At 42.7% G+C, this 513,232-nt stretch overlaps 9 protein-coding genes and 4 long non-coding RNA genes across 22 annotated transcripts; 8 read left to right on the top strand and 5 right to left on the bottom strand.

Moving 5' to 3' along the window:
• The first annotated feature begins 2,667 nt into the window (after positions 1-2,667).
• On the top strand, positions 2,668-53,159 carry LOC106607822 (androgen-induced gene 1 protein). Of its 3 annotated transcripts, XM_014205216.2 has the most exons (6): positions 2,669-2,957; positions 8,663-8,818; positions 31,224-31,325; positions 46,704-46,819; positions 51,213-51,376; positions 52,390-53,159. In XM_014205216.2, the coding sequence occupies exons 1-6, from the start codon at positions 2,817-2,819 to the stop codon at positions 52,422-52,424; spliced, it is 714 nt and encodes a 237-aa protein (XP_014060691.1). In that variant the 5' UTR covers positions 2,669-2,816; the 3' UTR covers positions 52,425-53,159. The 3 variants fall into 3 exon arrangements, with proteins under 3 accessions (XP_045576786.1, XP_014060691.1, XP_045576785.1); XM_045720829.1 differs by lacking the exons at positions 2,669-2,957; positions 8,663-8,818 and adding an exon at positions 30,353-30,691; XM_045720830.1 differs by lacking the exons at positions 31,224-31,325; positions 46,704-46,819; positions 51,213-51,376; positions 52,390-53,159 and adding an exon at positions 28,693-28,829 and having other exon boundaries at positions 2,668-2,957.
• Positions 53,160-56,144: 2,985 nt separating this feature from the next.
• LOC106607824 (uncharacterized) lies at positions 56,145-59,343 on the bottom strand. Its single transcript, XR_001329312.2, has 4 exons — positions 58,272-59,343; positions 57,732-57,876; positions 57,140-57,191; positions 56,145-57,045 (listed from the first exon to the last, which is right to left on the bottom strand). It is a non-coding gene; the product is annotated as an uncharacterized lncRNA (long non-coding RNA).
• A 1,091-nt stretch (positions 59,344-60,434) lies between these two features.
• Positions 60,435-61,317, top strand: LOC123743476 (uncharacterized). The gene is made up of 2 exons (XR_006770292.1): positions 60,435-60,834; positions 60,910-61,317. It is a non-coding gene; the product is annotated as an uncharacterized lncRNA (long non-coding RNA).
• Positions 61,318-68,452: 7,135 nt separating this feature from the next.
• LOC106607625 (uncharacterized) lies at positions 68,453-71,686 on the top strand. 2 transcript variants are annotated; one of them, XR_006770294.1, is made up of 10 exons: positions 68,453-68,995; positions 69,157-69,191; positions 69,420-69,541; positions 69,763-69,829; positions 69,972-70,021; positions 70,197-70,347; positions 70,548-70,618; positions 70,708-70,789; positions 70,944-71,040; positions 71,146-71,686. It is a non-coding gene; the product is annotated as an uncharacterized lncRNA (long non-coding RNA). The 2 variants fall into 2 exon arrangements; XR_006770293.1 differs by having other exon boundaries at positions 68,453-69,541.
• Positions 71,687-87,960: 16,274 nt separating this feature from the next.
• Positions 87,961-91,834, top strand: LOC106607825 (cyclic AMP-dependent transcription factor ATF-3). The gene is made up of 4 exons (XM_014205217.2): positions 87,961-88,130; positions 88,846-89,100; positions 89,377-89,484; positions 89,844-91,834. The coding sequence occupies exons 2-4, from the start codon at positions 88,855-88,857 to the stop codon at positions 90,090-90,092; spliced, it is 603 nt and encodes a 200-aa protein (XP_014060692.1). The 5' UTR covers positions 87,961-88,130; positions 88,846-88,854; the 3' UTR covers positions 90,093-91,834.
• Positions 91,835-103,644: 11,810 nt separating this feature from the next.
• LOC100196581 (basic leucine zipper transcription factor, ATF-like 3) lies at positions 103,645-104,997 on the bottom strand. 2 transcript variants are annotated; one of them, XM_014204739.2, is made up of 3 exons: positions 104,681-104,997; positions 104,274-104,384; positions 103,645-104,079 (listed from the first exon to the last, which is right to left on the bottom strand). In XM_014204739.2, exons 1-3 carry the CDS (start codon positions 104,753-104,755, stop codon positions 103,894-103,896), a joined length of 372 nt encoding a protein of 123 aa, XP_014060214.2. In that variant the 5' UTR covers positions 104,756-104,997; the 3' UTR covers positions 103,645-103,893.
• Positions 104,998-134,148: 29,151 nt separating this feature from the next.
• LOC106607827 (feline leukemia virus subgroup C receptor-related protein 1) lies at positions 134,149-144,115 on the top strand. Its single transcript, XM_014205218.2, has 10 exons — positions 134,149-135,024; positions 135,202-135,346; positions 135,739-135,879; positions 136,459-136,526; positions 138,432-138,535; positions 139,279-139,389; positions 139,820-139,925; positions 140,260-140,371; positions 140,602-140,669; positions 141,204-144,115. Exons 1-10 carry the CDS (start codon positions 134,362-134,364, stop codon positions 141,288-141,290), a joined length of 1,605 nt encoding a protein of 534 aa, XP_014060693.1. The 5' UTR covers positions 134,149-134,361; the 3' UTR covers positions 141,291-144,115.
• A 773-nt stretch (positions 144,116-144,888) lies between these two features.
• Positions 144,889-194,901, top strand: LOC106607828 (tubulinyl-Tyr carboxypeptidase 2). Its single transcript, XM_045720831.1, has 8 exons — positions 144,889-145,189; positions 145,415-145,865; positions 155,010-155,098; positions 155,719-155,775; positions 156,184-156,258; positions 160,720-161,101; positions 163,108-163,226; positions 191,530-194,901. The coding sequence occupies exons 2-8, from the start codon at positions 145,548-145,550 to the stop codon at positions 191,597-191,599; spliced, it is 1,110 nt and encodes a 369-aa protein (XP_045576787.1). The 5' UTR covers positions 144,889-145,189; positions 145,415-145,547; the 3' UTR covers positions 191,600-194,901.
• Positions 194,902-197,197: 2,296 nt separating this feature from the next.
• On the bottom strand, positions 197,198-198,728 carry LOC106578499 (uncharacterized). The gene is made up of 2 exons (XR_001322467.2): positions 198,312-198,728; positions 197,198-197,866 (listed from the first exon to the last, which is right to left on the bottom strand). It is a non-coding gene; the product is annotated as an uncharacterized lncRNA (long non-coding RNA).
• A 14,600-nt stretch (positions 198,729-213,328) lies between these two features.
• On the bottom strand, positions 213,329-329,695 carry LOC106607829 (polypeptide N-acetylgalactosaminyltransferase 14). Its single transcript, XM_014205220.2, has 15 exons — positions 329,351-329,695; positions 312,234-312,403; positions 263,230-263,328; positions 257,385-257,452; positions 255,331-255,396; positions 242,382-242,503; positions 239,742-239,829; positions 238,345-238,429; positions 232,962-233,065; positions 230,469-230,595; positions 227,890-227,982; positions 227,030-227,113; positions 225,706-225,850; positions 216,319-216,438; positions 213,329-214,147 (listed from the first exon to the last, which is right to left on the bottom strand). The coding sequence occupies exons 1-15, from the start codon at positions 329,480-329,482 to the stop codon at positions 213,989-213,991; spliced, it is 1,662 nt and encodes a 553-aa protein (XP_014060695.1). The 5' UTR covers positions 329,483-329,695; the 3' UTR covers positions 213,329-213,988.
• A 2,505-nt stretch (positions 329,696-332,200) lies between these two features.
• Positions 332,201-363,653, top strand: LOC106607831 (EH domain-containing protein 3). Of its 4 annotated transcripts, none has more exons than XM_014205224.2 (8): positions 332,201-332,459; positions 332,855-333,052; positions 336,077-336,253; positions 339,651-339,748; positions 348,422-348,475; positions 350,750-351,162; positions 356,581-356,745; positions 360,138-363,653. In XM_014205224.2, coding segments are annotated over exons 1-8 (1,638 nt in total). In that variant the 5' UTR covers positions 332,201-332,457; the 3' UTR covers positions 360,669-363,653. The 4 variants fall into 4 exon arrangements, 3 of the variants coding, with proteins under 3 accessions (XP_014060699.1, XP_014060698.1, XP_014060700.1); XR_001329315.2 differs by having other exon boundaries at positions 332,257-333,052; positions 360,138-362,759; positions 362,803-363,653; XM_014205223.2 differs by having other exon boundaries at positions 332,257-333,052.
• A 58,265-nt stretch (positions 363,654-421,918) lies between these two features.
• On the top strand, positions 421,919-454,486 carry stum (stum, mechanosensory transduction mediator homolog). Of its 2 annotated transcripts, XM_014205226.2 has the most exons (4): positions 421,919-422,251; positions 438,865-439,044; positions 452,765-452,773; positions 453,321-454,486. In XM_014205226.2, the coding sequence occupies exons 1-4, from the start codon at positions 422,074-422,076 to the stop codon at positions 453,353-453,355; spliced, it is 402 nt and encodes a 133-aa protein (XP_014060701.1). In that variant the 5' UTR covers positions 421,919-422,073; the 3' UTR covers positions 453,356-454,486. The 2 variants fall into 2 exon arrangements, with proteins under 2 accessions (XP_014060701.1, XP_014060702.1); XM_014205227.2 differs by lacking the exon at positions 452,765-452,773.
• A 6,523-nt stretch (positions 454,487-461,009) lies between these two features.
• Positions 461,010-510,882, bottom strand: itpkb (inositol-trisphosphate 3-kinase B). 2 transcript variants are annotated; one of them, XM_014205228.2, is made up of 8 exons: positions 510,600-510,882; positions 506,235-507,502; positions 473,233-473,332; positions 472,628-472,841; positions 471,168-471,372; positions 466,903-467,004; positions 466,048-466,119; positions 461,010-464,013 (listed from the first exon to the last, which is right to left on the bottom strand). In XM_014205228.2, the coding sequence occupies exons 2-8, from the start codon at positions 507,369-507,371 to the stop codon at positions 463,792-463,794; spliced, it is 2,052 nt and encodes a 683-aa protein (XP_014060703.1). In that variant the 5' UTR covers positions 507,372-507,502; positions 510,600-510,882; the 3' UTR covers positions 461,010-463,791. The 2 variants fall into 2 exon arrangements, with proteins under 2 accessions (XP_014060703.1, XP_014060704.1); XM_014205229.2 differs by having other exon boundaries at positions 510,454-510,862.
• Positions 510,883-513,232: the final 2,350 nt, after the last annotated feature.

A 513,232-nucleotide genomic window follows, 5' to 3' on the forward strand; every position in this document is an offset into this window, starting at 1 on the left:
ATGAGTGTGAAATAGCTTGCTGTGAATCAGCTCTCCCACTTTAGGCAGACAGTGACACTGGAAACTCTCAAGCAAACACCCAACAGCTAACCACAAACCGTCAAGAGCCTGCACTCCAGCAGACCCATGCAACTCTGCAGCAGGCCAAGAACACTTGCAGAGCAATTCCGAAAATGTTCTACACTCTACATGAAGTGAATGTACCTGACAGAATGTGTGTGAGTAACTCAGTGTACTGGAACAAAAATGTAGAAATTGTGCATTTATGGTAGTTGGGAGCTTTTGCGTTGCTGAATGAGGCAGGACTCAAATGCATACCCACAAAGCCTCTCACTAGGGTTATACCAGGATAGCCCATCCATACCATCTCTGCCTGCCCAAGTCCCTCCGTCAGCCTTCAAATCTTGTGCTGACTTTGGGAGGGACCGAGGCCAGAACCTGTAATCCCCAGCTTTCTATCCTCTTAATAGCTGGGATTGGAAACCATTTGTCTGCCTCCAGTGAGGGATTTTTACAGAATAAACCTCTTTGGCTGCCTTATCGCAACATAAAACTGATTTTAACAGGGGGGAGAGTTAGTCTGCCGCAGCCTGACATCGCTCAAAAAGCTTAGAGACTGGAGCTGGCAATTATAGATTACAGTAATACTGTATGACGCAATGAATGTGTCAGTGAGAAATAACCTGGGTGTGTTTCTGTTCCAGAATGGTGTCTAATCTGATGCACTTGATTCACTCCTGATAGTTCCCAGGCCTATTCTCTTAGCTTTACAGATCCATGCAGCACTTTGATGTTCCTCCTCAGGTGATTCCATCACTCCCAAAATGGTGTTTTGCTTTGGTTAAAGTACTGTAGTTTTACAGCATCAATTAAAGATAAGAACCCGCTGACGGTATGAATAACACAAATATCGAACTTATAAAGAGCCTTGGGATCCTGAAGACTGCCAGTAAAGTAGTAAACAGATATAATCTGAACACCATCAGTTGTGTTGTGTCCTAGAGATCACAGTAAAGTAGTAAACAGATATAATCTGAACACCATCAGTTGTGTTGTGTCCTAGAGATCACAGTAAAGTAGTAAACAGATATAATCTGAACACCATTTACATTTTTTTATTTCACCTTTATTTAACCAGGCAGGCTAGTTGAGAACAAGTTCTCATTTACAACTGTGACCTGGCCAAGATAAAGCAAAGCAGTGCAACACAAACAACAACACAGAGTTACACATGGAATAAACAAACATACAGTCAATAATAAAATAAAAAAAGTCTGTATACAGTGTGTGCAAATAAGGTAGGATAAGGGAGGTAAGGCAATAAATAGGCTATAGTGGCGAAATAATTACAACATAGCAATTAAACACTGGAGTGATTGATGTGCAGAAGATGAGTGTGCAAGTAGAGATACTGGGGTGCAAAGGAGCAAAATAAATAAAATAAATAACAGTATGAGGATGAGGTAGTTGGATGGGCTATTTACAGATGGGCTATGTACAGGTGCAGTGATCTGTGAGCTGCTCTGACAGCTGGTGCTTAAAGCTGGTGAGGGAGATATAAGTCTCCAGCTTCAGGCATTTTTGCAGTTCGTTCCAGTCATTGGCAGCAGAGAACTGGAAGGAAAGGCGGCCAAAGGAGTAATTGGCTTTGGGGGTGACCAGTGAAATATACCTGCTGGAGCGGGTGCTACAGGTGGGTGCTGCTATGGTGACCAGTGAGCTGAGATAAGGCGGGGCTTTACTTAGCAAAGACATATAGATGACCTGCAGCCAGTGGGTTTGGCGACGAATATGTAGCGAGGGCCAGCCAACGAGAGCATACAGGTCGCAGTGGTGGGTAGTATATGGGGCTTTGGTGACAAAACGGATGGCACTGTGATAGACTGCATCCAATTTGCTGAGTAGAGTGTTGGAGGCTATTTTGTAAATGATATCGCCGAAGTCGAGGATCGGTAGGATGGTCAGTTTTACAAGGGTATGTTTGGCAGCATGAGTGAAGCATGCTCTGTTGGAAGCCGATTCTAGATTTAATTTTGGATTGGAGATGCTTAATGTGAGTCTTGAAGGAGAGTATACAGTCTAACTAAGTCAGAGCCGTCCAGAGTAGTGATGCTGGACAGGCGGGCAGGTGCGGGCAGCGATCGGTTGAAGAGCATGCATTTAGTTTTACTTGCATTTAAGAGCAGTTGGAGGCCACGGAAGGAGAATTGTGTTGTGTCCTAGAGATCACAGTAAAGTAGTAAAATGCTTCTAGTGATAGTAAACTCTCTGCCAAAGACAAGTATAATGTATTAGAATGTCTCCGCTGGAACTACAAACATAAACCTGTAACCGTCTCTGTTCTGAAACAGAATTTATGTCAGAAGAAATATATTGTTTCTTATTCAAGAAGTCTGGTGTCAGGTCACAAATGGTGATTTTGTGTTGCCACACTCTGGTAGGCCTCCTATTGCTTAAAACTAGCCCCAAAAATAAAAAATACATTTCTGCTTATAATATTATTGTACACATCTTAGCTAGCCTACACCATTCACTAGACTATGAAGACATCATTGAAGGAGCCTCTTTATGCATGCAGAGCATCACGCGGTGGTCTGGCCTCTCCTCATCTACGAGAGGCTGAGTTCTCTGTTTCTATGGCAACACCCCTCCTCCCTTCCCTCACGCTCTGCGCGCACAACTCGTACGCACCCTCCTCTCTGTCTGCATCCCTTCTCCGAGGCAACGACCCCCATGCTATGTGCGAGACCCATAGCAGCGTCGCTCTGTCAGGAGGATAAAGCAGGAGACGAGACAAGGAAACAGGGGAAAAAAACATGGCGCTCATCCCATCTCAGGTGCTAAGGGTAGCCATCCTCCTGTCCTATTTCTCCATCCTCTGCAATTATAAAGCCATTGATATGCCCGCGCATCAAACATACGGCGGTAGCTGGAAGTTTTTAACATTCATAGACCTGGTAAGTGTAATATTGTTCTCTAGAACGGCGCCTGGTCAGAAATGGTAGCACGTCATAGTATGGTATGCTACAGACGGTCAGTGACCTACCTACCTCCAGTTGTTGATACCGCCCACCCTCGGTTGCGAAACGGGCCTAATATGTCATATTATGATGTCCGCTACAATATGTTTTATTTTTTTCCAGCGTTAATACGGATTCCTCACATTTTTGGGCACGTGTTAGACATAAAAAGCTCACACCCACTAAAAAGTGCCCCTCTCTTCTCGGCTGCTGCTGATGCGCGCAAGCGGTTTGCCTTCTGTTGCAACATTGTAATCATATCATGAATCACAATTAAGCAGCCAGCCGTGCCCCGTGGGTAACCGAGATGATGTTATTAAGATAACAAGGTCCCGAGCTCAAATTATTCCCCTGTTACATTATCACACAGCCGTCATTTTAACATAATGTGGTTTGGGTAGTAAAACATGTTGTATGGAAACACCCAGGATGTTTTCTTTATCTCTCTTTCTGTCTTGCTTGTCTTTTGTTTTCTGAAATTAATTGTAATTTTCAGCTTACTACTACTGCGCACGCACGCACGCACACACATACACACACACACACACACACACACACACACACACACACACACACACACACACACACACACTTTTATAGGGCCTGTCAATTGTTTTACCAATGACTCATGTTTTCCACATTAGAAGCCCACTGCTGAACTATTGTACTACTATTTCTATGGCAATAGTGTTAAATGCAATAACAGCAATAAAATGTTTTGTTATTGTGCATTACAACAGCTATTTATTTGCCTATCATAAATCCTGACACAACAAAGTGTGTGCGTGCGTGTGTGAGAGAGTATGTGTTTGTGAGAGAGAGTGTGTGTGTGTGAGAGCAAGAGAGAGAGTGTGTGTGTGTGAGAGTGTGTGTGTGTGTGTGTGTGTGTGTGAGAGAGACTGTCGTGCATTCAATATTCCATCTTTAATCATGATCCTGCAGTAATAAGAAAAATGACAATATGAAGTCAATATGCAAATTCCAGGAATAGTCCTTCAATTGGCTCCTCTATTTTGCTTCCTATTTATTGTAATTAAATTGTACAATGTCTCTTCCCATTATAATGGATCATCTCATTCTGGCATCAATATGTTTTTTTTTTCTTCTCAGGAATACTTAGACAGAGGTATATGCTCTGTTTTAGCTCATACAAAATTGCCATGACGAAAGTAAGCTAACATGAAGTGACTCAGAGGTGGAAATATATTCAGTTTGACATGAAACAGCTACAGTATGTACAGGCCTTTTGAATAACTGGTTTGGTTATTGGTAAGGATTACAATTGCTTTAAGCATTTCTTATTCTAAATGTTCATCATGATTGAGTCATCTTACCAGTTAGAGTGGTTGCTATATGGAGAAGTTATTATTGGAACAGACAACAAAAACATGTTATCACAGCACAATCTCTATCCACAATAAGACATGCCACTCGCTCGCAGGTTGTCGTGCAACGAACCAGGCCTTTCCAAGGGGGAATGGGAAACTCTAGAAACAAGCTGTAGGCCTGTCATCCATGGATCTGTCAACACTAATTCTGTAACACTTCACTTGCCTTGCTGTGATTTGAACCTGTAGATAGGTTTTCATTGCGACTCAGTCATCCATTATTGAGTGTTTGGTTCAGATTTGGGTTTCCATCAGGGGGATACATTAGGAGGAGAATACAGGGCTATCATGTGGGGTTATTCCACCAGTGACAGCTGGCCTTTGTCCACATCAATCAGTAGACAGAACGAAACCTCGAACCCCTGCGTTTGGAGGAATCAAATGATCTGAAAAGTCTCGCTTCTTCGGATAAAAAGTGAGGCGCCTAGCAGACAGATTGTGAAACCGAACGTCTGTTTTGGGCCATACCTTTGGTTTAAATTGTTCTGTCACTTCCAAGTTGTTAGTTCAACTTATCAGTTTTAAGCCAAGTAAGTAACCGTACAGAGCAAGTATCATCTACTCTATGTTATGTGTCACACACAAGTAGTATCACACACACACATGCACACACACAAGTAGTATCACGCACATAAGTAGCATCCGATGACTGCGGTGAGAGTGCAGAACCCCCCTGCCTGAGTGTCAGGTGATGCTTAGAGTGGGGCAGGTGTGGACACAGAGATATTCTGTCTGGCTCTTTAGTACATATGAAGTGTGTCCCCCGTCCCTGGAGCATCCAGTCCAGTTCTCCCTCTCTGCCTCTGGCCAGCACGCTACACAGCACGTGTAAAGAGGGATAGGGGGAGTGTAGGACAGTACCTAATGTCTACGTTAACTAAGGAATGATGCACTACTGTACTCTCCTGTCAGCCTCTGCTAACTGTGGAGGTAATTAGGTTCCTATATAGATTACATTACTTCACATTATTCTATAAATGGCTAACTGATGTTTCCTTAATGCGCTTCTCTAATGTAATATAGTTAGTACACACTGGATATGTTCAGGCTTGTAATTATTGTATTGTATGTGCGTCATAACTCCTATAGCTGTTGTGAAGCTAAACTGGTTCGTGCAGCTTCCATTTTCTCCTTCCCAGATTCCCTCTGGCCCAGCTGTATACATTTGAGTTGTGTGGAGCAACACTTTATGACTTGAGCTCCAGTCCAGGAATTACTGTGGTTGCTTCTAAGTGCCTGCGATACAGGGCAGGGGAAAGAGCCTGTAGAAATGGTAAAGGGTTTTATGCTTAGCAATTGGCATTCATTCCCTGTGAGAGCTCTGTTTTTCAAACCCGTTGCATTTGATCTTAGTGAAAGAGACCTGGAAGGCATTCGTTTTTAGCATAGCCTCAGGCTAACATGCTGTTACGGAGGCAAAAAAACGAAGTAGAAGATATAAAAACAACTAAGAACTCCTGACAAATTAAATACCTGTCTTGCGTGTTAGCTAGGTGTCATACTAATGCCGTTGCTGGGCACTACCCTGTCCTCAAACCAAGTTTTGCGAGGCAATTTTCTGACCAAAAAGATGTGGGTTCCTGGAATCCTAAATTAAACAGTGAATTAATGAGAATTAAAGTCACACTTTCCAGTCTGTTGGATTTTTGCTGTGGAGATAAAGACACCCTGTTATGTTCTCTTGCTCTTAATTTAATGCATTAATAATCTCCACCACTGGTACAGACTGCTCTTAGACTCACACAAAATGACATATGCTAGCTTAAGGGGATAGACATTGACAGGATGGGGTTTATGCAATTGTTCAGTTGTTATATAATGCTTATTTAAATACAAAATACCCTCTATGAATGTATCTATCTCTATATTTTACATGAATATTCATCTTATTTTAGAGGACACCTCAATTGAACTCCTTTGTGATATACATTCTGTACATTGAGCTCCAAAAGTATTGGGAAAGTGACACATTTGTTGTTGTTTTGGCTCTATACTTCAGCACTTTGGATATGAAATGATACAATGACTATGAGGTTAAAGTGCAGACTGTCAGCTTTCCTTTGAGGGTATTTTCATCCATATCGGGTGAACTGTTAGGAAATTCACCTTTTGTGTATAGTCCCCCATTTTAGGGGACCAAAATAATTGGGAAAAATTCACTTATATGTGTATTAAAGTAGTAAAAAGTTAAGTATTTGCTCCCATATTCATAGCATGCAATGAAGACAGATGCACATATATCATACCCCCTCCCAAAACTCCTAACCTGCCCTGTTATTGTAATGGTGAGGGGTTAGCATGTCTTGGGGTATGATATTTGTGCGTCTGTAACTTTCTCGCTCATCATTATTCACAATTCATTCATTCAGGGTGATCTATAATCATGGTCGCATCTACATGAATGTGGAAGTGTTTAGAAACATATTATATTCTTATTTACAATAAAAGTAACTCCAAAATGACACAAAACATTATTTACCATTCACTTCTATTGGGCACAACATAATCTGAAACACAACTAAAACAAACAGCAAATGCATCCAACAAGTTTGTAGAGTCACAAGCTTTATGTAGTCATTGCATGCTATGAATATGTGACCAAATACTTAATTTTCTACTACTTTAATACACATAAGTTCATTTGTCCCAATACTTTTGTTCCTCTAAAATGTGGGGACTATGTGCAAAAAGTGCTGTAATTTATATACAGTTCACCCAATATGGATGAAAATACCCTCAAATTAAAAATGACAGTCTGCACTTTAACCTCAAAGTCATTGTATAATTTCAAATTCAAAGTGCTGGAGTACAGAGGCAAAAGAAATTGTCACTTTCCCAACTCTTTTGGAGCTCACTGTTTTGTAGATATCTTTTTAAGGATTACTATGTTTTTCATGAATATAATGTGATATAAATATTTGAAGCTACTGTGCTCTTGAGAGATGAGGAACTACTGATTTTGTGACCCAAAATTATCAACCATTTCCTGGTTGCTAAAATTCGAATAGTTTGCCTAATTTCAGTTTATGTGACAAAACAAGCAATGGATTGTGTAGAGAATCATTGTACCATCTAAACAGCTGTGAAATATATTTTCATTACACCAAAAATATAGTATTTCTTTTCAGCTGTTTGAAGCTGGTGTACAAAACCAAATGTAAAAGACTCAAAAACAAAACTTAAGAACGGGAAGCATAGAAATAGAGCACATTGAACAGATCTACCACTTCTTAGACTTGCTTTCAATGAGAATGACAAATCTATAGCTGACATTTCTATGTGAATTTGGTCAGATTGCCCAAAAAGTTACATATTGCAGCTTTAAAGACATGCGTTTGGTACTTTGGCGACTTGTAAGTATTTTTTAAACCTTCTGCTTTGGATGGAATGCGTCAATGTGTATTTCATACATGCATAATTTATGAGCAGAATTGCCGTTTTACCTCAATTAGTGTCACGGATCCCTCCGGAACTTTAATTGCGCACACCTGGCCCCTATTCCCACTGATTGTATTTGTATATATATGCCTTTTGTTCACCATGGTGCTGTCCATTATTGTTGCAATGTCCGTTGGTGTGTGTGAGTACCTATGCTGTGTGTTTTGGCTTTCGTGCCTTTGTGGATTGCGCAGATTACGGGTCTCGTCCCGTGTGTTAATTATTGTGCACGTGTGTTATTTATTCGAGGTACTCCTCGCTCTTTTGTTTGCAGTTTCTACCCTGTGTTTTGTTATGTGTTTGTTTGCTCTTCATCCCCGTGCCTTTATACGGCACGCCGTAATTTGGGCTTAATTTTTTTAAAAAAGGTACGCATTCCTGCGTCTGTCTCCCGACTCATTCAAACCTACATGACAATTAGCCACAAAATCCTTAGTTTTAAAGCAACTGTTTCCCTCCACGTGGGCCAGCCTCTAGCAATTATTTCTAGCCAATGAGCTTCAGCCCCTTGCCATTTGAGGCACAGCTAGCAAGATGCACACACAGTAGAGGGAGAGCAATGGCGTGGTGCACATATCTATAATTTTCGAAAACTACTTTTGGCTCGTGGGCGCTACTTTCAGAATTACTGGCTAAAAAGTATACTAAAGTACCGGTGAATCCCTTTAAAATGTGCAGAAAATGTTTTTCTGTGACAACTCCTGGAGCAGCTATACTTTTAAAAAAGCACTAACTATTGTACTCTCTCTGTGTGGGTGATCTGTCTTGAAGTACACATGATGTGATCTACATGTGTCTTCTCCTCCCCTGTTCTAGGTTATCCAGGCAGTGTTCTTTGGCGTGTGTGTGCTGACAGACCTGTCCAGCCTGCTGACCAAGGGCAGTGAGAGCCAGGAGCAGGAGAGGCAGCTTAGGAAGCTCATTGGCCTGAGGGACTGGATGATGGCCGTGCTGGCCTTCCCTGTTGGAGTGGTAAGTAGTAGTCACAACACAACGCGAGGCCTAGGGCATTGGAGTCTGCTCCCAGATCTGTTTGTGGTATATCGCCAACTCAACGACCATTGGAGTATAGCACAAACAGATCTGGGACTAGGATATAGCACAACATCTGAAAGTTAATTCAAGGAGAAAGGAGCAAAAGACACTGAATGTTCTACATTTTAATAACTGCGTTTCTAACTCTGACTGTCTAGATGCTTGAAACCACAGATCCACAACAAAACAGATGCTTCCATTCTCATTGCCTTTTCAAGCATTATTCAGCTTACAATAGCTGTTATTTTGATTGTTCAGGTTCAGCAATAGTTTTGGTAGTTTTGCTTTAAACAATCGTTGTATATGTTCATTTTTAGATATACACGGTAAAGTCAATCATTTCATAACGAGCAATCACTTTTGCGAGGCGCACTGTAATTGAAAGAGGAGAACATCTCTGTAAATACTTCTAAACGGTCAAACCCATTGAGATGGGGGTGAAATCCAAAGTTGTGCCTGACTATGTCATAGCTAATTTGTAAACGATAATTATTGATATATTACCAGTGGTGTAGTGCTATATTTTAGGTGAGGAAGAGCATTTTGTTTTATTTTTATGATGTCATCATTTCCTCAAAGTTTGAACCGACAGATGTAGCCAATTTAATAGCCTATCATTATAGAAATTGCATATGCTCCTTCGATAGCAGTCTGCATGTGCGCACACATATTGTCTCAAGAAAATGTTCTATTTGTAATACCCTCAAACAGGAAGTTAGGCATAGGCTACCTCATTTCAAAATAGGCCATCATCACGGTCCATCGTAAATGATAATTCTTCACGTTTTACAAGTGAAACTTCCAAACTGCATCTCCATGTTAATCATTTGATTGATCTCAATTTAGTTTCATGGGAATATGCATTTAGATCTTCTTGAATTACTGTTTCATGAGCAAATTAGAGCAGACGGTGTTAACCATCTATTAGCCTTTCTCGTATTTTGTTTCAATCAAACCATATGTCCTGTCTAGTGGCACAGTTTTGGCGCATTATATTTTTTTGTCTGACTATTCTGCTTCAGCTAACCATCCTGAAATGTCATTAGAAATGAGGTGTTTTGGTGGAACAGTAGTGTTATAGGCCTGCAATGCTATTCGGTTCTGTTATATTAAATTCTAATTAATCGTTATGTGATCTTGCGAGACGTTGATTCAGCTTTGATCTAACTTTACTAAACGAGCACCATTGTGAGAAGTGATGAGATTCTGTAATAATGATAGTAATAATAATAATAATAATTATTATTATTATCATTATTATTAAGCGATGAGGAGGACTATTAGGCGTAGGCAACAGATCTTGATGAGTGTTATTTTAAGCGATTGGAGCGCCCATCGTGGTGCTGAAAGGACAGCGCCAGGATTGCGTAATGATGTTAAAGAAGTTGAACCAACTTGTGGTGCTGAAGGATAGCGCTGCCATTTGGCCAGTTCAGGAACAACAATAATTTGCAGTAGGCCTATAGCCTAATAGGCCTGTGACTGTGGTATAGCTATTTGTAGGCTATAGCCTAATGTAAATACAAATACATATAGCTTAATATCCTTACACTGTTTGCGAGGAGAGCTTTATTGCGTGTAGGCATTTTAATTGTATTGTGTATCTTACACACTGCATCATAAATAAACTTTGATTAGCTTAAACCCATGGTTACAATATACCCTATTACAGAATAAAACAGAGGTGAACTATCACTTCATAGAATTTATTTGCATAGATTAAACATGCTATCAAATCAATAGACCAAGTAGAACATGAACCATTACTATGTAGAATTACAGGAAATTCATTATAAAACAGCCATAAAAATCTATATTTTGGTGTGGCGTATTCATGCATCTCAATAAACTAGAAGCTTAATGCATTGTTACCTTCAACTTGGCCCAATTTACAATTCACATTCCCACTGACATACTAAGCTAGAACAGGCCCTGCATCTCAACCAATAGTCAATATAGGTTAAAGATCCAAAGCAGGGCTACAGCAACTTCCAAACAGGGTCAGGCTCTTGGGCTTTACAGTGGCCACTCTGGTTTGGGTGTCCTCGGCAGAATGGTACCACTGTAACCAAGTGGTCGCATATTGTTCTGGGTTCCACTGCGCAAGAGGGGTCCGTGGAGTTTTGTGAACATCAAGGCAGACACACAGTGAATTTGTATTTTTTTTTCAACGTTCTGATTGGCCAAAGTGGTCAAGCCGACGGGCCTCCGCAGTGCACACACATAGCCTACAGTTTTTCATCATTCTCCCCACCGCCAGAGAGAAGACGGGAGAAACCACCATTCACCTCTAGGCTGCTATACATATTTATTTGGTTTGTCATTCTATCGTTTTTCATGGAGTTTTAGTGGTAATTAAATAAAATGTATAATTCATTTTCCAGAAATAGTTTTACCAGCTCCGTGTATTCTCAAATTGAAAAAAAAGTGAGGGCAGCACTATACCCTGTACATTACTAACTCAAACACTTAATCTGCAAAAATGAATAGTTAATTAGTGGGTGATGGTCATTTCAAAACCAAAGTGGGGAGACAAAAAAACAGGCTACATTGCCTCCTCTAATCTGGTAGTGGGGTGGTACAGTAGATGCCTAGTCTCCTGTATGGCTCAGCTCAGGTACGTACATAGTACATGCACCATAGACAACTGGTCAAACATGTCATTTGGAAATTTTGCACAGAATCTTTCCAGCTTTTTTGTTTAGTTATTGCATTTTTTTTTTGTGAAAGAAGAGTTGACAGAGAACTTTACCGACGTCGACTAAATTGAAGCATTCATTCTATCGATTTATGACATTCTGGTGAGCAAAGGTTTGTTTAGTTTCTAGGACAACATATGACAGAAGAGAAGCTGCATGTATCTAATTACAGTATAGATAAGTTGACTAACAAATAGCCTACCAAAATGTTGGAAATTATAAGCAGAAACATATGCTATCTACAGTGCATTCGGAAAGTATTCAGACCCATTCCCTTTTTCCAAATGTTGTTATGTTACAGCCTTGTAAAAATAGATTACATAATAATTTTTCCTCATCAATCTACACACAATACCCCATAATGACTAAGCAAAAATAGGTTTTTAGAAATGTTTGCAAATGTATTAAAAATAAAAAACAGAAATACCATATTTACAGAAGTATTCAGACCCTTTGCTATGAGACTCGAAATTGAGCTCAGGTGCATCCTGTTTACATTGATCATCCTTGAGATGTTTCTACAACTTGATTGGAGTCCATCTGTGGTAATTTCAATTGATTGGACATAATTTGGAAAGGCACACCTGTATATATAAGGACCCACAGTTGACAGTGCATGTCAGAGCAAAAACCAAGCCATGAGGTCAAAGGAATTATCCGTAGAGCTCCGAGACAGGATTGTGTTGAGGCACAGATCTGGGCCAGGGTACCAAAAAATGTGTGCAGCATTGAGGGTCCCCAAGAACATAGTGGTCTCCATCATTCTTAAATGGAAGAAGTTTGAAGACTCTTCCGAGACTCTTCCTATAGCTGGCCGCCCAGCCAAACTGAGTAATCGAGGGAGAAGGGCCTTGGTCAGGGAGGTGACCAAGAACCCGATGGTCACTCTGACAGAGCTCCAGAATTCCTCTGTGGAGATGGGAGAACCTTCCAGAAGGACAACCATCTCTGCAGCACTCCACCAATCAGGCCTTTACGGTAGAGTGGCCACTCCTCAGTGAAAGGCACATGACAGCCCGCTTTGAGTTTGCCAAAAGGCACCTAAAAGACTCTCAGACCATGAGAAACAAGATTTTCTGGTCTGATGAAACCAAGATTGAACTATTTGTCCTGAAGGCCAAGCGTCGGGGACTGGGACACTAGTCAGGATCGAGGGAAAGATGAACGGAGCAAAGTACAGCGAGATCTTTAATGAAAACCTGCTCCATGGGCTCAGGACCTCTGACTGGGGCAAAGGTTCACCTTCCAACAGGACAACAACCCAAAGCACACAGCCAAGACAATGCAGGAATGGCTTCGGGACAAGTCTCTGAATGTCCTTGAGCGGCCCAGCCAGAGCCTGGACTTGAACATCTCTGGAGAGACCTGAAAATAGCTGTGCAGTGAAAGAAATGAGGAAAAAATAATAAGGCTGTAACATAACAAAATGTAGAAAAAGTCAAGTTATCTGAATACTTTCCAAATGCACTGTAAATCAAAAAAATCCTGCACCCCCTGTCAAAAAATCATTCAGCCGTCTCTGACTGTAGCCTACAGTGCATTTTCTATATTTGCGGATTAGGGTCGGGTGTACATATAGTCGGGTGGTTGCCGATGGGTTATTCCATATTTCTCGCATTTTCCATAATTGACACATACAGTGGGGGAAAAAAGTATTTGATCCCATGCTGATTTTGTAAAAAGACACCTGTCCACAGAAGCAATCAATCAGATTCCAAACTCTCCACCATGGCCAAGACCAAAGAGCTCTCCAAGGATGTCAGGGACAAGATTGTAGACCTACACAAGGCTGGAGTGGGCTACAATACCATCACCAAGCAGCTTGGTGAGAAGGTGACAACATTTGGTGCGATTATTCACAAATGGAAGAAACACAAAATAACTGACAATATCCCTCGGCCTGGGGCTCCATGCAAGATCTCACCTCGTGGAGTTGCAATGATCATGAGAACGGTGAGGAATCAGCCCAGAATTACACGTGAGGATCTTGTCAATGATCTCAAGGCAGCTGGGACCATAGTCACAAAAAAAACAATTAATAACACACTACGCCGTGAAGGACTGAAATCCTGCAGCGCCCGCAAGGTCCCCCTGCTCAAGAATACATATACATGCCCGTCTGAAGTTTTCCAATGAACATCTGAATGACTAAGAGGACAACTGGTGAAAGTGTTGTGGTCAGATGAGACTAAAATGGAGCTCTTTGACATCAACTCAACTCGCCGTGTTTGGAGGAGGAGGAATGCTGCCTATGACCCCAAGAACACCATCTCCACCGTCAAACATGGAGGTGGAAACATTATGCTTTGGGGGTGTTTTTCTGCTAAGGGGACAGGACAACTTCACCGCATCAAAGGGACGATGGATGGGGCCATGTACCGTCAAATCTTGGGTGAGAACCTCCTTCCCTCAGCCAGGGCATTGAAAATGGGTCGTGGATGGGTATTCCAGCATGACAATGACCCAAAACACACGGCCAAGGCAACAAAAGGTCAAGGCCAAGGCAACAAAGGCTCAAGAAGAAGCACATTAAGGTCCTGGAGTGGCCTAGCTTGTCTCCAGACCTTAATCCCATAGAAAATCTGTGGAGGGAGCTGAAGGTTCGAGTTGCCAAACGTCAGCCTTGAAACCTTAATGACTTGGAGAAGATCTGCAAAGAGGAGTGGGACAAAATCCCTCCTGAGATGTGTGCAAACCTGGTGGCCAACTACAAGAAACGTCTGACCTCTGTGATTGCCAACAAGAGTTTTGCCACCAAGTACTAAGTCATGTTTTGCAGAGGGGTCAAATACTTATTTCCCTCATTAAAATGCAAATCATTTTATAACATCTTTGACATGTGTTTTTCTGGATTTTTTTGTTGTTATTCTGTCTCTCACTGTTCAAATAAACTTACCATTAAAATTATAGACTGATCATTTCTTTGTAAGTGGGCAAACGTACAAAATCAGCAGGGGATCAAATACTTTTTCCCCCCACTGTATGCTTCGCTTTTCAACTAGCTAAAAGCTAGCTAGTTCGAGTCTGTGACTGTACAGTACTTCTGTTTGTACTACTGCATGGTAAAACAATGCACGAGTTGAAAATATTGAACGCATGCAGTACACAGAATGCACAACAGCCTAGGGCGGCACTCCCATTCTTCCACGTGAAATTCCATCATTTGGAGCACCGCTCCAAAATCTCACATAAGTGTTCAATTGGGTTGAGATCTGGTGACTGAGAAGGTCATGGCATATGGTTTACATCGTTTTCATGCTCATCAAACCATTCATTGACTATTCGTGCCCTGTGGATCAGGGAATTGTCATCCTATGGGGACATAGTATGGTAGTCATAATAATGGCCAAAATAATGGCTTGCCCAGCATTTTTATACATAACCCTAAGCATGATGGGATGTTAATTGCTTAATTAACTCAGGAACCACACCTGTGTTGAAGCACCTGATTTCAATATACTTTGTATCCCCCATTTACTCAAATGTTTCCATTATTTTAGCAGTTACCTGTATATGAGAAATAGAACAGAAACTCAACAAATCCAGACCTAATAAACAAGTGTCTGTATTTCTCCTACCTCGCTAGACACATGCTAGTCTTTATTCTATATGTAGGTCAGCCAAATCTAGGGTTGTCTCACACCTCGCAGGTGAAACAGCAAGGCTGATGGAAAGGAAAAGTCCCCTAGCTAGCCTTCCGTCTGAGTTAGTGGACACTGTCGGCATTCTTTCCTGCTGTATACCGCTGCCTGTGGCCTATCCTGGACTGCACTGTCCTCTGGGAGGGCCTTTGCATAAGCCTAATAGGGACACCGACACACATTGTCTTGGATGCAGCACGGCCCATTTGCTTTGCAAATGCCAAGTCTATCTGGCCGGGTGTCATGCCGTGGCCTTGGAGGCAACGGGCAGCGAGTAGCAGGACCAGAGGGCTGAGCCCTGGGAGAAAAAGGAAACACTGCATGTTTGTCTTACTTTTATATGCCCTTGTGTCTGTGATGGCCATCTGATAATTACTCGGAAAATATTTAAATTGGGTCTTTGCTGCTGCCTCTTTTCCTGTTAGCAGGGAGAGGTGATGTTTTAGTTTTATATAGTGAGGTGGTGGTGGTGAGGGGCCAGGATGCCTAGGCAGCAGGTGCTGAGGGGTTCATACAGGGATGTGAATTTATAAACTACTGAGAAAATATTTGAATTATAGGGGAAAGGTACTGGTTGCTAGTTTCCAGTTTCCAGGCTTCAAGCCAAAAGAGAGGGAAATCATTTCATTTGTACTAACTTTGGCTTAGTAACTGTGCAATAAGGAAGAACGTTGCATGTCATGTCATCATCATGATATCTATTTTTTACCATGACCTACAGTGCCTTCGGAAAGTATTCAGACCTCTTGACTGTTTCCACATGTTGTTACGTTACAGCCTTATTCTAAAATGGATTAAATCATTTTCCCCCCTCATCAATCTACACACACTACCCCATAACGAAGCAAAGCAAAAAACAGGTTTTTAGATATTTTTGCTGAAATATAAAATATAAAATATATATATAAATGTACATAAGTATTCAGACCCTTTACTCAGTACTTTGTTGAAGCCTTGAGTCTTCTTGGGTATGACGCTACAAGCTTGGCACACCTGTACTTGAGGATTTTCTTCCATTCTTCTCTGCAGATCTTCTCAAGCTCTGTCAGGTTGGATGGGGAGCGTTGCTGCACAGCTATTTTCAGGTCTCTCCAGAGATGTTTGATAGGGTTCTGGCTGGGCCACTCAAGGACATTCAGAGACTTGTCCCAAAGCCACTCCTGCGTTGCCTTGGCTGTGTGCTTAGGGTTGTTGTCCTGTTGGAAGGTGAACCTTCACCTCAGTCTGAGGACCTGAGTGCTCTGGAGCAGATTTTCATCAAGGATCTCTCTGTACTTTGCTCCGTTCATCTTTGCCATTCATCTTTGATTTCATCAGACCAGAAAATCTTGTTTCTCATGGTCTGAGAGTCTTTAGGTGCCTTTTGGCAAATTCCAAGCGGGTAGTCATGTGCCTTTTACTGAGGAGTGGCTTCTGTCTGGACACTCTACAATAAAGGCCTGATTGGTGGAGTGCTGCAGAGATGGTTGTCCTTCTGGAAGGTTCTCTCATCTCCACAGAAGAACTCTAGAGCTCTGTCAGATTTACCATCGGGTTAATGGGCACCTCCCTGACAAAGGCTCTTCTCCCCCGATTGCTCAGTTTGGCCAGGTGGTCAGCTCTAGGAAGAGTCTTGGTGGTTCCAAACTTCTTCCATTTAAGAATGATGGAGACCACTGTGTTTTTGGGGACCTACAATGCAGCAGACATTTTTTGGTACCCTTCCCCAGATCTGTGCCTCGACACAATGCTGTCTTGAAGCTCTACAGACAATTCCTTCGACCTCATGGTTTGGTGTTTGTCCACAGTCCGGAACCACCTGAGACGGTCCACAGTCCGGAACCTCCAGCGACGGTCCCCAGTCCGGAACCTCCAGCGACGTTCCCCAGTCCAGAACCTCCAGCGACGTTCCCCAGTCCGGAACCTCCAGCGACGTTCCCCAGACCGGAACCTCCAGCGACGTTCCCCAGACCGGAACCTCCAGCGACGTTCCGCAGTCCGGAACCTCCAGCGACGTTCCGCAGTCCGGAATCTCCAGCGACGGTCCGCAGTCCAGAGTCTCCAGCGGCGGTCTGCAGTCCAGAGTCTCCAGCGGAGGTCTGCAGTCCAGAGTCTCCAGCGGCGGTCTGCAGTCCAAAGCCTCCGGTCCGGTTCCTCCGACGACGATCCACGGACAACCGGAGCCGCCACCATGGGTAGATGCCCACCCGGACCCTCCCCTATAGGTTCAGGTTTGCGGCCGGGAGTCTGCACCTTTGGGGGGGGGGGGGTAGTTGTTTTCCGTTTAGTTGTCTGTTGCCTGACGGAACTGTTTGCTTTCGTTTTGTTTCTTTGTTTAAGTGTTTCATTATATATAATAAATTATGAACACTTACCATGCTGCACTTCGGTCCACTCCTTTCGACGACCGTTACATCAAGGATGATGAATGGAAACAGGATGCACCTGAGCTCAATTTCGAGTCTCATAGCAAAGGGTCTGAATACTAATGTAAATAAGGTATTTCTGTTTTTTATTTTAATACATTTGCAAAAATGTCTAAACCTGTTTTCACTTTGTAATTATGGGATATTGTGTGTAGATTGATGAGGAACATTTTTAATTGAATCCATTTTAGAATAAGGCTGTAACGTGACAAAATGTGGAAAAAGTCAAGGGGTCTGAATACTTTTCGAAAGCACTGTATACTGAAATAGGGACATGCATGTTAAATACATCAGAGGCCATGCTTACCAGAGATCATGTGACGTGTGCTGTGAGCTGTGTTCTTCTGCGTAGGTAGGCTGTAAGACATGAGTCATCAGAGCAGCAGAGCGGAGAGAGCGAGACAACGCGCTGCTCCTTAGATATCCTCCTAGAAACTAGGGATCAGTTGCTACACTCTTAGAAAAAACACGTACCCTCTGTGTAAAGGTTTCTACCTGGAACCAAAAGGGTTATACCTGGAACCAAAAAGGGTTCTTCATAGGGTTCACCTATGGGGAAAGCTGAAGAACCCTTTTATCGTCACAGAGCAGTGCAGGCTGCTATATGATGAGCCACTTGGCACCAGCCCCTGTCTGAGAGTTGGCCACACAGTTCAGTTTACACACCACACAATGGATGTCATGTGCACCGCGGCTAATGCCGGGAAATGAGCCCCCATTAGCGTTGATGCTGAATAATGGTAATATGTGTGTATCTGTAGTCTGCGTGCTGCTCTGGTTTGTGTGTGTGTATGTGTGTGTATTCTCCCTGCATTGGTCAGGTGTGAATGCATCCCTGGCAGGGTCGAGCGCACCCCTCCATTCTTCCCACCTCTCCACATGATGATGAAAGAGGAGAGTGTGCCATCAGGGCACAATAGCGGGGACATTTCACATGCATCCTCTGAGGCGCAGATGGCAGACCAGGTAATTCCATCCCCCTCGGCTGGGCTGTGGATGGTTTGGCTCCTGGACAGGCCTGGAGGCCCCTTGCGGGGCCAGGTGTGGTTTCCCTACGGGCCCGACGACATGGAGCCCATGCAGCTAAAAAGGCTGAGGGTGTGGAAATGTGAAATGTCTAAATAAACTACCTGTCTCAGACTGAATCCATTTACTCACACTCTGCACCTCGGAGAGGAAATAAGAAATGCTGTTTCTCACTTTTGAGGGTCTGTAATAAGCTGCTCCCTCAGAGTCAATGCTCTCCATTCAGCAGGCCTGCCTACTTGCTGTGGCCTTGTAGTGCAGCCTGTTTATTTGGCCACAGTGGCAAGAGACTTACGGGAAATCGTAGATCCAGCTAAATAATGTGAGTACGAAGCAAAACAGGATTCTGTCAAATCCCTAATCGAGGTCGATTAATGCAAATAGGTTGGGTAGTTTGGTAGGGTCGGGAGCAGTTACAACTGTCTGGATCAGAAGGATTACAGGCAGAGCTGGAATTCTTTCATCGAGGAAGCTGCTCCACTCCACAGAGCTGGAACTTCAAATACCCCTTTTCAAAGCCTGTACACTCGACAGTAACATGCTTGTTTTTGCTGTGCATTTGATCTCCTCACAAGCTTACTGCTGTCCTTCTTACAGGAGGCATACAGGGCTGGTGGAGAAGTGTCGGGATAAGAGACAAGGAGCGGAGAAGTCACCTCTTAGGGATTAATTATGGTATGCTGATATTAAAACATTAGCCCCAGAACTGTCGCTTCGCTTCGCCTCACCCGGCATGGCAGGCTTTATTGCTAGCTCGCCTCGGTGTTAGTCGGAGAGTGCCAGGCAACCTGGATGAAGGAGATAGCTAGTGCTCAGGTCAGAGCCTGACATCTTTGTGCTCCAGGACTGGTCCTTAGAGGGGTAGACTGTGGGAGCAGCAGGGTCAGCTCAACCCAGGCCGGGCCAAGCAGGAAACCTCAGGGAGAGACAAGAGAAGAGAAGAGCCAGGCCACAGAACCAGTGGATTTCCTGGGTATATGATGACCTGAGGGGCATGGCGTGTCCAGAGGGCATAAAACAAGGGCGGAAAATGGTCTGGAAAACCCCAATAGACCATTATATTACCTGTCAAATTATGACCATACTGTATTTGACTGAAAATATAATGTACTTAGATTTGTATTTGTATTATACCCATAGCTATAATGCATATCTCTTTTGAGGATAGCTTGACCTATATTATCTTGGGATAACATGGGCAGCATGTAAACATTCATGGTTATTTGACCCCCTGGGACCATAGCTTCTCCGGCTCTCTGTGATATACATCCCAGTGGGCATACGACCTGATAAATAAGTATTTTTCTGGTTGAAATCTTGTCGGGATGTCTATAACCAGATCACAACCAGATTAAGACGTCTTTTTCTTGATGTTCTTTTGACGTCATGAAAAATAAATCTTATTTTGGTTGAAATATGGTTTTTCGTTGAAATCTGATTTGAACAAATGACCAGTTATCTTAATGCTACTCAATTAATAGACACCAATCTATATAAACATGCACAGTGCAGTCAGGAAGTATTCAGACCCCTTGACTTTTTCAGCATTTTGTCAAATTACAGCCTTATTCTAAAATGGATTAAATTGATGTTTTCCCTCACCAATCTACACATAATGGAAAAGCTAAAACTGTTTTTTAGAAATTTTTGCTAAATGTATAACCCCCCGGAAATATGACATTTACATAAGTATTCAGACCCTTCACTCAGTACTTTGTTGAAACACCTTTGGCAGTGATTACAACCTCGAGTCTTCTTGGGTATGTTGCTTGGCACACCTGTATTTGGGGAGTTTCTCCCATTCTTCTCTGCAGATCCTCTCAAGCTCTGTCAGGTTGGATGGGTAGCATTGCTGCACAGCCATTTTCAGGTCTCCTCAGAGATGTTTGACTGGGTTCAAGTCCGGACTCTGGCTGGGCCACTCAAGAACATTAAGAGACTTGTCCCAAAGCCACTCCTTCATTGCCTTGGCTGTGTGCAAGGGGTTGCTGTCCTGTTGGAAGGTGAACCTTAAGACCTCAGACTGGGGCTGAGCGCTCTGGAGCAGGTTATCATCAAGGATCTCTCTGTACTTTGCTCCGTTCATCTTTCCCTCAATCCTGACTAGTCTCCCAGTCCCTGCAAAACATCCCCACAGCATGACGCTACCACCACCATGCTTCACCGTAGGAATGGTGCCAGATTTCCTCCAGACGTGACGCTTGGCATTCAGGCCAAAGAGTTCAACCTTGGTTTCATCAGACCGGAGAATCTTGTTTCTCATGGTCTGAGAGTGTTTAGGTGCCTTTTGGCAAACTCCAAGTGGGCTGTCATGTGCCTTTTACTGATGAGTGGCTTCCATCTGGCCTGATTGGTGGAGTGCTGCAGAGATGGTTGTCCTTCTGGAAGGTTCATCTCCACAGAGGAACTCTGGAGCTCTGTCAGATTCACCATCGGGCTCTTGATCACCTCCCTGACCAAGGCCCTTCTCCCCGATTACTCAGTTTTGCCGGGCGGCCAGCTCTAGGAAGAGTCTTGGTGGTTCCAAACTTATTCTATTTAAGAATGATAGAGGCCACTGTGTTCTTGGGGACCTTCAATGCATCAAACATTTTTTGGTACCCTTCCCCAGATCTGTGCCTCGACACAATCATGTCTCAGAGCTCTACGGACAATTCCTTCGACCTCATGGTTTAGTTTTTGCTCTGACATGCACTGTCAACTGTGGGACCTTATATAGACAGGTTTGTGCCTTTCCAAATCATGTCCAATCAATTGAATTTACCACAGGTGGACTCCATGCAAGTTGTAGAAACATCTCAAGGATAATCAATGGAAACAGGATGTACCTGAGCTCAATTTCGAGTCTCGTAGCAAATGGTCTGAATACTTTTATAAATAAGGTATCTGTTTTTTATTTTTAAATATTTTTAATATTTAAAAAGAACTTTTGTCATTATGGGGTGTTTAATTTAATCTATTTTAGAATAAGGCTTTAATGTAACAAAATGTGAAAAAAGTCAAGGGGTCTGAATACTTCACCCATTGGTGATCATTCACCCATTGGATATAAGACACTAGAACCATTAAAAATAATTACAATTGGAGTAATGTTCTTTTTCAGCAGGGTTTGCATGATTCAGCTTAAAACATTTGGCAAACGAGTGCTGGCAGAGCGCACCAAAGCGGGTTAAGGTCTCATGGCATACTGGACCCAGTCAACACGCTGGGCTCATGCCTATTCCGTTTGAGACTTGAAGGACTCGCATGGACTTGGGGGGCTTCGTGCAGGCCGAGCTCTTCCCGAGTCCGGCAGAATCATATTACTCTGGGCTCCGGCTAATGGTACTCGAGCCGAGCCCATTTCAGTTTATCCGGCCCGATTAACTTTTTCAGGAGTAGGGCCATTTAAGGTTTTTATTCAGTATGGGATGAAATACCAATATAAATAAAAAATATATATATATTTCACCTCCAAGTCATCAAATTTGCTAGGTCATTGAAAGTTAAAATGTGTGTCAGTCTCTGCGGTCCTATAGTTATCAGAGATGGTCCCTAATTTAGAGAATATCCAATCCTATAAATGCTTTTGCTTTTACTAAAGGCTATGGCAGCTTTTGTTTTACTGTCCACCCAATTAAAAGTGCTCATTCATTTCCATAACATTGTTTCTAGGCTACCAGCATATAAGATATACATGCACAATAATAACTTTACAAAAATTCAATGCAGTTCAAATTCAGTAAGACTGCAGCAAAATGAAATATGGGATGTTTAATTAATGATATCTGCTAACTTGCTGTGTGTGTTGACTTCTATGGTCATCTTTTGTCTGTGTTAGCTAATTGCACTGTTTATTGTGATGCACATGTTCTTCTGTTCCACTGTATGCCATTTTGATGTTCTATTATGACTAACAAAAAAAGATCTGAATTTAACAAATAACACACAGGCCTATTTTTTTCAATATCCTAATACAATTTACCAGGAAATCCTATTTTTATGGCATTTATTTTAATCACTAATTAGTCAAACACGATTGCACCTGAATTTGATCCCGAAAATATGACTATAATATTTTCCCTTAAAGCTTTTAAGCAATTAACATAATGCGGGCAGTAATTGTATTTTAATTTCAGTGGCTAAATAAGGAGGTAGGCATATCAGTTCCAGCTGAAACTTGGATTGGAATCTGTGCTTCACGCGCAGCAATAGATCTCTACGCGCAGCAGGCAGCCTGCTTGCTTCAGCATCAACATTCCATAAGGCCGTTGGGACAGAGCACCGGGCAGGCTACACAACACAGCTGGAAAAGAATGACAGTTTCTCAAAATGTACACCAAAAAATATATATTTGACTGCTAAGTGGTAGTCCCTGTTGTCCTGCATTCTTGTTTTACTGTTGTAAGTAAAGCGGTGGTTTGTTGGGGAAAAGAACGTAAAGGAAAGGTTCGCTAGCTAGCTAACTTTAGCTAACTAACGTTATCTCTGGCTAATCCTCCATTGACATGGTAAGTTTTCATTTTGATATATGTTTAGTTAATGACAGTAAATGTGTGTGTGTGTGTATGTGTGTTCTCTGTGTGAGTGTGTTTGAGTGAGAGAGAGAGAGAGAGATGATCACAATAACTTATAGAAAATATAGTTCATGTCAACATTGTGACTTGCTAGCTGTGTGTGTGTGTGTGTGTGTGTGTGTGTGTGTGTGTGTGTGTGTGAGAGAGAGAGAGATGGTTGATGAATACACATATAGGAAACATTGATTGTGTGTGTGAGACATTGTAAGCTAGCCATATATTATTGAAATGTGATCCCCCCCCATATTGATGTAAAGTTTTTCATGATTCATCAGACATCCTTGTATTTTTGTGTATTTTGTATTTGACAATACGATACATTTTGCTATACCTGCTCCCCCTCAACACTCATTCACATGTTGCACCTCTCAACTGCCTTTTTCAATTCTTGATTCTCTTTTTTTTGCAGGAATCTTCCCACTGGGCACACCGGTTGAATCAACGTTGTTTCCACATCATTGAAATGAAATTACGTTGAACCAGCGTGGAATAGACGTTGGATTAATGTCTGTGCCCAGTGGGGTCTAGCTTGGATGGAAGGATGGAGGCGGTAACAAAGGAAAGGAGTACAGAAGTTATCCAGCCTGCTGACTAAGACGATTAAATAGCCTGTTTTGCTGTCTATCTCTCGCTCTCTCTCTCTCTCTCCGTCTGCCTGACTGCCAGATTGCTGAGGGGCAACATAGTCAATGTACTTGCTGGGCTAAGTCTAACTTAGTGAAGACCTTAGGTAATGGTTAATCATGATTTGTCTCGGTCTTTAAAGTTCCTGAAACATGTCAATGACCTGATGCATGGCTTCTACAGCAGTGCTTGACCACACACTCTGTTACCAGTGACCTATTCTACTACATCCCAGGGATAGGAGAGAGCAGACCAACCCCTCCTTAAATCCATAGTCATTAACAGTTTTGTGTGGAAAATGTTGTTTGTTTCTCTATTTGATACTCTGATATTCAATGTGTATTGATTCCTACTAATCAGCTTTGTAAGAGATAGGTTTGTACTAGCTATGCTGATGATCGTTAACATTTTTTCATTGCATCACAGACTGGATTCCCCAAGAGACATGCTATTCAGCTGCCTATGATTGCCTGAGTAAGTAGATCAAATTGGAATAGCACTGCTTCTAATAATATAAGTTTGTAAAGCATATAAAATCCTATTTTAACTAACTTTTTTTTTCCAGGTGCAAAACCGTGGTTCTAAGTCATGTAAAGTTTCTCCCATTTCTCTCTTGCTCATTCTTAAAACATTTAGAGATATTATCCAACTACTGTTACACAAGCATGCCTTTGCTACCACTAGTGTGTGCTCTTCATTGTAGTTGGTAAGTAAATATGAGCAGTTGAGACATTTGACATGAACAACAGCTAGGTTTACATCAGATTTTCATGTGAATATTCGCAAATACACAAAAACAATATGCACATTTTCCAAACAGAGATGAGTTTCCACCAAATTGACTTATTGGTGATAAATGGCTGTGCATGATGATGTAGTAAACATAACTTTTGCGGTTAAATTCCCTTGTACCGAATAAGAAATACAAGTTAAATGTGTTTCCGTTGCATTTTCAACTCTACTGATGGTTTTGTCACAACAAATTTTGCATTATATAGCGAATGTGCCCACTTTGGTCTTGGCATGTGCACACTAGCCAACAGCTATACATTGTGTGCAGTCTACCTACAGTGCCTTCAGAAAGTATTCACACCCCTTGACTTTTTCCACATTTTGTTGTGTTACAGCCTGAATTTAAAATGTATTAAATGTTGATGTTTTGCACTGGCCTACAAACACTACACCCCATAATGTCAAAGCAGAATTTTGTTTTTCAAAAGTTTTGCAAATGAAAATCTGAAATGTCTTAAGTCAATAAGTATTCAACACCTTTGACAGAGCAAGCCTAAATGAGTTCAGGAGTAAAACTGTGCTTAACAAGTTGAATAATAAGTTGCATGGATTCACTGTGTACAATAATAGTGTTTAAAATCATTTTTGAATGACTACCTCACCTCTGTACCACACACATAGAATTATCTGTAAGGTCCCTCAATCGAGCAGTGAATTTCAAATACAGATTTAACCAGAGACCAGGGAAGTTCTCCAATGCCTTGCAAAGAATTGCACCTATTGGTAGATGGGTTAAAAAAAAGAATATCCCTTTGAGCATGCTGAAGTTATTAATTACACTTTGGATGGTGTATAAATACACCCAGTCACTACAAAGATACAGGCGTCCTTCCTAACTCAAGTTGTCGGAAAGGAACAAAACCTCTCAGGGATTTCACCATGACAGTTACAGTTTAATGGCTGTGATAGGAGAAAACTGAGGATGGATCAACAACATTGTAGTTACTCTACAATACTAACCTAAATGACAGACTGAAAAGGAAGCCTGTACAGAATAAAAATATTCCAAAACATGCATCCTGATTGCAATAAGGCACTAAAGTAATACTGCAGAAAATGTGGCAAAGCAATTAACTTTTTGTCCTGAAAACAAGTGTTATGTTTGGGGCAAATATAATACATTACTGATTACCATTCTCCATATTTTCAAGCATAGTGGTGGCTGCATCATGTTTTGGGTATGCTTGTAATCGTTAAGGACAGGGGAGTTTTTCAGGATAAACATTTTTATGGAATGGAGCTAAGGAAAAATCCTTGAGGAAAACCTGGTTCAGTCTGCTTTCCACCAGACACTGGGAGATAGATTAATGAATTCACCTTTCAGCAGAACATTAACATAAAACACAAGGCCAAATCTACAATGGAGTTGCTTACCAAGGAGACAGTGAATGTTACTGAGTGGCCTTGTTACAATTTTCACTTAAATCTACTTGAAAATCTATGGCAAGACTTTAAAATGGTTGTATAGGAATGATCAACAACCAATTTGACAGAGCTTGAAGAATTTTGAAAAGAATAATGGGCAAATGTTGCACAATCCAAGTGTGGAAATCTCTTACCCAGAAAGACTCACATCTGTAATCGCTACAAAAGATGCTTCTACAAAGTATTGACTCAGGGGTGTGAATACTTACAGCATGTAAATGAGATACAGTATTTTTTTCCAACTTGTACTTTACTTGCATAAAAAGGTTGGATGGAAACCAATGTTAATGAAAAACAATTTGTAGATTCTGACTGTTAAAGATAGTTACTGTGTATTACTGTTCTGTCATATCCTGCATGCCCACATTATGCCAAATCATTCATTTATTTTCTTCTCTATTTATGCTTACAGTAAGTGTCATGAAAAGTCAGAACACTGAGGAGGTTGATGTGTTACGGGCCCTCTGGAAAGTCCTAAAATGTGCCCCTGACTGTCGTGGTGGAGGAGGACACATAGTATGTACAATGAGTATACAAAAGGAACACCTTCCCATATATTGAGTTGCACCCCCTTTTGCCCTCCGAACAGCCTCAATTCGTCAGGGCATGGACTCTACAAGGTGTCGAAAGCATTCCACAGGGATGCTGGCTCATGTTGAATCCAATGCTTCCCACAGTTGTGTCAAGTTGGCTGGATGTCCTTTGGGTGGTGGATCATTCTTGATACACACGGGAAACTGTTGAGTGTGAAAAACCCAGCAGGGTTGCAGCTCTTGACACATTCAAACCAGTGAACCTGGCACCTACTAACATACCCCATTCCAAATCAAATTTTATTAGTCACATGCACTGAATACAACAGGTGTGGACCTTACAGTGAAATGCTTACTTACGAGCCCCTAACCAAAAATGCAGTTTAAAAAAATAAGAATAATAAATAAAAGTAACAAGAAATTAAAGAGCAGCAGTAAAATAACAATAGCAAGACTATTTACAGGGGAGTACTGGTACAGAGTCAATGTGCGGGGCCCCGGTTAGTTGAGGTAATATGTACATGTAGGTAGAGTTATTAAAGTGACTATGCATAGATGATAACAACAGAGAGTAGCAGCGGTGTAAAAGAGGGGAGCAATGCAAATAGTCTGGGTAGCCATTTGATTAGGTGTTCAGGAGTCTTATGGCTTGGGAGTAGAAGCTGTTTAGAAGCCTCTTGGAACCTAGACTTGGCGCACCGGTACCGCTTGCCGTGCGGTAGCAGAGAGAACAGTCTATGACTAGGGTGGCTGGAGTCTTTGACAATTTTTAAGGCCTTCCTCTGACGCCGCCTGGTATAGAGGTCCTAGATGGCAGGAAGCTTGGCTCCAGTGATGTACTGGGCCGTTCGCACTACCCTCTGTAGTGCCTTGCGGTCAGAGGCCAAGCAGTTGCCATACCAGGCAGTGATGCAACCAGTCAGGATGCTCTCGATGGTGCAGCTGTAGAACCTTTTGAGGATCTGAGGACCCATGCCAAATCGTCAGGAAGTCCAGGATCCAGTTGCAGAGGGAGGTGTTTAGTCCCAGGGTCCTTAGCTTATTGATGAGCTTTGAGGGGACAATGGTATTAAACGCTGAGCTGTAGTCAATGAATAGCATTCTCACATAGGTGTTCCTTTTGTCCAGGTGGGAAAGGGCACTGTGGAGTGCAATAGAGATTGCATCATCTGTGGATCTGTTGGCGCGGTATGCAAATTGGAGTGGGTCTAGGGTTTCTGGGATAATGGTGTTGATGTGAGCCATGACCAGCCTTTCAAAGCACTTCATGGCTACAGACGTGAGTGCTACGGGTCGGTAGTCATTTAGGCAGGTTACCTTAGTGTTCTTGGGCACAGGCACTATGGTGGTCTGCTTAAAACATGTTGGTATTACAGACTCGGACAGGGAGAGGTTGAAAATGTCAGTGAAGACACTTGCCAGTTGGTCAGCGCATGCTCGGAGTACACGTCCTGGTAATCCGTCTGGCCCTGCGGCCTTGTGAATGTTGACCTGTTTAAAGGTATTACTCACATCGGCTGTGGAGAGTGTGATCACACAGTCTTCTGGAACAGCTGGTGCTATCATGCATGTTTTAGTGTTATTTGCCTCGAAGCGAGCATAGAAGTAGTTTAGCTCGTCTGGTAGGCTTGTGTCACTGGGCAGCTCCCGGCTATGCTTCCCTTTGTAGTCAGTGCATCGCAACTTTACATCACATTCAGAGGCACTTAAATCTTTTGCCTTGCCCATTCACCCTCGGAATAGCACACATGCACAATCCATTTCTCAATTGTCTCAAGGCGTAAACATCCTCCTTTAATCTGTCTTCTCCCCTTCATCTACACTGACTGAAGTGGATTTAACAGGTGTTATCAATAAAGGATCATTGCTTTCAGATGGATTCACCTGGTCAGGCTATGTCATGGAAAGAGCAGATGTTCCTAATGTTTTGTACAAGTTGCTCTTTTTTGAAGACACCTCTAATCTATAACTGCCACAAACTTCTTCAACTCGTACCATGGAAATACATTTAGTCAGCTGAGTCCAAAGTTTCTTCAGGAATGTTATTTTCTAGTTTTCTTTAAAATCTCAATTTGATAAAGTTGTGATGCACTGATTCTGTTCATTGCAGATCTGACCCATCACACGACTCTTCAAGAGGGCCACTACGCTCCAGATCGTCTTCTGTGCTCAGAGGTCCTTCATGAGGATCTACCCCATCACACCACTCTTATTAATCATTAATAAAATAAAAACAATGAGCCTTTATATACTCTGTGTCCGTCTTTCTATGCATCTAATGTCTGTGGGGGAATTCTGAAACAATTACTGTATGCAGATGTGCAAAATGTTTTGATGTATATTAGTTTTTGCCATTGCTTGATATATTTTAAATGTAAGAATATGTTGCATATTGAAACATTAATTGGTGTCTATAGAAACACATAGAAATGTAATGAACCATGTATTCAATATCAAACTTCATCCTCTGCAATACTTTTTACAGTAGGTAATAAGCTGTAATCGGGGTCATTCAGGTTGTCTTAACTATGACCAGTATATACAGTGCCTTCAGAAAGTATTCATACCTCTTGACTTTCCACATTTTGTTGTGTTAAAATCCTCACCTATCTACGCACAATACCCCATAATGACTAAGTGAAAACATGTTTATAGAAATGTTTGAAAATGAAATACAAAAATATGTAATTTACATAAGTATTCACAACCCTGGATAAGTCTCTAAGAGCTTTGCACATCTAAATTGTACAATATTTGCACATTATTTTCTTCAAGCTCTGTCAAGTTGCCATAGATTTTCAAAACGATTTATGTCAAAACTGAAACTAGGCCACTCAGGAACATTCAATGTCATCTTGGTAAGCAACTCCAGTGTATATTTGGCTTCGTGTTTTAGGTTATTGTTCTGCTGAAAGGTGAATTTGTCTCTCCATGTCTGTTGGAAAGCAGACTGAACCAGGTTTTCCTCCAGGATTTTGCCTGTACTATTCCGTTTAGTCCTTGCAGATGACAAGCATACCCATAACATGATGCAGCCACCACCATGCTTGAAAATATGAAGAGTGGTACTCAGTGATGTGATTTGCCACAAACGTAATGCTTTGTATTCAGGACATAAAATTCATTTCTTTGCCACATTTTTTGCAGTTTTACTTCAGTGCCTTATTGTAAACATTGAATATTCCAAACATAATGAATATGTTAATTCTGTACAGGCTTCCTTTTCACTCTGTCATTTAGGTTACTATTGTGGAGTAACTACAATGTTGTTGATTCATACTCAGAGTTTAATGGCTGTGATAGGAGAAAACTAACTGTTTTAATGTCACCATTGGCCTCATGGTGAAATCCCTGAGCGGTTTCCTTCCTCTCCTTCCTCTGAGTTAGGAAGGACACCTGTATCTTTGTAGTGACTGGGTGTATTGATACACCATCCAAAGTGTAATTAATAACCACCATGCTTTCTTTTACCAATCTACTAATAGGTGCCCTTCTTTGCGAAGCATTGGAAAACCTCCCTGGTATTTGTGGTTGAATCTGTGTTTGAAATTCACTGCTCGGCTGAGGGACCTTACAGATAATTGTATGTGTGGGCTACAGAGATGAGGTATTATGTGACTTGTTAAGAAAATGTGTACTCTGAACGTATTTAGGCTTGCCATAACAAAGGGGTTGAATACTTATTGACTCAATACATTTCAGCTTTCCTTTTTTAAAATTTTATTTACCATAATTCCACTTTGACATTATGGGGTATTGTGTGTAAGTCATTGACACAACATAAAAATTCAGGCTGTAACACAACAAAAAAGTGGAAAAAGTCAAGGGGTGTGAATACTTCCTGAAGGCACTGTAATATAACACATCATATAGTGGTCATAATTATGATCCACTTGTCGTATGGTGGTCAGAAAAATACATTTAAATAAAAATAAAAGAATTCAACCAGTTTGCGACCAGAATAAGTTTTCATAAAATAACATAATACTGACGTCTTTTCAACCAGGTTTTGCCCACTGGGATATAGGGTGATATACTGTATGACAGTGCCTTGCTGGATGGTGTGAGCCATGACATGGCTAAGGGGCTGTACGTTTGGGTGTGTAATGGTATGTGTGTCACATATTTATACACTCACCACGCATTGTTTCAATATTCAATCATAGTATTTCCACATCAACCACTATTCTTATGTGAAGTGCAGCGAAATGTAACTTTGAATTAATCCTAAACATGACTTTTTGATGAATGGGTTTTCTGAGAAATGTAAGCTGTATTGCTGTCTTACATAAACATTTTATCTTCTCTATTAGGATTATCTGCATGATTGTTTATCTTTGTGATTCATGATTGTTTGATAGTTCATCTTCTTTTCATGTAACTGATGTCATCACTGTCTCTACTCTCTTTGTCCTCACTATGTCACTCTAGGTCCTTACTACGTCTCTCTATGTCCTTACTATGTCTCTCTATGTCCTCACTATCTTCTAAGTCCTCACTGTGTCTCCTATGTCCTCACTATATAGCCTATATCCTCACAGTCTCCTATGTCCTCACTCCTATGTCCTCACTATGTCTCCTATGTCCTCACTATGTCTCCTATGTCCTCACTATGTCTCCTATGTCCCTGTCTCTCTGCAGTTTGTGGTGACCATGTTCTGGGCCCTGTACTTGTATGACAGAGACCTGGTGTACCCCAGACTTCTGGACAACTTCATACCCCAGTGGCTCAACCATGGCATGGTGAGTACTGTCTGTTTACTATACTGTTCCCAGACCTGTCATGGCGTTACACTGTTGATTATTTAGCGTGGTTAGTACAGGGTGTTTAGGTAGCTAGAATACGATAAAAGAAATCCTTCATTTTTGTCCAAAAGACAAATGTTATTTAGTCCCAAAGATAAATGTTATTTCACCCACCACACTTCTGTGGTCATATTTGTTATTTATCATTATAATTTACAAACATGTTATCAAGTAGAGGTATGTATTATAGCATTTTTCAATTTTCCCCACTCTATTTAAGAGCCCACTCAGTAAATAAATAGACATTTGAAAGCATATCTGGAGCCCCAAACACATATGTCACAGTGGACAGCTAATGGTGCCTAAACGCTTCCCATAATAGCAGAGACACAGTAGCGAGGCACATCTTGTTCCCCCCAATAATCTTCTCTATGGTCATGTTGACGTCAGCAGTCAAAACAATGGGAAGAGGTTGTGCAACTAGTGATATCTATCAGGTGGAACCGAAGCCCTCCGGCTGCCACAATTAGATGAAAGGCTTGTTATTCTAGCTGGTGAGACTGGTGATTGATGGATGTGTTCGTTCGGTGTGTGTGTGTGTGTGTGTGTGTGTGTGTGTGTGTGTGTGTGTGTGTGTGTGTGTGTGTGTGTGTATATATATATATATATGTGTGTGTGCATGTGTGCGCGTGCACCCGTTCTGCATGTCTTTTGGCTCCACAATCACATCCCAATCCTGCATCAAGAGTCGAGCCTCCAGCTGTGTCCATAGACAGTGTATAAAGAAGTCTCAATGGATATCTTGACGGATGCGACATACTGTAGTAGTCTGTCACTGCTAGCAACCAATACACAGACTGGTTGCTACATAACAATAACTGCTCACAAACACTCTGTGGGAAATTCTGTGTAAGCAATTTGGGTTGAAGTGTATGTATGTAAATGTCCAAGGCATTATGTATGATCATATTAATTGGTGTTTAATGGGCCGTACTACAGAATATCAGCATAGATTTGGCAGTCAAACCGTGGAATAAAGCCTTGTTTTGATTGTAACTATGGATATGCGATCTTTCCATTCACGTGAGAGATAAATCCGATCATTTTCCAGCGGCGCTATGCAAAAATGCCGGTCTAATTTCCTCAAGCGTATTACCCCGACCCATATCCACTTCAGCGCGTGCCGGGAGTGTTGTTTGTTGTGTGTGTTGGAGTCTGTGTTGCTACGGTCAATTCAAGTCCCAAATGCGCCGATTAAATACAGACCAAGAGTCTTTAAGTCAGGACGAGATGTTACCCAGCGCCTCAACAATCATGTGGACCAACATGACCCAGTTTAACCCAGAACAGACGCTCACAGAGAGTGGTCTGGCCTCCAGTCCTGCTAACTATTTTACAAAGGGCTGACCCCAGGGAAAACCCACAACGGGTCCAACAGCTGAAAACAATTCATGATATGCAAAGCCTCCAGATACAGTATGTGAGAGCTGAGCACGGGACGGGTGACGACTGCAGCAGCAGAGTTATTACTCCACGGTAACTATTTTCCTGCATTTCATGGTACCGCATTTGTTTGTTTACCCCTGCTGCCACAGCAACTGTCTCCAGCTCCCCTCGGTATGAGGAGAGAGTGACCGAACCCTGTTACTGTTTGGCAGCCTGGCCTGTGAATGCTATTACAGTTCACTACAGAGCAAGAGAGTGTGGCCTGGTTCAGCCCTGTATATACACACACGTGTGTGTGTGTGTGTGTGTGTGTGTGTGTGTGTGTGTGTGTGTGTGTGTATGTATATATATATATATATATATATTATATCACATATATATATCTTCACACCACACCATCTTCACACCAGTCTCAACGTCAACAGTGAAGAGCCGACTCCGGGATGCTGGCCTTCTAGGCAGAGTTCCTCTGTCCAGTGTCTGTGTTCTTTTGCCCATCTTAATCTTTTCTTTTTATTGGCCAGTCTGAGATATGGCTTTTTCTTTGCAACTCTGCCTAGAAGGCCAGCATCCCAGAGTCGCCTCTTCACTGTTGACGTTGAGACTGGTGTTTTGCGGGTACTATTTAATGAAGCTGCCAGTTGAGGACTTGTGAGGCGTCTGTTTCTCAAAATAAACACTAATGTACTTGTCCTCTTGCTCAGTTGTGTACCGGGGCCTCCCACTCCTCTTTCTATTCTGGTTAGAGCCAGTTTGCGCTGTTCTGTGAAGGGAGTAGTACACAGCGTTGTACGAGATCTTCCATTTCTTGGCAATTTCTCCCATGGAATAGCCTTCACTTCTCAGAACAAGAATAGACTGACAGAAGAAAGTTATTTGTTTCTGGTCATTTTGAGCCTGTAATCGAACCCACAAATGCTGATGCTCCAGATACTCAACTAGTCTAAAGAAGGCCAATTTTGTTGCTTCTTTAATCAGAACAACAGTTTTCAGCTGTGCTAACATAATTGCAAAAGGGTTTTCTAATGATCAATTAGCCTTTTAAAATTATAAACTTGGATTAGCTAACACAATGTGCCATTGGAACACAGGAGTGATGGTTGCTGATAATGGGCCTCGGTACGCCTTTGTAGATATTCCATTCAAAATCAGCTGTTTCCAGCTATAATAGTCATTTACAACATTAACAATGTCTACACTGTATTTCTGATCAATTTGATGTTATTTTAAATGGACACATTTTTTTGCTTTTCTTTCAAAAACAAGAACATTTCTAAGTAACCCCAAACTTTTGAACGGTATATATATATATATATATATATATATATATATATATATATATATATATATATATATATATATACACACATCTCCTCACACTGCTTATCACATGGCTGCTGTTTTGAAGATTCAAATACACAGGCAGGCGGTGGGATCTAACATAGCAAAGGAAGGCGGTCGAGAGGTATTTTGCACCCTGTCTACCACACAATGAAGCCTTGGTGCACACAGGGAGCGAGGTGTTGATAGAAACCCGGTCTCACCTTTCCCTCTGGGTGGGAGATACGACAGACCATCCTGACACAGTGCACTGCTGCACACAGCCCTAGAGATAACGTTATTCAGGGAATGCACAAAGAGAAGACAGAAATGTTTTATAGACTCTGTAAGGAGTGGTCTGATTACTATGCTGTTGGTACAGCGTGTAGTACTGTCAAAATGATATCCCACTTAATAACCTAGTAACGTTCTGTTCATTTCTGCAGAATATCCCTCCCTGAATATTCATTTCAAGTTCACAAAGTAAAGCGAGACGTGACTTGAAAAGTGTGCCACGGAAAGAGCAGATCTGCCGTCAAGAGATTTGCCTTCAAGAATTTACACAAAGGCAGAGAAAATAAACCAGTGTGAATTCCGGAGCATTTGCAACCAAAGTGGGAATAGATGGGACAGTTTTCCTCAGCACACGTTTTGATGTTGTCAAACCCGGTGCTGCATGTTTGACAAGCTTAACAGGACTCCCTTAATGTGGCTGTGACAATTAGGGCAGAGTCACTTACTTCATCGCCACTTAAAGAGTTCGGTGTCGCGCGTTCACTGTGAGAGTTCCACCGAACCATCAGGAGGCAGTTTACCTGCGTCAAACTCACTTTGACAATAATCCACATCTCCACTATGTAATTAGTGGGCTGCCGAAAGAGGGCTGTCACAGAGGGCCTCTCGCTGTCTCTACTGTAATGTTAATGCCAGCCATCTCCCACAGCCCAGGTTCAAAGCAGCTCAACGCGCGTCAACATGGCAAGTAAACATCTTACATTTCCCCAGAGGGATACGTGTAGGGATGGAACTCGATACCAATGTCCTGGTTCTCAAAAACAACAATGAGAGAGACAGAAACTGACTAAACAATAGAAAAGATTGAGAGAGAAACCGACAAGTTGCAAGTTTGAAGGTATTCTTGTTCGGCCCCTGTGGAGTTAGAAGGAAGCCTTTATCCATCTCTCGCTCTGTCTGGGCCACCTTATATTTAATTCAGCAGGTCGCTTCAGGGGACATTTAAATGACACTGTGCCTTGAGATGGACCTCATTGTGCACTGGGGCCTTTATGAATGATTATCCCTGGTAAACACCCCCTATGTTGGCCAGGCCTTTAGTTGCGCTGCCAAGTGTAAAGCCGGAGAGACAATGTGATACACCACAGCACCCTTTTCATAAGAGCAGCTCTGTGATTCGCCCAACATCATCTATTCATGTTCCTCCTCTTTAACCTTGTGTGTTCCCTCTCTATGTTCCTTTGTCATGTGCAAGTGGAAATGCATTTGGATTATTTGAAAGAGTTCGTCACACATGGTTGTACCAACAATGTAGTTATACGTGCATTTTCAATATCACCTCCTCATTCCCATCTGTTTATCTATCTAATGCGATTTTCTCCCTGACTGTCTCATTAGTTTTGAAGTTAGTACAGTGATTGGACTGAAGAGGCTGTAAACACTGTAGACTGCCTCTTAAACTGTCTCTGAACTATTTGTGGTGTTTCAGTCCAATTCCTTGTGCTGGATTTGCAGGCAGTCGTTAAGAGTGGAAAATAGCAGTGCCCACAGACAAATGTGGAATAGGCCTTTCGCAGAGGAGAAGATTGTCTCGAACTGTAAGCCCCTGCTGTGACTTTGGGGTTTGTTAAGACTGGGACGGAGGAGATATCCATTTAAAGTAAGACTTTACAGTCCCTACTGTAACTCGTGAAAGTAGAGGTCTCTCTTAGTATGGCTACGACCGATCAACATCCCTCCCAATATACTGCTGGGATGATTCAGGCTTACAATGCACTCTAATGGTGTCCACATTCTTGATAATGACATGTTTGGTTTACCAACACCTAAGGAGCTACATACAGTCCCAGACAGCTTTTAAGTTATTTTCTTTTTAGTTGTAAAATTGTTTTTCCCACGGCACCCCACAAACAACACAACACACAAACAAAATGGCCACTATACAACACATTCCCCAAGGTGATCAACATATGGTTTCCACATTTTGTCAAACACTTCTGGTTTTTGTTTAACTTTATAATTGACAAAACCCAGCGGCATCACTAGATAGTTCAGTCCTCCACTTTGTTATTTTTGCAGCAATTAGACTTAGATCACAAAACTTACTCTGATATTGTTCACCAATATTTACATTTCCCAACAGACTTAATTGTGGAGATGGATGGATATAAATTCCTAGACACAATGAAATGACAGCACATACAGCACATTATCCCAGAACGGTGTCAGTTTATCACAGGATCACAACATCCTTTGTGCTTTTTGCATCTCTAACAGAGATGTGATATTTCTGGGTGTGTTACATGGATTCGGGCAGGAGTGTAGGAAGTCCTATGAATGATCTTAAACTGCAGTAGTTTATGTAGTGTAAGTTCAACCAATGCTATTACCCAGACCAAAGAGAAGACACTTTTACTATGAGAAACAGATGCGTTTGTGTAAGTCGACTGTTTTTCAGAACTCTTGTAGACTTCACATTACGTACTGTATGCACACTTGGATCCCAAGCCGTTTTAGGAGCAACCTCAAGAACGCAAACTCAGATGAGACGAACACCCCATTCAAAATGAGAAAGACGTAGCTAGGCGTAGCCCACTGTTAACCAGACTTCCCCCATTGTTACAGCACTGCAGCTCCCACCTAAATCATTCAGTCATGTTCTAAACTCTGTGGTGCTTCCTCACTGTTACAGTCCTGGTAAGACAGAGTCGGCTGAAATAAGATTGCCCCCTGGTGGGCATTGCCCATAGCTGCCTGGCACATGGGCACATGAATCAAAGTTTATTGGCTGACATGACACGTTTTTATTGCAGGTATAAAGGCAATTGTGGGTCCTCCTACATTTGTACCTTGACATATATCATTTCGACCTGTTATAGGGCCTAGTGTTCCTTGCATTATCTGATGACTAGACCCATCACTCAGGGCAGTCTCACAGAATTCTCTGTGTAGTGTCATAATGTAGATAACTCTTCTGTGGGGTGTTGTTATATTAGATGTGTGACGAGATAGCAGCACAGCGGTGTATGTCTCTGGATAGCAGTCTAGTAGTAGGAACCGTAGAGGTATTAAAGGTAGCTGGGTATAATCATTGTGCTTCATTAGACATACCAGGGTACTTGAGAGTGCATAACACTGTCCCATAACCTGACTGAGCATGTATGTAACAACCAACCCCAAAACCACACTCGCTATACCTTGCTTCATTTTCCACTGCTTGTTCATGTTTTCTCTGTCTGCCATTATACAGTCATGTAAGTGTTCGCTTTTACACGCTTACTACCTGCAGCCTTTTAGAAAAGCTGGAAAGTGACAGATGGGATCTGTATGTTATTACTGGCAGGTGTTCAATATCTCACTAAGGACATAGTGTAACCCAGTCTTATGTAAGACATGCTCAGTTGGGGCTGGGATGGCAGAGGGAGGAGGAGAAGACGAGTGAAGAATAAGAGAAAGGCAGGCATACGTTATTTTACGTTATTTTATGACTCAGCTCCCCCGTGTTCTTCCAGAGAACAGAATGGGCCAGTTTCATTTTGATTAACGCCCAGTAAAAACAGTCGGTCACAACAAATCTTTGAGAATGGTAAGAGGCATTGTTGACAACACAAGGCCAGAGGTGATATCTAGCCTGTGATCTATAACTCTACTATTCTAGAGGGTGGCCATCCTTCACCCCTTTTCCCTTCCTATTTAATCCCTCCATCCTAGTTCAGGCCTCTCCCAACTGGCCTGTCCTGTCCTCAGGGTTAGGTCAAAGGTCATGGCCCCAGCTGGCATCAAGAGAGGCACATCATCACTATACAGCGTGCCCACTCGAGCCCTGAGAAGCCCTAACACTGGTGCCAGGCATTTTCATCCAGGACAGCCTGTCATAACATGAGATAATCACATCAAGACTGCCAGCAGAACCCAGTGTTCTGCTCCCATATAGTACAATCAAAGATACTGGTAACTAACTCAAGGTACATCATTGGCATTGTTTCCAATGGGAACAAATTAAGCATATTGGGCATGACAAGCAAGCAGGTGGGCAGCTAGCGAGATTCTATTGGGGCGTTCTAGGATGTATTTGCATATTTCCGTTAGGGAATGCCTACTCTGAATGGCACATGTGCAATAACTCAAAACGCCCTTGTACTCCTAAACAATGCAATTTTTAAAAACTTGTACAAAGGGTCAAGTGAAGTAAAAAAAAAAATGCACTCTGTTCGTAACATATTTTAGGCTTTGGGAACAGAAAACTGTATTGAGATTTAATGTTTAAATCGATGAGAGAATAAGCAGAGAGTCAGCCAAGTTCCATCTACTCCCACTTCCCGCCACTGGACTTCCTCTCATCACCATATTTGGTGGTGAGAAGATGTTCTAAACGGATGCTTCAGATTTATACATCTTGTGAGACATCTGGCTCCTTCTATCTGTCGTACAATGCAATCATCCTCCTCTCTCCTTCCTAATGGGAGACATTACACAGCAACCCAATCCCCAGTGGGAGAACCAAAACGGCCCTGACGCTGCCCTAGCTTTCATTTCTCCACTCTGATTATGCTTCAATGTAATTAGATGTTGAGGGGAAGTCAAATGCCATCATTTTCAGTGGATAAGGAGGGAGATATTGTTGCTTGTTTCATTTGTATGACACAGGACATCTTAACCTCTGCTCTGTGGTAAGTCATCATAACAAAAGTCTCTGCGTACTGTTTCTCATGGCTCGGACAATATCCGTCAAGATTCTCCCAAGAGGTGCATTTTTGTCCCTCTGTGTCATAAAAACGCCAGCTAATGCTTCCTGCCTATCTCCTCCCTCCACCCCTAAACTCCCACCCCTTCACACAGACACACACCCCGCCTGAAATGTACATTATGTTAAGCCCGACTTCTCAAGCTGGAGGAAAACAATTCCTCTCAAGAAAATCTTCCTGTTTAGATCTTCGCCCTGCGAAGAGGAGCGTATTAAAACATGGTGTAACATTTTTCACGGAAACCTTGTGGGCCTGCCATGAACTGTTCTTTATATCACACACAGACTTTGGAGGGAAAAACAGAGGGAGGGGATGAGGGGAGTGTAGTGGAGGAGTGCAGAAGAAAAAAACAACCTGGCATCATTAGCTACTCCGCAGTGAGCCTCTCCCCGTCAACTTAGACTTGCTTATTTGGTTTAGGAGATGTTGGCCGTCGCTCAAAGGTTTTCACATCTGCTGAAATTTGTTCGGTTCAGGATTCCAGAAACGGGTTTCTGAGCGCAGATGAGCGAACCAGGGAGCGGCCAAATTCATCGGGCGTCAGGGCGGTTTTGAGAGCGTTCTCGGTCTGCTATAGTTACGCTAAAAGAGTTGCGCATCACAACAGACTTGTAAAAATAGCAGGTGAACTGCAAATCCGCACAGCACGTGTCAGGATGGTAGTCAGTCACACAGACGAGCATGTTGTTGTTCGATGCATGGAGCAGATTTTGAATATAGCCCATCAGACAACAGTGTGATGCCCCTATTAGAGGTCCAGCTGATACTACAATCATTCAAATGTAGCTAATAAGCTGATTTGAAAGTATGACAGTCATTCCATATATAATGTGATAGGACAACAACCTCTCCCTCATCGTCAGTAAGACAAAGGAGCTGATCGTGGACTACAGGAGAAAGAGGGGAGAGCACGCCCCCATCCACATCGACGGGGCTGTTGTGGAGCGGGTCGAGAGCTTCAAATTCCTTGGCGTCCACATCAAGGAAATTACAAAACACACCCGCACAGTCGTGAGGAGGGCACGACAGCGCCTCTTCCCCTTCAGGAGGCGGAATATTTTTATTGCATGGATCCTCGGATCCTCAGAAAGTTCCACAGCTGCACCATCGAGAGCATCTTGACTGGCTGCGTCACTGCTTGGTATGGCAAATGCACCACCCTTGACCGCAAAGCGCTACAGAGGGTGGTGCAGACATCCCAGTACATCACTGGGGCCGGGCGACTCCCTGCCATCCAGGACCTCTATATCAGGCGATGTCAGAGTATGGCCCGAAAAATTGCCAAAAACTCCAGTCACCCAAGCCATGGACTGTTCACTTTTCTACCATCCGGCAAATGGTACCGGAGCATCGGCTTTCGGACCAACAGGCTCCGAGACAGTTTCTACCCCCAAGCCATAAGACTGCTAAATAGCCAAACTGCTAAAAAGTCAATTAATGTCACCCGAACTACCTGCACTGACATTTCCTAACATTTCCCTATGCACACTCACTAGTCTATATATACAAACCATATACACACACTCACTCACACACATTAGATTGACACTCCCACACAAAACCCACACACATTCACTACATACAGTAGAAGTCAGAAGTTTACATACACCTTAGCCAAATACATTTAAACTCAGTTTTTCACAATTCCTGACATTTAATCCTGGTAAAAATTCCCTGTTTTAGATCAGTTAGGATCACCACTTTATTTTAAGAATGTGAAATGTCAGAATAATAGTAGAGAGAATGATTTATTTCAGCTTTTATTTTTTTCATCACATTCCCAGTGGGTCAGAAGTTTACATACACTCAATTAGTATTTGGTAGCATTTGCTTATAAAGGTTGCTTTCCACAATAAATTGTCTGCGTTTGTTTTTTAAACGTTTTTTTTTTTTTTTACTTTCTAGCAAGATGATGAGGGCTATGGACATCTGCAGACTCAGCAGAAATGGAGGCCTTTCTTAAAGCCGCAGCTCTGACTCGCTCCTGACTGACCTTATTTAAGTAAAAACAGAGAGGCAACTCATTGTTAAACACTTTAATGTAGTGTTCTCAGAGCCCTCCCTGCCGTGCAGATGCTTACCGTGGGGGAACATTTTGACTGGAGATTTAGCTGAAAAGAATCTGATTTTACCTTGCTGCCTGGGCCAGTTGTGTGTGAAGTGGGAGAACAGATGTGCACGGTGTCTGAGAGAGACAGATTCAGTTAGCTGGAGAGAACAAACCCAGCTTCTCCAACAACCCAGAGAGGGAGTGAGGGAAGTAGGGAGGGAGTGAGTGAGTGAGTGAGTGAGTGAGTGAGTGAGTGAGTGAGTGAGTGAGTGAGTGAGTGAGTGAGTGAGTGAGTGAGTGAGTGAGTGAGTGAGAGAAAAACAGAAAAAAAGAGGGAGAGAGAGAGAGAAAAAAAACTAGTGTTCAATGGTATTGATTCTCTGCCAGGAAAACAATCCTGTCCCGTTTGAAGTGTTCTCTGCTCTGCTATTTCCTTCTGGTTTGCAGACTGCTGGGGGATTACTTAAAAAATATCGATAATTGCAGGTCCATTTTTCGGGACGCTAATATTTCAGGGCAGTCGGAGGCGCAGGGGTGTACAATATCATGATTGAGTCGCCGACCACATTGAGCCTGGAAAAGTTACTAGGTTAAGTTCCCCCGTCCAAACCCTGTCATTAAAATGGGTGCATAGCTGGCTTACTAGCTCATCCTTGACAACTGGGAAATATTTACTCATCTCGACCCAGTGAACGATGGCCGTTTCACAGCTTGCTTTTTTTGCCCATTGTTCCCAAAGTCGGTGTAATGCTTACTGCGTGAATAAGTTGGTTAGAAAAACACAATGTTATTTTGTTAAAATTACAAACTCCTTGAGTGTGTCTCTGCTTTTGCAGTAAATTTCCAAACATCTGTGATCATGTGGCAGCAGGGTGAGGTGTGATACTGAACGTTGGCTCCTCAACGCATAATGAGATAAAGTCTTGACACTACTCACTAAAACATTCATTTCTCATCTACAACTTGCCATTTTCAGAGCAACGTGAACCCGCTCCTCTCTGCTCTTTCTATTTGTTTGTGTTTGACATGGCCTATCCTGTTTTAGCCCTGGACCGCTTGAGTGAATTGCGCTTGTTTTGTAAGAGGGGATTTTCCACAGACAGTGCTGGCATCCAGTCTTAACCACAAGCATCTGAGAGCTCCTCAGTCTGGTGGTCAGAGAGAGACTGCCACGTTAGATTAATGTGGGGGGCAAAAAAACAAGTCTAAAATAAAACATGATGGGGGGGGGGGGGGGTTGCTTGCTGACAGGGAAATAGGGGCTATGGGGTCATGTGAGCCCTCTGTTGACTGGGAGCTCCTGAGAGTGTGGCGTGGAGCAGGAGGCCAGGCCAGGAGGGCAGGGGAGGGGAGGGATGGGGGTGTAGCGCACGAGGGAGGGAGCAGTGTGGGGGGTGATGGGAGGAAAATTCTAGACCCGACCTTGGGAGGGAGTGCTCTTTCCGTCACCCTATACCCTCTGGGAGCCCTCCACCAGGCATCCCATCCTGCCACAGCAAAATAACTCTGCCGTCAACAATCCCACAATGCCCCAATGGCAGCACACACATGAACACATATGCGGCCTGGCCTGGGAGGGATGGGACAAGGAGGATAGCTCATGACACTATGTGCGCAGGGAGAAATTACTTAAGCATGTCCGGCGTCTTTATTGGCCCTGATTAGAAAGGGAACTGAGAGCCCAGCCAATAATTCATGCTCCATCTACAGTATATGTGACAGAGGAGGTGGAGGAGAGGTTCGCTCTCACCTCACAGTGTTAGTAACCTACTGCAGGCTAACCATAGGGGGGTTAAGAAAAGCCACCGTGTCCCCAGTGTTTGTGCATGCGTATGTACGCCTACGTATGTCCTCTTTGTCACTTAAAGTCATTGCCACAAAGACCACCGGAACCAGTTCATTTGTGCATGGACAGTCTGTTCTGTAACTGAATCAATCGTGACACAAATGGAAAGGCCAGAGACGGTGGGTTTAGAAATGCTCTCTCTTATTGTCTATTTATTTGTTCTCTGGCTGTCCATTGTGTGTGGTTATGGTAATTACGATGCTTTGCATAACATACACTCAGAGGTCTTCAAAACACTCCCCCAGCGCTTGGATAGCAGGAGCAGACAACAATGAAAATAGAAGCACCAGTAGCTGAGGTCTCGCACTCCTGACCGCAGGGTGTCGGGTTCAAATCCCAACCAGGCTACAGCTGTGAATTTTACCCTAATTGCTCTGTGGGGAAACGGAGAGCCTGAGTAGCTTCCAGGGTATCTTCACTGTGGACCAGGGCATCTGCCAAGCAACATGTTCAATGGAAATCATAGACCTCTCCATTGCATGAATGAATTAGCATTGTCAGGGAGCATGAGAGCAAAGCTCATCATGGACAAGGTTTTCATGTGGCAGGTCAAAAGAGATTACGTGTGAGCATTGGCGGGGTGGGTTGTTCTTGGATCTTGTGTTAAATCCCGGTTCCTTCACTGGCCTGAGTCTGTTGTGGGAGAACTCTTCTCAGCGGTGCTAACCAAACTCTTTCCCCTGGATCACGCCACCTAATCCTGATTGGCCCGTAGGTGATAGCCATTAGTGCTCAAGTAAACCCATACTGTAAATCAAGAGGTTATTCTTGCCTCTGCTTTTTTTTGTTTTTGTCTGAAAAAGAGTGTCAATGTCTGCGTTTTTTTCTGTTAGAGAAAGAGGAGATTGAGAGATTGAAAACAAATGAGGGAAAGACAGATAGATAAAACAGCGGGCGAGAGCACTTTCAGATCCAGGAGAGTAGAGTAGGGCAGTGGAAGAGCTCTTCTCTGTCTCCTGACAGGGAGGACGTAATGTCTCTGAGGAGATCAAATCAAATTTATTTTTATATAGCCCTTCGTACATCAGCTGATATTCTCAAAGTGCTGTACAGAAACCCAGCCTAAAACCCCAAACAGCAAGATGAGGGACTTCTTACCATCATTATTTGCACCTGCAGCAGCTGCATAGATCTGCCGAGTGTCATGGCTCACTCCCAGGCTTTAACAGTGACACGTTAGCTTTAGGTGGGCTAACGAGGTGCCTTCAACTCCCAGTCTCTAGTTTCTTCCTAACAGTCAATGGTTGGCGGTTTAGGTCACTGGAACGTTGCTTGCCTAACACTCTTCCCAGAAATGTGGCTGGTTGAAAGATTTAAGGCGTATTAAATTCTATTGTTCATCTCCAAGATCAACAGTCAGTTTGTCTTAATCTTGTTATCGTACCAACAACAAATTACAAACAGATTGTAGTTTATGTAAATGAATGCAGATGTCCCCAGTTGTCTCACTAAGAAAATGGAGGTAATCTAGAAAGTTAAGTGTAACATACAGCATGTGTCTGATGGTCTGATACGGGTATATAGATAGATAGATTGTCATTATGGTCAAAGAGTGAGAGAGAGAGACAGAGCGAGACAGACAGAGACAGACAGAGACAGAGAGACAGACAGAGAGAGACAGACAGAGAGAGACAGACAGAGACAGACAGAGACAGAGAAAGACAGACAGAGAGAGACAGACAGAGAGAGACAGACAGAGAGAGACAGACAGAGAGAGACAGACAGAGAGAGACAGACAGAGACAGAGAGAGACCAGCTGTGAGGAAATACTCGTCATTGTGACTGAGGTCGTAAGGAACACACGGTTATTACAGCATTACAAACATTATGGCATGGGGATACTCACTGTGACTGTGTGTGTGTGTCGTGAGTGCAATTCAATAGAGTGGTTAGGAAGCTTCATTTGTGTGACCATGACATGGTAGAATAGGTTCTGTTCTGCTGTAGTGTGGTGAGAGGCCAGTAAGAGGTGTAATAAATACCACTGAATAACACTTACTAGCACATTAATGAGGAGTTGAGGGTAAAAACCACAGTTTCTGGGCAGAGATGCGTCATGCTAACATGTCAGGTATTTAAATAACAGGTTCGATTGGAACATGGCTCATTTATAGTCATTGATGTGATGTAGTGTACATTGGGTCAACTGAGGCTAGACAGGTATGGGAGGAGACTTTTCTGTTGGTCTGAATGTATGAAGGCTGCCATCTGGTGACTGTTGTAAGTAATGCATACATGGAGAGGCCAGACAGGGTCCTCCAATTATCTTTTTATGAGATAAGTACCATTGGAGCACTGTAAGCTTTGTTTTAACGTCCTAGCATAACGGCAGCCTACATGCCACTGACCAAAGCACAGTGAATGACATTCTCACCACATGGTTATATGGGCCGAGCCATTACCATTCACATAAAACGAGTTCATTTTTGGATGAACCACATGTTAATACTGTATCATGAACCCAGGCCACTTCTAGCCCACTCAGTGGAAGCGTATGTTCAGGGAGCTGATTCAGATTTCAATTAGCGCAAGAGGGAGGTCTCTGCACTGTGACCCTCCTCCACATCTCCACCAGATGGCTACCACAGCTTTAGAGAGACTGTCATTAGTTGCCATATGCAATTAGTCACGTAGAACATTTCCTTCACGGCCACCCAACCTGTGTCTTTGTCAATGCCAGTGTGGTTTTCAGTCTGTTTCTGCTTGATACCAACTTATTTGGGACGACAACGATAGAACAATTGGCTGAAGCAGAAACAGACTAGAAACAAGGTTAACTTTAGTATACTGCACTGTAGATATTAGCCTGTTACGATGTGCTTTCAAACCCAGCACTCCTATTTCTAATCAGCTGTGCGCAGACACCTAGACACAGACACACACAGTGGTGGAAGGTAACGGTTCTATTCCTGACAGAGGAGCAGGTGGTCTATATGAACAGCAGATGAGTCATGAGCACGTTGATTAATTAGAGCCGATCTTCAGGGAGCTGTCGCGTTCCACTGCTCTGTGTGTGGTAGGCGGGACAGGGTGGGTTCTACCGGGCCCAAGTGGTCTGCTGGTTCAGCTAGGTGAAATAACATGGTGAGAAATAGAAGCTCGCACGCGCCACGAACCTCCCAGTAAATATTAAAGGGTGTTAATAGTTAATGTCGTCTGCTGTAGGCCCTGGGCCCCCACTCCTCTGCAAACACATCTGTACCAAACACATCTGTACCACGCTGGAGACGCAGGCAGGTTCTAAAAAATATCTGATCCTTTCAGCACATCGGAAAACAGGTGCCACATCGCGAGCCAAAGCAAGCAGATTACTGAACTCTTGTAAAAGTGAGGTGTGTCAGCGAGAGAGAACACAAGAGGAGAGCGGTGGGGATTTTAATCATAAGACACTCACTCTGGAGAGCAGAGCACGTCATCTGTTTAATGTCTCCCACACATGGCTCTATAAAAATTAAAAAAATCATTACCCTCTTATGACCCAGCACTGTGTCCCAGACTGACAGAGCTTCTAGACTCCCACTGTTTACATGAGCCCATCTACAGTATGTCTGCCTGAGTACCTCATCATAACACCTCTCTCTCTCTCTCTCTCAAAGCCATTCTGTGTGTTATTAATGTGTCATGTCTCTGTCGTTGTCACTGAGCCTGAGGTGAGACAGGCAGCGTGTCGCTTATAGTAGCTAGCTGTCTGTACGTGGCTAACGAGAGTTCTCTCTCTGTGTTCTCTGCTCCAGCACACTACCGTCCTCCCCTTCATCATCATTGAGATGAGGACCACGCACCACCAGTATCCCAGCAGGCCTTGTGGACTGATAGCTGTGTGCAGCTTTGCTGTGGGATATGTTCTATGGTAAGAGCCCCCTTTTCTTCCCACAATGGTAGGCTGGACTCTTTTTTTGTTGTTGTTGCTAATTGTCCGTTTCCACTTAACTTTTGTTTTGGCCATTAAATACAAGAACATACTGTACAGAACAGAGAAACACCACTTTATAAATACTGCATAGTGAAGACCAGCAGGCCCGCCCCTCCCCAGTGAGCATGTTATCAGGCTAGCTGGCTACCTCTCCTCTCCAGGCCCATGGTTCTGGCAGCTAGCTCCACTTCAACACCTGTTTCTCATGGCTCTGTCCCTCCACACCCTCATGATGGATGGCCCTCTCCCAGCATGATGACACACAGTCTCTCGCAAATCTCCTGCAGATAAAACAGCCTCTAACCTTCCTCTGTCAGTCAGGAAAGAGAGAAAGAGAGAGAGAGAGAGAGATATCTGTCTCTGGTCTGGGAGAGAGGCCTGCCTTGTAACAAAACACTCTACTGAACCAGAGAACCAGACCCTAATCCTGACACGGCACGGCAGATTTAATGCTCACGGAAGAGGGAAGAACAGGAGAGGCTGGGAGCTGGAGGAGCCCTCTACTAGAGCTAACCAGGGCCGACAGCATGGAGAAAGGGTTTTCCAGAATCACCTGAAATGTAGGAGCCTCACTAGAAGTGTCAAGGCCCACACCTCGCTCTGTATTAATCCCTGGCTAAAATGAAGAGGATTATATCCCCACACGTCTCACAGGGTCAGAGAATCTGTCTCGCTTCCCTCAGCAGGAGAAGGAAAGTGCTGGAGCTGGGTAAATCCATAGTCTGCCTTACATGGAGATTACCCAGCCATGGAGTTCCAGAGAGAGAGGGGGAGGGAGAGAGAGGAGGAGGGAGTGAAAGAGGGATAGAGAAAGATGTCAAGCCTAAAGTAGGACGAGTTATGCTTCAGTGGCAGACAATCTGATCTGTGTACAGTTTTGTTTGTGTCTGTCAGACACCATCAATAATACAGACACAGGCTCAATAATTCGGATTTTCTAAAATCAGGAAACTGAGGAAATGCTATGTTACTAAAATGAACATTGAATGTAGGGATTTTCCCCTGAATCCATGGAGTCAGTCTAAAAGAAAATCTCTTGTGGCTTACGAAAGAAGCATACAGTACATCATAAATGAGGGGAGAGGTCAACGGATGTAACAACGGATGTAACTGTTAGATGAACAGCCTTGTTTGCCCCCACATGTGCAAACGGAAGATCTAATATTCCCATTCAATTAATTGCCCAATTGTTGAATTCAACTAATTGAAGCATTTACATAATTTACCATATTACTCACAGCCTCTCCGTGTGGTCTAAAGTAGTCTAATCACTTGATATTAGTGAGATCACCTGTATTGTGGAGCAGCCTAGGGCCAGGGTAAGGGCCAGTCCAGTCTCACCCTGAGTGATTGCTTTGGAATCAGTGAGCTAAGGAGAGGCTGTGAGTGGACCAGCCGACACACTACTCTGTCACCTGTCACTAATGTGCCCTTGTCCAGTACTGTATGCTCTCTCCTTGAGACCTACCCTGGCAGTTTCTCTCTCTCTCTCAATTAAATGTCAATATTATTACAAGTGAAATACATAAAAAACAAAAGTGAAATAAACAAAACATTTACAGTAAATATTACACTCTCTCTCTCTCCCTGAGAACTCCCCTGGCAGTGGCTCTCCTTTTCTCGCTCCCTCTCCCTGAGACCTCCCCTGGCAGTGCCACTCCCTCCCTCCCTCCCTCTCCCTGAGACCTCCCCTGGCAGTGTCTCTCTCTCTCTCAATTAAATGTCAATTTAAGTGGCGTTATTGCAAGTGAAATAGATAAGTGAAATAGATAAAACAAAAGTGAAATAAACAAAAAAAATACAGTAAATATTGCACTCTCTCTCCCTGAGACCTTCCCTGGCAGTGGCTCTCTCTCTCTCTCTCTGAGACCTCCCCTGGCAGTGGCTCTCTCTCGCTCTCTCCCTGAGACCTACCCTGGCAGTGGCTCTCTCGCTCTCTCTCTGAGACCTCCCCTGGCAGTGGCTCTCTCTCTCTCTGAGACCTTCCCTGGCAGTGGCTCTCTCTCTCTCTCTCTCTCCCTCTCTGAGACCTCCCATGGCAGTGGCTCTCTCTCTCTCTCTCTCTCTCTGAGACATCCCCTGGCAGTGGCTCTCTCTCTCTCTGAATCCTCCCCTGGCATTGGCTCTCTCTGAGACCTCCCCTTGCAGTGGCTCTCTCTCTCTCACTCTCTCTGAGACCTCCCCTGGCAGTGGCTCTCTCTCTCTCTCTGAGACCTTCCCTGGCAGTGGCTCTCTCTCTCTCTCTCTCTCTCTCTGAGACATCCCCTGGCAGTGGCTCTCTCTCTCTCTCTCTCTCTGAGACCTCCCCTGGCAGTGGCTCTCTCTCTCTCTGAGACCCCCCTGGCAGTGGCTCTCTCTCTCTCTGAGACCTCCCCTGGCAGTGGCTCTCTCTCGCTCTCTCTCCCTGAGACCTACCCTGGCAGTGGCTCTCTCGCTCTCTCTCTGAGACCTCCCCTGGCAGTGGCTCTCTCTCTCTCTCTCTCTGAGACCTCCCCTGGCAGTGTCTCTCTCTCTCTGAGACCTCCCCTGGCAGTGGCTCTCTCTCTCTCTGAGACCTCCCCTGGCAGTGGCTCTCTCTCTGACCTCCCCTGGCAGTGTCTCTCTCTCTCTCTCTGAGACCTCCCCTGGCAGTGGCTCTCTCTCTCTCTCTCTCTGAATCCTCCCCTGGCATTGGCTCTCTCTGAGACCTCCCCTGGCAGTGGCTCTCTCTCTCTCTCTCTGAGACCTCCCCTGGCAGTGGCTCTCTCTCTCTCTCTCTCTCTCTCTCTCTGAGACCTTCCCTGGCAGTGGCTCTCTCTCTCTCTCTCTGAGACATCCCCTGGCAGTGGCTCTCTCTCTCTCTCTCTCTGAGACCTCCCCTGGCAGTGGCGCTCTCTCTCTCTGAGACCCCCCCTGGCAGTGGCTCTCTCTCTCTCTCTGAGACCTCCCCTGGCAGTGGCTCTCTCTCGCTCTCTCTCCCTGAGACCTACCCTGGCAGTGGCTCTCTCGCTCTCTCTCTGAGACCTCCCCTGGCAGTGGCTCTCTCTCTCTGAGACCTCCCCTGGCAGTGGCTCTCTCTCTCTCTGAGACCTCCCCTGGCAGTGGCTCTCTCTCTCTCTCTCTCTCTCTGAGACCTCCCCTGGCAGTGGCTCTCTCTCTCTCTGACCTCCCCTGGCAGTCTCTCTCTCTCGCTCTCTCTCTGACCTCCCCTGGCAGTCTCTCTCTCTCTCTGAGACCTCCCCTGGCAGTGGCTCTCTCTCAGACCTCCCCTGGCAGTGGCTCTCTCTCTCTCTCTGAGACCTCCCCTGGCAGTGGCTCTCACACTTTACCTCTGTCCACCACCACAGCCACTGATGGTACTTCCAATGTCCTCTGCTACTGTTATGTATCAGTAGTACTTTATGTTCAAAAGTGTACAATGAGTATACCAAACATTCGGAACACCTTCCTAATATTGAGTTGCACCACGACCACCTGGATTCACCTGGTCAGTCTGTCATGAAAAGAGCAGATGTCCTTAATGCTTTGTATACTCAGTGTATGTTACATTCATTTCAGTGGTTCAGCATAATTTAGGGCCGGTATGTTTTTAGAATCATCATCTCACTATAAAAAAGATTGAGTCTCTGGGTTCCTACAGTAAGACAGCTGTCTGTCTCACACTCAAATGACCAGACTCCCAACTTTATGAAAAGGAAGTGGCTGGATACTATAGTAGCCAGACAGACAAAGTGACACAGAGAGTGGGTGTACTACAGCTACAAAGGATCTACACTTTGGCCATCTTTGAGCCTCTATTGCATACACACGATACACATGGATTTTGTATTGTAGATATGTGGTAGTGATGGAGTAGGGGCCTGAGGGCACCCAGTGTGTTGTGAACATTGTGAATGTATTGTAATGTTTTTAAAACATTTTAACTGCCTTCATTTGGCTGGACCCCAGGAAGACAGCAGCTAATGGGGATCCATAATAAATACAAATACAGACAAGTGGGTATAATTGAGCAATAAGGTGTGGCTAAGGGCTGTTCTTATGCACAACGCAACACGGAGTGCCTGGATACAGCCGTTAGCCGTGGTATATTGGCCATATCCCACAACCCCCAAGGTGTCTTATTGCTATTATAAACTGGTTACCAACATAATTAGAACACTAAACAAGCAATTTTTGGTCATACCCGTGGTGTACTGTCTGATATACCACGGCTTTCAACACAACCAGCATTCTAGGCTCAAACCCCCCGGTTTATAATATAAACAAACTCTCTACTCTCTTTCCTTTATATATATATATATATATATATATCTGTCCTCTATCTCACCCCTTACCTCCCTCCCTCTATCAGGATGTGCTGGGTGCATCATGTGACCGGCGTGTGGGTCTACCCCCTGTTGGAGCAGATCAGTCCCCTGGCGAAGGTGGCCTTCTTCTCCTGCCTCACTGTCCTGATTAACATCTACTACGTCCTGGGAGAGATCCTCAACAGCTACATCTGGGACTGCTCCAAATGTAAGCCCTCAGCACGTCTGGCAGCTGCTCGCTGTGTGTGTGTACCACAGTGTGGAGCGGGATAGCACGCTAAGGGCCTCTACTAGCATGAATCCTTGTGGTTTCAGAGCCTGTAGCGGTGCTCTCAATCATCACACTCACCCACGAGTGCAAACGAGTTCAAAATGTGTACACACACTAACACATTCACTCACAAACACAAGTACACCGTTGAGCTTACACACACACACACACACACACACACACATATTCCTGTACCTATTTGCATTTAAAGTGCGGGCTGGGAGGTCCGTGGGAGGAGAGCTATCTGCAGCGCTACAGATGGGATAGGAGAGAAGAGTCGAAAAGCAGACTGACTGCAGCTAGCAGACACCAAATCCCTCCATCCCTCCTCCTCCCACCTGTTTAACACTGACCCACAAATCAACACTACCATTCTGTTTCCTCTCACACCCTTCCACGTCCTACAATCTGCTCACTCTTCCCACATCTCTCTATCCTTTCTAATTCATCTTCACCCCTCCCGTTTCCTCTCCTCCTTTCTTTCCTTCTCCTTCACCCGTTCTCTCCCTTTTGTTTTCAGTCCCTTCTTCCGCTCCCCTTTCTCCCTCCTTTCTTTCCAATCCCCTCCCTCCTCTCCCTGGTCTAGTCCTGCTGTGATTTAATTCATTTCTCTCTCCCACAGCTCCTTCCCTCAGAGCTCATATTCCCATCTCACCGCTCCAACATAACCTCAATATACCCAAATGGGAAATTTAATGATAGCTACAGTATATGAGGCCAATTGGTCTGCTATGAATGTTCAATTGGCATTTCATTTTGGATGGAGTGAATACAGAGTCGTATTAGAAACTATGGTCTCTGAAAAACGTACAAACTCTTTAGTATTCCTGTTCTTTGTCTTATAACAACTTCATATACAACTTCATATCCCCCCCTCAACACCACTGATTCAAGTTATGCATGATTAAACAAGAGAAAACCTTGCATTGATATTCTTCTCTGTATTCCAGGTGTTTTAGACACAGACAAGGCTAAAGCTGACTGAAGGCCATTGCGGAGTAGGAACACTACATTGTGGGTCGCTGCAAAGACAGGCCCAATCCCAACCCGGACAGCATAATAACAACCTCCATGTAAATACATTATTTAAAAAAATACGTGGGAATATGATCAGATTTTTTCTCTCTTTTCAAAATAACCTTTTGGTCTTTTAAAAGTGCTGAGTCCTCCTCTTGAAGTTGTTGGACTGTAGCTAAGACCTGAGACGCCTGTTTTCCGTCAATGACAAGGTGGGATATGAATTCACCACCTTGCTATGGACTGGAGGTATTACGATGACATTACATTTACTCACGTATTAGTATTTAATCATCCTGTTTATCCATCTCTACAACTCAAGTATTATCTGAACACCGAGTATACTGCATTAATGGAATTAACTTATTGCTATGGGTGTGATATTAATCTTAAGATGCTTAGGTACTCCGGCAGAGTTAGCAAAAGCCATGTATCAGGATTAGCTTTCTCTTCTTTTTTTTCCTTTTCACTGGAAAGCTTTCTAGTGAGGGCATCTCTCCTACAGTGGCATGAATGACAGCCTTTTCCTGGTTGTGTAGTGTCTAACAGCTGTACCATAGAATGTTATTTTCTAGGACAGCCAGACTTGTGAGCTCCACTGTTCAAAATTACCCTTTCTTGTTTTTATGTTTTTGTAAAAAAAAAAGGGATGACAGCGTTTGACTCTTGAAGTGTGGTCTTTCAATAAAAAGGTGTTAAGTTATTTAGAGCGAGTCAGATGTGTCGTGCGTGTGTGTCAGTCAGAGTCTCACTAAAGCTCTTCTCTTCAATTAAAAAGAAAAATCACCACACTTGTGATTTAATGTTTGGCCTATATTTTCTCTGGCATTTCTGTCTGGCTTTTTTAGACACAGACTCTGCCCTAACATAACAATTCCTTTGTGCAGTGCTGGACAAGCTCTTAACGAGAAACACACATTCCAGTCCATAAGAAAATGGGTTAGCTCGACAGACTAAATAAGCAGAAGCTCAATACAAAAGAAATGTACCCATAATATGCCTTTTTATTCACAGCACAGCTATTCCAAGTCGCTAGTAACTCTGGGAGACAGACCTCAGAAGGTCTCATGAAATAATATGTTAGCCTATAAATGAAAGTATACCACAGTAGCATAATAGATAAATGGGATAAATTCTTTATGAGTGGCTGTAAGTTTGTTTTGACAGTCATATGATCTCAGCTGCTGTTTATCATTTTTAAACAGACTGTCATTGTATTACAACCCTATAAAATGTTTTAAACGTAGAGCCAAAACTGCAAAACACAACCGTGTACTATACTGCATCTCCTCTCTAGCTATCCCCACTTCTTAGAAAATAAAACCTCTAAAAGTTTGCCACCAGCCAGTTCCTGTAATAGTAGCCGTCAGCTCAATTAGATGGAAAAATTAAACCCTTCTCATCCATTCCTCTGCAAACACAGTCGTTTGCAGTGAAACAGAAATAGGTGCTCTTGACAACTGTGGTTTTTCATCCTGATAGATAATGACATCTTTGCCGGGTAAGTTGTTTGTATACATTTTTGTCATGGTGGAGTGTGTGCACCGTCACAGGCTCTCTGTCAGCTTGATAACGAGAGAACGACACTTCATAGTCTTCTCATTAACACTGCCGGTCCCCCATGTGGAGGTGACAAATTGAATGCATTTTGAAGGATTTTTTGCTGGCATACATTAGCATAGTAATTGGGAAGTAAACGGTGTTTGGTAGGCAGGAGAAGCTTGAGCAACATGCAAGGCTTAGTCACAGCCAATCAAAAGTATGATAACTACAAACTTGCAGGCGGAAATGCCAGAGAGTCTGAGCACAAATAACATTACCGCTCAACGCGTACTGACATTAGTGGAAGTAAAAGCAGTTTAAATGCAGCCTTTCTGTTCTCCAGGTCCCAGTGGGTGGAAAATCATAGTGTGACACCAAGCAGCTCATTCAGCGGGCACAAGATGGAGGCCCAAATATAGCCCTGCATAGTGGCTCCAAGTACTCACTGTGGTGGCACTCAACCCCTGCACCCTCCAAGCACAGAAAATACAGAGTACAGATCCTTTGGCAAGGTGTGTGTGTGTGTTTCTCTGACGGATGTGTGGGGGCAGGCGGCTGAGCATGTGTACTGTGCCAGTCTTAGGCAGGGATCCTGAGTGGTTCTTTGGCCGTAGCAGCAGAGCTCTACATGAGTGACCTTCAGGGGGGGTTGTATGGTCAGAATGTAGCCAAGGGCATGACATCTCTCATCTAACACGCCACTACTGCAAGCATCAAACATTTAAAACCTTTATGAAGGAATGAACCAGAAGACACAAAACCAGAGGGAACTGGAGAGAGGTTATTATTACGTGATTAAGATCAATAACATGACAGCATGTAAGGGCCTAATCACTGTTTGTAGAATAAACTCTCAAAGACAAATTATCTAAAAACCGGAGGGATGGAGCTGGAGAAATGAAAGCACTCTCAAATTAATACACAGTGACTTGGTCAATAAAAAAGTGGTCATATGAAGCAGATGCTAAGCTACAGGATTGTTTTGCTAGCACAGACTGGAATATGTTCCGGGATTCATCCAATGGCATTGAGGAGTACACCACATCAGTCACTGGCTTCATCAATAAGTGCATTGATGACATCGTCCCCCAGTGACCGTACGTACATGCCCCAACCAGAAGCCGTGGATTACAGGCAACATCCGCACTGAGCTAAAGGGTAGGGCTGCCGCTTCCAAGGAGCGGGACTCTAACCCAGAAGCTTATAAGAAATCCCGCTATGCCCTCCGACGAGCCATCAAACAGGCAAAGCATCAATGCAGGACTAAGATCGAATCGTACTACACCGGCTCCGAAGCTCGTCGGATGTGGCAGGGCTTGCAAACTATTACAGACTACAAAGGGAAGCACAGCCGAGAACTGCCCAGTGACACGAGCCTACCAGACGAGCTAAATTACTTCTATGCTCGCTTCGAGGCAAGTAACACTGAAACATGCATGAGAGCATCAGCTGTTCCGGACGACTGTGTGATCACGGTTTCCGCAGCCGATGTAAGACCTTCAAACAGGTCAACATTCACAAGACCGCAGGGCCAGACGGATTACCAGGACGTGTACTCCGAGCATGCGCTGACCAACTGGCAAGTGTCTTCAATTACATTTTCAACCTCTCCCTGTCTGAGTGTAATACCAACATGTTTCAAACAGACCACCATAGTCCCTGTGCCCAAGAACACTAACGTAACCTGCCTAAATGACTACCGACCCGAAGCACTCACATCTGTAGCCATGAAGTGCTTCGAAAGGCTGGTAATGGCTCACATAAACACCATTATCCCAGAAACCCTAGACCCACTCCAATGTGCATACCGCCCCAACAGATCCACAGATGATGCAATCTCTAGTGCACTCCACACTGCCCTTTCACACCTGGACAAAAGGAACACCTACATGAGAATGCTATTCCTTGACAACAGCTCAGCATTCAACACCATAGTGCCCTCAAAGCTCATTACTAAGCAAAGGACCCTGGGACTAAACACCTCCCTCTGCAACTGGATCATGGACTTCCTGACGGGCCGCTCCCAGGTGGTAAGGGTAGGTAACAACACATCCACCACCCTGATCCTCAACACAGGGGCCCCTCAGGGGTGCGTGCTTAGTCCCCTACTGTACTCCCTGTTCACTCATGACTCCACGGCCAGGCACAACACCATCATTACCTTTGCCGATGACACAACAGTGGCAGGCCTGATCACCAACAATGACAAGACAGCATATAGGGATGAATCTGGGTTTGGCGAATGCCAGGAGAACGCTACGTGCCCCAATGCAAAGTGCAAACTATAAAGTTTGGTGGAGGAGGAATAATGGTCTGGGGCTGTTTTTCATGGTTGGGGCTAGGCTCTAGTTCCAGTGAAGGGAAATCTTAATGCTACAGCATACAATGACATTCTAGACGATTCTATGCTTCCAACTTTGTGGTAACAGTTTGGGGAAGGCCCTTTCCTGTTTCAGCATGACAATGACCCTGTGCACAAAGCAAGGTCCATACACAAATGGGTTGTCGAAATCGGTGTGGAGGAACTTGACTGGCCTGCACAGAGCCCTGACCTCAACCCCATCGAACACCTTTGGGATGAATTGGAACGCAGACTGCAAGCCAGGCCTAATCGCCCAACATCAGTGGCCGAACTCACTAATGCTCTTGTGGCTGAATGGAAGTCCCCACAGAAATATTCCAACATCTAGCCTTCCCAGAAGAGTAGAGGCTGTTTTAGCAGCAAGCCACTTTACAGGCCCTGGATAGTGTCCACTGTCCATCCAAACTATGCTGTAAGGGTATAAAACACTATCAATAATATGAAAATAAAAATGAGTGCTGATGCAAAAGGCTGAGCGAATACGTGAAAATATGAAAAAGTCCATTTAATTTCTTTGTCAGACAAAAATCCATAGGACCCATTGTTGTGTTCCAAGTCTGTTTCAGGAGAACCCTTTGTTAGCTACTCCCTTTGCCTCATGATCGTTCTCTGCTCCTCACCTCATTACTTAACTAATATTGCCCCCTGCTGGACATCAACAGTATCTCACTCCTTGTCTTGGGGGCTGAAAGAGAAGGGGTAAAATCCACGTTGCAGGCATACTGTAGGTGGAAATACTTAAGATACGCATGTTACAAGATAACAATAGCAGATCTTACCATTTGGGTTCTTATGTTTATAAAAAGGTCTTCAGCATTTCCACTGCTTCTTCTGCTCTGAAACATGAGAAATACTGAAAATGAAGGAGTATATATATGTAAATAAAGTATATGAATGATCCTATTCAACTATTCAAATCAAGGCTGCTGCATTGATGAGGATGTATTTGAACACGGGATGCATTTCTACAAAATGCTGTAAACACTAGACTGTACTTTTAATGATGACCCAGTGTGGGGTAGATCAGCAGAGTTATGTCTAGAACAGATCCACAGTCACCAAACCTGCCATGATAACACCAATACACCATCAGAGGAATGTCTGTCTCACTGTTAAGGCAAAACAGATAATGACCTATACATTTTAGTCATTTAGCAGACGCTCTTATCCAGAGCAACTTACAGTAGTGAAGGAATACATTTCATTTCATACATTTTTTTTTTTTTTCCTGTGCTGGCCCCCCGTGGGAATCGAACCCACAACCCTGGCGTTGCAAACACCATGCTCTACCAACTGAGCTACAGGGAAGGCTATACTCAGACATGTACTATAGAGGAATTCTCAAGGTAATAACCCTCACAATGAACATACACAAATGCTACGGTAAACCGCAATGGGTAAACTCAAGTTTACTGGTTGATGAGGTCAAGGATGCTGATCAGGCGAAGAGCTCCTGCACACCTGGCACCTGATGCATGGCTCCAGTCACATAGAGCAGGGTTTCCCAAACTCGAATCTGTCAAACAAAAAACAATGATTGCAAAGTTAAACAAACCATTATCCAAAGCTTATTTTACCTGTAAAAAGGTGGAGATTATTATTAGCAGACCATTACAAGTAGTTTGTTGTTAATTTACTGGTGGGACTGTCCTATCCTGCCTAGCCACAATGCGCCCTTAGTCGTCACTGTTTCGTTCCTTTTGTTTTACTTCGTCATAGTGAAAACGCATAAGAACGTTTTTATTGTTTCTCTAAAAGTTAACGCTAAATATGAGGAACGAAACAGCTACCACAAACGGCGCAATGTCCTGCCCCTATGCCTATGTCAAACTTAGCATGTCAAAGACACTGGCCATCCATCTCTGTAAGTCAAAGGCACATGGCTGAAAGTATTTTCTAGAAACTACATACTTTCCCACATTCTCTATCCCCATGTTAGATGTACAGTCTGAGAAACTACATCAATTAAAAGATGCCACAAACACACACGAACTACCAGAATGCTCAAGCGACAGCCTTGTAAAATCATCGCTGCCTGGAACTCATTTATGGCGCTTGGGTGCATTGAGGGGGAAGATAATATTGGACGGACCACTCAGTAATTTACAGATGATCGCAGAAACACCGATGAATCGTTGTCGCTTTGCTTAGTGTTCTGCTTCGCACCTGCGTGTTTGACAGTTAGCCGCTAGCCAGACACCTAGCCAGGGAGAGGCTATACCAAAGACGGTACATCATGAAGATCATCGGGCACGCTTGTTGGCGATGTTGGCTAGCAAAGCTCATACGTAGAAACACGTTATCGGGTCGTCTCGCGCCGAACTGCGCATGTGCATGTCGTCAACTCAGAGGCACTCCTATATAAAGTTGTTTTTGACGAAAATGAAAACGTGTCAGTTTGTGACTCTCACAGGGTTGGAGTAATAACAAGTTCAACTACATAAGACATTGGCTCGAATCTAGGTTGTTCCTTTAGATTTCGAGAAAACGTATAAGTAAGTAAGATCCCGGAAGTCTCGCGATGTTACGCCTTCTGTCTTTGGCTATATGGACACACCTGGTGCCCAAATTGATGACGTATGTAAGTATATCGCGCAGCTGAGAGTCAAGTGTGGAGTTTTGCAATTGTTTTAGATGCAATTCCCGCAGATGCGGATTTATTATTGAGGAACGTGTCAAGACCTGGGCCCTGTTTCAGAAAGCAGGTTTAACAAACTCTGAGTTTAAACCTGAACTCTGGGTTGACTAACTCTGAGCTGTCAAACTCTTGAGTTTTCGGTTTCAGAGGAGGTGATAACAATTAGTTCAATCAACTCTGAGTTAAGTTAACCCTGAGTAAAGCACGTGCATGAGGAGATAAAAAGCCCTAATCAAAGGAACGCAGATAACATGATTCATCATGGCAACAGGAGAAAAGGGCTCCAACCTCCTACTTGCCCAGTGGAGTTAGAAATATTAACATATGCAGAATATGAGCATATATTTAAGGAAAAAAGCAATGCAGCAGCAAAAGAACGTGAGTTGGCGTGGCAGAAAATTGTTGATCGAGTCAATGCGTGAGTATTCATTTTAAAAAGTTTTATCTCGAGTGTTCCACTTATTCAACATTTAATATAATATAAATGTGTGCGCGTGTTTAATATTAATGCATGTCCAACCCAACGGGCACAAAACCTACTTGGCAGCCACTGAAGATGAAATATACTTCAAACAGGTAAGGTATAATTTCATTACAAGCAATTGTGATGTTGTTTAGCCTACCATACCTAATTAAACAGCATTCAGTGGCAACATTTTACATTTACATTTTAGTCATTTAGCAGACGCTCTTATCCAGAGCGACTTACAGTAGTGAATGCATACATTTCATACATATTTTTTTTCTTCATTTTTTTTCATACTGGTCCCCTGTGGGAAACAAACCCACAACCCTGGCGTTGCAAACACCATGCTCTACCAACGGAGCCACACAGGACCACTAATTGTCACCCTTTGAGCATGTTTGGGGTGCTCTGGATCGACGTGTACGACAGCGTGTTCCAGTTCCCGCCAATATCCAGCAACTTTGCACAGCCATTGAAGAGGAGTGGTCACACCAGATACTGACTGTTTTTTTGATCCATGCCCCTACCTTTAAAAAAAAAGTTATCTGTGACCAAGAGATGCATATCTGTATTTCCAGTCATGTGAAATCCATCAAATCTATTACAATTGACTGATTTCCTTATGTACTGTAACTTAGTAAAATATTTTAAACTGTTGCATCATTCAACCTATAATATATTTAAGTATTTCATGACATTTTCTAAGCAAAAAAAAAGTGTGTTTTTCAGCCATCCCAACACTGCCAGTATTTGAAAGTAACATTTAAATTCCTTTATACATACAAGTCTCTGAATTTGTGCTTACTGGACATGTTCACATTTGACCTCAATTATAACCAATAGAAAAAGGCTTAGGGCTGCAAAACAGGTGGGGGTCCACCACCACTCAGAGGCTGAAGAGATATCCCTCAGTCAAAACAGTGGGTGACCTGATGAAGGTATCTTTGGAGGAAGCTCATCTGTACCCCCCCCCCAGGACACAAGGGCCAACATAAGAGTTTAGTTATTCAAATTAATGATTTGTACATTCATCCTTTTGCCAGTGTTACCTCAGTGACACCCACCCATCCATCTGACACAACTTTGCACACTGATTTTCTTTAGAGGTACAATTATTTGTAATTGACTTGTTACTTTTTTCAGATTCTTAGTTGTCCTTCAGATGTCATAATCTATTTTAAGGTGACTCAGAATTATATATTTGAAAAATTGTGATGTGGCCTACACACTGTTGTAAAACCAAAATTCAAATTATGTGGGGCACTTTTCTGGGTAAAGTTACAATTGAACTGTCTAATCTTAATATTCTACCAGTTACTGATGGTGTAATCTGTCTGGAGCCTTCTGCCATAACAGACCTCCATGCAGTTGTAAGTACTCTTAATACGCCACAGATTTGTCATGTGTTTAGAGTAGAACACCAAAATTGTTAATTTTCATTACAGGAGGATGAAGACACCTTGTCAGCTGCCACAGAGAGGGAAAATACAGAGAGGCCTATTGACGTTTACACCTTAAAAATTACATCTAACAGTTGATGGTGTTGTACCATAATAAAACTTGCACCTTTTTCTCTAACAGAGCAATGCTGGAAATTACACCTACACAGCACAATTTACCTCAGTAAGATTTTGTTCAGCATTGGCCCATTACTTACAATGAAATTAAGTAGACCTGGCACTGAAATTCAATGTCATTTTTTTGTGTTCCTATAGCTCCCTGTGAAACAGCTGTACTATGTGTACTTAAAGAACCAAATTGAAAAATGTAATTTAGATTTTACTTGTTTGAACATAAAAGTATTACTGTACTGCATTTGTACTTGCAGGAAATAAAGACTTCATAAAAAGAAAGGCATATTGTCTTTATTTGACACTGGGGAGGTGATGGGTCAATTAGAAATGATGGTAGCATATTGTGTCTGACTGCTCTTCCATCTTCTGCGTCAGCGGGGTGGTGTCAGGAACGTTCACTGGTTGAGGACATTGTTCTTCTCTTGTGGGGAATCACACATGCCACAATGTCACGTGCCCTTTCTGGGGTGACCCTGAGCCTACGAAGGCACTGGAACAGGGCCTTGAGCATCCCAAAGGTCATCTCTACCCTGGATCGTGTCCTGCAGTGAGCCAAGTTATAACGTTGCTGCGGGCTATGCCCAGGATCAGGGTAAGGGGTCAGCAAATAGAGCTGGCAGGGGTACTCTCTGTCACCAAGCAGGTTACCATTGAACTCTCCTATGATAATACGAGGCTACAGTTTAAATTTTCAGCTGCAATAGGAGGAAACAAAATATTGATTTATAATAGGATCTAGCTATATGTACAGTTGAAGTCGAAGTTTACATACACTCAATTAGTATTTGGTAGCATTGCCTTTAAATTGTTTAACTTGGGTAAAATGTTTTGGGTAGCCTTCCACAAGCTTCCCACAATATGTTGAGTGAATTTTGGCTCATTCCTCCTGACAGAGCTGGTGTAACTGAGTCAGGTTTGTAGGCCTCCTTGCTCGCACACATTTTTGTTCAGTTCTGCCCACAAATTCTCTATAGGATTGAGGTAGGGCTTTGTGATGGCCACTCCAATACCTTGACTTTGTTGTCCCTAAGCCATTTTGCCACAACTTTGGAAGTATGCTTGGGGTCATTGTCCATTTGGAAGACCCATTTGCGACCAAGCTTTAACTTCCTGACTGATGTCTTGATGTTGCTTCAATATATACACATTTTCCATCCTCATGATGCCATCTATTTTGTGAAGTGCACCAGTCCCTCCTGCAGCAAAGCACCCCCACAACATGATGCTGCCAGGGGCGAAAATCTGATATCAACTTTGGAGGGGACAATTACATGAAATTTTCTCAAGAGCAATTCCTGAGGGGGACACCAAAAGTAGTGCTGTAACACATAGCCTACATTGTAATATGGTAAATGTATATTGAGAAACCAAAGAAATAAGGTGTTTGCCGTACTCCTAACTACCGGTACCCAAAACTACACAACTAATCACAACAGCAATACCATTGCCTTTAACAAATCTTAGTTCAGTCACCAGTTTAAGTTGTGAGTGGGGGTATCCATGGCATTTTCCAATTATGTTCCTATTTTACAAGTCAAAAAAATGGAGAACCTTTCATAATGTTGCCAAACAATGACTCAACAAACTTACCTGAGACTCCCTGTCTCTGCCAGTCTGTCCCTGCATATCTGTCCCCAACTCTGCTGTCTGTGTGCCATCTGTTGCCTGCTCTGCCTAATGACATCATTGTGAAACATTTTCATTAGAATTTCATTTCTTTCTTATGAACATTTTATCAACTAGTCTTTGAGATATTAGGCTACTAGGGTTCTAACTTTGCGTTTTGGTGTACTGAAAAATACTCTGATGTCCGTCTTTTATTTTTCTGCCATTTTTCTACCTGGCTGGCTGGCTGGCTACACACACACACAGTGTGTAGGTTATTTACATTAGGAGATGGGCTTCTATCATCTTATCTTTTATCATTCTATTTGGGCTTCGATCTAAAAGGTAGCTAGCAAATGTGAAACGGATTAAAATGACAAGAGTTGACAGCTGTATGAGTTCACCATTTACATATGTTGCAACCTTTTGTAATTTTAATAGTTTGATTCATATTGGCTGGCAACCAACAATAGCTGAATTTGCAAAGCTAGCGAGCACCAATTCCGTTTCAGTGGTGTTTGCTATAATCTTTGCTACTCGGGTTAAATAAAGGTGAAATAAAATAAATAAATACAAGTTCCCTTGCGACAATTTAGCTTTTGCAACGAGACCATTAAATATATTTAAGACAATGGTAGAAGAGAGTGTAGTTCTGTTCAGTTTGGACTTCAGTTTATCGCTAACCTTATCACAGGGACTTTGAAGCACTAACTTATATCATCTGCATGCTGATCTTGGAATAAATTGACGATTGCAAAGATTCCATCTTTGACGAGGCCACATTAATGGAATAGGTACTAGCTAGCTTAATAGTTAATATTTGCACGCTAGCTCTGCATATTCAGCTAGTGTGTGTGCGCGATTGACTGGATTAACCTCACGTCAGTTACGTTCATTGAGTGCCTTTCAGACAGTAGATACGACCCCTCTGTTACCTTGCCAACTAAGGAACTGGCAGTGGATCAAACCATTGTGAGGCAAAGGGTGGGGGGGGTCGCAATCTTTTGAAACTTAAAAACGCGCTATTAAGTGTCCATAATCAGCACAATTGCTTTCATTGCGTATTATTAATATTATTTAAATTACATAGTTATGTTTCAGTGATATATTGGGGGGGACAAGTCATATTTTTCCCAGGATGGGGGGGTCGTGTCCCCCCCGTCCCCCCCGGGATTTCCGCCCCTGGATGCTGCCACTCCCATCCTTCACGGTTGGGATGGTGTTATTCAGCTTGCAAGCTTCCCCCTTTTTCCTCCAAACATAACAATGGTCATTATGGCCAAACAGTTCTATTTTTGTTTCATCATACTAGAGGACATTTTTCCAAAAAGTACAATCTTTGTCCCCATGTGCAGTTGCAAACCGTAGTCTGGCTTTTTTATGGCGGTTTTGGAGCAGTGGCTTCTTCCTTGCTGAGCGGCCTTTCAGGTTATGTTGATATAGGACTCGTTTTACTGTGGATATAGATACTTTTGTACCCGTTTCCTCCAGCATCTTCACAAGGTCTTTTGCTGTTGTGCTGGGATTGAGTTGCACTTTTAGCCCCAAAGTACATTCATCTCTAGGAGACAGAATGCGTCTCCTTCATGAGCGGTAATGGTACCTTCAGGTGTTTGGAAATTGCTCCCAAGGATGAACCAGACTTGTGGAGGTCTCCAAAAAAAAAAATTCTGAGGTCTTGGCTGATTTCTTTTGATTTTTTTCCCATGATGTCACGCAAAGAGGCACTGAGTTTGAAGGTAGGCCTTGAAATACATCCACAGGTACACCTCCAATTGACTCTAAGGATGTCAATTAGCCTATCAGAAGCTTCTAAAGCCATGACATCATTTTCTGGAATTTTCCAAGCTGTTTAAAGGCACAGTCAACTTAGTGTATGTAAACTTCTGACCCACTGAAATTGTGATACAGTGAATTATAAGTGAAATAATCTGTAAACAATTGTTGGAAAAATGACTTGTGTCATGCACCAAGTAGAGGTCCTAATTAACTTAACTTGAGTTAACTTAACTTAACTCACCACCTTCCGGAGACACCTGAAACCCCACCTCTTTAAGGAATACCTAGGATAGGATAAAGTAATCCTTCTAACCCCCCTTAAAAGATTTAGATGCACTATTGTAAAGTGGTTGTTCCACTGGATATCATAAGGTGAATGCACCAATTTGTAAGTCGCTCTGGATAAGAGCGTCTGCTAAATGACTTAAATGTAAATGTAACTTGCCAAGACTAGTGTGTTAACAAGGAATTTGTGGAGTGGTTGAAAAACGAGTTTTAATGACTCCAACCTATGTGTATGTAAACTTCCGACTTCAACTGTATAAACTCACCACGGGCAAATCTATCGCACAGTGTACACACGAAAAATTCACGAGTCATGCACAGACCCAGGCCACTTTGCTTTCACGTTGCTGATGATGTGGGCTGCATCACATATGATCTTCTCAGTGCAGAAAAGTAATTAGCTGCAGTAGCTGTATTGTGAAGTATATTTTATTTGGAATGCTAAAGGCTACTATTTAGGCCTACCTGCACATTAATGCTGTGGAAAGACTTCCTATTCACATAATCTCCATTTACTGAAGGAGCTGTGATAGGAATACGAGTGCCATCTGTGCAGCCAATCACACCTGGAAACCCTAAATATATCAAAGTAACTGATTTAGTGCTTCATACTAAATACATTAATTATTACTTAGACTGCATACCTGCAATTCTGTGGCATTCTTCTTTGAGTCTTGTGAGTCTGTGACTTGAGAACGCCACAAAAGTGTACACTAAACGTTTCAGTGCAGGAGTCATATTTCTGACAGCCCGACAGACGGTTGCCTTGGATATATGCTCAGCGTCACTGATGATATATAGAAAACTCCCGTTGGCAAAAAAACAAAGTGCAACAAATTATTTTATTCCGAACTGAGAGCATTTCCACGATGTGTCATATGAACGAAATGAGGGCTGAGGATATTGTTCAGATGAATGATCGATTGAGCGTTTCTGTTTTTCTGCACAAACATAATCATCAGGGAATGATAAAACATCCAAGCGGGGTCTGATCCCTCTCCCGACCGATTTCTGTGGATTATTTGTGCTTCACTATCAACTGGCTCTTCAAAAAAAGGACATGCCATGTCTGACACCTTCAGTCTGCAGGCTTCAGCTAAAGAGAAGAAACTCCGGGTTAGTTGAAGATCTGCTCGCTGGCAGTATGTTGCCATAGTAACTGACTCAGAGTTCAACTGAACTGGCTTTGTCAAACCGAAAACCCAGAGTTTCCTTCAACCAGAGTTTCCGCTTTCTGAAACAGGGCCCTGACCCTCAGAACATACCTACAATTAACCCTGTTGACTCATCAGTAGGAAAGATTTGTTTTTCTTTTAGTCCATTCAACAACAATAGAGCTATACGAGCAAGGTTTCAACAGGAAACTTACTGGAATGGTTTTATTGATAATATCTGTTGGAAAAAAGTTTGGATGTTGCCACATACCTACTTAACACAATTAAGAAAGTTTATTTTTAAATGATTCATACATATTATCCTGCCAACCACTATATGAAGAAGTAAAAAATAAATAACAAAAAAATTAAAAAATTGTAGTTTTTGTAATGGCTACCCAGATACAGTGTTGCACCTTTTTTTGGCATTGTATTCATGTAAGGAATTTGTGGCAAGACATCAGTAGATTTATAATTGGAACACATTTATGAAGATTTTACACTATTATGGAGAGATGTGCTGCTTGGATTCTTTACTTATGATTGAAATAAGTTGAATTAATTTTATGTAATTAATTTCATTATTTGTTTGGCCACATTTCATATTCACAAATGTAAATGTACAAACAAAACACATTTTCTTACCTTGCAAAAATAAATGGAACTATTTTAAGACAATTAAATACTCTACCATTTTTTTTATATCAAATCAAATGTATTTGTCACATACACATGGTTAGCAGGTGTTAATGCAAGTGTAGCGAAATGCTTGTGCTTCTAGTTCCGACCATGCAGTAATATCTAACAAGTAATCTACCAATTCCACAACAACTACCAAGTGTAAAGGAATGAATACGAATATGTACATAAAAATATATAAATGAGTGATGGCCGAACGGCATAGGCAAGATGTAATAGATGGTATGGAGTACAGTATATACATGTGAGATGAGTATTGTAGGGTATGAAAACATATAAAGCAGCATTGTTTAAGGTGGCTAGTGATAGATTACATCAGGATGACAAGATGCAGTAGATGGTATAGAGTACAGTACATACATATGAGATGAGTAATGTAGGTTATGAAAACATTATATAAAGTGGCATTGTTTAAAGTGGCTAGTGATACATCTAATTACATCAAGATGGCAAGATGCAGTAGATGGTATGGCGTACAGTATATACATATGAGATGAATAATGTAGGTTATGTAAACATTATCTAATATAAATAATATAAAGTGGCAAGTGATAAATTGATTACATCAATTTTCCCATTATTAAAGTAGCTAGAGTTGAGTCAGTATGTTGGCAGCAGCCACTCAATGTTAGTGATGGCTGTTTAACAGTCTGATGGCCTTGAGATAGAAGCTGTTTTTCAGTCTCTCGGTTCCAGCTTTGATGCCCCTGTACTGACCTCGCTCTCTGGATGTTAGCGGGGGTGACCAGGCAGTGGCTCGGGTGGTTGTTGTCCTTGATGATCTTTTTGGCCTTCCTGTGACATCGGGTGGTGTAGGTGTCCTGGAGGGCAGGTAGTTTGCACCCGGTGATGCATTGTGCAGACCTCACTACCCTCTCGTGTATATTGCCAAATTATCGTTACTCATTGTGTATTTATTCCTCGTGTTATTATGTCTCTTTGCATTGTTGGCAGGGACCCGATTATGAAATCATAGGCACCCAGCCTTTTAAAAACGCATTTCATTAAATTCTACGTAATTTGTATGACAGAAGACATTGGCTGATTATTTTTTTAATGGCACACAAATGACCGAAATGAGTGGCTACTAACAAATGTTGATCAATCTGGTCTTGAATTCAAACAAACAATAAACCATGCCAATGAAGCGACACACAGATTGTACAATATAAGGACGCAATGTATAAACAGTATATTTATTATAGGCTACAGTAGGCTACTAAAAACAATTTCCATTGGCACAGACTCACCAAACGATGAAGCCATAGGCTACTCACGGTGATGGCCGATGCACTAGTCGTGGCTAGGTAAATAAACAGTGCTACTGTTAGCTACAAATTGGGAGTTGTTGAGGATTTAATATATATTGGTTCTACAGACAGATTAGTCTTCTCTTTCCAAACCGTGCATTCTTACGGCGATTGTATTTTGAAATCTGCAAAAGGCAAATTGACAACGCAACCAACCATATATATATATATATATATATATATATATATATATATATATATATCATCTTATTTTTTGCCTCTTGGGCACCGCCCTGACACACAATTTACCAGTCATATTTATTTATTTATTATTCAGTTTAAAATGTAGGCCTACTACTGCGGCATTCACGTCTATATGTTTTGTACAAAAATAAACGTACAACTGAATGTTCAGAATCATTCAGTCAATCTCCCAAGTTCCAACTTTGGCAGACAAGTTTCAAGTTGTAGTTCAAGTTTCTTGCCACAAGCACAAATTACACTAGCTAAAATATATATATAAGTACAGTAGTTAGCTGAGATGTGCTCATCAAGACAACTGACTGATCCGAATCTGTTCGTCTCCACTAGACTCGCTGAGCGAAACACGTCACCAATTTAGACCATACAGTATGCCTCACAGTCACACCTAGCCATCAATTTCCTGTCATGTGCACCTGTGGAAAATAACACACTTGGGTGCTTTATTTATTGTATTTTATAAATCTGCAATCATCTCAAGAATCTTTTCGTCTACTTGGAATTTCCTGAAACGCCACAAAATGACATTTATTTTGTCGGATTTGTGTCGGATTTAAGCTAACGTTAACTAGTTAACTGTTAGGCATCTGCTAGCCAGGAATGTTTACCTGTGTGTCTGGGTTTGATCAGATGTATTTTATGTCAACTATGACGATTATGCATTTATGAAGCTAAATTATATCTAAATAGTTATAAAATGTATTACATGAAATATAATCAGAATAAATCTAACTAACGTTAGCAAATGTTGGTACAGTCATTCTAGCTAGCTACACCCTGCCTACCAGTTCCAGGTGTGTACTTCCTTGGTAGATATGCCCAAAAGAAAATCCGAGATATACAGGAGCGTGAGGCATCAGTATATCGCTCAAGCCCGAAGTCAGTTCCACTTCGAGAGTAACCAGAGATCGTGCAACATGACAGGTAGGCTACAGATAGTCATCTCACCTTTAGCCTATTAACAGTAACAGTCCCTGAAATCTCATGCAACACTCATTATGTCAAATAATTGCGATACTGCCGTGTTGATGATTCATACTCATATTTGTGCAGTTTGAAACCCTGTTGATGTTTTTTATTTACAGTGTTGTCAATGCTCCCTACCTTAAGAGAAGAGCAAGTACGTGGTCATGACTTGATTGCTCAGCAAAATTATTAGTTTATGAATGACATCACCTATTTCTCTTCTAGACCAGCAAATAAACTTGAAATATGAGGACCTGAAAATGATCAGTAAATTATTATTCTTCAACATTAATTACTTTGAATCAATAACTAAAGTGATTTAATCGCTTGATGTACTGCTATCTGTCATATGGCAATCACTCCTCTTTTCCCATTCCCCCAGGTTTCACCCGAAGTGTCGTGGCTGTGCACAGTACCTGTATGTTGATTGTTTTACATCGTGTTTAGCTCAATATCATTGGTGGCTACTTATACATGGACAATTCTGTCAGCAAGAATTGAATGGTAAGCCTTTAAGCTTTAATCTCTTGTACCCTATGGGGCAGCTTCAATTCCTAGTTACATATTAAGCCTAGTCCTGGACTAGAAAGCAAACTCAATGGAGAATCTCTGTTGAAAATGCTTTTATTTCAGGGATTAGCTTAATCTGTGTCCAGAAAACCGCCCTTAAATATTCAATGTGGGGTGGTCTATGCGTGCAATTTCTGTGGCCTGTGCTCCACCAGATGCCTTTGGCCCCTCCGGATGTGCAACAACAGTACCTCTCCAGCATCCAGCAACTCCTTGGGGATGGTAAGAGATAATCATGTCTTTCTGAAATAGCTAGACCTGTAGTATAACAAGTCTTCTCAGATATGCTATGTTTATTAGCCTAAATTGGTTCCATGTGATGGAAAGCATCCTTACATTTGATGCATTCTCTCTCACTCCTAAGGGTTGAGTGAGATGATAACGGCGGTGAAGAAAGCAGAATACATTAGGCGGGTAAGTCAGACAGTGCCAACCACATGTACACAATGCACCTCAAACCACATCAGGAGGAGGATTGTTAAGTCGTATGTGATTCTTTTGTCTGTCTGTCAGTGACCGTGTGTCTGTGTGTCGGTCAAATTAAATTGTATTTATTTATATTATTTGTATTATCTCCACCCCCACCCAGGGTGTCCCTGAAGCAGAGTCTGTCCCTGCAGGAGCTGGAGCAGCACCTGAATCAGGTCAGAGCCCAGGTGGAGGAGTGGGATGGGGGCTCCACATATAGACGTCTCTCCTGGTACATGATGCCTGATGAGGAGAATACTCTGGCTGCACAGGTAACAGCCCTCACCTGCCACTACCCCTGGACTACTCACAGCTCCGCTATGGGGATCTCTTATTTTGAACATTACTGGATTGTCAACCATGGTCAGAGTAATGGTGATGAACTGGTGCACATTATACAACTTAATGTATTTTCTTCTTGTTTATTTGGGCTTATACTGGGTTCTACATTATTTAATTGTTTGTTTGACAGGCCTGTGGTCTGACGGAGAATGATATCAGTAAGATAAAGCTGCTCAATGAGACCAGAGATGTGCTTGAAAGGTAAGACCGAGGCCTAAAACTCATTGACCCTTATTTAGAGAGGCTTATTTTGTGTGTGCGCGCTGAACTGTGTCCTCTCTATCCTCCAGCCCGGACTTTGGGCTTGACAACATGGTAGAGTTCCCCACCGAGAGCACAGGAAGACTCCGCCCCCAGCACTACACCTGATGGGTCTGTTTTTTGTGGATGAATTTAATTGCCAGCAATTAATAAAAGGTTGTCTTATCGTATAAATCACTGTCTGAATGCCACATAAAATAAACAACTTTTTTGTAGGAAATAAATTCTGCCGATCAATTAGTGTCCTTCCCAAAATCTCTTTCAGACTCTCGAATTTAAGTCTACCAGTTGCCAAAATAATCCAGCTTGTGAATGGACAGATCCACTCGATCTACAGTGAAATACCAAGTCGCTTTGTACAGGTAAGAGCTCATTTGATTTGTGGAAGCATTTCCTTAATTTTTGAATCTCAGCAAGTTTCAAGAGGTCTTGACTCTTTAAGACTTTGACACCTTCCCTCTTTGCAGGATCTCCTGATGATAGACCAAGTGAAGGAGTTTACTGCCAATGTGTATGAGACATTCAGCACCTCCCATGAACTGAAATAAGGGAGTGGACATATTACTGGTAGACCTGGACCTCTCGGCATGTCTGCATGACGCTGTGGACATCACAGATGGAGGAACAAATGCACTTATTCTCTGTACCAAGTCACAAAACTCAAGAGGATCGGGTCCTTGGAAAGTTACTGTTCCCTGTCCTTGGTGGGAGAACTGTGTTCCATTGTGGACTGTAGGGTTGTAAACTGCTGCTGCCTTTACCTGGACACTTCAAGGTCAAAGACCCACTGCATCTTCTGTTGTTCTGCCCCTGAACAAGGCAGTTAACCCACTGTTCCCCGGTAGGCCGTCATTGTAAATAAGAATTTGTTCTTAACTGACTTGCCTAGTTAAATAAAGGTTCAATCTTAAGAACTTGAGTTTTTGTCCTACCTTTACTGATCTGTTCCCCCAATGCTTAAAAAGTCAGCCAGACAACCCTCCCTGAATCAGGTAATTTTCCTGTGCCATTATGAAGAAAATCCTGAAAGCCTTATCCCACTTTACATAGCTGTTGCTTTGGTACATTAAAGCTGAAATCTGCCAAAGGAGCCACTGACTGCCCCAGGAGCATTTGTTGTTTTTGTTTTGAGGAAATGAGCACCCAGCATTGTGGTGTAAAAAAAAATCCAAATACATACTTTGCTGTTCTATCGCTCGTGCAATGATGTCCGAGGGATTTTTGTTGTTGTTTGAAGTAAAGTCTTTGTTGTAATATGTGTTGTTCCACCAATTAGGTGCCTTTTTGAGTAGTGTAACTTTGCGAGAAACTTTTAGAGAAAAAAAGGCCCAGTTTTACAGTATTTCACCTAATTTTAACATTCTGCAATAAAGAGCACACATTCATCATAACTATTTTACCACATCAACAGGTAAAAATAAAAACCATAGTAAGTGCCAAATAAAGTGACTTCATTTTAAATCAGCCATAAATCCTCTTGTGGCGGGGTAATGGAAGCTTGTGTGCAGCAGGAAAGGGCAATTTGAATTCAAGCGTAAAATATTTCTAGCCTGTATCTATGGCTAACAGGGTTGACGTGCTATGCTTGTCCCTCGCTGTTTTCCACCACAAAACACCAGGTTGTATTTTTTTATATATATATATTTTTTTTAATGACAAATAACATAATTCTATATATCAGAATTTTGACATGTCCATCATTGTCTCACGTCAGATCAGTGCAGATGGCTGTCGCACTGACCTGAGATAAAGGGAGATGTTACAATGCTGAATTTTGGCACGCCTATCTAGATAATCCTGATTTATGGAATTCTCTATGTGGTCTATATTTAAGAGCACTTATTTTAATATAACAGCTTTTAAAATGCAATATTTGTGCACAATTTCTACTTAAAATATCAAAGGGCACTCCAGATCCTTTGAACAATATCGCAAATGAAGTCGGCAGTTTCACTGCTATGGATTGCAGCTTTAAGCATAACAAAGTGAACCAACTGTCAGTTTGAGTTTAAAACAGATGTCCTAATAGTTTTTCCTTTCTATTACTGTTGTTGAGGAATCAGTGTACAAAACATTAGGAACACCTTCTCTTTCCATAAGACTGACCAGGTGAAAGCTATGATCCCATATTGATGTCACTAGTTAAATCCACTTCAATCAGTGTAGATGAATTGGACGAGACAGGTTAAAGAAGGATTTTTGAGATATCCAGTGCTGTGCCATCTAGGCTGCAATTCCGCATTCAACCTCTAGGTCTACTTTCTGTTCAACAATGTTCAGTACTTCACTGCACTATTGACTTCATCTACTTTGTCTCTGTCTTTGAAATGTCAATGTTTTTTCTTAAATCATGGAAACTGGAAATGTTCTCATATTTCTGTTAGGGAATGGGGGTGGGCCTTAAAGTTAACCTTGAGGTTTGTTTGGGTACTTGAAGTGAGAATGTAAGCCTGTCTATTTCCTCTTTTGAAACATAACATTCTGAATGACAACAGAAAATGTAAGTACTGTAGCATTGACATTGAAAATTATTATAAAATATCACGATTTACTATATTCAGTTTCACTTTGATTTGTGTTTCCTAATATAAATGTAGGTAACTATTTTATGGACCACTTTGCTTCAGGGTCATACTGTAGTGTCTCTCTAGAAGTTCCTTTGCTCAGCAGCAGAGGGCAGCACAGAACAGTAAGGACTAACACTATACTGGACTCCCATTGCGTCAATACTGCCACTGCCAATTAACATGTATGATGGATCAATACTGCCCCTGCCAATAAACATGTATGATGGATCAATATTGCCCCTGCCAATTAACATGTATGATGGATCAATATTGCCCCTGCCAATAAACATGTATGATGGATCAATATTGCCCCTGCCAATAAACATGTATGATGGATCAATATTGCCCCTGCCAATAAACATGTATGATGGATCAATATTGCCCCTGCCAATAAACATGTATGATGGATCAATATTGCCCCTGCCAATAAACATGTATGATGGATCAATATTGCCCCTGCCAATAAATATGTATGATGGATCAATACTGCCCCTGCCAATAAACATGTATGATGGATCAATATTGCCCCTGCCAATAAACATGTATGATGGATCAATACTGCCCCTGGCAATTAACCTATATGATGGATCAATACTGCCCCTGCCAATAAACATGTATGATGGATCAATACTGCCCCTGCCAATAAACATGTATGATGGATCAATATTGCCCCTGCCAATTAACATGTATGATGGATCAATACTGCCCCTGCCAATAAACATGTATGATGGATCAATACTTCCCCTGCCAATAAACATGTATGATGGATCAATATTGCCCCTGCCAATTAACGTGTATGATGGATCAATACTGCCCCTGCCAATAAACATGTATGATGGATCAATACTGCCCCTGCCAATAAACATGTATGATGGATCAATACTGCCCCTGCCAATTAACATATATGATGGATCAAGTAGGCTACATCTCTATCAAATGCTTTTGGGACAAACATTTGATTAACTTCCTTGGTCTTATTTATTTCACAAATGTATCTCCCACCATGATTTATAAAGTTAAAGCTCAAAAGTGACCTATAACATACAATATTTTGTGTACTTTACTTGTTTTTGAAACATCACCATTTATTACGAGTTCTAGAAAATACTGATGGCAAACAAAACCTTATTAACCTTTGTTTCTCAAAATTGTAAAGTGTGATTAGATGTAAAGTATTTGTTGTATTGATAATATGTTAAGTTGCCGAGATATACTAAAAACAATTAAAAGGGATCATAAAAGTAGTAAGTAAAGAAATAAAGTCTATGTTCCTATCAGGTGAAACATGTACTGCACTGACACAAATGACTGATGACTGGCTGAAAGACATTGGTAATAATAAGACAGTGGGAGCTGTATTGTAGATTTCAGTGAAGCCTTTGATATTATTGACTGTCATTTGTTATTGGAAAAACTAATGTGTTATGGCTTTACAACATCTGCCATATCTTGGATAGAGAGCCATCTATCTATTAGAACAGGGTTTTCTTTAATGGGAGGTTCTCTGACGTAAAACATGTCAAGCGTGGTATTCCAAAAGGGAGCTATCTTGGCCCTTTACTGTTTCCTCATTAATGATCTACCACTGGCCTTAAACAAAGCCTGTGTGTCTATGTATGCAGATGTTTCAACACTATAGAGTGCCTTCAGAACGTATTCACACCCCTTTTCTTTTTCCACATTTTGTTGTGTTACAAAGTGGGATTAAAATGTATTTAATTGTAATTTTTGGTCAACGATCTACACAAAATACTCTAATGTCAATGTGGAAGAAGAATTGTAACATTAAACATTTATGAAAAATAAAACACTAATATATCTTGATTAGATAAGTATTCACCCCCCTGAAAGAATTCATGTTAGAAACACCTTTGGCAGTGATTACAGCTGTTTCTGGGTACGTCTAAGAGCTTTGCATACCTGGATTGTACAATATTTGCCCATTATTCTTTAAAAGAAAAATCTTAAAGCTCTGTCAAGTTGGTTGTTGATCATTGCTGGAATGCATTTTCAGGTCTTGCCATAGATTTTCAAACTGATTTAAGTCAAAACTTTAACTAGGCCATTCAGGAACATTCAATGTCGTCTTATTAAGAAACTCCAGTGTAGATTTGGCCTTATGTTTTAGGGTATTGTCCTGCTGAAAAGTGAATTTGTCTCCTCTGTGTCTGTTGGAAAGAAGACTGAACCAGGTTTTCCTCTAGGATTTTGCCTGTGCTTAGCTGTATTCCATTTCTTTTAATACCCCCCCTCAAAAAACTCCCTAGTCTTTGCCCATGACAAGCATACCCATAACATGATGCAGCCACGGCCATGTTTGAAATATGAACAGTGGTACTCAGTGATATATTGGATTTGCCACAAACATAACGCTTTGTATTCAGGACAAAAAGTTAATTTCTTAGCCACATTTTTTGCAGTATTACTTAAGTGCGTTGTTGCAAACAGGATGCATGTTTCGGTGTAGGCTTCCTTCTTTTCACTCAGTCAATTAGGTTAGTACTGTGGAGTAAATACAATGTTGTTGATCCATCCTCAGTTTTCTCCTTTCGCTGTTTTAAAATCACCATTGGCCTCATGGTGAAATCTCTGAGCAGTTCCCTTCCTCTCCGGCAACTGAGTTAGGAAGGACACCTGTATGACTGGATTTATTGATACACCATCTAAAGCCTAATGAATAACTTCATCACGCTGAAAGGGATATTCAACATCTGCTTTTTTATTTTAACACATCTACCAATCGGTTCCCTTCTTTGCTGAGTTAGGAAGGACTTATTCTGTGTTTTGAAAAACCTCCCTGGTCTTTGTGGTTGAACCTGTGCTTGAAATTCACTACTTGATTGAAGGACCTTACAGATAATTGTATGTGTGCGGTACAGAAATGGGGTAGTCATTCAAAAATCATGTCAACCACTATTATTGAACACAGAATAAGTCCATGCAACTTATTATGTGATTTGTTAAGCACATTTTTACTCCTGCATTTATTTAGGATAGCCATAACAAAGGGGTTTAATATTTTTTGACTCAAGACATTTCAGCTTTCTGAAAGCACTGTACATGTCAGCATCCCAAGCTAGTGAAATCTCTGCAGCCCTAAACAAAACGTTGCAGTCAGTTGTAGAATGGGTTGCTAGGAATAAACTAGTCCTGATCATAACTAAAAACCAAAAGCATTGCATTTGGTACAAATGATTCCCTAAGTACTGGACCTCATCTGAATATGGTAATGAATAATGTGGCTGTTGAGCAAGTAGAGGAGACCAAACTTCTTGGTGATACCTTAGATTGTAAACTGTCATAGTCAAGGTGTATTGATTATATTGTTGTAAAGATGCAGAGAAGTATGTCTGTGATAGAGGTGCTCTGCATTTTTAACATAACATTTGACCAAACAAGTCTTGCAGCCTCTGCTTTTGTCACATCTTGACTATTGCCTGGTTATATGGCCAGAAGCTGCAAAAAAGGACCTAAGAAAGCCCAGAACAGCATGTCTTTCCCTTCATTGTACACAGAGGACTAAAGTCAGTCCAGCCTGACTCAAAGTAGAGGAGAGATTGACTGCATTATTTCTTGTAAGTAACATCAATGTGTTGAAAATTCCAAATTGTTTGTATAATCAACTTACATACAGCTCTAAAACCAACACTTACCCCACCAGTCTTGCCACCAGGGGACTCTTCACAGTCCCCAAATCCAGAACGTACTCAAATCAACGCACCGTGTTGTATCAATCGATGGTTGCATGGAACTCAATTCCAACTCGGATCACTCAGGCAAGTAGCAAAGTTATCTTAAAAAAACAAGTGAAGCAAAACCTCCCGGCACAACACCACTGACCTTGTATGACCTAAAAACCTGTATGTACAGGTAACTGCCAAAATAACGTAAACACTTGAGTGAATGAGGGATACAAAGTATATTGAAAGCAGGTGCTTCTACACAGGTGTGGTTCCTGAGTTGATTAAGCAATTAACATCCCATCATGCTTAGGGTCATGTATAGAAATGCTTGTCAGGCCATTATTTTGGCTACCATGTCTATGCCCCCATAGGATGACAATGCCACCATCCACAGGGCACGAGTGGTCACTGAATGGTTTGATGAGCATGAAAACCATATGCCATGGCCATCTCAGTCACCAGATCTCAACCCAGTTGAACACTTATGGGAGATCCTGGAGCGGCGCCAAGACAGCGGTTTTCCACCACCATCAACAAAACACCAAATGATAACATTTCTCATGGAAAAATTATGTGGCCTCCCTGCGACAGAGTTCCAGACACTTGTAGAATCTATGGCAAGGGGCATTGAATCTGTTCATGTTCATGGTGGCCCAATGCCCTATTAAGACACTATGGTGTTGGTGTTTCCTTTATTTTGTCAGTTACCTGTATATGCTGTATATGAATATGGTGTATGCAGTACAGGACTTTTTTAGTTGTATTGTTCTTATTTTAAATTTAGTGACTGTTCTTGTATATTGTTTCATGTTTTGTGTGGACCCCAGGAAGAGTAGCTGCTGCTTCTGCAACAGCTAATGGGGATACAAAATATCAAATACGAACAAAGACTTTTATTTCTGTTGCAATGAAAGAAGGCATGTTCGTCACACACCCACTCATCAGTGCGTCTAGTGATTTGGAAGAGTAGACTGCTACTAGACTGTGGTTTTACATTGTGCTATTTATGTCCTCAACACAGTCGGCGGTTTATGAGACATAGACATGAAAGAAAATTAATTCCTAAAGAACAAAAGAGTGTAAGATTGTGACTGATCTGGTGGTGCCATTATGGCACTTCTCTAATGGCCCTAGTCAAGGTTCCCAGAGTTTCATAACAAAGCTTTCCAGTCAGAGACCTGGAGCAAGGCTAAATAAAGGACAGTGTGCACTCAAGTCCATGGTTAATATGGGTTAAGTGATGCTATAAGTAATAGCAATCATTTGCCAATTGTGTGGCATGGGGAGAAACTGGTCTAGTCATACTGACGAAAGCAGTTTTGGTGCCTAAATAAAGGGGTAGTGTAAATGTCCTTAATGGATGCTTTGTTACATAAAGCAATTAAATGTGCTGAGTAATTGTTAGGGTATTTTCCACAAAGCACATTCACAAATAGCTCACCTCCAATCACATGACTTGTTGTGAGTGTGCCCTTTCTTGTGTGCTTGCCAGCTAACAGGAAATTCCCCTATCACATGACTGTGGTCAAAAAGCTGAAGGCATGAAGGCAGACATCCTGGAACATTATGGGAGATACTTTTGGTAAACATTTCAGAGATGTTGCGTCAGACATTTTCCTTGCTCTTTCCTACTCTGAGAATGACTAAGCAGGTTTATATATTAGAATGTAACAGTACTAGTTTGCATAACTAATTGCAATAGCATGTTGTTACAGAGCATATTGTAGAAAGATTGAGGTCATTACATTTCTGTCCTCAGACTACCTTCAAACCTCAGGTTTTCCAAACTTTTAGTTTTTTTGTGATACATTTTTTTACATTTTATTAACAGATGGTTATTTAGTCATAGAATTGTCTATAGTTAAATGGCTATGGTTTCAGAAAATAAAAAAGGGACATTGTGACTGGCATGATATAACATAACCCTAACCCTAACCTTAACCTCAACCCTAATCTTAACCTAACCTAACCATAACCAATGAAGTTTAACATGTGTTCGCTGGTCAGTCATGTCCCTTTAGTTTTTTTCAGCAAAAAATATATGGCTTTGTTAAGAACTCAAACCTTGTATTCTTTCTCGATTAAACTGACAGTGACACACAGTAAGGCTGGACAACATTAGCTACTAACAGATAACACAAACTAATACATTCTGGTATTGTATTGTAGATATCAGTGGCGGTCTGTTCCATTTAAGATTAGGGAGGACGATTTTTTTTAGGGAGGCCTTTTCTATTACAGCATATTGGATGACTGTTAATCATTTTCCATTCATCCAGCTCAATGTAACATCGATAGGTTTAGGCTAGCTACTACATGATACCCGAATTTGCCTTATACCGATCATGAGGTTGCTACAACTTAGCCAACAAATGAAAGTTCACAACATAAGATAACAGATAAAGAGCCAGATTGGAGTAATCAAGGTGACAGACAGGGACTCATTCAATATCGCATTGCACTCGCTTGCCTGCACCTAGCTGATCTGAAGTGTAATCATTAGTCCAAACATGAGAGTTTCTATTAGACAAATTCAGGTAGGTTGCTCTCCGTTTCATTCTGTTTGGTTCAGTTTAAGATACGTTTTGCAACAGAATCGGTGAAATGAATACAACCTTGATCATCCGCACACACAGTTCACTTTCATAGCAGCCACATACAGCATCATCACTTTGCTAGATGTATAATTAATTTTCGCATCTACACACTCTCCCTCCTATCACATTTTCCCTTCGCTCGTGGACTTAAGTGCACAACACAACTCTGTCCAGGCGCAAAAACCTCTTCAAGCCAAACCTTCACACCATAACCACTAACAGCTACACAGCCTACATCGTTGTCACCACATTAACGATATAGTCAACAAACTAGAACTAACATGTTAGTAAACCCACAATCCAATCCATTTGTACAATCACGCAGTACAGTGTACAGCAAGCAGTTTACCAGTTACACCGGCGGGCCCCGGTGACAATACATTAATTAAACAGAAAGCCTTCCTTGAATTGGAAGAGTTTTAGTGTTGGATAGCCTTAGCCAGCTAGCTAACATAAATAGCATTTTTCTCTGTTTGAGTCAGGTTGTTGAGTAGGAAATAATTGCTGCATTAGCTAAGTAAGTGAAAGGTAAACTAAGAAGAAAAAATACAACGATATCTCTTTCTCTCTCTGCTGCTTCTCCTTAATGTTTTTGAAAATATATATATTTTTTAAACTGTTCAACTATTGTCTTTCTGTCTCTTTGAGTCAACTACTCACCACACGGTATGCACTGCAGTGGACCTTCATTGCAAAACAGTGTGTTTTAATCCATTATTTGGTGACGTGAAAATATTTACTTTAGCTTTAAATAAAATTCACTGAGTAGGATGGTCCTCCCCTTCCTCCTCTGAGGAGCCTCCACTGGTAGATATTGATGTGTATGCTGTAATGAAATTAGTGTAGTACATTAGTGAAAATGTGAATGTTTTATGACCCAATTCAAACCAATAATAAAATATATTGTTTATTACACTATCTCTAGCATTTTGACACTAGTGGGTTACTTTTGAATATCTGTTCTACTTAACTTAATCCTTCAATCTTAAATGTCTGCTTCTCCAGCAATGAAGTGTGAGTCATCACAACTGGTAATGAATCACCAGAACCTTCCCTGTCAAAAGACTTAGCTCACCTTTCTTCCTATCAAACCCATAACAATAACAACCCTTATCAAAGTATCACAAGCCTCTGCTGAGGCTGTGGTTTCAAGTGAAATAGGCAATTTATTATCTCTTTATCGCATACAGCATGTTGGGAGAGAAATGGTTCCCAACTTCAACTGTAGGCTACCGTAGCTTTATAAATAATAATGAGAAGTATTTCAAACTAATCTAAAAGCAATGTAATCTAAACCATGTGCTAGACTTGTTTACCAGCCATGTGTCTTTGGCAGCCCTTATCAGAGGGTTGGCTGTAAGCGTGCTAACGGAGCAGCCTGTTCAGAGCAGAGATTCCATTTGCTCAGGCCCTGTGTGTGTGTGTGTGTGTGTGTGTGTGTGTGTGTGTGTGTGTGTGTGTGTGTGTGTGTGTGTGTGTGTGTGTGTGTGTGTGTGTGTTTTTTTTATTGATTTCTTAAACCAGTCCCTGGAGTAATCTCTGCCCCAAGTCCAGATTGGTCCCGGGCCAGTGTTCTCATTAACGAATCACAGCGGCTGTGATGATGCACGCTGCAGTCACACCACAGATTGGAGAGATGATGTCACCTCACCTGAGGAATCCTGTTGGCTAAAGACCCCATAATGGCAGGCTCAAGCAATGAGCATTCATTTGATCCCTACTTCAAAACAGTGAAGTTACAACAAAGAATCACATGGCTGTCCTCATATGACGCCGCTTCTGCAAGTTGTGAAGAGTATGAGTTATTGTAACAATTCATTAGAAATGAATGCCAGTAAATCAGTGATACAATCTAGATATATATATCTCTCTGGATATACTGTCCCCGTCCATACAGCCATCGGGATTCTCTGTACATCGTGCGGACAGGAAGAAAGAACTCTCCGGAAAATAGAACGGGGGAGGTGTATGTTTCATGATTAACTATTCATGATGTGATTGTGGTAAAGTACAGGAAGTACAGTCCTTTTGTTTCCCGATCTGGAATACCTCACTATCAAATGCAGACTCTGGTTATTGTCACGGAAGTGTATATTCTACTACACTGAACTACACTGGTCTTTTTTTTCTTCTTCTTTTAAGGGGGTAGATCAGCTTTAATATTGCAGATAGATTGTAGTTTCCATCAATGAAATTGTCGGCACTGGCAGCTTCATTAAAAAGTACCCGCAAAACACCAGTCTCAATGTCAACAGTGAAGAGGCAACTCCGGGATGCTGGCTTCTAGGCAGAGTTCCTCTGTCCAGTGTCTGTGTTCTTTTGCCCATCTTAATCTTTTATTTTTATTGGCCAGTCTGAGATATGGCTTTTTCTTTGCAACTCTGCCTAGAAGGCCAGCATGCCGGAGTCGCCTCTTCACTGTTGACGTTGAGACCGGTGTTTTGCAGGTACTATTTAATGAAGCTACCAGTTCAGGACTTGTGAGGCATCTAGCCTTTTAAAATTATAAACTTGGATTAGCTAACACAACATGCCATTGGAACACAGGAGTGATGGTTGCTGATAATGGGCTTCTGTACGTCTATGTAGATATTCCATTAAAATAAACAGCAGTTTCCAGCTACAATAGTCATTTACAACATTAACAATGTCTGCACTGTATTTCTGATCAATTTGATGTTATTTTAATGGACAAAAAATTTGCTTTTCTTTCAAAGAAAAGGACATTTCTAAGTGACCCCAAACGGTAGTGGATGAATGTCAACAACCTTTTTAGCTGACATGTTCTCAACCCTGATTCTGCAACTCATCCACTGCTTCCAGGTAAACAACCTACAGTACTGGGGCTGCGTGTGAAGAATGTGTTGCCAAGTTCATGTAACCAGTCTACAAATTACACTGAAATAATACAATGCAGGGAGCCTAGCTGCAAAAGGAAATGAGGTCAGGGCCTGTGAAGGGCTTGGGAATCCTAGTCGAGGCTTGCCCTCTGCTGCCTGCCCTGCCTGTCTGCATGCCTAGGATGAAAGTCCATTAGGTGGGAGGGCGTTGCTATGGCTGCAGCCGGGTAAACACAAACACAGGGATGGGATCTGGGCTGCGTTCAAGGGTGAGCGCACTAGAGGAGGTAGTACTGATTTAACTGGGGCGTGCTTTATAAATAACTATGACTTCTGCTGTCCATGCACGATGCCAATGTACAGTGTTGAGAAAGCTACAAACGATTATTTAAAGGCTACCGTGTCAGTCAACGTCCCGAACGTAGTGAGCTCATCTCGCCAACTTTGGCTTTGTGAAAGTGCAACGTCACAGAGTGTCACTGAGACTATTTACATCTAGACTAATTTTTGCCCTCACCTTTTCCAGCCATTGCTCACAGGATGCTTTTAGCTGCAATAGTGGTTGCGATGAAGGGCAGTACATGTTAGTTCCTGATTTCAGTGACCTTTGTAACAGTGACCTTTGTAAATATTAAAGGATGGTTACTGCTAACCATCCTTTAATATTTGTATTAAAAGATAGTCCTAATTTAGGGCCTCATAATACTGAGGCCTTGAACAATGTCTCTGAATATCGCTAGGGTTTCCCTAGATCTCATACTGTATCAAATTATCTGGAGAATTCTCTGACACTCACTGTTCACTATACTCATTAAGACACCTCATGGGTTATGGCCTCAGCAACACTAGATAACTATCAACTAACCAGCTATGATGGACCAAGAGGCATGTGAACACATTCTGTAAAGGAGAGAAACTAAATGAAGACACTTCTGAAGCCCCTCTTAATAAATACGCTGGCATTAGTGCTACAACAATGGTATGGTATAATATTGTTGATTAATAACATTAATAATAATTAATATAATATTCAATGGTCGTTTTAATATTATGTAATACATGTATTATTGTTATTTATATTATTACTACTACTATTACTCCTAATTCATTCATTTATCTTTATATTGTTGATTATGTTTGCCTATTTCTTCAGCAAATGTTCACAAAACAGGTTCCAAACAATCATGGCTGAATGCGTCAGCGAATTCTGGCTACTAATGATGGTGGGGGATATCTATAAACTACACATCCCCGCAAAACGAGACCCTACGATTTGTGTTAAATGTTTATATTTCGACGTTAATGCTCAATACCCGAACCGTAATATTACATACTTTTTAGATTACTCGGTGCAGGTGGATTGCAGTTCATGACTAATGTTCTGCGCCTTACTGGAATGTGGTGGTGATTCACTCAGATCGAAAGTGCTTCTTGTATAGCCTGACTGCCTACCCCTCGAACCCAGTTGAAATGATTTCTACCTTTTCTCTGTCGCGTGAACTTTGTTGAAAGCATGTTCCCTATTGATTCGTTTCCCACATTCCAGCTGGTTGTTTATAATACTAAAGGCAGGGTGAGTCGGCCACTTTACTTCCCGGAAACTACGTATTCTACTCCTTGTCAGAATCAACAAGTATCGACGTTTTTTTCAAGTAGGGAGAACCATGTTATGTTATGTAGGGTATATCACTATGGAGTATCAATATTGGAACGTCTATTGTAGCTGTCACATGACGAAATACAAGTTAAAGTGATGCCACAACAAAATAAATACTGAAAGTATTTGCTCCTATAATGAAACAAAATTAAGGGCAAAAAATGTAAATGTATAGCCAAAATAGTCTACATATTACCCCTATTGAATAAACAAACAGAATAGAATATAAATGTATAATAAAATACATGACAATTCATCAAAATCATGACAGGCTTTATGGAATTGATATTTTATCTTGCAAAACAACTTTTATCAACTTACTCGACCTAAACTTTCCAAACTGTCCTGTAAAATGTGGCTTGACACAACAGCATAATGATTGGTATCCCAATGTATCTGCCCGAGTCTCCCTAGTGGCGCAGCAGTCTAAGACACTGCATGTCAGTGCTAGAGGCATCACTACAGACCCTGGTTTGATTCCAGGCTGTATCACAACTGGCCATGATTGGGAGTTCCGTAGGGCGGCGCACAATTGACCCAGCTTTGTCAGGGTTAGGGTTTGGCCGGGGTAGGCCACCATTTTAAATAAGAATTTGTTCTTAACTGACTTGACTAGTTAAATAAAATAAATAACAAACATCAACGTTTTGTGGACGTAAACCAGCAAGCCATAAGCTTGTATGGACACAAGTTTAGTAAATCAATTTGCTTTGTCATGATGGATGGACATTTATAGTTGCACAACATGAGTTAATGCTTAGCCTCAGTCCATCATTTGCTAAAGAGATTTAGGGAATCAGAAACAGTCCGGAGAGATGGCTGCGTGTTTCACGCGTAATGAAACTTCATGACCGACTGGTCCTGCTTGCTTTTCACACGGTCCACAAACTGTGGTCACAGCTCATAACAAGAAGAGGCTAAAGTGTGACAAAATGACAAAACATCCTGCCTTTTCCAGAAACTTCTAAATTGATGAATAAGAGGACATAACTTAAGGAAGTAAATGTCTTCATATACCATGAGGAACAAAACATTAATTCAACATTTTCTATTGTCATACTCAATTGAGAGTCATCAAATGATATAGCAAGCCAGATTTTATCATACAGTATAAATAGCAAGTTGGGTTAGTATGTGATGGTATCACAGACCCAACGTCTTTTTGAGGGTCGGGCATGACCCTAGACCTTTGAAACACCTGTCTGCCTACGTATGGTGAGACGTAAAATACTATGACGTGATTATATCTTGGGAGTCCAGGCTGTCTAGATGCATTGGGTGATGTTGTATGTTTGGAAAACTGCTCAGGGTCTTTGGCTCAGCGTAACTGTTTATATGCCTTGAACTTTCTGAGAGGGTAAAAAACATATATCAACAACACTCAAATAACCATGACACATAAAGGTCCCAATGATCTCATCACCAGATAAGGTAAATCAAATCAATACATGTTGGTATAAAGAATCACTCTTCAAATGTACTTTGAGGTGTTGGTTAAACCTAAACATGCTGCCTTTCATGTTTCTTTTCTTTTCACTCAACTTTATGCAATAATTGTATATCCTCTTTATGGCTTTTTTAGGACACTTGCAGTGCTTAGAACACTTTGACTATTTTTGTATACACCCTTACATGTATTGCTAATTTAGCCTACAATTCACATTCAAAACATGTTAAGCCTAAGGTAAATATCCACGTTTGAGGAAGCCGTCTAGTTAACATTAACTTTCACAGGTAAAGTATGCCTCGGAGTCATGTTTATATGACTGTATGATGTCTACAAAGATTCCAATATGGAAAATCAACATAGTGATGTTTCCAATACTATGATCAGTGGTGTAAATTACTTAAGTAAAAATACTTTAAAGTACTACTTAAGGAGTTTTTTAGGGTATCTGTACTTTACTATTTATATTTTTGACAACTTTTACTTTTACTTCACTACATTCCTAAAGACAATAATGTACTTTTTACTCCATACATTTTCCCTGACACCCAAAGGTACTCATTACATTTTGAATGGCTAGCAGGACAGGAAAACTGTCAAATTCACGCACTTATCAAGAGAACATCCCTGGTCATCCCTATTGCCTCTGATCTGGCAGACTTATTATACACACAAATGCTTCGTTTGTAAATTATGTCTGAGTGTTGGAGAGTGCTGCTGGCTATCCTTAAATAAAAAATAAGACAATTGTGCCATCTGGTTTGCTAAATATAGGGAATTTGAAATTATTTATACTTTTACTTTTAATATTTGAGTATATTTTAGAAATTATTTACTTTTGATACTTAAGTATATTTAAAACCAAATACTTTTAGACTTTTGTTCAAGTAATAATTTACTGGGTGACTTTCAATTATACTTCAGTAATTTTCTCTTAAGGTATCTTTACTTTTACTAATGTATGACAATTGGGTACATTTTCCACCACTTACTATGATATGGCTCCCTGGTAACAATGTGTTTGTACAGAAACAAATGAAACCAGCAGCCAGCAGAAGGGGTAGCAATGATTAATGGTGGATAGGATAGAAAGGGGATAGGATAGAAAGTTTCCAGAACTCAAATGTAATAGCTGGGATCAGGCAAGGGAGGGGATGGGAGGGGAGACTGACCTGACTATCACCAGAAAGCCGCACTTCACATCAACTAGAGGAATGCAGTACTCGCTTACTCCACACTCCCAACCACCATTCTCCCAGAGGCCAGCACAGCTTGAACAGAGACAAAACTATAGTGAAACTCTTTCAAGTGAGCCACTACTACCAATGAACAATTATCAAGATTTCAAAAGCTATTTCATATTTTAAAACATAATTTTGAAAATCTCTTCATCCATCCTCACTTTATGTTTATGACATACAAAACACAATAAAACTAAAACTTACATTGCCCCCTTGCAAAAATATCGAAACCTCTTGAAATGCAAGTATGACTTAGAAGTTTATATCTTATATATAAGTATATAAAGTAAAACATTTAACATTTAACTAGCCTGAGAAACTAAAACTGATCTTATGTGTACCCACAACTGAAAGATTTTCCAACTAAGAAATGAAAGCAGTGAACCCTATATTACTTCACAGTCTCACTAGCATGGTTTGCCACAGTTTCCTATCAGTTTAATCTTGTTTTGGAATCAAGCAAAGATAACATGGATTTTATGCCTGTTATCTAGTCCTCCAAATATCAGTTTTTCCATGAGACCTAAATGAACTGTCCTCTCTGTAAGATTGAGACCATAGCTCATGCATGATATATATAAACTCCTGACATGTCCACCTGGCCACCCATAGCATTCAAGATTTGTAATTAACTTAAATTAATAACTACGTAATAAACGTGTAATTAACATCAGATCTACAATTATAATATTTCAATAATCTAAGTAATTTGGTTATAAGTAATACATAACATCCAAAAGCAACACAAAGCACACAAACAAATATAAAATAATTTACAGTACCTTGAATGGCAAATCCTTATTTTGAAAATATTACTGTATTCAATGTACATTTACTTTATCCAGAAGCTAAATTCAGAAGCAATATGCTACTTCATGGAAGCTCCCTGATAAACTAGGTTTTATTGTTATTATTACTGTTATTATTATTTTTGCTAGTAGCCGAGATCATACCCTTGCACTGAATGCTAGATATGATATGACTGATATGTTAACAGGGCAAGCCCCTCACTGAGGAACTATTAATATTATTTTTCTCTAGCCCATAAAATGTATAGACTTGACAAGAAAACACCTCGGATCATTCAACTATTATGTCTGTATTTGCTCATTAGTATGAAATGTTACGACTTAAATTCCTTGGGCGTAAAGGGGGTTGAGCCTGCCCTTTTATGGTGTGCTACAAAGGGTTGCTGGATTGCATCATCGCAACTAAGCTTCCACAGTGCTATAAATAGGATGACGTCACTACGACCGGCCCACCAACTAGTAAATGCCGAAGAGTCCACTATAAAAAGGGGTGATGCAACGCTCAGTCAACAACTGTAACTTTCTTAACAGGACAGAAGAGTCTCACACCCAGGAGCCGAATAAATGCCTTTCACCGTCTAACACAATTTCTTCACTGAAAACATAATCAGGTAGGTCTATTTTCTTAATAAGAAGTTTCTTCCGGTGTGGGATCGAAGTGTTTTCAGAAGATCCGCCTAGGGTGCCCACAACAGCCGAAATGTTGCATAGTTTAAGACGGACCGATGTCCATTCATAAAGAAAACGGGTTTAAATGTACAATTCTTAGGCTACTCGTAACTTTTGTTTTTGTGAATTAAACTAGAGTTGATTTATATTTGTCTTATTAGTTATTTTGAAACTTGAATTATAAATGGACTGTGCTTATCCGACAACTGGGTTGATGTTACATTTACTGTCCCTAAAAGTGACACGCATTGTTACATTGTTTAACAGGGTGATTGTATTTGCCGGTATTGTTACATTGTTGGGTTACATTGTTGGCATGTTGGGCTACAATGTAGAAAACTTTAACTGCTGTGTCTGGTGGAATTGTAGCGACGTAGCCTCTAGGTATCACACCCATAACAGAGAACACGCTAGCCGTCTTTTTGTAGGCCTATATTATAAAATATTCCAATGGTATACATTTGCAAGAAACTATATTTTGAGCCAAATTGACGTGAATACACTTTTTCTATAAGCTTTTATTAATAGTCTTGCTCACTTGCCAAGATGTTGCTGCTCATTTGACGTTCTAATCAGTCCAGTGTCCAAGGGTTATTGTCTTGCTTTTGTTTCGATTTTAGTACGCGTTATGTGACAGAGCACCACTTTTTGTTTCAGTTTTTCATAATGATGCTTCAGCATCAGGGATTCAGCCTGTCCGAGATCAGCGCGTCAGCCTTTGTACCCTGCCTGTCCCCACCTGGAACACTCACGCTCGAGGACTTCACCAACTTCACTCCCCTGGTAAAGGAGGAGTTGCGCTACGCTATCCAGCACAGGCGGCTGTCCAACGGACTGAGTACCGATATCATGAGCGACTGTGCAAGCTCAAGTTCAGAAAGACAGTCCGAAGCCACAAGTGTCAAGAGACAGGTAAGGATGTCGACATTAGCCGCGTACTGTAATATCTACTCCTTTTCAGTTATTTTTTGGCCCCCATAAAGCCAATAGTAATTCTTACATAGTAATAAATCTTATAGGGGCCTTTTTTTGTATAGGCCTACGTTTTCACTGAATCGTGTGAGATGGTGGTAAATTAATTCGTCGCTATACAGAACACTGTAATTACAGGTTCACCGACACATTTTGCACACACTAGTTTGGTGCTGTTATTCGAGGTTGTTCATTTTCCCAATGTGTGTTTATCAGGCGACCCCGGAGGAAAGCGAGAGGAGGAAAAGAAGACGAGAAAGAAACAAAGTAGCTGCTGCCAAATGTAGGAATAAGAAGAAGGAAAAAACTGATTGTCTACTAAAGGTAGGTTCAATATGTATTTTAAAGGGCAGTACAGCCTTATTATGATGGAGAGAGATTATACATTTTACCCAGAGGCTGCCAGACAGACTGTCAAGTGGTCTTTTGTGATTTATTAAGTAGACATACAGTGTTATATTATGCAATATCTTTATTTATTCAAAAGGTTTTTCAAATAAAATTAGAGCCTCATGAATGTGTCTCGGTGATACTTTCTATTTAATCTCCCATTATTTTTTTATTATTTAAGTGAAGGGTAGAGGTTCCCCCCCTGTAATTATTTGCAAATACACTAAACATAATTGAGTATTCAAAAGATGTACCAACATGGTTAACGGGATCTGACCAAACTACTATTCCAGGAGTCTGAGAAACTAGAGTTGGTGAACACTGAGTTGAAGGCCCAGATTGAGGAGCTGAAGAACCAGAAGCAGCAGTTAGTCTACATGTTGAACCTCCACCGGCCCACCTGCATCGTACGGGCCCAGAACGGCCAGACCCCTGAGGACGAGAGAAACCTGTTCATCCAGCAGATCAAGGAGGGAACCCTGCAGATGGGTCAGCTTGATCACCGCCACACTCCAGTGTCAACCGCTTGTGGCCATCTCTGATCCACCCACTCTGGGGTAGTAGGGTACTACTTAGACACTCAAGCACTCACCTTCCCCTGGCTACTGCACTCAAACCTGCATCAAGTGAAGCCTTCTGTCAGGCCATCAAAGCAAAGGAGCTTTACACGTTTCACTCTTCAACATAGTGACTGCAGCTGGGTTGGTGATAAGAGGAAGGACTGGACAGCACAAGGACGGACACCCCGTGTTCCACCTAGGGTGGCTTGGGCTGTTCCGGCACATAGGGCGAATGTCAAGGCACTAAAACATAGATACATCTAATGTATTTATTGTTTCCTTAAATGTTTAACACTTTTATTTGAGGTAAATTACTCATTCTCTATTTTTGTACTAAAGCATGATGTCAAAGTGGTAAAGGCACATGATTTTACTGGTCAGTTGAGATATATGCTTGTTGAGGGAAAATACTACTTGTATAAACTATCTTTATGGCACACAATACATGTGGAGAGATAGTAATGGCTGTGTACTGTGTGCGACATTGATAGCTGTGTTATTACTGTCATATTGAACGTTTTTCGCATACATAGTATGAAGTGTTTGCTGTTATTGAATATATTGTGTATTAGCTTTGGCTATAGCTCACTTTCTTCCCCTTTGACTTGCCTAACAAAAACCTCTGAAGCTGCTACTACTACTAACTCAGACTCTACAGGTATAGTTCATATCACAGGATCCCTCTAATAAGAGGACAATATAGGGAGGAGTGCATGTAATGTTGATTCACTTAGATAGCATTTCATTTAACTTACTGACAGACAATGGCACTGTTAGCCCCAGGAACTCCTTTCTTGAAAATCAGTCATTACATTTCTGTAAGCTGTATTCTGACTAGACCCTGATTTCGTCGTGATCTGTAGTATTTTCTCTGAAATGTTGAAGTTATGCTTTGTGTGTTTCCTATTACATTTTGTTCACATGTATAAAAGTGTGTATTTACTGTATAACATATATGTAAACCAACTTACACCTCCCTATTGTCTTCAAAAAGGTGTTTGTTTTGTGTTATTGAAGCTGGACATATAAAATAGAACCACTAGGTATAAGTAGCTAGATATCTAAGTGGAATTATTTAGCACTCTGCTTGTCTGAGGTTTTCACTTTGAAGTCTTGGAAGATTACATGAATTGCCTCAGTGTTTGGCTGCAATTACCAAGTCACTGCCAAACAACCACCTTCCCTCTCCCCTCAGTCCTTTGTGTATGCTGCGACGTCCTCTGGGTAGGCTCATTGCTCAAACAACAAATTTTTATGATCAATAGTAGCTTCTGTCGCTATATTTTGTAATGTCTCAAAATAACATGTGTGGTTTATGGTAAGGTAGTGTTTATCTGTGTGTGTTTGTGAGTAAACGGTTGAGAGGAAGACAGTGAGAGACGCAGGCGTCCATGTGTTTTATTTGTTTTTGTGTAGTTCAGTGTTTCATGTTCAAACAGGCATGCTAGTCATTGCTGGGGGCTTACTACTGAAATACTTCATTTGAAGGATGACACGCCTGTTTTATGTTCTTCAATACCTGTCTTGTTTTTCTGTTTCACCTTCCATTTTTTTTCTCTCACTTAAACATTGTTCACTAAAAGTATTTGAGTGTAATGCGAAATGTCACATTGTATCAAGTCCGGTAAAACCACAAGATGAAACCAATTAAGTACTCAATTCTATTCTGTCTTTTGATTTTTCTGTTTTTGATACTTTGTTAATAAATATATATATACTTCAAATGTTTTTGGTTTCTATTGTTTCTGGGGAGGGATTCACATTTTAGAAAAAAAAAAGTTTTTGCAAGGTATTCAATGGCATTGGTATACTGACATTGCATAGTTGTGATGCAAAATAAATATTCATGAACATGTTTAGCATCTCAGCACATTATTTGTGTTGGTGTTCATCTGAGGACAAGCCAGGACATGTCTCCCTCTAGAAGACTCATAATATTGAGGGCAGGCCAGGCCAGGCAGGGGAGAGACTGGAAGAGTGTGTTCTCCTGTGCCAGGCCTGCTCAGTATAGCTCAGTGGGTGTTATCTGATGAGATAGGCTGTGAAATAACGCTTCACTCAGAACACAAGTATCCCTCACTCCACCCCACCGTTGTGGTCCATATTCCATAAAAAGTAATATCCCATTTTTCTGATGGTGGTTTTTGATAACTACACAAATGAGTAACTCAAGACTCATAACAGCCAGAATGCAGCCAGACGGTGGGACGTCTTTATTCTTGTCACAGACTGCTACGGTAGATCAAATTACTGACCGTCCAGCGGTTTTCCTGTAATGTTTCTGTAGTATGATCTAAAATAAGGACGCGCGACAACGAGGTTCTAGCTCCAGCCTGTTTATTAACCTAACCCTCGCATGTCATACATAGGTACGGATACCCACAAGGGACATCCTACTACATCTTCCCCTCTCCCATGAACAACAACTCAACATGCATAACCACTGAAGCATAACTGAAATGCAATTTGGAAACCAGTATTATTCTCTAACATGCTACTTCACATCCTGAAACAGTATGAAAGCATTAAATCACACAGTATGAACATTAACTTAGGTACAGTCTCTTTTTGCTGGGTATGGTCCCCAACAGTATGTTTTCTCTTCACGTAACATAGTCTTTCAGCCACTCTGGTGGCTTCACATCCCTTTTTGGGTGCGCTTGTGGCTGTGTGAGCATTCTCTCTCCTTCACCCTCTATTTTTGCGTTGTCTGTGGCCTCAGTCTGTGTGGCTGGAAGAGCTCTGAGGTGTGTTTTGTTCCTTCGTACCTCTTCTGAGCCTGTGTCCACCACATAGGAGCGTGGGGCATCCGCTTTCCTCAGCACTATTGCTGGTGTCTTTGAGTTTGTAATCCACACACGTTGACCTTCGGTCAGCTCTGGCCTCTCCTTAGCACGGTGTCTCCGATTAAAGTCTCCAGTTTGCGTTTGTTTCAGCCGTTTGTCCCTCTCAGCGAAGGCCTTCCTGTTAGGCCATCAGGGTTTAAGCTGAGCCCGTGAGACAGGCAATGGGGAACTCAGCCTCCTGCCCATCAAGAGCTCGGCAGGCGACGGACGGCCCATGATGCAATGGTGTAACTCTGTAAGCTAACAGAGCCCTGTATGGATCCTTGTTCTTTTTCAGCAGTCCCTTGACTGTTTTCACAGCTCTCTCTGCCTCACCATTACTCTGTGCATGGTAGGGGCTACTGGTCACATGTGTGAAGTCATATTATGCGGTAAAAGCAGAAAAGGAACTTGCAGAGAACTGGGGAGCATTATCTGTAACCAGGACCTCAGCGACCCCTTGCCTGGAAAAAATTGACTTTAATCCATTGATAACACCAGCTGATATGGTTATGGGTGTCTTTGCTATTTCAATGTATCTTGAGTAGTAATCTACCACTAGCAGATAAGTGTCCTTTTTCCAATAGAACATATCTGCCCCTACCTTTTGCCATGGCCGTTTTGGCAGCTCCGTTGCCATCATTGGCTCCGGATGACAAGGTTGACATTTTGTACAGACCTCACACTGGGCCACCAGCTTGGAAATCTGAGTACTCAGACCAAGCCACCACACTGACTGTTGAGCCCTCAGTCTGCATTTGGTTATTCCCATGTCTAGCATTTCTGGTTGTAAAGTCTCTGGGATAACTATTCGTTGTCCTTTCATGAGAAGGTCTCCATTACAGTGGACAGTCACTTTGGTGCACCCAATAGGGCTTCAGCAGCTGAGGCAGTTCCTCCTGCCTGGGCCATCCCCTTTTGCACTGCTGCACTATCTGTCGGCAGATGTGGTCTCGTTGTTGTTCCTCTGCAGTCTGCTGCAGTTTGGTCTGAGATGCAGGTAGGCTGTCCCTTACTGCATTAATGGACACCTGTACCTCACCCTCTAGACTTTGCTCCTCCTCTGATAATGGACGTTTAATTGGGGTCCCTGAGAGTGCATCTGCTGTGATCAGTGCCTTCCCTGGCACATACACCATCTTGTAGGTGAACCTCAGTAATCTGAGGCGGAAGCGCAGAACTCTGGGAGGCAAGTTGTCCAGTGCTTTTGTCCCTAACAGAGCCAACAGTGGTTTGTGGTCAGTCTCTGCTGTAAACTGCAGGTCAATAAGGTTTTGGCTGAGCCTTTCACATGCCCATGTGATAGCCAACGCCTCCTTCTCTACTTGAGCATACCTCGGATGGGGCCACAGTGTCTCCTGACCCCTCCTGTCTCAGCCTCCAGTATTTATGCTGCAGTAGTTTATGTGTCGGGGGGCTAGGGTCAGTCTGTTACATCTGGAGTATTTCTCGTCTTATCCGGTGTCCTGTGTGAATTTAAATATGCTCTCTCTAATTCTCTCTTTCTTTCTTTCTTTCTTTCTTTCTTTCTTTTTCTTTCTTTCTTTCTCTCTCTTGGAGGACCTGAGCCCTAGGACGATGCCTCAGGACTACCTGGCATGATGACTCCTTGCTGTCCCCAGTCCACCTGGCCGTGCTGCTGCTCCAGTTTCAACTGTTCTGCGTGAGGCTATGGAACCCTGACCTGTTCACCGGACGTGCAACCTGTCCCAGACCTGCTGTCCCAGACCTGCTGGAACCCTGACCTGTTCACCGGATGTGCTACCTGTCCCAGACCTGCTGTTTTCAACTCTCTAGAGACAGCAGGAGCGGTAGAGATACTCTCAAAGATCGGCTATGAAAAAGCCAACTGACACTTACTCTTGAGTTGCTGACTTGTTGCACCCTCGACAACTACTATGATTATTATTATTTGACCATGCTGGTCATTTATGAACATTTGAACATCTTGGCCATGTGCTGTTATAATCTCCACCCGGCACAGCCAGAAGAGGACTGGCCACCCCTCATAGCCTGGTTCCTCTCTAGGTTTCTTCCTAGGTTTTGACCTTTCTAGGGAGTTTTTCCTAGCCACCGTGCTTCTACACCTGCATTGCTTGCTGTTTGGGGTTTTAGGCTGGGTTTCTGTACAGCACTTTGAGATATTAGCTGATGTAAGAAGGGCTATATAAATACATTTGATTTGATTTGACCTTTGCTCTGTCGGATAAGCTTCGGGAGATGTATGCTATTGGACGCCACGCCATGTTGTCCTGCATCTGTGTGAGGACCGCCCCAAGCCCAAAGGATGATGCATCTGCTGATACTTTTGTCTTAGCGTGGGGACGGTAATGGGCCAGCACTCTCTGTGAGGCCAGGTCTCCTTTGATTTTGTCCAATGCCACCTGTTGCATGTGACCCTATGACCAGTCATTCTCTTTGGCTAGTAAGTCTCTCAGAGGTTTGGTTGTATCTGAGAACTGTGGGAGGAACTTACCCACATATGTGGCCATGCCTAAGAAGGTCCTGACTTCAGCCACATTCTGGGGTCTGGGCATATCTGGGCATATCTGTGATGGCGCTGATCTTCTCCGGGTCCGGCTCAATTCCAGCTGCACTGATTTTGTGTCCCAAGTGCATTTTGTGTCCCAAGTGTATTTTGTGTCCCAAGTGCATTTTGTGTCCCAAGTGCAATTGCCATTGAGTGTCAGGCCAGTCTCCTGGAGTCGGGTCAGAACTGCTGTGAGCCTTACATCATGTTCTGCTCTGTCCCGTCTGCGCTTGAGCACATCGTCCGCGTGGACTATGACGCCACTCAGCCCATCCAACAGCTGGGACATGCGTCTTTGGAAATGCTCAGGACCGGAAGCGATTCCAAATATCAAAACATTAAAACAGTAACGGCCAAACGGTGTTATAAACGTTGTGAGTGCCCTACTCTCTGATGACAGCGGTATCTGCCAGAAACCTGAGCGGGCATCCAGATTTGTGAAGACTTGTGAGCCATCCAACTGAGCCAGTGACTGCTCCACTGATGGTAAGATGTGTCTCTCTCTGCAGAGTGCCTCATTCAAGTTAGTCATGTCCACACAGATCCTTATGTCCCCATTGGCTTTTGTGGATCACTTTCATCCCTGCACACCAGTCTGTGGGACTCTCTATTTTAGACACTGCCCCAATTTCTTCCATCCTCCCCAACTCTTCCTTTACTCTAGCCAATAAAGGGATAGGCACAATAGGTGGTAGGTGGTAAGGATAGGTGGTAAGGGCATAGGGGACAGCATCCTCTTTCAGGTGGATTTTGTAGTCACCTTCTATCCTTCCTAGACCAGAAAACACTTTTGGGAATTTCTTTTTGAAAACCTCACCTGGGTCCTCCAGTTCGCTCACTCTCTCAATGAGTTGCAATGCTTCAATTGCTGGCAGCCCCAGCAACGGTCTGGCTAGAGAGTCAATGACGAAGACAGGCTGGATGGCACTTTTGTCTTTACCCTCCAGTTTAATCACCAAGTGCCCTACCACTGGTAAAATCGTATTACTGGGCCCGTACAGTTGTTTGTAGAGAGCAAAGGGCCATCTCTGCTATAGCTATACAGCCTAGTTGGGATAGCTGTCACTGCTGCCCCAGTGTCTAGTTTAAATGACAGAACCTCCTCATTGAGTTTAATGTCTGAATGCCAGCCAGCATTGTTTTCCTTTACTTCTCCCAGAAAGATGCTGTCCTGCTGTAGCTGCTGTGCCTCCTCTGAGACCTCATGCGTATGCTTTGATCGACAGACAGCTGAAAAGTGTCCTCTCCTGTGACATTTCCTGCATTCCGCATCCTTTGCTGGGCAATCTTTCCATCTGTGGAAAGGTGATTTCCCACATTTGCGACAAACACTTGAACTAGCTACTGGTGCTGTCTGTGATTGTTTTCTCCACATCTGTCTCTGTTCTGTGTTCCCCTCTGTTTTTTTAGCTCGGTATGAAAATGCATTTCTTTCCTCACTCTCTTCTCTCTGCATCGTCTGCTGTCTTTTTACTGTCTCACTCTGCCTAACCTGGTTTACAGCTTTGGACAAGGTAAGCTGGGAATCCAACTGTAACTTTTCAGAAAGTGATATATTTCTTATTCCCACTACAATCTGATCTCGGATCAGCTCTTCCCTGAGCGTGCCAAACTGACAATGTTCTACTAGTTTGTGAACAGCTGTGACAAAACTGTTGGTGGTTTCACCCTGCTCCTGTTTGCGCATATTAAACCTAGCTCTCTCAAATATAATGTTGTGTCTCCCTGCAAAATGCGTTTCAAAACAGTCTTTAACGGCACTGTAGTTACATTTCTCTTCCTCAGTCAACGTTGAAGCATTTAATATATCCTCGGCTTCATCACCCATAGAGTAGATCACTGTATTAACTTGAAATGCCTCATTTTTCACGTTTAAGCCTGATGCTACCCTGTACCTTTCAAAGCGCCTGATCCATTTCGGCCAGTTTTGAATGTCCATACAAACAAAATTCTCCGGGGGACTAATGCGAAATACGTCAGCACTAGCCACTGGCCTGTCTGTGGTTGCGCCAGAGCCCGTTGAACTTGGAGTCGCAAACCCTGAAATACCGCCAGCTTCTTCCTCTTGCAACATGTTTCTTAGCAGTAACTCCTTATTTTGTTAGCTAGCAAAATAATGATATGCGTTGTTTTATCTCCAACACTGTGCCCTCCCTGCTTTGAAACAGCCTGAATGTATGATTTACTTGGTACATCCTTCACGTTTATGGGAATTTTAAAACCACGTCTGACACCCTGTAGTATGATCTAAAATAAGGAGCGGCGACAACGAGGTTCTAGCTCCAGCATGTTTACTAACCTAACCCTCGCATGTCATACATAGGTACGGATACCCCCAAGGGACATCCTACTACAGTTTCTACAGAATCTTCTTCAGTGTTTCTCTAGAACATGATTGTGAAATATGGATGTACTTAGATAACTGATTACTCTGACACATTTCCCTAAACACAGGAAGTTTAACACACTCTGAGATGAAAATGTTCATCATCGGAACAGTGGATCATGATCTAAACAAATGATTAACCATATTAAAGGCACTGGATCATTATTTGGCACCAGAGGTCAACTTTGGGGAAAGTTGGGAGGTGAAAAGGTCTGTGTGCTGTAATGTTGTCATATGTGTTGCACCACACGGGATGTTTTCATTCTCTCTTGCAGAGGCTGAGGTATGTTATTATCCTGTACAGTGCCTTCAGAAAATATTTTTTTTGTGTTATAAAGTGGGCTTTAATTGTAATTTTTGTCAACGATCTACACAAAATGCTCTGTAATGTTCCATTGTAATTTGTTAAAAGAAAATATGAAAAATAAAACACTAATATATCTCTTACATAAGTATTCAAACCCCTGAGTCAATACACGTTAGAATCACCTATGGCGGTGATGACAGTTGTGAGTTTTTCTGGGTAAGTCTCTAATAGCTTTCCACACCTGCATTGTGAAACATTTGCCCAGTATTCATTTCAAAATTCTTCAAGCTCTGTCAAAATGTTTGTTGATCATTGAATATACCTAGTGGTTCAGGTCTTGCCATAGATTTTCAAGTAGATTTAAGTCAAAACTGTAACTAGGCCAAACATTCACTGTCGTCTTGGTAAGCAACTCCAGTGTAGATTTGACCTTTAGGTTATTGTCCTGCTGAAAGGTGAGTTAATCTCGCAGTGTCTGGTGGAAGCAGACTGAATCTGGTTTTCCTCTAGGATAGTGCCTGTGCTTAGCTCCATTCCATTTATTTTTTTATCCTGAAAAACTCCCCAGTCCTAAACGATTACAACCATACACATAACATGAGGCAGCCACCACTACGCTTGAAAATTGTTGCAAACAGAATGCATGATTTGGAATATTTCTATTCTGTACAGGCTTCCTTTTTTTCACTCAGTCAATTAGGTTAGTATTGTGGAGTAACTACAATGTTGTTGATCCATCCTCAGTTTTCTTCCTATTACAGCCATTAAACTCTGTAACTGTTTCAAAGTCACAATCAGCCTTCTGGTAAAATCCCAGAGTGGTTTCCTTCCTCTCCGGCAACTGAGTTGGGAAGGACGCCTGTATCTTTGTAGTGACTGGGTGTATTGGTATACCATCCAAAGTGTAATTATTAACTTCATCATGCTTAAAGGGATATTCAATGTCTGCTTTTTATTTATTTTTACCCATCTACCAATATGCAGGTTCCCTTCTTTGCGAGGCATTGAAAAACCTCCCTGGTCTTTGTGGTTGAATCGGAGTTTGAAATTCACTGCTCGACTGAAGGTCCTTACAGATAATGGTATGTGTGGGGTACAGAGATGAGGTAAAAACATGTTAATCTCTACTATTACACAAAGAGTGAGTCCATGCAACTTACTATGTGTACTTCTGAACTTATTTAGGGCTTGCCATAACAAAAGGTTTGAATACTTATTGATTGAAGACATTTCAGCTTTTCATTTTTAATTCAATTGTAAATATTTCTACAAACAATAATTCCACTTTGACATTATGTGGTGTTGTGTGTAGCCCAGTGACAAAAAAAAATCAAAAAATGATGTCTGTAATACAACTAAATTTGGAAAAGTCAAGGGGTGTGAATACTTCCTGAAGGCACTATATCCCATCATGATAACTGTTCCTTCAGCCTTGCAGCACTCAACTCATTCTCATGCCACAGATAATAAAACATGATCAAACATTTACATCAAGTACCATTTGCAATGCCTCTCAGAGAGTTGCTCTACAAAATATAGAACAGGAATGATTCAACCCTTACAGAAATGTGAATTGTCCAAACATTGCAATTCATGCAATGATAGGGAGCCCTACTTGACATCCTGACCTGCTTTCAAGATTATGAAATGGGCGTGGCATTTTAATTCATCTCCAAAGGTTTTTGGGATTTCTTATGTAGTACAGAACAACCACTTATTACAAGCATCCACACATGAACTGATGGATGCTGTAAATCAATATCTATATCATCATAAATCCCCATCCAGATATCCATTTTCCTCTGAGCTGTGTCAGTTTGTTGATAAACTGACCTCTCTCTGGCAGGGTCAGATGAGAGTCATCATAGTGGGGTTGACACTGTGTCATGAAGCTCTGGGTGATGCAAGACAAGAAACCATGCTGTGCCCATACAGGAAATGTACTATGAGGCAAGCTTCTCAGATGTACAGAATCATGATGTTCAGTTCATGTGGAAAATTGATGCAATAAATTCATATGAGAACAGCATGCACTCAACAGCAATTTTAGGTCCCTTGTGAAATGTTAGTTCCACTGCTGCAGAGTTGTGTCCTTGTGTTTTAATTACAGCTTAATGCCAACCACCAGGGCCAGCCCCAGGCATAAGTGGTCGCTCCCATTTAGTTTTAGGAACTCAGTCAGCATCTCAATTTACTGTTGAACGTTAGAATAGTAGAATACAGAAGGTGCAATTTAAAAATGTGGTTGTGCATCAACAGTTATCGCATGTTATATCAGTAACTAACTAAGGTTTCCATTCAACCTTTTTATGCCTGTAAAGTGCATGTCGGATAAAAAATGTCTTGACCGGCCTGATGGAAACAGCTAATTTAACTAAACTTTCCAAACGTAGACGAAACAAAATACGCTGAACAAGGTGGGATCTTTTTTTGTCAGTAAAAATAATTATGCGAGAAATGTTGGTGGAAAAGCTTTTATGCGCACATATGGATATAATAACCATCATATCGAACTAAACTTGGAGTCACGAGATGACATGTTGTATGGTCCCCCCACTATGACTTGTCGGGAAAGTATGCAGTTTATTAGGCTGCAGATTAAATAAATTGTGAACTTCACAAGAATGTGAAAGTTCAAGGTTGATGGGCTTGACACTCCTTTCCAATAAATATTGAGGGTCTTATTCTGGTGACATGACTTTCAATGCTTGGCTAGAGCACACGTGCCAATACCAAAGTCTGAAAACTGGCTATATAACACAAACAACTCAGTAGAGATGAAAATGTGATGGAAACTCATTTAACTTATTCCGTACATGGGAATTTGACCGCAATTTTTATTTATTTATGTGCACTATGTCATCACGCACAGCCTTTTACCTGGAACAAGTCAATTTGACGGAAACACATCTCTGGTGGGAAAATGTGTATAGTGTTTTTATACAGATGTTTGAATATTCGCATTAAAATCTGTCGCCAATTGGATGGAAACCTAGCTACTGACAGTCACTCAATTAGCCCATGCCAGCTTCATATTGGTAAATTAGTCTACTCAGATATCTAAACTTGTAATAATCATGGCCGAATTATCGACCAGGCATGAAGGGTACTTCCAAGGGGTCCCATTGACTTTGTTAGTCACTCTCACTCAGATAACATATTAGCATGGCATAAGTCATGGCAAAATGTGTAGACCGCAAAAACAATTCTCTCCACCCTATGGCAAAATGTGTAGAATTGCATGAAATTAGCTGTAAAAATGCTAATTTTTATCTCCACCCCATGGCAAAATGAATAGAATTGCATTAAATTAGTAATAAAATTGCAAAAACCCCATGGCCAAATGTGTAGAATTGCAACAAACTTGCTATAAATGTGCAACATTTTCTCTGCGCCCCATGGCAAAATGTGTAGAATTAAACTCTAAAAAATATTTTTTTTTCTCTCCGTCATCAAGAGGGGGGCCACTCAAATGTTTTTCCCCTGAGGTGGATGGGCCCCCCAATACAATTTCGCTTCGGGCTCCCAAAAGGCTAGGGCCAGCCCTGCCAACCACTGTTGGTGCTTTTGATAATTTCATACTTGGTTTTGTATGGATGTTCAGCTTCAGCAAAGTCTGGATATGTGCCTCTGTTCTTCAGAAGCAGCAAGGTGTAGAAATTAATGGGTGAAGCACTGCATCGCAGTGCTTTAGGTGTCACTACAGACCCGGGTTCGGTCCCACGCTGTGTCGCAGCCGGCCGGGACCGGGAGACCCATTTGCCCAGTGTCATCCGGGTTAGGGGATGGTTTGGCTGGCCAGGATGTCCTTGTCCCATCGCGCTCTAGCAACTCCTGTGGCCTGCTGGGCGTATGCATGCTGACTTGGTCACCAGTTGTACAGTGTTTCCTCCGACACATTGGTGAGGATAGCTTCCGGGTTAAGCGAGCAGTGTCAGTGTGTCAGTCAAGAAGCAATGCGGCTTGGCAGGGTCGTGTTTCGGAGGACACATGGCTCTCGACCTTCGTCTCTCCCGAGTCTGTACTCTCCTGAGTTGCAGCGATGGGACAAGACTGGGACAAAGATTGAGGATATGTCACACTGGGCACTCCATATGCCAGAGCTACGCATCTAGAATGTTAATTGGCAAACAAAATGTCTTCCTCCACCACAACTTCTCAACTTGAGTGGGAAGGTACAGGAAATTGTACACAGTATATTCCACAAAAACATGTTTCAGTTCCTCTGAAAGTTCATGCCCCATACATTTACACAAGAACAACAATGGACAGGAAATGCATCATAATGTAAATGTTAAATATTTGTCTCTCATGGTTCAGTCACTAGAGTGCAGTAAAATTACTAGTTTATGCTTGTTGGCTACCAAATCTGACAGCCATGGGGCTCACACAGACAATGATGATCATTTTTTTTAAGTATGCTGTTTTTATGCCGTTAACATTAATATTTTTTCATTTCAATGTAGGGTATCTATTGTATAACTGCCAATGAAGGAGAAGGAAGTGAAGGATGTGATGTTCCAGTAAGGCTATACACTGAGTTATACTGAAAGTGAAGTCATGTCAACCTGAATGTGTAAACTAATATTCTTACAGAAGAGCATGGCATGTTCTTCAAAAGATGGCATGTGAAATACCACGATGCCCCAAAATCTCCTGGATGGATCTGAAAGTGTAACCTGTGTTGTGTATGGTTTATGTCCAAGCAATCTGTGCTCATTTGAAAGTTAGAAGAGAAAATGACTAAGAAGTGCATGTTACTTAAATGTGGGAAATAAACCATTTTTGAAAGGAGCGATCCACACAAAAGGCTTTATGATAATCACCACAATCTCCCTCAAATACAGTACACTGAAGTCAATAGATTCCTCTGGTATGAAAAGCACTGCCTGTGTGGCTGAAGAGTCTTTCACTTCTCTCATTGGTCAGCCTGCATTTCTTAGAAACAGCCTTGCCAAATACTAGACTATTGGGAATGTATACATCCATCCATAATAACGTTTGAGAGAAGCCTGCAGTCATGTCATCAAGATAGACCATAACGTACTGTAGATCATTGATGTTGACCAGAATGCAACATTATTCAACATCACACATTTTTTAAATGTTTGAGAAGACAGAATGAGGTTAGTGAGTGTTTACCCATATTATAGGGAAGAGAGAGTGGGTAACCTCAACAATGTAATAACATGAGTTAACCAAAAAATGTAATATTACTCTACATCCGATATTTGGATTAAGTGATTTGATTATCTAATTTATCAACTAAGTGTTGAAATTCATAAATACATTAGTAATAGCCAGTGTATAACCTTTTTTAGAGTAGGGAATAAGGAAACCCCGTAAAAATGCTTTATGGTTTATTGTTTCTGGTAAAGGAGAAGTTCCCACATGGCCAAACCCAGATCCCGGAAAACCAGTTCAAAAACACAAGTGATTATTAAAGGTGCGGAAACCACATTTATCAGACTCAAAGGGAGATGGTCTCATGGGAGAGGCATATGCAATGTATTTGCAATTTATTATACAAAACATTTTAAACAGGACAAGCAATTTGAACATCTGAAACAAAGCTCATTACTTCAACCTAGAATTATTTGATTCCAACTTGATTCAAGCTATACAAAACTAATTGACACAGAGAGTTCAAAGGACAGAGGAGGACATGCATAATCTGACCTGTTAACAAGTCTCCCATGTTGGTTTGTCTCTGTGGTCTTTGCATGGTATGGTGGCTATCTGTGAAGACTGGAGAGGACCCCTACATCCCTGGGCCCTGACCCCAGGTTGGGAACACAGTGCCTGATGGGACAGAGAGGCTCATGGGCCTTGAGAGCCTCAGTCAGACGCCTTTGCTCCTCAGACAGAAACTGTACCTCCTTCTTCAGCCGCCTGTTCTTCTGATCCAGACACTCATATGCCTGTATGGGAACAAACTGGGCTCAGTTACTTTATAATCTTACTAGCAGAGTAGAATAAAAGTTGAATCCGCTTGATTCAGAGAATGAGTGTGACATTGATAGCTGCGTTATTCCTGTCATATAAGAGAAAAGGTTAGACTATGCCAAGATAGTTGTGTGACGATAAGGAGTCTGTTATGCACGTACAGACCCACCTTATGCAGCTCATCTGCTCTCTGTGTCTGTCTTTTTCGGTTCTTCTGTGCTGCCACCCTGTTATTTTCCCTTCTTTTTAGTCTCCAGTCATCATCTTCATCACCAGAGCTCTGCAGCAAAGGTACAGAATGCCACACTGCATGTATGTCAGAATATCACACAACGCTGCTACTCCCTCTCTGATTAAGCTTTGTGTGGTCATCCAACACAATGATGCTGATTACTATTCCATTTGTCAATAGATTCTAGAAATGTCCGTTTAATCCTCATGACATGATAAATAGGCTATTAAAAAAAAAAAAAGATTCCATTGTGATAAATTGTATAGACTGACAAAAAATAAAAGGAATAATTGTATAAACCATTATCAACTTTAGCCTACTATTTTTGTGTATTTCACACTTACCTCGCATCTTTGAAGCATAAAACCGCTTTGGTCATTGATGTGTAGAAAGCAGCGAGAAATATCGCAGTCAGACATCCCAGACGCAATAATAAGTTTAGCCTATATCGATTATTTAAAATATGAAATGTATTAAAAAAACAAGTCGCCTTTGAAAGTTTTATTTCAGGTAGCAAGTTCCAAGATATATAGTCTACAAAAGTGATACGGATTTGCATGCAAGAGACAAACAGTTTCACTTGTTCAAAGTGCACTTGCCACTTCATTGAAGACGCCAATATTTATTTTAAATCACGTGCTAAATAGTGTGCGACGCCCTTTGAGCGTTGGGACAAGAGCAAAGCAGCACGTACTTTACTTGTTTTTAAAAGTGCTTGTTAAATTGTTTAAAATAGATGTAGGTTTGTTACTCAAAACAACATGTTGTATACATTTTCTTTACATTTTAGGACCAGATGCTCGTTCCCACAATGTTTCAGAAAGTTTAAGAACACTTTTTAAAATGTTATGTTCAATCTGGCTGTTACAGCTTGTATTCTTATATTCTCATAAGCCTACAACTGAGGATGACCTCAACGCTGTGACAAATCTTGTGTAAAAAATAATACCCAAGCAAAGAAGGGGACTGTTTTAAAAAGTGATTCTATACAGTATGCAGTTTCCGTTATCCAACATGTGAGGGCGATATTGTATCACAGACTTCCGCAAACATAAACCCCATCACTGCTGAAATACTACAGTATTGCATCCTTCCAATCGCAATAGGAGCATAGTTGTTCCTGCACAAATAGGAGCATAGTTGTTCCTGAGCTCTGCCTGCTCTATGGCTCTCTTGATGGGTGGTCTGGTCCTGCTAGCTGTCTTGTCCTCTCTGTTGGGCCTGCTGCTGAACACCTCCCCAAACACCTCCAGGGACTTGGCTGTGGGACGCATGTTCAGCACCTGTCTCAGGCCGTTAGCCCTCTGATGCACCGCCTGGAGAGACTTTACAGCAGACACATCTGTCACCAGTCACTCAACCGTGGTCATATATGAAACATACACTTATGTTGGATAGAAGAGGGTGTAATGGGAGCATAGCTGCGGCCTCCGACCGCAAGGCACTACAGAGGGTAGTGCGTATGGCCCAGTACATCCCCGGGGCCAAGCTTCCTGCCATCCAGGACCTCTATACCAGGCGGTGTCAGAGGATGGCCCTAAAAATTGTCGAAGACTCCAGCCACCCTAGTCACAGACTTTTCTCTCTGCTACCACACGGCAAGCGGTACCGGAGCGCCAAGTCTAGGTCCAAGAGGCTCCTAAATAGCTTCTACCCCCAAGGCATAAGACTCCTGAACAGCTAATCAAATGACTACCCAGGCTATTTGCATTGCCCCTCCCCCTGTTGCCAGTTTGTGTCACGCTCTGACCTAAGAGAGCTGTTTATTCTCTGTTTAGTTAGGTCAGGGTGTAATATGGGTGGGCATTCTATGTTTTTTGTTTCTATGTTTAGTTCTATTATTCTATTTCTATGTTGGAGGTTTTTGGGATGATCCCCAATTAGAGGCAGCTGGTTCGCGTTGTCTCTAATTGGAGATCATATTTAAGTTGGGGTTTTTCCTGTTGTGTTTTGTGGGTAGTTGTTTTCTGTTTCGTTTCGTAACCTGACAGAACTGTTGACTGTCGTTTTGTTTCTTTTGTATAAGTGTTCGTTTTCATTAAAATGTAATTATGAGCACGCAACACGCTGCGCCTTGGTCCCCTTTATACGACATCCGTTACAGTTTGTCTTGTTTGTCAAGTCAACCAGCGTTTTTGTCTCAGCTCCTGCTTTTCCCAGTCTCTCCTTTTCTCACCCTTCTGGTTTTGACCCTTGCCTCTCCTGACTCTGAGCCCACCTGCCTGACCACTCTGCCTGCCCCTGACCCTGAGCCTGCCTGCCAACCTGTACTTTTGCACCACCTCTGGATTATTGACCTCTGCCTATCCTGAGCCTGCCTGCCATCCGGTACCATTGCCCCACCGTTGGTATATTGCCCTGCCTGCCTTGACCTGTCTATTGCCTGTCCCTGTTGGATTATTAAACCATTGTTCATTCGATGTTGTCTGCACCTGGGTCTTACCTTCATACCTGATAGTATGAACTGGCCATTACTGACCCAGCAGACCCAGGCCTGTTGCGCAACGTTATCTCCTCCCAAGGAGCCTCAATTAGTAGGCACGAGGAATTGCTTCGAGGCCTTATGGAGGGGGTCCAAACGTTGGCTGAGCGCCATGACCGGGCGTTGGACATGCTGCTGGAGCAGTTCTGCGGGTTGTCTAGGGGGCAGCCTGCCACGGTGGTAACCCCACCGCCCCTCAGTAACTCGGGGGTTAGCAGCACCACCCCACCGGCCACTCCACCTTCCCGGGAGCCCCGTTTACCTCCCCCGGAACGCTTTAATGGAGAGCCGAGCAACTGTTGGGCGTTTTTAACTCAGTGTGCCCTCATTTTCGAGTTTCAGACCTCCTCCTTCCCCTCAGATCGCTCCAAGATAGCCTACCTCATCACGCTGTTTCCCGAGCCTATGCAACTAGGCAGAGCTGGGCTGTCGCCAGCGGAACGGCAACACAGGATCAACACAAGGAGCTGTCTGTATTATGGGACTTTGGTAATTTTGTGTCTTCTTGCCCGGTAAAAGACCAGGCTCACCAGTAGGAGCGAGTACTCTGGTGGGCCATATGGAGAACTTTTCTGTTTCCCTTACTCGCACCCCTTTACATGTCATTCTGCTGTGGGGAGACCAGTCCAAATCTCTTCGTGTCCTCATTGACTCTGGGGCTGATGAGAGCTTTTTGGACGCCACACTGGCTTCCGAGATGAACATCCCCACTCAGCCCCTTTCCGTTCCCATGGATGTTAGAGCGCTGGACGGGTGCTCTATAGGTCGGGTCACCCATAACACCACTCCTGGCTCCAGCGACACAATCCCCTCATCAACTGGTGTACGGGTGCTATCATGGACTGGAGTCTGTTCTGTCACACCCATTGTCTGAAGTCAGCGCAACCTGCCCCGGGACGTCTTCCTGGGGGCTCGGAAGTTGCTCCTGACCTCTCCGCCATTCCCGCGGAGTACCAGGACCTCTGGGAGGTGCACAACAAGTATTGATTCTTGAAGAATATAACAATGCCTCATGAGTTTAGTTCAACTGTAGTACCCCATCAGAACCCAATATATAAGCATGTTTTACTCCAACGTTTGTTAACAAAGAAGTGCAAACACTATATAGCCTCAAAACATGCTTAAAACTATCATTCTGATATAATGGATGGTCAGTCTTTACATCCATAGCTCTGTCTTTGAATTTGAGAGTGGTTACGTTTCTCCAGCCCAAACTCTCAACTTTTTACGGAACCTGGGTGGGGAGAACTCTTTGTTATCGTTTCTACTGCTGATTGATGCTTTAAATATGAGACTGACATATAATCTTGGCTATGCAAAAGTAATGCTACCCTTTTCAATAGGACCATTATAAAAACGTAATAAAAAAATGAAACCAACCATGACTTTACGTTCTGCGTTTAATGACTGTACGACATAGGGAAGGGAGGATCTCGAGGACATTTACGTCGTTTCCGAGCCGTTTCCACAATATTCTCATCCAGCAGGTTTTAAAGAGCACTGCGGTCATCTTCTAAGAAGTTATATTTTACTGCTGTAAAGCAATTTGAAAGTCTTTCTGAATGAATTAATTTGCATACCGTACCAAAAATTGTCAATAGACTGAGCAACAAAGTCTTCCATGTGCCTTGAGGTTGCTTAGCCAGAATCAAACTATCTGTGCTCACAACCACAGTAGGTTACATTTCTAACACTTTAATATCACATGCAGTCAGCAAGAATGATTTCCCAGAAACAGCCAAGTTATGGGTACACAGGTGCAGTGAACAGATATTCTGGGTTTAGTGTAAAGCATTTAACATTTAAGTCATTTAGCTGACGCTCTTATCCAGAGCGACTTACAAATTGGTGCATTCACCTTATAATATCCAGTGGAACAACCACTTTACAATAGTGCATCTAAATCTTTTAAGGGGGAGTTAGAAGGATTACTTTATCCTATCCCAGGTATTCCTTGAAGAGGTGGGGTTTCAGGTGTCTCCGGAAGGTGGTGATTGACTCCGCTGTCCTGGCGTCGTGAGGGAGCTTGTTCCACCATTGGGGTGCCAGAGCAGCGAACAGTTTTGACTGGGCTGAGCGGGAACTGTGCTTCCTCAGAGGTAGGGAGGCGAGCAGGCCAGAGGTGGATGAACGGAGTGCCCTTGTTTGGGTGTAGGGCCTGATCAGAGCCTGAAGGTACGGAGGTGCCGTTCCCCTCACAGCTCCGTAGGCAAGCACCATGGTCTTGTAGCGGATGCGAGCTTCGACTGGAAGCCAGTGGAGAGAGCGGAGGAGCGGGGTGACGTGAGAGAACTTGGGAAGGTTGAACACCAGACGGGCTGCGGCGTTCTGGATGAGTTGTAGGGGTTTAATGGCACAGGCAGGGAGCCCAGCAAACAGCGAGTTGCAATAATCCAGACGGGAGATGCCAAGTGCCTGGATTAGGACCTGCGCCGCTTCCTGTGTGAGGCAGGGTCGTACTCTGCGAATGTTGTAGAGCATGAACCTACAGGATCGGGTCACCGCCTTGATGTTGGTGGAGAACGACAGGGTGTTGTCCAGGGTCACGCCAAGGCTCTTAGCACTCTGGGAGGAGGACACAAGGGAGTTGTCAACCGTGATGGCGAGATCATGGAACGGGCAGTCCTTCCCCGGGAGGAAGAGCAGCTCCGTCTTGCCGAGGTTCAGCTTGAGGTGGTGATCCGTCATCCACACTGATATGTCTGCCAGACATGCAGAGATGCGATTCGCCACCTGGTTGTCAGAAGGGGGAAAGGAGAAGATTAATTGTGTGTCATCTGCATAGCAATGATATGAGAGACCATGTGAGGATATGACAGAGCCAAGTGACTTGGTGTATAGCGAGAATAGGAGTGGGCCAAGAACAGAGCCCTGGGGGACACCAGTGGTGAGAGCACGTGGTGCGGAGACAGATTCTCGCCACGCCACCTGGTAGGAGCGACCTGTCAGGTAGGGACGCAATCCAAGCGTGGGCGGCGCCGGAGATGCCCAGCTCGGAGAGGGTGGAGAGGAGGATCTGATGGTTCACGGTATCAAAGGCAGCAGATAGGTCTAGAAGGATGAGAGCAGAGGAGAGAGAGTTAGCTTTAGCAGTGCGGAGAGCCTCCGTGACACAGAGAAGAGCTGTCTCAGTTGAATGCCCAGTCTTGAAACCTGACTGATTAGGATCAAGAAGGTCATTCTGAGAGAGATAGCAAGAGAGCTGGCCAAGGACGGCGCGTTCAAGAGTTTTGGAGAGAAAGGAAAGAAGGGATACTGGTCTGTAGTTGTTGACATCGGAGGGATCGAGTGTAGGTTTTTTCAGAAGGAGTGCAACTCTCGCTCTCTTGAAGACGGAAGGGACGTAGCCAGCGGTCAAGGATGAGTTGATGAGCGAGGTGAGGTAGGGGAGAAGGTCTCCGGAAATGGTCTGGAGAAGAGAGGAGGGGATAGGGTCAAGTGGGCAGGTTGTTGGGCGGCCGGCCGTCACAAGACGCGAGATTTCATCTGGAGAGAGAGGGGAGAAAGAGGTCAAAGCACAGGGTAGGGCAGTGTGAGCAGGACCAGCAGTGTCGTTTGACTTAGCAACGAGGATCGGATGTCGTCAACCTTCTTTTCAAAATGGTTGACGAAGTCATCCGCAGAGAGGGAGGAGGGGGGGGAGGGGGAGGAGGATTCAGGAGGGAGGAGAAGGTAGCAAAGAGCTTCCTAGGGTTAGAGGCAGATGCTTGGAGTTTAGAGTGGTAGAAACAGAGACAGAAGAGGAAAATGTAGAGAGGAGGGAGTGAAAGGATGCCAGGTCCGCAGGGAGGCGAGTTTTCCTCCATTTCCGCTCGGCTGCCCGGAGCCCTGTTCTGTGAGCTCGCAGTGAGTCGTCGAGCCACGGAGCAGGAGGGGAGGACCGAGCCGGCCTGGAGGATAGGGGACAGAGGAAATCAAAGGATGCAGAGAGGGAGGAGAGGAGGGTTGAGGAGGCAGAATCAGGAGATCGGTTGGAGAAGGTTTGAGCAGAGGGAAGAGATGATAGGATGGAAGAGGAGAGAGTAGCGGGAGAGAGAGAGCGAAGGTTGGGACGGCGTAATACCATCCGAGTAGGGGCAGAGTGAGAAGTGTTGGATGAGAGCGAGAGGGAAAAGGATACAAGGTAGTGGTCGGAGACTTGGAGGGGAGTTGCAATGAGATTAGTGGAAGAACAGCATCTAGTAAAGATGAGGTCAAGCGTATTGCCTGCCTTGTGAGTAGGGGGGAAGGTGAGAGGGTGAGGTCGAAAGAGGAGAGGAGTGGAAAGAAGGAGGCAGAGAGGAATGAGTCGAAGGTAGACGTGGGGAGGTTAAAGTCACCCAGAACTGTGAGAGGTGAGCCATCCTCAGGAAAGGAACTTATCAAGGCGTCAAGCTCATTGATGAACTCTCCAAGGGAACCTGGAGGACGATAAATGATAAGGATGTTAAGCTTGAAAGGGCTGGTAACTGTGACAGCATGGAATTCAAATGAGGAGATAGACAGATGGGTCAGGGGAGAAAGAGAGAATGTCCACTTGGGAGAGATGAGGATTCCAGTGCCACCACCCCGCTGGCTCGATGCTCTAGGGGTATGCGAGAACACGTGGTCAGACGAGGAGAGAGCAGTAGGAGTAGCAGTGTTATCTGTGGTAATCCATGTTTCCGTCAGCGCCAGGAAGTCTAGGGACTGGAGGGTAGCATAGGCTGAGATGAACTCAGCCTTGTTGGCCGCAGACCGGCAGTTCCAGAGGCTGCCGGAGACCTGGAACTCCACGTGGGTCGTGCACGCTGGGACCACCAGGTTAGAGTGGCAGCGGCCACGCGGTGTGGAGCGTTTGTATGGCCTGTGCAGAGGAGAGAGAACAGGGATAGACAGACACATAGTAGACAAGCTACAGAAGAGGCTACGCTAATGCAAAGGAGATTGGAATGACAAGTGGACTACACGTCTCGAATGTTCAGGAAGTTAAGCTTACGTTGCAAAAATCTTATTGACTAAAATGATACAGTACTGCTGGCTGGTGGAGTAGGCTAGCTAGCAGTGGCTGCGTTGTTGACTTTGAACGTGTAGCTGGCTAGGTAACCTCGGTAGTTTCAGTACTACACCTTGTCATGATACAAAGCAACTTTGTAGCTAGCTAGCTAACATAACACTAATCAAGACGTTCCTTGTAGTGTATTTAGTTTCTACAATGCTGCTCGTCGGTAATAGTTGGCTGGGTTAGGAAAAATGGCGTCGCGGGGGACGGAAATAGCTGGCTAGCTAACCTCGATGGCTGGCTAGCTAACAATTATCAAGCTATGACAAAGACAACTAAGTAGCTAGCTAGGTAACACTGCACTAGTCAAATCGTTCCGTTGTAAAGTATTAGTATCTACAGCGCTGCTAGTCGGTAACGGTTGGCTAGCTGGCAGTGGGTTAATGATGACTAGGTGTGTTGAGTAAGTCTGGCGCCGCGTCGCGGCTGGCTAGCACACCTCGATAATACTCAAACTCAAACTACACAATTATCTTAGATACAGAGACAGCAAAGACAACTATGTAGCTGGCTAACTAACACTAACACCACACTAATCAAGTCGTTACGTTGTAATGTAATAGTTTCTGCAGTGCTGCTAGTCGGTAGAAGTTGGCTAGCTAGCAGTGATGACTAGCTAGCTAGCAGCTAGCAGTGTTGACTACGTTAGGAGGACGAAGATAGCTAGCCTCGATAGTTACTCAGTTACTCTAAACTACACAATTATCTTTGATACAAAGACGGCTATGTAGCTAGCTAAGAAGAATTGCTCAGATCAAACAAATCAAGCCGTTGTAATGTAGTGAAGTGTAATATTACCTGTGGAGCGAAGCGTGGTGCGACTGCTCGCTCCAAACCGGAAAGCATGTTTACTATCTTCAAAACAACTGATCAAAAGAGGAGAATATCAAACTAATTTCATTGTGGTTGATAGATTTCATCTGTTCAATTGAAAGACAATAGCCATATTTTTTAATAGGCGACACAGTTAGGAAATATGCCACAGAGATGTGATCACCCTCTTCCCTTCGAGCCTCCTCCCATGTCTGATCATTGATCAACACGTTTTCTTTAACAGCGGTCTTGAAGTTCTGGAAATCAAGAGACCAAGTTAAACTGAGTCTTGCACTTGATCACACCGACAGGATCATTGCATTTTGGTACACCAGAATTACATTAAATTCCAAAGAAACGCTGCATTTGCCTTGCAGCATTGCGTTGCAGAGGTAGTTGCGGTGCGGTGCATACTGTATGTTGTATTTATCGAATGTATGCGTCAAACTGTATGCGTAGACAGAAATGGTAGCAGAAGGTAAATGTTGAACTTTTGTCGCATACAAATCCAGACTGCCATGTATACTCCCTCTCCGGCCTCTAGGTCATCAGGCTGCTGATCATCCTGCTCACCTGTCACTATCATTAAGCACACCAGTGCCTCATGACACTCCCCTGGACTCCATCACCTCCTTGATTATCTTCCCGATATCTGTCACTCCCCTTGGTTCTTTCCTCAGGTGTTATTGACTCTGTTTCATGTCGGTGCGTAGTTTGTGTTTCGTGTTTATTGTTCTGTTTATTAAAACACTCACTCCCTGTACTTGCTTCCTGACTCTCAGCGCACTCGTTACAGAATAACACCTCACCTAAAGGAAGCATCAGGGAGTGTTTTTAGTTTTTTTTGTGTCAGTGTAAATGACGTCGGGTCCGGGAGTCGCTACAGGCTCTCATGCTTCAGCCGGATTGCCAGGCTCCCCTGCCTCAGCCGGCTCGTCGGGCTTTCATGCCTATGCCGGATCGCCAGGCTCTCATGCTTCCACCGGCTCCTCAAGCTCTCATTCCTCAGCCGGATCGCCAAGCTCCCCTGCCGCAGCTGGTCTGTCAGGTTCCCGCGCCTCAGCCGGCATGACAGGTTCCCGCACTTCAGCATGGCTGACCGGTCCGCTCCTGATCCCCGGGTTCGTCCCCTTTATCGGAGTCCACGACGGGGAAGGGGTACTGTCACATATACTCCCTCTCCGACCTCTAGGTCATCAGGCTGCTGATTATCCTGCACACCTGTCACCAGCGTCAAGCGCACCAGCACCTCATGACACTCACCTGGACTCCATCACCTCCTTGATTATCTTCCCTATAGCTGTCACTCCCCTTGGTTATTCCCTCAGGTGTTATTGACTCTGTTTCATGTCGGCGCGTTGTTTGTTCCGTGTTTATTGTTTTGTTTATTAAAACTCACTCCCTGTACTTGCTTCCTGACTCTCAGCGCACTCGTTACACAGACTATGCTGCAGACTATTTTGCGCAACGACGCTTCGAACACACCTACAGCGTCATTGCGCAAAATGGTATGCAGCATCATCTGGACATTTATGCAACAAAAGTTCAACCTTCACCTTCTGCTACAATTTCTGTCAAGCTGTCTATGCATACAGTTTGACCAAACACACGGCAACTGCCTCTGCAATGCTGCAAGGCAAACGCAGTGTTTCACTGGAAATTAATAATTCTGGTGTACCAAAATGCAATGAGCTGTCGATGCACTGCAGATATTTCAGATGAACACAATGCATTCACACAGATAGCCTGGAGATATGACATACTCTGGACCTAGTTTTGTCCCATGGAATAAATGTTGTGGATCTTAATGTTTTTCCTCATAATCCTGGACTATCGGACCACCATTTTATTACGTTTGCAATTGCAACAAATAATGTGCTCAGACCCCAACCAAGGAGCATTAAAAGTCGTGCTATATATTATCAGATAACCCAAAGATTCCTTGATGCCCTTCCAGACTGCCTCTGCCTACCCAAGGACGTCAGAGGACAAAAATCAGTTAACCACCTAACCGAGGAACTCAATTTAACCTTGCGCAATACCCTAGATGCAGTTGCACCCCTAAAAACTAAAAACATCTGTCATAAGAAACTAGCTCCCTGGTATACAGAAAATACACGAGCTCTGAAGCAAGCTTCCAGAAAATTGGAACGGAAATGGCGCCACACCAAACTGGAAGTCTTCCGACTAGCTTGGAAAGACAGTACCGTGCAGTATCGAAGAGCCCTCACTGCTGCTCGATCATCCTATTTTTCCAACTTAATTGAGGAAAATAAGAACAATCCGAAATTTATTTTTGATACTGTCGCAAAGCTAACTAAAAAGCAGCCTTCGCAAATGGAGGATGGCTTTCACTTCAGCAGTAATACATTTATGAACTTCTTTGAGGAAAAGATCATGATCATTAGAAAGCAAATTACAGACACCTCTTTAAATCTGGGTATTCCTCCAAAGCTCCATTGTCCTGAGTCTACACAACTCTGCCAGGACCTAGGATCAAGGGAGATACTAAAGTGTTTTAGTACTATATCTCTTGACACAATGATGAAAATAATCATGGCCTCCAAACCCTCAAGCTGCATACTGGACCCTATTCCAACTAAACTACTGAAAGAGCTGCTTCCTGTGCTTGGCCCTCCTATGTTGAACATAATAAACGGCTCTCTATCCACCGGATGTGTACCAAGCTCACTAAAAGTGGCAGTAATAAAGCCTCTCTTGAAAAAGCCGAATCTTGATCCAGAAATTATAAAAAACTATCGGCCTATATCGAATCTTCCATTCCTCTCAATTTTTTTTGAAAAAGCTGTTGCACAGCAACTCACTGCCTTCCTGAAGACAAACAATGTATACGAAATGCTTCAGTCTGGTTTTAGACCCCATCATAGCACTGAGACTGCACTTGTGAAGGTGGTAAATGACCTTTTAATGACGTCAGACCGAGGCTCTGCATCTGTCCTCGTGCTCCTAGATCTTAGTGCCGCTTTTGATACCATCGATCACCACATTCTTTTGGAGAGATTGGAAACCCAAATTGGTCTACATGGACAAGTTCTGGCCTGGTTTAGATCTTATCTGTCGGAAAGATATCAGTTTGTCTCTGTGAATGGTTTGTCCTCTGACAAATCAATTGTAAATTTCGGTGTTCCTCAAGGTTCCGTTTTAGGACCACTATTGTTTTCACTATATATTTTACCTCTTGGGGATGTCATTCGAAAACATAATGTTAAATTTCACTGCTATGCGGACGACACACAGCTGTACATTTCAATGAAACATGGTGAAGCCCCAAAATTGCCCTCGCTAGAAGCCTGTGTTTCAGACATAAAGAAGTGGATGGCTGCAAACTTTCTACTTTTAAACTCGGACAAAACAGAGATGCTTGTTCTAGGTCCCAAGAAACAAAGAGATCTTCTGTTGAATCTGACAATTAATCTGGATGGTTGTACAGTCGTCTCAAATAAAACTGTGAAGGACCTCGGCGTTACTCTGGACCCTGATCTCTCTTTTGAAGAACATATCAAGACTGTTTCAAGGACAGCTTTTTTCCATCTACGTAACATTGCAAAAATCAGAAACTTTCTGTCCAAAAATGATGCAGAAAAATTAATCCATGCTTTTGTTACTTCTAGGCTGGACTACTGCAATGCTCTACTTTCCGGCTACCCGGAAAAAGCACTAAATAAACTTCAGTTAGTGCTAAATACGGCTGCTAGAATCCTGACTAGAACCAAAAAATTTGATCATATTACTCCAGTGCTAGCCTCCCTACACTGGCTTCCTGTTAAGGCAAGGGCTGATTTCAAGGTTTTACTGCTAACCTACAAAGCATTACATGGGCTTGCTCCTACCTATCTTTCCGATTTGGTCCTGCCATACATACCTACACGTACGCTACGGTCACAAGACGCAGGCCTCCTAATTGTCCCTAGAATTTCTAAGCAAACGGCTGGAGGTAGGGCTTTTTCCTATAGAGCTCCATTTTTATGGAATGGTCTGCCTACCAATGTGAGAGACGCAGACTCAGTCTCAACCTTTAAGTCTTTACTGAAGACTTATCTCTTCAGTAGGTCCTATGATTAAGTATAGTCTGGCCCAGGAGTGTGAAGGTGAACGGAAAGGCTGGAGCAACGAACCGCCCTTGCTGTCTCTGCCTTGCCGGTTCCCCTCTTTCCACTGGGATTCTCTGCCTCTAACCCTTTTACAGGGGCTGAGTCACTGGCTTACTGGTGTTCTTCCATGCCGTCCATGGGAGGGGTGCATCACTTGAGTGGGTTGAGTCACTGACGTGGTCTTCCTGTCTGGGTTGGCGCCCCCCTTTGGGTTGTGCCATGGCGGAGATCGTTGTGGGCTATACTCGGCCTTGTCTTAGGACGGTAAGTTGGTGGTTGGAGACATCCCTCTAGTGGTGTGGGGGCTGTGCTTTGGCAAAGTGGGTGGGGTTATATCCTGCCTGTTTGGCCCTGTCCGGGGGTATCATCGAATGGGGCCACAGTGTCTTCTGATCCCTCCTGTCTCAGCCTCCAGTATTTATGCTGCAGTAGTTTATGTGTCGGGGGGCTAGGGTCAGTCTGTTACATCTGGAGTATTTCTCTTGTCTTATCCGGTGTCCTGTGTGAATTTAAATATGCTCTCTCTAATTCTCTCTCTCTCTTTCTGTCTTTCTCTCGGAGGACCTGAGCCCTAGGACCATGCCTCAGGACTACCTGGTATGATGACTCCTTGCTGTCCCCAGTCCACCTGGCCGTGCTGCTGCTCCAGTTTCAACTGTTCTGCCTGTGGCTATGGAACCCTGACCTGTTCACCGGACGTGCTTGTTGCACCCTCGACAACTACTATGATTATTATTATTTGACCATGCTGGTCATTTATGAACATTTTAACATTTTAACATCTTGAACATGTTCTGTTATAATATCCACCCTGCACAGCCAGAAGAGGACTGGCCACCCCTCATAGCCTGGTTCCTCTCTAGGTTTCTTCCTAGGTTTTTGGCCTTTCTAGGGAGTTTTTCCTAGGGAGTTTTTCCTAGCCACCGTGCTTCTTTCACATGCTTTGCTTGCTGTTTGGGGTTTTAGGCTGGGTTTCTGTACAGCACTTTGAGATATCAGCTGATGTACGAAGGGCTATATAAAAATAAATTTGATTTGATTTGAATTGCATTGCATAATGTCGGGCATAAGTGAACGTTTGGATCAGGAAAGTTTCCTCTCACAACCTCTACAAGCCAGAATGTTTAATAAAATTAGATTTGAACTTACTTGACCGGTTGTCTGCTATTCGTCCTTTTGGCAGTAGGAATGTGAGACAATATATCCACAGGAAAGTATAATTACGTCAACTTTTCAAAGCGCTGGTAGTGCGTCAAGATTTCTATCACCTGAAGCATGTGCAGAACCATTTAAACACGTGTACAATAAGTATGTATTTGTCTTCTGCATGCATTGTCATTTTATGCACATGCTTCAGGTGATGTACAAGCAACCAAAAAAATGCCTCTTTGGCACTTTCAATGTACTGAGCTGTTGTAGACTTCCGATCTGTGAGTGACAGTAATGACTGATTTGATTGGAGGTGCCGAATAGGGATTTTTTTCAGTCTTTTTTTATACCTTTTTTGAAGTACATACCGGCTGTAATGGAAGTAAATTAAGATAGTTTCTCAGCTAAATTCTATATTTGTGAGTAACGAACATATTTTGACATAACGTTTGCAGAGCTCTCAATAATGAGAGTTTTAATCAGAGCTTCCTGAGCGTTAGAAAGGAGATCCGTCATACTCATCGCCGACATCTCTAACACACCTTTATCTCAGCTAGTTAACTAAAGTAATATGTACATATCAAGCTGTATTATTATTTGTCTTTTGCAAGCTAGCTACAGTTGAAGTCGGAAGTTTACATACACCTTAGCCAAATACATTTAAACTCAGTTATTCACAATTCCTGACATTTAATCCTAGTAAAAATTCCCTGTCTTAGGTCAGTTAGGATCACCACCGTATTTTAAGAATGTGAAATGTCAGAATAATAGTAGAGAGAATTATTTATTTCAGCTTTAATTTCTTTCATCACATTCCCAGTGGGTCAGACGTTTACATACACTCAATTAGTATTTGGCAGCACTGCCTTTAAATTGTTTAACTTGGGTCAAACATTTTGGGTAGCCTTCCACAAGCTTCCCACAATAAGTTGGGTGAATTTTGGCCCAGTCCTCCTGACAGAGCTGGTATAACTGAGTCAGGTTTGTAGGCCTCCTCACTCACACATGCTTTTTGAGTTCTGCCCACATATTTTCTATAGGATTGAGGTCAGGGCTTTGTGATGGCCACTCCAATACCTTGACTTTGTAGTCCTTAAGCCATTTTGCCACAACTTTGGAAGTATGCTTGTGTAACTGTATAGCTTCCGTCCCTCTCCTCACCCCAACCTGGGCTTGAACCAGGGACCCTCTGTACACATCAACAACTGACACCCACAAAGCATCGTTACCCATCGCGCCACAAAAGCCCTGGCCCTTGCAGAGCAAGGGGAACAACCACTTCAGGTCTCAGAGCGAGTGACGTCACCGATCGAAACGCTATTAGCACGCACCACCGCTAACTAGCTAGCCATTTCACATCGGTTACACTTGGGGTCATTGTCCATTGGCAGACCCATTTGCTACCAAGCTTTAACTTCCTGACTGATGTCTTGAGATGTTGCTTCAATATAGCCACGTAATTTTCCTCTTCATGATGCCATCTATTTTGTGAAGTGCACCAGTCCCTCCTGCAGCAAAGCACCCCCACAACATGATGCTGCCACCCCCGTGCTTCACGGTTGGGATGGTGTTCTTCGGCTTGCAAGCTTCCCCCTTTTTCCTCCAAACATAACGATGGTCATTATGGCCAAACAGTTCTATTTTTGTTTCATCAGACCAGAGGACATTTCTCCAAAACTTACAATCGTTGTCCCCAAGTGCAGTTGCAAACTGTAGTCTGGCTTTTTTATGGCGGTTTTGGAGCTTTGGCTTCTTCCTTGTTGAGCGGCCTTTCAGGTTATGTCGATATAGGACTCGTTTTACTGTGGATATAGATACTTTTGTACCTGTTTCCTCCAGCATCTTCACAAGGTCCTTTACTGTTGTTCTGGGATTGATTTGCACTTTTCGCACCAAAGTACTAGTAAATCTCTAGGAGACAGAACGCTTCTCCTTCCTGAGCGGTATGACGGCTGTGTGGTCCCATGGTGTTTAAACTTGCGTACTATTGTTTGTACAGATGAACGTGGTTACCGTCAGGTGTTTGGAAATTGCTCCCAAGGATGAACCAGACTTGTGGAGGTCTACAAATATTTTTACAAGGTCTTGGCTGATTTCTTTTCATTTTCCCATGATGTCAAGCAAAGAGGCACTGAGTTTGAAGGTAGACCTTGAAATACATCCACAGGTACACCTCCAATTGACTCAAATTATGTCAATTAGCCGATCAGAAGCTTCTAAAGCCATGACATCATTTTCTGGAATTTTCCAAGCTGTTAAAAGGCACAGTCAACTTAGTGTATGTAAACTTCTGACCCACTGGAATTGTGATACAGTGATTTATTAGTGAAATAATCTGTCAGTAAACAATTGTTGGAAAAATTACTTGTTTCATGCACAAAGTAGATGTCCTAAACGACTTGCCAAAACTATAGTCTGTTAACAAGAAATTTGTGGAGTGGTTGAAAATTTGTTTTAATGACTCCAACCTGAGTGTATGTAAACTTCCGACTTCAACTGTAGCTGTTGACTTCATCACAGACCTTCCTGAATCCTCTGGTAACACCACCATCCCTGTCATAGTAGACTGTTTTTCAAAAATGTGTCTGGTTCCTCTTCCTCATTTGCCATGGAATTGGCGGAGTGTATGTTCCAGCAGATGTTCTGTCTGTATGGGATTCCGGAGAACATCGTCTCTGACCGCGGGCCCCAGTTTGTCTCCCGGGTGTGGCGAGCCTTCTGTGACCGACTGGAGGTCACCTTCAGCCTCTCCTCCGGGTACCACCCCCAGACCAATGGGCAGACGGAACGCCTGAACCAATAAATAGGGAAGTACCTCCGCAAACAATGTTCGGCCTCTCCACACGACTGGAGTCGGTATATGGCCTGGGCCGAATACGCTCAGAACTCACTCATGCACTCATCCCTCTGCCTTACTCCGTTTCAGTGTGCCCTTGGTTACCAACCCCCCATGTTTCCCTGGGAGGCGGAGCCTGGTACTGTCCCAGCTGTCGACGACTGGTTTCGGCGTAGTGAGTGTGTATGGGAGACCGCTCACCGGCATCTGCAGGAAGCCTCTAATACACAGAAATTCTTTGCCAACATATGCCGCCGACCTACTCCACTCTTTCACCCTGGACAGCATGTGTGACTCTCTACCAGAGACATCCGGCTCCGCCTCCCCTGCATAAAGTTCTGTCCTCGCTTCATTGGTCCCTTCAAGATAACCCATCGCATCAACCCTGTCACGTATCGCCTCCAGTTACCCCGTCAGTATAAAATCTCCTTGTCCTTCCATGTGTCTTTTTTAAAACCTGTCACCTACAGTCCTCTTCATCCTCTAGTCTCTACCTGCAGTGTGCCCCCACCGTTGGACGTCGGAGGGGAACCTGCCTACACCATTCAGGCCATCCTTGATTCCAAATGCCTGAGAGGTCGCATCGCATCCACTACCTAGTGGACTGGGAAGGTTATGGGCCTGAAGGCCGGTCCTGGGTCCCCGACCAGGACATCCTCGACCCAGGGATGATTCAGGCATTTCACCATAACCGTCTGGATCCTCCCACTCCCCGACCTCGGGGTTGACCCCCGAACAGACCCACTGGACATCAGCCTCGACGCAGAACGCCGGGTCAGTCCACGACCTCGCCAAACCAGCCTGCCGAACCTAGGTGTCTGCCTCTGCCCCCCCCGCTTCAGGCCAAAGAGTTAAATCTTGCTTTCATCAGAACAGAAAATCTTGTTTCTCATGGTCTGAGAGTCCTTTAGGTGTCTTTTACTGAGGAGTGTCTTGTAGAGATGGTTGTCCTTCTGGAAGGTTCGCCCATCACCACAGAGGAACTCTGGAGCTCTGTCAGAGTGACCATCAGGTTCTTGGTCACCTCCCTGACCAAGGCCCTTCTCCCCCAATTGCTCAGTTTGGCCTGACGGCCAGCTCTAGGAAGAGTCTTGGTGGTTTCAAACTTCTTCCATTTAAGAATGGAGGAGGTCACTTTGTTCTTGGGGACCTTCAATGCTGCAGAAATGTTTTGGTACCCTTCTCCAGATCTTTGCCTCGACACGATCCTGTCTTGGAGCTCCACAAACAATTCCTTCAACCTCATGGCTTGGTTTTTGCTCCGACATGCACTGTCAACTGTGAGACCTTACATAGACAGGTGTGTGCCTTCCCAAATAATTTCCAATCAATTGAATTTACCACAATCATCAAATCACAGGTGGACTCCAATCAAGTTGTAGAAACATCTCAAGGATGATCAATGGAAACAAGATGCACTTGAGCTCAATTTTCAGTCTCCAAACAAAGGGTCTGAATACTTATTTGCATAAGGTATTTCTGTTTTGATTTGTAATACATTTGCAAAAATGTCTAAACCTGTTTTTGCTTTGTCATTATGGGGTATTGTGTGTAGATTGATGAGGACATTTTTTTATTTAATCAATTTTAGAATAAGGCTGTAAGCTAACAAAATGTGGAAAAAGTCAATGGGTCTGAATACTTTCCGAATGTACTGTACTGTAGGCCTACTCATAGAATCCCATGGAAAAGCCACTTATCAGATCACCAGTCCCATGCAGCAGGTCTGTCTGGCCCTGCACCATGCTTAAACGTATATGTCATATTCTGGTGTAAAAACTGTAAGATGATGTGACTTCTGTAAAGCAAACGGATTAGATTTATTAAGCCTGAGATCCCGCTTGCTAAGCTGCATGTGAACTCTGACAGAACAACTTCTTTAATCACTAACAATTCACCCTGCCTGCTGATACCCTAAATTATCTATATCCTTTGCATGAGCTTTGGAAGGAATGCATGTCTGTCATAAAGCATTCTTTCACTATGTTAATTTGGTGGAGCCCAGAGAGGCAAGTATTAGGACAAAGTCAACAATGTCTCAATAACAGAGCAGAGTAAGCTGGTGGGGACAGGGCGCTCTAGCTGGACATTCCCAGCATGTGCTTTTGTGTGGGATTGACTGACTGTTGGCACGGGCTGGGAAACCTTTGGCTAACCACCCACTGTTCAACTGGTTTACAATAAGCGGGGTCCTACTTTGCACTGCCCAGTGCCCATTTCAGATTTGTGCTGAGGTTATGTTTTGCCAATAGACTGAATCGTTGACAGTTCGGATATTTTTCTGTTGACCCTCATCTGTTAAAACTGTCTCTTTTTATTATTTGGTTACAGATTGGTCTTGACTTCACACCTTGGTATGCCCCCACTTTTCAGGAAAGATAAGAACAGTTGACTGTTTTCAACAAGCAATTACAAATGTACAAGGAGCTGGATTTGCTAGTGTGAGTTCATCGTGGATAGTGCCTTGATCCATATTGCTATGTGTACTAGACACACCATTACATGAATGTTATCGGACTGTGGGCAAGTGCAATGAGCAGTGTCCTTGGCAGGGATAAGAACAGGCTTTGCATGGAATGTCTCACTGTAACTGGATATTACGGAGCGTTATTATTTGTCACCAGTATATTTCTCCTGACCGTTTCTTGTTGTGTAATCAAAGTTGAGGGCATTTCCTCTGTGACGCAGGAACATCCATTCCCAATCAGCTGCAAAGGTCACCATAGCTACTCTGAAAGAACAGTGTGGGTGTATTAAAATCAAGATTGCATAAGAGGACTGCCTCACTGCTGAAGTGATGAATGTGTTTTTAGAAGGCCTTAACATGTGCTATTTTGGCTATCCTATTAGGTACCACTTGTGCTTTGATGCACAACTTTGCAGGGAAACCATCAGTGGCCATGGAAGAAGTGCAGGCAGGGTACTTCTTCTCCTTCTCTCCAGCTGTCTCTGCAGGAATGAACAGGTGAGCGATAGTTGTTCATTAACCTGCAGTAATCCAGTAATCTCTCAGTACCGTATGTCCTCATTGTTATAGAAATCCCTTACCTTTTCTAACTCCTTGATATTTTAATATGCATACAAAGCTCTTGTTTCAAGTTTTAAAGATTGGTTAAAGGCTGCTTCACTTTGCCAAATGCTTTGTGCATTTTCTGCAAAACATAAAACTCTGAAACGGCCGTATGGTATGATAAAACCAGACATGATTTTTGATAGTTCCTGTTGAGTCCCCTCATAATGACTGTGTTGTTACTGTGTTGTTACTGTGTTGTAACAGAGAGCCAAACTGATTCCATTGGAATACATCTGTCTGAAGACAGACTCTCTTGTCTTGGGACCAGAAAAACATGTGGGTTATCATCATTTGGAATGCAACATTATGGAAAGCAGCAACCTGGTTGTTTTGAATCGTTAAACGTATTATGTATCTCCCCTCTCCAGTAAAGGAATGAACCTAAGAACACACTGCTTGTCTGTGAGTACATTGCTCAAGTCAAAGGAATCACACCTGGTTATTCATGCCACCACAGAGAATGCCCTCCGATTGTTCCATGGGTCACACACGTCACACTAAATGTATAGGTGTCACGGTTGTCGTAGGGTAAAGTGGACCAAGACGCAGCGGGGAAATGTGTACTCATCTTCTTTATTAAATGGGCAAAGAAGGTGAACCAAAACAAACACGTACACAACAAAAACACAACGACTAATAACAGGCCGGTAAGGCAACAAAGCTATACCCAGCACAATCTCCCACAAATACTAAAACAAACACATACCTATTTATAGAACCCTCAATCAGAGGCAACGAGAAAACACCTGCCTCCAATTGAGGGTTCAACCCCCAATTAACTAAACATAGAAATACAAATAACTAGAATGAACATAGAAATACATAAACATAGAACAGTGCCCAAAACCCGGAATACTAAATCAAACACCCTACAACTAACACAACCAGCCCGAACCACATAAAACAAATACCCCCTGCCACATCCTGACCAAACTACAATAACAAATAACCCCTATTACTCGTCAGGACGTGACAATAGGTCTAATTCTTGGCTTTTTGTAAATGAATTCATATTGTGTTCTCTCATGCTGTATCTCTGAAAATGAAATGCAATTGTGAAATAAAATGGAGACTGGTGTTTGTGCATGTTGATGGACCCTTCTATGTATAATTGATGTGCCATTTAATTCAGGTTCATACCAGATGGGCCTTTTGTTTCTCTGGTTCATACCAGGTTTATTTTTATTTTTATTTAACCTTTATTTAACTAGGCAAGTCAGTTAAGAACACATTCTTATTTACAATGACAGCCTACCCCGGCCAAAACCTAATGACGCTGGGCCAATTCAAATCAAATTTTATTGGTCACATACACGTGATTAGCAGATGTTATTGCGGGTGTAGCGAACTGCTTGTGCTTCTAGCTCCGACAGTGCAGTAATATCTAACAAGTAAAATCTAACAAATTACACAACATATACCCAATACACACAAATCAAAGTTGGAATGAATTAAGACTATATATATATATATATATGGACGAGCGACGTCAGAGCGCAACGGACTAAGATACAGTAGAATAGTATAGAATACAGTATATACATTTGAAATGAGTAATGCAAGATATCTAAAGATTATTAAGTGACTAAGATACCGTAGAAGTATAGAAAACAGTATATACATTTGAAATGAGTAATGCCAGATATGTAAACATTATTAAAGTGACTAGTGTTCCATTCCTTAAAGTGGCCAGTGATTTCTAGTCTATGCCTATAGACAGCAGCCTCTAATGTGCTAGTGATGACTGTTTAATTTGTATTTATTCTTATTTTATTTAACCTTTATTTAACTAGGCAAGTCAGTTAAGAACAAATTCTTATTTACAATGACAGCCTACCCCGGCCAAACCCGGACGATGCTGGGCCAATTGTGAGCCGCCCTATGGGACACCCAATCACGGCCGGATGGGATGCAGCCTGGATTCGAAACTGAGACTCCAGTGACGCCTCTTGCACTGAGATGCAGTACCTTAGACCACTGCGCCACTCATGAGCCCAGTCTGATGGCCTTGAGATAGAAGCTGTTTTTCAGTCTCTTGGTTCCAGCTTTGATGCACCTGTACTGACCTCGCCTTCTGGATGATAGCGGGGTGAACAGGCAGTGGCTCGGGTAGTTGATGTCCTTGATGTTCTTTTTGGCCTTCCTGTGACATCGGGTTCTGGAGGGTGGGTAGTTTGCCCCCGGTAATGCATTGGGCAGACCGCACCACCCTCTGGAGAGCCTTGCGGTTGCGGTCAGTGCAGTTGCCATACCAGGTGGTGATACAGCCCGACAGGATGCTTTCAATTGTGCATCTGTAAAAGTTTGTGAGGGTTGGTGAGGTTCTGTTGCACCCTCTTCACCACACTGTCTGTCTGTGTGGTCCATTTCAGTTTGTCAGTAATGTGTACGCCAAGGAACTTGAAGCTTTCCACCTTCTACACTGTGGTCCCGTCGATGTAGATAGGGGGGTGCACCCTCTGCTGTTTCCTGAAGTTCACAATCATCTCCTTTGTTTTGTTGACGTTGAGTGAGAGGTCACATTCCTGGCACCAGGCTCCCAGAGCCCTCACCTCCTCCCTGTAGGCTGTCTCGTCATCATTGGTAATCAAGCATTCTACTGTTGTGTCTTCTGCAAACTTGATGATTGAGTTGGAGGCGGGGAGTACAGGAGGGGGCTGAGCATGCACCCTTGTGGGGCCCCAGTGTTGAGGATCAGCGGAGTGGAGGTGATGTTTCCTACCTACACCACCTGGGGGCGGCCCATCAGGAAGTCCAGGACCTAGTTGCACAGGGCGGGGTTCAGACCCAGGTGTCACGTCGTGACCAGTAAAAGAGGTTGTTTGTTATTGTAGTTTGGTCAGGGCGTGGCAGGGGGTGTTTGTTTAGAGTGTTTCGGGGTTTGTTGGGCTATGTTCTATGTTAGTCTATTTCTATGTTAGTTCTAGTATGTCTATTTCTATGTGGTGTTTATTGGGTTGACCTTCAATTGGAAGCAGCTGCTCCTCGTTGCTTCTAATTGAAGGTCCTATTTAAGAGTGGTGTTTTTTCTATGGGATTTGTGGGTAGTTGTTTCCTGTTTTGTGTTCATGCACCTGATGGGACTGTTTAGTGTCGTTTGTTGTTTTTGTATACGTGTTTCTTTTGTTTTCCTTCTTTAATAAAATAAGAAGATGAGTTTACACGTTCCCGCTGCGTTTTGGTCCAATTCATACGACGCCCGTGACACCAGGGCCTCGAGCTTAACGATGAGCTTGGAGGATACTATGGTGTTGAATGCTGAGCTATAGTCACTTAACAGCATTCTTACATAGGTAATCCTCTTGTCCAGATGGGATAGGGCAGTGTGCAGAGTGATGGCGATTGCATCGTCTGTGGATCTTTTGGGGTGGTAAGCACATTGAAGTGGGTCTAGGGTGGCAGGTAAGGTGGAGGTGATATGATTCTTGACTAATCTCTCAAAGCACTTCATGATGACAGAGGTGAGTGCTACAGGGCGATAGTCATTAAGTTCAGTCACCTTTGCCTTCTTGGATACAGGAACAATGGTGGCCATCTTGAAGCATGTGGGGACAGCAGACTGGCATAGGGAGAGATTGAATATTCCTGTAAACACACCAGCCAGTTGTGCACCGCCCTATGGGACTCCCAATCACGGCCAGATGTGATTCAGCCTGGATTCTATTCAGGGACTGTAGTGACGCCGCTTGCACTGAGACACAGTGCCTTAGACCGCTGCGCCACTTGAGAGCCCACTGCACCACTCGGGCCAAGGTGGGCCTTTTGTTCCTCTGGTTCATACCAGGTGGCCCTCGAAAAGGGAAAATATAAAAATGTCACTATCCATGAGTTTTTATTATTAGTCATCACATGGTTTCAATTTGAGCAGAATTTTAAAGACCATGTTCACGGTGGGAAAAACATGTCATAGCATAATCCAGAAATCCTGACAGTCAGCAGACACTAACGTCAATGTCTATGGTCACACATAAAATCAGCAATCATTGGCTATGACGATGGCAATGCTTACGTTTTCGCTCCTGGTATTTGGTGACCTGTCCTGCTGTCCAAAACGGGACCGTTGCTCCGGAGTCTCTGCCCTGGAGCGACTTGAAGTCGCAGACGACTTGCAAATGACAGTCAAAATGTATCTTCTCTGCTCTTTCCCATAACCAAGCTTTCTAACACCACTGTAGCAGTGGCAATTTCAGCATGTAAATATTGGTGGGGCAAACTCAACATTTTTTTTTAGATGCATGCCAGCAAAGCCACTACACAACAAAACACACACAAAAAATGAAAATGAAAAATGAAATTGCTATAACGGTGAAAAACTGTGCCCACAAAACTGTTAAGGCCTACAGTACAAAAAGCTCTCCCGACAGTGGAGCTATCCTTTCAGCACCATGGAGTGATTCCTTACCACGGCTACACCTGGCTATCAGCAGAGCCTCGTCTGGCAGCGAAAACAGTTCATTCAGCCTCATTTACTGTTTTTAAAAAAAATCATAGCTAATATGCCTGACTTGCATAAACAAATGTGGTTTCTACTGACTCCTTGAGGATTTGTGCAAGTTGATAAGCATCTCCTTCAATAATAATGAACGCCAACATAGTTTTGACTTTTGCACCATACAAAAACATTAGTACGTTTATGTTGAGTAAATTCATAAAGTTTGTTTTTATATCATTAACACTTAGCTCCAAGTATAAGCAAGTGCATGCAAACGTGCTGCACGAGGTAGGCCTATTCGGTCTGCACTTTCAAAATGGACACAGACAGAAATTCTGATAGATGTTAGTACAGAAGATTCAGCGAGATTTTGCAGCCTTAACATTACTCTTCTTTAAGTCAGCACAGAGGAAGAGAGAGAAGAGAGAGATGCAGTTAGCCTACCATTTGAAATATTTTATCAGGCCTATGTGGTCTAAAAGGGACAGAAAACATGATCCACTTTTATAGACAGTATACCGACCCAAAGACAGCGCATTGCACAAACAAAACAACCCTCGCTATATCAACTGGAATTACATGGATTATATTACTGAACTTTTTGTTGAAAACAAATATTTGAATGGGAAGAGACTGTCACATGGTAACAGACCCAACAACATTATATAGTATCCCCTCCTCATGAAGAAAATCACATGAGCTAATTATAATACACAAAGTAAGCAAAACAATTAAATCCTTCCAACATTGCCTAAATCGACCAATAAGACACAGCACTAATGAGATAGACCTATATTGAGATGTAGACCAATTGAGATGTACAAACTATGCCATGAGGGAACAATGAGCGGATTAGAGGCAAGCCGTAATTTCGAGGAGCAAGTTAAGACGGACGTAGTCAATATAACTATTTGTTCAGGACTTTTGAAATGTACAGCGACAGAATTCAGAACTTGGGCCGCTCTTACAGTTTTATCCCTGTACACCGAGTCAGAACAGAAGAATAAATAACGGGGGCAAATGAGCAGACAACGAAAGCTTTTACAATATTCGATGATGACATTTCTCTAAAATAGGCTATAGGCTACATGTGCACCACTAATTCAGAACAGTAGGCTAAGTTCTGACGGGAAGAGGGACCAAATTATTAGGGTGAGACACATGGGCTACTAACAGCTTACTACACAACATACACTTAGTATTATTTTCTTAGCTACAGTATGCATATCTCCCTGGTATATTAAATCATGTATGTAGCAGCATACAATCAATTTTTTGGATTGTGCTATGCTCACATGAACAGGACAGTAGCACGGCGGTCCTTCTTGTGGGCAAATTTTGTCATCAAAGTCTAGCATTCTCTGGATTCATGGTGCTTTCATGACATCTGGATAATCTTTTTAAAAAAACAAGGTAAAATCATGATATCAGTGATCTTCAGGTTGGAGCTCTAGAAAGAGGCCTGATTTCCTGACTTGGAATTCCGAGTTGGATGACCTTTCAAAACCTATTTTCCCAGTTTCCAGTTGTTTTGAACTCACTGAAGTCTGAGATTTCCCAATTCCGAGTTTCCAGTTGTTTTGAAAGTGGCAGAAGTCATGCTGGATTGACAGCATGGCCAATGTATTCAACCTTTTCTGGCCCATGGTGTTGTGTGTGAATGTTTATCCTCTTAAGCGATAGATGTTTTAAATCCTTAAATCCAGACTTGAACCACACACCCACTCCGCCGAATAGCAGGCAGAGGACGCAAAATAGTGATTGCTTTGCAACGCTTGCAGTTAGCCACTGATTCCTTCCAAACCACTCATTGTTGAAGTTGCAATTTTCTGACTTGTTGTGTAATGTTTATGTCCAATGGCCGATGAGCACCGATACGTTTTATCTATAATTTCTCTTCATATAAAAAGGTTGAAAATTATTTTCCAGTAGATTGTCGACATGATTCATTATGATGACTGCTTGTCAAGCTTGCTAGCTAAGATTTTGAAAATATAATGTTGGCATGATCAGTCCAATCAACGCTATGGTAGATATAACGTGATTTGACATAATTTTATCTGTTGGCCAATGATCTTGAGCCTTCTTGGATGGGGACTTTGAATGTAAATCTATGGCAGCACCCAAGGGGGCTTGAATTGCCTAGCTCACCCTGTAGATTCTGCGGTGACGTAGTGTCCCCATGAGTGATAGAACACTCAACAAATCACTGCGCAATTAGAGAAGATTACGAACACATATGTGTTGTATTTTCTGATGGCTGCACCTCAACCACAGAAAGCACTGAGCTAGGCTGAAACACCTGCATTTTGGAGCTGCCTTATTCAAGAAAGCAAAAAGAAGACCATGTTTGTATGCAGCTTTATTAACTCAATATACCGTGCATTCTGAAAGTATTCAGACTCCTTGACTTTTTGAAAATGTTGTTACATTACAGCCTTATTCTGAAATGGATTACATTTTTTGGGGTTCATCAATCTACACACAATACCCCATAATTACAAAGCAAAATTATATATATTTTTTAATAAAAACAGAAACACCTTATTTACATAAGTATTCAGACCCTTTGCTATGAGACTCGAAATTGAGCTCAGGTGCATCCTGTTTCCATTGATCATCCTTGAGATGTTTTTACAACTTGATTGGAGTCTACCTTGGGTAAATTCAATTGATTTTACATGATTTGGAAAGGCACGCACCTGTCTATGTAAGGTCCCACAGTTGACAGTGCATGTCAGAGCCAAAACCATGCCATAAGGTTGAAGGAATTGTCCGTAGAGCTCCGAGACAGGTTTGTGTCGAGGCACAGATCTGGGGAATGGTACCACATAATTTCTGCAGCATTGAAGGTCCCAAAGAACACAGAGGCCTCCATCCTTCTTAAATGGAAGAAGTTTGAAACCACCAAGACTCTTCCTAGAGCTACCCGCCAGGCCAAACTGAGCAATCAGGGGACATAGGCCTTGGTCAGGGAGGTGACCAAGAACCTGATGGTCAGTCTGACAGAGCTTCAGCATTCCTCTGTGGAGATGGGAGAACCTTCCAGAAGGACAACCATCTCTGCAGCACTCCACCAATCAGATCTTTATGGTAGAGTGGCAGACGGAAGCCACTCCTCAGTAAAAGGCACATGGCAGCCCGCTTGGAGTTTACCAAAAGGCACCTAAAGGACTCTCAGACAATGAGAAATAAGATTCTCTGGGCTGACGAAACCAAGATTTAACTCTTTGGCCTGAATGCCAAGCGTCACGTCTGGAGGAAATCTGGCACCATTCCTATGGTGAAGCATGGTGGTGGCAGCATCATGCTGTGGGGATGTCTTTAAGTGGCAGGGACTGGGAGAATAGTCAGGATCGAAGGAAAGATGAATGTTGCAAAGTACAGAGAGATCCTTGATGAAAACCTGCTCCAGAGCACCAGGACCTCAGACTGGGGCAAAGGTTCACCTTCCAACAGGACAACGCCCTAAGCACACAGCCAAGATAGCGCAGGAGTGGTTTTGGGACAAACCTCTAAATGTCCTTCAGTGGCCCAGCCAGAGCCCGGACTTGAACCTGATCGAACATCTCTGGAGAGACTTGAAAATAGCTGTGTAGCGACGTTCCCCATTCAACCTGACAGAGCTTGAGAGGATCTGCTGAAAATAATGGGAGAAACTCCACAAATACAGGTGTGCCAAACTTGTAACGTCATACCCAAGAAGATTCCAGGCTGTAATCACTGCTTCAACAAAGTACTGCGCAAAGGGCCTGAATAATTATGTGAATGTGATATTTCATTTTTTATTTTTAATACTTTTAAAATTACTTTGTCAAAAATCAAATCAAAGTTTATTTGTCACGTGCGCCGAATACAACAGCGCTATCTTGGCTGTGTGCTTAGGGTCGTTGTCCTGTTGGAAGGTGAACCTTTGTCCCAGTCTAAGGTCCTGGTGCTCTGGAGCAGGTTTTCATCTGTACTTTGCAACATTCATCTTTCCTTCACCTTACAGTGAAATGCTTACTTACAGGCTCTAACCAATAGTGCAAAAAATGTATTAGGTGAACAGTAGGTAAGTAAAGAAATAAAACAACAGTAAAAAGACAGGCTATATACAGTAGCGAGGCTATAAAAGTAGCGAGGCTACATACAGACACCGGTTAGTCAGGCTGATTGAGGTGGTATGTACATGTAGATATGGATAAATTGACTATGCATATATGATGAACAGAGAGCCGCAGTAGCGTAAAAGAGGGGTTGGCGGGTGGTGGGTGGCGGGACACAATGCAGATAGCCCGGTTAGCTAATGTGCGGAAGCACTGGTTGGTCGGCCGAATTGAGGTAGTATGTACATGAATGTATAGTTAAAGTGACTATTCATATATGATAAACAGAGAGTAGCAGCAGCGTAAAAAGAGGGGGGGGGTACACAATGCAAATAGTCCGGGTAGCCAATTGATTACCTGTTCAGGAGTCTTATGGCTTGGGGTTAAAAATAGTTGAGAAACCTTTTTTGTTATAGACTTGGCACTCCGGTACCGCTTGCCATGCGGTAGTAGAGAGAACAGTCTATGACTGGGGTGGCTGGGGTCTTTGACAATTTTTAGGGCCTTCCTCTTACACGGCCTGGTGTAGAGGTCCTGGATGGCAGGCAGCTTAGCCCCAGTGATGGACTGGGCCGTACGCACTACCCTCTGTAGTGCCTTGCGGTCAGAGGCCGAGCAATTGCCATACCAGGCAGTGATGCAACAAGTCAGGATGCTCTCGATGTTGCAGCTGTAGAACCTTTCGAGGATTATGGGGTATTGTGTGTTGATTGATGAGGGAAAAAAACTATTGAAACCATTTTAGAATACGTCTGTAAAGTAACAAAATGTGGAAAGAGTCAAGGGGTCTGAATACTTTCAGAATGCACTGTATTTTGTTTTTTACATTGTTAGCAAACTGATATGTGACACAAATGAATGCCAAAATAACATGCAAAACAGGACAAATATATATATTTTAGCTACACAGGTGGGGCTAAAACAGCTGGGGTTCTGCCCCACCTGCCCTGAATGATGGGTCGCCACTGCACTATAGCAAATAGCAGCCAAATTATGTGGTGTATAATGAGGTGTTATAATGAGCGCTTTTTTCCCTTCTAGCCCTGCTGCGGCTTCCATGGATTTAGAAACCTGAGAATTTCGCGCAACAAAGCTAACTGTGACATCGCACAGATCCAATTAAATTACTAAATTATTATAATTCCTAATGATATGGTGGAACTGAGTTACGGGTGCCAGTGGCTCTTGAAAAGTAACCTTTTTAAAACGGGTAAATCTGAGGATGAGTTGAAGACCCGCGTTTTCAAATGCGTCAATATGCCCTGGCCTAATAAAAGTGTAACATCCCATCTATAAATCTATTGTAGCTATTAAGGCCTACAATTAACTGAGCAAATATCATTTTTAGGCCTGTCATTGAAGTGGATGATTTCATTTCACATTGTCTAAACGTTAGCTTTCTAGTGCGAGTGTCCAATAGGCTAGGCAGGCCGACTGGATTAAACTGAGATTCGGATTAGGGAGAGATAATTGAGGAGACCATGTGTCACTAACGAACGATACCACCTTTGAACAACCTCAATGCCAATCTGGAAATTATGCAGTTTATTTGAATAACAGCAAATTATTATCACAATCTTTTTTCTTCATCTACCATGCATAGAGGCCGGTGCGCACTTGTTTCGTTCACATATTTGGGACTGGTTGGAGATCATAACCGTACTGTAGAGTTAGAGCTACTACAACACCGTCCCTCCGGAGAGCCCTCCAAATCCTGCATTTTGATTGGTCGGAGTCATCATCGGAAGGCCTCCATGTGTGAGTTGTGTGATGTAAATGCACCCTGCCCCCATCCTCTGCGCATCCACTAAGCGCCACCGATATAGGCTACCATGCGAAAGAAGGCGCTTTATATGAGAGCAAATAATACAGATAGCCAACAACATTTTAAAAGGTATTTTTCTAAACGGTATGAATAGTTGTTGTATTACCTACTAACTGAATGTTGGCTCTGCCCTATTTTGTGTAAACGTTTTTCCTGACTATAAGGTAAAAAGATAAGCAACGTCGGCCCAGCATCATGGTGGCTGGCGAGTTAGTCCAGGAGCATTTGCGGCTTGACAACGCATCTGAAATAGACATCAAGACGCCGATGCATAACGGAGCAGTCCCAACTGGGGATCAGTACTCCGACCTAACGAATGGAGCGGCACATCTGACAGAACTGGACTCGAAGGCGTTGGAACAGGAGATGCCTCCAGATGAGAAACAGGCTATGCTTCCTGGAGATGAAAAATGTATCGAAACTAAGCTCTTTTGGAGAAGATTCGCCGTTTTAGCTGTGTTCAGCCTCTACTCCCTCGTCAACGCATTTCAATGGATCCAGTACAGCATCATCACCAACATTTTCGCCCACTTCTACAATGTATCCAACGACAAGATCGATTGGCTGTCAATTGTATACATGGTGGCGTATGTGCCTTTGATCTTCCCCGCAACATGGTTACTGGATAAAAAAGGACTGAAATTGACAGCCCTCATGGGCGCGGGTTTGAACTGCGTCGGTGCGTGGGTGAAATGCGCCAGCGTCCGGCCCGATCTTTTCGGTGTAACAGTGACTGCACAGATAATATGTTCCGTAGCCCAAGTCTTCATCCTCGGGCTGCCCTCTAGGATTGCATCAGTGTGGTTTGGCCCGAAGGAGGTGTCTACCGCATGTGCAACAGCCGTTCTAGGTAACCAGGTGTGTAGGCCTATTGAGTCATGTGATGGGGGGCTTTTAGTGAATCCTTTAGCCTAATCACATTGTAAACGTTACAGGCTAACGCTGTGTACATGTTTTACTGCTGTATAAAAATGACATTTCTGTATTTTGATGGAGTATGTGTGACATTGATGAATTTGTCTGATCACTCTTTAGCTGGGCACTGCTATTGGCTTCCTGCTTCCCCCTGTCCTGGTCCCCAACACTGTGGAAGACAAGGAGTTGATGGGACACAACATCAGCGTTATGTTTTATGGGACGGCTGTAGTCTCCACTGCTCTGTTCATCTTGACTGTAATTGGTAATTAAGTTGAGACAAGCCTTGTGATGCCATCTGGATTGGTACTCTGCAGAAATGCACCCGATGGATAGCACATCATAGTCACTGTAGCAACTAACTCCATAGGTCCAGACGACTGCACTTATATTTTCCACAGGCTACGGATACCATACGAACATACCAACCATTCAAACATACCACTGTAAACCAGGATTGCATAGGAGTCATTGCAGTCATATGCTACTGAGAGCTTTTGAAGCAAGAAAGAGAGAAACACTTGTCCATTATGTTGTAAAGCTGCAAACACAGAGTGTTAGTGTTGACTATGCCACTTCTCTCCTAGGCATAAAATACAGACCCCCACTACTTTCCAGCCAAATGTGTTGATGTTGTCTGTGTCTCTTTTCTCCTAGTCATGGAAGACAGACCCCCACTACCTCCCAGCCAAGCTCAGGCTGTCCTACCTGACTGTGCTCCTGAAGACTACTCCTACCGACAGTCCATCATCAACCTGTTCAAGAACAAACCTTTCATCCTACTGCTCATCAGTTATGGTGAGACACCTGACTTATAATCTTCCCTTATCTTACACCTTATCTTGTAACTACACTATAACTATGGTATTACTACTGTATTACAGGCAGTAACCTAAAGCTTCTTAAAAGTTATGGTGAGACACCTGACTACTTGCCAGTAGCCTGGACTCAGGTCTGTGCTTTAGCTAACTCATCTGTTGTGTTTGTTGTCATTGCAAAGTTTATGACATGACAATGACATTTTGAGGTGTTGACCAAAGCACACACAGATCTGGCGCCAGGCCAGTTATCCAGTGTGCTGTCCTTCACAGTCTCCTGTTATAGCATTCTGTCCATTCCACTGATTGTTTCCTGGGGATAGTTGTTCATTATGAGATCCATCTGTCTTTAACCCCATACACCCCAAGGCAGGCAGACTGACTGCCCAGTCAGTGCTCAGTCCGGTTATATACACTCAGTTTAGCTAATCCTTTCTTGAATTTGAGTTTCTTTTGTTGGTGTTCAGTTAAATTTCATGGTTTTGTGTGTACTATACAGATTATTGAAGTTTATCACTATGTCGGGATAAAACAGTAAAATAAATACATTTTCTTTTAGGTATCATGACTGGTTCTTTCTACTCTGTGTCAACACTTCTCAATCAGATGATTATGGCTTGTTACGAGGTAAGTGGAGTACAACATGTGTGTTCCAATTACTGAAAATCAAGATTATTTGATAGGTTGATTACTACATGCATAGCTAGATCAAACACAAGCTCTGGAACTGCACAAAAGTGAAAGACTTGAAGCAAAAGGCTTTCTCTGTAAACAGATGGAGTTAAATGAGAGCTCAGACCATGACAGGGCACGAATCCATTGTGTCCTGTTTGTAGTTCATAACCACTTTTCATGCATGCCTGCTACCCTTGGAGGAGAGAGACAGTCAGGGTTGGTTGAAAGACTGAAAGACCAGCAACATTCCGTGAACTCTAGTAGCAGCCTCCTCTCACTGTAAAATGTCAAATGACGTAAACATCACTTTCCCACCTGACTTTCCATAAATCCCTGAACTGTACCCCCTAAACCGATAGACCATGTGACCAGCTTTAAGGTTATACATGCATCCAGCTTGGCTGTCGAAACGTTGGTTATTAAATTATTGCATCTGAGCTCCTAGAGCGTGCGGCTCTCCTTTTCTTTCTAAAGTATACATGCATCCAGGCCATATTTTGTCTGGAGTCCCCTTGAGCCTTCAGTTTTAGCTAGTTTTAGCATGCGAGGTGTGTATGTGATTTACTTTTGAATGCGTTGTTTTGAATTATAATGACCCAACTGAAGCCGGGTGGCTGGGTTGTCTGCTTTAACGCCTATCTCAGTGAGAAAGGGTCTCTATTTTTGCGTTTTATCGCAGGCGCTGTAGTCACACACAAAAACAATACAAATGTTGTCATTATTAACTTTTCTTTAGAGCTCATTTGAACTGGAAGAGGTAGCTAAGGGTTGAGGCGTTACCATACATGCTAAATTAGACCAATTCATCCATGTATGGAAACCGAACATCACTATCAGCAAAGATGATTGGAGTTATGGACTATCCTGCTAGCATATAGTCACTGTTCTGCCTGTCCTGTCCTTTCCATTCGCCTATGTCTGCTTGCTCTGCCTGCCCGCTTCTGGTGAGTTTTTCCGCTTTAGCCATGTTAGTCCAAGAGCCACCCATCAAACATATAGATAATGTTATGAACAGGAACACTGTCTCATTCAGAACGTGTAAAACCGCAATCTTTAATCAAAGTTACTATATTTAGCATCAAAATCACAGCACATCTTGGGTAATTTCCCTAGCAATGTTCTGACGTTGCCATTTTTCACCTTGGTTACTTTTGCTGCACACTGGCACACAGAACAGAGAACTATTTGTCCGTTCGGTGTTCGCCCTTGCATAAGCTCAAGCAACACTTTACCCGTCCTTCACTGATCCAGATGAACCCTGAAATAAGGAAATACATTTTAACCGTGTGCATTGGTTTTCTGAGTTAATAGAAGTCGCTTTGGCAGATGTATTTAGCCTACAAGGCCATCATTGCTTTGTTTTTCCTGCTAGCTAATACAGCTCACAAAACATTCAAGGTGCCGACAGCTACATAAAGCGCTGGTTTGGCATCTGAGAAAAACTCATTTAGCACGTTTCAACAACTTCTAATCTTTTATTGTTTTGGGATTCCTCTGGCCCGATAAATATGTTGCTTTCTGTAAGCATGAACAGCGTAACATGTGTGACATGTCAACCTCATAATGTTGCTGGGAGAAATTACCCAAAATGCGCTATGATTTCGAAATTGTACCTTTGATTCATAATATTGAACTAATGTTAAACTTTTACAAGTCTTGAAGCACAGTGTTCATATTCAAAAAGCTATCTATGTATGTTAAAACTTTGCCGTTTTGTTTCCTGGGTCACGGAATGGCTTTTCTGATGGGTGGTGGCCCTTTTTTGGTGGGTGGCCCTTCATGCAAATATGATAGTGTGACACATGTCCCTGGAAAAGCCTTCTGTACCCTCCACTAACATCAACCTCCTCACCCCAGAACCAGGAGCTGAATGCAGGCAGGATTGGCCTGACCCTGGTGGTGGCTGGAATGGTGGGCTCCATCATCTGTGGACTGTGGCTGGACCACACCAAAACCTACAAGTAGGTACCGTCCCCAAGCCCAACTGCCAGTGACATAAATCACTACATTCTTCAGTGACACAGTCATTAAACTATGTTGCACAAGATGCAGTTGTGACTTGCAGAAGGCAGTTACAGTATGTCTATTAAAAACATTACGGTTATTTCTGAAGACTTTGTGCACTGCGGTGGCTTTTTTGTGGACATACAGTACTCTGCGGTTACTAGAAAGGGAAGTGTTGTAAAGACAAACTCTGAAGTGTATGAGTTTTAACTCATCCTTTAGATAAGCAGCCTGCTGTACATTCCAAAAAGGATGTCCTGCCAGTTCAGATCCAATTAACACAGGTTTGTAGTAACATTCTCTTAATGCAAGTCAGTTTGACTAATCAGATTTAGGGAGATTTCTCACATGACTGAGCATTCTCATTTGCTCTGAAAGTCACCGCCTGCTTAACTTATTATCCTCTGGAGAAGTGTGATGTGTTCTGATATGCTATTCATACAGGTGCTGGGTTGGGTATGAAACCAATGGTTAGAATCAGTGACATTTTAGCAAGCAATGAAGTAATTCATAATAAAGTCAACTTATATAGGCTATGTACAGTAAGTCCCCGATACATAGAGAGAATGATGAAGGTGGGAGTGACGTTGTACATTTTCCCTGCCCATGACACCGGCCTTTTTCCTATTCAATTGTGAGCCTCTGTATAGAACATCCACTTTTACTCCCAACGATGTTCTGTCCTGTGCTTGTTCTTCAGAATGACCACTCTGATAGTCTACATCCTGTCTTTCATTGGTATGGTGCTGTTCAGCTTCACTCTGAACCTCAACAGTATCTACCTGGTATTCTTCACTGCTGGGGTGCTGGGGTAAGATAACTCTTCTTTGTATTTTTTTATTATTTCACCTTTATTTATACAGGTAAGTCAATTAAGAACACGTTCTTATTTACAATGACGACCTGGTTTGTTCTAAAATTGTAAATAAGTTCTTGAAATGATCATTAAGAAGTAATATAGTTATAATTGCCAATGTTGCACATTGTGTCAACATGAAGATCTAGTGAACGGTATGGCGTTAAAAAAACAGGCACCTTCTTTTCTTGCCGTTGCTTATTTTGTCATCAGTTCCTCTTGCTCTTGTATGTTTTGAAGGTAAACAGTCACACACACAATGTCACTTTATTACCTATGTAGCGGCCAGAGGCTATGTTCAACCAAAACAACGGCATCAAGATAAAGCAGTCTGTTTTTCCTGAGGGCAGCCATGGTTCACTGATATGATTTTGTCATTCTGTAGGTTCTTCATGACAGGTTACCTTCCTCTTGGCTTTGAATTTGGGGTTGAAATTACATATCCTGAATCGGAAGGGACATCCTCTGGTCTCCTTAATGCTTTTGCACAGGTAAGCCCCAAACACGTGCTAACAATCACAAGTCTTTTTCATTGTTTGTGGAACCATGTGTGACTGCCTCCAGAGATTTGTGCATTCTCATACAACACAAAATGTGTCCTCCTCTTAACAGGATATTGTGTAACCTTACCCTAACCACACCCATTTTCAAACAAGTATATATCCACACAGTGTATACTTTCTATTCTGATTCTTCATACAGGTTAAGCTTCTTTGCCAAGTGGGAAGTCAATCTGTTTAGCCAGTTAGTATGATGCTTGTATACCCTTGAGACAATACAGGTGTACAATGTTTTTCTCACTCTCATATCACCTTCTTCCCTCAGATCTTTGGGATTCTTTTTACTTTGATCCAGGGGAAACTGACAACAGACTATACACCCCTGGCTGGGAACCTGTTTCTCTGTGTCTGGATCTTCCTGGGTATCTTTCTTACAGGTCGGTTGGCTCACTGCTCTGATTTTGTTCTGTACTCATGGGTTCTGCTCTGTTCTGTGGAGTATGGATGTCTCCCATATGATTCACCTTCTGCTATGAAAACTGAAACAGACTGAGAATACAATATAACACAATAAAATACATAACAATACTACGTTGACTACGCCACACATGTCTATGTTTATATATTGTTTGAGGCTCTCTTAATTACTTTCTCTTGTTTGTTTCAGCCTTCATAAAATCAGAACTGAAAAGGAACAATGTCAACATGGGCATTGACAGCAAAACTCTTCAAGCAGTAAGTCACGTTCTCTCCCTTTCCCTCAGAGAGATTTTCTCTCTTCTTTTTTCTTTCTGCTGAAAGGTCACCCTCCTCTCAATCACTTGTGACCTTTTCCTTGAATGATGTATCACACGCAGAGGTCAGGTCACTAGTCTGCTTGTTCTTTCACATTGACAGCTATTTTGAAGCTGTCTCATATGTCATGAGATTGCCCACATCAAGACCCAGGTAAACATCAAAAGACAGAACAGTCTTTCTGCCGGCCTCGTCCAATGTGAATCTGTATCATGCAGAGAGCAGAGTGAAAGAAAATAAAACATTTTAATCAATGTATTTTCAATGCATTATTTGAAATAGTCTTCAGGCAGTTGAGATACCCTATGACGTTAGAATTTGGCTATGTGATTATGCACCCCACTGTGTTGGTTTAATGAACAGTGATTTGGCTTATGCCATTGTTACTAGCCACTTGAGTGATGAGAGGACTCGTCTCATGAAAGGACTATGTAAGACTTTAATTAAAGAGATCTTCCTCTCTCCTTGTCTTAGGTCACTACTAAGTGCCTATCAGACAAGCCAACCAATGGCGCCAAGATGGAAACTTCAGTCAGCTTTTCCCAGGAGACCTCACTGTAACCCAAATAGGTCGCTTAACAATCTACTGAACATTTCGGAGGCCTACAGCGCATTCAACAAAGTTTCCTGAGGTTACTTGAAATCTCCCTTTTCTCTTGATTGTATCTTGTAATGTGTTATTATGATAATGTTTTTACTGTAGTGGTTTTAGCTGAGCCATGATTTGTTTACAGACAGGTAAACTATAAGCACTCAACTACACCTTTCAGACTTCCCATAGTCCCCCTGCTTCTTCTGCTTGATGATCCACTACTGTCTCTACAATCACCATCATCTCTGGTTCATGAAGTGGTGCTTATTTAAACCTATTTAAGTCATTATACAGAACCGCACGGGAGCATAGAATGTAGGATCTCTGACCTGCCTTGGCCTGTGAGGATGATCATTGTTACTTGTCTTGAGATTTAAGCCATTCATACAAATATGGACCAAATATGACACACAAGGTGCACAAGGCATATGGCAAATGTGCAACATGCACAATCTACTTTTCAGTATATTACTTACATGAATGTGTTAAAACATTGATACGTTTGTTGAATACATGGCACAGATAATTGTTCTGCCGAGATTGGTCGCTAATGGTATAGCAGCGCCACCTAGAGGGATATTGTGGAAATACTAAGAATGCTGTGTGGATGATGAAGCACAAACAGGAGTCATAATGACTGCAGCATCACAATTCAAACATCTCCAAACCTTCACAGGAGCTTATATAGGTCACTCTGTGTCTTTAAGCACTATGCACAGTAGCCATCTCCCAGCACATTTCTCAACCACTGTATTGGCTCTTGTATTTCCTTTGTTTTAACAGGAATAATTCCTCTCATCCAATCATTAATCAGAAGATCCAATCCATAGGCGTTTATATGTTATCCTGCTTCCTGCAGGATATGTGCTTATAATTATTCATATTTCAGTGTCAGAGCGAATGTTATTATTTAGCTACTTATGACTAGACATTTTTTTATTTGGTTGACGGATGTTTTCCTTTTCTAGCATTTTACTTAGTTCTGAATAATGAAGAAGTACCATTTCTGTATGGACATTCATAACATTTCATTGCTTTTTTCTAATTTTGATAGTGAACTTATTACATTTTCTATAGCAATGTAGTTATGTCTCAATTATTTATTTATCTTACTTAAAATGTATTCCATTTACCAAGCACTTGGTATTTCAAAGACCACTGAAGTTAATAATGTTATTAAATGTAATCCTTGCATAGACACTCATTCTTATTTGTCCCCAATTAAGAATGAGTACATCCAAACTGAACTAATTATATACACTATGTACACTGCATCGCCAAAAGTATGTAGACACCTGCTCGTCAAACATCTCATTCCAAAATCATGGGCATTAATATGGAGTTGGTCCCCCCTTTGCTGCTATAACAGCCTCCACTCTTCTGGGAAGGCTTTCCAGTAGATGTTGGATCATTGCTGCCGGGACATGCTTCCATTCAGCCACAAGAGCATTAGTGAGTTGGGCGATTACGCCTGGCTCTCAGTCGAAGTTCCAATTCATCCCAAAGGTGTTCGATCGGGTTGAGGTCAGGTCTCTCTGCAGGCCAGTAAAGTTCTTTGATACCGATCTCAACAAACCATTTCTGTATGGACCTCACTTTGTGCACGGGGGCATTGTCATGCTGAAACAGAAAAGGGCCTTCCCCAAACTGTTGCCCCAAAGTTGGAATCACAGAATCGACTAGAATGTCATTTTATGCTGTAGCGTTAAGAGTTCCATTCACTGGAACTAAGGGGCCTAGTCCCAACCATAAAATGCAGCCCCAGACCATTATTTCTCCTCCACCAAGTGGAAACCTATTTCATGAAGCTCCCGACAGACAGTTCTTGTGCTGACGTTGCTTCCAGAGGCAGTTTGGAACTCTGTAGTAAGTGTTGAGACCGAGGACAGATGATTTTTACGTGCCACGCACTTCAGCACTCGGCGGTCCCATTCTGTGAGCTTCTGTGGCCTACCAATTCCGCGGCTAAGCTGTTGTTGCTCCTAGACGTTTCCACTTCACAATAACAGCACTTACAGTTGACCGGGGCAGCTCTAGCAGGGCAGAAATTTGGACGAACTGACTTGTTGGAAAGGTGGCATCCTATGATGGTGCCACGTTGAAAGTCACTGAGCTCTTCAGTAAGGCCATTCTACTGCCAATGTTTGTCTATGGAGATTGCATGGCTGTGTACTCGATTTTATACACCTTTTCAGCAACGGGTGTCGCTGAAATAGCCAATTCCACTAATTTGAAGCAGTGTCCACATACTTTTGGTTATGTAGTGTATGTGCAATACACCATATGGTAGCCTGGCGGTTAGAGTGTTGGGTCAGTAACCGAAAGGTTGCTGGTTCGAATACCCAAGCCGACAAGGTAGAACATCCATCAATGTGCAATTGAGCAATGCACGTAACCCTACTCCAGGGGTGCTGTGCTACTATGGCTGACCTTGTAAAACCACACATTTTACTACACCTATCTGGTGTATGTGACAATAAACCATATATTATTATATGGCTTTGACACGCCGCTATCTAAAGGCTCTTGACAGCCTGATTATAATTTAGCAATGTAATCCACAGTATAGTCAGTGCCAACACTGTTACACTGCAGCTGCTATATAATGTGTATGATGTTGCACAATTCCTTCAAAGTGCCCCAGAGTGTACTGTAAAACTAAGGTGTTTGTATTGCTTATGTTTTTTGTCCTTTTTGAGTTTTGTCTGTGGAAAGGGGCCACATGGATACTTGCTTATCTGCAGATAATGTCAATTGAAAGTGAAAACAATAAAATAAAATTATTTTCCGCTCAGTATTGTCAGTGGTTGTTGTTATTTTGCATCTTTTTTATTACTTGGACTCAATGAGGTGGTTACAGAAGAGTTGTAGTAATGACTTAGACATTGTAACAACGGTTTCCTCATGTGGTGACCAATATGCAACTACATTTAATAAGCATACTGTATTCTAATAAATTGATGGTCCAACAAATTATGTTTTTGTGTGACAGTATCATAAGTGATTGAAATGCTAGCACTAGGTTTTCCCAATACTGGAAAACGTGTAGAGAAAGTTAGAAAACCCAATTAGAATTGGCTGACATTGTCCAGAATAGGCGCATATTTGACCAACTAGCCTGTTACTGAAGTGCATATTCTCACATTTCTAAACAAGTAGGCCTATCCTTGATATCCCGCTAGGGTAGGCTATTTTGATACATAAATAAAATGTCCTCCTATCACTTAACAATATTTATTGGTTCTATGCATTAACAATCAAGCCTTTGATCATCTTGGACAATATGTAAATATGTCCATAAGTTTACTTTCTGAATAGCCACTGACTATTTCACGTCCGACACCAACTGGTTACCTTGAATCAGTGTGAAGTTGTTACATCGTAACAACCTTTATGACAGTACGACTTTAAAAGTGTAGACCAGTGGTCAGAATTTTTTTCTCCCATTTGTTGCAAATTTCACTTGTTGACGCCCTCATCCGCTTTCGCCACCAATCACAGCAAGGGACAGGTTCCTTATTTAGTATGAAGTCTACTTAAGTCCGCCTCTCTTTGTTGCTACACCCAATGAAATAATTTAGAACGCGGCTGGCTACCGGGGTTACTATAGACAGAACAACATAGTGACATCATTTAAGCAAAAGATTAACCATGTGATGGATGACTAAATTACCAAAGAGGAGTTTTCATCATGAGGACAAAGCTTTCGAATAGCCTACTCGATATTGGGGAAATATGTAGACTACGAACGGATCGGAATGCATTGCAGAGGTTGTCTCAAGCTGTGGGGGTCATACGTTCCAGCAGTGTTCTGAGCAAAGGATGACGTTAAAGAGGAGCGAGCCAAACCGTGAATATTCTACTACGGGTAACCAGCCAACTACATTGTTATGAATGGTCCACACACTATGCGGTATTTAAGTAGGCTATGCTTTGCGGTTTGATTACTTGGTGGCATCTTTCAGCCTTTTTAATGGGTAAAGATTATGCTTAGCTGAATATGAAATGCATATTTTTTTCTGGTGCATTTCTACCTAAAAAGCTTGACATATGCGATTTTTTTTCTTCATTTCGTTTATTTGAGTGATTGCAGTATCCGTTATCTGGACGTACGGGAGTGGATATTGGTACAGCAACATGTTATAGGAAGCCTGGGTTATTGACAAAAACAAGTAGAATCAAATACGGGCTGCCATCTGCAGGGACCCCCACTTTTGAATTGAACGATGACTGGACCCAACGCCACTAGCACTTGTTCATCTGCAGCTAAGATGGGGAGGCACCGATCCAAAAGTACCAGTGGCAGTACGTACTGCAACTCGAGCCCGGGTGCTGAATTTGCCACCCTTAGCACCCCCAACAACGCTGGACGTTCGTCGGGAGAAGAAGATGAGAAAGATGGGGGTGTGCTCTTTTACGTGAACAGAACTGGTTTTCCCATTGAGGGTGTCACTTGGGAGAGGATGTGGACTCATGTAGCCAAAGTACACCCCGATGGACAAGACATGGTCAGCAAGATAAGGAATGCTGCATACCTTCCCAAAGTAAGTATAGCCTCAAAGCTAGACAGATAAGCAGTGATATTGTCACAAAAATATTGTGCAATTACCATGTAATAACCAACACTGACATATGCTTCAAATTGCAATTCACCAAAATAATTTGCAATTCCATCCATGCAAAGAATCCATCAAATCACATGCACCGAGTACAACAGGTGTAGACCTTACAGTGAATTGCTTACTTACAAGCCCTTAACCAACAATGCAGTTTTAAGAAAATATCTCAAAAAAGTTAGAAATAAAAGTAACAAATAATTAAAGAGCAGCAGTACAATAACAATAGCGAGGCTATATACAGGGGATACCGGTACAGAGTCAATGTGCAGGGACACCGGTTAGCCAAGGTAATTGAGGTAATCTGTACATGTAGGTAGAGTTATTAAAGTGACTATGCATTGATAATAACAGAGAGTAGCGTTCACAGGACCATAACAGGATGAGTTGAAGGTTTCCTCCTGAAAGTCTTTCCTGATTATCCTGTTGAGGAATGAAGCATTAAGGCATGCAGACTATTTCAGCCTGCCCTGGCATCCAACAGGACACTACAGTCAATTCATCAGAGGCCAGACATAACTGAGACTGAGTGTCACCAAGCAGGGATCAGTGTTGAGAGCCTCTTTCTCTGTCACTGGTGGGAGTGGGACTGTGCTGAGAAAGGAGACTCTGGAGCATTACTAATTTGTATGCCGGCAATTAGTGCATGTGATGGCAAATCCCAAGCTCATGGCACACTGTCAGCGATATAAAGCATATGACAACAATGCACACAGGAATCTTTGTAATTGCCACGGTCTGTGTCCATTCTTGGTGCTTGCTTCTGCGCTAGTTGTTGGAGCTATGACCAGGGGCTGCTTTGGTGCTGCATCATCAAGGGACAGTGTGAAACTTGCTTTTATGTTCAGTGTCTTATGAACTACCCTTTGGCAGTCCACAATAACAGTAACCTGTAGGCCTGGTCAGTCCTGTGGGATTTCACTCATGCCATTATATATCATTGTCCATCATCTAACCCTCTCCACTCAATAATAAACCAACACAAACACTATCTATAGTCTATGCCTTTGTGAATAGGTGAATGGTAGTTGTGTTCTGCATTCTTACGCAATACTAGGCGGTAACCTAACATTGTTTTGAGAAACACAAATGGCCTAAAAAGTGTGAAAGGAGAGTGGAGTCCTGAATATCCCAGAAGTAACAGTGACCTATATTGAGGCCTGCTTGACCAGCCTGTGATCTCCAGGTGCAGCCGTTGGGCTAGCTAACTCATCAAACAGACTGGGCAGTGTTACAGGCAGCTCAGGGATAACCTCAAGGCCAGTGTCTCGGTGACTGTGTGGAGGAACGAATGAGCATTGCACTGCTGTCTGTGGAACTCACATATATTCATACAGAGCTATAGGCTACAGAGAGAAACCTGTGAAGTCTCAAGACAGCATCAACCTGCAGCACACTCTGAGGACTGGAGGTGTGATTAAAGCGTGTCTCGTGATCCATTCATTCCTTGCAATTTTTGCAAGGGTTTTCTGTATTTAGCTGTAGTCAGTCATTGTTTTGGAAACTTGATTCATGGCTCCACTGTCACACCTATATGGCACGTTGGTAAGACGTTAGCAGATTTGACTCTCGGTCTCCTGAAATACTGTATTTCTCTATGTTCTGCTCTATTGATATTATGGTAACATTACTATGCCATGTCAGGAATGGTAACACCACTGCATGAGCTCTGTGCCCTTACTTTGTCCTGATTATTTGAAGGGGTTGGTTGTGAGCGAACTAATCCACCATCTCGGATTTGAGTCTAGGATAATCTCTTATGGCATAATTCTTTCCAAAAAGCTTTTAACAGGAAACAAAACAGGCTTTCAGCCCAAAGCCTTCCATTCTGTTTCAAACTTACCTCATGTGCACCTCATTGCATCACAATAGGATTTGGTTAGTCTGAACTGATCTCCAAATGTGGTGCTACTGAATGAAGAATCGTTTCTATATTTGTTTTTATTTCACATGCAGTCCAATGGGAGAAGGTTCAATCTAATGTTTTATGGTACCTTTATGGTAATCACATGAAAACCGCAAGCTATCATGCTCTGAACAGGCCTAGTCTCTGACCAATGCCCAATTATCTTCTTGAGAGAGACAGATGCCCAGGGTCTTTGGTGCTGCAGTCACATCTTGGCTGTCGCTATCAGGTTTCAGTGATGTCCCCTGGGGAAGTAAAGTTAGATTAGAGTCACCACGCAGGGGGCGGCCTGTTTGACCCCCACACGACCTCTCTAAAGCTGGGTAACAGACAGACGGGGTGGGGGACGGCTGGACGGAAAGGGAGAAGGTCCCTCTTTGAACTACCTTTTAATTCCCGCGTGTCCACCTGTGAGGAACATATGGTATGGCTACAGAAAGACAGACCACGCATTGTCAGCCTCAGCCTTGCTAAGTAAGGTCACCAGGTGTTAATACTATCCCACTTACTGCAGTGCTGAAATATACATTTCAAAGCTTGTCTCCATTTCCCTCTGCGTAATTGTCCTCTTTTTTTTAATAAGAAGTCTTTCACACCTTTATAATAAGGAATTAAGTTGTGAGTCACACACTCTTCCATCGACTCCGGTAGTTACTCGGAGCTCCGCAGGGCGCCCTCCTCTTCTCCAGATTTGAGAAAAGGAAAGGAAGGAAGATGAGCGGGCAGACAGCTAATTACACAGGGTGAATTGGGAGCAGTGTGTGTTGCGCTCCTGTAAACTCTCTCAACACTAACACTGCATCTAAATGAGAATAGAACTAAAATAAGACACACTTTATAACTCCATGCTTTTATCTTATACAGTACCAGTCAAAAGTTTGGACACACCTACTCATTCCAGGGCTTTTCTTTATTTTTACTATTTTCAACACTGTAGAATAATAGTGAAGACATCAACACTATGAAATAACACATATGGAATCATGTAGTAACCAAAAAAGTCTTAAACAAATCAAAATATATTTTAGATTTTAGATTCTGCAAAGTAGCCACCCTTTTTCTTGATGACAGCTTTGCACACTCTTGGCATTCTCTCAATCAGCTTCATGAGGTAGTCACCTGGAATGCATTTCAATTAACAGGTGTGCCTTGTTAAAAGTTAATTTGTGGAATTTATATCATTAATGCGTTTGAGCCAATCAGTTGTGTTGTGACAAGGTAAGAGTGGTATACAGAAGATAGCCCTATTTGGTAAAATACCAAGTCCATATTATGGCAAGAACAGCTCAAATAAGCAAAGCGAAACGACAGTCCATCATTACTTTAAGACATGAAGGTCAGTCATTACAGAACATTTCAAGAACTTTGAAAGTTTCTTCAAGTGCAGTTGCAAAAACCATCAAGAGCTATGATGAAACTGACTCTCATGAGGACCACCACAGGAAAGGAAGACCCAGAGTTACCTCTGCTGCAGAGGATAAGTTCATTAGAGTTACCAGCCTCAGAAATTTCAGTCCAAATAAATGCATCAGAGTTCAAATAACAGACACATCTCAACATCTACTGTTCAGAGGAGACTGCGTGAATCAGGCCTTCATGGTCAAATTGCTGCAAAGAAACCACTACTAAAGGACACCAATAAGAAGAAGAGACTTGCTTGTCCTTTGGTCTGATGAGTCCAAATTTGAGATTTTTGGTTCCAACTGCTGTGTCTTTGTGAGATGCAGAGTACTGTAGGTGAACAGATTATCTCCGTATGTGTGGTTCCCACCGTGATGCATGGAGGAGGAGGAGTGATGGTGTGGGGGTGCTTTGCTGGTGACACTGTCGTGGCTACCACAGTATTCTGCAGCGATTTGCCCTCCCATCTGTTTTGCTCTTAGTGGAACTATAATTTTGTTTTTCAACAGGACAATGACCCAACACACCTCCAGGCTGTGTAAGGGCTATTTGACCAAGAAGGAGAGTGACGGAGTGCTGCATCAGATGACCTGGCCTTGATAGAATGCCAAGAGCGTGCAAAGCTGTCATCAAGGCAAAGGGTGGCTACTTTGAAGAATCTAAAATCTCAAATAGATTTTGATTTGTTTAACACGTTTTTGGTTACTACATGATTCCATATGTGTTATTTCATAGTTTTGATGTCTTCACTATTTTTCTACGTTGTAGAAAAAATAATACAAATAAAGAAAAACCCTTAAATGAGTAGGTATGTCCAAACTTTGCCTATTCAGACCCCTTGACCTTTTACACATTTTGTTACGTTACAGACTTAAATTACTCATGGGGTATTGTGTTTAGATTGATGAGGGAAAATCTTTTAAATACATTTTAGAGTAAGGCTGTAACAACAAAATGTGGAAAAAGTCAATGGGTCTGAATACCTTCCAATCTACACACAATACCCCATAATGACAAAGCAAAAACCGTTTTTATTCCTTCAAATTTATTAAAAATACAAAACTGAAATATCACATTTACATAAGTAATCAGACCCCTTAGTACTTTGTTGAAGCACCTTTGGCAACGATTACAGCCTCGGGTCTTCTTGAGAATGACGCTACAAGCTTGGCACACCTGTATTTGGGGAGTTTCTCCCATTCTTCTCTACAGATCCTCTCAAGCTCTGTCAGGTTGGATGGGGAATGTCGCTGCACAGCTATTTTCAGGGCTCTCCAGAGATGTTCGATCAGGTTCAAGTTCAGGCTCTGGCTGGGCCACTCAAGGACATTCAGAGACTTGTCCCGAAGCCACTCCTGCGCTGTTTTGGCTGTGTGTTTAGGGTTGTTGTCCTGTGGGAAGGTGAACCTTTGCCCCAGTCTGAGGTCTTGAGCGCTCTGGAGCAGGTTTTCATCAAGGATCTATCTGTACTTTGCTCCGTTTATCTTTCCCTCAATCCTGACTATTCTCCCAGTCCCTGTCGCTGAAAAACATCCCCACAGCATGATGTTCCCACCACCATGCTTCACCTTAGGGATGGTGCCAGGTTTCCTCCAGACGTGATGCTTGGCATTTAGGCCAAAGATGTCAATCTTGGTTTCATCAGACCTTTTGGCAAACACCAAGCGGGCTGTCATGTGCCTTTTACTGAGGAGTGGCTTCCATCTGGCCACTCTACCATAAAGGCCTGATTGGTGGATGGTGCTGCAGAGATGGTTGTCCTTCTGGAATTGTTTCACATTTCCACAGAGGAACACTGGAGCTCTGTCAGAGTGACCATTGGGTTTCCCTCGATTGCTCAATTTGGCCGGGCAGACAGCTCTAGGAAGAGTCTTGCTGGTTCCAATCTTCTTCCATTTAAGAATGACAGAGGCCACTGTGTTCTTGGGGACCTTCAATTGGTACTCTTCCCAAAATCTGTGCCTCGACACAATCCTGTATCGGAGCTCTATGGACAATTCCTTTGACCTCATGGCTTGGTTTTTGCTCTGACATGCACTGTCAACTGTGGGACCTTATACAGACAGGTGTGTGCCTTTCCAAATCATGGCCAATCAATTGAATTTACCACAGGTGGACTCCAATTAAGTTGTAGAAGCATCTCAAGGATGATCAATGGAAACAGGATGCACCTGAGCTCAACTTCAAGTCTCATAGCAAAGGGTCTGAATAATTATGTAAATAAGTTCTTTCTGTTTTTTATTTTTAATATACTTGCAAGCATTCTAACAACCCGTTTTTGCTTTGTCGTTATGGGGTAATATATGGAGATTGCTGAGGATTTATTTGTTTTTTAATCCATTTTAGAATGAGGCTGAAAAAGTCAAGGGGTCTGAATATAGTCAAGGCACTGTATATAACACACATACAGCTGGAGCAGAGGGCAGCAGCACTGCAGCACCCAATGAGCAGATTAGGGGGTTAAGTTTCTTGCTCAAGGCCTCCCGAGTGGCGCAGTGGTCTAAGGCACTGCATTGCAGTGCTAGCTGTGCCACTAGAGATTCTGGGTTTGAGTACAGGCTCTGTCGCAGCCGGCCGTGACCTGGAGACCCATGGGGCGGCGCCCAATTGGCCCAGCGTTGTCCGGGATAGGGGAGGGTATGGCCGGCAGGGATGTCTTTGTCCCATCGCGCACTAGAGACTCCTGTGGCGGGCGCAGTGCACGCTGACACGGTTGCCAGGTGTACGGTGTTTCCTCCGACACGTTGGTGCGGCTGGCTTCTGGGTTAAGTGGGCGTTGTGTCAAGAGTCAGTGCGGCTTGGTTGGGTTGTGTTTCAGAGGACGCGCGGCTCTGGACCTTCGCCTCTCCTGAGTCCGTATGGGAGTTGCAGCGATGAGACAAGACTGTAAATACTAATTGGATACTACGAAATTGGGGGAGAAAAAGGGCTAAAAATAAAATATAAATAAATAAAAATAATTATTGCCCAAGGGAACATCGGCAGTAGGTGGCACCTGAGATATTTATGCCAGCAACCCTCTGGTTGCCGGCTCACTCCCCCAGCACTGGGATTCTAACCAGCAATGTAAACTTGAGGAAAACACTAGTTGGGGGCAGCGCTTCTCAAACCTCGAGGGTACAGCTGCCGCTACTCAAGTTTACATTGTACTATTTAAGATGGAATCCGCAGTAGAGGAAACAGCGCCACTGTCCACCCCACGGCCGTTCACTGATGTTTTGTTTTGTTGAGAGTCATGTACTGTGGTCATTTTTTTTGCAGTACATGTACATATTCTGCTGTTCTATCGCACGTGCAATGGTGTCCCCCCCCAAAATACTGTGTTCATTTATTGTTGTAATATTGCAAATGGACTTGGCAGTTTCACCATTAAGGATCCCAGGTTTAAGTATGAATTAAGTTCTTCTTAGACGGTTGTGTTATTACATTTCTATATGTGATGTGGTTGGCTACACTTTGAGGAGATGTCTGATACCAAGCACTAGGAAATCCTTTCCTCAGTCAACACTTATCCTCATCCTCCCATCCCTCCGTTTGCTGTGGAGAGAGAGATAAAGAGAGGGAGAGAATAAGGAAATACCCCTGTACTCCTTCCCTGACCCAGCAGAGTTCTGTTCCATTCCAGGCTCTCTACAGTGGAGATAGGGCTGGCAGGGGGATTGTGTGAGGGATTATTGAGAAATAAGACCCAGCGCAACTAACTGCTGAATATTACACTTTTTTTGCTTATTCATTTGCACAGCTTTGATTTAAAGCTTTTGAAATTAGCCTGTGTGATGAGCGAGAGCTTAGAACACTATCTGTAGGCGGTAAAGGGCTGATTAGACCTATCTGTAGGGGGTAGAGGGCTGATGAGACCTATCTGTAGGCGGTAAAGGGCTGATGAGACCTATCTGTAGGGGGTAGAGGGCTGATGAGACCTATCTGTAGGGGGTAGAGGGCTGATGAGACCTATCTCTAGGCGGTAAAGGGCTGATGAGACCTATCTGTAGGTGGTAGAGGGCTGATGAGACCTATCTGTAGGGGGTAGAGGGCTGATGAGACCTATCTGTAAGGGGTGGAGGGCTGATGAGACCTATCTGTAGGTGGTAGAGGGCTGATGAGACCTATCTGTAGGGGGTAAAGGGCTGATGAGACCTATCTGTAGGTGGTAGAGGGCTGATGAGACCTATCTGTACGGGGTAGAGGGCTGATGAGACCTATCTGTAGGTGGTAGAGGGCTGATGAGACCTATCTGTAGGAGGTAGAGGGCTGATGAGACCTATCTGTAGGTGGTAGAGGGCTGATGAGACCTATCTGTAGGGGGTAGAGGGCTGATGAGACCTATCTGTACGGGGTAGAGGGCTGATGAGACCTATCTGTACGGGGTAGAGGGCTGATGAGACCTATCTGTAGGGGGTAGAGGGCTGATGAGACCTATCTGTAGGTGGTAGAGGGCTGATGAGACCTATCTGTAGGGGGTAGAGGGCTGATGAGACCTATCTGTAGGTGGTAGAGGGCTGATGAGACCTATCTGTACGGGGTAGAGGGCTGATGAGACCTATCTGTAGGTGGTAGAGGGCTGATGAGACCTATCTGTAGGAGGTAGAGGGCTGATGAGACCTATCTGTAGGTGGTAGAGGGCTGATGAGACCTATCTGTAGGGGGTAGAGGGCTGATGAGACCTATCTGTACAGGGTAGAGGGCTGATGAGACCTATCTGTACGGGGTAGAGGGCTGATGAGACCTATCTGTAGGGGGTAGAGGGCTGATGAGACCTATCTGTAGGTGGTAGAGGGCTGATGAGACCTATCTATAGGGGGTAGAGGGCTGATGAGACCTATCTGTAGGTGGTAGAGGGCTGATGAGACCTATCTGTAGGTGGTAGAGGGCTGATGAGACCTATCTGTAGGGGGTAGAGGGCTGATGAGACCTATCTGTAGGTGGTAGAGGGCTGATGAGACCTATCTGTACGGGGTAGAGGGCTGATGAGACCTATCTGTAGGAGGTAGAGGGCTGATGAGACCTATCTGTAGGTGGTAGAGGGCTGATGAGACCTATCTGTAAGGGGTAGAAGGCTGATGATCCCTATCTCACCTTGATTGGTTTGGGTTTCTCTTTTCCTCTCATCTCACCTTGATTGGTTTGGGTTTCTCTTTTCCTCTCCACACAAAATATACACATTTGCTATCTCTCTCACACCCTCTTTCTCTGTACCTGTCAGGCCTTTGATCCAGTGGCTGTATTGTTCTCTGTTGAGTCAGATACTACACAAACCTGGTTGAAAGGATCAGTGTGTGTGTGTGTGTGTGTGTGTGTGTGTGTGTGTGTGTGTGTGTGTGTGTGTGTGTGTGTGTGTGTGTGTGTGTGTGTGTGTGTGTGTGTGTGTGTGTGTGTGTGTGTGTGTGTGTGTGTGCGCCATTGATTGATCAGAGAAACAGACCTAACAATGACTAACTAGAATTACTAATATCCTGGAAAGGAAATGTCTTCCCCCTGAGGAAATTACATGGTGTTTAGTCTACTGGGTCACCTTCCTTCACACACACACACACACACACACACACACACACACACACACACACACACACACACACACACACACACACACACACACACACACACACACACACACACACACACACACACACACACAAATGCATTTGTTTTTCTGGTTCTGACTGACTCAATGACTGTACAGTAGAAGACCTTCAATATTGCCACATGTTTACGTTTCCACCACCACCAAGATCAATCTAACATAGTCATTCTTTGTCATCCCACAGCACCCTGTGCCATCGGTCCCCAACTTCAAGCCCTCCATGTCTGTCCCTGCCTGGCTGCTGGCCATCCAGAACTACATGAAGACACTGCAGTATCCTTTCCCTGCCGAGCCCGCAAACTGCCACCTCCCCTTATCCTCCTCTCATCCCCGTTCACAGAACAGGCTGAGAAGAGTGAAGCCACAGCTCCTTTTAGGGCACAGTCTCCTCCTAGAGCTCATTGCAGATCCGTGACACATTTCACACTGTTTAATTCACTCTGGAGCCCTGGGGGTTGCACAGGATGTATGCAGTGTGTTAGCTAACTAACACTGTGTCAACGTTTTCAGGTGGGCTTCATTTGTTGTGATTGTAGCCAGGGGTCTGCAGGTGCACCGACTGCCACACTGTAGCTACAGGTGCTCCGTGGGTCTGTAAATAACATCACAGTACTTTATAGTCTTCACTCTGTTAACTGCAGGAGACACATTCGGATGAAGAGGAGCCATCGTTTTCAAATTCCTTTCAGTTAGACTTGACACATGACAGTGAGGGGGAGAAAATGTAATAAATGTGGTCTTTGAGGTACAGTTTAATTTCTCTCAGATATTCACAAACCTCTAGCCTACAATACATTACATCGACCTGATATCAGAAACATCGCCAATCCCCTCTCGCCCAACCGTTGTAAATGATGACAGACTCCTTTGAATGCCCCTTAACTGTCTGTCAGATACAATCACACGGGAACTCAGTTCTTTGAGATAAGGAAAACCAGACCATTGTGTGGGTAAGTGTGGCTGTGAGGCTTTTTCTGTGGTATCTTCATTGACTACTCTGTGAGACAACATAATTTGTCAATAGAAGAATATAGGCTAGTTCATATGTTGAAAATAGCTGTCCTCTGCCTCTTTCTGTGTGCTTTACTCAGAGTACACATGCTGTGTGCATTTACTCTGCAAAGACAGCCAGGACATTTAACGTGTTATCGAAAATATGTTAAAGGGGTCATCGTATTTAGATGATGGTGCTTTCATTAGTGTACTTGGCTTGTACTTGACACATTTGAAGTCAACCAAACAGGGTTTGTTGTAATCCTGTTTGAATAACACCATTGTGTCATTGTTTGTATAAGGCACCAAAGGGGACTTTGTATGAAACAAGAATATTCACTACAATCATCTTTGTTCTCTTTCAGGTTGATGGAGACTGCGAGAGAAATGATCAGGGAATCTCTTCCAATCAAATGCCTTGAAGCTGTCATCCTTGGAATGTATCCTTTCTTTGTCTGTAGGCACAGTCAGAGATACACATGAACTGATGGGAGTTAGAGCTGATCTGTTTCAAGGTCCTGAGGTGCCCGATGAAACCCCTGAAATCAATTAGATGCATTCAGTTGTGCGACTGACTAGATATACCCTTTCCCTTTAATATTCCCCCTTAGGCCAATAAGACTCACAGATGCCCCTGTTGCTAGGAAACAAGAGTCTGAAAGTTGAAAGTGTAACTTCCCTCCTAGCATATAGGCAGGCAGAGCAAAGTTTCTTCAGCGTCTCGCACATTGCCATTTAGAGGATCTTGGCTGCTGGGCCTTTTCACAAACGGTTACTGTCACGTCCAAGCCTGATCTTTCTCAGGGGCACAGGTTTATCCTCAGTCAAAACTGCAGGCTGGTCTCATGAAGAAAAAGGCCGTGTCTGTTGTGTCTGTTGACTTGACAGGCTTTTCTCTCGGTTTATCCCACTGGGCACAGACGTCATTTACGTTTGGTTGAGTTGTCAACCAACTTGAATTCAAATATGAAATAATTAAATAAATGTCATCATGTCATTGGATTTAGGTTAAAAATAAATACCAAATTCTCTTACGTGAATTACTTTTTTTCAAATCCAATCAGTTTTACATGTTGATTCAACATCATCACATTCAATTCTTTGGTTTAAATGACATGGAAACAATGTTGATTTGACCAGTTCTTTCCCAGTGGGATGCCATAGGCTCAAGTCCAAGTCTGTCAGGTGAGACCAAACCTGTTAACCCTCAATGACATTTTACATTTTAGTAATTTAGCAGACACTCTTATCCAGAGCAACTTACAGTAGTGAATGCATACATTTCATTTCATACATTTTCTTTTTTTTAAATGTTTTCTCCGTACTGGCCCCCCGTGGGTATTGAACCCACAACCCTGGCATTGCAAACACCATGCTCTACCAACTGAGCCACAGGGAAGACCTGTGGCTCAATGACAAAGATGATAAGCTCAATGATGCTTTGACTTGCAACAGACATTCTCTGGTCTCCTAGATGAAGGAGCCAGCCAAGCCGTATGCGAAGATATAGAACCAGTTGATATGTTCAGATACTCACTGACAACACTCAGTTCGTGCATTGTTAATAGTGAGAAAAATAGAGACTTCGTTGTTACAGCGTGGCTCTTAGTTTTGTTCTGTGAATGGTTTAGTAGATGGAGTGTTGTATACTCGTGTTTTCTTAAGATGCAACCTATGTTTCCCTCCAGATCAACTACTACAGCCTTGTCTTTGTGTTGAGCTGAAGCCACCAGTAACTTGGTGCATTAGTAGGTCCCCCCAAGGAAGATTCTTCTACTACAGATAAGAGGTTCTGAGTACAGTAGCCTAAGATGCTTATCGCAGAGAGGAGAAACAGAGTTCATGATTTTTTTTTAAGAATAACTCTGTTTCACCAGGTCTTGGACATATTTGTAATGGAACTATGTATGCTCTTATTATTGTCACACATTTAAACAGATTTTTGTTGTTGTTGCCTGTTACGAGGATTGATAGAGCATCAAAGAATTAGGGTAAATGAGGGCATATTATTTTAGTACTTTAGAAAACAGTGAATGTACTGGATCAGGGGTCAATGGCAGTCTTGTTCCAGCAGAATGTTTAGACGTTTATTGCGAGTTGGTTTCGCCTTTCACTTAATGATAGATATTTGTTTTAAAAAAAACATTTTAAGAGGGGGAGCAGATGGTTTTAATAAAGTGCTGACCCTCCTCTTGACCACACAGTGGTGCATCGTGGATCATATTTACTGTGGGCCATCTTCCACACACGGCATCATGGCGACCGAGCAAGCATGTATCTTAATCTTCCAAACACTGACAGAGTGTTTGTCAAATACCTAGAGATACGCTGTTCTGTTGGAGAAGGGCTTAGGGGGCAGTTAACAGGCGTGTCATTCATATTTGCAACGCCTCCCTGGAGTTTGCCCAGCTCAGGTGTCAAAGCAGCATGAGCTAGTACTGCTGGAGCCAGTAAACACAGGCCTTATAGTCATACCTCGCTTGGCTTGGTTTCTATGGCAACACTAATCCTCCCCAGGTGATGGAAAGAGGAAGTATGTTACTATTGGGGTTGGGGTGGATCCCGTGCCTTGCATCATTGGTAATATGTGATATTTTTGTAGTTAGTTAATGGGGCATTCATTAAGGAGAAGCAATGGGGGGACTCTGTGTGCGTGTGTACAGTATGTGTGTACAGTGTGTGTGTGTGTGTCTGTGAGTGAGTCAGTGTAGACAGACCCAGCTACCACAGGGGAGGACAGAGAGGCTTTCGTTTTTTCTGTTGCTCTAACTGCCGCCTCAATGAATAATCACACCAATGTTCTGCAACCGCCGCCGCACTGCGCTCCCTACTCTGTGAAAAAACAAGGTTTCAGAAAAAAGTCTTCTTTCTGAGGGCGATTATTTCAGCTGTCTGTCTGTATTCTCCCGACGTTGGGTTTGTTTCTCATGGGAAAACAAGAGCGCAACTGATCAAAGTGTTGATGTCAACTACCATCACCTCCTTTCATGATGCTTCCTGTCCTGTGGTGATCTTAAATAATACCTGTCACTCTTCTCTCAAACCTCAAGAGCTCTCTTCTTCAAATGGGATATGCCCACTTGATTTAGTTGAGGCTTCCTCTGTGAGTATTGCTCTACAGGCATCTTGCTTGTGAAACATGACTCGTGACCGTACACAGACGCTACAAAGATGCCTTTTAACTATGTATGTTGTGGAAGGGAATCCCTATTGCAGCTGTTAAACTGGTCGGCTGGCCCCTATGATTATTTCATGAAAGTACAGTGCTGTGATGTTAGGGGCGGGCAGGCGGGCGGGATGCGAAGATGACGGACAGGCGCTCTGGCCATTGAGCTTAGTGTGGAGAGATAAAAAAAAAAAGTTTTTTAAAAATGGTTGCTGGTAGCCGAGAGGAAACAGAGCCAAGCCACAAACCAGTCAGTTGATGCTGAAATGTGCTCCCTCTCTCAGATCCAATGTATTATCTCAACCACAGTAGCAGCCAGCTTGTGTTATTATTACCACACAACACTGCAGAGTGAGACCGCAGCGAAAACAGCCTGCTTATTGAAAACATGAGACGACAACATTACTGACGATGATACGGATGAGTGGATCATAGATCATAGATGCATAATATATGTCTGGATGATGATGAGGTCATTATCACAGAGTACTGCTGAGGCTAATGGTTGGTAGTGGGTCAAACTCCGATCTGATTGAGCCTTTCTCAGACCAGTCAGTGGGGCTGCTAGTTGCTTTTTACTGGTCATTAGGTCACTGACACACACAGGGGAGTTTCCTATTCTTGTGTGTGTCACTATAGTGCCTCTACTGCCTCGGAACCTGGACAGTCCCAGATAACCCATCTCCAAGCTTGCCATGTCCCCCTCCGGCCCCCCTCTCTCCTGGGCAGGCCAGATTTGTCAAATCTGCCGCATCGTGTGCTGCCCAGTCACGCTGCTGTGGATCCACAGGCCAGTTACATAAGAGTTCTGGGGAGCCACATACAGAGTATAAGCCCCAGGGAGAGAGAGGCTAGCCTGGTGTGCATTGTGTGAGACACTAGATGCCACGTCAGGACACCACAGCTATTTATTCCTGGGACTTTTAGGAATAGCAGTCTTTGAGTGTCTGGCTACTTTCGAATGAAATATGCATATACTGTATCCTCAAATTTTGTTTGAAAGAAATGTATCTGTTTTGTGATAGTATCCCATCCTATGATGTGCAGAGATGTACTACAGTCTGTCTGCTGTAAGGAAACTGATATAATGAATGTTACACCTCTCAGCTCCAAGCCCTCTCATTCACTCCCTCCATTAGCTGATTTGATTTAGAGATATCGCGAGTGGGGCTGTGTTTGGGTTCAAAGACAAGCCATTCTTACTAAATCTGCTACTCCGTTATTCAAACAGCCAATGCCAGTTAGCTAATGAGTTTATGGAAATAATATAATGAATTTGCGAGTGGGCTTAACACTGGCTTGGATACGCCCTTCTCTCTCTCTCTCTCTCTCTCTCTCTCTCTCTCTCTCTCGCTCCCTCCCTCTCTCATAAACATCAAGTGATCACCATTCAGGAGATTATTAGGGAGTATTAAATCTCTGAAAAGTTGTTGTTGATTATGCTACTGATGCTAACCCCTTTAACCATGATGCTTTAGCTTTGATCTTCTTTTTCTTTCTTTCTTTCTTTCTTTCTTTCTTTCTTTCTTTCTTTCTTTCTTTCTTTCTTTCTTTCTTTCTTTCTTTCTTTCTTTCTCTTTCTTTCTTTCTTTCTTTCTTTCTTTCTTTCTTTCTTTCGCTCGCTCTCTCTTCCTGTGTATATAATTACAACCATTTAGTAGACAGCAGTAAATTCCCTGAAACTGTTGTTGTTGCTAATGATGCCAGTTAAGGTCCTTGACCATGGTCACCCCAGATACCTGACCAACGGGCTGACGTCGGTGGAGCGTTTCCCCATCAGCTTCAAGACCCAGTTCTCAGGGAACCACTTCCACCACGTGGTGCTGGGCGTCTACTGCAACGGACGCTATGGTACGCTGGGCATGAGCCGCCGCCAAGACCTCATGGACAAGGCCTTGACCTTCCGCACGCTCAGCGAGCTGGTGATGGAGTTCGAGGACTCGTACCGCCGCTACCAGCACACGCTGAAGAAGGTGAAAATCGGCCTGTACGTGCCCCATGACCCGCACGTCTTCCAGCCCATCGAGTGGAAGTACCTGGTGCTCAACGCCGCCCGCCTAGGGAGAGAGGACATGAGGAAGGAGCTGGAGAAACATGGCCGAGACATGAGGATGAAGGTGACATGTTGTTGTCCTACTTTCTCACATTTTTCTCCTCTAGGCAGACATGAGAGGTCATATGTGTCAAACTTGATTACTTGACGCCTCACTGCCCTTCTTTCATACCCCGTTTAGTATCTACAACACTGTATGTAACCCTGTGGATGCCCAAATACTATATTTCAAAAGTCTTTGAAAAATACTCTGAATTTTAGGGTACAGTATACTGTACCCTTGAACTCTTGTTAGGTTGAAAATGTTCAACACAATAGATAAGCTCTCTAGTCGACTGAGCCGAGGCCATCCCTGAGGGAGCGTTCAACTCGTTTGTGTTGCTTTGGCTTGGCTTCCGTCTGGAACCGCATCATGTCATGGAATTCCCCCTTTGTTCCCCGTCTGAAACCAGGGCGGCTACCATGGAGGGACGATGGGTGTAATATGAACCGTCAGGGATAATTAAGGCCAGAGTTCCCCTCAGTGGAAGAGAGAGAGAGAGAGAGAGAGAGAGAGAGAGAGAGAGAGAGAGAGAGAGAGAGAGAGAGAGAGAGAGAGAGAGAGAGAGAGAGAAGACAGAGAAGCTGGCTGGTTGGACCACGTCTCCCAGATTTATCTGGTGGTTGGTGGGGGATGGTAGTAAGATGGTGTGGCTGACTATCACAGCAACAGTAAATGTAGGTCATGTGTTCCCAGCTGCCCAGCGCTGGAGATACAGCCTTAACCTCTGTATTTGACCTCTCGTCAGCTGTGCATAGTTCACGTACATACCGAAAATGTGTCAATGTATATATAGATATTACCGTATTTCTGGAAGCTGAAGAACTCACCTACAACGTTTTCCTTTTTAGAACTAGTAATAGGGACATTAGTGTAAAAACACTTTTCTCATTTGAATGAATCAATCTAGGAATAATTGTACAGTGAAAATGCTCAAAGGCTATTTGGGAAATTCATCTAGTGTGTCTTCTATGCACAACACAGACAGAGAGCTTGCATTTTATACAGCATAGCAGAGCAGCGTCTGTCCAATAAACCTCCCACGCTACAACACACACATCCTTATGTCTATCACCAATCGTATGACTAACATCCTGCCTTTGCTCTCAGCTGCATGTGGTTTCTGGAGCACGGAATATGAGCTGCTTCCTGTTTGTTCATTCCAGGAAATCCTTTTCATAATTATTCTCCAGTCTCCTCCGGACTGTCCGTCAGCAGTGAGCTCTCATTAGGTTTCTACCAGCACAGGGTGACCCTGAAACTCGAATTCTGCTAATTCTGCTGGATGTTAGTAATATGTTAGTCTCTCTTTCAGTGCCTGTAGTGTGTGTGTGTGTGTGTGTGTGTGTGTGTGTGTGTGTGTGTGTGTGTGTGTGTGTGTGTGTGTGTGTGTGTGTGTGTGTGTGTGTGTGTGTGTGTGTGCTTGCATGCGTGCGTGTGTGGGTGCCTGTGTGTTTTTGCCTGTGTGTTTGCCTATAAACTGCCTATATGTGCCGGTGTGAGCCCGTGGGTAATTGAGTTTGCAGAGGGATTTGACTAGTGGGCTGATTGGGTTAATGGGGTATCATCACGTTAATGAGGGCACTGCCTGGGAGGCTGTCTTCATTACTGTCTGTTAGTGTTTTTACTAATGAAGAGAGACACTCTCGGCTCTCCTCTCCAAAGTCTCTCCACTCTCCACAGTGTCGTCATCCCCTCTCCTCTTCTCCCTACATTGATTCACAGATGGCGCCTTTACTCAGTATGTCCCTGAGATCCAACTGTGTCATTAAAAGTTAACTTCTTCAACTGCTCTTTTTATTGAAGTGGAACTGTTCATTTCCCCAGCCCCATGGCCAGCGGCAAATGGGCCCACTGAATGGTGAACATGCCGGCTAATTGATTTAAAAAACAAAAATGCAACTCCTCCTGTAGCTTGCAGCTTTAAACAAAACCAACCACACGTAAATATCAGTGCAGTAAAGAAACTGCAGCTCAAACCGAACCTTATACATTCGATTCCTAAGTCTTATTCTGTTGTTTTATCTCAGATCCTGAAGTCATCGAGTGCCCAGTCTCCCATCAAAGAACGGACCAGAGGCAAGTCTCTCTCCCCCCACCGCCGACAGAGCAGCCCCCAAAGACGCCACATCCACCGGAGAGACAAGTCGTAAGTATCCTTGGGATCAATCTTAGGTTATTAGCATCACTGAGACAAAAGGTGGAAGGGGGAATGGCCTTTCTTAGATTGTTTTACATTAACATCTCAACACTCCCTAACAACTAGAAGAGTTCACGTCAGGTTGCTTTTGAAGAAAGGTTCCTGGATATCATTAGTTTAATGTTTTATAGTCAAGAATCCTGAGTTTAGAGTTAATTTAAATCTTTTCTTAGAGATTTAATTGAAAGTTGGGCAGGTTTTAATTAAAAGTAAATGAATCTAAAGCAGATCAGATTGGATATGCATGAGTGAGATGAATAATTCATAGCAACTGTTGATCATCACAACAATAAAACCTCTCAATATCCCATCTTGATTTCTTGGCTAGACGCTGTGATGTTAGAGAGAGATGAATTGGCAGTGTGTCTATGCCATGTTTTTCATCCTCTTTTTATATCAATGAGGGCACCCAGCTAGCACATTTGGTTCCTTGGAAGTTGTGGGAACGTACGTATTTGGTTTTCCATTGGTTCTGGGAATGAAGCCATACGTTTCCTGACCAGTAAATCGGAATGTTTTTTTAATGTTCTGAGAATGGAAATGAAATGTAGCCTTTCCTGGGAATGTTAATTTTAAGGTTGCAGGGAGGTTCTGAAAACGTTGTACTATGGTTCCCTGAACATTTTCCTAGGAGGTTTTTATTAACGTTGTGGTTTATTATTATAGGTTATTTTGAGGTTTTTGAATAACTTCCTTAAAACATTCACTGAGTGTTTCAATTGAGACTTTTAATAACTGCTAGCTTAATTTGGGTTAAATGTTTTGAACTCCAAGCGCATATAGGACTAATGAAAATTAATTTGCTTAGGCATTATAATAATAATGCAAACACATTTCTTCTTTATTGTGGCACGGTGTCAGTGAGATTCCAACCTATGATCTACTGTTCTCTATCCATGGAATTAGTCCACTGCGCCACCAGGATGGAGCTAGCATGCCATGTTTTTTTTATACACACAAAGCTGTTAATTTGAGTCTGTTCAACAGACCCTATTTCAAAGGAAGCAAGCACTCATTAAGATCAGGTGTGGCCAATTAGTGGGAGCAGCCAACATCCCTGAACACACTTAACAAATCAAATCAAATCAAATGTATTTATATAGCCCTTCGTACATCAGCTGATATCTCAAAGTGCTGTACAGAAACCCAGCCTAAAACCCCAAACAGCAAGCAATGCATGTGAAAGAAGCACGGTGGCTAGGAAAAACTCCCTAGAAAGGCCAAAACCTAGGAAGAAACCTAGAGAGGAACCAGGCTATGAGGGGTGGCCAGTCCTCTTCTGGCTGTGCAGGATGGATATTATAACAGAACATGGTCAAGATGTTAAAATGTTCATAAATGACCAGCATGGTCAAATAATAATAATCATAGTAGTTGTCGAGGGTGCAACAAGCACGTCCGGTGAACAGGTCAGGGTTCCATAGCCGCAGGCAGAACAGTTGAAACTGGAGCAGCAGCACGGCCAGGTGGACTGGGGACAGCAAGGAGTCATCATACCAGGTAGTCCTGAGGCATGGTCCTAGGGCTCAGGTCCTCCGAGAGAAAGACAGAAAGAGAGAAAGAGAGAATTAGAGAGAGCATATTTAAATTCACACAGGACACCGGATAAGACAAGAGAAATACTCCAGATTTAACAGACTGACCCTAGCCCCCCGACACATAAACTACTGCAGCATAAATACTGGAGGCTGAGACAGGAGGGATCAGAAGACACTGTGGCCCCATCCGATGATACCCCCGGACAGGGACAAACAGGCAGGATATAACCCCACCCACTTTGCCAAAGCACAGCCCCCACACCACTAGAGGGATGTCTCCAACCACCAACTTACCGTCCTAAGACAAGGCCGAGTATAGCCCACAACGATCTCCACCATGGCACAACCCAAGGGGGGGCGCCAACCCAGACAGGAAGACCACGTCAGTGACTCAACCCACTCAAGTGACGCACCCCTCCCATGGACGGCATGGAAGAACATCAGTAAGCCAGTGACTCAGCCCCTGTAATAGGGTTAGAGGCAGAGAATCCCAGTGGAAAGAGGGGAACCGGCAAGGCAGAGACAGCAAGGGCGGTTCGTTGCTCCAGCCTTTCCGTTCACCTTCACACTCCTGGGCCAGACTATACTTAATCATAGGACCTACTGAAGAGATAAGTCTTCAGTAAAGACTTAAAGGTTGAGTCTGCGTCTCTCACATTGGTAGGCAGACCATTCCATAAAAATGGAGCTCTATAGGAGAAAGCCCTACCTCCAGCCGTTTGCTTAGAAATTCTAGGGACAATTAACAAGATAGAGGATAGAGAGAGTTTTGTTTATGCTGAGAATAGAAAGTATATATTTTGAAAAAACATTCTTTGAACATTCTTTGAACGTTACTAATGTTTTCTTGTGGTTTTTATGGAAAGTTTTGTTAATGTTCTGAGAGCATGACTTTAAGTAGAACCATGCTGAAACCCGCAGAAAACATTATGCTGAAGTACTGAAATTCCCGCAGAATAATGTTGTTTCTTAATATTCTCTCAACGTTCTGAGAACATTACTTTAATTAGAATCATGAGGAAACCTGTAGAAAACATTATGCTGAAGAACTGAAATTCCCACAGAAGAACGTTGTTTCTTTACCGTCTCTGAATTATTTGCGAATATTCCCAATGTCAAACCAGTTGGAGAACGTTCCTAGAACATTACCAAAAATGTAATTCAATTTAACCATGTTTCACATTTTATGAAAAGTTCTGTTAAAGTAATGAAATACTAAGAAAATTGTTATTTTGTCAAGTTCCTTAAATGTGCTGAATGTTCCAAAGCCAAGCAACTATCTTGCACCATTCCCAGAACATTGTAGGAAGGTTGTATGCAAATAACCATTGGACAACTAGGCTTTCACCAAGCTATAAGAAAAATATGGTTCTCAAAACATTATGTGCTAGCTGGGCATGGAACCCTGACACACTTACTGAAGTTGCTGACTGTAGCCCTTTATACTCGTACCCATATACGGGTTGAAAATGGCAGATTTAGGCAGGAATAAGAATACTTACCGCACATTTTCCAGGAATAGTCTAATCATGTTACTGGATGTTTCCAGAGTATTATCAACAAATGCGGCGAAAAGTACAGTAAATTTAAAATGCACATCAAATCAACCATGTAAGGTTTGGATTCAGTGTTGTGTCAGGTGAACTGATGTGCACTCACCTTCGGTCTAATAATTTTCCCTTCAAACTGTTCCCGTTCAATTGCTACTATTGTTATGCATATGAATTTAATATTTAGTCTGTAAGAAACATCTCAATCTATCCCTATCCATATAGGCCAATTCCCACGATTGTAAGGGGTTAAGAAAGTTAGATGTTTACTGTAGACGATTGCTCTTCTCTTATCCTTAAACCCCCTTTTCCTGCCTTGCTTCCTGGCTAAAGATCCCAGTTCAGGAAGAGTTCAGTCTGTCATATTCTTATCAGCTGCAGCAGCCAGTTAGAGGAAACAGGGGGCTGAGCAGCAGCACTAGAGTAGATACTGACATTGGCTGATCTGGGTGAACAGCTCATGGTTAAGTTGGAGTTAACGTGGAAGCACACTAGTTTCAGTATGTGTGTGGGGGTGAGGGAGTGAATGTGTGCAATGTGCATTCCAGTGGTATGTAGCCTACGCGTGAGTGTACACCGCAGTATGTGTTGTGATGGAGGACCTAACTCAGCGGCTTGGCTGGGCTGATGGTCCATTTTGACAGCACAGCAGTATTATGACAGCCTGCCGAGAAGAGGGAGGGAGGAAGGAAGAAGTTCTGCTGACAACATCTGAAAGCCCCAGTCAGCCCAGAGGAGTGTGTCTTATAGAAGGGAAGTGTCCTCTCCTATTATCAATCACCAGCACTGTTGGAGGATTCAGGATGGAGGATCCTACCCTGACAGAGAGGCTGCTGGGATACTTGCACTGTGGAGTGTAGAAGATGTTGCCCATCCCCCCCAAATCAGATCTTGTCTCATCCTCGATTGGTTAAGGTTAGGAAGGGGGCTAGTGTAATCTGATCGTAGATCTTTGGTGAAGGACAACTTCTACCTCAAGCCTGTGCAGAAGGCATCCTGGGATTTATGCATGGATTCTCATAATTCCTCTTGGCTGTATTTAAGTTTGCTATTGACTGAGTGTGTCACACAGACACAGACAGAGGAACAGGACTGGAAGTGTTGTCAAGCTAGAGTGGTTCTGACAAGATAGAGGCTAGAAGAGAGACTCATCCACTCTCACTGATACTTTATTTAAAACCAAACTAGATTTTGAAGCTGTTGATACAAATAAACACACACACACACACACACACACACACACACACACACACACACACACACACACACACACACGCACTCTAGTGGTGCGTGGGTCAGCTGTTTGTTCACCCGCACCCTCCCGCAATTGCTAATAACCCATCCGCAACCGCCCAACTATATGTGCACCTGACTCTAACATGCAAATATAGAACATGTGCTGTAGGCCACAGTTAGAAAGAGCGGAATGATTTTTTTACAGGGGGTGCAGGATTCTATTGCCTAATTTAGACATGTTCCTGCTTATATTTTCCGACATTTTGGTAGGCTGTTTGTTAGTCAACTTGTCTATAATTAGATACATGTAGCTTCTCTTCTGTCAGTATATGTTGCCCTAGAAAACTAAAGAAACCCTTGCTCAGCAGAATAATGTCGGTAAAGTTCTCTCATCTCTGCATCTTTCACGTAGCAAAGACATTAGGGAGTGGGGAGAAAATGCAAAAAAATATATATGGGAAATGTTTTCTGTACAAAGTTTCCAAACGATATCAGTTTGACCAGTTGTATGGAAATAGAATGCTGTGAAAATGACCCAATACGTTTCTGATAAGATTTAAGTTCGGCTTGGATGCATATTTTACGTGGTTAAAATACTATCAGCTTTTATGATGCAGATTTTTTTTTATGTAACCTTTATTTAACTAGGCAAGTTAGTTAAGAACAAATTCTTATTTACAATGACGGACTACACCGGCCAAACTCTCCCCTAACCCGGACGACGGTGGGCCAATTGTGTGCTGCCCAATGGGACTCCCAATCACAGTTGGTTGTGATACAGCCTGGATTCGAACCAGGGTGTCTGTAGTGACGCCTCAAGCACTGAGATGCAGTGCTTTAGACCATAAAGATGGCACCTCTACAGACTGGCCTATTTTTCTACAGACCTTATTTTTTCGGCACTGAGCAAATCTCAGGCCTGCTGAGCGCAAACTTGAACGTTCTGAAAATCCTGTGCCACTTCCAGCACATGTTTACTGTGAACACTGAGGCTGTATCTGCTTTAAGTTACAGTTTCAGACAGTGGTCAAGTAGGCTACTGTGGCTATTTGATCATAATGTAGGCCTACCAGAGCGGCCTACCATCAAAAACAGTGAAAAAATGTATCCCATAACATTTTAAAAGGGAAATAGTTCTATCATTCAGCCTACAGTAGCAGCCAATGTGTGGTGTTCAATATAGGCCTACATTCCAAGACATGTAGTGCTTGATATTAACCTGTCCTTAAGACATGGAGGTGACTGAAAATGTTGTGTTGTTTGATGCAAGAAACCACTTTACAAAATAAAATGCATTATTATTCCCATACTATTATTACAGAGAATCAGACAAATTATTCTACCCTCTACCTATTGACTACTTATCATTTTCAAGCCTGTTTAAAAATACAACACTGCCGCTATAAGACCCCAAAAAATCTTTACCCGACTCGCTTTTCAAAGATGTCTAGAAATGTACACATTTTGTGCTCTTGTAGGAAGCAATCACTCCCCCATTGCTGACTACAAATGAACTATAACTGGGCTAATAACTCACTATCTACTGGAGCAAAGGATATGAACAAATGTGCAAAGGTGGCTACTTGCAGCTCTCGCTTTGATCTCAAAACAAGCGCGTCTACTCTGCTGTAAACACAGTCCAGTTCAAAGTGAATGACACAGATCCATATATGGCAATGGTCTATTTGCATACAGGCATACTGCAGCTCTGATTGGTTATGCTACACCGGTCTGTGTAGAGTACAGGTCATGCCTGTCAATGCAATAGAATCCTACTCCAATGATGGGTTCTGCTTACAACAAAATCTCTTGTGTAGTTAGTTTTGCATACTAAGTCATGCATAGTTCGCTCTGTTTCGGTATGTTTCATTGAAAGTGGCTAATTTTGCATTGATTCGATCACAATTCCCACAGTAAAGGGAAATGGTGATAGTATTAACTAAGGGGGAAAACTCTAGAAAGTTGAGTGAAGTTCAATCTCATGCTTCTCTGCGTCGGCTGATATTTCTACTGTGCGGCAGTCCCGGGGAGCTGCGCGCACGCCCGCAGCTTAGAGGGAACATTGCTAGCGTATCACAAAACATACCAAAATTCAACAGACATGCATTGCATTGATCAGCGTGAAAATAGCTCATTTTCAATTTGATACATTTTTCGAAACTCTGAATAGAATAGAGTTATAGGCCTACTCAGGCTGGTTATAGGCAAACTATCACATTTGACCTATACCGCAGCCTACAGCCCATCTGTCCTATTTAAAAAGGACTGAAGACAGAAACAGATAATTTGGTTCCATTTCAACATATTTATTAGTGAAACCAGAGTGCTGTAACATATATACATTAAATCAAATAGCCTAGTATACACACCAAAACTTTTCAAATGTTCAAATCAAAAGGCACAGGAAAACGTGGACAGTCGGGCATCACCAATTCAGAACCACTTGACAGCAACATAATAAACTAAAGCACTGATCATTGGGAACGAGATCAGAATAACTGCTAAGGCTTGATCAATAATGAAATATGTAGCCTAGCCTACAAAACTAAAACAATCCACATGTTCAAATCAAAAGGCCTGATTAACATGACATCAATAACGCAGCCACATCCCGAGTCCCCGGTGCAGACACATTCAGATGTAAAAATATGGTTTAATATTTAGTTTAAAAGCTATGATGAAGGCCAAGAGAACAAGAAACACTTTTCAATGAGAAAACAGGAATACACTTTGGGTAAAAAATAATAAAAAAATCTGTTTTCTAAGATGTAGCCTACGATGTAATACTCGTGATCATTTTAAGGAGAACAAAAACTACTTAACCTCTTTGGGATAGGGGGGCGGTATTTTCACGTCCGGATGAAAAGCATGCCCAAAGTAAACTGCCTGCTACTCAGGACCAGAAGCTAGGATATGCATATAATTGGTAGATTTGGATAGAAAACACTCTAAAGTTTCTAAAACTGTTAAAATAATGTCTGTGAGTATAACAGAACTTATTTGGCAGGCGAAACCCCGAGGACAAACCATCCAGGAAATGTTTTTTTTTTTTCACTGTGTTTTCTATTGGGTTACTATGGGAAACTAGATTTATGAGGCACCTGGTTGCAGTTCCTATGGCTTCCACTAGATGTCAACAGTCTTTAGAAATTGGTTGATGTTTTTCCTTTGAGAAATGAAGAAGTATGGCTATTCAGAATGAGTGTCAAGCCAAGTGGACTCTTGTTTGGGGCGTGCGACCTGGAGCTCGCTCCACTTTGATTTTATCTGCTATTGAACACAGTATATTCCGTCTTAAATTTTAGCGATTATTTACGTTTTAGGATACCTAAGGGTGGATTAGGAAGTTGTTTGAAATGTTTGGACAAAGTTTACAGGTAACTTATTAGATAATTTGTAGTCATGTTGGGCGAGTTGGAAAATTGACATTTTTGGGGATATAAAAAAGGAGTTAATCGAACAAAAGGACCATTTGTGATGTTTCTGGGACATATTGGAGTGCGAACAGAAGAAGATCTTCAAAGGTAAGGCATGAATTATATCGTTATTTCTGACTTTCGTGTCGCACCTGCTTGGTTGAAATATGATTTTCATGTGTTTGTATGGTGGGGTGCTGTCCTCAGATAATCTGACACGGTGGCTGGATTAACAAGACGTTAAGCTTTATTTTGGTGTATTGCACTTGCGGAACGTGTAGCCGTAACATTAATGGAAGCCTCTCCAACATAATCCAGGTAGAATCAGGCATTCCCCAGGGAAGCTGTCTAGGCCCCTTCATTTTTTCAATCTTTACTAATGGCCTGCCTCTGGCTTTGAGTAAAGCCAGTGTGTATATGTATGCGGATGACTCAACACTATACACGTCAGCTACTACAGCGAGTGAAATCACTGCAACACTAACAATGGGTGGCAAGAAATAAGTTAGTACAAAATATTTCAAAAAGTAAAAGCATTGTTTTTGGGACAAATCATTCATTAAACCCTAAACCTCATCTGATAATGAATTGAGCGAATGGAAATTGTGCAAGTTGAGGTGACTAAACTGCTTGGAGTAACCCTGGATTGTAAACGGCTATGTTCAAAACATGTTGATGCAACAGTAGCTAAGATCAGGAGAAGTCTGTCCATAATAAAGTGTTGCTCTGCCATCTTTTTTTTGTAACAGTATTTTTTATTGGAGTTTCACAATTTTCACCCATATTAAGAGATACAACAACAAAGACAAGGCAAAAAAACAGCACTCACTTACACATATCCGTATGTATGCGCGCACGTACACACACACACACCATTTCCCTCTCCCCGCTCAGCGCTTCTCTCACCCCATCCCCCTCATTGCGTCTCTCAATACATACATTTTAAACAAACATAAACAGAGATAAAAATACAATTTAAAAATTAAAAAATTTAAAAAAAGCTCAGTTTAAACCAAGAAGTTGAGTTCCCCACATGGAACGTACAGGGTGATTCTGAAATACATAGATCACCATTCTAAGAGAATCCTCGCAGCATAATAGCTGACACTTCAGGTTCTAGGTAATTTAGGTAAGGTTCCCATACTCTGTAGAACTGATCTGTCTTAGAATGCAATGTACATGTCAGATATTCCAGCGGCACCCATTCAAACAGTATCTTATGCCAATCTTTAATAGAGGGAACCTTATCACTAATCCACTGTAAAAGTATGTTTTTCCTCGCTGCGAAGGTGAGGATGTTGTAAAGCCTCCTCTTACCCACAGAAGTTACATGCCTACTAAGGAGACCTAACAGTAGAGAGACTGGGTCAAATTCTAGATCGACCCCTAGGATCTTTTCAATTTCTTGCAGAACACCAGACCAATATCTTTGTATTTTGGTACATGACCATAAACAATGTGTTAGGGTGCCTGTATCAGTTTTACATTTAAGACATTGAGGAGAAGTGGAAGAGGGGCTAAAAGCATGTCTGCGATTTGGGGATATATGCAATCTGTGTATTATTCTTAATTGAATTGCTCTAGTACGATTACATATAGATATTGTTTTTGCATATTTCCAAATGTCCTCCCACATCTCTTCGTCAATAGTAACAGACAGTTCTTTCTCCCACACTTGTTTCACCCTCTGTGTATCGACAGCAGAAAAGGACCTTAAAGCATCATAAAACAGACTTACAGACATTTTCCTTTGTGGGAAAAAAGCATTCTTTCAATGACAGACATATCAGGGTTGCCAATTAAGGTGGTGCTCTTCAGAATATAATGTCTTACTTGTAGGAAACTGAAAAAGTCCTGCTTTGGGAATTGATATTTCTCGACCATCTGCTCAAATGACAATAAAATCTTATCCGCAAATAACTCATTTAGTCTGCGTATGCCTTTATTAAGCCAAACGTTAAAGCCAGCATCCATCAATCCTGGGGCGAAATCTGGGTTGTTAACCTCTTGGGGCTAGGTGGGACGCTAGCGTGCCACCCGTGGTGCACTCCATCAACAGCAGGTGCATTTCAAGAGCGGCAAATTTGAATCCAAATAAATGTCAAAATTCAAATTTTTCAAAAATACAACTATGTTACACCATTTGAAAGATAAACATCTCCTTAATCTAACCACGTTTTACGATTTCAAAAAGGTTTTACGGCGAAAGCATAAATTTAGAGTATGTTAGGACAGTACATTTACAAGAGTTGTGTGTAATGTTTTGTCAAGTCAAAGACAGGGTCACCAAAACCATAAAACCAGCTAAAATGATGCACTAACCTTTTACAATCTCCATCAGATGACACTCCTAGGACATTATGTTAGACAATGCATGCATTTTTAGTTCTATCAAGTTGATATTTATATCCAAAAACAGCGTTTTACTATGGCATTGATGTTGAGGAAATCGTTTCCCTCCAATAACCGGCAGTCAAGTCAGCGTCACAAATTAAATAATTAAAATTAGAAAACATTGGTAAAATATTATATTGTCATTTAAAGAATTATAGATTTACATCTTTTGAACGCAATCAACTTGCCAGATTTAAAAATAACCTTACTGGGAAATCACACTTTGCAATAATCTGAGCACTGTGCCCAGAAAAATACGCGTTGCGATACAGACTAGACGTCATGTTGGGGAGATCTAAAATCGAAAATACTATGTAAATAATCCATTACCTTTGATTCTCTTCATCAGATGTCACTTCCAGGTATCACAGGTCCATAACGAATGTAGTTTTGTTCAAAAAAGCTCATCATTTATGTCCAAAAATCTCCGTCTCGTTAGCACATGATGTAAGCCAGCCGGACTTCTCGTCATGAACGAGGGGAAAAAAATATTTCCGTTCGTTCAAACATGTCAAACGTTGTATAGCATAAATCATTAGGGCCTTTTTTAACCAGAACATGAATAATATTCAAGGTGGACGAATGCATACTCTTTTATAACGTATTGGAACGAGGGTACCCAACATGAAGTAGCGCGCCAGGTGTCTAATGGGACATCACCGTTCCATGGCTCTTGTTCGGTCAGATCTCCCTCCAGAAGACTCAAAACACTTTGTAAAGGCTGGTGACATCTAGTGGAAGCAATAGGAAGTGCCAAAATATTCCTAAACCCCTGTGTTTTTCAATGGGATAGGTTTAAAGTCAATACAACACATCAGGTATCCACTTCCTGTCAGAAAATGTCTCAGGGTTTTGCCTGCCAAATGAGTTCTGTTATACTCACAGACACCATTCAAACAGTTTTGGAAACTTTAGAGTGTTTTCTATCCATATATAATAAGTATATGCATATTCTAGTTACTGGGTAGGATTAGTAACCAGATTAAATCGGGTACATTTTTTTTATCCAGACGTGCAAATGCTGCCCCCTAGACCCAACAGGTTAAGAATTGGGGTAAGAGCAGAGGTTAGTTTGGACCTTCCCAGGAAACGTTGAACTGACCTCCATACTTTGAGTGTGTTAAGTGTAATGGGGTTGTTACAATGATCTTTTACAGACTTGAAACTTGTGAAAAACAAAAGATCCTGTAAAGGGTATTTTGAAAGAGAAGTCTCAATGTCAAACCAAATAGAGGAGTCATCGTTTGTGATCCAGTCTGAAATATAACATAGGTGGGCACACCACTGATAGAACCTGATATTGGGCAGATCCAAGCCACCCATAGAACTTGGCAGCTGCAATATTGCCATCTTAAGTCTTGGCTTGCGTTTACTCCATATAAAGGAACTTAGCCATCCATTTACATCCTTTATTACCTTATTGGAGAGTAATACTGGGATCATTTGGATTGGGTAGAGTAGCCTAGGTAAAATGTTCATTTTCAAGAGGGATATTCTACCCAACCATGAAATCGGAAGAGAGTTCCAGCGCTCCAGATCCTGTCTTATTGTGTCGAACAAGGGAACAAAATTGGCTTTGTACATTTGTTGGAATTTAGGAGTTACAAATATACCCAGATACGTAAAACCTGAGGGAGACCATTTAAAAGGGAAGGGGGGAGAAGTATTAGGTACAGAGTGAAGGTTACCAAGTGGCATAGCCTCTGATTTAGTTAGGTTAATCTTGTAGCCTGAGAATTCGCTGAATAACTCAATAATATTAATAAGAGATGTGATTGAAGTCTCGGGATTAGAAATGAATATCAGGACATCATCAGCATACAAGCTTATTTTATGGTGAACATCACCAATGAGCAGCCCCTGTATAGCAGGCGTTACCCTGATGGCCTCGGCCAGTGGTTCCATAACAAGTGCAAATAGGAGGGGAGACAAAGGACAGCCCTGTCTGGTACCTCTGTGTATAGGGAAGCTATTTGACCGTAGTCCATTACATTACATTAAGAAGCCGTCTGACATTGTTACATGACCTAGGTCCCTTAATGAAGCCAGTTTGGTCTCCTTTCACAATTAGTGGCAGTGAGTCCTCTAATCTTGTGGCTAGAATTTTAGAAAGCAATTTTCTATCCACATTCAGAAGGGAAATTGGTCTGTACGAGGAACAAGACTCCGGACATTTTCCCTTTTTGAGAATAAGTGATATGTTGGCTTCTCGCAGCATTTGGGGGAGCTGGTCATTTGAAAATGAGTGGTTAAACATATCACGCAATGGCTCAAGGATCAGGCCATGGAACTCTTTATAGAACTCACTACAAAACCCGTCCGGTCCTGGGGCCTTACCATTTTGCAGATTCTTAATTGCAGACATTATCTCTTCCTCAGTAATAGGAGCATTAAGGAGAGACCTCTGTTCTTCGGAGATAGTAGGGAGCTCAATCTTAGAAAAGAAGTTCTCCATTAACTTGGGTGCGTCATTTGGCAGTTCTGAGGCATTTATCAATTTATTTTCATATAAATGATTGCCATCAGAATCAGTAATAGCCGCAATTGACTGTGAGTCAGCTCTCTTTTTAGCTAGGTACGCCAAGTACTTTCCTGGCTTATCGCCATGTTCATATAGCTTTTGCTTGACAAATCTCATTTTCTTTTCAGCGTCCTGTGTTAGGAGGGAGTCCAACGTTGATCTAATGACTGATATTTCTTTTAATAGGGCAGGAGTGGGAGTTTCAATGTATTCCTTCTCTTTAGTTCCTAATTCACCCTCTAGTGTTTTTTGCTTTTCACGCTTTTTCCGCCTCTTAGTGGCTGCGTATGACATAATCAGACCCCTGGCGTACGCCTTACAGGTTTTCCAAAGGAGTGAGGGGTTATCTGTTGATTGAGAGTTAATAGAGAAAAATGCTTTAAACTCTGTAATAAAATATGATGTGAATGTATGGTCTTTAAGAATGGTTGTATTCAACCTCCAGTGTCTTGACTGATTGAATGCCCCTTTGAGTTTTATGTCCAGGATCACCTCCGCATGATCAGATATGACTATGCTTCCTATCCTAGCGGATAAAACCGACTGCGGTGACGTCCTGGGCATAAAAAAGTAATCTATTCTAGTCTGACAACCATGAGGTGCAGAGAAAAAAGTGAACTCTCTGTTGGAGGGATGAAAAGCTCTCCAAACATCAGCATACCCCAGATCATCACAAATAGCTGTAAGTGACTTAGCTTGAGGAGAGAGTGAGGCTATACCACTGGGAAGCTTATCAATAAGGGGGTTCAACAAACAATTAAAATCTCCTCCAACCACTGCAGTGTCTGAGTTTAATTCTGAAAAGTCTAGAAATACCTTAGTGAGGAAGTCAGGAGGGTGGGCAGGGGGGAAGTAAATATTCATTATGGAAATGCTCTGCCCTTGTAAAGTACCATTAATTATAACAAAGCGACCCAATTTATCTTTCACACACTTCAAGACCTTAAGGTTGCTCTGCCTTCTTAACAACACTATCAACAAGGCAGGTCCCACAGGCCCAAATTTTGTCGCACCTGGACTACTGTCTGGACGTGTGGTCAGGTGCCACAAAGAGGGACTTGGGAAAATTACAATTGGCTCAGAACATGTACACGGAAAGCTAACATTAATAATATGCATGTCAATCTCTCATGGAGAGTAGATGTCTCATGGAGAGTAGATGCACAAAGTAGATGTCCTTACCCACTTGCCAAAACTATAGTTTGTTAACAAGAAATTTGTGGAGTGGTTGCAAAACGAGTTTTAATGACTCCAACCTAAGTGTATGTAAACTCCCAACTTCAACTGTACTTAAGCCATTTTGCCACAACTTTGGAAGTATGCTTGGGGTCAATGTCCATTTGGAAGACCCATTTGCGAACAAGCTTTAACTTCCTGACTGATGTCTTGAGATGTTGCTTCAATATATCCACATAATTTTCCTCCCTCATGATGCCATCTATTTTGTGAAGTGCACCAGTCCCTCCTGCAGCAAAGCACCCCCACAACATGATGTTGCCACCCCCGTGCTTCACGGTTGGGATGGTGTTCTTCGGCTTGTAAGCCTCCCCCTTTTTCCTCCAAATATAACGATGGTCATTATGGTCAAACAGTTCTATTTTTGCTTCATCAGACCAGAGGATATTTCTCTAAAAAGTACGATCTTTGTCCCCATGTGCAGTTGCAAACCGCAGTCTGGCTTTTTTATGGCGGTTTTGGAGCAGTGGCTTCTTCCCTTCTGAGCGGCCTTTCAGGTTATGTCGATATAGAACTCATTTTACTGTGGATATAGATACTTTTGTACCTGTTTCCTCCAGCATCTTCAGAAGGTATTTTGCTGTTGTTCTGGGATTGATTTGCACTTTTTGCACCAAAGTATGTTTATTTCTAGGAGACAGAATGCGCCTCCTTCCTGAGCGGTATGATGGCTGCGTGGTTCCATGGTGTTTATACTTGTGTACTATTGTTTGTACAGATGAACGTGGTACCTTCAGGCATTTGAAAATTGCTCCCAAGGATGAACCAGACTTGTGGAGGTCTAAAAAGGAATTCTGAGTTCTTGGCTGATTTCTTTTGATTTTCCCAAGATGTCAAGCAAAGAGGCACTGAGTTTGAAGGTAGACCTTGAAATACATCCACAGGTACACCTCCAATTGACTCAAATTATGTCAATTAGCCGATCAGAAGCTTCTAAAGCCATGACATCATTTTCTGGAATTTTCCAAGCTGTTTGAAGGCACAGTCAACTTAGTGTATGTAAACTTCTGACCCACTGGAATTGTGATACAGTGAATTATAAGTGAAATAATCTGTCTGTAAACAATTGTTTGAAAAATGACTTGTGTCATGCACAAAGTAGATGTCCTAACCCACTTGCCAAAACTATAGTTTGTTAACAAGAAATTTGTGGAGTGGTTGCAAAACGAGTTTTAATGACTCCAACCTAAGTGTATGTAAACTCCCAACTACAACTGTACTTAATGTGTTGTGAAAAGTGTTATGACATGTAATGGCATGTAATATTTTGAATTGTATATTACTGCCTTAATGTTGATGGACTCCAGGAAGAGTAACTGGCAGCAGTTAATGGGGATCCTTAATAAATACAAATACAAACAGTAGACTACAGTTCCATTGACGTGCCATAGACCTACTTGCCATTGGCCGATCACACAGACTGGGATATGTTCTGGATTGCCTCTGAGAATAGTATTGACATATACACTGACTTGGTGACTGAGCTCATCAGCAAGTGCATTGAGGATGTTGTTCCCACTGTGACTATTAGAACTTATCCAAACTGTGGATAGATGGCAGCATTCGTGCAAAACTGAAAGAGCGAACCACAGCAAGGTGACTGGGAACATGGACGTATACAGACAGACCAGCTGTGCACTCCATAAGGCAATCAAAAAAGCAAAACGACAGTACAGAGACAAAGTGGAATCGCAATTCAATGGCTCAGACAAGAGACGTATGTGGCAGGGACTCCAAACAGTCACAGATTATCAAGGGAAAGCCAGTCACGTTGCGGACACAGACGCCTTGCTCCCGGACAAGCTAAACACCTTCTACTTCTTAATTCCTTTCTTTTAATTTTGGGGGATTTGCGTGTATTGTTTTGTATTGTTATTACTGCACTGTTGGAGCTAGGAACATAGGCATTTCACTACATCTGCGGTAAGAGCTGCACAATATGTGTACACGACCAATACAATTTTATTTTATTTATTTTAAGTCCCCGTCTTGTGACTGTCAAATTTGTATAGCGCCTCACAATCATCTACCACTTCACCAAATCTTTCCCAAACATTACTTTTCTGGCCCTCCCTTCTCTTTATTTTCAACTCTCCATTTCGCAGCCTTTCTCTTATTGAATTAAACACCAACATTGCTCTTTTTGCCTCAGTGGATCGACGTTAACTTTTTATTCCCATTCCCAAAAGCATTTGGCGGTGAGACTATTTGGCAATGAGGCTATTTGGCTCGTGTAAAATTAGGCCCTAAAGCTGCTTACACACTAAGGAAAGAAAAATCTCAATGTTGCCTATAGATATAAATTGCACAAGAATGATACATTTATGGATTTTTGTATGTATTGTTTTCTCTTTATTCAGCCCACCCACCCTTCATCCACACAATGTTTCATGATCCTAAACCCGCCCGCCACTTGGATATAACCGCAGGGTCTACGGGTTATGAGTCAACCCACTCATCTCTAACGTGCGCACGCGCGCACACACACACACACACACACACACACACACACACACACACACACACACACACACACACACACACACACACACACACACACACACACACACACACACACACACACACACACACACACACACAGACCACAGTGCCCTGTTGCTATCTGGTAAGATGAGAGCCTTCTTACCCATCCTCCTGGTCTGGTTTGGTGTCCTCTCAGCTGGCAGAGGGCAGGCTGAGGCTGTAATAGGATCTGGGGCTGGCTCAGGGTGAGCAGCTACAACATTATTCAGGGAACACAGACATAGAGAGGAGGATCTACATACATGAGAGATGCCTTCTAGTAATCACCCTTGTACAGCCCAGCTCAGACTGACTAGATATGTTTTTTTAAGTCATAGCTCAGCTCAGCAATCCAAAGCCTAATGTTGGATTTTTGTCATGCATGGGTTGTGTTTGTGTGTGTTGTAATTTGACATTGAGGGTGAAACCTCTTTGACATCTAGCATGTGTGTGTCTGTGTGTCTGTGTGCGTGTGGTCACGCGCGTGTGTGTGCATTTATATACTACGTATTTATTTTAATTTACATTTTTTATGTCATTTTAATTTTTTACCCCTTTTTCTCCCCAATTTTGTGGTATTCAATTGGTAGTTACAGTCTTGTCTCATCGCTGCAACTCCTGTACTGTATTGAACACGAGGGGAGACAGAGAGCTGGTTTCAAGGAGGCAGGTAGCTGGGTCCAGGGGCAGGCAGAAGGTCATACACAGGGGGTCCAAAAAGGAAACAGTACAAGTAGGGAAAGGCTAGTAATGTCGTCCGGGAGATCAGGCAATAGGTTGATAACAGGAAATCTGATAGGCTAAAGTACAGGCAGGGAATAGGCAAAAGGAGTCATTAGTGAGGCAGGCAAAAACTATCATACACGGGAGGAGTAAATCACGGGAAAAACAGCGCTCCGAAAGAAGTATCACAATACCTCACAGTGATGGGGTGCAAAGAACTGAACCTAATAGTGTGTGATAATGACATACAGGTGTGTGAACAGGTGATTGGGATCTGGAGAGTGAGCTGTGTTCAGGGGATCTACGTGTTTGAGAGTGTGAGCTGGAAAGTGAGCTGCATTCAGGGGATCTACGTGTTTGAGGGTGTGAGTTGGAAGCAGACGTTACACATACGGACTCGAGAGAGTCAAAGGTCGAGAGCCGTGCGTCCCCCGAAACACAACCCAACCAAGCCGCACTGCTTCTTGACACAATGCCCACTTAACCCAGAAGCCAGCCACACCAATGCGCCAGAGGAAACACCGTACACCTGGCGACCGTGTCAGCGTGCAATGCGCCCGGCCCACCACAGAAGTCGCTAGTGCACGATGGGACAAGGACATCCCTGATGGCCAAACCCTCCCCTAACCCGGACGACGCTGGGCCAGTTGTGCGCTGCCCCATGGGTCTCCCGGTCGCAGCCGGCTGCGACAGAGCCTGGACTCGAACCCAGAATCTCTAGTGTTACAGCTATTACTGCGATGCAGTGCCTTAGACCACTGTACCACTCAGGAAGCCACACTACATGTTTATTTAGACAGTGATGGTAAAACTTGTCATTTGGCTCTAATCTGATTAAATGTTTGATATGAAGCAACAGTACAGAATGTCACCTTTTGTTTGAGGGTATTTTAATTATCTGTTTTGTCCTTTAGAAATGAAAGAACTTAATGTGTCTAGTCCCCACATTTGAAGGTATCATAAGTATTTGGACAAATTCACTTGTGTATTAAAGTAGTCAAATGTTTAGTATTTGGTCCCATATTCATAGCACACAATGATTACATCAAGCTTGTGACTCTACAAACTTGTTGGATGCATTTGCTGTTTCTTTCGGTTGTGTTTCAGATTTTGTTGTGCCAAATAGAAAGTAATGGTAAATAATGCATTGTGTCATTTTGGAATACATTTGATTGTAAATAAGAATAGAATATGTTTCTGAACTCTTCTACATTAATGTGGATGCTACCATGATTACGCATAATCATGAATGAATTGTGTCTAATGAAGAATGAGAAAGTTACAGAGCCATAACTATCATACCCCCCCCCCAAAATGCTAACCTCTTCTGTTATTCGTAATGGTGAGAGGGTAGCATGTTTTAGGGGTATGATCTTTGTGCATCTGTAAGTTTCTCACTCATAATCATTATTCACGATTTGTTCATGATTACCTGTAGTCATGGTAGCATTCACATTAATATAGAAGTGTTCAGAAACATATTCTATTCTTATTTATATTTACAGTAAAGTACATTCTGTACTGTCGCCTCATATGAACATTTGATCTCAAATCCAAAATGCTGGAGTATAGAGCCAAATGAATGGTTTTAGCTTCGCTTTCCAAATGTATACGCAGGGGAGTGTGTGGGTATGCAATTCTGAATGTGAGTTTCTTCATGTGCGTAATCCCCACTTGAAGTGGCTTGACAATAGCCTCTTACACCATAGTAATTGAGACTAATGATGCACATTATCTTTCCTGACAGACCAAAGGAGTGGGAAGAGGCTCTTCTAAGTGAACAACAGTGACATTTAAAGAGGGCCTGCAGGCTGAGATCTACAGTGCCGTGAAAAAGTATTTGCCCCTTTCTGATTTTCTCGATTTGTGCATATTTTTTATGCTGAATGTTATCAGATCTTCAACCAAAACCTAATATTAGATAAAGGGAACCTGAGTATACAAATAACAAAAAAAAGTGATACTACTTTTCTTTATTTAACAAAGTTATGTAAAACCCAACACTCAGTAACTGGATGTGCCACCTTTAGCTGCCATGACTGCAACCAAATGCTACCTGTATTTGTTGATCAGTCTCTCACATCGCTGTGGAGGAATTTTGGCCCACTCTTGCATGCAGAACTGCTTTAACTCAGCGACATTTGTGGGTTTTCAAGCATGAACTGCTCGTTTCAAGTCCTGCCACAACATCTCAATTGGGATTAGGTCTGGACTTTGATTAGGCCATTGCAAATGTTTTGCTTTTTAACCATTTTCATGTAGACTTGATTGTGTCATTGTCTTGCTGCATGACCCAGCTGCTCTTCAGCTCCAGCTCATAGACGGATGGCCTGACATTCTCCTGTAGAATTCTCTGATACAGAGCAGAATTCATGGTTCCTTCTATTAAGGCAAATCGTCCAGGTCCTGAGGCAGCAAAGCATCCCCAAACCATCACACTACAACCACCATGCTTGATCTTTGGTATGAGGTTCTATCTGTGGAATGCAGTGTTTGGTTTTCACCAGACATAATGGGCTCTATCTCATCAAAAAAGTTGACACAAGTTTGACAAAAAGCACCTGGAAGCACCTGTATGATCCTCAAGAATCTTGGAAGAATGTTCTATGGACAGATGAGACCTGGACGACTTGCCTTAATAGAAGGAACCATGAATTCTGCTCTGTATCAGAGAATTCTACAGGAGAATGTCAGGCCATCCATCTATGAGCTGGAGCTGAAGAGCAGCTGGGTCATGCAGCAAGACAATGATGCAAAACACACAATCAAGTCTACATGAAAATGGCTGAAAAGCAACACATTTTAAGTTTTGGAATGGCCTAGCCAAAGTCCAAAGCTAATCCCAATTGAGATGTTGTGGCAGGATTTGAAACGAGCAGTTCATGCTTGAAAACCCACAAATGTCACTTAGTTAAAGCAGTTCTGCATGCAATAGTGGGCCAAAATTCTCCCACAGCGACGTGAGAAACTGATCAACAACAGCAGGAGGCGTTTGGTTGGAGTCATTGCAGCTAAAGGTGGCACAACCACAAATTGACTGTAAGGGGGTAATTACTTTTTCACACAGGGGCATTGGGTGTTGCATAACTTTGTTTATGAAATAAATGAAATTGTTGTCTTATTTGTTCACTCAGGTTCCCTTGATTTAATATTAGGTTTTGTTTGAAGATCTGATAACAGTCAGTATATAAAATATGCAAAAGTTGAGAAAATTTGAAAGGAGGCAAATACTTTTTCACAGCACTGTATGTGTTCAGTACCACCTTCCAATCTGATGGGATTTATTGTGAGCCTCTTCTTAGACACCCACCTCTCTGCCTGTTGCCTCCTGTAAGATATGAATTATTGAGGAAGAGAGTCTTGTCCAACCCCTGATACGTCCTCAATGTCAAGTGTCACATTTGTTTACTGAAAAAAAACACATGACTTCACATGTGGAAAATCAAATGATTTCACCTGAAATTTCATGTGAAATCATGTGTTTTTGGAACACTTCATGTGTTCACATGTGAAACTCGTGTTTTTTCCCGTAACGGTCTACACGTCATTGGAGGGAGACGTCATTGTCATCTGTCACCAACACCTTCAATTATTCACCACAAACCCAGAGCCAACCAACATAGTCTATCCGAGTCCCTGGCTATGGCATATACATTTTTGTTCAGCCAGCGCCTCAGAAAATGTCATCAGCAGTCAGAGTTTGTGTACAAAGATTGGAGAGTAACATGCTGACCACACCGCTCGTGTGCATGTTGATTTTGTCCATCCACACCAGACGCGATCAGGACACGCAGGTTGAAAAATCTGAACCAATTATATTAATTTGGGGACAGGTTGAAAAGCATTAAACATTTATGGCAATTTAGCTAGCTAGCTTGCTGTTGCTAGCTAATTTGTCCTGGGATATAAACATTGGGTTGTTATTTTACCTGAAATGCACAAGGTCCTCTACTCTGACAATTAATCCACAGATAAAAGGGTAAACCAAGTTTGTTTCTAGTAATCTCTCCTCCTTTGGACTTCTTCTTCTTCTTTGGACTTGGACCAACTTTAAGGTGTATTACCACCACCAACTGGACTGCAGTGTGGACCTCTGTTCATCTTTCAATCACCCACGTGGGTATATGCTCCTAAAAACCAATGAGGAGATGGGAGAGGCAGGTTCTATTTTAGCGCCTGGCCTCGCAGATGCTCGTTGACATGCGCGAGCATTGTGGGTGCAATGATTGAATAACATGTATGTGTAAATGTATTTTTCAAAGCTCGCGCACGCGACGCGGGCGGTGTGGTCAGCATGTTATTCTAGCCGATCTGTGGAAGCCTGCTAATGCTCTCTTCTCTCCATCCATTGCCTGCTCATCGAGCAAAGCCTCCTCAGAGATTTGTAGATGTTGGGTTTGTTTAATGGCGCGAATGCTGCCAAATAACATTGATTGGCGAAGACAGGAGTTTTATCCCCACAGTGATTTATGAACGTATTAAATCGAATTGGTTAAATGCAGAATGATAGCTAGACTTGAGAGCTTAATGTATCCCTGAATAGCTTGGAAAATCTCCTCTGTTGTGGATGAATGGTTCAGTAGATGTACCCATAGATGTTAGCAGTGCCATTAAAAAGACTGAATACGGAGGTAATGCACTTAAGGCAGTTATCTGGAGCTCTGCTGAGCAGTGGGCTTCAGCACAGCATGATCGTTCTCATTAACACTCAAATGTGAAGCTGAGATAAAGTCTGAAATTCACTTCACTTTGTAGACAAAGTCTTTGCAGCAGATGGACTTTAGCGACAGAGATGAAATAGTCATAACCCACTGGGCACATACTGGTTGAATCAACATTGTTTCCATGTCATTTCAATGAAATTACGTTGAGCCAACGTGGAATAGATGTTGAATTGACGTCTGTGCCCAGTGGGAAGTGTCACACTGGAGACGAAGGTGTATGAATATTATAAATATTGATTTCCTCCCTAGGATCTTCCTCTCAGACAGGCTGACAGACCCCTAGGCCAACTTTCTGCTTTACCACTCTTCTGGCTGTGTCACTTTCATCTGGCTTCATCATAGGAGTCACATCACTACTAAACAATTATAGATTTGCTCTCCAAGAAACCTTCTAGACCGCCCAGTTTCCCGATATCAAATGCAAGGTTATATTTAAGCAAAAAGGCCTGAGGAGGTGTGGTTATATGGCCAATATACCATGACACAACCCGTCAAATACCACAAACCCCCCCAAGGTGCCTTACTGCTATTAGAAACTGGTTACCAACGTACTGCAATTAGAGCAGTAAAAATGCATGTTTTGTCATAGCCGTGGTATACGGTCTGATATACCACGGCTGTTAGCCAATCAGCATTCAGGGCTCGAACCACCCAGTTTATAATACTGGAATATGTTAATGCTTGGAAGGAAACCACCTGTTTACGGAAAAATGAAATATTTAATGATGTTGTTTAGACAAGGAAAGTCCGAGATGGTCAGACCCGTTGCTTTAGACAAAATTGTCATTGTCATTCCTGTTCGTATCTTCACTGTCTTTCCTTTTTAGCTGTACATTGTAGAGGCAGCCTGTACTGCAGCTGGGCTGGCTGTTGTCTATTCTGTAATGGGCTGGGAAGGGCTGGCTGCTGAATGTTAACTGCTGTGTTTGTCCTTTTCCTGCTCTGAGCTTCTGGCCTGTCAGAATACATTCTCTTCCTCAGAGCTCGGAGTCTAGGCCTGCAGCCTCTCCTCTCCTCTGCCTGCTAGCCTAAGGTCCATACATGGAACCTCAGACACCACAGAGCCCTCTGGCTCACTGGCCCCCCCATGTCCTGTGAGTCCCCTAACCACCACAGACCACCTCCTCTGCCCTCTGTACCTTCAGTTCTGGGCAGTCATCCACGTTCAGACATGTGGCATAGTCTGCTAACAGTCCTCTGCATACTAGGACCTCTGTCCTTGTGTTTCCCCTCCACACCCCCTGCCTACTCTCCTCAATACTGGTCAGCCCATATAAGTAACCTCAACCAGAGTGTCCCAGAGCCAGTGTGGCCCCCTGTGGCAACTGACTCAACTAACCAGAAAAGGTCCCTGCCATCACCTCTGCTGCGTTCTGCTTTGGCATCAGTGAGCATAGACTAGCCTCTCCTTACTTTGCCCAAAACCAGAGTTATCATTGTTCAACAGAGCTCTTTGGTCTATGTTGTGTAATCAGCTTTGAAACCCATGCAGTGGCATGTTGGACTGTGATCCCTACAGGGGATCATCACTGTTGTAATTGTTTTGATCAGCCCTAAAACAGAAAGCCAACCCTCAAGTAATTTGTCCTCTCTAAGGACTTAGGGCTTTATTCTGATGAATGGTCAGCAGTGGTGTTTCTTTGTGTTGAGGAATGATGATAATTCTGAGGCTTGTGGTGAAAGATGGGCTTTTAACAAGGGCTGCTGGGAAGCCTTAATGTGAGAATGGGGTGTGAGAATGGTGTGGCTCAGAGAGTTGACGCCTGTCTTACTAACTGATCGACTGACTAGGTGCTTTGAGTGTTGAAGCCTGGCCTCTTAAGTGTACCGCCTCTCCCTGGAAGACAGATTGCTATTGATCGGAGCAGCAGGGGAGGGAGTTGGAGCGCTGTCCAGGGTACTGAAGAAGTATTCTCCGATACTCTCACACATACACGGCCTGCATTGGTTTGATGTTGAGATGAGTGCTTATTCTCACCATTTCTGGCGGAGGGAGCTGGAGAGATGGGGATCGATGGATGGGGGAGACTGAGCAGCAGGGTTAGGGTCAATTCCAATTTCATTTGAAATTCCAATTTAATTATTGAATTCACTCAAGTGGAGAATTTATGTTGAATTCAGTTCGAATTTCAACAATCATTCAAGTTATGTAATTGAATTGTAGTAAGACTGTTTGGACTTTTTGAATTGGAATTTCATATGTGGAATTTAATATAATTAGAATTCAGTATTTTTACATTTCCTAGTTAATGGAATGAATGCACATAGTATCAAACGTTGAATGCAGGATTTGTTTTCAAATATTTCTATATTTGCAGTATAGCTAGGCTGTTTACAGTTTTCCAACTGCTTACACGTTTTCAAAACGGTCTCCTTTTTTCAAAACTCTACACACAATTCCCAAAACTGCACACACAAAATGCCTCACATCTCCTTCAAAATGTAACACTGCATTCAAAATGCCATAAACACATGTCAGAATGAAGCATTTGCATCAAATGGCAAACACTGCGTTCATAATAGTACATTTTTGGATATATCCATGTAAACACTGTTGTTCTAAATCTAAAGCTCTTTGGTCTTTCATAGGCTTATATCTACATTTCAATACAATGTTCTACAGTGAAAGTAATCTGCTGAGAGGGGTAACAAGTACACTGTAAACACCAATGCAATGTAGAAACAGAAAATATTTATTAGGCCGAACATTACTGTTGTATACAGTAGCATACAACAAAACCATAAACATATGTAAACCAAAAGTATATTCTTTAGAATACAGTAAAGAACACAATTGTGTGTGGGATCCCGGGGGGGGCAGTCCAGGAATTGGTGGTGGGGGGGGGGCAGTCACCAGTGCTAAACTACGCTTTCTCTCTTCTCCGGGCTGGGTCTGGCCACAATACTTCGTCCACATCACAAGATACGTTTTCTCTTGCCAAACATCGAGGGAAGTATCTCCTAGCATGGCGTATCCAACCTTGGACAGAGGCAACCTCTATGTCCCCACATGCGTCCTCCATTGCCTGGAGAAGCGGCATGCGGGCATAGGGTTGGCGATCATACACTTTCCAGCGCCAGGCTGAGAAGAATTCCTCTATGGGATTTAGAAAAGGTGAATATGGGGGTAGGTACAAAACTACAAATTGTGGATGGGTGGCAAACCAGTTTTGGACCAGAACAGCCCGATGAAAACTAACATTGTCCCATAAAACCACAAATCTAGCAGGGTCCTGATCTGGATCAGGGACAAGCATTGTGTAAATTGCATCCAGAAAAGTGAGCATATGGCCGGTGTTGTACGGACCCCGTTTTGAGTGATGGCAGCACATAGTTATATTACCCCCACGCTGTCCAGGGACATTGGTAATTGCCCTCTGTCCTATTACATTTCTTCCGCGGCGCCTGGTTTTGGTGAGGTTGAAGCCAACCTCATCCACATAAATAAATTCATGGCGAATTACATGGGCATCCAGCTCCAATACTCTCTAACAGACAAAACGATATACAGATGAGTAAATATGGTATGTCTGAAGTACTGGAAGTAGTGTTGCATACATACCTCTACAAAGTCATGGCGCATATTCTTGACTGTCAAGAGTTTCTCAAATGGCACCTTGTAAAGTTGTTTCATCGTCACTCGGTGCTGTTGGAGGATGCGTTGTATGGTCGACAGGCTTACAGCATTGATGTTGTTAAATATGGTGTCATTATTGAAGATATGCTCTCTTATCTCTCGAATCCTAATTGCATTGTTGGCCAAAACCATATTTATAATTGCAGTCTCTTGTACATCTGTAAACAAGCGTCCTCGTCCTCCATGATGTCTTTGCCTTTCCACTCTGTACAGAATTCAAACACAGTATGTGTTCAGCGTAGGAACTGTAAACAATGTATAAAAAAAAGGTAGTACAGCATGATAACCAAGCTCATTCATTCAATGCAGTGCAGTACATGGATGGCTTAGAGTTACAAATGTTTATGCAATACTATGCAGTCATACGTATTTTACAGTACATTACTGTAATGCTAAAATAGTCATTAGATAGTTGCATACCGGTTCTCATTTCTGAAGGTTCGAATTATGGACGCCACTGTAAATCGACTCAAGTTGGGCTGGACTCTCAGTCCAGCCTCTCATGGTCAAACCGTGGTTGATCACATGATCAACAAGTGTTGCCCTAATCTCATCAGAGATGGCTCTCCTTCCTTCTCTTCTTTGCCCTCGTCCTCTTCTTCCTCCTCTTCCAACTCTTCGTCTTTGAATTTGTCCTCGTTGTTGTCCCCTCCCTCTCCCTCCTACTCCTCTTGCTCTCTGTCCATTGTTGGCATCCATTGTTCAAAACAGATAATCTGACCTTTGACCTATTTATAGGCCTATACTACAGTAAAGCAGTGATTGGTTAGTGATCAGTTAAGCAATTAGTGTTTGCACATGTGAGGAGTGTGTGTGTGACCTGGTGAATAAGTGTACCATTTTGATTGGTTGTGTTTGGAAAAGGAAAGCAAGTCACTTCCTGTTAGATTTTTGTGTTTTAGGTAGAGAATTGTGTGTAGTGTTTTGAAAAAAGTGTTTTATGCAATTGACAACTGAGGCTGAGAAATAGCTTATGGTTTTGGATATTTGGTGTGTAGTTTTGCACTTTGAGTGAGAGGTTTCAAAAATCGTGTGACATGAAAAGATTTTGTGTGTAAGCAGTTGGAAAAAACTGTAAACAGTGACATGATCAGCCTGAAAGCCTGAGGGAATTGAAATCTAATTGGAAGTTGTGGAATTGTTGAGGATAGAATTGAATTGAGAATTTAATTATTGGAATTGACCTAACATTGGAATTTAGAAGAATTGAATTATCTCTGAATTCAAAGACTGATCTGGAATTTGAATTGAATTAAATGGAATTTACAGCAAGAGAGAATTGAAGTATAATTGAATTTGGGGAATTAACCCCAACCCTGCTGAGCAGGAAATAGACTCTGAGGGAGGGAATGGAGCATGAGAAACACTGACAGGAGGAGTGCCTTCAGGTCTTCGAGCCAAGCAGAATATTGAAAACAGACAACATTAGAGGAGAAATATGAAACCTTGGTTACTATGGATAGTGCTTATATATGAATGTCTAACCCGTAAGCCTCTTTTTAGAAATACTTATTCTCTTTGAAATGTATTTTTGTCAGTGAGATAGAAGGTGCTGTGTGTGTGTGTGTGTGTGTGTGTGTGTGTGTGTGTGTGTGTGTGTGTGTGTGTGTGTGTGTGTGTGTGTGTGTGTGGATATTTTGGGTTTGAGAACCCAGGCGGTGTGTGTGTGTGTGTGTGTGTGTGTGTGTGTGTGTGTGTGTGTGTGTGTGTGTGTGTGTGTGTGTGTGTGTGTGTGTGTGTGTGTGTGTGTGTGTGTGTGTGTGTGTGGATATTTTGGGTCTGAGAACCCAGGTTTGGTTGCATAGTGTGTGTGTGTGTGTGTGTGTGTGTGTGTGTGTGTGTGTGTGTGTGTGTGTGTGTGTGTGTGTGTGTGTGTGTGTGTGTGTGTGTGTGTGTGTGTGTGTTAGCAGTGCCAGTGTTGTGTGCTAGAACTCTGCAGGGCTGAGCTGACAGGACAGCAACACCACAGTGCAGGATTATAAAGTGATGTCTGACTGTCTGTCCTGACGCTACTTCATACTTCACTCTCTATCTCTCTTTCTCTCACTCACTACTCCCTTTCTGTCTGCCCCGTACCTCTCTCTCTTTCTCTAACTCTTCCTCTATTTCCCTCTGAGTTCCCTGACAAACTAAATGTGTGTGTTTGTTTTACAGCACAAACCCAATACCTATTCTGGTATCACTCACTCTTACTCTCTGAGCTCAACAATAGGTATCAGATGCTTCTGATAGCCTGACGGTGTGTGTGTGTGTGTGTGTGTGTGTGTGTGTGTGTGTGTGTGTGTGTGTGTGTGTGTGTGCGTGTGTGCGTGTGTGCGTGCGTGCGTGCGTGCGTGCGTGCGTGCGCGCGTGCGTGTCAGAAAATGCTGCCCCTCTGCTCTCCTCAGCCCAAGGACAACTGCACTATGCTGATGAGAACCTATGGGGAGCCAGTCTACGTGACCACACTTCATAAAACAGTATTACACCCAGGTCATGACACTAAAGGATGCCCCAGGCTTCACTGACACTGGGGAACTGACTAACTGGCTCTCTACATGAGCAAATGGTTTAGTCAATTATTCCCCATCTTACCTTTGCTCTGTGCGTGAAAGAGGATCATCACTTCAGTAGGACGTTATTGAGTGTGTCTGAGGTGTTCAACACAGTTCATCAGCTAACGTGATAGGGCCTTAGTCTGATTGGCTATTTGTCTTTTACTGCTCTAAAATATACGATGCTAAGCTAATTGGTCCGATCTCTCTCTTTTTGCAGACCTGCAGCTCTGGATCGAAAGCCTGCAGAACTCAGTACCTTGAATGACGGCTACCAGATCCGCATCTGAGACTCATTCTCCTGGTGTCCGCGACCCACTACCCCCATCCCACCCTCTCCTGTCCATGGTGCTTCTTTCATGCACTCTGACCCCCCCCACCCCCCAGTCCGCCTCACAAACCCTCAAATGGGATATCTATTTAACAGACATTGTGTATATCATATTCATAAAGTATTTATAGGGTTTTACCAGCCTCTTCTAAAAGGGTGAAGATGATGACATTATGCTCAGTGCTACACTGGAGGTTGACATCCAGTACGAACACATACATCATAAGTATTTCAACATTGCTCTACTCCTGAAGGACAGTATGCATTCTGTATACACATCTATTATGTTTTGAATAAAGGACTTATGTCTAAATAGCGGACATCATATGAAGATCTCTCATGCCTTTAGGGAAGTACATACTGTACGTGAGGGTGCTCTACATTGTTTTATGTAAAAAGGAGATCAACAGTTACACTTCAGTCACATTTACAATGTGAAGTGAGCTTTAAGAGTTGTGAATTTGATGCTGACACCATGTAAAAAACATCAAATAGTGTGACATATCTATTTTTTCAAGCCCTTCATAAAATGTAAAGATTCTTTAGATTGAATAGTTGTTGTTTTGCCTAAGCCTGTAAAGAATGTTGAGTAGTTATCCGCTGGGCTGAGCTGCAGCTCAGTGTGATGATTAGAAGTGAATGAGAGAGAAAGAGAGAGGTACTGTAGGCCTGAGGTGAGGGGAACCCAGAGGGGCCAAAGACCAAAGCAGTCAAGCAGAGAGCTTGCTGAGTACTGCGGCAAACCCCAGCCTTGACTGACTCCCTGTTAGCTCTGGGTTAGATGATCCCCTCTGTCTCTGTCGGCCCGCCCTCCTTTCTCACAGATACAGCATATACCAGGGATCCCCAACCCTGTTCCTGGAAAGCTACCCTCCTGTAGGTTTTCGCTCCAACGCCAGTTGTAACTAACCTGATTCAACTTATCAACCAGCTAATTATTAGAATCAGGTGTGCTAGATTAGGGTTGGAGTGAAAACCGACAGGACGGTAGCTCTCCAGGAACAGGGTTGGGGATCCCTGGTATAGATCAATTCATGTTTTAAGCAATTGTTCTTGTAAAGAAATCAAAGCTGGCTGACAATGATGCTTTGGAGCTTAGCCAGAACATGACCTTTTATTCCAAAAAGAATTTGACAGTGACGTTGGGTTGAATCTAGCCTATGCGGAGTCGCCCTAAAACGTCTTTCTACGCCTGTCACGTTAAGTTAGGTTCAATCAAATGTCATCTCTTTTATGCCTCACTATACAGTTGTATGCAAAAACATATGTTTGATAATGTTATGTAGTTCCTAACTAGAGGCCTTTCTTGAAGTTAAGAATGCAAACACTGAACTGAACACCGCAAGACGGACATATCAATCAAATTAAAGCTCCTCATTTGCCTTCTTAACTGCCTGGATGCATTGTCGAAATTGTTTAGAATGTTTTTTTATTGTATTCAAAAATCATCATCAGATATGCAGGGGGGTGCCAACTGAACAATATCAGATTTTGTAGCATTTGGTTAAAGAAGCTATGCACATCAAGCAAATAATGATAGATAACCGTATGTCTTCCTCCATCCAAAGGGTTTCTAGATTGCAGCAGAATTGAAATCCAGTCTTGTTATATTGAATTTTGAACAATATCAGTGCAGTGATGTTTCATATGATCCTTTTTGATTAGTGTGAATTGGTGCTGCTAGTCTGACAGTATACCATTAAGGCCAACGTCATTGGTACCAGCCGTCTGAAAGACTACTCTAAGCACAAAACAGCCAGCTTAATATTTGACTTTGGTTTTACAATCCTACAGAAGCACAATGCGCTTCTTTTTTACACAATACAATCCTTTGTCTAATCTATATAGGCAAGGTTTAACACTCTTATTGTTAAAAACTGCCGTAATAAAGACTTAACGGGAGAAAAGACTGCTTTCACTGCTGCAAATCTGAGAACTGAAAGATAGTACTCGAAAGGGATGTAGCTTAAATTGATTTTTTACTCTTAACTGTTTAGTTTTGAGATAAATCGTGTTATGGATGAGTTCCATTGGTGTACTTTGCTGTTTCTTGAATAAATATATTACTCAGTACAGTGTTTAATCATGCAGTTTGTTGTTTTTATGATGTGGTGGAAACACATCATAAAACACATTGTTTTGATGATGATGATGATGATGATGATGTGTGATTTTAAAGAAGGACACTCCACATTGTAGCAGTATCAATTTTCAAAGGCCTTGCTTTGTTAACAGGTTGAACACTAAATAGGCTTGAAACGTTACGTACCATCCAACGGGATACGGTGGAAGAAAAACGGTACCACTCCTCATGATGACTGTAGATGGATTTTTTTGCGATTTTGTATTTACTAAATGGTGGTTTAAAAAAAATATATATAAGAATCAAGTTATCTGAATAACTACCTAATATGACTAACCTGAAAAAAGCTGCCACCACTATAATGTACCACCACCTACTGCATTCAGTGGATGATAACTTGAAAGGCAATGCTGTTGGGGCTAAGCGCTACTGAATATTTAGCTGTTTTCTAAGCATGATGTGGAACTCTACTTAACCTTTGTGTTTACAACTGTAACTCAGCTTTTAGATGAGACTACTTTACCTGTATTAAAGTGCATTTCATGAGGGGTGTTCTCTTGGCCTCTTCTCATAAATGGGAATGTAAGTGACTAGAACTCTGGGTGTTAGTGTTCTTTCTATACTAATGCTAGAGCTACCAGTTGGCTGGTAATGTTGTCATATCTTTCTGGAAAGGGCTGATTTTTGACCCATTGGCTGAAGTGGAAGAGGATAAGTATGAATGGTAGATCAACAGCAGAACTAATGGAAGCATTTCTTAAGCCCCGTTTATACCTGGTTCTAACATGCGTCCTTTGTCCTGATTGTGTCCAGATCCTGATTGTGCCCACATTTGTAGACCGGTGTATACAATCAAAAGACACATTATGATCTGATTGTGTGGGCACAATTAGAATGTGGGCAAGATCAGGACCAAGGATGCATGTTTAGTGCCAGGTACGAACGAGGCTTCAAAAGCCCTGATGTGGCTAACAGAACTCACTATTCTCTTGAAATGAGCCTTCAGAATCTGTCCCTGTTGTTTTTACATGTATGATGATGACAAAGTGTTTTTTTTTCTTCATTATTACCACTGGTGGAAGATGATGTCCTCCCAACTCCTACTGTCACAATGATCAGTTGACAATGTTTTTTATCAACTGTAGCATGTTATAATAAAAAATGATTTATCTTTTTAATTCTGTCTTTGTTGTTATTACTTTACACAACAGGAAGGACTAGACCGGGCCGATTTGACGCCATCGGAGTAAATATAAATGCTGAAATTCCAGAATATTCCCCAGTAGGCTATGGTTTCGTACTGCACTGATATCTCTCTGTATATAATCAAGCACAGGGTGCCAGGTCTCTATTAATATGTTTACACCAGCTGTGTGTGACATGCAACGACACAGAGAGACGATTTATAAAATTAATCCCTAATTTCTCATCTCTGAAGCAGCTCATGGAATGCCGGGGAACGTTATACCTCTCTCTCGCTCTCTTTCTCTGTAGTGTAAACTCAGTGGTGTAAAGCCCTTAAGTAAAAATACTTTAAAGTACTACTTAAGTAGTTTTTGGGGTATCTGTACTTTACTATTTATATTTTGGACAACTTTAACTTTTATTTCACTACATTCCTAAAGAAAATAATGTACTTTCTACTCCATACATTTTCCCTGAAACCCAAATGTACTCCTTACATTTTAGTCATTTAGCAGACACTCTTATCCAGAGCGACTTACAGTAGTGAATACATACATTTCATGCATTTTTAATTTTTTTTGAACTGGCCCCCCGTGGGAATTGAACCCACAACCCTGGCGTTGCAGACACCATGCTCTACCAACTGAGCCACAGGGAAGACCCCCTTACATTTTGAATGCTTAGCAGGACAGGGAAATTGTCCAATTCACACACTTACCAAGAGAACATCTCTGGTCATCCCTACTGCCTCTGATCTGGCAGACTCACGAAACACATGCTTTGTTTGTAAATTAAGTGTTGGAGTGTGCCCCTGGCTAAAAAGATATGCAAATGGTGCCATCTGGTTTGCTTAAGGATTTTGGAATGATTTATACTTTTACTTTTGATACTTAAGTATATTTTAGCAATACCATTGACTTTGATACTTAAGTATATTTGAAACCAAATACTTGGACGTTTACTCAAGTAGTATTTTACTGGGTGACTTTTACATTTACTTGAGTCATTTTCTATTAAGGTATCTTTACTTTTAATCAATTACGACAGTTGGGTACATGTCCCACCATTGTGTATAGTTAGAAAATAAATGTGATAAATCCCAATACTTTCTGACCTTGTTTTCTATCCCTCATTCCCACTTATCTAAATTACACAATAGGAAATAACTAATAGACAAATGTCAATGAGGGTAAAGGACAAGAGCTAAGGAAAGGAATCATCTTCAAAGTATTAGGATTCATCCCATGTCTAAGCAAGAAGATGAGTCATCATCAATGAGGCTGGATCTCACCAACCGTCAAACAATCAGCCTGTGAATGCTTTCATCCCAGAAATCCCACAAAGCAACACCAGCAGCTTTGCAATATCAGCAGAACATCACTGAACTCTAAGACCAGAGACGTGAGTCATAATGGCCTTAATTCACAGTTCACACCACCAACCATGTATGGGTTAGGTAGTGAGGAACTCAGATGGAGAAAAATACAGAAAGACAAAGAACAGCACATTTACAAAAACATTTGAGTGATATGGACTTGAGATAAAACAAGTCAAAGATGATCAAACAAAGCAAGTCCAGTTTATTTGAATGGGACATGGGTGTGAAGTGCCTATTTTTGTTTAAAAACCTTGGCATTTCCCTGGCAAGGAAACACACACTAATTAAATTTGGCCACAGACTTGATCATATTTTGACTAGAATGTGAGCAATGTCAAAACAGAATTAAGGCCACATAGTGATAGAAGTTTACAAGCAGCGGTTTGTGTGCTAGAGCAGGGCGGTTGATAGCACTAATGTGGCCATTATATAAGGCAACCAAATACAATAGATTTTGGAGAGTTGCTTCTTTCACTACAAGAAATTCCAAATTCAATGTCCTCAAACTCTGACTTAGTTTCGGTCTAACGAAAAAGAGTGAAGGGCAATATTAGGAACAATCCTAAGGATTCTGCAGTGTGTAGAATATTGAAAACACTCCCAACGTGTTGAGAGAAATTGCCTGTCAGGAGGCTGACTCCAGTGATTCTTCATCTAAAGGCAGAGATGACTGTTCTGTTCCTATAAATTAGCTTTTCACCTAACACACAAGCAGGTTCGTCTCTCAAGGTTATGTACCCTGGGTTCATTTTCATTCCTCTCCAGGTGAGAAAACGCTCACTTTTCTCTGATCAGCTCGTGGAAGCTTCTCTGTCCACCTGTGTGCCTTTGGTTATCTCTGAGAAGTACCGTTCAAACAATCCCTGGAACTCATTCAATGTAATGTGACATAATTACAGAGCAGAACTATATGCATGTACAGGGTGTCTTTAATTGCAGGTATTGTATTGTGTTAAATAAGGTACAATAGCTGTAACATAATAGCCTTCATTTTCAATACCAATATTATCAAACCAAATAGTATGTGCTCATGTGCATAATGACATAATGAATAAAACATGTCGATTTCTCAGTGCTATTCCTTATTCCTTATATTCCGCACATTTTTAAATGAATTCATGTCAACATTTATTAAAACCCTTCAAATATAAAAAGGTCTCTTATCATAATATCTTCAATCAATGTAAAATAACATAAAAAGTTTTTAAAAAAGTGTAAACATCTGGACGCAGTAGCCTATACCTATCCACTAGAGATAGGCCACTGCCAAGTTGCAAGATCATCAATAAATGTCATTAAAATGAAAGTCTTTCTCTGTGGTGATATGAAAATATGAGAGACAGAGACAAAAGCTATTGGTTGCTGGTGAGAGGTATGGGTAAATTCCCTGGTCTCTCCAGTTCTTTGACCTCCAGGTTTGTTTGAGGCTCTGACCCTTAACCCTTGACATCCAGTCTCAGGGGCAGAGGCGGAGCAGATGAGTATGAGCAGATGGTCAGAGGAGTTGTGCTCGAGGTCTGTCTGTCCCACCAGGGCCAGTCTGGCCAGCAGCTGCAGCCTTCGCCTGGGCAATGGACCCTCTGGAAGTAACATACAACAGGCATGGTTAAAGCCCTGACGTTTCCCTAATGATGTGATCTTAGTGAAGAAAAACTCAGGGCCCTAGTCATGGTTACATAATTGCAGCCTGGGAGACTAATCACCTCCACAGCTCACTGCACTGCAGCAAAGCAGACTGCAGCATCTGTAGAGTTCACATTACATGAACCACCTCATCATAAATAATATTTTGATTGTCAGAATCCACTCTGCTTAAAAGTATAAAAAATCAATCAACAAATCCTGTGTTGTATGCAGTGTACAGTACCAGTCAAGTTTGGACACACCTACTCATTCAATGGCTTTTCTTTATTTTTACTATTTTCTACATTGTAGAATAGTAATGAAGACATCAAGACAATGAAATAACACATGGAATTATGTAGTAAAAAGTGTTTGAGATTATTCAAAGTGGACACCCTTTACCTTGATGACAGCTTTGCACACTCTTGGCATTCTCTCAACCAGTTTCACCTGGAAAGCTTTTCCAACAGTCTTGAAGGAGTTCCCACATATGCTGAGCATTTGTTGGCTGCTTTTCCTTCATGCTGTGGTCCAACTCATCCCTAATTATCTCAATTGGGTTGAGGTCGGGTGATTGTGGAGGCCAGGTAATCTGATGCAGCACTTCATCACTCTTCTTGATCAAAAAGCCGCTATACAGTGTGAAGGTTCTGTTGAAAAACAAATTATAGTCCCACTAAGTGCAAACCAGATGGGATGGTGTATTGCTGCAGAATGCTGTGGTAGCCAAGCTGGTTAAGTGTGCCTTGAATTCTAAATAAATCACAGACAGTGTCACCAGCAGAGCACCCCCCCATCATTACACCTTCTCCTCCATGATTCACGGTGGGAACTACACATGCAGAGATCATCCATTCAAATCAAATCAAATTTTATTGGTCACATACACATAGTTAGCAGATGTTAATGCGAGTGTAGCAAAATGCTCGTGCTTCTAGTTCCGACCATGCAGTAATATCTAACAAGTAATCGAACAATTTCACAACAACTACCTTATACACACAAGTGTAAAGGAATGAATAAGAATATGTACATATAAATATATGGATGAGCGATGGCCGAACGGCATAGGCAAGATGCAGTAGATGGTATAGAGTACAGTATATACACGAGATGAGTAATGTAGGTAGGGTATGTAAACATGATATAAAGTGGCATTGTTTAAAGTGACTAGTGATACATTTATTACATCTAATTTTTGTGTCTCACAAAGACACGGTGGTTGGAACAAAAATCTCAAATTTGGACTCATCAGACCAAAGGACAGATTTCCACCGGTCTAATGTCCATTGCTCGTGTTTCTTGGCCCAAGCAAGTCTCTTCTTCTTATTGGTTTCCTTTAGTAGTGGTTTCTTTGCAGCAATTCGACAATGAAGGCCTGATTCATGCAGTCTCCAGGTGGTGATCTCAGGCCTGCCGTCCTCTTTCAGGTAGTGGGAGTAGGCTGACGTCAGCCTCAGACTGTGCTCTATAGTGGGTCTGGACTCACTGGTGGGACATGGGGAGGAGGAGAGACACACTGTCACATAGGGCACAGGCTTAACTTCAACTGTTAATTAACACAGACAGATGCTCCTTGAAGTTGGAGCACTGCAATGACTGCACTGGACAAACAACAAATCATCCAGGGATAGACTCGTCACTTCTCCCTATGAGCAGTTCCCCTCGCTTCGCGTTAATATTGTACGGGAAGGATTTGTCAACTCTCGTCTCCTCTTCTCTCCAATGCATACAAACAGAGTGAGCGAGACGGCGAGAGAGGGATGAGTGGATGCATCCGATGTGCAGACGCTGTTCAAAACAAATTAGAGCTGCGTCGAGCGGCACAGACACTCAACTGAGAATTCTTAGACGATCGAGAGAAAAAAACACTTCCCTCCATTCTGCAAGCAAACGTGCAATCCTTGGAGAATAAAATCAAAGAGTTAAGCGGAAGATTAAACTACTAACCTGTTGGGGCTAGGGGGCAGCATTTGCACGTCTGGATAAAAAAAATGTACCCGATTTAATCTGGTTACTAATCCTACCCAGTAACTAGAATATGCATATACTTATTATATATGGATAGAAAACACTCTAAAGTTTCTAAAACTGTTTGAATGGTGTCTGTGAGTATAACAGAACTCATTTGGCAGGCAAAACCCTGAGACATTTTCTGACAGGAAGTGGATACCTGATGTGTTGTATTGACTTTAAACCTATCCCATTGAAAAACACAGGGGCTGAGGAATATTTTGGCACTTCCTATTGCTTCCACTAGATGTCACCAGCCTTTACAAAGTGTTTTGAGTCTTCTGGAGGGAGATCTGACCGAACAAGAGCCATGGAACGATGATGTCCCATTAGACACCTGGCGCGAGTTCATGTTGGGTACCCTCGTTCCAATACGTTATAAAAGAGTATGCATTCGTCCACCTTGAATATTATTCATGTTCTGGTTAAAAAAGGCCCTAATGATTTATGCTATACAACGTTTGACATGTTTGAACGAACGGAAATATATTTTTCCCCTCGTTCATGACGAGAAGTCCGGCTGGCTGAGATCATGTGCTAAGAAGACGGAGATTTTTGGACATAAATGATGAGCTTTTTTGAACAAAACTACATTCGTTATGGACCTGTGATACCTGGAAGTGACATCTGATGAAGAGAATCAAAGGTAATGGATTATTTACATAGTATTTTCGATTTTAGATCTCCCCAACATGACGTCTAGTCTGTATCGCAACGCGTATTTTTCTGGGCGCAGTGCTCAGATTATTGCAAAGTGTGATTTCCCAGTAAGGTTATTTTTAAATCTGGCAAGTTGATTGCGTTCAAGAGATGTAAATCTATAATTCTTTAAATGACAATATAATATTTTACCAATGTTTTCTAATTTTAATTATTTAATTTGTGGTGTTGACTTGACTGCCGGTTATTGGAGGGAAACGATTTCCTCAACATCAATGCCATAGTAAAACGCTGTTTTTGGATATAAATATGAACTTGATAGAACTAAAAATGCATGCATTGTCTAACATAATGTCCTAGGAGTGTCATCTGATGGAGATTGTAAAAGGTTAGTGCATCATTTTAGCTGGTTTTATGGTTTTGGTGACGCCTGTCTTTGAATTGGCACAACATTACACACAACTCTTGTAAATGTACTGTCCTAACATACTCTAAATTTATGCTTTCGCCGTAAAACCTTTTTGAAATCGTAAAACGTGGTTAGATTAAGGAGATGTTTATCTTTCAAATGGTGTAAAATAGTTGTATTTTTGAAAAATTTGAATTTTGACATTTATTTGGATTCAAATTTGCCGCTCTTGAAATGCACCTGCTGTTGATGGAGTGCACCACGGGTGGCACGCTAGCGTCCCACCTAGCCCCAAGAGGCTAACAGGACATTTAAAAACTGTAACATCTTATGCTTCACGGAGTCGTGGCTGAACGACGACAATATCAACATTCAGCTGGCTGGTTATACGATGTACCGGCAGGAGAGATCAGCGGTGTCTGGTAAGACAAGGGGCGGCGGACTATGTATTTTTGTAAATAACAGTTGGTTCACGATATCTAAGGAAGTCTCGAGCTATTGCTCGCCTGAGGTAGAATATATCATGATAAGCTGTAGACCACACTACCTACCGAGAGAGTTTTCATCTGTATTCTTTGTAGCTGTTTACATACATCCCCACAGTGACAGTACGTACATACCTCAACCAGAAGCCATGAATTACAGGCAGCATCTGCAGTGAGCTAAAGGCTAGAGCTGCCGCTTTCAAGGAGCGGGACTCTAACCTGGAAGTTTATAAGAAATCCCGCTATGCCCTCCGACGAACCATCAAACAGGCAAAGCATCAATATAGGACTAAGATCGAATCATACTACACTGGCTCTGACGCTCGTCGGATGTGGCAGGGCTTGCAAACCATTACAGACTACAAAGGGAAGCACAGCTGAGAGCTGCCCAGTGACACGAGCCTACCAGACAAGCTAAACTACTTCTATGCTCGCTTCGAGGCAAATAACACTGAAACATGCATGAGAGCACCAGCTGTTCCGGAAGACTGTGTGATCACGCTCTCCGCAGAAGATGTGAGTAAGACCTTTAAACAGGTCAACATTCACAAGGCTGCAGGGCCAGACGGATTACCAGGACGTGTACTGTGAGCATGCGCTGACCAACTGGCAAGTGTCTTCACTGACATTTTAAATCTCTCCCTGTTTGAGTCTGTAATTCCAACATGTTTTAAGCAGACCACCATTGTGCCTGTGTCCAAGAACACTAAGGTAACCTGCCTAATTGACTACCGACCCGTAGCACTCACGTCTGTAGCCATGAAGTGCTTTGAAAGGCTGGTCATGGCTCACATCAACACCATCATCCCAGAAACCCTAAACCCACTCCTATTTGCATACCGCCCCAACAGATCCACAGATGATGCAATCTCTATTGCACTCCACACTGCCCTTTCACACCTTGACAAAAGGAACACCTATGTGAGAATGCTATTCATTGACTCAGCATTCAACACCATAGTGCCCTCAAAGCTCATCAATAAGCTAAGGACCCTGGGACTAAACAACTCCCTCTGCAACTGGATCCTGGACTTCCTGACGGGCCGCCCCCAGGTGGTAAGGATAGGTAACAACACATCCGCAATGCTGATCCTCAATACAGGGGCCCCTCAGGGATGCGTGCTCAGTTCCCTCCTATACTCCCTGTTCACTCATGACTGCACAGCCAGGCACGACTCCAACACCATCATTAAATTTGCCGATGACACAACAGTGGTAGGCCTGATCACTGACAACAATGAGACAGCCAATTGGGAGGAGGTCAGAGACCTGGCCGTGTGGTGCCAGGACAACAACCACTCCCTCAACGTGATCAAGACAAAGGAGATGATTGTGGACTACAGGAAAAAGAGGACCGAGCACGGCCCCATTTTCATCGACGGGGCTGCAGTGGAGCAGGTTGAGAGCTTCAAGTTAACTTGGTGTCCACATCACCAACAAACTAACACGGTCCAAGCACACCAAGACAGTCGTGAAGCGGGCACGACAAAACCTATTCCCCCTCAGGAGACTGAAAAGATTTGGCATGGGTCCTCAGATCCTCAAAAGGTTCTATAGCTGCACCATCGAGAGCATCCTGACTGGTTGCGTCACTTCCTGGTATGGCAACTGCTCGGCCTCCGACCGCAAGGCAGTACAGAGGGTAGTGCAAACGGCCCAGTACATCACTGGGGCCAAGCTTCCTGCCATCCAGGACCTCTATACCAGGCGGTGTCAGAGGAAGGCCCTAAAAACTGTCAAAGACTCCAGCCACCCTAGTCATAGACTGTTCTCTCTGCTACCGCACGGCAAGCGGTACCGGAGCGCCAAGTCTAGATCCAAGAGGCTTCTTTACAGCTTCTACCCCCAAGCCATTAGACTCCTGAACATCTAGTCGAATGGCTACCCAGACTATTTGCATTGCCCCCCCCCCCTTACACCACTGCTACTCTCTGTTGTCATCTATGCATAGTCACTTTAATACCTCTACCTACGTGTACATACTACCTCAACTAAGAGGTGCCCCGCACATTGACTCTGTATCGGTACCCCCCTGTATATAGTCTCGCTATTGTTATTTTACTGCTGCTCTTTAATTACTTGTTACTTTTATCTCTTATTCTTATCGTATTTATTTTAAACAGCATTGTTGGTTAGGGGCTCGTAAGTAAGCATTTCACTGTAAGGTCTACACCTGTAGTATTCGGCGCATGTGACTAATACAATTTGATTTGAAAAGCATTAATATTGAAGGTCTGTTGTGAGTCAGAGGAGCTACAGCTGGTGCAGTACCTGACAGGATCAGATCTCCTACAGTTACCTGACAGAACTAACTGACTGTAGGGATCACGGGCACTGTCTGTCTCAACCAAATTATTACTTAACCCTGAAATGCAACCGGGGATAACTGACCTGATCATAGTTGCCATAGCTTGTGCTTCAGTCCTGTACAGATAGGTTGGAGATACCCCCATCAACATCTGGGAGGAGAGAAGAGCATTAATGTCACATACAGATCAGAGGAAAGAAGGGTGTATTTCCTCAGTGTTGGTAATGGCCTAAAGCTCTTCACCGAGAGAGTGTGGGGTAAAAGAGAGGGTTGGATGATGGGTTACCTGTAGGCAGCGTCTCATACTGGCACTGCTGGGTGACGCCCAGGCTATGGGGCCAAATGGGCACGGTCAGGATCCACTGGCCTCTGGGACTCTTCTCCTCCTGACCTGACACCTGCACACACACCCCGGCACACACCTGCACACACACACACACACTGCGGGAAACATTCTGTTGCTTCACACAGTTTTGTCTAGCATAGTAAAGCAACTTGCTGTACACTGTTAATTTCACTATCTATTCTTTACTACCTATTGCATCTTAGCCACTCTGTCACTGCTCATCCATATATTTGATACTTATATATTCTCATACCATTTCTTCACTAGATTGTGTGTATTAGGTTTTGTTGTGGAATTGCTAGATATTACCTGTTAGATACTGCTGCACTCTCGGATCTAGAAGCAGAAGCATTTCACTACACTCGCAATAACATCTGCTAACCATGTGTATGTGACCAATAAAAGTTGATTTGATGGCAAAGACAGGGCATTCAACCCAGATTGAAAATTAACACTGTTCTGATTTCTGCCAGCAGAAAAGCCAGCTGGGCCAGCATAATGTCCCCATGCAACAAGGAGGTGTGTGTTGGCCACACACACAGGCCTCTGGGCTGAAGGGTCCCGTGGGACGAAGTAACAGCACCAAGCCCAGGTTGTCCCGGTCTAGCAGGGGGATGCCCCGGCGGAAGTACTCCACTGGATGACTGGACAGCAGGGAGAAGCAGTCCTTCTTATAGACCCCTGCACAGCCGTCAGGCTTCATGCCTGTCCTCTACTTGTACTCCCACTGGTAACCTGGGGAAGGGGAAACACCATAACATCAAAGAAAATGGTACATTTCTCATAAATTGTGGGGAAACATGGACACAATTTCAATATTTTTGAAAGTGAAGAAAGTGAAACAGGAAAACCAAGTGGTTTAAAAAATACATTCTATGCCTGTGGCTCCCTCTAGTGGTAATGTTACATGTGCGCTCCAATGGCAATATCACTTGCTTCTTTACGCAGGCGGATACATGATTTTCTATTTAAAACGGGGTGAGCTTACAGCTCAAATGAATAGGCCTGGTCTTAACCCTTTACACGCATACCTGTATACACTATAATTGACGTCAGAGCTCAGGCTACGCGCATCACGGTGCTATATTGGTTTTGACTGACAGCCGTTCTGAACTTGAGCACCACACGCGGCAAGTAGTTGCCCCCATACCTCCCGCTAATTGGGCAACTTTAGCAAATGTGTTGTTGTCCGAGTGAGGGAAATGCTGTAAATTAAGATGACTCAATGTATTTTGAAAGATGAGACGTTTAAAACAATAATACAATACTGCTTTGAAGTCATACAAGCAAGTCAAATACCCTCGAGTACAAATGTGCACTTAACATTTCCATATCATAAAACTCATGGGGTGGCAGGTAGTTTACGGGTTAAGAGAGTTGGGCCAGTGACGAAAGGTCGCTGGATCAAATCCTCGAACCGACTAAGTGAAAAACATCTGTCGATTGATCCTGTAAGTTGCTCTGGATAAGAACCTCTGCTGAATGACTAAAAAGTAATATTCAATGTTTAAGATCACTATGTTTGATGTACAGTTAATAAGGTGCCATACCATGGGTTGTTCTGAACAGAATGAGCCGGTTATTCTATTGTAAAGACATTTTTGACGTTGAACACGCACCTTAATGTACTCAAGACTCCTTTCTATACACACCAAAATTACAATCTGTTTCTCTGAATTGCCTAAAACGATGCCCAGATTGCGGGGCTGTTTTTTTTTTTTTGCGGGGGGGTTACGTAAACAACAACTGTAATTGTGTGACCGCAGGGATGCAGGGTTGTGTTTCAAACAACCAAACAACTTGCTCTAGTTCCTCAACGGCACAGCTAAGAGAGCTCAAAGAAGCACCTTATAGCTGAAGACTTCTTTGAGTCATACAAGTGCATTGGAATGACTTAGGAACTGTGCACAGTTTGGAGAGGTGTATGGCCACTTGGAGACACCTAGTCTTTTCACTCAAACCCTTGTCATTTTTTTTGTCTTATGTTGCACCTACTCCACATTTTACTGAATGTATCCAGAGTATTTTCAGATTTCGTTATCAACAAAATGCTGTGAAAAGTACAGTACATGTAAAATGCACATAAAATCAACAGTTTGGATGAAGTCTAGTATCAGGTGAAATGTTGTCCTTTTCCTAAACATCAGACTGTTACAACCTCTCCCTCAACGTGATCAAGACAAAGAAGATGATTGTGGACTACAAGAAAAGTAGGACAGAGCATGCCCCCATTCTCATCGACGGGGCTGTAGTGGTTGAGAGCTTCAAGTACCTTGGTGTCCACATAACCAACAAACTATCATGGTCCAAACACACCAAGACAAAGCCTATTCCCCTTCAGGAGACTGAAAAGATTTGGCATGGGTCCTCAGATCCTCAAAAAGTTCTACAGCTGCACCAGAGAGCATCCTGACTGGTTGGATTACCGTCTGGTATGGCAACTGCTTGGCCTCCGAACGGAAGGCACTACAGAGGGTAGTGCGAACAGTCCAGTACATCACTGGGGCCAAGCTTCCTGCCATCCAGAACCTCTACACCAGGCGGCGTCAGAGGAAAGCCCAAAAAATTACCAAAGACTCCAGCCACCCTTGTCATAGGCTGTTCTCTCTGCTACCGCACGGCAAGCGCGACCGGAGCACAAAGTCTAGGTCCAAGATGCTTCTAAACAGCTTCTACCCCCAAGCCATAAGACTCCTGAACAGCTAATCAAATGGCTACCCGGACTATTTGCATTGCCCGCCCCGGCCCCCATTTTTACGCTGCTGCTACTCTCTGTTTATTACCCATGTATAGTCACTTTATCTACCAAAATGTACATATTACCTCAATTACCTCGACTAACCTGTGCCCCCGCACACTGACTCTGTACCGGTATCGCCTGTATATACTGTAGCCTCGCTACTGTTATTTTATTTTTGCTCCTTAATTGTTTTTTTTTTTTACTTCAGTTTATTTTAGTAAATGCTTTCTTAACACTTGTTTTCTTAAAATGTCATTGTTTGTAAGGTTGTTGTATTCAGCGCATGTGACAAACAACATTTGATTTGATGGTTACTCCATAGCTATGTATCTGAAAGAAGTCGCTATGAAAAAGACGCAACAGTCTCTATAAGGCAGAATGTTGAATAAAAATCATATTTACATTTACTTTACCGGTTGTACATGCTGTTGGTCTTTTTGGCAGTAGGCGATGGAGATAGGGTAGGGTAGGTTTTTTACCCAAGTTTTTGCTGCACCGGTAGATTCTGCCGTGTGCGTTCTCAATCTGTTGACGCATTTCACGTAATGCACAATATGTAAACAAAAGCCGAACGTACTTGACCGAAGCACGTTTCCTCCCAATAAGCCGGAAGTGTTAGCCATCGCGTTCTTCTTCTTATTCGATGAGGTTTAATGGCGGATGGCATCCAATAAATATTGCATTACCGCCACCTACTAGTCTGGAGTCCAAATCCCTTATAAATAAAATAAAATAAACAAATACCCTGCCATCTAACACTACACTCACACAACAAAGTTAACAAATAAAAATAAAAAACAACACCACCCTACTCCACTATTTAAATATATTTAATCCTACCTCAGGCCACCAACTTGAAAGAATGTGAAACCACCACTTAACACGCTCTGTAACTCCTCTGATGTCAAGTCTCGCACACCCAAATACCTCTCTGCAGCTGCCACTACAACTTCAATTTTCTGTGACGTTCCATCCCTGCAGTACAGTTGATAACCATTGCTATAAATGCTAAAAGTCCAAACATATTGAAACATACAGTTGAAGTCAGAAGTTTACATACACCTTAGCCAAATACATTTAAACTCAGTTATTCACAATTCCTGACATTTAATCCTCGTAAAAATTCCCAGTCTTAGGTCAGTTAGGATCACCACTTTATTTTTAAAATGTGAAATGTCAGAATAATAGTAGACAGAATGATTTATTTCAGCTTTTATTTCTTTCATTACATTCCCAGAATCTTTTGATATTGTGTGGATTGTGACCGTATAACTCTGCCTATAAATTAAAGTGTTCTAACCATAACAGTTGTTAGGCTTTCAACCCAGGAGACGATAGTGGAAAGATGGTGGAAACTGAGGTTTTGTTTGAAACTGCTAGTGAGTCGGGTGAAGATAATAGCACAGAAAGTGAGAATGAGTGGTTTACCATGGCAAAGAAAAAGGGAAACGAGAAGTAAAGCTGTCGTGGAAAAAAATACATCTCTGGACTAGTTTTTAGTCAGAGTGAGGGTTTTGGATCAATATGACCTGGGAAATCTGTTTAACGTCTTGAGGAAATTCTGGAATGTGTAGGCGGAAAGTGTGGAGTCGGTGAGAGTCACAAGAAGTGATCTTATTTTGAATTTTTGTGTGTCTGTGGAGCAGAAGAAGCGTGTTTTAAGACTCAAAAAGATATCAGAGTGGAATGTTTCCTGTATGGATTTTTGTAGCAGGGTGCCAATCAAGGGGGTTATTTCTGGGGTTGCACAAGAAGTAAAGGCAGGATATAGGATATAAGGATAGAACTGAAGACACCGATGGAGTGGTTGGTGCACATCGACTGACCTGTATGGTAGATGGAGAAAATAAATTCACTTCATCCATGCTACTGTTCTTAGATGAAGAATCTCTCCCTTCTCATATAAAGTTAGGATTCATTGTAACGGCCGTCGTTCAAATGAGACCAAGGTGCAGCGGAGGATGTGTTCATCTTACAAGATTTTAATAACCGAATGACCACTATACAAACATAACCAGCAACAGTTCTGTCAGGAACGAACAAACTAAACAGAAAACATTCACCCACAAACCCCAAAGGAAAAACAGGCTGCCTATGTATGACTCTCAATCAGCAACAACGATCTACACCTGTTCCTGATTGAGAGCCATACACAACCGAAACAAAGAAAACCACCAACATAGAAAAAGAAACCTAGAACGCCCATCCATGTAACACCCTGGCCTAACCAAAAATAGAGAACAAAAAACCCTCTCTATGGCCAGGGCGTTACATTCATGAGATACCCTATTGGAGCTTTTGTGCACAACCCTTTCAGTGTCATAAATGTAAAAGATTTGGTCATGTGACAGAAGGGAAGAATATCGTATGCCAGATGAAGTGAAATGCTGCAGTTGTGGAGGTGAGTATGTGCCTGATTTCCTGGAGTGCCCTGTTCAGGTGAAGGAGACTGAGGTGGCAAGAGTCAGGACTGTCCAGCGTGTCTCCTATCTGGAGGCGGTAAGAAGATTGGAAGGAACGAGTGGCGGGGAAGAAACAATGGTAGTAGAGCCTCCACGACCAGTGAAGGTTTCTCATCAACCGAGTGAAAGTGAAATGCTTCATGTTAAAAGGTGGGCTTTGTTTTATTTATTGCAATAGTCATAAACTGTACAGTGCAAGCGGAGAAGAAGTCCAAGAAAATTGGAATCATTGAAGGGAGCTGAATTTTTTTTGTGTCTTCGTGATTTCACAGCCGAGGCCGTGCAAGAAATCCTGTTGGTGAATGTTCGAGCCATCACAGGACCCTGAGCCGTGTAGGGAGGTATTTTGGAGTGGACTGTGATTGAAGAAGTGGGATGGGTTTTGTTAGTTGATGTGTTTAATTTTGTATGATGTTGTTTTCCCCCTTTCCCACAATGTTTTTTTATTTTCTCATTCAATACCTTGTCCAGCTGGTGGTGGTAATGCACCATTAATATTGGATGCCAACTGCCGTTAAACCCCATCGAAGAAAAAGAAGATAAGAGGGGAGGGACCTCAGGGACCGTCATGGCCCGCCCATCTCTGGGGAAAACAACCGGTGGTTACCTAGGTTATCCCATAGCAAAAAGTTGACCTTTTTCAAACGCCAGTTTATTGTTATCTGCTTGTTTTAGTCAATTACACAACTGCATTTTCCATGTCTAAAGATTACTTTTCTATAAAAACGAAGAGAGTTGCACACTCCATTTAACCTACCAGTAATTTATTGGGCAAAAAAAATACCAATGTTTCGGCATCACTGTGCCTTCTTCAGCGTAGTCAGCACCTCTACACTAAATCATTTTCTCTGGGTGTGCGCCAGCTCATGCTTTTAATAAAGACTACTTTTCAACATTACCTGCTACTGAGTGTTCTCAATACTTAGAAAAGTATAATATTGACTGTAGGGCCTCCCTCATGCCCCTTTTCATGATGGTGCTAGCAGCCACATGATCGTGTATGCCAGGTAATCTGATGCAGCACTCCATCACTCTCCTTCGTGGTCAAATAGTCTTTACACAGCCTGGAGGTGTGTTAGGTCATTGTCTTGTTGAAAAACAAATGATAGTCCCACTATGCGCAAACCAGATGGTATGGCGTATTGCTGCAGAATGCTGTGGTAGCCATGCAGGTTAAGTGTGCCTTGAATTCTAAATAAATCACCGACTGTGTCACCAGCCAAGCACCCCCACACCATCACACCTCCTCCTCCATACTTCACAGTGGGAACCATACATGCTGAGATCATCTGTTCACCTACTCTGCGTCTCACAGACATGGAACCAAAAATTTCAAATTTGGAGTGTCCATTGCCCGTGTTTCTTGGCCCAAGCAAGTCTCATCTTCATATTGGTGTCCTTTAGTAATGGTTTCTTTGCAGCAATTTGACCATGAAGGCCTGATTCACGCAGTCTCCTCTGAACAGTTGATGTTGAGATGTGTCTGTACTTGAACTCTGCAAAGCTTTAATTTGGGACTGCAATCTGAGGTGCAGTTAATTCTAATGAACTTATCCTCTGCAGCAGAGATAACTCTGGGTCTTCCTTTCCTGTGGTGGTCCTCATGAGAGCCAGTTTCATCATAGTGCTTGATGGTTTTTGCGACTGCACTTGAAGAAACTTTCAAAAGTTCTTGAAATTTTCCAGATTGACTGACCTTCATGTCTTAAAGTTTTCCCCCTACCTACAGACTTTATATCATTGGCCCCTTTAATAAATGGAACACTAGTCACTTTAATAATGCCACTTTAAGAATGTTTACATGTCTCGCATTACTCGTCTCATGTACAGTATATACTGTATACTGTATCCTTCACTATCTATTATTTACTATCTATTGCGTCTTAGCCGCTCTGTCACTGCTCATCAATATATTTTATACTTATATATTCTCATTCCTTTGCTAGATTGTGTGTATTAGGTTTTGTTGTGAAATTTGTTAGATATTACCTGTTAGATACTGCTGCACTGTCGGATCTAGAAGTATAAGTATTTCGCTACACTCCCAATAACATCTGCTAACCATGTTTATGTGACCGATAGCATTTGATTCGACAGTCATGTATCTTTGCTTATTTGAGCTGTTCTTGCCATAATACAGACTTGGTATTTTACCAAATAGGGCTATCCTCTGTACACAACCCCTACCTTGTCACAACACAACTGATTGGCTCAAATGCATTAAGGAAAGAAATTCCACAAATTAACTTTTAACAAGGCACACCTGTTAATTGAAATGCATTCCAGATGACTACCTCATGAAGCTGGTTGAGAGAATGCCAAGAGTGTGGTTGATTGGTTTAACACTTTTTTGGTTACTACATGATTCCATACCTGTTATTTCATAGTTTTGATGTCTTCACTACTATTTTACAATGTAGAAAATAGTACAAATGAAGAAAGACCGTTGAATGAGTAGGTGTGTCTAAACGTTTGACTGGTACTGTATGTCTTACCTGTGATTAAATGTTTTCCACATACATACTGTAGCTACGTGTAGCCTTACTTGGACACCTGGTCCCCACATTTCCCACTCTCCCATGCTGAATAGCCTGAAGCCACGGGCCTCTTCTCGCAGGCTCTGTTTCCCTATGTGGGAGGATTGCAAATCGTAGTTCAGTATGTACATTGCAATGCGGGTCAATGGGAAATAATGTTTGTTTTTATCAATTTGTCGGCATGGTTGAAAGGAATTCCTTCTTATGATGTCTACTTGGAGTATAGAATACCATAATAGCCATAAAACCTTGTGGTCAAACAAGGAACTGGTTCCAATTGTTTTTCCACCGTTCATTTTTCCCATTGGGTATTTTATATACACTTAAAATAAGGGCTGTGTTTCGTGTAGGCTTACTCTGGTGTGACGTTTTGATAACTCTCTAGGAAAGTTACTTTTTATCAATATATTCGCCTGTATTTACCCCACAAAAATGAAATGCAAATTAGCTGCTAATTTGGCTATCATAAAGAACTACAAATGCCATGATGATCTGGACGAGACTGCCAAATCTAGGCAAAGCATTTTCAAATCTGAGAGTAAATGGAGACTAATATATTGATGAAAGTCACCTTATCCAAGAGAGATATATATGGTTATCAAAATGTTACGCCAGGGTAAACCCTGTTTGACTGCTAGGATTCATGGGTATTATGACACCTCCAGTGTGGGGCTCTATTAGCGTTCAAAACAACTGGGAACTCAGAAATCTCAGACTTCTGACTTCAGTGTGTTCAAGATAACTCGCAATTTCAAGTCGGAAACTCTGGCATCTTCTAGAGCTTCGATTTAAAGATCGCTGACGTCAAGATTTGACCTCGTTTTTTTCAGAGTTCCCAGTTGTCTTGAAAGCGCTATTACTATAGTCGCTTTCAAATTGTAAAGAATTCCATCGAAAATACCATTACTTTCTTTGACAGATTTCAGAGCAAATAATCATAATTCGCTAAATCTTTAGCCGACATCTGCATGTGTTCGACGAAGACTAGCCTAGTCCATTGACATCCTTTTGTACCCAAATAATACATAATAAGGGCACTAGCTAGCTAACATTGAGCCTCTGGTAAATAATCTCTGATAGCGTGACATAACATCATATCTGTGAATGATCCTTTTCCCATGGAAGTTAGCCAGGTAGGCTTATTCATTTGAGCGAGCGGTTATTATGCTATTCATTCTCAAATCCTAACCATTTAGCGGTCAATACTTCTTGCCGTTCGTCTGTCTTTGTTAACCCATGATGTGTCACTGCACAGAACTGTAAGATGCTGGTAATGCTGACCGAGGTGCCAGTGCTGTGCTGGTACCAGTCACATCTAATGCAATTTAAATAATTATACTGAGACTAATTCACAATTTGTTAAATCAGGGAAGGGGCATCCAACCTTCACCATTATGAAATGTTATCAATATATTCTACATAGGCTACTTATCACTGCTGAACACAAAACTAATAAACAAACTTTTTCTGTATTTCTTTTATTTCCTTTTTGACATTGCAGCACTGGCTACTACAGTGTGTGTGTGTGTGTGTGTGTGTGTGTTTCAGGATCATAGACATTTTGTGTAAAAGTCATCTCCATTCCAATTAAAAATAAATGGGAATCATAGGATATTAAAATATCGCCATTTGACATGTGCATTAAATTTGCTGACACAAATTCCATCATAACTGCATCCCATCCCATATTAGATCACCATTGAAATGTCATTACAAAGACAGGTTGAAGTTTAAATCAGAACTTATAAACTTGAAGCAGCAGTTAGAAGAATAGTTTTGACAGACCACGAGTTTCAATGAAAACAGCAATGAAAAATGGTGTCCCCTATATTTTCAACTATATTAGCCCAAAATAAATGACTTCAGCCCTGCTGAATGTCTTGTTGAACACTTGAATGTGCTGACATCAGTCCAAGTCCCTGCCATCTTATAAAGACTTATCTCAGTGACCGAAAACACCCTTTACTCTGGTATCCACCTCCTCTCTCCTTTCCCTCTCTCCCTCCATCACTCTCTCTCTCTCTCTTCTAAAAGCCCTTGGCTATAGTAAGCACTGCAGAAGTTTGTGAATGCTTGTAGGGTAGTCCTCCTCTACAGGAAGGATTGTGTTGTGGGTGGATCAGGAGAAGGGCATCTCCCATCTCTGGGTGTAGGCTGTCAGTTCACAGGGGCTGATCACCAGCATCTTGCTGCTCTCGATGCCGTCCAGGGCCATCTCACTGTCCAGGCAGAAGTGGGAGGCCAGGTGCTCCAGATGGGTGCCTGACTTCTGCCATCGCTGGAACACAACAGACAATACAAAGATCAATAACTATACTGTATTCAGAGACATGCATTTCAATGTTATTAAACTGCTATTGTCCATTAATTGTTACAGAATGCCATTGGTTCAAATAAATCAAAAGGTTTGGGCAACTATTGTCCAATACTGACCCTGTAATTTTGTCAACTTCATATTTAGCTAATGATCTTTATTGCATGTCACGTTCATGGCACTGTCATGGCACATGGCACTCTTCCCACTATTCACCACTAGATGTCCCTCTTTACTCAATTTCTGGTGAGTCACAATAATAATCCAGAGCAGGGAATTCTTCTTGTTGATATTGTTGAATTTATATATTAACAAAACTTGAGGATATTAGCAAACATGCAAGGATTTTGTCATTGCCTCACACATCCATCACTGGTTAGAACGTGACGGCTGACAGGCAAAGCCTGTTGCCAAGACTAGTGGAGCGTATTATGATCACGTCTCTCTTCCGTGGTAGAAACAATACAGTGGATATAAAGGGGATTTTCTGGATCAAAAAGGGCAAAGGTTGTGGGCATGGCAGGAGGCGTGGCAATTAGCAGCTGGCCCATGTGAGTGGCTACATTTTTGTGAACAGGCCCCCATCTCCATTGTGTAGAGAAATGTTTGAATTTTTGAGCCAATTTCCTGAAACTCAAACAAATATCTTGCCATGTAGAGAAAATGTTGCCGTTTTAAAGATAATTTCCTGCAATTATACATTGCTCTTTTTCTCAAACATAATAACATAATGAATACTACTAAATTCATTGTTTTGGGAATTTTCAATTCTCCCTGACTGTCTACCTTTTATTTTGGTAATTGTTAGTTCTCAACGATGATATTATTAAAAAAATAAGATATAGGTCCATTATATTTTCTACATACTTTATATGGTTTTAGTTGTTTAAATTTACTCTGAAAGCATTTTTCCATCCTGAAAGCGACTTGAAAAAAATGTTTTTGGCGCTCCGCCCATGGATTAAAATGGCAGAAAAATCCATGGTGGATGTGATAGAGATACAGAGCATCTTTTGTTTCACAGTATTTAAAGTCAGTGAACAGAAACAAGCTCTGTTCCATTGTGACCCTGATCAAAGCAGGAAAGACTCAAATTGCCATGACATGTTTTTTTCCCTTTTTTTATGAAGCAAAGTGAGACTGCACTTTTTAACTGATAAATGAAAATAATTAAAACAAAATCAATTTGTATTCAGTGCCTGTGGTGCCTCTAAGTAATTATTCTTGTTACTGGCTGTTGATGCACAATTGATAGTTAAGCACATTTGTAGGCTCCTGAGAGCCTCTTTCTGCTGTAGCCTATAGTGGCCTGAGGGGAACACATGAGCACGGCTCTAATTAGTTATCACTGAACAGTTTCCGTCTATGTGCCAGGGGTGGAACATGGTGCTTTGGGAGCCTTTTAAGCAGGAGGAGGTAGTATATACCTGCGCAACTTCTAAAAGTGGGAGACCTAAAATCTACCTGCCGATACAGAGGTCTATTATGTGGCCCTTACTTATCTACGCAACACTAGACTGTAACTGAGCTGTGTATAATGTTTTAAGCGTGCTATTTATCATCTCTTTCTCTCTCCATCACTCTCACGATCCTTCTTTCTCTCACTTCCTATGTTTTCACCAGACACTACATCATTATCACCACATATTCATGAATCATCTGTTCCCGCAGTCACCACCCAAACAAAACAATGTGAATACATTATACAGTCATGAATGCTGCTTATAACACCCTCCCACTCATTGACAGTATCTGCACACATTCTCCACAAACCAACTCCTCTGTTTTGTTTTCCTCATTGTTTACCAAGAATGTCAATAAAACATGTACAACCTTTTCGTACAGACTCAAACCATGTAAACAGCTTCGCTAGCATACTGTTAGATAAGCCGGAACAGACTGAAGAGGACCTTGCCTCTGTCTCAGGGTGCAGCAGCAGCAGCAGCAGCAGCTGGCTGGTGATACAGGCAGAACCCAGAGCTCTCAAACACACTCTCCCACTGCACTATCAGACTGCCTAAGTGAAAGTTGATTTATGGCTTGTCAGAAGTGACTTTGCTCGTTTGAGGCAGGGGGCCGGCACAGTGCAGCGTGATGGGTGTTCAGGTGATGACGGGCGCCCTCTGGGCTATTACTTGTTTCCCGTCGCCAATGTTGCAGGGCATGAGCATGACCTGGGAGGCAGGAAAAGTGGTAGAGAGGGAGAGGCAGTGCTGTTGCTGGCGGATCTGCTGCCCGTGGGTGTAGATCCACTCCTGAGGAGAGAGAGATACACTGATAACACGTCCACAACACGATAATTACGTACTAACAAAACAGTCTACGTACCATGTATGTGAGAGTATGAACACAACATTTAGCAGAACACAGTTATGTCATACTACTGAAAACACAGATTACTACAGACTGGGTGTGTATCAGTGTATGCTACATCCAATCGTGAGGCGACCCAATTCCTCCAGCCAGGGAGAGTGTCTTCAGTACAGCACACACCACTACCCACACCTCCAAAACATCTGTCTCTGGGAATGGGTTCACTCTTCAGGAACATTCCATACATCATGACATAATAAGACTGTTTCTGTGGAACCAGACCAGGGAATATTACTGAGCCAGCATAGTGGAGATTGACGCACGCACGCACGCACACACGCACGCACGCACGCACGCACACAATCCACACACACAGTTAAGTCTTGAGAATGGCCAAAACCCAGATGAAAAACAGTAAATATTTTGATCGCTGAAACTAAAGTATGCCAATGAGATGCTGCTAAGCCTGTCTGTGTTTTCTTTTTTTACCTTTATTTAACTAGGCAAGTCAGTTAAGAACAAATTCTTATTTACAATGACGGCCTAGGAACAGTGGGTTAACTGCCTTGTTCAGGGGAAGAATGACAGATTTTTACCTTGTCAGCTCGGGGATTCGATCTAGCAGCCTTTCGGTTACTGGCCCAAAACTCTAACCACTAGGCTACCTGCCGCCCCACTAACCACTAGGCTACTTGCCGCCCCACTAACCACTAGGATACCTGTGTATGGTGGTGCAGGCACATCAGGCCACTTTTCATGGTCTAGCTAGCTTACAGAGGATTTGATATTGAGTGGGCCCACAAGGATCCAAACATTCACACATAATATGTCATGGATTCTAGTGTTTTATTGTAGAATATCAGACAGAAAGACAATTTGAAACTCTTGTTGTTAAAGACACTCCGGGTACAAGCTGCCAGGCAACATCCCTGTACCCTTATGTCCTAGTCAGGCGAGATGCACTCCAACAGAGATGCACTAAACTGTGGTCCCCTGTGCTCAAACAATAAAGCATCTGTGTTCTTGTCTGGGTCCCTGCCTTTTTGGAAGCTAGTTTTTTTCTAACATGATGTTGTGATGTTCTTGGATTCAACTTTTGTGCACTTCCTTGGTTTCATAATGTCTAACCATGTGTTTAGAAAAAAAACAATTAAGATGACTAAATAGGACAGGTCTTCGACCAATTCAAGCTATAACTACAAATGTATGCTTGCTTGTACTGATTTTCCTATAGCAGAGCAAATTGAGAACTACTGATTTCACACACAAGTGCCTCAGATACATGTAATTATCTGTAGAAATGGTAGCTCCTGTCTAGTTTCTTTTGGCACAAAATAAGCGAGTCGATAGCAAGCGACACCTGAGGGCTGACGCCAAGATAGGAAGAGGGTTCTGGCAACGTAATTGGAGGCAATTAGGAAGATATGTAGTGAGCAGCAGCAGTAAGGACAACTTTCCCAACTGAACTGGTGATTCCAATACCGGATGTTCAGCATGGTCACACAGTAGGAATGTATGTGTGTGTGTGTTTGACAACACAAAGGAGGTCGCGTAGTAATCACTAGACGGCCATGCTACGAAGGACCAAGTATATAGTCATAAGATATTTTCTTCTGACCTTTTAGCATGGACAGCGGTGGCCATGTACAATGGATATGTTGCCTATTTCTAACCAATGTCTTTGAAAAGACATGCAGACCAGAGGATTCAGTGCAATGCCCAGAGTGAGGGCTTTTAATTATATGTACATTACAATTATGAAACTCTGGTACAAGTTTCTCTTTCCACCGGGATTTAGCAACCATAGCGCATGCGTTACCCAAACCACAGGATAATTGGCGCTCTCGAACGCGCGCTCTGGTTGACACACCCCCTGCCGAGCTCGGCAGAAGGAACACACATTACATAACGATGGAGGAATTCAGATATGACTTCATTGTTTTAAACTACGGCGTGCAACATGGTTCAATGTGCCAGTAAATCAGCACATTCGACTTTATTTTGAATTGTATTGCCACCGTCACGGAGCTCTAGAATTGGGATCAAGTTTACTCTGCTAACGAAGATACAAACAGAGTAATGGAGAGCACTGAATAACACGGCAGTATACGGGGGCCGCCATCTTTATGCGTGTCCGCTATAACGAAGAATCAAAGGTAAATTCTAACCATTCCTTAATATATGAATAGCGATCTTATTACCAAAACATGTGCACTTTATAGTGGTAACATTAATACAAAAAGTACGGCTGATAGAGCACAACTAGCAGAGCTACAAACAATTTAACCTGTTGGGGCTATGGGGCAGTATTTGCACGGCCGGATAAAAAACGTACCCGAATTAAACTGGTTACTACTCTTGCCCAGAAACGAGAATATGCATATAATTAGTAGGTTTGGATAGAAAACACTCTAAAGTTTCTAAAACTGTTTGAATGGTGTCTGTGAGTATAACAGAACTCATATGGCAGGCCAAAACTTGAGAAGATTCCATACAGGAAGTGCCCTGTCTGACAATTTGTTCTCCTTCTGTGGCATCTCTATCGAAAATACAGCATCTCTGCTGTAACGTGACATTTTCTAAGGCTTCCATTGGCTCTCAGAAGGCGCCAGAAAGTGTAATGGGGTGTCTGCAGTCTCTGGGCGAAGTACAGCAGCTCTGTTTGTGAGTGGTCAGTCTGGGAACAGTGACACTGGAGATGCGTGTTCATGAGAATTCTCAATTTTTTTCTTTCAGCCTTTGAATGAATACAACGTCGCCCGGTTGGAATATTATCACTATTTTACGAGAACAATAGCATAAAAATTGATTTTAAACAGCGTTTGACATGCTTCGAAGTACGGTAATGGAATATTTTCCATTTTTTTGTCACGAAATGCGCTCGCGCGTCACCCTTCGAATAGTGACCTGAACGCACGAACAAAACGGAGCTATTTCAATATAACTATGGATTATTTGGAACCAAAACAACATTTGTTGTTGAAGTAGAAGTCCTGAGAGTGCATTCTGACGAAGAACAGCAAAGGTAATCCAATTTTTGTTATAGTAAATCTGAGTTTGGTGAGGGCCAAACTTGGTGGGTGTCAAATTAGCTAGCCGTGATGGCCGGGCTATGTACTCAGAATATTGCAAAATGTGCTATCGCCGAAAAGCTATTTTAAAATCTGACACCGCGATTGCATAAAGGAGTTCTGTATCTATAATTCTTAAAATAATTGTTATGTATTTTGTGAACGTTATTCATGAGTAATTTAGTAAATTCACCGGAAGTTTTCGGTGGGTATGCTAGTTCTGAACATCACATGCTAATGTAAAAAGCTGGTTTTTGATATAAATATGAACTTGATTGAACAAAACATGCATGTATTGTATAACATAATGTCCTAGGAGTGTCATCTGATGAAGATCATCAAAGGTTAGTGCTGCATTTAGCTGTGGTTTGTGTTTTTGTGACATATATGCTTGCTTTGAAAATGGCTGTGTGATTATTTTTGGCTGGGTACTCTCCTGATATAATCTAATGTTTTGCTTTCACTGTAAAGCCTTTTTGAAATCGGACAATATGGTTAGATTAACGAGAGTCTTATCTTTCAAATGGTGTAAAATAGTCCTACGTTTGAGAACTTTGATTTATGACATTTTGTGGTTTTAAATTTGGCGCTCTGATTTGTCACTGGCTGTTGAATAGTGAGGTTAATACCTTTTTCCGAATATCACCCTGTGTAACGTGTTTCTTTCTCTTTACAGGCAATTATCAATGTACCAGAGGACATCCCAGGCAAACATCAAGCTGTAACACGGACTTGAAGATGACTGCCTAGAGATGAGCTTAGATAGACATCGCATCATTGTATCGGTCCCGTTATGGCATCTGTGAGAGCACGGGCAGCGCCATTGAGGCCATCTCCATTTTGAAGTGGTACATTTTCTTCTACTACGTCGTCTATGAGTTGGCAAACAAACTGAAAGGGTGCACACTGCCGCATAGTGTGTTGTTTGAACATGTATAAAGCCAAGGTTGGCGATTTAATGCCACCTGCAGTTATGGAATGTTTCCTCACGAGTATAAATTCAATGGCTGAATTCTCCTGGTCACCTGGATGGAATTATGTGATCCTTCCTCAAAATGGTGAAAGTCCTTAATGGTGCTGCGCATGATAAAACAGGCTTTTGGGCACTAGAGTCCTCTATCTACACTCTTCGAAAAAAAAGGGTTCCAAAAGGGTTCTTCGGCTGTCCCCATAGGACAACCCTTTCTGGTTCCACATAGAACCCTCTGTGGAAAGAGTCTATCTCTATGGAGCAGCCAAGGTTGGCCTAGCGTTGGAAAAGTGGCCCAGAGGAGTTAGCACTACGTTCTGCCAGTCTAACGTGTGAAACTCATTTCCAAGGGTTTTCATTCCCCAAGGATAGTAGGCAGGCACAAAAAAGGTCACACAACAACCAAGTCCCATCCATTCTCCCAGCCACACACCATAACAACCTCTACAGTAGCCTATACTAACAAGAGTACTTGAATCATAAGAACATGTGTTGCGTAGGGAACAGGCCTGCATCAGCATGACATGTTGACATGTTATTTTACACCCCATTTGATATGAAATACACTGTTCTGCCTTGAGAATGCAGCCCAATATTGTAGTGTATATGCCATGTTCATCGTAAGACCTAGTCCACCTGGATCATTAGTCGTCCTGTTACCCTGCAGCAGTCACATCATTACATTACAACCTTGCTACAATAAGAATCACATCACCTGGAAACACATCACAGAGGATAGGGCCCTGTGTGTGTGTGTGTGTGTGTGTGTGTGTGTGTGTGTGTGTGTGTGTGTGTGTGTGTGTGTGTCTCAGACTGTCTGTCTGTCTGTCTGTCTGTCTGTCTGTCTGTCTGTCTGTCTGTCTGTCTGTCTGTCTGTCTGTCTGTCTGTCTGTCTGTCTGTCTGTGTGTGTGTGTGTGTGTCTGTGTGTGTATGAGCCAGTGTGTGCGCACATACATTATTTGTGGCATTGTGTGCACAAGTGTCAGCTGCTATGTCAGAGGGCAGTGTGGGAGGTACATGTATCTCACCTCTCTGTGGAGGTGACACCAAGAGGCCAGGCCACTACAGTAGGCATGTCTCTGGGTTGAGAACAGAGGGCTGTAATAACCAGGCCCAGCTGGGTTTTGTGTATTAAACGGCAGGTGGGTAGAGACGAGGCCTGCTAGTAGATTAAAAGGTCGGAAGGCAGAGGGCATGCACACAACACTGCTTAATAGAATAAACTGCACAGTGAAAATGTGCTCTGTATTAAATCTAATTACCCAGCAGTAATGGCACAGCTTTTTACGATGTCCGTTGTGGCACGCCAATGTTAATTTACTGTAATGTTAATCTAAGTGGCTCCAAGTCTAAGGGATCTGTGCGCTGCTTGAGGAGACAGTGTGTTTTTAGAGCAGGGCTAAGCAACTAGATTCATCCGTGTGATCTTAAGTATGCTGCCTCTAATTCTCCCACCTTTCTCTATCTCCCCTCCCGGAGGACCTGAGCCCCAGCAGCATGCCTCGGGACTACCTGGCCTGACGACTCCTGGCTGTCCCCATCCCCAGTCCACCTGGTCATGCTGCTGATGCAGTTTCTGCTGTTCTGCCTGCAGCTATGGAACCCTGACCTGTTCACCTGCTATCTTATACCAGGCCTGCTGTTTTTTTTTCTTCTCTCTCTCTCTCTCTCTCTCTCTCTCTCTCTCTCTCTCTCTCTCTCACCTGCTCTCTCTCACCTGCTCTCTCTCTCACCTGCTCTCTCTCTCACCTGCTCTCTCTCTCACCTGCTCTCTCTCTCACCTGCTCTCTCTCTCACCTGCTCTCTCTCTCACCTGCTCTCTTGGCCTCTGAATGCTCGGCTATGAAAAGCCAGCTGACCTGCTGCACCCTCTGTAACCACTGTGATTATTATTTGACCCTGCTGGTCATCTATGAACGTTTGAACATCTTGAAGAACGATCTAACCTTAATGACCATGTACTCTTATAATCTCCACCGGCACAGCCAGAAGAGGATTGGTCCCCCCCTCAGAGCCTGGTTCCTCTCTGCCTTTCTAGGGAGTTTCTCCTAGCCATCGTGCTTCTCCACCTGCATTGCTACTCTTTTGGGTTTTACCCTGAGTTTCTTTATAAACACTTTGTGACATCTGCTGATGTAAAAAAGGGCTCTATAAATACATTTCATTGATTGACAGAGGCTATATAATAGAGCACAGACAGGCTGGTTGGATAAAGTCTGAGTAAGAACATCCAGTCTTACATATTGGCAGCTGCTGTGTTTTTGGCTGAATCTCCATCTACTTCCCTGTTTTAATCAGAACACCTGAGAACCACCAGCTTGGAACATAACGAACAGCTGTGGCCAGTCTCATACTGAATCTGCTTTGAGAGCAGTGTCCTACCTAGAACTAGACACTTCTGCTATTCTTATACACTGTAATAATAACAACACATAACAGTTGGGCTACTGTACTGCAGAACCATAATAGGCGTAGTCTAAATGAATGCTGACACAATAATTATACAGTAGCCTGTTTTACCATGTTTCAGCGCTGAATTAAAGCCAAATAAAACATAATGTGCTTCCTAGGGAAATTAATTGGGAGAGAAAATAAAACACACTCCTCCCGACGAAAACAAGTCGAACCATCTGAGAGCCTTTCTTAACTTCTGCATAAAACACATCTCTATGATATCATCTGATTTACATAACTAATCACCCATCCACAGCTAACACTTGGTCTTAGACAATGTGTGTGTGTGTGTGTGTGTGTGTGTGTGTGTGTGTGTGTGTGTGTGTGTGTGTGTGTGTGTGTGTGTGTGTGTGTGTGTGTGTGTGTGTGTGTGTGTGTGTGTGTGTGTGTGTACGTGAGAGACAGAAATACGTGTACAGGGAGGTGCTGTGACAGCCGGTCAAGGCGGTGAGAATGATCCTATCTGCAGAACAAGTAGTTCTGGGAATAGTCTGTGGAGGCTGAGAGGCGTTGAGCACTCGGGCAGGTCTGCTTGCTGGTAGCACTGACATAACATCAGGTAGAATGAGAGAGAGAGAGAGAGAGAGAGAGAGAGAGAGAGAGAGAGAGAGAGAGAGAGAGGGTAAATAAAGAGAGAAGGGAGAGGCATATTGACAGAGTGGGAGAAAAACAAATACAAGAAAGATTGATAGGGAGGAAGAGGGAAAAGAGAAGGGGAGAAAGAGGTAGAGGTAGAAAAAGAGAGCGAGAGGGGTGGGGGAGATCGAGAAAGAGGTAGAGAGAGATCCAGGTGTGTGAGCGAGCCGGTGTGTGAGACTGTCAGAGTCGGAGCAGCTCAGGCTGAATTCCACAAGTGCAAGATGATGCTTGTCTGCTCGAATTGTATAGAGACGGAAAGAAAACATGACAGGAGCAGTACTGACGGACGGGGAGAGAGGCTTAGCCCATGTTTGTTTTAAAACAGTGTGTGCTGGAGAGGCTAATGAGGACAGATACTTTCTGACAGCCTGGGATACATAGTACCTCTCTGTCAGTGAGTGTTGAAGCTGCTGGACTTGTGTGCAGAACAGCCCCTTAACCAGGCAGTAGTGATACTGAGTACGGAGAAAAAATGTATGAAATGTATGCATTCACTACTGTAAGTCGCTCTGGATAAGAGCGTCTGCTAAATGACTAAAATGTAAAATGTAATGTAAAATGATACAGTAGTATTGACTCTGGACTAGACTTTAGTTGTAGTTAGAAATGTCCTTGTTTTTGAAAGAAAAGCCAATTTTTTGTCCATAAAATAACATCAAATTGATCAGAAATACAGTGTAGACATTGTTAATGTTGTAAATGACTATTGTAGCTGGAAACGGCAGATTTTTTATGGACTATCTACATAGGCGTACAGAGGCCCATTATCAGCAACCGTCACTCCTGTGTTCCAATGGCATGTTGTGTTAGCTAATCCAAGTTTATCATTTTAAAAGGCTAATTGATCATTAGAAAACCCTTTTGCAATTATGTTAGCACAGCCGAAAACTGTTGTTCTCATTAAAGAAGCAATAAATCTGGCCTTCTTTAGACTAGTTGAGTGTCTGGAGCATCAGCATTTGTGGGTTCGATTACAGGCTCAAAATGTCTAGAAACAAAGAACTTTCTTCTGAAACTCGTCAGTCTATTCTTGTTCTGAGAAATGAAGGCTTCATTAAAAAGTACCCGCAAAACACCAGTCTCAACGTCAACAGTGAAGAGGCCACTCTGGGATGCTGGCCTTCTAGGCAGAGTTGCAAAGAAAAAGCCATATCTCAGACTGGCCAATAAAAAGAAAAGATTAAGATGGGCAAAAGAACACAGACACTGGACAGAGGAACTCTGCCTAGAAGCCAGCACCCCGGAGTCGGCTCTTCACTGTTGACGTTGAGACTGGTGTTTTGCGGGTACTTTTTAATGAAGCTTCCAGTTGAGGACTTGTGAGGCGTCTGTTTCTCAAACTAGACGCTCTAATGTACTTGTCCTCTTGCTCAGGCGTGCACCAGGGCCTCCCACTCCTCTTTCTATTCTGGTTAGAGCCAGTTTGCGCTGTTCTGTGAAGGGAGTAGTACACAGCGTTGTATGAGATCTTCAGTTTCTTGGCAATTTCTCGCATGGAATAGCCTTCATTTCTCAGAACAAGAATAGACTGACGAGTTTCAGAAGAAAGTTCTTTGTTTCTGGCCATTTTGAGCCTATAATTGAGCCTGTAAACTAGTCTAAAGAAGGCCAGTTTTACTGCTTAATTTATCAGCTCAACAGTTTTCAGCTGTGCTAACATAATTGCAAAAGGGTTTTCTAATGATCAATTAGCCTTTTAAAATGATAAACTTGGATTAACTAACACAACGTGCCATTGGAACACAGGAGTGATGGTTGCTGATAATGGGCCTCTGTACGCCTATGTAGATATTCCATTAATAATCAGCCGTTTCCAGCTACAATAGTCATTTACAACATTAACAATGTCTACACTGTATTTCTGATAAATTTGATGTTATTTTAACGGATTTTTACCGGATTTTTTTTTTTTCAAAAACAAGGACATTTCTAAGTGACCCCAAACTTTTGAACGGTAGTGTATATTGATCCATAGCTCTCAGTTTATGAGTGTAGAGTCTTGAGCGGGCCATAGATATACGGTTGAGTCTGTCTATTAATTCTTGACTGTTTGAATGTTGAGTGTAGGCCGTACCTGGTTGAGTGCTGGCACAGATTTGGTCCCGATGCAGGGTGCCAGTGTGAGAGAGGGGAGGTCCTGTCCCTCCAGCTTCCGTGACTCTAGACAATTCTGTCTTTGACGAATCATCCCCGACTTAGAGTCCGAATCATCCGGCACTCTGAAAATACACAACGCACATTTTATAAATGTATTTTCTTGATTTAGAGTATATTCCCCAATGCAGAATACAAGGCAGATGCATAATCTCTGAATGTAATATGTTGATACTCACGCCTGGGATAGATTCATGGTGGCATTTTTACATGCACATCAATAACTATTTAGTATAGAGATGAACATTGAGGCTGGCGTGTCATGTTCCGTGTCCTGGCATTAATGCTTCCTCAGACAATGTCTGAACTGAATTACAATCAATATTTAAATGTACAGGAAGAAACAGCTGTTCACATGACAGAGCCATTTATCAGAGGTAGGCAGAACCTATGGCTTGGGGGGGGGGTTGGTTTGTGTGTAAGTAATGTTGTCTGCTGCCAGTGTGGGTCTGTGGAAGCTTTACAGCCCAGCTCATTCACTTAGTCAGCAAACAGGAACCTAGCAGCAGTGGATCTCTCTCTCTCTCTCACACACACACACACACACACACACACACACACACACACACACACACACACACACACACACACACACACACACACACACACACACACACACACACACACACACACACACACACACACACACACACACACACACACACACACACACACACACACACACACACAGCCCCCCCCATAGGTAATGGTACTTATATCCTTTGTGTGCTCTGCAAGCGTTTTGTAATAGCCTATGACTGTACTTCTCTCTGTATATCACTCTCTCTCTAGCTCTTGTATGTCTTTAACGTTCTCTGTGTATACGCTTCCTCACTACTGTCCTTTCACTGGGACTTGTCCTCCTTATTTCAACTTTCTCTCAATTCACCTGCCTCTTCAACTAACTTTTAATAGTCTTTTTTCTTACTACGCAATTAACGGTGGTTCCACGTCATCTAAAAGGTCAGACCTCTCTCCCCTGAGTCCACATTGTTCATTTCGGTCCATGGGATTAACCTAAACTCCATCACGCCTGGCTGTTGTTGTATCAGTCAGATTGAGCTGCAAGGAGGCTTTTGAAGCCAATGCCAGGCGGACACAGAGCAATCAGGGGACAAATGCCAGGCGGACACAGAGCAATCAGGGCACAAAAATAGAGAGGCCTGAATATGAAAAATAATCATTCATCTATTCTGAATGAACCATAATGGGATGTGTGTGAGTGGCCAGCCGCACACACTCACTTGAGCTCTGGGTAGACGTTGTCCAGATACCACTTGAAGGATTTGCACTTGAGAATCTTGCGGAGCTCTTCCCTGCCATGAATGCTGATAATAGAGAGAGAGAGAGGGAAATTAATGAAGTGTATGTTAGAGAGAGGAAGCTTTTTTATAATGCTGTCCTGCTCTTATCAGAGAAAAGGCAGTGCTACACGCTTACACAGGGGCAGGCACATTGCTCCAATATGTAATGCAGGGAGACCAAAAAGGCTCTCTTTAAATAACCTGAATGGTATGGTTTGAACTGAACCGTCTACCCTGTTAATCGTGCTAAACCAGATGCAATGTATGTGTTCTATAATATTTCTCTTTATCAGCCCTCTGTAGAATATAAAATATAGCAGTAGAAGTGTATGGTGTGTAGAAGTGTATGGTGTGTAGAAGTGTATGGTGTGTAGAAGTGTATGAAGTATATGGTGTGTAGAAGTGTATGAAGTGTATAGTGTGTAGAAGTGTATGGTGTGTAGAAGTGTATGAAGTGTATGGTGTGTAGAAGTGTATGCTGTGTAGAAGTGTAAGCTGTGTAGAAGTGTAAGCTGTGTAGAAGTGTATGGTGTGTAGAAGTGTAAGCTGTGTAGAAGTGTATGCTGTGTAGAAGTGTATGGTGTGTAGAAGTGTAAGCTGTGTAGAAGTGTAAGCTGTGTAGAAGTGTATGGTGTGTAGAAGTGTAAGCTGTGTAGAAGTGTAAGCTGTGTAGAAGTGTACGGTGTGTAGAAGTGTAAGCTGTGTAGAAGTGTATGGTGTGTAGAAGTGTATGGTGTGTAGAAGTGTAAGCTGTGTAGAAGTGTAAGCTGTGTAGAAGTGTATGGTGATATGTCACTCACTCTCCGTAGGACTTGCCCCGTGCTGCAGGGCGAGCCGAGTAGTAGAAGAGCCTGAACTCGTCCATCCACACCTCCGCCGTGCGCCTGGTGTTCCTGCAACACAGACAGTAGAGGACACAGTAGGATTCAGCAGGCGTTTTACATTAAACCACTTCACTCCAGGGTGGGCCAGCCCAGACCGCCAGTGTGAAAAGGCCTAGCGCGTATGTGACCAAAATAACCAGAAGCCAAGCCAGCCCTCACACATTGGTCTCAAACACATTCCAAGAAAATTCACCATCTTGCTTGCTAAAGATTAGCAGCAAAATAATGTTCTCCTGCGAGTTAAGTATACTGTATCATATTCCGTATATGTCAAGCTCACACTTTTCACTGAAAGTTGTGGGCCTTATGCTCATCCTAGTTCCATTTCATTACAGTTTGCATATTAAATGGGGAAAATATGTAATTGAGAATTCCATAATCCTCAGACCCAAACGCACCCTCCTCTAGTGGACCTGCTACACCCACCTAGCCCTTAGAGTCTGAGCGCCCTGGCCTGAACACAAATGCATAGGTGAAGCGTTTCATGTAATGATGGGATTGGTCAATGGAACAGTGACTGAAGTGGATAAATACTTCTAGTAATGTGATTCCTCTGTTGCATACTGTGGACCTTCTCCCAATATATATGTGTGTTGTTATAGACGTTAAAGGGATAGTTAACTCCAAAATCAAATTCTGTCATGTTGTCATACATCCTGAACTCAACTTTAGTCCTCTTTTGACATTTGAAAGCATCTGGCAAACTTGGAATTTTGGGTGAAGACACCTTTAAAGCTAGATGCCTCCCCACCTCTGTTCTAGTAAAAAGACGAGGGACGGGCTTGGAGAAATGGAACCACCCTCAAATTCCTACGCCGAGCTGTGGATGCAAGGACTGATCATCCATTATAACACAATTATGGTTTTAACCATGTTTTTAGGCTACACAGTGTTTGTTACATTTACGTTGTCTACAAACATTGGTGCAAAACAAGCTTATATTTTGGGTTCACGATGGGGTACGACAGTTGAACTAAGCTCATGAGGCATTTATAAGTTATATTCTTCAAGGATCAATGGGTATATATAATGAATTTACAAGTCCAAAAACAGATGTAGCATGTGCAGATTCTAGCTTTAAAAGGTGCATTCCAGTGCATCTCTAGCAGAACCCACTGTCCTGTGCAGCTCATTAAACTAGTCTACAGCCTTATCCTATCCCCTTGGTCCTCACAGGCAGCAATACAACGTTTAGGCCTACTGTACCCCCTGCTGTTTTATATTCCTTTGAAGTTCACACATCACATCTCTCCTTTCCACCTTTCACTCAACCCTACTGTTACACAGCCTGGCGTCTGAGCAGAAGACGTTGGGACAGAGAAGGACGGAACTGCTTGTAAGACAAACGACAGTGATATTGTGCTAAGAGCGGAGCACACGGAGAAAGCAGGTGAATAAATTAAATAGAATTATCAATGGGCATGCTGAGCCACCAGCTGCCATTGGAAGCTTTTTTTCCAGGACATGAAATCAAACATAATTCTTGGAGCAATTATTCATTAACTCCTGTTAACTTGACTCCTGTTGACAGGATGAAGTAATTATTCATTGAAGCCTAATGTGTTTTATGTTGTAAGTAAGAGAGAGAAAAAAATCTGTGAACGAACAGTGAGCGTACACTGCCAGTCAGTCAAAGAAGATGCAGCCGAGTCAAGGGGTGACTTGAACACGACAACACATTTTCTGAAACTGCTCTGCAATCAAATCAAATAGTGTGCTGTTCACTTTACATATTCAGACCATGCCGTGACCTTCCTGAAGGCTAATTGCAAATGAGAAATCCAAATAAAGAAAACCGATTCTGTCGATAACGGCATTGTTAACCAAGGGCGGCATTTCGGCTTCATGTCAAAGTTAAACATTTGATAAAAGACGATACGCTTTCACAAAGTTTTAAGATGAAATAATAGAGTTTGTGCACACACACAATTAGCTGACTAAATCCCTGTCAAACACAGTGGGAACATGAGCCTAATCCCTAATATGGAGAGAGAGGGACAAACTACTCTGATGTGCAGGAGACAATAGAGCTTAGCATAATTCATTCAAAAGACAATGTTAGGCAAAGCTTTAGAGCAAACTACAGCAATTTATTTTATTTATATTTGCCACGTTCGCTGCAAATCTGTTCTCAGTATTGGGTTGCATTGCACGAATATTGGCCTATCAATCACACAAACAATGTAAAAACAGCAAAATATATTTTTTTAAAGTAGTACATATGAAGTTTTACACTTATTTTGGCTGCCGTGGGTTGGCTTTTTTATTTATTTTGAGTCCAGCTGTAACACATGAACAAAGTGAATACAATAACGCGTACAGTATCACATACAGCGGTACAGTCACAGCGCAGTACTTTGGTTGTCGTGGGTTGCCTTGCTATTTTGGAGAAGGCAGTCCGATAGATACATTAAGATGTGTGTCTGGGTGTAGTTGTCAGTTGTTTTTGTATTTTGGAGCAGGCGGATAACAGTACAGATGGACTCAGGTCTTACTTGATGTAGGTGTTGGCGTTGCCCTCAGGGAAGATGTAGGGGTGTTTCTTGCGGAAGACGTGGCCGACCCTGCTGCAGGGGATAATCTCTAGGCTCCCTCCACACATCCACACCCGGAACGAGATCTCTACACACACACACACACACAACACACAGCTACCATTAGTTATCATTGTCACATGGAATAGCTCAGGGGACAGCCATGAACCAGGAAGAGTAACACTGTATTGTATGCTTAGTGCTTTTAGATGGTATGAGTTCTGTGTGAGGAGGACAGAGAGTCCTAAGGCAGGGACAGGCAGGGACAGGCAGGGACAGGAGAACTGAAATTCAAACACACACACAGTATTACAAAGTGTTATTGGAAATCTACAAGTGAAACCAGGTAAGAAGTTATTTTGCTTCTTGTTCCATTACAATCCATAAACATTACCCATCATCGACATCTGTATATGGGGCAACTCTGATGCTTTGAATATTTGATATCGTGCTTGTTGCCTCATATCGCAGGTTTAAACTCATGTTTAAACTGCCGTGTCCTCTGCTCATTTAGAAGTGCACCACCAGCCACACGAATGTAAATAAACAAGTCCCTCCATGGCCTGGTCTAATTTAGCCCAGGCTAATACAGTATAAACATCGGGGCTGATGCTACACACTTGTCTTTTAAACCCAACAGAGTTGAGGTTTTGTAGCATCAAACACAGCATATAAAATGATGCTTCCTTTTTCAGAGTAACATGCTCAAAACTTTTCCTGTAATGAACACGAGGGGAGACAGAGAGCTGGTTTCAAGTGCAGGGTGCAGCAGGTGTTTATTGTAAAGGACCACAGGAGGAGGCAGGTAGCTGGGTCCAGGGGCAGGCAGAAGGTCATACACAGGGGGTCCAAAAAGGAAACAGTACAGGCAGGGAAATGGCTAGAAACGTCATCCAGGAGATCAGGCAATAGGTAGATAACAGGAAATCTGATAGGCTAAAGTACAGGCAGGGAATAGGCAACAGGAGTCATTAGTGAGGCAGGAAAAAACTATCATACACAGGAGGATTAAATTACAAGAACCCCATCACTCCAAATAGAAGTGTGTCACAAAACAAACAATACCTCACACTGATGGGGTGCAAAGAACTGAACTAAATAGTGTGTGATAATGACATACAGGTGTGTGAACAGGTGATCAGAATTCAGGTGATTGGGATCTGGAGAGTAAGCTGCTTTCAGGGGATCTATGTGTTTCAGAGTGTGAGCTGGAAGCAGACGTTACATTCCCAACAAGCATCTGAGCTTTTTTGACTTTTCAAAGTGTCAAAGGGAGCAGCGCAGAGAGTAAGCACGAGATATAGAGTGAAAAATAAAAGAGAGTTGTGAGGGAGATGAGAAAGTGTGTGTATGTTTGTGTGTGTGTTTGTGTGTGTGTGTGTGTGCGTGTATGTGTGAGAGAGAGAGAGAGAGAGAGAATGAGAGAGAGAGAGAGAGAATGAGAGAGAGAGAGCGAGAGAATGAGAGAGAGAGAGAGAGAGAATGAGAGAGAGAGAGAGAGAGAGAATGAGAGAGAGAGAGCGAGAGAATGAGAGAGAGAGAATGAGCGAGAGTGTGAGAGAGAGAGAGAGAGAATGAGAGAGAGAGAATGAGAGAGAGAATGAGAGAGAAAGACAGCGAATGAGAGAGAGACAGAATGAGAGAGAGCAAGAGAGAGAGGAAGAAATAAAAGAGACTGGGGAGAGAGATGTTGATAAAGTGAGAGAAAGAGGAAGAGCGTTCTTTTCCAGTCTCTACTCCTTTCTTTGTTGATCTGAACAGCAGCAGTACAGTCAGGAGAAACTGTCTGTCTGTTGTGTGAACCCCAGCATCCTTCTGCCAGAGATACATGGGAGAGTGCTAGTCAGCTTCCTGGCCTTTTAGAAACTGTAATAAACAATGAATCATCCCCACCACTACCTCGGTTAGCCCTGGCTGTGGTGCACAACTTGCCTGCAGATGTACCTGACAGAAGCAAGCATGAAGCAGGGAAGAGAAGTGCTCACGCTACCTATTGATCCAGGGGTCTGGCTAGGACTGGAATAACTGCAATGTTACACTCTCTGTAGCTTGTTTCACAGCGGTGTGGTGTTATGCTGGTCAATGATTGGTCATATAAAATTCCGCTTAATATTTGTGTCTTCTTGACCGTTGGTGTTTTAACTACACAATAAATGTTTGAAGCCCATCATATGGAGAGAGTTTGATTGATTTGAAAAAGTATCACTTGACACTTGTTTGGGGTTTGGGACTGTGGTAATGACCATTACAAACCCAAACACAATAAATCAACTGTCCCGCTTTAGTAAGAAACGGTCTCAAGGCGAAGGCCAGACTGAAAGAATTGTGTCAGCTATAGAGGCAGGCTACTAGTGCTGGCAGACTGACACGCTGCTACAATTCAGGTGCTCTCAGGCACACACAACAGCATCATCCCCTCAACCCAGCTCCTGCCCAGTCAGCTGACTCACTCACCAAAGTTCTCCCCGCCCCAGATGTCCATGGCTGTGTCATACTTCCCCAGGTGGTTGAACCACGACTTGTCAATCACAAACAGCCCTCCGGCGATGATAGGCGTCCTGCAGGAGAGAGAGAATTCCAAGAGTATTATATCACGGAACGTTGACTGGATGGATAGACTTGAGGTAGTTTGTTGTATGTTTTTGTAGACACTAAGAACACATTATGATAGATCCAGGTGATGGTAGAAGAGTCCGAACTTCTATCTAAACCCTCTCCGTCTCCACCCGGCTGAGTGTTGCTGATGTGAATAATGATGCTGTCCCGGCCAGGCCCAGTGAGTGCGTGGGAGCCGCTGAGTAAAATGTAAATTGATTGAGTGATACAGGAGCCAGCCGAGGCAGACGGGCGGGGCGGGCAGGGCTGGGCCGGCTGACAAGCAGAGGGCCAGTGAGACGTGTAAGAGGATACCTTCTCATTATCAGGCAGAAGCTGAAGCTGCACCCAGGCCCTCCATGGAGTGCCAACCGGGACCTATCTAACACAATTCACTCAGCGCAGGATCGAACAAAGGCAGAAAGAAATAGAGGTCAGAGAGGAGAGAGAAAAAAAATATCTAAAACAGTTCTGTCCCCATAGGATAAGGGTTCCAGGTAGAACCCTTTTGGGTTCCATGTACAGTGCCTTCGGAAAGTATTCAGACCCCTTGACTTTTTCCACATTTTGTTCGGTTACAGCCTTATTCAAAAATTGATTATAATTTTTTTGTCCATCATCGATCTACAAATAATAGCCCATAATGACAAAGCATAATTTATTACAAATAATAAATGGAAATGTCACATTTACATAAGTATTTAGACCCTTTACTCAGAACTTTGTTGAAGCACCGTTGGCAGCGAATACAGCCTCAAGTCTTCTTGGCTATGACGCTACAAGCTCGGCACACCTGTATTTGGGGAGTTTCTCCCATTCTTCTCTGCAGATCCTCTCAAGCTCTGTCAGGTTGGATGGGGAGCGTTGCCGCACAGCTATTTTCAGGTCTCTCCAGAGATGTTTGATCGGGTTCAAATCCGCTGGGCCACTCAAGGACATTCAGAGACTTGTCCCGAAGCCACTCCTGTGCTGTCTTGGCTGTGTGTTTAGGGTCATTGTCCTGTTGGTGGTGAAACTTCACCCCAGTCCGAGGTCCTGCTCTGGAGCAGGTTTTCATTAAGGATCTCTCTATACTTTGATCCGTTCTTTTTTAGTCTCATAGCAAAGGGTTTGAATACTTATGTAAATAAGGTATTTCTGTTTTTGTTTTTTTATAAAAGTGCAAAAATGTCTACAAACCTGTTTTCGATTTGTCATTATGGGGTACTGTGTGTAGATTGAGGAGGATAAACCATTTAAAAAAAACAACAATTTTAGAATAAGGCTGTAACGTAACAAAATTGTGGAAAAAGTCAAGGGGTCTGAATACTTTCCGAAGGCACTGTACATGGAACCCAAAATCCCTTTCCACAGAAGGTTCTACATGGAACCCAAAAGAGTTCTACCTGGAACCAAAAAGGAAAAAGGGTTGTCCTATGTTGACAGGAACCCTTTTTTTCTAAGTGTAGCTAGAGAGAGAGGCCTCCTCATGTTGCTGACTTTAAGGCAAGCCATTTTCAATTCACCTGCTTTGCTTTTTGAAAGATGAGGAGCATTGTCTCCTATCTAGAATAGACATGCCATGATGCTCTCTGGAGTCAGCAACATTCTCCACATTCATTTTCAGCTGTTTCTCATTTCCTGTCTCTGTCTGCAGAACTTGAGTCATTTGGTTGGACCAATGATGACAGGGGAGGGGAATTGATTCTGGAGGCAATACTACTTTCTCTGGTCATCTGTAACATCTCCGGAGTGCACTTGAGACTACTAAAGGTAGCAACTAAAAGAAACACTATATATAGAAAAGTACATGGACACCCCTTGAAATTAGTGGATTCGGCTATTTGAGCCATGCAATCTCCATAGACAAACAGTGGCAGTAGAATGGAGAGCTCAGTGACTTTGAACGTGGCACCGTCGTAAGATGCCACTTTTCCAACAAGTCAGTTTGTCAAATGTCTGCGCTGCAAGAGCTGCCCCGGTCAACTGTAAGTGCTGTTATTGTGACAAGGAAACGTCTAGGAGCAACGGCTCAGACGCGAAGTGGCAGGCCACACAAGCTCGCAGGACAGGACCGCCGAGTGCCGAAACGCTTAGCTACGCTTAGCTACGTCAGCACAAGAACTGTTCATCGGGAGCTTCATGAAATGGGTTTCCATGGCCAAGCAGCCACACACTAGGGCTAGGCACCTTTGTTCCAGTGAAGAGAATTCTTAACACTATAGCATACAATGACATTCTAGACGATTCTGTGCTTTCAACTTTGTGGCAACAGTTTGGGGAAGGCCCTTTCCTGTTTCAGCATTACAATTCCCCTGTGCACAAAGCAAGGTCCATACAGAAATGGTTTGTCGAGATCGGTCTGGAAGAACTTGACTGGCCTGCACAGAGCCCTGACCTCAACCCCATCGAACACCTTTGGGATGAATTGGAATGCCGACTGCGAGCCAGGCCTAATCGCCCAACATCAGTGCGTGACCTCACTAATGCTCTTGTGGCTGAATGGAAGCAAGGCCCCGCTGATATAGCAGCAAAGGGGGGGCCAACTCCATAGTAATGCCCATGATTTTGGAATGAGATGTTCGACGAGCAGGTGTCCACATACTTTTGGTGGACAAAATACAACCCTCGCCAACGATGACCTTGGCTGCATCCTGAACAGCTTTAGGCTGCATGTTTTCCTCCTGCATTTCAAGCCTTGCATCAGGACATACTATTTCTGATAGTAAACATAATGATTCTTGATTTATTGATTCAGTCTACTAAACACGTATATCAGCATAAAGTCAGAAACAGCTTTATGAGAAAGCCAAATGAGAAAGCTCACACAATAAAACAGACAACGTGATGCTTCTTTATTTTGCAGCGAGAGACATCCTTTGTTGTATATTTCGCCTGCTGCAACATAAATATCTGCCAGACTGAATGAGTGTTGTCGTAACAACCGAACAGAGCATTACAGGAGGAAATCATCATCGTTGGACAATGCTGTAAAACCCTGAGGCACATCACCAAATCCTGCTTAGTTATTGCTGTCTGCCATTAACTACTGTTGCTGCCTCCATTTTCAGATCCCACTTAGTTCATACTGTCCATAAATCGACTCCCCCCCCCACCATGACAAAACAGATGATGATGGGACTGAATGCCTGACTGAATGACTGACTGAATGACTGGATGATGATGTGTAGGCAGCCATAGGACAGCGGCAGGTTAGTAAGAGCTGGAAGATGGTGGATAATGACACATTTGTGACTCAAAATACTCTGTGAAGTGTAGTTTGCAGTGTTCTTTGAGTGAAGTGTATTATTGAGTTGATACAATGAAGAGTGAATGGCAATGCATCGTAGTGAATCTGTTTCCTCTGCCCTTAACTCATGAACACTGCACGCACACAAACACCACACACATGCATGCACGCAAATGCACCAGTGGAGGCTGCTGAGGGGAGAATGGCTCATAATAATGGCTGGAACGGAGCAAATGGAATGGCATTAAACACATGGAAACTATGCGTTTGATGTATTTGATACCATTCCACCGATTCCGCTCCAGTCATTACTACGAGCCCGTTCTCCTGTGAAATGCACACACACACACACACACACACACACACACACACACACACACACACACACACACACACACACACACACACGCACACACACGCACACACACACATACACACTGGCACCCCATGATCCCACCATCTGTGCCTCTTTAGCCTCTTTCAACACCAGCTCTGATGCCGTCTCAGTTTCAGTCCCACCACTCCATGGTAAGTAGGCTGCTACAGTGTCTGTGTGTGTGTTTGTGTGCGTGTGTGTGCGCACGTCCTTATCCACGTCTCTATCTGGTTGTCTATCTGTGCCAGTGTGAGGAGCAGAAGCCATGTGACGCTGCACCAGTCTGTGGCACATGGGCCACACTGCGAGCCTGATGTGGGATCAGTTCCTACCAGGCCTGGGTCTGTGCCTAGGCTATTAGGGGATCTCATTACTCTAACACCCCCACTGGCAGCTCAAGGGTTTGGGGTCGGCGCGGAGGGATGTAGGGTAGTGGACCATAAACACTCATCAGGAGAAGAGGGGAGAGGAGAAGAACAGAAGATGAGAAGAGAGGAAGGGATGAAGGATGGAAGTACACACAGAGAGGTGAGTAAAGAAGTATGAATGGGAAACTAGACGAGAGGGAGAGAAATAATAGAAGACGGGAGAACGGGAGAAAGAACGGGAGAAAGGAGAAGAAGAGAGGTGCGAAAGGAAGAAAGGAGGAAGAGACAGAGAGATTAGGAGTTTCCTCTTCAAGAAGTGGGAAGAGGAAATGATGGGAGGGGAGGAAAAAGAACAAAACAGAAAGAAGCGAGGAGAGGAGGAGGGGAGATGAGAGAGGCCCTCCAGATTGCCCTGAGCAGTGCTGAGGGAGCCAAGTGGAGAGGCTCACTGTCTACCTCATTTCTCAAGTGGAGGGAAGATGTTAGCCCACAGCCCAGCATCTCTGTGACACTGTCCCCAGCCCTGACGTACTGCATGGTGTGTCAGACTGGCAGGAGCCAAGGCTCTCAAGCCCCGCACAGCATGGTGAATATTCATCATGGAAACACACATTAGCATTTATGCAGAGTGACAACAGTATCAAGTCTTTCCTTAGAAAAGAAGCTCCTTCCTGTACCTGGGTTATAATTATGACGGGAAATGAACAGAGATAGAGACAGAGAGTGAAAGAAAGAGAGATGTGTGAGAGAGATCAATCAATCATTCTAGCCAAGCATTAAAATAATCTGCCCCGGATTCAGAGCCACCTGGGGCCAGGAGAATTAAAGAGGAGCACATCTCTTTGGACGAAATAATGCAAAGGTGCTTTAATCGGCTGTGGTCCGGTCTCCTCTGAACTCCTTTGGGCTGCTTTCTCATTAATCGTGCTGCTGCTATCTCTGCAGCGATCAATGGTTTAACTGCCTCTTTCAGGTGCTGCTTTCTAGTCCGCCTCTCCCTCTCTCTCCCCTGATGGACTGTTTGGATCACAGTGCAGTGAAAGACCTCAGGGAGAGAATTCATTCCCCTGCTGCTCCATCAGATGAAAAAGAAAAAGCATGGCTGCATGCTGCCGGTCACTGGACTTGAGGACGGAGGGATGGATGGCCAGGCAGGCAAGCAGGGCAACCCCTCGTCTCCTACTTCCCTGCTCCATCGCTCCATCCCTCTCCTCTCATCTGCAGCCAGACCATCCCCTAATATCCGTCTTTATGCCTCCTTTCACTTACTTAATGGGTTCGGTGGGGTCAGCTCTCCTGGCTTTCTGTTCAGCAGACAACTGCTCCCACTTGAAATGTAGACTCCAGTCGAAGCCTGCGGCAGAGAGCGAGAGAGAGATAATCACAACACGGACTGGGAATGAGGGAGGGGGAGAGAGAGAGAGAGAGAGAGAGGGTAAATCAGAGGAGGGTCAGGAGGAGAGCATTGCAGGTCAGAATGAAGATTTTGAAGAAGGAGAGATATGGAAAGAGAGTGAGGAAGAACAATAGTTGAGAAAAGAAAGGCAGACGGGTCAGGAGAGCTCAGTGCAGGTCAGAGAGAAGGGGACCAAACGATTAATAACAAAAGGATAATGGGAAGAGAGGGGTGAGGAGGAGGGTGGACTGTTAAGGCGGGGTCGATTATAAACGCTGCAGCAGCCTCACATCCACAGAAGCCCCCTTCTTTCATCACATGCTTTATTCATCTCTGACAGAACACTGTCAATAATTACAGCCACCATTCTTGCTAACGTCTCCTATTTAATTACTCAAATGATTAATTCTAGCTGATTATGGCTCATTGGCTAATGGCTGATCTGGCCTGACCCTTTGGAATGACCTTTACACAAGAGCTTTTTAATAGCCCAGCCCATCTCGTCTTGTCCTGAGACAGATGCAGTGCCCTTGATGTCTCCAAATATATGCATGAGAAGACCAATGCATATTTGCTCAATTGATAAAGTACATACCTACTGTATGTATAGATGTGTCTGCATGTGTGTGTGAGTATAGACGTGTGTATGTGTGTGTCTGTGAACGCATGCGTGCCCATGTGTGTTTCTGTGCGTGTCTCAGTGTGTGTGTGTGTGTGTGTGTGTGTGTGTGTGTGTGCGTGCAGGGGAGAGAGAGAGAGGGTCTGATTTGGCAGGCAGACCCAGGAGTGTTAGCGCAGCAGTCTGCAGGCAGGCAGGGCCGGGTTTCAGTGGATCAATGTGGCTCTATTGACGCCACAACTTTTTCATGTTATGACAGATGGCGCCTTCAATAATTTAAATATCCAATCTGAGGCCTAGGAGTATCAGCCCCATTAATTGTCGTATCCAGTTCTCTGGGAGCTGTTCATCTGGCTGTGTGTGTATGTGTGTGTGTGTGTGTGTGTGCATAAGTGTGTGTGTGTGTGTGTGTGTGTGTGCATAGCCTCAACTAGCCAGTTAATGGAGACCTGGTAGCCTGAGGGAGGGAAAGAGAAAGGAGAGAGGGATGGGGTCAGGAGTGAGGGATGAAAAGATGGATGAGTCATTGGAGAGAGGGAGACACTAGACAGGGGTGGAAAGAGGGCTGGAGATGAAGAGATGAAAGAGGGAGGGACATAGATGTGGAGAGAGTGATGAAGACGGGGAGGTCAAGCCCTAATAGCGCTATACCTCCACGGAGGTCAGAGGAGGCTGCTACGTAAGCGAATGTATCCATGTTAATGATGTCGATCACTGGGCTCACCACACAGGTGGGGTCCTGGGGAGACAAGAGAGAGACTGGAGTCAGAGACCATGTTCAAAACATACAGTAACAATGGGACATACGGTAATAACAGGATGTGATTCAGTATTCATTATTTACAGTTCAGCAGCTGAAGTCAATGAGGAAGGTGTGGGTGTAATGAGGGGCATTGATGTGCTGCAGGGCACTGATTAAACATGCATTATGTTCATACAGTAGGTCACACAGAAGGTTGGATGATGTTCCAGTCGATGCTCTGGAGCTAATTTACAAGTCGCTTGAGGACAAGGAAATAACATGGTAGAATGCCTACCTTTAGGAAATGTGATACATTGTGCTGCACTTCTTGATGAACTGCCCTTAGCATTACTTGGAAGATGTGACAGTGTCTCAGGCTCATTGTCTTTCACCCTTGGCTGCCCAGCTAATCTAAGGTACTGTACATCGATCAGTGTCTTTGATCAGATCAGACAGAGTGAAGAGGAGGTTAACGGGCGGTGTGTGAAAGTCATGTCTCGAAATAGTCTTCACACACACACCCATGCAAACAAACACTCTCACACACCAGTCAGCGTTCACACACACACAAACTAGTTAGCGCTGACAGGCAGACACAAGCCCAGTCACAGTCAAAGCCCACAACAGAATCATCTTCAGCTGCTGACACACACACACACACACACACACACACACACACACACACACACACACACACACAGGCAGCATCCAGGGCGGTCTGACCGCATCATCTGACATTTGATTTGCCTCCTCAGCTTCAGCATCCCGTTCAGCTCATGTCTCACATATGCTCTTCTTCAAAAATATTTGTTTTCTCCCATCTCTCTATTCCCCCCCTCTTTCCCTCTTGTATTCTCTTTCTCTCTCTCTCTCTCTCTGCCATGGTGTTCAGTCAAGGTGATTTGCCTTGACTGGCACCCATCCTTCCCAAGACTGCAGGGGTATGTTTCCCAGGACACAAGAATACATAGTCATCAAATCCCTTTTAACCAATTGCAAATATCCTTCTCTTCTCAGACATTATGCGACTCTGAGAGGAATGGTCTATTACAGCAGTGTGGTGTGTCGTGAATACTATACATCTGTCTTTGTGCCTGCATTTACACAAATCAATAAGTAATACATTTTGAAATAAATATGTATATATGAGGACAGTGATGGATGACTCCCTCAGAACAAAATCAATCCTGCTTCTTTTCATGTTTTGATTGTTTGTAGACAAGAGCTTCCTGTATTAACACATACTGTATATTTTATAACTTCCTGTGATATGCCTCGCAGTGCCAAATCCAAAATAATGTTGGCAAGTTTTCGAGAACTGAAGGCCAGACATCAGCAACTGCACCAGGGCATTAAGATTCAGACAGCACTTTGAAGTCAGACATGCATTAAGGTTAGCATATAATTGAATATAACATGTAAGCCCCCCAGCATTAGTCATAGGCCTCTTTCAATGTTTAGAAAGCAGCATGTCCGTATAAGAGCTTTTAAGGCGAGAGAGAGTCAACCGTCAATCCTCTGTCTTAGCCTGGGGGAGATGGGGAGATGGAGGGATGAGACAGAGACAGAGAGGGAAGAGTGCTGTTGGTGTAAATGGAGGGAGTCCTGCACTTATTCCAGATTAGGGGCAATCAGCGGAACAGCAGAAGGTAAGCTGCCATTTTCACCCCAGTCACACCACTCTCGCGTCAGCAGCACTAAGAGCTCTGGAGTGGCGTTGGTGCTGGTCACTGAGACTGACAGTTCACAACACACAATGCTCCACTTCAACACAAACTAGGAGGGAGTTTATCATTCATTTCTGGAGATATAGAAATATGCCAACAAGAGAAAGCATGTGTAGGAGAGTAGGGGGAGGGTTTTGTTCCTTCAGGTTAGTGTGAAGTGTATACTGTCAAAAAGGAGAAATACACATTGGAGTTCATTGGAGGGTGGCAGTTTGTGTCTCAAGATCCCAAGAAACTGTATTTTGTTCAGGGAGAATGATGTCAAAAGGGTATAGGTGAATGGGGTGGATTTTCTTTCTATTCTGGGTTATCCATCAGAAGGTGTAGAGTACGCCTAGGATGTGTCACTGCCTGTACTGTTACTGTAGATGTAGGAATGTAGGATGTGTCACTGCCTGTACTGTTACTGTAGATGTAGGAATGTAGGATGTGTCACTGCCTGTACTGTTACTGTAGATGTAGGAATGTAGGATGTGTCATTGCCTGTACTGTTACTGTAGATGTAGGAATGTAGGATGTGTCACTGCCTGTACTGTTACTGTAGGTGTAGTGTCATTGCCTGTACTGTTACTGTAGATGTAGGAATGTAGGATGTGTCACTGCCTGTACTGTTACTGTAGGTGTAGTGTCACTGCCTGTACTGTTAGTGTAGATGTAGGATCTGTCACTGCCTGTACTGTTACTGTAGATGTAGTGTCACTGCCTGTACTGTTACTGTAGATGTAGGATGTGTCACTGCCTGTACTGTTACTGTAGATGTAGGATGTGTCACTGCCTGTACTGTTACTGTAGATGTAGGATGTGTCACTCCCTGTACTGTACCTCTTTGATCCTCTGGAGCAGCGGAGGCAGCCAGTCTTTGTTGACCTCACAGTGACTGTCCAGGAAGGTCAGGACCCCGGCCTTAGCCGCGTCCGCCCCACGAACCCTGGAGCGGATCAGACCTGTCAAAGAGGGGAAAAGAAAGGGAGATTGTCATCTCCACAGCTGTGTCTGTGTGTGCACTATACATGTGTGTCTACCTATCTGTGTCTGTCTGTGTCTAAACCCAACCACTGTGTCTAAACCCAACCACAGTGTCTAAACCCAACCACAGTGTCTAAACCCAACCACAGTGTCTAAACCCAACCACAGTGTCTAAACCCAACCACAGTGTCTAAACCCAACCACAGTGTCTAAACCCAACCACCGTGTTTAAACACAACCACCGTGTCTAAACTCAACCGCCGTGTCTAAACTCAACCGCCGTGTCTAAACTCAACCACCGTGTCTAAACTCAACCACCGTGTCTAAACCCAATCACCGTGTCTAAACCCAACCGCCGTGTCTAAACCCAACCGCCGTGTCTAAACCCAACCACCGTGTCTAAACCCAACCACCGTGTCTAAACCCAACCACCGTGTCTAAACCCAACCACCGTGTCTAAACCCAACCACCGTGTCTAAACCAAACCACCGTGTCTAAACCCAACCACGTGTCTAAACTCAACCACCGTGTCTAAACCCAACCACTGTCAAATATGATTTTGAAAGTGTTTCTTCTCAGATACTCTGAACACAGTGAAGTCCCTGTATTGTCCATTTCATGTGTGGAGACAAGGGAGGTTTTAAAAAAGCCATTTGTGTCTGTTTATGGTGCAGCGAAGCAATTACAGCCCTTAGAGATGAGGGTCTAAATGGGGACATCACACTGTTAAGAAGTCTCAATGATCAGACATTCTGTCTGGTCTAAAGAGCGAAATCAATAGCCCCTGACATAGGACGGAGTGTCATTGTATGGAACTGCAGGACTCCCCTGTAAGTTCCGCACTACGCCGGGACTCCAGCCAATTAAAAAACCCATTTCATCCTCAATAACACTTTATTTTCTGGATGGCTGAGCTCACCTCCCCTCAACAGTTGCTAGGGGAAGCCTGACTCTGTACATAACAGAGCTCGTGTTCAAGGAGGGTTACTGTGGTAGATGCCTTTACAAACCAGAGTGAGAGAGAGAAAGCAAGAGGGAGAGAGAAGGAGAGAGAGAGGGAAAGAAAGAGAGCAGAAGAGAGAGAGAGAGAGAGAGAGAGTGAGTGAATGAGAAGAAAGAATTTGTGTGTGTGTGTGTGTGTGTGTGTGCATAGTGATTACATTCACTACTGAAGCCTGATAGAGGTGACATTGCATAACAGTTTCTGCTGTTTGTAGCATTAAAGACTGTTAACTACACCCAGGCCCTACACACAAACACGCTCATCAACGCTGTAGTGGAACACTGAGGGTGGCTAATGAAACCTCCAGCTCCAGGAGAAAAAAAAGAGGACTGCATAACAACAGCCTAGTGACACCATTTGTTTTTGAGAAAACCCCTGAATTGGTTTAAAGATACAATCTAACTGGTGTTGTAATGACTTTCTCACTTGATTAGGTATTATCGGAGAGATATTTCTTATTGTTATGGGTGGAATCTTGGTAGTTGTCGTCTTGAGATTAGAGGGCTCTGCTTTTCATTAGTACAGCTGGAATCTAATTACCCATAATGCCTCACACTCATGTCTCGCCACAACGACATACACGAGAACGGCTATTTCTAACAGCACTTGTGGGCTACAGATTTCAAATCATCATCATCCCATTCCATTAAAATGTGCTCCCTCATCAACATTACATTTAAGTAACTTTGCAGACACTCTTATCCAGAGTGACTTACAGGAGCAATTAGGGTTAAGTGCCTTGCTCAATGGTACATCAACAGAGTTCTCAACTAGTCGGCCCAGGGATTTGAACCAGCAACCTTTCAGTTACTGGGCCAACAGTCTTAACCACTAGGCTACCTGCCACGCATGTTCATAACTGACCCGTAAAAGCCAATATCAATCCCAGGGTCCGAATGAAAAATGATAGCAAGCAATGGCAGGTCGCGACAGGCAGACCTGTGATTGCAGCGCTCTAAAAAAAACTCACAGCTGCACACATAAATGGCCCTGCACACGTAAATGGCCCAGAGGACTATCCGTCATTACAACGACCAACCTACTGAGCAATCATAGTGTGGCAGAGGCCCCGTCCAAATGGGTTCCATTAAACTGTAACGCTGTCGTATATAAACACCATCACGCACTCCTTACCTAGCCCCTTCAGCACCCCTCCTCATCGCCACACTCTTTCATACTCCCCCCACACCACCTTCACCCTTAATATAATATATGCCATTCAGCAGACGCTTTCATCCAAAATGCACTCACAGTCATGCGTGCATACGTTTCATGTATGGGTGGTGCTGGGAAACGAACACACTATCCTGGCATTGCAAGAGCCATGTTCTTACAACTGAGCTACAGAGGCCCACCCCTCTGTTTCTCCCCACACCCACTCACTGTTTGACGATGTTCCTGCCACCCTGCCAGATCAATGGCGTTTTCAGATGAGCTAGGTCCATATTTCCAAACAGACAATCACTGAAAAGCTTCACCTAAACTCAGCAAAAAAAGAAACGTCCTCTCACTGTCAACTACATTTATTTTCAGCAAACTTAACATGTGTAAATATGTGTATGAACATAACAAGATTCAACAACTGAGACATAAACTGAACAAGTTCCACAGACAAAAATTGAATAATGTGTCCCTGAACAAAGGGGGGGTCAAAATCAAAAGTAACAGTCAGTATCTGGTGTGGCCACGAGCTGCATTAAGTACTGCAGTGCATCTCCTCCTCATGGAATGTACCAGATTTACTAGTTCTTGCTGTGAGATGTTACCCCACTCTTCCACCAAGGCACCAACAAGTTCCCAGACATTTCTGGGGGGAATGGCCCTAGCCCTCACCCTCCAATCCAACAGGTCCCAGACGTGCTCAATGGGATTGAGATCCGGGCTCTTCGCTGGCCATGGCAGAACACTGACATTCCTGTCTTGCAGGAAATCACACACAGAACGAGCAGTATGGCTGGTGGCATTGTCATGCTGGAGGGTCATGTCAGGATGAGCCTGCAGGAAGGGTACCGCATGAGTGAGGAGGATGTCTTCCCTGTAATGCACAATGTTGAGATTGCCTGCAATGACAACAAGCTCAGTCCGATGATGTTGTGACACACCGCCCCAGATCATGACGGACCCTCCACCTCCAAATCGATCCCGCTCCAGAGTACAGGCCTCGGTGTAATGCTCATTCCTTCGACGATAAACGCGAATCCGACCATCACCCCTGGTGAGACAAAACCGTGACTCGTCAGTGAAGAGCACTTTTTGCCAGTCCTGTCTGGTCCAGCGACGGTGGGTTTGTGCCCATAGGCGACGTTGTTGCCGGTGATGTCTGGTGAGGACCTGCCTTACAACAGGCCTACAAGCCCTCAGTCCAGCCTCTCTCAGCCTATTGCAGACAGTCTGAGCACTGATGGAGGGATTGTGTGTTCCTGGTGTAACTCGGGCAGTTGTTGTTGCCATCCTGTACTTGTCCCGCAGGTGTGATGTTCGGATGTACTGATCCTGTGCAGGTGTTGTTACATGTGGTCTGCCACTGCGAGGACGATCAGCTGTCCGTCCTGTCTCCCTGTAGCGCTGTCTTAGGCGTCTCACAGTACGGACATTGCAATTTATTGCCCTGGCCACATCTGCAGTCCTCTTGCCTCCTTGCAGCATGCCTAAGGCACATTCACGCAGATGAGCAGGGACCCTGGGCATCTGTCTTTTGGTGTGATTCAGGGTCATTAGAAAAGGCTCTTTAGTGTCCTAAGTTTTCATAACTGTGACCTTAATTGCCTACCGTCTGTAAGCTGTTAGTGTCTTAACGACCGTTCCACAGGTGCATGTTCATGAATTGTTTATGGTTCATTGAAAAAGCATAGGAAACAGTGTTTAAACTCTTTACAATGAAGATCTGTGAAGTTATTTGGATTTTTACAAATTATCTTTCAAAGACAGGGTCTTGAAAAAGGGACGTTTCTTTTTTTGCTGTTTATTAATGGATTTATCTCTCTCTTCTTCATACCAGGGCTCCTAATCACTATTCTAGAAGAGGTTTTACGATATAATCCATGCTCTGTCACCTCTGTCACATCACCCCCCCCTTATCTGTCACAGGCTGAGAACAAGTCAAGAAGGTACACTGGGTTTTAGGTTTGTTTGCAAAGAGGTTTCATGCATTTCAGTCACGCTTGCACTGAGTACAATGACAACTAGGGGAATAAACATAAAATACATAAAAGTACAAGAAAATGTTTGGCAATGACAACAGTCTATTGCGCCAGTCTACCATTAAATACTTTAAGACACTAAAGGCTTCAACAATGATCAAAACAGCCCCATATCTTCCTGTATTATACAGTACCTGAGGTGGTTGCTGTCAGATAGTATCCATACTCCTTGGTGTTACTAGGTGAAACTGCTTTTGGATATTTTGGGATGTCAGATTGTCAGCCTGTGAGGTGAGATGGGGTTCATATCCATTACCCCTCTACTGAACCCACCTATCAGGGGAACTTCAAACGCCTTTGAGCGCTGGGGCACCTCTATCCACGCACAGCAATCTGCATCTCGTTACTGTCTGATTCCACCTCTCAGCTTTTCAACTTTATATTTCACTTCAGACTGTATAATGTGCTGAATCTGATGACTCTCTGCCTTAACAGACAAGCACAGACAGAAAGGGTGGAGGGCTTTTAACTAGCAAGCTGCACATGCTGCTTTTCAGCGTTTTTCAGTTTGCTTTTTAAAACTATTCTATTTAAAAGCTATTTATATGGCATCACTGAGAACACCCCTGTGGATTTATATAAAAGGTGACACAGGGAGCTGCAAAATAATCATCATGACATATGAGTTTCCTGAAAACAATGACTCATAATGAAATCTAATAGTTTTCTGTTTAGTGGTGCTCAGACTGTATACCAGTCAACCTTTTGATGTGTTGATATAATATATTATAGAGATACACAGACTAGATTCACACGTTGTCTAGATGGGATCATGATGTATCTATGACATATACTGTGCCTTCAGAAAGTGTTCACACCCCTTGACTTTTTCTACATTTTGTTGTGTTACAGCCTAAATTCAAAATGGATTAAATCGATTTTGTTCTCACCCATCTACACACAATACCCCATAATGACAAAGTGAAAACATGTTTTTAATTTATGCAAATATATTGAAAATGAAAAACAGAAGTATCTAATTTACATAAGTATCTCATTTGCATAAATACCCACACCCCTGAGTCAATACTTTGTAGAAGCACTTTTGGCAGCTTTTACAGCTGTCTTTCTGGGTAAGTCTCTAAGAGCGTTCCACACCTGGATTGTGCAACATTTGCACATTATTATTTTCAAAATTCTTCAAGCTCTGTCAAATTGGATGTTGATCATTGCTAGACAACCATTTTCAGGTCTTGCCACAGATTTTCAAGTAGATTTAATTCAAAACTGTAACAGTGAATGTTCCTGCCACTCAGGAACATTCACTGTCTTCTTGGTAAGCAAATCCAGTGTAGATTTCAAATCAAACATCATTGGTCACATACCCATATTTCGCAGATGTTATTGTGGATGTAGCGAAATGTTTGTGTTACTTGCTCCAACACTGCAGTAGTATCTAACAATTCACAACAACACACACAAATCTAAAAGTAAAGAATGGAATTAAGAAATATATAAATATTAGGACGAGCAATGTCGGAGTGGGATTGACTAAAATACAGTAGAATAGAATTCAGTATATACATATGAAATGAGTAAAGCAGTATGTAGACATTATTAAAGTGACCAGTGATTTCATGTCTATGCATATAGGGCAGCAGCCTCTAAGGTGCAGGATTGAGTAACCGGGTGATAGCCGGCTAGTCATGGCTATTTAACAGTCTGATGGCCTTAAGATGGAATCTGTTTTTCAGTCTCTCAGTCCCAGATTCGATGCACCTCTACTGACATCGCCTTCTGGATGATAGCGGGGTGAACAGGCAGTGGCTCGGGTGGTTGATGTCCTTGATGATCTTTTTGGCCTTCCTGTGACATCGGGTGCTTTAGGTGTCCTGGAGGGCAGGCAGTGCGCCCCCGGTGATTGCGTCGTCTGTGGATCTATTGGGGTCTTAAGCAAATGTCTTACTCACGTCGGCCACGGAGAACGAGAGCCCACAGTCCTTGGGAGCGGGCCGCGTCGGTGGCACTATGTTATCCTCAAAGAGGGCGAAGGTGTTTAGCTTGTCCGGAAGCAAGTCGTCGGTGTCCGCGACGTGGCTGGTTTTCCCTTTGTAATCTGTGATTGTCTGTAGACCCTGCCACATACGTCTCATGTCTGAGCTGTTGAATTGCAACTCCACTTTGTCTCTGTACTGACGTTTTGCCTGTTTGATTGCCTTGTGGAGGGAATAACTACACTGTTTGTATTCAACCATATTTCCAGTCACCTTGCCATGGTTAAATGCAGTGTTTGTTGTATTCCTACTGAAAGGTGAATTTATTTCCCAGTGTCTGGTGGAAAGCAGACGGAACCAGGTTTTCCTCTAGGTTTTTGCCTGTGCTTAGCTCCATTTCCTTAATTTTTCACCAACCCCCCCCCCCCGCCCCCATACCCATAACATGATACAGCCACCACTATAATTGGAAATATGGAGAGTAGCACTCAGTAGTGTGTTGTATTGGATTTGCCCAAAACATAACACTTTGTATTCAGGACAAAAAGTGAATTGCTTTGCCACATTATTTTAGTGCCTTGTTGCAAACAGGATGCAGTTTTTGGACAATTTTTAAATCTTTACAGGCTTCCTTCTTTTCACTCTGTCAATTAGGTTAGTATTGTGAAGTTTTCTCCTTTCACAGCCATTAAACTCTGTAACTGTTTTAAAGTCACCATTGGCCTCTTGGTGAAATCCCTGAGTGGTTTCCTTCCTCTATGGCAACTGAGTTAGGAAGGATGCCTGTATCTTCGTAGTGACTGGGTGTATTGATACACCATCAAAAGTGTGATTAATAACTTCACCATGTTCAAAGGGATATTCAAAGTCTGCTTCTTTTTTTTTACTCATTTACCAATAGGTGCCCTTCTTTTTGCGAGGCATTGGAAAACCTCTCTGGTCTTTGTGGTTGAATCTGTGTTTAAAATTCACTGCTCGACTGAGGGACCTTACAGATAATTGTATGAGTGGGGTACAGAGATGAGGTTGTCATTCAAAAACCCTGTGAAACAATATTATTGCACACAGAGTGAGTCCATGCTACTTATTATGTGACTTGTTAAGTGCATTTTTACTCCTGAACTTATCTAGGCTTGCCATAACAAAAGGGTTGAATACTTATTGACTTAGGACAATTCAGATTATTAATATTTTTTGTTTGTTTGAAAAACATAATTCCACTTTCACATTATGGGGTATTGTGTATAGGCCAGTGACAAAAACATCTTCATTAATCCATTTTAAATTCAGGCTGTAACACAACAAAATGTGGAAAAAGTGAAGGGGTGTGAATACTTGTATAGCATCACCACATAACACTCAAATCCAAACCTCTCGTGTCAACACCTCCCTGAATCTACTCTCTTGTCTCACAGCCAGTGGTGTAGTGGGGCTATACGCAGGTACAGTATATGCCGTATAATATATTCTCACTTCTTAATCCCCACTGATGTGTATCAAAGTAGTGTAGTGGAAGTATCCACCGTATCAATTAGCCTATGTAGTAGAATAGACAAATCATGCACAAAGTAGCCTACACAATCGGGCCGCGTTTCAGCGAACTATCACCCAAGATTTCCACCAGATGCATATGCATTTTATTTTTCCATATATCTAGCCAAGATTTTCCGTACTTCACACACGTGCTTCGCTTTCCAGTAGCTAAATGCTAGCTAGTTCAAGTCTGTGACTGTACTTCCGTTTGTACCACTGCATGGTAAACAAACGCACAAGCTGAAAATATTGAAAGCATGCGGTACACAGAATGCACTGCAGCCTAGTGCGGCATCCCCAACGTAGCGTTGCGGACTGCTACACTGACAATTAATGACTTCCGCTGAAACGCGAAGAGTTTGATGCATCTGGTGGACATAAGGTGTACTAGAGTAGGTAGGAAAGACGTTTTTAAACTTATGATATCTGCCAGTAAATGCTAAGGCAGCAATGGGTATGCAAACCAGGTAATGAAAAACTTTGGTCAGAAGTCTTAGTTGAATCTTTGTTGTGTGCAGTTCAGTCATCATGCGCTGTTTGAATGGACATTTCTATAGGATTTCACAAAAAAACCTTCCCAATTAAATTATGACGGCAAAGTAGGCCTCCTGGCACAATTATATTATAATGATTTGTATCAATCGGGATCCATTTGTTTTGCAAACTCTGCCATCACATGTACACTGTAGATGTAACGTCTGCTTCCAACTCACACTCTCATACACATTTGTAACTTATTTTGTACATAATGTTTCTACAACTGTATCTTACGGCAAAAAAAAGCTTCTGGATATCAGGACAGCGATCACTCACCTCGGATTAAACAAAGATTTTTTCTTAAAAAAACAAGACGCACAAGACATTCTCCAAACACCCAGCAGGGCTGACATCCCCGTTATTTGCAAGAGGAAGCGACGCAGGTACAGAGGACAAAGAGCCGGATGCCTGGTCAGGACCCGGAGAAAGGCGAGTGGGAAAGCTGCCTGTTACCGTCAATACTACTCGCCAACGTGCAATCATTGGACAATAAATTAGACCAGGTACGATCACGAATATCCTACCAACGGGATATCAAAAACTGTAATATCCTATGTTTCACGGAATCGTGGCTGAATGACGACATGGATATTCAGCTAGCGAGATACACGCTGCACCGGCAAGATAGAACAGCACACTCCGGTAAGACGGGGGGGGTGGTGGTCTGTGCATATTTGTAAACAACAGCTGGTGCACGAAATCTAAGGATGTCTCTAGATTTTGCTCGCCTGAAGTAGAGTATATTGTGATAAATTGCAGGCCACACTACTTGCCTAGAGAGTTTTCAGCTATACTTTTCGTGGCTGTTTATTTACCACCACAGACAGATGCTGGCACTAAGACCGCACTCAGTCAGCTGTATAAGGAAATAAGAAAACAGGAAACCACTCACCCAGAGGCGGCGCTCCTAGTGGCCGGAGACTTTAATGCAGGGAAACTTAAATCAGTTCTTCCAAATTTCCATCAACATGTTAAATGTGCAACCAGAGGGAAAGAAATTCTAGATCACCTGTACTCCACACACAGAGACGCGTACAAAGTTCTCCCTCGCCCTCCATTTGGTAAATCCGACCACAACTCTATCCTCCTGATTCCTGCTTACAAGCATAGATTTAAGCAGGAAGCACCAGTGACTCGGTCTATAAACAAGTGGTCAGATGAAGCAGATGCTAATCTACAGGACTGTTTTGCTATCACAGACTGGAACATGTTCCGGGATTCTTCCGATGGCATTGAGGAGTGCATCGAGGACGTTGTCCCCACAGTGACTGTACGTACATACCCCAACCAGAAGCCATGGATTACAGGCAACATTCGCACTGAGCTAAAGGTTAAAGCTGCCGCTTTCAAGGTGCGGGACTCTAACCCGGAAGCTTACAAGAAATCCTGCTATGCCCTGCAACGAACCATCAAACAGGCACAGCGTCAATACAGGGCTAAGATTGCTAAGATACACCGGCTCTGACGCTCGTCTTATGTGGCAGGGCTTGCAAACTATTACAGACTACAAAGGGAAGCACAGCTGCGAGCTGCCCAGTGACATGAGCCTACCAGACAAGCTAAATCACTTCTATGCTCGCTTCGAGGCAAGCAACACTGAGGCATGCATGAGAGCATCAGCTGTTCCGGATGACTGTGTGATCACGCTCTCCATAGCCGACTTGAGTAAAACCTTTAAACAGGTCAACATACACAAGGCTGCGGGGCCAGACGGATTACCAGGACGTGTGCTCCGGGCATGTGCTGACCAACTGGCAGGTGTCTTCACTGACATTTTCAACATGTCCCTGATTGAGTCTGTAATACCAACTAGTTTCAAGCAGACCACCATAGTCCCTGTGCCCAAGAACACAAAGGCAACCTGCCTAAATGACTACAGACCCGTAGCACTCATGTCGGTAGCCATTAAGTGCTTTGAAAGGTTGGTAATGGCTCACATCAACATCATCATCCCAGAAACCCTAGACCCACTCCAATTTGCATACCGCCCAAACAGATCCACAGATGTTGCAATCTCTATTGCACTCTACACTGCCCTTTCCACCTGGACAAAAGGAACACTTATGTGAGAATGCTATTCATTAACTACAGCTCAGCATTCAGCACCATAGTACCCTCAAAGCTCATCACTAAGCTAAGGATCCTGGGACTAAACACCTCCCTCTACAACTGGATCCTGGACTTCCTGACGGGCCGCCCCCAGGTGGTGAGGGTAGGTAGCAACACATCTGCCACGCTGATCCTCAACACTGGAGCTCCCCAGGGGTGCGTACTCAGTCCCCTCCTGTACTCCCTGTTCACCCACAACTGCATGGCCAGGCATGACTCCAACACCATCATTAAGTTTGCAGACGACACAACAGTGGTAGGCCTGATCACCGACAACGCCGAGACAGCCTATAGGGAGGAAGTCTGAGACCGGGTGGTGCCAGAATAACAGCCTATCCCTCAACGTAACCAAGACTAAGGAGATTATTGTGGACTACAGGAAAAGGAGGACCGAGCACGTCCCCATTCTCATCGACGGGGCTGTAGTGGAGCAGGTTGAGAGCTTCAAGTTCCTTGGTGTCCACATCAACAACAAACTAGAATGGTCCAAACACACCAAGACAATCGTGACGAGGCCACGACAAAGCCTATTGCCCCTCAGGAAACTAAAAAGATTTGGCATGGGTCCTGAGATCCTCAAAAAGTTCTACAGCTGCAACATCGAGAGCATCCTGACTGGTTGCATCAGTGCCTGCTACGGCAATTGCTCGGCCTCTGACCGCAAGGCACTACAAAGGGTAGTGCGTACGGCCCAGTACATCACTGGGGCTAAGCTGCCTGCCATCCAAGACCTCTACACCAGGCGGTGTCAGAGGAAGGCCCTACAAATTGTCAAAGACCCCAGCCACCCCATTCATAGACTGTCCTCTCTACTACCGCATGGCAAGCGGTACCGGAGTGCCGAGTCTAGGACAAAAAGGCTTCTCAACAGTTTTTACCCCCAAGCCATACGACTCCTGAACAGGTAACCAAATGGCTACCTGGACTATTTGCATTGTGTGCCCCCCCCTCTTTTTACGCTACTGCTACTCTCTGTTCATGATATATGCATAGTCACTTTAACCATGTCTACATGTACATACTACCTCAATCAGCCTGACTAACCGGTGTCTGTATGTAGCCTCGCTACTTCTATAGCCTCGCTACTGTATATAGCCTGTCTTTTTACTGTTGTTTTATTTCTTTACCTTCCTATTGTTCACCTAATACCTTTTTTGCACTATTGGTAAGAGTCTGTAAGTAAGCATTTCACTGTAAGGTCTACACCTGTTGTATTCAGCGCACGTGACAAATAAACTTTGATTCGATTTGATTGATCCCCTGAACGCAGCTCACTTTCCAGCTCACTTTCCAACTCACACTCTCAACACATAAATCCACTGAACACAGCCCACTTTTCAGTCCAGCTTCCAGCTCACACTCTCAAACACATAGATCCCCTGAATGCAGCTCACTCTCCAGATCCCAATCACCTGAATTGTGATCACCTGTTCACACACCTGTATGTCCTTATCACACACTATTTAGTTCAGTTCTTTGCACCCCCTCACTGTGAGGTATTGTTTGTTTTGTGATACTTCTTTCAGAGCGCTGGTTTTTTCCCCGTGATTTACTCCTCCTGTGTATGATAGTTTTGGCCTCTCTCACTAATGACTCCTGTTGCCTATTCCCTGCCTGTACTTAAGCCTATCAGATTTCCTGTTATCAACCTATTGCCTGATCTCCTGGATGACGTTGCTAGCCTTTTCCCTGCCTGTACTGTTTCCTTTTTGGCCCCCTTGTGTATGACCTTCTGCCTGCCCCTGGACCCAGCTACCTGCCTCTTCCTGTGGTCCTTTACAATAAACACCTGCTGCACCCTGCACTTGAAACCAGCTCTCTGTCTCCCATCGTGTTCATTACAGTAGACCTACATTGTAGACTACAATATAGAAACCAAATGTCTCTTGCTAGGTGCCCAATTGAATTAAAGGTCAACTACACCCTCTCAAAAACACATCTCCTGATGTGGTTTCAGCATTGTTGTGGACTTAGAACACCCAATTTGTTCCAGTTTTCTCTTTAAAACATAAAAGGTTTGACACAGGGGCATCTTCCCACTGGGCACAGATGTCAATTCGATGTCTATTCCACACTGGTTCAATGTAACTTAATTGAAATGACATTTAAACAATGTTGATTCTACCAGTGTGTGCCCAGTGGGTTTTGTTCACCAGGCGGGCCGTTTGAGAATTATTTTGCCAAGTTAGGGTATATGCATTTCTCCAGGCACCACTACACCACTGCTCACAGCTGGTGCTTTTCCCTGTGCTCTGAAATCATCTACTGTACGCAGGCTACTAGTGCTCCAATCAGGGGAAACATCGTCCTGGTCTACAGTTATCGCCTCATAACAACATTCGGCTCTAATGCTGCTCTTCCCTCTCAGTAGACACCTGGTGGTGGGCTCAATGGTATGTGTTCAAGTTGAGGACACAATTGTGTACTGCACGGATAAAATACTCTCAACACACACACATGCAAGCACGCACACAAATTAACTATGTTACCTTCTCTCCTGTCATTCCGAAGACACTTTACTTTGGGCAACTTGGTGAGTAGAAGGCAGTCGTTTGCTGAAAGAGAGCATTTGATTCACGGTTAGATGCAATGTCCTCAACACTGTCACCCACACATTGCATGGTACTGGACTTGAATTGTAATAAACACATTGACAGAGACAGGGGAAATCTTTTCAATCACTGATACGTTTTTTCAGGCAGATGACCCAGAATGGGAGAGCTCGTCTCATCCATCTCCAATCCATTTCTACACTGCCTCCTGCTGGAAAGTATCTCTATCTCTGCTCACAGCTTCTCCTCTACTCTACTCACCATAACTCAGTGTAGTCATCTACAGTACCAGGATGATCTACTCTACTCACCATAACTCACTGTAGTAATCTACAGTACCAGGATGATCTACTCTACTCACCATAACTCAGTGTAGTCATCTACAGTACCAGGATGATCTACTCTACTCACCATAACTCACTGTAGTCATCTACAGTACCAGGATGATCTACTCTACTCACCATCCTCACTGTAGTCATCTACAGTACCAGGATGATCTACTCTACTCACCATAATTCACTGTAGTCATCTACAGCATCAGGATGATCTACCTCTACTCACCATAATTCACTGTAGTCATCTACAGCATCAGGATGATCTACTCTACTCACCATAACTCACTGTAGTCATCTACAGTACCAGGATGATCTACTCTACTCACCATAACTCACTGTAGTCATCTACAGTACCAGGATGATCTACTCTACTCACCATAACTCACTGTAGTCATCTACAGCATCAGGATGATCTACTCTCCTCTACTCACCATAATTCACTGTAGTCATCTACAGCATCAGGATGATCTACTCTCCTCTACTCACCATAATTCACTGTAGTCATCTACAGCATCAGGATGATCTACTCTACTCACCATAACTCACTGTAGTCATCTACAGTACCAGGATGATCTACTCTACTCACCATAACTCAGTGTAGTCATCTACAGTACCAGGATGATCTACTCTACTCACCATAACTCACTGTAGTCATCTACAGCATCAGGATGATCTACTCTCCTCTACTCACCATAATTCACTGTAGTCATCTACAGCATCAGGATGATCTACTCTCCTCTACTCACCATAATTCACTGTAGTCATCTACAGCATCAGGATGATCTACTCTACTCACCATAACTCACTGTAGTCATCTACAGTACCAGGATGATCTACTCTACTCACCATAACTCAGTGTAGTCATCTACAGTACCAGGATGATCTACTCTACTCACCATAACTCACTGTAGTCATCTACAGCATCAGGATGATCTACTCTCCTCTACTCACCTTAATTCACTGTAGTCATCTACAGCATCAGGATGATCTACTCTCCTCTACTCACCATAATTCACTGTAGTCATCTACAGCATCAGGATGATCTACTCTACTCACCATAACTCACTGTAGTCATCTACAGTACCAGGATGATCTACTCTACTCACCATAACTCACTGTAGTCATCTACAGCATCAGGATGATCTACTCTCCTCTACTCACCATAATTCACTGTAGTCATCTACAGCATCAGGATGATCTACTCTACTCACCATAATTCACTGTAGTCATCTACAGTACCAGGATGATCTACTCTACTCACCATAACTCACTGTAGTCATCTACAGCATCAGGATGATCTACTCTACTCACCATAATTCACTGTAGTCATCTACAGCATCAGGATGATCTACTCTACTCACCATAACTCACTGTAGTCATCTACAGTACCAGGATGATCTACTCTACTCACCATAACTCACTGTAGTCATCTACAGTACCAGGATGATATACTCTACTCACCATAACTCAGTGTAGTCATCTACCAGGATGATCTACTCTACTCACCATAACTCACTGTAGTCATCTACAGTACCAGGATGATCTACTCTACTCACCATAACTCACTGTAGTCATCTACAGTACCAGGATGATCTACTCTACTCACCATAACTCAGTGTAGTCATCTACAGTACCAGGATGATCTACTCTACTCACCATCCTCACTGTAGTCATCTACCAGGATGATCTCGTGAATCAGGTGGACTGGCGTCCGGTTCAGCACACTGCAAAAGGAAAGGGGAGAAACAGTAGTGTTAGTAGAAACTATTGTGTTTCTTAAAGACGACAATCGTTACAGAGCTGCAAGTACTGTAATCTACTTTTCCCCACATTATGGGAAAAATTGAGAATGGCATTACGGCTTTAATAAACCAACACTATTTCATTAGTTCTAAAGATTAAAAAATTAAAAATTCATAACGTCAGCCCCCAAAATTCAATTTGGATGGTTTTCTATTAAGTGTATGGGAAAATACAGGACCACTCTTTCTGGCTGTAGCTCCTTTTCCTCCTAACACCATCCTTTCACATTAAACTCTCACTTCATAAGAACCACACTGGAATCCCCCTCTAACATTATCTCTCCTCTCCTGGGGCACATGGCTGAACAGCAGGTCATGGAGCGAGAAGAGATGGAGAGAGAGCTGCACCACCTCCCTCAAATTACTTCACCTTTTATCCTAGTCTGAATCAAGGCACATCCACCCTCTTCTCCTCCCTCGAAGGCCCTCATTCCCTCTACCTACCACACCCACAAATTATCTCTCTCTCTCTCTCTCTCTATTCCCTGATCTACACCACTCCGCCCACCTAAAGCTAAACCTCTCTCGTCTCCTCTCAGCCTGGCCAACTTCCTGGAGAGATTACACACACCAGTGGAGAGCAGAGCACGTCTACCCAGACAGCCAATCAGCAGAGCCATCCCTGTCCCATTACTGGTCAGGCGTGCTCCAGTGATAGCGGTGAAATTATGGAAGGGGACAACACAGTGATGCTCACAGGTCTCAAGGTGGATTTTCTGTGTGATTTGTAGCATGGTGTGAGGGCATCTCTCTCTTTCCCTTCCTTTCTCTCTTTCTCTCACTGTCTTTCCACCCCCGCCCTCTCCCTCTGTCATGTGCTCTCTCTCTCTCTCTCTCTCTCTCTCTCTCTCTCTCTCTCTCTCTCTCTCTCTCTCTCTCTCTCTCTCTCTCCCTCTCTCTCTCTCTCTCCCTCTCTCTCTCCCTCTCTCTCTCCTCCTCTCCTGTCTGGGTGAATAATTGGAGGGCTGTCAGGCTTGTAGGTCTGTTCTTCTATCGCTGTGCATGCTGGACCCATTCATCACACCATTCCCCTCCTCCTCTCCCCCTCCTCTTCCCTCCCTCTCTATCCCGCTCCATCCACCCTCCACTGGCGCCTGATCCTCATGCCTTTATTAATGCCCCTGACAGAAATCCGTTCCTGGTGGCAACAGGAAAAGCTTTACAGTAAGACAGAGCCCTGATTCAGCTTCTAAATGCAGCCTAATCAGGGGAGGCAGATGACTATAGCCCTGTGGGCTATATCTAGAACAGCAGCATCACTAATGTCTGCTGTAGACTTTATTCTAGGCTGTATTTTCCCCTCTTTTTATGATAATCAGTCCGTTTCATATGAAGACTAAAATGTAATGTATTGGGCATGAATAACATTTAAGTGAAAGTTCTCTCGAACCATGTAAAATACCTAATACAGCGTGTGAGTCAGTCATAAATGTAGCGAGAAGTTCTGAGAAAACACAATTGAGTTGAGAGTCTCATGTGGGAGTCCCAAAGCTGGGTCCAGACCGATACTGTAGGATTTGGCATTCACTACGACACTGACTGTTCCAAGAACATCAAACCCACTGAGAAAACATTTCATCTGCGCTGGATGTAGACAGTACTGTACGTCAAATCTATTATTGATTGTCGGATGACTGCTAAATGAAAGATTGACAGACATATTTGTGAATATGTTTTTTGAAAACACAGCTAGAAACCTACGAATATTAGGCAATTAACCATTTTCAATACAAAAAGGATGAATTGGCGTCATTCCAAAGCCAGGATAGGTAATATTTCCTTTCAAAATGAAACTAACACAAACCATGTGGAATTACTACCCACAGTAAAAAGGACTGGGTTAGCAGAGCGGTAGAAATGTATTTAATGTACATTGCGGTCTTAGAATGTCATTATATTGATTCCTGCTGTGTTTATGGGGTGGCTCAGCACTTTGAGTCCACACTCACCACCCAAACACGGGAGAGAAGCCCTTTGACTGCCAAATTCATTTCTGTTTCTCCTGATGCATTCCAAAATGCCTGAGTAGGAGGAATACATTATGAGTAAACACAGCATCAATAAAATCCATTGTGGCACATGCAGGAATAGGTGACATTTGGAAATAATGTAGTCTACATTACCCACTGGGCACAGACGTCATTTTAACATTTAGTTTTGATTTACATTTGGCTTTTGTGTGAATTCAATGTGAAATCTACCAAAAATGTCACCATGTATTTGTATTTAGGTTAAAAGTTGGATAAAAAAAAGAAAAGATGTAATTCCTTTACATTGATGACTTTTTGCTAATCCAATCCATTTTCCACGTCGATTCAACGTCATCACATAGAATGTTTTGGGGGGAAATTACGTGGAAACAACGTTGATTCAACCAGTTTTTGCCCAGTGGGTATTTTCTCATTTGTTTAGTAGTGATCGTCATGAGTGTGTACTGAAGACGTCAGTGTGCGGGCTCGCTCTATATTAATCACACTACTCACAACCCATTTAGACAAGTTTTGACCACCTACTTCTCCTCTATGGCTGTTTGGCACAGAGAGCGTCTCGTCAAACATCAGTAGAATATAGCATCCCGGTGTAGTATGGGGTCAATGACTGTTTCTCTGTTCTTTAGTTTTCTCTACCTGCTGGGGATATGAAAACACAGGCCTATCCTTCCAGTTTCTCCTCTCCTCACCTCACCTCTCCTCACCTCTCCTGACCTCTCCTCTCTTTCAATTTTCCCCCCTTTCCTCTCATTTATTTTCCTCTACTTTCCACTCTCATCTCCTCTGTGTATTCATTATCTCTACCTCTCTTCCCTTACCCTCCCCTCTTCTCACTTCTATGTTATTCTCCTCCCCTTCCTCCCCCCTGTCTGTTAGATGGGCTAACAGACAGACCGGCTGAGGATTCTGGTGGGCTGTGCGTCAGGGGGTCTATCTGGGTCTAACCAGCCCATGAACCCCAGACAACATGATTAATGCAGAGAAATCTCAGGAGATGAGGGTTGTTGTTGTTTTTCTTATTAGCTACATCACCGGCGGCAGTGGCCGCAGCGTGTGTTGGAGGGCTGAGTGAGGTTGAGGCTGTGTAATTACATGCAGGCAGAATGGAGGCCGTCATGATTACACAAACATGCCGACAGACATGGAGCACTGTGCTAATTAAACCCCACCCACTGAGGCTGAGGCCCCTGAGGGCCACAGGGAGGGTACTGGTACTGTGCCACCTCAGGAGGTATTTAACTGCTGTATACAGTACACTACCCTGGACAAAGATGTATGTAATGAGGTAGGCACACACGCAGAGAGAGAGAGACAGAGAGAGACAGAGAGAGAGAGAGAGAGAGAGAGAGAGAGAGAGAGAGAGAGAGAGAGAAAAACATCAACGAATTGGCCACTATTCTAGGAAAATCCTTAGCCCCTGGTGTTAGTCAGAGGTTAAATGCCTACTCTTCGCAGATGACCTATGCCTGCTGTCACCCACAGCACATGACCTACAGCAGAGCCTGGACCTGCTATAGCAGTACTGCCAGACCTGGGCCCTGGCAGTAAACCCCCAAAAAACTAAATCATTTCTAGAGAAGATCCAGATCTCAGGGAATTAGACCAAAGTTCGCAATTGGTACAAAATATATAGAGTACTGTACACACTACAATTACTTAGGTTTAAAAATAAGCTCAACTGGACACCTTAATGAGGCAGTGAATGAACTGAGAGAGAAAGCACGCAGGGCTTTCTACGCCATTAAAAAAACAAATTCAAATTGAAATACCTATTCAAATTTGGCTAAAACTAATTGAATGTGTCATTGAACCAATTGCACTTTATGGCAGCGAGGTGTGGGGTCCACTTGCAAAACAAGATCTCATCAATGGGACAAACACCCCATTGAAACCCTGCATGCAGAGTTCTGTAAGATTCTCCTACATGTCCAGAGGAAAACTACAAACAATGCATGCAGGGCAGAATTAGGCCAATATCCACTAATAATAAAAACTCCAAAAAGAGCAATTAAGTTTTGGAAACATCTAAAATACAGCGACCCCCTCTCATATCATTACCAAGCCCTGCAATGCCAAGAGAGAGCAAAGAAAAGAGTCCCCTCATCCAGCTGGTCCTGGGGCTGAGTTCACAAACCTGTTCTACTAACACACTGAAGCCTCAGGACCAGAACATCCAATCAATCAGAATAAACCAAATTACAACACAGTCAAAACAAAACTACATTGCTTATTGGGAAACACAAGCACAAGCACAAAGAAAAATGCAGTGCTATCTGGCCCTAAATCGACAGTACACCGTGGCTAACTATTTGACCATGGTTACTGATCAAAACCTTAGAAAAACCTTGACAAAGTACAGGCTCAGTGAGCACAGCCTTGCCATTGAGAAGGGTAGACACAGAAGACCTGGCTCCCTGTAGAGGAAAGGCTGTGCAACCACTGCACAACAGCAGAACCTGAGACGGAGCTGCATTTCCTGACAAAATGTCAAAAACATAAAACAATTAGAGAGTGTTATTTCCCAAAATTTGAAACGCTTATTCAAGATTTTAAAGACCTCTCTGATGAGAGTAGGGTACCCGTCCTGTTGGGGGAGGACACAGAGAGCTGTGGGTTGGCAGCGCGCTACAATGCTGCCTGCCATAAGATGAGGGACAGTGTCTGACAGACCAATCAACCTGCACATGTCCTCTACTGTATGCTTATTGTTATTGTTCAATGTATGGTTATTTTGCCCCTTGGTTACTGTTGTTACTGTTGTCCCGTTGACAATTTTGATTCTTATTATTTTCATATTGTAAATATCCAAAGTAAGCTTTGGCAATATGTACATTGTTACGTCATGCCAAAAAAGCAAATTGAATTTGTTTTGAATTGAATTGAGAGAGAGAGAGACAGAGAGAGAGAGAGAGAGAGAGAGAGAGAGAGAGAGAGCGAGAGAGAGACGTGTATGTTTTCTAGATTAATTCATTATCAGAAAAGTAAACTACTATTTGCTGCTTCTCTGTTGATATTGTTTTGGATGGAGCCTGAAGCTAGCCACCATTATATCCTGAGCCTCTGAGCCTGCAGTGAAGCAACAGGTGCAATTACAAACCATTTTTTTTGCAGGGGAAGTGTGTAATTGTGATAAAGTTGCAAACGGAGAAGCCATCCAAAAACCACAGGGACGGGCAGGCTGTAACCTACTGGGAGGTATTGTTTTTTAATTGGTTGAAACGGCAGAGCTTTGAAAATGGTTTGGGGCGGACATATAAACTGGACAGTTTCTCCTGAGAGGAGCGGTGGTCAGGACTCTCTGTGTGATCATTAAGCGATCACACAGAGAGCTGAACTGGCTTCAGGAGAGGTTGACAGGGGAAGCCTGACGCTGGGCTGTATTGTGCTGAGGCAAGCTGCTGAGGCAAGCTGCTGAGGCAAGCTGCTGAGGCAAGCTGCTGAGGCAAGCTGCTGAGGCAAGCTGCTGAGGCAAGCTGCTGAGGCAAGCTGCTGACACCCAGGGACAGGGAGAGGTGAGGAGGAGGTGAGGCAGAAGTGAGGCAGCTATGGGAAAGGTCAAGGGTCAGGTTGGGAAATCAATAGAGGGATTTGGCACTTGGGTGTCAGGGTTAAGTGTGGAGTCCATATGAGTAAGGCAAAGGTCCGAGAGCAAACCGACAGTGACCTAGTCCAGAGTCAGTAAACAGGGCAGGCTCATGGGTCTCTTACCTCCTGATGGTGCGTAGCAGAGTGGAGCGGGCCTCGTTGTGGAAGGTGATGATAATGGAGGTGGAGGGGAGATCTGGGTCATAATGTAGCGTGGTGCACCTGAGAGAGAGAGAGAGAGAGAGAGAGAGAGAGAGAGGCAGACAGAGAGGCAGACAGAGAGCGAGAGAGAGACAGAGAGAGATTGACATAGAGACAGAGAGAGAGAGATTGACAGAGAGAGAGAGAGACACAGACAGACAGACAGACAGACAGACAGACAGACAGACAGACAGACAGACAGACAGACAGACAGACAGACAGACAGACAGACAGACAGACAGACAGACAGAGTGTGTGAGAGAGAGAGAGAGAGAGAGAGAGAGAGAGAGAGAACAATTCAGCAGACCATCAGCCAACAGTTCAACTCAACATAAAACAACTCCTTACAGTTATTGTTGGCTTGAAAGCTACAGCCTTACAGTCAATGACTTTGTGCTTCTTTTGATACCTTCACATACTGGATAACAACATCTTACCTGTCTCTGACCGGAGTCAAAGACACATAACAAAGCCAAGGATAGACAGACAGTGTTCTGCACTTCGTGTAAACCATTTATTGTTTAGAGGGCAGTGTTGCTAAGGGTAACTAGACAAAAGCATGCTGTTGTGTGAGGAAGGACAGCACTGTGAAAATGTGATGAGAATGGTAAAGATAGCCACGCTAGGACAGAAACCTGAGGAGGCGCAGCTCTATAAATGATAGATGAGCAGCGAGGAGCTCATTATTAAAACAGTATCCCACAACACAGCTACCGCTGACCAGACAAGGTGTGGGCTCCCGAGTGGCGCAGCGGTCTAAGGCACCGCATCTCAGCACAAGAGGTGTCACTACAGTCCCTGGTTTGAATCCAGGCTGTATCACATCCGGCTGTGATTGGGAGTCCCACAGGGCGGCGCACAATTGGCCCAGCGTTGTCCGGGGTAGGCCGTCATTGTAAATAAGAATTTGTTCTTAACTGACTTGCCTGTTTGAATAAAGGTTAAATAAATAAGGAATTTCAGGCTAAGCTGGATGGCTGGCCATGGCTGGGGCAGGAACGATTGTCTTAGAGGAGTGGATATAGGACTAACAGCAGACGGGACACACACAAACACACTACTCCATTAGATATGACATATGAAACACTGAGGAATAATAAAGATAATTGGCACACTGGACTTTCCCTCATAACAATGATCAATGACTAACATTTAAGAATTACTATCCATGAGTTCTTTCCTAATTTATTGAAAAGTGGGCATTTAAAAAACAAAGGAGCTGTTATTATTTAGCTCTTTGTGCAGAAGACTATGGCCTTGTCTGAATACCCCTCTTTGCGTTCTATATAGTCGGCATTTTGTCTATCCGAAAATAGAATGTTTTATAACGTAAGACATTTTCGACAATTGAGTTTGCTTTAAATGCCAGGATGTCCTAGTCATTTAGGCTTTTCATCTCGTAGGATTCACTGCACATTACTGAGGAAGACGATCAACTTCCAGACACACACGTTTTTGACACCAACAGCTGATAGTCAGAAAAGGTTCATGTACCAAAATGAACGAATGGCGGGAAATGAAATGATGCATTCTCAGTATGGTCGAGCCTAGTATGTTGATTTCAGTTGCTTACTGCTAATGTTTTTACTAAACAGTGCGTTCTAAATAGTATGTGGTACGATTTGTACACTGTATGTTGTTTTAGTAAGTAGCGGGCAAAACCATAAATCAGTATCCAGCAGTGGCATGGTGCAGCATTACCAAAAACATGCCAGCCTCCACAAAGTCCTGCAACATGGCTGAAGAGAGGGGCGGGTATGTGTGTGTTTACTCCGAGACAGAAGATGCTAACCCATCTGTGACCAATGTGGAGAACACAGACTGTAATTCTGTACACTTCTGTTCAAATGACACCAACAATCAACACCCTCTCTCTCTTGCTCTCTCTTCTCTCTCTCTCTCTTCTCTCTCTCTCTCTCTCTCTCTCTCTCTCTCTCTCTCTTCAGCTCATGATGATTCATTCCATTTTTCCAGTGAAAAGATAAGATAACAAGTCTGACTTGTGCTGAAAGACAGGCGCTGGGGTGACGATAAGGTCACCGCTGTTGTTGTTATTTTCTGCTGTCGTCAACACTACTGTTTTGAGTCATTTCGCCATGAGTTTGATGTGCTTTCTCCTCCGCAGTGTGCTCTGTGTGTGCTGAGATTCACAGAGAAACATCAAGGGAGCTGTGTGCCAGACAGATAAGCACAGGAAAGACCAGCAAACAAACAAATTATAATTTCACATTATTTTTTTTAATTTTTTTGGCTCAAATCAAATTAGCCATTGAATTCAACAGTTTTCCTGTTGCTTCATAAAAAGCTGCACATTGAGTGCCCTAATGACCAACACTGGTCTCTCTGTGGGATTCTTTCATCCTTTTAGAGCCAGGAAAGCAGAGCATTTCTGTGGATGTTTTCTTTTCAAAGCCTGGGTGGACGAAGTGGGTCTTTGGAGACGTTATTCAGATTAGCATGCAGATGGTGCTGGAATCATTCATATTTTAGCACGGCTGTTTGGGGGACCGCTTGTCCACTCTGTGTGTATACAGCCTCTGTTATTGAAGCCTTCTGAAAGTTCACATAAGGGTGAGAGAAACAGGAGTGGGGTGGGGTGGTCAGGGGTCAGGGTGATACAGGGACATCTGATGCCCCTATCTGTATATCTGTGCCTGAAGGGCCTGTTCCCCTATACAGTACTCCACTTCAGTGAGTTATTCAAACTGTGGGCAGTACGGACGCGGAGCAGCTGACTGCAACACCTGTCACCACATTTGTTTGGCGCAGAAAAACGCAGATCGGTTGAGATGTACCTGGCAAATACTGGCAGGTCTGTGTTGTTCCTCTGGCAAAGAGTCCAGTGCTTCCACTCCTCTCCTATCTCTCCTCTGCTCTCCTCTCTTCTCCTATCTCTCCTCTGCTCTCCTCTCTGCTCTTCTCCTATCTCTCCTCTCCTCTCCGCTCCTCTCCTCTCTTCTATCTTTCCTCTCCTATTTCTCCTCTCCTATCTCTCCTGTCCTCTCTTCTATCACACCTCTCCTATCTCTCCTATCTCCTATCTCTCCTCTCCTCTCTCTCCTCTCTCCCCTCTCCTATCTTTCGCTAAAGCCTACATCTATTCAAAGCTCTCTGTTTTCTTACACTTGTTTCAAGAGAGCGTTATCTCAGAGGTATAAGCCGTAGTGCAGCGTCACAGCAACAGTTTACCTCAAACACACATCTCTCAACACCAGGCCTTGAAAATCTCAGAAAATCTCCTCTGGCCCACTTAAACGGGGTACAATGCATGTTGATATCACCTTGTGGGTGGTCAACAGCTACTCTCAGGGGGAGAGAGAACGAGAGAGAGAGAGAGAGAGAGAGAGAGAGAGAGAGAGAGAGAGAGAGAGAGAGAGAGAGAGAGAGAGAGAGAGAGAGAGAGAGAGAGAGAGAGAGAGAGAGAGAGAGAGAGAGAAGCCTCCAGCAAACTAAACACTAGATACACTCTTGATGGAGGAAATGGCAGCATACAACATAATCCCATTTATTTCTGGCATATTAACCAGAGAGAGAGAGAGCAAAGAGAAAGATAGATAGAGAGCTGTCCTCATTATCCTGACTTCAAGCCATTTGCAATTCACCATGCTCTTTACAACAACACTAGTGCCAAGCCAGTAATAGTGCCAGAATGAGGTAGTCACATTCAAGAAGCTGTGACCTAGATTGTGGCCGGGCAGGTGGGCGGGCACGGAGCAGGGTGCGGTCAAAGAACACCCATCTCCTCACACCCACACACCCACCCACACACACACACCACCCACCCACACACACAAGCCTGTAACCCCATAGGACAGTCTCCCGATCGGGTGTTCCGTTCCATCGCCTGTAATGTAGACAAGCCTCTTTAGAGGGACTATCTGGGTGGGAACATTGGGTGTAGTGAGGCAGCCTGGGCCAGAAAGCAACACTAGCCACATAGGAGAAGAGACAGTGGAGGTCAGAGATCTCTGTGGTGGATCCCTACCAAAGTACAAGAGAGGGAAATCCTTTAGTATGGATAAGTAACTGAAGGAGAGAGGGACCCCCTTAGTAGTGAATCATTGATTCTTGTACTGTGTATGATGTGCGTATCTTGTTTTACATTAACACAGAACTACCAGAGAAATTAGTAACTATTACATTCAAATATGATCTTTAATGTAATCTACGATGTGTTACACCACCTGCACTAAGACTCTCCTAGTTCCATAGAAGTGCCATACCTTCCTCATCATAAATGTACGGTATACTTGAATACCATTGTTGGTTTTACAGAAACTAGGACTTTTCCTAAAAATTTTTTTACAAAAATGTCTAAAAGTATGAATTAATTGAAGAGATCGAAGGAAGCTGGTGTTATTGAAGGATATTAAAGGGCCGTTCCACCAACTTGATTTCACCTCATTTGAACATGCTGTCGTGAAGAGCACACGTTGAACTTCATAAGAGACTAAATAAAAAATGTCTGTGCCTATGGTAAGTGTCTATTATGTGCCAAATAATGTAACAGGGATGACTGTAACAGGGTTGACTGTAACAGGGTTGACTGTAACAGGGTTGACTGTAACAGGGTTGACTGTAACAGGGTTGACTGTAACAGGGTTGACGACTTCATCTTAAATAATCCAGAAATCAATCTCCTTGTGACAGGAGCTTGTTGTGTGCAACAGGGTGTGGCAAGGGTATGCAAGCTACCCCCCCCCAAAAAAAGGTAAAACAAATTCTAGACTGTCTATCTATTAGGCTCATCCTCACTCTCTCTGTGGACCAGCACAGCAAACATGAAACAGAATCCATTGAGAAAGACTAGTCCACAGAGACAGAGCACAGGAATAATGTCTGAAGTTACAGGGAAAAGGGGCTTTGCTTTCTAAAAACTGACATAGCTTTCCAATGGGATCGCCATCAATCCCTTCCTCACACTAGCTGGATGTTTAGAGGCAACAGGTTGTGATTGCCTACAGCCAGCTGGGGACAATGGCTACCTACTGTACCAACATCCACTCACCATCCCCCTCCCTCCCTCCCTCACCCTCCCTCACCCCATCGCCTCACACACAAACCCATCTGTCAGAGACCGATGGTGTCTGCAGCCCCCCCAAAAATGACCTGCCTCGCCCAATGCTCAACACACACACACACACATAGAAGTCAACTTAGCATGCTGCGCTGTTTAATTGTGTCAGCTAGGCCAAAGTCCCCAGGTCAGATTAAGTGTGCCAGGCTGCCATCTTAACATTACTGTACCACAAGGTCACACCGTCCCATCCACCTCAAATAGACCCTGGCATGTGATGCCAGCCTGGGACACAGGGTGTGGCAATTGAATGCAAGCTTCACAAATGTTTTTTTAATTGTTAAAACATTTCTAGCCTGTCTGTCTATGGGTTACAGGGTTGGTGTGTTATGCTCAACCCGCTAAGTTTTCACCACAAAACACCAGAAAATTGGCAAAAAGAGAAGAACTAGCTCATAGAAGTCAACGTAGCATGCTGCGCTGTTTAATTGTGTTAGCTAGACCAGCTTATATGGTTTTACACTATGATTTTTTAGATGTTCAATGTTTCACCATATTAAAATGAGAGATCAGTTCACATAACAGGTTGGACTTTAAAATGAGGGACAGACGTATGTGAAACACTAACCACATTAAATACAAACTAATCTTCAGAAATGACTTTACAATGATGGTGAAGACTTCTTGGGATTAAGTGGGTTAAAATCTTCCTAGAAGTCACAGAATGTGCACAGAGGGACATGTCAAAATGCATAAAGAGGATTAATTGAATTCTCCATGTGGTCTATATTAAAGGGCACTTCATTTAATATAACAGGCTTTTAAAATGCTATATTGGTGCGCAATTTATACTTAAAATATCAAAAGGGATGCAAAAGGCACTCATTTCATGGAACAACCTAGAAGCTCTACATCATGAATCCAGGCCACCAGATCTGAGAGTGTACCAGCCCGCTCAACCCACTGCTCTCCCTTCCTGACATCAATGCCTCATCAGGATTTATTCTTGTTCAGGCACATATGTGTGACGTCATATCTCTGATGAGATTTGAGGAAAGGAGATGGAGCTTTCCTTTCCTCTTCATCTCCTCTCCTCTTCTCAGCACCACTCATTCACAGGGAATGGTGAATGTTTGGAGACAGGAACATTTATCCATCATGTCTGGTCTGCTCATGTATCACACACACAACTAAATCCTAGTCCACAGAGGCAACCCAAAATAGATCTTATCACCAATCTTCTACATTAATGGTATTTTAAACAGTCATTAAAATTCACAGCTGCTCTGTGGAGACTGGATATAGTGATTTATTAACATGGCGAGGAAAGCCTGTCTCGAGGGGAATAGTAGGCGATGTTCTCATTTGAAAATAGAGCTCCCATGAGTATTTTTATCGTATTCATCAGCCAAGTCACAGTTCCTTAAGTGACCAGCAAGAGTTCTTCCTCTGTTTGGAAAACATGAGCGTTGTTTCTGCAGTAAGGGAAATGTGCACCCTGGCACTACTAGAATATTAATGTGTTTGTATCAGAAAACTTGCAATGTGTTCTTCCCAAGGATCACCATTTAGAACTTGCTATGCTGTATGTTGTAGACTGAAAGAAATGTATTTTTCAGGCCAATACAAATACAATAGAAGACTAATAGAGTATGCCTGCTGTTTTTCCTTTCATTATTGTCACAACTAAATTGACATACATTATAATATGTTCCCACAGAGAATTATTATTATGAAGTCAAATCTACTGTAACAAAGCTACATTTCACCAGGCAGCAGCTCTTTGAGTCAGACTGTAACAACCGAGTGGTTGACAGGTTTTCACAGGTCTCTGCAGTGCTTTGTGCGTGAGGTCCCTTAAAGCAGAGCATCCCTTGAAAGCCAGATTTAAATTAATATTGCCATGCATTCCCCCAGCCTGGAAGTATGCCTCTCTCTCTAACTCAAACTCCTACCTGCCTGCCACGCAGTCGAAGTGATTCGAATCTGGCAAATCCAAATACATTGAATAATAGCAGCCCTGGTGTGCCTCCCAGCTGTGAGCCCCAAGTTAAATCTCTCCTCGGCGAGAAGAGAGGAAAACCAGCTTATGAAAATGCAGGCCTACCCCCGGAACGACACTATCTCAGTAAACCTCTGCCAACACGACTCCAACACAGGGATCAAAGTCTGTTGCTGCAGTACAGAAAGCTCAGTAAGAAGAAGGCTGCATCTGCTTGTAACCCCCTACTGCTGAAGTGATGGCACACTCGTAGGGCTTGCACAATTAACGTATAATCGTGTAACCGACGATTATGGATGAAGACTGTCATGATAATAAATAATCCGTCATATAACCGTAAAAAATAAATCTATTCAACTTTGTGATGAAACTTTGTTGCTCCTTGCTGAAACAAGCAAAGTGTTGTAGCAAACAGGTCTTTGGTTGCCTAGGCAATACCTCCCTCCCTGCAGCCGCAGCACATGCGTCAGGAGTGGAGGAGAGAAGAAAATGTGTCTTAACAAAAAAATGATTGTGCTCTTCAAACGATTATAAGCGTGACTGCGGTCATTTGACTGACCAAAAACCGAATCCAAAATCTCATGACCGTCACAGCTCTACACACTAAACAATTAACAAACAGTTAACAATAAAACATCACAATAAGGTGCAGAGAATTCGATTATCCTGCTATCCATTGATAACTGCGTGCCGTTTTCAAGGGATTGTTAAATAAATGTGAACTATTTGGTTATAATATCATCACCTCTTGAAGAGCATAGTCAGAACTACAAATGTCCAATTACTCCACATTTAGCTCTGTCATCAGAGTTATACAGCAAGTAACTGCATGATTTCATGATCAGTAAACATCAATTGATCATGTAATTTCAGATACCTGAGGGTAGACTCACGATATCTCTCAATATTGTCCTCCATTAATTGGATTAAAGTGAACTATACCTGACAAGTATGAGTGTTTTGCATAAATTTGCCATCCTTTGTGGACTCTTCCTGTCAAGCAGCAGAAGGACCCATTTGCTGATGTAATGTTAGCTGATAATGTTTACTTTGCAAGCTACCAGTAGAAACGTTGTCCAGTTGGCTAAACATAGTTGCTAAACAACCAACGTAGGCCTACCTAGCGAAGTAGGCGAACATTATCCCCTTTTCAACATTGTTTTATTATTATTATTATTATAAAAACATTTTGTTGGGGTAAATCAGCGCTAATATTGCAGATAGATTGTAGCTTCCATCAATGTAATTGTCTGCATCATTTCCAATCCCCGATATATTTTTTTGCAAATATACTGTATATATATATATATATATATTCATACATACGACACACACACACACACACACATATATACATTTATATATATAATATACACACATCTTTTTAAAATATTATTTTCTTTACTATTTTACACTAACCCTACCATTCCTCCCCTAATTGGAGTAAACTAGTGAACAACAGCACTTAGGCTTCTACTTCCAGCTCATGCATACTATAAACATTTTACAGACACAATATACTTTACAATAGTTATCTTTTGTTTGTTTTTACTCATATCCTTCCGCTACCCTCAACCCCTTCCATCTATTTCTGATGTCCTTCCAGTTTGATTTCTCTGTGCTGTTACATAAAATTCAGACCCTATATACAAATTACGGACACAGGATATTGTACATTAGTTATCTTGTTGTTATTAGTTTCACCCTTCACCTCCACCCAACCTGTCCCATCTATCTCTTAACACCATCCATATTGGATTTCTATTTGCCATATATCTTTCAAATGTGCTGCTGAAACCTTTCTATTCTCATTGTTTCTTCAGATTGTAAATTAAAGATACATTTTTTTGCTAAAAGTATTATTATATTATTGATCAATTGACTATGACTTTTCAAATCACCCAGTAGTGCTATCTGCAGAGTTAATTCCAGGTAAAGGTTGCAATTCTTCAGCCATTCCTGGACCTGTGACCAAAAACAAGCTACATATGGACAGTACCAAAACAATTGATCTAATGATTCTGTCTCTTCACAGCAAAATCTGCAGAGCTGGGATGGTTGTATCCCCCATATATATAACATTATATTGGTTGCAATACTTCTAAATAATAATTTGAATTGAAAAATTAGAATTTTTGAATCCGGCGCCGTTTTGCATATCAGTTCATAGGCAGCGTAGCCTAGTGGTTAGAGCATTGGACTAGTAACCGAAAGGTTGCAAGATCAAATCCCTTGAGCTGACAAGGTACAAATCTGTTGTTCTGCCGCTGAACAAGGCAGTTAACCCACTGTTTCTAGGCTGTCATTGAAAATAAGAATTTGTTCTTAACTGACTGGTAAAATAAAAAAATGTGCCAGTGAATCAGTTCATTGAAAATCTCATCCCAACTATTTTGCAATATATATGGCACAGCTGTCAATTTTTTTGTCCTTAAATTAAACTGGTATACTTTTTTATGTATCACAATTTTCTTTAACCAATTTTGGTCTTTAATGCAGGGCCGACAAACAAGTTCCTTATTTTTTTCTCCCTTCCACTTACCTCTTAGTTGGTTGTAATTTTGGGTAGAGCACACTTTTCCATATATTTTTGTTTGCTTGTGTGACATAACTCCACCAGTCCTATTTATGATATCATTTACAAAGATTATACTTTTTTAAAACATTTAAAAAACATTTTTTAGATTTTTTGTCAATTAGTATATTTGAGTTTAACCACAATATTTGTTGTAATATTTGTTCGTTTTTTTCTGGTGGATTAAATTGAAATTGCAACCAACTTTCTATGGCTTGTTTTAAAAATAGCAATATTTTAGAGATTATTTAATTTTCAAATAACCGAAAGTGAGAGGTTGTAATCTGAATAAAGGGAAAAATGAAATTATTGAACATGGGGTGAGACATTCTTACTAATCTGCTAGAGAACCAGTTCGGGTTTAAGTACAATTTTTGTATGACTGAAGACTTTAGTGAGAGGTCTAATGCTTTAATATTTCTGCCCTCTGAATTCATATTCATTATATAAATAGGCCCGTCTGGCTTGCTGTTCCAAATAAAATAGATAATCTTTTGCTCCCATAATTTAAAAAACAGGTCGCTAGGTGTAGGAAAGACGATAAGCAAATAGGTAAACTGGGATATGACTAAAGAGTTAATCAAGGTGTTTTTTCCACAAATAGACATTGTTTTTAAGAGTGTTTCATCACAATCGCTGCTGACAGACATGATAGACTACATTGATTGATGGACCATGTCAAATTGGCTAGCTAGCTAATAACAGATCAGGTCAATATGGCTAGTTAACAAGCTAACTTTCAGGGGATAAACTAGATGGCTATATACAAATATTGTTTGATTTGCTTGCCATCTATAGTGGTGATGACAGTTGTCTGACTGACAACTTGCCAATGTCAAACTCTTTCCAAAAGCCTAATCTCTTAGGAAGCAAGCTAAATGACATTTTTTTTGCATAGCTAGCTAACTAGCTAACTAGCTACAAGCCAAATGTATAGCCTACCCTCACATATCTGAAAGTACATGATCGATTGATGTTTACTGATCATGAAAAGCATGCAGTTACATGCTGTATAATGCTGATGACAGAGCTACATGTGGCATAGTTCTGACAAGAGGTGATGATATTAAAACCTAGTTGTAACATTTATTTAACATTCCTTTGAAATGGTTTTAGTGGAGCTGGGGTCTCCTTGCCCCCCAGCAGCCAAGTCGAACACTTTGCGTAGTATTGTGACGTTTTATCGATAACAACTTACACAATAAAACCCATATTATCAGGCACAAGTATTAGTCCAGTTTCATCGATGATTTGAGCAACATTCGACGAGAAGTACATATCATGGTGGAAAAAAAACAGTAGTGAAAAACTAGGACATAAGCAATATCCAGGTCCTTATATACTGTATAACATCAAAGTGAGAATTATCTGATAAGGCTCCAGAGGAGAGGAATATATCATCTCATTTATTTGCTGTGAATGCCTCTGGGACTTGGGGATAGCAGCCACAACTTGGTGCGCTGCACAGAAACCATCATTCACTTCGGCCATAGCTTGGGGTGTACTTTACTTACAAGGCTCTCTTAAATAGCATGCACACAGCATATAATTAGTCTCTCTGTCAGACACAACAGCTGTGGGGGTACTGGGAAGGGAAGCAGCATATTGCTGCTGGTGGACTTGGTGAAGTTTCTGTAGGGAAGATAAACGCGTCCTTGCAAAGCAGAGAGAGAATTTTTCTGGTTGGGGGGTTCCATACAAAGAATCTCTGGTCACTCCACCGTTCTCACTTAAAACAGTTTCTGCTGGGGTGATGAATTAAGCAATGTGGGGGTATGATATGTTGGGCTACCGTACATTCCGCCCATATATTGTTGACGAGAGGAAGTAACCCATATGCACTCAGGTTATTATTACTGAACCAGATGGCCAAACAGAGGAAGAAGACAACATCTACACACTGTGGCCTCTGGGCACACATCCATTGTCTCAGCTTCTGAAAAGAAAAAATCCAATGCAAAATGTCTGGCAACAAATACAGGCAATTGCACATTTCCATTGCAGCACCTGTCTAATGTCATTAATATGCAATCAATAAAAAGCTAATTCTGTGAGGACCAGTGTGTAGTAGTGAATGTGTACCTGTCTGACAGTGTCTCTAGGTGGAGCAGAGAATGACTGTTTAGAATCCCACTATATCTCTATGGCTCTGTAGGATGGCATGTGAGTGTTACAGCTAATGGGAGACTTGAAGTCTCTGAGGACCCAGGAAGTAGTATGGGGTTAAACAGAGGAGCTCATATCCTGTTTGGATTACCACTGACTAACGGACTGACTGACGAGGGGGGGGGATCTGTCTTCAGCCCTGCTGCTGCCATGGATACTCATCCTCTCACTCTCTCTGTGGACCAGCACAGCAAACATGAAACAAAATCCATTGAGAAAGGCTTGTCCATAGATACAGAGCACAGGAATAATGGCTCACATTACAGGGAAAAGAGGCTTTTCTTTCTGAAAACTGCCATAACTTTCCAATGTGATCGCCATCAATCCCGTCCTCACACTAGATGGTTGTTTACAGGCTACAGGTTGTGATTGCTTTTAGCGCCATAGGCTACAGCTAGCTGGGTTACATCAGGAATGGATACCTACTGTACCAACATCCACTCACCAACCTCTCCCTCCCTCACCCTCCCTCACCCCATCCCCTCACACACAATCCCATCTGTCAGAGATTGATGGTGTCTGCAGCCCCGAAAAATTACCTGCCTCGCTCATTGCTTAACAAACACACACACACACACACACATAGAAGTCAACTTAGCATGCTGCGCTGTTTAATTGTGTCAGCTAGACCAAAGCCCCCAGGTCAGATTAAGTGTGCCAGGCTGCCATCACAACATTACCGTACCAAACCGTCACATCCACCTGAAATAGGCCCTGGTATGTGATGCCAGTCTGGGACACAGCACAGGGTTTTTTTTAATAGTTGGCCCACAGGTATTGTGACACAGTTCAGCAAAGAAATAGGGCCTAGATGTAGTAGACAGTGCTACAAACCTCTTTGCCATAAAAGGAAAGACATTGGGGTTAGTTGAGACAAGCAAAAGATAAAATCACTCCATTGGCAATAAAACATCATTGGCGATAAAATGTGGCTGTATAATATTTAAGGAAGCAATTGTGATATCCTGTATAATTTGATCTGATAAACACTTCTCTGGTGCTGGTTTTGTTCAGTCTTGTCTTGAAAGGGTTAGCTATGTTGTCATATCCCATAGGAAGAGATGGTGTGAGGAGCTGTTTTCAGCCTGCAGGTTGCTTCCCTAGTTTGTTTTCCACACGAGAAACAGCTGCAGGGAGCGCTGAGGGATTATGGGTACCTGCACTGACATATCTGAAGGTCAGGTTCATTCTAAAGTGGGAAGTGTGTAGTCGCCTCTAGCCACTGATCTAATGTCAGTTTTGCCCTTCTACTCCGTAATGGTTTTGGCTAGGGTTTGCTGATCCTAAATCTGTGCCAATCGGCAACCGCTACCTCATTAACTTGAGCTGAACCTCAAACTACAGTAGTAATCCTATAACACAGCATGCAAAAACATACCAGCGACCAGGTGGTTATGCTTTCTCATAAAAAATATAAAGAGGACTCTTAATCCTGCTCTGTGTATGTCTGCTCGCTTCAAATGCTTTGAACCTGAAATCTGCCTCTCCGATGCATATTTTAACATCAAACATTTAACATTGAATGCATTGTCGAGGTTCCGACACATCTTTGCGTGGCAAGCAATCACTTCTCAATAATACTCATGACTATTCAGTGAAGCTTTCGGTTGATGTTAATTGAAGAATTTCCCCAGGTGTTTTTCAACTGCAGGTGTTTTGCAGTGGCCTTCAGAAGCAGCAATGTGTGTGTGTATTTGTATGTGTGTGTGTGTCTGTGTGTGAGCCATTACACAGGTTTCTCTGAGAGTTACCTCTTAGTTTGGGGCGTCTGTCTCATTGCCTGTGCTGATTTAGTGGGCAGCCAGTCGTAGCGCTCCTTGCCTGTTCCCTAATTGGGTCCTGTCACCATTCTGAGGGATCTCTCCTCCAGCCCAGAACCCCCTTCACAGATATCCCTCCACATTGGCAATCGTAATTGATAACCAAATGTGATGACTGCAATATCCGGCGGCGGGACAAGTAGGCGACGGACAGCAGTGATTGGATATAATTGCCCTGTTGAAAAACGGGTCCTGACAGCTTTGAGCTATCTCAGCCAAACAGCTGGCTGAATCAATGCTGTGCTTTGCATTGGAGGAGTTCCCAGATGGAGACAGATGCCTGTGGGTCGCAGTTAGAGAGGCCTGGTGGGCCTGAGCCTGAGGACCACCCCTCCTACTCTCCTGGGTCTGATATTACACACACACACACACACACACACACACACACACACACACACACACACACACACACACACACACACACACACACACACACACACACACACACACACACACATTAACTGTGGAGCCTGCCGTACCCTTCCAAGGGCTGAGAGAGAAGAGCAAACACTACCCGTGGGCTCAGTCAACCTCCCCCTCCCTTCATGCTGCTGCATGTATTTACACGTTGAAGTTGAAGTCAAAGGGAGCCCAGGGCTTGATATGTGGCAGGCTTATTAAGAACAGTTCAACCATCTCTCTACGGACCCATTAGCACCTCTCCCAGCCATTTACCCACACATCATTCTCATCATGACAGCCCGTTGCTGTCACATGATTCCCATAGGAACAACAAGAACCTTTAGCTAGATGCCAGAGAAAGGGAAACATAATACACGATCTGAGCTCAAAGTGCAACGTAAACTGTGACCGAACATATCTCAGTGATAAAGGGTAATGGTAGGTGCTGGATGTTCATGCACATGCTAGTAGCGATGTTGAGTATGATGGCTGATGCATGGGAAGAAGATTAGCCAGATTGTATTTGAATTAGCTCTTGTCCCTATGGAGCAGCTGTCCAACGCAGCACACCCAAGAACAGACAGTCTCTTCATCAGGACCGCTCAATGTTGTTTACTAAGTGAAGGTGTTGTATTACTGGTCTGACACACTAGAAGTTTCAGGTGAGCTCAGTTCATCTATATTCTATGAGCAACAGCTGTTTTATTGTCAATTCGATTCTCTACACACATTTCTAAATGGGTCAAAGTGTGTTTGCCTTATGACTTCATTTATTTATTTCCTTGACAGACGGGAGGTCGGAGGAAGCAATATTATCTCCTGTGATTAATCTAGCAGTTGATGAATGATAATCGAACAATACTATCTCCTGTGATTAATCTAGCAGTTGATGAATGATAATCGAACAATACTATCTCCTGTGATTAATCTAGCAGTTGATGAAGGATAATTGAACAATAATATCTCCTGTGATTAATCTAGCAGTTGATGAATGATAATTGAACAATAATGACTCCTGTGATGAATCTAGCAGTTGATGAATGATAATCAAACAATAATATCTCCTGAAATTAATCTAGCAGTTGATGAATGATAATCAAACAATAATATCTCCTGAAATGAATCTATCAGTTGATGAATGATAATTGAACAATAATATCTCCTGTGATTAATCTAGCAGTTGATGAATGATAATTGAACAATAATATCTCCTGTGATGAATCTAGCAGTTGATGAATGATAATCGAACAATAATATCTCCTGAAATGAATCTATCAGTTGATGAATGATAATCGAACAGTGTGGCCTCCTGTTGGATTACTGCCTCACCAACATTAAAACATTGAACAGACCGTTCCAAACACCAGAGACTTACTTCACTTTTCCGGTGACTATGATCCCAGTGCTAGTGCTATTGATCAGTCTGTGTCTGTTTTAGAGTTCATTTCTCCCCCTCATTGAGCTCTGAGTGCACTAAATGCTCTTTTAAAAATGCCCTCAATGGTCAAATTAAGCCAATTAACTAGAAGCATTAAGAGCAATGGGAACATCCTAACACCCCTCCTGCCCTTTCCTGTTCTAGCTTCCAACTATAGTGGCTCAGCACCAGGTTCAGGAGGTAAACGCAGAGACAGGAGCCATCCTTCCTGATGTAACCCCCTCTGACAGCTCAGTGTGACGTTCTAAATAATAGATCTCTATAGTGACGGGCGTGGCAGATTCAGGGAAACTAAAGCAGATGAAGACATCTGCATGGAGATCTGCCATCACAATAGAACTTCTCCTCAACTACTTTCCACTATTTTTTTGCAGAAGAAACACATGCTCTGATGTAGTGGTCAAATAGCCAGTGGGTGTTTCTAATTGGTTCTGTAGACTTTGAAACGGTAACTTTCTGTGGTGGTTTTCCTTTTTCCAGTAAATCTGTAACGATCGTCGTATATACTGGACCAAGGCGCAGCGGGTTGAGTGCTCATTTTATCTTTTATTTAGAACACTCAATTAACAAAACGTACAACCGTACAGTATTGCATGCTAACACAGCAGTGCAACAACAACTTCCCACAAGGGACAGGTGAAAACAGGGCTACCTAAGTATGACTCTCAATCAGCAACAACGATGTACAGCTGTTCCTGATTGAGAGCCATACCAGGCCAACACAAAGAAATACACAACATAGATAGAGCATAGAAATACACAACATAGAACATAACCAAAACCCCGGAATACTCTAAACAAACAGCCCTCTACATAAACACATATAACAACAAACCCCGAACCACATAAAACAAACACCCCCCTGCCACATCCTGACCAAACTACTATAACAAATAACCCCTTTACTGGTCAGGACGTGACAAAATCAACATAAAAAGGCCTCTAGAATAAAACAAGTGAAGGTTTCTTTATCCCATATTGATGTAATTCATCAGTATCTCACAAACAAAAAATAATTATTGGGAAATATCTCATACATTAATGAATTGCAGTTCTCTAGTTCCATATATCCACAAAGCCCAGACACAAATTAAAACTCCATCGAGACAATTTGCCGTCACAATCAGAACTGCAAAATAAAACACTGCTATTCCTCTGTGATACAAACAGTTAAGACAGCAAAGAGATAAAGCATTCTGAAAGAAAGATGCTAGAAATGTCAAAGCCAAATAAAACCTCTAACTAGCTGAGAAGTCTTTGGTTTGATCATTACGTGGACACAGCTTTAAATAGAAATAGAGAGGTCTCAAAATGACCTCCTCTTCTGTTTCCAGTAAAGGAAGCAAAGGAAACTGTGATGGTGCTCTAAGGAATATGTACTAATCATGTCTAGATATATAAGATATATAAATATAAAGAAACAATGGAAAATACCCTTGGCTACAGTACAGTATCTGACTCAAGTAAAGCTGTGATTGCCCCTCTGTGAGAAAGTGCCCTAGGACTGCCTGCATGGTCCTGCATTTAACAACATATCTGGAGATGTCATGTCCTATAATTGATATATTGGCTCCGCCTGAATAAATTACATCAATTTGGATTTTTATTGCGGGCCGTCCTGAAATTGTTAAAACAGGCCCTAGCGCTCAGCATAATGGTTTCCTATCATTAATGAGATCTATTGATTGTAGGCGCCCCAGACTCTGTATTGATTTACAAATGTTGAGTTTCACTGCAGCCGTGTAGGCCATTTGGATGTCATTAAGTCAACCAGTCATAACTTACAACATAATTGGTTCAATGTACAATTTCACTCACAAATAGCCTTTAAGGAGCTCCAATCTCCTTCAGCATTCATTCCTTCAGCGTGCAAGACACTAAAGATTTATAGCAAGGCTCCCATTTTAAATGACAAAACTACAATTATCTGAGCAGCTAAAACGCTGAATGATGGCTCCCCTCCAATCCAATGGACTTTGGAAATCAGGGTTGAGCGTGAGATCCGTCTTTATGCAGTAATTAATTCCCTGATGATTCAGTAACTGATATTCATACAGTGTTCATTTACTAAGAGCTATTTCAATGAGGCATCAGTACCACGACTACAGGCCCTGTGGTTGTGGGGAGAAAAGAAGAGCTATGGTAAAATGGTAAGGGCTTAGATTGGTAAGGAGTGTAGGTCAAGTCTTGTGGTGTAGAGCACCGATTCGCAACCTCCTACTGGACACAGACGTCAATTCAACATCTATTCCACGTTGGTTCCACGTAATTTCATTGAAATTATGTGGAAACAACGTTGATTCAACCAGGCAGTGGTCTGTGGACCAATGGGGGTCCTCTAGGTACAGTAGCTACTAGTGGACCACCAAGGCCATATGTACCCTGTGGTTCATGGGAGAAAAGGTTTGGGAAGCACTGGAGTAGAGAAAAATTCTGTTTAAGTTGTACTCTACCGTATTACATGCTACATGTTGGTGTGCCACCCTAGTGAGAAGCGAACGTTCCTGTTGATTCTGTGAAATGGCAGCTTCAATTAGCAGTGACGAGAGCAAGGTACCCAGTGAGCGCTTATCATTTAATAGTCCCAGGGAAATAGCGTTCCCTAGTCTGCATAGAAGCTCTCGGAAACTTCTAGCTGCTCTGCCGAACGTGTGAGCTGTGTGTACTTTACTTACTACAACGAGAGAGAAAGAGAGAGAGAGAGAGAGACACACACAGAAAGAGGGGGGGGGGGGGGGGTGAGAGGGGAGGGGTGTGGGGAGACCTAGTGAAATATGTTGGTGAGAGTCTAATTTTGCATGTGATTTAATGCTCTGCTAGCTCACCCCGGGGAGCCTTTCTATTCATTATGTCCTCCTCAAATGGCCACACACACCGACCTGAAGACACCAAGTGGAATGGTCCTGCTCACAGCCCACACAGCCAATGATCTCTGTGGATTTATCACCTTGACACCAGACACCAGCTCCGCTCTGTCATCATACCACATTAATTTATTTGCGGTCCTCAGAATGGCTTGGAATTAACTTTCTTAATCTTCAGGCAAAGCCATAAAAATCTCTCATGCAAACCCAATACTTTTAACTATATTCGAAAGTATCGTTTGGATTGTATGCAGCCAGAGAAAGGATTAAGCGAATGCTGTGTTCATGTAAAAAATTTAACAGTTCTCTATAGCATTGAGTCACCTTTGCTGTCACAGTACAGTACATATTGGTTTCCATGGCTGCCTTGGCTGGATATTGGAGGAATTTCAGTCAAGAGAGCAGAGAATTTCAGTACCAGTGGTGCTCCACATTTGGCCTATTTTATCTGAGCTTGGTGAATCATCTACAATATGTCCTCCTGAGTGAGAGTCAACATTAAGAAAGTTCATTTACATTTCTTTATCTCCCTCAAAAAAGAGAATCCCATACCATTAAAATAATCAATCAAGCCAGTTCCTTTTCAACTTCTGAGGCCAAGATATGCAAGCGTGGGGCGACCAATCTTCTCCCCAGCGATTTAATCTAGCAGATCTTTTCATATCAAAGCTGTGACTGCTGCTGCCTCCAAACAGGGCTGGGCTCTAGTCTCCAGCAGAATGGAGATGCTCTACTCTACAGCTCTCTCAGAGCGATGGGAGGAGATGATAGGGACAGGAGGAACACGCTGAAATCTGACATCCCTCTGTCAACGCCGATACAGGCAGGAGAACTGATATGCCTCTCAGTCTGCTCCTCTTGGAAACAGTGGAAATGGACCTGAAAGAGGCTTTTCATGTCATAGGCTAGGGCGTTATCCCGTATATACTGTATACCGGGTTAGTCGGAAAAAGCCACGGGATGGTTTTACAATACTGGCAATACCATCGAAACTATTTATCTGAAGTTTTTCAATAAATGTGAATAAGTTAATACCTGCAGTCAATTTGTGCAAAACGTTAGGAGATAAAGCAGATTGCGTTCTTCATTTCACCTGTCACATTAATTTACACCAGATGCTTACCGTAGTTCCCAAGAACAGTTGAGCCAGTCACATGTTTGTTTGTAAATAGGGAGGCAACGGGAGCTGGTGAATCCATAGCGTTCTATACAGGGGCGGAGCCAGAGGGGTGTCCGGGGTGGACTGGACACCCCTGACATCTGATTGGCCATCCCGGGTGCCACCCCACAATTTAATTCGCTACTGGTAGTTTGATGCTGATTGACATCTCATTTCACCTCTTGTTGAAAGAAGCATTTATTTTGACATTAGGTGGCACATTTTTCAAATTGAGGACGATGAAGAGAGAATATTAACATTGGTTGCGAGATACAGAAGAATAAGAATAAGAAGAACATACAGAAGAAAAAGAGAATATTTCCACAGCTCCACAAGCTCTTATTGCGATTGGCGAAAGCATCATATTTGAAGTAAGTTTTAAAGTTTAGCATCGGGTATATGTTTCCTGAACAACTTTTACGAAAGTTGAGTCGCTGTGTAAGTTAACGTTAGACCTTTGGCTCCGTTAACAGACAGTTAATCAGATAAGAGAGATTGGTTCCCAATTTAGCCTAACATTATGTTTACATCTGTGCTAGTAATAAAAACGCATATACAGTGCAGTGTCGTAAGTTACAATATAGAAATGTTTAGCTAATGTGGGGTAACTAGTAGGCTACAGCTGTCAGTGTTCAGCAAGTTAACATTCAGCAATTTGAAATCCATTAACTCAGTTAGCTTTTCATACTTGAACACAAAACTAACAATTGTTATTATCAATCTGTTAACGTTACTCAAAAGATGACCACAATTTGCAGATAGCGTGTTTGCTATCGTAAAGGTGTAAGAAATTATAGCTAGCTAAGTTACTTACTGCAGAGTAGGGCTAGCCAAGATCTAGTACCTTAGGTTGGTAGTTGATTTTAAGGTAATGGGGATTTGTAATTAAGATTGAGATTGGACTAAAATGTGGGTAATTGGATGCTTAGATGTAACCATAGACTGTCTAATTTTTGCATAGGGTCAATTAAACATGAAAAGAAAGGGAGAGATATCAGACTTCTGTTCCAAAAGGACACAATGGTAGGCCGGGCCTATACTTTAAACTACACATCTTAGTTAGCAGCTGGGATCCACAAGCTATCTAATCTTGTGGATCCCTTAGTTATACATTTCCATAGAGACATGACACGTTATTTAATGTGTATTTCAGACATTTCAAGGTTCAGAGGTAGAGGGTCCTGTACAGCCGTGTTTGAAAACATTTCCCAGAACCCAGCATGGTACTAGGAAAAGGGCTTTCAACAGCTCCTGGTATAAAGACAATTCATGGCTTGAATATTCTGTAAGTCAAGATTCGACTTGTTGTTTCGCCTGTAGGCATTTTTCTCTGCCCAATACACTTGAATCTGCCTTCACATCACAGTCAGGTTTTTGTAACTGGAAGAAGGCGCTGTTTAAAGATTCTGGATTGACGCTTCATTCTAAGGCGGAGCATCATATCAATGCTTTGTATGCTTGGAATCAGCATAATCAATGTTAGATGTCATAAATGAGGACCGGAAAAAGAAAGTGGAGGAAAACTGTACTTACATTAAAAGAATTGCACATGTGCTCCTATTAACTGCCACTCAAAATATAGTGCAGATGATGACTCTCACAACAAGGGTCATTTTTTGACGATCTTAGGAGAAATAGCAAAGCATGTCCCTCGCAAAGAGAAAAGGATGAATGCATGTGGCAAGCCACCAAATCCAGAAGGAAGTTCTTGAGGGCTGAGCTGAGATGGTACAAAGTGAAATAATAAGAGAAGTAAAAGAAAGTGAAGTTTTTAGTGTAATTGCAGATGAAACCAAAGATTTAAATAAAAAATAACAAACGTCTTTAGTTGTAAGATACTATTACAACGGGTCCATCCACAAAAGCTTTTTACACTTTCAGTCAGCTGAAAGCTTAGATGCAGCAGGTCTCACAAAAATGATAAATGACTGCCTTTAAAAACATGGCCTGGACTACAGAAATAATCTCGTGGGGCAAGGCTATGACGGTGCATCCGTCATGAGCAGGAAAGCATTCTGATGTGTCTGCACGGATTAAAAACAGTGCAAGATTTGCATTTTATGTGCACTATAATGCACATTGTTTGAATTTGGTTCTTGTCGATGCTGTAAAATCAGTGACTGAAGCAGTTAACTTTTTTGCTCTCCTGCAGAAGCTTTATAACTTTGTATCTGGCTCGTACGTTCATCTCAAGTGGCTTGCTGTTCAGAAAGAGCTGTATCCACAGCAGCAGCCCAGGGAACTACAGAGACTTACGGATGTAAGGTGGGCATGCAGATACATGGCATGCCGTAATCTGAGGGACACGCTTCCAGCAGTTATGCGAGTGCTACAGGATACCACACTTGAAGGGGCCTTCTTTCTCAGATAGATTTACATTTCATAGGGCTTTTGGTTAGCTTTTGTAAAGTGCTTGGTGATGCCAAATGTCTTTCTGACATGCTCCAATCAAGCTCTATTGACCTAGCAAGGGCTGTTGATCTAGTAGGTGCCCTTACAGGACTACAGAAGTGAGGGTTACTTTGGAGAACTATGGAAAGAGGTTGAAGAGACTGCAGAGCACTGCAAAATAATTGTACAAACAGTATGTAAAAGACAGCCTAAAACAAGCTTAAGATTTCACGACTCATTGATGATGAGCACTGTAGGACAGAAAAATAGTGATCAAAGTGATAGAGAGAGCGTCTTTTATCAGGTGCTTGACAGTCTCACAGCTGAGCTGCAGAGGCATTTTTCAAAGAAGAATTGCGAGATAATGCAAGTACAACATTCTTCAATGAGGAGCCTCTGTTTGCCTTTGCTCAGACCTTTGAGTCAGATTTAGAGGACCTCAAACATGAGGTTCATCAAACCAAGCGGCTTCTTGATAGGAGAGAGAAAAGTGGAAGGGACAGACCGTCTACCCTCCTTGACTTTGTTGTGTTTCTAGAACCTAATAAAGAGGTCTTCCAAGAGCTATTTCGACTTTGTAAGATTTCTGTTGTTACACCAGTTAGCAGTGCTTCTTGCGAGAGAAGCTTCTCAGCTTTAAAACGGATTAAAACCCACCTTAGGACAACAATGATTGATGACAGGTTAAGTCACCTCAGAATTCTCAGTGTTGAGTCAAGGAGGGCACGCTCCCTCAATATGGCTGAGTTTGTGCAACATTTTGCCAGTTCTCACCAGAACCGCAAAATTATGCTGTTTTAAATCTTCCTAGGTTCATTTGGCACTTAGGCGGTCCCTCTGGTCATGATTAAAACCTGCACTGTGTACTATCTAATACACTGACGTTCTAAAATGATCAATCCATAGGGTATCATGTCACACAGATTTAATATGGTCTTGATTAGGCCAATTCCAAAACTTTTCTTTGCTATTAGTTAACATAATATATATGAGCATAACTATGATACTGTACGTTTGTAATATTGATGGGCACCAGAATTATTTTTATTTTTCAAGTCAATACCTGGTATGTCAAATTGCAGTGTGTTGCAATTTAATTTTGTAATTTTGTAAATAAACTATGCAATTTATGTAACACACAAATGCTATCCTATCTCCTCGGTGCTTGAGCTTTATTTTCTGAAAATATTTTGGATGTTCAACACTTATAGACCCAGATTATAAATTCATGAAAACAGAGTGACCCAAGTCTCTCCAGTACGTGAGTACAGTACTGTGTGTGTGTGTGTGTGTGTGTGTGTGTGTGTGTGTGTGTGTGTGTGAGAGAGAGAGAAAGAAAGAAAGAAAGAAAGAGAAAGAAATGGAGCTGCAGTTCCGAGGTAGAGACACTGACTTTTCATAGTATGTTAAAGAATTCAAGCGAAGTAACCCTTTTGGACCACACTATCTGCCACATTGAAGAACTCCAGGTTAAGTGAATTTTCACCTCTACCTCTAATCAGTAATCATAGGATTCATTCATGCTCCTTAGATGCCAGGTTAGGGTTACACACTCATTTTCTGTCATGGTCTATGGACCCCCTGAAGTAGCCTTGGCCACCCCCTGGCCAACCCATGTAGAAAACTCTAGTTCCTCCACTGGTTCTATATCTATCCGTGAGTCTCTGTTGTGCGACGCACATTTTTTAACAAATTCTTATTTACAATGATGGCCTACCAAACGGCAAAAGGTCTGCTGCGGGGACAGGGGCCTAGGATTAAAAATTGTAAATAAATATAGGACAAAACACACATCACAACAAGAGAGACAACACAACACCACATAAATAGAGACCTAAGACAACGACATAGCAATGCAGCAACACACGACAACACATCATGGTAGCAACACAACATAAAAACAACATGGTAGCAACGCAACATGGTAGCAACACAACATGGTAGAAGCACAAAACATGGTACAAACATTATTGAGCACAGATAACAGCACAAATGGCAAGAAGGTAGAGGCAATAATACATCACACAATCAGCCACAACTGTCCATAAGAGTGTCCATGATTGAGTCTTTGAATGAAGAGATTGAGATAAAACTGTCCAGTTTGAGTGTTTGTTGCAGCTCGTTCCAGTCGCTAACTGCAGTGAACTGAATAGAAGAGCGACACAGGGATGTGTGTGCTTTAGGGAACTTTAACAGAATGTGACTGGCAGAACGGGTGTTGTATGTATGAGGTGATGAAGTTACACTTGTATACAATTCACGACTAAATGTTTGCCATCAGATATCTTATAATGGCTTTATACCAGAAGTCAAAGAGCTCTGGATGAGTTGTCTGTACAGCTGCCATTTTCTTCTCTGTTCTTCTCTCCTCTGCTCCGTGTACACATACTGCTCTTCCTTCAGAAAAGCATGCATTACAACTTTGTTCATTTGCACAATTTCTCTCGTTCACTTTCGCTTGTAAATGTCCACACTCACCGAAAATGACATTTGGTAGCTACTAGCTATGCTTGTATAACTCCTATGAGAGGATGCACATCACACAGCCAATGCTCTTGAGCAAGCGCACACTCACACACACACACACACACACACACACACACACACACACACACACACACACACACACACACACACACACACACATACGGCTTCTTCATCATTTCTTGCCTCTGTTTTCCCTGTTATTTTCTCAAGCAGCTGAAACATTGTTTCTTAGTGTAAAACGTGACAAATAACCTTAAATTGTTAATTTCTTAAAGCAGATTATTAAATAAAAAACATGTTTGTGGTATCTGCACATACGTCTGGCTTGATGAATAGCTACTTTCCCATCATATCAGTATAGGCCTACAATATAGGTTTCAGAGAAAAATCTATCAATACCTTTCCAAGCACTCTCAATACTTTCCTCGTGGCCTTACATTCAATGCAGGCAGCTGTAGGCAGCTAACTAATACAATTAAAAGCTTTTTCTGTAGCCTTAGAGTCTAGACTCCACACACACACCTTCTTTATCTCTCTCTCTCTCTCTCTCTCTCTCTCTCTCTCTCTCTCTCTCTCTCTCTCTCTCTCTCTCTCTCTCTCTCTCTCACCTAGGACCAAAAACGGATTATAGAAAAGTAAAGGCACATGCTATACAGCTAGAGAGGGCAATCCTATAGTGTTGAGTGTTCTTAAAGCGTATGATCAGTTTACACTAATCCATTTAAAAGTAGTCAGGAATGTAGGGGTGGTTCAGAGGCCAGTCTTGGTGAAACAAGGGAGGGGGACACTGACAGTCATGGGACACACTTTTGATGCATTCATTTAACACTGAAAGAAAAGGAGAGAGTTGGGGTATACTCGGTAGAAGAGATACTCGGCAGAAACATGCAACAGCCACTGAAAGAAAGGAACCACATCGAAAGAGAGAGTAAAAGCGAATAAACTGAGAGAGACAAAACTGGAGAGTGAGAGAAAAAGGCTGTGGTGTAGCCATGGGGAGCAGAGGTGTCATGCCTATAGGAGGGCACAGCGGCAAGTGTCCGCTCAGATTTTATATGTATTTATTTTTTCTCTGTAATACTACTAGCCCCAATTTTATGAAGTTGGCTTTAGCTAGCGCAGATAGGTTCCCAATCTCCCAACCTCCTAACTAGCTACCAAGAAGCCACTATCTTAGCTGGCATGCCAGCTGGCAAGGTTGGTAGACTTTAGAAAAGCAAGCAATTACTATATGTACTGAATAAAACTCATTCCTTTCAATCTTTTAACCAGATTTGGACCACCCCCCAGCCATCCTCACATACTTTGTGCACCCTCATATTTTCGGGGTGCTTAATGCCTCTGATGGGTAGGCCCTCTAACACACCCACAGTGCCAGTCTGTCTGTCATCTGTTTCTCCCGCTGGTCACAATGACAGCTCCATACAGGGCTACCACAGAGCTGATGACTCGCCACTTTATTGTCCCTCCGTCTTGCTCTCTTTCTGCCTCCCTCTCCCTCTCCTCCCTGCGCTACAGGACCCAGCCCAGTGCACCATGACCAGGCTGGGGAATGGGTTACCTGTGAGGAAGCAGGGTAATAAAACCCTAAGACACAGACAAGCAGCAGGAGGAAATTAGGTTTAAATGAGGTTTCTACAGGAGCAGATGGATGAGTAGAGAGCACCTGAGTGGAACAAGGAGAGAGTGTAAACCAGGAAGAAAACAGTGTTACCTGGGTGGATGTAATAGTGGATATGAAGAGGTGAACGAGATGAGAGATATTGCTTGTTATTGTTCTCAAACTAACATCATTCAGTTTGTCCTACATGGTAATGTAGAGGCATTGACCAGGCACACCGACCCTCATATGATGTTAATAGGACAGGAAATTGTAGGCCGACACCAAAAGAACATTCTGTAATGATTTTCAGGTGTTGAAACTGACTTATTTTAATGTACTTTAGATCGTCATGGCCGCTTTTCTGACAGTAATGCAATGCTGTTGAATGAAAGCCTGAAAAAGCCAAAGGTGGCGTAGTTACGGCACTCATGATTAGCAGGGCGTGACAACATACATTAGCAGTAAGCCTATAGACGTTTACATGCACATTTTAGTCATTTAGCAGATGCTCTTATCCAGAGCAACTTACAAGTAGTGCATTCATCTTAAAGCTGCAATATGTAACTTTTTGGATGACCCGACCAGATTCAAATAGAAGTTATTGATCTGTAATTCTCATTGAAAGCAAATCTAAGAACCGGTAGATATGTTCTAAGTGCGCTATTTCGATGCTACTCATTCTTAAGTTTTGTTTGTAAATCTTTTACGTTCGGTTTTGTGCACCAGCTTCAAACAGATGAAAATACTATATTTTTGGTTATGGAAAATATATCTCACAGCAGTTTAGATGGTACAATGACTTCTTGCTTTGTCACGTAACTGAAATTAGGCTAATTATTAGAATCAAAAAATTGCAGAGTGATTTCTGCATACTGCATCTTTAACATAGCTGAGTGAGACAACCACATATCACAGTTGTAGCAAATACATTTTCCCTCGATAAAGTCAGTGCTAGTAGGAAAATACATTTTTCTTTATTTTATTAGAGGTTCACAATTCTTATTTTTTCCTTGACATGGTCAGATAACTCAAGCATAGATTGGGTAACTTTTTTTCTTATTTGGCAGAAACTAAAGGCCATGAGTAACTTAGTCAAAAATAATGGCATTGATTGGTCTGTAGGTGGCGCTGTTATTCTCAGTCTCACTTAAAACCTCATATTTGTTGCCCTATTTGAGCTAGAGACTTGCAACTTTGTATGGAGGTGTCTTTCCTCATGCTGAACAAATTTGCATCAAGGACCCATAAGGTCAATCAGGATAGATTTTTGAAAACCTTTGAAAAACTACATCTCATGAACCATAAGTCCAAACCACATATGTATGTAGGCCCATGGTACATCTCTAAACTTAGTTTGAGAAAAGCTAAGGAATTAGTTAAGAGATGGCTGAGTTATTGATACATTTGAAAATCCGATTTTGAGTGTCCATTGAAATCCTTTGTAAATCCACTCCACAGTGGCCTATCAACTTGAACATGTTCATTGATATATACAAAAATAAAGTCACTATTAACCATTTTTTTAAACAACTTTTTAAACTATGTAATGTTAATGGTTCAAATAATCATAAAACATCTCCTCATTGACTTAAAGTCATTTTCACTTCAAATTAGGTCTGTGGACACAATAGTCTCTTAAGAGTTTGAGAAAATAACGTTGTTGCACTCAACGGTGGCCACACCATACCAGTAGATGCATATACGCTAATATCCAAAAATCTTCTTCTCATGAACCATAGGACCAAATAACAAATTCAGTATGTAGGCCCATGTTACATGTCTTCAGATTTTACATGCCCATTTAAACCACTGTAAATCCACTCCACAGTGGCTTATTAACTTGAAACTTGTCGTCGCTATCATGGACATCCCTAAGATGAACCACACCGAATTTGGAATTGATATCTCAAAAAACAAGGAAACTATTTACAACTCATTCTTTGCATGTGTAACGCTAACACTTAAAATCATCTCCAATCATCTTCTCCTCATCAACTACAAGTCATAATCAATCCAGATTCTGTATTTAGACTCATTACGTCAGTCTTTAATGATTGTGAGAATGCAACAAAATATCTCTTATGAACCATAAGTCAGATTGACTCCAAATGTGGTATATAGACTCAATGAAGTAGTCTCTAATGAATTTGAGAATGATTTGTTGCTGCATTCAAAGTCTGCCACGCTACACCACTAGATGGCACCATATCCCACTAGAGCTATATGAACTGAACCGATAAACATGGGGCCATGGAATTTGGTATGTAAACCTTATGTATATGTCCTTAAAAGCTGTGTGAATATAAAGTGACTGCAACCTTAGATGACTGCACAAGACCAGTTGGTGGTACTATAGATGTTATTGGCACCAGTGGCACCATAGAATACTATAGCCATAACTATTGATCAAGTGGACTTTGTCTCATGCTAATTATTGTTAGATTTAAATTATGCAGACGAACAATGTGAAATATCATTAATATAATAATCCACCGCAAACAACTAATTCCTATTATTAACAGTGTTGAACAGTGTTAAATAACACTAATATGTGAAAACAATATTTTTGTGAACACATTTTTAATTTTGTAGTTTTAACAAGGTTGGTAGCAACATGTGAAAATTGTTGTGGAAATCTTTCGACTACAAAACTCATAATGCAATGCTCTCTCTCTGGGCTGGCTGACTAGCTAGCTAGCTAACAAACTTAGCTACACACAATAATATCAAAGTCAATATCAGCATGTGAAGTAGCTAGCTAGCTGTAAACTTGCCTAAACAAACTGCAGTATCAATTTAGGAGACCAACTTGTAGTTCACCTCTGCCCAGAGTGAGTGCAGAGCAGTGACGTGTAGTCATGGATGCTTCCCCAAAATATGTACCAAGAAAAAAAGAAAAATACATACAACATTATTTATCTTTCGTCTATCTGTGTTTCATAAACTTCTTCAATTCGCAAGAGGCTGAATGTATCTCACCGGTTAAAGCATCTGAGTGAACAAAACAGCGCCGCTCTGTCTCAGTAGGTGTAGCGTATCTATCTGATGCTGTCTGGTCAGAGTATGACATTGAAGGAAGGGAAGCCAGCGAGCATTTCACCTCCCTTGAAAAAGAAATAAATAAAATAATAGCTCAGCTGTGAATGGTCCTGGTGTACCAAACAAAAGTGTCAATGGAAGACAATTTGGATTGGGACACACCAGGGCGCATTGCGAGTTGAACTGAGTTGAGTAATTGAATAATTTTGTACACTGTTTAGATTGAGCACATCTAAGCAAAATATATACTTTGTCATGAGGATATAAACGGATGGATGTGTTCTAGACAAATATGGCCATACTATCTATTGGCTGATTTGGTGATACGGATCGTTGTGAAATGTGATAGTGTACTATCCCCTATTTCCAGTGAACCATGTAGATATTACGCGTTCCTACACAATTTCCTGATTTCACAGACAAACCACTTATGAGTTAAATCATGGGGAAATGTTTTATTTTACCCACTGATAGAACATATGCTTTCACCAAATTGACAGGAGTTTCATGATTTTTATTTCTGGGGGGGGGATTACCCTTTTAATATAAAACATTAGTTAACCCCAGAATTTGCATATATACTCAATACATTAAAGGCCCAGTGCAGCCAAACACTTAATTTTACTGTGTTGTATATACATTTCAAAACTATGAGGTTGTAATAATATGCCCTTTTCGTGTAAGAGCTGTTTGAAAAGACCACTTGAAATTTCAGCCTGTTTGGTGGGAGTTTTGGCCTTCCATGGCGACATAACCATGCGGTAAATGAGTTAATTGACCAAGAAGAAAGAGCGTTCCAAACGTCTCTGCCAATAACAGCTAATTTACAGTTTTCAAAACCACTCCCAGACAGTTCTAGCAAAATTCTTGCTTGAGAAATTGATCTTTGCTAAGAAGCTATTTTTGTTTCTTTTTGGCCATTTTAATGGAAAACTATCACAGTAAGGTACTTAATTGTTACCCAGAAATTATTTGCTATTGAGCTAAAAACGACTGCATCATCCTTGTGGCATGTTTGTTTGTGCAATTTGTGTCGTACTGTATTGTACTTGTTTTATATTATATGATATTTTTTTATTCTATGAATTGTATATGCAAGGCTCCTTGAAAAAGAGACATGGGTCTTAACCTCTATGGGCTAGGTGGGACGCTAGCGTGCCACCTGTGGTGCACTCCATCAAAAGCAGGTGCATTTCAAGAGCGGCAAATTTGAATCCAAATAAATGTCAAAATTCAAATTTTTCAAACATACAACTATTTTACACCCTTTGAAAGATAAACATCTCCTTAATCTAACCACGTTTTACGATTTCAAAAAGGTTTTACGGCGAAAGCATACATTTAGAGTATGTTAGGACAGTACATTTACAAGAGTTGTGTGTAATGTTTTGTCAATTCAAAGACAGGGTTACCAAAACCATAAAACCAGCTAAAATGATACACTAACCTTTTACAATCTCCATCAGATGACACTCCTAGGACATTATGTTAGACAATGCATGCATTTTTAGTTCTATCAAGTTCATATTTATATCCAAAAACAGCGTTTTACTATGGCATTGATGTTGAGGAAATCGTTTCCCTCCAATAACCGGCAGTCAAGTCAGCGTCACAAATTAAATAATTAAAATTAGAAAACATTGGTAAAATATTATATTGTCATTTAAAGAATAATAGATTTACATCTTTGAACGCAATCAACTTGCCAGATTTAAAAATAACCTTACTGGGAAATCACACTTTTGCAATAATCTGAGCACTGCGCCCAGAAAAATACGCGTTGCGATACAGACTAGACGTCATGTTGGGGAGATCTAAAATCGAAAATACTATGTAAATAATCCATTACCTTTGATTCTCTTCATCAGATGTCACTTCCAGGTATCACAGGTCCATAACGAATGTAGTTTTGTTCAAAAAAGCTCATCATTTATGTCCAAAAACCTCCGTCTTGTTAGCACATGATCTAAGCCAGCCGGACTTCTCGTCATGAACGAGGGGAAAAAATATATTTACGTTCGTTCAAACATGTCAAACGTTGTATAGCATAAATCATTAGGGCCTTTTTTAACCAGAACATGAATAATATTCAAGGTGGACGAATGCATACTCTTTTATAACGTATTGGAACGAGGGTACCCAACATGAACTCGCGCGCCAGGTGTCTAATGGGACATCATCGTTCCATGGCTCTTGTTCGGTCAGATCTCCCTCCAGAAGACTCAAAACACTTTGTAAAGGCTGGTGACATCTAGTGGAAGCAATAGGAAGTGCCAAAATATTCCTCAGCCCCTGTGTTTTTCAATGGGATAGGTTTAAAGGTAATACAACACATCAGGTATCCACTTCCTGTCAGAAAATGTCTCAGGGTTTTGCCTGCCAAATGAGTTCTGTTATACTCACAGACACCATTCAAACAGTTTTAGAAACTTTAGAGTGTTTTCTATCCATATATAATAAGTATATGCATATTCTAGTTACTGGGTAGGATTAGTAACCAGATTAAATCGGGTACATTTTTTTTATCCAGACGTGCAAATGCTGCCCCCTAGCCCTAACAGGTTAATGGTGACTCCCTGCTAAAATAACGGTAAAGTAAATAAAGAAAGAATTGAGAGATGAACATGGTAATGTTTTCACTGATTGCACATAAAGGAAGATAGTTTCTACATGATAGAGTGCTTACTTTATCCAACCGATTTTGTGTCCTTTCTGTCATCCTGTGAACCCCGTTCATTGCTGCTCACAGCTTTATTTATTTTTTTAGACCCTCCTGGCACTTTAACAACTACTCTTAATGATGTCAGAGGGCAGTGAGGCAGTCTTACTGAGAGACCACCATCCCTATTAAGCAGCTCAGACCACATTCAGGAAGTGAAGAACATTCCTACAGACCCCTAACAAGTGTATAAATATGCACCGCCAACCACACACACGAGATTATAAAGCTGTCACTAGCCCAGTGATATGGGTCAGGTAACCAGTTAGCTAACCATCTGATTTGAACCAAGTCTGGGAGACCAGACCTTCTCAGGAGTTCCTGGTGCTTTTTATGTCAATCATCCAGCCATGGAGCCTTCCCTCTCTGTAGCCAAGGCACCTGAGAGAGTTAGTACCTGTCAGTGAAGACAGGCCAAGGAGGAGTGAGCTGAAATAGAACATCAAGGTGAGATGGGGTGAAACAGACATGACTGACACAGACAGATCCTACAAACTGTCTGTGTATGTACAAGAAGAAAAGATTTCAGTGGAGTTAGTGTGAAAATGTAATTAGTTCAGCAGCTAAAATAAGGCGCTGACTTCTACGTTTGTAATAGAGGACTCCGTTGTTTTGCCTGTTTTTGGGATAATTCAATCAAAGAGTTGAAGCTGAAGTTGATTGCATTTGCCTGGAACCCTGGCTGCTGTCTAGAACAAAAACAGCTGTCCAGTGATGGCAATGTGAAGACAGACAGACAGACAGACAGACAGACAGACAGACAGACAAAGGAAAACATAAGCTGGTGAGAGAGATAGACGGAGAGAGAGATACACACAATGGACAAAGAGGGGGTGGACATACGGCAGTGATCTCCCTCCCTCCTTGTGCAGTGCTAGTGTGGTGTGTGTGCGTTGGCTCTCTCAGGGGGTGTGATTGTGAACGCGTCCGGCTGTAACTCTGCTAAGCTCCTGGCCTTCTATGGGAGATCCACATGCCCATTACTGACAGTCAGAGCAGCAGAACACACCACCCAGTACACCCCCAGCCCCAAAGCTTGGCTAGCTGATCAGCCTCCTCCTTCTATATCATCTGCCTGCCGCTCTGCTCTATTAGTCCACACCATTTGCATGAATTATTTCATTAGGCAGCAGGACAAGAAATATGAATAAAAAAGAGAGAGAGAAAGGAGAGTGGAAAAGGACAGTGAACAGGTCCTGGAGGATAATACTAGACCCCTCAGGCTTCTTCTGACAGACCAATTTCTTCTGCTTTACACCACAGGACTGGAGAGAGTAGCCAGGGGCCCCTGCTGACGTTAACCAAGGGCCCCTCTCAATTCAATTCAAGGGCTTTATTGGCATGGGAAACATATGTTAACATTGCCAAAGCAAGTGAAGAAGATAATAAACAAAAGCGAAATAAACAATAAAAAATTAACAGTAAACATTACACTCCAAAAGAATAAAGACATTTCAAATTAAATATTATGTCTATATTTTTTGTATTATTATTTTTTTTATTTCACCTTTATTTAACCAGGTAGGCTAGTTGAGAACAAGTTCTCATTTACAACTGCAACCTGGCCAAGATAAAGCAAAGCAGTGCGACACAAACAACAACAGTCTTCCCTGTGGCTCAGTTGGTAGAGCATGGTGTGTGCAACGCCAGGGTTGTGGGTTTGATTCCCACGGGGGGTGAATACAAAAAAAAACTGCATGAAATGTATGTATTCACTACTGTAAGTTGCTCTGGATAAGAGCGTCTGCTAAATTACTAAAATGTAACGTAAAATGTTACACCTGGAATAAACAAACATACAGTCAATAATAGAAAAAGTCTATATACAGTGTTTGCAAATGAGGTAGGGTAAGGCAATAAATAGGCCATAGTGGCAAAATAATTACAATATAGCAATTAAACACTGGAGTGATAGATGTGTAGAAGATGAGTGTGCAAGTAGAGATACTGGGGTGCAAAATAAATAAAGGTGGAAAGCATGGCCAGCTGTAGAAAAATGACTAATTGAAATTCTCAATTATTGTGGATTTATCGGTGGTGACAGTGTTTCCTAGCCTCAGTGCAGTGGGCAGCTGGGAGGAGGTACTGTCATTCTCCATGGACTTTACAGTGTCCCATAACTTTTTGGAGTTTGTGCTACAGGATGCAAATTTCTGTTAGAAAAATCTAGCCTTTGCTTTCCTAACTGCCTGTGTATATTGGTCCCTAACTTCCCTGAAAAGTTGCATATCGTGGGGGCTTTTCGATGCTAATGCAGTATGCCACAGGATATTTTTGTGTAGGTCAAGGGAAGTGTTGTAATGATGTGCAAATAGTTCAAGTTCAAAAGGGAAGAAAAAAAACATAAATATTGGTTGTATTTACAATGGTGTTTGTTCTTCACTGGTTGACCTTTTCTTGTGGCAACACGTCACACATCTTGCTGCTGTGATGACACACTGTGGTATTTCACCCAACAGATATGTGAGTTTATGTGGACCTGTGTAATCTGAGGGAAATATGTGTCTCTAATATGGTCATACTTTTGGCAGGAGATTAGGAAGTGCAGCTCAGTTTCCACCTCATTTTGTGGGCAGTGTGCACATAGCCTGTCTTCTCTTGAGAGCCAGGTCTGCCTACGGCGGCCTTTCTCAATAGCAAGGCTATGCTCACTGAGTCTGAACATAGTCAAAGCTTTCCTTAAGTTTGGGTCAGCCACAATGGTCAGGTATTCTGCCACTGTAGACTCTCTGTTTAGGACCAAATAGCATTCTAGTTTGCTTTGCTTTTTGTTAATTCTTTCCAGTGTGTCAAGTAATCATCTTTTTGTTTTCTCATGATTTGGTTGGGTCTAATTGTGTTGCTGTTCTGGGGCTCTGTGAGTCCTAGGACCAGCTTGCTTATGGGACTCTTCTACAGGTTCATTTCTCTGTAGGTGATGGCTTTGTTATGGAAGGTTTGGGAATCGCTTCCTTTTAGGTGGTTGTAGAATTTAACGGCTCTTTTCTGGATTTTGATCATGAACGAGTATCGGCCTAATTTTGCTTTGCATGCATTATTTGGTGTTTTACATTGTATACTGAGGATATTTTTGCGGAATTCTTCATGCAGAGTCTCAATTTGGTGTTTGTCCCATTTTGTGAATTCTTGGTTGGTGAGCGGACCCCAGACCTCACAACCATAAAGGGCAATGGGTTCTATAACTGATTCAAGTATTTTTAGCCAGATCCTAATTGGTATGTCGAATTTATGTTCCTTTTGATGGCATAGAAGGCCCTTCTTGCATTGTCTCTCAGCTCGTTCACAGCTTTGTGGAAGTTACGTGTGGTGCTGATGTTTAGGCCGTGGTATGTATAGTTTTTTGTGTGCTCTAGTGCAACGGTGTCTAGACGGCATTTGGGTTAACTGCCTTGCTCAGGAGCAGAATGACAGATGTTTACCTTGTCAGCTCTGGGATTTGATCCAGCAACCTTTCGGTTACTGGCCTAACACTCTTACTTTTAGAATACCAGCCGCCCCATAAGCCCATCTTGGTTGGGGACAGAAGCACCAAATCATCAGCAGACTTCAGATTATAGTAGGGTGAGGCCAGGTGCTGCAGTTCTAGTGCCCTCACCAATTCGTTGAAATATATGTTGAAGAGGTTGGGGCTTAAGCTGCATCCATGTCTCACCCCACGGTCCTTTGGAAAGAAATGTGTTTACAGGGATTTTATAATGTCGTATGTTTTTAACCCAAAACCACTTTACATCAATTTGTATAGCAGACCCTCGAGCCAAATTGAGTCAAAAGCTTTTTTGAAATCAACAAAGCATTAGAAGACTTTGCCTTTGTTTTGGTTTGTTTGTTTGTCAATTAGGATGTGCAGGGTTAATATTTGGTCTGTCGTACGGTAATTTGGTAAAAAGACAATGTGACATTTGCTCAGTACATTGTTTTTCATTGAGGAAAAGTCTGCTGTCAATGATAATGCATAGGATTTTCCCAAGGTTGCTGTTGGGGTCAATTTTGTCTCCACTTTTGTGGATTGGGGTTCATCAGTCCTTGGTTCCAAATATTGGGGAAGATGCCAGAGCCAAGGATGTTGTTAAAGAGTTTAGTTTAAGTATAGCCAATTTAGAATTTGTGGTCTGTATATTTTGTCATTTCACTGAGGATACCATTAATACTACAGGCTATTTTGGGTTGGAGGGTTTGTATTTTGTCCTGTAGTTCATTCAATGTAATTGGAAAATCCAGTGGGTTCTGGTAGTCTTTAATAGTTGATTCTAAGATTTGTATTTAATCATGTACAGTACCAGTCAAAAGTTTGGACACACTTACTCATTCAAGGGTTTTCCTTTATTTTTACAATTTTTTACATTGCAGAATAATAGTGAGGACATCAAAACCATGAAATAACACAAAAAAAGTAACAAAAAAAGTGTTAAACAAATCAAAATATATTTTATATTTGAGATTCTTCAAAGTAGCCACCCTTTGCCTTGATGACAGCTATGCACACTCTTGGCATTCTCTCAACCAGCTTCATGAGGTAGTCACCTGGAATACATTTAATAAATTAACAGGTGTGCCTCGTTAAAAGTTAATTTGTGGAATTTCTTTCCTTCTTAATGTGTTTGAGCCAATCAGTTGTGTTGTGACAAGGTAGGGGTGGTATACAGAAGATAGCCCTATTTGGTAAAAGACCAAGGCCATATTATGGCAAGAACAGCTCAAATAAGGAAAGAGAACTTTGAACATTTCTTAAAGTGCAGTTGCAAAAACCTTCAAGTGCTATGATGAAATTGGCTCTCATGATTACCGCCACAGGAATGGAAGACCCAGAGTTACCTCAGCTGCAGAGGATAAGTTCATTAGAGTTACCAGCCTCAGAAATTGCAGCCCAAATAAATGCTTCACAGAGTTCAAGTAACAGATACATCTCAACATTAACTGTTCAGAGGAGACTGCATGAATCAGGCCTTCATGGTCGAATTGCTGCAAAGAAACCACTACTAAAGGACACCAATAAGAAGAAGAGACTTGCTTGGGCCAAGAAACACAAGCAATGGACATTAGACTGGTGGAAATCTGTCCTTTGGTTTGATGAGTCCAAAATTGAGATTTTTGGTTCCAACCGCCGTGTTTTTGTGAGATGCAGTGTAGGTGAACGGATAATCTCCGAATGTGTGGTTCCCACCGTGAAGCATGGAGGAGGAGGTGTGATGTGTGGGGGTGCTTTGCTGGTCACACTGTCACTGATTTATTTAGAATTCAAGGCACACTTAACCAGCATGGCTACCACAGCATTCTGCAGCGATACGCCATCCCATCTGGTTTGCGCTTAGTGCAGGCCTAGGCAAAGGCCGGCCCGGGGGCCGTATGTGATCCGCGACCTGATTCAAAACGGCCCGCGGAATCATGCTCAGATCACATAAAGTATTTCAAAATAAAATGTGTTATTCAAATTAAAAGCCCAATGAATACTCACCTTTGTGAAATGATTTAACTCCCACCGCTTGTGGGACATTTATTTAGAAGGCACGTATAAATAACAAATGCACGAGGACAGACAGTGACTAACAGGCTGACACACACGTTAGTTACAAATAGTAGATAGCTAGAATTTGCTTCAAAATTTGTTTTTCGAAGATTTCAAAGAAAAGGAAAGTGGACAATGAATGTCGGGTGTTCCAGCAAGAGTGGACATCAAAATATTTCTTTATTGAGGTATCAAGGAAAGCTGTGTGCTTAGTGCGCAAAGAGAGCATCGCTGTCTTGAAAGACTACAACTTGTCCCAACACTTCCAGACGAAGCATGCAGAGAAATATAGGAATATGTCTTCTGAGCAGAGGGCAAGTCCATCGAAAGAGTAGCTTTCTCAGTTGCAAAAGTAGCAAGGACTTTTCACAAAACTGCATTCAGCAAACGACAGAATTGCGACAGCTAGCTATGTACTGTCCCACAAAATTGCTAAATATAGCAAGCCATTCGCTGAGGGCAAATTCATTATAGAATGTTTAATTAACTCTGCAGCAATACTTTTCCCAGACAAGAAAGAGCTGTTTGAAAATGTTTCGCTGTCAAGACGAACAGTGACACAACGTGTTGAGGACATCGCAGAGAATATGGAACAACAGTTGAAAGACAGGGTAAAGGATTTCACCTATTTTTCCTTGGCCCTGGAAAATTGTTGATATTCTTACGAGGCATAACCCCAAACTTTGAAATTACAGAGGAGCTTGCTTCAGTGCAGTCAATGAAGAGCACAACCACAGGGAAAGATTTATTGGAGGAGGTTAATAAGTGTGTGGCAAAGCTGGGACTGAGTTTTGAAAAGTTATCCAGTGTAACCATTGATGGGTACCCAAACTTCCCTGAATTGCATTATCCATCAGGAGGTGCTCTGTAAATGTGTTCTGAAAATGAGCCACGTTGTGGATACACTCACTAAAGTGGTAAACTTCATAAGAGCAAAATATTTAAACCACAGGAAGTTTGTCTCACTGCCATCTCAGACAAACGTGAGATGGCTGAGTTTGGGGAAGGTGCTTAAAAGGGTATGGGACCTGAAGTTGGAGATTGCTGGGTTTTTGCAAATGAAAGGAAAATATGTGGATTTCCCTCAACTGCAAGATAAAGAATGGTTGGCTGATTTTGCCTTCACCGTGGTCATCATGGCCCTCATGAATGAACTGATTTCCAAACTACAAGGGAAAGGCCTTTTTGCACATCAGATTACAGCCTTGTCAAAGCCTTCAAGGGAACATTACTCCTCCTGACCCACCAAGTAGAAGCCAACAATCTCACCCACCTTCCGACACTACTAGTCTGTTCCCTATCAGATGACCAGTGGGAGAAGTATACATTGCTGCTGCTGCATGCTTTGACCGGTGAGTTTTCTCTTTGCTTTGAGGATTTCAAAGTGTTGGAAAATGACATGCTGTTGGTTTCCTCTCCTTTCACCTTCAATGTGGATAACGCTCCCACTGACCTGCAACTTGAGCTTATCGATCTTCAGTCTGATGCAATGACTGGAGAACTATTCAAAACAATGTCACTGACGAGGTTCTATGCATCTCTCGATGAACAAAACTTTCCAAAGATTTGGAGTCATGCTCAGAATATGTTTGTACTGTTTTGGTCAACCTATGTATGTGAACAAGCATTTTCAGTGATGAAATATAACAAGTCAATGCACAGATCATCTCTTACTGACTCTCACCTCTCAGCAATCCTGCGCATAGCGACGTCAGAAACGATATCTGACTTCACTGCTCTAGTCAATGCCCATCAGAGACTTCACTCCTCACACTGATTGAGTAGTTTAAATGTAATGTTGAGCTCTCTCGCTTTCTTGTGTTTTTGTGCACACCCGTTAACAATAGTTCTGTCCGTGGTGCTGAATGCACAGTGTACTTTTCCCTCCATGTAGTTCATTGCATGTTTAATAATGAAAATACCTACCAAAAGGAGAACATGGATGTGGTTTATTTCTGTGCATGTTAAAAAAGTAAAATAAGTAGTATATCTGGACGTGATTTACAGTAGATATAGCTGTCAACACAGTCATACACATGATATATAATCCTGTAAAATGATTCTGGCCCACAATGACAAAAATATATTCTAATGTGGCCCTCCATGGAAAATAATTGCCCAGGCCTGGCTTAGTGGGACTATCATTTGCTTTTCAAAAGGACAATGACCCAAAATACACCTCCAGGCTGTGTAAAGGCTATTTGACCAAGGAGAGTGATGGAGTGCTGCATCAGATGACCTGGCCTCCACAATCACCCGACTTCAACCCAATTGAGATGGTTTGGGATGAGTTGGACCGCAGAGCGGAGGAAAAGCAGCCAACAACTGCTCAGCATATGTGGGAACTCCTTCAAGACTGTTGGAAAAGCATTCCTCATGAAGCCAACAACTGCTCAGCATATGTGGGAACTCCTTCAAGACTGTTGGAAAAGCATTCCTCATGAAGCTGGTTGAAAGAATGCCAAGAGTGTGCAAAGCTGTCATCAAGGCAAAGGGTGGCTACTTTGAAGAATCTCAAATCTAAAATATATTTTGATTTGTTTAATACTTTTTTGGTTACTACATGATTCCATTTGTGTTATTTCATAGTTTTGATGTCTTCACTATTATTCTATAATGTAGAAAATACTAAACATAAAGAAGAACCCTTGAATGAGTAGGTGTGTCCAAACTTTTGACTGGTACTGTATATGTTTTTGCTGTTTGTTCTTTGTTATAGGGCCAAAAAGATTGGAGAAGTGGTTTACCATACATCTCCATTTTGAATAGATAACTCTTCGTGTTGTTGTTTGTTTAGTGTTTTCCAATTTTCCCAGAAGTGATTGTAGTCTATGGATTCTTCAATTACATTGAGCTGATTTCTGACGTGCTGTTCCTTCTTTTTCCGTAGTGTATTTCTGTATTGTTTTAGTGATTCACCATAGTGAAGGCGTACAGTAGGCTCAGGTTCTCTCTCTCTCTCTCTCTAACGCAGACCCAGCCACATGATCACAGGCTCTGGTTAAACTTGCTCAGGAATTGTAGAGTTGTTTGTATTAGTGCAACAGAGGAGGTAGAGATTCTGTAAATTCTGTAAAAGAAAAAAAAACATTCTGGTAGCCAGCATTGTGTCATCGTTCAATATTGATAGATGATGGCTCCTGCCAGCACATTTCAAACTTTTTCACTCAACCGTCTTCTAATGTTGCGTACTGTGTACAAAAGTTATCTGACAAACACTGAAACATGTTGTTTCAACTAAATATCATTAAGTAACTGGTTCCACAGCCTTTTTTTCCCACTTTTCAGTCAAAGTGTTACCTGAACTTAAACATTTTTGTTGGTCTAAACATGAGAAAACGTATTGAAAATGTTTTCAACTTGAAATGATGTGTTTGCTCAAATTGCCTTATATGTTCATTCAATTAGAAATGAGTAGTTGGACATATTACCTAAAAAAAGGCTGTGAAACTGATTACACACACACAGTGCCTTTAACGTACAACATTTTAACTTCCATATTTGGCCCTTGTATTGCAACACTTTGGGCTTATGTTAAAAGTATACACAAAATGTTATTTATCATAGTGATTAAGGAGTAATATTAATTAAAACTGAGTAATATGTCCCATCAATAAGAGACAACTATACAGAAAAAAGGAAAGTTGCTTAAATAAGTAAATCAAATCAATGAAGACAGAATGGTGAAATTAAGTGGTAATTGACACAGACAGAGTGGCGTAGCAGGAAGGTTGGAATGCCATGAACCAAGAGGTAGTGAGTTCAAATCCCAGGCGAGGACATGTTGAATAATAATTAGTGTATAAATGAACATGCCCAATGTCAACAGTGTCAAATACATGAATTAACATATTGGACCATTTCAGCAAACACATCAGTTTAAATTGACTGCATTTTTTTGCCAAAGTTTTCTCAAGTTGAAGCTTTTTAAAATTCAGGTCACACTTAAATAAACTGAGTGCAAAAAGTAAATACAATTTGAGTAAGAAACTTTGATCAAATTTTAGCCATTCATCTGAAACGTTAGGTTAAAAGAGGCGGTGAAATTCTCTACGGTAATATGAGTGAGAATGTGTTGTGAAATGAACCTCGTGTGAAGTGTGCGCTTCAGCAATCCCAATTTCAATACAAGCCCTTCTTTAATCAAAGTTGAAAAATGACCCCTCCGATAAGAGAAGTCACCCTGTTCAATAGCCTTCATTGGCTTTATAATCAAGCCTGTGGAGCTGTGAGAGCTGCAACATTGTTTGACTAGGAGACAGACAGGAGTTAAATGATTCATTTTTGATTTCAGTACAGTGGATTGCAGGCTCTACACACAAAAAGAGGAGGGTGGAGTTATCAATATCGTATAGATCGTGGTAATTTCTTTGATCGACGTGGAGCTTTTCAGGTATAAACAGGCCATAAGTGAGTCAGTAAAGCCTGGTATATTTTCGAAACACATTTAGATCCAGCTACGACAACAACAACCCAGGTGGAATCAGAGAGCAATTAACTCATTTTCTGTGCTGTGTTTTCTGTGTAATTACTAAAGCACTGTGCTTCAATGGAGATCGATGGCCGACTGAGAGGCAGAGGGGAGTCTGTGGGGAAATATGGAGCGCTAACTTTCTCCCTAAGCACAGCTGCCTTCCTAAACCACCACCCGCACTGAACCACCCTGCACGGCATTTGAAATGCCACAGCAACATGTTCCTCACATTCAAAGCAGCCTAGCTTCCAGGTGGAGAAAAGCGCTAGGTGTGGCGACTGGTGAGCCCCACGACAGTGAGTGAATGTTTCTGTTATGAAAGGCTTTGCTCTAGGAAGGTCACTCTGGGCTGTAGGCTGGAAGCTCATAACATAATAGAAAGGGTTTATCGTCTGTCTGTCTGTCTGTCTGTCTGCAGGAGCAGGGAGGAGTGACGGTTGTGAATATTCACTGGCACCAATTCAACATAAATATTACAGTGAATAGAGACTTGGCAGACAGTGTGAGGATATATTTTCAGACCTGCTGAAATGGCAAAATGCATTTGAGGTTTCAGGATTTGAGTAAATATGAATTCCGAAACAAAGGCTGGATGCCAGGCACAGTTTATTCAACTGGACTGGTGTGTGTCCCGGAGGGGGGCAAGGCTGCTTGTGTAATAGCCAAACACAGGAGGACATGTCCTGGTGACTGGCTGACCGTAGATCTGGTGTTAGACAAACACAGGAGGACAAGTCCTGGTGACTGGCTGACCGTAGTTCTGGTGTTAGCCAAATACAGAGGAACAATCAATACCTGACTCATTTCTACCTTTCACACTCAGTCTCTCACACACACACACACACACACACACACACACACACACACACGTCCTATCTCTCCACAGGGGGACCTGAAAGATGAGAGAGGGAGTGAGACAAGTGGTTGTCTTGTAAGCGATGGAGCGATACAATGGTTGACAGACAGGTAGAAGCCAGGTCAATGTGTGGAAAAGCCTGAGGCTCCGTGTGACGGACCCGATCAATGAGACAAGAAGGAACGGCTTTCTATCCTAGCCTCATCAGCAACAACCAACCTCCATCCAAAAAGCTCCAGTGCCATACCTGGGGCAAAGGCAAACTTTAACTCTCAATTTAGCTTTTCCAACTGGATCTTGGCTAACCTTAAGCAGTTCGATTTGTGCTCAAAGTACATGTTTATAGATCACAAAATGAAAATAACCGATTCTGCGGAAAATTTGTATCCAAAAGATAGTAACTGGTTAGTTGAGCCAAAGGGGTAAGTTGAGCCACCCTTGTTTCTAGGAAACCATACACAAAATTATTAATTTGATCAAATATTTAGGAAGAGGTCATCATTTCATAGAGTCTGTGATGGAAGAAACCACATGGAAAAATTGGTAAGCAGGTTAGGTCCAAAAAACAGATTTTCAACAAGTCAAATGAATTTATTGTGTTAGAGGTTTCATGATGCTTGACTTCATCTAAACCAAAGTAGATACTTTTAAGGTTGTTCTATACATCATTTGGCATCTCTATAAGGCCTTAAACACATAGCATGAAAGTGCATCCTTGTAACTGTTTGGGCTAATACAGTCTAAATGTTTGCCTTGGGGTAAGATGAACCAATGGCCATGGGGTAAGTTGACTCAATAGTTAATGGCAGGTTGAGCAAATTTGAGCAAATTGAGCAAGTTGAGCAAATTTGAGCAAATTGAGAAAATTGAAGTGTTTTCTTCTCAGGCGTAAGGCAAGGGATATGAGGTAACAGCAGGGCCTGGCCTATGTTAAATGTGTTGAAAAAGTACAAAGTGTTTGTAAGGTGATAAGTCTGTGTCAAAAGATGCTTAAAGGTGCAATATGCAGAAATCGCTCTGCCATTTCCTGGTTGCAAAAATTCTAATAGTTTGCCTAATATCAGTTTATGTAACAAAACAAGCAATGTATACTGTAGATAAACAATGTACCATCTAAACCACTGTGAAATATATTTTTTATAACCAAAAATATTGTATTTACATAAAACCTACAAAACCTAAAGTAAAAGACACAAAAGTGAAACTTAAGAATGGAAGCATAGAAAGTTGTGCCAAAAGACAATTTTTTTTGGACAAGCTATGTTTTCAAAACTGCAATGTTTACATGAATTTTGATTATGTCCAGGGATACACAACATCCTGAAATATATGTAGATATCTTTGTTAGAGTTGAATACTATATTTCCCTTGACGGAGTAATGCTGAATGTAAACAATGGCTCAACTTATCCCACTTTCCCCAAATGCAGTTTCCATGTTTAAACTTTCATGGATTTACAGTAATCTGGACCTTCAAACAAAGCTGGTAGGCTGACCCAGATTGGGGTGTGCAGTTGTTCATTTGAAAATAGCTCATAGCTGTAAGCAACTTAGAGAAATGTCATAAATTAGTAATTGCCCCATGTTCATCAACATTGCAGCAAATCTTTCTCCACCAGTAAAAATGTATGATAAAGATTTGTGAAGATCATCCACATACCCAACTAGGTAACTACAGTACAGGACAACTAGCTCAAACAAAATTAAAACGACACGCAAGACAATAAGTGCATGATAAAGACACACATCTCCCTTTCTCCTTTGTTTGGTCTGAGCAGATCACATGAATTACATAAACAGGTTTTTCTGCTGTAGCTAACAAGCAGGAGGTTCCTGAGGGCTGGAGACAAACACACCACTAACGGTGAAAATCAATATAGGTTGTTCAATTCTCACCCTTCATTCCAGCATGGATGAATAGAAGCTGTGAGAGATGGGAGTATGGCTGAGAGGCGCATCAGTGTCCTTAACTGTCTACTAGGCAGGGAGCATTGCTGACATTGCCCCAAATGATTTGCTTGTCAGCAATCAAGATTTCAAGTACCAGACAAAAGTTTGGACACACCAACTCATTTAACGTATCTCTTTATTTGTACTATTTTCTACATTGTAGAATAATAGTAAAGACATTTAAACTATGAAATAACACATATGTAATCATGTAGTTACCAAAAAAAAGTGTTAAATTAATCAAAATATATTTGATGTTTTATATTCATCAAAGTAGCCACCCTTTGCCTTGATGACAACTTTGCACACTCTTGGCATTCTCTCAACCAGCTTCATGAGGAATACTTTCCCAACAGTCTTGAAGGAGTTCACACATAATGCTGAGCACTTGTTGGCTGATTTTCCTTCACTCTGGGGTCCAATTCATCCCAAACCATCTCAATTGGGATGATGTTGGGTGATTGTGAAGACCAGGTCATCTGATGCAGCACTCCATCACTCTCCTTCTTGGTCAAATAGTCCTTACACTGCCTGGAGGTGTGTTTTGGGACATTGTCCTGTTGAAAAACATATGACAGTCTCACTAAGCGCAAACCAAATGGGATGGCGTATCGCTGCAGAATGCTGTGGTAGCCATGCTGGTTAAGTGTGCCTTGAATTCTAAATAAATCACAGACAGTGTCACCAGCAAAGCACCCCCACACCATCACACCTCCTCATCCATGCTTCATGGTGGGAACCACACATTCAGAGATTATCCGTTCACCTACTCTGCTTTTCACAAAGACACGGCGGTTGGAAACAAAAATCTCAAATTTGGACTCATCAAACCAAAGGACAGATTTCCACCGATCTAATGTTCATTGCTCATGTTTCTTGGCCCAAGCAAGTCTCTTCTTCTTACTGGTGTCCTTTAGTAGTGGTTTCTTTGCAGCAATTCCACCATGAAGGCAGGGGCGGAAATCCCGGGGGGGACGGGGGGGACACGACCCCCCCATCCTGGGAAAAATATGATTTGTCCCCCCCAATATATCACTGAAACATAACTATGTAATTTAAATAATATGAATAATACGCAATGAAAGCAATTGTGCTGATTATAGACACTTAATAGCGCGTTTTTAAGTTTCAAAAGATTGCGACCCCCCCACCCTTTTCCTCACAATGGTTTGATCCACTGGCAAGGTAACAGAGAGGTCGTGTCTACTGTCTGAAAGGCACTCAATGAACGTAACTGACGTGAGGTTAATCCAGTCAATCGTGCACACACACTAGCTGAATATGCAGAGCTAGCGCGCAAATATTAACTATTAAGCTAGCTAGTACCTATTCCATTTATGTGGCCTCGTCAAAGATGGAATCTTTGCTATCGTCAATTTATTCCGAGATCAGCATGCAGATGATGTAAATTAGTGCTTCAAAGTCCCTGTGATAAGGTTAGCGATAAACTGAAGTCCAAACTGAACAGAACTACACTCTCTTCTACCATTGTCTACCAATATTTAATGGTCTCGTTGCAAAAGCTAAATTGTCGCAAGGGAACTTTTATTTATTTATTTTATTTAACCCGGGTAGCAAAAATTAAAGCAAACACCACTGAAACGGAATTGGTGCTCGCTTGCTTTGCAAATTCAGCTATTGTTGGAAGCCAGCCAATATGAAACAAACTATTAAAATTACAAAAGGTTGCAGCATATGTTGTGTAAATGGTGAACTCATACAGCTGTCAACTCTTGTCATTTTAATCTGTTTCACATTTGCTAGCTACCTTTTAGATCGAAGCCCAAATAGAATGATAAAAGATAAGATGATAGAAGCCCATCTCCTACTGTAAATAACCTACACCCTGTGTGTGTGTGTAGCCAGCCAGCCAGGTAGAAAAATGGCAGAAAAATAAAAGATGGACATCAGAGTATTTTTCAGTACACCAAAACGCAAAGTAAGAACCCTAGTAGCCTAATATCTCAAAGATTTGTTGATAAAATGTTCATAAGAAAGAAATGAAATTCTAATGGAAATGTTTCACAATGATGTCATTAGGCAGAGCAGGCAACAGATGGCACACAGACAGCAGAGTTGGGGACAGATATGCAGGGACAGATTGGCAGAGACGGAGTCTCAGGTAAGTTTGTTGAGTCTTTGTTTGGCAACATTATGAAAGGTTCTCAATTTTTTTGACTTGTAAAATAGGAACATAATTGGAAAATGCCATGGATACCCCCACTCGCAACTTAAACTGGTGACTGAACTAAGATTTGTTAAAGGCAATGGTATTGCTGTTGTAAGTAGTTGTGTAGTTTTGGGTACCGGTAGTTAGGAGTATGGCAAACACCTTATTTCTTTGGTTCCTCAATATACATTTACCATATTACAATGTAGGCTATGTGTTACAGCACTACTTTTGGTGTCCCCCTCAGGAATTGCTCTTGAGAAAATTTCATGTAATTGTCCCCCCCCAAAGTTGATATCAGATCTTCGCCCCTGCATGAAGGCCTGATTCATGCAGTCTCCTCTGAACAGTTAATGTTGAGATGTATCTGTTACTTGAACTCTGTGAAGCATTTATTTGGGCTGCAATTTCTGAGGCTGGTAACTCTAATGAACTTATCCTATGCAGCAGAGGTAAATCTGAGTTTTCCTTTCCTTTGGCGGTCCTCATGAGAGTAAGTTTCATCATAGCGCTGGATGGTTTTTGCGACTGCACTTGAAGAAACTTTAAAAGTACTCGAAATGTTCTGTATTGACTGACCTTCATGTCTTAAAGTAATGATGGACTGTCGTTTCTCTTTGCTTATTTGAGCTGTTGTTGCCATTATATGGACTTGGTCTTTTACCAAATAAGACTATCTTCTGTATACCACCCCTACCTTGTCACAACACAACTGATAGGCTCAAACGCATTAAGAAGAAAATAAATTCCACAAATTAACTTTTAACAAAGCACACCTGTTAATTGAAATGCATTCCAGGTGACTACCTCATGAAACTTGTTGAGAGAATGCCAAGAGTGTGCAAAGTTGTCATCAAGGCAAAGGGTGGCTACTTTGAAGAATCTAAAATCGAAAATATATTTTGATTTGTTTAACACTTATTTTGGTTACTACATGCTTCCATATGTGTTATTTCAGTGTTTTGATATCTTCACTATTATTCTACAATGTAGAAAATAGTAAAAAATAAAGAAAAACCCTTGAATGAGTAGGTGTGTCCAAACTTTTGACTGGTACTGTGTAACTGTCAAAATACAGAAATCATCCCCATATGATGCAAGATAGTTTTGGGGTGGAATTTTCAGTAAAAAGCAAGCAGCTAAATAGTCCTGAAAACAGAATGAAAAAGAAGCTTAACATCACTGTCAAATGAAGTTGAAATAGAGCATAGTGCTGTAAAATGAACATTTCATGCCAGCAGATTAGTCTGTGTAAAATAACATGATTTTCTCGCCTCCTAAGGGTTTTTGTATGTTAGTTAAACATTTAGAGAGTGTAGGCTCTGTCAGCATGATGCTCAACTGGTTTCATTCATGAAAACATCACACCAGTCAACAATTGAGTGTGGAAGTTGCCAAGTCTGTGTTTCTATGGTCAAAAATCATCCTATGATATTTGCAAACACGATGTTTGATATTTGCTGTTTGATATTTGCCGCATCTGTATGTGTTCCACTATTATAGTAGCATCCTCTGTGTTCTTCTTATTCCGGTGGAATCAGTCTTTAAAGGATTCATGTAGGATTTGGTGCTTAATGGTATTTGAAACATCAGTCGTGCAGTGAGAGGAATTGAATGATATCCACTTTAAGACTAATGGTCTTAGTCTAATTGGGAGTGTGCGAAGGTAATGGGGGCGGCAGGTAGCCTAGCGGTTAAGAGCATTGGGCCAGTAACTGAAAGGTCGCTGGTTTGAATCCCCGAGCCGAATAAGTGAAAAATCTGTCTATGTGCTCTTGAGCAAGGCACTTAACCCTAATTGCTCCAGGGTCGCCGTCAATACTGGCTGATCCCTGGCCGTGACCCTACTCTCCGAGGGTGTCTCAGGGGGAGTGGGATATGCAAAAAACGAATTTCCAATTCACACATAATACACACTTGTACATGTGTGAAATAGGACAAATGTAAGCACCCACCCACCAATGAAGTGGGGTGTTTTCACACAAACTGCAGCGCATGTGGCAATTATCTATTTCTATTCAGCTTGTAGCTGATGCTACACAGATCAACTCCCTCTCATCTTCTAGAAACCATATCCAATATGAGGAAACAAGCCATCGTTAGCTCACACAGAAGCAGACACATGCAGCCCTGGATGAAAGACAGAGTGATCTGGCATAATAAGTGCCGTTAAGATGGAAATGACTCATCCTCACAAAATGCCTTCTCACACACTTAAACACACATACGAGTGTGCATGAACGTACACACGCATGAATGGGTTGTGTACGTGTGCTGTGCGGTGTAGGTTACCTGTAATGACGTGTGTCTCTGAGAACTCTGTTGCTGGATATCCTCTCACTCTCTCTCTGGTTGAAGGCATACAGTTTGTACGGGTCCTGGCCTGGTTTCCATCGCCTGGCGTTGAGGTAGTTCTTCTCTTCAAACTCTTCCAGGAGGTCGTCCCATTCTGCCTCTGAGATCTGAAATAAAAAAACATTCCACTCATCACACAAACCCCACTGTAAACAACTTGCTGGGGTAGAGTTCACTTTAGAAACTGCAAGAACAGCAGCGTCCAAGGGTGGAATTTGTGCTGTAAGCTGATGTGCAGCTTTTTTGCTTGTTATGACATGAAATGAGGTTTACACGGTCATAAACATAACAATTGATGGCAGCATTTTGGCAAGTCCCCATCCTCATAATAACTCTTCAACATAATGACAACAACCACAGAGACAAGCAGGGTACGCAGACGATGCACACACACCTCTGAATTTGCTGGTGCAGAATCTGGAGGGCATATCAATTCTAGTTTAATAAAACCCTCTTTTGTGCAGCGGCAGCAGATTGAAATCACCCATAAACTGGAGCCTCTTCCATATTTCCTGTTATTATTTTCTGTTTTGTTATGCTGATGTGCCAGATTCTCCAGCTCCAGCCATTTGGGCTGATGGGTACCAGAGGTCTATACTCCCACCAGCTTGGATGATGCTGGTGATTAACAAGCTAGCAGGTTGCTAGTTTCTCCCCTGATGACAGTTTGAATGGAGCCTAATGAAAAACCCTCAACACGCACTCACAAATATACACACACACACACACCCAAGCACGCATGCACGCACATACCCACACACAAACACACTTATCCCACTGCAGGCCCACAGTAGAGGCAGGCAGCGAGGGGTGGGGGGTTCTGGGTGAAGCTTTCATGTCCCCACAGCTTGCTTGGTAACAAAAGGCAGCCGACATTGTGACTGAAGGCCCATGAATCACTGCCTGCTGATGCTGAGTGATTAAATCTGATTTCCATGCAATGCGGCAGCGCCGGGGTAATTGTTGGCCATCAAGACAATAATACAGCCTACAATGTTCCCTGGCTTATGGCTTTTTTGCATCAATACACCAGATACTTAATCCACCTTCAGGAAGGACCTGCTGGAGGTTGTGGCAAGGACTTGGCTCTCTGTTTTACAAATGATATTTTATCTTATTAAGCAGAACGACAGAATCGTGTAGTCCTCAGGTGAAACTCAGGGGAGATACAGCTAGCCTGAGGGAGCCGTACTGACAGGAATTCTACTAGGCTTTTCTTTTATGGTGCTTTTGTTTGTGTCTTTTACACCTGGCGAAGAGAATCTGCTCAAGGTCCCAGACTTGTCTCCCTGAGCAATTTTATGGCACCTAACCTGCCTTCTCAATGTCTCTTCCTAATACACAAACAGACATTCAACAAATGACCTCCGGAAACAGAAATCATGCAATAACGTCAAAAAACAGCATTATCTTGATTAACAGTACAAAACAACCAAGGATCCTATTCATTTCTCTGACATGACTGGTGGCCTCACAATGGGAAGGGCAGAATTCATGTCATACACAGGTGGATTAAATGGTAATGATATTTCTTGTTTGCTCATAAGAAGGATAATTTCACAAGACAAAGCCATTGAGGACACGATGCAGTAGATAGAAGGGGATGGGGTTTGAACCTAAATGAGGTGATACAAGCACAAGGGCACATGGCAATGACCACTGAGCCGTAGGAAGGCAGCTCACATCAGCTCCTCTGTCTTAATTGGCCAAGCTCATTATTCCCAGAGGACACTGCTGGCCGGTGAGAGGAGACTGAGAAGAGAGGGGAGAGAACAGGGGACAGAGAAAAGATGACGAGAACCCGGGAAGCGGCGAGAGAGGAAAGAGAACAGGGGAGAAAGGGGAGATACTAGAGGAGAGAGGACTACAGTAAAGACGTGGGAAGAGATGTGGGGCATCCTCCCCACATTAGGAGGACAATAATGAGTCGTTAAAGTTAAAGTCTTTGAAGTTGGCTATCTGTCCGTCCATCCGTGCGGTGGATGAATTCCCTCTTAAGCACACTGCTGTCTTTCAAGACCTTTTCAGTCTGGAGGGAGATGTCATGCCCTGCCACTTTATAAGAATCACAACAGCATCCTCCAAGCCGGTAATAGAGGTGGCTAATTGCAGATGTCTGTTTCTGAAGATAGACTGCTTAGCATGATAATGGCTACAGTGCAGCAGCGTCCGTATAACTTAGACCAGATGTCTGGGAGGGCTCCCTGGTAAAACAGCCTGTTTCTTTATGTTATACATTTCCCACACTACAAGTAGATGTAGTAAAAGGGGCTTATGTGTGCAATACTAGATGTTGAAATCGGTTTTCTTTTTTTAATAATCTCTACTGTTGTATGAAGTTATCTGAATGTATTAAAATGCAACTCCCCAAAAAGCTCCAGAAAAACATTGACACATCACCAATTAATCCTTTGCCTTCAAGGTTTTTCTCAGAGTTACGATGGTTGACAGCTGAATCCACAGAGGGAATGCTAATCTGGTGCTCACATATTCACTTTGTCATCTCCAGCACAGTGCCACTGTCACCCCATGATGCCACCAATCTGGGGAAAGTCATTGTGTTTTATCAGGGAGGGAACATGGCCCAGGCAGCAAACAGAATTCAATTATAATTGGACAACACAGAAAATCTGCCTGCAAATCGATCTGTCACAACAAGGTTGAGCGGCTTGAGCCTCAATTTCAGAGCGCAATAAGTGCAAATCTCAACGGTCCCTAGCAGCCCACCAAAGATCCTTTACTCAAGAAAGAACCGGGCGAGCCTCAAGATTGGAATTCCCCTGGGCTGCCAAGCAAGGCAAGTCCTCCAGAAATACCCCTGTCTTTGGTCCAGTCATCATCACTCTGCCTTTGCCTCTCCTCTGTTGTTAAGACAGGAGAGCCAGGCAGGCAGCCACCAGAGAGCCAGGTTTCATGTGGAAGATATTGCAGCCTAATTGGACATGATGCCTTGGTGGAGGGAGAGAGGGAGGGAGGGAGTGAGGGAAGGAGGGACCGAGTGAGGGTTGGTAAGCTACACCGCGACAGAGTTGCGTGACATTTTAACCCCCAGCAGTTAGAGGTGCTCCTCAGACAGGGAAGTGTGTCTTAATGAGTTGTGGATGACAGAGGGAGCTGTAATTGGATCCTAGCCCCCCCCCGTGCCCCCTACTCCACCCTGTGTCTCGGCATGTGTGTTTGTGTATGTTGGTCCTATTCCTAGACCCCTTAACTCAACCACCGCAACACGTCTTACCCAACAGAGACAACCAAAGGAAAACTGTAGCAGGGGGAATCTCATCGTAGTCCGTCTATAGTCTTGGTGGTACCATAGGAGGTGCACATACCTAGTTATAGTATCAAAGCTATGGGGTAGTAATTGCACAGCCTCCTTTGACTCCTAGCCAGGTAATGAGATGACCCCTAGCAGCTCATTTACAGATCTCTGTCTGTCTCGTCTCAGATGTGATGTTCAGGACTGTACAGCACACACACAGACAAAGACACACACACACACACATGGATATTATTAGGAGTCCACGTGGTGGTATAATTCAGAGCTGGGGGTCATAGCTCATAAACCAGCGGATGATAAAGTACAAATCAGTGCCAAGGCCGAGCTGAAAGCCCAGACACCAATAACATTAAGAGGGCGTGGACACTCCAGCCCAATAACACACATCCTGCATGGTTAATTTATCCCTGAGACCTTCAGGCTCATTCATCATCCCACTGGTCCACACATTAGGCCTAATGCCTCAGCCCTTTACACCATAATAATTATAATGTGTCATCATCTCCAATCTTCATTGTTGTTTCTCCGGTGTGATCAGAGAGAGAGAGAGAGAGAGAGAGAGAGAGAGAGACAGAGACAGAGACAGAGACAGACAGAGACAGACAGAGACAGACAGAGAGATATGTCATGTTTTTATTCTTTTGGAACTTTTGTGAGTGTAATGTTTACTGTTAAATAAGATTTTTGATTTCACTTTTGTTTATTATCTAGTTCACTTGCTTTGGCAATGTTAACATATGTTTCCCAAGCCCTTAAATTGAATTGAATTGAAACAATTGAGAGGGAGATATATCAAAGCGCCTGTGCATGGTGCATGGTGGGTAAATGATAGATGTGTGTTTGGTCCAATGTAGGTGTAGTTTCCGTCCCCCCGGATATCACAGAAACAGTCAGTCATTATGACAGGCAGAGGCAGCCCTGACCTGTAGAATGTATACACATCCCTCTTGCCGATGACAGCCCATTCATTTTTCAACTTCCAGGTCAGGGTTAGCACAGTGTGCCGAGGTGATTTCATAGGGAGGGAAAATGTTCTTCTGTGTGATGTGTTCTCGTCCCTGTACTGGAGGGTAAACAGAGAAACACAGAGGAGTATGGGTAGAGGCATTGGAATGTCAAACCTTGCTTACGCAACACAAAATACAATTCATTGGATTTTTCATACAGTTGGTGTGACCAGAAAGCCTCATCTGTATCTGTGATTTATAATGTGTAGGCCAAAGTAATCCTCCTTCTCCTTGTCATTGCCTTTCTCCCTGCCCTTGCCGAGGGCCACATTGATTCAAGGTGGGAAAACAAGATACATGGAAATGGTATCATTGCATCATCATCATGAATTGTTCTAAAATGTTGTACTTTGTTTGACTTCTGTTCTCCTTCTCTTCCTTTCTTATTTGGTGCTACTGTAGCCAGTGTTTATTTAGCCCAACACTGCAGAGCAGGGGTGTGTCAATGCTGGTGACAAAACCATCTTATAAAGGACGGAACACAATCAAGTAAATCAGCAGTCATCAGCAAAGAGTGAAAAAAGGGACTTTTACAACGACCACCTTTTACATTGTTTTCTGGTTGCACCAATCTATCTCTGTCTAATGCTTTCTCTCTTTTTCAATGGCTAATGTTGGAATGGTGCTTGCCGCTATACAGGGTGGAGAAAACACAGTCAGTCATATGAATCATTGCAGCAGTGGGAGGAGAGCAAGAGGACGTGATATTGGTCTGGCAGCTGTTACATGGAATGTGCTGTTTTCTGCGCTTGTGCGTGTGCGTGCGTGCGTGCGTGTGTGTGTGTGTGCGTGTGTGTGTGTGTGTGTGTGTGTGTGTGTGTGTGTGTGTGTGTGTGTGTGTGTGTGTGTGTGTGTGTGTGTGTGTGTGTGTGTGTGTGTGTACATATACAGTTGAGGTCGTAAGTTTACATACACTTAGGTTGGAGTCATTAAAACTCATTTTTCAACCACTCCGCAAATTTCTTGTTAACAAACTATAGTTTTGGCAAGTCGGTTAGGACATCTACTTTGTGCATGACACAAGTCATTTTTCCAACAATTGTTTACAGACAGATTATTTCAGTTATAATTCACTGTATCACAATTCTAGTGGGTCAGAAGTTTACATACACTAAGTTGACTGTGCCTTTAAACAGCTTGGAAAATTCCAGAAAATGATATCATGGCTTTAGAAGCTTCTGATAGGCTAATTGACATCATTTGAGTCAATTGGAGGTGTACCTGTGGATGTATTTCAAGGCCTACCTTCAAACTCAGTGCCTCTTTGCTTGACATCATGGGAAAATCAAAATAAATCAGCCAAGACCTCAGAAAAAGAATTGTAGACCTCCACAAGTCTGGTTCATCCTTGGGAGCAATTTCCAAATGCCTGAAGGTACCACGTTCATCTGTACAAACAATAGTACGCAAGTATAAACACCATGGGACCATGCAGCCGTCATACCGCTCAGGAAGGAGACGCGTTCTGTCTCCTAGAGATGAACGTATTTTGGTGCGAAAAGTGCAAATCAATCCCAGAACAACGGCAAAGGAACTTGTGAAGATGCTGGAGGAAACAGGTACAAAAGTATCTATATCCACAGTAAAACGAGTCCTATATCGACATAACCTGAAAGGCCCCTCAGCAAGGAAGAAGCCACTGCTCCAAAACCGCCATAAAAAAAGCCAGACTATGGTTTGCAATCATTCTCTCAACTATTATTCTGACATTTCACATTCTAAAAATAAACTGGTGATCCTAACTGACCTAAGATAATTTTTACTACAATTAAATGTCAGGAATTGTGAAAAACTGAGTTTAAATGTATTTGGCTAAGGCGTATGTAAACTTCTGACTTCAACTGTATGTGTCAAAAGCATGTCTAAATGTGGCGGGAGGTCAAGTATAAATCAAAGCAAACAGAAATAGGCTATTTGAGTGCTCCCTGAGCAGGCCTCCTTTCCGGGAACAGACAAGTGCTTTTTATCGCCAACGCACACACACTATAGCTATATTTACGTATCCATCATACCTTGTACCAAAGCATAATGGCATTCGAACATCCAACGGTTCCCTACATATAATATAAATAGCTCTCTCAGTCTCATATCTCAATTCCCATGCAAATCAAATGGGTGTGTATAAAGTTAATCATTCGTTTTTAATTTAATTTTGTCACTGTAGCAGTGGAAACCCGTATCTCCGGGGCTAAGTGGGTCTAGTTCCAACATGCTGAAGAAGTGGAGCAACAACAAAAAAATCAACAACCGCATTTGAGGTACACAGCATTGGAACCGATTTTGATCAATCGCATCTAAACCATACTGTATGAAAGCTGAGCCGGCTGATGTTTGTATTAAATATTCACTTTGATTCCCTTTTTGCTTTTCTGCATTTGGCGTCTGGAGAAAGCAACCTCTCCATTTTTATAACCAGCATAAACACACCAAATGTGTTTGTCAGAGAGTTTGACTCTTGCCTCTTTAGATCACTGAGGCACTGGGGTTTAGCAGGCCTACTAAAGTTCTGTGTTCTGGTTGACAACTTGTTGACTTTGCCATGATTGGCTGCTGCATGTGGTCCACTTGAAATGAATGGACATGGAAATTGGATTTATGGAGTGCAGATTTCTTACAGAAATACCAAACTAAGTGAGTCATTTCTAACTGGTAACCCTGTGGGCTGACTCCACTCCAGGGCAAGATGTACACTATATAATGGTCCCTGTGCTGTGTTTCAAGCTGACTAAGCACCTAAGAGGCTACTTGAATCTAATTTTGTTAAGTTTAGAAAATCTATTCAGGGCATTTTTATCAAGCCCCCAACCCCCTAACCCCCCTCAACTGCTGTTCTTCAATTTTATCACTGAATATGTTTGATCCCGTTGCTATTTATTACTGTGGGGGGGGACATTGCAAACATGGCTGAATATCTGAGAGCCATGCAACTTGTTCTCCTCCAAGAAATTGAAAAAAACAATAAAAGCGCATCACGGTTTCTATGGTACAAATTATCTTCCTGTTGCTGCCTGTGATGCCACTGCATCCCGGGCTCCAAATTGAATTATAGAGCATGTCTTTCAAGCTGGGGGAACAATAAAGCAACAGAAAATGCCAGGTGACCCCCCCCCCCCCCCCCCCCTCCCCCCTTCCAGCAGGCTTCAGAAGAACATCAGTGGTGAGATTATCAAAGCGGCTGCGGGCAACAGACCGAAAAACTAATAACTGGAGCGCTTCCTCGCCGGACACAGGTCTCTGAGTGTTATTTTGGTAGCTGGGAGAGAAATTGTCTGAAAGGCAATAAGCTGAATAGCCCCCATATTAACTAAATTCACACAAATGTGCCAGCACCCAGGCATCAAGGTGTATAGACTTTGTGTGCCTCTAAATCATTTTCATTATAACCTCAGATTCAGGCTGTGTTTGAGCTGAGCCTGAGTTGAGAGAAATCTGCTGGGCTTTCATAAAGTTAGAAGAAATATCCATATTTTCTTCACTCTGGAAAAAAAACAGTTGATCACACAAAAGTAAAATGTTCATATTCAGTAATCCAATTGGTAACACTTTTTCCTCTATACAAGACAGATGTAATAAACTATCATTTTATTACATGGCTATATACTGTATATATACATTCTTAACCATCAAACAAACAACAACAACCCCTTGAAGGTGGATTTTATTGTTCATTCTCTCTTAGCTTTAGTCTCAGGTTTGATTCATGTGTCAGGCCATCTACATGAATCATCTATGATGTAACTCTGCTCACAGACACTATGAAAGCTCAATGTGTAACAGCGAACACTGCAGATTCTCAGCTCTAAAGTCATCCGCTTAACGGTCCCAATTTCTCAGGGAAATACCAAAGGTGACAAGTTAGTTTATTCCTTTCACTTAGGCGTGTGATCCCTCTCCACTGTCAACATCTTCCTCGCTGACTCCGGTTGAAATCAGACTCTTTCACATAAATGACTTCAAACAAAAAGAAGGTGGTACGTTCTCTTCTCTAAATGGTTTTATTTGCTCTTTGTCACTATTCTGTCTTTAGAACGTCACTCGCTCTGTCTAGCGCATTGAGAAATAGCTCTAGCAGCACTGACTAAATAAGATTGATGCCTCAATCCTTGGGAGATAAAGGTGAAAATTACAAATGTGCAGCAAAAGCGGACATTTTCTAGCGAGAGCAAAAAACACATTGGTTACAACTGACAGCCCATTTAGAATAAATGTATATAATTTTGACATAGTCTAGACAGAATCCCATCAGCCCTGTTTGAATGTTTCAGCATTTCAGCAGCAGCAGTGTGTTGTTGTGCCATTACAATGCTATATGGGTGGGAAATGTATTATCAAGCAGGCAGTGTGTGTGTGTGTGTGTGTGTGTGTGTGTGTGTGTGTGTGTGTGTGTGTGTGTGTGTGTGTGTGTGTGTGTGTGTGTGTGTGTGTGTGTGTGTGTGTGTGTGTGTGTGTGTGTGTGTGTGTGTGTGTGTGTGTGTGAGGATGGTATGATTTATTGATCTGCTCCTCATAATAGGGGGAATAACTCCTCAGGGCATGGTAATCACTGCAAAACAGCCCTATCACAGCACTTAGCTAAGAGTAACAGTCTAACAGCCTCTGCTAAGGCAATTTCTTTCAATATCAAACTGGGAATAGCAAAATGATTAACACATATTAAATGAGGCATGCTACTGTTTTTCTCTTTAACAGGAGATGGGTTTTGGGTAACACTTTGAGAGTAAATAATAAAAAGGACACTGCATCTTTTGCTAAGCGTTTGAGTGTTTTCATAGTTCCTTCAGTAGATCCCATCCCGCTTGCCTAAGGCTTACAATAACACTCACTTTTTACACTTACTGTGCAAATACCACGTCAGAGAAAATGAAAGCCCTTGTGCACAAGGACAGGCGTCATGTAATACGTTTCGGTACAACATGATGTTCAGACACAAGCCAAGCTCTGTCTTTACACAAACACGTGTTTAAACCAATAGTGCCATATAACCACAAACACTCTCTCCCTTCAAGATGACTCAATATCACATAGTTTGACTCCGTCCACAGTAATCCTAGCACATTCCTATAACACCTACTCTACCAATCCTGAAGATGTGGTGCAGCAATCCTTACATGTAAAACATATTCATTCCCAGTTTCAGTAATATTTATCCACAGAACAAATGTTATTTCTCCCTCGTTGCTCTATTAGCAATGGGAAAAATAACAAAAATGACATTTCATAAGAGGTATAAATGTGTAATTCCAATCATGTGGACTAGAGCATTTGGGAGTCATTGGCATTGTGATACAAAAGCTGAACACAGTGATTGGAACATCTATCTTGTTTGTTCACCAGGAGAGAGTTACATTGGGAACAGACATGACATGAAAAATAACAGAGTTGTTGAGTGCTGGAGGAATGTAGGTAGGTAAGGTAAAGTTATTTTTATGACACAGAGGGAAAAATAGATAGAAGAACCCAGAAAAACACACGCAAGTCTATGAGAATTGTTCTCCTGAAACAATCATTGAGTGCTATACATCCTACAAGTCATTTAAGTTTACAGTACAACTTAAAAACATAATAATGACCCAATTATCCTAAGGTTACATAGTAGTTACATTCCCCACCCACAGCTCCAGGCGAGTTTCGACCACATGCCAAGCACCGTACAAACTTAAGCTTCAGAAAAGTGTGCTGCTGAAATGCCACACAAAAAGAGGTAAAATGCATAATAAAAGCCTAGCGGCAGACAACTGATTCAGAGAACAAGTATACCGTTGGGGATGAAAAGACTGAGCGAGATCCCCTATGGGATCTGTGCTTTGTGCTGCACAAGCTTCCTCTGCAGAACAGCTCCCAATCTGGAGTTGAAAAATCTACATCAGGAATAGCTCAAAGACCCCCAAAAGACAGAGCTTGAGGGGGAAGAGAAGCTGCTGTCTTCTTCAAAGGAAGGATGAATCCATGCTCTGCTAAAGAAATCCTTAGGCAGTCTGCAGCTTTTACTGTTCACAAAGCAGCTAGGTAAACAAACCTACATGGTCTTCTGAGATAGATGGAAGGGGTTTAGGGTAGCTGAAGGATGGGACTAAAAACATACAAAAGATAGCAATTGTAAAATATACTGTGTCTGTAAAATGTATATAGTATGTATATACTATATTCTGGAAGTAGAAGTCTAAGTGTTGTTGTCCATTAGTTTACTCCAGTTAGGGGAGGGGTGGTAGGGTTCCAGGAAAATAATAACGGAAAATAAATGTTTTTAATATATATATTTTATATATACAGTACCAGTCAAAAGTTTGGACACAGCTACTCATTCAAGAGTTTATTTTTACTATTTTCTACATTGTAGAATAATAGTGAAAACATCAAAACTATGAAATAACACATATGGAATCATGTAGTAACCAAAAAGGTGATAAATAAATCAAAATATATTTTATATTTGAGATTCTACAAAGTAGCCAACCTTTGCCTTGATGACAGCTTTGGACACTCTTGGCATTCTCTCAAACCAGCTTCATGAGGTAGTCACCTGAAATGCATTTCAATTAACAGGTGTGCCATGTTAAAAGTTCATTTATGGAATTTCTTTCCTTTTTAATGTGTTTGAGCCAAATAGTTGTGTTAACAACCTAGGGGTGGTACAGAAGATAGCCCTGTTCGGTAAAAGACCAAGTCCATATTATGGCAAGAACAGCTCAAATAAGCAAAGAGAAACGACAGTCCATCCTTACTTTAAGACATGAAGGTAAGTCAATATGGAACATTTCAAGAACTTTGAAAGTTTCTTCAAGTACTGTCTCAAAAACCATCCAGCGCTATGATGAAACTGGCTCTCATGATGACAGCCACAGGAAAGGAAGATCCAGAGTTACCTCTGCTGCAGAGGATAAGTTCATTAGAGTTACCAGCCTCAGAAATTGCAGCCCAAATAAATGCTTCACAGAGTTCAAGTAACAGACACATCTCAACACCAACTGTTCAGAGGAGACTGCGTCAATCAGGCCTTCATGGTTGAATTGCTGCAAAGAAACCACTACTAAAGAACACCAATAAGAAGAAGAGACTTGCTTGGGGCAACAAAATACGAGCAATGGACATTAGACCTGTGGAAATCTGTCCTTTGGTCTGATGAGTCCAAATTTAACATTTTTGGTTCCAACCGCCGTGTCTTTGTGAGACGCAGAGTAGGTGAACGGATGATCTCCGCATCTGTGGTTCCCACCATGAAGCATGGAGAAGGAGGTGTGATGGTGCTTTGCTGGTGACACTGTCAGTGATTTACTTAGAATTCAAGGCACACTTAACCAGCATGGCTACCACAGCATTCTGCAGTGATACACCATCCCATCTGGTTTGCGCTTAGTGGGACTATTATTTGTTTTTCAACAGAACAATGACCCATAACACACCTCCAGGCTGTGTAAGGGCTATTTGATCAAGAAGGAGAGTGATGGAGTGCTGTGTCAGATGACCTGGCCTCCACAACCCAATTGAGATGGTTTGGGATGAGTTGGACCTCAGAGTGAAGGAAAAGCAGCCAACAAGTGCTCAACATATGTGGGAACTCCTTCAAGACGGTTGGAAAAGCATTCTTCATGAAGCTGGTTCAGAGAATGCCAAGAGTGTGCAAAGCTGTCATCAAGGAAAAGGGTGGCTACTTTGAAGAATCTCAAATATAAATATATTTTGATTTATTTAGTTATTGGTTATTACATGATTTCATATGTGTTATTTCATAGTTATGATGTCTTCTATTATTCTGCAATGTAGAAAATAGTAAAAAGAAAGAAAAACCCTGGAATAAGTAGGTGTGTCCAAACTTTTGACTGGTACTGTATATTTACAAAAAATATATATGGGGGATTGGAACTGATACAGACAATTACATTGATGGAAGCCACACTCTATCTGCAGTATTAAAGCTGATCTACCCCCTGAAAAAAATGTAATACAAAAATACACTATGTGGTGAGAGTACACTGAGTGGGAATATTGCATTTGCATTTGAATGACAGATACCCACAATATATGTTTTATTATCCGTGCAGCAGCACTTCCAACAGACTACCCATTTTTCTGATCTGCTTACTCTACAAATAATTTCTTATACAGGTCTTCAACCGATAACTCAGCTTCTTGAAAATATTTTTGATTTATTTCAATGTTTTACTCCACGTTTGTCACGGGTGTCGTAATGTAGAGACCAAGGCGCAGTGGGTTGCGTGCTCATCATTATTTTATTTACGTGAACACGAAAAAAACCAGAAAACAAAGAAGCGACAAAATGACAGTTTTGCAGGCTAAACTAACAGCAGTGCAAAGACAACTACCCACAAAGGGACAGGTGGGGCTCAGTTGGTAGAGCATGGTGTTTGCAATGCCAGGGTTGTGGGTTCGATTCCCACGGGGGACCAGTATGGGGAAAAACATGTATGAAATGTATGCATTCACTACTGTAAGCTGCTCTGGATAAGAGTGTCTGCTAAATGACGTAAATGAAAAACAAGCTCCTTAAGTATGACTCTCAATCAGAAACAACAATGTACAGCTGTTCCTGATTGAGAGCCACACCAGGCCAACAAAGAAATACACAACATAGACAACCTAGAATACAAGAACATAAACCAAAAACCCCGGAACACATAAATACAACACCCCTCTAAGTACACACACACCCCGAACCATATAAAACAAATACCCCTCTACCTAAATACCTAGCCCAAACCACATGAAACAAACACCCCCTGCCATGTCCTGACCACACTAAAATAACAAATAACCCCTTATACTGGTCAGGATGTGACAATGTTGAAACTCATCAGCATGAACATTCCAACTTGAAACTTCACTCCAGAAACCCAAACACCATCTCAGACTAAAACATATTCAGTTGATAGAGGCCCTTCAATTGGCCAGTGTTGATTTTTTCAGTGTAATATTTCTAGTGTTGATTCCAGAGTTATATTTGCTTTGTAAGAGTGAAATTAACAGTCAAGAAAATGTACACTTTAGAGAGTAAAACAGTCCCATCAAAACCAAACCAATCATTGTTATATATTTCAGCATGCTCTACTTCAGGTATATTTTTTTAGGATTGTTTTTAATATCTGTGTTTTTGCTTGTATATTGATATATTGATTAATCTTATGATACACATAGATACATAACAAATGTTTCTAAACTAATCCAATCAGTTAGTTAGATTAATTGCACCGTTACTGAAATGGTTGTTCCAGTTTAAATGGTTTAGACAGTCTTCTTAACAAATTTCTTAAACCCTGACAGTCATTCTGAATGCAGGGTGTGGGTGAATATAAATTCCAACTGTTGGATTTCCTAACAGTGTTTGAATTCCAATAGGAATTAAACATCACTTTGCTAGCCAGCATAATGTGACTTGCAGGCCTGATGTGGCCTGTAAACCAGGAGTTTCTTAACACCACTGTGTTAGGTTAAAATTAGGCAATTTAAGTAAGGCCTTATGATATATGTATTGTATTGTCATAGAGTTACATTTTAATAATAGCATTCGCCTAGGTACTCCGTTGGTGAAAGCCACAGGCCTTTAAAAGGAAAGAACTTTCGATTTGAAATCTTTTGGACACATTAGCAAACTTGAGGGAATCCTATTTGTGTCAGAAAAGGATATTCATATGATAGGTAAGATATAAAAAACCTTGCAGAGACCCTATCCAACTGACAATCTCTTAAAATAATATATAAACTATTGGAACCAAGACTTAAAAATAACTGATATTGGTACAATATTTTTATTTAACCTTTATTTAACTAGGCAAGTCGGTTAAGAAAAATTCTTATTTTATAATGATGGCCTACCCCAGCCAAACCCTCCCCTAACTCGAACGACGCTGGGACTCCCGATCACAGCCGGTTGTGATACAGCCCGGAATCAAACCAGGGTCTGTAGTGATGCCTCTAGCACTGAGATGCAGTGCCTTAGACTGCTGTGCCACTCGGGAGCCCTGATGAAGGGAATGTTGGAACATAACTAAATAAATGACATTTGAAAATGGACGCTTAATCCAGTATATACGAATGCATAGAATTTATTACACAAGTGACAAAATTCACAAAATCTACAGCACAATGGCAGAGTCATGTCTTAAGTGTAAACTAACAATGACTCAATAATCCATACCTTTTGGGAATGCTATAAACTCCAAATGTTATGGGTGGAGTTAGAAAGTTGGCTGTCTGAAGTATTACAATTTAAATGTACTTTTAATCCATCTGTCTGCATATTTCAAGACATGGCATATGAGGGTGCAGTGAGATACCCGATGGGTTGGACGATACTTTTCTCGTCAATCATCTTGAAAAAAGGCTATACTTAAAAACTGGAAATCAACCAATCCTCTATCGTTAACACAATGGAAGGGTCAAATGCTTTATTATCGAAATGTTGAAAGTGTGTGGGCGATGAAGAGAAACAAAGTGGTGCAGTTTGAGGCCATGTGGCGGAGAGTGATGCAGGCGCTGGAGATGGGGGTATGAGCAGGTGGATATGGGCAGGGGTGGTGTTGTGGATGTTTCTGTGCGTTTGTATGTTTATGTTTTGTAAATAATAAAATAAGGAAAGAATTCCATAACCACGTCTCTGTCACTAACAAATACAGTCATGTGTGGTAACTCTACAATTCACTCAAATAAAAAAAGGCACCCTGGGTAATATGCAAATTGGGCTTTTACCCCAGGGGTCTTAAAGTCATTCCATGGAGGGCCTAGTGTCTGCTGGTTTTAGTTTTTTCCTTTAAATGAAGACCTAGACAACCAGGTGAGGGGAGTTCCTTACTAATGAGTGACCTTTATTAATCAATCAAGTATAAGGAAGGAGTGAAAACCCACACACACTTAGCCCTCGATGAAATGAGTTTGGAACATTTGCTTTACAGAATTCAGTATTACAACAACACCCAAAAACGATTTAGTGAAACACTACAGGTGATCATTTCTTCCACTAAGCAGCGTGAGCACTAAGCAACGTGAGTCAAGTCTACTCTAAATCAAGTGTTATGTTTTACAATGTAGGTGCTGCATATTACTCTACAGTAGAACTATGCAAACACCATAATCAAGTTCATTGGAACACTTTAACAGTTGAATGGGGAACACTGCAACAGAGCTAAATCTTTAAAACGTTCAAAAGTGTTATTTTAACACCAGTACAGTGGGAATCATACGTTCACTGAAAATAGTGTACATTTAACACATTCCGAGATAAATGTACACCATTGATTTTGGTGTGTACCATTTTGAAACTGAATCAATCAATCCAGATGGGTGTCTACATCACAAGTGTAATTCCACCATTCAGCTCCCACCCTGAAAAGCACTCACTTCCTCATTTGCCTGAGGAATTTGGAGTGGCATACAACATTTTTAGCAGTAAGCTTTTGAAAACCCTCCAGATATACCATAATAACTGGACCACAAAATATTATAAAATCTGTCTCGTGCACTGCACAAAACAAGTTATACTTCAGGGGGGAAAGCGGCAATAGTTTCATTAAAGCTGCCTTTATAAAATAGGAGCAATAAGCATAGAAATGTGTCGGCTGTAAAAAGGTTACATCTTTGATGGCTATAATTGCCCACGTCTGACTGTCTTGTTAAAGGTAGACAGTATTATTCCATCACATTATGTCCTTCAGTTCATTAAAAATTGTTTTCACACAGGGACCACCTATTACAAGTCAATGACTGAACCTATTGACTGGTAATGCTGCATTTTCAGACACAAGTACAGAACAGCAAGACCAGGTGGCTATAAAGGGCCAATAGGCAGAAATTCATGGATACAGTTTAAATAATGTTAACAACAGATTGAGGAATTGAGGAATTCGTGTATTTGAGGAATTCATATAGGAATTCATATATCAGTGTTTAATAAATGATGTAGTAGCCTACACTTTGAACATAGTGGAACTTTTGTTCATGCCAATTTAGTGAGCCTCTGACTGTTCATTGTGCAAGATGCATTTCATAGGCTATCAGATTTTTATTCAGTTATATATTATATGATTACTTACAACTGTATCTTCTTTTCACTTTGGAATGTACAGAAAGCTCATCTAAACATCAATAAACTGCTTATAAACACATTATTATATATCCTGATGCCTAGTCACTTTACCCCTATACACATCTACCTCTATCACTCCAGTATCCCTGCACATTGTAAATACTTTATGATACTGGAACTGACTGACCCTGTATATAGTATGCTTACTTACTTTCTCGTGTTCTTCTTATATTATTTTTATTTATTGTGTGTTTTTGTTCAACCTAATGCTATTTTTTGTTTTACATTGCTATTGATTGCTGCATTTTGGGGTATAGAGCTTGCAAGAAAGGCATTTCACTGTACTTGTGCACGTGACATTAAAACCTGAAACTTGAAACTTTTAACCACTTGAAACTGCACTTTGCAATTGATAATGTATGCACACAAACTTATTCGATCCTGAATAAAAAAAAGTTAGGAACAAGTGGTTGTATGTAGTCTGCAAACTTCAAGAAAGCAATGTAGAGAGGGAGCCGTGATACAATCAATCTCTGTCTGCATATAGCTCCGTGGAAATTCTGACACCCTCTCAAACCTCAAAAAATATTTTCCTAGAAACACGCATTACCTGCGCGCACCTAGCACTCTTCTGTATATTGGTACAAGTTTAGACTACACAACTGCTAAATACATAGGAAGTGATATTGTGTGATATAGGGAAGATGAATGTCGGATAAGAACTGATAGTGTTGCTTACCTGTCCGTACTGTGCATCTTTAGTCCCCAGGTCCGATACTTTCTGCCTACTTAAGAGTATCAAATACAGTAGTGCAGCAATCCAACAAAGCACCACCAATGCCAAAGTCAGCTTTCGGGAAAGCCGTTTCATTTTCCTATGAGTTACTGGAGCAGATATCGCCCCTTTATTGGCGATGGGCAATCTACGAGAAGGACATTTCTAGGAATTCTTTGAAAGTCGGTTGTGGAGACGTGGTTTTGCGCGCTGCTCTCACATTCTCTGGTTCTCTTCTCGAGCGCTGCACGCTCGCTCCAGACGCATGCCCTGGTTGCGAGATTGTCTATGACGGGACTGGTTGTAGGCTGTTACACAGCGATGACTCGCTGGAGCTACGAAGTACTACGCTGGAAGCCGTCCAGCTAGATAAAAATCAGCTGGTTGGGGGTACCTATAAAATCGAATGGGTTTAGCACCACCTACCGTGTAAATAATAATGTACAAGGTTCTGTAGTCTATTGTACTTGCAATGTATGTGTGCAGTAATGGATATCGTCTATAATCAACTACGCAGCCTAATTAATCTCAAGTTATTTTTTTTACATAGTTATGGGGTATTATAATACTGGTGACCCAGCTAGGTCACCCGTGATACAAGCCAGTTTTCGACGTCCATCAATGTCTGAGGATATCGGGAGACAATGTGGAAACCGGCCACTAGGGGTAACAGTGAGCGAGGTTACCTTCAAGTAGGTTTCGGTTTTGCTCGGTTATTGTGGATGGGGATGGTGGACCGGTGGCAGCATCTGATTTTTAGCAGTAAGCTTTTGAAAAAACCCCAGATATACCATAATAACTGGACCACAAAATATGATAAAATCTGTCTTCTGTACTGCACAAAACAAGTTATAATTCAGGGGGGAAAGCGGCAATGGTTTCATTAAAGCTGCCTTTATAAAATAGGAGCAATAAGCATAGAAATGTGTCGGCTGTAAAAAGGTTACATCTTTGATGGCTATAATTGCCCCAGTCTGACTGTCTTGGTAAAGGTAGACAGTATTATTCCATCACATTATGTCCTTCAGTTCATAAAAAATTGTTTTCACACAGGGACCACCTATTTCAAGTCAATGACTGAACCTATTGACTGGTAATGCTGCATTTTCAGACACAAGTACAGAACAGCAAGACCAGGTGGCTATAAAGGGCCAATAGGCAGAAATTCATGGATACAATTTAAATTATGTTAACAACAGATTGAGGAATTGAGGAATTCATGTATTTGAGGAATTCATATAGGAATTCATATATCAGTGTTTAATAAATGATGTAGTAGCCTACACTTTGAACATAGTGGAACTTTTGTTCATGCCAATTTAGTGAGCCTCAGACTGTTCTTTGTGCAAGATGCATTTCATAGGCTATCAGATATTTATTCAGTTATATATTATATGATTACTTACAACTGTATCTTCTTTTCACTTTGGAATGTACAGAAAGCTCATCTAAACATCAATAAACTGATTATAAACACATTATTATTCGTGATACAAGCCAGTATTCGACGTCCATCGATGTCTGAGGATATCGGGAGACGATGTGGAAACCGGCCACTCGGGGTAACAGTGAGCGAGGTTGAGGTAGTAAAGTAAAAAGTAGGTTTCGGTTTTGTTAGGTTATTGGGGATGGGGATGGTGGACCGGTGGCAGCATCTGATTACCAAGGTTGTAAATTCGTTTCCAGCAATAGAAAGTTGTTTTTAGTTTTAAGCCTATCCCAAATCTTAACCCTTACGTTAACCATTTGGAGTTATTGGCTAACCTTAAGATTTCGGAATTAATGCCTAACTTAACCCTAACCTTACAAATTCTGAGGTAGAAAAGTAAACTTAACCTGAAACACTTCGAAATGTGACATTTGCAACAACTTTGCAATGTTATGTTTGAGAAACATGGATGAATGTCTAATTCTGACGTGAGCCTGAGAGAGCTAGTTGCAGTCACCATTGAACAGGTCTGGTGACAAAAAAGAAAAAATAGATTAGAATAGAAAATATCTTTATTGACAATTCCCGAATTCATCCTATATATTGTGCTGTACTTTTGATATTGACTAATCTCACTTCGATTTACTTCTAGGCTGAATTTATAGACCTTAAAAAGAAAGAGCAAACGGATCAAACAAGTATTGTCTTGTTGCACCATCTAGTGGTGGTCAGTCGTGGAATAATCCATAAAACATCAACTATTGTATGCTTAAATGTTGTCCAGCAGGTGTCATACTGGTATGTAGAATAGACTGTAAAGGAAAGGATGGATGTCCCGCTATTGCCTCTGCCCCTCTCTAAATTTGGACAATTATGTCTCTACAACTTTTGACATCACTGTAGGCTTCAGTACATTCTACACCGTAGGCCTACCATAGACTTGAGACAGTTACGTTGTATTCTCTCCTCAATTTAGTTCCATTGTACTCTCCATCAATTGCGGGCTGCATCATAAGGAAAAGTTTTTGTAACACTTTTGTATTTTCTATTTTTATTCAAGAGAAGATTTTATTACAATATTGTTTTAAGTCAACACTTTATATACTGGTATATATATATATATATATATATATATATATATATATATATATGACACAAGCAATATATGTGTAGGTATATGGAAATGTTGACATGGTTCTTTTCTATTTTCTTTGGTAATGTAAGATGGCAGCTTGTTATAAACCATAAACTTGCAATTTAGGATTGATACAATGTATATAGCAATTTTGTGATCACCCATTGTTTGTTACATTGTATTACCACTAGAGGAGTATCAACAATGAGATGCTAGTGGTCCCTCATCCGCTAATATGGCGCTGCCATCACTGCCTTCAGTCGCTGTAATACTGGGTGGGGTTTTGCCAGTAGTTGGGCATTTCCTTTCGGATTAGATTTCGTTGTCAGACTGGTATTTAAATATGCTGCAGTAACGAAGCCGGGGAAGCCAGTGGCCGCTCAAGATTCTACGCAGCAGTAGGAATATACGCTTTATTATACCTGTATTATTGTTTTCTTCATTTGGTTCGAAAAAGGTATATTATATAGAACAGTATTTTGAAGATTCAACCGCGTCAGAATTCAAATGTAAGACGACATCACAATTTGCCAGCTGGATCATTTTTGGGATTCCTCTACAGTTTGAATGAAAATCGTGCTTTATAGCTGTGATATGTAAATGTGCATGTGAAAATGACTTAGGATCACTAGTATGTGTTTAGTCTAGTCAATTTTCTGGCTTATAGTGGTCTGTTCATCTTTGTCTCGTGTTTGGCCTGTAAAGACTTGGGGAACGCTTTCCATTCAAGGATATGTCTGCATAATATTTGATTGAAAGAAAAAACAAACCATCTACTATACCAATAACAAAGAGATCCTCCGAATTATTTGAATAGAAAAAGCACCAATAGAGGTCCCTATAGAGTATAAGGTTGTCCATTATCGAATTGCATCATGTTCAGCTGGTTGGGTACCGATGACAGGAGGAAGAAGGATCCTGAGGTCTTTCAGACAGTCAGCGATGGCCTCAAGAAGCTCTACAAAACCAAGCTGTTACCCTTGGAGGAACACTACAAATTCCACGAGTTCCACTCGCCCGCCTTAGAGGATGCCGACTTTGACAACAAGCCCATGGTTCTCCTGGTGGGGCAGTATTCCACTGGAAAGACCAGCTTCATACGGTACGTCTGTGTTTGAAATGCGGGTGCTTTGGTTGCCGGTCAGTAGGCCAAAACACTAGTGAGGTTTGCGCACTGATATGCAAAGAGGGGACATTACATGCATGGCAGGCGCTGCATATTTATGGTTTGATGCAACAAGTTGATTTTACTGTAGTACAAATGATCTTAGAAAGATACATCTGTTAGTTTTTGGGTTGACTGGATTCCTGTTCAACTTTGGGCAGACACAGGTCAAATGTTGACATAGTCTTAGTTAGGAGTGATGAGACATTCCAACAGACGAGAGCAACCTGCTGGGTTAGCATTCACCTATTATGGTATAGATGACTACAAAACGATATAAGTACATTATGGAAATCTAGTGGTATTGTATAGTTATAGACATAGATATACCTATTACAATCCTGTACTCCTCAATGCCATTTTGTGATTACATGTTACATGAATCATCTGCAATGTTCCCCTATAGTCACACCCACAACACAGGAATGTCAGCTGTTCCATTGATTTGTCTGTTAAACTAGTCCATGACCATAGAACAGATCATGTTTCCAAGTTCAATTCCAGCTTTTCCCTATGGACTGCTACATGGCATGCCAACCATCCCACTTAGTGCTCATCAAAGGAATACAAGAGCAGATGGAAAGTCTTGGACCCAAAAGCATGTGTTGGTCTCTCTGAGTCTACCACAAAGCAAACGTTGTCTTGGAGATGGGATGGGAGGCAGATATAACTCCTTGTTTCATTGTTTTTGTGGGGGCATGTTTTCCACATCAAACTTTACTGGTGAGACTAAGTGAATCCCTCTAGCTGTGCAGTAATGCCAGTGAATACTAGTGCATTTCCTGCTATCCCAAGGTCAGAAGTGAGATGCAGTCCTCTGCTGTCCTCTCACTGATAAGCCCTGCTGTCTCCAACCCTCTCATCAGCTCCCTTATTGCTATAGCAACATGTCACTAATAGTTTCCAGAGCGACTAGTCCAGGAGTTATAGAGAGGCGCGATAAGTGAGAGACATTACTCTGGAGTCATGTAGAGAATGCCCCTGTCCACTGGAAGCACTTACTGTGTATGATCAGCTTTAAAAGTCTGAAAAGCTTTGGGACACTCTCACTTCCTATCCCCTTTTAGTTTGTACTATCTAAATGAGTTATTAGCTTTAGGGCACTGTTTCTTCATAGCCCTTCATAGATTGAAGTACTTATTTTCAAACGAGTTATCATGTTTGGGTTAAGTAATTGAATAGTAGGGCTTTGTTCTCATGCTTTTGAAAGTGTGGGTGAGAATGACATTTGAGTGTGGGCTGTTTGATAGGTTTCTGTCTCAGTCTGGCCATATAACTGGTCTTAATTAGGCAGTCCTTTAAAATCCACGGTGACATGCAAACAACATTCTGTAACCAGGTGTGGTCGTGATCCCTTGGTACAGACAGAGGGAGAAATCCCTGAAATCCTCTGATTGGCATCAGACATGCTAAATTCCAGGTATATTAATCCCTGGACAAGATTGGATTAGATATGGATCGCATGCCATCTGATAAAAATATCACACATCTCGGAGCTTTCTATATGATAATACTTTAGTTTTTGCTAAATAACTTTTTATACTTTATACTTATATTTTCTACTAAAGCCAGACCATAGTCTATGTGCACCCACAATAGGAGTCCATTTCAAAAGTTGGAAACGTTTGAATGTTTAATCAACTACGGTTCAGCACTGGCCAAGTCGGTGATGGCTTTGTCCCACTGGGCACAGATGTCAATTCAGCATCTATTCCACATTGGTTCAATGTCATTTCATTGAAATGACGTGGAAACGTCGTTGATTCAACCAATATGTGCCCTGTGGGGTTTCCTATGCTGCCTGTCATGGTCCAGTCCACATTCAGAGATTGTAGAGCAAGCCTCTAATTGTTTTTTTTATTTTTTATTTTAACCTTTATTTACCTAGGCAAGTCAGTTAAGAACAGATTCTTATTTACAATGACGGGCTACTAAAAGGCCTCCTGCGGGGGCAGGGGCTGGGATTGAAATACAAATAAATTAAATAAAAATATAGGACAAAACACATCACAACAAGAGAGACAACACTACATAAAGAGAGACCTAAGACAACAACATACCTAATTGCTTGGGGATAGAGGAAACTGAGAGATGGGCGGGGCTAGGTTGGCTACTCTCCTTTTCTCTGGTATTTGTACTCTATGCGAGGTCACTGTCCTGCAGGATAGGGCCATAGGCAGCGTCTTTAGTTTCCTGTGTGCATTGTTCATAGAGGACGTGCAGGCCTATGTGGCAGCTACAGTAGGGAGAGTGGTAGGGAAAGAGCTAGGCCTGTGTTTGTGTGTGTGCTGACCCCTCAGTGCTATGAAAGAACACAGGCCTTCTTTCCTCTCTGGTCTGTCTCCTAACACACGTGCGCAGTCCCTGTGCTCTCCATCAGTCCAGATTCACTCTGCCTCCCTTCCTCTCACTGAAGCCTCAGTGGCAGAGCTGTGGGAAGGTTAAACATTTGGCTCTGGACAGTGCTGCTCATCTACTGTTGGCCATCTACTGCTGCGATAGCACTGTATTATGGATTTAAACAGTGTCTACAGAGAGACAGTGCTAACTGGCACTGTTGACCCCTATGACAAGATGTGTGTAGAGTGGATATATAGAGTATCAGCTGGTTGACCTCACATCTGTTAGTGCTTTAAAGGTTTAAAGTAGTTTAAAAGGACAATTTCAGTTATAAATTACTAGTATTTACAATTCAATGCATTTCTAGGATTCTGCACATTCGATACAATTATACTACATTTTTACACATCTGTAATGTCAATTTGGACTGATTGACAATGAAACTCTTGACCTTGACCCTATAATTCAACAATGTTAGTATGTTCTTTTAAAAAGATGGTTAAGTACGATTTTACTATGTAACTGGTAGGTGTACCGGGCCTGTAATGTAAAATGCAAACTAAGATAGTGGACAATAAAATAATGCATAAACAGACATCCATTTCTCCTATTACTCCCCAGATACCTGTTGGAGCAGGATTTCCCTGGAATGCGGATTGGGCCGGAGCCCACAACAGACTCCTTCATTGCAGTGATGCATGGAGACACGGAGGGGGTGATCCCTGGCAACGCCCTAGTTGTCGACCCCAAGAAACCCTTCAGGAAGCTCAACTCCTTCGGAAACGCCTTTCTCAACAGGTGAGACTATAGCAGTCCACATATAGTATTCTAGTTGGATGACTCAAGTTTTTATGGAAGGGTTGGTTGTTTAGCAACAAAACCGACACGTGCACAACTATGGTACAAAACAGATGGGGTTGACTTAGACTGTTGACAACATGTAAACTATATTTAGTCTCCAAATGTTTATTGAAAACGTAAGTACATTTGCACAATGAGCACTTGTTATCTCTCAAATACATTGTTACAGTTGTTGGTTAGCTAGCTAGCGAATTTCAACCATAGCATAGACATGATATCAGTCAAAACACCTCAAAACAAGACACTAACAAGATACAATGAACTAAAACGAACCACCTATGATTCCCCACATGGCAGCTTCTTGTCATTGTTGCTAGCTATCTGACCGTTCAGAATCGTAACGCACGCCTTCCAGCCACATCGATGCGTCAGCATCATTTTTGTGATGTTGTCAGCCAGCCCGTCTATACAGCATATGAAAACTCACAGTTATGATTTATTTTATGATGACTAGTTGTTTTTAGTGGCCTTATCCAAGATGACAGGGTAAATGTTCAGTAACTTATTAGCTTTCTCCCCAAAAAATGTAATTTTGTGCATCAAAGACAGAATGTGAAAAAAAACTCTAAAGGCCCCGGGAGAAGTTCTTCAAATTTGCTTTTAGTTTGTTGTTCCCCTAATTTTTTTCAGTGCTCAAATGCTAGAATTTTTATCTAGAACTCTGCTAGTAATTTTACATTTAGATTTTAGTCATTTAGCAGATGCTCTTATCCAGAGCAACTTACAGTATTGAATGCATACATTTCATACATTTTTTTTTTTTTGTACTGGCCCCCCGTGGGAATTGAACCCACAACCCTGGCGTTGCAAACACCATGCTCTACCAACTGAGCCACAGGGAAGACAGAGTCATCTCTGTGTGTGCTTCTCTGTGCTCTTGCTGAATTCCAATCAGTTTCAGAATACAATTTGATTTGAAATTCCAATATGTTTTGGAATATATACTTTGTATAAAGTTGGCATGAAACTCACCATCCTTGAGAAAAGGAACGGGAGGGAGGCGGAATGAGTGCAGGAGCGAGAGTGAAAGTTAAGTTTAGCCTTTCTCAACGGTTGCTGTGTTGAGCTGTGTTTACCATGTCACAGGATGATATCATGACCAGAGACTCCTGAACCTGCCACACATGCTCTACATTCCACCTCTGATTGAATTTCCCTCTGCTCACTGCTCAGGGTTTCCCCTTAGTTGCAGACTGTCAGTGGGTCTGTTTGCTCTTACAGTGCCTTCAGAAAGTATTCACACTCCTTGACATTTTCCACATTTTACAGCCTGAATTTAAAAAGGATTAAATCCAATACAACACATTACTGAGTACTACTCTCCATATTTTCAAGCATAGTGGTGGCTGCATCATGTTTTGGGTATGCTTGTAATCGTTAAGGACTGGGGAGTTTTTCAGGATAAAAAATAAACAAAATGGAGCTAAGCACAGGCAAAAACATAGAGGAAAACCTGGTTCAGTCTGCTTTCCACCAGACACTGGGAGTTGAATTAACTTTTTAGTAGACAGGACAATAACCTAAAACACAAGGCCAAATATACACTGGAGTTGCTTACCAAGAAGACAGTAAATGTTATTGAGTGGCCGGGTGACAGTTTTGACTTAAATTTACTTGAAAATCTATGGCAAGATTTAAAAATGGTTGTCTAGCAATGATCAACAACCAATTAGAAAGAATAATGGACAGATATTGTACAATCCAGGTGTGCAAAGCTCTTAGAGACTTACCCAGAAAGATTCACAGCTGTAATCGCTGCCAAAGGTGATTCTAACATGTATTGACTCAGGGGTGTGAATACTTATGTAAATTAGATATTTCAGTATTTCATTTTCAATACATTTGCTGAAATCAAAATATATAAATGTTTTCACTTTGTCATTATGGGGTATTGTGTGTAGATGGATGAAAAACAATTATATTTAATACATGTGGAATAAGTCAAGGGGTATGAATACTTTCTGAAGGCACCGTATCAACTGCTGTGTGTGTCTGTCATACATACCTCGAACCTCACTCTGGGAAAGGGCTTGCTGCTCGATGCCTTATTAACTGTCAAGTGTTTCTTAAGTATGCCGATCCTACTTTGGATCACGAGAGGGAGAGGAAGCAATCCAGAGGGTTTCCACTCTAAGCACAAGGCTCAGCGTGTTTCCTGAGGGAAAAGATATGAATACATGGCTTCTGATGGTTTCTGCAGGTGGCTCTGACAATGTTAAGTAGGAGAACATATGTGTGGAATAAGGGTTCTTAAGAGTTCTTGGGGTTGTTAAGAGTTCTTGGGGTTCGTAAGGGTTCTTGTCATCAGGCCGCTGTTTAGGGGGGCCTGTGACAACAATTTTGGACCCCCTTGTGGCCCCCCTAAATGTGGAGTATGAAATCATTTTTACATAACACATTTTTGCTATCGTTCTTTTTTTACATCCGTTATTAGACAGTGGCAACGCGGAACATGGTCTTATGCCTGCAATGCAGTGAAGAAAACGATATGACAACAATAACGTCTAATGTAACTGGCCCCTCTAACAGTACAACTGTTGAAATGGTCTACAACCGCCACTGCATGAGAAGCCCTTTGCTGCTTGGTGCAGCTTGCAGACGAGTAGGTCTAACATCCTGTCTGCAGCAGAATTCTAGTCTGCAGCAGCCTTCCTGTGTTACAGTAACCACTATCTAGATGCAAGAATATGCTTTATACTGTAAATTGGTAAATTGAGTTTATGTCTTATTTTGCCCTTTTCAGTTTGAAATGATCAAAGGGGATATAAAACATATTTTAGTCCAAGAGGTCCATTGAGAACCACCCAGAACAATTACACATGTTTCTGGGAACAGTTCACATGCTTCAAGACACCAAGCTTACTCAGTCTTGGCTTGTCTTGAAAGGCTATACCAGAACGGTCATTTCCCCTCAGTAATAATTCTCACTTTCATGTACTATGTTTAGGACAGTGGAGGCTAATGATATTAATGGCTGAAACGGAGTGAATGGAATGGCATCAAACTCATGGAAACCATGTGTTTGGTGTTTTTGATACTGTTCCACTTAGTCCGCTCCAGCCATTCCCATGAGTCTGCCCTCCCCAATTAAGGTGCCACCACCTCCTGTGGTTTAGGAAGTATGATTTGGTTCAAAGTGGTCAATACTTTATTTTACATGAAGAATACCTATCTGTCTGTGTGTCTATTTGTCCATCTGTGAGTCGGTCTGTCTGTTGGTCTTATGTCCAGCCAACTCTTTTTCTGTGTCAGATTTGATCATGTAAGCTCCGTATTCTTCAGTGTTGGGCTATCTATCTGACCATGTCTATGGCCATGTCTGTGTGTTCTGTAGGTTTGTGTGTGCCCAGCTTCCCAACCCTGTTCTCGAGAGCATCAGTGTGATAGATACTCCTGGTATCCTGTCTGGAGAGAAGCAGAGGATCAGCAGAGGTATGGCTCTCAACCCCTCTACCCCTCTCTCAACCCTTCCACCCCTGTCTCAACCCCTCTACCCCTCCACCTCTCTCCCAACCCCTCCATCTCTCCACCTCTCTCCCAACCCCTCCACCCGTCTTTCACACACTCACTCAGTCCAGGATGGTCACCCTCAGGAGTTAGAGATCAAACCATTCACTGACACAAGTACAGCAGTGTTTTATTGCACAACATAGCGAGAAGAAAGAAATCTGACTGAAAACCCTATATTTACTACTACAGAAATAGTCATAATGCAAATGTGTACAAAAGCAAGACTCGGGAGAAAGTAGTGCTCTATTCTAACGTTAGCCGCGCTGTTTGCTAATCTATTCCATATATCGTGATAGTGCAAAACAGTCTGTAGCAAAGGAAGTATGTCCTTGAAAAACGCAACATCTGTTACTGCTGGCGGACATACTGCAGTAATGCAGCTTTAGCTCTGTTTTCTTAGCTTCATTACAACCAATTTCCTAACGGAAAATATTTGCATGATAATGTGGTGATGTAAAACCAGGCCTGTGCTGTTGAACCCACTGAGGGATTTGCATAACCAGTTCTGTATCGAAACATTGTGGCTTCCACACTTCTTAAACCACTTCTGTAATTACTTTATTAGCATTTTCCAAGACACTTTTGAACCTTCATTCCCATAGGGTTCCTATGTTTGTGGTGGAAATAGCAAGCAAGCTTCAGATATCCTGCTTCTCGTGACACCTTTAAAACCACAGGTAGGAAGTTTGGGAAACATGTAGCTGAGGCAGAGTTTTAGTCTGCGTTCAATCATAATGTGTTGAAAGACACCAGATATCACAGAGAGAGATAGTGTATACGACACCCATATGTTTATGGGATTTTATACAACGGGTGGGTCTAATCCTGAATGCTGATTGGTTAAAACTGCATTCCAGCCGGTGTCTATTCCACAAGTTACCACTGGCTAAATCTATGATGTTAAAATGCCTATTTACTCTGTTCCATCTAACTGCACAATCCACTGTCTCATTTCACCTAATCAGCCCAGCCAGGCAATTTATAAACTTGATCTCCACTATAAAAAGCATCTATACATTATCTCACATTTCTTTCATAAGCATAGATTTATACAGACCTTGCTGTCTGTCTCTCCGACATTTGCAACATTGTTTCAATATTCAAATTCGATCTCCAGCTGTCCCATAGCAATGAAGGTGTTGGGAGGCAGGATGAGACAGACAGGTAGGCAGCTTTTCTTAGCCAGTCGAAATCATGAATCAGCATCATTTTTATGGATATATACAGTTGAAGTTGGAAGTTTACATACACTTAGGTTGGAGTCATTAAAACCTGTTTTTCAACCACTCCACAAATTTCTTGTTAACAAACTATAGTTTTGGCAAGTCGGTTAGGACATCTAGTAATTTTTCCAACAATTGTTTACAGACCGATTATTTTACTTATAATTCACTGTATCACAATTCCAGTGGGTCAGAAGTTTACATACACTAAGTGGACTGTGCCTTCAAACAGCTTGGAAAATTCAATAAAAATGTCATGGCTTTAGAAGCTTCTGATAGGCTAATTGACATAATTTGAGTCAATTGGAGGTGTATCTGTGGATGTATTTCTAGGCCTACCTTCAAACCCAGTTTCTCTTTGCTTGACATCATGGGAAAATCAAAAGAAATAAGAATTGTAGACCTCCACAAGTCTGGTTCATCCTTGGGAGCAATTTCCGAACGCTTGAAGGTACCACATTCATCTGTACAAACAATAGTACACAAGTGTAAACACCATGGGACCACGCAGCTGTCATACCGCTCAGGAAGGAGAAGCGTTCTGTCTCCTAGAGATGAACATACTTTGGTGTGAAAAGTGCAAATCAATCCCAGAACAACAGCAAAGGACCTTGTGAAGATGCTGGAGGAAACAGGTTCAAAAGTATCTATATCCACAGTAAAACGAGTCCTATATCGACATAACCTGCAAGGAAGAAGCCACTGCTCCAAAACCGCATAAAAAAGCCAGACTATGGTTTGCAACTGCACATGGGGGCAAAGATTGTACTTTTTGGAGAAATATCCTCTCGTCTGAGGAAACAAAAATAGAACTGTTTGGCCATAATGACCATCGTTATGTTTGGAGGAAAAAGGGGGAGGCTTGCAAGCCCGAAGAACACCATCCCAACTGTGAAGCATGGGGGTGGCAGACTCATGTTGTGGGGGTGCTTTGCTGCAGGAGGGACTGGTGCACTTCACAAAATAGATGGCATCATGAGGGAGGAAAATTATTTATATTGAGGCAACATCTCAAGACATCAGTCAGGAAGTTAAAGCTTGGTCGCAGATGGGTCTTCCAAATGGATAATGACCCCAAGCATACTTCCAAAGTTGTGGCAAAATAGCTTAAGGACAACAAAGTCAAGGTATTGGAGTAGCCATCACAAAGCCCTGACCTCAATCCTATAGAAAATATGTGGGCACAACTGAAAAAGCATGTGTGAGCGAGGAGGCCTACAAACCTGACTCAGTTATACCAGCTCTGTCAGGAGGACTGGGCCAAAATTCACCCAACTTATTGTGGGAAGCGTGTGGAAGGCTACCCAAAACGTTTGACCCAAGTTAAACAATTTAAAGGCAGTGCTGCCAAATACTAATTGAGTGTATGTAAACTTCTGACCCACTGGGAATGTGATGAAAGAAATTAAAGCTGAAATAAATTCTCTACTATTATTCTGACATTTCACATTCTTAAAATAAAGTGGTGATCCTAACTGACCTAAGACAGGGAATTTTTACAATAATTAAATGTCAGGAATTGTGAAAAACTGAGTTTAAATGTATGTAAACTTCCGACTTCAACTGTACAAATAACTATCAATAGAAAACAGGTCAAACAAAATGATGTGCAGCTTGTTTGAAATCTTTCCAGCTTCAGTTTGAAGTGATTATGTTAGCTGTGTTGTTGGCTAGCTCCTCTGAACAACAGTGTCCTTACAGGAGAGCACATTTTCTATGCCAGGTGAAATCGCGCACCATTAGCTCATTGTTATGTATGTATCCAAATAAATGTCACTAGAAACAGTTTAAACAAATGCAAATGCAGCTACTTCGTTGTTATTCTGGCTGCACTGTTTGATGTGACTGTAAGTTAGTTGTAGTTGGCTAGCTAGCAAGCAAGGGATAAGAATGTTGCCAGCCAATACGGCAATGGAACATTTTGAACGAACGTCTGGGTCGTGTCCATAGATACAGAACAAAAAGACTGAATGGCTGGGTCGTCCGACCGGCTTGGGTAGCAACCCTAGATTTGTGTCGGGACTATATCTTGTGGAAGGATGAAATAGCATGAATAAATTCATAAAAATAAAGTTATTAATGAAAATATGTTTATCATTATTTGAGTATGTTGGTAACCTGTTGTATAAAAGTGATAATGCCAGAGAAGCCAGTGTTTGGGGGATATATTGGCATGGTTTGCCAACACCCGTGCCAATATATCCTCCAAACACCAGCTTCTCGGGCATTATCACTTAAGTGTAACATGGCCCACCAGCTCTTTCCACATGAATTCCATTGAACAGTAAAGACCATTTGTATGTCAGTCTCTGAGTACACTCTGGTTAATCCTAATAAAATAATCTGGGTTTTATTTCACTTATTACTCTCATGGTGGTTCCAATGCTGCAAAGTACAGTATGTACATATATCTGCAGTTATGCCCTCTGCTATTCTGAATGGCTCTGTGTGTTTCTGAGGATGGCAGAGTGGACAGTGGAGTAGTGGTCAATGTCACCATGATGTCAGTGTTCCAGCCTTCTTATCAACAAGGACATCAGGACTCTGCAGTGGACAGATATGGTGCTTATCACTTTTATCCTAGCAGGCTGCCATAGGCTGACCAGTCACTAATAATATCATATACAGTGCCCTCCGTAATTATTGAGACAGTGAATAATTTTTTCTTCTTTGGGCTGTCAGGTATAATTTTAGGGTATTTTCATCCATATCGGGTGAACCGTTTAGAAATTATGGCAGTTTTTGTACATAGTTCCCCCATTTTAGGGGAGCAAAGGTATTGGGACAAATTCACTTATGTGTATTAAAGTAGTAAAAGGTTAAGTATTTGGTCCCATATTCACAGCACACAGTGACTACATCAAGCTTGTGACTACACATTTGTTGGATGCATTTGCTGTTTGTTTTGGTTGTTTCAGATGATTTTGTGCCCAATTAGAAATTAATGGTAAATAATGTATTGTATCATTTCGGAGTCACTTTTATTGAAAATAAGAATATTATACAGTACCAGTCAAAAGTTTGGACACACCTACTCATTCAAGGGTTTTTCTTTATTTTTTACTATGTTTGACATTGAAGAATAATAGTGAAGACATCAAAACTATGAAATAACACATTTAATCGTGTAGTAACCAAAAAAGTGTTCATATATCAAATCCAAATATATTTTATATTTGAGATTCCTCAAAGTAGCCACCCTTTGCCTTGATGACAGCTTTGATCTTTGCACACTCTTGGCATTCTCTCAACCAGCTTCATGAGGTAGTCACCTGGAATACACATGTCTTCCCTGTGGCTCAGTTGGTAGAGCATGGTGTTTGCAATGCCAGCATGGTGTGTGCAAAGCCAGGGTTGTGGGTTTGATTCCCACGGGGGCCAGTACAAAAAAAAGTAAAATTGCATGAAATGAAATGTATGCATTCAATACTGTAAGTCGCTCTAGATAAGAGTGTCTGCTAAATGATGTAAATGAATACATTTCAATTAACAGGTGTGCCATGTTAAAAGTTCATTTGTGGAATTTCTTTCCTTCTTAATGTGTTTGAGCCAATTAGTTGTGTTGGGACAAGGTAGGGGTGGTATACAGAAGATAGCCCTATTTGGTAAAATACCCATGTCCATATTATGGCAAGAACAGCTCAAATAAGCAAAGAGAAACGACAGTCCATCTAAGACATGAAGGTAAGTCAATCCGGAAAATTTCAAGAACTTCTAAAGTTTTTTTCAAGTGCAGTCACTAAAACCATCAAGCGCTATTATGAAATTAGACCGGTTGAAATCTGTCCTTTGGTCTGATGAGTCCAAATTTTTGGTTCCAACCGCCGTGTCTTTGTGAGACGCAGAGTAGTGAACGGAGGATCTCCTCGTGTGGTTCCCACCGTAAAGCATGGAGGAGGAGGTGTGATGGTGTGGGGGTGCTTTGCTGGTGACACTGTCAGTGATTTATTTTGAACGCAAGGCACACTTAGCCAGCATGGCTACCACAGCATTCTGCAGCGACATTTGTTTTTCAACAGGACAATGACCCAAAACACACCTCCAGGCTGTGTAAGGGCTATTTGACCAAGAAGGAGAGTGATGGAGTGCTGCATCAGATGACCTGGCCTCCACAATCACCCAACCTCAACCCAATTGAGATTGGTTGGGATGAGTTGGACCGCAGAGTGAAGGAAGAGCAGCCAACAAGTGCTCAGCATATGTGGGAACTCCTTCAGACTGTTGGAAAGCATTCCTCATGAAGCTGGTTGAGAGAATGCCAAGAGTGTGCAAAGCTGTCATCAAGGCAAAGGGTTGCTACTTTGAAGAATCTCAAATATAAAATATATTTTAATTTAACACTTTTTTGGTTACTACATGATTCCATATGTGTTATTTCATAGTTGTGATGTCTTCACTATTATACTACAATGTAGAAAATAGTACAAATAAAGAAATCCCCTTGAATGAGTAGGTCTAATGTGTTTTTAATGTGGTTTGGAGAAAGGTTGTAGTCATGTGTTGACAAGATGCTTAACAAGCATTGTAATCCTTTTAGAGGAGACGTGTGTGTGTGTGTGTGTGTGTGTGTGTGTGTGTGTGTGTGTGTGTGTGTGTGTGTGTGTGTGTGTGTGTGTGTGTATGTGTGTGTGTGCATGTTTGTGTGTTTGCGTGCATGTGCCTGCATGTATTTGCTGCTGTTTTGTTCTCTCTCTTACTGTGCTGCGGGTTGGCCTAAGCGTGTCTGTGGGGTTAATAGTGCTGAGTGTGCGTAGTGCAGGCAGACAACCCTGTTTCTGTTTCAATAAAGCAGCACAGCTTAGGATCCTACGTACAGCACTGCAGCGGACAGGCCTGAGGATACTTTTCACAGCCTGTTAATGTTCTTAGGATTCCTGAATAAGTGGACACATTTCCATAACATCACTCATCAACATGTTTATGTTACAAATCACCAATTTAATAAGATGGATTGTGTCAAGCATTTGGGGAAGAGTGAAATGAGTTTGAAACAGGTTCAAGTTGAGGGCCAAGTACTGCTTGATACTTTTAAGTCCCTCACAGAAAGTAGAATGCTTTAATACCACTCGTAGCTAAGTAGTAAACAGGCCATATCTCTGGGAACTACTAAGAATGCAAGAGGCCTGGCAACAGTTGGCTAGGGACAAGGACACGTGTATGGGGACAGGGTAGGGTTGCCACAGGAAGCCTTTTTTTCACTCTGAACAAGTATATTGCACACCTTCCCCCTTCATAGCACAGTAGCACATCAGTGCAAGGTTGGTGACCATCTGTGTATGCTTAGAACTGAGCCATGGGAGAGAGAGCTGAGAGAGAATCAGACTTCTTAAAAACACAGACTTACCTGGCAGATGGGAAGGATAATGACCTCAGTAGGGATGCCCAGAAGGGACAATAATAGAGACGTCTCTAAGCCCACAAACTAATAGAGAGATAGAGTACTGGTTAGTTTATGGACAGCTTTTGCTACAGTAGGATGCCTCACCTTGATAAAGGCTGTTGTTTTTAACCTTTAGGGAAAAACATTTAATCCCAGTATAATAAAGGCTTTATAAGAGTAATTCAGCAAATGATTTGGAGCTTTTTAACCACGTATCTCCAGTATAGCTGTGTTATATCTGCTATAGAGCAGGTCTATTGTAGCAATAATGATGTTATATTCTGTGCCTAGCAGATTCCCTCATTCTGGATGGCTTGCACCTGTTGTCCCAATGGAATGAAGTGGTACGGTGAGGTACGGGTCTGGCTAGATAAAGTTTGATGAGGACATTTGTTTAGGCATACATGACATAATCTGTCCCAATAAACACTATCACTGAAAGGTCCACTGAGTGTATCAATTCTTTCAGATCTATAAAGCATTTGATCATAACTTTTCAGCTTACTTAATTTGAATCTAACAAAGAGATGCACAGTTTCTATTTAATTTATTTATTTACTGAGTGGTTTTCCACCCTTTCAGGAAACACAATAGTCATCTTCAGCAGGACTCATGCCTGCCCTAAGTGAATAAGTGTCTGATTGCAGCGTATTTTCATAACCAAGGGCCAAGCCTGCGTTCCCATGTCAACCAGTAACACAGTTAAACCTCTGAGGGGCCAGGAGTCAGAAGTACAGTGCTAGGAAAAGACATGAAGACTATCCCTTACTTGTGAACTGTCATTGAACTGTGGAAAATGACGGATTCCTGGATCTGATATTCCATTCCAGTCACTTTCTATGCCCTCTGAAGACCAAGTGTAGGCAAAGTCACAGCGCTAGTTGGCTAGCTGTTTGTGTGTTCAGTTCGGTTGCAAGTCAATGATGTGAGGAAAGTGGGAATTTGTATATATCTGACGCTTGTTACCTTTGGATATACTTGGGAATGGACATTAGGACAGTGTCACTCTTTCCAACGAATTAGGTAGCAGAGCAGACAGACAGAAGATCGGTTCCAGGTTCGTGGACTGTATGACTTCTTTCATTTCTTGCCTTGGCATAGTGTTCTCTGTAGCAAGCCCACTTTCATCATGCTTCCAATAGCAATAGATTGCTCACTGCCTTCATTCGTAATTTATTGTTAAACTACTTGAGAAAAAAGAAGAAACCCGCACACTGCTCTTGCTATTATCACTGCTTTTTAAGCTTTACCTAAGGCTTAATAAAAAGCAGTGATACTAGCAAGAGCAGTGTGCAGGTTTCTTTTTTCATTTTTTTCATCTAATTCATCTGTTTTCATGCACTTGCAAAAAAAGATAGCTCAGATGTGCGAGTGCCTTTTGAATTATAGTTAAACTACTTGAAACATGGTTTTTCTTTCAACTTTATTCGGCTATGGCTGTTCACCCACTCAAAACCAAAGTGTATAATAAAGTTCTTACCTTATTTAAGTCAGCACAGCTGTGTGTGTGTGTGTGTGTGTGTTTAAGTGTGCGTGTGTGATGTGTAACTGTGTGTGGGGGTCCTGTTCTTGAATCTCTCTAACGCCTGTCTCTCAGAGTGTGAATGTTACCGTTTCTCTTGTTGCTGTAGCAACCTCACAGGAAATGTGGTCACGGTCTTCGTTGTTTGTGTGTCATCTTAACTTGTCTAAATACAATGGGTTGGTAAATAGAAGTTATACCAGGAGCTGTCTACAGGCAGAATACAGAGGGCTCTTATTTCCACCTGTCATTTTTTTAAACATCTTTTCTTCAACATTTGGTTTTCTGTTCTGTCAGGACCCTGACTGTGTTTCAGTTCTGCGAAGGTCCATTACTAGACTGTATTATGATTATCACAATGTACAACATTCACCCACACATCTCCATGTTGGCTTGAAGCACTAAACCCCCCCCCTTTTCTTTCATTTCATTTTTCACCTCTGTTTGTGTCTCTTTCTTCCTGTGTACAGCTGCGAATGAACATGGACCCGGCTATAGCGAGTATCGTAAATGCGCATATGGAGGTATTGTAGTGAAAGTCCGACTTTAAACAACCGCACTGTTAACCAACGCAGCTTGCCTATACTACAGTGGACCCTATGGGATTTCTGCAGTGCTGCGTCAAGCCAGGCCTAAAATAACTGGGTCCCTTGACATTAACAGCCTCCTTTGCCCCATCGTTATAAATCAGTGCCATAATGCCATGGTCCTCCAACCAGTTTCACTGCTCTTATTGTCCTGCCCATTATTCACGTATGGTCTTTGACTTACTGTACTGCTGCCTATATTTCCCTCCAGAGGCAAAGGAGCCTTGAGTGTTTATTTCTGTTTAAGCCCTTACAGTAATACCGGTAGTTGATCCATAGTCAATAGTAAGTCTAGTCAATATACTTGAGAACTAGAGAAACACTAGCAAGGGTATGGAGTAGCACGTAAGCACTAATGATAAAATGCCTCCTACGAAAAGGTGAGAAAGGTGTTCTGTCTATCCCCACAGAAGGTAACAATAAAGGCCCATAGTGAAACTTCCAAATCATCAGGTATGAGGCCTCTGCGTTTCTCTCCTGTATCGGCATGGAATAAAATCCTTCCCTGGAAACATGGCCCTGGCTGCCATATTCCATGCCTCTGATTTGAGCAACATTAACACACTAATCCCAACTTCTGGTACAGTACCTTCTCCAATTCTGGGAGTTCTGTGGAAATCTTCCCCTCAGCTGTAAGTGCACCAAGGTAAGGAGGAGCTCTGCCGAGCACCCCTGGAGTTGAAGTAGGGTTGGAGAAGAGTGGTTAAGTGCTCCATGAAACAGGTGTTTCGCTTGATAGATGCTATGTGTCTTGATATTGAAATACGTCTCAGCGCAAACAGCTTGAGGTTGTGTTTCTGTGTCTATGATGTGCCTATGCACAAACAGTAGACCTGAAATGAAAGTCCTGGGTTGTCTTCTATTCTTTTTGATTTCATAGATCATTCCATTGTCTCATTTTACATTCAACAACTTTTACATGTGTGTTTTTAACAGATGCTTTGGTTTCTTCAAAGTGTACTCATACAGTATGTTTCTTTATTCTCCTCATAATGCTATGTCACATATGTTGTGTGTAGTTCCCTGACCCATTGTTATATTACGTTCAGTACACAGCACACACATTCATTTCTTGTAGCCAAGCTCTTTGAGCAGAACCTTATATTAGTAGTTTTTATTATGTGATTTTCCCCACTTGAGTCCCAGCCAGTTAGAGTTAGGAATGGAGCAGAGAGAGAGAGAGTGCGGTGCCCAAGGTCAACTCTCTGACTTACTGGCTGACTGCAGCTCTGCTTCCAATTAACACAGTGAAATACTCTCCCCATCCAATGGAAACTCTTCTTTCAATGGCATTCAAATAAGATAGCCATGTCTACCACTGATATCTTGTCAATGGGAGAGTTAGCTACTTTCACTACTAGGAATACATGCTTTGATAATGGACTCATCCATTAGTACTCATCACCTGCTGCTATCTAGAGACAAGAGTACATTTTCATTTCTCTGGAGCTGAAATCTGTTTTCCCCCGACAGCTCTCTTCGTCTCTGGGCTTCTCGGATCACTGGCTTCAGATTAGACAGCTAATTGCTCCATTAGATTAGCAGTCGTTTGGGGGATTCTCCTTCGCGCCTGAAATGCCTGTCTTTCTCTCTCCCTATCTGCTGCTGCTGGGAGATAGTTGCAGGAGGAGAATAAAGTGGTTCAGTCTCCCACTTAGTGTAAAGCCTGTTATCCAGCTAGCGAGGTTGAGGGTAGGAGAGGAGGAGGTCATGAAGCCATATGCTGAGTCATTCAGCCCCTTCTTGTCCTTCCCTGCTCCTCAGACTGGGGTTAAAGAAAGCACCCTCATTCTCCTCAATCCACTGTATTAGCATGAAGTGATGACATAGTTAAGCAAGAAGTGAGGACAAGACAGATTAATGTTGGCTTTAGAAATCATGTTCTCACTGCTTAATGGTAAGATAAGGGAGAGGCACCAAATGATCGACCATTGGATCATGTTTTTCAGGCTTTCAGCCTCTATCTCAGATAGTGGTTTTAACTGTTGTCTTTAGGAATTTATGACGTGTCATACTGTTTGTCCTCTTGAGCAATAGCAGGCCTCCCAAGTTTACAACATTCTTCTGGTTACTTAGCTGGATGCCACTGGATCGCTCTGGCCCTCCAAGAGTCTGTACTGTTGATGTTCTGCCGGTTGTTGACCCTGCCTATCTCCCTCCACTACCCCTCACCCCCTCTCACCCCCTCACCTCCCCCTCCCCCCTCTCCAGGCTACGACTTCGCAGCCGTTTTAGAGTGGTTCGCCGAACGCGTGGACCGCATCATCCTCCTGTTCGACGCCCACAAGCTAGACATCTCAGACGAGTTCTCGGAGGTCATCAAGGCCCTGAAGAACCACGAAGACAAGATCCGGGTGGTTCTAAACAAGGCTGACCAGATCGAGACGCAGCAGCTGATGAGGGTTTATGGCGCCCTCATGTGGTCGCTGGGGAAGATCGTCAACACGCCTGAGGTCATCCGTGTCTATATCGGGTCGTTCTGGTCACACCCATTGCTCATCCCTGACAACCGTAAACTGTTTGAGGCGGAGGAGCAGGACCTGTTCAAGGACATCCAGTCACTGCCCCGCAATGCTGCCCTCAGGAAGCTCAACGACCTCATCAAGAGGGCACGGCTCGCCAAGGTAAGCTCTGACTACATGCACGCACACATTCTCTCAGAAAAGACTGGAAAGTACTCCTAAGCACAATGTCATTTTGGTCTGACTAGAAAGTTCTCTTTTATTAAGTATTAAGTCATTTTTCCAAAGAGAAGAATAGTATTTTTTTAAAGAGGTCTTTGAATGGAATAGAATCTCAAGAGAGACCATACGTAGTTGCCCTGACTGACCAGGAACTATAATACAGTAGACTCACTATGCAAGAGTAATGAGTGCAATCACACCCACTTTGTTAGGATACGATAACCTTCCCCTACTAAGTGAGCTGCCAACCCTCTCCCCAGGGGAACATTATGTGACTGCGTGTTGAGACGAAGGCTGGTACAGTGGCTGTACCCGGATACCTTCACAGCTGAGCTACACTCTAATAGAGTCATAAAGCATTGGTGTCACTGAGAACCCAAAGTCATACCACATCAATTATCAGTCCTAGGTCACTACTGTTCACTTGACATAGAGACTTGATTGCAAGTGGGTTTGAGATGCAGTTGGTCATGGAAAAACCTTAACTTCAACCCCAGATGTATCTTACATTTTTTGGGAGCGTGATTTTTTCTCAGGACACATGAATGTTGTTTTTTTTATAACTCACATCATGCAGTTTGGAAACAAATCCTATTTTTATTAGATTTTTTACTAGTCAATAAAAAACTGTTGGGCGATGGGGATAATTTTGCAGCAATAGAAATCATTCCACAAGGACTAGGTTTTATAAGTCATTATATTGATGAATCATTTTTTCCAAGCTAGATAGAAAAATAAATTGCAAGGTGAGTTGTTCTGTGGTCGAGGCCTACTGGCTGACTGATGGACGAGTATCCAGGGATCACAGCAGTGGTCAGGATAAAGACAGGTCATTTAGGCTCTGGGTGTGTCCAATACCATTAGATGATTAACATTCAGCCTCATGATCAATCTCACTCCCCATGGCTGAGTATATAACCTTCCCAGACAGCCATAAACCCCAACTCCACCCTGCCTCTGTGGTGACCTAGCCGTGAGTCGTGACCATATTGTGTTGCCGCCAATTATTGTGGTGTCTCAGGAAAACATGATTTGCAGTACAATATTATCGCCCTATAGCTAAACAAACAGAGGGGTTGTGTGTGATCACAACCAGTGGGGAGTGTTTAATTGATGAGCTTGTCATCATTTCTGGGATGTCCCTGACCTTACAGTAGGATTCAACTGGATCCAGATGTGTATAGGCATGATCTGTGGCTGGGGGAGGGATGGATAGAGGGAGTTGGATAGTAGAGCCAAGCAGTGAGGTGGGGGGGTATTGAATTATGTGCAGAAAGACCTGGAGAGAGCATCAGAAGTGTTTGTTCTAATAACAACGAGACCTGGGGTGTATTCATTACGGAAACCTTTTACCGTTTAAGAAACAAACCGAAGAAAACAGAGCAAACCGAGAGTTTCTATTGGACAAATTCAGGTACTGTAGGGCCCTCCTCAGCGTTCTATGGGAACCTAGATTTCTGTGGCACTTGGTTGCAGTTCCTATTGCTTCCACGAGATGTCAACAGTCTTTAGAAATTGGTTGATGTTTTTCTTTAGAGAAATGAAGAAGTATGGGTTTTCAGAACGAGGGTCCAGCCGAGTGGACTATACTGTTTTGATGTGCGCTCCAGGTCACGCGCTTCACGTTGTTTTTATCCGGTATTGAACACAGTTTATCCCGTCTTAAATTTTATCGATTAATTACATTTTAAAATACCTAAAGTTGGATTAGGGAAGTTGTTTGAAATGTTTGGACAGCGTTTACAGGTAACTTATTAGATATTTTGTAGTCATGCTGGGCGAGTTGGAACCGATGTTTTTCTCAATCAATCAAATAAATTGACATTTTGGAGATATAACAACGGACTTAATTGAACAAAAGGACCATTTGTGATGTTTATGGGACATATTGGAGTGCCAACAGAAGAAGTTCTTCAAAGGTAAGGCATGATTTATATCGTTATTTCTGAGTTTTGTGTCGCGCCTGGCGGGTTGAAATGTGTTTGTTTGATGGGGTGCTGTCCTCAGATAATCGCATGGTTTGCCTTCGCCGTAAAGCCTTTTCGAAATCTGACGCTGTGGCTAGATTAGAAGAAGAAGTTAAGCTTTAATTTGGTGTATTGCACTTGTGAATGTATGAAAGTTAAATATTTGTAATAATTTTTGGGGAATTTCGCGCTCTGCAATTTCACCGGACGTTGTCGAAACGTTCCACTAGCGGAACCCCTATCCCAAACAGGTTTTAACTAAGTTTGTTTATTGTTTGAGTTTCAGCAAGGCACATCTGTATATAAATAACAAAGGATTTGTCAATACTATTCATATTTACATTTTAGCAGACGCTCTTATCCAGAGCGACTTACAGTAGTGAATGCATACATTTCATTTCATACATTTTTTTTCTTTTTTTTTCTCCACACTGACCCCCCGTGGGAATTGAACCCACAACCCTGGTGTTGTAAACACCATGCTCTACCAACTGAGCCACAGGGAAGACTGTAAAAATACATGAAACATTCAAAGCAATTCATTTATTGCTGAATTATAAGCAATACAAAATCAAGTACATAAACAAATCCCTTTTCCCCACTCATTCCATCCCTCTTTCCCTCACTCACAAACTCCCTCTTTCTTTCACTGGACCTACCTAAAGGATTTGATGTCAAATTAGCCTTGGAGGCAACAACAGAATACCATGGAAAGAAAGATTGAGCAAACCCCACTGAAATAGAGAAGGGGATGTAGGGTCGGTCGCCCCTTTGCCTTCAGAAGAGCCTGAATTCTTCATGGCATTCTACAAGATGTGAGAAACATTCCACAAGGAAGTTGGTGGATGTTGCACAGGGATGTTGCTTAGGTCACTCGTTTTGCCCATTCTAACGTTCAATCGAACAGTAACTGAATGCCTTGATGCCTGTATGCCTGCTTTATATAGCAAGCCATGGCCACGTGACTCACAGTCTGTAGGAACGATACAGTTTCGTGAATGGAGTGGTGTACCTAATATACTGGCCAGTTTGACTGTATATAGGCTACATGTATGGAGTACATTAGGTTTTGTAGTGTTCCTTGAGCAAAAATAAAGGAGTTCTGTTCTAATGCCTTCACTTATCTCTGAACTTGCTGTTCAGTTTCTGCAGGAGCTGATGTAACAAGTGAATAGAATCTGTCCTGGCTCTCTTTGCAGTGAAGAGCAGAACAACACAGCTAAAAAGATGCTCCCAGGTGGCCGAGGAAGGCAGGCCTCTGTTCAGTTTGAGGGACACACATCTGAAAGCGGAGTTTAATTCCTTTCTGTCTGTATGGAAAGGAATGAAGCAAGTCCATCTTATCTGACACACAGGCAAGGTACCCATCCAGCTCCCCTGTACCTGGTGACCTTTTGGGTGTCAGTGATGAAGAAAAATCCTCTTAATCAGTTGAATGCTGCCTCTGTTGCTCTGTCTCACTCTCTGTTATTGTGTCAAGATGATGCTTCAGGTAGACCAATCATGTATAGTTACAAATACAAAACATCCACATATTGAATATTTCAGCAAATTCTGCTTTAGGTGGCAACTTCATATCACTGACATTACAATAGCCCAGACTTCCCATACTTGTTATTCTCAGATACTGAGACTGAAGTGAGTTGGTCAGATGTTCTCAGACCTAAATGTTGTCTAATGTTGAGATGATTTCATGTCTAGCTGTACCTATTGTGTACACGAACAACGTTATATGGACAGCTAACTTACCTGCAAGGATAGCTTGCTAACATTAGCATGCTAGACACTAACACTAACATATGTAAGTTAGACTATTAGATAGCTAGCTAAACTAGCTGCTAAAGCCATCCATAACGACATTTTTGATCATTCATAGCTAGCTAGTTATCTCAAACTAAACTAGCTAAGTTCGTTTTGACTTTTTGAAAATCTTTCGACCATCATCGTTCAGTTTGTATGCACAGCTTGATTGGCCTGTATGGGTGCGACGATGCGTGACATTTTATTTAATTGGTCACTAACTAAACAACAATGAGCATTTTCTTTTCTGCCTTCAATGGGCTCTCCAAAACTTTCCATGCCCTCATGATTTACTATTATAGATAGCCTACAAAATTGTACTCTTTAATAGATGGTTTTAAAAAGGTAGCGAAGTACAATACTACAAAACATTTTAAAGTAAAATGGCTGCCTTTGAAAAATACAAAAGAAAGTACAAGTACTCGGAAAAGATACTCAATTCCTGTAACGAGAGTATTTGTAATTCGTTATTTTCACCCCTACACCTACTATTGTTAAATTGCTTTTATTCCTCATTGAACACAGTCAATAATGTCTGGAGCAACTGTTGAATATCAACAAAAATTGGGATTTGAGTTGCTGTTGCCATTTCACTGCTTGAAACTTGTTTTCCCACTTTTAGTATGCCTTATCTCATCAATCAGGTGTCTTTTTTAATTTTTAATCTGTAGTTCTCATTTATAATCCACATTCAGTATTCAATATTCAATCAATCAATCAAATATATTTATAAAGCCCTTTTTACATCAGCTGATGTCACAAAGTGCTATACAGAAACCCAATCTAAAACCCCAAACAGCAAGCAATGCAGATGTAGAAGCACGGTGGTTAGGAAAAACTCCTTAGAAAGGCAGGAACCTAGGAAGAAACCTAGAGAAGAACCAGGCTGTGAGGAGGGGGCCAGTCCTCTTCTGGCTGTGCCAGGTGGAGATTATAAGAGTACATGGCCATTTAAGGCCAGATTGTTCTTCAAGATGTTCAAACGTTCATAGATGACCAGCAGGGTCAAATAATAATCACAGTGGTTGTAGAGGGTGCAACAGGTCAGTGCCTCAGGAGTAAATGTCAGTTGGCTTTTCATAGCTGAGCGGTCTAGAGGTCAAGACAGCAGGTGCGGTAGAGAGAGCGAGAGAAAGTATTGCATTCAAATATAGCATACATGACATGTGAAGTTCTTCTTTCATGGTGAATTGTCTCTCAGAAATCTCCAGGAGAGCCAGTCGTGTGATGCGGTTATTTTCCCCTTCCCCTCTCAGTTTTAGGAAACCAAAAGGAAAGGGAAACTCTTGAGTAGCCGGATGCGGTACCTGCTACATGCACCCTCATAACACTGCTTTAAGTGCTTCCTTCCTGTTTGAATGTTTAAAATATCAGGCATTTATTTTCAAGGACTTTGGGAGATTAAGGGAAACATTAAAGAGCCCTTAGTGGCACAACAGACACATAAACAAAACTATGACCCAAGAGGAGCTGGCTGCAACCCCTGTATGGGTCCCGAACCAGCGTTTGGGAAGCACTGCATTACTTGAGTGATGTCTCTCTGCCCCACTTGGTATTGCCAGTCCTGTTGTTTTCTGCTGTTTCCTTGTAGGTCCATGCCTACATCATCAGCTCTCTGAAGAAGGAGATGCCAAGTGTGTTTGGAAAGGAGGGCAAGAAGAAGGAGCTGATCAACAGCCTGGGAGAGATCTACAGCCGCATTGAGAGAGAACACCAGATCTCCCCCGGAGACTTCCCCAACCTCAAGAAGATGCAGGTGAGATGGACACACTGATAGACACACTTGGATTCTCCTGAGTAAGGTATAATAGTAGATGTCCACTACCATTCAAATGTTTGGGGTCACTTAGAAATGTCCTTGTTTTTGAAAGAAAAGCTATTTTTTTGTCCATTACAATAACATCAAATTGATCAGAAATACAGTGTAGACATTGTTAATGTTGTAAATGACTATTGTAGCTGGAAATGGCAGATTTTTTATGGAATATCTACATAGGCGTACAGAGGCCCATTATCAGCAACCATCACTCCTGTGTTCCAATGGCATGTTGTGTTAGCTAATCCAAGTTGATCATTTTAAAAGGCTAATTGATCACTAGAAAACCCTTTTGCAATTATGTTAGCACAGCTGAAAACTGTTGTTCTGATTAAAGAAGCAATAAAACTGGCCATCTTTGGACTAGTTGAGTATCTGGAGCATCGGCAATTGTGCGTTAGATTACAGGCTCAAAATGGCCAGAAACAAAGAACTTTCTTCTGAAACTCGTCAGTAAATTCTTGTTCTGAGAAATGAATGCTATTCCATGCGAGAAATTGCCAAGAAACTGAAGATCTCGTACAACGCTGTGTACTACTCCCTTCACAGAACAGCACAAACTGGCTAAATCCAGAATAGAAAGATGAGTGGGAGGCCCCGGTGCACAACTGAGCAAGAGGACAAGTACAGTAGAGTGTCTAGTTTGAGAAATAGACGCCTTACAAGTCCTCAACTGGCAGCTTCATTAAAAAGTACCCGCAAAACACCAGTCTCAACGTCAACAGTGAAGAGGCGACTCCGGGATGCTGGCCTTCTAGGCAGAGTTCCTCTGTCCAGTGTCTGTGTTCTTTTGCCCATCTTAATCTTTTCTTTTTATTGGCCAGTCTGAGATATGGCTTTTTCTTTGCAACTCTGCCTAGAAGGCCAGCATCCCAGAGTCGCCTATAAACTGTTGATGTTGAGACTGGTGTTTAAGATGGCGCCAAAGAACGTGGCTGACGTTTTACATTCTCCCAACCAATTATGCTATTTTGTTAGTTTTTTTGCATTTTGTGTAACTTATTTTTTTTAACTTATTGTGTACGTAATGTTGCTGCTACAGTCTCTTATGACCGAAAATAACTTCTGGACTTGAGAACAGCGATTACTCACCGCGGACTGGAGGAAACTTTTTCCTTTAACGAGTCTGCCAAGAAAGATATCCTGCTTTCACTGGAACAGGCCCAGATCCACGCATTTTGCATGAAGAAAAGACACAGGAAAAGGGGCCGCAAATCGGGCAGCCTTCTGAGAATCCGTAGGTAAGCGAGTAAACTCCCACTGCCATCCGTCCTTCTTGCTAACGTGCAATCATTGGAAAATAAAATTGATGACCTACAATTGAGATTATCCTACCAACGGGACATCAAAAACTGAAACATCTTACGTTTCACCAAGACGTGGCTGAACGACGATACGGACAATATAGAGCTAGCAGGATTTTCCATGCACCGGCTGAACAGAGACGCTACCTCTGGTAAGATGAGGGTGTGTGTATTTGTCAATAACAGCTGGTGTGCGATGTCTAATATTAACAAAGTCTCGAGGTATTGCTCGCCGGAGGTGTAGAGTACCTTATGATAAACTGTAGACCAGACTATCTACCAAGAGAGTTCTCATCTATATTATTCGTAGCCGTCCATTTACCACCACAGAACGAAGCTGGCACTAAGACCACTCTCAGCCAACTCTATAAGGCCATAAGCAAAGGAGAAAATGCTCACCTAGAAGTGGTGCTCCTATTGGCCAGGAACTTTAATGCAGGCAAACTTAAATCGGTTTTACTACATTTTTACCAGCATGTCACATGTGCAACCAGAAAAAAAAATCCTAGACCACCTTTACTCCACACACAGAGATGCATACAAAGCTCTTCCCGCCCTCCATTTGGCAAACCTGACCATAATTCTATCCTCCTGATTCCTGCTTACAAGTAAAAACTAAAGCAGGAAGTACCAGTGACTCGCTCAATCCGGAAGTGGTCAGATGACGCAGATGCTACACTACAGGACTGTTTTGCTAGCACAGACTAGAATATGTTCCGGGATTCATCCAATGGCATGGAGGAGTACACCACTTCAGTCATCGGCTTCATCAATAAGTGCATCGACGACGTCGTCCCCACAGTGACTGTATGTACATATCCCAACCAGAAGCCATGGATTACAGGCAACATCCGCATCGAGCTAAAGGCTAGAGCTGCCGCCCTCAGACGAACAATTAAACAAGCAAAGTGTCAATACAGGATTAAGATTGAATCCTACTACACCAGCTCTGACACTCGTCAGATGTGGCAGGGCTTGAAAACTATAACAGATTACAAAGGGAAACCCAGACACGAGCTGCCCAGTGACGCGAGCCTACCAGACGAGCTAAATGCCTTTTATGCTCACTACGATGCAAGCAACACTGAACCATGCACGAGAGCACCAGCTGTTCTGGATGACTGTGTGATAACGCTCTCGGTAACCGAACAAAACCTTTAAACAGGTCAACATTCACGAAAGTTTCAAGTTCCTTGGTGTCCACAGCACCAACGAACTATCATGGTCCAAACATACCAAGACAGTCGTGAAGAGGGCATGACAAAACCTTTTCCCCCTCATGAGATTGAAAAGATTTGGCATGGGTCCCCAGATCCTCAAAAGGTAATACAGCTGCACCATCGAGAGCATCCTGACCGGTTGCATCACTGCATGGTATGGCAACTGCTCGGCATCTGATCAATTTGATGTTATTTTAACGGACCAAAAATGTGCTTTTCTTTCAAAAACAAGGACATTTCTAAGTGACCCCAAACTTGTGAACGGTAGTGTATAATGCAGCTTATGGGCTGGACAGACAACATCATAGCATGTATACCTAAAAGCCTAAAAGTATGACTACAAACATGACTCACATTGTCATGTTTACCTAGAGGGCCTGATTGGCTTTGGATAAAGCCCACAGTCTGTGCTGTTTTCAAGCAAACACAAATCCTCTGACTGAGCTAACACAGCAATGTATCTGCCCTACTGGGACAAACTGCTTTGAGCCAACAGCCCCTTTCTGATTGGCTATGATCAGCCATTACATCTGAACCACCCCCAGTCCATCTGGGCCTGATGAGCACTGTTTTCCTCACTGAGAGAAACACCATCATGACTTGGCTCAGAGTAGAGAATTAACAGCAGTCATGTTGATCCTTTCTGACATAAATGTATCTCTGATGCACAGACCAGGACAGTCATGTACCTTGTTCCAACCCCCTTGCACACATTAGAAACTGTAAAGATGTATCAACGAAGATCAGCTTGACTCTGAAAACACAGCTCTTTTTTACTCAAACCTCTACCATCTCTTCCCTCTTATAGGAGCAACTGAACGCCCATGACCTGAACAAGTTCCAGCCCCTGAAGATGAAACTGCTGGACACAGTGGATGACATGCTGGCCCACGACATCGCCAGCCTCATGGTGCTGGTCAGGCAGGAGGAGACCAACCGACCCCAGCAGGGGGTGAAGGGAGGGGCCTTTGACGGTACCCTCAACGGGCCCTTTGGCCATGGCTACGGCGAGGGTGCTGGCGAGGGCATCGATGAGGCAGAGTGGGTGGTGGCCCGCGACAAGCCAATGTACGACGAGATCTTCTACACGCTGTCGCCGGTCAATGGGAAAGTGACGGGTGCCAACGCCAAGAAGGAGATGGTGAAGTCCAAGCTGCCCAACACTGTGCTAGGGAAGATTTGGAAGCTGGCTGACATCGATAAGGATGGGATGCTGGATGATGAGGAGTTTGCCCTGGCCAATCACCTGATTAAAGTCAAACTGGAGGGGCACGAGTTGCCCGCCGACCTCCCCGGTCACCTCATCCCCCCCTCCAAGAGGAAAATCCCTGCTGAGTAGATCCCCCCCCTGCATCCTCACTTCCCCAGGGCACTGAAGAAGAAAGGGAGTTGGTAGGAGGAAGGGCAGTGAAGGATCTTTGGGGGTTGCGGGGGTAAATTCATCAAGGTTGGACAACCACGCTTCAACATGAAACAAAGAAAAGTCTAAACTTTGTGGTCATGCTTAGAGAGAGCAAAAAGATTGAAAGTGTTGGCTTGCTCTTCTGACCTATGTATGATTTGTTTTGTTTCTTTTTTTAATTAAACTGGGTTGAAGGGGGTAAAGGTCATGGTTCAGAGTTGGGGGAACTGATATTGGACTCTTACTGACTGCACCACCTGCATGCCATATTATTAAACACCCCCACTTAGAGTGTGCTATCTGTGACAATAACCTGCATTATCATTGGATACATGAACCCTGTCTGTTTCTCAAGCATAAATGATTTGTATTTTATTTGAGCCTGAATTTGAACCAACGTCATATCTCCCTTGACATAAAATAGGCATGTTTCAAAAAGGATCAACTAAATCTTAATAATCCTGCTACTTATCACCTTAAAATACAATAACGGCTAAAATGCAGTGATATGAACCCTTTTTTTATAAATAGGCATATTTATATTTTCTTCTTGTGTACAGGCAGCATCCTAAAAATGCAGGCCCTTTATAGCCTGACCAAGAGACTGTTACAACTGTATAGCTGTCATGTCGTAAATCTGAGTTGGTAGACCTTTAAATGTATAATGCTTGAAAGTGCTTTCTAGTAACTATTATTTAGAATACTTCACTGTTGAGGGAAAGAGACTTCAATCTTTCCATAGACAAGGAGGTGAACTGACAATGGAGATAATGTTTCTGTCATGTTCTGGCTTTTCCGATGGGACGTAGAATACATACAAATATTCCTTATGCGTAACTCATTAAAAAGCAAAGGTTGTAAATCAGCACTTTCATTCAATTATCGTACTCAGATCGCTTCCCTCGATACTGTAGATAGCACAAACAAATTGTTATATTCTTCCTATACTGTGACTTTCAATGTTCATCATACAGTGTATATCTACCATAGAGACTGTTCTAGGTTCTATATTTTATGATATCCACTAGTGCTGTAGTTGAGACCACTTCTGGATATTATCCACCATAAAGAATATATCATAATCCAAATACCCTGTGTTTGTGTACATGATTGGTCAGAAACAGAAAGATTGAATAGGTCAAATATATATGGGTATTGTATGTAGAAAAGGGCCCCTAATTGCGTGTTCAGGGAAAGTTTAATTTCGTAGCTACAGTAATACTGGCGGTTATAACTGGGATCATGTTGGGGGAACACTTATCTGAAAGGAGTTCTTAGGGGCAACTGATATGTTGAGAGAATATACAGCACACAGTATGAAAGGGCTCTATTCAATCCGTAGCACTGAAGATACGCTTTATAGAGCGATTGACAATTAAAGACAATGTTCCCGTGGTCGCGGAGACTGCATTCACGGTAAACGCTGCGTATGTCGACTCAATCAGAATGAGAGTTTCTCCCACTCTGTACACAAGGGGTAAGTTTCTTTCCCTGGCTGATATGACTGATACTATTTTCTCCTGCTGTCTGTCTGTTGCTGCTGACAGTACGCTAGGTATCCTGTTGTCATCAATCTATTGCTGCTGACAGTACGCTAGGTATCCTGTTGTCATCAATCTATTGCTGCTGACAGTACGCTAGGTATCCTGTTGTCAGCAATCTATTGCTGCTGACAGTACGCTAGGTATCCTGTTGTCATCAATCTGTTGCTGCTGACAGTAGGCTAGGTATCCTGTTGTCATCAATCTATTGCTGCTGACAGTACGCTAGGTATCCTGTTGTCATCAATCTATTGCTGCTGACAGTACGCTAGGTATCCTGTTGTCATCAATCTATTGCTGCTGACAGTACGCTAGGTATCCTGTTGTCATCAATCTATTGCTGCTGACAGTACGCTAGGTATCCTGTTGTCATCAATCTATTGCTGCTGACAGTACGCTAGGTATCCTGTTGTCATCAATCTGTTGCTGCTGACAGTACGCTAGGTATCCTGTTGTCATCAATCTATTGCTGCTGACAGTACGCTAGGTATCCTGTTGTCATCAATCTATTGCTGCTGACAGTACGCTAGGTATCCTGTTGTCAGCAATTTGAGTAGATGTTGCAAATGATACGGTAACCAATAAAGGCGACCGAGCCAAGCATTTCTCATTCTGCTTCCTGCTTTTGTTTTGATTAACTTCAGTAAGACTACTTGTATTCCTGAGACCCTAACCCTTTCCAGATGTCAGGGACCTATGAATCTACATGGACACAAGTCAGATGACTGTTTTCATGCACGCCAATTAAAGGGATGTATTTTCAGTCAGATTGCAGCTTCTGATTGTATCGCACATCACCTGTGCTCAACAGTTATGCTTCACATGTACACAACCCATTCAATGATAACTACATACACACACTGGATGCCTGCTCTGTGTTCATCATCACAACGACTGTAAATCCATTGTACAGCCCCTTGTAAATAAGAACACACAGTCTTCCCTGTCTGCTAGTGGAGAATACTCAGACAGCTGTTGTGGTGGCACTCTCCGATCGATTGGCTAATGTGGTGTATCACAAGTGGAGGTGTTGGTGTTGTTTGTGCAGTCTGCTCTCTGAGCCATGGATATAGAGAGTTAGAAGGGGTGTGTGCCACGGGCAAATGGAAAGGGGTGTTCTGGGATGTGGATATTTTCATTCAGTTGTATTATTCATGATTAGCAATGAGAGGTCTACTTGGTAAACCACAGTACCCTGCGTGTGTCTGTCTGTCTGTGCCATTGTGCGTGTGTGATTAACAGACTTGCAGAAAACCAGAAGCCATGTTCTTGTGAATGTTGTTCTATGTAACTGTTCTCCAGTTGGTGGGAAGTTGGATGGTAAAACATTCCTCATATTATGTTCTGCTTTGAAAACTAAATAAAGCTCATTCATCTATTACAGAGTTTATTGTGCTGTTTTCATGTGTCCCCACATGGAGTAGACCACACTGCCTTCTGTATAAACTCTCTCATCTCGCTCGTGTCATGTCTTTCTTTTCAGACTGTGTGGAGAAGAAGGGAACATGTGTTTTTGTGGAGTTTAGTTGCTGGGATTTTCCAGCCAGAGTTGTGGTTCATACTTGGTTGTTATGACTGAAGGCAGAGAGCAGCGGGAAGGCCAAGAGCTTCGACTACAGCAACCAAAATGTTGGCATGTAGTGTTTTTCCCACTTCTGGAATGGACCATGGACGAGAAATTGTAAAGCTATTGTCTCTTTCCATTTCTCTGTCACCTTGGATAGAGTATCTAATACACATGAATTAAACAGAAGACTTATTGACTGGAAAGATGATACAGTTTGTTCACTTTATTAAGGAAATTCTGACATCGATCATACATTGGTCATACCCCCTCAATTTTACTATCTGCAGAATACATCCTCTGCATCACAAACTCTATGATTGATGTTTTCCTGTTTGTTGCATCACACTCCTCTTTCCTATACATTCACATAGCCGATACGTCCACATTTGTCAACTGTGTTGGACACCAGGATCGAGCCATCTAGAATGTGATGTTCATCTGTAATTGGGAGGGCAGAGAGTGGCTCCATCATCCTGGACCAAAGCAGGGAGATGGGAGACGGGAGATGGGCTGGAGGGATCCAGTGTGTTTCCCTCTTCCCTGGCCCTGCCCTGTGCCTCATGGCCATGGGGAGGTGAGTCACCTCAGATACTGCCCCTGGTCTGCACAACATCCCAGCTGCACGCTCACAAAACAGTCTTGGTCATGAGAAGCTATGTAGCGCCATGTGTCCCCTTGATGAGAACCCACCCAAATGACAAATAGACTCTGTTGTACAGTTGATCCCATGATGGCAATAACACCTCCACAATGGTGACAATGTTGTTCAGCAGCATCCCATTGCTGGCGTTACCTCTGAAGCTAAGCAGGGTTTGGACCTGGTCAGTCCCTGGATGAGAGACCAGATGCTGCTGGAAGTGGTGTTGGAGGGCCAGTTGGAGGTACTCTTTCCTCTGGTCTAAAACAATGTCCCAATGACCCAAGGCAGTGATTGGGGACATTGCCCTGTGTATAGGATGCTGTCTTTCAGATGGGATGTTAAATGGGTTTTCCTGACTCAGTGGTTACTAAAGATCCCATGGCATTTATTGTAAGAGTATGGGTGTTCACCCTGGTGTCCTGGCTAAATTCCCAATCATGGCCACCTAATCATCCCCAGCTTCTAATTTGCTCATTCATTCCCCACCTCTCCCCTGTAATTATTCCCCAGGTCGTTATTTCATTACATTACATTACAACGGTTTGATTTGTTTGATCTGAGCAATTTTTTTCTTAGCTAGCTACATAGCCGTCTTTGTATCAAAGATAATTGTGTAGTTTAGAGTAATTATCGAGGTTAGCTAGCCAGCCAGCTGTTTTCGTCCTCCTAACTTAGTCAACACAGCTAGCTAGCCAACTAGCCAACTTCTACCGACTAGCAGCACTGTAGAAACTATTACATTACAACGGAACGACTTGATTAGTGTAGTGCTAGCTAGCTACATAGCTGTCTTTGCTGTCTTTGTATCTAAGATAATTGTGTAGTTTAGAGTAATTATCGAGGTTAGCTAGCCAGCCGCGACGCGACGCCATTGTCCAGACTCCAGACTTAGTCAACACACCTAGTCATCATCAAACCCACTGCTAGCTAGCCAACCTTTACTGACTAGCAGCACTGTAGAAACTATTACATCACAACGGAACGACTTGATTAGTGTAGTGCTAGCTAGCTACATAGCTGTCTTCTTTGTATCTAAGATAATTGTGTAGTTTAGAGTAATTATCGAGGTTAGCTAGCCAGCCGCGCCGCGACGCAACGCCGTTGTCCAGACTCCAGACTTAGTCAACACACCTAGTCATCATCAAACCCACTGCTAGCTAGCCAACCTTTACTGACTAGCAGCACTGTAGAAACTAATACATTACAATGGAACGATTTGACTAGTGCAGTGTTAGTTGTCTTTGTCATAGTTTGATAATTGTGTAGTTTAGAGTAATTATCGAGGTTAGCTAGCCAGCTATTTTCGTCCCCCGCGACGCCATTTTTCCAAACCTAGCCAACCATTACCGACGAGCAGAATTGTAGAAACTAAATACATTACAAAGGAACGTCTTGATTAGTGCTATGTTAGCTAGCAACATAGTTGCTTTTGTATCATGATAAGGTGTAGTACTGAAACTATCGAGGTTACCTAGCCAGCTACACGTTCAAACAAAGTCAACAACGCAGCCACTGCTAGCTAGCCTACTTCACCAGCCAGCAGTACTGTATCATCTTCGTCATTTTAGTCAATAAAATTTTTGCAACGTAAGCTTAACTTTCTGAACATTCGAGAAGTGTAGTCCACTTGTCATTCCAATCTCCTTTGCATTAGCGTAGCCTCTTCTGTAGCCTGTCAACTATGTGTCTGTCTATCCCTGTTCTCTCCCCTCTGCACAGGCCACACAAACGCTTCACACCGCGTGGCCGCTGCCACTCTAACCTGGTGGTCCCAGCGCGCACGACCCACGTGGAGTTCCAGGTCTCTGGCAGCCTCTGGAACTTCCGGTCTGTGGCCAACAAGGCAGAGTTCATCTCAGCCTATGCTACCCTCCAGCACCTCGACTTCTTGGCACTGACGGAAACATGGATTACCACAGATAACACTGCTACTCCTACTGCTCTCTCCTCGTCTGCCCACATGTTCTCGCATACCCCGAGAGCATCTGGCCAGCGGGGTGGTGGCACTGGAATCCTCATCTCTCCCAAGTGGACATTCTCTCTTTCTCCCCTGACCCATCTGTCTATCTCCTCATTTGAATTCCATGCTGTCACAGTTACCAGCCCTTTCAAGCTTAACATCCTTATCATTTATCGCCCTCCAGGTTCCCTTGGAGAGTTCATCAATGAGCTTGACATCTTGATAAGTTCCTTTCCTGAGGATGGCTCACCTCTCACAGTTCTGGGTGACTTTAACCTCCCCACGTCTACCTTTGACTCATTCCTCTCTGCCTCCTTCTTTCCACTCCTCTCCTCTTTTGACCTCACGCTCTCACCTTCCCCCCCTACTCACAAGGCAGGCAATACGCTTGACCTCATCTTTACTAGATGCTGTTCGTCCACTAATCTCATTGCAACTCCCCTCCAAGTCTCTGACCACTACCTTGTGACCTTTTCCCTCTCGCTCTCATCCAACACTTCTCACTCTGCCCCTACTCGGATGGTATTGCGCCGTCCCAACCTTCGCTCTCTCTCTCCCGCTACTCTCTCCTCTTCCATCCTATCATCTCTTCCCTCTGCTCAAACCTTCTCCAACCTATCCCCTGATTCTGCCTCCTCAACCCTCCTCTCCTCCCTTTCTGCATCCTTTGATTCTCTATGTCCCCTATCGTCCAGGCCGGCTCGGTCCTCCCCTCCTGCTCCGTGGCTCGACGACTCATTGCGAGCTCACAGAACAGCGCTCCGGGCAGCCGAGCGGAAATGGAGGAAAACTCGCCTCCCTGCGGACCTGGCGTCCTTTCACTCCCTCCTCTCTACATTTCCCTCTTCTGTCTCTGCTGCTAAAGCCACTTTCTACCACTCTAAATTCCAAGCATTTGCCTCTAACCCTAGGAAGCTCTTTGCCACCTTCTCCTCCCTCCTGAATCCTCCTCCCCCTCCCCCCCCTCCCTCTCTGCGGATGACTTCGTCAACCATTTTGAAAAGAAGGTTGACGACATCCGATCCTCGTTTGCTAAGTCAAACGACACCGCTGGTCCTGCTCACACTGCCCTACCCTGTGCTTTGACCTCTTTCTCCCCTCTCTCTCCAGATGAAATCTCGCGTCTTGTGACGGCCGGCCGCCCAACAACCTGCCCGCTTGACCCTATCCCCTCCTCTCTTCTCCAGACCATTTCCGGAGACCTTCTCCCTTACCTCACCTCGCTCATCAACTCATCCTTGACCGCTGGCTACGTCCCTTCCGTCTTCAAGAGAGCGAGAGTTGCACCCCTTCTGAAAAAACCTACACTCGATCCCTCCGAAGTCAACAACTACAGACCAGTATCCCTTCTTTCTTTTCTCTCCAAAACTCTTGAACGTGCCGTCCTTGGCCAGCTCTCCTGCTATCTCTCTCAGAATGACCTTCTCGATCCAAATCAGTCAGGTTTCAAGACTGGTCATTCAACTGAGACTGCTCTTCTCTGTGTCACGGAGGCTCTCCACACTGCTAAAGCTAACTCTCTCTCCTCTGCTCTCATCCTCCTAGACCTATCTGCTGCCTTTGATACGGTGAACCATCAGATCCTCCTCTCCACCCTCTCCGAGTTGGGCATCTCCAGCGTGGCCCACGCTTGGATTGCGTCCTACCTGACAGGTCGCTCCTACCAGGTGGCGTGGCGAGAATCTGTCTCCGCACCACGTGCTCTCACCACTGGTGTCCCCCAGGGCTCTGTTCTAGGCCCTCTCCTATTCTCGCTATACACCAAGTCACTTGGCTCTGTCATATCCTCACATGGTCTCTCCTATCATTGCTATGCAGACGACACACAATTAATCTTCTCCTTTGCCCCTTCTGATAAGCAGGTGGCGAATCGCATCTCTGCATGTCTGGCAGACATATCAGTGTGGATGACGGATCACCACCTCAAGCTGAACCTCGGCAAGACGGAGCTGCTCTTCCTCCCGGGGAAGGACTGCCCGTTCCATGATCTCGCCATCACGGTTGACAACTCCATTGTGTCCTCCTCCCAGAGTGCTAAGAACCTTGGCGTGACCCTGGACAACACCCTGTCGTTCTCTACTAACATCAAGGCGGTGACCCGATCCTGTAGGTTCATGCTCTACAACATTCGCAGAGTACGACCCTGCCTCACACAGGAAGCGGCGCAGGTCCTAATCCAGGCATTGTCATCTCCCGTCTGGATTACTGCAACTCGCTGTTGGCTGGGCTCCCTGCCTGTGCCATTAAACCCCTACAACTCATCCAGAACGCCGCAGCCCGTCTGGTGTTCAACCTTCCCAAGTTCTCTCACGTCACCCCGCTCCTCCGCTCTCTCCACTGGCTTCCTGTTGAAGCTCGCATCCGCTACAAGACCATGGTGCTTGCCTAAGGAGCTGTGAGGGGAACGGCACCTCCGTACCTTCAGGCTCTGATCAGGCCCTACACCCAAACAAGGGCACTGCGTTCATCCACCTCTGGCCTGCTTGCCTCCCTACCTCTGAGGAAGCACAGTTCCCGCTCAGCCCAGTCAAAACTGTTCGCTGCTCTGGCACCCCAATGGTGGAACAAGCTCCCTCACGACGCCAGGACAGCGGAGTCAATCACTACCTTCCGGAGACACCTGAAACCCCACCTCTTTAAGGAATACCTAGGATAGGATAAAGTAATCCTTCTAACCCCCCCCCCTTAAAAGATTTAGATGCACTATTGTAAAGTGGTTGTTCCACTGGATATCATAAGGTGAATCCACCAATTTGTAAGTCGCTCTGGATAAGAGCGTCTGCTAAATGACTTAAATGTAAATGTAAATGTTACTGTAACTGATAATGTGTACTCAGTCAACTGACCTGGTAAAAAAAATCATAAATATGTGAAGAATAATGTAATGATCTCACTTTTCCACTTTCACTGTGTAGACTAAGTATCAGCATGGCTCCTTAGGCTGTCAAAACATTGAGAAAAAGGGAAGCTGAATATTGCCTGTTGTCACGGTAGACCCTGTAAGTGTGCGTGGGAGAGATGGGTGGAGAGGTGTGGTTTGAGGGAAAGGGGGGAGGCCCAGCCAGGAGTCAGGGCTGGCCAAGAGCAGGCCACTGGCCTTGACATCCACACATGGTTGTTTGACTATCCTTGTGGGGACTAAACAATTGATTATCATTCAAAACCATCTTTTCCCTTAACCTAACCCTAACCTTAAGCCCTAACTCCTAAACCTCACCCTAACTGTAAACCTAACCCCTAAACCTAAAATAGCCTTTTTCCTTGTGAGGACCAGCGAAGTGTCCCCACCTGTCAGAAATGTCCTTGTTTTACTATCCCTGTGAGGACTTCTGGTCCCCACAAGGATAGTAAAACTAAACTCACACACACACACACACACACACACACACACACACACACACACACACACACACACACACACACACACACACACACACACACACACGCAGAGAGACTTGTGGAGGAAGATGAGAAGTACACCGTAGATCGCAAACATCCGACACTCTCCACTTCCTACAGGAAATGCTGCCCCCGTTGCAGCTGTAATCTCTGTCCGTGTCCCTGTCCCCTGTCCCCTGACTGACAATAAAGCTGACCGTTCCTCCTTTTATTTTTTCATTTTCTGGACATAAAAGACTAAAAACACCAGGAAATCAGCTCAAAGTTATTTGAATAAAAAATAAAAAATCACAAGTATTCCCAATGCATTGTAGAGAGACACGTGATCGTATACAAATGGAAGCAAGGTTTGAAATGAATATGTTTTAGTCAAACATATCTGTTTGGGCTTCTTGTAGTCTACAAATTATTTGCGATTATGTTTCGCCCTAAATCTAGGGCGTAAATCTAGGCTAAATCTAGTTGATGATCCCTGCCCTATAGCCATCCACTCTATGGCTTGTATTTTCACACAGTGTGCCTAATAATTCTGAAAGAGTCACAGGCTTTCTTTTATGTACAGCTATACTATGTCTCCTGAACGGAAGATCATGAGCTCAAATGAGAGATATGCTCTTGGACTGTTCATGTTATTTGTGATGTGCTAGCAGTAACCATGAAGTTAGTATGAGTCTTATCTCACCTGGGGCTTTGAACGATGTCTTTTCGTTGATATATTTGATTCAGAGCAAACTGTTTGTGTTTAATTTTAGATACCAGGGTTTTAACAGCTCCCGAGGGGATGGGAGGAAGAGGTGGACTTCCAGAAACTCCACAGACAAGGAGACACAATGTACAATATTTTAAAAGTACTATGTTTCCTGGAAGCTGTTCAGCAGGGGACACATAGTTCAAAAACAGGAATCTCATCACTTCCCAAGGAAAATCAGAGTATCTCAAAATCAGTGATTGAGTTGAACGTATATATCTTCTCAAGAGACAGGACACATAGGACGAAACAATAACGAGGGTTCATTGGCCTCCGTTCCCTGTGTGATGCAGACATGATCAATCCAACTATAGCCCACTCCAACTATAGCCCACTCCAACTATAGCCCACTCCAACTACAGACTGACGTGGGTTCTCACGTGAATGAGGCGAGAGCAGGGTTGGCCTTTAAATAATGTCACTTCCTCTTCTTTAAAATACACATCTATAAGGCTTTCTTCATGACTATGTTCTCAATATTAGGTTGTTTAAAGAGAAGAACATACACTTGCATTTCTATGTTTTGAAATATTTGCTAGATGGAAATAAAAGGATACTTGACCTTTAATTTTCACACAGTGTAACGGCTGTCTGGAAGAGGGAACCAAGGTGCAGCAGAGGATGTGTTCATCATTAGAATTTTAATTCAAAACAACAAGAGAACACTACAAAATGAACAAAAACGACAGCAAACAGTCCTGTTAGGAAAATACTCAAAACAGAAACAATTACCCACAAAACCCAAAGGAAAAACATGCTCCTTATGTGTGACTCCCAATCAGCAGCAACGAGCTTCAGCTGTGCCTGATTGGGAGCCACACACATGGCCCAAAACAAAGAAATACCAAAACATAGAAAAAGGAACATAGAACGCCCACCCAATGTAACACCCTGGCCTAACCAAAATAAAGAACAAAAAACCCCTCTCTATGGCCAGGGCGTTACAGTACCCCCCCAAAGGTGCGGACTCCGGCCGCAAAACCTGACTCTGAAGGGGAGGGTCCGGGTGGGCCTTCTTACGGCGGCGGCTCAGGTGCGGGACGTGGCCTCTGCTCCACCCTTGGCGTCGCCCTCTTAGGTGGCGCACCTGGCCGCGCCGAAGGTCTGGTGGGCGACGCTGACTGCGCCCGGCTGGCGGGCGGCGATGGCTGCGCCCGGCTGGCGGGCGACCCTGGTTGCGCCCGGCTGGCGGGCGGCGAAGGTTGCGCCCGGCTGGCGGGCGACCCTGGCCGCGCCCGGCTGGCGGGCGTCCCTGGCCGCGCCCGGCTGGCGGGCGTCCCTGGCCGCGCCCGGCTGGCGGGCGTCCCTGGCCGCGGCCGGCTGGCAGGCGTCCCTGGCCACTCTGGCAGTTCAGGGCAGTCTGGCCACTCTGGCAGTTCAGGGCAGTCTGGCCACTCTGGCAGTTCAGGGCAGTCTGGCCACTCTGGCAGTTCAGGGCAGTCTGGCCACTCCGGCAGTTCAGCGCAGTCTGGCCACTCCGGCAGTTCAGCGCAGTCTGGCCACTCCGGCAGTTCAGCGCAGTCTGGCCACTCCGGCAGTTCAGCGCAGTCTGGCCACTCCGGCAGTTCAGCGCAGTCTGGCCACTCCGGCAGTTCAGCGCAGTCTGGCCACTCCGGCAGTTCAGCGCAGTCTGACCTCTCTGGCGACTGTTGCATGGCGGGCAGCTCTGGTGATGGTTGACTGGCGGGCAGCTCTGACGACTGTTGACTGGCGGGCAGCTCTGACGACTGTTGACTGGCGGGCAGCCCTGACGACTGTTGACTGGCGGGCAGCTCCGGCGACTGTTGACTGGCGGGCTGCTCTGCCGACTGTTGACTGGCGAGGCTGGGTTCACGCACTTGAAGCCTGGTGCGTGGTGCTGGTACTGGGCGTACCAGATTGTGAACACGCATCTCCATGCTAGTGCGGGGAGCTGGCCTGGGGCTCCATTCTTGCCCCGCAAAACTCCCCTTGTGCCTCTCGGTCTCCCTTACCTCGCCAGCCTTCTTCCGCTGCTTGGTCCTGTGTTGGTGTGTAATTCTGTAACGGCTGTCTGGAAGAGGGAACCAAGGTGCAGCAGAGGATGTGTTCATCATTAGAATTTTAATTCAAAACAACAAGAGAACACTACAAAATGAACAAAAACGATAGCAAACAGTCCTGTTAGGAAAATACTCAAAACAGAAACAATTACCCACAAAACCCAAAGGAAAAACATGCTCCTTATGTGTGACTCCCAATCAGCAGCAACGAGCTTCAGCTGTGCCTGATTGGGAGCCACACACATGGCCCAAAACAAAGAAATACCAAAACATAGAAAAAGGAACATAGAACACTCACCCAATGTAACACCCTGGCCTAACCAAAATAAAGAACAAAAAACCCCTCTCTATGGCCAGGGCGTTACACACAGCCAGCTGCACAGATTCAGTCCTGCACCAGGTTCTTTTGTCTAATCTCCTTTACCCAGGCCATCAGACCCAACCACAGCCCTCTGAATTACTGCAGCCAGAGACAGTGTAGTGCCTTCAATTTAACCATGAACAACACCTCTGCTGTGCATCTACAACCATATAAATCTGTAGAATATGTCTATCTGACACCATGAACCTCCTCAGGGGAAGATCATTATCTGTAGCTACATGAAATTGACTCCACTATCATCGAGCGAGAAGGCAATAAAAACACAGAAACCCCCACACCCTTCTTAAATTTAGATTTGAGATTGTTCTTGGTCTTGGGGTGCAGCATAGCTTGATAGTTAGGGAGAGTGAGGTCGGAGAGCTAAAATATTAATGGGGGTAGCATGAGAAAGAGTCACATTATGATGGGGTGGAGGGTGTTGTGAGTGGTGCCCGTGGTCCTGAGTCATCACCATGGTCCTGATACCTCACCATCCTGGTAGTATGTGGGAGTCACGCGGCCGGCTCCAGCTATGGGACAATAACTCCTCACACCCTGGTGCTAATTGACATCCTCCAACAGTAAGAGTTTACAGGGCATTACTGAGGGTGAGCAGGACCACAGTGATGTGGAGTGCCTGTGTGGCTCATTGAACCCAGGGCATGTAGCCATGTGAGAGGAGATAAATGGAGGCACACTTGTTGTAGTGTACATGCCAGATATGTTCACGAGAACAAAGCTATACTGGCACTGTTGACCTCTGCCTGCAAGCTGCAGAGCCGATGACATGTTTACAATTCATACAGTTATTTCTGCCTTTTTCAGTGTAAAACATATGGTACTGTATAATATCAGATGATGTACTCAATGTGCTTGTCACAGAGTTCGTTGGGTTGTACAGACCAAAACGCAGCCGGGATGTGAATGCTCATCTTATTATTTAATTGAATAAAGAGAACACGGAGAAAAAACAAGAAAACGAATAAAGACTAGTGACAGTTTTACAGGCAGAATAAACGCAGTGCAAAATACAACTACCCACAACCTACCAAACAAACACACCTACTTATAGGAGGGAAGGGAGGGTGGCTGCCATCAATGACGTCACTGTGCTACACCCCCCCCTCCCCAACCCACCTATATTGGAGGTGGCTCCGGTTCTGGCCTACTGCCCTCCAGACCGTAGACAGACTTGCTTGGCTTTGGACAGTAGGTAGACTCCTTCGGTTCCAGGTCGTAGGCCGACTCCTTCGGTCCCGGGCTGTAGGCAGACTCATTACATTCACAGTTAATTAATTATATTTTGGGATCGTAGCCAGACTCACCCGGTTCTGGGTCACAGGCAGATTCCCTCAGTCCCGGGTCGCAGGCAGACCCCTTCGGTTCTGGGTCACAAACAGACCCCTTCGGTTCCGGGTCACAGGCAGACTCCGGACAGGCGGGCCACTCTGGCAGCTCCGGGCAGACGGGCCGCTCTGGCGGCTCCGGACAGGCGGGCCGCTCTGGCGGCTCCGGGCAGGCGGGCCGCTCTGGCGGCTCCGGGCAGGCGGGCCGCTCTGGCGGCTCCGGGCAGGCGGGCCGCTCTGGCGGCTCCGGGCAGGCGGGCGGCTCTGGCGGCTCCCGGCTGGGGGCGGCTCTGGCGGCTCCCGACTGGCGGGCGGCTCTGGCGGCTCCCGACTGGCGGGCGGCTCTGGCGGCTCCCCGACTGGCGGGCGGCTGTGGCGGCTCCCGACTGGCGGGCGGCTGTGGCGGCTCCCGACTGGGGGCGGCTCTGGCGGCTCCCGACTGGCGGGCGGCTCTGGCGGCTCCCGACTGGCGGGCGGCTCTGGCGGCTCCCGACTGGCGGGCGGCTGTGGCGGCTCCCGACTGGCGGGCGGCTGTGGCGGCTCCCGACTGGCGGGCGGCTCTGGCGGCTCCCGACTGGCGGGCGGCTCTGGCGGCACCAGACTGGCGAGGCTGGGCTGACGCACTAAATGCCTGATGCGTGGGGCTGGTACAGGATGTGCCAGTCTGGGGCTAGTGCGGGGAGCGGGAACAGGCCGAGTCAGACTGGGCTGATGCACCTCAAGGCTCGTGCGTGTAGCAGGAAACACTGGACCGTAGAGGCGCACTGGCGGTCTTGAGCGCAGGACTGGCATCACCCCTAATGGCTGGATGCTCACTTTCCCCTGGCACATGCGGGGCGCTGGTACTGCGCGTACTGGCCTAAAAATGCTCGGCCTCGCCACCTTACCCATCACCCCAAAGCATGGGACCTGTCCAATTTGTCTCTGCCTAAACAGGGTACGGGGAGCTGGCCTGAGGATCCATCCTCGCCCCGCCAAACTGCCCTTGTGACCCCCCAAAAAATTATTGGGGCTGCCTCTCGTGCTCCCTTACCAGCCGTGTTCCCCAGTCCTCGCCAGAATTCCTCCGCTGCTTGGTCCTGTTGTGGTGGGTAGTTCTGTCACAGAGTTCGTTGGGTTGTACAGACCAAAACGCAGCCGGGATGTGAATATTCATCTTATTATTTAATTGAATAAAGAGAACACGGAGAAAAAACAAGAAAACGAATAAAGACTAGTGACAGTTTTACAGGCAGAATAAACGCAGTGCAAAATACAACTACCCACAACCTACCAAACAAACACACCTACTTATAGGACTCCCAATCAGAGGCAACTAGATACACCTGCCTCCAATTGAGAGTCCAGCACCCAAAACTACACATAGAAAAACAAACCTAGAACCTATACCAAAACTAACACACCCCACTACACCACACACAAAACCTCACAATACAAAACAAATATGCCTCTGCCACGTCCTGACCAAATATAATACAAATAATACCTAAATATTGGTCAGGACGTGACAGTGCTCCTCATATGTCTGTCTTTTCAGAGGGAACACTGTGGTTAACGTGTGAGGAATTTATCGCTCCTGTCATCTCTGCACACCAAATCTACCACAAAGTCATAGATCTATCATCAACTTTTGGCAGAAATAAGCTTCAGCTCTTGCATGGCGTTGAGTATTTGTCGCACCCTGTAGCAGAAATGAGACAAAAGGACAGTGCCTGTAGAAACTCAGCTCTTTTGACCATCAACACAGCAGTCAAACAAACATACAGTGCAGTACAGTGAAGGGTAGTGGGGTTGACAGCAGGCCAGGCAGGGTGAGAGTGGACACATCTGACTGCACTGTGTTTAGATGTGTCATTGGAGAGGCCATGAGAGCCCCCACTCTCTCCCCTGTGGCTGATCTAAGTATTCTGGGTAAATAAGTTCACTGGACTGTTGGCTCAGCCAGCACTCTCAGGAGTCTTGACCTCAGGGAATCCACACCTGCCTCTGGGATGAAGGTTCTCCGCAGCTCTCTACAGCTACACAGGGCCGTGTTTGGATGTTGCTCTGCCTGCATGCTGGGTGTTATGTTGGTTATTGAGAGAGTGAAAGGGCCAGTGGGAGAGCTGGGGAGATCATGGGGGGGTGAACAGGATGGGGGGTAAGTGCAGCTGTGGAAGTCAGGACCCGCACTGACAGCGTGTGTGTGCGTGCGTGTGCGAGGATATCAAAAGCATTCCCATTAAGCAAGGCCTCCCTAGCAGGTCAAGAGGCCCTCAAACAACCTCGGGGAAAACTATACATTACTGTACATCAATTTCAATGTTACTCAGATACAGGAAAAGACTGTAGGGTAGAACAACCTTCACTGCTACACACAGGTATGTTATAGAATATCCCTGTCGGCGACATTATGTTCCTATCAAAACACTGAAACCAGAAGTGAATGAGTCTATTTTCAGTATTTTTATAAACTATTTCCCTAGAATGTCAGCCATGACTCACCATAATCATACCTGACATGTATTTAAGAATGATACAGTGCTTGCACAAATCATCAACAGAAAATGATAAACAACATATTAGATTCCTTAAATAATGTGGATAAAGGCCTTGTATCTTTTGACAGGGTGAATGATGGAACTTGAGTTCCTGTGAATTACATTTAATGTGACCTTTCCTTGAACTCTTCCTCTGTCAGAGGGCACAAACAAGGGCAGTGTCCAAACTCCAAACTTCCACTACCATCACCACCACTCCAATATTAGGCATAATTGCCCATGTGTCAATGCCACTACATTACTACCTATGGCTCAGAGGCGGGTGGATAGAGGATAGAAAGGAGGATAGTGGACTCTCCTTGACCACAGCAATGACAAGAACACTGGACTAGACTCATGATCTTTTCATTAGGATTAGGACATCTAAGACTTCCTCATGTGAGATACGCCACATAGTGTACTTTACACAGGAAAATGGAAGAGCGTGCCTCATTTGTGGAAAACATTGGGGTGGCAGGTTGCCTGGTTGTTAGAGCGTTGGGCTGGTAACCGAAAGGTTGCTGGATCGAATCCCTGAGCTGACAAGGTAAAAAATCTGCCGTTCTGCCCCTGAACAAGGCAGTTAACCCACTGTTCCCCAGTAGGCCATCATTGTATATAAGAATTTGTTCTTAACTGACTTCCCAAGTTAAATAAAGGTAAAACATTTTTAAAAATCCGTAGTAGTTAGTTCATCAACATACTAATTCATCAAAGAGAGTTGAGGAATTCTCATCTTATCTGAAGTTTCATCTGCTCTGAAATATGTCCATGTTGAGGAGTAAAGATGGAGAAGGAATGGGGATTAGCCAGACAGAAAGGTAGGCCCCTGACCCCTCATACCTCCCTGGAATGGATGGAGGTATTTCTAGAAGTGTGGGAGCAACCACAAGCATCTCTTACTTAAGTGCCAGACCAGACTACTGGCAGCAGAGAGAATGAATGAAGTGGTGATGCGGATGGTGCGTGGCTCGCACAGCCTACGGCCTGGGTGTGTTTGAGAGGCCTGAGGGGGAGAGGGGAGAGAGGCTTGGGTGATACTGACTCAGGGGAGGGGTAAGAGAGGATATGGCCATTTAAACTAACTGATAGTATTGTGTTGTGCTGAGTCCCCCAGAGTCTGTAGTCTCTCAGCAAAGTCCCATGTTGTGGCTGAAGAACTCACAGCTGTGTTCTCCTGGGTCAAGGACAATGACTGTTTCTGTTAGTAAACAAACACACAGATGAAGAGACAGATTTTATGTACATGGAACTGTTAAATGCACAATAAACACCCCTGAAACTGCAGTTTAACTGTGTCTCCTGAATAATGTCTATCAAAATGAAACCGGGCATTTACAGCAACCCTGGTAGTGTATCATTTGGAATAGCCTTGTAATGATTCTCTATGTACAATTCTCTTTGACCTTCTAGCAAATTTTTCTGACTCAATCTATTGTTATATATTTAGTAAAGGGTCTTGGGGGATGAAAGATGACACAAATATCATACCGATTCTATTTGAGTTTAGTGATAGTGACAAAGGGAAATAAGTCCCACCGTTAACTGTTCCCTTGTGTTTAGTCAAGGCTTTTCCAGGCCAAAAGCATCCTTCTTCTCCACCAATAGGAGCAAAGAAAAAGACGATGCAAGTAGATGTCATAGAACAATAACTCCTCAGAGAGCCACTAACAGGCCAAGAACAACAAGCACACTCATGGACTGTCAACGGAAGAATTCTGAGCAGCTGTAGCACAACATTCCATTCTCTGTGTGTGTGATTAGAGACAGATACTGTAAGACAAATCTGGGAATCATCTCCAGAGTAGGAACCACCTCTTGTGTTGCTCTCAAAAGCACCCAGGAAAAAAATGTGCTTTGTTTGGAGGTTAATATCTAGGTCACATAATATTAATGTATATTATACATGAATCTACTTGCATCTAAAACACATGCAAGTATGTACAGTGCAGACATGTACAGTGTTATTGGACCATTGCAAAGCAGATTAAAAGGGAACATTCAGCCATTTTGTCCTCCACATTTCCATGACATGGTAGCGTTATTAACATGCTGCATATTGCTTCTTCGTTCCGTTTGGTAAAAATGTTGTAGGCCCATCCCAAACACTGACCCCAATGCTCTGAGTCTAAGTATCTGCTTTATACATACTACTCTCAAACCGAGCCTTGGGCCCGTCAGACGTCCTATCACATCCAACACCATGACAACTCCGCATACACTGAGCATACAAAACATTAAGAACACCTTCCCCCCTCCTTTTGCCCTCAGAACAGCCTCAATTCGTCAGGGCATGGACTCTACAAGATGTCAGAAACATTCCACAGGGATGCTGGCGCATGTTGACTCCAATGCTTCCCAAAGTGGGTGTCAAGTTGGCTGGATGTCCATTGGGTGGTGGACCATTCTTGACACACACGGGAAACTGTTGAGCGTGAAAAACCCAGCAGTGTTGCAGTTCTTGACACAAACCGGTGCGCCTGGTACCTACTACCATACCCCGTTCTTTTGTCTTTCTTATTCACCCTCTGAATGGCACACATACACAATACATACAGTAGCTTGCGAAAATATTCACCCCTCTTGGCATTTTTCCTATTTTGTTGCCTTACAACCTGGAATTAAAATAGATTTTTGGGGGGTTTGTATTATTTGATTTACACAACATGCCTACCACTTTGAAGGAGCAAAATCTTTTTAATTGTGAAACAAAAAAAACTGAAAACTTGAGCGTGCATAACTATTCACCCTCCCAAGGTCCAAACTTTGTAGAGCTACATTTTGCAGCAATTACAGCTGCAAGTTTCTTGGGGTATGTCTCTATAAGCTTGGCACATCTAGCCACTAGGATTTTTGCCCATTCTTCAAGGCAAAACTGCTCCACCTCCTTCAAGTTGGATGGGTTCCACTGGCGTCATACCACAGATTCTCAATTGGATTGAGGTTTGGGCTTTGACTAGGCCATTCCAAGACATTAAAATGTTTCCCCTTAAACCACTCGAGTGTTGCTTTAGCAGTATGCTTAGGGTCATTGTCCTGCTGGAAGGTGAACCTCCATCCCAGTCTTAAATCTCTGGAAGACTGAAACAAGTTTCCCTCAAGAATTTCCCTGTATTTAGCGCCATCCATCATTCATTAAATTCTGAACAGTTTCCCAGTCCCTGCTGATGGAAAAACATCCCCACAGCATGATGCTGCCACCATCATGCTTCACTGTGGGGATGGTGGGGGTTTTTCTGGACAAATTTGTCCCTGACCTGTTTGGAGAGCTCCTTGTCCAATTGCTGCCGCTTGCTTGGTGGTGCCCCTTGCTTAGTGGTGTTGCAAACTCTGGGGCCTTTCAGAACAGGTATATAGATACTGAGATCATGTGACAGATCATGTGATACTTAAATTGCAGACAGGTTGACTTTATTTAACTAATTATGTGACTTCTGAAGGTAATTGGTGGCACCAGATCTTATTTAGGGGCTTCATAGCAAAGGAGGTGAATACATATGGACGCACCGCTTTTCAGTTTTTTATTTTTGAGAATTTTTTGAAATAAGTATTTTTTTTCATTTCACTTCACCAATTTGGACTATTTTGTGTATGTCCATTACATGAAGTCCAAATAAAAATACATTTAAATTACAGGTTGAAATGCAACAAAATAGAAAAAACGCCAAGGGGATGAATACTTTTGCAAGGTACTGTATCTCAATTGTCTCAAGGCAATTGTCTCCTCCCCTTCATATACACTGATTGAAGTGGATGTCACAAGTGACATCAATTTTTTTTACATTCAATTCTGCTGCAGTTACCAGGGCCCTCACACAGTGGCGATTTTAGCATGTAAACCTTAGTGGGTGTCACACCCTGACCTGAGAGAGCCATTTTTCTGTTTAGTTAGGTCAGGGTGTGATATGGGGTGGGCATTCTATGTATTGTATTTCTTTGTTTTGGCCGAGTATGATTCCTAATCAGAGGCAGCTGTCTATCTTTGTCTCTGATTGGGAATCATACTTTGGCAGCCTTTTCCCACCTGTGTTTGTGGGTAGTTGTTTCCGTTTAGTTATCTGTTGCCTGACGGAACTGTTTGCTTTCGTTTTGTTTCTTTGTTTAAGTGTTTTGTTATAGTAATAAATATGAGCACTTACCTCGCTGCGTTTTGGTCTCCTTCTCATTACGACGAAAGCCATTACAGTGGGGCAAATTTTTTTTTACAAAAAATTGGGATGCATGCCATCAAAGCCACTACACAACACAACACAACACTAAACAATAAATTAATTGCACTATAACAGTGACAAACGGTGCCCACAAACTGTTAGGGCCTGGCATTCTCTGGATTTATTGTGCTTTCAAGACAACTGGGAACTCAGAAATAAACAAGGTCGAATCATGATGACGTCAGTGATCTTCAGGTCGTAGCTCTAGAAAGAGGCCTGAGTTCCCAACTTACAATTCTGAGTTGGATGAATGTATTTTCACAGCCGGAACTCATTTTTTCTCAAGGTCCCAGTTGTCTTGAACTCACTGAAGTCAGATTTCCCAGTTCCGAGTCAACAGTTGTTTTGAGCGTGGTAGAAATCATGCTGGATTGACAGCATGGTCAATGTTGAATGTTTATAATTTTAAGCATTAATAAGAGACCCTTAAACCCAGACTTGGGACCACACAACCACTCCACTGAATAGCAGGCTAGTGATTGCTTTGCAATGCCTGCAGTTAGCCATTGATTCCTTCCAAACCACTCATTGTTGAATTTGCTAGCTAAGATTTTGAAAGTACGATGTTGACATGATCAGTCCAATCAAAGCTACTGTAGATATAATGTGATTTGACATCATTTCATCTGTGGCCAATGACCTTGAGCCTTCTTGGATGGGCACTTCTAATGTAACTCTATGGCAGCACCCAAGGGGCTTGAATTTTCGAGCTCTACCCTTAGATTTGGCAGTGACGTAGTGTCCCCATGAGTGACAGAACACTGAGCCAATCATGGCACAACTAGAGAACATTACTTGAGCTAGGCTGCAACGCCTGCATTTTGGAGCTGCCTCAAGAAAGCAAAAAAGAGACCATGTTTGTATGCGGCATTATTACGTTTTTATTTTATTTTTTATAAATAAAATAATATTTCTTTGCTAAAAATGTGGGGCTCAAAACAGGCCCTAATTGATGGGTCGCCACTGCCCCCACGTCAAACACAGTGCAATTGCACATGAAACAGTGCATTACTCAGCTACAGCTGTGCAAATCATTGACATGTTTGTGGTCATATAGGCCATGCTGGGCCTGCCCTAGCCATGAGGAGCCTGGGTAGTGTAGGTATACTATACTCTTCAGAATATAGAGTGACTAATGTACTGAATGTCTGGGTGTTCAGTTTGAGACCATGTTTTACTCTCCTCTAATTCTGGGTGTTAGCGGTAAAGCACAAAGACAATGCATGTGCTTCTTTCACATGCATTGCTTGCTGTTTGGGGTTTTAGGCTGGGTTTCTGTACAGCACTTTGAGATATCAGCTGATGTACGAAGGGCTATATAAATACATTTGATTTGATTTGATTTGACTTGTAATAAATATCAGTGTAAACCTAGAAAGCTGCCCTTGAGTACATGGATCTGGCAACAATGCTGTGCTATTATTAATGTGGGTTTATTCTGAAGCAGGAAACCGTATTTCACATATCTCCATGTTTCATTTAGACATGATAGAATTTCTAGAATGTCTAGAATAGTTTATATTGTTATCTAATCTTTGGTCTTATATAAGTGCTGGTCAACAGGATATCAAAGATAAGAACCTACAATAGAGTAGATGTCGAAATGATCAGGTGGTATAATGGCCAAGCCTGTAGAGGGAGATTGTGACCATTGTATGCTGAACTTCCCACAGAAAAGAGTCCTCTCGCTCCCATGGGGGACTGATAGTGATGATGAATGGCATCCACTAAAATGGATACAATGATTTAGACACACTCCGAACACCTCCACGAGCATGGCGTCAAACACTACAGAAATAGCCAAGTCGGAAGTTGACAAAGAAAAAACACCAAAAACAAGAGTGTCAGACATCAGGCCCTTTACCAAGCAGCATCTTCCTGTTAACCTGCCTCCTACCTCCTGCTCCCATCCCGTGAGGAAAGAAATATTGCTATGCCTCTGAGAGCATGGCAGGATGTTTGTCTTTTGACAAGAGACCCCTTCCGTCACGGGCAGAGGGGCCTTGAATGACAGGGATATGGTTGAGCTTGAGTATGCCAATGTGGAAGTATGACACAAGCAGAGAATGAGAGCAGTGCCTTGGGTTCAGTTTCAGTACAGCATTATGAAAGTATGACAGAGGACCTACTGTATAGACAGAGCAGTGATACACCTGACATGGTCCTGTAGTGATTCCAGAGGATAAACATGTTATAAACAAAAGTGGGTTCCACAATGAGATATTAGCTGCAGAAGAGACCCACTGGGCACAGACGTTAATTCAACGTCTATTCCACGTTGGTTCAATGTAATTTCATTGAAATGACATGGAAACAACGTTGATTCAACCAGTGTGCGGCCAGTGGGGATTGTCTACTGAGATGTGTGTGGGAGAGGATCCAGGCAGTCTGTGGTACTGCTTTACTCTCAAGAAGTTGTTAGTTCTGAGGGTTTCTTTTGCAGATTGACATTTATTTTCATGAATCTTGCCCTGGAAGCAGAACTGAGCAATTTACGCTATGGGCCAGCTGCAAAGTCAATATTAGATACAGTGTAAAAATTCATTAAAACAAAAATGTGCTTTTTGGTCTTAATTTAAGGTTCGGGTTAGGCATTAGGGTTAGCCGTGTTAGGTTTTAAATCAGATGGTATGACTTTGTGGTTGTGCTAACTAGTGACCATTCTGCAGAGCTGCCTCCAGAAAAAGATTAATGACAAAAAAAACGCACACTTGTGTTTCTGTTGGTGTCAGAGTGCATAAAATCTGAATAAAATAAATTAATAATGTAAAATATTAACTATATGCCAGTCAATTATACTGCCAGTTACTGGCTGTTGAATTCATTGGTTATTTCTTTGTTGTTGAATGTAAATCCAAGTAATTTGCATGCCTTTACACTGGTATTGTTAACCAATGGCACCACATAATGGTCAGTCAAGTGAAGTTCTTTGGATTACTATACTTTATGTGTGGAAATTATCAGTGTGTTGAATGAACCATGATCCTAAAGTCCTGAACATACATGAAGCTAAAAAAAATTGCAGATGACAACATACAACTTTTTGAAACAGTATGTTTCTAAAAGCACAAGTTGTTCAAGTATGATCGTGAGAGTATAATTTGATCCTCGTACTAACATCCTGTTTTGAAATGTTGGTTTATTTTCCTAATGTTTTTAAGAGGATACACCCTGGTTCTGTTGATGTTCATGTTCATTACTATGCTTCAGAGAGGATAATTAGCTGAAAGCCATCAGCTAATTCTCCTCTCTGAAGAATATTAATGAACATGGTGTGTACAAGGACATTAGGACAACTGTTATTTCCTTTTGCTAAGAGTCAGAGTTGGAGGATTTTTGGAAATATTAGAAGCGTACAATTTCGGTCCAAGGGTCAAGAAAAGTGTGACTTTTTATATCTGATCCCCTCCAGCCAAATCATATGTAACCACCTGTCAGACAAGTGTACAATGATTGTAAAAAGACAATGTATTTTATCTCAACTCCAGAAATTATGGTGCTATTTTTGTCATTTAGCAGACGCTCTTATCCAGACTACATTGAGGATTGTGAGTAGAGTATAGGAGATCATCCTGGTAAATGACTACAGTGAAGTTGGTGAGTAGACTTTAGGAAATCGTCATGGTAAATGACTACGGTAAAGATAGTGAGTAGAGTAGGAAATATTCCTGGTAAATGACTACAGTGAGGATAGTAGAGTAGAGGAGATTATCCTGGTAGATAATACAGTGAGGATGGTGAGTAGAGGAGATCATCCTGGTAGATGACTACAGTGAGGATGGTAAGTGGAGTATAGGAAATCGTCATGGTAAATGACTACAGTAAAGATAATGAGTAGAGTAGGAAATATTCCTAGTAAATGACTACATTGAGGATGGGAGAGTAGAGGAGACCATCCTAGTAGATGACAACAGTGAGGATGGTGAGTAGAGTACAGATCATCCTGGTAGATGACTACGGCAAGGATGATGAGAAGAGTATAGGATATCATCCTGGTAAATGACAACAGTGAGGATGGTAAGTAGGGCAGAGTAGATCCTCCTGATAAATGAGGATGGTGAGTGGAGTAAAGGGGATCATCCTGGTAGATAATACATTGAGGATGGTGAGTAGAGGAGATTATCCTGGTAGATGACTACAGTGAGGGTGTCAGTAGATTAGAGGAGATCATCCTGGTAAATGACTACAGTGAGGAGGGTGAGTAGAGTATAGGAGATCTTCATGGTAGATTATACAGTGAGGATGGAGAGTATAGGAGATCATCCTGGTAGATGACTACAGTGAGGATGGTGAGTGGAGTAAAGGATATCATCCTGGTAGATGACTGCAGTGAGGATGGTGAGTAGAGGAGATCATCCTGGTAGATGACTGCAGTGAGGATGGTGAGTAGAGTCGAGGAGATCATCCTGGTACATGACTACAGTAAGGATGGTGAGTAGAGTAGAGGAGATCATACTGGTCGATGTCTACAGTGAGTATGGTGAGTAGACTTTTGGAAATCATCCTGGTAAATGACTACAGTGAGGATGGTGAGTAGAGGAGATCATACTGGTAGATGTTTACAGTGAGGATGGTAAGTAGAGTAGAGGAGATCATCCTGGTAGGTTACTACAGTGAGGATGGTAAGTAGAGAAGATCATCCTGGTAAATGATTACAGTGAGGATGGTGAAGAGTATAGGAGATAATCTTGGTAGATGAATACAGTGAGGATGGTGAGTGGAGGAGATCATCCTGATAGATAACTATAGTGAGGATGGTCAGTAGAGTAAATGAGATCATCCTGGTAGATATTGATTACGCTCTCATGAAGTGATCTCATCATGAATGTGGCAGAGATCAAATATCAATCATGAAAAATGAAATGTCGTCACCTTTCCAAATACGTATAACTTGTATTTTTAGCATGCTTTAACTACATTTACATTTACATTTAAGTCATTTAGCAGACGCTCTTATCCAGAGCGACTTACAAATTGGTGCATTCACCTTATGATATCCAGTGGAACAACCACTTTACAATAGTGCATCTAAATCTTTTAAGGGGGGGGGTTAGAAGGATTACTTTATCCTATCCTAGGTATTCCTTAAAGAGGTGGGGTTTCAGGTGTCTCCGGAAGGTGGTGATTGACTCCGCTGTCCTGGCGTCGTGAGGGAGCTTGTTCCACCATTGGGGTGCCAGAGCAGCGAACAGTTTTGACTGGGCTGAGCGGGAACTGTGCTTCCTCAGAGGTAGGCGGGCCAGCAGGCCAGAGGTGGATGAACGCAGTGCCCTTGTTTGGGTGTAGGGCCTGATCAGAGCCTGAAGGTATGGAGGTGCCGTTCCCCTCACAGCTCCGTAGGCAATCACCATGGTCTTGTAACTCTTTGGCAAGGGTATCAATACCACAGCTGCCGACTCGTGTGCTTCATAGAATTACTTCTTTTCTTTTTATCTTACCTCGTCCCCAGGCTGATTGCTAGAGAGTCGGCTGGTGGATGAGACTACTATCTCTTGCCACTCTTTTATACACCTACCCCTTCATTTCCACACCCCGGCTCAACCCTAACCATAGTCATAGCCCTAACCCTAACTTTAACTTAATGTCCACACCCCGGCTCAAATCTAACCCTAGCCATAGCCTTAACCCTAACTCTAGCTTCATGTCCAAACCCTGGCTCAACCCTAACCCCAGTCATAATTACAACCCTAACCATTTTCTGAACATACAGTATAGCCAACAACAATACAGCTTATGGTTATGATATGGTTGTATGCTCAAAATGTACACCCTTTATGATGTTCAGTGGGTATCATAAGTGCCCTTTAATTTGTTCACATTTTGTTGCGTTACAAAGTGGAACTGAAAATATGTCATTGTTATTTTTTGTTGTTGTCATTAATCTACACAAAATACTCTCATGTCAAAGTGAAGAGAAAATGATAAGAGGGGGTGCGAGGGGGTGCGAGGAGGGGTGCTGTATGATTATTGAACATACTCTTTGAAGAGGTAGGGTTTCAGATGTTTTCGGATAATGGGCAGGGACTCTGCTGTCCTAGCTTCAGGGGAAGCTGGTTTCTCCGTTGGGGTGCCAGGACAGAGAATAGCTTGGACTGGGCTGAGCTGAGCTGGCGCGGCCTTTCTACAGGGGTGGGAGGGCCAGGAGACCAGAGGTGGCAGAATGGAGTGCTCGGGTTGGGGTGTAGGGTTTGAGCATAGCCTGAAGACATGGAGGGGCAGTTCCTCTTGCTGCTACGTAGGCAAGTACCATGGTCTTGTTGTGGATGCAAGCTTCGACTGGAGGCCTGTGGAGTGTGCGGAGGAGCGGGGTGACATGGGAGAACTTGGGAAAGTGGAACACAATGTGGGCTGCAGCGTTTTGGATAAGTTGCAAGGGTTTGATGGCACAAGCGGGGAGCCCAGCCAACAGCGAGTTGCAGTAGTCCAGACTGGAGATGACAAGCTACTGGATTAGGATCTGTGCCGCTTCCTGTCTAATTAGATTCCAGGATAGACAAGATTAGATCACCAAAACACAACAAGCTACATTGAGAAACATTTCTGTGTGTGTAGGGCTGAATGTGTTTCTGCGTTGTATACAGTACATCAGCAGCAAAGACATAATGAGCTGCTTATTTACGTCCTCTTAACCACAGCCTAACAGCAGCCCATAAAACACCACAGAGCTCTGATAATGCTGTCAATAAACATGCTTTATAGCACCAGGCCTTAATAGCCATCTAAATAGCTATCGATAGCTGGAGCTGCAGGCACAGAGCTCACAAGCTCAAAGACATGAATACAAAGACTCCTCAAAACAGTTAATTCATTCTGAGCATAAACATTACTGTAAGGAATAGACATTTGTTAATGTACTGTTAAAATACCTGATATGAGTTTATGATAAAACATCAAAGATGAATATCATGTTGGATTTAAGGAAAGTGTTGCCAAGTTCTCTTGAAATCGTATTATCAGAGTTCCTATTATAATAAGCATGAACCACAGGAGGCTGCTGAGGGGAGGATGGCTCATAATCTTGTCCAGAATGGAGTGAATAGAATGTCAAACACCTGGAACCATGTGTTTGATGTATTTGATACCATTCCACTTATTCAGCTCCAGCCATTAGCACGAGCCCGTCCTCCCCAATTAAGGTGCCACCTACCTCCTGTGGTATCTACTACTGTGCTACTGATATCTGTGTCTATTTACAGAAGGAAGTGGGAGGATGTGGGAGACTACTGTTCTCACCTGTGTTCGGCAGCGTCTCACTGTGCTGTGGTTGGACATACGGCACAGCCCACTAACTGGTGTTTCCATCTACCCTGAGTATCCTCCAATTCTGTGAAAATATGTCCAATATATTCTTATACAGCACTCAGAATTTGAGACATTGTGGAAGGAACAGGTTAATACGAAACTAGGCAAACCGGCGAAACTAGGCAAACCGGCGACCCAAGGACCCCCATCATATGCTAGTAAAAACAAAATGGCAGATGTATTGTCTTATCATCAGATTAATGGCATGGAGAAGAGCAAATTTGGCCGTTTGAAAGCTAATGTCCTGTAGCTCTACACATTTTGCCATGACTTATGCAATGTTCATATGATATGTGATTGAGAGAAACTGAAAAAAATCAATGGGAGCCTCAGGAGGTCAGGGCCTCTGGGCACTTGCCCTGCGTACCAGGTCGCTAAGCTAATTCAGCCATGATTACTTTAAGGTTTAGATAGCTGCCTAGACTAACCTAGCAATCAAAAAAAGAATTGCTGACATGGGCTAATTGAGTGACTGTCAGTAACCATGTTTCCATCCACAGTTTTACGAGAGTAAAGTCATACTGTATAAAAATATTATGACAGCTGTGATGGAAACCAGAAATGTCGATACAATTTTATGAATGCAGACAGATAATATGCTTGTTCAACATGGTGGGATCTTTTTGTGTCTGTAAAATTAATTGTTCGAGAAATGGTGGTGGATATGGTGTGGCAGTGGATGTTAACATTGTCTGTTGAGAATATAGGCTACTTGTTAGGTGTTAACAGTTGTCTATCTTAACCAGGTGAAATTGATTGGCGTTTTGTAGGCTACTTAGACAACATTATTTCTTCCTTGCATCTCTGTTATGGCATCCTTTCGACAGCGTTGATAGCTTTTGCTGTCAATTGACCACACATTTCGTGAAGCAGCATCAGCTGTAAACCACATTGACTTCTGCTACTCACCACAGCGCAGGCACAACTGTGATGATACTTCTTAACCTGGCTGTCCCCTACCTCTTTTTCCACTGTGCATCATAGACAGTTCTCACTTCGGTAATTTCACACTTTGGTTTTTCCGCTGAGCTCTGGCCTTAACCACACCTAAGTAGAGAGTAATGGTTAGATAGATGTGGTTTAAATGGAAAATGACCCATCACATGCATCAGGTTATGAGAGAGGGTAACCAGACATCTGAAGATTAGCCATGAATCCCACCAGCCTGATCGCCACTAATCTCCTCCTTTCTGCACTGTGTGCTCTGACTCTCTGTGAATGTAAGTCTCCATCTTTTTGGTTCTCTTGCTTGTCTCTCTTTTTGTGACCTTACTGTGTATTCTTTGTGGTTTATTCTGATCCAGTGGTACTACAGTAATGTTAGTTGATCTCTTATTGTATAGAAGGTAATGCCTTTCAGTTAGATAATGTTCCACAGCATCCATTGATTCCTGTGTGTATGTAAATGAGAAGTGTAATGAAACAAATGTTCACATTCACAGCCAGCTTTGGGGCAGGTGAGTGCTGCTTTGATTATTACCCCAAAAAGATAATTGACCACTCAATGAAAGGACACATCCTCTATGCTCCAAGGATGGTGTCATGGGAGTAGGCTATTTACTTTTCTACATTTGCCCCATTACATAGTATTCTACGGGAAACTCAATTACCCATTTAACAGTCATACTATTCAGCCCACGGAAGTCTATCCACGGCCTCAGTGACCCATCTTTTTTCATGACAAAGAAAAAACCAGCCCTTACTGGAGAGGAAGAAGACCTGACATGTCCTGCAGCCAGGGAATCCTGGATGTACCCCTCCATAGCCTCTTTCTCGGGGCGAGCGAGGTTATACAACCGGCTACAGGGGAGAGGAGCTCCAGGCTGGAGGTCAATAGCGCAGTCGTACGGCTGATGAGGCAGCAGAGACAGGTTGTGGTGCTTGCTGAACACAGGAGCTAGATCGTGATACTCTGGAGGAACTGATGACAGGTCCAGGGGTTCTGGAATGGACTGGGGAACAGACAAGGAAGGGGGAAGGGCAGAATGTAGACAATTAGAGTGACAAAATGTACTCCAAGTGGTGACCCTTCCAGCGGTCCAGTCGATCTGTGGGTTGTGCAGCTTTAACCAAGGATGGCAAAGAACCAGGGGAGAGCGAGGGCAGTCGATTATGTGGAGACTGATCCTTTCCTGGTGATTCCCAGAGAGACGCAGGATGACCGGCATGGTTCTCTTACTGACATGGGCAAGGAGCTGTCCATTGAGAGCTTTGGCATTGAGGGGTGAATCGAATGGAACAGTGTTCAGACCCAACTGGGTAACACCTCGGTCCAGGAAACTCTCGTCGGCACCCGAGTCGATGAGGGCAGGTAGAGAGTGCCGTCTAGCAAGGGTCTATTCAACAGTGCCGTCTAGCAAGGGTCTGGGGGAAGATGGACTGGCGCTTTGACTCAACAGTATATCCCCCCACAACAGCCGAGCCACCCCCTTTAGCTGGCTGCAGTGAACAAGTGGAGACAAAGTGACCAACCTGGCCACAGTATAGGCAGCTCCCAGTGCTGACTCACCGCTGCCTCTCCTCAGGAGAGAGACGGGCCCGGTCGAGCCGTGTGGGTTCGGGTTCTGCCCTCTCTCTCCGACGCTCACAGAGACGGTTGTCAATGCGGATGGCGAGAGAGATGAGCTCCGAGTCCATCAGGCTCATCCCTGGACACCAACTCATCCTTGATGGTGTCGGTGAGAGCGTTCTGGAATGCTCCCTGAAGGGCCTCCTCATTTCAGCCACTCTCAGCGGCGAGGGTGCGAAACTCGATCGCCATCTCAGCGACACTATGGGAGCCTTGACGGAGGGACACAAGTCACTTGGCGGCATCCTTACCGCAGACAGGGTGGTTGAAGACTCTCCTCATTTCCTCCGTGAAGCTGGAGTAGGAGGAGCAGACAGGGGACTGTTTCTCCCACCCAGCCATGGCCCAAGAAAGCGCTGCTCCACAGAGGCTTCCAATCAGGAAAGAAATCTTGGCCCATTCGCTAGCATAAGCATAGGGCTGTTGCTCGTATACCAGCAAACATTGTAACAAAAAGGCTCTGCAAGCTCCGAGGTTGCCGTCGTAACGCTTGGGCGTCGGAACGAAAGGCTCACGGAGCAGAGGAGGCAAACTAGGGGCTGGTTGTGTGCTCCGGGCGAAGGTTCGGCCCTGCAGGTCAGACAGGGTCCATGAAAACGCCTTGATGTGCTCCAGAAGGGTTTTCAGGGCTTGGTCATGTTGCTCGAGCAGGGCGCCTTGGCCAGTGAGGGTTTGATGGAGAGGATCTGAGTCTGCTGGGTTCATGTCTTTGGCCAGATCGTACTGTCACGCGGAGTGGAACAGGTGAACCCTAGAGCAGACTCAGACGAGGAGACTGGGATGAGGTAACCAAGGTATTTATTAAAACATGGGGGGAAGATTGAGTGCAGGCCAGGGGAAGCTCGGGCGGGTTGCTGGAAACCAGGTGCGGAGGCTGAGGCAAGCGGTCGGGAGACAGGGTAAGCAGGTCCGGATGGGAATCCAAGGGAGTGTAGAGTGGGGAATCCAGGACAGAGTAGCAGGACTGACGAGAAGTCGGACTGGAGACAGGGACCAGAGTCAGAGCGGACAGAACTGTAGTGGAGAGGAAAACAGCGTCAGGCAAGGGAAACCAGGCACAACAGGAACATACGGCTAGAAACATGGACTGACTGGGCAGAGATTGCGATGCGGCAATGTGGAAGTGGCAGGACTGAGTATTTGTAGAGGTCCTGATTATGGAACAGGTTGCAGCTGGTGGGGATCTGCTCTGACTCCAGCACACCTGTCTCCGCCCACACAATCACACACACACACACAGAGAGAGAGGGAGAGGGAGAGAACACTGGGGGAGTGGCGGCAGGTCAAGGAGACACCGGATGAGCACTAGAGGGTGTGGCAGGAGCAGATGTGACAGTGGGTGCAGGATTTGATGCGCAAAGTTGACTCCCTGAAGCCTCGCGTGCCTGTTGTAAAGGAGCGGTATTTCTCAAAGTTGCCGGGATGTCACGTGTCTTACTTATATCAGTACACTCATAACCTAAGCATTGTGAAACTTCTATTTGATCAAATAAGCCACACTTAGCAAATAAGCCATTACATATTTTGTTAACCAAATTCAACACTCATTGATCTCCATACAACAACTCCTCGCTTGGTGAGTGATAAAAAAGCCACTTGCTGGAGAAGACCGATTTTTGGGCCCAGTTATCCCTCTCGCGTTGCCTCTTCCTCTCTGTTACATCCCATTGAATAAGCGTCTTCTTTACACTACCATGAGAGCGCTGAATATTAGGCCTTTTGATAACCACATGATACAAAAAAAAATGTTTTACTTAGATGAACTGATGGAGGTTGAATGAGAATAATACATCCTATTTGGATATAATCAGATGTTACCTCTGTTTTTGTCTGTTTTGCCACTCACTGTAATATTAGGCTTAAAAACCTCAATAAAATACCATATTGTTGTTACCTACATGCACATGTCAGGAGCATATTGATGGTAATTGGCCTTGATGAAGGAAAAGTAAGATGTCAGTCATGGAGGAACAACCTAATATTTACATTGTTATTTGTTTATTTGTCTGAGTAACATACTGTTGCAGACTGGGGCTTTCAGCTTCTAGGACTTTCTCAGAACGAGAATAACAGACTTTCTAAATGAATACTTTCTAAATGAATGAACACAGACAGAATCGAAACTAACATGCACACTCTTTAAGTAACTATGGACACCCTCTGAATGAAATGACTCATGATTCTGACATGGCAGCATGTTCAACTAAAGTGTGTTGACTTGAAAGTATAATTCATGCTGTATAGCTCCTGAAATGTACAGAACACATGATATGATACGCACACAGTACTGAGCTCATGTTAACTCAAAACATACTTCATGGAGCTGCTAGGGCTTTTGTGTAGCAGCTGAAAGCAGAACACACAGATATGAGCGCCAGCAACGGTTGCCTTTCATGGTCTTCAGCCACATCCTGTCATAGAATGTTTACACTCTGTCATTTTTTCCATTTCAAGTTGCACTCAAAAGTAACCGTTTGAGCCAGTTATTTATTATTTCAGCGTCTATTTGGAAATTAGGACCACGGTGATGAATTAATGCCACTATAAATCTTGCCTCCTTTTTTTGAAGTTTGAAGAGAGGGTCTCCACACAGTTGTTAGGCTTTGCCTAAGAGAATGCGTTGAAGTTAACTCTTCTTGTACTCCTATTAAGAACAGCTTATGCTCGCCTTGTGTGGTGTGATCATTGCAGTCGATTACCTGATGAAAATCACCAGCCAACACTTTGTTCACAGCCTTATTTGCTCACTTTGATTTTGACTGTCCTATAATGGGTTCAATTCTCGGTCCGACTCTTTTCTCTGTATACGTCAAGGATGTCGCTCTTGCTGCTGGTGATTCTCTGATCCACCTCTACGCAGACGACACCATTCTGTATACTTCTGGCCCTTTGGACACTGTGTTAACTAACCTCCAGACGAGCTTCAATGCCATACAACTCTCCTTCCGTGGCCTCCAACTGCTCTTAAATGGAAGTAAAACTAAATGCATGCTCTTCAACCGATCACTGCCCGCCCGTCCAGCATCACTACTCTGGACGGTTCTGACTTAGAATATGTGGACAATTACAAATACCTAGGTGTCTGGTTAGACTGTAAACTCTCCTTCCAGACTCATATTAAGCATCTCCAATCCAAAATTAAATCTAGAATCGGCTTCCTATTTCGCAACAAAGCATCCTTCACTCATGCTGCCAAACATACCCTCGTAAAACGGACTATCCTACCGATCCTTGACTTCGGCGATGTCATTTACAAAATAGCCTCCAACACTCTACTCAGCAAATTGGATGCAGTCTATCACAGTGCCATCCGTTTTGTCACCAAAGCCCCATATACTACCCACAACTGCGACCTGTATGGTCTCGTTGGCTGGCCCTCGCTTCATATTCGTTTCGCCAAACCCACTGGCTCCAGGTCATCTATAAGTCTTTGCTAGGTAAAGCCCCACCTTATCTCAGCTCACTGGTCACCATAGCAGCACCCACCTGTAGCACGCGCTCCAGCAGGTATATTTCACTGGTCACCCCCAAAGCCAATTCCTCCTTTGGCCGCCTTTCCTTCCAGTACTCATATCTCCCTCACTAACTTTAAACATCAGCTGTCAGAGCAGCTCCCAGATCATTGCACCTGTCCATAGCCCATCTGTAAATAGCCCATCCAACTACCTCATCCCTATATTGTTTTTTTTTTTTTTGCTCCTTTGCACCCCAGTATCTCTACTTGCACATTCATCTTCTGCACATCTATCACTACAGTGTTTAATTGCTAAATTGTAATTACTTTGCCACTATGGCCTATTTATTGCCCTACCTCCCTAATCTTACCTCATTTGCACACATTGTATATAGATTTTTTTCTATTGTGTTATTGACTGTACGTTTGTTTATTCCATGTGTAACTCTGTGCTGTTGTTTGTGTCACACTGCTCTGCTTTATCTTGGCCAGGTTGCAGTTTAACTGTCCTACCTGCTTAAATAAAGGTGAAATAAATAAAAATAAATAAATATGTATAGTGGACTGCTGCACAATCACCACAGTAATGATTCAGTTGCAGAATTCTGCACAATAGGATACCAGGGGCTTCAAACGAACCCTAGGGTCTCAGCCAAAACCCACACCCGTTACCCTGTGATGTCCTCTTTCACTGACAGATGGAACAGGGTAAATTAGCACCATAGAATTACAGAGGGAGAGAGAAAGACGGAGAGAGAGAAAGAGGGAAAGAGAAAAGGGAGGGAGAGAGGGAAGAGGGAGGGGGGGATGTATTTAAATGTACACGGATCCTTTTGTGCGCTCCAAAGTGAGGGCAGGGCTTTCTTCGTGCCAACAGCGCATGCCAATGCCAAAGCCATGGAGCAAAACGCCAGCACCAGCTCCAGCTCTATCCACACACTGGGGCCTCTTAGAAAACTCTTAGAAAAGAAGGTGCTAAGTAGAACCATATAGGGTTTGTAGAACCCTTTATGTAGGGTTCTTTAAATAACCCCCTGTATATGGTTCTACCAATACCCATTTTATCATCTAAAGGTTCTTCCAAGAACCATCTCTGAAGGGTTCTGCAGAGAACCCTTTTATCTTAGGAGGGCTCTTCCGAGAACCCTTTATGAATGGTTCCACCAGCCTTATTAGCCTTTAAAATCTAATGATTTATGACAATACATTACATATATCATAAGGCCTTAATTTGAGGTTCTAGTCATACCCTAACATAGTGTTGTTAGGAATCTCCTGGTTTACTGGCCACATCAGACTTGCAGGTCACATTGTGCTGGCTTGCAAAGTGATGTGTAATTCCGATTGTAATCCAGCCAGAGTTGGGATATCAAACGAGTGGCATTGTTAATCACCCGCAACCTGCATTCAGAATGACTGCCAGGGTAGGGAAGATTGAACACTGAGACTACCTCAATCATCTAAACTGGAACAACCATCTCAATAACGGGCGCAATAAATCCAATTACTAACAGATTTGATTAGTTTAGAAAACTGGATGTTATTTATCTCAATGTACATGCATTGTAGAACCCTCTTGCCTTCCAAAGAATCATTAAAGAACCCTTTCTTCCAAAAACAGTTCTTAAAATGTTAAAGGCCCGCGGGCCGCCTCTGATCAATTTCCGCCAAAAACACAGTCGGGGTTTCAACTTACTGTTGCAAGTTAGAATAGGTGTAATTTAGAAATTTGGTTATGAATCAGTTTTTTTCTTGTTATATCAGTCACTGATAGTCAACTAAGCATTTTTAGATGGCTAAGTTCGTTTAGTGGGCAGATATCTAAACTTGTTATTATGGTTGAATTACGGGCCCAGGGGCGCCCATTGATATTGTTAGTTAGTCTTACACAGATATATTAAAAACTACAAACATTTCTCTCCACCCATGGCAAAATGTGTAGAATTGCAGGAAATTATACTGAACCAAAATGTAAATACATGTAAGTGTTTGTCCCACGTTTCATGATCTGAAACAAAAGATCCCAGAAATGTTATATGTGTAAGGGGTGTTTAACTGGCGGCAGAGAAGTCAGACGCAGGAGAGAAATAACTGTTTCCAACAGCACAGTTTATTACAAAAAACCCACCGGAAAACATAATAATAAAAATCAATGGGTAAACATAACCCAACGCACACCAGTACAGATGTACACAAACACTTACAATAAACAATCTCCGACAAGGACATAAGGGGAAACAGAGGGTTAAATACACAACATGTAATTGATGGGATTGGAACCAGGTGTGAAGGAAGACAAAACAAAACCAATGGAAAATGAAAGATGGATCAGTGATGGCTAGAAGGTCAGTGACGTCGACCGCCGAACACCGCCCGAACAAGGAGAGAGACCGACTTCGGTGGAAGTCGTGACAATATGCACAAAAAGCTTACTTCTCCCAAATTTAAAAAAAGCTTATTTCCCTCAAATGATGTGCACAAATGAGTTATTCCTCCCTGTTAGTGTTTTGCCAATATAGACCATCCACCTGACATGTGTGGAATATCAAGAAGCTGACTAAACAGCCTGATCATTACACATGTGCAATTGTGCTGGGGACAATAAAAGGCCACTCTAAAATGTGCAGTTTTGTCACATTTGTCACAATGCCATTCATCCGCCGCCATCACCACATGTTTTAGCGTGATAATGCACGGCCCCATGTCGCAAGGATCTGTACACAATTCCCGGAAGCTGAAATACTCAACAGACATGTCACCCATTGAGCATGTTTGGGATGCTCTGGATCGACGTACGGCAACGTGTTCCAGGTCCCGCCAATATCCAGCAACTTCGCACAGCTATTGAAGAGGAGTGGAACAACATTCCGCAGGCCACAATCAACAGCCTGATCAACTCTTTGCAATGGAGATGTGTCACGCTGCATGAGGCAAATGGTGGTCACACCAGATACTGACTGGTTTTCTGATCCATGCCCCTACCTTTTTTTAAGATAGCTGTGACCAACAGATGCATATCTGTATTCCCAGCAGTGATGACCCGTCATTCAGGGCAGGTTAAGCTATATATATAAAAAATATATATATCAGTTTGCAAACAATGTAAAAAATAAATAAATCATTGAGTTAATAAAGCTGCATACAAACATGGTCTCTTTTTTGTTTTCTTGCGTAACGCAGCTCCAAAACGCTGGTGTTTCAGCCTAGCTCGGTGGGGGGGCAGCCAGCGGAAAATACGGAGCGTAGGGGTTGGTAATGTTCTCTAGTTGCGCCGTGATTGGCTCAGTGTTCTGTCACTCATGGGGACACTACGTCGCTGCAAAATCTAAGGGGAGAGCAACATTAGAGTTACATTAGAAGTGACCATCCAAGAAGGCTCAAGGTCATTGGCCACAGATAAAATTATGTCAAATCACGTTATATCTACAGTAGCTTTGATTGGACTTTCAGTATCTTAGCTAGCAGGCTAGCAGTAATCATCATGAATGAAGTCGACAATCTACTGGCAAATCCTTTTCAATCCTTGTCATATGAAGAGAAATTATGACAAACATTACACAGCAAGTTGGAAATCGCAAATTCAACAATGACTGGTTTGGAAGGAATCAGTGGCTAACTCAAATCAAATCAAATTGTATTTGTCACATGCGCCGAATACAACAGGTGTAGACCTTAATGTAAAATGCTTACTGACAAGCTCTTAACCAACAATGCAGTTCAAGAAATAGAGTTAAGAAAATATTTACTAAATAAACTAAAGTAAAAAAACTAAATAAAATCAAAAAGTAACACAAGAAAATGTCATAACAATAACGAGGCTACAATTGAAGTCGGACGTCTACATACACGTAGGTTGGAGTTATCAAAACTTGTTTTTCAACCACTCCACAAATTTCTTGGTAACAAACTATAGTTTTTTCAAGTCGGTTAGAACATCTACTTTGTGCATGACACAAGTAATTTTTCCAACAATTGTTTACAGACAGATTATTTCACTTATAATTCACTGTATCACAATTCCAGTGGGTCAGAAGTTTACATACACTAAGTTGACTGTGCCTTTAAACAGCTTGGAAAATTCCAGAAAATGATGTCATGGCTTTAGAAGCTTCTGATAGGCTAATTGACATATTTTGAGTCAATTGGAGGTGTACCTGTGGATGTATTTCAAGGTCTACCTTCAAACTCAGTGCCTCTTTGCTTGACATCATGGGAAAATCAAAAGAAATCAGCCAAGACATCAGAAAAAAATTGTAGACCTCCACAAGTCTGGTTCATCCTTGGGAGCAATTTCCAAACGCCTGAAGGTACCACGTTCATCTGTACAAACAATAGTACGCAAGTATAAACACCATGGGACCACGCAGCTGTCATACCGCTCAGGAAGGAGACACGTACTGTCTCCTAGAGATGAACGTACTTTGTGCGAAAAGAGCAAATCAATTCCAGAACAACAGCAAAGGACCTTGTGAAGATGCTGGAGGAAACAGGTACAAAAGTATCTATCTCCACAGTAAAACGAGTCCTATATCGACATAACCTAAAAGCCCGCACAGCAAGGAAGAAGCCACTGCTCCAAAACCACCATAAAAAAAGCCAGACTACGGTTTGCAACTGCACATGGGGTCAAAGATCGTACTTTTTGGAGAAATGTCCTCTGGTCTGATGAAACAAAAATAGAACTGTTTGGCCATAATGACCATCATTATGTTTGGAGGAATAAGGAGGACGCTTGCAAGCCGAAGAACACCATCCCAACTGTGAAGCACGGGGGTGGCAGCCTCACGTTGTGGGGATGCTTTGTGCAGGAGGGACTGGTGCACTTCACAAAATAGACGGCATCACGAGGAAGGAAAATGATGTGCATATATTGAAGCAACATCTCAAGACATCAGTCAGCAAGTTAAAGCTTGATCGCAAATGGGTCTTCCAAATGGACAATGACCCCAAGCATAATTCCAAGGTTGTGGCAAAATGGCTTAAGGACAACAAAGTCAAGGTATTGGAGTGGCCATCACAAAGCCCTGACCTCAATCCTATAGAAAATGCGTGGGCAGAACTGAAAAAGCGTTTTGCGATCAAGGAGGCCTACAAACCTGACTCAGTTACACCAGCTCTGTTGTGGGACGCTTGTGGAAGGCTACCCGAAACGTTTGACCCAAGTTAATTTAAAGGCAATGCTACTAAATACTAATTGAGTGTATCTAAACGTCTGACCCACTGGGAATGTGATGAAAGAAGTAAAAGCTGAAATAAATCATTCTCTCTACTATTATTCTGATATTTCACATTCTTAAAATAAAGTGGTGATCCTAACTGACCTAAGACAGGGATTTTTTACTAGGAATAAATGTCAGGAATTGTGAAAAGCTGAGTTGAAATGTATTTGGCTAAGGTGTATGTAAACTTCCGACTTCAACTGTATGTACAGGGGGTACCAGTACCGAGTCAATGTGCGGGGGTACATGTTAGTCGAGGTAATTTGTAAAGTGACTATGCATAGATAATGAACAGCGAGTAGTCGCAGTGTAAAAACAAAGGAGAAGGCGCGTCAATGTAAATAGTCCGGGTGGCCAATTGATTAATTGTTCAGCAGTCTTATGGCTTGGGGGTAGAAGCTGTTATGGAGCCTTTTGGTCCTAGACTTGGCGCTCCAGTACCGCTTGCTGTGCAGTAGAAGAGAGAACAGTCTATGACTTGGGTGACTGGAGTCTTTGACATTTTTTGGGGCATTCCTCTGACACCGTCTAGTATATAGGTCCTGGATGTCAGGAAGCGTGGCCCCAGAAATGTACTAGGCCGTACGCACTACCCTCTGTAGCGCCTTAGAGTCAGATGCTGAGCAGTTGCCACACCAGGCGGTGATGCAACTGGTCATGATGCTCTCGATGGTGCAGCTGTAGAACTGCAAGCATTGCAAAGCAATCACTAGCCTGTTAGTCAGTGGAGTGGATGTGTGGTCCAGGTCTGGGTTAAAGGGTCTCTTTTCCAAGCTTAAAAGGATAAACATTCAACATTGGCCATGCTGTCAATCCAGCATGACTTCTGCCATGCTCAAAACAACTGGAAACTCTGAAAAAAACACGCTCCAAATGGGAAAATATGTTTTGAAAGGTCATCCAACTTGGAATTCCAAGTCGGGTACTCAGGCCTCTTTCTAGAGCTCCGACCTGAAGATCACTAACGTCATAATGATTCAGAGTTCCCAGTTGTCTTAAAAGCACCATAAATCCAGAGAATGCCAGACTTTGATGACAAAGTTTGATGACAAAACCTGCCCACATGAAGGACTGCCGTGCCACCTTCCTGTTCAAGTGAGCACAGCACAGCAAGGTGAGTCTAAAAATGTATTCTATGCTGCTGCATTAATGATGTAATATGACAGTGTCGTGTCTTTGGCTATGCCGGATTAAGTGATATGACATGCTAACCTATAAAATCCTTTCTCTGTAATTAATATTACCTGATTAAGCTAATCATGTAAATGTAATTAACTAGAAAGTCGGGGCACCACGGAATAACGTTTATAGAGCCGTTATCTTCCGAATAAACTCTTAAAATACTTAGTAATATTTTACATCGGTAGCAGTCAATATTAACCCTTATCTTATTTTCAGTCTCATAATGAAAGTTGTAAATTCTTGGCTATCTTCACGAACCCTGGCTAACGAGTTGAATCAGCAATACAAAATTGGGTTTAATTATTTATTTACTAAATACCTAAACTTATCACACAGAATTACAAATACACCGAATACATATGATGTCATACAAAAACGTCCTGGTGGACGGAACCTGGATCATGGCTAGTTACACAAAGGAAAGGGGGTTGGGCTTGAATGAAAGAGCGGGAAGATTTAGGAACAAAGAAACAGCAGCTATGCTATCGTAAATACATTATCTTATGCATTCTAAATTACCGCCCATTTGGAAAAGGAAAATGCAATAAATATTTACTCTGAGCTGCGCTTCGGTAGATTGGTCGTAGATGCTGGCCGAGTTGGCCAACAGATCTTCCTGTACTCGGAAGAATGTCTCTCGTGGTAAATTGGATACGTGGTGGTATCTTCGTCCGTCTGTTAGACTGGATCCGTCGTCTGTCCTTTCCTAGCCCACGTCTACAGCGGCCGCTGCTAACTCAACGGCTAGGAAGTATCACTTCTGTAGTGAATAAGCTCAAAGTTCATTTCATTCTCCACCAAAGCTCACGCCGAGGTTGGCTTAGTTCTGTACTTGACCTGTGTGTCCTTCTAACGTAGAGGCTGCAGACCTCACGTACTGGAACCACGTGGTTATCTTTTCGTCAAAGGCTTATATAGTGGAGAGGGGGGAAGGATGTGTTTCATCGTTTATAACCCCTCCTCTTCACAGGGGTGGGCCACTGATCAAGCAGGGCACTTTCCTTATGAAAACCCAATTCTCTCATTTGGAAGCTAAAATTACATTTAATCTCCTAACAAACAATTTCAATATCAGACATTTCAATTGCATAACAATTCCATGTTACTCTGATAAATAGAGGGTGTATACTTTCTCAGGTACAGTTTATGTCGTCCTGTCATCAGTCATAATGTCTCAGATGACAACCGAACCTGACATACATACTCATTACGTTCCCAAGCATATTTCCAACTGGTTTTATTACCAAAATATGGTTCCTTTTCCCCATTTGTTTGATGTTCCCAGACTCTCTATATTTAACACAGGCTATTCAAGTCCTTCAGTAGGGTCAGAGAGGGGAAGGGAGAAAGGTATTTATGGGGGGGGGGGGTCATAAACCTTACCCACGGGCCAACGTCATGACAACAGGGAGATATGTATACTGTAGCTAAGAAAATAATAATAAGTGTAATGTTTTGTGGTAAGCTGTTAGTAGCCCATGTGCCTCAACCTAATAATTTGTTCCTTTTTTCCCTCATAATTTAGTCTACTGTTCTGACTTTGTGGTGGTGCACATGTAGCCTATAGCTTGTTTAAGAGAAATGTATTCATTGAGTATTGTAAGAGCTTTCATTGGCTACTTATATACCCCCTTTATTTATCCTACAATTCTGACTTAGTGTACAGGGAGAATACTGTACAAAAGGCCCATGTTCTGAATTCTGTTGCTGTACATTTCAAATGTGCTGAACAAATAGTTATACTGACTACGTCCGTCCTAGCTCGCTCATTAATTCCTTAATAAAAATAACGGATTGCCTTTTATCGGCTCGTCGTCCCCTTATGCCATAGTTTGTACATCTCAATTGTCAGGAGAAACCACATTTCTTTAAGCAAGTTAGCCATATCAGCAATGTTTTTTTAAACAGCAGTAAATGAGGCTGCATGAACTGTTTCGCTGCAAGGTGTTACAGTGGTAAGGTGTTGGGACCGCTGTTGGGACTCCACTGTTGGGACAAATTTATGTGGACACCGTTTGTCACCGTTATAGTCCAATTAATGTATTGTTTAGTATTGTGTTGTGTAGTGGCTTTGATGGAATGCATAAAAGAATATACATACTGTTTGTCCCACCAATATTTACTTGCTAAAATCGCCACTGATTCCCAGTCATGTGAAATTCATAGATTACGGCCCGGATGTGGGTACGCAGACCCGCAAGCAGCTGCAGTCCCTCATGACGAGTTCAGATTGTTTTGTGGCCCCCACCCCCATCAATGTTACCCATCCCTGTTCTAGGTAGAACCCTTTGCCTTTCAAAAGAACTCTTGCCTTACAAAAAGGGTTCTTCAGATCCAAACGGTTCTTGGTAGAGCCCTATCCCTCCACAAAGAACCCATTTGGTACCCATTTTTCTTAGAGTGTATTTTTGTCTGGAGACACAAAGGAACAGCATTACAATATCTCTGGTGTTTAGACCTTCACACAAAGCCAACCAATTAAACATAATCATTTTACCATCATTATGAGAAGAGTTGGCAGGGGAGACACAACGGAGCGTATAAATGTTATGCAGTTTAAACTGTATCTAAAAATATATATTCTCCTTGTACTTTATGAAAATGTCATGGTATGAATATATGAATTTGTAAACTGCAGAATGGTAGTCTGAGTGATGCATTTAAAGGTTACATTCGAACAATGCGCTTGTAGAGCGCACAGTGCAGCTGGATTTTGGAAGTGGGTCCTGCAAATGGAAGGAGAGACATGGGCTGAGAAATTATACTCTAAGGAGCTTCTTTGGTTACAGTTTGCCTGTTGCAAACCATGGTATCTCCACCAAGATTCAACGGTTTTGGACCATACCGTCAGTGTATCTGGGCTTGCTTTAGAGAGCTGAGACTGGAAGTTAACCTATGTGGCACTTTTACATTAAGGTAATATACACTGGGCCTCCCACTCCTCTTTCTATTCTGGTTAGAGACAGTTTGCGCTGTACTGTGAAGGGAGTAGTACACAGCGTTGTACGAGATCTGGGGATCCATGCCAAATCTTTTCAGTCTCCTGAGGGGGAAAAGGTTTTGTCGTGCCCTCTTCACGACTGTCTTGGTGTATTTGGACCATGATAGATCGTTGGTGATGTGGACACCAAGGAACTTGAAATTCTCTACCCAGTCCACTACAGCCCCGTTGATGTTAATGGGGGCCTGTTCGGACCACCTTTTCCTGTAGTCCACGATCAGCTCCTTTGTCTTGCTCACATTGAGGGAGAGGTTGTTGCCCTGGCACCACAATGCCCGTTCTCTGACCTCCTCTCTATAGGCTGTCTCATCTTTGTCGGTGATCAGGCCTACCACTGTTGTGTTGTCAGCAAACTTAATGATGGTGTTGGAGTCGTGTTTGCCACTCAGTCATGGGTGAACAGGGAGTACAGCCGGGGACTAAGTACACACCCCTGAGGGACCCCAGTGTTGAGGATCAGCGTGGCAGACATGTTGTTGCCTACTCTTACCACCTGCGGGCGGCCTGTCAGGAAGTCCAGGATCCAGTTGCAGAGAGAGGTGTTTAGTCCCAGGGTCCTTAGCTTAGTGATGAGCTTTGTGGGCAATAAAGTTCAGTCTATGTGGTACATCCGTTGGAAGAAATCGGACGCAAAAATATTTTGTTACCCTGTCCTTACCTCATCGATAGACAAAACACACAGCAAAACTCAGCAAACATGAAAGAGAAAAACAGAGAACTATAGGTACATTGGTGGGCTTGTCATGCCAAATAGTGTATCTCTTTAGTTTGACTTAGAATTTACCAAGTTTAGTCAACTTAACTGTATTACTTTCAACATGAGTATTGACTTAATGTAATAATGTTGTTCTACTTCTTGAACTTCATGTATAACTTGTTCTTCTTAAGTTGTCTTGTATTACTCTTATGATCATGTTCTTTTCTTCTGAATTCTTCCAGACGATGCTTGTTCCACAGCTACACGACACAATCTCTGGTTCGCGGGTTTGATTGAAGGTTGAAGGTTGTCATAAGTGTAGATGATTCTTGGTTGGAGAACTCTAGTAGAACATCTACTAATCTCTGTATCATTTTGATCATCCTCCGATTCTGTATTGTCACCTTGACCATTGTCCTGCTCATGCTCTTGTTCTGATTCCGTATCGGGTTCCTTTTTGGGTTCCTCTTCAGTTCCTGACTCCTCAGTATGACCTTCATCCTGAGCATACTCTGGTGCCTCAGCTTCCTCTTCAGCTTCTGCTTCTTCAAGATGCTCTCTTACTGCAGGTCAGAAGACACTTGCCTGAGGGTTGAGAATGTTTTCTTGTCGCTCAGCCCAGTCAAAACTGTTCGCTGCTCTGGCACCCCAATGGTGGAACAAGCTCCCTCACGACGCCAGGACAGCGGAGTCAATCACCACCTTCCGGAGACACCTGAAACCCCACCTCTTTAAGGAATACCTAGGATAGGATAAAGTAATCCTTCTCACCCCCCCCCCCCCCTTAAAAGATTTAGATGCACTATTGTAAAGTGGTTGTTCCACTGGATATCATAAGGTGAATCCACCAATTTGTAAGTCGCTCTGGATAAGAGCGTCTGCTAAATGACTTAAATGTAAATGTAAATGTCTTGGTATCCACAGGTTGTACTTTTCCTCACGTGAACTTTCATATTGTTCACGGTAAGTATGAGTCTTTGACTGTTTACGTCTCGCTGATTATTTTCTTGGTTCTCTGTTTTTCTCTTTCAGGTTTGTTTAGTTTTGCTGTGTGTTTTGTCTATTGATGAGGTAAGGACAGGGTAACAAAATATTTTTGGGGCCGATTCCTGCCCAAGGCTTTAACACATGGACTTAACTGTTCACTCCTCTTCTTTCTTTAACCACGTGGACATGGTTTTCCCAGTAAGCACAGATTTTGCCTGGTCCTCCTCTCTGCGAAAGGTTTCTTATCAGGACATGGTCTCCGAGTTCCAGTACTGAACTCCATGCTCTTTGATTGTAGTAGTTTTGTCCTCTCTTTGCTGCTTTTTTCATGTTCTTCGTCACAATATTGTAAGCTTCCAGCATCGACGTCTTCCATTTCTCTGCGTATCCTGCACAAGACTGTGTTCTTCCTCCATTTTCTCTCCGGAAAATCAAGTCGATTGGCAGTATCAGTTCTCGTCCAAAGAGAAGGAAAAATGGAGAGAAAACAGTTGACGGCATGAACAACTGTTGAGGTAATCCTTATAGTTCAGTTTCTGTGTTTCTTCCAGTGTCCTCAGCATACTTAACAAGGTTCTGTTAAAGCGTTCTCCTGGGTTTGAATGGGGATTGTATGGGGTCGTTCTTGAGTGATGTATTCCACTGTAGCTTTGCAACTTTCTGAACAGATCATTCTCAAACTCCCTCCCCTAATTGTGATTCATTTTGGATGGGTAGTCGAAGCGCAGAATGAAGTCATTGAAGATCTCGCGAGCTGCAGTCTTTGCGGACTTGTTCGGTGTAGTGTAAGCCTGGGCACACTTTGTGAAGTGGTTTGCAATCCCCAGAATGTAATCAACATCACCCTTGCTTCTCTCCAATTGAAAGGAAAGGGAAAGGGGGATACCTTGTCAGTTGTACAAATCAATGCATTCAACTGAAATGTGTCTTCTGCATTTATAAGGTAGTCAATTGAGATGATCTCAAATGGGGAAGAGGTTTTGATGTTTTGCAGTGGTGTTCTTGTCGTTCTGTTGGTTTCTTTTGCTTCAGACAGTGGTAGACTCATCACATAGTGTTATATCTCTTTGATGGATGTCTTGATAGGAAATCTGCACCTCTGTTAGCGGTTCCAGGTCGGTATTTCAGTGTGAACTGATAATCCGCCAACTCTCCCACCCAGCGATGTCCTACAGCATTGAGCTTTACTGACTTCATCACATAAGTCAAAGGTTTGTTGTCACTATGTACAGTGAAATGAGGGGCATGGAACAGATAGTCCGAAATCGCTCATTAATGGCCCACTTTAATTCCAGAAATTCCAGTTGCCCAGAATGCAACCTGTAGTTCTTCTCAGTAGGGGTTAATGTCCGCAACCCGTATCCGATAACTTTCAACACACCTCCCTGTTGCTGATACAGTACGGCCCCAAGACCTTCTTCAGACGCATCTGTGTGTAACAAAAACAGCTTCTTGAAATCTGAATATCCAATCACAGGTGGATTAGTCAGTGTCGTGACGAACCTCTCTAGCACCTCTTGATGTCTGTCCATTCCACTGCTTGGGATGATGGCAGCTGGAAAGAACGACATCCACAATTTCTCTTCTTTGGGTGTAATAACATGTCGTAGTGGAGCTTGGCGATCCTGGAGAAATCAGCGATGTAAGCTCTGAAGTATCCCAGGAAGCCAACCAGTGTTCTCACCTCCTTGACTGTCTTTGGTTTTTCAGTGTCAGAGCTTGGATAGCCTCCACCTCTTTGGGGTTCATGCAGTATCCATTCTCTGAGATCGCAAGTCCCAGACTTCTCCATTCCAAAAATCTAATTTCTTGGCTCTTAGCTTGTTTCCACATTCCTTTTGTCTTTGCTGCACTTTTCAAACGTTCTCGGTATGTTTGTCAAAGTCTGTGCTGAAGACCAGGATGTCATCAAGGTAAGGGACACACATGTCATCTCTCAGGTCTCCCAGACAACCTTCCATGTAGCGCTGGAAAGACGCTCAAGCATTCGTAAAGCCAAACGGCATTCTCACCCATTCATATAGTCCCCAGGGTGAAATGGATGCTGTCTTTGCCCTGCTCTCTTCACTGATGAAGCCCTGATGATATGCTTATCCTTGGCCAAGCACGGTGAACCAGGAGATTCCACCAAGATTTTCCAGTATCTCTTGTATTCTCGGAATGGGTTGACGGTCAGGTGTGTGTTCTCATTCAACCCTCGGTAGTCCCAACATAGACGCAGGCTACCATCCTTCTTCCTGACGCACACAATCAGAGAGGAATAGAAAGAGTACAATTTCTGAATCCATCCTCGACCGTGTAGATCTTGTATGTGATTCTTCCCATCTTGATACAGTGGTAGTGGAATGCATCCTTCAGTTGGATCTCCATTTGTAGATCTAGAATACATCCAGTGTCCCAATCGTATTTCGAGAACACATCACATTCCTCTCTTAACATACAACAAATCTTCTCTTGCTGGTCCTCTGATAAGTGATTGAGGTCGATTTGTGGGTCCCAACTAGCCTCTTCAGCTTTCTTCTCTTGGTGTTCATCCACTTTGTATTTCATGTCCGGATCTGGACTGTTCTTGAGGTGCTGGTTTAGCTTCAAAAGGGTGGATGACATCAATAGCATGTAACCAACCAAGCACTGTTTTATTCTGGAGAGTGAAGTCATTTTCTGTAGTGCTCTCTACTGTCACTGTGATAACAGCTTTGTCTTCATGTTTCTTTACCTCCAATCCAATAGGCCATGAAGTATTCTCATTGGGTTGTAGCATCACGAGCTCCTGTCATTAAATTCTTATTCAAATTGCCACAGTTCACTTTTTCAACTTTGTATTGTCTTGCAATGTGACTGTTGATGTTGTGTTTTGGTTTCTTCAGCACTGTAAAAACAGCTCTAGGCCCTACATCAAACGCTGAGTTTAGGCTGTAAACAAACTGATTTGAGGAAACAGTTTTGTCTGCAGTTGAATCTTCTTGAGCCAACTCTTCAGTCATGTTGAACCCTATGATCGGCCTCTCAAAGGAACTGGTGCTTACCAACACTGGGACTTCCTGTCTGGGTTGTCTGGCAGACCAAATTCCACTTCAAACCAGCCCTCCTAAGGTACACTTGTTCTGTTAGCAGCTGGGAGGTTCAACCCTCCATCATCAAGTTGTTCTTCAGCGGATCTGATTTCAACATCAGATAAGTATCTCTTCTTCCAGTTCAGCCCCACAATTGACACTTGTGATCCAACATCCCACAACACTGTGGTGTTGATTCTGTCAAGAGAGCACTGGACTAGACATCTGTGTCCTACCAGCTTGGCAGCTCTCGCTGGCTTCCTGGTAAGTGGCAACTGTCTCTCTGTAATTGCAGCTGAACATGTTTCAGTGAGAGTAATCTCAATCTTGCTTGTAGTTGCAGTATTCTCTTTTTGTTTACAACAGCCTGCAGCGAAGTGTTCATTACTGACACATTTGTAACAGTGTGCACATCTTCCATCAGGGTTGGACTCTTCACACTGTCTTGGTTTGCATTTCTCGTTACCACCACCAGAGTCTTTGTTTTGTACGTGGCTGGTGTGTTTACTTCTCAGTCTTTGTCCTATTGGTCTGAGAGAGGGCGGCTACTTGTGTGGCGAGGTTTTGAAGAGCATCAGAGATAGCTTTGTTTCCAGCATCAAGCTTCTCAAGCAGGGTATTTGATTTAGGTGTGTGACTTTCCCCGTCCTGGAACCACTGACCTGTTCTGTGTCATCTTAATCCTCTTCCTGAACTGCAGCTACTTTAGCTCCTCTGCTCTTCATTAAGGCTGACCACTTGTTTTTCTTTTCCATCTCCAGAATGTAGACAGTATTCATGTTCTCCAGTAATGTCTCGTCCACCGTGTTTGGATCCTGTAAGCAAGGCTTGTGATCTGCACATATGACGTCATCTTGGAGGCCTGTCATCACTGTCTGCAAGAACTATGTTTGGATCAGTTCTGGATTGTACTTCAATCCAGCTTTAGCTCTTTCTGATGCAGAGATTACTTTCTGTCTGATGTCCATTGCACACACTAGCAACTGAATTGGGGTTTCTCAGTTCTGCTTTCTAAGTATCTTTTCAGTTTAACCTCTGGAGTGATCGACTGAATGACAGCTTCAACAGTTTCCCCTTCATCATAGCCTTTTTTCTGAGCTCTTTCAATCTGTTGAAGTTAAATTTATCCTTCTGGCCAACTTCACCAATCTGACCACTGATTCTGAACTCTTTTCTGTAAATGGGGTGTACACTTGCACGGCTTTTCACTCTTATTGGCTTATTATCTGACTCAATTGCACTGGCTGGTTTGTGAGGAGAAATGCTTGTAGCAGTAGTACCATCATCCACCACAAGAGAGCACTCGTCAACCACATCCACACCCATGTTCCCCAAATTGTCAGTCAATGGCATACACACACAATCCATATCTCAATAGTCTCAAGGCTTAAAAATCCTTCTTAAACCTGTTTCCTCCACTTCATCTACACTGACTGAAGTGGATTTAGCAAGTGACATCAATAATAACTTTCACCTGGATTCACTTGGAAAGAGCAGGTGTCCTTAATGTTTTGGACACTCAGTGTTTAGGCCCAGGCACTTTACTGTAATCTCATCAACAAGTGGCATCTGAGGCCCCCTCACACTGGAGCATTTTATCAATGCTATTGCCTGCCTGCTAGATACTGGGACAAACTGTACTCGTTTAGCATTGGGAGCATTTCTAAAGCTCTTTCTCTGAGACAGACAAGGATGGATCCCGCTCTGTTGTTCTGTTGAATTTTAATTGAAATATCCAGTTAAATATACTTACTCTGCACTTGCCTTATAGACGTGGAGGGCCACTCTGCCTCCCCAGAGATGACATGAGAAGAGCACTGAGCTCTCTGTGTAATACAATTCAACTGTGAACTATATGACCCTGCTGTGCATGTCTGTGCATTTAGACATTTGAACTGAAGCTTGAAAAGCACCGAGAGGCCATGTTTATAAGATGTTTTGCTGTCTGGGGTTAAGTCTTCCTCACAAACACACACTGGTGTGATACTATTTTGAAAACATCCTGAATGTGAATGCATGACAAGCCGATGAATGATTCTCACGTGCAAAGACGATCCTTAGTTGAGAGTTGTCGGTGACGAGGAATTTGGAAAGCAACTGTATTTTTGGGACAACCTATACACACTGAAGGACATCACTTACTGTTTTTAATACATCACATTTCAGACAGGCAATATGAGAGAGGGACGTGGACAGGAAGTAGTCCTGTCCCTCTTGCTGGGTTTGAAAGGCTATCTCTCTCATGGTGCTTTTCCAATGAGACACAAGTAGGCTGCCACTGGTTTATGTCAATGTGAGCTCTTGTGTTATTGTGTTTCCAGCAGGAATGTGACACTAAAGACTTGTGGTGAGCAGAATCTCCGATCTTTGCAGTATTCTACATCTGCATTGCTTGCTCTTTGGGGGTTTTAAGCTGGGTATCTGTATAAGCATTTTGTTACAACTGCTGATGTAAAAACTTTTTTATAAAATAAATTTGATTGATTGATTGATTGATAATTCAAGACTGTTGCTTTGTGAGAAGGCCTTAAAGATCACAGTTAGCCATTGTTATATAAATGCCAGCTGAAAAGTACCCAGGGCCTTCTCTCCAAGTTAGAGCAGGTCTGCCGGAGCCATGGTCCAGTGAGACACAAGTGCCGGCCCGCGTAGATGGAAAAAGAAAAGTCTGAGCCTTTTGGGTTAAACGGCATTAGTGAGTGACAGGAAGTCCAAATGGGAGGCTTTTGAAGTTGCATAGGATGCAAGTTGTGTTCCAGGTTGCCTGTCCTCTGCAGGAAAGACTGCCAATCCGCTGTACAGGACAGGGCCCTGCAGTTGAAGGCAAGACAAAAACTATAATATGACTAAGCTGCTAGAGTGGTGCCATCGTTGGCAGCTCAGGATGTGGTTAGAATTCGGGGTCCGGATTCACGAGACAGAAAGGCTACTACTGTCTTGGAGGAGGTCATTTACAGTCAGGACAGAAGATGGGGCTGTGTATTAGCACAATAGACAAAGCCTTTTGAGAACACATAAGACGTTTCAGGATGCTCAGGACACAGAAATACTGTGACACCAGGTACTGGGAGTGTGACAGTAGTGGGGATGTTTCTGGGACACCAGGTACTGGGAGTGTGACAGTAGTGGGGATGTTTCTGGGACACCAGGTACTGGGAGTGTGACAGTAGTGGGGATGTTTCTGGGACACCAGGTACTGGGAGTGTGACAGTAGTGGGGATGTTTCTGAGACACCAGGTACTGGGAGTGTGACAGCAGTGGGGATGTTTCTGGGACACCAGGTACTGGGAGTGTGACAGTAGTGGGGATGTTTCTGGGACACCAGGTACTGGGAGTGTGACAGTAGTGGGGATGTTTCTGGGACACCAGGTACTGGGAGTGTGACAGTAGGGGGGATGTTTCTGGGACACCAGGTACTGGGAGTGTGACAGTAGGGGGGATGTTTCTGGGACACCAGGTACTGGGAGAGTGACAGTAGCTTCTGACACAGTGCCTCAGACCCTGTGCAGGTCTCAGAGGACCAGCAGGCCTCCAGAAAGACTGACTATTGAGTGGTGATGCTCAATTGACCAAAGACTGCGATCCTGACTCATTGAATTGTTGGTTGTTGTTTTGTAATTTCACTATTGCCTATTTTCAGGGGGGAAATTTTGGTTTAAGAAGTGGGGGGGGGACATAATTATTATCATTATTATTTTGTTTTGTTTTTTTATCCAGTCAGATAAACACGCCAAACAGCCTACCCTATGGTTCGGAGGTGTCCGCATGGTCCTAAAGCACACCGTTGCCTAGTGGTATCACATTCCAATTATAAAAATGGGGGGTTGATAAAAATAAAATTTCAGAAGGTTTGGAACCACCAATACTCTACCTAGAGCTGGCATCCTGGCCTGGCCAAACTTGCCAAACTGAGCAAGGTGACCAAGAACCCGATGGTCACTCTGTCAGAGCTCCAGAGTTCCTCTGTGGAGATGGGAGAACCTTCCAGAAGGACAACCATATCTGCAGCGCTCCACCAATCAGGCCTTTTATGGTAGAGTGGCCAGACGAAAGCCACTCCTCAGTAAAAGGCACATGACAGCCCACTTGGAGTTTGCCACAAGGCACCTAAAGTACTCTCAGACCATGAGAAACAAGATTCTCTGGTCTGATGAAACCAAGATTGAACTCTTTGGCCTGAATGCCAAGCGTCCCGTCTGGAGGAAACCAGGCACTGCTCATCACCTGGCCAATACCATCCCTACGGTGAGGCATGGTGGTGGCAGCATCATGCTGTGGGGATGTTTTTCAGCGGCAGGGACTGGGAGACTAGTCAGGATCGAGGGAAACATGAACAGAGCAAAGTACAGAGAGATCCTTGATGAAAACTTGCTCCAGAGCGCCCAGGACCTCAGACTGGGGCGAAGGTTCACCTTCCAACAAGACAACGACCCTAAGCACACAGTCAAGACAATGCAGGAGTGGCTTCAGGACAAGTCTCTGAATGCCCTTGAGTGGCCCAGCCAGAGCCCAGACTTGTACCCGATCAAACATCTCTGGATGCTCCCCATCCAACCTGACAGAGCTTGAGAGGATCTGCAGAGAAGAATGGAAGAAACTCCCCAAATACAGATGTGCCAAGCTTGTGTAGTCATACACAAGAATACTTGAGGCTGTAAGGTGCTTCACTGCCAAAGGTTCTTCATCAAAGTACTCAGTAAAGGGTCTGAATACTGTTATATTTTAGTTGTTCTTTTTTTTGCTTTGTCATTATGTGGTATTGTGTGTAGATTGATTAGGGGAAAAAATTTTTTATTTTAGAATAAGACTGTAACGTAACAAAATGTGAAAAAATTAAGGGATCTTAATACTTTCTGAATGCACTGTATGGTTGAAATATATTGCATTTTCAGTTTTCATCCCAATACTACACTTTATATACATCACAGAAGGCTGAAATATAACAAAACCGTTTGACATAGAAACACCGGATTATATTTGTATATTTTATAATGTTTATTAATTATGAAATTATGAAAAATATTAACATTCCACCCTTGAGGCCACTAGAGGGAGCGTTGGTCATTAGACTGCAAGAAAGGGTTTTAATTAATCAGGTTAACGTTCACAAGGCCCCGGGGCCAGACGGATTACCAAGACGAGTACTCAGAGCATGCACTGACCAGTTGGCAAGTGTCTTCACTGATGTTTTAAACCTCTCCCTGACCCAGTCTGTAATAACTACATGTTTCAAGCAAACCACCACAGTCCCTGTGCCCAAGAATGCCAAGGTAACCTGTCTAAATGACTATCGCCCCATAGCACTCACATCTGTACCCCTGTAATGATTTGAATGGCTGGTCATGGCTCACATCAACACCATCATCCCAGAAACACTGGACCCACTCCAATTCGGGTACCGCCCCAACAGAACCACAGATGACGCAATCTCTATTGCGGTCCACACTGCCCTCTCCCACCTGGACAAGATGAACACCTATGTGAGAATGCTGTTCATCGACTACAGTTCAGAGTTCAACACCAGAGTGCCCTCCAAGCTCATCACTAAGCTCAGGACACTGGGACTGAACAACACCCTCAGAAACTGGACTTCCTGACAGGCCACCCCCAGGTGGTGAGGGTAGGCAACAACACATCCCCCTCAGGAGGCTGAAAAGATTTGGCATGTGCCCTCAGATCCTCAAGAAGTTCTACAGCTGCACCATTGAGAGCTTCTAGACTGACTGCATCACTGCTTGGTACGGTAACTGCTTGGCGCTACAGAGGGTAGTGCGTACGGCCCAGTACATCACTGGGGCCGAGCTCCCTGACATCCAGGACCTCTATACCAGGCATGTCAGAGAAAGGCCCTAAAGATTTTCAAAGACTCCAGCCACCAAGTCATGGACTGTTTTCTCTGCTCCGCACAGCAAGCATTACCGATGCACCAAGTCTGAGACCAACAGAACCCTGAACAGCTTCCAGCTCCAAGCCATAAGACTGCTAAACAGTTGACCAAACAGCTGCCTGGACTATCTGCATTGACCCTTTTTGCACTAACTCTTTTGACTCATCACATACGCTGCTGCTACTGTTTATTATCTATCCTGTTGCCTCGTCACATTACCGCTACCTACAGTTGAAGTCGGAAGTTTACTTGGGTTGGAGTCATTAAAACTCGTTTTCAACCACTCCACACATTTCTTGTTAACAAACTATAGTTTTGGCAAGTCGGTTAGGACATCTACTTTGTGCATGACACAAGTAATTTTTTCAACAATTGTTTACAGACAGATTATTTGATTTATAATTCACTGTATCACATTTCCAGTGGGTCAGAAGTTTACATACACTAAGTTGACTGTGCCTTTAAACAGCTTGGAAAATTCCAGAAAATGATGTCATGGCTTTAGAAGCTTCTGATAGGCTAATTGACATCATTTGAGGCAATTGGAGGTGTACCTGTGGATGTATTTCAAGGCCTACCTTCAAACTCAGTACCTCTTCGCTTGACATCATGGGAAAAATCAAAAGAAATCAGCCAAGACCTCAGAAAAAAAATTGTAGACCTCCATAAGTCTGGTTCATCCTTTGAAGCAATTTCCAAATACCTAAACAAAAGCAAAGGACCTTGTGAAGCTGCTGGAGGAAAGCTGCTGGAGGTACAAAAGTATCTATATCCACAGTAAAATGAGTCCTATATTGACATAACCTGAAAGGCCGCTCAGCAAGGAAGAAGCCACAGCTCCAAAAATGCCATAAAAAAGCCAGACTACAATTTGCAACTGCACATCGGGACAAAGATCGTACTTTTGGAGAAATGTCCTCTGGTCTGATGAAACAAAAATAGAACTGTTTGGCCATAATGACCATCGTTATGTTTGGAGGAAAAAGGGGAAGGCTTGCAAGCTCGAAGAACACCATCCCAACCATGGAAGCATCATGTTGTGGGGGTGCTTGCTGCAGGAGGGACTGGTGCACTTCACAAAATAGATGGCATCATGAGGGAGGAAAATTATGTGGATATATTGAAGCAACATCTCAAGACATCAGTCAGGAAGTTAAAGCTTGGTTGCAAATGGGTCTTCCAAATGGACAATGACCCCAAGCATACTTCCAAAGTTGTGGCAAAATGGCTTAGGGACAACAAAGTCAAGGTATTGGAGTGGCCATCACAAAGCCCTGACCTCAATCCCATAGAAAATTTGTGGGGACAGGGGACCAACACTTTACATGTTGCGTTTTATATTTTTGTTCTGTATAATTTCACATCCTAGAAATGTAAGTAATTGTGAGGATGAGATGAGGAATTGGCTATCCGCAGATTACCTATGAGGATATTAACTTGGAATGCTACACATTGTGAAAATACAGTCCAGTAGGCCTAGGCATATCAGTAGCTGCATAGTGGGAAGGTCGAATGCTTCATGAAGAAAATTAAGACTTGATCTCATTGCCAAACAGTTTGTCAAATTACCTAGCTAGTGAAGCAAATAAGTAAGTAGGTACTTACAAATAAGTAACGATGTGCCTTCTTTGCCGCCACAAGTTAACAAAGATGCCTTTATTTCTGTGAAATATAAGATGCAGAGAAGCTTGATTGGTTGCTAAAGCTTTCCAAATGCACTCCAAAGTTTAAACTGATTGATTAAATAAAATAAATGGAGAATAAATGTGTGAGTAAGAAGGACATCATCTGATCGTTATCAGTCAGCAAGTGTTGACCTTCTTGACTTGTTCACACTTGTTAATTTCCTCAGTTATAGCCTGAACTTCAGTTAGAACACATGACCCAGGGATACAAGAGAACGTGGAGAAACAATCAAGTTCTGAGTAGGAAAGGTCGGATCATATCAAATACGCAATGAGAACCCCTTTCATATGGTACTTCAGTATGTCTGGAGAAAATGAAATACTGTCTCTCTCCTCTCTCTCTCCCTTTTTCTCTCTCATTTGGTTGGGGTTCTCTATGGGATATGATATTATTGAAATCCAGAGCTTTCTCCAATACGAGTTGTTTCCAATGAAACATGCAACAGTAAATGTGTATGAATGAAATAAATTGAACAGTGAATTGGAATGAAAAATACATTTGGCATAATAAATCAGCTTAGCATATTGCTACTGTGTCACCCGTAAGGTATAACAGTAGTTCATTAAAGCTGTTTATGGCATGGTAATTATTTAGACATGCCTCAAGGAGATTTCATACAAAGTGAGACCCATAGAAATATAATTATTTCAAATTCTATGGTGAGACCAATCTTCATAAAATCCAAATGTGTGCCTCTTAAATGGATGCAATGCATGTTTGAAATGCTTTGGGGCTGTGTCACAGGGATTTCAGCATATTACCTTATAGTTTAAATGACACAAATCCCACACACAGGTCAAGAGGCGAAATACTCCAAACCCCCTAGATCAATATGGCCCCTTCTACCTACAGTTTGCACTGTTGCTAGGCAACAAAGAACCCTTGTAGGGATAAAGAGTGACAATCTGTGGTGGGTTAGATTATGAATATTTACTGAGAATTGACAATTGCATTTCCTTGTCCAGTCCATGATAAACGATATTTGTTTCAGAGGGGATAGTCTGAGTAAAGTCTGCTCGACCTCTTGGTCATTTCACCAATTCGGTGCCTTTTGAGAAGTGTAACATGGTAAAACAAAACATTAGGATTTCACCTAATTTTAACATTCTGTCATAAAGAGCACATGTTCAACTTCATTAAAAACAGGTTTGTGCCAAATAAAGTAACAGGGTTGACGATTTCTTCTTAAATCAGCCATAAATTTGATTCACTGTTCATGAGTCTTATGGCAACAGCTTCTACCCCTAAGCCATAAGACTTCTGAACAGCTAATCAGATGGCTACCCAGACTATTTGCATTACCCACTTTTATGCTGCTGCTATTCTCTGTTTATTATTTATGCATAGTCACTTTAACTCTACCTACATGTACAAATTACCTCAATTACCTCGACTAACCTGTGCCCCCACACATTGACTCTGTATCGGTACCCCCTGTATATAGCCTCGCTATTGTTATTTTACTGCTGCTCTTTAATTATTTGTTACCTTTATTTCCTATTTTTTACTTAATGTATATTTTTCTTAAAACTGCATCGTTGGTTAAGGGCTTGTAAGTAAGCACTTCACTAAGGTCTACACATGTTGTATTCAGTGCATGTTACAAATAACATTTGATTTGATTTGAAATTCCCTTGTGACAGCGGGAATGGAAGCTTGTTGTATGCATCAGGGAGTGGCAATTGAATACAACCTTCATCCCCAAACATTTCTATCCTGTCTATCTCAGGTTGCCACCACAAAACACCAGAAAATGGCCAAAAAGAGTAGAACCAGCTCACCTGCTTTTACTCTATGGTTTGGCTTTTAGATGTTCAATGTTCCATTTTATATTTAATAATATTTAAAATAGTTTCACCATATTAAAACGAGAGTTCAGTTCACATAACAGGTGTTGACCTTAAAAGGAGGGACAGATGTAAATAAATCATAATTTTCAGAAGTGACTTTTGACAGAGTAAGAAAATAACTTTAACATTTTTGGGGGGTTACGTGGCTTCCTAGAAGTGACACAGGGTTGAGGAAAGAAATGTAAAAATTCAGAATTTTGGCACTTTAGCAAGCTTTTATTCATATTAAAAATCAGATGTATTGAATTCGCCATGTGGTCTATGTTAAAAGGCACTCTACAGTCTCACCACACAGTATCAAGGCTACATTTCTTCCAACAATTCTACACATATAAATGGTTCAAATTGTTCCATACCCCCAATGAGTATACAGTATGCTATACAGTAACATAATGGAATTGATACCATTGGTACCTTATTAGGAGAGTCCAATTTAGATTGTGAGAAACAAATTATCCAATTCCTTTTAGGGGATTTCATATTTATATCATAAAAATACATTGCAAAGCAATCATGTCAATAAGACAATGCTAACCTAATTAGGCCTATGCATGGAGGAAGGGACCCAACCCAGTGGATACTCTTCTGTTCCCAATAATGCCATATGGCTAATTGGCAGGACAAATTACACCAATTCTGCAGAACAGAAACACTTCAGGCATAACCTCTACAATCTCCCTGGTATTATGACCCTCTTACAACATGGCCATAGAAGGTCACGCTCAATAAACTAGCCGGTCAGTGAGAAATATCAGTGGTGATTTCTTTTTCAAATTTTACCCCCTTTTTCTCCCCAATTTCGTGATATCCAATTACGATCTTGTCTCATCGCTGCAATTCCCAGACGGCTCTGGAGAGGCGAAGGTTCGCGTAATGCGTCCTCCAAAACACGACTCGCCAAACCGCGCTTCTTAACACCCGCTCGCTTAACCCAGAAGCCAGCTGCACCAATGTGTTGGAGGATACACCGTTCAACATGTGACCGAAGTCGCTCGCCACTTGGAGTTGCTAGAGCGCGATGAGACAAGTAAATCCCACCCGGCCAAACCCTCCCCTAACCTGTACGATGCTAGGCCAACTGTGCGGCGCCCTATGGGACTCTCGGTCACGGCTGGTTGTGACACAGCCTGAGATTAAACCCCAGACTGTAGTGACGCCGCAACACTGCGATGCAGTGCCTTAGACCGCTGTGCCGCTCTGGAGACTTCAGTGGTTATTTCTAATAAGGTAGAGGGGCCCTGTACTAAGGTCAGAGTGAGAGGTCATCCAGTCATATCCAATGACTGTCTTCATGTCTCTCTGGGGCGGTGCCCTTGATTTGGACTCATAATGCCCTTAATTATCCCATTAATTATAGTGTAAACCTAAGGCTCTGCACAGAGCTTTAATAGGACAGCTCTGTGATTTAGAGCCCCACTAATGTCAGCTTTGATCTGTGGGCCCACAGGAAATATCAGGCATGATTACCAAGCAGCAGCCAAGGAGCAGGGCTGGGAGACCACTAGGCCATTTAAAAGGACCAGGAAAGCCTTAAGAATCTACAGTTGAAGTCGGATGTTTACATACACCTTAGCCAAATACATTTCAACTCAGTTTTCCACAACCACAATTCCTGACATTTAATCCTAGTAAAAACTCCCTGTCTTAGGTCAGTTAGGATCACCACTTTATTTTAATAATGTGAAATGTCAGAATAATAGTAGAGAGAATGATTTATTTCAGCTTTTATTTCTTTCATCACATTCCCAGTGGGTCAGAAGTTTACATACATTCAATTAGTATTTGGTAGCATTGCCTTTACATTTTTTAACTTGGGTCAATTGGGTAGCCTTCCACAAGATTCCCACAATAAGTTGGGTGAATTTTGGCCCATTCCTCCTGACAGAGCTGATGTAACTGAGTCAGGTTTGTAGGCCTCGTTGCTCGCACACGCTTTTTCAGTTTTGCCCACAATCGAACACGAATTTTCAGTTTTGCCCACAAATTTTCTATGGGATTGAGGTCAGGGCTTTGTGATGGCCACTCCAATACATTGACTTTGTTGTCCTTAAGCCATTTTGCCACAATTTTGAAGGAAGTATGCTTGGAGTTATTGTCCATTTGGAAGACCCATTTGCGACCAAGCCTTAACTTCCTGACTGATGTCTTGAGATTTTGCTTCAATATATCCACATAATTTTCCTCCCTCATGGTGCCATCTATTTTGTGAAGTGCACCAGTCTCTCCTGCAGCAAAGCACCTCCACAACATGATGCTGCCACCCCCGCGCTTCACAGTTGGGATGGTATTCTTTGGCTTGCAAGCCTCCCCCTTTTTCCTCCAAACATAACGATGGTCATTGTGGCCAAACAGCTCTATTTTTGTTTCTTCAGACCAGAGGACATTTCTCCAAAAAGTACGTTCTTTGTCCCCATGTGCAGTTGCAAACCGTAGTCTGGCTTTTTTATGGCGGTTTTGGTGCAGTGGCTTCTTAATTGCTGAGCGGCCTTTCAGGTTATGTCGATATAGGACTCGTTTTACTGTGGATATAGATACTTTTGTACCTGTTTCCTCCAGCATCTTCACAGGGTTCTTTGCTGTTGTTCTGGGATTGATTTGCACTTTTCGCACCAAAGTACGTTCATCTCTAGGAGACAGAACGCGTCTCCTTCCTGAGCGGTATGACGGATGCGTGGTCCCTTGGTGTTTATACTTGCGTACTATTGTTTGTACAGATGAACGTGGTACCTTCAGGCGTTTGGAAATTGCTCCCAAGGATGAACCAGACTTGTGGAGGACTACATAAAAAATTCTGAGGTCTTTGTTGATTTCTTTTGATTTTCCCATGATGTCAAGCAAAGAGGCACTGAGTTTGAAGGTAGGCCTTGAAATACATCCACAGGTACACCTCCAATTGCCTCAAATTATGTCAATTAGCCTATCAGAAGCTTCTAAAGCCATGACATCATTTTCTGGAATTTTCCAAGCTGTTTAAAGGCACAGTCAACTTAGTGTATGTAAACTTCTGACCCACTGGAATTGTGATACAGTGAATGAATTATAAGTGAAATAATCTGTCTGTAAACAATTGTTGGAAAATTACTTGTGTCATGCACAAAGTAGATGTCCTAACTGATTTGCCAAAACTATAGTTTGTTAACAAGAAATTTGTGGAGTGGTTGAAAAACGAGTTTTAATGACTCCAACCTAAGTGTATGTAAACTTCCGACTTCAACTGTAATACATGTTAAGCTGTCTTTCCTTTTTCTCCCTCTCTATTTTCTCTCTCTTTCTCTATCTCACCTCAACCAATATTAGACCTTTGATTCATTACTTCATTAAATTAATGAGGGCATTCCGTAGCGACTGAGTTCGAGACAAGTCATGGTCCAATGAATGCACCTGCTAGGAGCATTTGTCCTACGTCCGAAGCTACATCCATAATCAGTAGACGGTTCTGATTGGAGAATTGCCGTTTGCATCGCACAGCAGTGAACAAGAATCTATTAAATCCAATGTTTTCAGTTTTTTTCCCACTTTTACACCTGTCTGTTGTTAGCTAATGAGTCACGCAAAAAGAGCAGACGTGAAGTAAAAGGGGGGGGGGGTAGCATCTAAAAACTGAATTGAATAGATTCTTGTTCACTGCTCTGTGATGCAAATGGCGATTCTCCAATCAGAACTGTCTAGCCCATGATGTATTCAACATTTATCAACACTTTATTACACATGTGAATCTGCAGGTGAGAAGTTTAGTTAGAGGAACATATCTGTTTCAAATTCAGTGTTCTCTGCTACCCAAAGGGCATTAGTTGTGCAGTCCATAATATGACTATAAATACAACAAATATTGTTCTTTGTAATTATTTATTATTATAATTCTAATTATTATTTGCCTAATTCCTGGTGTCTCGGTGGCATTAATTGGTGCATATTTCGAAACACCAACAGGGTACTGCCGCTTTAAATATATCGGGCTATGTAACCTACAGTAAGTAGCCAGTCCACTAGTGTTCACAAAACTGTGTAAAGGAGCAGATACTCGGTGCTTGCGTGCTGCCTTCGTACACACACACACACACACAGTACACTTCGTTCAGTTGGTCATCTTTTGAGAGGTGTGCTCATCCAGTGTGATAAATATTTCACACTTTGCGTGTTTTATGCTCAAGATGGACCAGAAAGACACCGATATGAATGAAAAGGGAGTTACTTCTTCGACCAGTGGAGTTGTGGTCCAAGTAAGAGAGAAGAAAGGACCTTTGCGTGCAGCTATTCCATACATGCCATTCCCAGTAGCAGTAATATGCCTATTTCTCAACACTTTTGTTCCTGGTTTAGGTGAGTTTACACTTTGATTTAGCAACTTTTTTATATAACACCATGTGAAGTAGCAACTGTCGAAAGCATACAGTGAGCATATGGCACTGTTTTTCTTAGGTTTTTCTTAGAACTGAATATTTGCATACATTTTGAAAAGGTTTGTATTCATCACAAATTCGTTTTTATTATCATTGTAGTTGTATTATTATTTATTTTTTGTGAATGTCTGAATTCACCGTTATGCGCATCTGGGGTGTATTAATTACGCCATTCTGTTACAAAACGTTTTGCAACCGATACTGTATACTCCAAACGGAAAACATTTTGCAACAAAATGTGTTTTTTATTTTGGACAAATTCTGGTAGGTCCCTGCTCCCTTCATTCCCTTTGCTCAGTTTGCTTCTGGTTGGTTCTTAAACTGTAAACGGTTTCCGTTGCAAGACGTAATGAATGCACCACTGATGCTTGGGACATGGTTGTAACATTTGCCAGGCTGGGCGTAGGATTAAAGAGAAATGTGAGGCCATAAAACTGAAAGTGGTTGCTGCCATCTTGCAGGTTTTACTGGGACTACTCTGTCCGCTCACTAGCGCTCAGTGCATACATGGAGCGGCAAAGGAGCGACGACGTCATCATGACGTCATCCAAAACTTGACAGACATTGATATTAATATAAAATGTTAATGCGTTCGACATTGCAGCCGACTTTGAAGGCAAGGTGAGACTGACTAATCTCCAAATCAACTTGCATCATAAATAACTACTCAATAGTATTTGTAGATCAGCCAGTCTTATCACGTTTTACCCATGATATGTCACACTTTTGTTGCACTCATACACTCTGAGTGCAAAAAAAAGGCCTCTGCAACAATTATTTGAGTATTTAAAATGTTATTTTGTGCACAAAGGTAATGACTAAAGTGTCTTATTTGGACTAGAAAAATGTAACTTCTCTATTGTCTTTTTGTCAGTACATCAGATAAACTGCAGTAAGGAATGTGCCCTCTGAGCACAAGGGAGAGCCGGTGACATAACTTCCGCTTTTGGATGAGCGCCTCGCTGTTTACAGTCCCTGGTGAAATGGATTAGCGTACGACTGGAAAACATTGAGCTTTCCGAGCAAGTATTCGAGGAAGCTCTAACTAAAACTTTCAATATTCACGGGATAGATTCTTTGTAGGCACTTCCACATACCAATTTTGTAGCTGTCAACTTTGTTGGAGATTCTATTATCGCTAGATAACACTAGCTAATATCTGGGAAGCAGCTAGCTAAGGCAGGTTTGCTAGCTTGCTCTCTGAAATTGTTTCCAATATTAACAAGATGACACTCCATCTTAACAACTCCTCCAAATTTACTGAAAAGTGCAGAAGAGAACTTCCAAACAGTTTTTTTTCCTCTCGTCATGACCAGAATTTGGGGCATGTACACTAGTTTCAGGCGTTTCTTTTTCGCTTGCTACGTTATGTTAGCGTTCTGTGGAGAACTGTTCCCTTCTTTGCCAGTGTCAACTCTGGTAGCTGGCTTCCATGAAAGAGAGGCTATAACTTTAAACTATAGCAAAATACACAATTAAGTGAATTAGTGATACAAATTGTTAGACATACAGTACGTGACCAAAAGCATGTGGACACCTGCTCGTCGAATATCACATTCCAAAATCATGGGCATTAATATGGAGTTGGTCCCACCCTTTGCTGCTATAACAGCCTCCAATCTTCTGGGAAGGATTTCCACTAGATGTTGGAACATTGCTGCGGGGACTTACTTCCATTCAGCCACAAGAGCATTAGTGAGATCGGGCACTGATGTTGGGCGATTAGGCTTGGCTCGCAGTCGACGTTCCAATTCATCCCAAATTTGGGTTGAGGTCAGGGCTCTGTGCTGGCCAGTCAGGTTCTTCCACACCGATCTCGACAAACCATTTCTCTATGGACCTCGCTTTGTGCATGGGGGCATTGTCATGCTGAAACAGGGAAGAGCCTTTCCCAAACTGTTGCCACAAAGTTGGAAGCACAGAATTGTCTAGAATGTCATTATATGCTGTAGCGTTAAGATTTTCCTAAGGGGCCTAGCCCGAACCATGAAATACAGCCCCAGACCATTATTCCTCCTCCACAAAACGTTACAGTTGGCACTATGCATTGGGGCAGGTAGCGTTCTCCTGGCATCTGGATTCATCACACCAGAGAACTCGTTTCCACTTCTCCGGAGTCTAATGACGGCGAGCTTTACACCACTCCAGCCGACGCTTGGCATTACCCATGGGGATCTTAGGCTTGTTTGTGGCTGCTCGGCCATGGAAACCCGTTTCATGAAACTCCCGACGAACAGTTCTTGTGCTGACGCTCTCGGTGGCCCGGTTCTGTGAGGTTGTGTGTAATACCACTTCGTGGCTGAGCCGTTGCTACTCCTAGACGTTTCCACTTCACAACAACAGCACTTACAGTTGACCGGGGAAACTCTAGCAGGGCAGAAACGTGACATCCTATGACGGTGCCACGTTGAATGTCACTGAGCTCTTCAGTAAGGCCATTCTACTGCCAATGTTTGTTAATGGAGATTGCATGACTGTGCTTGATTTTATACAACTGTCAGAAACTGGTGTGGCTGAAATAGCCGAATCCACTAATTTGAAGGGATATCCACATACTTTTGTATATATAGTGTAAATCATTAATACACATTTAAGGGATGCATATCATAATAGTGATACATAATATACATTAGAAAGACATTCCATCAGCAAACTATTACTCCCCTTCATCTCTTCATATCTATTAATTTGAATTTGTTGAGAATCTCAGTCAGATGCTTCCTCCCTAGAGTCTCAGTAATTGCAACACTGCTGTTTAATATGGATTTTGCAATTTGGTTTTATATGCCCTATCTTCTTCCCTCTCCTCCTTTATCTTCAACTCTTCCTCATCTCCTAATTGTCAAGAGGCGATGCTGGGCTGGCAATAGGTTCCATTTGGAGTTCCCTCTATGCCTGCCTCTGTCTTTGTACAGATGCCACTGTACCCTATCTGGACCATGGAGTTAGAGGATCTAATAGGAGTCAGTAATGGGATCTGTATAGTAGTGAATTCCATTTTCAGCATAACATTGATTTCCACACTATCTTGCCCTGAACCTAATGAATCCTGTGGAGCCCAGGCCCCACATATCCCTTTCATAGCAGGCACATCTGAAAGGAGAGGAGCCAGGAGCTGCTCGGCCCTTGTTAGAAAAGTGAACTAGGCCTACTGTGCTGTTCACTGCCATTCACTGACTGAGTCACTGTTATTATTTGATCATTCAGTATTTCTATTCAGTATCTGTTTCAATAGAGCCAGACGGAGCTACACACAGTCTTTCTTAGTTTCCTTTCAGATTCATGTATCCATGGTTATTGACCACAGTTATTGATCGCCCTTTTATGCGACACTATCCATGACCCGAGTACTATGACTTGTCCTCTTTGGGCTGTCTTTGTGGGGACTAGGCCTATGGAGTCTATAGTACTGAGTGTGTAACATTAGAAATGTGTCTCTCCATGTGGCATATCCATGGCATCCCAGTAATGTCATTGTGTACCTGGCTGGCCCAGATGTAATTCTTTATATTTTTTGTGGTTTTTAGTGTGCCGCCCTATGGGACTCCCAATCACAGCCGATTGTGATACAGCCTGGATTCGAACCAGGGTGTCTGTAGTGACGCCTCAAGCACTGAGATGTAGTACCTTAGACCGCTGTGCCACTCATGAGCCAGAAGAGTGGTCTGGTCTATCGTCTGTCCATCCACACCAGTGAAAAATAGCTTTCCTCCCTTCTTAGTCAGGACTGGCTATACTGAGTGTTGCGGGTGAGACTGCCAGCTGCCAACAGGCCTTCCCAGTTCCCATGTCACCCAGCAGCAGCTGAGGGCTCTGTGTGACTACCATGTCTCTTCAGGTTTTGTCCAATCACCAGTCTTATTCTTGATTTTGTGGTTGGACCTATACTCTGGCTAGTGTTGCTGTCTCATCAGCCTGTTTACACTGAAACAGCATCATCACACTTCCTCAACCCAGCAAGGCCATCACGTCAACTGGGATGTCCACTATGCCCACGACTGAGAGAAAATAAATACATTTACAGGAGCTGGGCAAAGCTGGTTTTAAGTAGCAGCTTGTTGTTTTATTAGGAAGGAGTGATATTTCTTAGTGCCAGATTCAGACTGGTCTTTATTGGGCTTCTGTGAAGTCAGCACCTGAGATGAGGAACAGAGAGCGGATACAAAGTAGTAATGTTCGGTAGCTGAGTGCTAAATACAAAGAGACATCTCCTCCCCTCTAGAGTCAGTGAGCCATATCTAACACACCCTGTCCTTGTGTTTACTGTAATTGCTAGTGGCATGTGCTGTGTGCCAAATTAAGTTAAATGAAATCTCGTTAATTGGCACTGGATTTGATACGGCTATAATTGAAAGCAATATATTTAAAAAATCTGACGAAAGAAATGAATATCTGCTAACTTGTTTGTCAGCACCTTTCACCAGCAGCTTTCTAGAGAGAGAAATTAGGCTAGCTTTAGAGGGAGACCAGATAGTGTGACTGGGACTGTGGACAGAGGAATGGGGATTCATTGGTTGAGGGAAGTAGCATTGGTTTTTGTCTCATGTGATCCTTATCTGTTTGGCGAGGCTGGTCCAAATTGAATTCAGTTTCAAGATCAATGACTAGTCATAGGAATACCCTTCAAAGATATGCCAATGGAAACATTAAAATTGGACTTTGGTATCTGCTTTTTTAACTGTTCAGACCTGTTCTCATTGTTGGCTACATGAAGCTCCCTAAATGTAAAAACAGTATATTTCAAAGAACAACTGTTCTAATTATTGGTCTTGATGGAGAATTAAAGAAAGCCTCTTATTTTTTGCTCAATCTTTCTTTACCTTTGCGTCTTCCCGTCTTTTACAACAAAGGTATTGTGAAGGATGTCCATTATAATCTGATCAACAAGTGAGACAGTTGGAGGTACTGTATCACTCTCCATTAGTTTTCACACAATGGGAAGACCACTGTAACCTTGGACAGGATGTGTTTTTTCTTCTTCTGTGGATACATCATATAATAGCATTCTGACAATGGCAAACCATTACAATGCGATTCATAAAATTAAAAAGGCAGCATCAAAAACAACGTAGGAAAACCACAGTCAAACCACAGGAGCAACAGGCCATGTGTGGCTTCTCTCTGTCCCCTAACCTGTTACAGAGTAGTTGTTATTGGCTCCTTTAATCACAAGGCCTTCTGAATGGTTACAGGGCCCCCATTGTACCACTCCCATTGCTCTCCCCCCTAGTACGCTGCAGTTTCCATGACAGCAGGTAGAGCTACCAGAACAGAAGGCTGTTCCTACCATTAAAGGTCTTCTCTATGGATGGCTGTGCCTTTCTTTCTGGTGACACTGCGCAGGAGTAGGACGCATAGCAGGGGGAGATTATGGGCTGTTTTAGGGAAAGCTAATTGCATACACGACCACTCACATTTTTAAACCCAAGATGCTAGACCTGCATAGAATATGAGCCATGACTTGAGTGAACGCAGTAGGACATACACTGATTGTACAACACATTTATTTGCTCTTTCCATGACATAGACTGACCAGGTGAATCCAGGTAAAAGCTATGATTCCTTATTGATGTCACTTGTTAAATCCACTTCAATCAGTTTAGATGAAGGGGGGAGACTGTTTAATGAAGGATGTTTAAGCCTTGAGACAAGACACGGATTGTGTATGTGTGCCTTTCATAGGGTGAATGGGTAAGACAAAATATTGAAGTGCCTTTGAACAGGGTATGGTAGTAGGTGCCAGGCGCACCAGTTTGAATGTGTCAAGAACTACAACGCTGCTGGGTTTTTCAGGCTCAAAAGATTCCCGAATTGTCCACCACTTAAAGGACATCCAGCCAACTTGACACAACTGTTGGAAGCATTGGAGTTAACATGGGCCAGCATTCCTGTGGAATGCTTTCGACACCTTGTAGGTCATGCCTCAACGACTAGAGGCTGTTCTCAGGGCAAAAGGGGGTGCAACTCAATATTAGAAAGGTATTCCTAAGGTTTTGTACACTCATTGTATATCTTACAGTACAGTACTGGCCATCTAACACACTGGAAACAAGCTTTATTAGGACTGAGAGAGAAGAGAGATGAGAGAGAGAGAGGAGAGATGAAAGAGAGATAGATGAGAGATGAAAGAGAGAAAGAGCGATGCCATGGAGATGCTTGGTTTGGCATTGGTCCTGCGACACAGCTGGCTTACAGATCCTCACCCCAACAGAAGCACAGAGAACTGATGTTTCACCTTTTAGATGAGTAAGATAACATCAGACACACTTCTTCCATCTCTACCATCCATCCTGCTTTAATACTGTACGGAAACCCGGTGGCCATCAGAAATGTAAATACACTGGGCCAGAACAAATTGCCGTACGTGGTGAGTGGTTACAGTGAAGTGTCAGAGTAAGTACGGTACGAGCTGCATGCTGGATGATTAATGACAAACCCCCTCTAAGCAATAAATGTGAGCCTTCCTTCCCAGAAGCAACTTAATCAGCTCCATCTAGACACATGCACATTTCCATTACTGGAAACAGAGGAAAATTAGGTCTTAGTAGACATCGCAAAATGATTCATAAGAGCAGAGATCCATCATATGATGCACAAGCGTCGGGCTGCATGAGGACATGTTTATATCCTCCCCCAGTCTCTAATTGTGTTGACTGAACTTACAGAATGGCTTTGTGTCTTGGTTTGGAAAAGAGAATAACATGTGGGTTTATTTAGAAGTAGACAACAGGCTACGCCTGCTGTTTCAGTGTCATGATGTCACGTCCTGACCAGTATAAGGGGTTATTTGTTATTGTAGTTTGGTCAGGACGTGGCAGGGGTGTGTTTGTTTTGTGTTGTCGGGGTTTTTGGGTAGTGTTCTATGTTTTGTATTTCTATGTTCTATTTTCTATTTTTTCTATTTCTATGTCTAGTTTATTGTTTTGACCTTCAATTGGAGGCAGCTGTTCCTCGTTGCCTCTAATTGAAGGTCCTATTTAGTAGGGGTGTTTTTCATGGGGTTTTTGTGGGTAGTTGTTTCCTGTTTTGTGTTCGCGTGTACCTGACGGGACTGTTTAGTGTCGTTTTTTGTATACGTGTTTCTTTTGTTTTCCTTCTTGAATAAAATAAGAAGATAGGTTTACACGTTCCCGCTGTGTTTTGGTCCAATCCCTACGACACCCGTGACACATGAGTATTTGTGATCTTGGTTGAGCGTTGACAAATTAATATCAATAACAACTATTATTCAATGGGAATGTTTTAAAATCAAACCTCAGAGACTGTTCAAGTCTCTCCCTAACACAGAACCCAAACCGGCTGTGCGAGTGCGCCACCGAGCACACATTTATTTTTGTCCCCCCACACCAAACGCGATCATGACACGCAGGTTAAAATATCAAAACAAACTCTGAACCAATTATATTAATTTGAGGACAGGTCGAAAAGCATTAAACATTTATGGCAATTTAGCTAGTTAGCTTGCACTTGCTTGCTAATTTGTCCTATTTAGCTAGCTTGCTGTTGCTAGCTAATTTGTCCTGGGATATAAACATTGAGTTGTTATTTTACCTGAAATGCACAAGGTTCTCTACTCCGCCAATTAATCCACACACAAAATGGTCAACAAAATCGTTTCTAGTCATCTCTCTTCCTTCCAGGCTTTTTCTTCTCTTGACTTTATATTGCGATTGGCAACTTTCATAAATTAGGTGCATTACCACCACTGACCTCGTTCGTCTTTCAGCCACCCACGTGGGTATAACCAATGAGGAGATGGCACGTGGGTACCTGCTTCTATAAACCAATGAGGAGATGGGAGAGGCAGGACTTGCAGCGCGATCTGCGTCAGAAATAGAACTGATTTCTATTTTAGCCCTTGCTCGTATTTTAGCAGATGCTCGTTTGCGCGCGCGAGCAGTGTGGGTGCAATAAATGAATAACATAGATTTCTAAATGTATTTTGCAATGCTCGCGCACACGATGCGAGCGTTGTCGTCAGCCTGTTAGAGTTTACTACATTGTAAACGAGGAGCTCCATGCCCTTGATAAAGTGCGGTCTAATACCAATGGGAGAAAGGTGTTTCTTGACAGGTTTTTGCACTTTCTTGTGGATGAAGATATATTCTACAACCCACCACAATTGCAACAGATGAATAGAGTTGATATGATATTTGGATACTGTTTTTTCAAACACAGTCAATCAATCTAATATAATTTAATTCATACTGGATCCCTACACTGTTTGTAAAAAAGGCACTATGTAGAACCTAAAAGGGTTCTTTGGCTGTCCGAATATGGGAACCCTTTGAAGAACCATTTTTTGGTTCCAAGTAGAACCCTTTTGGTTCCAGTTAGAACTCTTTTGGGTTCCATGTAAAACCCACAGAGGGTTCACCATGGAACCTAAAATGGTTCTGTGGTGGCTAATTTCTGCATTACCAAATGAGGAGAGTTACAAACTTCACACACCAGCCAGAGTTATACGTAAACTACATCTTTAATAATAAGAGCTTTGCAATAGCACTTGACTTTCAATGATGCGCCATTGAAAAGTGACAACACAAAAGTACAAAGATCTTTTATAGCCAAGATACACCCCTCTCAACGTACATGACGAACAACAGATACATAGAATGGTCACAAGGTTAAGATTTGTATGAAAGATATCTATAAAACATAGCAGACAGCAACTGCTGTGTCAACAGTTTTCATTGTATAGACCAGTGTCTGGTCCTCCTACTCCAAACTGGAACCGTCTCTCCCTGGTACGGTATAGAACAGAACCATTAGCTCATGTTCTCTGGAATGCTCTTTAGGCTTTATTACCCAAAGACATTGTAAATCTCCTGCTATCTCATAGAAGCCCATCCTCAGTAAAACACACACACAATAGTTAACAGAATACTCTATTCTGTTGAATAAAACAACCATTATAATACAATACAAGCATTATAACATAATCCTGCAATTTTCCACGACAGTTCTCCTTTGGGGCACCCGAAGAACCCTTTTGGAACCCTTTTTCTAAGAGTGTATCTGTACTACATTCTGGCCATTCAAACTAATCAAATTAGATTGGTCATAAATTATAGCACCTGCAGCCTGTTACTGTATGGCGGTGCTGTCACAGGCCCAGAGTGCATGCTACACTTGTCCTTGAGCTTGTGTCCCTTTTTAAAATCATAAATTGAGGTCACTTAAGCACACATTTTCAATTTCCGGTCTGCATGCTGGAAAGACTCTGACAATAGTGCCATCATGGCAGGCTACACATCTCCCATGTGCCCAACCTCAAGGCTAATCCCACGTCTCCCAGACACACACACACACACACACACACACACACACACACACACACACACACACACACACACACACACACACACACACACACACACACACACACACACACACACACACACACACACACACACACACACAGAGAGAGATTGAGAGAGACTGTTATCTACCTGTCATACACAGTTTGTTAGTGTCTAGGGATCAGAAACACAGGTAGGCACAGACAGTACTGAATGTGGGGTTTTGCTTTGATGCAAGTTAACCGTCCACTAGTTATACGCTATCCCAATATGTTTGGAGGCGGTATAATCTGAACAAATTGACATGTGGCCCTCTCCAGCCAGCTAGAGCATGGATGTTGTAGTATGCCGCCATAATGAGAGAGCAGATCTGTTGAGAGAGCAGATGTTGAGCCCATGTAGGCAGGCAGGCCCAGTGAAAGTGTGGGTGGTTGCCTGGGTGAATGATTGATCGGCTGTGTCAGCTAGTGCTAGAGCAGGGATGGGCAACTGGCGGCCACGGCCCCCATTTTCTATCTAGGCCCGCAGATTAATCCCCCCCCCCAAAAAAAAAGTTAGGGTCTCAACTTAATGTTGAGAGTTAGAATAGTACAATACACAAGTTGCAATTTAGAAATTTGGTTGTGCATCAGCAATTTTTCTCTTGTTGTCAGTCCATGGTCAAATTACTGTCCAGGAGGGGGGGCATTGATTTTGTTCTTCACACTCACTCAGATATCGTATTCAAAACTGCAAACATTTCTCTCCATTATATGGCAAATTGAGTAGAAAAGCAGGAAATTAGCTTTAAAGCTGCACATTTTTCTCCACCCCACGGCAAAACGAGTAGAAATGCATGAAATTTGTAATAACATTTCAAAAATCTTCCCTCTGCCCCATGCCAAAATGTGTAGAATTGCAGCAAACTTGCTTTAACACTGAAACATTTTCTCTACGTTCCATGGCAAAATGTGTAGAATTGCAGGAAATTAACTCCAAAATGTCCATTTTTTTCTCTCCATTGTCAAGACGGGGTGGTCGCATTTTTTTGTTGTTGCTCAGAACAAAATTTCACTTGGGTTCCCAAAAAAGGCTAGGGCCGAGTGAGTGAGTGAGTGAGTGAGTGAGTGAGTGAGTGAGTGAGTGAGTGAGTGAGTGAGTGAGTGAGTGAGTGAGTGAGTGAGTGAGTGAGTGAGTGAGTGAGTGAGTGAGTGAGTGAGTGAGTGAGTGAGTGAGTGAGTGAGTGAGTGAGTGAGTGGGATGGGATGGGATTGGAGAAGGGATGGGAAGGGGCGGGTTTGTTGTGAGGCAAGGGGAGTATGTTTTTAGCCAAGGTTAAATTTAGCAGAGGTCATTTTCTATTTCAATCTCGGCATATCCAGTTTTCTGTTTCTGTGTGGGTGAGTAAATACCAGCCTGTGAACTCTTTAAGGCCTTTGGCTAGAATCCAGTTTCTTCATTAATTTGGTGCCACCCGAACATTAGTAGATTTACTTTACAAAGACAGGGTATCTAAATGTTGTGTGTAAATGACCTTTTTGAATCATTCTGGAACTACACCATGTACAATGTTCAATAATAAATGTGAAAAACAATGCTTTGAATAGCACAGACGAGTAGATTGAAATCATGAAGGACAAGCTTTTTAGATTATCCAACAAATTAGTACCTGGACTGAAGTGTGGAATAACATAAGACACTCATTGGTGCTCAGTACTGTTGACATTGTTTGAGTGTTTAAAAAGATCTCTCTCTCTCTCTCTGCTTCTTCAGCTCAGATGAGTTCCCCTCTAATTCTGTCACAAGTGGTCCCTTCCAAGGCCACTCACAGTGAGAGTTTTCTATTTCTCTCTTGTCGTCATTCTCAAAAAACAAGGACTAAACAGGATAATTAACCTCCCACTTTTTCAGTGGGCACTAAGTGTGAACGCTTGAGAAAATTACATTCATCAGCGGCTTAATGCATGAGAACGATGACACTCACCATCCCCCTGTCTCACTCCACACACAGACTCTGTGCAGGGGTGGGCGGGAGAGGGTGGGATGGGGTGAGGGGGTGAGTGAGTGAGTGAGAAGGGGCTTTGGTGAGAGAGGGAGACAGAAACAGAAACAGAGGAGAGTATTAGACCTCAGGATAAGACCCAGATGCAGACAGTTCGAAGTAACAAAAGTTTATTACAAAAACAGGGGGCGGGCAAACGACAGATCAAGAGCAGGAAGAGGAGTCTTGTTCTGAGCACAGACAGTGCAGGCGGCGACGAAAGTGGAGACATCCGGAACCATGGTGAGCCACCAAAAGCATTGTTGCACAAAGGCCAGGGTCCGACTGGCCCCCCTGGGGTCCGGTTGGGAACGCTGAGCCTCACGGACCTGGTTCTCTGTACCCCAGACGAGGGTAGCCGACAGGCACGAGGTAGGAAGAATGGCCTCGGGGTCCAAGGGAGTAGAAGCAGGACAATTGCGGCGTGAAAGCACGTCCGGCTTAGCATTCTTAGACCCCGGGCGGTAGCAGATGGTGAAATTGAACCGGGTGAACAACAGGGCCCATCGAGCTTGCCTGAAACGTGCAGCTGCACTCTGGACGTGGGTTATGGCCAATCCACCACAGCGCTCACCTTTCCCAGATCCATCTGCACATTCCCAGCAGCGATGATGTATCCAAGGAAGGAGATGATGGAGCAATGGAACTCGCAAATTTCGGCTTTGATAAACAGCTGGTTCTCCAGAAACCCTGTAGGACTTGTCAGACATGGAGAACGTGTTCTTAAACTGAGCGGGAAAAGACAAGGATATCGTTGCGGTAGATGAACACAAACCAGTTCAACATGTCCCGGAGAACGTCATTAACTAGGGTGTGGAACACAGCAGGAGCATTGGTCAAACCGAATGGCATCACCAGGTATTCATAGTGTCAGTGTTAAAGGCTATCTTCCACTCGTCACCTTCCTGTATCTGTACCAGGTGGGAGGTCTTCCGCAGGTCTTACTTAGAGAAGATAGTGGCCCCCTGGAGCAGCTCGAAAGCCGATGCGATGAGTGGTAGCGGGTAACGTTTTTGAACCGTGATGTCATTGAGGCCCCGGTAGTTGATGCACGGGCGCAGAGGGGGAGGCAGAAGGATACCCCCTGCAGTCAGGAAGTCCTTGATGCATGTCTCCATAGCCTTGGTCTCTGGACCCGACAGTGAATACAGCCGCTCCTGGGGTAGTGTAGTGCCCGGGAGAAGGTTGATCCTGCAGTCATAGGGTTGATGCGGAGGAAGCGAAGTGGCCCGGGCCTTGCTGAAAACCTCCTGGAGATCCTGGTACTACCGCGAGAACGGTTGAGAGGTCAGAGGCTTCTTCCGAGCCCACAGGAAGATGTTCCCGGGGCAGGCTGCGCCGACTTCAGGTAATGGGCGTGGCAGAATGGGCACCAGACCCCAATAGTACCCGCAGTCCAGTTGATAAGGGGATTGTGGCGCTGGAGCCAAGAACACCCCAATACCACGGGAACCTGAGGAGACTTGATGAGCATAAACTGTATAGAGTCACTGTGGTTCCAGGACACACGCAGGTGGATAGGAGTAGTATTGTGGGTAACCCAGCCTATGGAGTGCCCATCCAGTGCTCTAACGTCCAGGGGACTGGAGAGGGGCTGAGTGGGGATGCCCAGCTCAGACACCAGGGTGGCGTCCATGGAATTCTCGTTGGCCCCAGAGTCAATGAGAACCCAGAGAGATTTAGACTGAGTCGCCCAACAGCAGGTTAGCATGGAGAGGGGTGCGAATAAGGGGAGAAGAAAAACTCTCCGTGTGGCATACCAGAGTACTCGTAAACTACTGATGAGCCTGGTCTATTTAAAGGACCGGTAGACACATAATGACCGGCAGTTCCGCAGTACAGACAACTCTGGGTGTTAAGTCTGCATAAGCGTTCGGCTGGAAACAGCCTAACTCTGCCGAGTTGCTCCGAAAAAGGTGAGTCGGCAGACCTCAGAGACTATCGGGGGACCTCGGGTAAGCTCGGATCCTCGGGGACGTATACGCCGGGGACTTCCGGAGTTCCTCGGAGGCAAGGTGGGATCCTTTGGCGAGCGATTGGGACTGGAATCAGACCTCCTCTCCCTCCTGTTCCCGTAGCCGCCAATCGATCCTTAACCTCCTCCAATAATCCATTAAGGAATATGTCGAACAGGGACTCTGTGTTCCAGGCACTCTCGGCAGCCAAAGTGCAGAAATCAACTGCATAGTCTGCCACACTGCGGGAGTCTTGGCGAAGCTGGAGTAACTTCCAGGCAGCCTCTCTCCCAGACATGGAGAATCAAAAACATTTTTCACCTCAGCCACAAACTCCTCCAGGATGAAACGCACAGCAGATTGTTGTTCCCACACCGCAGTAGCCCAGGCAAGAGCCCTCCCGGACATTAGCGTTATGAGATACGCTATCTTCGAGTGCTTTAGGGGAAGGACAAGGGCTGCAGCTCGAAAATGAGGGATCACTGGGAGAGAAACACCCGACAGGTTCCTGACCCTCCGGCGAAGCGTTCCGGAGGACTTAAGCGGGGTTCTTGGGAAGCCAGGGTGGCCTGGAGAGACGCACTGCTGACAGCGGTGTTACTGGGGGGGGGGGGGGGCTACTGTTGTGGCCGGCGGACTCATAGATAATCCGCAGAATTGCTTCAGCACTGTATTCAAGCCACAGTCATGGCATTCTGCCAATGTCTGGAATCAGTCCATAAGACCTCTGAGTATCTCCTCATGTCTCTTAATGGTGGCTCCTTGGGAGGAGATGGCATTGTGGAGCTGGTCTGAGTCTGCAGGGTCAGTAATTGGTTCCCCATTAATCACGCCATCCCTTCACATGGTTTAAGAATAGGTAAAGACACATTCACATATGAAGACAATGTTCCATTCTGTCCTCTTCCCTTTCTGATATTCTGCATAGCACCAGGGACATGTAAAAGACAAGCCTGACCTCTCCCCTCTTTGGGCCCCAAGTGACTGAGCCCCAGCTAAGGGAAAAGTGCAACTGCCAACATTCATTATCCAAAGGGATACATTCTAATGACAAGTATCTCACATAAGCATATTATGCAAATAAAACATCTTAATTATCTATGTTCCCCAACTAATTCTGATTCATCCGCCACACTTGTTAAGGGGTAGAACGACATATTTTTACCTTGCCAGCTCAGGGATTCAATCTAGCAACCGTTCAGTTACTAGTCCAATGCCCTAACCACTAGGCTACCTGCCGCCCAAAATGTTTTGTTCTAATGACAGCTTTAACGATGTATGTTATTAGAAGTGTCATTGCAGAAAGCTCTTACTATCTGTGACCAGATGCTGTAGGGCAATTCCATGGTTACTTTCGTTTATTTAGTAAATATTTTCTTAACTCCATTTTCTTAAAACTGCATTGTTGGTTAATCTCTGAGACTGAGATTTCTCACTTTAAAATGTATTCCAAACAAAACACCAATGATTGCAAATTTTAACAAACCATACAACTCTATGCACAAGGACTACTTTTAAAAATGTCTACTGAAAATTTGACAAAAGCATATTTACTTGGACAGTGCAGATGCAAAGTTTTCTGTGAAAATTGTTAAAAGTAGTCCTCGTGCATTGAATTGTATGGTATGTGGAATTGGCCTGTACTAACTAATTTAATCAAAACAAATCAAATTGTATTTGTCACATGCGCCGAATACAACAGGAGTAGACCTTCCTGAGATTAACCAACAATGCAGTTTTAAGAAAATGGAGTTAAGAAAATATTTACTAAATAAACGAAAGTAAAAAATGAAACAAAAAAAATGACACAATAAAATAACAATAATGAATCTATATACACGGGGTACCGATACCGAGTCAATGTGCGGGGGTACAGGTTAGTTGAGGTAATTTGTACATGTAGGTAGGGGTAAAGTGACTATGCATAGATAAACAGCGAGTAGCAGCAGTGTAAAAACAAAAAGGATAAAAATGATTTTTTTGAGGCTAGGTGCAGTTTGTGCCAAGAGACATACCTTTCTGGTCGTGGATGGTACATTACAGAGTGTATATAAAACACAGGAAAATCTTGTTTTTGGCTGCACTGGGCCTGTCAGAGGATATGTTGTGACTCTCACATTCCTGCGTGTGCTCTGTTCATATTTTGAATTACTGAGAGGAGACAATTTTGCATCATCTCTCACCATGGCATAATTTTGATTTTTAATCACCCTCGTCTGATTATCTCTAGATCAGTATGGTATGGATGAATTTCCAGTAGGATATCACCTTGATTTGAAAAGGACAGCAATTAAGCAGCATGTCAAGTCAGTCTGAAATCAACCGACCTGTCATGTTCATTCTTACATACATAACCCTCTAAATTATTTGGATGACATCTTCATATCAATCAATTAAAGAGCATTTCACAAAGATTAAGATGATGTAAGTCTGTTAAGTATAGTTCTCCTAAATTAGATTTTGTGTAAAATTGAGCCTACCATTCTGATGCAATTATGAAATGGGCTCATCTGAACAAGTCAAACTTGGCACAGGAACAGTGAACACAAGGACTGCTAGTCCCCTGCTGCTGCCTGTTGGTTGTTGAGCTCTTTCCCTGTAAATCATGTTTATCTGCCTGCAGAGGAAATTTGGAGGCTATTCTTAGCCTGATTGGCCCGTTGTAAAGGGAAAGGGAGGCAGATCTCTGGCAGTGTACTTACTCTGTGTCTCGTTGGATTCTCCAGTATGATTAGTGGTATGTCTCATTTGAAAAGACAGATTAAAATGAAACATAGTGGGAAAATGGGAGGATATTTATTTGTTCACTTCCTTTAGCTGTTTTTTTTTGGCGAAAGTAACATTGATTTATAGGCCTGGCAGTTAACCATTGAGAATAGTTCATATTCTGGAAACACTTAGAATAAATGACCTTGTATGAGGTTTGGTTCAGATCACCATAGGCACAAACACGCTCACTATACTGCCGCCATTGACCTCGACAGAGTAAGCCAGCTGTGGTATACTTCAAGCTTATTATTTAACCTTTTCCTAATTGACTGGACAGTGTTTTGGGCCATAAGTCAGTTTAAATAGTGTTGCACTGCTGCATGTGAATTAATATTGTATTTGAAACTTCCTTTGACCTGCTCCCTCTCTCTTTGATCTCCCTGTCCTTTTGAATATTCTTCAATATTCTTTGTAGCAAATCATCAGAGTCCTAATATTTTGTGTGTGCGCGTGCGTGCGTCTTTACGCCTGCATTTTCTCTTCACAGGTACATTCGTGTCGGCCTTCACGGTGCTGTGCGGAGCGCGGACGGACCTGCCCGACCGCCACATGTGCTGTGTGTTCTGGCTGAACATCGCAGCAGCCTTCATCCAGATCCTCACAGCCATCGTCATGGTGGGCTGGATCATGAGTATATTCTGGGGCATGGACATGGTCATCCTGGCAAGTATGTGTCACTATGTATCATGCCTTTAGACGTGATTAATTTAACTTTTGAAAGTCTATGTGTATAAAGCTTATTATTGTGTATCAAAGGTCTATACAGGACATTTTCGAGCAGGCCATCATAAGACGGGTCAGAAAAGGTCCAGAAAGGTCATATTGTACCCCACACATGTACTGAACACAGATTTTCAGCTGCCATTGGGGTGGTGTTATAGGTTGCCTAGATGCAGGCTGAACAAATACAAACATTATTTTGTCCCCCCTGTCAATAAAATGTCTAAACAGTAAAAGAGATACAGAGGTAGGACTGGAGCCTGGCCAGTAGGCTTAAATCACCAATAAAAAGTTCGGACACACCTACTCATTCAAGGGTTTTTCTTTATTTTTACTATGTTTGACATTGTAGAATAATAGTGAAGACATCAAAACTATGAAATAACTCATACGGAATCATGTAGTAACCAAACAAGTGTTAAACAAATCAAAATATATTTTATATTTGAGATTCTTCAAAGTAGCCACCCTTTGCCTTGTTGACAGCTTTAGACACTCTTGGCATTCTCTCAACCAGCTTCATGCATTTAAATTAACAGGTGTGCCTTGCTAAAAGCTAATTTGTGGAATTTCTTTCTTTCTTAATGCGTTTGAGCCAATCAGTTGTGTTGTGACAAGGTAGGGGTGGTATACAGAAGATAGCCCTATTTGGTAAAATACCCATGTCCATATTATGGCAAGAACAGCTCAAATAAGCAGTGAAACAACAGTCCATCATTACTTTAAGACATGAAGGTCAGTCAATCTGGAAAAGGTCAAGTTTATTCAAGTGCAGTCGCAAAAACCATCAAGCGCTATGATGAAACTGGCTCTCATGAGGACCGCCACAGGAAAGGAAGACCCAGGGATACAGTGGTTCTTCCTTTAAAAGTTGCGACATACTGCAGCACACCTTGCGGGCTACCGCAGAATTCTATGGAACGTTATTTATGTGTCAGCCATTGTTGCAATTAATGCTAAACTTAATGCTAAACTTTCAAAGAATCTTGGCTGATTTATTTTTTTTTTTCCATGATGTCAAGCAAAGAGGCACTGAGTTTGAAGGTAGGCCTTGAAATACATCCACAGGTACACCTCCAATTGACTCAAATGATGTCAATTAGCCTATCAGAAGCTTCTAAAGCCATGACATAATTTTCTGGAATTTTCCCCCTGGAAATGTGATACAGTGAAATAATCTGTCTGTAAACAATTGTTGGAAAAATTACTTGTGTCATGCACAAAGTAGATGTCCTGACCGACTTGCCAGTAACTATAGTTAACAAGAAATTTGTGGAAAATGAGTTTTCATGACTCCAACCTAAGTGTATGTAAACTTCCGACTTCAAATGTATGTATTTATTTATTTATGTGGAAGCAGCAGCACTCCTTAATTGTCCAGGTCAAATTTCCCCTTAGTACAATAAATTGTATCATATGGACAGTTTTATGAGTTTTTCTTGACCAGGAACACTCCTGGTTCTGTTCATAGAGGGTTGGTATGGTATTATAGTAACCCTCTGCCCCTGAACACTTTCCAGCCCCAGCCCCAACAGATAGATTGTTTTTTTTGTGTGGTTTGATGGGTACCGTAATTATCTCTCTCTCTCTCTCTTCAAAGCTCACCGCAGATTGAATTGCATTGCTAAATGTGTTTTTCTGAATGAGAATGTCAAAATACTAGAATAGATATTTTGGCTCCCATTGTGCATGACGTACTTGGCGTATAGACCCCAGTTAGCGTTTGTGGCTGGGACCTACTCTTTGTTACTATTTCCGGCGGCCCTGCAAGCTGTGTTGGCTGGAACTGTGTGGAGTACCAGCACTAGCCTACATTGCTACCATCATGCCGCACAAAGTTAAAGAAGTTTGGAGTAATGGAGAGGACAGTGTTTTGTTAACACAGGTGCGTTATCTTTTAAATCAACAAGATGTCCAAGCAATTATTACAGCAACAGGAAAATGGCTTCAAATGATTTGTCCAAAACTGGTGGACTCAACTAACAAAAGAATTAGCGATCTGACCAGAGAGGTCCTAGACTTTAAGAACAGTTTGCAGTTCTTCCAGGGAGAGGTGGATGTCATGAAAGAGACGCAGCAAGATGACAACAAACTGTAAGTCCACGCGAGATGACAGAACTGTCTGTGAATCATTATTACAGGTGACTGGGAAAACAGACTATCGAGGGACAATCCAGGAGGAATAACAAGGTTGTGGATGGCATACAAGAGTCTCCACTTGAGACCTGGACGGAGTCTGAGGACAAAGTGAGAAAAATGATCACCGAAAGCTGCAGATGGATCATAGGAAGATTGAGGTGGATCGCGCCCACAGTTCTGAAAAAAACGGTAACGTGCCCAGGTGAGAGACCCAGGCCAATAGTGGTCAAGTTCCTAAGGTTCAAGGACAAGATGGCTGTTCTGGAGAGAGACAAGAACTTGAGAGGAACCAAAATCTTCCTCAACGAGGACTTCCCAGCTATAAAAGCTGCCAGGGGGTGTGGGGAAATTGCTTACATCTGCTACGACAAGCTCATTGTCCACCCTCCCTCCCAAAAGCCTGGAATGACTGAGAGAGGCAAGCTTCCGGGTCAGTAGCTTCAGCCCAACATCACACACACATACACACACACATACACACACACACACACACACACATATATATATATATATATATATATACACCAACTGACATTCACAAGTACTTCGCTACTATGGCCTATTTATTACCTTACCTCCTTATTCCAATTGCACACACTGTATATATATTTTTCTATTGTGTTATTGACTGTAGTTTTGTTTATCCCACTCTGTGTTGTTTTTTGTCACACTGCTTTGCTTTATCTTGGCCAGGTCGCAGTTGTAAATGAGAACTTGTTCTCAACTGGCCTACCTGGTTAAATAAAGTTAAATATTGTTTAAAGTTAAATATTGTTTTTATATACTTTTATTTAATTTTGGATCCTGCAGCACTGTTGGGCTTAGTTGCTGTGAGCGCTGCTGTCTGTCCCGGGATCCTGCCAGATTCCGCATAGTGGGAGAGACCCGAAAGCCCAGCTAGCATAGCTCGGTGGTCTCAAATGGAGGTCGCTATTGAACATTTCCAGCGCTGCAAGAGCTGTGTTTACTTTGCTTTGTTCCGGGACAATGTGGACTGCGCTGACTTTCAATGTAGCAACTGCATTGCTTTGCGGAGGACTACAGGAGCGAAGTGGCTACTCTAAGCAAGCAAGTAGCAAACCTACACAAACTACCAGGGAATCCACGCACGCATACTTTTTCTTTTTCTTCCACCCCAGTAGCCGGATGCCGCTCTGGTGGAAGTTTCGCTGCCATGTCGGCTCTCCACAGCCGACTGGCCGGTGCTCAGCAGGGTTCCGTCCCCGAAGGGGTCTCCACATTCCCTGGAGAACGGCGCTGTTCTCGACCCAACCAACCAGCCATGGAGGTACATCACTCGCTGTGGAAGTCGAAGAAGGCATCCTCTGTCATCGGGGACTCCTTGGAGATGTTCAGCCCTGATCTGACACAGAGCAGAAACAGCTTTGCCGCCCTGGATCCAGAGGTTCCGGCGCTTTCTTCCTTGGGGGATTCCCATTCAAGATCGGATCCGGAGGTACCTGCGTCTTTGTCCTCGGTTCTGTCTCCCTCTCCGGTGGCTTCTACCTTGGGTTCAGATCTTCTGAGCTCTTACCCTCATCAGACCGTGAGGCTGCCTGAGAGACTGGCCCATTCAACATCACCAGCTGTCATCATAGGCAGCTTTATGGTGAGAAACATCTCGGTTCCCAAGGCAAAAACCCTGTGCTACCCAGGAGCATGAGTACAGGACATCACAAGGCTGCTTCCGACTGTTCTACAACAGATGCCGGGAGCTGACACTGTCATAGTCCATGTGGGGTCAAACGACATCAGGAGGGCTAACTCAGAACATTTGAAAACTGATTTTTTTAAAAACTAATTTTAGTATTAAAAGACTCCAAAAAACAGCCAATAATTTCAGGTCCAGTACCATCGTTGGGTTGTGGGTATGAAAGATTCAGCAGACTGCTGGCATTACACATCTGGCTAAAAGATTATTGTAGCTCTGCTGGAGTCACTTTTATAGATAACTTTGACACCTTCTGGAAACAGAAGATACTCCACAGGAATGACAGAGTCCATCCAAATCATCGTGGCTCCTGGACTCTGTCCACGCATTTCAAGGCTGCGCTGAAAGTGTGACTTTTCAATGATCCAAGACCAGCTCAGTTAATCCCTACCATTGTGACAATGAGTCGTCATAATGCTGCATTATGATTATTATTTTATGTGCCCCTAATTGCACCAAATACCTCTGTTTATCCTACAGCTATTGTATGCATTAAACATGAGCCTATGAACCAGAGTTACACTGTTAGCACTTAGGCAGTGTGCCCTAGTAAGAAGACCACTTTGTGCAGCTCACCCTGCACTATCATCTCCAATATAAATAACATGAGCAAGTCTACTTCTGATAAGCTTCCCAGTAAAGCATTAAACACAATCAAGCAACCCAGAAAAGTGCTAAAAAATAGCTCATATTAACATATGCAGCCTGAGAAACAAGGTCCATGAAGTCAATAACTTGCTTGTAACAGATATAATTCATATTCTATCTCTGAAACTCACTTAGATAATACCTTTGATGATACAGTGGTAGCATACATGGTTATAACCTCTACCGAAAAGACAGAAATGGCAACGGGGGCGGTGTTGCGGTCTATATTCAGAACCACATTCCTGTAAAGCTTAGAGACTTGTTAAATGCTGTTCAAGTAATATGGCTACAGGTTCATCTGCCTCACATAAAGCCCATTCTTGTTGGAAGCTGTTATAGACCACCAAGTGCTAACAGTCAGTATCTGGATAATATGTGTAAAATGCTTGATAATGTTCAGGTTGTCAGTCAACCTACAGTGAGGGAAAAAAGGATTTGATCCCCTGCTGATTTTGTACGTTTTCCCACTGACAAAGAAATGATCAGTCTACAATTTTAATGGTAGGTTTATTTGAACAGTGAGAGACAGAATAACAAAAAAATCCAGAAAAACACATGTCAAAAATGTTATAAATTGATTTTAATGAGGGAAATAAGTATTTGACCCCCTCTCAATCAGAAAGATTTCTGGCTCCCAGGTGTCTTTTATACAGGTAAGGAGCTGAGATTAGGAGCACACTCTTAAAGGGAGTGCTCCTAATCTCAGCTTGTTACCTGTATAAAAGACACCTGTCCACAGAAGCAATCAATCAATCAGATTCCAAACTCTTCACCATGGCCAAGACCAAAGAGCTCTCCAAGGATGTCAGGGACAAGATTGTAGACCTACACAAGGCTGGAATGGGCTACAAGACCATTGCCAAGCAGCTTGGTGAGAAGGTGACAACAGTTGGTACGATTATTCGCAAATGTAAGATACACAAAAGAACTGTCAATCTCCCTCGGCCTGGGGCTCCATGCAAGATCTCACCTCGTGGAGTTGCAATGATCATGAGAACGGTGAGGAATCAGCCCAGAACTACACAGGAGGATCTTGTCAATGATCTCAAGGCAGCTGGGACCATAGTCACGAGAAAACAATTGGTAACACACTACGTCGTGAAGGACTGAAATCCTGCAGCGCCCGCAAGGTCCCCATGCTCAAGAAAGCACATATACATGCCCTGTCTGAAGTCTGCCAATGAACATCTGAATGATTCTGAGGACAACTGGGTGAAAGTGTTGTGGTCAGATGAGACCAAAATGGAGCTCTTTGGCATCAACTCAACTCGCTGTGTTTGGAGGAGGAGGAATGCTGCCTATGACCCCAAGAACACCATCCCCACCGTCAAACATGGAGGTGGAAACATTATACTTTGGGGGTGTTTTTCTGCTAAGGGGACAGGACAACTTCACCGCATCAAAGGGACGATGGACAGGGCCATGTACCGTCAAATCTTGGGTGAGAACCTCCTTCCCTCAGCCAGGGCATTGAAAATGGGTCGTGGATGGGTATTCCAGCATGACAATGATCCAAAACACACGGCCAAGGCAACAAAGGAGTGGCTCAAGAAGAAGCACATTAAGGTCTTGGAGTGCTCTAGCCAGTCTCCAGACCTTAATCCCATAGAAAATCTGTGGAGGGAGCTGAAGGTTTGAGTTGCCAAATGTCAGCTTCGAAACCTTAATGACTTGGAGAAGATCTGCAAAGAGGAGTGGGACAAAATCCCTCCTGAGATGTGTGCCAACCTGGTGGCCAACTGCAAGAAACGTCTGACCTCTGTGATTGCCAACAAGGGTTTTGCCACCAAGTACTAAGTCATGTTTTGCAGAGGGGTCAAATACTTATTTCCCTCATTAAAATGCAAATCAATTTATACCATTTTTGACATGCGTTTTTCTGGATTTTGTTGTTGTTATTCTGTCTCTCACTGTTCAAATGAACCTACCATTAAAATTATAGACTGATCATTTCTTTGTCAGTGGGCAAACGTACAAAATCAGCAGGGGATCAAATACTTTTTTCCCTCACTGTACCAGGGTAGTTACAAACAGCACAGGAATTAAATCATCAACATGTATTGATCACATCTTTACAAATGCTGCATAAATTTGCTTTAAAGCAGTATCCAAATCTATAGGATGTAGTGATCATAATATAATAGTGTCACGTCCTGACCAGTAAAAGGGGTTATTTGTCATTGTAGTTTGGTCAGGGCGTGGCAGGGGGTGTGTGTTTCGGTGTTTTGGGGTTTAGGTTCTATGTTCTCTATTTCTATGTTTATATCTAGTTTTCTATTTCTATGTTGGGTTTTTGGCAATGACCTCTAATTAGAGGCAGCTGGTTGTCGATGTCTCTAATTGGAGGCCATATTTAGTTGTGTTTATTTCACTTGTGTTTTGTGGGTGGTGTTTTCCTGTATAGCCTGTGTTGCCTTACGGAACTGTTTAAGTGTTATCTTTAAATAAATTAAGAAGATGAGCACTATACCCGCTGCGCCTTGGCGCTATCCTTACGACATCTATGACAAATAGCCATATCTAGGAAAACCAAAGTTCCAAAGGCTGGGCCTAATATAATGTATAAGAGGTCATACAATAAGTTTTGTAGTGATTCATGTGTTGATGATGTAAATCATTTTTGCTGGTCTGTGGTGTGTAATGAGGAGCAACCAGATGCTGCACTTGACACATTTATGAAATTGCTTATTCCAGTTATTAATAAGCACACACCCATTCAGAAAATTGATGTAAAAACTGTTAAATCCTATTGGATTGATGAGGAATTTAAAAATTGTATGGTTGAGAGGGATGAGGCAAAAGGTATGGTAAATAAGTCTGGCAGCCCAACTGAATTGGCAAATGGACTGCAAATTAAGAAATCATATGATTAAACTAAATAAATAGAAAAAGAAACTATACTATGAAACAAAAATAAATTATAGTAAAAAGCTTGGGGGCACTTAAATGAAATGTGTTGGGGATAAAAAGCCAACTCGGCTCCATTCATTTAATCAGATGGTTCACTGATATTGCCAACTACTTTAATGCCTTTTTCATTGGCAAGATAAGCAAACTTAGGGATGACAGCAACAAAGCTGATACTACACATCCAAGTATATCGGACCAAATTTTGAAAGACAGGAGTTGTACTTTTGAATTCCATAAAGTCTGTGTGGAAGAGGTGAAAAAAGTGTTGTCTATCAACAATGACAAGCCACTGGGTTCTGACAATCTGGAGGGAAAATTACTGAGGATAATAGCAGACGATATTGCCTCTCCTATTTGCCACATTTTCAATTTAAGCCTACTAGAAAGTGTATGTCCTCAGGCCTGGAGGGAAGCTAAAGTCATTCAAGAATAGTAAAGCCCCCTGGCTCAAATAGCTGACAAATCAGCTTGTTACCAACCTTAGTAAACTTCTGGAAAAAATGGTGTTTGAACAGATACAATGCTATTTCACAGTAAACAAATTGACAACAGACTTTCAGCACGCTTATAGGGAAGGACACTCAACAAGCACAGCACTTACACAAATGACTGATGATTGGCTGAGAGAAATTGATGATAAAATGATTGTGGGGGCTGTCTTGTTAGACTTCAGTGCACATTTGACATTATTGATCATAGTCTGTTGCTGGAAAAACGTATGTTTTGGCTTCACACCGCCTGCTATAATGTAGATAAAGCGTTACACAGAGGGTGTTCTTTAATGGAATTCTCTCAAACATATTCCAGGTAGAATCAGGAATTCCTCAGAGTAGCTGTTTAGGCACATTGCTTTTTTCAATCTTTACTAAGACATGCCACGGACTTTGAGTAAAGCCAGAGTGTCTATTTATGCGGATGACTCAACACTATACACGTCAGCTACTACACCGACTGAAATGACTGCAACACTTAACAAAGAATTGCAGTTAATTTCAGAGTGGGTGGCAAGAAATAAGTTAGTCCTAAATATTTCTAAAACTTAAAGCATTGTATTTGTGACAAATCATTCGCTAAACCCTAAACCCTAAACCTCAATTATATATTGTAATGAATAATGTGGAAATTTAGCAAGTTGAGGTGACTAAACTGCTTGGAGTAACCCTGGATTGTAAACTGTCATGGTCAAAACATATTTATACAACAGTAGCTAAGACTGGGAGAAGTACGTCCATAATAAAGCGCTGCTCTGCTCTGCTCTGCACCTTGACTACTGTTCAGTCGTGTGGTCAGGTGCCACAAAAAAGGACTTAGGAAAATTGCAATTGGCTTAGAACAGGGCAACACGGCTGGCCCTTGGATGTACACATGTACACAGAGAGCTAACATTAATAATAATAATGCATGTCAATCTCTCCTGGCTCAAAGTGAAGGAGAGATTGACTTCATCACTACTTGTATTTATAATAGGTATTGACATGTTGAATGCACCATGCTGTCTGTTTGAACTACTGGCACACAGCTTGGACACCCATACATACCCCACATGACATGCCACAAGAGGTCTCTTCACAGTACCCAAGTCCAGAACAGACTATGGGAGGTGCACAGTACTACATAGACCCATGACTACATGGAACTCTATCACACATCAAGTAACTAATGCTTGCAGTAAAATTTGATAAAAAAAACGGATAAAAAAAACACCTTATGGAACAGAGGGGACTGTGAAGCAACACAAACATAGGCACAGACTCATGCATACACACACAACATACGCACTATACACACACATGCACATGGATATAGTACTGTAGATATGTGGTAGGGGCCTGAGGGAACATAGTGTGTTGTGAATGTATTGTCATGTTTTTTAAAATTGTATAAACTGCCTTAATTTTGCTGGACCCCAGGAAGAGTAGCTGCTAATGGGGATCCATAATAAATACAAATACAACTCTTCACTATTGCTGCAGAACTTTGCTATAGAGCAATATCAGTTCCCATTGGCTGTAGTGACCATAACATTGAGGTAATAACAAGGAAAGCCAAAGTGCCAAAGGTTGGGCCTAAAGTAATTTATAAGAGATCATACAAAATGTTTTCTCAGGACTCTTTTGTTGAACATGTAAAAAAATGTATGTTGGTCTGTGTAGGAGGAAGTGAATCCACATGCAGCACTGGAGGTATTTGTAAAATTATTAATTTCAATTGTTGACAAGCATCCACCTGTTAAGAAATTAACTGTCAGAACTGTTAGAGCCCTCTGGATTGCTGATGTATTGAACAATTGTATGGTTCAGAGAAATGATACAAAAGTAGAGCCCTCTGGATTGATGATGAATTGAACAGAAGTGAAATTACAACATTGAACAGTGAACCAACATATTTTTGTACATTTTTTGTTATTTAACTCGGCAAGCCAGTTAAGAATAAATTCTTATTTACAGTGACGGCCAAACCCTAACCCGGACGACGCTGTGCCAATTGTGCGGCACCCTATGGGACTCCCAATCACGGCCAGTTGTGATACAGCCTGGAATCAAACCAGGGTCTGTAGTGACGCCTCTAGCACTAAACTACTGTTATCCATCAATAATGATAAGCCACAAGGTATAGACAACCTTGATGGGAAACTACTGAGAATGGAGCTGTAGCAGACTGTATTGCCATCTCTATTTGCTATATCTTTAACTGAAGCCTAAAGGAGTGCGCGTGTCCACAGGTTTGGAAGGAAGCTGAAGTAATTCCACTACCTAAAAATAGTAAAGCACCCTTTGCTTGCTCTAACAGCTGCCCAATCAGTTTGCTGCCTGCTCTTAGTAAGTTGATGGAGAGAATTGTGTTTGACCAAATACAATGCTATTTTTCAGAGGAAAGTTAACTACTGACTTTCAGCATGCTTATAGAGAAGGGCACTCCACTTGTACTGTACTGACTCAGATGACTGATGATTGGTTACAATAAATGGATAATAAGATGATACTTGGAGTTGTATTATTCGATTTCAGTACAGCCTTTGATTTTATTGATCATAAGTTATTGAAAAAACTCACATGCTATGGCTTTACATCACCTGCCATCACATGGTTGGAGAGTTATTTATCCAATAGAACCCAGAGAGTGTTCTTCAATGGAAGCTTCTCTTACATCAGATATGTACAGTGCGATGTACCTCATGGCAGTTGCCTCTGGCTGTTACTCTTCTCTATTTTTACAAATGATTTTCCACTGGTCTTACACAAAGCTAAAATGACTATGTATGCGGATTATTCCACTCTCTGCATGTCAGCACCCAAAGCCAGTGAGCTCACTGAAATTGTAAACAAGGAGTTACAGTCAGTATCAAAATGGGTGATTAATATAAGCTGGTCTTAAATACATCTAAAACTAAACACATTGTATATGGTTCAAAACATTCTCTAAGACCTAAACCTCAACTGGAGTTGTGTGTAAAGGGTGTGACCATTGAGGAAGCTAAACTCTGAGGTATAAGATTGGATGTCAATTATCATGGTCAATTCATTTTTGACAAAGTTGTTGTGAAGATGGGGAGGGGTATGTCTGTTATAAAACGATGTTCTGTGTTTTTGACGCTAAAGTCAGCTGTACGAGTTGTTCAGGCTCTGGTCTGGTCCCATCTTGATTACTGTCCTATAATATGGTCCAGTGCAGCAAAGGAAGACCTAGCAAAGCTGCAGCTAGTTCAAAACAGAGCAGCACACCTTGCCCTTAACTGCACATACAGAACTAACATCAACAACATGCATGCCAGTCTTTCCTGGTTGAGGGTTGACGAGCGATGAACTGCTTCTCATCTAGTTTTTATGATAAGTATTAATGTAATGAAATTCCAGATTGCCTGCATAATCAAATAACATTCACCCATACCCCACAAGACCTGCTACCAGGTGTCTCTTCATAGTCCCCAAGTCCAAAATGAATTCACGTCAACACACAGTATTATACAGAACAATGATCGCATGGAATTCCTTTCATGTCCAATTACTCAAGCAACTAACAAAATGACCTTTAAAAAAAATATTAAGCAACATCTCATAGAACAGCGGGGACTTTGAGGGGACACACACATCATTGTTTGTTGTTGTATTGTTTGTATTATTATTATTTATACATTTTTGTTGTTGTACATGTATTGTTTTTATATTGTTGTACACTACATGGCCAAAATGTATATGGACACCCCTTCAAATGACTAAATTTAGCTATTTCAGCCATGCACACAGCCATGCAATCGTCATAGACAAACATCGGCAGTAGAATGGCCTGTACTGAAGAGCTCAGTGACGTTCAACGTGGCAACGTCATAGGATGCCACCTTTCCAACAAGTCAGTTCGTCAAATGTATGCCCTGCTAGAGCTGCCCTGGACAACTTTAAGTGCTGTTGTTGTGAAGTGGAAACGTTTAAGAGCAACAACGGCTCAGCCGCGCAGTGGTAGACCACATAAGCTCACAGAACCGGACCGCCAAGTGCTGAAGCGCGTAAAAATTGGCTTTCCTTGGTTGCAACAGTCACTACCGAGTTCCAAACTGCCTCTGGAAGTAACGTCAGCACAAGAACTGTTCATTGGGAGCTTCATGAAATGGGTTTCCATGGCCGAGCAGCCGCACACAAGTCTAAGGTCACCATGTGCAATTCCAAGCGTCGGCTGGAGTGGTGTAAAGCTCACCGCCATTGGACTCTGGAGCAGTGGAAACCCGTTTTCTGGAGTGATGAATCACGCTTCACCATCTGGCAGTACGACGGACGAATCTGGGTTTGGCGGATACCAGGAGAATACTACCTGCCCAAATGTATAGTGGCAGCTGTAAAGTTTGGTGGAGGAGGAATAATGGTCTGGGGCTGTTTTTCATGGTTTGGGCTAGGCCCCTTAGTTCAAGTGAAGGGAAATCTTAACACTACAGTATACAATGACATTCTAGACAATTGCAATTGCAAGGTCGAATCCCCAAGCTGACAAGGTAAAAATCTGTCGTTCTGCCCCTGAACAAGGCAGTTAAGCCACTGTTCCTAGGCCGTCATTGAAAATAAGAATTTGTTCGTAACTGACTTGCCAAGTTAAATAAAGGTAAAAAATAATAAAGAATTCTGTGCTGCCAACATTGTGGCAACAGTTTGTCTGTCACGACTTCCGCCGAAGTCGGTCCCTCTCCTTGTTCGGGCGGCGTTCAGCGGTCGACGTCGCCGGCTTTCTAGTCACCACCGATTCATGTTTCATTTTTTGATTTGTTTTGTCTTCATTGTACACACCTGGTTTCCATTCCATAATCATTGTTCCTTATTTAACCCTCTGGTTTCCCCTTTGGTTTTGTGCGTGATTGTTGTTGTCAAGTTGTCTCGTTTATGTGCTCTGGATATTTGTTCTCCTTGATGGAAGATTGTTTGTTGAGTAAAGTTACGATTATTACTCATCTCTGTGTCCTGCGCCTGACTCCGCCTTACCCACATCACCTAGACTTTTGACATTGGGGAAGGCCCTTTCCTGTTTCAGCATGACAATGCCCCCATGCACAAAGCGAGGTCCATACAGAAATGGTTTGTTAAGATCAGTTGTGTATTTTACATTTGTGTGACTGTCCTTGTCTATCAGTGTTTTGTTACTTGTCATCCTCTGTGTTTTTTGTGGACCCCAGGAATAATAGCTTCTGCCTCTGCAAAAGCTAGTGGGGATCCAAATAAACAAACAAACCCCGTTCTTCCCCTTGCACTCTCTTGTGTCTGCTTTATGTTATCACTTGAGACAGTATTTTATTCAAGTGAAGCTACATTAGCTACATAGTTCTCCCCATGCATCCCACTGATATTTCTTAGATAAGCTTGGATTACATTATTATAGTTCTCTCCCTCCAAGCCACATAAAGGGATGGACTCATTGGAATCATGACAATTACTATTGTTTGCCTAGAGAAGAGGTCTTTGTCAAGATAACAGTGTGGTATTAATTGCTCTGTGTGTGGGAGGAAAAGGCTGCTCCCAGAACACTGTTGAGCATTTTCATGCTGTTATTATCAACCCTGTTATTGAATCTAACCACTTAGCTCTGGGTCCTATCTTCTGTCTTGTTTTCTTTCCATATCAAAGAGGGTTGTTTTCAACAGTGTTTCTTACTATAATAGTCTTTGTCAGAACATTTCCTAGAACATGATGTGCCACTGTGCAGTACACCTGTAGCTTGTCATGGTTTCAATACTAATTTCTCTGGGTTTCTTTCTTTGCTTGTCCTCCTAAACGGATGAAAGTTTCTGATGGTACGTACTGTATGTGTCGTACTACACAGTCTTTGTGTTTCCACCAACATGTTGCTGCCTCCTCTCACTCGCTGCCACCATTGCTTTTTTCCTGCTCCATCGACTCCATCTCTGCCAATGTTCCTGTTCCTCCCACCACCTCCCTTCTGGCTGTCTCTCACACTGTTCGGCTTTGCTGTCCTCCATCATGCTCGTTATAGCGGGCGTCATTGACAGGGCCAGAAGGGAGAAATAGCTGGGAGTGCCCTGACTCCGTCACAGCATGCTTTGCAACTAGCAGCATCACAGTTCAGAGAGGACGCTATACTCTCAGCAGTGCATGTCTGGGAAGATTTCTCAAGAAGATTTTTCAGTATAGATTCAAATTTCGTTCTCTTATATATTAAGGTTTCATTATTAAGCATTTTCCAGCTTGCTGCATGGCTTTACTCAGTTTGCTCAGGCTATTCAGGGCTCACCTGCACCGTTGCACTCAATGTGTTCAGGTGGTGTGTTCACCAGTCTACTTATCGACCTGTAACCTCACTGTGTCCTGTCTGTCCTCCAGGCTATAGGGATCAGGGGGTTCCCCAGCAGGTTTGAGCCCAGCTCAACGTTAAGCCTGGATGTACGGTTGTCTCCTAGCATCCCCCCGGCCAACTGGGGCAGAGAAAGAGCTGCGAGGAGGCCTCACAAATGGGCAGGGAGCCAAGGCAGGATGATATTCACAGGCTTAACCCTACCCTACCTACTGTACCGTATCGCCTACTGCTACAACTGCTGCTGCTCCACTTCACAGCTCATTGGTGGAATGAGGAGCATGTCGATATCGATGGAAAGACGTTTTCTACACACCCCGAAGCGTCCTGTGAAAATAGAGAAGAATATAACACAATAGAATATAAATATGTGCCAACTGTATGTACAGTACTGTACCGTGTGCTAAGGACTATCTACCCTGTCTGGGGCAAAATTCAGTGTTCGGTGGTTTTTATGAAAAGTTAAATGTGCAGTTTATTCCTTTTGTGTATATTATCAGCTGTTTAACCACTCACTTGACTAGTAGACTTCAATAGTCTGAAGATGGTATCAGTGTCTGTTAAGCCCTCCAGGACTGTATAGTGTGTGACGTTATTAAGACTTATGGCAAGTGGAGATGATCTTGTTTTATATACAGTAATATTCTGCATGGATACCTTGTGTATCATTCTTCAGATATGTCTATCGTATTTAAACTACTCACATCACACACAGACATGAATAGCCTTCTGTGACTTTGTATTACTATTTATTGGTTGTCGTTTTTGTGAAACATCAATGTTTTGTTCAGTAAATCATTCTGGGCCAGTTGCCATAGATACTGTCCATTTTAAGCAAGTGTCTTTGTGTGCACGTGGAGCTGAAGTGAATATAATTGGTACAAGTTATGGCAGGAGGAGGTGCTGTATGAACCATTTAAATAGTGGGATTTTAAAGCTAGAAATAATAGAAAAATACACATATACCGTAGATTATAGCATAAGCTTGGATTGTGTTTAAAGATTGGATTGTGAAGAGTATGACCTCCTCATTGGAGACTGCCATTACTTTCACAAAGAGAGATATTCAATGCATTTGTGAAATGTAAAGACCACTTAACTGTTATCCAATTTGCCCCAAAAAACTGTAAAATCACATTGGTGTACAGAACAGCAAAAGTAAGTGTCACCCTCAATAAACAAAGTATGTAATGAACAACTCTGTGTTTGTACTGAATGTGTTCCAAGGTTTAAAAGGCTCTCTCTTGTCCTGATTGGTCAGAGCTGCTGCTAGGCCATTCCCATTGAACCGGCAATTTTTTCCTCATATGCAGATCTATTGTTGAGATGTTTCTGGTGCTTCTCCACTTGCAATGGCAACATCACTTGAACAAAAGGTGCCATTGAGGGACACAGAGGCTTTGAGAGAGGGGAGGATAGCGATGGCCAGGGAGGGGTCAGCGATTGTGCTGAGCGTGAGAGATGATAGAGAGACAAAGCTGACTCCGTGCTCTAGTCGTCAGGACAGGGCTCAAAGGTATTAGGAAACCGTATGACTTGTCATGGGTGGGCAGACGTCGCCTCACAGTTGTCCTAAGATCTATTGTCTAAGGTATAATAAGGAATTTACATAAAGAAAAATGTATTTTGTGTCTCGGATGTTATTATTCAACATGCAACCAGACTGTAAAACACATTTCAGTATGATATGGATGTAGCATGGAGGATAATGGTTGTCCTTGGATGTCCTCTCTATCTCTGTTCCATAACAGCAGACAGACGTCATCTCTTTTGAGTCAACAGTAAAAAGGCTATTGTTACAGTATTTGTCCTTTAAATGTGTCTTGGTAGAATTTCCTCCCTCTGATGGCAGGCTAATGGATCCCTTTTCTCCAAATAAGTAATTCTCTCTCCTGGTAGAACGGGCTTTCGTGCTAGATCTTTTCAGGCAGCGACAGACAATACGCAGCATTCCATTACTGATTGGGAGACAGTAAAGTGCTATTCTGCATTTTTAAGCTATCTGAGGTTAGGGTAGTGGATATTAAATCATTTTATAACAGTGCTGGAGATACCAACAAATATAAACATACTAAAATTCTCTGTTTTTTCAATACGGTGATACACAGAGACAGTCGGGATTTGATCCCAAAGCCTCGGTGGGAGAAAAGCATTGGGTTGTTGTTTCAACCATGACATTACAGGCCAGTAGGGAGCGCTATGAACTTCATTAAAAGACAATAGGAGACTGCTCACATCAACAATGGTGCCGCTGATACCCTAACTGTACAAGGTCTCGGCAGTCGTTTCTCGGTTCATGCATCTTCACCATCTCGCCCTTGTAGTGTGCACCTACAGTAACATGGGACCTTGGCCTGGAGAGACTCATTTGTATTTACAATACCACTAATATCAAAGGAGTTTTGTTCAACATCACTGGTTGACATAGATGTCTAATATCATTCCTTTTCACAGCACCTATCTTATGTTCATTTTCTGCATCAGAGAATGTTAGTGAATGTAATGGGAAACAGTGCTTCATCAACACTACGGATATGGGGAGGACACAGCTCTGCTTCTCAGTCTGAGGCTTCTTAGAGTCGTGACGTACATTTCCTCATTCCTCTGTGTTTCTGTCAAGTGGGTCTCCAGCATTCCACTCTCTGTTTCCCAGGATGCTGTTGGCTATGGGAATGTGCAAGACGTATTCTCTACCAGCAGCTGCTCTGTTTCTCAGTGGTATCACTGAATAAACAACACATCCGTACAGTTGGCCCAGAATCTGTATGGAGTGTACAAAATGTAAAGTAAAGGTAATACTTGGTGATGTACAGGCCACTGCCAAAATAAATGAAACAACATTTTGTCTTAATAGACCATTTGGCCACCACGAGCCAGAAGGGCTACACTGAGCCTTGGCATATATTCTACAAGTGTCTGGAACTCTATTGGAGGGATGCCACACCTTTTTTCTATGGGAAATGTCATAATTTGGTGTTTTGTTGATAGTGGTGGAAAACGCTGTCTCAGGCCAACTAGCTTTCACAGTCTCACGTTAGAATTAGACGTTCATCCATGTTTCTCAAACATCACATTTCTAAGTGTTTAAGGTTAAGTTTAGGCATTAACTCTGCATTCTTAAGGTTAGAGTTAAGGTTAGGCATTAACTCGGAATGGTTAAGGTAAGGGTTAAGGTTTAAAACCAAAATCTCAAAAACAACTTACTATTGCTGGATTTGAACATCCAACCTTTTGGCACCAGAGGCAAATACTTACGCATCTCCACCATCCCCATCCGCAACACTTTAGCAAAACCAAAACCTACTTGTTGGTAACAGCACTCACTGTTGCCCCTAATGGCTGGTTTCCATGTCATCTTTCAATGTCCTCAGACATGGATGGATGTAGACTACTGACTCGTATCACGGGTGACCTGGCTGCTCAGGCGTCACTTAGAAACTCCCATAAGTGTTCAATTGGGTTAAGATCTGGTGACTGAGACGGCCCTGGCATATGGTTTACATCGTTTTCATGCTCATCAAACCATTTAGTGACCACTCGCGCCCTGTGGATGGGGGCAATGTCATCCTGGAAGAAAACACTCCCAACCCTAGGTTGAAGGTGATCACTCAGAATGTTTGTGTATTAATTGGTGTTTACCTTGCCCTCTAAGTGGTTGAGTGGACCTAAACCATGTAAAGAAAATGCACCCCACACCATAACAGAGCCGCCAGAACCCTAATTTACTCAAGTGTTTCCTTTATTTTGTCACTTACCTGTATGTTGTACATCATTGTTTGGCCTACTGTCGGAAGCCGGGAACCCAATATGTTCTGACAGCAGCATGCATCTTGGGTGTTTTCTACCATAGGCGTGATGTCCCTCACACTAATACAGTCAGCTAGGACCATTGAATGGCATTAATGGAATTCGTTAAAATGCAACCCAAACCTCTCCAAATTGACCTCATCGATTTCTCTGTTTGATTGATCAGGAGATCGATTGATTTTACTGTCGTTTACAGTAGGGGACGGGTGATTCATACAGACCAGTGATAGTCCTATCCCAGGAGGAAATTTGGCAAATCGCCACAGTGATTCATAACCATTTAGGGAAATTCCCATAACCTGATCTCTGCTCTCGCTCATGTCCCCTGCCTGCCTCACCCCCTGCCTCACACACACCCACATACACACACACACACCTTAAACCATAAGCCTAAAATAGTCTTTGACCTCGTGGGGACCTGGGAAATGTCCCCACGAGGGAGGATTTTCCTTGTTTTACTATCCTTGTGGGGACTTTTGGGGATTTCCGGTACCCACAAGAATAGTAACACACACACACACACACACACACACACACACACACACACACACACACACACACACACACACACACACACACACACATACACACAAGCTCTTACAGTAACATCTTCTGATTCCTGTAGGCAGCCCAGTGAAACATGTATCACCAGGGCCACATAAAGCCTGTCATCAGTCAATCTGAGGGGGTCATATCTCTTCCTTCACCCCCGGAGCTGTTATAAAACCACAGTAATAAAACACAGGTCTGGGAGAGAGCCATTACAACACGTCACAACATAGCCTTGCCAGTTCTCTAGACAGATTGTGTTCATTCATGACCAACTTCTGTTGAATGATGTGTGTATTCACAGAACTGTACTTCCCAGCAAAATGTATGAGCAAATTTACTTGTAGTTTTGTAACATTCATTGAAAGTACCGTTTTTAAATGTTCTAAATATATTACACCCAGTTCAGTTGATGACAGCTGACATGCCATCCTGCCCCATGACTGAGATTTGCCTTGTCACTGTCTGTCATCTGTTGTCGTCTCTGACAATGAGCCCTGAGCCATGTTATAGCGACACTTCACAAGATGACAGGCAGAAAGGGTTACCCTGTTACACACGTCAGCCATTGACTACAGTATGTTGCGCCTAGTGCAGGTGGGAATATGGAAAGGGGAAGAAACGGAGGAGAGAAGAAGAGAGGAGAAAGAAGAGGAGGGTGTCAAATGAAATTGTATTGGTTGCCTACACAGTTTAGCAGGTGTTATGGCGTGTGCAGCGAAATGCTTATGTCGCTAGTTCCTTTTAATCAATGCTTTAAATGTCAACAAGCACACAATAATCCAAAATGTAAAAAATTATCCAAAATGTTGTACAGCTGTAGATATACAAATAGTATGTAAACATGTGTGGGTGGGTTTTATGCACGGCCCCTCTCCAAGCCTCCCTCTCTCCAGACCAGCAACATTTCTTAGGCTCCCTGCCAGCAGCCTGACTCAGGCCAAGCGTTACTAAATAAGGAAGTCCTCTCCTCCTGCTTTGGGGAATAAATACCCAAGCAACTCAATAAGATCATCATCATTCTCACACAGCCACACCACACCACCTCCTCTCACACTCACTTATTTTCTAGTTTTTATGTTTTAGCTCTGTTGTTATACACACACAAACATATATACAGTACCAGTCCAAAATTTGGACACACCTACTCATTTAAGGGTTTTTCTTTATTTTTACTATTTTCTACATTGTAGAATAATAGTGGACATCAAAATGATGAAATAACACATCTGGCATCATGTCATCAAGGCAAAGGGTGGCTACTTTGAAGAATCTCAAATATAAAATACATTTTTATTTGTTTAACACTTTTTTGATTACATGATTCCATATGTGTTATTTCATAGTTGTGATGTGTTCATTACTGTTCTACAATGTACAAAATAGTACAAATAAAGAAAAACCCTGGAATGAGTAGGTGTGTCCAGACTTTTGACTGGTACTATATATATATATAGTGCTTGTATTGACCTGTAACTCTGATGCACTCTCAGAGTTGTGTTTGTGGAAATGTAATGTTTCTCATGCCCCCTGACCTTCCATCTACGTGTAACATCTGCTTGTTATTGTGTAGTTTGGCCACTAGGTGGCAACAGGTGCATCTAAAAAACAAAAGAGCCTGATCTACAATCATGAGCAAATCATGCTTTTGATCGATCTGGTGCTATTTTGGTGATGTAACTATTTCAGAGGAAATCAACAGTTTGTTATACAGTAATTGATCAATGGTGTATTTTGTGGTGTAAGCTACTTTGGGTTGAATGTGTGGGAGATGTTCTTCAGAATAATGGGCTCCTGAGTGGCGCAGCGGTCTAAGGCAATACATCTCAGTGCTGGAGGCATCACTACAGACCCTGGTTCAATTCCAGGCTGTGTCACAACTGGCTGTGATTGGGATTCCCATAGGGTAGCACTCAATTGGGCCAGTGTTATTAGGGTTTGGCTGGGGTAGGCTCTCATTGTAAATAAGAATTTGTTCTTAACTGACTTGCCTAGTAAAATTAAAAAATGAATGCATTGTATATCATAGCATTAGAATCATCTCTATTTATACTCCCAGTGCTTGGGAGTGTTGACATTATACGATCTACGCTGGTGGCCAAACTGTAGCTATAGAAGTACATACTAACAACACTTCATCTGCTGCAATGCCATGTTGGAAATGACTTCCTCATCTAGGGTTGTGGTTCTTCTAAGTTATTTTATGCTTTATAGGTAGCTTAGTGGTTAGAGTGTTGGGCCAGTAACTGAAAGGTTGCTGGATTGAATCCCTGAGCTGACAAGGTACAAATCTGTTGTTCTGCCCCTGAACAAGGCAGTTAACCCACTGTTCCCCGGTAGGCTGTCATTGTAAATAAGAATTTGTTCTTAACTGACTTGCCTTGTTAAATAAATGTTAGATTTAAAACATGTATTGTTGCTGGGGTGCTGTTGACTCTGTGCCTGTCAGTCGTCATGTTTATATTGTGAGCATAATCTTGTTGGCGTATTTAACCCGCCATAGAAAAGGTATATTCTTAGACAAAAACACCATGCAGCGAAGAGCCTAGGGGTGGGATTATGCACTTCTCCTTTCTGAGGGGGATCTGAAAGCATGCTGCCATGTACATCCTTACACGTACCTTAACTTATCTAGGCTACATCTTCCTGTGCTTGTTTCCTAATGTCTGAACAGGCTCTTATTAGATGAAAATTGGTCAGGCAGAACAGGGAGATGAAGAGACAGGAGCCCCGTTTATACCTGGTGCTAACATAGGTCCTTTGTCCTGATCTTTTCTACATTCTGATTGTGCCCATATTTCCAGAAATGTGTCTACATATGGTTAAAATGCATCTGTTATCCATCCACTGTGTTTGCATTGTGACTAGATTTAGGAAGGGACCAGGAATAGCTTATTTCACAGCTATTCTTTCAAAATAAGATTGATTTAATGTAAGACACATATTGATGTAATCAGTCAATGGTGCCACCTGTCAAAATTATGATTTAAATGGTTTTTCTATCCAGATCTGTCTACACTTGTAAGATATCCAGACACAATGCATGTCTGACTACCTCTGAAGGCGGGCAGGATGATCTGATCATAATCAGATCACAATGTGATTTTTGATTGTCCACACCTGTCTAAAAATGTGCGCACAATCAGAATATGGACAAGATCCAGACAAAGGACGCAAGTTAGCATCGGGTATAAACGGGGCTAGGGAGATTTGTCCCACACATGACATGGTGTAAAGATTCATTAAGAACTGGTTGTGAAAAGTGCTTGACAAGAAGTCCATGTGGAATGCCTACATGTACATGTGTCGTAACCGTGACAGAGAGCATGTTGTACATTGAAATAAAAGGCACAAACACGTGGTAGAATTTAAACCATTGTTCAAATTTACTACGGTAAAATTGTACAGCCAAGCATACCCACTGGGCAGACGTCAATTCAACGTCTATTCCACGTTGGTTCAACGTAATTTCATTGAAATGACGTGGAAACAAAGTTGATTGAACCAGTGTGCGGCCCAGTGGGTAGTTTTGCTTGCAGTATTGACATGATGGCATGATTTACATAAGAAGATCCATGGGTGATGACAGCACAATGACCAGAGGACCTAAAGGCACAGTGTGTGTGTATATCAGTCACAACATCCCCCACAGTGTCACAGCACAAGGCTAGAAGACGAAGGACACAATCATGTCAACCTGGACTGGGATGACAGATGACATTGCTATGACAATCTCCACGTCAACCAACCACTCCGTGGCCAGCATAGCCAGAAACTAGGTCTCACAGATCATAGGCACAAAGAACACCTGGTAGAGTGCACAGAACACAGACTTCTTGTTCATCTCTAAAACATACAGTATTATTTACACATTGTAAGAAGCAGTGTCGGGCCTATGTTACAGTGACCTACTAAATGATTATATCATGACTGACTTTCAACAAAATGACAGGATTGTAAAAAATAAAATCACATGCAGCTAGCTACATTTAGTGTTCTTGTGCAAGTGTCACAAAGAAATAAATATGGTCATGAGTACATCATTCTAAGAGACTTCACAAAAACTACAAGCACAATGACAGAATAGGGATTTGAAAGAAGGTACTCCAGAAATATCGAAGTATGAGAATAAAGGCAACATTTTTAAATCAAAGTCAAAAAGTGTTTCTGTAAAATACACCCATGTCATTTGTTTTATGCTGCTCAATATAATACAATTCAGTAACAGCAGAGGGCACTCTAGTCTTTATGTCTGTGCTTTCTGGTCCAACGCAGTAGGCCTATAGTTTCACTCTCAATTTACCAACTGAATTCCTTTTTTTAAGTGTCAAGTTGATGGTTATCCCTGCTACATCGGTAAAGTAGTTCAATGGCACTCAAAGACAAGACAAGTTTGACACCTAGAGTATTGGTCAAAACTATGTGTCTATTTTGTCCTGCTAGAATCATCTGCCTCAACCAATTGAAGGCCTTGGAGAAGTGAGCTCTGTTTCCTTAGGACATTATGTTTGCCATTCTAACACACCACACCACACCCCTCTCAGTTCCTCAGATAAAGGTGAGAGAGCAGTCATTACAAAACAAGGACACCCTCACTTCACTCTCAGAACTGAGAATATTGTATGTGATATGGCTATTAAAGGGACATTACTATTAAACTACTAAAGTAAGCTAAAAAACATATAAAAAACGGTATTAACTGCCATAAATAAAAACAACCATACAATGTCAGTCACTCTTTCTATGGTCAATGTCATGCGTGTGTGATCTGATTGTCACCAAAACATGACTTAATGCTAATTTAATCCAATCAGACATTGATGAAAGTGTCTCCCTGTTTATAAACCTGGTAGACAATAGACAGAAATCCCATTAGTTTTGTTTGCCACCTCAGGATGTTTGGGCAAGAGGCAGGAATGGTAGATTTGAATAGCAAATAGCCATGCAAACAGTAATCACAAGCTGCCTTGTGCACAATAACAAACTCCCCTCAAGAACAGGTTCCTTGGAAAACAGGATGGGATGGGATAATTCAAGAGCAGTGATTATTATGGGTGTACAATGCTAGGCCATATACATTAACGACAGAGTATCACAGGTGATGCCACCTCTGACTAAGGGAATCATGACAATAAGAAAATAAAACCTGGTCTTTTTAAGTGTTCTGAATGGCTGAAGAACTTGGAATATTTAGAATGCAAACTCATTCTCACTTGGTTAAGGGCCACTTCCTGTTAGAGACCAGGCAGTCGCCCACTCCCTCTGCTTCATGTACATTTACCTCTGAACTGATAGTCACTCCTCAATGGTTGATTCCAGGAATGTCAACATTAGCCTTAATAAAATAGATTCTTAGTGCATATCGGAGGGCAATCTACTCATGCAACCTTCTCTACTTTCACTCTGAAGGCACTGAAATGAATATAGACAGTCACATCACGGCACACAGTCTCAAGTGCACTATTACAATAGCTTTTGTAACATAATGAGAAACAAACTAATAATAAACATTCTAGAATTCTGGAAAGGGGGTCACAAATTCAATCATATAAAGGAAATGGAATATGGCAATCCTAACAGCTAAAAAGGGTAATATTGACCCTTGACATTTTCTGTCAATGTTAAATTGTATGTTAGTTTAAAAACACAGGAAGTGCCCGACTGCTGAATATAACTATTTCAATTGTCTCTTTTTCACCACAAGGCCAAGCACCATAGAAGTTGTAACTCATAAGAAATGTAATCCTCTATGAAAGCAAGAAGTGCTCTACAATGTTAGCTAACACTAAAATAAGTTTTAAAAGAACTCTCATTAAACAAAACCAACTAAAATCTCAAGAAGGCTTGTCACGGGACTAGCTGCAGAGAAAGAACTTAACCTAACCCATGGTCTCATCAGAACAGAAACACACTGTACAGCAGTATGTACAGAATCTACAAGTTTACACAAAACAGTGATCACATTTCACTTGTGTGGTTACAGTTTGTTTTCTGGGGCCAGGGAGAGGGGGAATAAGGGAGGGACAGAGAGAGGGGTAGCTTTTTGGGGACACCAGAGGCGTCACTGTAGTGCGAGGTGGTGGTCCTGCCAGGGGGGTAGGGTCGAGGTGGGGAGGGGTTGACAGAGGTGACAGGACGGTCCTCTCAGAGTGAGTCTGGCTCTGGGGTCACCACCATTTGGGTGAGAATGTCTATAAGGTGGTCCAGGCCATAGAGGTAGCCGTCCTCACGGTTGCCTTCCTCCCAGGTGGCTCTGTGACTCAGGACCTGTCCCTCGGGCAGAGGGGTGGTCTTCCCAAAGTCTATCATCCACACCTTGGCCTGCTCCCGCTTGTCGTGGACGAACAGCAGTGAGCTGCCAATCACCTGGGGAAGAAGAGAAGGAGAGAGGGATCCATCTTAGCCCTCAAAACACTGAGATCTCTGTCAGCACCAAATACACAAACTAGCAGCGGACCCGTACCAATAGGATGAAAAAATTTAGTTAAAAGAACACTTTTTCCCCTGTTTAGAATAGGCTAAGACAGAATTTAAAAATATAGTTGAAATGTGTGTATGGTAGCCATCTAAGAATAAAGAGGGAGAAGCCTAATGAAGCATTTTGTATTGTCTATATCGCCGTATATAATCCTGGAAAGGTAGTTATCGGCATTGAGTAAATAACTGCCCATTAAATCAACATCCTTCAATGTATTTACACTGTACACATTTTTGACTGTTAAACTTTACCTTACGACTTGGAGGTTCAGATACTTATTTGATCTAGTGATCCTATGCTTTCTGTAGTTAAATACTCATTCAGGCATTGACAGGGAAAAAACATTGAACTGTACATACCAGTGCAATCCAGATGATTACATTTTACAGGTGTGTCTTACTCATAGAGATGTACAGAGCTCATTACTTGGAAATAACCCGTTTTAGCCATTGAGGGCTTCCTCCATTTTAAAGTAGTCAACTGGGTGGGGATTTCTATGGGTTAGGAGCTATCAGCCAATGTTCAGAGCCTTATCTTCTTCTTCAAATAGGTTTGCCTAGTTTAACAGCTTTAAGCTATGCCGGCCATCTAGTGGTCACAACAAATGAAACACAAGATTTGATTCAAGACTCCAGCACTGCAGGTGGCAGTAAGTCAACAATATTAGCTTTACACTTTTTTCAAACATCAAAAGAGGAAGAAAATTGACTAACATAATGGCACAGATAGAGCGTTGCGATCTCTATACATCTCTATGGTCTTACTACAGTATGTCTGGACAGATGGTTGATGTCAAATGTGAGTCCAAATAATCTTATTGATCAGCTACCTGAGTTTAGATCAAATGTCACTATAAAGACCCACTGGTGTCACATACAGTAGGTATATCTGAGGGGTTAACATACACAGCCTGTATCTGACTCCAGCTAAGCAGCAGAACATAGGTTATTCCTGGGAGGTTTGTTCTAGGGCCTGTGTCTCAACATTTCCTCTGAAATGCCACAGCACCAACAACTTTGGGGGGGAAGGTGCCCCTTTTGGGGGGGGGATGATTGACATCGGGAAGAGTGTCTACCTATTTGGCCTCCCGAGTGGCGCAGCATCTCAGTGCTAGAGGCGTCACTACAGACCCTGGTTTGATTCCAGGCTGTATCACAACCGGCTGTGATTGGGAGTCCCACAATTGGCCCAGCGTCGTTAGGGTTTGGTCGGGGTAGGCCATCATTGTAAATAAGAATTTGTTCTTAACTGACTTGCCTAGTTAAATAAATATCATCTGATCAGAGTGAATGATGATGTAATAGTTATCTATGCTATTGAAACAAACTTGTTTTTACTTCATTTGAGTTTGTTCTGCAGCTGAAATCTGCATCTTACTAAGAAGCAGTGGAAATGCCCCATTCTTTGTCACTAACAGTGAGAGACACATAGGACAGATCCAACTCAAAAGTAGCCTCCTACCAGTATTCAAGTCTCCCCGCCCGGTGCCAGTGGCCCCTGCATGCAAGTCAGAAGAGTGAGCTCTTGCGGCGGGGGACATTTTCTGAGATTCAAGAACTTATGAAATTAGCTAGTTTGATGTGTAATTCGTTACATTTAAAATGTAATTAAAAAGTAATACATAACATTTCAAAAATCCACCGAGCTGCAAGGGCACATTTTCATTGGAGGGCAAAAGGGCATGTACTCAGGCATTGGTTGAGCCCTATCTGTTCACATGCCTGAGCCTGACTACGCTTCCTGTTTGGAATAACAATGTTCTGTGATTAGTTGGTGTTTGTATAGATGCCATTGTTCATGTATTTCCACTGCCCAGATTGTAGCCTCCTGTACCAGTTGAGTGGTATATGGGCGGATCTCAAATGCATTCATAAATGTTACAACTGTAGATAAAATACCAGCGGATAATAGATTTTGTTTACCTCGTGGGTCTTGAAGAAGGTTGATATCTCCAGAGTGTTCCTGATTTCCTTCAGTCTGTCCAGATAACAGTTCTGAAAACAGACAGGCGAGAACAAAATAGGTATTATTCAATCTACCCAGGGAGATGTGGGAAAATCTGAGCTGAAAATCTTTCATTAATTCAAGGCTCAAGGTGAAAGTGTGTAATTTCATGTACAAACTATGTTAGAAATACCCCAAAATTGAACTGAATTTATTCATTACACAACGTTACTCATAAACAGACCATTGTGTGAATTTGATAACTCCATAGTGCAAACCTTATTGGCCAACAGATCAGCTCAGTAGAGAGAGATGAAGATCATATATGAGTGACAGTTAAGTACACAACAGTGGGGCCAAGGCCCACCACACAATGACAGATATAGTGGGTTTGGCTGGGCTTGCCAGCCTTGGCTTGAGCCTAGTGGTGCCAGATAAACACATGACAAACCAATGTGGAATGGAATGGAGGAAATCTTGTTTGAATGTTTAGTTTCGGGTTAGGTTAAATGCGGAAGACACATTTCAGTTGAATGCATTCCGTTGTACAACTGACTAGGTATCCCCCTTTCTCTTTACTTTCCCTTTCCCTGCCCTGTTTCCAGAACCCTGGGAGGCCCACATCACACACAGCCTCCCACGGCTATGACCTCACTTCCTGGGCCATTAGAGAGGGGGAAGTCCATGGGAGCTCCCTCCAGAGGCCTTTAGACCATGGCGAAGTGGGAGGGAGGTCTGTCACAGTGGTAGGGGGCTCTGGCTCACAGACACATAGATGGAGGCACACACACTCACACACCGAGAGACTCACACACACATGCACACACACTCACCAGGATGTTCTGGTTTCCTTTGACAAAGTCAGTGAATGCCTCTGTCACTTGCTCCCTGCTCCTGGTCTTTTTAAAGTCTCTGTTTACTGTCCCGTCTTCCTTCTGCAAAGAGGAAGGGAAAGAAAGAGCTGAGGATGGGGCCTCCAACATTACATTATGTCTGAGGCCTCTATCATTCAAGGGGAGGCAAAATAACTTCAAAAGTCAAACCCATAACGTGGAACTTACTATACCATTCTACATACTGTAGGTATTTCTCTACGCAGGAAAACCCTGCTGAAAGTGATGAACAAAACAGGAAAGTGGCCCAATGTTTTGCATCATATTGCTTAGACAGCAGGACATGTCTGCACATACTTATTGTGCACATATTCAAACACTACCACAACGCTGTGCTTTACTGTCTCAGTAGATACACTACATGACCAAAAGCATCTCAAACATCTCAGTCCAAAATCATGGCCATTAAAATGAAGTTGGTCCCCCCTTTACTGCTATGAGAGCCTCCACTCTTCTGGGAAGGCTTTCCACTAGATGTTGGAACATTGCTGCAGGGACTTGCTTTCATTCAGCCACAAGAGCATTAGTGAGGTCGGGCACTGATGTTGGGCGATTAGGCCTGGCTCGCAGTCGGCGTTCCAATTCATCTCAAAGGTGTTCAATGGGGTCAAGGTCAGGGATCTGTGCAGGGCAGTCAAGTTCTTCCACACCGATCTCGACAAACCATTTCTGTATGGACCTCGCTTTGTGCATGGGGGCATTATCATGCTGAAACAGGAAAGAGCCTTCCCCAAACTGTTGCCACAAAGTTGGAAGCACAGAATCGTCTAGAACGTCATTGTATGCTGTAGCGTTAAGATTTCCATTCACTGGAACCAAGGGGCATAGCCCGAACCATGAAAAACAGCCCCAGACCAGTATCCTCCTCCACCAAACTTTACAGTTGGCACTATGCATTCGGGCAGGTAGTGTTCTCCTGGCATCCGCCAAACCCAGATTTGTCCGTTGGACTGCCAGATGGTGAAGCGTGATTCATCACTCGAGAAAAACGCGTTTCCACTGCTCTAGAGTCCCACTCCAGCTGACGCTTGGCATTGCACAAGGTCATCTTAGGCTTGTGTGCGGCTGCTCCACTATGGAAACACATTTCATTAAGCTCCCGACGAACAGTTATTGTGCTGACGTTACTTCCAGAGGCAGTTTGGAACTTGGTAGTGAGTGTTGCAACAGAGGACAGACGATTTTTACGTGCTACACGCTTCAGCACTCGGCGGTCTCATTCTGTGAGCTTGTGTGGCCTACCACTTCGTGGCTGAGACTTTGTTGCTCCTAGACGTTCACTTCACAATAACAGCACTTACAGTTGACCGGGGCAGCTCTAGCAGGGCAGAAGTTTGACAAACTGACTTGTTGGAAAGGTGGCATCCTATGACGGTGCCACGTTGAAAGTCACTGAGCTCTTCAGTACGGGCCTTTCTACTGCTAATGTTTGTCAATGGAGATTGCATGGCTGTGTGCTCTATTTTATACACCTGTCAGCAACAGGTGTGGCTGAAATAGCCGAATCCACTAATTTGAGGGGGTGTCCACATACTTTTCTATATATATATACTGCTCAAAAAAATAAAGCGAACACTTAAACAACACAATGTAACTCCAAGTCAATCACACTTCAGTGAAATCAAACTGTCCACTTAGGAAGCAACACTGAGGTTTGCTGTGTCTGTCAGCGTAGTGTCCAGAGCATGGAGGCGCTACCAGGAGACAGGCCAGTACATCAGGAGACGTGGAGGAGGCCGTAGGAGGGCAACAACCCAGCAGCAGGAGGAGGAGCACTGCCAGAGCCCTGCAAAATGACCTCCAGCAGGCCACAAATGTGCATGTGTCTGCTCAAACGGTCAGAAACAGACTCCAAGAGGGTGGTAATGAGGGCCCGACGTCCACAGGTGGGGGTTGTGCTTACAGCCCAACACAGTGCAGGACGTTTGGCATTTGCCAGAGAACACCAAGATTGGCAAATTCGCCACTGGCACCCTGTGCTCTTCACAGATGAAAGCAGGTTCACACTGAGCACATGTGACAGATGTCTGGAGTCTGGAGACGCCGTGGAGAACGTTCTGCTGCCTGCAACATCCTCCAGCATGATCGGTTTGGCGGTGGGTCAGTCATGGTGTGGGGTGGCATTTCTTTGGGGGGCCGCACAGCCCTCCATGTGCTCGCCAGAGGTAGCCTGACTGCCATTAGGTACCGAGATGAGATCCTCAGACCCCTTGTGAGACCATATTCTGGTGCGGTTGGCCCTGGGTTCCTCCTAATGCAAGACAATGCTAGACCTCATGTGGCTGGAGTGTGTCAGCAGTTCCTGCAAGAGGAAGGCATTGATGCTATGGACTGGCCCGCCCGTTCCCCAGACCTGAATCCAATTGAGCACATCTGGGACATCATGTCTCGCTCCATCCACCAACGCCACGTTGCACCACAGACTTTCCAGGAGTTGGCAGATGCTTTAGTCCAGGTCTGGGAGGAGATCCCTCAGGAGACCATCCGCCACCTCATCAGGAGCATGCCCAGGCGTTGTAGGGAGGTCATACAGGCACGTGGAGGCCACACACACTACTGAGCCTCATTTTGACTTGTTTTAAGGACATTACATCAAAGTTGGATCAGCCTGTAGTGTGGTTTTCCACTTTAATTTTGAGTGTGACTCCAAATCCAGACCTCCATGGGTTGATAAGTTGGATTTCCATTGATTATTTTTGTGTGATTTTGTTGTCAGCACATTCAACTATGTTAAGAAAAAAGTATTTAATAAGATTATTTCATTCATTCAGATCTAGGATGTGTTATTTTACTGTTCCCTTTATTTTTTTGAGCAGTGTATATATATATATATATAATGTAGGTGGTTGTCTCAACTAGCTTAAGATAAAGATAAACATTTTAAGATGAATGCACTAACTGTAACTGTGGATAAGAGCGTCTGTCAAACGTAAATATGCAAGCAGACAATAATATGGGCATTGAGCTGGGACCCAACAGACACAATAGCAGCTGTGTGAACTCAAAAAACTCAGAGAGCCTTTTGATTCCACACACAGTCTCCGAGGGCAACCCCTGATGTCATGACAACAGAGAGAGCCAGAGGAGCCCCGCGAGCCGCGGCCATCTATGGACATGGTTGAAGTGGAAAACTCCGGACAGCCCTACCGCTGCCGCTGCTCCCTACACTGCCGGTCCAGTCTGAACTATTCATCCAGCACATCTGTCTGTAGCCCTCCAGAGTCAAACCACAGGCCCTCATTAGAGGAGACAGATTCTGGAAGATGGTGTTACGGCCCAAACATGGCCAGGATGTCTCCCTCTTGGCTTTAGGAGGAATTAGACTACCCTCGTGTAATCTAATTGCCTAGGAAGGATATGCTGCAGATATGCTCTTTTTTGTTGTTGTTGCTCCCAGTTTTTTACAAGTAAGATTATTAGTATGCTTAGCTTTAATGAGGCAGAATCACACGATCAGACCATCTGTCTGTCTGTCTGCTGCACTGAATCTATTAATGTCAGCTTGGAGGAGACTGATGGTGTGTGGGAGTGAATGGGATGCTTCAGCAACTGATGTTACTGTCAATTGAAGTGTCACAAGCAGGCCCTATGTGTGACAAAAACACTCAACACAGCCTATACACACTGAGACTAAAGAGAAGGGATCCCCTCCTGTTGGCCCTGGCAACCCTCAGTATGAGGAATGCTATTAAGGGGCGACTGCAGGTTATGTCTGTACGCAAACCAAGCAGGACCATCATGGTCAGCCCTTACAAGCAGAATTACACTCTCGATTTCCCATTATAACTTTTTTCCTTATGGATAGATTTTGAAATCTGTGGTTTTTTTCACCGTTAATAATTTTGACTAGTAACTACCGAATGTACAGACTGGCATATGCAGGATTTTGTCATCTTCCCTATAGTGTTTAATTTTCTCAACAATTGACTGTTAAGTGAGTTTTAGAAAGTATGATGGCAGGTAGTCTAGCGGTTAAGAGCGTGGGGCAGGTAACTGAAAGGTCGCTGGTTTGAATACCCGAGTGACAAGGTGAAAATCTGTCGATATGCCCTTGACCAAGGCGCTTAACCCTAATTGCTCCTATAAGTTGCTTTGGATAAGAGCGTCTGCTAAATGACTGAAATGTAAATGTTACAATGCATCACTCTACTGTATATCACGGTGCATAGTAGTGTCCATTCACACAGCAGTTCAGCTGTCCTCACCTTGATGCCCTCGATGCGGAAGCCTAGTGTAGCGGTGGAGCTGATGGTCTCTCTCCACTTCATGTAGCGGGGCTTGGTGACCGCCTGCTGCTCCTGCTCCTCTGGTGTGGGCGCCAGGGGGTCAACCTCCACCATCTTCTGGTACATGTCCTTCCTTAGACTGGGCTTTTTACGGGCCTTGGTCAGCTCCTCCTCCAGGTATGTCCTTTGGTGGACAGAGAAGCAAAAGAGATTACTCACTCATTCCTATCGGTTTGGTACTGACTTGTTGAATGGGATTTTATGGTTTTATGGTGTTACCAGTCCAGCAACAAAATAAATGTCCTTTTATGGGACAATATAAAGGATATTTGTACTCTACATCTTAGAATACAAACGTTGTCCAATACAATAACGATAATTCTTGTTTGACAAAGTTGTTATAGTATTGTCGTGGCTATAGTGAGTGATCATATCCCAGGAGCCAACATGTGAATGAAGAAGAGCAACTGTTTTATTTCACATAATATACTTTAGAAGACAGGAGGGGTTCCCTTTTCCTCAGTTCAACCCTGAATAAGGGCCTCTGTTTTCTCAACCTTTCCTTTGCAGATTCAAATTCTGATTTGTGTTGCAGCAGCCAGCTACCTCAATAACAGGCCAGGCTTTAGCCTGTTAGAGCTGCGCCACATTGTTGTGTTTGGACAGGCCGGTTTATAATTTGCTAATATCCTGACCATCTGGTTATCTCTAACTCTGTCCATCTCTGCAGTGCAGTGCCCTTCCAGAGAATGTTCACATGAGCAAACAAAGCTGTGCTATAGAGGAAAAGAGAGGAGAGGGAGAGAGCAACACGGCTATTCATTTCAACAATATAGGATCCTGTATCAAAACAGGCCTGACCTGTTAGCATACAGTTTAAAGTGGCTCGGAAGACACTCCAATACTTCATTGGTCACTAATAACATTACAAAGTGGCTAAGGAGAGAACAATTATAACCCATATATGGTATACATCTGATGTAAACTTAACAAGGGAGAGTTTGGCAACTGTAACACATATGTGGAGTTCAGCAGCCAAATAATTAAGCCAAAGGAATGGAATTGGATTCACAACACTTTCCCCACAGGCTGATTTAAGTCATGGTGTGAGAGCGGGGCCAGCTGGCTGTCTGCTAGCTACAGGACCATCTCTTCACTGTAGGGGAGGGTGATGGTCACTCCTCGGTGCTAGGCCTAATGGATGTCTGCCTGACTAAATATTGGACCTTACCCTAACCTGTCAAACCGGAACAAAGAGATCTGAGTTACCATGCCGTTTAGGTTGCTAGTAAAACAGTCTGATTTTGATTTAACCCCCTAAAACTTTAGTTTAGGATATCCACAGGGTAAACTGAGATTAGATCTGTGCCTAATCGCAACCTCAACGCCGAGATGCACCTGCCTATGAAAGTGTGTCATTCCAAGTGTCCGACACTCACCTGACGCCCATCTTGCAGTCCATGACGCAGGGCAGGTCGAACTCAGAGAGCAGGTCGTCCATCTGGTTGTACTTCTCCCCGTCCTTCTCCACGTCTCCGTGGTAGGCTGGTACGTAGGGTTGCAGCACGTCATTCATCAGCCAGTCCAGGCAGCGCTGCTCACAGTCACAGTGCTTCTTCAGGATCCGCCCGTTAGCCCCCGCCTTGAAACTGCCTGAGAGGAACCATCACATGCAATAAAAACATTTAGACAAACTACAGTAGAGGTTGTAGGCCTGGTTTACATTGTTTGGTCCTGTTGCCAAACAAAAAGGTCTTATCTGATTCTGAGTGAAATATTCAATTACAGGTAGCCTAGTTAAAGTAAATACTAATATTATGAAACTCTTAGCTATGCCATAATTGTAGTACTGAGCCTTTGAATATATGATGTACAAGTATATCCTGATGCTTAGCATGAGACTATATTTGAATTCCAAACACAATGGTCACTGTAGCGTATCCAATCCAGCCGGGAGAAGGAGAGCGGAACACAGAACACACATTCCTTCCATAGCCTTATCCCAGAATCCCCACATTCCGGAAGCAGCGTTGTCAAGGCCTACCTGCATGACCCGCCAGCTGGATCCAAGGGTACTTCTTCTTGAAGGACATGACGAACGGAGACCAGTGGACCATGTTCTTGATCTTCTTCCATGACTTGTGCTGTATGGATGGCAAACAGAGGATGCTTTGAGTAAACCTACACTGTGTTGTGTTCCTTGCACAGTACTCAAGTCTGTTTTCATAGCAAACACTGCAGTATTACAAGAGAAAAAAACAAAACAGTTCTCTGTTGTGCATGGACGTCATTGTTAATTTATTATCCATTCAGAATCCAACCCGCCACACTTTAACATTTGACTCCTTTTCCTGTCAATCACTAATCACAGTTGAGTGTATTATTTTTGCAGTTCATGGTTAAAACAGAGATTTTTCTCTCAAGAGATGGTCACAGTCAGGCACACATCTTAACTAATATTAGCATACACCACAGAATTATTACAGACCACAGGAATAATAGAAACCAAGGGCAAAATTGTGGTGTAGATATTGGGAGGGGAGAAGGGAAAACAGTAGAAGGGGTGTCCGGGGATTCCCCAGAATTTGTTTTGACATATTAAAAAGCATTTCCTGCAATTCTACACAGTTTGACATGACTTATGATGCCTCTCTTGAGGGGTATATGGAGGGGTATTTTAAGTGGAAGGATAAGTCGTCACCATCATTAATGAAGGTATTTCAAGGCAAATATTAAGACACAAAATACTGAGTTGTATTATAATGATGCACACATGTATATTTATTTAAATCAAGACACAAAAGATGAATACTGAGTTTTATTATAATGATCCACATGAATATTTACATAAGAAAGTTCCTGCAATTGTAGAGTTTGACATTAATAATATTTCTTTAATATTGAATATCTCTTTAATAAGTTAAATATCTAAATGCTACCTTTTAACTATTGTCTTAAATGACAGCTGTTTTTTAGACTGAATATCACGACTCTAAATATACTGGAAGGTATATTTTATCTCAGCCCCCCACCTGTAAACTATGAAAACTACAAAACTTGATAGTCAATGTACAGTTGAAGTCGTAGGTTTACATACACCTTAGCCAAATACATTTAAACTCAGTTTTTCACAATTCCTGACATTTAATCTTAGTAAAAATTCCCTGTCTTAGGTCAGTTAGGATCACTTTATTCTAAGAATGTGAAATGTCAGAATAATAGTAGAGAGAATGATTTATTTCAGCTTTTATTTCTTTCATCACATTCCCAGTGGGTCAGAAGTTTACATACACTCAATTAGTAATTGGTAGCATTGCCTATAAATTGTTTAACTTGGGTCAAACATTTCGGGTAGCCTTCCACAACCATCCCACAATAAGTTGGGTGAATTTTGGCCCTTTCCTCCTGCCAGAGTTGGTGTAACTGAGTCAGGTTTGTAGGCCTCCTTGCTCGCACACGCCTTTTCAGTTCTGCCCACAAATTTTCTATAGGATTGAGGTCAGGGCTTTGTGATGGCCACTCCAATACTTTGACTTTGTTGTCCTTAACCTATTTTGCCACAACTTTGGAAGTATGCTTGGGGTCATTATCCATTTGGAAGACCCATTTGCGACCAAGCAAGACTGATGTCTTGAGATGTTGCTTCAATATATCCACATCATTTTCCTTTCTCATGATGCCATCTATTTTGTGAAGTGAACCAGTCTCTCCTGCAGCAAATCACCCCCACAACATGAGGCTGCCACCCCCGTGCTTCACGGTTGGGATGGTATTCTTCGGCTTGCAAGCCTCCCCCTTTTTCCTCTTTGTCCCCATGTGCAGTTGCAAACCGTAGTCTGCCTTTTTTATGGCGGTTTTGGAGCAGTGGCTTCTTCCTTGCTGAGCGGCCTTTCAGGTTATGTCGACATGGGACTCGTTTTACTGTAGATACTGTTGTACCTGTTTCCTCCAGCATCTTCACAAGGTCCTTTGCTCTTGTTCTGGGATTGATTTGCACTTTTAGCACCAAAGTACGTTCATCTCTAGGAGACAGAACGCGTCTCCTTCCTGAGCGGTATGACGGCTGCATGGTCCCTTGGTGTTTATGCTTGCATACTATTGTTTGTACAGATGAACATGGTACCTTCAGGCATTTGGAAATTGCTCCCAAGGATGAACCAGACTTGTGGAGGTCTACAAAAACAATTCTGAGGTCTTGGCTGATTTCTTTTGATTTTCCCATGATGCCAAGCAAAGAGGCACTGACTTTCAAGGTAGGCCTTGAAAAACATCCACAGGTACACCTCCAATTGACTCAAATAATCAGAAGCTTCTAAAGCCATGACATCATTTTCTGAAGTTTTCCAAGCTGTTTAAAGGCACAGTCAACTTGTGTCATGCACAAAGTAGATGTCCTAACTGACTTGCCAAAACTATAGTTTGTTAACAAGAAATTTGTGGAGTGGTTGAAAAACGAGTTTAATGACTCCAACCTAAGTGTATGGAAACTTCTGACTTCAACTATATGATAAACTTAGTAGATGATATCCTATAATGATCATTATGGCATTGGGACACCTCAGGGTCCAGTGTGGTCTGAGCTGAACTGAGGACTGAATGAATGCCTGTTGGAGAGAGAGAGAGAGAGAGAGAGACAGAGAGAGAGTCAGGGAGAGTCTCCATTGAAACTGTAAATTAGTCCAGAAGTAATATTTCACTTACTGCTACTGAAGCTTGAGGGTGTATGTAACTGGTTCCAGGCTGTGCTCTAAAGGTGACTGACATACACATCTGACTACATGGCAAGTGCTGCCTTGGGTGAGGCTTAGCAGCACACTGAAATCAGGGACGATTCTAGGATAATTTGAAGGCAGATGGAGGGACATTGGGTAGTGAAAAGTGTCTGCATACAAAACAATTGGTGAGTCCTGGCTTTGTGAATATTCCAGTCATGAATAGTCTTTTTACCATGTGGCATTAAAAGTCATCTTCCTGTTACCTTGTCCTTGCTGTGTTCTGGGGAACACCTACCACCACGGGGCCCCCCAACCCAAAAACCAACAAAAACATTTTGGGGGGAAAACCGCTAACTTCCCACATTTCAACACATTTTGCCATGGGCAGAGAGAAAAATTTGCAGATTTGTAATGCTATTTTATACATTTTGTCATGAGACTGTGAGAACATTTTGCAGTTTTAAAACTAACTTCCTGCAATTCAACACATTTTGCCATGGGGCAGAAAGAAAAATTTGCTGTTTTATAGCTTATCTCCTGCTATTCTTCACATTGTGCCATGAAGATGAGAGAAAATGTTGCAGTTTGCCATTGCTTATGATGTGCTTATATGCTATCTGGTGTTGGTAAAATACAACCTTCTTGTGCGTCGCATGCTTTGTTCACAAAGGAATCTAAGGTCATAACATGTTTAAAAATGTACAGAGAAGAGGTTTAAGGAGTCTGCTGCTGCTGTTGCCAAATCATTAGGATGGTCTCAATCTAACTAAGTGCAAAGGGTCTGCGCCAAGGCATTATGAGTCCCATGTAAAACAGTTAACGGCAGAGTGTGTTTGTCAGGATGAGTTCCAGCCTAGTCGCTGTGCTCTGCCGATGGGTAACATTGTGTTATTCCCCCTCACTGGACGTCCCTGAGAGAGCTCTCTTTAATTTTCCGTTTTGGCATAGCCAGTGCATTCTTCACTCCGCTAGCTGATCTGCACCTCGGATGGATGTGGGGTTTCCCTTAGCCACCAACCGACAACAGCACTCTGGTCTCTCTCGGCCCAAGGCCAGGGAAGCCTTTACCCCCCCTCCCCCCAAGCACCAGACCCAGCAGAGTGCTCTCCAAGACACACTGTGAGCACACACACACCATTCAAGGTGCTCTCCCACACTGAGCCAGGGTGCACTTTGAACTCAGGGACTCCCACACACATACAAAAGCAAGGACGAACGCACAAACAACAGCCGTTCTGGCAAACACAGTGAGATGTTTAAGAGCAGCTCTTAAGAGTTAAGACCATTAAAACGCACTTCAGCACTTGAATAATTGCTGGGGAATCTTACTCCACATAATTAAGAGATATCTGGTTTATTTTCTCTCAGCTGACTGGCTATACTTGCCATGTTTATATTCTCTCGTCTGACTTTGAAAAAACAATGACAAAGCAACTTCCCATCCATGGAACAATGTATATCTAGATGTGATGACAAGGTATATGACTATCTTTGAACCGTGCACGTGCACCCAGATGGAAATATCTGTTTTCAGTAAGTAGATGAAGTTACATTAAGAAGTTTATAAAAGGCACTAGAGTTTTTTCCATCACTTGAGCTGTGCTCCAACGGTGGGGGGGATCCACTCATACTGCTCTTCACAGTAGATGTAAGAGAATATCAGGGAGGCTAGAGGTTGGTTCACACACATATACACGAGTGCTCTTTCTTTCTCTCTCTCTCACACTCACTCACTCACTCACTCTCACACACACCGTTTCACGTAGTAGAAACTGACTGAACCAGGGGTCAGCTGCGCAGCGGTGGCGCTCAGGGAGAGGCAGGGCCAGATCATCAGATAACAGCAGCACCAGGGACAGGCCTGAGTGTGAGCTTTCCCCTTAGGCCTGTTTATGTGTTTCTCAGCTACCCACGATCATAAAAGCAACCCAACCACACCCTCACATGACAAACATTACAGATACAGCCCAATCACACGCCAACAGCCTACAAGAATACATACATCAACGACACAATTAGATAACCACATGCTTTAATGCTTTCCTGACGTTACTCTGTCTAAAAAAAAGTAAGCAGTGCAAGTATTATTATGTAGTAATAACATCACACCCATTTCCACAGAGGACACACACCAGATATACAGTACACTCATAAATGCAGTAAAATCTAAATCACATTTTATTTGTCACATGCTTCGTAAACAACAGGTGTAGAATAACAGTGAAATGCTTACTTACGGGCCCTTCCCAACAATGCAGAGAGAACAATTATAGAAAAATAATAACACAAGGAATAAATACACAATGAGTAATGATAACTTCGCTATATGCATGGGGCACCAGTACCGAGTCGATGTGCAGGGGTATGAGGTAATTGAGGTCGATATGTAAATGTAGGTAAGTGACTAAGCAACAGAAGAGATAATAAGCAGTAGCAGCGTATGTGATGAATCAAAAATAATTAGTGCAAAAAGGGGTCAATGCAGATAGTCTATGACTTTGGTGGATGGATTCTTTGACAATTTTTAAGGGACTTCCTCTGACACCGCCTGGTATAGAGGTCCTGGATGGCAGGGAGCTCGGCCCCTGTGATGTACTGGGCCATATGCACTACCCTCTGTAGCGCATTGCAGTCGGATGCCAAGCAGTTGCCATATCAAGCGGTGACGCAGCCAGTAAAGATGCTCTCAATGGTGCAGCTGTAGAAACCATTTTTATAATTATAATTATAGACAATATAATAGTGTCTCATCGCTGCAACTCCCTCTGGAGAGGCGAAGGTCGAGTTATGCATCCTTTCCAACATGACCCGCCAAACCGCGCTCCTTAACTTCATCGGGGAAAGGGGCAGTATTTTGATGTCCGGATGAAAAGTGTGCCCGTAGTAAACTGCCTACTACTCAGGCCCAGAAGGTAGGAAATTGAGATTATTAGTAGATTTGGATAGAAAACACTCTGAAGTTTCTAAAAATGTTTGAATGATGTCTGTGAGTACAACGGAACTCATATGGCAGGCAAAAACCTGAGAAAAAATCCAACCAGGAAGTGTGGAAATCTGAGGTTGTAGTTTTTCAAGTGATTCCCTATCCAGTATACAGTGCTTATGGGGTCATATTGCACTTCCTAAGGCTTCCGCTAGATGTCAACAGTCTTTAGAACATTGTTTCATGCTTCTACTGTGACTGGGGAGAGAATAAGAGCAATTGGAATCAGATGACTGAGAAAATTACATGAGCTCAATCGTGCGCACTCACATGAGAGTTAGCTGTGTTCCTTTTCATTTCTGAAGACAAAGGAATCGTCCGGTTGGAATATTATGGAAGATTTATGATAAAAACATCCTAAAGATTGATTCTATACATCGTTTGACATGTTTCTACGAACTGTAATATACGTTTTTTGACTTTTCGTCTGAACTCACTGCGCGAGTACAGTGGATTTGGAGTACTCGACTGAACGCACAAACAAAATTGAGATATTTGAGCATAAAGATGAACTTTATCGAACAAAACAAACATTTATTCTGGAACTGGGATTCCTGGGAGTGCAATCCGATGAAGATCATCAAAGGTAAGTGAATATTTATAATGTAATTTTTGTCATTTCTGTTGACTCCAAAATGGCGGGTATCTGTATGGCTTGTTTTGATATCTGAGCGCTGTAGTCAGATTATTGCAAAGTTGGCTTTTGCCGAAAAGCTTTTTGGAAATCTGACACAGCGGTTGCATTAAGGAGAAGTGTATCTATAATTCTTTGAATAACAGTTGAATATTTTATCAATGTTTATGATGAATATTTCTGTAAATGGATGTGCTCATTCACCGGAAGTTTTGGGAGGCAAAACATTTCTGAACATTACACGCCAATGTAAAATGGGGTTTTTGGATATAAATATGAACTTTATCGAGCAAAACATACATGTATTGTGTAACATGAAGTCCTATGAGTGCCATCTGATGAAGATCATCAAAGGTTAGTGATTAATTTTAACTGTATTTCTGGTTTTTGTGACGCCTCTCCTTGCTTGGAAAATGGCTGTGTGGTTTTTCTTGTCTAGGCGCTGTCCTAACATAATTTAATGTTATGCTTTTGCCGTAAAGCCTTTTTGAAATCAGACAATGTGGTTGGATTAATGAGAAGTGTATCTTTAAAATGGGATATAATAGTTGTATGTTTGAGAAATTTGAATTATGAGATTTTTGTTGTTTTGAATTTGGCGCCCTGCTATTTCACTGGCTTTTGAATAGTGTGTCCCACATACCCCAGAGAGGTTAACACCCGCCAGCTTAAACCGGAGGCCAGTGGCACCAATGTGTCTGAGGAAACACCGTTCAACTGATGACCGAAGTCAGCCTGCAGGCTCCCGGCCCGTCACAAGGAGTCGCCAGAGCCAAGTTAAGCCCCCCCCCGGCCAACAAATAAAAACATTGCAGGTAGAACATTTCCTGACACAAATGAATATCCTATAAATCATATTGGCAACGCTTGGCATGTCTGCAATGAACTAGAAACCTTGTATCAACTATCAACTGGGTCCGACCCGAAGCTCAAGCCAGCAAACTAGAAACCTTGTATCAACTATCAATTGGGTCCGATCAGAAGCTCAAGCTACTAAACTAGAAACCTTGCATTAACTATCAACTGGGTCCGACCCGAAGCTCAAGCTAGCAAACTAGAAACCTTGCATTAACTATCAACTGGGTCCGATCCGAAGCTCAAGCTAGCAAACTAGAAACCTTGCATTAACTGTAATGGGGAATTGTAATGGGGAATTGATAGACACTAAAAATCAAAGGACAAAAACAATTCACACAATGAAGTTATGAAACAATGAATGTGCACAAAGTGGCAGGAGAGAGTGCATTCTGTAGAGAGACGCAGCTTGTGCATCTTAGCCACAATCCCCTTCTTCTTGGACTGTCCACTGAGACAGGTGCGAATCAGACAGGTGTCTCGTGTGACATAAAAAAGCCCGTCAGGAAGTCTAGCATCCAGTTGCAGAGGGAGGTGTTCAGTCCCGGGGTCCTGAGTTTAGTGACGAGCTTGGAGGACACTATGGTGTTAAACGCTAAGCTGTAGTCAATGAACAGCATTATGACATAGGTGTTCCTCTTGTCCAGGAGGGAGAGGGCAGGGTGGAGTACAATAGAGATTGCGTCATGTGGGGATCTGTTGGGGCGGTATGCAAATCGGAGTAGGTCCAGGGTATCTGGGATGATGGTGTTGATGTGAGCCATGACCAGCCTTTCAAAGCATTTCATGGCTACAGATGTGAGCGATAGTCTTTTAGACAGGTTACCTTGGCGTTCTTGGGCACAGGAACTATGGTGGTCTGCTTGAAACATGTAGATATTACAGACCAGGTCAGGGAGAGGTTTAAAATGTCAGTGAAGACATGTTGCCAGCTGGACAGCACATACTCTGAGTACAAGTCCTGGTAATCCGTCTGGCCCCGTGGCCTTATGAATGTACATCAGCTACGGAGAGCGAGATCACACAGCCGTCTGGAACAGCTTGTGCTCTCATGCATGGTTCAGTGTTGCTTGCCTTGAAGCAAGCATAGAAGGCATTTAGCTTGTCTGGTAGGCTTGCATCACTGGGCAGCTCGCGGCTAGATTTCCCTTTGCAATCTGTGATAGTTTGCAAACCATGCTACATCCGATGAGCGTCAGAGCCGGCATAGTAGAATTCGATCTTAGTCCTACGCTTTGGCTGTTTGATGGCTAATTGACGGTCGTAGCAGGATTTCTTATAAGAGTCTGGATTAGTGTCCCGCTTCTTGAATGTAATCCATGGCTTCTGGTTGGGATATGTACGTAAGTGCTGCCACAGTTGGGGGGACGTTGTCAATACACTTATTAATGAAACCAGTAACTGATGTTGTAAACTCCTCAATGTTATCAGATGAACCCTGGAACATATTCTAGTCTGTGCTAGCGAAACAGTTCGGTAGCATAGCATCCGTTTCATCGGGGCGCAACAATGGTACTTCCTGTTTGAGATTTTGCTTGTAAGCAGGAATCAGGAGGATAGTTATGGTCAAATTTTCCAAAGAGAGGGGGCGAGGGAGAGCCTTGTATGCGTTTCTGTGTGTGGAGTAAAGGTAATGAAGTGTTTTGTCGCCTCTAGTTGCACAGGTGACATGCTGGTAAAAATGTGGATTTCAGTTTCCCTGCATTAAAATCACCGGCCATGGGAAGCGATGCCTCCAGATGTGCATTTTCTTGTTTGCTTATGGCCCTATACAGCTCCTTGAGTGCGGTATTAGTGCCAGCATCGGTTTGTGGTGGTAAATAGACAGCTACGAAAAATAACAAGTGACATCAATAAGGGATCATAGCTTTCACCGGGATTCACCTGGTCAGTCTATGTCATTGAAAGAGCAGAGTTCTTAATATTTTGTACACTCAGTGTATATTATCCATGTCCTTGTTCAGCCACGACTCAGAGAAACATAAAATATTACAGTTCTTCAGGTCCTGGCGACAGGACAGTCTTGAGCGGAGCTCTTCTAGTTTGTTCTCTAGTGATTGTACGCTTGTCAATAGAACGAAGGGTAGAGGCGGTTTATTTGCTCGCCAACGAAGTCTTATCAGAATGCCGGCTCGTTTGCCTCTCTTTCGCCGTTGCATCCTCTTTTGAGTCCTGGGGATTATGGCCGGTCCGGAGTCAGCAGAACATCCAGAGCTGGCAACTCGTTGAAGTAGAAATTGCCATCCAAATTGAGGTTAGTGATCACTGTTCTGATGTTCGGAAGCTGTTTTCGGTCATAGGAAATGATGGCGGAGACATTATGTACAAAAAAAGATCAGCATAAAAAAAACACACACAAAATAGCAGAATTGGTCAGGAGCCTGTAAAACGGCTGCTATCCACTGCAGCGTCATCTTTTTCATGCACATGTATACACACATCCGACGTATAATCAGATAAGCACTTGCTTTCCTGGTGCTACTCCATCCATAGTGAAAAAGTAGTGTAGCTACAGTAAGTAGCGACTACAATATAACGGCTCCACCTAGTTCTGTTCAAAAGATATCCCTTAAAAAACTCAATCCATCATTAGTGTTGGAAATTGTGAAACCATTCGCCCTTTGAGTTAACGGTTTAAAAGAGAAAGTATCTCTGTGTTCTGTCATATTTATGTGTGTTCAGATGAAAGGAGAGTGAGTGACTCATCTACATTTCTCACAGCTCAGCTCAGACACTGGGGGTTCTGGTCTGTATCAAGGTGGCTGATGGGAAACAGAACCGACCAGGCCGCGGTGGCTTGGGATATGGTTGGGAGTTATTAAAAACACATTAGTGTTTAGTGACCCTTTGGGTCTCCGGGACCAGGATTGAGAAGCACTGCCTCTGAGCAGTGTAGAAATATCCATGAGCTTGTCTGAAATTGTGAATTATAAAATGTGTAATGGCTTGAAATGTGAAATATGAAAACTGGGAAGGACCTTAATAAATATATATATATATTTTTTTTTATTAACACAGACCGACAGGTACTGGGCCACAGCACCGAGACAACATGAAGGGTGCAGGGGAAGGGGTGAGATGAGCGGGGAGAGAAAGTAGACTGACAGTCCCCTCACAGACTGGAGAGACAGATTAAAACAAGTCAGAGTCTGGAGGAAGCAGTGGAGCCATGGAGATGAGGTGGAGACTTGGGAAACAGAGGATGCAGGAAAAGTCTGTGAGACAGGAGCTGACTGGAGTGACTGCTATGGAGGGATGGAGGGAAGGAAGAGGGAGGATGGGGAGGGAGGAGGTCAAGTCAAGATGGGTGGTCAAAAGAATTAATGGAAATTTGTGACAGAGAATTGCTATGCACGTATTCATTCAATATTTTCCATGCTGAATAAATGAGAGCACATGCACAACAATGCATAGCGGAATTAAATATATATAAGCACTGCAGTCATAACTAATTTCTTCATATCTAAAAGCACTTTACAATTCAAATTTGAGGTACTTGTCACTGAATTCCTTTTACATCCAATGACCACTCAACATAACTTTCAAACCATGATAACGTTTTATCAGGACAGAGATAAGACTCATATAGAACACATAATTGTAATGGTTTAATAAATGAGAGTAACACCTCTTTATACAGTAGCAGGAAACCGCTATAACTTCAGTAGAATCTAACCTCTAAAGCCAAAGCATGTTTTTGTTACAGTACCTGCAGCTGTCTGAGGAAGAGGAGGATAGATGCTGAGACAACACCCAGCATAGGGACAATCAGGCTCCACATGTGAGAGACAAAAGACGACATGGTGGCAGATGGATGGATGCTGCACTCTGTTTCTCCTATAGCTGCCTGCTATAATCAGAGTCTTCACAGGGGCAGGACCAGGCTTATGGCTCATTTGTTTCACAAAGCCACCTTGGAAAAACAAAATCAGGGCCATGCAAATGAGCTGGTATGACTTTGAGAGTGAGCACTTGAGAGGCCACCCGGCGTCCGTCCACACGGCCCTGCTGCCTGTGGCCGGGCTGAGTCTGTGTCCTGCTCGCCCATGCAAATCACCAGTTCCTCAAACGCACAAATCACAAACATGTGGGAACTGCATAGACATGAGTTTTCTCAGGTTGCAGCATGTTAGACACACATCAGGACAAGGTGAGACAAACAGACAAACACCCCGACCAACACTCAACAACACACAGTGAACATACAGAATCCCAGCTCTGTCTAATGTCAGTCTATTTATACTTGGCAAACACTTGGTAGTAAAAGAGCTGTGTTATCGTTGTTTATTTTCATATCCAGATATTATAACTGGCATTAAATCCATAAAACACACAGTGATTCTGTTAGCATGGCTCTTATAATCCAGATACAGCGTATGGTTTAGCTAACTACAGTACTAGAATACATTTTTGGAGAGAGAGAGAGAGAGAGAGAGAGAGAGAGAGAGAGAGAGAGAGAGAGAGAGGACAAATGCAGTCCATAATATATAGGCTATTTACATAACCTCCTTTCCTGAGGAGTCTCTGGGGTTGTCTTCAGAGAGGATCTGAGGCCACTGCGGTGGTGTGACGTATTTTGGGTGATTTGTCCCTGTGAGACTTCCTTTTCCTGTATTCCTGGAATGATGGATTCCCCCAACTCTACTGCTCCTCTCTGGACTAAATACATATCTCCTCTTAGATAAAATGTAGGAAGAACATAATATACCTCTCCTTATACCCACTCTGGCAGCCATGCCAAGCACTGGAGAGCGGTGTTTTGAGGGAAACTCAGAATTATCAATTCAAGTGAAATCTGGAATTTCTTTATTGGAACAACTTCCATCATAGCATATTGTGGCCTGTTTGTGGAATATATTGTTTACTTTCTAGCAACATTTAATATTTGATGGAATACTTCTGGTACCTATGAAGTTGTGTATTATTTGCATTACATAATGAACCATTGTGTCCACAGACATTAGAGGCCATGCACTCTCTGTCATTAGGCAGAGCTGAAAAGGGTTTGATCTTGTACCACATGATAATCAGGTATTTGCATGCAGACTCAGAGACAGATTTACATGACTATACTACTGAGGAGTAGTTTCTGCTGTATCAATCTGTTTCAATTACGTTATTGAGGCCGTTTTACATACGCAAATGATCTACTAAATTCGACAGAGGTTGAATATATTTCTTTAGTTAAAGACATAAGGTCGTACCAGGCCAAACACCAGGTATTCAGATGAGTTGAGTCTACATCATTGGGTATCTTTGACAACGTCACAGTTGTGGGCATTGGTCATAATCAAACTAAGTTAGTTAAATGTTAAGGTTATGGGCAAATTGTCCTCCAACTCATTTGCAACTCTTATGCATACATTCTCTCTATTTTCTCAACCTGCTTTGTGCTCTCAAAAGCAGAAATGTTACACACAACATTCACTTCCAGATCATGGCTCCCGGTGATGTGGTTTGAATGATTTGATGAGCCCAAGTTTCTGTCTGTACATCTAAACTCTTCATTTCACAGACAGGACAAACATTGGAGCCAACCTCACAGTCAGATAACAGGTAAGAAGACATATCACTGAGAGTCTGCTCAGTGCAGTACAGCACAGCTAGCACCATGTGAAACCACAATACTTTCCTACTACCATATCCACCACGCTGCAGCAATGCAACCTGGGTAAACAATCACTCACCTAGTACCAGGCATAAATAGAGGTATAAGCAAGTTGCCATTGTATCCTAGTTAGGGTTGCAAAGCGAGGGTATATTACTGGAAACTTTCAAAGTTTATCAGTGAACTACCAGAATTTTGGAAACTTTCAAGGACTCTATCACTCTATCTAGTGGTACTTCAAACTATCACAGGTGTCTGTAATTATCTCTGGCCCTCTGTGTGGCATTATCACATAATTAAATAAGATGATTAAACATTTTAAAATAGAATGACAAAGCTGTAAAACATTCTCCTAAATATAAATCATCAACTTAGTGAATACCATTGGTGTTTAATATGAAGGTTTCAGCATTAAATATCATTTTTTTTTACACACTTGTATTTATTTTACTATGTCAATATGCAGGGGCGCAACTTTCACTGGGGACGCACCCCACACCACATACACATTCAGAAATTGCATTTTTGTCCTGCTCTATTTTATCATTGCACTGTTACACCAAGAACGGTGTCGGTGTGCTTTAGGACCATGTGGGCACCTTAGAGCGGTTGGGTAGGCTGTTTGGAGGTTTCAACCGGCTGGATTTAGGACCGCACGGACACCACAGAGCGTGCAGACAGGCTGGCGCATAAGACCAGCATGGGAGAGATGAACAGAGGCAGCTGATGTCTGTGTGTATGTGTTGCGCTTTTCTCCAAGTTGTAAAAGCAAGCAGAGCAGAAACTGGCTACTCTTTAGTTGACTGATGTAGCTGGCAAGGACTGCTGTTAACTTAACAGGAAAAAAAATCAACTAGTGTTTATTCTTAGTGCTGAGCTAGTAGTGTAACTGACATGTAACGTTAGCTTACTAATGTTTCATCCCCTCTTGACTGAGGTGAATTAGCTAGCTAGTAGCTACCACAGCCAGTTCAGCTCTAGCCTGTAGCTACCTGTTAGATAATGATATGAGGTGGCTATTATTGCTATCTAACAGCTGTTGTTTGTATGGAAATATTTTGTAGCCTTTCTGTCCCATTTCAACAGAAGTAAATTAACTTAGCTAGCTTTCACCAGTTGATGTACCGTTAGAGAGAGTGAGCTGGCCAAAAAGTAGGTAACGTTATTATTTTTGCCTCATTCATACTAGAATTGAATCAAACGATGAAACCAGCGCCAAACGATTTAAGACCGATAATTATTTTTTTTGTGCAATGTGAGTTTATTAGAGTCAGTATAGCAATGTAACGTTATTGATTTGTCAGTTTCCCTAGCTAATTCCCAACTTTTCACACTGACACTGTAATCAACAACTCTACAGGCTTCACTGTCATGGCGCACCGTCAGTACACAACACTATGATCATCATGTCTTAGCAGGATCAGATGTTGACAGGTGTCCCAGCAGGGTCAGACAGCCAGGGAAGACGAATCTACGGAGCTCAGTTGAATTTTTCAGTATATTAACAATATCAGTGAATGATACAAACGTCCATCTTGAGTTGATTGGTAGACCCCACACTAGCTACAGTACAGTAGCTTAAAGCTACAGTCTTGGATCTGGGAATAATGGTCATTTAAATTATACAACTATTCATTCTTTGTCATGCCTCATCTTAGGATGACCAGATGGTGACGAGTCTCAGCAGGGTCAGCCAGCCAGGGAAGCCGAGTTGAATTTTTGCAGATGCACTTTATTCTCTCTGTGCAGCAAACACTTTACAAGCCAGATGCTTCAAAGATTGAAACAATTATAAGGCAGTCTGAGGAACCTCCAAAATGTATTTCCAAACGGTATCAAGGGTTGATAGATGATTTTCCCGATGACACAAAGCATGTAAAACAAAAATTTGAGGAAGTCCTGGTAGAAGCTACTGATGATGATGAATGGATACAGATATGTTAGAATGCTCAGTCATGTTCATATAATCTCAAGACATAAATGACTGCAGTTTAAGACCCTCCATAGAATGTACTATATACCAGTGTATCTGAATAACATGCACTCAGAAATGTAATTCCTCTGCTGGAGGTGTAAAACACAAAAGGTGACATATTTGCATATGTTATGGTCTTGTAAAGGCTGGCTGAATTCTGTCAGAGTATGCTCTTTTATCTCAGCGTGTCTACAGATTCTCCCTTCTCCCTGTTTTTGTTTGCTTGAAATGTTGATACTGGAGACTGTTATCAAACGAAACTGTGTAACCAAGCATCTAAGAAATGCATTGCCATTAATTGGAAGTTTGGTTATCCTCCCACAGTGTCACAAAGGATGGCAGAAATGTCAAGTTATGTATCGCTAGATTTTATTTATTACAAGATTAGGGGTATACTGGGCAACTTTCATAAGGTCTGGATGCCTTATATGGAATACAGTACGACAAAAGGAGTCTGTATTAAAAACATGCCCACGTCAGGGGAGATACCTATTTAGGCAATCCCTAGCTGCTGGGCTGCTCAGTCCTGGCCCTGGGGGTCTGCCGTCCTGTGGGTTGTCACTCTGGCCTTGGCATAACACACCCAAAAATAATAATGAATGTTTCACTAAGATCCTAAAGCTGAGTGGGTGTGTTGGGTTTGGGGCAGTGCAGGATGGTAGACCCTTTGGGGCAGGACGGGGCGACCCAGCTATATTGTGTGCAAGTAAAAATATCTCTACAATACTATTAGGCCTACAATATTAATTGTGGGTGTATGTGTTATTATTTTTTTTTACTTTTGTTTCCAAACCTTTCCCTTGGGAATACTTTTAAAAAAGGTGGGGGGAAAATTGTGTTGAGAGAGAGTTGAGGTATTGATTAGATTGGTGGGGGTCCGGTGTGCAGGCGGCTCGGGCTGTCTGGGAGGTCTGGCGGAATTTTGATATAGAGGATGTCTTATTAATAAAGACAATCACAAGTCTTTGTACGTGATTTGTTAATTTGTTAGGGTATTGGTTAAAGGTGCAACACAATATCGATTCTTGAATTAGCTTTGCTCTTGTTCAGTCTTGTTTTTATTTGGGTTCCAGCAACATTAAGTCAGTTATATATAAAAAATTAAATATTACACGACATTACATTTCATAACACTTTTCACAACACATTAAGTGTGTTCCCTCAGGCTACTACTCTACTATCACATATCTACAATACAAACGTAATGTGTACGTGTGTGCAGAGTGTGTCTTATCATGTGTGTGTGTAAGCCTGTGTCTGTGTGTGTCTCTGCTGTTCCATAAGGTGTATTTTATCTGTTTTTATCAGTTACCTGTGTCAGTTACCTGATGTGGAATAGAGTTCCATGTACCCATGGCTCTATGTAGTACTGTGCGCCTCCCATAGTCTGTTCTTGACTTGGAGATTGTGAAGAGACCTCTGGTGGCATGTCTTGTGGGGTATGCATGGGTGTCTGAGCTGTGTGCTAGTATTTTAAACAAACACCTTGGTGCATTCAGCATGTCAACACTTCTTACAAAAACAAGTAGTGATAAAGTCAATCTCTCCTCCACTTTGAGCCATGAGAGATTTGCATGCATATTATTAATGCTAGCTCTTCGTGTACATTTAAGGGCCAGCCGTGCTGCCCTGTTCTGAGCCAATAGTAATTTTCCGAGGTCCCTCTTTGTGGCACCTTGCCACACGACTGAACAGTAGTCCTGCTGCAACAAAACTAGGGCCCGTAGGACCTGCTTTGTTGTTAGTGCTGTTAAAAAGGCAGCGCTTTATTACGGACAGACTTCTCCCCATCTTAGCCACTAATGTATCAAAATGTTTTGACCTTGACAGTTTACAATCCAGGGTTACTCCAAGCAGTTTAGTCACCTCAACTTGCTCAATTTCCACATTATGTATTAAAATATTTAGCTGAGATTTAGGATTTAGTGAATGATTTGTCCCAAATACAATGCTTTTAGTTTTTGAAATATTTAGAACTAACTTATTTCTTGACACCCATTCTGAAACGAACCTTAAGTGTTGCAGTGATTTCACTCACTGTAGTAGCTGATGTATATAGTGTTTAGTCATCCGCATACATAGACACACTGGCTTTACTCAAAATTAAAGATTGAAAAAAGGGCCTAGACAACTGCCCTGGGGAATTCCTGATTCTACCTGGATTATGTTGGAAAGGCTTCCATTAAAGAACACCCTCTGTGTTCTGTTAGACAGGTATGTAAGGATCGACGCAGGAGATGAGAAGCAGGTATAGGGAGTGAAGGTTTAATAGCTGACGGACATGAAACTGAACAGGAACAGCGTCTGGACAGGAACATATAACAACAATTAATGCGGACACAGGGAAGACCCTAGAGGAACAGACAGATATACAGGGGGTAATCAACAACAGGAGTCCAGGTGAGTCCAATGAGTGCTGCTGCACGTAATGATGGTGACAGGTGTGTGTAAAGAAGGGTAGCCTGGCGCCCTCGAGTGCCAGGGAGGGGGAGCGGGAGCAGGCGAGACAAGGTAACTCTTTATCCACAATATAGCAGGGAGTGTAAATCCATAACACATACGTTTTTCCTGCATTATGATCGATAATGTCAAAAGCTGGACTGAAGTCTAACAAAACAGCTCCCACAATCTTTTTATTATCAATTTCAATTCCAGTACTGGGATGTGTAGTGTCAGCGTTTGTTGCTGGCATGTCATGCCTACATTTGATAATGTTGCCAATGGAAAAAATCATAATAATTGACAATATCAGTGGGATTTGTGATGGGGATTTGACTATCTGATTCAATGAATGATGGAGCTGAGTTTGCCTTTTTTCCCAAAATTTCATTTAAGGTGCTCCAAAGCTTTGTACTGCCATTCTTTACATAATTTATGTATTTTTCATAGTATAGATTCTTCTTCTTTTTATTCAGTTTAGTCACATGATTTCTCAATTTGCAGTACGTTTGCCAATCGGTTGTGCAGCCAGACTTATTTAATTTCTGCAGCAATAGTAAAGATGTGATCAATACTTGTTGATGATTTAATTAATGTGCTGTTTGTAACTAGCCTGGTAGGTTGACTGATAGCCTGAACAAGGTTGCAAGCACTGCTTACAGTTTGAAGCTTTTTCTTGAGTGGGCAGGTTGATGAAAGGCATTCAATATTTAAATCACCCAGAAAGTATACCACATATATCACATACATTAACAAGCATTTCACACATTATCCAGCTACTGACTATTAGCACTTGGTGGTCTGTAGCAGCTTCCCACAAGAAACATATTTAACAATGATCTCTTACCTAGCTTGATGACTGGGGGCATTTTTGCTTACTTTTTGTTGTTCTAAATAGAGACAGATAGAAGGGCCATGGGTCATATTGGATTGTGTAGAAATGCAGGAAATTAACTTTAGATGCCCCCAAAAATACCCAAGAAGACTCGAGGCTGTGATCACTGCCAAAGGTGCTTCAGGTACTGTGTAAAGGGTCTGAATACATATGTAAATCTGATATCTGTTTTTTATATTTAATACATTTGCAACAATTTCTAAAAACCTGTTTTCGCTTTGTCATTATGGGTTATTGTTTTATCAATTTTAGAATAAAGCTAACGTAACAAAATAAGAAAAAGTCAAGAGGTCTGAATACTTTCCGAATGCACTGTATCTAGTTAAATAAAGGTTAAATAAAAAATCATTTAAAAAATGCCCTCCCTCCAATTCTAAAACCAAAGTTCCGCCCCTGTCAATATGTATTAGTTATCAATGTCTTGGCTTCAAACTGGAGGCAGTTGTGAAAAAAGTCAGTAGTGGAAGAGTTTATTTAAAATAATGTCAGTGTTGATTAGATGTTTTCATCATTAATTAGGCTATTGTCTCTTGAACCATATGGTCTATCTACTAGAAACTCATGGACAATATGGACACAGATAAAACAAAAAATAATACTATTTATGAATATATTTTTTAAAGTTACTAAGTTATTCAAGTATAAATGACCAAAATTACGATAGATTGCTATAGATTTTTCTGTTAATTACCAAAATTACAGAAGATTCCGATAACTTTGGTAAATTATCGATAGCTTTGCAACCTTCATCCTAGCACAGCAGGCAAGCAGCATTAATTTTGTTCTGGAGATAGTAGATGTAGATAGTTGTTGTTCAAAAGTAGATTTTGTTCATTTCGTTCAGGGCCTTTGACTTTGTGCTTCCAAATACATACACTGTGCCCTTTGTTCCTCAATCACATCCTCAGTACAGAAAGATCTGGTGATTTGTAGTTGAGCTCATGGCATTTGGATCTTATCACTTTAATTGGGATATGAAGTGCTCCTCAATGCATCAGTCACAGTAATCTAATGGACTGGCTCAGTGATGAGATTCACATGGCCAGTGCTGGAGGTAAATAGTCAAAATAGACCATAACAAAACAAACAACATAACAGGGAAGAGGCCACGGGCACATTCTCAGTATAACCTCTCAACAAACTTTCCACCGTCTTCATCCATCATAAAAGGCCCACAGATCCTCCCTTCTCCCCTTAATCCTGTATGACTGTGCTATCCTACTGTAAATAAACCACAGCCATGACGGGTTGGGATTTGTTTACGGCCGTTCTCAACATAGTCCATCCCAGTGAATATATGTCCCCAGTGAGGTACATGTCATACACCCTATTATACTGCAAGACATTTATTTGTAGTGAATTAACCTATGTTTTGGCATCCAGTGTATACAGGGGCCCTGACTAAATTGTTGGGCTGTGAAACATCTTCAGCCACTCTTCTCAGAACAGCCATGGGGCAGAAGATCTCTCTCTTTCTCTACCCCTCTCTCATCCGTCCATCCCTCTATCTCCATTCCAGCCATTCTACATACATGCTATCAAAAGCTCCAGCACGTTTGTTAGTTGGGGACCGGAAGAGGCAGAACCGTATCGTGGGGAGAGCACGTAACCTCATTGCGTCGTGCTATTGTTCTGATAAAATAGACCCAGGCAGCGTTCTATATTGAGCAGGAGGAAAGGGATGCCGCTCTTCAGCGACTCCTCGACCTCATTGGTGTTGTTAAAGTTTCCACTGAGTACAGCGCCGAGCACAGGGAGGAAGTGGTTTTTAACCCCTGAAGAGGAACCTCTGTCAGAGAGACAGGAAAGTGGTGGGGGCTCGTTGGTGGCGACAGTATTTTCCACATCTGTGATTAAAAAAAAAGATAGATCTTGTGAAGATAAGAAGAAGACACTTTCCACTGGCCAGTAAGATCTATGTATATATCTGTCTGACCTTTATCTGAGAAAAATTCAGGTCCATCCAGCCACTCTTCAAACACGCAAAAGGTTTCTGTCATATTACTGTATGGTATTGATCTCACCACTCTTCTACTAAATGAGGAATGAATTCACTTAAATATACTTTCATCTCTAATCCTCAGGTGAAAGGTTCTGTAGAATGTAATAACAGTGAACGTGTTAAGCAGGACAGACAGACAGAGACCTAGCTACACAGACAGAGACCTAGCTACTGGCAATGGGCCATAAACAAGGGAATCCTTTAATAACGGGCCTCTTCTGACATCATGCCTTCTCTTTATTATGCTGATACCCTGAGACATGTAGACATGTGTAAACGTGTAAATAACAGACCTGCAGTGAATACACGCACACAATAGACTAGACTAGAGGACTCAATGTCCTACTTTTGTCCCATGCTGGGTAAATTACTTGCTTCAATGTAATGAGAATTGTTTGATGCTCACCATTGCTGTTCCTTCAATAAAACAGTGAGATTTAGACATTACAGTGAGCTAGCACCTGGGATAAGATTCATCTACTATACCTACAGCTGTAGGATCTTAATTTGATCACCTTGTTGTTGCAGGAAATGTCCTGCACAGCAAGAAAGGCTAACTTGTAGTGTATTCAAGTTTTAAAAAGGCTTATAAAGTTTGTAATTTCCACTTAAACAATCCAGACAAAAAAATGTATCAATCCCTTTAAAAATGTCCATTGATTATAATCCGCACAATAATCCACATTTCCTGTTGCTGCAGGATTCTTTTCCTGCTACGAGAAACCGGTCAAATTAAGATCCTGTATCTGTATAGTATACTGTGCTGGTAAGATGGGAGGTGGTTTATAGACATAAAAGTCAAGGAGAGGCTGTGAATCAACTTCTATGAATCACCTTAAAGGAAGACATCTATGCAGAGAGCATCAAAGCAGCACCTCTCTGCTTATTTACTAGAGTTCAACATGTCACTGTAGGTAATTGTGTGGCAGGCAGCATCAGCTATACAAGGGGATCCAACAGGTTGTTGAGTGAGTGGCAATTACTCATAAACCATTCATAACACAACTGGCATAGATATAGAACTAGTAAGGAATCTCCACTACTAAAAGTAGAGTACAACCGCCAACACGCCACGTGAGAAATGCAATTGCCTTTCTATCTTGACAGAGTGAGATAGTAAACAAAAACACTGATTAGGAGTCCACTGATACTTTCCCTTTAGTGGGTACCCAACCAGCCAGGCTAAGCTCTCTGCTCTGCCATGGAGTATTAGGGTCAGCCTCATACAACCTAAAAGAGGGGGAATGTAAAAATTGTTGCACTTCCTGTCTCATGCATAAGAAAGCGGGTCCCTCTCTCCTAGCAGCACTTCTCTCTCTCTCTCACACACACACACACACACACACACACACACACACACACACACACACACACACACACACACACACACACACACACACACACACACACACACACACACACACACACACAGACACACACACAGAACCCAGCTGTTTGAAGCAGGCCTCGCTTGACGTCACATGGTCTCCCAGGCAACAGGCTACCACAGGGGTGTTACTTTTTCCATTGCTCTGAACCCTCAAGATCCTTCACCTAAATTAAAGTTTGCTTTTGGGGTATATATGTGTGTGAGAAATGTGTGTTTGCATATTTTGTTCACATCACTGCTGACGTCCCTCTCACTGAGTTCAAGGGAATGCATAAAAGCACAACAACAATAATATAAAAATGTGTCAATCTCTCTCATTAGAACTCGTCTGAAGTGTTACCCAGCTGTGTTGGTTCACAGCTGAAGGACAGGAGGTCATACGAAGCCAGAGTGAGTGTTACCATTCTGCTAATAACCCAGGCACCATAACACATCACATCCTGTTGCCCAGGCACCACAACAGCATGTCCAGCCATGTGGTTGTGATAAGCCCCCTTCATCCTTCCTGTTGGAGACAGGAAGCTGCCATCACTAAATGCAGCCTTATTAGCTACCCAGCCCTTTAAACTGCCATCCCATGCATCATCAACAACAAGAACAACAACAAATTGCAAAAACAACAGATAACGCTCCATGGGGTTTCCAATGGGGAACCCCTGGATCTTCAGTCTTCCTGAGTCTGGCCATGCAGGACTATCCCTGGACTTGACGTGAACTTCAATTCACAGAAAAATATAAAGCCGGATGTCAGTTAGAAAAAAACAACTGGCCACAGTCCAAGACAAAGATATCATTCAAATATGTATATTCTATCACGTATGTTTATTCTATCACGTGAGTAATAATATTTTAGATAGATAATTCGGACAAAAGGGAGCTTAGTTGGACTACAACAGTCAGTCCAACTAATGACTAATGTTATTGCACCACCGCACAACTTTTTGACAATGCTAGAGAAACACCTGACTGCACCACATTGTTGACAGCAGCTCACCTGGGCACTTGTTATTGTGCCTGTTGCAACAGGCAACCACAAGCCTGCATCATCTGCACTGCAGTTCTAGCAAGGCTACACTGTGCTGTAGCGCGCAGGGCTCTTCCCTCCTCTGGCCGACACAGGAAAAGGAGACACCACCGTGACATGGTTCCAGATGGGTGTCACTGTGCCCACAGCCCAGAGAACCCCTTCCTAATAAGCTCAATAACCCATGACAAAGATTTAGATTTGCATCCAGACTATAAAAAGCCATCTGACTGCTTGATAATATAAACAATAGAGCTATAATGACCTTTTAGTAGCAAATATATAATAAGCCAATATACAGTACCAGTCAAAGGTTTGGACAAACCTACTATATCAACACAAAGGGTGGCTACTTTGAAGAATCTCAAATATAAAATATATTTTGATTTGTTTAACACTTTTTTGGTTACCAAATTATTACATATATGTTATTTCATAGTTTTGATGTCTTCACTATTATTCTACAAAGTAGAAAATAGTAAAAATAAAAAATAAATAAAAACCCTGGAATGAGTACTGTAGGTATGTCCAAACTTTTGACTGATACTGTTTAGTGATAAACTTGCTTTATTTTTTGTTGTTGGGATTGGGAAACCTCATTGGAGGCAGAGCAGACAGCTCCCGACTAAAGAGGCATCTTACAATAGGTTTGGTGCATAGCCACGGGAAGTAGTTCGGGGTTGGGGGTTCTGCGATTTTATTTGCGGGGGGAGGGAGGAAACGACAAATAATTTTCTACCCCCAAAATATATATTTTTATTGATGAAATAGTGCAGTGCAGCTGCCTTAGCTTCACAAGTAATCAGGTGTGTAGTGCTGGGGGAGCGTGAGGGAGCATGAAAATAAATTCTGATCAATTCTAAATAAATTATATTTAATTACCACACATTTTATGAAAAACGATAGAATGACAAACCAAATAAATATGTAGACTACAGCAACCTAGAGGTAGGTAAATAGTGGTTTCTTCCCTTTCTTCTGGTGAATTATGAATAACTGTAGGCTACATGTGTGCAATGCACAGGCCCATTGGAGGCTTGACAACTTCAGAACGTATAGAACAAAACAAATCACCTGTCTGCCTTGATGTTTATAAGACTCCACCGATCTGCTCTTGCGCAGTGGAACCCAGAACGATATGTGACCACTTGGTTACAGCGGCACCATTCTGCAGAGGACACGCAAACCAGAGTGGCCACTGTAAAGCCCAAGTTGCTGTAGCTCTGCTTTGGATCTTTAACCTATATTGACTATTGGTTGAGATGCAGGGCCCGTTAAGGTAGACTATGTCAGGGTGGGAAATTGGAAATGTGAAATGGGCCAAGTTGGAGGTAATAATGCTTTTAGGTTCTAGTTTATTGAGATACATCAATACACCACACCAAAAGCTTGATTTTATTGTCATGCCTGTTCCCGCTCTTCCTCCCCCTGGTGCTCGAGGGCACCAGGCTCCCCAGGATTACGCAATCGACTCACCATCAGTACGCACACCTGCCTTTCCCCGTCACGCGCATCTGCGCTCATTGGACTCAGCTGAACTCTATTACTTGTGTTATTGCCTTCCCTATATCTGTCTGTTCCCTAGCTCTGTTCCCTGCTTCGGGATTGATGTTTGTCATACGTCCTTGTTACCCGTGTGCTGGCGCTGCTCCTGTCGTGTTCTTTGTCAGGTTCCTGAATAAATGTTTGACTCCCCGTACCTGCATCTCCTGTCCGGCGTCGGTCCTTACAGAATTCCAAAGCCATCACACGAAGCATTGGGGAGTACTGGCGTTCCGGTTGGTGTAGACGTTGGTTCTGGGTCGCCGCAGATGGAACCGGGGGTGCCCAGCCAGCTCGTCGGGCTTCCACAAACTAGCTGGCTCGAGAGGTTTCCTTGCCCCGGTTGGCTCGGAAGGCACCCATCCCACGTCGGGCCTCAGCCAGATCGCCAGGTCTTGTTCGCCCAGCCAGCTCGTCAGACTGTCACATCTCAGTCGGATCGTCAGGCTCCCATGCTTCAGCTGGCTCGCCAGGCTCCCATACCACTGCCAGTTCATCGGGAGTTTACCCCCAGCCGGCTTGCCCAGCGCCCATGTCTCGGCCGGCTCCCCCAGGTGGGATGCTAGGGGGGCGGGGTACTGTCACGCCTGTTCCCGCTCTTCCTCCCCGACGCTCAAGGGCGCCAGGCTCCCCAGGATTAAGCAATCGACTCACCATCAGTACGCACACCTGCCTTTCCCCGTCACGCGTATCTGCGCTCATTGGACTCAGCTGAACTCTATTACTTGTGTTATTGCCTTCCCTATATCTGTCTGTTCCCTAGCTCTGTTCCCTGCTTCGGGATTGATGTTTGTCATATGTCCTTGTTTACCCGTGTGCTGACGCTGCTCCTGTCGTGTTCTTTGTCCGTTCCTGAATAAATGTTTGACTCCCCGTACCTGCTTCTCCTGTCCGGCTGCGGTCCTTACATTTTATGGCTGTTTTAAAACAAATTTCTTGCAATTCTATGTAGTAATGATTTATGTTCACTACTTATGTTCATCCATTGATTTGATAATTAAATATCTGCAAATAAATGATATGAATTCATAGTTCAGCCCTTTGTTTCTTTTATTCTGTAATAGGGTATATTGTAACCATGTGTTAAAGTTAATCAAATCAAAGTTTATATAGTGCAGTCCTTTTAGAACCACGATGGGTGCTCCAATCGTTTAAAATAACACTCATCAAGATCTGTTGCCGACACCTAATAGTCCTCCTCATCACTTATTATTATTATTATTATTACAGAAGATAATCACTTCTCACAATGGTGCTCATTTAGTAAAGTTAGATCAAAGCTGAATCAATGTCTCGCAAGATGTCACGTCCTGACCAGCAGAGGTCTTGGTCAGGATGTGGCAGGGGGTTTGTGTTTGTTAAATGTTGGGTTGATGATTGGGACTTCCAATTGAAGGCAGGTGTGTATAGTTGCCTTTGATTGGAAGTCCTATATAGGTGTGTGTTTGTCTTTGGGGTTGTGGGGAATTGTTTTTGCACTGCGTTTTAGATAGCCTGCAAAACTGTTGTAAATCGTGAGTACCGTTCATTGTTTTGTTTTCCCTGTGGATGCTTTTTTTCATTTACCAATTAAAAGAATGAGTGTCCACATTTCCGCTGCGCCTTGGTCCTTCTCTCTCCTGTATGACATTTTCAACGACGAGTACGACTTATTTTGTGACAGAATTCCCCACCAAAGCAGGACCAAGCTGCAGAAGAAGGCTGGCGAGGACTGGGAGACACGACGGGTAAGGGAGACCGAGAGGCACCCCCAAGATTTTTTTAGGGGGGGGCACAAGGGCTGGTTGACGGGGCAAGACTGGAGTGCCAGTCAACAGTTACCAGAGCTGCCCGCCAGTCAACAGTCACCAGAGCTGCCCGCCAGTCAACAGTCACCAGAGCTGCCCGCCAGTCAACAGTCACCAGAGCTGCCCGCCAGTCAACAGTCACCAGAGCTGCCCGCCAGTCAACAGTCACCAGAGCTGCCCGCCAGTCAACAGTCACCAGAGCTGCCCGCCAGTCAACAGTCACCAGAGCTGCCCGCCAGTCAACAGTCACCAGAGCTGCCCGCCAGTCATACGTCACCAGAGCCGCCCGCTAGTCAGGAGCTGCCAGAGCCGCCCGCTAGTCAGAAGCCGCCAGAGTGGCCAGACTGCCCGGAACTGCCAGAGTGGCCAGACTGCCCGGAACTGCCAGAGTGGCCAGACTGCCCGGAACTGCCAGAGTGGCCAGACTGCCCGGAACTGCCAGAGTGGCCAGACTACCCGGAACTGCCAGAGTGGCCAGACTGCCCGGAACTGCCAGAGTGGCCAGACTGCCCGGAACTGCCAGAGTGGCCAGACTGCCCGGAACTGCCAGAGTGCCCTGCCTGTCAGGAGCTGCCAGAGTGGCCCTCCTGTCCTCCGGCCCAGCCCGAGGGGCCCTCCTGTCCTCCGGCCCAGCCCGAGGGGCCCTCCTGTCCTCCGGCCCAGCCCGAGGGGCCCTCCTGTCCTCCGGCCCAGCCCGAGTGGTCCGTCTGCCAGGGTCAGCCCGAGTGGCACGTCTGCCCGGCGCAGCTAGCGGCGCCACCAAAGTGGGCGACGCCAAAGGGGGAACGAGGTCCACGTCCTGCACCTGAGCCACCTCCAGGATAGGTGGGTTGGGGAGGGAGGGTGTAGCACAGTGCCGTCGGTGACGGCAGCCACCCTCCCTTCCCTCCCTTATGGTTTAGGGGTTATTGTTTGTTGGTTTTGTTGGGGTATTGGGGATTTTCTTGTGTTTTTCTTTTTTAACCTCTATGGGCTAGGTGGGACGCAAGCGTCCCACCCGTGGTGCACTCCATCAACAGCAGGTGCATTTCAAGAGCGGCAAATTTGAATCCAAATAAATGTCAAAATTCAAATTTTTCAAACATACAACTATTTTACACCCTTTGAAAGATAAACATCTCCTTAATCTAACCACGTTTTACGATTTCAAAAAGGTTTTACGGCGAAAGCATAAATTTAGAGTATGTTAGGACAGTACATTTACAAGAGTTGTGTGTAATGTTGTGCCAATTCAAAGACAGGCGTCACCAAAACCATAAAATCAGCTAAAATTATGCACTAACCTTTTACAATCTCCAACAGATGACACTCCTAGGACATTGTGTTAGACAATGCATGCATTTTTAGTTCTATCAAGTTCATATTTATATCCAAAAACAGCGTTTTACTGTGGCGTTGATGTTCAGGAAATCGTTTCTCTCCAATAACCGGCATTCAAGTCAGCACCACAAATTAAATAATTAAAATTAGAAAACATTGGTAAAATATTATATTGTCATTTAAAGAATTATAGATTTACATCTCTTGAACGCAATCAACTTGCCAGATTTAAAAATAACCTTACTGGGAAATCACACTTTGCAATAATCTGAGCACTGCGCCCAGAAAAATACGCGTTGCGATACAGACTAGCCGCCATGTTGGGGAGATCTAAAATCGAAAATACTACGTAAATAATCCATTACCTTTGATTCTCTTCATCAGATGTCACTTCCAGGTATCACAGGTCCATAACGAATGTAGTTTTGTTCAAAAAAGCTCATCATTTATGTCCAAAAATCTCCGTCTTGTTAGCACATGATCTAAGCCCGCCGGACTTCACTTCATGAACGAGGGGGAAAAATATATTTACGTTCGTTCAAACATGTCAAACGTTGTATAGCATAAATCATTAGGGCCTTTTTTAACCAGAACATGAATAATATTCAAGGTGGACGAATGCATTCTCTTTTATAACGTATTGGAACGAGGGTACCCAACATGAACTCGCGCCAGGTGTCTAATGGGCCATCATCGTTCCATGGCTCTTGTTCGGTCAGATCTCCCTCCAGAAGACTCAAAACACTTTGTAAAGGCTGGTGACATCTAGTGGAAGCAATAGGAAGTGCCAAAATATTCCTCAGCCCCTGTGTTTTTCAATGGCATAGGTTTAAAGGTAATACAACACATCAGGTATCCACTTCCTGTCAGAAAATGTCTCAGGGTTTTGCCTGCCAAATGAGTTCTGTTATACTCACAGACACCATTCAAACAGTTTTAGAAACTTTAGGGTGTTTTCTATCCATATATAATAAGTATATGCATATTCTAGTTACTGGGTAGGATTAGTCACCAGATTAAATCGGGTAAAAAAAATTATCCAGCCGTGCAAATACTGCCCCCTAGCCCTAACAGGTTAAGGTGCATCCCGGAGTCTGCACCTTGAGCGGGGGGTACTGTCACGTCCTGACCAGCAGAGGGCGTTTTGCTTAGTCTTGGTCAGGATGTGGCAGGGGGTTTTTGTTTGTTAAATGTTGGGTTGATGATTGGGACTTCCAATTGAAGGCAGGTGTGTACAGTTGCCTTTGATTGGAAGTCCTATATAGGTGTGTGTGTTTGTCTTTGGGGTTGTGGGGAATTGTTTTTGCACTGCGTTTTAGATAGCCTGCAAAACTGTTGTAAATCGTGAGTACCGTTCATTGTTTTGTTTTCCCTGTGGATGCTTTTTTTCATTTACCAATTAAAAGAATGAGTGTCCACACTTCCGCTGCGCCTTGGTCCTTCTCTCTCCTGTATGACATTTTCAACGACGAGTACGACTTATTTTGTGACACAAGATCACATAATGATTAATTAGAATTTAATATAACAGAACCGAATAGCATAGCAGGCCTATAACACTACTGTTCCACCAAAACACCTCATTTCTAATGACATTTCAGGATGGTTAGCTGAAGCTGAATATTCCCCAAAAAATGATCACGTGCCAAAACTCAGAGCCACTATGCAGGATATACATTATGCTTTGATTGAAACAAAATACAAGAACGCTTAATAGTCTGTTAACATCGTCTGCTCTAACTCGCTCACGAAAAAGTAATTCAAGAAGATCGAAATGCATGAAACTGATTGAGATCAATCAAATGATTGGCATGCAGATGCAGTTTCACCGGTAAAACGTAAATAATTAGCATTCATGATTGACAGTGATGATGGCCTGTTTTGAAATTACGTATGCGTAACTTGGTGTTTGAGGGTACTAAAAATACAGTGCCTTCGGAAAGTATTCAGACCCTTTGACTTTTTCCACATTTTGTTACATTACAGCCTTATTCTAAAATGGATTAAATACATTTTTTCCTCAGCAATCTACACACAATACCCCATAATGACAAAGCAAAACAGGTTTTTAGAATTTTTTGCTATGCACTGTATAACATTTTCTTGAGACAATATGTGTGAGCATTGGCAGACGTTGCAATTGGAGGATGCATTTTATACATGTTTTATACAGGGCTCTCCAACCCTGTTCCTGGAGAGCTACCATCCTGTAGGTTTTCATTCCAACCCTAATCTAGCACACCTGATTCTAATAATTAGCTGGTTTATAAAATTAATTGGGTTAGTTACAACTGGGATTGGAGTGAAATTCTACAGGACGGTAGCACGCCAGGAACAGGGTTGGGGATCCATGATAGGTTATTCAATAGGCTGTCGGTACAAACGTTGATTGAGGAAATGATGATGTCATTTACATATATTTTGCGCTCCGTCATCTAAACAAATAGAACTACACCACTGCAAGTAAGATCTGTGGTAGGTCTGTAGCCAGTGGTGTCTGTATGCTGCCCACTGGTTTCATCCTTCTAAGCAAAGCCAAAATGCAACCGTACCGTGCCCAATACGAACAAGGTAAATAAAGGACATTAAATGACAGCATTATGGACAACTCCTCCTTTCACACGGAGACTTTTTTTGATCTGTCGCTGACCACTTTTCAGTCTTCTCCATTTACATTGTGTCATAGTTTATACTTGGATTAGCCCACACTGTAAATCATTAAACTGGACTAGATTATTTTACTGCACCAGCATTGCAATCCAATGCATGCACGATGTATGCAATAAACTGAGATATATTGTAGAGTTGTACATTTTTGGGGGGCTGTGCTACAGAAGGCTATATCGGTCCGCTAATACAGGACTAGTAAAGGCCGGGTGCACTACTTTTGTGAAGAAAAAATATATATATTTAATTTTTTCAGGGGATTCTGCAGCACAATCGGCACCCTACTTTCCATGGCTATGGTTTGGTATAGTACTTAAGGTAGTTGCCATCATTTTTGTGTAATCTACTGCTGTGACTAAGAAAGGAAGGAGGCAGATGCTAGAACATGTTGAAGTATTTAGAAGACCCCAAGGTTTTCAGTCTGTGTGTAAACAATACTACCTGCCTAGGGACATTCATAGTGTGTCAATTTCCACAACAACTTAAGGCGTTGCAGCGCGAGGTTTAACTTCTCCGTGGCTACCACGCTGGAACAACGTGAAGAGAACCCATGCACATGTGCAGATACAACGTGTGAGAGCAAAGTCTTCCGTCTCACTCATCTCAATATCTTCGGTGCTGCACATGGCAACGTCATTTCGCGGAGTCTACATTTAATATAGACCTCATGGTCAATTCAATAAGTAGATTTTCTATATGAATAAACTTGCAGAAGTTCCAAAATGCAGCATTTTGACATGTCACTCTGCATCTTCTGTGACTTTAGGAAGATCTTAACCCCAACATTTATCCAAGTTTTCACCATCACTGTAAAGCCCTAGTTATTGTGTTGCTTTGACAAAGTAATTTCCAAAGATTACTTATTTAATGTTATTAGTGATTGATTTTAAAGTTGAAAAAAAACCTGTCCCTCATTTTAAGGTCAACCCTGTTACATGAACTGAACTCTCGTTTTAATATGGTGAAACTATTCCTTTTTAAATCTTTGTTTTTCAAAAGAAAAATTTAACATCTAATAGTCAAATCACAGTATAAAAGCAGGTGAGCTGGTTCTACTCTTTTTGGCCATTTTCTGGTGTTTTGTGGTGGAAACCTGAGCGGGTTGAGCATAACACAGTAATCCTGTTACCCAAAGATAGACAGGCTAGAAATGTTTTAACGACTGACATTTTGTTGTGATGCTTGCATTCAATTGCCCATCCCTGTTGCACAAAATAAGCTTCCATTTCCCCTGTCACAAGTGGTTTTATGGATGATTTAAGAAGTAGTCAAACCTATTATGGTCAACTTTAATTGGCACTTAATAGGCAGCTACTACTGTATTTTTTTTAATTTGACCTCTTGAGATGGGAACGTGCTTTTTATGACTGAATGTTAAAATGAGGTGAAATAAAGCCATTTTTTTTTCTCACCAAGTTACACTACTCCAAAGGCACCTAATTGGTGGAACGACCCACATATAACTAATTCCTTATAAGAGAATACTGTGAAAAGTAAGTATAAACTATAGCCAATAGACTCCAGAAACCTACTATGTATACCCAGTTAACTTGAACTAATTGGAAAGTAGCAATAAACCGCTTTATAAAATAAAATATGCCCTTTCCAGCTGGGTTAATTTCTCCTGTCTGCACTCCAGACACCTTATCCACCAATCTGAGCTCACTGCAATATATCAATTACAGATCAGTGTATCATTAAGGTCAAGATAATATCGCTCATTAATAAGCAGAGGTCTCCTGGGTAATGGTTCTGCCATCTATCATCATCAAGTAGCTTGCTAAGTGTATTTTCTCTTTTTCTGGGATTAACACTTTCCTCAGACATAGGCCAGTAAAAGAGGACTGCCTCCCTGTCATGGATACATAAAAGCAACACATTCCTCTCCAAAGCAAATCAATTACGGTGTAAACAGCCTTCACAAAACCAGCACAGTTCAATTCACTTAACTTCAAGGCTATCTGGGCCATCAAGGCCTTGCGGCTGTGCTCTGCATTCATATATTTATTTTGTTTGCTATGGTCAACCCAGATGGGCACAATGAAGTGTTTTCTCCCTCTGATTTACTTGTTTATCCCAGACAAGACATCACATGGATCTCCTGGCACACGTCCCGTACAGCATGTGGAACACATTATCCTCATCCTGCCACTTTAGTCTGCCACTGGAGGCCTGTGTCGGTGTGTGTGCTCCAGCTGCAACCCAGCAACATAACACTGTGATGGCGGTAATCAGTGACGCATCTCAGACATAAGGTCAGAGTCAGACGTAGACAGGCCAAGGAGGTTTTAATGAGATGACAAATTCTCACAGACGATTTCCAAGGTATATTGTAATTAATATCTCAGACCACCCAGCAGTAACACACTCACCACTAATGACATTTATTGGTCCTAACACTTAGCGGAAGCAAATCCTGGTGCATTGTTTTGAAGCAAACTCTTCCCTTAACGTACAGATGTAAGATCTTAAATTGATCGTCCTGTTGTTGCAAGACATTTCCTGAACAGGAGAAAATGCCAACTTGTAATGTATTTTAGGTTTAAAAAGGCTTCTAAAGTTTGTAATTTCCCCTAAATATTTCAGACTTTATTTGCCCTAACTGAAAATGTGTCAACCCCTACAAAAATGGCCATTAATTATAATCCACACAATCATTTGCATTTCCTGTTGCTGCAGGATTATTTTCCTGCTGTGAGAAACTGGTCATATGAAGATCCTACAACTGTATACACATCCCCTCATATATAAACAGTGCCAGAAGCCTTCTCTTTGAAGACCGTCCAACAGCGGTCAGAGTCATAGTGTCTGAGGTTGACAACGGGACACAGAAGTACCTTTGTTAGTGAGAATGTCAACCGTTATTCAGGGAGGAAGCGGACCGGTTTGTTGCAAGAGCGCCGTGTGACAAAGAACTTGATGAAGAGAGGCCCTCTAGCAAACTTACAAGTTAATTTAGAGATGGGAGTGTCACGGACCTACATATGCCACTTAAATGTGTCGAAACAGAATTTCCCAATGATCTAAAAAGCTTTCTTAAAACTTGAATTATTAACTTCAGTCCCTATTTCATTGAACAATAAACCAAATGTTTTTGGTAAAATTAGATTTCTATCTATCTACCCATTCAATGTGAAAGAGAAGATACATTGATTAGTGACAGACTAAATTATGAACGTGTTTGTTCCTTAATAAAAATGAGTTACTCACAGCTTTCTGCTGGGTGTTAAGGAGAGCAGGTGACAGTCCCTCAGCTCTCTCCGGGTCGCTGGATATGTCGTCCTCTGATTCCTCCCAGGAGGAGGAGAAGCCTGTGGAAGAGGCTGAGGAGGAGGACAGCTTCCTCAGGGCTCGGGATGACCTGGGGCTGTGCTGGGGCTCGCTGCCCGGATCACAACCTTCTCCCTGGGCCTCCATCCCGTGGTCCGTTACTATGACGGCTGGGATGGTGGTCCCCACCTCTGGGCAGCTCCCCTCTCTGTCGGCCCAGGCCGAGGCTGCTTGCAGCTGGGTTTCCGTTGGCTCCATTCCTGCCTTTGTCAGGCAGGTCTGGGCCCTCTCCGCAGGGCGCTCACTGTCGCTGCCTGCCAAGAAGCTGCCAATCCCCAGTGAACTCGGGGAGTGACTGCTTGCTGAACTGTCAGCTTGGGACCAAGTTCCTGCTGATTTCTTCACAAGCAGACTTCCCTGTTCCGTATTTGGGTCAGCCGTGCTATTTTCTATTCTGCCATTCCCCGTTACTCCCTGCTCCGAGCGGAGACACAATTTCCCATTCTGGAGTTCCTTGGGAATGCTTGGAGAGCAGTCTCTCTGTGGGGGGTTGAGGGTGGGCACCTGTGTGGGCTGACTGGCCTGGGAGGCTGGGCCTGTTCTGCGCGGGGCCCTAGGACTGCGCTGGATCTCAGCGTTCTGAACCTGGGTGCGCAGGCCAGAGATCTGGGCCTCGAACAGACCCACCTTCTTGTTGACCTCCACATTCAGGAGCTCCCGGTGGATCTGCAGGAGCTGCGCTGTGCGTTTCACCTCCCCGTTTGGGGCCTCATCATCTCCGTTGCTGCTGAGCCGGCGGACACGGTTGCCCACGATCACCCCCAGGGTATCAGGGTGGCGGCAAGGGGAGCGGGCCCTGGGGCTGCTGGAGCCTGGAGAGGGGGGAAAGACGAAGGAGCCCCCAGGGGAGCCAGGACTCAGGCTGCAAGGGCTGTAGGGGCCCCCAGTCACCAGGAGTTGGCAGTAGGTGGAGCGGTCTGGCACAGGCAGCACAGGCCTCCCAGTCCGAGGGCTGCTCTCACTCTTCAGATTATTGCTATTCATCATAATCAGACTGCTCAGGGCATAAGCAGCCATAGTATCAGACTGGTACTGTCAGTATGGGCTCCCATCTAGCTCTAGTCCTGGTTGGTGCTCTGGCATCTACACACCACCATAGCATTTGGTGGGGTATGTGAAAGGAGAGGTGGAATTTCCTGCTGAATCTTCTATGGAGGAGAGTTGTTGGAGAGGAAAAACAAAACATAGTCAGTAAAAGTTTCAATAAAGGCTGAAATTATATGACTTGTATTTGAATGAGAATAAAGCTTATTTCCCACACCGTGGAGAGTGGACTAATGAGTGTGTAGCTTTCATTTTGTTCTAAGAATATGACCCAGCAAATCCCTCACAAAGGTAGCATTCCTTCCCAAGGCAAGGCGGATTACTTGCCTATACAAGATACAAATCAATGTTGCATGAAATAGTAATGTGTTTGCTTTTTCTCTAGCTAAGAAAATACCCAGAGTTGAACTTTTTGTTACTTAAAATCTACTGTTGGTAATGAGACACAAGAATAGATTTACTTGTTGCCATTAGTCTTAGAGAGAGATTCACTGTAGCTCTCTAACGTAAACTACATGTTCCTGAAATGGAATGATACGACTATTTGGCCTTGCTCTTTTATGACGTGCTTGTCTACTCAGTTTTCTTTTTAATCTAGGGCAGCCCCCACATTTTGTCTGCGAATGAGGTCCAGCAGCGTTTGAGGAAATACAGTTTTAAGTCTTCTGCTGGACAAAATACAAAGTGTATTCCAAATACCTAAAACATATGCTTCTGAAGGAGAACATCCACACGGCCATTTATGTCTATGCTTCAGTGAGACAGAAATGGGATTAATAGCGTAATACTTTCAGACTGCATTCCTGAATCTTTATATCACATAACGTTGGTTTAGTTACCTGTGACACAAAACAGTCAAAACAAATAATCCCATAACAAGGCTTGTAGGCTATTTTGAGAGTGAGTAAGCATATTGTGACTGAGCTCAAAGGTAGTGGATCTAGAAACAAGTATCCCACTGGGCATAGATGTCAATTCATCGTCTATTCCACGTTGGTTCAACGTAATTACATTGAAATGACGTGGAAACAACATTGATTCAACCAGTGTTTGTCTAGCGGGATACTGTTACTGTAGGTTAATTGCAGTGACTAGAGTCTCTGGAAAATATGTGAATAATAATAAACATAAAAGTCAGAAGGAAAGATTAAGTGTAAGCTACATTTATATTAAATACGGCAAGATTAGTGTTTCAGGGGGCAGGCAGAGAAGAACACATCAAGTATTCCCTTTTAAGGGAAAAGAGCTGATGCAAGACATTTAAGAAGTATTGTTTAAAGGGCACCCTGGATCAGAACCCAGAAAATCATCACCCCTGCTGAATGTATGTTACACAAACAAAACATTGACTTAACATTTCAAAATGAGTCCCTGTTAACTTTGGGCTTTGGATTTTCCTATGAATGACATAGGTTCTAAATGAGTTTTAGTTGCTTTGAAAATGGCACACTTGTCTATATTCTGCACAAGCCCACAGTAGATCTATATCGTTACACTGACACACCATGGAACAACAATTTATTACCTTATAGAAAATACTACTGTTCACCTCAAACTGAAATGTTGGTTAACATGTGGCATAATGCTTGAATAACAGCTGCAGTGTGGCTCCCCACACAAGCCTCCCCAGTCCCCACCATCTGGAGGCAGAGAGGAGGCAGAGAGGAGGAGGAGAGCCAGGCACGACATGTCAGCCAGGTAGCCTAGTGGTTGGAGTGTTGGGCCAGTAACCGAAAGGTTGCTGGATTGACTCCCCGAGCTGACAAGGTAAAAATCTGTTGTTCTGCCCCTGAACATGGCAGTTAACCCACGGTTCCCCGGTAGGCCATCATTGTAAATAAGAATTTGTTCTTAACTGACTTTCCTAGTTAAATAAAGGTTACATTTATTTAACAGGCATTCACAGGGACATCATTGTGCCTCTGGCCAGGTGCCTGGGGACAGGTCAAATTCTGACCGACTACTTAGCGTCTTTCTCTCCCAGTCAGACCCACACCTCTCAGAGGCAAAGTAGCACTTCCAGCCTCTATAGAGGGAGTAGAACCTGTGATGGTTCCCATGAACTCTGCATCACTTCCCTGGAACTTAGTCAGCATTGACTAACTCAAATTATTGTCTCTCTTTGTATGACCGGGCAAAAAAAAATATATACAAATGCAAACATCGCAAATAGAAGACAAAAAACATGAGGATTTGCCAAAGATAAATTGAGTCCGTACAATCAATGGACTGCGGTGGCTGTATTTCATTGGGACTTGATTGAACTAATATTCAATGATTTAGAAGTTTGTTTTGTTTTGTTTTATTTATATATACTGTTTAACTTTGACAATAATTGGTTCATATGACATAAAGCAGATTCTCTCCAGTACAATAACTACATATCTCTGTCAAACACGTGGTAATCTATACCTGCATGTGAGCTTTACTGCAAGCTCAATTTGCCATTGTTAAAAAAATGCTTACAGGGCTTGGATCATTACCAGCATGACATTCTTTAGCAAATCCATGTAAATATTTTAGCTAATCTCATAACAAGAAGAAACCAAGAGAAAAAGTGCAGTAGTTTATAAGCCTCAACTATCATTAGTAATATTTTATCTGACCTTCTCTGATACAATAGCAATAATAATAAACATATGTATTATTGTTATTATTAATAATATTATTATGATCATTATCATCATCAGCAGTATCTGGGCTATATCCTTACAGTTGTTGTAACAGAGTTCCAAAATTGTTGATACATTGTAACAACAAAGTAACAACTTGTTTCTGCTGTTACTCTGTTATGTTCAATCAATATGATGAAACAAAATCTGTTCGCTTTTTTCCATGTTACCAATAGCTAAATACAACAGTACCTCATATCACTTGTTTATTTTTCACATTACTATCTTGGTGAGCAGTGTGGGTGTAAATAAAGGCTAAAAAGCTGTTAAATAAAGAACGTTTTATCTAAATAGCTTTTACCCACACAATTCAATTCATTCTGACAATTTGCTTGGAAAGTTTAAAAGACACTAAACAGACTCATTGGAGATGAGTGTCTTACCTTGTACTAACAGACACCTCGTCCTAAAAGAAACCCCTCTATGAGTTCTGAAATATCGAACGGGTGGCTGTCCGACCAACCATCAAAGCGGATGAGAATGTATACAGCACAAAGTGCTATCCAGCGCGTCTCAGAACATTCAATACCTGTTGAGCGAACTTCACACAGCACACAATCTTCTTATTTCCGAACAGGCAAAAGGAAGGCCAGTTCTCCCAGAAATGAACTTTTTCTCCCGCTGCGTGTCCAAAATACTTGCTCTTATGACCCTTTGAGTTCTTCAACACCTCGCTTCGGCGTAGTAGCCTACTAGGCTGTTGTTTGCTTAGTGTAGGCTACTACAAAAAGCAGGAAGGAAGTAGACACAGACAGTCATTACTACGCAACAAACAGCTTTCCTCCCAATTGCCTAGCAGGGAAGAAAAAAGCTTGATACACACACAGCCTTGAGTTGAGACGTCACCGACGTTGTTTTTGGTTGTGTTTTTGTCTGGGCTAGTGCATCTGGATTGGGTCATCACATACTAAAACTTAATTGGAGTGAAATTTATTCGATAAACCCAGGATCATAATAATAAACGATCATGTAAAACAATATAACATTTTAGTAATATTAGTGATCTGATATAGTCGCATCACATTCTGCATGTTTGTTCTGCATTGTATAGCCACAAACGATGCAAAAGGTGAAATGTTACCTGTCACTACAACGACCTTTTATAACTTTATGGAGAATTGATCACTGTTCAATCAAACAATGTTTTATTTACTTTATTCTAGATTTTAAAGCAAACGTTTTATTGAAGAAATATAATATTATAGGACTACCTACAGTAAATATCACTTCCTGCCCCTGCTCTTAGCATATCTTTAGCATATTGCTATTTACATGGCTCTAGAGGAAAGTGTTAATTTCCCTAACGGCTCTTGGACATTGCTGTCTTGTAGGCAAGTTGTAAAACATTTTTCTCACAATTGTTATTTGAATAATTTATAATTAATTTATAATTTATGTTACTCAATGTGATATCAATAACCATTTGAATCTTTTTGGAAGCCTCTGTATGACCCTTCAAACAGCATTGTGCAGAATGAGTGTGAAACAGATCTCTGTAAAATTCACATACTAACTTATCTATTTCGTAAATTCAATCAGTCATTTGCTGTAAAGCAGTCATTACTCACCCATTAAAATTCTAGCACATGATTGTGTAGATCAGCGGACAAAGCAATGACCAATGACCATTTAGTAGAAGGGAGGGAAGTGTGTCAGCTGGCAGACTAAACTGGATGGAAAATGCTGGTGGCCTTTCTGATTTGAATGAGCCTGGTTCCCTGATAGGTGGTATGAAAATTAACTTTCCATCCCTTGAGATTTCAGACCAGGTTAGGTCATTGTGGCCCTCAAATTATAATGATTGCCTCATGTTTGACAATTTTAGTGTCATCAGCATTTAACAATATCTGTTAATGCACAATGTCCAGCGTGCAGCCCCACACAACTCAGACACTTTTATGAAGTTAATAAAGAGAGAAGATTTACACAAGCTTTAGACACATAGTCACAGATCTACCGTGGTGTATACTTCAGTGAAACAGCTTAATAATAGTAGTCTCTGTTGCTAAGACAGAAAGATTGTATTAAAACACAGCATATAAACAATGGATATTTTTTGGGGGGGAGGGGGGTGAATGTTTGCATATGTTCCTGTGTGTGTGTGTGTGTGTGTGTGTGTGTGTGTGTGTGGTTTTACTATGCTTGAGACCAAAAGTCCTCACAAGGATAGTAGAACAAGAAAACTTTTGGACAAGTTGGGACATTTCAACAGTTCCCACAAGCAAAAAATTATATTTTAGGCTTAGGGGTTAGGTTTAAGGTTCGGGTCACAATTAGGTTTAGGTTAAGGGTTAATGGTTAGGTTAAGGAAAATAAGATTTGAATGGGAATCAATTGATTGGTCCACCACAAGGATAGTAAAACAAACGTGCGTGTGTGTGTGTGTGTGTGTGTGTGTGTGTGTGTGTGTGTGTGTGTGTGTGTGTGTGTGTGTGTGTGTGTGTGTGTGTGTGCGTGTATGTGTAACCTCAGTGTTCCCTACAACTGAGTCTGTTATGTTTACCTTACAAGTAGTCAGAAATTAACTGTATAATGTGTGTGTCTGTCATACACGGACATCAACATCATGAGTACTTTCTAGGCCCCATAAGGAGGGAAATCATGAGGTGAACTTTGAGATAATAGCCCTGTGTGTCAATAAAGACCAATCACATGGAAAAACTATGGCTGCGAGGCACTACCCAGATCTGTTGTTCACTGAGGTAGAAAGAAAAATCTATATCCATCCCTGACCTATGCAGATGTTGGTGGTTATCATTTGTCAAATGTCAAGTAAAATGCACTGTACATGGGCTCTCATTTAAGTCTATTTTTATCAATATATGTTATGGAGGGTGACTTTATCCTGTGAATGATCGAATAAAGAAATTAGATGCCAGGAGAGGGCCTGTGATTTAATTTCTCAACTCCCTGACTGATATAATTTCCTATGATCAATATGGTTATCAATCAACAGAATATTGTTAATGAAGCTGTTATGGCTACTGCATAAAAAAAGATACAGATGATGCAACACTATAAAGATACTACATACAAATATGAACTGAATGAGAAGTGAGGTCAAATAAATGAAAAAGTGTAGTCCACTTTCATAAATTCTTAAAGTCCTTTCTCGCTCGCCTATATTTTCCACAGGTGATGTAATTTGCCAGTCACGTACGC

The sequence above is a fragment of the Salmo salar genome, chromosome ssa06, assembly GCF_905237065.1.
Source record: "Salmo salar chromosome ssa06, Ssal_v3.1, whole genome shotgun sequence".
Taxonomy (NCBI): domain Eukaryota; kingdom Metazoa; phylum Chordata; class Actinopteri; order Salmoniformes; family Salmonidae; genus Salmo; species Salmo salar.

Bases quoted from the DNA above. Each gene is read 5' to 3' on its own strand.
- LOC106607831 (XM_014205223.2), top strand. From the start codon at position 332,826: ATGTTCAGCTGGTTGGGTACCGATGACAGGAGGAAGAAGGATCCTGAG. The intron at 351,163-356,580 runs GTAAGCTCTGAC...GTTTCCTTGTAG, and splicing joins AGAGGGCACGGCTCGCCAAG to GTCCATGCCTACATCATCAG. The intron at 356,746-360,137 runs GTGAGATGGACA...TCCCTCTTATAG, and splicing joins CCAACCTCAAGAAGATGCAG to GAGCAACTGAACGCCCATGA.
- LOC100196581 (XM_014204739.2), bottom strand. From the start codon at position 104,755: ATGTCTGACTGCGATATTTCTCGCTGCTTTCTACACATCAATGACCAA. The intron at 104,385-104,680 runs GTAAGTGTGAAA...CCTTTGCTGCAG, and splicing joins TTATGCTTCAAAGATGCGAG to AGCTCTGGTGATGAAGATGA. The intron at 104,080-104,273 runs GTGGGTCTGTAC...GTTCCCATACAG, and splicing joins GAGCAGATGAGCTGCATAAG to GCATATGAGTGTCTGGATCA.
- LOC106607822 (XM_014205216.2), top strand. From the start codon at position 2,817: ATGGCGCTCATCCCATCTCAGGTGCTAAGGGTAGCCATCCTCCTGTCC. The intron at 31,326-46,703 runs GTGAGTACTGTC...TCTCTGCTCCAG, and splicing joins AGTGGCTCAACCATGGCATG to CACACTACCGTCCTCCCCTT. The intron at 51,377-52,389 runs GTAAGCCCTCAG...TCTGTATTCCAG, and splicing joins CATCTGGGACTGCTCCAAAT to GTGTTTTAGACACAGACAAG.
- LOC106607828 (XM_045720831.1), top strand. From the start codon at position 145,548: ATGACTGGACCCAACGCCACTAGCACTTGTTCATCTGCAGCTAAGATG. The intron at 145,866-155,009 runs GTAAGTATAGCC...GTCATCCCACAG, and splicing joins ATGCTGCATACCTTCCCAAA to CACCCTGTGCCATCGGTCCC. The intron at 156,259-160,719 runs GTATCCTTTCTT...TGGTCACCCCAG, and splicing joins GAAGCTGTCATCCTTGGAAT to ATACCTGACCAACGGGCTGA.
- LOC106607825 (XM_014205217.2), top strand. From the start codon at position 88,855: ATGATGCTTCAGCATCAGGGATTCAGCCTGTCCGAGATCAGCGCGTCA. The intron at 89,101-89,376 runs GTAAGGATGTCG...TGTGTTTATCAG, and splicing joins CCACAAGTGTCAAGAGACAG to GCGACCCCGGAGGAAAGCGA. The intron at 89,485-89,843 runs GTAGGTTCAATA...CTACTATTCCAG, and splicing joins AAACTGATTGTCTACTAAAG to GAGTCTGAGAAACTAGAGTT.
- LOC106607827 (XM_014205218.2), top strand. From the start codon at position 134,362: ATGGTGGCTGGCGAGTTAGTCCAGGAGCATTTGCGGCTTGACAACGCA. The intron at 135,880-136,458 runs GTGAGACACCTG...ATTTTCTTTTAG, and splicing joins CCTACTGCTCATCAGTTATG to GTATCATGACTGGTTCTTTC. The intron at 139,926-140,259 runs GTAAGCCCCAAA...TTCTTCCCTCAG, and splicing joins TCCTTAATGCTTTTGCACAG to ATCTTTGGGATTCTTTTTAC.
- LOC106607829 (XM_014205220.2), bottom strand. From the start codon at position 329,482: ATGAAACGGCTTTCCCGAAAGCTGACTTTGGCATTGGTGGTGCTTTGT. The intron at 263,329-312,233 runs GTAACCTACACC...TCTCTCTCTCAG, and splicing joins AGAGACACACGTCATTACAG to GTGCACCACGCTACATTATG. The intron at 230,596-232,961 runs GTGAGTGAGTCA...GTGTGTGTGTAG, and splicing joins CTGGGGCGGGGAGAACTTTG to AGATCTCGTTCCGGGTGTGG.
- itpkb (XM_014205228.2), bottom strand. From the start codon at position 507,371: ATGGCTGCTTATGCCCTGAGCAGTCTGATTATGATGAATAGCAATAAT. The intron at 473,333-506,234 runs GTGAGTAACTCA...CCATCCATACAG, and splicing joins TTAACACCCAGCAGAAAGCT to CACAAGTCATGGAAGAAGAT. The intron at 467,005-471,167 runs GTGAGGACAGCT...TCCTCTTTGCAG, and splicing joins TCCGCATCGAGGGCATCAAG to AAGGAAGACGGGACAGTAAA.
- stum (XM_014205226.2), top strand. From the start codon at position 422,074: ATGCTCAAGATGGACCAGAAAGACACCGATATGAATGAAAAGGGAGTT. The intron at 422,252-438,864 runs GTGAGTTTACAC...TTCTCTTCACAG, and splicing joins CACTTTTGTTCCTGGTTTAG to GTACATTCGTGTCGGCCTTC.